Source organism: Ovis aries, chromosome 22 (assembly GCF_016772045.2).
Source record: "Ovis aries strain OAR_USU_Benz2616 breed Rambouillet chromosome 22, ARS-UI_Ramb_v3.0, whole genome shotgun sequence".
Taxonomy (NCBI): Eukaryota; Metazoa; Chordata; class Mammalia; order Artiodactyla; family Bovidae; genus Ovis; species Ovis aries.
Genome location: NC_056075.1, coordinates 46,773,203 through 47,349,918, shown reverse-complemented (window position 1 = coordinate 47,349,918; position 576,716 = coordinate 46,773,203). Strand labels below are relative to the sequence as shown.

General features: G+C 49.0%; 3 protein-coding genes, 1 long non-coding RNA gene and 1 other non-coding gene across 13 annotated transcripts; 3 read left to right on the top strand and 2 right to left on the bottom strand.

Annotated features, from left to right (window-relative positions):
* Nucleotides 1-28,838: 28,838 nt before the first annotated feature.
* TRNAS-GGA (transfer RNA serine (anticodon GGA)) lies at nucleotides 28,839-28,911 on the bottom strand. The gene has a single exon. It is a non-coding gene; the product is annotated as a tRNA-Ser (tRNA).
* A 287,443-nt stretch (nucleotides 28,912-316,354) lies between these two features.
* LOC121817595 (uncharacterized) lies at nucleotides 316,355-321,996 on the top strand. Its single transcript, XR_006057588.2, has 3 exons — nucleotides 316,355-316,933; nucleotides 317,452-317,528; nucleotides 319,905-321,996. It is a non-coding gene; the product is annotated as an uncharacterized LOC121817595 (long non-coding RNA).
* A 4,084-nt stretch (nucleotides 321,997-326,080) lies between these two features.
* MKI67 (marker of proliferation Ki-67) lies at nucleotides 326,081-355,625 on the top strand. 2 transcript variants are annotated; one of them, XM_042238739.2, is made up of 15 exons: nucleotides 326,081-326,397; nucleotides 326,792-326,963; nucleotides 329,341-329,419; nucleotides 329,510-329,625; nucleotides 333,275-333,341; nucleotides 335,427-335,472; nucleotides 335,917-337,014; nucleotides 338,443-338,618; nucleotides 339,809-340,130; nucleotides 340,221-340,339; nucleotides 340,440-340,611; nucleotides 343,119-343,274; nucleotides 345,044-351,828; nucleotides 353,046-353,489; nucleotides 354,384-355,625. In XM_042238739.2, the coding sequence occupies exons 2-15, from the start codon at nucleotides 326,872-326,874 to the stop codon at nucleotides 354,447-354,449; spliced, it is 9,738 nt and encodes a 3,245-aa protein (XP_042094673.1). In that variant the 5' UTR covers nucleotides 326,081-326,397; nucleotides 326,792-326,871; the 3' UTR covers nucleotides 354,450-355,625. The 2 variants fall into 2 exon arrangements, with proteins under 2 accessions (XP_042094673.1, XP_027816447.2); XM_027960646.3 differs by having other exon boundaries at nucleotides 335,914-337,014.
* A 4,280-nt stretch (nucleotides 355,626-359,905) lies between these two features.
* On the bottom strand, nucleotides 359,906-539,535 carry PTPRE (protein tyrosine phosphatase receptor type E). Of its 8 annotated transcripts, none has more exons than XM_027960450.2 (21): nucleotides 539,399-539,535; nucleotides 467,170-467,192; nucleotides 405,915-406,045; nucleotides 400,208-400,307; nucleotides 399,845-399,918; nucleotides 397,382-397,518; nucleotides 391,835-391,925; nucleotides 386,887-386,963; nucleotides 385,984-386,020; nucleotides 383,651-383,748; nucleotides 379,728-379,847; nucleotides 378,261-378,424; nucleotides 375,194-375,329; nucleotides 374,780-374,929; nucleotides 374,334-374,427; nucleotides 372,968-373,044; nucleotides 372,051-372,185; nucleotides 368,649-368,774; nucleotides 367,307-367,473; nucleotides 365,527-365,662; nucleotides 359,906-362,769 (listed from the first exon to the last, which is right to left on the bottom strand). In XM_027960450.2, exons 3-21 carry the CDS (start codon nucleotides 406,036-406,038, stop codon nucleotides 362,695-362,697), a joined length of 2,118 nt encoding a protein of 705 aa, XP_027816251.1. In that variant the 5' UTR covers nucleotides 406,039-406,045; nucleotides 467,170-467,192; nucleotides 539,399-539,535; the 3' UTR covers nucleotides 359,906-362,694. The 8 variants fall into 8 exon arrangements, with proteins under 8 accessions (XP_027816251.1, XP_060260810.1, XP_060260811.1 ...); XM_060404827.1 differs by lacking the exon at nucleotides 467,170-467,192 and having other exon boundaries at nucleotides 359,906-361,156; nucleotides 362,661-362,769; XM_060404828.1 differs by lacking the exon at nucleotides 539,399-539,535 and adding an exon at nucleotides 539,134-539,306.
* Nucleotides 539,536-556,366: 16,831 nt separating this feature from the next.
* On the top strand, nucleotides 556,367-573,154 carry CLRN3 (clarin 3). The gene is made up of 3 exons (XM_004020266.5): nucleotides 556,367-556,751; nucleotides 565,645-565,824; nucleotides 572,556-573,154. The coding sequence occupies exons 1-3, from the start codon at nucleotides 556,523-556,525 to the stop codon at nucleotides 572,834-572,836; spliced, it is 690 nt and encodes a 229-aa protein (XP_004020315.3). The 5' UTR covers nucleotides 556,367-556,522; the 3' UTR covers nucleotides 572,837-573,154.
* The last annotated feature ends 3,562 nt before the right edge of the window (nucleotides 573,155-576,716 follow it).

The window sequence follows — 576,716 nt, the reverse complement described above, 5'->3', positions numbered from 1 at the left end:
CACCCACAGGCCCCAGCCAGAGAACAAGCTGTCAGGCTGGTCCAAGGGAAGCAACAAACCCTAAGCAGAGGAGCCCCCCGCCTGCTCCCTGCTGGTCCCCAGGGCCTGCCTTTGTGTGGCCTTCAAGGGACCCAGCACTGGGCAAGTCATCACACTTCTAATAGCTATAGCCAGGTATCAGGTCCCAGATGTCAGCCATGCCCGGGCATGTGGGAATGCCTAATTAGGCCGTGCACCTGTGGGGCAGGTGGTACTTTTTAAAATTCCATTTTGGCTGCAAAGAATTGGATTCAGAAAGGCCCAGTGTTCTCAGGGTCACGTCTAGGGAGAGCACAGTAGAGCCCAGATCAGAGCTCAGATGGTCCGGTGCCGATCCCCAAGCCTTTCATGGCTGTGCAGCTCTGTCCTGGTGGTGGAGGGGGCTCCTGGACTGCTTTTCGCCTCCCCCAGCTGATGAGTTCAGAAACCGGGCCGAGGGCCACATAGAAGAATGGGGGACTGCAAACCAAAGGTTGTATATTTAGGGAAAAAGGTGAGGAAGTCAAAGGGACCTGTAGTTCAGTGTCGAAGTTGTGTCCAGCTCTTTGACGCCATGGACTGCAGCACACCAGGCTCCTCTGTCTTCCACTATCTCCTGGAGCTTTCTCAAATTCATGTCCTTTGAGTCGGTGATGCCTTCCAACCATCTTATCCTCTCTCATCCCCTTCTCTTCCTGTCCTCAGTCTTTCCCAGCCTCAGGGTCTTTCCCAGTGAGTTGGCTTGTCCCATCAGATGGCCAAAGTATTGGAGCTTCAGCTTCAGTGTCAGTCCTCCCAATAAACATTCAGGGTTGATTTCCTTTAGGATTAACTAGTCTGATTTCCTTGCAGTCCAAGTGACTCTCAAGAGTCTTCTCCAGCATCACAGTTCAAAACCATCAGTTCTTCGGCACTCTTTATGTCTTCTTTATGGTCCAACTCTCACATCCGCACATGACTACTAGAAAAACCATTAATTCGGACTAAATGGACCTTTGTTAGCAAAGTGATGCCTCTGCTTTTTAATACGCTGTCTAGGTCTGTCATAGCTTTCCTTTCAAGGAGCAAGTGATCAGGACCTGAAGTGAGCCCAAAGGCAGAGGCGACTTTCCACCAGTCACCCTGACCTTCATCATGCCCTCTGGACAGTGTGTCCAAGCCATTCTCGGAAATTTGCTCCAAGGACCACCTACCCAGACTTTTCTCCTTGTTCCAGAAAAGAATGTTCAGGACAAAGTCATGTCCACATAAATGATGCTCAGATGTCCCTGTTGGAAGTTCGGGTCAGCACCTGACATTGTCCAGTGAGCAACAGCATTTAGACCTGTCTCCACGGTGAGCGGGAGGCACCTGTTTACAAGCAGGCCCGGGGAGGTATGGCTGGAGGGTGCAGTAGATGTGGAAAAACCCTCGTCAGCTGGCCACGCCAGCAAGAAGCCTGAACCATCACTTAGCTCCAGCTCAGACTGGACTGGAATTGGTGGTGAGGAGTGGGTCAAAAGGGTGTTTACCTGACTGCTCAGGTTCACCAGTTTCAATGTTAAAAAAAAAAAAAAAAGAAAAACACTGAGGATTTGTAATATAATTGCCGAGGGTGACTGCTTTTGTATCATGCAAATGAAAATAAAAATTGGAACCTTCCTTAGTTCTAATTTAATTATGGTGCATTCATCCTCTCATTCGAAGGCAATGGCATCCCACTCCAGTATTCTTGCCTGGACGATCCCATGGATGGAGAAGCCTGGTAGGCTGCAGTCCATGGGGTCGCGAAGAGTTGGACATGACTGAGCCACTTCACTTTCCCTTTTCACTTTCATGCATTGGAGAAGGAAATGGCAACCCACTCCAGTGTTCTTGCCTGGAGAATCCCATGGATGGGGGAGCCTGGTGGACTGCTGTCTCTGGGGTCGCACAGAGTCGGACACGACTGAAGCGACTTGGCGGCAGCAGCAGCATCCTCTCATTCACCTCCATGTTGCCTACCCGGCAGATGTCCCATTCTGCACCTCTGTCAAGAGTGTATTCTTTTCCTGTGGCTGTGCTGGCTTCACACAACCAAAACGCATCCTTCCCCAGTCTAGGGGACTCAGGCCTGAAATTGGTTTCCCTGGGCTGAAGTCAAGGTGCAGGCGGGACCCTGACTCCTGGGAGGCTGGTGGGGGGCTCTGCTCCTCACCCCTTCCTGCTTCTGGAGTGGCCAGCTTTCCTCGGCTTGTGGCCGCATCGCTCCAGCCTCTGCCTGCGTGTCCGCAGAGCCTCCTCCTCCTCCTCTGCCCCTCTTCCAAGGACACTTGTGATAGCCTTTACAGCCGACCTGGATAATCCAGAAAACCTCCCTCCCTGGAGACCCTTAGTTTAGCTGCATCTACAGTGTCTTTGCCATGTGAGGTCGTGCATGGGCTCCAGAAATGAAGATGATGTCGTTGGGGGCCATTACTCCATCCACTCGGTACCCAGTATTGCAGAGTCAGTTTATTGCACTACAGCTAACAGGATAGGATGCATCTGCCAGGGATGATGCGTTTGAAGATTATGTTTTATGTGTTTTCCTGGTCCTTAAGATCCAGGGCAGCTAGCAGGAGATATCTCTCTGTGTCAAGATACACTTAGTGCTGCCTGAACTGCAAACGCCTCTGGGTGCTAGAATAATAGGTGTCTTTACTTTCCAGCTTGTTCTTTCCCATATTTCCCAAATGTCCACTCAGAGAGGGCATCGTGTTGGTGTCTGTCTGTCCATGGTGCTCTGCTCTCTGTGTGTCCAGCACCCACACCGAGGCCTGGCCCAGAGCAGATGCCCCCACGAATGCCGACTGAACGCACCTTGGTGATCAGGAGGGAATGACGTGTTGTATACAGTAACCGAAACCTGTCTGTGGCTTGCTGGTTTAGTCCTGGGCGTCCTGGCTGCGTGCTGACCCATTTGTTCAGCTCCCTCGGCCACCCCTGGTGGATTAGGGGACTGCCACTTCATTTTTTTTTTTTTTTTAGTTTTTTATTTTTTAAATTTTAAAATCTTTAATTCTTACATGCGTTCCCAAACATGAACCCCCCTCCCACCTCCCTCCCCACAACATCTCTCTGGGTCATCCCCATGCACCAGCCCCAAGCATGCTGCACCCTACGTCAGACATAGACTGGCGATTCAATTCTTACATGATAGTGTACCTGTTAGAATGCCATTCTCCCAAATCATCCCACCCTCTCCCTCTCCCTCTGAGTCCAAAAGTCCATTATACACATCTGTGTCTTGTTTGCTGTCTTGCATACAGGGTCGTCATTGCCATCTTCCTAAATTCCATATATATGTGTTAGTATACTGTATTGGTGTTTTTCTTTCTGGCTTACTTCACTCTGTATAATCAGCTCCAGTTTCATCCATCTCATCAGAACTGATTCGAATGAATTCTTTTTTACGGCTGAGTAATACTCCATTGTGTATATGTACCACAGCTTTCTTATCCATTCATCTGCTGATGGACATCTAGGTTGTTTCCATGTCCTGGCTATTATAAACAGTGCCGCGATGAACATTGGGGTACATGTGTCTCTTTCAATTCTGGTTTCCTCGGTGTGTATGCCCAGCAGTGGGATTGCTGGGTCATAAGGCAGTTCTATTTGCAATTTTTTAAGGAATCGCCACTTCATTTTGCACCCGTGTTCCTATCCCCGGGCACCGTTTGGGCGGGCGCTGCCACCGAGTCAGGTTCAGAGCTCAGCCACCACAGCTCAGGCGCCCAGGGTGCCCCTGTGTCTGCAGGAATAATGACGATCCCAGCAAAGCCACACGCACGGCAGCAGCTGCCGCCTGTTACGTGTGGACCATGAGTCAGCTCGTATCCCCAGGTTTCTGACGCTCACATCAGCTTCTGCACCCCTTCTGCAGTGCCGTGGAGGAAACTGAGGCTTGTAGAACCCGGTGACTGGCCCTGGGTCACTCAGCTGGTAAGCGGCCCAGCTGGGATCTGAACCCGGGCCTGTGAGACTTCAAAACCTGGAGTTGTCCAGAAAAGTTGGGGACCAAGGCATATCCTGAGAGGACTGGCTGAAGTGGGCTGTGAGTCACATTTTCTCAAAGTTTTGTGTTCATTCTTTTTATCTAAAACAATCAAACCAGAGGAAGGAAAAAAAAGAAAGGAAAGAAAACTTGTTCAAAACAGCCCTAGCCCACCGGCCAGACAGTTTGCTCTGCTGGATGCTGGCTTTTTCAGATGTTTAGCTGACAAACCCCAGCCAGGTCGGCCACACTCCCCTCTCCACTCCATGGCAGGGCTGCCCATCTTCAAATGCTTCTGCACGCGTGCGTGCTGAGTTGCTCAGTCATGTCCATGACCACGTGGACTGTGGCCAGCCAGGATCCTCTCCCACAGAATTCTCCAGGCAAGAGTCCTGGAGTGAGTTGCCATGCCTTCCTCCAGGGGATCTCCCCGACCCAGGGACTGAACCCACATCTCTTACGTCTCCTGCACTGGCAGGCAGGCTCTTTCCCACTCGCACCCCCTGGGAAGCCCCCAGTGATTCTCGACTGGCTTTAAGCTTCTTCTTGACTTGGATGCCGGTTCCCCAGGTCCAGCATTTCTCCGGACTCTGAGAATCCCTGGTGGGGGCAAAGACAGCACCAGCATCTGCTCCCTGCACGGGCTGGGCGGTGGGGACCTCCTTCTTCCCCTGCAGAGGCCCCATCCTCCCAGCCCACCCCTGCCTGGTCCCGTTCCAGACTCTGCCAGTTGGCACCTGCGCCGACACTCGCGAGGGCAGTGAGTGGAGTGTCGCCTTCGCAGGAGCGTGCCAAGCAGGACAGAGCATCTGCCCAACCAGCCTGGCGCAGCCCTGACTCCTGGATGGAGGAGGAATGTTTCCCTTTGATGGTCTTTTCATCAACCCCTTTAAGAGCACTTAATTCACCCCAAAAGTGAAGAGGGTTATTTACGATCTCGGCCGCAGCGCGGCAGCGAGCGTGCCAGCACACAGATGACTGCTCTGGCACCATCTTTTGTCGGTGATGTTTGTTCAACAGCATTAAGCTGAAATATCGTTTGCCGGGGGATCGCTGCCCATCAGGCACTTAATTACATACGAAATTAGATTTCCTTGTGGTTTCACTGAAAGCCCAGGGTGTTGGGATCATTAGTAAGAGAAAAGAAAAAAAATGCAAGTTGGTGCCCCTCGAACAGTCCCCACAAACAGCAATGAGCAGGAGCATGAAGTGACCCCTCCTCAATGTCCGTCTTTTCCAAAGTCCAAGCTTTTATTGGACTTTAGTTGGCTACTTGCCTTGGCTCTTCCAGGTGAGAAGCCTCCTGGGCCCTGAGGAGTTGTGACTCTTCTCAAAAGCCAGCCTGGTGGCTCCTTGCTGGGGCAGGAGGGGGCGAGACTCTCCAAGAGGCCATTGTGCCTCCCTGAATATTTTTCAAATGGGTAAACCAGTCCATCTTAAAGGAAATCAACCCTAAATATTCATTGGAAAGACTGATGATGAAGCTGAAACTCCAATACTTTGGCCACCTGATGGGGAGAGCTGACTCACTGATGCTGGGAAAAACTGAGGGCAGGAGAAGGGGATGACAGAGGAGGAGATGGTTGGATGGCATCACTGACTGGATGGACATGAGTTTGAGCAAACTCCAGGAGACAGTGAAGGTCAGGGAAGCCTGGCGTGCTGCAGTCCATGGGGTCACAAAGAGTCAGACACGACTGAACAACTGAACAACAAAACAGAGATTAAGCAGAGACCGTATTTCTGGAGCTTCGATTATGGAAGGGCGTGGCTCTTGCCGAGTTTCAGTGGCTGAGGGGCTCTGGGCATGGCACTTAACCACCAACTCCCAGGTGATTCATCAGTAGCGTGACACACCTCCTCCCTTCGCTGAAAAGTTTCCAGGGACCATCTCTGTGGCCCGAGGCTCAGCGCCTGGCACCCAGGAGGGGCACACGCAACGGGAACAGTGGTGATGACCGCTTTTGTAGGATTTTCCAGGAGAGAAGGGCTCCTGGGCTACCTGCAGCCTGGAGGCCCACACACATGTGTCTCGATGGACAACACACCCCCCGCCTGCTCTACCCATGGGTGCTGGACTTTGGCTCACACCTCCTTCCGTGAAATGAGAGGGAGGTTGATTTGGGAGGGCTTTCCAGCCTTGAGACTCCAGCTCAGGGCTCCTCTGCTCCTGGCTGCAGCAGCCTCCCAGCCAGGAAAACACCAGGCCATTGACTCTCTGCCTCGCTGGCGGGTGATGCCACAACGAGGGAGAGCAAGTGCTTGATCCAGACGTGAAATAGCGAGCAAGCCCTCATCCCTCCCTGTGTCTCTCTAGCCCCTCCTAGAATCTTCCCCAGACCAAGCGGGCTCTTCCTGCAGAGACCAGCCAGTCCTGCCCTGTCTGGGCCCCAGAGGGCCATCGGGGGGTTGGTGCTGGGCAGCTGCACATTTTGAGGGCTCATGGGGCTGGGTTCCTGGGGTACGTGCATCCCGCCCTCTTGGCCGAGGCCAGATGAAGCTGTAGGCTGTTTAAGGGCCAATCTGGGTAAGTGAGAGAGCGTGAAAACATGATACCTCTGGAAGGCTGGAGGCAAGATTCATTTAAACCTCTTCCACTGTCACGGGTGTCACCAGGCTTGAAGCTTGTCTTGTTTACCGGATGAAGGTTTCACGCTGTGTCAACGTGCTGCCAGAACCCAGCATTAAAATGAGCAGTTAGTACAAGTCAGTCATAAACGTGGCAGATCCGAGAGCCAGGCTAGAGTCTCTCTCCCGGCCCCGGTGCAGCTTTTAAGCACTTGGCATGCTGCTCGCTCAAACTGGAGAGGGGCTGAGCGCATCATTTGGGCCCGAGTGCAATGCACTCGAAATAATTACTTTAATCAGCAAAAGTTAATTACTTTAAATCATAAATTAATGGCGGAGCATTTGGCGGAGCCTGATGTGTGTGGCGAGGCTGTCAACTGAAAACCCAGGTGAAACTGCGACCCGGCCTCAGCTCTGGGCAGGAGCGGGGGCCCCCGACGGTGCATGCCGCGTCCGCGCCATCAGGAGGAACTCTTTGTAACCGGAGAAGAGCCACCTTAAACTGTCACCTATAAAAAAAAGGGCCATAAACAAGCAGACGGCTGCTAAGCAGGTGCTGCTGGAGAAGCCGGCCCTTGACAATAATAAGATCTTAAAAAGGCATCTGCCTTTATTTTATAGCACAATTGGAAAGATGGTTAAAAGTCATAAACCCAGCTGATATGTTTTATGAGTTGGTAGTTAGCAGTGTTTACTGTGGATGAAGATTTTGGAGAAGATGCTGTCACTCCACCCCCCCAAAAGCCCCCCTCCGGCACCCGGAGAGTTGAGCAGCTGGGAGGTGGCGGGCCCCGCACAGAGGCAGGCGGCAGCCGCATCCGGCCTCTCTTGCCCTCCTCCCACGCCGGCATCTCAGAGACGCCGGGAGCGATTTGGAGAGAAGAGAGGAAGCTCTTTTGAAGTAACCGGGGGCCTCTCTGGCCACTTTCTCCACCTGCGTCAACCCCGCGTGACTGGGCACTGGGCCCCTGGGAGCCTTTCAGAGCCTGGGAAATGATGCGGAGGCTGACGGGGCACAGGATTCAGGCAGGAGGTAAGAGTTGGCTGGGGAGCTGGGCACAGGGGCCAGGGGTGCCCTCGTCCAACCTGGGAGCCACGTTTGAAGAACAGGAGGGACGAGCTCAGGACACGTGAGGGCCTAGAGCTTGGATTTGCCTGGTGCCCTTGAGGATCCCCTGGAGAAGGAAATGGCAACCCACTCCAGCATTCTTGCCTGGAGACTCCCATGGACAGAGGAGCCTGGTGAGCTATAGTCCATGGGATCGCACAGAGTCGGACACGACGGAGCGACCAAACCACCATCCTCACTTGCCCCTTGGGAGCCCCCTGTGCAGAGGGCTCTGTCCAGCCAAGGAAAGTGGAGACTAGCAAGCCAGACCCCAGGCCTGATGACACCACAGCCCCACAGAAGTCGACAGCTAGCTAGCTGCAAGACTGCATCCTCGGCTGCACTGAGAGCAGGGCAGGTTCTGGCCACGAAGACGCACGTGTGCGGGTCTGCCCTGATTCTGCAGGGGCGCACGAGGTCTCCAGCAAACTTTCGGGAAGGAAGCGTTCACTTTATACCTGCGGTTCTTGCAGATTGTCCACCGTGCAGTGCCTTAAATACACCAGCCGCTTGGACTGCACTGAGCTGCCTCTGCAGAGGCCTAAGCAGACTGGGATCTCCTTCTTTCCATCTGTACTTCAAGTCCAGCTGCAGGGAAAGCACAGACCAAGCTGCCCTGGGGCTCCTCTCTGGGTTTTCTGGAGGGGAAGAGCAAAGCCCCCTAGCACGTGTGCAGAGCCTCGCAGCAGGTGAGCCAGGGCTCGGGCCCTCGGATCTCACCGGGTTCTGGAGGAACCTCACACGTGCAGGTGCAGGCCTGTCCCGGCCACTCCCTCCCCTCTGAGGTCGCCTCCAGGTGAGGCAGGCGCTCAGACTTCTGCTCCACCGTGACAAGCCCATCTTGCTGGCCGGCACTGGCTCCCAGGACCTGAGGTGCTGGCCGCAGATAAAGAAGTATGGATTCTCAGCCCTGGGGTGGAGCCTCCTGAGGGTTCTGGGATGGACCAATGGCAGGAAACTTGGATTTTTTTAAGATTTTTTTTTTTTTGAGGTGGATGATTTCTAAAGTCTTTATAGAATTTTTTTTATAATACTTTCTGTTTCATGTTTTGGCTCTTTGGTTACAAGGCATGTAGGATCTTTGTTCTCTGACCAAGGATTGAACCCTCACTCTCTTCATTGGAAGACGAAGTCTTAACCCCTGGACCACCAGGGAAGGCCCAGGAAACCTGGATTTTACTTGTAGTTCTTGTGTGAATCTAGCCTTATGTGCCCTGGCTGGTCTTGGGCCAGGGAATTAGATGGGAGGGTCACAGAGGCTGTCTGAGGACTCGCCAGCCTCGGCTATGAAGACTGGCCCTCCCACCCAGGAAGAAGCAGCCCCTCTTTAGCACTGAGGTGGGCCCAGGTTCGCTGGCTGTTTCCAGAGAAAGCTCAGTGGAATCCGACTGTTGCCATGGGGCCCCCAGCTCGAACACGGGATGGGCCTCATCACTCATCCTAGGTTTGGGGGAGCTTGGTCCTCTGGGGGTTGCCTTGGCAATCACACGCATCATCAGAGATGGCATGCCACCACCGTGCAAACTTGCCTTTGGGGTTAAGGAGTCTTGGCTTTGCGGCTGAGTTTAGTAGGTCTTGAGCTCCATGACCCAGAACTAGTTATTTCACCCTCAGCCACATGTTGGAGATGGCAGTACTGATGCCAAGTTTTTTGGCAACAGCTGGAAGAAATAAGTGTCAGGAGGTTCCTAGGACAATTCCAGGAACCTGACAAGTGCTCACTATTAGCTAACAAGCCAACCACTGGGCAAGGCTCAACCCAGGTCTTGCTTATCGTTTCCACCCTCCCATCCTGAATCAGCATCCTCAGAAACTCATTCTCCTGGATGCTACCGTGGACCATGCAGCTGGTGCATCCCAGGCCACAGTCACTTGTCTCAGCTGGGCTGGAAGGGCCTAGACAGTGGGATCTGCTCCAGGAGGAGACCACAGAAGAGAGGTCCCCAGATGTCTGAACCACAGAATCACCCAGAGACAACTTAGACACCGCAACAGGCTTATAATAGACCTTCATGAGGCTTGTCGGCCTTTGAATGAAATGCAGGGAGGCTGGCATTGCCTCTCTGTGTCATTTGCAGTGTGTAAAAAAGGCAATCTCTCAGCACGAGCCCGTGTCTTGAAAATGTCGACCACTGGAAATGAAGCATCCTCCGGCTAAGAACAAGGATAGAGTGCTATCAGGGGGGTAAGTATGGGGGTGCCTTCTCCCAGCCTTCATGCCAGGGCGCTCAGAACCTGCAGTGGGATGGTTCCCCAGATGTCTAAGAGTTACTAAATAAAAATAATGTTGCAGAAAACGAGAAGCATTTCTCCCGTGTCATTAATGTCAGCGACCTGAGTGCTTGAGGACCTGGGATATTGCAACTGCTCAGAATTCCATCCTGTTACTATCCGTCACTAGTATTTTGGCAGAACCATCGTTAACCCAGCTCGTCTTCAAAATACTCTGGGTCGGATTCAGTCTTTGGTGCCACATGGGAAATTTCCACTTTCATCAAAGTTTGTCCACAGCTCATAGGTCCCCACTCACACGGCAGGTCTTCAATTAAATGTGGCCTGGAAGGAGAGCCTGTCCTCCTCGAGATTTTCTTAGGATCGTGGTAAACTCTATCCCTAACAGAACCTTCTGCAGTGATGGAAACAGGTTGTAGCTGAGCTTCTCAACATGGTTGTCATTTGCCGTCTTCTGAACGCTTGAAATGTGGCCAGTGTGACTGAGGAACTGCATTGTTAATTTGCTTTTTATGAACTTAAATTTAAAGAGCTGCATGTGGCTGTAGTATTGCAGTAATATCACCATAATCCACACTAGGAATGGTGACCAAATTAAATGAGAAAGAACACGTGGTGAGTCGGTGAAGGTTGTCAGGGAAGTCACAGTGTCCCTCTAGCCAGGCGGTCACCATCATAGGTCGCTTCCAGCAAGGGCAGACATTGCTGCTGCTGTCCACAGACATGACTTCTTTTTGGTTGGCCCAAGAGGGGACAGCTGATGAGCAGGAAAACGTCTTTCATTTCAACCCATGAGCATCTCTTGTCCATCGTGTGAGGAAATGACATTTCTCTTAGACACACTCAGCAATGCGCATTCCATATCCTCAGACATCTGACACCAACACACAGGCCACTGAGCTTTCCTCAGAGGAAAAGCAGCGAACACAACAAAATTTCATCCCAGATTAAATGCATGAAACCTATTTTCATGATTTTCAATAAGACCAGGGGAAATTAAATGTGAATTTTGCATATAAAAAAGGCAACATTTGCAGTAACATTTCCAGATGAATGTGTGCCCATCCAGTCTCCCAAGGGTTTAGGTCCATTTTCTCCCACTGAATTTCCCGTAATAGTTTTGGATGAAAAAATGTTGGTTGAGGGTAGGGTGAGAACCCCCCCCTCCCAACTTTTTCTCCCTGTCATCAAAGGCTGAGAGAACTCTGGAGCAGAAATGGAAGAGAAAGTACTCATCCACCTTGGGCAGTAAACCTAGGTGAGACCAGATACAAACAGCACCTGTGGCACGTCAGCCCAGTGGTTAGAACAAGAGGGGAAGGGAGTTTTGTTGAGGGTGTGTTGGAAGAATCAGCCCATTAATGTCCCTCTTCTTGGTGGCACTTGGAGCTCCTTAATCTCCGGGAGCCCTCTCAAGACCATGCACTGGGGAGCTGGAAGGCAGGGGCGAGGGAGCCACAGCTGGCTAGGTGCAATCCCATCCACTGTGGGGGAGCCCAGCCCAAGGTCAGCTCACAGCACACAGTTGACCTAGAGGGGGCCTCCCTGGGGAGGAAGGAAGCAGAGCCTGGAGCCCCACGGGGATTATAAACACAGGATGAGAGTGAAAAGCTCAGAAGCCAATGACACCAGAACAATCCCACACCAAGTACACGTCCTGCCTTGCACCAAACTTTAATCTCTTCCCCCAGGCATCTAGTCAAGGAGCATTATTTTATTTAATTTTTTTTTTTTTTTTACTATTAATATTCCACCCTCGGTGTTTGCACCAAGCAACTTCATGCAAAGAAAAGAATGGACTTACCAGGAGGACTCATTTGTCTTCAGCACCTGGGCTGTTTTAAATTAGAAAGCACCCAGCATGGGAAGCCAGTGCTATTTTAATCATTCCAATGTGTCCAGTGCTGGAGATGAACTCAAAAGGTGAATATTAAAAGTAGTTGTGGAATTCAGTCATTTCACGAACGAGCACGTAATAGCCAAAGGCAAAACCGGAAGGCAACTTCACTTCCAATCAGTGTCCCCATTTTATTGAAACCAGATTGGAATTCCTGGAAGGAAGCCTACAGATCACATCTTTAATACTCATTTTCATAGACTCCAGTAAAACTGTCAGGGTGAATCAGCTGTTGAGGAAGGCTTCCTGTATAATTTACAGACGTGCCTCCCTGTAGCCCATTATTTAGACCTGAAACAGAAACATGTTTCTGATCAAGCTCAGAGACTTCCTCTCACCTGCCCAGGTTGGCACTGGCTTTAATTTGTCGATTAATACTGGCCTTTGCCCGCTGCACTGACCCTCCACGCCGGGGACATTAATCCCCCCATATACCGCAGAGAAGGCTTACCATTGACTCAGCTTCTCCAGGGAGACGATGCTGAGCGTCTGGGACTGAGAAATGAACTGCCCACTTCCCCTGAGCTGGTCAGCAGGCTCACAAGGAATTCTGGAAGCAACTAGCTGGCTGCACAAAGGGACCACGTGCCCTCAGCTCCCAGACAAGAGGAGGAGCACCTGAGTTCAAAGGCAGTCGGGTGATGTTCCACCTGGGCCCCCCTTTCCTTAGAAACGGGTCAAAACGAGCCCAGTTTGTATCCATTATGCCTATCCCCATCCCCCACCCTTAAATAAATTCCCAGAAAGGTCAGTCCCTACTGTGGACTGGTCTGCCAGATGGCCCTCCGGGTCCCGCCTGTGGAAACACTCAGGGGAGTGAGGAGTGAGTGTGTTTCCTGCTTCTGCGTCGTCTTCCTTCTCGCCTTCGTTGTAAGAAGCCAGGCTGGAGAAAGCGGGCCGGCGGTGGCGAGGGCAGGAAGGCAGGTTTCCAGGGTGAGCATGCAGACAGGCGTGGCACCACGAGGGCCATGTGACAACGGCGCCCTGGCCCCACCTGCGGTCAGACCACCTGACTGATGGCCCTTCTCTGGGAGGCTGGACGACTCGTGAGGCAGTTTGCTCAGCGGAAGGGTTTTGGCTTCCAAAGAGCAGAGGCTTTCTCATGGTTCCCAAACCGTGGCTTTAGAAATGCATCTTCTTTAAAAGAAGGCAGATGCCCAGTTAAATGAAAATGTGTCTGAAACAGTGAGGCCTGGGAGGTAATTGCTGAGACCTTGGGCTCCCTCCTTCTGTGACAGCCCCCCGAATGGTGACGGGGGCGTGTGCCACCTCAGGCCAGCTCCTGCTCCTCACCTGCCTCTGTTTACCCATCTAACAAATGGGAGTGAATGTGGAGCCAGCTTCCACAACTGTGGTGTGGATCACAGGGGATGCTGGTGTGCAGAGTGTTGTGCAATGAGTCAGCAGCTGTTGTCCCTGGTGCAACAATTTCCTGCTGAAAGTGTCCAGACCTCCCTCAGAGACACAACTGCCCACCCTGGGTTGGGGTCGGGGGCTCCACGACCAGGCAGGTCCTACAGCTCATCACCAGGTCGGCTCCAGCCTGGGCAGCACCAGTGAGTAGCCCCTGGGCCGGCTGTTACTGGTAGTAAACCGGCTGCAGTACTGTCCAACAGGAAGCTTGATGAAAAGTAGGGAGACCTGGGCCTGGGTCTTGACCCTGCCTCTGAGGCTCTGGTCCACCATCTACAGGTTGGATCTCAGCAGAACCCCTCCCCACCGGTGACCTGGAGGGCAGCACGTGCGGGGCCCTGCAGAGCACAGCGTACCTGCTGGACACGCAGAGGGCAGACGCCAAAGGGGAGGCCCGCTGTGGCCCCGGGACTGCTTGCTTCCCTGCCTTCTCTCATCAAGGGGTGGCATTTTCTTTCTGTTTTTCTTATCGCAGTCTTTCATTTATGCTTCTACACGAAATGTTTAAATTTTAATTTTATATTGGAGTATAACTGATTTGCAATGTCGTGTTGGATTCAGGTAGACAATAATGTGATTCAGTTAAACATACACATGTATCTATGTTTTGCAAATTCTTTTCCTGTCCAGGTTAATACAGAATATTGAGCAGAGTCCCCCCTGTGCTAAACAGTAGGTCATTGTGGATTACCTATTTTAAGTATATCTTGGGCTTCCCAAATGTCTCAGTAGTAAAGAATCTGCCTACGATGCGGGAGACGCAGGTTCAATCCCTGGGTTGGGAAAATCCCCCAGAGAAGGGAGTGGCTACTCAGTCCAGTATTCTTGCCTGGGAAATCCCATGGACAGAGGAGCGTGGCGGGAGCTACAGTCCATGGGAAGCAAAGAGTTGGACATTACTTAGTATAAACAATGACAGCAAAGTGTGTATCTCTTACTACCACTTTAGGAATCTCTACTGCACACATGAACAGGCTCACACACACACACACACACACACACAAACATACTAACAACAAGATGGTACAGCAGGAAAACAGCTAATAATAGAGGAAATGCTAAAAGACAAAATCTTGAGTTTAAACGAAAATTCACCGCCTTCATCATCCAATACATGAAAACCAGCGGTGTCGGCATTGGCATCATTACGGAGCTATTAATGAGACCCGGCGACGCAGGCGGACTTCTCCTGTGGACACAGCCCAGGAAAGCCGGACAAATCCCCACACTCAGGCGTGTCTTGCACTGAGGTCTACGGGACCATTACTCACATCAGATACATTCAAGTTTGGCCCTTGAAAAGCTTAAGCCGACAGGTTCTGCTCCCTCCCTTCTTTCCACCTTCCTTGACCCCCTCTAGAAACTGTATACGGTGCTCAGGGCAGGGGGGAGCACCCAGCTGTTGCTCGAGGAGCAAGGCGTGGGTACGGAGATGCTCCTGAGATGCGCAAGCCAGGCCAAGGCCTGTGTATGATACATGCTTGTGTACAATCACGCCGCACATCAGGAGGAGCTGGGACCTTCCTTACAAAGTCAAGACTTTCAAGAAGCAGCCACACATCTGAATATCCAAAGGTTTATGGTGAATCAGGTTCTCTTTGGCCCATTACCTTCCTTGTTTCCACACTGAGCTTCGTGCTGAAGGCGAGACTCCATCTCATGGAAAACCCACAGACATCACATTCTTTTTCTTAGGATGAGAGTGTCCCCGGAAACTTTGCTGCCTCCTCCCAGCATTCGCTTGGGCCCAGAGCCAAGAAAACACAGTCAGAACTGCAAGTCAGCTGAGGTCTGCTGACAGCCGAACCTGGGCTCTGCCCAGTCCAAAGCCCCCATGGCAAAATTGCATTTACCACCACCAAGCCCCTGAATATGTCTGAAGGGGCTAGGAGTCCCAGGCTGCCAGATACGGTCCAGATCCCCAGGTGGCTCTGCTGGGAGACAGCCAGGCAGGGAGGGGATATCCAGGACCAGCTGTGGAGGCGGGGGTGGGTGACCTTCCCCGGAGGTGCTGGCTGGAGGGAGGAAGGGCAAACAGTGGCTTCAGCCTCAGGGAGCTCGGTTGCCCTTGACCTGAACATTCTTTCTAGATTCCAAGACCTTGCCACAACCCACTCCCAGAGGGAAGCATGCCTCTTTCACTTCTCAGGCCTTTTGGGGGAAACTAAGCGACTGTTTTCAGAGCAATCAGAAAGGCCCCAGTCCCCAGATGCCAGTCAAGGCCAAGACAAGAATCCAGGGGAGCGACAATAAACTTCACAGGAGTCTGGGGTCTTCCAGCTCACAGGTACAAAGACACAAAGACTCGAAAAAAGTAAACGTGTGTGTGTGTGGTTTTGAGGTTTCCACGAATGGGCAGAAATGCCTAAGAAGCCTCCCTGGCGATGGTATTGATGGTGTGTGAAGCCAGCGACCACTTGCCAAGGCCACCTCCCTTCCCAGGAGTCAGGGCCAAGGCTGGGGTAGGTCCAGTGACCATCTCAGCTTGCTGGCCTCGGCCTTGAAAATATGAGCCTCCTCCCAGATCTAGGGACGTGTGTGCCCCAGAAGAGAAAAGACTCCTGTGCATCCATGACCTGTCCTCCCAGATCCTGAGCAAACTCGTATCCGCAAGAAGGCTGGATGCCCTTCGCGGGCAATGAATATTTCGTGATTCTGGCTTCACTGCCAAAATGTTTACTTCCGAGGCAAAGTTTCTGTGCTAGTCTTCCTTTCCAAGCCCTTAACCTAGTGACTGAATGGTTAATGAGCAACGGACACATTTTTAAAAGGCTTCTTTGAAAAGCCATTCAAAGCTGAGCTTGAACAGAGGACCACAGGCAGGGCAGGGGCACCGGCCAAGCTGGCAGCAGGCGGCTCCCGCCTGCGCCAGCTCCGCGCTCCAGCAGAGCAAGCAGTGCGTGAGATGTGAGGGTTGACGGTGGCGGCCACCAGCCCCCGAGCAGGTGTCCCTCATCCTCGTCCGCAGCGGAGCGTGGGTCCTGCTCGGCCGGCCGCCCCGGCGCCTGGCCACACCGCACGTACCTGCGTGCAGAGGGCTGCTAATGATAATGGATGTGGGCCGCTTAGCCAGCCCATTTGGCATGGCACACGGTGGTCCGGCTGGGAGTACACGGGCAGCCCTCACGCGGGCAGCTGGGATGCCGGGGTACTCCGGGGTCTGGGCGGGCTGTCCCTGGGGTCCCCATGCCCAGGGCTCACAGAGGAAGCAGGTAGCCGGTCTCCAAGTCTCTTCCAAACTCACAGATTTAATAACGTAGAAGGACACATGGCCAGCTGCCCACTCGGGCCCTCAGGAAGCCCCACTGGGCAGGGCAGTCCTCTGCCTCAAAGAGGGTGCTCCTCTTGCTGCATCCCTGGAGGTCAGCACCCCTGTCCACTCCTTCCTGTGCTTCGGGGTCCTCCACACCTACTGCCCCCCCCGCCCCCCCATTGATTTAGGAGGCACCTGGCTGGCAGTCAAATTCCAGGATTCAAATTCCACTTCCACTCCTCCTTCTCTCTGCCTCTTCTGTGTGGTTCTGGAGCTCTGCGGGTCTCTGCTTCCTCACCATAACAGAAAGGACTGTGGGGATGTCAGGATGCTGAAGTTATTGTGGAGGGTGGGAATAAATGAAGTGTTGGGTATAAAATTCTCAGCACAGTGCCTGGCACGTCTGTGATCGGCGGTGGTTTAGATACTGAGTCATGTCCAACTCTTGTGACCCCATGGACTCTAGCCTGCCAAGCTCCTCTGTCCAAGGGATTCTCCAGGCAAGAGTGGGTTGCCATTTCCTTCTCCATGGGATCTTCCCAACCCAGGAATCAAACCCAGGTCTCCTGCCTTGCAGGCAGATTCTTTGTTGACTGAGCTACAAGGGAACATTAGCTGATAGATGTCAATATGGTACCAACATAAGAAACTGAGCCCGGTGCTGCTGGAGTCGGGCCGTGCAGATACAATAGGGAAATACCTTGTCAAGGATGGAGGTGGTCACGTGGCCCCTTGGGTGCTCAGGGCCCCGAAGGAAGCAAGCAGCGGCAGGAGCAGAAGACAGAGCCTCAAGAGGTCCAAAGGCTTCCCAAAGGAGAGTCTCCGCAAGAATGTGGGTGGGGACTCTGACAGGCAGCAGGGACCCAGCCTCACAGAGACTGCAGTCAAGCCTGGAATGCTCAGCTCACCAGGGCTTCCATGCGCTGACTAGGCAGGGGAGGGGCCTCTCACCCCAGCCCCCAGCAAACAAGTCCCTTCCGACGCTCAGCGCCATTGGGCTCCCCAGCCCAGGAGGCTGAGCAAGGGCGTTCAGAGCATCCCAAGTTCATTACTATTCTATCTGAAGCTGCCTTGAGAGGGAGCAGAGAGCTGCAATCCAACCTTTCTGCCAGACCAGATTCTGGTTTCCTGAGAGTTGGATGAGTTCCGTGAGTATCAGCCCTCCGACTGGGTGCAGAGGAATTTGACCTGCCTTAGAAACCAGTCTCCGCGGTTGAAGCCCTCACTAGGCTGCTGACTAGTCATGTGCCCTGGAAAAGAATAGTTGATTTTCCAAAAGGATTCACATTCTAGATTCCTCAGGAAAGCAGTTTTCTCTTATATACAAGTTCCTGCTTCTCAACCACAGATACATTGATGGAGAGGCTGGAAGCTTAGGAAAAGGGAGGTTTAAAGTGTGTTGAAGTTCAGCCAGAAAACCAATCAGACAGCTCGGAAGTGGACAGTGGGCTGGAAATGGGCTCACGGGTCCAGAGCCACCGTGGCCCAACCCTCCTCCTTGGAGCCAAGCTGGTGTCCAGAGCCGGGTGCCCAGGGAACCCCAGCCAGAGTCATGTTTCCCACCCTGGTGCATCCACAAGGTGCTGAGAAGCCAGGTGACTGGAAGCCACATCCTCTGTGAAGACCACACCCACATCCTGCCATCTCCTGTCCTCTCCAGGCTCCAAGTCCAGGGCTGCCCAGGCCAGCTCTCTCCCCGTAACCATCCCTCCACTGTGGCCCCCAGACCTGAGACCACTCCACCTGCCGAGAAATGCATTTCAGATGAAGGCTTCTGCTGTGCATAGTATATCAATACTCGATATGGGAGCAATTTCACTTCTTAATTTATAGCTGCAGCAACCACATTTTCAAACTGGCCGTAAAATATGCCCCTCCTCCTCTAATCTGGGGTCTGGGTGTTCCATGCTGGGAGCTCTGTGACTGACGTGGGGAGCGGGGAGGGGTGGTTTATGGAGCGTCTCTAAGGGAACTGTGTTATTGCCGCAGAAGTTAGGTGACAGGAGAAGTAAAGACGGCGGTGTTTAAACCACAAAACTCCGAACAGAAAAATACAGCTGTCCTCCTCTTTTTGTCAAACAAGCAGAGTTATTATTACTGTGGTTGTTTTACGGCCTTTTTGTATAAAAAGTACAGCATTCTGGTGACTCAAAGCAAGAGTATGATTGAATACCTGCTTTGCTTATTCGCTCAGTCATGTCTGACTCTTTGCAACCCCATCGACGATAGCCCGTCAGGCTCCTCTGTCCATGGGATTCTCCACGCAAGAATAATGGAGTGGGTAGCCGTTCCCTTTTCTAGGGGATCTTCCAAACCCAGGGATTGAACCCAGGTCTCCACGCTGCAGGTGGGTTCTTTACCATCTGAGCCGCCAGTGAAGCCCTTAAAACTGTATCTAGGGCTTCCCAGGTGATGAAGAACCCGCCTGCCGAGGCAGGAGACATAAGAGACATGGGTTTGATCCCTGGGTGGAGAAGATCCCCTGAAGGAGCGCATGGCAACCCACTCCAGTATTCTTGCCTGGAGAGTCCCATGGACAGAGGAGCCTGGCGGGCTACAGTCCATAGCGCTGCAGATTGGACACGACTGAAGTGGCTGAGTGCGCACGTGAGCACGTACGTAGACTCAACCGCGAACACTTGCCACGCTCTTCCTGGAGCCAACTGTCAGATCCTGGGGAGTCTGGCTCCACCTTAGCTGGTGTCATCCTTGACTCTTGATCGATTGGGGTCCTCCAGTCCAAGGGCAAGAGGGCCGCAAAAAAGGTCTCTGCTGGGATGCCGCTGGCCTGAGCCTGAGTGTGTGACCCCTTCCAGCTCCAGCGCTCAGCCTAGAAATGGGGTCACCCCTGGAGCAAGGGTTAGTCGGTCTTTAACTCTTAGCTCAGGCACATTCATCTCCACATTCAGGGGACAGAGCTGACACAAGCATGCAAGCGGAAGGAAAGGTGCCCTTGGTCTATGCCTGCTCCCACCTCCTCTCTGCCAGGGATGGCAGCTGGCTGAACGCGGGCCCCTCTTTGGAGGGTTACCGGCATCCCCCCACCCCCACCCCGTTCCGGCCCTGCACAGTGCATGGCGATGCCTCTCACCGCAGCCATCGGGACCCTGGGCACTGCCCATTCACCTTCACAAGCACCTTGTGGGGCCAACGCCATCACCCCATTTTACAGGGGAGGATGCTGAGTTCAGAGGCAGGTGAGTTTGCCAGGGTCAGGGGGCCTTCATGGCAGAGTTGGGTCTTCATTCTTTCTGGTCTACTTCTCCAGCCTGCACCCTCAACAGCCACCCTGGAGCCAGGCCAAGCGATCACCCAGTGGTGACAAGACTGTTCCAACTGTGGACTCCAGCCCCGGAGTCCTCCCCTAACGCAGGAGCCGCCTGCACTCCAACACAGCCAGGGCGGCCCCTCCATCTGCCTGCAGTCGCCTCTGAAGACAGGCCAACGGGGCGGCCCTGGCTGTTTGATAGGGTGTGGAGGGCGCCAAGCTCACCCGCAGAGTGTCCCTGCCGTACAGGCAGCAGGGACGAAGATGACGAACGGGACCTTCCCCTTGAGAAGCTGGGAGTCTAGCGCATGAGCAGAGAAAACAATCACAAACTGAAAATGACAGTTTTGTTAGCTCGATGGACAGGAGGGCAGTCCTCTAGTTAGCTTGCTGTCTCTGAAGAAGTGGAAGAGAAAATAAATCAGAGCTAAGAGCCCCCACCGTCCGTGAAGATGACTAAATAATGAACATCCTGAAGAACAAAAAAGATTTCTCATAAAATAGAGTTTGCAGTATAGACTGTGCTTTGCACTTACATCAGCAATGCTGCCAGAGCTGGACTTGGACCTGGGCGCCCCCAGCCCTGGGAAGCCTCCCTGGAGAAGGAGAGGAATCAGCACGCTGCCGTGCTCAGAGCATGGACTCCCCGAGGCTGGATGCAGCCAATGGACCAGATTCCAGTGCCCAGTGAGGTGCCCCAGGGATCAGAAGGGCCCAGGAAGAAATCTACGCCTTGTGGGGGGGTGACCTGCCAGGTCAGGGGGCACTTGTCCATTTCTGGGGGCTGTAGAATTCGTGATGAGAAGGGAGCAGAAAGGCAGCAAGGAGATGTCATCTCTGCTTCCTGGTTGCTTGGTCCTCAACCCAGTGCCTTGTGGAGAAATGAACGTGGAACAAAGGCAGGTTATTTGAAGGACCAGCGCCGCCGCATGCTGGCTTTGTAGGCTTGGGCAAGTCCCTTCATCTCTTACATGTCCTCATCTGCAAAGCAGGTCCCATACTGTGCACGACTTTGCAGGACTGTGGAGAAAGCCACTGGCAGGAGAGGGTCACAGAGGCGTCCATCAGTGTTAGCGCCACCGTCTGTATAATCCACAGTGACTTGGTCCACATGTGCTTTGCTCACCTGTAGATAGTTATTTTCCTTTCTGATTAAGATAAACATATGCGTCATTTTCATTCAAACTCTTGATTGGACTTTGACTTCCTCTTAGGAGTCCCTGGTGGCTCAGACAGTAGAGTGTCTTCCTGCAGCGTGGGAGACCTGGGTTCAATCCCTGAGTTGGGAAGATTCCCGTGGAAAAAGAACTGGCAACCCACTCCAGTATTCTTGCCTAGAGAATCCCGTGGACGGAGAAGCCTAGCAGGCTACAATTCATGGGGTCGCAAAGAGTGGGACACTACTGAGCAACTCCACTTTCACTTTTCTTTAGGACACAGCTGTCTGATGCACGAATGGCGTTGAGAATTCAGTTCACTCACTGCCTGCTGGTCTGCGTTTGGTCATCAGCTGCTGACCACGTGGACGGCACTGTCTTTGGCACTGGCTGTGTGTGGAGAAGACTAACAACCCTGGCCCACTGGTCCTTACACTCTCGAAAAGCCCTGCAAAGGAGCAGCCCCAGGAGCAGTGAACATGTGTCCAGACCAAGCTAAGTTTTGCTCAGGGAGAACATTTCCATCAGGCTTGGTTTCACGGGAAGCCTGATCTTGGTGCCTCCACCACCCCATCTGGGAGGAAGAGGCCCATGAGCCAGGTGAGCCCCACTTGAATACTTCTCTCCTTCTCTCAGTTATACAAGTTCTTTTCCAACCCTACTCTCTCTGTGTGGGCAAAGTGGGTTTTATTCATCAGGGGTTGAGAAGAATCTATGTTCTCAGACAAGCCAAGTGAGCCTGGAGCAGCTTCCACAGGCCAAGGACCAATTCAGGCAGATCTTCCTTCCATGAACCCCGAGCTGAGCTTGGACCTCAGATAACACATCTGCAGCCTCCCCAGGTCGCAGCCTCAGAAGGGTCCACCATATCAACACAGTTGCTGACACCAGTATACTGGAGTGTTGCCCACTTAGCGGCAAGTGCCCCCAGAGAAGGAAGGAGACACCCCACTCCCGTTAATGAGATTCATCGATCAGAATGGGCAGGGCTCTCCCAGGCAGGATCCTTGGCCCCGGAAACCACTACAGTCGCTTGATCCTAATTGCTGTTCTCATCACACACCCCCCACCCCCAATACCTCTCCACCCTTCTCCATGGCCGCAGAACTCTGCGTTCTTTGTTAATTAATAGGAAAGCACTCATTCACATCGCCAACGCATCACGGCAGGAGAAGATTTGCTCTCATCCCACTCTGAGTGCAGTCTTCCAGGAGGTACCAATTAGGTGACGCCAAGTCAGGACGCAGGTTCTAATGAGGAGGGAGGAGAAGAGGAGGGGGAGGGAGAGGAGCAGACGAGGGCTCAGGAGGCCAGAAGAGGCAGGAGGGTCACAAGAGACGGGTGGAGGCTATGTCTGCTGGATGGAAAGACATCTTCCCCCCGCTTCCACTCCAAACAGCCCACGGTTGAGCTGCTGTGTACAGCTGAGGACGGCCTCGGGGAATGAACTAGAAATTGAACTGTTGCCACGGTCTCCCATGGGCTCTAGAGGGCTGGACAGAGGACAGCACAGACCTTGGCCCCTGCGAGTTCACTTGCTGAGACCTTGACATCCTGGCTCCAGCGTTCCCAGGTCCTGACTTCATGAGCGCAGAGACTAAGAGTTGGTTCCTTGGTCCTGGTGGCGAGTGCGGCTGGAGCACAGGGACCCTCCACTGCCCAGATGCCTGGTCCCTGCCCCGACTGGACAGGCTGAGCTTTCACAATGGCCGGCCCTTTCTGCTCGGCTCACCCTGGACCTAGAACGAGGTCAGGAGGCAGGCTGGGTCACTGAGTCCAGCCAAGACCCTGCCATCTGCATCTGACGAGGCCGGGTTCCCCTGTGCCTCTGCTCACCCATTTCCAGGTGCCCCCCAACCCTCCCAAGGAACCCCGCTCCCACATCCTGCCTAATTATTATTTTGTGCAGCTTTTCACAGCAGAAGGAGAGAAAAGATTAGGGGAAAAGAAAAGAGAGCTGAAACCTCTATAATGAAATTTTAAAATCAGAGGGCTCCTGCTGTTAATATTTTCCCAGCCTCTGAAAGCATCAAACATTGTTTTATCGCACAGCAAACCTCAAATGGATCCATATATCACAATATTTGGATATGTGAGTGCGGGGCTGAGCCCTGAGCTGACAGTCGAGGTCGCTGAGTGGGACAGCCCCTTCGCCAGGCTCTCCAGAGTTAATTGATCACTTTGTCCAGCTGAGCCAAGGGGGTGCCGGGCTGTTCCAGTCATTAAAGCCTGCCAGGGTCTGCACCACTTTGAATCAGCTGACGACCTCCTGTTTCACGTTGCTTTTCAGCACCTGCTTGCCCAGCATCCCACCTCCAACTGAAAGCTTCTGGTTCTTTGATGAGGGTTTTAGATAATTTAATCAAGTTTCCAACATCCTCTCCATCAGGGAAGAAGGACCCTGCTCACTTTGGGAAGACTCAGGCGGCCACACACTTTCCAGTTCTTAATAAGCCTCCCAAAAGCGGCAGAGCCACAGGGTGTTCATCTCAATTAAGGCAGTAATAGCTCCACCAAATTGCCAGGAAGGTCTGACTCAGACTCACAAGGGCAGGAGCCCAGTTGAGAAAGAAGCAGCCACCAAATGCGAAATCTGAACCACAGTTTGAACAGCAGGCCCAGCATCGGGTTCTTTTTCCTCCTGGTTGATATCTGTCTTACATACATACACAAGCACACACGCACACACACACACGCACACACACACACACACACTACTTTTGCAACATGTGTGTGTGTGTTAGTCACTCAGTCGTGTCCAGCTCTTTGCAACCCCATGGTCTGTCCAGGAGATTTTCCTGGCAAGAATACTGAAGTGGGTTGCCATTCCCTTTTCCAGGGGACCTTCCTGACCCAGGCATCGAACCTGGGTCTCCTGCATTGCAGGCAGACTCCTTACCCTCTGAGTCACCAGGAAAGCCCCACGTTTGTAACATCGTCGACCTGGAAGATTGACAGGACCCAGGAAGGAGAGGAAGGGCAGTGTGCCCAGAGAACGAAGGCCAGAACCCATGGGCTGGCTGGCAGCCCACCCCCCAGTTGCTCCCTGGGAGGGGATGGCGCCACCATTGCATCAGCTCCTCTGGGGGGTCAGGCTGGTGCCTCGCGGAGCCGGGACCAGCCATGGATCTTCTGCCTCCCGGTGCTCCGGCCCGAGGGGCTGGGGGCCCCTCTCCCCACAGCCGTCAGCACCCTCAAAACCATGCCACCGGCATTTCTGTTCCTGCTACATCATCACCACTCTGGGAACATGCTGCTCTGTACTTTGCAAGACTTCCTGTCTTGGGGCCCTCCTGCTCCTACACCCCCTTAGGGATGTGGTGGCCTGGTGGAGCCGGAGGATAAGCGGGAATTTCCATTTCTAAGCCCACAGTCCCAGGCCTCTGCTCTGGCAGGAATGCCTTTCTGCATGATAGACACAAATAAGCCCTGAGATCGCAGAATTTGTAGAAAAGGAAAACAGAAAGCCTTTAGGCCTGTAGTAGGCTCCCAAGCCCCTCAGGGACTGGTTGGGAGGGTGGCAGCCGCACAGAGGAGTGCTTCCCGGCCTGCAGCGATGGAAGACAGCCTGGAGGGCCGCCAGGGCCTGGAAGACAGCTGTGAGGGCCGCCTGGGCCGCCTGGGCCTGGAGGACGTGATCCCTGTCTCTTGCTAGTGCCCAGCAGCGGCCTCGGCCGCATCCCCATCTTCGTGACGTTTGCTGTCCCCGTGACGTGATTCCATGGTGTACCTGGTCCTGAGAGCTAGTCTGAGCCCAGCGGTCTGGAGCCTAATTGTCCCCGCTTCGCCCCAGCCGCCTCCCTGACTGCAGTGTGGTCCTGGGGCAGCGTCTTCTGGCCAGGGCAGGGAGTGTGGGCAGTGCCTCGGGGGGCACCTGGAAACTCCCTGTTCCACCTGTTTGTTCGTGACCAGCCCCACCCTGGTGCCCCCAGGTACAGCAAAGTGTTGGGGTGCCAGGCAAGCTGGACATGGTGGCGGGGGGGAGGGGGGGCGGTGAGTAGCAGAAGAGGACATGATCCCAGAGGGAGAGACAAGGACCAGGAGTCCTCGGGGAGAAAAGCAGCTCAGCCTGGGCCCCACACACCCTGGCGCCCGGATGCCAGCTCAGGAGTTCCAGAAGCAGCCGGGACCAAAGCCAGGATCTGAGTCTAAAGTCTACCACCAAGGCAAGGCCTCGTCCTTCCGAATTCAAAGACCTGCCTCTCCTCAGAGCCGCCTCACCAAAGACTATGACCTCGATGAGGAGGAAGAGGAGGCCGAGGCTGACGATGACCAATTCATACTGACACCCATGCTGGGACTGCGTCCTAAGCGCCTTGCTTTCATTGCCCTTCTGATCTTTCCAGACAAGGCTGTCCGTGTAGTCAAAGCTATGGTCTTTCCAGTAGTCATGCACAAATGTGAGAGCTGGACCATCAAGAAGGCTGAGCACCAAAGAATTGAGCCGTTCGAATTGTGGTGTTGGAGAAGACTCTTGGGAGTCCTTTGAGCTCTCAAACCAGTCAATCCTAAAGAATCTCTATCCTGCATGTTCATTGGAAGGACTGATGCTGAAGCTCCAATACATTGGCCACCTGGTGCAAAGCGCCACCTCCTTGGAAAAGACCCTGATGCTGGGAAAAACTGAGGGCAAAGGAGAAAGCAGAGGATGAAATCTTTGGACAGGATGACTGACTCAGTGGACGTGAGGCTGAGCAGACTCTGAAAGATAGTGAAGGACAGGGGAGCCTGGCGTGCTGCAGTCTGTTGGATCGCGAAGAGTCAGACATGACCTAGTGACTAAAAAACCGCATTCTTATTCTTATTACGTATTCTTATTACGACAATACTATCATCCTAGGTTCACAGGTAGGCCCAGGGAAGGTAAGTAACTGGAAGTGCCCCCTTCCAGCCTCTGCTCTCAGCCTCCACTCACACTCACACACTCTTTCTGTTGCACCTAGGCTGTCTCTAAAACAGGTCTGGTTTCCATTCCTTAATCCATTAAGAGTGTTAGTGGTACCCCTGAGCTCAGAGGTACTACTGGCGCCACCGTGCAGGTGGTCGTGCCCCGTGGCCGGGTCCCGGGGACCCACCCACCAGCCAGTGCTTCATCGCGCCTGCAGCCCGGGAGGACGAGGTCCCCTAAATCAGCCCGCACGCCCGGGCCCGGGAAGGGTGAGACCAGCATCACGGTCCCTCTCCAAGGCCTTCTCCTCTCTGGGGCCTCTCTGGGCCAGGCCAGGGAGAGCAGAGGGTAGCACGTGCCTGCAACAGCTCCTCTACCCTCTCAGGGTGGTGCGGCGGCAGGGGCTTCCCAGGGGAGCCGAGCGGAGGCCCAGTGTCCCTGTGGCCAGTTACAGAGCCCCAGTGACAGTGTCCAAGCGCTCACCTGTGTTTGGAAGGAGAGTGTTTATGCCATGCATTTGCAGGAAATTAAGGCTGGAAGAATGGAAAACTGAGGATCTCAGAGGAGGGACATCCAGGCTGCCTGGTGGGTAGGTGACAGGCCAGAATTCTCTTCCCTGGGTCCCCCGCACCTCAATGATAACAGGTGCTCAGTAAGTGAGGTGATGAATGCGTAAATAGACTCACACATCAGTTAGTTAGAAAATGCTTCTTTCCCCACATCCTCCTCCTAGGAGAGACCCAGCTGCATACTGAACTCCAGACTCATGCCCTGCAACTCCACCCATGGACACTAGGTTATCTTCCTGAACCCAGGGTCACTGATACAGGGCCCTTCTGTTCCCAGGGCTGTCTCTTCTCCCTCCCTCCCTGCCACCAGGCCTCCCAGCTGCGGAGAGGACAGTGCCAAAGTCCCAGGCCCTTTCACCACCTTACCCTGGCCTTATCACTGGTGATGCCTGCAGGTCACCAGGATCTCACCCCGGAATAGCAGAAGAGCAGAGGGAGGGGGGTCATCCCTCCTCCTTACTGGGCGTTCCCCAGGCACAGCAACACTTTCGCTTCTGGGTGGCAGTTCTTGCAGACTCCAGAAGCCTGTGCTTTCTTCGGGTCTGATGTCCCGTGAGCCCAGCCCACCCCTTTTGCTTCGTGGAGAGATCTCTTCTCATGAGCTCTGGCCGGCTTTCCTGGTGAGAAGTCCCTGCAGAGCTGAGCCCTCATGGATCAATGAGGCAGTGACGATAGACAGGAAAGGGCAGAAGACGCATGTCTCTGCTCACTAACTCCACAACCTTTAACTCAACACTTGACCCTCTGAGTCCCACTTCACTCTATCGGGGTGGACATGAGCTCTACTGAACTCGTGCATGTGGCTGCTTTGAATAAATGCAAAAGGAAAGAAAAATACCTTCCTATTGGATGTGAATGCAAATATTGGCAGGCATCCTGCTTCGGGCCTGCCCCTCCCATGAGTGGACACCCCGGAGCCCTGGACTCGTGTCCCCAGGGAGCCACTAACCCACTCAGGGAGGACACTGCACACTCCTCCCGTCCCTGCTTCACTTTGTTTTCCTGGTCCCACCGTCCATCTTCCTCTCTCCAGGCTTCTGATCTCTGGCCTCTTGATCTGGGCTCCTGATCTCTTTGCACAACTGTGAGGCTGTCGTTCCTGCCACTGGCTGGGCACACCTGCAGAGACCACCAGCATCCATCAGTGCTCCCTGTGGCCCCTCCACCTGCTCCCAGAAGCAGAGCGGCTAACAAATTCAGTGACGTACTGTATTAGCTAGGACTGGATTCAACATCAATGAAAACCCACACGAAATTTTAGTCTCATTTAAGTTCAAAGGAAAGCAATCCAAGGCTGGCTTGACAGCTTCATAAAGCCATCAGGGCCCTAAGTTCTTTTTATCTTTCAGCTGTCATCCTCAGCACCTGGCTTCCATCTTCAAAATCACCTCATGGCCCCAAAATGGCTGCCAGAGTGTTAACCTTTATGTCTACATTCCAATGAGCAGCAAGAGGAAAAGGAGAAAAGGAAGACACAGATCCATTTCCCAATTAGGTCAACAATCCCCCCTCCCTTTTTTTTTTCCAGGTCAGTAATCTTCTTTCCCAATACTCATACTTTTGCTTGCGTTTCATTAACTAGAACAACAATAACGAAAGTTTTTGAGAGAATATCCTTTTCCCCGGGCACATTGCTACCCTAAATGAAACCTGGGGTCTGTTGCTAAGAAAGAAGGGCAGATTGATATTGCGTGGCATTTAGCTTCCTATGAAACATTTTCCCAAAGTCACACCAAGGAAGTGGATATAAGAAGTGAATATAGAGTCATCCTGTCAACCGGAGTTCCTCTGACTCCAAAGCCCAAGCTGGTGCCTTCTGCATGATAGGTCCTCAGGGCCCACACCTCCATGTTCCATGGAGACACTGACCCAGCTCTGCCAGCACAGCCCACGGCATGACTGTCCAGCTGCAAGCACCCCTCCCCCACAACTGGTGCCATTGGGAGAGGAGGGAGAAAGTCCCCTGGCTTGTCTTGAGACCCACAAAGGCCAGCACAAACCAAGAACTTTCACTTGTGTCTGCTGAAAAAAATACACGCAACCTCAAAGTTGAGAGTTAGATTTTGTTGGGTGGAGATGTTAGAACTCGAAGCCCGGGAGACAGTATCTCAGGTGACCCCAAGAAATCGGACTCCAAGGAGGCAGGGGAGGAGCCAGGCTGCATACAAGTTTGTAGCCAGGGGCAGGTAATCTATTAAAGGATTACTGTTAATTAAGAGAAAACTAAATCTCTCACATGAAGAGATTTAGCAATCTTCTATGTGTGAGAAGACGCAAGTGCCTGGGCTTGCTGAAAGCATTTCTTTCTTAGGAATCTATCTGGGGCCAATCCTGCTTCCTTTGAGTGAGTGAAGTCGCTCAGTCGTGTCCGACTCTTTGCAACCCCATGGACGGTAGCCCACCAGGCTCCTCCCCCATGGGATTCTCCAAGCAAGAGTACTGGAATGGGCTGCCATTTCCTTCTCCAGGGGATCTTCCCAACTCAGGGATCGAACCCGGGTCTCCTGCATTCCAGGCAGATGCTTTAACCTCTGAGCCATCAGGGAAGCCCTGCTTTCTTTATTGTTCACGTACTAATTCTTTGTTTCCCACAAGAGATGGTGGATGTGACGGCAACTTCTCCCCGCCCCCCCCCCCCCACAGCTCCTCTGTGCTACCTGGCAGGAAGTAACTGATGGCATCCAAATAGCTGGCTTTGTTTCACCTGGGCTCAGGAATTGGCATTTGGAAAAGACTTGTTTAATGGTAGAGCACAGAGCAGAAGATATTTCATTTCACGCTTGTTATCACAAGAGGCTTCCAGACAACCCTTTAACCCTCAGGGAAGAGTCAATGCCCCCTTTCGTGTAGGAGAAAACTGAGCCCAGGAGTTTAAGCCACTTCCAGACCCTGGAGTAAGAAGACCCGGAGTGCTCCCAGTTCTGCTGTTCCTGACAACCAGCTTCTTCCTGCTGCAACCATTCTGCTTTCCTGAAAACCGCCATCTTTCCAGGGCAGAGGGTGAGTCTTCCAGTGAATCTCCAAGGTCCGGCTGCTCTGAAACCAACTGGAGACTTGGGTGGTCTGTTCTCTACTCCCTAGCCTGCCCATATGAGTGAGGGCTTTTCTAGAAGCCATCTCTACCCTTTGCTGGATTCTTCTCATTCATCTGTCGAGCTGATGAATTGAGCTCCAAAGATGTTTCCTTTGTGTGTCTTCCTTGGGCAGAACAGAGAAATTGGTTTTCTGGGTAACTGAGGTTTCTGGATAACATCAGGAACTTATAAAAATCATAGCTATTTGTTTGGAAAACTTTAGAAAAGGTAGCATATGCGCCCCTACAAAGAACAGCATAATTAAGCGGAGTATGAATGTCATTTAACTTCCCCTAATGACAAGGCCATAATTAGCACCATCAATTATGGGACTGAGCCCTGGTTTACGGGGTGCCCTCAGGAGGTGCTCGTGTGTGGAGGGCCATTTGTCCCCGCACAAAATGGCCCCATTTGTTTTGTTTTCCTAATTCCTCTGGCTATTTTTTATTATTATTATTAATTTGTCTGGTGCCTCCCTCCTCCGAACATGGTTAAGACTCCTTGTTGCCAATCACTGGGTCCTGACCGCTCTTACTTTAGCATTTTGTCTTCTCATTGCTGCTTAGCCCAGGGCCTCCAGATCTCTCCATCGAGGTAAAATGCTTGGAATCCAGGCCAAAGTCCTGTGCAGAGGCCCTGTGGGCTCCTCCCCACGGTCAAAGTTCTGTTGCAGGTGTCTGAGATTGGTCTGAGATTCAGGTCTGTGCATGCCGGGGGGACACCAGGTCTTGGAGACTGGTCCCACTTGGAGCTGTGGCTGCTGCCAACGTGAGCTGTCCCTCCATGGATTTGACCCAACAGTAATCCAAACCAGAAATGAAGAGATGGGGCCAGGGTACCAGCCTAGCAGTTATCTATTAGTACTGACTACTTGTCCCCATGAAAATGTCTGGAGGGTCTCAGTTAGGCTATGGAAGGTCATTAGCTTCCAGCAAAGAGAGCTTACAAACTGTAAGTGGTTTCCACCTTTACTCTTCGGTATGAATTCTTATTATCTGTGAGGGAGCAAAGATGAAGACAAATGTGAAACCTAGGCTTTGGTGAATTCTGAGTGATTCATAGCTTCATAAAACAATAGCCATTTGCAACTGCACAACTTTTCCCTTGAAGCAAATGAATATGTAACTATCCATTAATGTGCCGAGTTAAATACAGCAAACGCAAATCATGCTAATGATCATATTTACAAAATAAGTCGCCTTTATATGAAAATAATTACAACATGCTCTTAGCTCTCCAAGTGAAATCAGCTGAGTTTGAGACTCACTTTCGATCTGACAATGGAAACAGAAGATGGGAAATGGACACTGGTCTGTGGGCGCTCCTTATTTGCCCACCCCTTTCATTTCAGTATCCTGCTGAAAACCCACAGGAAGATGAGGTCCTTGCTTCTTTAGGTTCCTTGGCTTGTGTTGACCCTTCAGCAAGATGGCTACATCGGGAGGCATCACTTTCAGGAGCAGAAGCTATACTGAGCGTCCATTTGATGCTGAGGAGAAGATTGTTGTTGTTTTCGTTCACTTGCTAAGTTGTGTCCAACTCTTTGCGACCTCACAAGCTGCAGCAAGCCAAGGGTCCCTGTCCTCCACTATCTCCTAGAGTTTGCTCAAACTCATGTCCATTGTGTCGACGATGTCATCCAACCATCTCATCCTCTGTCTCCCCCTCCTCCTCCTGCCTTCAATCTTTCCCAGCATCAGGGGCTTTTCCAATGAGCTGGCTCTTGGCATCAGGTGGACAAAGTATTGGAGCTTCAGCTTCAGCATCAGTCTTTCCAATGAATCTTCAGAGCTGATTTCCTTTTAAAAGACTGGTTTGTTTGATCTCCTTGCTGTCCAAGGGACTCTCAAGAGTCTTCTCCAGCACCACAGTTTGAAAGCATCAATTCTTCAGTGCTCAACCTTCTTTATGGTCCAACTCTCACATCCATACATGACTACTAGAAAAAACCATGTGGTTTAGTCCCTAAGTTGCGTCTGACTCTTGTGACCTCATGGACTGTAGCCTACTAGGCTCTTCTGTCATGGGATTCTCCAGGCAAGAATACTGGAGTGGATTGCCATTTCCTTCTCCAGAGGATCTTCCCGACCCAAGAACTGAACCCTGGTCTCCTGTGTTGCAGACAGATTCTTTACTTACTGAGCTATGAAGGAAGCCTTCATGACTATATGGATATTTCTTGGTAAAGTGATATCTCTGCTGAGGTCTTTATCATTTTTAAAAATATGATAATTGATTTATTTTTTATTTTTATTTTATATTGGAATATAGTCGATTAACAATGTGTCAATTTCAGGTGTACGACAAAGTGATATACATCTATCTATTCTTTTCCAATTCTTCCCCCATTTAGGTTATTGCAGAGTACTGAGCAGAGTTCCTTGTGCTGTACAGTGAGGCCTTGCTGGTTATCTGTTTTAAATGTAGCAGTGTGTACACATCCATCCCAAACTCTCAATCTGTCTCCCCCTCCACCCTTTCTACCTGGTAACCACAACTTAGTTTTCGATGTCTGTGAGTCTCTTACTGTTTTGTAAATAAGCTCATTTGTATTATATTTTAAGATTCTGCATATAAGCAATATCATATATTTGTCTTTCTCTGCCTGACAATTCACTTGGCACAGTGATCTCCTTGTCCATCCATGTTGCTGCAAATGGCTCTACTTCATTCCTTTTCCTGGCTGAGTAATGTTTCATTGTATAATAGTCCATCATATAATATTCCATGATATATTTAATTATGTATATATATATCTCCATCTTCTTTATTCATTCCTTTGTAAGTGGAGTTTTAGGTTGTGTCCACGTCTTGGCTAATGTAACCAGCACTGCAGTGAACGTAGGGATGCATGCATCCTTTTGAACCGTGTTTTTCTCTGGGTATATGCCCAGTCAGAGGACTGAAGGATCCTGTGGTAGCTCTATTTTTAGCTTTTTAAGGGCCCTCCATGCTCTTCTCCTTAGTGGCTGCGCCAAATTACATTCCCACCAAGAGTGGACTGGAGAATAGTCCGGACGGCCCTGCGAGGTTCCCAGCATCTGCATGTCTTTTAGATCATATAGGCACACGACAGGCATGCACACACGTGCACACTCATAGGCACACTGTGCACGCACGTGCACTTCCATGCACGCACGCACGGGTCCTCCTCAGCTTTCCAAACGAGAAGGAAGAGGCCGATCTTCATTCACCAGACTCCCCCCTCACACCCCCCTACCAGCCACCCCTGGATTTTTCTCATCATTCTCACCTCAGTGAGACTAAGTCAGGATTCTAAATGCAATTCTAAGTAACAGGACAGGGATTGAGCTCTCTGAAGAGGAGAAACATCACTGGTGATGAAGGGGCTGCCACCCACCCCCTGTGTGCAGGAAGGGCCGGCTAACAGGCCTCCATCCATGAGCAGCTCAGACAAGAATCCCCGGAGTCAGGGCACAGCCAAACTGGTGGGTTAACAGGCTGTCACGTGACGTCTTCAGGAAACCACCTCCGCCATCCAAACCTAAACTGTCATCTTGTTATAGAAGGGAACAGACAAGGTGTATTTGCTAACATCAGCTGTGCCCTTGTTCATGGGAGAATTGAGGAAATTAGTAAATGGTTTGAAAGTGAGAGATTCTGATTATTTCGATGCAAACAGCAGAGCTCAGAACAACAGAAGCTGAAGAGTCATGAAGCAGCTTCTCTGTAATATTAGATGTGTCTTTTCTTTCTTCAGAACAGCTGTAATAGAAGAGGAAAGACCCCTGTAAACTTACTCAGCCTTTAGCTTATGAAATCTAAGGGATGAAACATATTTACTGCCTTCAGAACCACAAGCCCATTACTTCTCGGTTGTGCCTACTTGGTTGTGTTAAGTTGTCTTTTATGCAGATAAGTCATCTTCAATTAAATATTAAAGATTAATAAATATAATGCCCATAATAAATGACATACACTAATTTAATTAAAAATAGATGGTGAGCTTTACAAATGGGGCATTACCATAATGATATAGAATGGACTTGTTATGCTAAAAATGTGCAGTCTTGGAAATATGCAATCTCCATGCACATTTCACCCTTATTGTGTCTCATTAAAATTTTAAAAATAGCTATTTTAATTGTCAAGCATTTGACAGACTGCTATAAAAACTTGACACTTAAGTTTCAATTTTACAATGTGCATTTTAATGGCTCCTTTCGCTGCATGTTTGGTTATACATAATCTAGTTTTTCACCAAAAAATTAAAATGTCACTTTCCAACAGTTTTTAGAAAACAGAGTTGAGCTTGCTGCAGGGCTGCAGGAAAACATGTTTAAATCTTTACAAATAAATATGAAAATTAGAACTATATTTTATTTCCGCTGCAGCCTGTGGTTTGTTTAGTGGTTGATTTCAAAGCCTTCAGGGGGACCAGTGACGAGAGAAACCCGTGGGAGCTGGTGCTAGACCAGGGCGGTGGGGGCTGTCAGAGGATTTTAGCACCAGCTTTTTAAAAGATTTCCCATTCCCTCCACTTGGGATGCCAGACAAGGTGACAAATGTGACTCACAGTAGCCACTGCAAACAAATCTTCTTTAAAAAAAGAAAAAAGGACACCTAGAAGCACCTCCCTGAATGCCACGGCGAAAAATGCCTTACATTATCCATAAAAGCTGTGTGAGTCCTTGAGGACATAAGCTCTCCTTGGTGTATTCTGGGAGGAAAATTAGGTGAGTCAGGGCTCTCCAAACACACAACCATTTAAAGAATTTGAGTTTCCTAAGCCCTCACCTGCTAATATCCTGGCAAACTATCTTTGTCAATCTAAGAGTTTGTTGTTATTCAGTTGCTAAGTCATGGCCTGCTCTTTGCAACCTCATGGACTGCAGCACACTAGGCTCCTCTGTCCTCCACTACCTCCCAAAGTTTGCTCAAACTCATGTCCATTGAGTTGGTGATGCTATCTAACCATTTCATCCGCTGTTGTCCCCTTTTCCTCCTGCTTTCAATCTTTCCCAGCATCAAGGTCTTTTCCAGTGAGTTGGCGCTTTGCATCAGGCGGCCAAAGTATTGGAGCTTCAGCTTCAGCATCAGTCTTTCCAATGACTATTCAGTTGATTTCCTTTAGGATTGACTGGTTTGATCTCCTTGCAGTCCAAGGGACTCTCAAGAGTCTTCGATGCTGGGACCACAGCCCTGTTCCAGAAGCTGTCACTTTGAGTCATTGGCCATGTGCTGGCTTTCGCGCCCTTCCTGCGCTTATGTGCAGACCAGTCACAGAGGCTGCTCTGAAAGAAAGCCTCATCTTATCACTGCAGTGACTGCAGCCATGAAATGAAAAGATGCTTGCTCCTTGAAGAAAAGCTTTGACAAACCTAGACAGCATATTAAAAAGCAGAGACATCACATGGCTGACAAATGTCCATATAGTCAAAGCTATAGTTTACAGCAGTCATGTACAAATGTGAGAGTTGGACCATAAAGAAGGCTCAGAGCCAAAGAATTGATACTTTCAAACTGTGGTGCTGGAGGAGACGCTTGAGAGTCTCTTGGACCGCAAGGAGAGCAAACCAATTGATTCTAAAGGAAATCAACCCTGAATAATCATTGGAAGGATTGATGCTGAAGCTCCAATATTTTAACCACAATATTTTCCAATGAGTCAGTAAAGGGTGACTCACTGAAAAATACCCTGATGCTGGGAAAGACTGAAGGCAGGAAGAGAAGGGAGGCAGAGAAAGAGATGGTTAGATGGCATCACTGACTCAATGGACAAGAGAAAACTCCAGAGATAGTGAAGGACTGGGAAGCCTGGCGTGCTGCAGTCCATGGAGCAGCAAAAAGTCAGACACAACTGAGCAATTAAACAGCAATGACAAGCCCTGCATGGGTACCTCTTGCTTGCAGCTGGACAAAGAGGCGATCTTTGGTGGAATAACAGTGAAAGGAAACCTGGGTCACATCAAGGAACTCAAATCAGTTCTGAACAATTCCCTACAGGCCACTGTTCAGGGAGTCTGCCCTGAACCCAGAGCAGATCGGGGCTGGGCCAGTGCTGACCTAGAGACGCTGGGAGTGCAGTGCAGGGGCTGCCTCTAGGGGTTCCTGGCTTGGGGTGTCTTCATTCCCTGTCTAAGCAGACATTAACAGATGGTGCCAAACAGCAGCTTGCTGTGCTTCTGGCTGCATGTGGGAAGCAGACAAGATCCAGCATCATCACCCTGCTTCTTTTGTTTGGGGCTATGACAGGGCTATTCTTGCTTATAGAAGGTATAGTAAGCCTGCCGCAGAGCCAAGACTGTTCCCCAGGCAAGGAGGGGGCGCCACGCAACACCACATATTTTAAAAAGACCCTTTCAACCTTGCCATGATGTCCTGAAGCCCAGGGACTGCTCAGCACAGTGAATTCAACCACTGCCCTGCTCCAGCCTCACAAGGCTATCCCACCAGGCAACCCAGGGATCCCAGGAGAAGAGCAGATGTCAGAAGCTCAACTTAAATGCTCAGGAATGCAGTCAAGGCTACCATAAGTTTTGCGTCACCCAAGGCACCAGGACGTTTCTCCTTGTGCTTGCTTTCATTTCACACGGCTGCTTGCTGCCTCCTCTCAGCTCTCTCCAGAGATGTCCCTCCCTGGGGAGTCTTTTCCTGGCCAAATCAGGCCAGAGTCCTCCATTATGCTTAAAGGCATCATCTGGCTATACAGTGCTCATCTTAGTGGTGATAGATTGATAGGTATATGCAGAGATCAATGGACACACACACACACATACAAGAGGGACTGTTAAGTTGCCCAGACACTCAGTCAAACATTACTCTGAGTTTGTCTAGGAGGATGTTTCTGGATGAGATTAACGTTTAAACTAGCAGATCTAGTAAAGTCTTTGCTATTTTGGATGGGACTCATCCAACCCATGAAAGAAAAGTGAAAGCGTTAGTTTCTCAGTCATGTCTGACACTTTGTGATCCCATGGATCCTCCTCCAGGGGATCTTCCCGACCCAGGGATCAAACCCACATCTCCTAACTCTCCCACATTGCAGTCAGATTCTTTATCGTCTGAGCCTCCAGAGAAGCCCTACCCAACCCGTGGGTTTTGTTCTGATTAGAACAAAAAGGCAGAGTAAGAGCAAACCCATTCTCTGCCTGATGGTCTTACAGATGGGACACTGGTTACCCGCCCCCCCCCCCCCGACCTTTGGCCCTGGACTCAAACTGGAACTTGAACATCTGAGTCTCTCCTGGCTCTCAGGCCTTCATGCTGTCTCTCCCCTGGGTCTTCAGCTTTCCAACCGCAGGTCCTGTGAGTTTTTCCATCCCTGTAACTGCATGAGCCCATTACTTATCACTCCGTCTTGATGAATAATGGGCAAATTTTATAAACTGTACTGTAACTGTTCATGGCGTTCTTGTTTTCCATGAGCTGAATTCTGGTTTCCAAATTCGTATGGTTCCCATCACAGGCCAGAGCTTCCCTGGTGGCTCTATGGTAAAGCTTCTGCCTGCAATGCAGGAGACCATCTATAAGGCAGGAGATGCAGGTTCAATTCCTGGGTCAGGACGATCCCCTGGAGAAGGAAATGGCAACCCACTCCTATACACTTGCCTGGGAAATCCCACGGAGCCTGGAGCCTGGCTGTAGTCCATGGAGTTACAAAAAGGTGGGCCAGGACTTGGCAACGGAACCATCATCACCACAGGCTTCCCAGCTGGCGCTAGGGGTAAAGAACCTACCTGCCCATCCAGGAGATGTAAAAAATGCAGGTTTGATCCCTGGGTCAGGAAGAGCCCCTGGAGGAGGGCTTGGCAACTGACTCCAGTGTTCCTGCCTGGAGAATTCCCTGGACAGAGGAGCCGGGCGGGCTACAGTCCATAGTGTCACAAAGAGTCGGACACGACTGAAGCACCTGAGCACATCTGAGCACGAGAAGAGCTCCTCTAGGACCCTCCAGAGAAGCGGATCTTCCTGGCTATCCCTGTGTGTACTCCCCATGCTTCCTGTGGCCACGTGCTTCTTCAATGTGGTCGCAGTTGTCTACACCATCCCAAGCAATGTATGAAAGCATCCTTCATTCCACTCCCCAGCACTTGGTGCCAGGACTTGGTGTTGACGGGCTGATGGGTGGGAAGCCTACTACCTCACTGTTTCCATTTACATACCCCACGTTCTGGTCGAACCTTTCTCACAGGCGTCTGTATTCATGATTTATACTTCCTTGCTCTGAATTATCTCTTGAGACCACTTGCCCATTTCACTATTGAATTGTTCGTAATTTGTAACTGATTTCTTAATTCTCTAAAAATTCTGTATATATAGAATTCTAATATATATAGAATATCTAAAAATGCTCTAAAATTTCTAACGTCCATTGCAAGTGCCTCCTCCTAGCTTAGCTTTTACTTCCTTCATCGTACAGCACCCTTTCCCTTCAAAAAAATCAGTCAAATGCATTGGCCATCGTTGTCTTCATGGCCTAGTTTTCATACCTTATTTAAGAAACACTTCCTTGCTCCAAAGTCAGTAAAATATGCTCCAAGTGCTTCTAAAAGTAAAAAAGTTTTTATTTTTATATCTGAGTCTTTAATTCTGGTAGAATTTATTTTTCTACGTGTCTAAGGTAGGAATCTAATTTCATTTTTATTTTCCCAGGAAATAATCAGTTGACATAGCTCCGTTATGTGCAAGTCACTGTTACTAATTTTTCAGCTTATCAGATTCCACAATCGGCCGTACTAGCATTTTCTCACAATTATTTTTGGAAGACTTGCTACCTTTGAGATATGGGGTTTTTCCATCTTTGACACATAATATTTCATCCTATTTTCATGCCTTCCAGTAAGTTTTATCATTTTCCTCAGCAAGGTTACGTTTTTGATTTCTACCAGTTTTCTCACTGTTTCTAAGCCTTTCATGTCATATTTTTCTAAAATTAGAGAAAAACTGAAAAAAAAATTAGTACAATGTAAACTCACAGTCCCCACCCATATTCACAAATAATCCGTATTTTATCACATACACATTTAATGAACAGTCAGAAAGGAAACTGGAGAAATCATGACATATCCCCAAATGATCTACATTTATTTCCTATAAAAGGGAAACTTTCACAAAATCACAGTGACATTATCATAATTGAGACATTGAAACTGATTAAATATTGTCTGATACATAGCTCACATTTAAATTTCTCTGTTGTCCAAAATATGTTCTCCATCTGGGATCCAATCAGGTATTATTTGTTGAGTTTGGGGTAATGTAGCAACTAACCCATTTCAAACTATAGCATTCTTTCATGGAACTAACACTAGTCAAGCGTCCAGATCCAGGCAAGTTTTATCACTGAACGTCCCACAATCAATGATTATTTCCTTGTGATTAATTAAAATTGTTGGCAGGAAAATGACACAGAGCAGCAGCCTGTCCCAATATTAGTGATGCCAAGTTTGATCACTTGCTTAAGTTAGTTTTGCTAATTCTCTTTCTTAGAGCTTTGTCCTATTTTTAATTAAGAAACAATCTGTGTGGTGATTTTGAAACCGTATGACTGCACACTTCTACCCAATCATTTTGGCATCTGTTTATGATCCTTGTCTGAATCAGCTGCACTAGGAGTTTGCAGAATAGTCTGTTTCATTTTAAGATTCTTTATGCCTTATTAGCTGGCCATCATCTGTATAGGAGAGCTTCCCCACTGTTGACAAGTAAGTTTTTTTTCTTATCACTATGGACACATGAGTTTCCTTTTTGACCCAAGTGTTATAATCCATTACCATCTTCACTTTTAAAAAAGTAAGTAAAGACGGTACTTTTTGTAAAGTAAAAAAATGATACTTTTTGTGACCTCCAAGCTGACTCATATTTGGACAGTTTTAAACCTAAGCTCTCTCCCGCATCCTTCTGATCTGTTTGAATAATTTCTGACCATTCCTATGATCTCTGACAGGATACCATTCTAGTCTCTTCTTGTACCTTTGTTAACCATCAATTTCTCAGAATTGAATATTTTTCAAAGAAGACAAGTTCATTTTACTAAGGAAACATATTTAATCAATAAGATTTTTTTTACTTTTTGTTCCGTTGAGTTCACTATAATTTTTGTGCTATCAATAAATGGAATTCTTAAAAAGTACATTCTTGGTTGCTTATTGCTGGTCTGTAGGAAAGAACTGATTTATGTATATTGATCTTACATCTACTAAACTTGCCAAGCTCTTTATTCATTCTAATTATGTGTCTGTAGATCTTCTTGACTCATCTTGTTTTTCTTTTGTTTCATTGTATTAGTTGCAACGTTTATTGGAAAGTATAATGGTGGCGTATTTATCTTGTTCATGACCTTAAAAGAAGGCTTCTCATGGTTAGCTATTAATCGTGATGTTTGTTATATAATTTTGATAGATGCCATTTTCTAGTTAAATACCTTTTTTTGGTTACCATTTTGATAAGATCATTAGTTTTTATCAAAATTTTACTCTACATTTATTGAAATTGTTATGTTCTTTCTTTTTACTATTATTATAGGGAAAGATACAAATCAGCTTCTTATTGTCAAAACAATTTTCAAAGGATATGGAGTAATCTGCATGATATGTATTCTTTCAAGATATCAAAACTAGATCCGTATTTCATTCTTGGAAATAATTATATCAATTTAATCAGACTGCATCTCAGGGTCAATTTTTTTGTAGTCAAGAAAGTTAGAACAGAAAATATTCCAAAAATAGAAAGCCTTTGTAACTAGGCACCAAGAAGATGAAACTCAATTCAGTTAAGAAAACTCCAAAATATTTAATTTTACAAACTATGTTGATAATTATTTCTTTTATTTGATCTCAGAAACTTAGCTTCAAAATCACATATTAAACCACAGAAATCCTCTCCACACCCCTACCCTCCTCCCAAAAAACCTAGAAGATAGGCAAAATAGATGAAGCAACAGTTTTCAGACATTGGACAACAGGCATCTCAGAACTAGGGGAAAGGAGACAGGGGGTCCTCACAACCACCTTGAGTTCCTTCCTCAAGGCTCTTTTTAATTTGGTATAGAAAGGGGGATACGAAACGGGACACAGTGGGCTTATAAGCTGAGGAGACAGAGTTTCATGAGGCTGAGACAGTGGGGAAACTGGGGACTCCAGAACCCTGCAGGGGGTTTGCATGTGCTGTGGGCTCCATGAGATAGATAAGGGGGTAGATAGATGATAGAGAGATAAATGGATAGACAGAGAGAGAGATGGATGATAGAGAGATAGATGGATAGACAGAGAGATGGATGATAGAGAGATGATAGAGAGAGATGGATAAAAGAGAGATAGATGGATGATAGAGAGATAGATGGTTACACAGACAGATGGATAATAGAGAGATAGATGATAGAGAGATGATAGAGAGAGATGGATAATAGAGAGATAGATGGATGATGGATGATAGAGAGATAGATGGATAGACAGAGAGATGGATGATGATAGAGAGATAGACAGATGATAGAGAGACAGATAGACAGAGAGATGGATGATAGAGAGATAGAGAGATGGAGAATAGAGAGATAGATGGATGATAGAGAGATGGATGATGATAGAGAGATAGATGGATGGTAGAGAGATGATAAAGAGACAGATAGGTAATAGATGGATGGATAGATAGATTATAGAGAGAAAGATAGATGGGAAAGCCTAGAGATCTCTTAAGAGAATTAGAGATGCCAAGGGAACATTTCACGCAAAGATGGGCACAATAAAGGACAGAAATGGTATGGACCTAACAGAAGCAGAAGATATTAAGAGAGGTGGCAAGAATACATAGAAGAACTATACAAAAAAGATCTTCATGACCCAGATAATCACGATGATGTGATCACTCACCTAGAGCCAGACATCCTGGAATGTGAAGTCAAGTGGGCCTTAGGAAGCATCACTATGAACAAAGCTAGTGGAGGTGATGGAATTCCAGCTGAGCTATCTAAAATCCTAAAAGATGATGCTGTGAAAGTGATGCATGCAATATGCCAGCAAATTTGGAAAACTCAGCAGTGGCCACAGGACTGGAAAAGGTCAGTTTTCATTTCAATCCCAAAGAAAGGCAATGCAAAAGAATGTTCAAACTATCGCACAATTACACTCATCTCACACAGAAATGGCAACCCACTCCAGTGTTCTTGTCTGGAGAATCCCAGGGATGGCGGAGCCTTGTGGGCTGTCATCTATGGGGTCGCACAGAGTTGGACATGACTGAAGCGACTCAGCAGCAGCAGCAGCAGCACACTCTACCAAGGTAATGCTCAAAATTCTCCAAGCCAGGCTTCAACAGTACATGAACCGTGAGCTTCCAGATGCTCAAGCTGGATTTAGAAAAGGAGGAACCCAAAGATTAAATTGCCAACATCCGTTGGATCATCAAAAAAGCAAGAGAGTTCCAGAAAAACATTCCGCTTTTTTGACTATGCCAAAGTCTTTGACTGCGTGGGTCACAAGAAACTATGGAAAATTCTGAAAGAGATGGGAATACCAGACCACCTAACCTGCATCTTGAGAAACCTGTATGCAGGTCAGGAAGCAACAGTTAGAACTGGACATGGAACAACAGACTGGTTCCAAATAGGAAAAGGAGTACATCGAGGCTGTATATTGTCACCCTGCTTATTTAACTTTTATGAAGAGTACATCATAAGAAACACTGGGCTGGATGAAGCACAAGCTGGAATCAAGATTGCCAGGAAAAATGTCAATAACTTTAGATATGCAGATGACATCACCCTTATGGCAGAAAGTGAAGAGAAACTAAAAAGCCTCTTGATGAAAGTGAAAGAGGAGAGTGAAAAAGTTGGCTTAAAGCTCAACATTAGGTCATGGCACCTGGTCCCACCACTTCATGCCAAATAGATGGGGAAACAGTGGAAACAGTGTCAGACTTTATTTTTGCTCCAAAATCACTGCAGATGGTGATTGCAGCCATGAAATTAAAAGACGCTTGCTCCTTGGAAGAAAAGGAATGCCCAACCTAGACAGTATACTAAAAAGCAGAGACATTACTTTGCTGACAAATGTCCGTCTAGTCAAAGCTATGGTTTTTCCAGTAGTCATGTATGGATGTGGGAGTTGGACTATAAAGAAAGCCGCTGCTGCTGCTAAGTCAATTCAGTCGTGTCCAACTCTGTGCAACCCCATAGATGGCAGCCCACAAGGCTCCCCCGTCCCTGGGATTCTCCAGGCAAGAACACTGGAATGGGTTGCCATTTCCTTCTCCAATGCATGAAAGTAAAAAGTGAAAGGGAAGTCGTTCAGTCATGTCCGACTCTTGGCGACCTTACGGACTGCAGCCTACCAGGCTCCTCCATCCATGGGATTTTAGTGCCCAAGAATTGATGCTTTTGAACTGTGGTGTTCGAGAAAACTCTTGAGAGTCCCTTGGACTGCAAGGAGATCCAACCAGTCCATCCTAAAGGAAATCAGTCCTAGGTGTTCCTTGGAAGGACTGATGCCAAAGCTGAAACTCCAATACTTTGCCCACCTGATGCAAAAAACTGACTTGTTTGAAAAGACCCTGATGCCGGGAAAGACTGAAGGCAGGAAGAGAAGAGGACGACAGAGGATGAGATGGTTGGATGGCATCACTGACTCAATGGACATGAGTTTGAGTAAACTCCAGAAGTTGGTGATGGACAGGGAAGCCTGGCATGCTGCAGTCCGTGGGGTCGCAAAGAGTCGAACACGACTCAGTGACTGAGCTGAAATAGATAGATGATCGATAGATAGCTAGATGATACATAGATAGATGATAAATAGATGATCAATAGATAAATTCCACAGTGCCAGTCAAAGACTGACTTAAAAGCCATAAACTAAACTCCGCCCAGAGCTCACGCTTGCCCAGGAGATGTTAGTGCTTTAATGATCCAGATTAGAGGGTCCTCATTGAACATTCAGCATATTCAGAAAACACTCCAGAAGTGTCACACCCTGGTAGCAAAGATAAACAAGAATAGATCCTAAAATAAATTTGATGAAGTTTGAAAACATGCATTAGTGCCCCTCTGTGGTTTTAATTAGCATTTCTCTAATGACTAATAGTGCTAACACACTGTTTAACATCTGTATATATATACATATAATGTATATGCATATAATTATATGCATATAATTTAGTGAAAATTTTAGTCTATATTTTTTGGTTATTTGAAAAATTGGATTGTTTTCCTTATCACTGAGTTTTGACCATTCTTAGTATATTCTGGATATAGGGACACTATAACCTATAGGCTTTGAAAATATTTTTTTCCAATCTGTGACTTATTTTTCCATTCTATTTTGAAGAGCTGATGTTCTTAATAATCATTAAGTCTAACTTATCAGTTGTCTATTTACTTATTTGTGGAATACACACCTAAGGAATCTCTCCCTAACCCAAAGATGCTTTGCTATGTCATCTTCAAGAATTCTCACAGATTTTGAGTTTACATTTATGCCTCTGAGCCCTATGGGGTTAATTTTTGCATATGAATGACAGAGAGATCAAAGTTCACTCCAAACTGGTATTTTGTGCCTTCTCATTTTTAGCCAGGGAGTAATAAATTTTATTTATTATTCATTTATTCATTTGTATTAGTCTTCACAGAACCAGTTCATGGCTTTGTTGCTTCTCTCAATTATATATCTGTCTCCTATTTCATAACTTCTGTCTTTAAATATAGTATTTGTTTCCTTCTATATCCTATTTCTTTAGCTGGATATCTGATAGCTCATGTTCAGGTTATCTTCTTTTCTCATATATTAAGTTACAGATGTGAATTTCCTTCCAGTCGTGGCCTTAGATGTATCCCTCAAGCTTTCATTTGTAGATCTCATTATTGTTTAGTTTGAAATATTTCCTAATTTCTACTGTGATTTTTTTTTCTGACTTACCAGCAGTTTAAAAGTGTTTTTCTTAATTTGCCAAACTCTTGGGGTTTCTTCTAGTCAGAGAACATTCTCTGTCTGAATTTAATCAGCTGAAATTTATTGACTTATGTTACTGCCCACTATATAAATTTTAAATGTTCCTTGATTGCTTTAAAAAATATGCATTTTTGTAATTGTTTGGGGCAAAGTTATCTATTTATCTCTTCTCTGTCCTTGGCAGTCCCTGGACTTCAGGTTTTACCCTGAGTCTGTTGAGAGCTGCTAGTCTGAACTGGCAATCACCTCTAGGGAAAAAGAACCCCGAAGGCCAACTCATCTCACCAGAATTCTGCTTGCTCTCTTGCTCTCTCTTCTCCTCTTTCTCTTGTCTTCCTTATGTTAGGGATTGCATGTCTTCCCTCTGTACAAAATACACAGACACAGACACACACACACACCCGTTTTCTGAATGTGGCTGTCTCCTTCTCGTCTTGCAAGATTCATCTCACATGCCTGTCCTCTTGCAGAGTGAAGCCCTCTCCACCACACCTAAAGCCGTCCCCCCACCCAGCTATTCTCTCCCTGCTGGCTTCTTTCTAGGCACTTACCACAACTTGTGTTCATTTCTTTGCTGGTATGCCAATCCACTCTCCTTCCCCACCAAAGCCCAAGCCCCGTTTGCCCACTGCTGGTCTGGTACCTAAATCAGTGCTTGTGGACAGGTCATCTCCCTTCAGGCACCTGTTGAACGTCATAGAGACATTTTCCCCCAGTGTCCACACTGTCCCATCCTCCTATAGCTGCGAACTGCGAACTTCCCCTGCGTTTCACCGGGGCCCAGGCCTCCCCACTGCAGACTGCACTCACTCCCCTGCTTGGCTTGCAGGTGTGGGGCGTGACCACGCGGTGGCGGTTGAGCAGGGTCTCGGGGGCTTCCTGATGGCAGTTTTCTGGGGAAACTGCTTGCTTGTCACCTGCTCTTCTATTCCTTCCTGAGGCCCGGGATGGACCTGGTGGGGATTCAGCTCACATCTTAGACTTCGTGGAGTAGCACCGTCTCCCCGCTTCAGGGCACCCAAGGCTTGGCTGTGCCTTGTGAGACAGTAATGCTCTCCTGCTTATCTGAGCCAGGAAAATGCAGGGCCTCCTCCTTAGAGTCCAATCTCCTAGTTGAACTCTGAGTGACGGATAACGGAAGATAAGAACTTTGTCATCATCTGTTCCGGCTGTAGAGTAGTAGCTCTCAAACAGGGACATTTGACCATGTCATCTGGCACTTTCTGGATGTATTTCGTTGTCGTAACTTGGGGGCTGGGGGCTCCCACCAGCATATCACATATGGAGTCCATTGATGTGGTGAAACTATAGTGCGCAGGACAGCCCTCTCCTGCAAAGAGCCCTCTAGCCCTAGATGTCAGAGTGGCTGGGTGAGAAGCCCTGCTGTAGAGAAATGGCCATCTCCCACCTGCCTCCGGAAAGGTCGGTATTTTCAGTGCTGCCTTTACAGTGGGCTGTTCACTTAGCAGTCAACACCGTTCCCTCCAGTGACCTCCTGGAGACAGGCAGTTACTCTTTTCTCTCGAAAGCCCCCAAATTAGCACCAGGTCTTAGCAGAGAGCTGGTGCATGATGAATGGCAGGCTCTCATACCTTTAAACCTGTGAGTCTCTGCCACGATTATTCTTCCCCGCCGTCTGCACCCAGCCAACTCCTCGCTTTCAGCAAGAGCCCACCCTGATGGGTCTCCAGTCCTATTGTGGGTTATTAGGTGCCGTTCCTCAGCATTTCCAGAGCCATCTGTATGTTCTGCCATTGTAGTCTTCATCATAGAGTTTGGGAATTGTGTTTGCTCACCAAGTAAGCTAGGGACCAAAACATACCACTATTCTGTCACATCAGTCCAGACGCGCACATTGTGATTATAAAAGAATAGATCAAGAAAGAACGACAGTGTCTGTTTGTCTAGCCCATGGATATTAGCTTATTTATTTCCAGCTCAAGGCAGGACAGCTGGCTGCATCACACTTCCTTTTTGTCAGGTAAGGCTGCTCTGAATATTTGCCAAATTTGAAGATGGCCTGGCAAGTGAAGGGGAAACTGGGGAGTTTGGAAATGGGATGAAATAAGGGCTCTCTTTGGCTAGTGGAGAATTAAAGGATCCAGGAGACATAAGAGAAAGTCAGCTGTCTTTGTAGAAGGATTTGACCCATCGATCCAGGGAGCCTAGGGATTACAGGGAACCTACATTTACTGTTGAAGAACGACGCATCCTTGGGATTTCCCTAGTGGTGCAGGGGATAAAGATCTGCCTGCCAGTGTAGGGGACACAGGTTTGATCCCTGGCCTGGAAAAATCCTCCATGCGGTGGAACAACTGAGCCTGTGCGCCACAAAAACCGAAGCCCATGTGCCCTAGCGGCCATGCTCTGCAACGAGGGAAGCCGCTGCAAGGAGAAGCCTGTGCACCAGAACCAGACAGTTATCTCCCTTTTCCACAACTAGAGGAAGTCTGCACGCGGCCATGGAGACCCAGCACAGGCGAAATAAATGGACTCACTTTAAAAGAGAATGCGCCTGCAACGCGGGAGACCTGGGCTCAATGCCTGGGTTGGGAAGGTCTTCTGGAGAAGGGAAAGGCTACCCACTCCAGTATTCTGGCCTGGAGAATTCCATGGACTGTATAGTCCATGGGGTCGCAAAGAGTCGGACATGACTGAGTGACTTTCACTTCACATTAAAAGAATCAGATGTCTTTGTGGCCTCAGTTGGAAATTTGGGAGACATCAGCAAGTCTGCAGAACTGAAGTGAGTCAGATCACAACAGACGCTTTCCCATTCCTTTCAGCTGACACAGCACAGCTCCTAATAATGCTCTTTTCCTTAAACACAGAATAATGACATTAAGTCAAGGACATCTAGTTTTCAAATAAACACACAAGACTAAAAACACAAAGTTCCATTAGATGCAGCCTTGAGCATCCAGCTGCAAGTGTATAACACAACACAGCTGATTCTTTTCAAGTCCTAATCACTTTTTGGGGAGCTGGCGTGGCGCTGACAAACAGCGCTATCAGGACTCTGACCCCACACATCAGGGGCGCGGGGGACCTTCCCCAGGTCGGCCTGGAGTGCCAGCTGTTTTAGGACTTCTCCAAACACCTGACATGCTGGGAGGGGTCTCATCACAAAGAGTCCTCTGGAGTAGATGCTGAGGTCAGAATTTCCCATCCTCCACGTATCATCTGCCAGTGAGTGTGTTATCAAAATATGAGGCGGCCCCTTCAGATACACTCTAAACACTGTTAATGTATTTCCACATGTCACCGTCTGACAGCTCCACAGTCCTCAACTTTGCCACCAGGGAAATTTACATGCATTTGAATTCACTGGGCCAAGCACGCCTCCCTACCCTGACAGCCCATTTAGCACTGTGATCAGTTAATCTGTGTGGTGTTTGATAGATTTCTGTCTTCTACCCAAAACAGAGTTTGTGACGATGATTCAGGGACAAAATGTGCAAAACAGCGCTGTCGCAGCCTCCAGCGACCGCGGAAGTCGGAACCCTTGGCAAGGCCTGGATCTGTTCCCCCAGCCAGGTCCCAGCAGTGGGTGACCTCCCTCTGCTTGTCCTGTTAGCTGGATTGCAGCCTTCTTCTCCTTTAAAAGAAATGGTCTACGTGTTTTTCATCTTTTACAGGTTATTTGTATGTGAACCATTTTTAAAGTCTTAAAGTGGCTACAACATTGCTTCTGTTTTATGTTCTGGTTTTTGGGCCATGAGCCATGTGAGATCTTAGCTCCCCAACCAGGGATCGAACCCCCACCCATTGCATTAGAAGGCAAAGTCTCACCACTGGACTACCAGGGAAGACCTTACATCTTCCCTCATTAATCAATAGTACCGTTGGTCAACCAAGGTGTCCAAAGGCAATGAGATTTTAAAGAGTTACATTTTCTGCCTATTTATTTCATGCCAATCAATTCCATACCACCAAATCCTCTGATTTGTTGGTCATTGCATTCATTCCTAGGGCTGCAGTACCATCTTACCATAACTTGCAAGTCTTGAAAAAAAGATATGTCCTCTCATGGCCTGGAGACCGGAAGTCCAAAAATCAAGATGTCAGAAGCACTGGTTCCTCCTGGAGCTCAGAAACCACCTCAAGCCTCTCTCCTGGCTTCTTGGGGTTGTGGGCATCCATCACGTTCCTGGGCATCATTCCGATCTCTGCTGGTCTCTCCGGGCCTCTCCTCTTTTTATCAGTTTTCTAGTCTTTCTTTAATGCCAAATGAACTGACAATTCATGAGGCTGCTGGGGAATCTGAGGCCGCTGGAGACCTTCTGCCCAACGGTCTGCAGCCCACCCAGCCCTGAGCTCTAGACGGGCCTGCCCAGTGGCTTTAGCCCGGGCATGCCCAGTGGCTTTAGCCCAGGCAGCTGGCTGGCTCAGGAGCAAAGAGCAGAAGGGAGCAGGATGCAGCCAGTGCAGAGACCCAGAAGACTTGAGGGGGGCTCCGCAACGGGGATGAGGTTGCGAGCAAGTCTCCTAACTTCTTCTGTTTCTTTTTTAAAAATATAAATTTACTTATTTTAATTGTAGGCTAATTACTTTACAATATTGTACTGGTTTTGCCATACATCAGCGTGAATCCACCACAGGTGTACACAAAAGACAAACTGAAGGCGGGAAGAAAAGGGGGCCACCAGATGAGATGGTTGGATGTCATCACCAACTCAACGGACATGAGTTTGAGCAAACTCCAGGAGATAGTGAAGAACTGGAAAGCCTGGCGTGCTGCAGCTCATGGGGTCGCAAAGAGTCAGACATGACCTAGCAACTGAACAACAATAGTGATGGGTCTACAGAGATACCTAGAAGCCTGCAGAGGACAGGTTTGGCCAGCTTAGAACTGCTGTGGTTCTCTGTGGCACAAGAGATGCGTGTTGGATCCCTGGGTCGGGAAGATCCCCTAGAGAAGGAAATGCTAACCCAGTCCAGCATTCTTTCCTTGGAAGTCCCATGGACAGGGAAGTCCAGAGGGCTACAGTTCATGGGGTCACAAAGAATTGGACACGAGTGAAGCAACTAAGCACATGGCTGTACAATAATAGTGGCATAAAATGACAGTCATTCTCACAACCGCTTGGCTTTGCGGGTGGGCGTTCGGGCAGGGACTGGCTGTTGACTCTCCTGTTCCATAGTGTTGAATAACGTTACCCAGTGGTACTGAGTTGGAGGGTCCAAGAAGTTCTCATGGGCAGGTCTGGCCTTTGGGCAGGGCTGGATGGAGGGCTGGGCTTAGTGGGGACCCTGACCGGCGCCTCCACATAGCCCAGGCAAGCAGCCCCAAAGAAGCAGGGGGCAGCTGCGTGGCCATTTGTCACCCAGCATCAGGACGCACGGAGCCTCACTTTTTTCATGCGCTACTTTGGTCAGTGTGGTCATAGTCACAATCCGCCAAGATTTAAAAGGGTAACAGAGACCCCGCACCCTAGCAGTGCGTGCATGGTCTCAGCTGCACCTGAATCTTTGCCATCCCAGGGGCTGCAGCCACCAGGCTCCTCTGTCCATGGGATTCTCCAGCCAAGAACGCTGGAGTGGGCAGCCATTTCCTCCTCCAGGGGATCTTCCTCACCCAGGGATCAAACCCACATCTCTTGTGTCTCCTGCACTGGCAGACGGATTCTTCACCACCGCACACCTGAGAAGCCCGCGCCCTGACGGTAGGAATGTCAAATCCTTAGTAAACAGATTTAACTCTGCCCCTGGGTTTCAGTCCCATCTCCATCACTCACTAGCAAATGATCTTAGGCAAAGCTACCTCCTTCCTCATCAATAGAAACAGACCATCAACTTCACAGGTGTGCTTTTAGGTTTAAATTATGCAACAAAGTGCTTGGGAGGGATAAATCAGGAGCTTGGGGTGAATATGCACACACTACTGTATATAAGATAGATAACCAACGGGGATCTACTGTATACCACTCAGTAATCTGTGATAAGAAATTAATATAACATAGTAAATCAACTATACTCCAGTAAAAACCAATTAAAAATAGTGATAACCTATATGAGAAAATAATCTTTAAAACTGATATTATATGTAAATACATGGCTGAATCACTTTGTTGTACACCTGAAACTAATAGAACATTGTAAATCAGCTATATTCCAATAAAATTTAAAGAATAAAAATTAATGTAAAGTGCTTACGACCCTTAATAATTATTTGCTATTTTTACGTGGACCCTCAAGCTTCTCATGTCCCTTGAGGACATTTCAAACTCTGAAATTATGGGCGGTGCTCCTTTAGTCCTTCACTCCCTCATCCTCTCATTCGCTGTGCTCATCTCTCTATGAGTAGCGAGTAGTGAAGGTCTCTTCTGCGACAGGCCCCATGCCAGGCCTTGGGCGTATGACTGCGGGTGAAAACACGCATGGCCCCTGCCCCCAAGGTTTCTGGGGGAAGAGATGTATTAGTCAAAAATCACCCAAATATAAAACTTTCACAGCACGTTCTGGATATACTGAAGGAGCCTGCAGTGGGAGGGATTCGACTGTCCAGAGAGCCAGGAAGCGAGCTCTGCAGGGAAGTGACCCTTCCCTTGACATCTAAAGGTGATGGAGCCTCCACTTAGTGAGAATGTTTCCACAGTGGAGACAAAGGGCTGGGGATAAAGGAACAATTGTCACAGCACACAGGGCCCGAGAGAGCTCGAGGTCACCGCCCCACTCCAGGCCAACCTCCTGAGAAGCCTCTGGCCTCCAGAGGTCCCAGCTGTGATCACTCCCTCGTCCTGGCATACTTGTCCCCCGTCCTGATGGCCTCGGTCCGGCACCCCTCGTGCCCAGAGCCCTTGGTACCCCTTCTGGCGCTGCCTGCTTTTCCCCACTGAGACTGAAACACTCCAAGGCTGGAACCTACTCCTGATCACACATAGTGATCTTACAGGTCTAGCAGGGCTCCTGACGCACAGTAGGTGTCCAGTGAGTGAAAGTGTATTCTATCCTTCCTAGTACCTGATATACCCAGAACCGCCGTGAATATAATCTGATCAAGACAAGCTCACGCTGCTCTGGCTGCATCATACCTTCCAGAAGCCCTTTTCTACTGAATAGCTGAATCTAGACTTTTTTCAGGGCAGAGTTTATTTATTCAGGAAGTCAAGGCCCCCACCCGGAGCAGCTGCGTGGGCCTCAGGGGCACCCAGAAAAAGCCCATTTAGGGAGGGGATTCTACTCCAGACCCCGAGGACAGCCCCTTCTGGATGCCCAGGTGCCTGCTTGAGGTGTGCAAAGTTGAACTGCCACCCAAGAAATCAGGATATGCAGAGACACCTAGAGAGCCTGGGCACAATCCTTAGAAATACACACAGATTGAACCACAGCAAACACAGCAAGAATACAAGACATGGGTTCAATGTGTATGCCTGTGGAAAGAGCAGCGTGCTTGGCTGTCTGCCACCAACTCGGTCGCCTCCAGGAGCCCACGAGGGACAGAGGAGGTGAGACAGGCCGAGTGGGTGTGCACCTTCCCAGGGCAGCCAACACCTGTGCTTTAACCTGGGAGTTCAGACCCCGTGGAGCAAACTGTCAGCTGTTCAAAAGAAGCCAGAAGCCTAGATCTAGTGCGTGAACATTCTGAACATCCAACGTTACTGACCATCTCGAAAGTTTTTCAAAATAGCACGCATTATGTGCAGGGGCCAGAGGTGGCCACAGCCGGCTTCTCCTTGACCATCTGTTCTCTTGACCACACGCTGCACATGGAGCAGTCCTGGCTCCCATCTTCCACCAGAGAAGGCCCCCGACACCACCCAGCCCTGCCAAGCACCCGTGAGCTCCATCCTCTCAACACCACCACCTTCCACCCACTTCTCCCCTCCCGCGATGCCAAGAGCCCAGAGGCCATGGGACAAGACAGATCTCCTCTGAGCCCTTGGTGAGCACAGGCGTGTGTAAGGGGAGATGGCTGGCAAGAACAAATGCGACCTGGATACAGATCTTTCAGCACAGACCCCCGAACCCCAGCCCCACCCCCCGCCGTGCACACCTGCGGCTTGTTGACGGTATAGAGATGAGAAATTCAGAGGCGGCAGAACACCTCGTGGATGCACACGCGCGACCCACGCAAAGGTGTTTAGCACAGGTGTTTCTGTAACTGCGTTGCATTTGGAGGCATCCCAGCGTGCGGTGGCCCTCGACACTCACACCTCCACCGGCCAGGGGAGGCTGGTGGGCAGGTTTGGGTCCACGTGCAGGAGGAGACAGGATGCCAGACGCCCCGGTGCGCTCTCTCGAATGTCACCTTTGGGTACTCTTGTGGGCCAAACAGCACTTACACGTGACTCAGCCTGCAGCCGGCTGTGCTCCCCAACATATTCCAGAGGCGTATTCTGTGAGTGGCGGCTGCAACTGCCCCGGCAGCCGCAGCCTCAGACAAGGGAGCTAGAGAAAAATGATCAAGCCTGCACGTGGAGCTGGGGTAAACCTGGGAGACTTAAAAGGAGGTCAGTCGAGTGAGCTGTCAGCCGGCAACAAGGGCCCCGGGGTGGGGAGTTCAAAGTCATGCATCGGCCTGGGCTCAGATGCGGGCATTCGGGGCCAGGGGCTCAGACATGAATGGATGGCCCGATGGTGTGCAGCCAGGATGGAGCAGGGGAGGCAACGAGCAGGAGGCAGCAGGCTGCCGGCGGGAGGCTCCTCCCTGAAGCTCAGAGAGAAGGCCCAGCTTCCCCCCTACTCCAGCAGCAGGCCAGCCTCCCACTCTGCGAGCGCACAGCGCAGGTGACTCGGGCGCAGAATGCAGGGCACCGGGCGGGAGCCGCGCAAGCACCGGATTCGCCAGATACTTAGAGGCTGCTTCTGAGTGCGTGCTCACTCGCTCAGTTGTATCCAATTCTTTGCAGCCCCGTGGACTGTAGCCCACAGGCTCCTCTGTCCACGGGATTCTCCAGGCAAGAATCCTGGAGTGCTACGTCCCCCGTGCCCAGTGCCTTTGCACATGGTGACGCTGGCAGCTAGGGGGACGCCTGCCACCCAGGATGCCATGCGGCACCTCTTCCATTTTTCAGGAGTTTTCAATGTTATTTCTCCTTCACCCCATGGTGGATCTTGTTCTTCTGAGAGCCCAAGGCAAACACCACATACTCCACATACAGGATCAAAGCGAGTGTTTTCCTAGCAACCCGAGCCTAGGGGCCAAGAGCCACCTTCCCTGCAGGGATGGGAGTCTGGTCCAGGGCTTCATGGGGTCATTGAGGCCACAAACCTCCTGAGAAGCAATCTGGGATCCCCCAGGCCTCTGGGTGCCAGTGGTCCCTGCGACTGGCAGTGGTGAAGACAGGCAGCTCTTGCACACACAGGTGTACACAGTTGTGTGCACACATCCACGTACATGCTCACACACACGTGCCCCATCCCATCCCTCAGTCTGCACAGGCCGAGCGAGGCTGCCCAAGCCCCCCTCTGCACTAGAGGGATGAGCCTCCTGGATTCTCTCAGCCCTGCTCTTCTGCATCTAAACATCAGGGGTGAGCCCATCTCATGCCTTTAACCCCACCTCAAGTCTAGACCCCAAGTACACCAGGTAGGGTCCCACTGAATGCTTCCAATATTCTTCCCACTGCTTTGTGGGGCGGCTTTTGGGGAGGGGGATCCATTTAGTTGTTGCAGCAGGAAAGGAATTCATTCGACTTTTTTGGTGGTTGTACTTAAGCACTGATGCTCTTGAACTGTGATGCTGGAGAAGGTTCTTGAGAGTCCCTTGGACTACAAGATGATCCAACCAGTCCATCCTAAAGGAAATCAGTCCTTGGAAGGACTGATGCTGATGCTGAAACTCCAATACTTTTGCCACCTGATGCGAAGAACTGACTCACTGGAAAAGACCCTGATGCTGGGAAAGATTGAAGGCAGGAGGAGAAGGGGGCGACAGAGGATGAGATGGTTGGATGGCATCACTGACTCATTGGACATGAGTTTGAGTAAGCTCCAGGAATTGGTGATGGACAAGGAAGCCTGGCATGCTGCAGTCCATGGGGTCGCAAAGAGTCGGACATGACTAACTGAACTGAACGGAACTTAAACACTCACTAATTTTATCAACTTAAAATACTGTTACTCCGGAAAAGATTTCCAGTTAAATATTTTGGTCATCTATAAATAGTGTCTTTTGTTTCTTTTGTTTTTTTCCATTTTGACTATTTCTTACTTCTTATGTCTTATGAAGATATGTTGAATTGTCATAATCATGTGAGAAACCATACAATATAGGACGTGTGTGCAAGCCAACACGGCGGAACGTGGCTGCCATCTACCAAACCACGCCCCTTCCACAAATTTAAACATTGACCTGTTAACTCCAAATGTGCCGTTACTTGGAGGTGGGGCTTTGGGGAAGTAATTGGATTTAGATGAGGTCACAAAGGTGGGGTCCTCCTGATGAGATTAGTGCCCTAACAAGGAGAGGTACCTTTCAGTCAGTGAAAAGGTGGTGCTCTGTGGGCAGAGAGTTCCCAGCAGAACCAATGATGCCAGCACTTTGATCTCATACTTTCAGCCTCCAAAACCATAACAAAGAAATGCCTGTCATTTAAGCTGCCCAGACAGGGATATTTTCCATGGCAGCCCATGCAAATACTACACCCTCGGGGATGAAAACCAGTGGCCTTCTGTAAAATTTAAACAAAGGTTACAGGCAGATGTTAGGAGGGTTACCTTCCACTCCAGGACGGAAGATGAGAGACACATCCTTAATGACATCAAATATTCCCTCCTCTCCACTCAGCAATCTGAACAGACCCCACATACTTGTCCAGACACACACCTTCTTCTCATCACGTAATGAGGGATGGTGCAGGCCCCCAAGTAAACACCAGGGCCCACAGCCAGCCCACATCCAACCTCCGAAACCAAACCCAGCAAAGGCTAGCGCTCACCCCAGCTACATCCACACAGGCACCTCACTCCCCACAGTCAAGGACCAACCAGCCCAAGTCTCAGAAGAGACAACAGAGCCGAGAAGCCTCCAAACAAATCACTTATTATTATTCATTCCCTCTTTTCATGTCTAATTTGGTATATGTTTACTTTCCTTTTCTCACTTTAGTTCTATTTGCCAGCGATGTGTCAATGTTATTGTTTTTGCTCTTACTTTCAAAGAGCTAGCTCTTGGAAGTATGCCTCATTCCTATAATTTCTGACTTTTTATTTCCCTCTGTCTGCTAAAGAATAAAGGCTCTGAAAGCTTCTGTTCTTTGAAGTTCATTTAAATTTTCTTCGGGGCTTTGTTGAGTGTCCATTTGCTTTTGTATTTGGATGAAAGGGTAATCTCTTAATTGGATGATTATACCATTTTTATTTATAGACTCCCATGTTACAGAATTTTTTTTTTAGAAATGAGCAATTCCTGCCTTGGCAAAAGAGTCCTGTGTATGTCTGTTTGCTCTTATTATTTATAGTAACAACTTTGCCTCTGCCCTCACTTTATTTGTGTTCCCTCCTAATAGTGAATTACTGTCTCTCCCTGTAATTGTGGGGGTTTTTTATTACCCAATCACCTCTGCTGCTAGTTTCTAATAGATTTTATTTCAAATACCCTAATGCTACTACATTAACTGACCCTATTCAAGAAGTTTAATTAATGCCATGTGTTTATTTTTTTTAATACTTTTATCAAAATAAGTTTATCTTAAATCTTTTTTTATTTGGGGTGGTTCAGTTTATTTTTTCAGGCTATTTAGGTATAATTTACATATAATATTCTATTAGTTTTAGATGTATTACATAATGATTTGGTATATATATAAAATGAAATGGTTACAGTAAGTTAATATCCAGCACCTCATGTAGTCACAAATTCTTTTTCTACTTTAAATTTATTTATTTTTTAATTGAAGGATAATTGCTTCACAGAATTGTGTTGGTTTCTCCATATCAACATAAATCTGTCATAGGCATACATATGTCCCCTCCCTCTTGAACCTCCCTCCCACCTCCCTCCCCATCTCTCCCCTCTAGGTTTTTACAGAGCTCTGATTTGAGTTTTAAATCAAGTGTGCTTAATCTGTTTTCCTACTATATTTTTAAATTTTTCTCTTATTGTACAAGGTTGTCTAATAAGCAATGTCTTGTTAGAATTTGGTTTTCAATCCTGCAGGGACTTGACTTTGATGAGTGAATTTAAACCATTGTGGTTATTGATATGGCAATCACAGCTCCATCACATATTGGTTTTGATACATTAACCATAATCTACCTGGATCTGATGTCTTAAATTACTTGGAAGGTGAACATTCCATTCTCAACACTGCTGTGATCTTAAGACTGCCTATATACACTTTTGGGCTTCCCTGGTAGCTCAGCTGGTAAAGAATCCACCTGCAGTGCAGGAGAGCCTGGTTTAATTTCTGGGTCAGGAAGATCCTCTGGAGAAGGGATAGGCTACCCACTCCAGTATTCTTGGGCTTCCCTGGTGTCTCAGATGGTAGAGAATCTGCCTGCAATGCAGGAGGCCTGGGTTCAATCCCTGGGTTGGGAAGATCCCCTGGAGGAGAGCATGGCAACCCACTCCAGTATTCTTGCCTGGAGAATCTCCATGGACAGAGGAACCTGGTGGGCTACAGTCCAGGTGGTTGCAAAGAGCACAAACACACGCAAGCACACACACTTTCAGGCAGCCAGTGTCTACAACAGTTACTAGCATCCCAGGAACGTTATCCTTTGACACCTTCGTGGAAGACAAGGGCGGTGTTCTCGTCCAGATGCCCTTCTTTTCCATGACTGCAGTCTCAGATGATGGGATTTCTTTTTCAGTGGGTGGTTTTTTGCATCTTGACTTAGTTCATTCACGGGGTAAATATGTATGCAGCTTGCACTCGGTGGCCAACACGGCTCTTAGAACAGGGCATACAGCACAGGGCAACGAGCCAAGAGCCTCTGGCCAGAGCCTGAGTGCTCCAGCGGGGAGTATGGGCACCGACGGAGTGTGAGAGGAGGTGATGAGCACCACGGAAGAGCAGAGGGCAGGACATGCCAGCAGGGAGCTGTTTTCTGTGGTGGTCAAGGAAGTCAACAAATTAAGCTGGCATTTGAAGCAAAATCTGAATGAAGAGAGGAAATAAGCCCCATGAAGAGCTGGCAGGGAGAGTCAGGCAGAGCCAACAGTCAGTGCAAAGGCCCTGAAGCAGGCGAGGTCCATTGGGTTCACCATGAGGGCTGGAGAAAGGGGCAGGGGTTGTGAGACCAGCAATGCTGGGCCGTAGGGGTGAGGGAGAAGGAATGGAAACAGTAAGGAAGCCTTAAGAAGTTTTGAGAAAGTTTTGAGCAGAAAATGAAAGTGAAAGTTGCTCAGTCGTGTCCGACTCTTGGCGACCCCGCTGACTATATAGCCCATGGAATTCTCCAGGCCAGAATACTGGAGTGGGTAGCTTTTCCCTTCTCCAGGGGATCTTCCCAACCCAGGGATTGAACCCAGGTCTCCTGCATTGCAGGCGGATTCTTTACCGACTGAGTCATGAGGGAAGCCCCATTTTGAGCAGAGAATTGATTTAAATTTTAAATGCTATGGTGAAATTTTAAAGGATCCCTCCTCTGTCCAGGCACTGTGGTCATGATGAGGCATTTGGCCGGACCTGGAGGTGTTCCGTGGCCGTGCTAACAGCATGCTGATGCGCCGCCTGTGAGGCGAGACAGAGGGAAGCTTAGAGACATGTGTCTTCGGTCGTTGCAGAGATGAGCAGCAGGTTAGACGAGACCAGTAACCCAACCGTCCCCGTGAGGGTTCTGTTTATGTTTGCCCTATCAGTGTCCCTCAGACTTCCCTGGTGGCCTGGTGACTCAGAGTCCCCGGCGCAGGCTTCAGTCCCTGGTCCAGGAGGATTCCACGCTCTGTGGGACGAGTGAGCCTGTGAGCCCCCACTCCTGAAGCCCGCGCCCCAGAGCCTGCACTCTGCGGAAAGAGGCTTGTCCTCGCCACCACAACTAGAGAAAGCCCGTGCAGAGCAAAGAGGGCCCAGCTCAGACAAGAATAAATAGTAATTGTTTTTAAGTAACACAAAAGAAACTTTAGAAAAACAACTGTCTGTCACCCCATTGGCAGGTATTACTTTTCTCTTAAATTGGTAGTTTCACAGGTCAGCAGAAGTTGACCCATTATTGTGTATTTATTCAAGAATTCATTTCAGGCATGCCCAAGACCTTCTGCTATCTCAGAAGAAAGGGAACGCTGCAGGGAAGTTCTGGGAAGAGCCAGCCCCACAGGGTCTTTGTCACCCCCCTGTGAGAGTGATGGTGTGCTTTATGTTATGGGCTGAATCTCTGTCCACGCCCCCCCTCCAAACTCATATATTGAAGCCCTAACTCCCAGCATGTCAAAATGTGACTGCATTTGGGGATAAAGCCTTTAAAGAGATGACTAAGTTAAAATGAAGCTGCTAGGGTAGACCTCAATCCAACGTGACTGGTGTCCCTGTAAGAAGGGGAAGTCTAAACATAGAGGCAGCAGGGAGGAGAGGCCACGTGAGGACCCAGGAGAGGACAGTCATCGGCAGGTTGAGGGGAGAGGCCTCAGCAGAAACCAGCCTGTGACACCTGGATAAGGACTCCCAGCTTCCAGTTCAGATCAGCTCAGCCACTCAGTCGTGTCCAATTCTTTGCGACCCCATGAACCGCAGCATGGCAGGCCTCCCTGTCCATCACCTACTCCCGGAGTCCACCCAACCCATATCCATCAAGTCGGTGATGCCATCCAACCATCTCATCTTCTGTCATCCCCTTCTCCTCCCGCCTTCAATCTTTCCCAGCATCAGAGTCTTTTCCAATGAGTCAGCTCTTTGCATCAGGCAGCCAAAGTATTGGAGTTTCAGCTTCAACATCAGTCCTTCCAATGAACACCCAGGACTGATCTCCTTTAAAATGGACTGGTGGGATCTCCTTGCAGTCCAAGGGGCTCTCAAGAGTCCAGAGCCACCCCTGAATCAGTATCTGGTCTCCCGCCCCTCAGCTGTGTTATTTTGCGATGGCGGCCCTCGCAAACCACCAGAGCCTGCAGTCATCTCCTTTAAGAATTATGAAACCATGATTCCACACTCTTCCTACTTGGTTACAGTGGAGAAGTTTGAAGCTATCTTGATTTTATTTAATAGTTCTGCTGAATGTGTTCCATTTTCTTGTTGAAGGCCCAGAATTTTTTTTTTTTTTTTCCTGGCAACTGAAGGATGTTGCCACAATTCAGGATAATCCAACCTACGGCTGTTGTTTAGTCATTAGATCACGTCCAGTTCTTTTGCATCTTAATGGACTGACTGTAGCCCACCAGGCTCCTGTGTCCGTGGGATTTCCCAGGTGAGAATACTGGAGTGGGTTGCCAGTTCCTTCTCCAGGGGATCTTCCCAATCCAGGGGTCATAGCAGAGTGTCCAAGTCTCCTGCTTGGTTGATGGATTCTTTACCACTGCGCCACCTGGGAAATCCCCGACACATGGCTAGCAAGCCTTTTTTCCCTATCCTGGGTTTTCTGGAAACTGTTACTCTTGCAAAGGGAAAAGCACTGCCCTGTTGTGAGAGGATCTTGGTCTGGCAGGACTCATGTGGACACAGAGTGGAGCAAGATGACTACAGAGCAGTAAGAGGAGGTCCCTCCAGAGGGGAAGGTGGTGCAGAGAAGGAGCTGGCATCCTGCTTAGGGGAGCGAGACCCCAGGAAGAGCTCTTCATCTTTGTCTGAGTGTAAAAGAAAGGATGACCTGGTATATCCAAGAGTGTGGGGTGAGGACACAGAGGATGTCTAAGAACAGGGAACTTAAGCAAAAGCCCAAGGTGTGAAAAAAAATGAGACGCAGTGAGGCTTGGTGCAGCCAGGATCAAGGGACATGGTGGCCGAGAGACTGGCCCACGCTGGAAGCTGAGGCTGACAGCTATCAAATCTGTACCCAGAAGCACTCAGCACTGCAAAGCAGTGGATGCCGACGGGAGGAGTGGGCCAGGGAGGCTGCTCTCCCCTCTGCAGATCTGCAGCAAAACTCACCTGGATGCACGCACCCAGAGAGAGAGGTGCTGGATCTGGTAAGGTCAGGAGCCCAGTCGCTTCTCCCAGCCTACCTCCTCTGCCTTTCACCCCTGACCCACGTTTGACCCCTGGCTGTCTTTGCCCCACCTTCCTCTGAGAGGAGCTTCATGGTTGAGGGAGGAGCTTGAGCCTGAGGCCTTGGCCCAGGGGCTCCTTGGCTGCTTGCCCACTCCTGACTTTGACCCTGACCGTGGCCCGTGGGGAGTGTACCTTCTTCCTGTGGTTTTACAGGTGGCCCTGGGGGCTGGGCCGAGAAGCTTTAGCGAGCGTCCAGGGCCTTGGGAGCAAGCAGACACCAACCTGTACAAAAAGAGGGTCCCTTCGGGAAGGAGGGAGGGCAGGGAGGTCTGAGAGCAGGCAAAGCATCAGGAACATCTGAAGAAGGACGGACACCACCAGACTCGAGGATGTAGAAGACCTGGATCAGCGGGACTTGCAGGTCTCAGGGCCTCGGTGGTGTTTGCTGTTCAGTCTGCCTGGAACATTACTCTTCCATTTTCAATTTTTTCTTTTCTTTTATTAATAGCTACCTAGTATTTATCTTATTTCATTAAGTTGTAGAACTTAACAAGTTCCCCTGGTGGTAAACGACTTTCTTTCTTCTCTCCAGGGGCCTCAGAGTTCTCTTCCTCAGGTCTCTATTTTCTCACATTTTTCTCTCTGTGTTCATTTCTTCTACCTTCTGGAGGCTATGTCTCCAGCCTTAAATTTCAGCTTTAAATCTCAGCCCCACCCCTAGCCAGACTTGGGATGCTGGCAATTTATCTAATCTCGCTCAATCTCAGTTTTCTCATTGATAAAATTGGGATAATCGTGGCATTTACCTTGTAGGGTTGCCATGAAAATGACATGCAGTAATGTACATGAGATGGCTGGCAAACAGGAACTGCTTCAGTAAACCTAGCCATCCTCACGTTCTGTTTTATTTGGGTTATACGCTCATGGCAGCCTGGATTAGGAGAATATTCTTGGAATGTCTGCTGTTTGATGACATCCGAGCCAACTTCCGTGTTCGAGAACAGGTGGACGGCTACGGCCCAATGCCATGGGGCCCGTGTCCATCTCAGTGCTGCCCCCACATCCTCCTCCGTCCCCTTGAGAGCAGGGCAGAGGCCTTGGCCAGAATCTCAGGCTTCCCAAGGGAGATCCATTCCAGCGTGAGACCAGCCTCTGTGCTTTTGCTTTTGCTTTGAAACAAGGGATGTCTGCCAGGGATCAGCGGTTCTTCCCAGCTCATCAGGGAGCAGGGTGTCTGGGAGGTGGCTGTGATGTCATAAATACCAGGCCAACCTGGAGAACTCTAAGGGGGGCCCCCGTGGTGCAATAAGGCAGTGGTGCTGTTGAAGGAACAGTTGCAGGGAGATCTACGGCCCAAGGAAGGGGCCGCGCATGGTGTCCATGTCCCCTGGAGGCCGTGCTCCCTTTCCTCCATGCCGCTGCACCCACTGCCCAGTGCCTAACCCAGCGGCCCCCAGAGCGGGGCTGGACCCCAAGGCCAGGTACACATGTGCTTTCAGGCACCATACCAGCTTCCTCTTGGAGTAATTCATTTGGTAAATTTTCCTGAGCTCCCACTATTGCACACCCATTCTAGGAGCTGTACTCAGTAAACAATACCCATGAAACCCCTCTGCTTCATGTGTGCGTCTAAAGAGCTAACTCCCCTGGTTGAAGCCACGGTATGAGCCGGCGGTTTGGGCTCTGCCGCTGACCCAAAGCCCACGGCCAGCCAGAGCCTAGCCACCCGCCCCCACCCAGGGCACCCCTCCCATGGCACCTGTTCCATCAGACTGATCCCAAGCCACAGCCTGGACCGCTGGTCTGCTGGTCTGCCAATTCTTCAGCTCAGCCGCTGGTGTGAAATATTGTAAAGTCTTTCAGGAGTGTTTTGGAATCCTAGCTTCTGTAGGAGGTGGCTCTATACTGAGAATTTCTTTCCTTTTTCCTTCCAGCCCGACATGATTTCATCAGTATTTTAATGAGTAACAGAAAGCGGGTCTGGGGGCAACATTGCTCATATCTTGCCCCCTCCTTTGTCATCTACTGGGATGTCCCTCTCCTGTGTCCTTTTAAGCTCTCAGTTTTCAGTACATTTAGGGTTGCCCTGCTCAGCACCATGTGTCCTTTTAATGACATTTTTTGCTGGATTGCGTAGGCAACCTTTTTTATATAGGAGGTGTTCCTTTGAGATGCTGCCAACCTGATCTCATCGGGAGTTTATGAGAAAACCCAATATGCCCCAGTCCTACCGCTGCAGGGGCGCGAGCCAGCGAGCCAGATTTTCCCGCGGCTCCAGCGCAAACACGGCTGAGTGTCTCCCGCTCCGTCCCGCGCCGACTGGCTCCAGAGCGGTCCCTGGGGCTCCTCGCTCCTGCCAGAATGCTCATGACATCACTCATATTATTAATAATTACAGGTTATCCACAGATGGACGGGCAGATGGACACACGGCGACAGAGATTTGTTTAATCTCAGCAAGGCCATTTCCCGACATCTTTCTCCATGCCCACTCTTGCTGCCTCCCTGGAGGAAAAATTTTAATAAAAAACAAAATGTCTATGAAAGAAAAGTGAAAATCCCATTGGAGGTTTTGTCGCACCCCCCCCAACTTCAGGAGGAAAAAAAATGACCCATCCCCCTCCCTTCCTCAATATCATCTGCGCAACATGTTTCTCTGTGAGTCTTTGAACAGTACCCATCTCAGAAGAAAGGCACCTTGCTGTTCCTCAGTGGAGGTTCAGTTTGTTCAAGCCTGACCTCCAATCCCAAATCCGGAGAGGGAGGGGGAGTAAGAGTCTGACCTTACACGTCTCACTGCCTGGTCCCCAGTTACTTCCGGGTCTTCCAGAAGAGAAACAGAGCTTCCTTCTACAGCTGGAGCTTGAACACTGGGCTCCTGTCCTTGGTCAGCTTTAGAGGTGACCATCCCACATGCTCGAGATCTGAGGTCGTTTGGCTAGACCGATGCTGCCCTTGGCACAGACCCAGAAGAGACTTGGGTATGGCAAGCTGCCAGCCAGCTGACCCTAAGAGCTCTGAAGGGAAGAAACTTCTGGACCTCGCGGTAGGGTGGTCCAAATGTTCATGCCTCACGCTGTTACTAGCTGCGCTTATGGCCCACGCTCCACACTTGTTCAGACTTCACCTGAAGCATCATTGGCCTTTATCCTTCAGCCTCCTCACTCTTTCCTGCTGCTCTGTCTCATCCCCAGCTCCAAACAAGGGGTGCATGCATGCATGCTAAGTTGCTTCAGGGTCGTGTCTGACTCTTTGAAACCCTGTGCACTGTAGCCCACCAGGCTCCTCTGTCCATGGGATTCTCCAGGCATGAATACTGGAGTGGGTTGCCATTTCCTCCTCCAGAGGATCTTCCCGACCCAGGGACTGAACCCACATCTCTTACATCTCCTGCATTAGCAGGTGGGTTCTTTACCCCTAGCACCACCTGGAAAGTCTCACCCCCCAAACACTGCCCAACAGTGAACCCAGATGTAATAAAAATGCGACAATCTCCTCTCCCTGTTCCAGAGAACATGATGTCTCTCCTGCTCAGTTCTGGTTAATCTCTTTGTCTAAGTATAAAACATTTACATCGTGTGTTCTAGGATCTTAAAGGACAGAATCTTAAGAACTTTGCACATCATTGAGCTGGGCCTACCCGGTCCTTAGATGCCCTGCTAGCACCTCTTAGCTCTATGGACTCTGGACTCCTCATATATGTGGTTGTGGATTAAGAAACACATCTGGTGTGTTTGCAGCTGGAGTAAGAAAGACTTAGTCACAGCATCTTCCAACCAGAAAACAATTTTCAGAAAACAGCTCACCTTCTAAGTATCTCTACACAAAACATGTTGGAACAAAAGAGCTGCTGATCATTTTTTAAACACTCAGGTATTTGACTGCGTCACCCACCTCATGCTGTGTTCCTGCCAAGGCTCTCCATGTGTGAAAACACCACCTGGCCATCAGAGATTTGGCCACTGGGCTTGGATACAACTCATGCAAACCTGGACTAAAACTGCCAAACAGTTCCTTATTGCCCAGACTCAGAAATACTGTGTCTTCCGTGGGTTCATCACAACCCCGCGATTATCAACTGAACCTGTATTTTTTTCTCTGATAAAACCCAACCCATACAAAATGCTTGAAAGGTTGCCAAAACAGCCACGTTTTAGAATATGCCAGTTCTCAACAGTGGCCTTCACTTATATAGAATGCCCGCTGCATAGTCACTGCTTAAGAAATGCATTTGTCTTCAATAAAAAAAGCTGCATAAATATATAAAAATGTGGATTCCATCCTCCAAGTGAAATATCCCTCATCCCAGTGCAAAGGGCAGGGTCATGCTGAAATGAGTTAATGGCGGAGAGAGAAAGCCACCTGGCTGTCCTGTTGAGGCACACAGCTTATTAAATATTGAAACTCTTTAGAAAGATCTGCTGACCGCAGAGTCCAAATCATCTGTGGTGACTGAAAATAGGTGATTTTTGCAAATCGCACCCAGCCATACCTGCCTGCTCAACTGAGGCACCAGCTGCCAGCATCGGGTCATTTTTCCGATGGCACACACAGGTTTATGACGCTTCCTCCCTCGTATTATCAACCAGCAGAAACGCATGTGCAGACCAGTCTGCCAGGCTGAGGCTCTGGTCTGAGGCCAGCCACTGCCGCCCAGCTAACTGGCCCACCTGGGGCTCCCACCTCATTAGCACTGCACTTTTGCCCCCTGAGCCAACGAGGCTGCTGAAATATGAATCAGCTGTCTTCTCCCAATTCCCCATGCCACGAGCAGAGGTGCTAATGAACAGGCAGTGGCCGAAGAGCACTGTGGGAGAAGAAACAGACTTGGGGAAGCCACAAACTGGATGGTCTACCTCTGGCCAATGGCGATGCGAATTGTGATGCTGTGCATACAAAACCCATCCACCCAGCAGGCTCCTCTGACCCCTTCTGCCAGGGTGTTCAGGCCTCCCCATCCCCACCACCCCTCTGTGTTCATCCCGTGTGCACCCCTCAGACGTTACCCTCGTGGACTTGAAACCAAGAATGTTCCACCAGTTGCAGATACCACTTATGTTTGAAAGGGAAAAAGTAAAACTGAAAAGTGTGCTGAAATGAAATGCTTCACTTCCTAACTCTAAAATCATGCATGAGTGCATCAGAGCTAGAATTTGTTTGCCGCCAGGCCCCAGTTCTGCAGATACCCGGCACCTGGGCGGGTCCGCCAGGGAGTCCCTGCACCCTACCCCAGCCCCTACCCCGCTGGAGAGCTTGTAGGGCGCATTCCACCCACCTGCACCCCTCCCCTCGGGTCACACCATCTCCGTGGTCTGGTCTCTTCCGACCCCAGAGGACTCTGATTGCTCTTCATAAGCCAAACATTCCACTCCCTCCTGAAACCCGCCTGCATTTTGGACTGTGACCTTGCTCGCCCTTCTTGAAGCGGATGTTTTCCACATCATCACGCTCCAACTCCACGAGCCTCATCTATGTAGTAGTGCTGAGGCTGGCATGGCAATTCCATTTTTCTTAGAAGCACTCAGACATCATCATTTATCTTAAAAATTGGCACATTTCTCCAAATACATTCATGAGAAGGTTGGGTGTCTACTCCAATGAGAGTCAGAATCTTAAAGAAAGCATCTCCACCTCCTTTTCCACATCCTAAAGCTACTATGAAAAAAAAAAAAAGATAGGATGATGTGTTCTATGGAGGCAGAGATTTGGGTGAAATAGACATTGAAATGCATGAGGTGAAATATATCCGAAAATATAAGCTCAAAATTTCATTCCGTAATGAAACAAATACTGAGCGGAGGGAAAAATTCTAATCGCATACATAGAGATCAAGAACATATTGCATTTCTATGTAAAACAAACTGATTTCTCACAACTCAGAAAGAAATTAGAATTATTCATTCATAACTTCATAGATGAGGTTTTGCCTCTAACATTCCACTAATCCCTGTTTTCATCACAACTGGGAAAGAAACAGCAGAGCTTTTTACTTTGGGGACATCTGAGCTCCTCAGGGGGAGAAAGAGATGGATTCGGCCTATTTTGTTAAGTGTATCATCAATAATTCTGGGCTAAGGCCATATGCCCCAGTTCCCCTTGAGAAGCAGTGGAATAGAGTCCCCCACATGGCCTACGGCATTGGGCACACCAGACTCTGCTCCAGAGGGGTGAGGCCTGCAATGAGCCCATTGCCAAGGACAAGAGCATCCAGACATCAGAGGTTGACATCTTGGCTTCAACCAGGTGAGTGGAATCGAACTACATTAGATGAAGGCTCCTGACTTAAAGGAAAGCAGCCTCTTCTTCAAGTGGCAAAGGTCTATTTACCATCCCCTCCGGAATAAACCTCACCATCTGCAGATAACACTGGCTCTGAAGAGTCACTGCCCATCTGTGAGGCTATCAGAGGTCTCTGCGTCCAGCAAAAAGTATCAAGAACCCCCTGCCTCGAACAACCAGTACTCCAAAGTGAGACAAGGAAATATCACTCTGCCATGCTGAGAAAACACTGCCAGCAGAAGCCAGGGACCCTTGCACGTGGGAGATGTGGCCTGCCAAGACCTTCTTATTGCTTCACTTGGGTTGCTGATTCAAGTTTAAATCAACAAGGACATTGTGTGTGTGTGTGTGTGTGTGTGTGTGTGTGTGTGTGTGTGTGTGTGTGTGTGTCCATGTGCCATATTCCAACAAGGAGGAGGTGGTTGAAGACAGTTTTAACTGGCCTGAGATCTCTGCCTGGACTCCTACAGTCTGGAGGCATCCATGCCTTCCTTTCTGGAGTGGAAGAGGGGGAGATGGGGAGACAAGTCTCTGCCTCTTTTTCAAATCTCCTCTAAAATCAACTGGCAAGGCAGGTTTCCACCATTCCTTGGATGAAATTCACAGCAGCAGTAAAGCTGTTCAGTCGTGTCTGACTCCTTGCGACCCATGGACTGTAGACTGCCAGGCTCCTCCATGCATGGGATTTTCCAGCAAAAATACAGGAGTGGGTTGCTATTTCCTTCTCCAGGGGATCTTCCCAACCCAGGGATCTCCCACATTGCAGGCAGACTCTACTGTCTAAGCCACCAGGGAATCCTGTAAATTCATAGATGGCTTTAAATCCAGGGCTGCATGTTATAGAAGTCAGTTTCCTGGAACCAGAGGCCACCATGAAAGCAATCACCTTGTGCTTGCTGCTCTTTGTAAAGACCCTGAAAACCCCATAGGTCCCCCAGGTCAGCCATCCTCAACGATTCATACCTGTGACCGGTTCTACAGTCATTCACAAATCGCTCCAAACAAGGGGAGGGATGACCACCCCCTTCCCCAGCAACACATATCTAGTTCTCATTGGTGAAAAGTTTCAGATCATTTCAATGAAGTATACCGGCTTAAAGTTAAATATCATTTGTAAACACAGAATTTATTTTATAATGCTAAGTACAAGAACTGACTTTTCAAAAACCATGCCAGGGGAGTCCAACTAGACAGAATGTTCTTTAGATATGTTATGGGTGAGTTGTGTCTTTTCAAAGACGCTAAAGTCCTAACCTCCAGTTCCTGTGACCCTGTTTACGAACAGGGCCTTAACAGATGATCAAGTGAAGATGAGGCCATGGGGGGAGGGGTTAATCCACTGTGACTCATGTCTTTAAGGAAAAGGGAAGTTTGGGCACAGCAGCAGACACAGAGAGACGACAATATGGAGACATAGGAAGAAGGCATAATCTCCAGGCCATGGAGCAACTGAGCCCCCAGGAGCCAGGGGACAGGCCTGGGGCAGACTTCCCCTCACAGCCTTGGAGAGAACCAGCCTGGATTTCAGGCTTCCAGCCTCCAGACTGAGAGACAGCACATTTCCACTGTGGGAGCCCTGAGTCTGTGCTATTTGTCTCAGCAACTGAGCTGTCTGATACAAGGCGTTTGCCCAGTCCACTCCCTTGTTACATCTACATCTTTGGCAGATCTCACTGGCTCTGTTCTCTTTGGGGGTGGGGGCTTTCCTGTGCCCTCAAGACCCCCCTGAACTTCTGTGGGGTGGTTATTAGGTGACTAGTCTTAGGAGACTGAACATACAAACAGACAATGGCCAGATGACGGATGAGAGTGGATTCTGACCCATGCCTCCAGCTGTGACCATCCCAGGAAGCCAAACCACAGCCTCTGCCATCGTCAGCCCAGAACAGTCAGGGTGGGTCAGCGACTGCCAGCTTCCAGGATCCTGGCTCCCACCTCTGATGCAGAACCAACCGGAGAAAGTCAAATACACACCCCAGTCTCCCCACGTGGGATGCTCAGCTTCCAGGAAGCTGCCTCCAGCTTTTCCAGACTCAGTCGGGGTATACCTGGAGCCCACCCCTCCATTGGCTTTTCTACCATAAAGCTCTTCTGGTCCTCCACCTCCTCTGAGTCTCTGCCAAGCATAAGGGATGGTGGCTGAGCCCCTTGCTAAAGCCACCTCTGAACAAACAGTCTCTCAGCTGTGTTCTCTTTTGGGTGGTCCTCATTTCTCTCTACAGACTGACTCCCATATTCTGTCACATGTTCCATGGGGGGGGGCACATTATAGGGTTAGGGAAATAATTTCTGAATGGTATTAATATAAAAATGAATGTACACTGCATTGACATAACAAAAATAAATGAATAAATATTTGTTGCAGGAGTAAATGGGTTTTGCCTAGCTTGGTATCTGAAGACAATGAAACACCACCATGAAATGTATTACTGAGGTGTGCTTGTGTTTGGTACTCTGGGCTTTGGTCAAACGGGGAAATGGCCAGATTGTGAGTTTCCAGTTTCCAATGTAACATGCATTATTCTTTCAGCCTTATTTATTGTGGTGTTTTTCAAATTATAATAAATTTGCTTTCTTCTGAATATTCAGATGCTTCAAAAGGTGCCCAAAGGATGCAATTAGCCCCTGGGGAAATATGCTATTATGTGTACATATCATGTTTTGCATAGGCTTTCCATCATCTACATAATTTATGTGCTTCTGCATAATTTTGCCTCTTTTTATGTTTTCTATGTGTTTGTGAGATAATCTAGAAGTCAGTTTCCTACTATCACGCACACAGAAAGAACTCGAGTCAGTTCCTTCACCCAATCTGCTTTCCTTCCAATGAACCCTCTTGCAGAAACCTCAGGAGACAGTTGCCTTTCATAGGCACCAAACATCAAGGCAAGAAAAAAGAAGGTTCAGGGAGCTTTCAGGAATGAAATGGAACCTTGTCCATTTTCATATTCTTCTGGGTATTCACTGGGGCCTCTGATGGATGGTGCTAGCATTTTAAAGCTCTTTAAACTGTTTATAATCCTCACTTTGGTTTTGAAACAGAAAAATAATGCCAAAATTAATGGCTTTTTAAAGCTTCTTATGTGAGTTGGTTGCATACAAATTCCTCTAAAACTGAGAAAGTCCCTCATCAAGGGAACAGGTAACTTGCACACATCTCTGGTTGGACTGTAATTGACTTTTCCTTCTCAGCTGCCTTTTCTATTTTCCATAGAGTTAATTTCTGTCTCTCTGTGCTTTCTTTGCTGCTCGAACCTCCTAACAGAGTGGTATATGGATTTGATGTGCCTTGCTGAGCAGTGACTGCAAGTGGAAAGCAGGCTTTGTCTACAGGTCAGCCCTACAACCTTGCCAGTCCTGTCAAAAGTTTCCTAAGTCTCCTTTGTCATGAGGAAATAGTGATAGAAACTTAATACCAATCATGCCCTTGTCTGGGCCAAAAGCTGGACGTAAGGCAGATCAGAGTTTTAGAAATTACCCTACAACTTGCTTCATTCATATAGATGAGAAAATGGAGATGAGGGGAGGTCTGGGAGGACCCTCCCCACAAGCCTGAGTGGTGGAGGAAGGTGTCAGCATCTGCAGGAGTCCCTGAGCTTTCTGACTCCCTGTCTAGACCTCTTTTGGAGGGAAATTCAGGTGAGAGCGGCTTTCACTAATCCACACACATCACAGCCAGGCTATGACACACACTGAAAGAAAGCAGACAGCTGTGGAAGAGGGTGCCGCATCCCCACCCCCAGGACTGGAGCAAACCCCACTGACCACAGGTGCCCAGAGCTCTTCCAGGTACCCATGAACATGATACATCTTTTCACTGCTCCCCAACCTGGGACATGAGACCCAGAGCAGTTAGACATGACTGGAGAGACCACCAAGGCCACCCCCTGTACTATCTACATAATCTTTGCAAAGCCACACCCAGAAGCCCCCCAAGAGAGGCTGAGCAGATGGTACCAGAAAAATAGTAGATAGATTCTAGGACAAGTTTGTTTGTTTTTTTTTTCCCCGAACATTCTTATCAAATAAACCAAAAAAAACTTTTTTCCTAACAGAGCACAATGAATACTTGTCACACTGAAAGTGGAGCTCAGGTTAAAAGGAATGTTGGTGTAAAATTTATAATTTCTACAGAATAAATACCAGCATCTGTGAATGCCAGGGCAAACACTCACAGAACTGACAAAAGTGAGGCATCCAAATGAAAAATATACCCTCCTCATCACAGCATGAAGCAAGAGAGGAAAACACATCACTTATGCTGGCATCGTTAATATCAGGCATCTGGAAATCATGCCAGAAATGAGAACCGAGGGTCCAAAGCAATCCATCCTCAGCACCGTAGACTGTGGGGTCTTGCCCCAGGTCCTGTGCAGTATCAGCACAGATGTGTAAGCTGAAGAGGCTGCTACTTCCTTTGGGAACCCTTCTGCATAATACTGACCCTGGACCACTGTCCTCCACTCTCTCTCCTCCCAGGTGCTACCTTTGGCTCCAGCTTTTATCTCTGCCTTTTCTGATTGTTCTCTTCTTCTCCAGCTCACCCAGCACAGCATCTTCATTCTGATAGAGGTTCTTTCTTATGTAAAGTACAGACTGTTCAAGACCCTTTCTCACTTTAATACCCAGATCAACTGTCCTCCTGGTGTGAATGAGCAAACCAAGACTTGGGGAGAGGGAGAAGGGGCTGGCTGAGGAAACGAAGGGGAAATCAGAGTCTAGACTTAGCTGGACTCAGTACAACACTTAGAAATCTTCCAACTGAAGAGTCACTGTCTTTTAGTAATAATGAAGAAAGCGCCTGCGTGCCCACATGTTTTATAAAAAATTGTTTGCTTGTTTTCTTTTTAGCAAAGTGGTGATCTCAGCACAGGTGTCTAATTACTCATCTCACTGAAACACTGCTAAAGTACGTGCTATGCTTAGTCGTTCAGTCCTGTCTGACTCTTTGTGATACCATGGACTGTAGCCCACCAGATTCTTCTGTCCATAGAATTCTCTAGGCAAGAATACTGGAATGGGTTGCCATGCCCTCCTCCAGGGGATCTTCTCAACCCAGGCATCAAACCCAGGCATCTCCTGCATTGCAGGCAGGTTCTTTATCATCTGAGGCAACAGGGAATCCCCTGCTGAAGTATAAAAGGAGACTAAAAATATTAAATAAGCTAGATGTGGGTCTTAACCTTCCACAGTCCTTGCATTCGACAGGAGCTGGCACATGTGCACACACAGGGCACATTCTATCTCTCGACAGGGCACATGAGAGAGAAGGAATCTCTCTCACGCAGGTCACAGTTTAGCAAATGCCCTCCTGGAAGGACCCATGGTTTATCCAACTAAGCAAAATCAGCAGAGGAGAGGACTGGTAGCTGAAGCAACAGGCAGCATGTAAGTGGCACCAAAATGTCACTGAAGGAATTCTGTTTCCATCAAGAATTCACACATTGTTTCGGAGCAGAAGTCGGCAGAGAGCAAGGTACGAAAGCCTACCCTGAGCTATAGTAGCTCTCATGAACTACTGAATCATAAAAACAAATTACAAGGCCTTTCCTGGCAGTACAGGGGTTAAGATGTCATACTTCCAGTGCCGAGGGTGTTGGTTCAATTCCTAGTCAGGGAACTAAGATCCTGCGTGCAGGATGGTGCAACTAAACACACACAAAGAGCCTCTTGATGAAAGTGAAAGAGGAGAGTGAAAAAGTGGCTTAAAGCTCAACATTCAGAAAACTAAGATCACGGCGCCTGGTCCCATCACTTCGTGGGAAATAGATGTGGAAACAATGGCTGACTTTATTTTTCTGGGCTCCAAAATCACTGCAGATGGTGATTGCAGCCATGAAATTAAAAGACGCTTTACTCCTTGGAAGGAAAGTTATGACCAACCTGCTGCTGCTGCTGCTGCTGCTGCTGCTAAGTTGCTTCAGTCGTGTCCAACTCTGTGTGACCCCATAGACGGCAGCCCATCTAGACAGCATATTAAAAAGCAGAGACATTACTTTGCCAACAAAGGTCCGTCTAGTCAAGGCTATGGTTTTTCCAGTGGTCATGTATGGATGTGAGAGTTGGACTATAAAGAAAGCTGAGCACCAAAGAATCGATGCTTTTGAACTGTGGTGTTGGAGAAAACTCTTAGAGTGCCTTGGACTGTAAGGAGATCCAACCAGTCCATCCTAAAGGAGATCAGTCCTGGGTGTTCATTGGAAGGACTTATGTTGAAGCTGAAACTTCAATACTTTGACCACCTCACGCGAAGAGCTGACTCATTTGAAAAAGACCCTGATGCTGGGAAAGATTGAGGGAAGGAGGAGATAGGGATGACAGAGGATGAGATGGTTGGAGGGCATCACAAACTCGATGGACATGTGTTTGGGTGGACTCCAGGAATTGGTGATGGACAGGGAGTCCTGGCGTGCTGCGGTTCATGGGGTTGCAAAGAGTCAGACACGACTGAGAGACTGAACTGAACACACACACACACAAATTATGTAAACAGTAAATTTTTTTTTATTTGTTTCTACTATTGCAATATAAGCTTTACACTGTCAGGAGCCATATCTGTCTCATTTCCAAGCTCAGCACGAAGTGAGGCACTCTGTCCAAAAATGGTGCAGGATCAATGCTCTGGATCAGTTCAGCTCAGTTCACTCGCTCAGTTGTGTCTGACTCTTTACGATCCCATGGTCTGCAGCACGCCAGGCTTCCCTGTCCATCACCAACTCCCGGAGCTTACTCAAACTCATGTCCATTGAGTCAGTGATGCCATCCAACCATCTCATCCTGTGTTTTCCCCTTCTTCTCCTGCCTTCAATCTTTCCGAGCATCAGGGTCTTTTCAAATGAGTCAGTTCTTCACATCAGGTAGCCAAAGGATTAGAGCTTCAGCTTTAGCATCAGTCCTTCCAATGAATATTCAGGACTGATTTCTTTTAGAATGGACTGGTTGGATCTCCTTGCAGTCCAAGGGACTCTCAAGAGTCTTCTCCAACACCACAGTTCAAAAGCATCAATTCTTCGGTGCTCAACCTTCCTTATAGTCCAACTCTCACATCCGTACATGACCACTGGAAAACCATGGCTTTGACTAGATGGACCTATGTTGGCAATGCTGTAGATAAGGCGACAAATAAATGGATGAGTCCAGTGAGGAATCCTCAAGGAAAGATGTGTCTTCTGGGACTGCCCAGGGCTCCCTCTCCTCCCCTTAGGGTGGGGCTGCTGATATCTTAGAACACAATTATGTCTGGTAATGTTCTGGCTCAATAGATGAGATGAGCATTATATCAATAGCAGCACAAGCACAGGGAAGGAAGAGCCCACCCCATCTCTCTATGGCCGTAACCACACTTGGAGAGACATTTCTACACTCAAAAATAAATGAAGAGCTAAGCAAGCCCCAGAGATTCTGTGATATCCAGAAACAAAGAAAACTATGTTTTAAAAAAAAAAAAGCTTGCAAAAATAAACCTCAGTAAAGTTGAAAAGCACCTATTGGAGCTCTCAAAAATATCTTTAAAAAATAAGAGAAGACGTTTCAGAAACAAGAGATGAAGAATGAATAAATAACCAACAGGATGAGAGGCAGTGAATAATTCAAAGGGAGTCAATACAGAACAAATTAAAGAAAAGAAATGATGTTGACATGGAACAAAACAGGACCTGAGGCTCTAAATGAGGCAAGTGATCCAGCAAGTAAACATCAGATCCGGAAAGGATCCTTGACCTTCCAAAGAGTGAGGGAAGAAGGACAAAACAATTAATATCATGAGAGAGAACACGACAGATGAGAAGGGCAGAGAGTGGAGACGGGCTATGGAGATGGTTGCGTTTCATGAAGAAAAGCCCAGAATAAATGGGACAGAAGCAAAATAAATCTTCCTAAAGTTGGGGGGTGGGGGTGGGGAAAAAGCTTGACTCTAAAGTCTGAAATGGATTTCCACTAGCAAAACTGGATTTGCACCAGAAATACACTGATTTGCACTAGAAATTTTGCATTAGATTTGTACTAGAAATACACTGATAATAGCCTCAAGTTTTAAGGATAAATAAAAAATGTAACAAGTATGCATGTGGGAAACAAAAGCAAAATTGAAACAAAGTTGCTTCCAGAGAGTAAGTGAGGTTGGCCTCAAACTTCTCCTTTGTGACATTAAATGTCTTTATATTTTTGATATGTTTGGAAGCCCCGGAACACAGAAAAGATTCTAAAATATATTGGCAAGATGTTACTGTACAACTGGAAAGACAATTTTTTATACTTGATATTTATAGAGAATATGTTTTCATATGCATTTTAATTAAATTTAATTTAAAATTGAATATAAATATTCAAAGCAAAATTTTAATTTAAAATCTAAAATTTTTAAAAGGTAGTTACTTTCAGAAATAAAGTATATCAATAAATAGGGAAGATCAACATGGAAGATCATGTTACCAGTAATGGTGACTGAATCATTGGGATTAACTCTGACTGAAACAACAAACTGATTAAAACAATATTTTGCTTCACAAAATAGACATCCCCGTAAAAGCAGAGAAGAATGAAATGGTAATAGGGTTCCCCAGGCCATGTTCTGGAATGACTTGGAGAAGGCGGAATCACAAACCCCGAAGACCACGGAGGAGACCCCTCTTTTGGTCCCGGGCTATTTTGACGGCGTGAGGCGAACACCGACGTGGCCTTTCCATTCCCCACCTCAGGAGTCTATAGGAAAGGCCCCATAGGGATCAGAAAAGCATCAGGTACTTTGGAGGCTGTGATCCCTGCGCGACTGCGTCTTCATACGTATCAGGGCCCCAGGCCCGGGTGGGACAAGGAAGATCAGGCCAGAATGCGGGGATGATAAATGGTGTTTGTTTTTCCTCCTTCTGAGTTACTTCACCCTGTGCAGTAGTCTCTAGGTCTATCCACGTCTCTGTAAACAGATGGACATCAAGGGGGAAAGGGGGATGAATTGGGAGACAGGTATTGGCATATAAACTCTATTGATATTACATATAAAATAGATAACCAGTGAGAACCTACCGTGTAGCTCAGGGAACCCCACTCAGTGCTCTGTGGTGACATAAATGGGCAGGAAACCCAAGGAAGAGCGCGTGTACGTGTAGGTAGAGCTGGTTCACTTTGCTGTGCATTAGAAACTAACACAGCCTCGTAAGCAACTATATTCCTTTTTTTTTTTTTTTTAAAGAATGTGGGCAGCAGGCATCTCCCTGAGGAGGGCACGGCCACACAAAGAGTAAATGTTCACAGGGCCACACAAGGAAATCAGCAAGAGGGGTGAGGAAGAACAGAAATCTATGAGAGCAGAAGCAACCCTGGAATGATCAGCAGAGAACTTACCTTTCCCATGCTTCCCACTGTTCAAGAACCAAACAACAAGATGGAAGCCTTCAGGGAATTAAAAAATAAAATAAAATAAAACAATGAAAGCGGACAGAGCAGATTTGGAAAAGGACCAGAGAGTTTCTAAAAATGAAAGAGAAGATGACTAAACATTTGACAAAGCCAATAGACACACTTCATCAGAATGGACGATAGACAAAGAGAATTTATGAGCAAGAAGGAAAATAAAAAACAAAGTCCAGACCAAAAACTGGCACACCCTCAGGAGGGAGGGTCAGGAGTGTGGGGGACATATGAATACTCGGACAAGCACACCTATGTATGACCGGAGCTCTAGAAGTAGAGGAGAAAATGAAGAACAGGAAATATCTGATGAAATCATGAGTGAGAATTTTCCAGAACCAGTGGAAGACCCTAATACACAGACTCAAGAGGTCAAAACAATCTCAAATACAAAAACCAAAGAGAAATATCTAGAAAAGTCAAGCGAACCTGCAGAGAACTAAAGACAATAAACATAATTTAAGAGAAACTAAGGAAAGAAGGTGACTTTCCCCTGTGAAAGGTCTTCAGTGCAAGAGTGAGTTTCCGGGCAAGTACAAGCAACATAGTGACAATAATTATTTCTGTTGTTGCTGTTGTTTAGTCACCAAGAAGTGTCTGACGCTTTGGGACCCTGTGTACTACAGCATACCTGGCTTCCCTATCCTTCCGTACCTCCGGGAGTTTGCTCAAATTCATGTCCATTGAGCCTGTGATACTATCCGACAATCTCATCCTCTGTCACCCCTTTCTTCTCCTGCCTTCAATCTTTCCCAGCATCAGGGCCTTTTCCAATGACTCAGCTCTTTGCATCAGGTGGCCAAAGTATTGGAACTTCAGCTTCAGCATCAGTCCTTCCAATGAATATTCAGGGTTGATTTCCCTTCGGATTGACTGTTTTGATCTCCTTGCTGTCCAAGGGACTCTGAAGAGTCTTCTCCAGCACCATGATTCAAAAGCATCAATTTTTCAGTGCTCAGCCTTCTTTATGGTCCAACTCTTACATCCTTACATGACTATTGGAAAAAAACATACCTTTGATTATATGGACCTTTAGTGGCAAAGTGATGTCTCTGCTTTTTAATACAATGTCTTCCTAATAGAAGCATCTATTAATTTCATAGCTGCAGTCACTGTCCACAGTGATTTTGGAGCCCAAGAAAATAAAATATGCCGCTGTTTCCACTTTTCCCCCATCTATTTGTCATGAAGTGATGGGACTGGATGCCATGATCTTAGTGTTTTGAATGTCGAGTTTTAGGCCAGGTTTTCACCTTCCTCTTTCACTTTCATCAAGAAACTCTTTAGTCCTCTTCACTTTCTGCCATTAAAGTTGTACCTTCTGCATATCTGAGGTTGTTTATATGTCTCCCAGGTATCTTGATTCCAGCTTGGGTTTCATCCAGACTGGCATTTCACATGATGTACTCTGCATAGAAGTTAAATAAGCAGGGTGAAAATATACAGCCTTGATGGCGTATTCCTTTCACAATTTTAAATCAGTCCGTTGTCCCGTGTCTAGTTCTAATTGTTGCTTCTTGACCTCCATACAGGTTTCTCAGGAGACAGATAAGGTGTCTGGTATTCCCACTTGTTTAAGAATTTTCCACAGTTTGTTGTGATATTTCTAGTGGAGCTAATAAAGAAAGAGAATGAAAATCCCAACCAGGATCTAGGAAATGGTTAAAATACACTACATTGTTTGTATTCCCTGGGAGAAGAAGAAAGATTTTGGTGAACTTTAAACTCGAATACTTAAGTCTACATGTTGCAATTTCAGAATAACCCCAAAAAATAAAATCTGAGAAAGTTTCCAGCTTGAAAGAGGAAAAATCAGTGAAATGATTTTTAAAAATCCTGTCTAAGGCAAGCAAGGAGATAAAAAGAAAGATAGGTCAGTGGAAACAATAAAAACACCAAAGAAAGTGGTAGAATTAAACTCATCCATCTGTGGACGGGAGTGGCGGAAAATCTGCCCTTCCTCCCTGGAACTCCAGGATTTGCAGGTTCTTAGACCCGGCCTTCCTCTAAACAAAGGGCCCAGCAGTTGCCAAGAAAGCAGATGTCCTTTCTCCCGGGCCCTCCTTTCACACTCCGGGAATCTTAACGGAGCAGGAATCCACAAATCCAGTCTGGAGGCTGTGCCGGTGGAGGTGGGGTGGGGGGCAGGCGGAGAGAGGAAGAAGCAGAGAAGAAACAAGCGAAGTGCTTGCAAAGGTGTAGAGATGGAGAAGCAGCTGGAGGTTGGGCCAGGGCTATGGAGGCTGGGGTGTTAAGTTCTGCCCTGGACCCCTGCATACAGCAGGCAGGGGCGACTGGGAAGAGCCCAGAAAGCGACCCTGCGGGGCCTGAGGCTGTATTCTGCAATGCGTGAGAATGCATGCTGCATTCCCTGAGGTGATGGGATCCAGACCCAGGGTCAGGCCTTGGCCCCCTGCAGTGACCAGCCCCTGGATGTGGGCTGCCCTCCCCAGAGGCTTGACCTGGAGCCAGGCAGCATCCTGTCTCCAAGGGCAGTTTCTGGGGAGGGCCTCCGTCATGGGCCTTCACCAGAAGCCAACGTGTCTCCCAGCTGGGGAGGGGGAGCCTCTGTCCCCAGGGGGACCAGGACCCTTGGGCAGCCGTCGCAGTGTCCAGGTCAACACATCTGGCTGCCTCAACCAGGTTTGACTCTGACCCTGAGCTGTGCCCCTGCCTCCCTTCCCCACCTGTCCTCTCCTCTCCCCCTTCATCCACCCCCAAAGCCTAGGCTGTGAATCCGGTCCAGCCTCAGCTCCCATCTTCCTGCCTGGGGCCCTGCAGGGCGGCACAGGGCTCACCTCCAGACTGCTGCGCACACAGCACTATCTCCAACCAGGGTGACCCTGACGTGAGCGCAGTGCACAGGCTGGACCAGGTGATCCCAACACGGTCGGTGGGGAGAGCGGCCGCTTCTCAGCTGGAACCCCCTGACCTTTCCAGTTTGGTTCATCAGCTGCTTCACGAAGTTTTTAAAGGCATCGCAGGGAGGCTTTCCTTCCAACAGGCCCGCAGGACAGGCTCCCCAGGAGGGTCTCAATGCAAACAAGTATTTAAGATGCTCTCTGGTTAGCCAAGTCCCTCGGTTTTGTTTAGAATGGTTCTTTTAAGTCTTGAATGTAAAGTGTTTAGAAGTGAAGGGATCGGATGCTCTGAAGCCAGAGAACGTGGGCTTGCTGGGGTGAGCAGGAAGGAAGTTGAGAGCCCTCCACAAGCATCCGGTGGCACAGAGGTGGTGCCCTGGGCCCGGAATTCAGCCCACTCAAGCAAACTCTCTTCCCAAATATGTCTTTCCCTTCCACCTCAAACTGGCCTGGAAGTTTGTCTGAGTTTCTGCTGGCCATGGGGCTTCCCAGGTGGCTTAGACAGTAGAGAATCTGCCTGCAATGTGGAGGACCCAGGTTCGATCCAGGGGTTGGGAAGATCCCCTGGAGGAGGGCATGGCAACCCAGTCCACTCTTCTTGCCTGGAGGCTCCCATGGACAGGGGAACCTGGTGGGCTACAGTCCATGGAGTCACAAAGAGTCGGACACAGCTGAGCCACTAACACTTTCACTCTCAGCTGGCCACAGAGTGGAAGGGATACCCGTCACCTCCCCACACTTCCTGGGACAAATCACTGTGTATTTGGCAAAACTTTCAGAGGCAACACCCAGGAAGGTTCCCTGTGCAGAGCCCAAAGCCTGGCCCAGCGGGAACCAAAAAGCTGGAACAAGTCAAAGAATTACATTATCTGTGGATCACGGGAGGGAATCCCTGCTGCTTCTCCTGTCTTTTATTTTTTATAATTAATATGTTTAACTCATGCAACTTGCAGATGCAGGAAACAAATAACTGAGAATATAATGAATATGTTTTATTAAAATGTTCAGATGAAGTTGAAAAAAATTAGAAGGTTGATTAATTACCCTAGTATCTATTTACATAAAAGCATACAGACAGATGCTTCAAAATCATTTTTAAAACAACTATCAAAATATCTAGTTACTATCTAGATTTTTCCTCATGGTTTTTGTATGGTAACGATTGTAGTATTTCTAATATATTATGTTAGATGTGGAAGATGTTGTAAGCCAAAAATCAACTTGTTCGTGATTCTTTTTACATATCCTGAAACATAAATCTCATGATCTCTATAAATCTGACATTATTACAGTTGTGTACAATGAGATTAATGGTTTGAAGTAATATTTCTCACAATGGTGTCCAAGGCCAGAGGTTCACAGATACGTCTCAGGGAGTTTTGTAAGTTACTTGAGATTTTTTTTTTTTTTCTATTTTCATGTGGCTGAAAACCAAAAAAAGAAAAGTATTTCTGTAATATGAAAACTTCTCTTTTACCATAATTTCCCATCAAAAACCATCTCTATGGAATAAAATTTCAGTTTCTGAAGTGACTGTTTTTCTTACTGAAGTTGGTGGAATCCCCAGGGATGTCTCAAACATACTTTGGGATTTTTCCATGGCTCTTTTTCTTACAGAATCATAATTGGATTCTGATGTCACAACTTACAGAAATAATATACTTCAAGTCAACAGAGTTGCATGCAAGTGAATCCTTATTTGTCTCTTTTCTTAAAGAAAAAGGAGAACATTGACACATACATAGATTATACTGGGCATTGAATTATCGGATTTTTTTTAATGAAAACACTTGACCTGTGTGCCTTGGGACCTGCAGTGGGCAGACTCCAGGGTGGTCCATGATGTCCCTCATGGTGTTCACACCCTTTTGAGGGACCCCTCCCCAGCCCTGAAATGTGGGGGAACCTTGACTAACTTCGTGGCAAAGTGACAGGAGGCATGGATTGCACACACAGTCACACTGCACACCAGTGTAACAGTGACCTTGCTTGGACATGGTCCCCTTTGCTCGCTTTGTGAGGTGGCCTATGGAGAGCACCACACGGCCAGACCCTGGGGGTGGGCTCCAGGCAGCTGCCAGCAGGAACCTTAGGCTCCCGATCCTGCTGCCGCAAGAGAATGAATGCTACCAACAGACACATGATTTTAGAAGCAGAACAACCCCCAGCTGAGCCTTCGGATGAGACCACAGTCCTGCAAACCTACCTTGATCAAAGGCCAGCCAAGCTGCATTCTTACTTTTGATGGACAGAAACTTAATAATATGTCACTCTGAGCTGTCAAGACTGTACTAATACGTCACACAGCACTAGGGAACTAACACAAGGTCTGTCCATTTCTAACCTCTCTGGATCAACTGTTGAGACAATTAATCCCCGTAACCAGCTTTCAGCAAGTTCCTTTCCACTTCCAGCCCCTTCACTCTGTTCTGCTTGCCACTGGCAAAAGCTGAGCCCCCATCTCTTGCTGCCCAAGCCCTGTAGTGTCTCCTCTTGCTACGAGGCAGAGTCTGAACTCCTAGGCTTGGCCTTCGCCACCCTCACCAGGAGAGCTGGCCCTCTTCTTCCCTCTGCTGGCCACATTTGCCCTGTGTCTCCTCCACACCTCACACCACTTCTCGCCTTGCAGCTCTGCCTCTGTGAAGTCCCCTCAGCCCTGCCCTCCATACTCTTACATTTCTGAGCTTGCCTGAGCCCCACAGGAGCCTTGAGGGGTGATCATCATCCCCACTTTAAACAGGAGAATATAAGGGGCACCAGAATTCCAGAATTGCCCAGACTCGCTGCTGGCAAGGCCCCTCCTGCAACTATAACCCAGACCCACCTGTCATCCAGCTCTCCCTTCCCTGAGGACAATCCAGGTCCTCTCTTCCTGGTTTAGGTCCTGCAGATGAGCCCTGCAGTGAGAGTCCCTCTGTCCTGAGAGGTTGGAGGCCGCGGCTGAGCTGCAGCCCCGCTCTCTGCCTTCACACCCACCCTCTGTCCTGCTCTGTGCCAGGAGGGAGAGCGGCCTTGGGTGTGTCGCAGGTGTCTGCAGCATTAATCCATGAGCAGGGCTGCAGGGGACCCAGAGGGTGCAGGGGGAGTGTGGTCTCCAGCCTCCTCCACGTCAGGTCACCCTCTGCCTACGGCCACAGCTTCTGCGGGCAGTCGCTCCCTCTCCGGTTCTGTTGACCTCTCTCCCTGCCTCCCTGGCCTAAGACTGGCCATGTCCCTAGTGAGCAGCTCAGGATACCCCCCCCTCTTAGGTTTCCCCGAGTTCTGCCCACAGTGGACACACGCTCCCTTCATGAAACTCTGCTCAGTCTCTCCAGATTGAATGGGCCCCCCGTTTCCCAGCATGCCTGCCACAGGGCCCCACTGGACTGGGCCTGGGACTCCTTTCTGGCTTAAAAGGATGGCTTGGGCTCCTCCGTATCTGCCCAGAGGGAGCACAGCCCCCTCCACTGATGCCCCCCACCCTCTTCTCCAGGCGCCACGGTGCTGCCTGACCTGGTGCCACCTGTCGCCAGGACTCCTGCGTCTTCTCCAGAGCATCACAGAGGCTTCCCGGGGCCCAAGGCTGCTGCAGGCGTGGCTGCGTGCCTGTGCGAGTGTGCAGAGCCAGCAGCCTCCTGCTCTTTACTGTGGAAGCACTACGTACTTCTCCTAGACTATGAAAGAGCTGTTCCCGTCATTATTATCTGCTGGAGTATCTTTAACATAACTCCAACAGATCCCAGGAAACGTGATCTTGAAAAAGAGCTTGTACTGTAATTAAAGGTTGTATTGAGAACATCATTAACGCCAATGACCCAGTCCATTAGCCGTTTAAATGCCTTTTACCTTAACGTGATTATATTCAATGAAATCCTGATGATGTTAAACAAGTGAGAACACAGATAATTTCAGGTTGTGCTATCGTACGTAGCATCTCTCCCATAGTCAGATGGCTGGGACATCTCACACAGCTGGCCGTGCACCAGAACTCCAGTTGCAAACCACCGCCACAAAACCCCAACTCAGCTGCATTCCCATGTAAACAACAAACGCATCTAAATAAATTCAGGTAAATCCAACCACTATAGTGGTTCCTGTTGCTATATCAAGACACCTGTTCACTGAACCACTAGAGACAGTCAAGCGCTGGCTCTCAGCTAGTGCTGTGAGGGATTTGTACTGGATGAAGTGGATTTACGGTCAAGTGGCTCCTCTGAGAGGCCAGACGGACTCTGGCGTGGACCACAGGGAACGGGTGCCCTCACTGGCTGCAGATGGGCTGAGTCCCCGTGAATCCCGGGGGAGTGTACCAGCCCTGCACCCTGGAAGCGGTAGGGACAATCACAAAATCAAGAAAGCATTCGCCTCACTTGCCCAGACAGAGGCGAGTCACCCCAGATGGTAGAGATTGCCTAACTGCCAGGGGACAGATCTGTTCTCAGGAAGTGATGACCTCTTTCTGTGATATGTGGCACTCCTGAGCCAGCAGATGGCTTGGCGTTAAGGGGAAGCATCTTTATCCCTGAGAGTCCCTTGGACTGCAAGGAGATCAAACCAGTCAATCTAAAGGAAATCAACCCTGAATATTCATTGGAAGGACTGATGCCGAAGTTGAAGCTCCAATCCTTTGGCCACCTGATGTGAAGAGCTGACTCACTGGGAAAGACCCTGATGCTGGGAAAGATCAAAGGCAGGAGGAGAAGGGGGAGACAGGATAAGATGTTTGGATGGCATCATTGACTCAATGGACATGAGTTTGTGCAAACTCCAAAAAATAGTGTAGGACAGGGAAGCCTGGTGCAGTCCATGGGGTTGCAAAGAGTTGGATACAACTTAGCAACTGAACAGCAATCCTTATACTAATCCAGGCAACGTTCTTAATAATGAGTTCATGTTCTATTCCTCTGCAGTAAACTGTCCAGATTACTGTTTTCCTAGACAGAAAAGGTAGAAATCAGTTCCAGAATAGCTCGTGACTTTAAGTCCTTCCAGTTCATGTGTCCCTCACTTCCAAAGGCTCCAAGAATGTCCCTTCTTTGGGCACATTTAAGATGACATTTCTCAGCCAGGTGCAGCCACGTGACTGCGCCTCTGCCGTGGAACCTGAGCCCCGTAGGCAATACCTGACCTTGGCTTGTAAACCCGCGTTCTTCTGTCACTCAGCTCTGCCTGGTCAGCTGTGACATTCCCGCCTGGCCGTGGAGCAGCCCACGCCCAGCTCTCACCCTGAAACCACAGCCGGCTGACCCGGGCACTCCACCAGCACGGTCACGCTGGCAAGAAATCAGTGCCTGCTGTCGTAAGGGTCTCGGGTTTCATCTGTTGGTCACTTCAACAAGGTCCAAGGTCCATGGAGACAATACAGCTTCTTTCACTCGAGGCTGAGGTTCAGCATCTCTGGGTGGAGACAAGCTGTCCAGTCAGCCCTCTGTCCTGGAAGCCTGCCCTCTTGCGCGCAGAGCTCTCTGAGCTCACGCTGACCATGGAGTCAGCAAACCTGATGACCATCTGGCAGGACTGGAGCCTCGAGGACACATGAGGCCAGCTCTGACCCCCCACTTGGAACTGCATTGTGGTCTGTGGTCATTTCTTCCTGCCCATGCTTTATTTCCTTGGGTATCTGCTCTCAGTATCTAGTGCCCTGCAGGCACTGAGGCAAAGGCGTTCTGATAAGCGACATCATGTTACAAGCAAACGCATCCATCATTCCTAAACAACTGTTCTCTTGGACCCAGCATACCTCAGCAGGGTGGGCCTCCTTGCCTTTTCCATCAGACGCACAGGTAATCTTTACAGTTCAAGCCTCTGAGATCTGGGGCAGCTGCTTCGGCAGCACAACCTGGTCCATCCCACCTGACTCCTCCTTTCAGAGACCATTCACCTGACTCTGAGCCACCCATGGTGTCTTAGTGGCTAACTCATGTCTGATTCTTTGCGACCCCGTGGACTATAGCCAGCCAGGCTCCTCTGTCCGTGGGATTTTCCAGGCAAGAATGCTGGAGTGGGGTGCCATTCCCTTCTCCAGGGGATCTTCCTGACCCAGGCATCGCACCCATGTCCTCTGCATTAGCAGATGGATTCTTTACCAGTGAGCCCCCAGCGAAGCCCTGAAACTGAACCCCCCAACCGGAATCAGCTCTCCTCCCTGTCTATTTCCAGAGGGTGGCTCAGATGGTAAAGAGTCTGCCTGCAGTGCAGGAGACCCAGGTTCAGTCCCTGGGTCAGGAAGCTCCCCTGGAGAAAGGAATGGCCACCCACTCCGGTATTCTTGCCTGGAAAATCCTATGGACGGAGGAGCCAGGTGGGCTGTATATAGTCCATGGGGTCTCAAAGAGTTGGACACAACTTAACAACTAAACCACAATATGTACATTTACAAATTGCACACTAAATATGTATTTGTTTGGCTTGTTTGCTTTTATTCATCTTTTTATCCCCAGGACCTGGTACTGAAGATGGGCTGTGACTGGGACTTGCTGAATCCATCTCAATTCCCAGATGAAGCAGGCCCTCGGGTGCAGCAGAGGCCACCTGTTTAAACACATCCAAACGTGCTGTCTGGCTCCCTGGCATAAGGCTCAGGGACATTCTCATTCTGGAACAAAATGTCAAGGTGTTTGTGATTCAAGTTACGGGTCTTGCGTGCTTTGGTCTATGCCAGGAGCACAGTGGAAAATGGAGATTCCGGGAAAGTAGAAGAGATGGGAAGGGTGAGAGCCAGGCTTTAAAGTGCTCGGTGACAAGCCTGAGCCATTGCATGGCTCCTACAAGCCACGGCAGCTGTGCACCGGCTCCTCGGGCCGTCCTGGTGCCAAGCGCTGGTGCCCAGGGCAGTGTGCCGTGGCGTGACATTATCGTCTGTGACAGGGACGCTCGGGGAGGAGGACCGTCTCCTGCGTGGAAGCCCGTGTGGGTGGAGAAAGTTAAGAGCAGCTGTCAGCATTGGGTCGAGATGCCAGCGAGACCACAGCCCAGTCCTCAGACAATCACAGCCTAGACGCAGAAGCCACGTGTGCGCAGGGTCCCAGTCTGTCCGCAGCCAGCGTGGACTGACCAGCCCCTCACCTGCGCACTGGCAGGTCTAACAAGATTGGCAGTGTACACTCAGCCCTGTGCCCACCCCAGGCAGCCCAGGGCAAAATCGAGCATGTGCCACTGTTCGCTTTACTGAGCTCCACGGGGTCATCGCCGGTCCCACAGGGCTCTCGGCTTCCAGGTCTGAGACCCCCAAAATGCCTAGGGAGACAACTGCTAATTCACACTTCTTCTTTTTTTTTTTTTTTCTTTTTGGTCAGGGACATGTGTCAGAGCTAACTCCTTGCTAATAGGAGTGTGCCAGGGTGAGATTTGTACTATCAGCACTAAGAGGTGGCATGAGTCCCATGTGGGAAAGGTGAAACCCCACCCCCCCACCCCCACCAGGGCAGGAGTCTGGGGGTCTGAGGAGGCTGGGTGGCAAGAAAGAGTGGAGATGGCGGGAGGGTGCAGATGGGAGTCAGTTTTGTGCAGGACAGCGACAGGGTCCAAACTGGTTTAGTCAGGGAAAGCGGCAGCAAGAAGTAGGAGCGTGGCCAGCAGGGCTGGGATGCCGAGCTCAGTGCAGAGGGGTTCAGGCTTCCCCTGGGCACGGAACAGAGGGATGTTTGGGCCAGCACCGCTGATACCCCTCGTGTTCCAGCGGCTCCTCTGCTTATTCTGAATCCGAGTAGTCAAGGTTGGAAGACAATGCGCCACTTCCTTTTTGGGGGGAGGGGGCATTGCCAGTGCAGAGAGGTTTTTATTTATTTTTAAATGTTTCATTTGTTCATTTATTCATTTCTTTATTTACTTGGCTTCACCAGGTTTGAGTTGCGACCTGAGGGATCCTTCAGTTGCAGCGTGTACAATCTAGTTTCCTGACCGGGGATCGAACCCGGACGCCCTGCATTGGAGGAGCTCGAAGTCTTAGCCTCTGGACCAGCAGGGAAGTCCCAGTGCGTCACTTCCATTGTTTAAGACAGGTAGAAGTGGGTCCAGTTTCAGCTCATTCCTCAGTGGAGGAATCTCTGTCTGATGAAATGGGGGTGGTAGGTGTGTCTGGAGGGGGCTGAGCGAACACACCATCAACAGAAGTAAATGGATGGATTGCTCCCCCTGTGTGAGTGGTTTTGTTCCCAGAGCCTAGATAAGATCTCCAACGGATGAAAGAAACATCAATTTCTTTAAAATGCACAAGCCCTTCAGACAGACCTGCAGAAAAAAAAAGGACAAAAAGGGTAAGTATCTAATTCACACTTTTGGGGGCCAGGAATGTTTAAAAAGTCATTATCATAAAAGGGAAAAATGGGAAAAGCAAAAAAGATTTTAGTATCAGTTAAAGGTCTACCCTTCAGGTCAAGTCCATTCATTCTGTGTAAAAAGACTCACAGAGGGTTCTTGTTTTCTTGGTTTTTCTGGCTTTTTTCTACCAGAACCAGCAGAGGTCTGAGGTCAGGTGTGTCCACTACCTCCCAACTGACCTTTGGGTTCATAGGTGGGTTCACTGCATATGGCCAGAGATGCGGGGACATCTGCCAAGAGCTCTCTGGAGACGAGGCCCAAACGACTGCTGACCTATGGGCGCATGAAACTCACTTTGGACACACTCTGCCAATCTCTCGTCAGAAAAAATATACAAGGATGAGCCAGTTTCATCCTTTCGATGCAAGCAGGGAGGCCAAAGAATATCAGGAACCCTGCCCTCTGCGGGGCTCACCTTTGCAGCTCACACCTATAAGGGGATTTTCGGGACTGTTCCGTAGCCCACAGCCCCCGACCCCACTGGACTCTGCTTTCATTCCTCACCACCGGTTCAGTGAGCTCTGATTCAGACATCACCTTAATAGGCCTGATGCGGTTACACTTGCTCGGTGAAGCTGACTTCCTGCCACCTACAGAAAATCAATCACCCTGACCCCCCAACTCCCCTTCTGGAAAAGGGCAGAGGGCTGTGAACACCCCCAGCCGGGGTTCCTAGGCCCACCATCTGCGCTCTCATATCACCTTCTCCAGGGGCATTTCTCAGCCTGGAGTGTACCCAGCACTCCCCTGGGGACCTCACTAAAGGCAGCTTTAGATGCAATCAGTCAGATGGGACATTTCCAAGAAATTTCCAGGTGCTGTTCAATACCTAAGATCTTGAGCACACCCCACCCTAAGTCAGAGATAGCCTCCATCCCAAGTTTATTTTATGCCAAAGGCTTCTTTGAATAGCTTTGCAGCACCAGCCTAACTGGGGCATGAAGGTGACCCCCGTGCTGTACCGTTAAGACACCCAGCATGACCAGACAAGCATTTGATCCTATTTTGTATTAGCCTTACTTTTACCTAGCACCAAGCGTATATCACAAGGGCCATCAGATACGGTGCCCACCTCTATCTAAGACAGACTCAAGAAAACTCGAGCATCTGCTAATAAGGGTACACCTGAAAATAACGGAGGACTTGGTAATTTTTACACTGCCCAGGATAATGAGAGCTTTTTGAAGAGCATTTTACTTTCTGCATGCTTATTTAAAATATCGTGCCATTGCACATTCACACACAAATACAAACCCATATACTGTTTGTTCATTGTGGAAAATTTTAAAGATATAGAGTGGCATAAATAAAAAATTAAAAATCATCCTTCTCTCTCCCATGCATGTGTATCTTGAGGTTATAGTATATATAGTTTTATATTATTCTTCTTTAGCTTAATATTTTATCAGTATAATTGGAAACCATATCACTCCATTAAAAACTCAGTACACGTTATTTTTAATGACTGCGTGGTACTCCACTATTGTACAACGTTTCCCCTTTGAGTGAAAATTTAGGCAGCAGTTATTGTTGATACATGGGCTTCCCGTGGTGGCTCAGCATTAAAGAATTCACCTACCAGTGCAAGACGTGGTTTCTATCCCTGGGTTGGGAAGATCCCCTGGAGAAAGAAATGGCAACCCACGCCAGAGTTTTTGTCTGGGAAATCCCATGGACAGAGGATCCTGGCTGGCTCTAGTCCTTGGGGTCACAAGTGTCAGACATGACTTAGCAACTCAACAACAACAGTGTTGAGATATACATATATATATACATATATATATATATATAGTGCTTATGCTCAGTCATGTCTGACTCTTTGTGGCCCCATGGATTGTAGCCACCAGGCTCCTCTGTCCATGAGATTTCCCAGGCAAGGATACTGGAGTGGGTTGCTGTTTCCTCCTCCACGGGATCTTCTGCTCTCCAGAAAGTTCGTGACAATTTAACACTCCCAACAAGAGCTCAGAGAGATCTTGACTCAACCATAAGCCTTCAGAAGCATGCCAGAAGATGCCAGATGAGTTTTATGAGGTTTTACATTCTGAAAACCATTTTCAAAACAGATGCGCACCTACTTTGTCAATGGCTGTGTTCACCCTCAGCGCAGCTAAGAATGATTCAGGCATCGTCCCCCGTCCTCTGAAGCAGAACACTCTCACGCTCTCACTCTGGCACTACTGGAAGCAAGGTCTTGAGCCGGTAATAAATGAGTGGGGGGAGAAAAACCCAGAACCTTGTACCTGATTGTCTAGTGCGGAAGAGGAGGGAAGTGATCACAGGGGCTGAAGGCCGATGTGACGGCCCAGGGTATTGGCGACGTGTGCGTTCGATTACAGGACGGCGGCTTCTAGGGTGCTGAATGCCCAAGGGGAAGGCGTCCCTCCCTCCTTCTAGGGTGCTGAATGCCCAAGGGGAAGGCGTCCCTCCCTCCTTCTAGGGTGCTGAATGCCCAAGGGGAAGGCTTCCATCCCTCCTTCTAGGGTGCTGAATGCCCAAGGGGAAGGCTTCCCTCCTTCCTTCTAGGGTGCTGAATGCCCAAGGGGAAGGCGTCCCTCCCTCCTTCTAGGGTGCTGAATGCCCAAGGGGAAGGCGTCCCTCCCTCCTCAGCGACGCGTTACCCATATTTTTACCTTCTCCGTTTACTTCCCTTGCTTTTTTCTAAATACTTAAATCAGTGACATCAATAGCAGATGCTGTGTGAAATTAGACGCCTAAGTGAGGCTGTGAAATCTCCTCGATAAACAATGTCGGCAATTAATGGTTCAAAATGCGGCACCACGGTCATATCTCAATATGGATTCGTGACAACTTGAAAGACAGCCCCCATAGATATCAAGTCTGGCAAGGCGCCCGAATCAACTCTCATTCTAGGCACCAAAATCCAAAGTAATGTTAGTATTATTCTTAATTAGTGCATGCTAATTGCTTTCTAACTTTCTCTCTGCTTAAAAAAAAAAAAAAAATCCTTTCTCTTCTGTCCTGGAGTTTCAAGGATACTCACTAACAGACTAATCTGATAACAAATGTACCCTTGTATATAAGGCACCCTGCTCACCAGCCAGGCTCCTGCATGATTCACACCATTGATAAGACCACCTCCCTGGTTCTGAGGTTTGGGAAGACCTTGGCTTCAGGAAAGAAAGTCAGAAATTGCTCTGGAGGCTCTAACATATCAAAGATGACCTCATTTGTATTTCACCACCACAATAGGCAAATGGTGCCTCAACTGAAGCCCAGCTGAATTGAAACTCAAAGGAACACTCCACACTGAAGCAAGAAGATGGATTGGGCTATTCTAGCTCAGATGCCAGACTGTCTACACTCGGGCAATGCTGGCCAAATAGCCACGAAGAGTGTACACGGAAGGTACCAGCCAGCCCCACGCTTATTCATGTTCAGACTTTCCTAAAGACAAAACTTCTGAAAAAGAAATAAAGCAACTGATCCCATTTACAATAGCATCAAAAACAATGAAATATTTAGGAATATGTTTAAAAAGATGAAAGATCTCTCCACTGAAAACCATAAGGTAGTGATGAAAGAAACCAAAGAAGACCAAACTAAGTGGAAAGATATCATGTGTTCATTAATTAGGAAAACTAAAGTGGTTAAAATGTCAATACTCTCAGAAGCCATCTATATATTTGATGCCACTATCAAGATCATAGTGACTTTTTTTACAAAAATAGAAAAAACACTTCTATAATTTGTGTGGAACCATGAAAGACCCTCAACAGTCAAAGAAATCCTGAGAAAGAAGAATAAAGAAGAAGGCATCACACCTTCTGATTTCAGATTATATTATAAAGCTATAGTCATCAAAACAGTACGGAATTGGCATAAAACAGACAAGTGGGCCAAAGGAACAGAAGGGAGAGATCCCAAATAAAACTAAGCATACGTGGTCAACTAGTATTAGACAAGGGAGCCAAGAGCACTCAATGGAGAAAGGACAGTTTCTTCAAGAAATGGTGCTGGGATAATTGGATATTCACATGTATAAGAATGAAACTGGACCCAAATTGTACATCACTCACAAAATTAACTTGAATTGGATTAAAGACTTAAATGTAAGATCCCAAACCAAAAACTCCTAGAAGAAAACATAAGGACAAAACTCCTTGACTTGGGTTTTGGTAATGACTTTCTGGATATGATGCCTGATAAACAAGGGGTCTTCATCGAATTAAAAAGCTTCTGCACAGCAAAAGAAACCATCAACAAAGTGAAAAGACAACCTAGATAATGGTAATAACATCTGTGGACTATGTATATCAAATAAGCAGTTAATGTCCAAAACATAAAAAGAACTCATACAACTCAGTAGCAAAAAAATAAATAAATAAATAAAACTTGGGCAAAGGACCTGAATAGACATTTCTCCACAGAGGATATACCAAAGGCCACCAGGTACATGGAAAGATCCTCAGCACACTAGCCATTAGGGAAATGAAAACCAAAACCATAGTGAGATGTCACTTCATGCCTTTCAGAATGGCTATTATCCAAAAGGTAAGTGATAAGCCTTGGTGAGGTGAGAGAAAAAGGAACCCTCCTGCACTGTTGATAGGAATGTAAGTTGGTGTAGCCACCATGGTAAACAGTATGGAGGATCCTCAAAAGATTAAAAATAGAAGTGCAATATGATCCAACAGTTTCACTTCTGGGAATATATTCAAATGTAACAAAAACAAATTCAATAAGATATCTGCACCCCCATGATCACAGTAGCATAGTTTTCAATAGCCAAGACGTGGAGAAAACCTAAGCATCCATCAGTGAATGAACAGATAAAGAAGTTGTGGTATCTTCAAAACCCTACCATTTGCAACAACATGGATGAATCCTGAAGGCATTATGCTAAGCAAAATAAATCAGACAAAGAAAGACAAATACTATATGACCCTATTTACATGTGAGTCTTAAAAAACTCATAGAAAAAGAGATCATACTTATGGTTACTAGAGACAGAGCATGGGGGTGAGGGGGAATTGAAGGGAGATGATCAACAGGTAGGAATTTCTAGTTAGAAGATAAGTAAGTCCTATTAATATAATAACGCACAACACGATAACTATAGTCATGATGATATATAGGAAAGTTAGTGGAGTAAATCCTAAGAGTTCTCATTCCAGGAAGAATTTTTTTCCTTTATTCTTTACCTTTTTCTTTTTATTTTACTTTATAAGAAGATGGATGTGAACTGAAACTATTGTGGTCATCATTTCCCAATATATGTAAATCAAACCATCATGCTCTACACCTTAAAATTTACTCAGTGACAGATGCCAATAAATTCTTAATAAAACTGGAAAAAAAGATGTTTTTTCTCATCCAGAAAGCCTGTGCCTCCTCACGGACATAGCTTCATCCACAGCAAACTCTTAAGGATATAAGAAGCTGGGGGGAAATGAAACTGCATCAGCCCCTTCTAGCAAATAGGAGAGAGAGAGAGAGAGAGAAATTCAGAACAATAATAAAAAATACAAACAAAATAAAAGAGACACACAGCAGAGAGGTGATACAAGAGGGTCCCTCATAAAGTGTTCTGTGGGATGGCAGGAATTCCTTCTCTTGCTTGATCTGCTTGGGTCCGTGGCTTACATCGATCATATTTAACTTGAATTCTCATAATTCTCAAGCCTTCATGTTTTGGTAAAAGAAGTAAATGAGGTCTGTGAAACTCACAGGCCTGGGAAGAATCTGAGCCTTGCACTTTCTGGCTTAAATGCATTGACGTGTTTAACTGAACCACACCCTCCCTTTTCATATGTCTGGCCTTCACCTCTGGCTCTGTCTAGCCTCATGCTCACTATGTTTTGCTATGCAAAGCCAGCCTCCACTATGAGAGTTTGGTAGTGCTGAGTGGTTAGGATGCCATGTGACTAAGCCTTGTCTTCCCTCAAGAGGTTTTTATTCTCATCTCTGGCCACAGCCAAGCTCTTTCACAAGGATGACCTATGAGCAGAGGGGTGGGTACCAACAAAAAGTGCTGTCTCTCATCCCCAGGGCAACCCCGTCCACTGGGAAGATGTGAGGACCATACTTCTTGTACTCACTGTTTTATGAAGATCACGCAGCACGAGAAACGGAAGATAAAGTCCAGTGATCAAACACTGACCACCCAGCTCCCAACTATCTCTATCTGCCTTAGCGACAACTCTTGTGATGGCACACCACAGAACACAAAATGAGAACTGGCTTACGCTAAACGGAAATAACTGTGTCATGCAACAGAGGAGGCAGAGGTGCATTTGGCTGGCCCAGAGCTTGACTGATGCCACCAGGACGCCTCACTCAGCCCTGCTTCCCAGGTCATCTCGGTGCCCAGACTTCCCACAGGATCCCTGTCCACTTTGGAACCGCACCCTCAGAACACAGGACATCATAGTGTCTACCAAGACCTCAACTAGGGTCCCAGGAGTATGTCTTGTTGGTCCTTATCAGACTGATTGTGTCATAAGCCTATTCCTAAATTAATTCCTGCATCCAGAGAGATGAGAATGCTGCCTGGCTTAGGCTAAAGCAGATGCTTCATCCAAATATACTGGCTAAGCATTTTGGTGGGTGTATACACCCAGAGGAGAGTTTGAGGTGTGGGACTAAGGAGAGGATAAAGGTTTGCTGGGAGGCAGAAGTGACAGGCCTAGAGAAGTGTGTTGGTGGTGGCTGGTCACAGAGAGCTAGAGTTAGAGCGGGAATTCAAGTTATAACACCATCGAATCATGAGGAGCCAGGGCCATGCTTTCACTCTGCACACAGAGACAATGGAGAGCATGTGTGTTGCACAAAACCAAGGTCACCAAAAACGTGTGTTGTGGTCCACGCGGCCAATTTAGGAGGCGCTCTAGAGGCATCCAGCAGCCGTAAGAGCTGGGGCTGCTGGCTTTGAAGAGCCATTGAAAAACAAATACACCACTGTCTGAGTAGCAACCATGCCAGCTGCCTCTTTCTGCTCCACAAAGGCATCAAAGCTGAACTTGAAAATCCTTTCCTGCTTCATGGGTCATTTCTAACCGACTCTTTTTCGGATTTTCTGAAGAGTTCTGTGAAGTGTCTTGATGTTTTTGCTACAGTCTGTCATCTCCCAAGGCATACGTGTATTCGCTAGTCACGTGTTTCTCACTCAGGGCCTGCATTCTCTAGTCGCCTTTCTCCCATCTCCTTGTAGATTTGCCCTTTGCAGCAGTTACACGCCAAGCACCGTGCAAAGACGGAGGGATCCAGAAAGCAGGAAGAGCAAGCACCGGCTCTCAAGGAAGCATGCTCTCAGGAGTTCCCTACCAGCTGCTACGTGATTTGAGCCATGGGGGACACCTGTTTGTCCTTTTCTGCCCTAAATGAGTCTCTATGAGCGGGTAGAAATCAACTAAGAAGTTTTAGAAAGGCATATGGAAGCAAAAGGTACTCCACAGCTTGGTGCAATTACACAGAAACAAGACTTAACAGTGTTGGCTGGTCGCAATGTTTGACAACAAGCTCTAGTGGGAAATGGGTGCTGCTGCTGCTGCTGCTGCTAAGTTGCTTCAGTCGTGTCCGACTCTATGCGACCCCATAGAGGCAGCCCACCAGGCTCCCCCGTCCCTGGGAGTCTCCAGGCAAGAACACTGGAGTCAGTTGCCACTTCCTTCTCCACTGCATGAAAGTGAAATGTGAAAGTGAAGTTGCTCAGTCGTGTCCGACTCTTAGCAACCCCATGGACTGCAGCCCACCAGGCTCCTCTGTCCATGGGATTCTCCAGGCAAGAGTACTGGAGTGGGGTGCCATTGCCTTCTCCAAGTGGGAAATGGGTAACTTCGTGCAAACCCAGGAGGATGCGATGGTTGGATGGCATCACCAACTCCATGGACACGAATTTGAGCAAACTCCAGATCATGAAGGACAGGGGAGCCTGGTGTGCTACAGTTCATGGGGCCACAAAGAACTGGACACGACTTAGTGACTGAACAAGAAGGGTGCTGAGAATCTTTCTTCTGCCTTTCCAGATGCTGTCTATGCTCCAACCTTCTCCACCCTGGCTCTGCTTAAGGACATGGGCTTAGATTGGTCTACATGCATGAGCATCCTTACCCTGTAGCTTAAAGTTGGGTTCATCCATGAGATCATTGAAAGGAGATCAGAGGAACTGAGCAAAGAGAGGGAAGCCAGGACCTGATCTGCCCCACCTCCCTCTTGCCAGATCTCACGGGTTGGCTGACCTCCAATGAGGACCACACTTCCTGTTACGAAGTGCTTGCCACCTAACCATCTTCTTTCAAGTCCTGTAACAGCTCCCTTCCTCTTCCTTCAGATGGAGGGTGATAAGACATTAACCTCTGCGATTTCCCTAAATTTTCTTCACATCTCTGCCAATAGTCCTTTTATTATGTTTTCCTTAAAGTACTCAGTATTCAAAACTGCGATCTATTTTCTACCAGCATCCTGACTGATAAACTCAGTTTAGCCAAAACTTCTTCAAATATCTCCTATGCATATTTGGTTAGTTTCTGAAGGATTTTCCAAAACGGTGCATGAAAATTGGCTTCACTGTCTTCCAGGACTGCCTCATCTCTTGGTCTTACTCTCCAGATGAGCCGTGAGCACTCAGTCTTCACCACCTTCCAGACTGACCACAGCAGTAAACTCTGACTTCCAGTGTAGTCTCAAGACTGTCTTATTCCCCCAGCTGCCCTGGAAACACACACACACACACACACACACACACACACACACACACACACACACACACACACACCAGCATTAAATTAAATGTGAGACAAAGCCAAGTGTTGGCAAGGATGCAGAACAGCTGAAACCATCAACACACTGCTCGTGGAAGTGAAAGTCAGTATAGCCGCTTTTAGAAGAGGGTTTGGCAAGATCTGCTCAAACTGAAATACATCTACCCGATGATATGGCAATTCTAACTCTAGGTGTATCCGAGATAAATGAGTGTGTATGTCCGAAACAGACATGTACAAGAATATCCAGAGCAGGACTGCAATAATATCCCAAACTGGGAACAATCCACGTGTCCATCAACAGTCTTATAAATAAACAAATGGTGGGATTCGACAAAGAACAAGTTACAGACACATGAAACAACAAGACTCAATCTCAGTTACTATGTTTAGGGAGGAAAAACCCAAGCACGGAAAAGTACGCCTTGCCTGATTCTATTTCTGTAAATGTCAGGAACAAGAACAGCTAATGGGTAGTGCAAGATTTCACAATAGTGACGCTTTTGACTTCCTGCTCAGTACATTCCTTTGAGGGATGTACTGAGTGGAAACAGGAATGAAGGAAGCCTGTGAGAGCTGGAAACATTCCATACCTCTCTCTGGGTGCAGACATGCGTAAAAGTTCATCAGATTGCACATTAAAGATTAGCAGTGTATCTTATGCTTTTTACTGCATATATGTTATTTCTCCATAACAAAGTAGAGTTCAAAGTAAGCTTTGAAGGTTATAATAATATTAAATATGAATGTTTATGGAAATCAGATGTTTGAGCGACTCTAAATATGGTTGTTTATCAATGTGTTTAGACAAACCCAAAATAAAAGAAGGTGGTATTTCTTCATGGGAAAAGCACTGGCAGGTGGCAGGATAATCAAGGGCTGCTCGGTGAGGCGGCCATGGTAACGTGCCATTCATTCGCTGCATTTTTATTTCCAGCCCAGGATCTTTTTCAGGATGACTCCTATAACTGTACAGGAGGACAAACAACTTGTGGGGAAATGAGTCATTCTGCAGACCCTTGGGCAAAAGCGACACAGCACAGTTACTAGAAAGTTCCAGGGGCCTTCTATAATGGTTTAGGTGTGGATGCATGGGCTTTAAGGGCTGCCCAGGTAACTCAGTGATAAAGAATCCACCTATCAACTCAGGAGCACAGGAGACATGGGTTCCATCCCTGGGTCAGGAAGATCCCCTGGAGGGGGAAATGGTAGCGCACTCCAGGATTCTTGTCTGGAGAATTTCATGGCAGAGGAAACTGGCAGGCTACAGTCCACGAGTCCACAGGGTCGCAGAGCCGATCATGACTGAGCACTCACACAGGCATGCACACTGATTTGAGTGAAAAAGCAGGTTTGGGTCACATGAAGTGAACTTTCCTGGGAAAGGAAGGGTTTTGGGGGTTTTTTTTAAGTCTAGAGAAAGTTTCTCTAGGTATCTTTCGCTTAATTGCACTATTTGGACAAAGAGGTGACCCGAGCAAGGTCCTGATTTCCGCTTCTACAAAAGCACCCTAAACGGCTCTGCACTGTCTGCACCTAGAACAAGAGATGTCTGGGGTCATTCGCTAGACATTTGAAGTTGGTCTACAGCTTGGTGTGAGGGTTTGAAGCGGATGGTGCCCTAGCAATGCAGCATCGCAATCCCAAATGGAAAACCATCCTTGAGGCCCGGGGCCTCTGAGCTGCGCAAGTTCCTCCCCCAGAGGCTCAAACCCAAGTTCCCAAGTGGGTTCAGGGAACTCATCTTGGTCAAGAAAGAAACCTCAAAACTGTTCTCTGTAAGCGTGGGCTTCCGCCTGCCGTCCAGGCACAACGCTGCCTCAAGGTCATGCTCTGGCCCCTGCCTCCATCTCCACCCTCACCTCGCCTTGCTCCCCCGGCCCCCAGCTCTGTGAGGCCCCTTCCCCACCTCCTGGCTCTCAGGCCTCCCCTCCCGCTGAAGGAAAGCACTTCCTCTCACCTGGGCAGGTACCGCCTCACCATCAGGACTCACCTAACGCTTCTTTCCTCAGAGAATCCTTGGTATTCTCTCACATGCCATACAATCTCTCTCTTTGTGGAGGTCAGCATATCCATGATGCTGTAATTATGTTCACGCTGACTCTTCTCTTAGACTGGACCCAGGAAGGAAAGAGATCCCCTGCTGTGTTTCCACTCTAAGCACACCCGCAGCACAGGGTGCCCCCTGCTAGGAGAAGCGGGTAGTTAAAGAAGGGAAGGGGTGATTCAGAAAGGATTCCAAAGATGCGTGTTACTGCACCAGTCAGCCCCCTGGCAAGGAAGTGCTCACTGAAGTGATAGACATGAAAATCAAATAGAAAATGAGTTTTCATCATAAAACCCAATGCTGGGGAGGCTGTAGGAAAAGAGAAATTCATCTATTCCTGTGAGCAGACGGCAGCAGAACACCTCCCAGCTGGTGACGATTATTTGGCATCAGGAGATAAATCAAAATCAACAAAGCTACTTTTACAAAGATACACATTTTCGCATTTTCATAATAAATAAGGATTAGAAATAACTCAAAATATATGCCAAAGAAGGAGCGCTTAAGTACAGTATGTCAAATGGATAAAACTTCTGCAGCTATCTGAAATTACGTTTGTATAGTAGCATCATAACAATTATTTTTTATTATTGCCGCATGTTAAATAATGGTTTTCCTCAGTGGTTCAGTGGTAAAGAATCTGCCCGCCAATGCAGCAGGCGCAAGAGACATGGGTTTGATCCCTGGGTCAGGAAGATCCCCTAAAGAAGGAAATGACAACCTACTCCAGTGTTCTTGCCTGGACAATTCTGTGCACAGAGGAGCTTGGTGGGCTACAGTTCATAAGGTTGCAAAGAGTCAGACAAAACTGAACAACTGATCACATTAAATAAGAAAGCATAACAAACATTGGCTACAAAACATTATACTATCATGCAAAGATATGAATACAGAATAGGAGCAAACACCCCCAAATTAACGTCTCTATGTGAAAGCCCGGAAAAAAATGTGTTGGTTTTTTTTTAAATTATCCCTGTTGTTGTAAAACTAACATCGAACAACAGTGACAATTCTACCTAATCTCAGTATCCAAAGGTGTTTATCCTTAATGCTTGCAGAGACCAACAACCCCGAGCTCAACCCCCTCCTCCCGCCCTCAGGGTCTCCCTGCTTCATTCAACACACCTTTTCTCTCTCCCCCAGGTACCGCCTGGCCTCTGCACCTTCCTGCTCCTGCAGACAGAAGTCTGCCAGGAGGGGATGGGCAGTGATGTGACCCTTGACATATTCATCCTGGGACGTAGAGGTGGGCTTCTTCCCCTGCTGTATAGCCTGCCTGAGCAAGCAAACCCCTTCGGAGCCCCGCTTCAGCCACCATGCAGTGGCACGTGGGGAGATCTGCAGGGGTCTCTTGAGAGTGCCTGGGAAGACAGCTTCTTGCTCCATCCTCCAGCCCTACTCCCCGGGGCCTCAACTGAGGTCAAGGCATCCGGGCTGTTCCCCCCGCAGCAGAGGCACAGACCCCGGGCTTGGGATCTGAAGCTGAGCCCACGCTCAACAACCAAGAACAGTTCTTTTTTTGTTGTTGTTATCCCCCTAACCTATCAAGCGACCTCTCAAAGTGGGTCAGAAGACAATCCTGAAGTTTCATGTTTGACCTACATACCAACAAGTTCAGTGGTTCTGCAGGCTGTTCACAGGAAGATGATTTTTGCAGATGCGAGATGGACACAGAGGAAGCGAAGCAAACATATCAACACACATGCAACAGACAAGCATTGGTTGTTTCGTGTGCTATGTCCTTGGGGACCTTTTTACAAAGAGCTAAGTAGGTTAACCAGCTAATTAGGAAGAGTCAAGTTTGCCACCTGTCCTTATCTTTAAGTCCTTCAAGTTTGATCAGACACTTGACCGTTCGGGCTCCCTGTATCCGTGGGCTGAGGGGTTGAGCTGGGTCTGCATGGACATATCCTCTCTGAGCAGCACACCCCCCCACAACATGCCGCTTTTCCTGGGCCCATGCATCATTCCTGCCGGGAGCCGAGCCCTCATCACTCTGAAGCCTCCTGAAGGCTCATTTAGACCTTGGCAGGATGGTGGGTACAGAGCAGCTGTTCACTGTGACTCTTTCCCATCATTTGACCGGTTTTTAATCCGCAACAATGCTTCCAAAATTGAAAACGGAACCAGGTTGGATCCCTGACCGGGGCTGACCAAGTGCAGGGCTGGCTGGGCACACGGCAGCAGGTGCCAGAATGAAGATGAATCTGCGTGACCGCCTGGACTCCTGGTGGGACAGACGCTCGGCTGCCAGGCATCCTCCGTGAGCGGGAGCGAGGCCACCAGCCCACACGGAGCACCTTCCTGGGCAGGGCCCAGGGACACACCGTCCTGACAAGCCCAGATGCCCCGTGACTGTCACCAAGATCGCCTTGGTTCTCGTGTGGTCATGAACAGACTGACTATCTGGGAGATTTCATGAACAGGAGACAAATCTTCATCCAGACTCAGCGACCGTCTGCCACTCTCAAATTCAGCCTAGTCCATAGTCATTTAATATATTTCTTTTGAGGATTTAGTCCAGCACTCAAGTGTCTTTTTTTTTTTAATTGTGGCAAAATACTACATCCAAACAGCCAGCTCATTGGCAAAGACCCTGATGCTTGGAAAGATGGAGGGCAAAAGGAGAAGAGGGTGGCAGAGGATGAGATGGTTGGATGGTATCATGGATTCAATGGACATGAATTTGGACACACTCCGGGAAAGAGTGAGAGACAGGAGACCTGGTGTGCTTTGTGGTCACAAAGAGTTGGACGCAACTTAGTGACTGAACAAGAAGAAATTACAATAATATTAAAATTTCTCTTAATTATTTTTAAGTGCACAGCTCAGTGGTATTGAGTACATTGTACAGCAACCATCAATCACTCCATCCATCTCTAAAACTCTTTTCATATTGCAAAACTGAAACTCTGTACCCAGCAAACAGTAACTCTCTATTCTACTCCTCCACAGCCCTTAGCAACAACCATCCTACTTCCTGTCTCTATGAATCTGACTACTTTGGGGACCTCATATCAGTGGACTCATACAGTATTTGTCCTTTTTATAAGTGGCTTACTTCACTGAGCATAATGTCTTCACGTTTCATCCATGTTGCAGCGTTGGTAGAATTACTTTTCTTTTTATGTTTGAATAATATCCCATTATATGCTTATTTATTCATCTCCTGACGGACACTTGGGTCCCATCCCATCTTTTGGCTATGGTAATGGGGCCTCTATGAACACTGTTGTACAGATACCTATAAGTCTCTGCTTTTTGTTCTTTAGGGTCCATATCCAGAAGCTCAATGGGCGCAGCATATGGTAAAAGTAATTCTATTTTTAATTTTTTAAGGGGCTGCCCCACCATTTTCCACAGTAGCTCCACCATCTCACACTCCCATTAACAGTGCACAAGGACTCCAATCAGCACTCGTTATCTTCCTTTGTTGACAGCAGCCATCGTAATGGAAGAGAGGTAGTATCTCATTGCAGTCAAGCTTCTGTTTCAGGATCTGGAAAGAGCGGTTTCATGTTCCTAAGATTCCCATAGGTGAATTCCATCGGTCTAATGATAATATATCCCACACAACACCGTCAATAACATTACTGCTGTTCCCATCATATCTTTGTGTCAGGAACTAGCTTTCTGTGGTTGCTTAGTCACTCAGTCCTTTCCAGCTCTTTGTGACCCCATGGACTGCAGCGTGCCAGGCTTCCCTGTCCTTTACTAGCTCCCAGAGTTTGCTCAAAGTCATGTCCATTGAGTCTGTGATGACATCCAACCATCTCATCCTCTGTCGTCCCCTTCTCTTCCTGCCTTCAACCTTTCCCAGCATCAAGGCCTTTTCCAAGGAGTGAGTTCTTCGCATCAGGTGGCCAAAGAATGAGAGCTTCAGCTTCAGCATCAGTCCTTCCAATGAATATTCAGAGTTGATTTCCTTTAGGACTGCCTGGTTTGATCTCCTTGCAGTCAAAGGGACTCTCAAGAGTCTTCTCCAGCAATACAAGTCGAAAGCATCAACTACAGTGAGCATTTAATACGAATGCCAAAGCATCCAAAGAGTGAGGTGATGAGTTGGTGCCAGATGGAAACCTTGGCCATGAAGTGATTAGAAGGTGAGTGAGTTACTGAACCAGGTGGGAAGAAAAAGCGATCTCTCAATAAAGCACCGGAAAAGAAGAAATGAAAGAAGCCTTGGAAAGAGCTAGTCCTTTGGAGAGAAGCCCTGAAACTTTGATGTCTCCCTGCGTGAACCTGTAGAAGTGCTCCTCGCTAATTAGCATCTGCGTGCATATGGAACTTGGGGAGGACGGCTCACTAGCCCAGCCAAGACTGCTAACTCAGCAAGTCATCTGGAACAGAAACCAGTGCTGCAAAGGCTCACGCTGGGAGCAGGTCACAGATCACCTTTTGCTAAATCAGAACCAAAGAAAGCGTCCTATTAACGAGATGCTGCCCGTGACAGAAACTGTGCAATTAAACCAGAAGAGGCCAAAACACAGTAATTAAAGAAAACAGAGGAAAAGGGAACGTGGAGGGAGAGAAAGAAGCAGAGAACAGTGGAGCCAAACTCCAGAAAGATTGAGAACTTGCTTAGGATGGCTACCAGGGCTAAAGGCCATGCCCACTGCAAGGGACTTCTCTGAAATTTATAATTATATATATGTATGCACATTATTGGAGTTTCGATGTTTTACAAATGCTGTGTTAGTTTCTGCTGCACAGCAAAGTGAATCAGCCGTACGTATACATATATCTCCTCTTCCTTGGATTTCCTTCCCATTTGGGTCAGCACAGAGCACTGAGCAGAGTTTCCTATGCTGTCCAGTAGGTCCACATGTGTTTGCTCAGTTGCTCAGTCACGTTTGACTCTTTGTGACCCCATGGACTGCAGCCCACCAGGCTGCCCTATCCTTCACCATCTCCCAGAGTTTGCTCAAACTCACGTCTGTCGAGTCAGTGATGCCATCCAACCATCTCCTCCTCTGTCATCCCCTTCTCCTCCATCCCTTTCTTGCACACCTGGTGCTTGCACTGGCAGGGACACAAGATAGCTTCCTCTGCCTCTTTCCTCCCCCTCAGTGGGCATGGCAGTGGCCACACCCCACCCCTAGGCACTGCGGCCCTGGCCCGGACAAACCATCCAGCCTTAACCAGCACAACCAAGAGGGGCTGCTTCTCCATCAAGCATCATTCATCTCTCTTCCTTCCTGTAAGTAGGATAACAGATGAATTCTATTCATGCATCAGTGGCAGTTCCGTTCCAGGCAGACTCCGAGTCCTGTGACATGCAGCATCCACCTCTCTCCTCTCCCCTTCCAGCTAAGGGATGGATGCCCTTTGACTTTCAATCCCTCCAACAAAAATCAGGTTGTTGTTCAGGATCCTGTCCCTTAGAAAAGCCCTGACCTTAGTTTAATGCCCTCTGTCGCTATCTTGAAATTGTTCATTATTATTTAACAAGGACCCAGCAAATTATACAGAGATCTTGCAAAGATTTCTGACACTTTCCCAAACTAACTGAATTCTAGGCAAATGCACTTTCACTGACTCTTGAATATGACCTTTCCACTCATCTTCATTGTTTTCCATTAACCTCACCCCACTTCTTACACAAATTCTGTGTCTCAAGAGGTAGACAACTCGGCTCACTTGAGTTGCTCAGTTGTGTCTGACTCTTTGCGACCCCATGGACTGCAGCATGCCAGGCTTCCCTGTCCATCACCAGCTCCTGGAGTTTACTCAAACTTATGCCCATTGAGTCGGTGATGCCATCCAACAATCTCATCCTCTGTCATCCCCTTCTCCTCCCGCCTTCAATCTTTCCCAGCATCAGGGTCTTTTCCAATGAGTCAGCTCTTCACATCAGGTGGCCAAAGTATTGGAGTTTCAGCTTCAGCATCAGTTCCTCCAATGAATATTCAGGACTGGTTTCCTGTAGACAGCTAGACAACACAAAAATAGATTAAGTAGATTTTCCCCCTCTTTCTCAGTGACCTCTGTTTTCAGAACAGAATTTCCTTATGAAAGGGAATAGAAGATCCTGTTAGTTGAATACTCAGCAAAAAAATAAAGTTTATTTCTAATAAAATGTCCAACCAAAGGGGCAGAAAGAGCTTCAAAATAAGACACATCCTGCAGCCCAAGTCCATGACAAGGTGGACTTGTGAAGATAAGCTGGTTCTGAAGTTAAGAAGAGGCCACACAAATCACTCTGCCACTAGCTCTGAGACTGACCCCATGCTTCAATCTATTTTTAAAAGTAGCTTTCATTTTTTCATGTTCATTGCAAAAACTAAGTAAAATACATACCAAAAAATGAAAAGAACTTGCGAAATCTTTTACCAAGAGATAAGCACAGCTGGCGCATCGCAATCACTGCATGAATGCTTCAAGGCCCCCCTGGCACTGTCACCACACATACGGCAGGGACACTGCAAAGCGGCCACACGGTGTCTCCGGGAGCTTACGTGCCAGGGTGGGCACTCGATGGTCACGGATGCGGGCTGTCACTGGAGTACCCCGCCAACCCGCTGCAGAGCTAGAGAGTCGAGAGAGAGATGGAGGCAAGGCTCCTAGATGCGGGCTGCAGAAGGTGTCTCTGAGAGCGTGGCACTCAGCAGAGATTTAAGGGGGCCAGCCAGGCGCAGCTTGTGCAAAGGGCCTGGGGAGGACCCACCAGGATGCTGCAGGGTAAGTGGGAGCCAGAGGGTCCTGAGCAGAGTGAGCAACGTGGGAAAGTGGCAAGAGGCGAGGTCTGAGAGCTGCAGGGGCGGATCACAGAGCACCTCGGGGGCTGTCTCTTATTCTAACAGAGAGGGGAAAGTATAGCAGCAGTGTGAGCAGGGGCAGCGCAGAGTCTGATATAAATACATAAATGGCCAACGACCATAGTAGTTACCGTAGAGAGTGCTGCTATGCGCCCAGCGCCATAGCGTAGGGTCATACAAGCACACACTGAAAGAGCTCATGCACCCCACCCAGAGACAAGCCCCGTGAGAACATTCCGTTCACGCTACCCAGAGACGAGCCCCGTGAGCACGCTGTACTCACGGCATGGAGCTACATAGACACAAATACACAATACACATCAGCTCAGTTCAGCCGCTCAGTCGTGTCCGACTCTTTGTGACCCCATGGACGGCAGCACGCCAGGCCTCCCTGTCCATCACCAACTCCCGGAACCTACTCAAACTCATGTCCTTTCCATCGGTGATCCAGCCGTCTCATATATACATATCAGTACATAAATAAATATAGTTTAATAACACACATTAATACTATATATCCATGATTTTATAGGTACTTTATATATGCTTAATCATAGGATTTTATGCAATATATAAAGCTATATTTATCAATGGACATGAGTTTGAGCAAACTCCAGGAGATAGTAAAGGATAGGGAAGCCTGGTGTGCTGCAGTCCATGGGGTCACAAAGAATCAGACATGACTGAACCTTTCCCTTCTCCAGGGGATCTTCCCAACCCAGGTCTTCCACCCTGCAGGCAGATTCTTTATCTGCTGAGCCACAAGGGAAGCCCAAGAATACTGGAGTGGGTAGCCTATCCCTTCTCCGGTAGATCTTCCCTTCCCAGGAATGGAACCAGGGTCTCCTGCACTGCAGGCGGATTCTTTACCAACTGAGCTATCAGGGAAGCCTGAACAGTAGCAACAATGCGTGAGTAGTATTTATACGTTGCCCGCCAGCCTCCTCTGCCCACGGAACTCTCCCGGCAAGCATACTGGAGTATGTCGCCCTTCCATTCTCCAGGGGATCTTTCCGACCCAGGAATAACACCCAGGTCTCCTGCATTGCAGGCAGATTCATTACCATCCAAGCCACCAGGGAAGTCCCGTAATCCTATATACATGAGATTAAATGAGTTTATATAATTATATAAATAACAATTTTATAAATCTACAATACACATACAACATGTATGTCTAAAAATGTATAGTAATGAGTATATATAAATATATGGGCTTCCCTGGTAGCTCAGCTGGTAAAGAATCTGCCTGCAACGCAGGAGACCCCAGTTCAACTCCTGGGTTGGGAAGATCCCCTGGAGGAGGGCATGGCAACTCACTCCAGTATTCTTGCCTGGAGAATCTCACGGACAGAGGAGCCTGGTGGGCTACCGTCCATGGGCTCGCAGAGTCGGACACGACTGAGTGACTAAGCACAGCACAGCATATATAAATATACACACAGCAACGAACATCACACACACGCTCGCGCTGTTAACGTCTATGACATCTCGTCTAGTCCTCACAGCTCTCTCGTGAAATAGCAGCTGTTATCGGCCCTATTTACAGAGAAGGAAACTGAGGTAGAGGAGCTTGCTGAGTAGCCCAGACAGTCAGTGGAGCTGGGGTCAGCCTCAAGCTGCCTGGCTGGGAGCACAGGCTCTGAGCCCACCCGAGCAGCACCCAGCAGCAGCGCCAGGGCTGGGTGCTGGGGCTGGGGTGTCAGAGTACAGACGCGGGAGGTCTGTCCAGAGGGCGCTTGTTGTGCTCACCTGGTTGGAGGGTGCGGGAGGTATCATTTCAGGACCTACACCGCAGCACTCGCAGGCGCTCAGACCACAGCGGGGCAAAGGTGCTAGCTCACAAATAGTCTAAACAGAGCTGCATCTGGACAGCATTCTTTCTACAAGTGTGGACTTAAGCCTTCACGTTCCTAAAATCAAATCAGAATGATAGCCCCTCAACTGTCCTCCTGTGGTCCCTGAAGGGGTTCTCTAGGGAACCCGCCAAAATTTCCAGGAATGCAGACTGAAAATCGCTAATGTGGTGATAGGATATTTGCTTTAACATGAACATGGCATTGCTTATGCAACTAACCCTCTCTGCTTGAACAAGTGAGTGGTTTCCAATACTTCATTATCAAACATTGAAACAAACATCTCCATCCGTATTTAATGATAATCTTCATGCAGCTCCCAGAGCAAACCCTTTGTCCATCGCTTACATGGAATTCATTGGAAGGGCTGATTCTGAAGCTGAAACTCCGGTACTTTGGCCACATGATGCGAAGAGCTGACTCATTGGGAAAGACCCTGATGCTGGGAAAGATTGAGGGCAGGAGAAGAAGAGGGCGACACAGGATGAGATGGCTGGATGGCATCTCTGACTCAATGGACATGAGGTTAAGCAACCTCCGGGAGATGGTGATGGACAGGGAAGCCTGGTGTGCTGCAGTCCATGGGGTCACAAAGAGTCAGACACGACTGAGCGACTGAGAACAAAAAATCTGTTCAACATTTATTTTTCTACAAGCATTTTCATACTTTTTAACTTGCCAATTTTTAAAGATATATGTCAAAAACTTCCAATGTTCATACAGATATCTCGTATTTTCCAGAGTTCTTATTTCTTCTGCAGCCTCAGAGTTTAAGATGGCATAGAGTGAAAGATGTTTAATATTCTGTAACGTTTATGGGGTCTTTTGGGGGCGCTTCCTCGGTGGCTCAGTGGTAAAGAATCTGCCTGCAATGCTGAAGACGCAGATTCAGTCCCTGGGTGAGGAAGATCCTTTGGAGGAAGAAATGGCACCTCACTACAGTGAGTACAGTACTCTTGCTGGGAAAATGCCATGGACAGAGGAGCCTAATGGGCTGCAGTCCATGGGATCACAAAGAGCCAGACACGACTAAGCACACACACATACAGGGTCTTTCAGGAAATCTGCTTTGTTGTATTGCATGCACAGTTTTCCATCATTCCCAGATTGTATAAAACATTTTCCTTATTTTCTTTTAGTGTCTTCTGTAGTTTAAGTTTTTATATTTCATCATTAACTCTCATCTGTAGTTGATTTTCAAACGTGCTTGGACATAGAGGCCGAGCATCCTTGAGAGTTTCCACAACTTCCGTCCCTTCCTGACCTTTCACCTTTGAGTACAATGCTTGCTGTAAGGTTTTCCTTTATGGTTTTTATCACATTGATGTAATTTCCTTCTATTCGTATTTTGTAGAATGTTTAATCATGAAAGTGAGAATTTCATCAAATGCCCTTTCTGCATTAATTAAGACGATCATGTAGGCATTTTCTTTTCATTCTACTAATGTGGCATACTATATTGATTGATTTCCATATGTTGAACTGGCCTTGCATTCCAGAAATAAATCTCATGTGGTCATGCTGTATAATACATTTACTATGCTTCTAATTTCCCTTTGCCACTATTTTGTTGAGAGTTTTTATGACAATGTTCATAAAAGGTATTGGTCTACAGTTTTCTTTTCTTGTAGAGTCTGCCTAGCTTTGGTATCAGGGCAATCCTGGCCTCAAAAATAAGTTTAAAAGTACTCCCTTCCCTTCAATTTTTAAGGAAGTGTGAAAGGAGTTGGTATTAGTTCTTCTTTAAATGTTTGGTGAAATTCACCAGTGAAGACACCAGGTCCGAGGCTTTCCTTTGTTGGAGATTTTTGAGCCCTGATTTAATCCTTTTACTATTTATAGGTCTCTCCAAATTTTCTGTCTTTATGATTCAATCTTTGTAGGTTTTGTGTTTCCAGGAATTTGTCCATTTCATCTATCTTATCCAATTTGTTGATGCACCATTGTTCACAGTACTATCATACAATCTTATTTATTTCTGTAAAATCGGTAGTAATGCCTGCATTTTTATTTCTGATTTCAATACTTTGGATATTCTCACTTTATTTCTTAGTCCATTTATCTAAAGGTTTGTCGATTTGTATTGTCTTTTCAAAGAATAAGCGTTTTGTTTTATTCATTTCTCTATTTTTTTCTATTCTCTATTTTATCTCTGCTCTAATCTTTACTACCTTTTTTCTTCTGGCTATGATTTTGCTACACTTTTAAAAATCTTCTGAATATTTCTGATAGATATTTTTTAAAGCTTTCTGCAAAGTTGCCTTGCAAATATTTTGTTTTATTCCCTTAAGTTAATACACAGCCCGACTGTCAAATTCACCTCCCTCCAAAGCTGCAAATACATTCTGATAAAGTCAAACTTAAAAGACTCTGCTGTCTCCAGCTTGCATCAAATTACCTCATTTGAAGAACATTTTCAAAGCAGGAGAAGCTCCTGGCTCATTTTGAGTTTTGTTCTTTCTTTCCCAGCCCCCTCACTTAAGTAAGCTGATGCCAGCAAGCTTATCCCCAAGACCTTCACTGTCCCCAGTCTGATGGATCTTTGCCTCCACCAGTGGAATCTGGGGATACCAACTTCACCCTGAAGATTTAGTTGACAGGCAAACATTTTGAGAGAGAAGGTATGTGATGTGGGACCATTTTAGGCCCCTAGGTCTGATTTGCCTTCAGGGTGCGTGCCTTGATGAGAAGTATGCAGGTTATAGCCTACTGCAACTCCCAATATCCAGAAATGATACATAATAATCCCAGCAAGGAAACAGTGCTCTCTGCGGGTCCATATCACCTTCATACTCTTGGAGACAGAAAGGGTAAAGTAAGCTCAAAGGGCAGACGTTTCAGCCCCCAGCCCGCCCCACCCAGACACATGCTCTCTACAAACAAGCAGCCAGAAATACTGTAATTGACACTGCCCGTCTGCCTGCAGTCCAGTGGCTGAATCCCAGCAATGAGTACTAAACAGTAACCTGCACTTTCTGCTTCCAGCTTGACCACTGGCTCCCCAGAGTAAGAACTTTTCAGCACGCTTGCTGTTCCATGGATCTCTTTCAAAGAGGCGACCAAGCCAGATCAAATCCATTTAGTAATAAGTTAAATTCATTGCTCTCTGTTAAGACTCTGTGCCTTCTTTCCATTACCAGCATCAGGAGAGAGACAAGTAGGCGCAAATGGGAGAAAGTGCTTATTTCTACAAGCCCGGCTTACAAGCTGCTATTTCTGCCCACGCCTGTCATCTACAAGGTGAGCCCCTCGCCTGGGGAGTTAGTTGGAGGAGGGGCAGCAAGCCCTGTACCTTGCCGATCGGCTGCTGAGCTCCCATCCCATCCAGACCCCTGCAAGAGGGCATCGACCTGCTGTGATGCAGCGGCTAGACCTGTGCACACTGCCACTTCCTAGCATCAATGTGGGTTTAATTTATTATGTGACCACTTCAGATGGATTGCAGCTCTCGCCTGAATGGCTGGCTGTATTTGCATACCTTATATTTACAACTAGCAGATAAAAAACTCCTCTGAGGTAGGGACTGCAGGCACGTCTATGAATAAATCACTAGCAGGGGAAGGAAAAATCAGAAAGAGTTTCGAGCCTCATATTAGAAATAATTATGTTCGCAGATATAAAAGCAGAGTTGTATGGAGAGATAAGCACATAGAAGGAGATCCTGGTTCTCCTCTCAGGGTTGCGGGGCGGGGGGGGTGTCCCCAACCCTGCCTCCTCCAGGAAATGGTGGTTGGGCTGAGTGGTGTGCTGTGAGCCACTGTGGGAAGGACACAGTCAGACCAAGACGTGGTCTATCTTTTCCATCAGCTTATTGGGTACCTGGTGGGCGGTGTCCTGTGATGCACAAGGCACCTGTGGGCCTGGCCGCTCTGGATGGTCCAGAGTGACTTCAAGGGGACGGGCAAGGGGAAGACGTGCTTGTGGTTTAGAAGGTCGCTCATGACCCTGCAATAAGGCTACAGTCCTGTGTCAGAGCAAAGCCTTTTCCTATGGTCTCCATGCCTCATCTTGAGACCAGGAGGCAGCTGGCAGTGGAAGTTACAGCCCAAGTGCCCCTTTGACGGTGTGATGCACCCATGCCCACCCTCACTCAGACATTTCTCCTTGAGAAGTCTGGGGACAAGCATTGGCAGCAGGCTGAACAATAAGGAGCCTCCATCCTTGATGTCCCTGTCCGCAAAGGTGAGTCTTTGAGACCCCGGGAGCCCTGAAGATTCAGGAGCAAAGGTCAGAGTTGGAAGTGGGGGGCTGATCTCAGTAACTCCTTCCAGTGTTTTTTCCTCAATAGGTCCAGACTGCCTCTATTAAGTCCTCCTGGTTGAATTGGATGAGAAGAAATGACCTGGGAAAATGATACCCAAGCTACAAATCTTCATATGAGCCCCAGGGAGTTCACCCCAACTCTGAGCCAAGAGTTTACCTGCTTCTCCTAGGGACATGCTGATCTGTTAAGTATGACAGTCTCTAAGCCAACTGTACAGGGTTGATTTATGAATATAACTCAAGAGGGTTGCCAGGGATAAGCAACATCAACAGATACTCTAGAAAATCCAGCGGCCTTAGAGGTCTGGCTGTGAGCACTTCCAACCATTTGTGTAGAGACAGTTCTTTTCAGCAGATTTCTAGAGTGTGTTAGTCTGCCCCACTGCAAACTTTCTTGGCATTTTGGTCCTGACTGTGGGACACAGGATAACACACAGCCAACCTCAGTCTTCCATTCTGGGAACCAGCTGCATCCTGGCAGTGCTGACTCATAAGAGCCATTCTTCTTCATCTTGGAATAGAAATTATGGAGGGTGAAGCAACAGTGGCGATGCTGCAGCAAAAGCTGGAAGGTGGGTGTCTGGTTTTCATCCTTGGTTTTAAACAAGTAGCTCTCACTGGGGAGAGGTGACGGCCCTTGGCCAGCCCTGGCTTCAGAATCACTCATCTCGAGTAGTTTCAGTAACTCTGACAGGCAGACAGGAGATACAGCTATGTCACTGGGCTCAAAAGTACACCTGTCATACCTGCCCTGCAATTGCTGGCATTTCTCTGTATTTTTTATGCTAACTTTTATTGGACTATAGTCCATTTATATCCTTCTTCCTTATTATTTGCAGAAATTAAAGAAACAAACTGACAGGTGCCCCCATCCTCAGGGTTATGACCAGGAGCGTCCTGTCCTGAGATGAGCCCACATTCACTAACATGCCCTATGTCACTCTCCCCGAGGGCATCTTGGGGTGGAAGGTGGCTCATCAACAGAGTGTAAACACTTTCCTCTTAATTTATTGGCTTCCACGATCAAATCTTAGACCCTAAATGTGATACTGATATGTGAGAGCCCTCTCTGAACATCCCACTCCATGTCAGGCACACAGCTGGGTGTGGACACACTGGTGCAGCATCCAAGTCATCCTGGGAAACCTGCCTCTGGACCCTGGAGACGCTGGGAGCTGTTGTCTCCAGGGTGGCCTCCAGGAAGCCAGCCAGCATCAACACGGGGACTTCCTGGTGGTCCAGAGGCTGAGACGCCACTCTCCCAACACAGGGGGCCTGGGTTGGATTCCTGGTCAGGAAACTAAATCCCACATGTGGCAACAAAGACACAGCCAAATAACAGAGCCAAATAAATAATTTTAAACATCAGCATGGGTAGCATCCACGCTGGAAACAGGCAGCTGCTTTGTAAAATGTCCAGGAAAACACAGGGAATGATGAACCTATTGAGAAGTCATCTAATAAAAGTTTAAGGAAGATGCTGCTATGGGGTCAGATCTCAGCCCCCAAAACAGAGACATGTAGATGCCTGTTTGCTTCAGCTCATTTGTTCTAAAAGCAGAGGCTCCTATCTGTGGGAATGTGTGTGGCTGATTCATGCCGAGTCATCTCTGGGAACCGAGAGGGAGCCCCTCTGTGTGGGGGAGCGTATGGAGAACTGCCAGGGCCTCCAGGCTCAGTCCCTGGGGGAGGCGGGAGCTCCCGGCCCACGCGGAGAGACGCTGGCTGGTCCCGGACCCCAAGGCCCCCTGGACCCCTGGCAGCAGTATCCACTCACCTGCCTTCTTGTCATCCTGACTCGGAGACAGAAATCATACATTCTGGAAGCTCAGTTTCTTTTCTTAAGTCTCATTAAACCCTATGATTAAGCTGGGCGAACTAACTGAGGATTGAGAATCAATTAAGTAGTAATGTTAATAATAAAAATAATAGCTACATTCTGGGAAAGATTGAAGGTGGGAGGAGAAGGGACGACAGAGGTTGGATGGCATCACCGACTCAATGGGCGTGAGTTTGAGCAAGCTCCGGGAGTTGGTGATAGACAGGGAGGCCTGGCGTGCTGCAGTCCATGGGATCACAAAGAGTCAGACACGACTGACTGACTGAACTGAACGGAACCATTATAAGTAGTATTTGTTAGCTGGTGGTCGCGAGGAGTCGGACACGACTGGACGACTTCACTTTCACTCTTCACTTTCATGCATTGGAGAAGGAAATGGCAGCCCCCTCCAGTGTTCTTGCCTGGAGAATCCCAGGGACGGTGGAGCCTGGTGGGCTGCCGTCTATGGGGTCGCACAGAGTCAGACACGACTGAAGCCACTTAGCAGCAGCAGCAGCAGGAGCCAGTAGACCCCTCCGTGACAGAACAGCAACAATAGCTACATCCAGCCAGAAAGCAGAGCTACAGAGCCCCGTTGTACCTGGTTATAGAAGTGTCCTCAGCTGAGAAAAAAGCAAAATCAGAGAGGGGGGCGAGGCCATCCAGAGATCAGTCACAGCACGACGTTACCACCACCCCAGGTCTGGAGCCTCCACTGGAGGAAGGCCCGCGCCCAGACCCAGTGCTGGGGCTCACAGGAGGGGTCGGGATGCAGAGAAGATGCCGATCCCGCAGGAAACGCCAGCAGAGCAGAGGCAGGGAGTGGGGACGGCCCTCACATCCTTCCCGAGCCCTCCCCAGGGCTGGCCTGGCTGGAACCCAGCCGGTGAGGGGTCAGAGTCCCCAGACCCACGCCTGTTCCCACCAGAGTCACCCCCTTCTCAGACGGCACTGAGACCCAGGCTGCCCTTCAGGCTCAGGCCCTCCAGCCTGGGAAGTGCCCCTTACGGCCACCCCATCACAAGGGTGGTCAGCACCTCTCAGGCCTGCTCCCTTCTCTCTACCTCCTGGAACCCATGCCCGCCCAGGTCGCTGGCATCTCTCACCCACACTTTCTCTACCTGAGATCCACCGCACAGCCTGTTTAACTCCTCACTGTGCACCAAGAATAATCTCCCTACACTTAGTTGCAGGTTTAGCAAATCAGTACGCAAGATGCTCTGCTGTGTTTCCGCTTCCGATTATACCACGAATATTTTTTAGTATCATTATGTCTCCTGCACGCATGACCCAGCAATTCCGCTCCCTACGTATATACCCAAGGGAAGTGAAAATGTGTATCCCCACAAAAACTGGTATAAAAAGTTTATAGCAGCATTGTTTATCTTCATAATAGCCAAAAGGCTTAAGAATCTGCCTGCCTTAAGAATCTCTCTGTGAGAGATGTGGGTTCAACCCCTGGATTGGGCAGATTCCCTGGAGAAGGAAACGGCAACCCACTCCAGTATTCTTGCCTGGGTCAGCCCATGGACAGAAGAACCTGGTGGGCTACAGTCCATGGGGTCACAAAAAAGTCAGATATGACTGCACGGACTTTCACTTTCACTTCAAAAGACCTATCCATCAGATGAATGGATAAAGACAGTGTGGTATAGTCATGAATAGAATATGATTCATAATAAATGAAATACCAATCCAACCAATAGCATGTTGGAACCTTGAAAGTGTTGGAAAGAAGCCAGTTACAAAAGGTGGGGGTGGGAGGGATGGAAGGAAGGAAGACAAGAGCTAAAGGGAGGAGTTTGCTTCATTTTCTCAGATGAAGATATTCTAACGTTGACTCTGGTGATGGTTGCCCATGTCTGGAAGTCACCAAAAGCCACTGAGCTGCACACTTGAAGTGGGTGAATTGTATGCTGTGAAATATATCTCAGTAGAGCTGCTTGAGGGGGAAAAAGTATATCCCATGGAGTTTTTGGCCTACGCTTACACTAAACATTTATCTTCGCTTCATCTGAAAGGAAAATTTCACTGGGCTTTCTGTATTTTATCAGGTGATCCTACTTAGAGCAGAAATCAGATCATGTGACTCTCTTGTTACACTGTTTCAACGACCTGCCTTTGCAACGAAAAGAATCCATACTTCTTGAAGAACTTTAAGATCAGGAATGATCTGGTCCCCACTCTCCTTCCAGCCTCCTTTCACGGCAGCATCCTCTTTGCTCACTCTACTCCAAACGCTGCCCAGCTCAGCTCTGCCAGCAAAACACGATCCTCCAGATTCTGGGTCTTCTTTGCAAGGCTCCCCTTCCCCACTGCCTCCCCATCCCGCACTGGAGGCTGAAGACACCAGCTACATGTTAATCGTAATGGTTCTGATGAACTGATGGCCAAAGGTGGTCGAAAGAAAAATAAACAGAGTATCGAGGGTGAATTATCCAGCCTAGGGGAAAACTTGAAATGATGATTGTTTAATTCTAATATCAACTTTTTTCCCCAAATCTAGTTTTTATTAGGCATCTTCCGTATCAACAACCTCAGATATGCAGATGGCACGAGCCTTATGGCAGAAAGCGAAGCAGAACTAAAGAGCCTCATGATGAAAGTGAGAGGGTAGAGTGAAAAAGCTGGCCTAAAGCTCAACATTCAAAAAACTAAGATCATGGCAGCTGGTCCCATCACTTCATGGCAAATAGATGGGAACAAAATGGAAACAGTGGCAGATTTTATTTACTTGGTCTCCAAAATCATTGTGGACAGTGACTGCATGCTTAGTCTCTTCAGTCGTGTCCGACTCTCTGCAACCCCATGGACCATGACCTGCCAGGTTCCTCTGCCCATGGGATTCTCCAGGCAAGAATACAGGAGTGGGTTGCCATTTTCTTCTCCAAATCTGCAGCCATGAAATTAAAAGATGCTTGGGAAAAAGCTATGACAAACCTAGACAGAGTATTACAAAGAAGAGGCACCATTTTGCTGATAAAGGTCTGTTTAGTCAAAGCTATGGTTTTTCCAGTAATCATATATGGATTTGGACCATAATAAGGCTGAGTACTGAAGAATGGATGCTTTTGAACTGTGATGCTGGAGAAGATGCTTTAGAGTCCCTTGGACTGCAAGGAGATCAAACCAGTTAATCTTAAAGGAAATCAGCCCTGAATATTTGGAAGAACTGGTGCTGAAGCTGAAGCTTCATAACTTTAGCCACCAGAAGCGAAGAGCCAACTCATTGGAAAAGACCCTGATGCTGGGAAAAACTGAAGGCAAAAGGAGAAGAGGGAGACAGAGGATGAGATGGTTGGATGGCATCACCGACTCAATGGACATGAGTTTGAGCAAGCTCTGGGAGATAATGAAGAACAAGAAAGCCTGGTGTGCCACAGTCCATGGGGCTGCAAAGAGCTGGACATGACCTAGTGACTGAACTACAACAACAAAGCGGATCTGACATCAGCCATGAAGCCCTGCCTCCTCTTTTACAGGAGGGAGGAGGCAGACTCCTCTACAGTGAGTAGGCCCCTGGCCCTGGCCCTGGCCCCTCCTGACCCTGTTCTCATCATTTTTCCTCCTAGAACCCGGATCTGTGCCTCAGGGCACCTCCCAGTGCTACCTGCTCCCTGGATCTGGCTTCCTGGGGACGCCCCGCAGAGGGTGTTCCTGTAGACAGCACACTGGCCTTGGCCCAGTGCCTGGCAGGTAGGACACTCCCTGTAAGCATCTGCTGTCAGGATTGGCGGGAAGTCAGTGGAGAGATACATACCTCTGAACAAGGGCTTACGGAGAACTGGGGGAACATTGCGGGCTTCCTGTTGCTGACTCTAGGAAGCGGCGCAGAGAAATAAACGCCAGAGAAGGAGAAAGAGCTGCTGCCAGAGGACCTTCCCGTATCTGCACCCTGAGAGTGCAGCCAGGTGACTCTTCATCGCTGGCATCTGAGCCACAGGGCACGGCTTGTCCTAACAGGGCCTGCAAAGACTTGCCCAGCTCGGCCAAGGCTGAGGGCCAGCTGCCCGCTTTCACGGGTCCCCTGCACGTGGACTTTGGAGGAGAGGAGATGGGCCCCGGCCTCTGAGCCCCAAAGGATGCACATGCCCACCTGACCGCAGCTCCATCCGTAAACCGATGGACCGCGCCAGTCTGCAGGTCCAAAAAATCCAAGACTATGAGACCACTTTACAACTCCCACATCATCAAAGGGCCCAAAAGAATGTCTATTCTCAGATTTCTTGTATGAAATTTCCAAGGTTATCTCTAAGTCTCTGTGTAAAACATTCGCATTCAAGGCCACTCCCCCAACCCCTCCCCTCAGGCACCTCCCCCACAAGAAGGAGACAAGACAGGAAAGGACATCAAACCCATAGAGTCCACTCATAGGAAGCTGATTATTTAAAATATACTTAAAAAAACCTTCAGCTTTAGAAATTAACTGATTATTTCAAGGTCTTTTTTTTTTTGTCAAGTCTAGAAATTCACCCTTGATGTTCCATTTATTTTTCTTTCTAGCACGTTTGAGAGGTCAGCTCACCAGAATTATTAGACTTAAAAAAAAAAAAAACTCTATTAGACTTTTTAAAAAAACCTTCCCTGTACAAGAATGTCTATTTTCAGAAGTGTAAGATGTCCCTGCCAAATTGGGAGACGGGTTGACATAGACACGCTGCTGCTAACACAGGTATAAAATAGATGCCTGATGAGACCCCACGGTGCATACAGGGGGCGCTACTGAGCGCTCTGTGGGAGAAGAGGGGCTCGTGTTTATGAGTGGCTGATTCACTTTGCTGTACCGCAGAAACTACGCACCAATAAAATAAACAAGTAAACGATAAGCCCGCCATCACCGAGGCTCACAAAAAAGGCAGATCCCTGGAGAAAACAGAGAGCAGAGGGGAAAGCAGAGTGCCCCCAGTGGGAGAAGTTAGCAGCCCTCCCATCTTCTGGGAACATTTGTTCGAACAGTGTTTCCATCACGTGGCCTCCTCACCTTGACAGGTAGAGCCAACATTCAGCATGGTGTGGGGCCCGTTCAGTTCAGTTCAGTCCAGTGCAGTTCAGTTGCTCAGTCGTTTCCAACTCTTTGCAACCCCATGGACTGCAGCACACCTGGCCTCCCTGTCCATCACCAACTCCTTAAGTTTATTCAGACTCATGTCCGCTGAGTCAGTGGTACCAGTCAACCATCTCATCCTCTGTCGTCCCCTTCTCCTCCTGCCTTCACTCTTTCCCAATATCAGGGTCTTTTCAAATGAGTCAGTTCTTCACATCAGGTGGCCAAAATATTGGAGTTTCAGCTTCAGCATCAGTCCCTCCAATGAATATTCAGGACTGATTTCCTTTAGGATGGACTGGTCGGATTTCCTTGCAGTCCAAGGGACTCTCCAGAGTCTTAAACACCACAGTTCATGATGCTTTGATTTTGGGACCCATTAGAGAGATGCAAGGTGTCCTTTGAAATCCAGACATGAGCAAAAACTGAGAATCCTGGATCAGGAACAGCAGCAGAAGGTCTGAAGCAAGAGACAGAACTGCAGGGCAGGCTCCCGTGTGGGACAGAGTTCGCTGGTACCCGGGAAGAAGCATGCGGAAGAAACCCTGGGTGGAGGAGACCTGAGCAAAAGAAATGACTCTCGCGGTGTCAACAGTTACTGATTTTCACAGATTCTTCACCGGCTTCCGAGTGAGGATGGAGGGGAGGCCATGCTCAGCATCTCCTGGCCAGCTCTCATAATTCATTATCAGTGAAGGTTTAGAAAAAACGGCTGTGATCCTCACAAGAAGCAGAACGCTTCTTCCTCCAAGGCAGATGATAATAATCACTTTTTACTTTGCATTTTCTGGTTTTTTTTCCAAACCATTTTCAACCACAAGTGCCAAGCTTCCTGCCTCAGGAGGGTGCCTGAGCCGAGGGAGCATGGGCAGGTGATGGGGGCAATTCCAAAGCTGCTGTCCAGGGGCCCCTGACCAGGCCCTGCGAGCCAGAGGGCTCCGGCTGGCCCTCCTCCAGCGACCGTGCAGGACCCAGCCAGCACCTCAAATTCAGGCGACACCTCCTGATTGCATCATTCCTCTTCAAGCGGGACGTTCTAAGCGGATATCCCCCCTGGTATAAACAGAATACTTAATTTTCTTTTTTAATCATCAGTTTGTGAGCCGGAGGCGGGCACGTCTCCGAGCACTCAGTCAAGGAAAGATTTTGAAGACAAGGCTCGAGGCGTTCGAGAGCTTTTCAAAATTGCCTTTTCATTTCCCTCCGTCATCCTTACCTGGGGTTTCCTGTCACCACTGATCCATGGAAACCTAGGAAATGGTTGGAGCTGATGAAACACCCCTCAATGCTCGTTCAATACCCTGAAGAACGTGTGGGAGCAGCCACAGCCAGCGAAGGGGTGTCTGTAATCTTCAGAGTGACCTGTGGGAGGAAACCTGGGGACAAATCCATCTTTTAAAGAATTCTCTTCCTTTAAAGAGCTGTAAATATCGAATATTCAAGCTGAGGGAATACTGGTCATGAGGAAGCAGGGGATAGATGGTGACTCGGATGTTGCTGCAAACAGCCGCCCTGACATCCGTCCTCCTGTGGGGTGTCCACTCGGCTCCCCCAGACTCCCCCCGTCCCTCCGCTCGGGCCGGCCAGCACGCAGCTTCTCATTTGTTGCAACATAAAAGTCCCCTTAATATTTTTTATCATTCCACATTGCAGGCACCAAACGACACCCTCAGGAACAACCTGTCCACCCGGTATGTTTTCAGCACCGCCAGCGTCTTCTGCAATTTTGTGAAGCTTGAAATGAGCCTTCGAGGTGCTGGGGAGAAGTGACAAAGCGCAGACTTCAGAGCCAGCTGGCTTCATCCCCGGCAGACCCTGTCGGTCTCGAGAGCTCAGCACGGCTTGGCCTCTGCTGGGACGAAGCCCTGCCCAAGGTCCAGGCCAGAAACTTCCTGTTGCAGGCACAGAGGTGAGCACCAGCCTGGGGGGGGTCTCTCTGGCCTCAGGGTAGGGAACCCCTCAACCCCCTCCATCCCTGAGTCTTCCAAATAGGTGTTCTTCTGAAGCATTGCTTCCCACCAAAAAGAGGTTGCTCACTGCTCCTCCTGGGAAAAAAGGTACAATAAAACCCAGCAGCTCTTTCCAGCCATTTTCATAGATCCCCTGCTAAAGAGGTGCACTTGTGTATGTGTGGGTGGGGTGGGTGGGTGTGTCCTAAGCCTATTTCGCCTAACATAATGAAGATGCTGGGCCCTCCTGGGAGTTGGACCCTTAGTGGCTTTCCGACTTTGCCGCAGACTCTGAGTGTCATCAGCTGGCGTTTCTGGGGTGCATAAAGTGAGTCGCAAATGATGCACTTTGACGCCCATCCCCTTGAGAGGCTCCAGCTCCCGCTGAGCACCTGCTGTAGTTTTCCCTAAGTGCTGGAGGCCACGCTGCCTCTCCGGCCACAAGACAGGCGGCCTCCGGGTCACTCAAGCGGCTCTCTGCCTTGGTGCTTCGTCTCGTGTCCTCCGGCTTGCACTTGGGGCGAAGAACTCCACCTGGGCTAAGAGGTCCTTCGCATCCGCAGAGCTGTCTCTGCACGTCCAGGGCTCCACGTGCCCACTGGTCCGAGCTGAGCATCACATGAGAGCCACCCAGCTTTGCTCCAGGGACACACACCACCGAGGGTGGCCTCCTCCAAACTGGCCCCTGGGGCAGAAAGAGGGCAGGCCCAAGCACCCTTCCTCGGAAAACAGACAGAAGAGAAAAGAGCGCTCGGAATGGGACACACTGAGAGCGGAAATGATGACTCCCACACCCTGAAGACAGCAATTACTGAGCATAGAGAAAAAGAAGCAACTCGTTCCTCCTGCAGAAACGCTGCCTGGAGCCAGGCGTCAGCCGGAAGGAAAATGACCAAATAGGAGGATAAATGGCGGGAAGAGAGAGAGAAAGAAAAGTGTCACAATCGACGAAACAGCTTAGGAACCGCTTGGGTCTCTCCCTTCCTTTGCCATGACCTCCCACCCAAGAACTGACTGAGCCTGCGTTGAAAAGGGGTGAAAAAGCTGGGAAAGAGTGACAGACCCCAGACACGGAGAAACACACAAAGCATGCAAGATGGTGAGGACATAAAACAAGTCCAAATAAATCTGTCATATTACTATATTTACTTCTTTGTCCCTCTTCTGCCGGCTGGCGGCCTTATAAATCTCCCTTGGAGGGAGGGAACGCGGCGGGCGCAGGTAACATATCCTGAGATCGCAAACATAAATATGGAGTTGGGGTGGACGGCCAGCCGCCTATAATGCGTCCGCTCCTTTGATAAGTTAATACGTCCGCATAGCATCAGGCATAGGCGAGCCTGACATTTGAATCATTTATGGCTTGAGGGGGCGGGGGGGGGGGGCGGTGCGGGGGGAATGGCAGCAACCTTATTTATTTTTTTTCTGGGAAAGAACCCACATGTCTTTATAAGTAGTGAGAGTGTCGTTGATGGCGCTCGGGAGCTTTTCCATTTCGGCCATAAACCATGTGTTTGGGACCCGGGCCATTTCTGGTCAGGAGTTATTATTCGGCAGTTCCAACTGGAGATTGCCCACCGCCCCGGCATCGTGCATGGCTCTGGAGCTCTCTGCCGTGGCCCTGAGCAGGTTTCAGCCCAGCAGGTCATGGAAGTCTCTGTGGCACGTGTTTTGTAAAAATTCCTTTCCATCCGTCAGCTGGGCACAGTCCTGGCCGGGCAGGAAAGTCACCAGGGCACCTGGGAGGTGCGTTCAACACGAATAGTTTATGATTGGAAGAAAACCCACGCTGTGCTCACATCCTGTACCATCTCCCATTTCTGTTGGGTTAATTCCAGCCATAAAAGCTTGAATGGGCCCCAGCTCTGGGTCTAAACTGTGTATGTGAGATATCGTCAGTCCTCCCCTGTTGCAGCACAAACCACCTGAATGTCCACGCATGCGCCATTCTAGCTCCCCCAGAACCTCAGCAGTATTGATGTCCCGCTCCCTGACATTTTTTGGGCGTTTGGTCTGAGCCGAGTCTGGGGAACCCTGCCCTGGGGAAGCCTGCCGCCTCTCTGCACACCCTGCAGCTGAAATGTCTAAATACAACAGCAAGAACAGTGTGGTTACCATAGGTGTCGGTCTGGTGAGAGCGAGGGAGCTGGAGAGGCTGCTGGGGGGCAATGGATGAGGCTGGGGCTGGATCCTCTCGACCCCAGACTGTTTGCCTAGGGTCAGAATTGGACCTGGCCTCAGCCTGCCTGATCCTGAAGCCCAAGCCACCTGCTACTTTAGACAGCAGGGGCCTGCAAGTGGAGGAAAACCCATAGCAGGGTTCACCTGAGACCTTTTTCTGTGCCTACATCTTGGACCCTGTGTCCAGCTGCTTCTTCAGGAGCAGAGAGAGCCCATTGCTTTCCCCTGCATCCTCCTGATATTAAGGGTTCCCCTCCCTGCTCCCCCCGTGCGTGTCCCCGAGTCTCCATGGGACCTGGCTCCCCATCATGCCCAGGCACCGTCACCCAGTCTGTGGATCTATGATTCAGGTATCCTGGGAAGCCGTCTCCCCTCCTGCCCCAGCTCCTCAGCCTGATCTTCTTCACCAAATGCCTCAGTGCTGATCATGCTCCTCCACCTAAGGCAGCCTGGACCCGTGGCCACATGGCTCTTTCCCTCCAGCTCCTCTGGCTGTTCCTAGGCTGCACGACGCGCCTCTCTGCCCCCCGTGACCGACCTTCGTTAAGACTGACCCAGCCAGCCTTTGCTCCAGGCCTCTCCCTTGTTCCCCGAGTACGGCCAGCCCTCCCACCCCGGCTCAGGAACACTGCCCTGTCCTCGCCCTCCCACTCCATCCCCTCTCTTTCTGTGCCCTCTCCTTGGCTTCAAGATGGGGTTCGCCTGGTGAGGACTCTCTGGCTTTGGCGGCTTGGTCTCCTCGTAACTGGACCACCCAGGCACCAGCAGGGAGCTGGAGGAAACGCAGAAGCTGAGGCCCCACCATGCACATGCTGAGCCCGTGTCTGCATTTCAGCAGGATCCCCAGGTGACCTGAACACACATGAGAGGCCATGGAGGGTTGTCCGAAAGCAGCGCCTCCACTCATAGCTAATGGCAGGAGTCCCCAGGGCCGCCTGGGGGCTCCCCCTCCATAGAGGGAGGTGGTGGTCCCTGCTCTGGATGCCATAAGGGTTTCCTACCCTCTTCTCTCCCCACAGCCCACAAGGTCTCGCCAGCACCCCTGCTGGTGACTCTCAGACCTGTATCTCCAGCTCAGATTTCTCTCCCAGGTTCCACACATTCATAGGTATCAGTGTCCTGAGGCTGTTGTAACAAAGGACCACAAACTGGATGGTTGAAAACAACAGAAGCCTGTCTCAGCATTCTGAAGGCCTGAAGTCAGAAAGCAGGGTGTTGATAAGTGTGGTTCCTTCTCCCGCAGCTTCCTGGCATCACTTCAACCTCTGCCTCTAGGATGACGTGATGTTCCCCTGTGTCTTCTGGGTCTCTGTGTCCAGACTCCCCTTCTCCTTTCATAAAGGCACCTGTCACTAGATTAGCACCCCAACCTAGTAGGATCTCAATTTTAACTTGATTGTACCTGCAGAGACCCTATTTGCAAATAGGGTCACCCTCAGGGGCACCAGCCATGAGGATGTGAACATACCATCTGGGGGGGAAACAATTCAACCCACAACACCATCCACCTTCCTGTGCTGGGTAGTCCCGTGAAGCCTTTAAATTTGGCACATCCAGAACTGAACCCATCACCCCCTCCCCGGTTCCTGCTGGTGTTTCTGTCTTCCCATCCCAGCAACGAGACCCGCCATCCACTAAGACCTGGGTGGCATTTCCCACCCCCAAGTCACTCACTGCACAGCCCCTGCCACGCCACTTTCCTCCTCCTGCTCTCTCTGCTTCCCTTCCCGCCTTGAGTCAGATCCCCATCACATCTGGCCTGAGCCACGGTGCCAATGTCCCCACTCTGGCCCCCTCACCCCAGCCCAACTCCCTCCTCTCCGCTGCAGACAGAGCTCTCTTGCTAAACACGAATCTGACCTGGTCGCTTCCCCCAGAACTGCCTTCCGTGATTCTAATGGAAAACCAGACTTGTCTTTGGGTCATCAAAGTCCAGGGTGCCCTGCCCAGCTGCCCTCTGCTCCAGACCAGCCTATCACTGCCTCACCTCCTCGAATGCCATCCCTTCCCCAGATGCAAACTCCCATGTCAGCTCCCCAGACAGGCACTGCTTTCTCGGGACTGGCAAGACCTTAGCTGCAAGGTTTCAGCTTAAACATCACCTCAAAGGAAATCAGCCCTGAAGAGTCTTTGGAAGGACTGACGCTGAAGCTGAAGCTCTGATATTTTGGCCACCTGATGAGAAGAACCAATTCATTAAAAAAAAGACCCCCATGTTTGGAAAGGTTGAAGGCAAAAGGAGAAGAGGGAGGCAGAGGATGAGATGGTTAGATGGCACCCTGACTCAATGGACATGAGTTTGAGCAAGCTCCAGGAGATGGTGAAGGACGGGGGAGCCTGATGTACTGTAGTCCATGGGGTTGCAAAGAGTCAGACACAACTTACAGACTGAACGACAAAACTGGGAGTTGATCTCTGAGACCCCCGAGCAGCCTGGAAATCTTTGCTTCCAAAGGGCCAAGCATCTACTCCCAACACAAGACCTAAGGCGCCATATTGGAATTGCCTGCTCTATGTTCTGAGAGTCCTGTCATCTTACAAAGCGCAAGACCATGGAAAGAGGTGCTCACTGCCCACAGGACACCCTGTGCCTGGACAGTGCCTGACATGAGAGGCACTCAGGAGGTGTTTGTAAACTGAATCAAAAAGAAGGAAACAAAGAACATCTCTCCTCTCATTCATAGTCAAGTCTCAGACTCGACAGACTTTTCAGGGCAATGAGTCTGCTCAGAAAATACGGACTTTCTGGCTGAAATCAGTGGCTCCAGAGTTAATTACCTTGTACACTGTTTTCTGAAGTTTGTAGTTTGGGAAATGTGCTCAACCATCCTGCTCATCATTTACCCACCAACCCCAGTGGAGAGGAGACAAAGGACCTCCACGATACACTTGCTGGGAACTTGGATGATCCTGAAATGCATTTTGTTATTTTTCCATAAAGCAAATTGCCTCATCGAATCTCTGGCCTTACGATGTGAAGAGATAAACCAGCCAGTCTATCATATGCTCTTCTTCGAATTATTTAAGAGAAAGAGTATGCTTTTGCATCGGCTTTGCCTCTGAGGAGCCCTTTACCTAATTAATTCCCATAAAACCACTGTGAGTTAGGTGAAATGAGTTAAAAGTCAGACCTAATTCACTGGAAGCCAGGGGACCACATTCTCAAAAATCACCCTCCCAAATGGAATCAAATCAGGGTCTCCACAGAGAGCTTCACTGCTGAATGGGGCATGGAGGCGTAATGCCTCCCATCCTCCCCAGCCCTCCATGGACCACCATCACAGTGGGTGTTCGGATCTGCCTTCATGCCTGTCTCCCGCTGGCATCTCCATAGCTCGGTCCACGGCCTGGAGTAGGGGCCCCAGAGAAGATCTCTGCTTGGGTGGGCATAGTAGTATAAGTAATTTTTCCAGTAGTCATGTATGGACGTGAAAATTGAACTATAGAGTTGAGCACTGAAGAATCGATGCTTTTGAACTGTGCTGTTGAAGAAGACTCCTGAGAGTCCCTTGGACAGCAAGGAGATCCAACCAGTCCATCCTAAAGGAAATCAGTCCTGAATATTCACTGGAAGGACTGATGCTGAAGCTGAAACTCCAATACTTTGGCCACCTGACTCATTAGAAAAGACCCTGATGCTGGGAAAGACTGAAGGCAGGAGGAGAAGGGGATGACATAGGATGAGATGGTTGGATGGCATCAATGACTCGATGGATATGAGTTTGAGTAAACTTCGGGAGTTGGTGATGGACAGGGAGGCCTGGTGTGCTACAGTCCATGGGATCACAAAAAGTCAGACACGACTGAGCTACTGAACTGAACCGAATCATTCTAAGTAGTATTTTTTAGCCAGTGGAACCGGTAGACTCCTCCACGGTAAAAGTTGCCCTGAAGCTGATCCCTATATTTTACGTCCTTGCAGCATTCTGGACACATTCACTAAGGCTTTTACCCTTGGGACTGGGAGAGGGGAAAACTGGTAACTTCCTAACATCACAGCACCTCCTACGCTCACGATGCCTGTATCCTTTGTACTCAGAACCAGTCAGCCCGTATCCATTGACCAAGCAGGCCGCAGGCAGATAGTTCCCAGAAGATACAACTCATAGCATGAAGAGGTCACCCTTGCACACACTCACTCAGACATCTGTACAAAAGTGACGAAGGACAAAGCAAGCACGGGGCAGCCACCTGTGGAAGGGAAATGGGTTTGAAATACAGAGAAATTCCCAGCAGTGCAGAACTCTCCAGAGTCTAAGAAGGAGTAGAACAAACAGGCCCAGAGGGAGGTGGCCTGGCCCAGAGGCCTGGCCAGGGAGGGCCTCCGTGAGGCCGAGAGAACCACACTTCTCCAGGAAGGCAGAGGAAAAACTTCTATCTGCTCTGGAAGGCTCCATGTTCTCCAGGTCTGGTCTACCTATAAACCCTCCCGGGTATTACCCTGCTCCCCAACCCTTGCAAAGGGGCCTCAGAAGCAGAGAAATGAGAGGCTGCCTTGAATCGTGTGCCATTATTAGCGGCTGCAGGTGAAGTATCAGAGAGCTTGTGGCGCCCTGCCGTCCATCACTGCCCACCAATGGGCAGTGATGCCCTGTTGAGGTCCACGACGCTTCAGGGGCTGGGACCCTGCACAGGAGCTGGCCCACAGCAGGTGACAACCCCAATAGCAAGAGAAGTTTTTAGTGTCTTTGAGATGCTAAGTTCAAGGGGGTACACACCCACCCCAAATCTGTTTTCCTCACCTAACTCTTTGGTCAAATGATCCTTTATTCACATCTCTATGTGGAAACCCGTATGGGAATATGAACTGGAGTAATCTTATTAACTCTTCTATTAGCAGTTGAAGTTGTTAACAGCTGAACAATTCTGTTCCAATTGCACATGGAAATGCCTTTTCCTTTTAATATAACATTTGCCTTCTACAGTGAATTTAGGCGCTTATAAGTAGAAAGTGAGATTAATGCATGTACGCATGCATTCATGTTTAAGTAAGTGTGTTTTTGTTTTATAAAAGCCACAAGTCTATATAGGCAGGGCAATCTCCTGGTTTTCTCAGGCTTTCCTTCTTAAGGTCTAAATGCAGGGGAGGCATTCAAAGTCCCGCCAAGTATTTCTCAGAAAACTTGCATTTTAACATTATGGAAATTCTACATACATTGTGACACAGCATAATCTATAAAAGCCACAACCCTAAACTTAAAAAAAAAAAAAAAAGAAAAATCTAGCAAGAAATAAAAAGGATTATTTTCCTAACCCATAGTAATTTGTTACTACAACTCACTGATAAAAATGCTCTGGGAAGTACAGAAAGAACATGGAAAAAGCTTTTTTATATTATTTGCAAATAACAGAAACAAAAGAACAGTCTCCAGACTTTATTGAGTTGAATTGATTTCCATTGCTCTCACTGCGTCATATTTATGGTGTCACATATATCTTTATGTGCTAGTGGCGGAGTCCCTGAGAGTCACCAGAATCCTGATCAGACTCTGGGCTCAGTCCACATATATATAATAACAGCCACTTTCATTGCCATCCTCACGGCACCTTAATTAGGTCAAATAACCAACAAGGAAACAACTGGCTGAATTCCTTCTAATATGCCAGTTAACAGTTACTACCCTCTCTTGCCTTCAAAACAGCTGATAATTAAAGTAAATTCCACCCCTATTTTCAATAGATTTGATGTCATAAGACTGACATGAACAAATGTACTTTTTAGTTTTTCTTTTAAGTTTTCTGAAAAGGATAGTGAAATAACCTACCGAAGAAAGTGGAGACTATTTTTCAGTTTTGTTCTTGGCTTTTGCATAAAAAAGTTAAGATAGCCAATAGCCTGTTTGAATGAGTCATGTTTTTTTACTTAGGAATCCTAAAATAATAAACATACCATAAAGAAATCATAACTTCCCATTTCATAAAAGAAATGAAATTATTTAAATTGAGAAGATATATAACAGCAAGTGTATAATGTATAAAAATTTAATGCTAAAGCAAAGACAAGTAAACAATGACTTTATTTTGTTTTTCCTACCTAGCTTCAGGATATTAAAAAGAGAAATTAAAAAGCAAAATAAAAATTAAGAGATCGTGAAGGACCGGGAAGGCTGGCTTGCTGCAGTCCATGAGATTGCAAAGAGTTAGACATGACTGAGTGACTGACTAACAATAACAAGCATACTGATATGGACATGAACTTGGGCAAACTCCGGGAGCTGGTGAAGGACAGGGGGTCCTGGCGTGCTGCAGTCCATGGGGTGGCAAAGAGTTGGACAGGACTGAGTGACTGAACAGCAAGCATAGTTACAACCACAAATGCTAACAAATATTTTTTTAAAACACCAGGGAATAAAATTCACTAATAGATTAAAGAAAGAGAATATTTTGACTTAGGAAGTTATGCTCAAGAAAGTAAAGGAGAGAGTTGATAGAATTCATCACAAGTAATCAGTTAAATATGCCCTAAAATATTTTATGAAAAATCCTGATTTATAAAAACATCACACGTGACAAAAGCATTCTTACTTAATATGATAGAAAATGGTAATCTCAAGCCACCATTAAACATCATGCTTATTGGTGAAATGCTAGAGTTCTCATTAACACTAAGAACCAAGTTCTAATCCTTATTATCAACCTTATTAATTATCATTGCTCTGAAATTCCAGGCCATGCAAATGCAATAAAAGAAGACAATAAAGTGTCAGAAAGGTGTAGTGAAATAAAGTTATTACGTAGATAAAAAGCCCTTGCAAAATTAAAAAAAAAAAAAAAGAACCACTAGAAAATGTACTGATTAACAAAACAGCTTAATCATTTAGCTGGATTCTAGAGAAACATGAAAAGTAAAATTATACCTGAATACTTTCCCCTGTAAAATCAGTTGTATATAATTTTTTTTTTAAGATATGACTTCCACTCCCAGCCAAGATGGAATAACAAGGACTTGACTTGCCCTCATGTGGAAACAACCAAAAAATCAAACAAAACATATAAAAAAAATTATTGTTTTCAAGACACTAGACACACTAGACATCAGGCGATACAGGACAGAGATCCATGAGGGGTGAGAAACAAAAGACGTGAGGCACGCAGTTGCTGCAGGTCTTTACTTGAGAGAATCCCCGGGAAGGTAAACGCGGGTGGAGGCCGGCAGGTTCCCTGCACTGAGATGAAGCTGAGAGTCCAGGGAGACAAGGACAGTAAGCTTCTCCACTGCGGCCCAGAGAGGAGAGAGCTGTGCGGGGAGAGAGCTTAGCAGAGCGCCGAACATTCTGTGCGTATGTAGGGGCTGCTGGAGGCCAAAGGGAACAAAAGAGAAGAAAGCCGCTAGCAGGGCTAGAGAGAGAGATGCTCTGCAACCACACAGGGCCTGGAGCAGCACCTGATTCCTTTAGTCAGGCTGCTGCTGCTGCTGCTAAGTCGCTTCAGTCGTGTCCGACTCTGTGCGACCCTATAGACGGCAGCCCACCAGGTTCCCCCGTCCCTGGCTAGAAAACCCTATAATTCGCAAGTCACTGGGAAGAGTGGTCAGAAAGTCTTGCCTCAGGAGTAAGAAACTGGTATGTTTTCATGAAATGTGGCTCTGGTTTAGTTTTAAAAGTTTAATAGCAAGACATAAAAGGATCAAAATATTTGCAAGTAACTTACCATCCTCTTCTCAATTGCACAAATAACATTCTTCAGCACAGACCATATGATAGAGCACATAGGAAGCCTCAATAAATATTAAATTATTAAAGTTATATCATGGAATGAAGTTTACAATAACAAAAGAGAATTGGGGAAATACACAAATACATTGAAATTAAACAATATATTCCTAAATGCCTAATGCGCAAAGGAGAAATGACTAGGGGATTTTAAAAATACTTTGAAGTAGTAAAAATGAAAGCTAACATATTGAAGCTTTTGAGATGCAGCTAAAGCATTGCTCAAAAGGAAATTTATAGCTATGAGTGCTTACACTCAAAAAGAAGATTTCAAAAAGAATATGCTTATATTCTCAAATCAAAAACCTAATTTTCCAACCTAAGAAATTAGAAAAAGAAGAGCAAATTAAACCCATAGCAAACATAAAGAATAAAGTAACAAATACTAAAGCACAGATAAATAGTAGGAAAACAATAGACAAATGAAAAGAAGGAAAAAAACGGAAAGAAAAGACCATTTAGAAAGTCTCAATCAATTTTAAAGAAAATAGAAAAGTAAAACTATCTCTATCTGTAGACGATACAATCAGAGAATCCTAAGGAGGTGTTTAAAAATCTATTAGATCTAATAAAGCAAATTCAGCCAGGATACAGCACCAGTATTCAAGTTAGTAATATTTCTAAACATCAGCGATAAAGAAGTTAAAATTAAATAAAGAAAACAGTTCTATTTACAATAGTATCAGAAAAGAATTTTTAAAGTATAAAATACTTAGGAATAAATTTAGCAAAAATAGAGCTATATTTGTATACTGAAGCCATAAAATATCATGAAAGAAATTAAATAAGCTCTAAATAAATGAAAGACATCTCATCTTCACTGATTGAGAAACTATCATTAAGACGGTAATACTTTCCAAATTGATGGACAGATTCAATGCAATTCCTATCAAAATTCTAGCTGGGATATTTTGCAGAAATTGAACATCTGATTCTCAAATTCATACAGGACACAGAATAGTCAAAATAATCTTGAAATAGAAGAAGTTGAAGGACTCATGTTTCCTGACTTTAAAACTTATTAAAATACAACATTAATCAAAACAGTATGGTATTAGCACGACCATAGACCATGAACTGAAAGTCTGTAAATAAACTCATATATTTGTGGTAAATTGATTTTTGACAAGGGTGCCAAGACAATTCAATGGCAAAGGAAATCTTTTTAGCAAATGATGCTGGAAAACCAGATATCAACAGGCAAAAGATCAAGTGGGACCCAACTTCATACTATATGCAAAGTTAATTCAAAAGGGAGGCAAGACCTAAATGTAAAAGTTGAAGTTTTAAAGCTCTCAGAGAAAAGTGTAGCTCTAAATCTGTGTGACCTTGGATTACGCAGTGGTATCTTATTTATGACGTTCATCGCACGAATGACGAAAGGAAAGACTAAACTGGATTTTGTTGCTTGTTGTCCAGTCACTATGTCTGCCTTCACGCGACCCCATGGTCTGCAGCGCACCTGGCTGCCCTGTCCTGCACTGTCTCCCGGAATTCACCCAAGTGCGTGTTCAGTGAGACAGGGATGCCATCTAATTGGATTTTGTCATATATTGACAACATGGTTGCTTCAAAAGACACTACCAAGAAAGTGCAAACACAAGCCGCAGACGGCACGCTTGTAAGGTGGGCAGTGAATCTGCCTGCAGGCCAGCAGCTCCCCCGGGGCCATTGAGCAGAGCCCTGTCATGGCCTTTCATGTAGCTTGAACCACACAACGCAATGGCGGGCTCCAGAGTGTGTATCCCACGAGCATCCCAGAAGCCCAGCTGGGAGGTGGAAGCTTCGATCTGGAAGCCACACAGCATCCCTTCCGCAGCATCCTCCTGGTCAAAAGCAAGCCTCAGAGCAGGTTCAGATTCAAAGGGAGGCGAAGTGCACAACAGAATGACCAGAGGTGTGGTTAGCTGTGGGGCACACAGCTTGGAGAAGACACTGGAATTTTACCTGCCTTTTTTTTTTAAGTTTCTGAAATGTTCTAAGTAAGTGGTTCAATCAGATATTCTAAGCAAGTGGGTTTTCCAACTTAGTAGTTCAGTTATTTTTTAAAAAACAACTTTATCGAGATATAATTCATATACCACACAATTTGCTCATGTGAAGTGTAACAGTCAGTGGTTTTTAGGATATTCACAAATACGGTCACACCAATTAGAACAATTTCGTCACTTCAAAAAGAGACCCTTTACCTTTAGCTATCACCTCCTCCCATGTTTTCCAAATAAAATATTGAAATTCTTGCACTTAACATGGATGCGGAAAGTCAAAGTAAGAGTGAAAGTCGCTCAGTCATGTCCGACTGTTTGCGACCCCATGGACTATACAGCCCACGGAATTCTCCAGGCCAGAATACTGGAGTGGGTAGCCTTTCCCCCTCCAGGGGATCTTCCCAGCCCAGGGATCAAACCCAGGTCCCCTGCATTGCAGGCAGATTCTTTACCAGCTGGGCCACCAGGGAAGCCCAGGATACTGGTGGAGCAGCCCTAACTGAGGCGCATGCATGTGGGCCCCCTTACTGAGGGCTGGTTTTCCCAGGGCCAGCAGCACCCACTCCTACCAGCATGCCAGCGCAAGGACGTACAGTCTCCGTCTCAGCGAGGAGGCAACACTAGTATCATCCCAGTAGTATTAGTCACTCAGTCATGTCTGGCTCTTTGTGACCCCATGTCTGTAGCCCGCCAGGCTCCCCTGTCCATGGGATTCTCCAGGTAAGAATACTGGAGCGGGCTGCCATTTCTTCCTCCAGGGGATCTTCCCAACCCAGGGATCGAACCTGAGTCTCCCTCATTGCAGGCACATTCTTTACCATCTCAGTCACCAGGGAAGCCACCAGTATCATCCTATTAGACGGCATTTTCTATTACTGACACCCTGAATTTGTGACTGGCAGCAGTGGTCCACCTAGTCTTTGTTCCAACCTAAGATTGGCAAGGGACTTCAGAGGGATCTCAGGAATCTATGAATTATTCATGACAAATTCCAAGTCCATGTGGGTTCCTTTCGGTTCTTACAATACTGACAAAATAGCTGATTGCCCTGACTTTTCATTTTTGTGTTACACACGTCTCAAAAGTTTGGAGAGATTACCACTCTCCCTACACCCACATCTCGCGGTTTTACTTTAGTAACATATTATATATATTAGTTGTGAACTTTTGATGAGATTCTCTTGCCCTGAAGGAACAAAAATAATGGGAAAATCACATTGTATTCATAAAAATCAAGTCGTACAAGAAACAGACAAAAAGGGTGAGGTTTGTGGCACGGAGTGGAAGGGAGGTGCGTGGCTGGCGTCTTGCTTCCCCAGGGCCCAGGAGCCGATGCACTTCCAGGAGGAGGGATCGGGGAGAGAGCAGAGGCCTCCTGCCCCAGATTGCTGGCTCTCTCCCAGCCTCGTGCTGTCTGAACGATGGTCAGGACCTGACAATTTGTTGGGAGCCTCTGTGCTCATGGCTTGCATTCTCAGACGCTCCTCCCCTCACAGTGGCCTCTGTGAAGCTGTCAGCATCTACCTTTCATAAGAAATGGTGGCAGTTCTTGAGACAGGATGTTTCCTCATTATTTGCAGCTCTGATTCAAGCCACACATCGCCTGGAAGCCTGCTCCTGCCTTGTTCCTCCTTTGCCATTACCTGCTGAGTCTCTCTCACACCTAATTGCTCCTCTGTTTTGTGCCTGTTGAAAGGTGTGTTCCGTCCCCAACACGCACTCGCCAGACACACGTCTAATGAGACGTGTTGCCCAGTTAGGCTGCGGGGAGGGCAAGATGCACATTTGGAACACTGCTTTCCACCCGGGTTTGACAAAGTCTTCAAGTCCTCTCTTTCCTGGGACTTGAAATCTACTCTCTTCGTCACTGAAACGTTTCCAATAAAAGTAGTGTACTCTTTTTGTGTAGTTGTGGTTCTTGGAAACAAATGAAGTCATCCTGGCCCATCGGGGGAGGCAGGAAAGGGGCTCACTATAGCGCCAAGTACATTGCTCACCCATCGCAAGGGGGGCTGCGTCTCACTAACATTGTACAGACGCCTCAAGACTTGTGCCTCTGGCTGAAGAAAAAGGGAATGTCATCTCCTTAGACAACACAGGCTCGTTTCTTCACTGATAGCTAGTTTTCTGGGGCAACCTTCCATGTTGACTCCATGGGCTTTTGAGCTGTAAACTCAGATGTGTTTCAGAATTCCAGTTTCCGGAGAAGTCTACACACTGAGGAAGGATACGTGACTACACACCCCTTCTCTCCACCTGCCTGTCAGGGCCTTTCATAAACTCAAACATCTCACATTTTGCCCCCGTCCTCCACGGTCGCACGCCCAGCTCCTGGGCAGCTCTCCCCAACGTGTAACTTCCAGGCTTGCAGAATGCCTGGGTCAGTGATTCATCTCTTTCTCTCCGGGTGTTTATCTCTATGCCTTCATTCCAGCTTCCCATTATTACCTGGGATTAAGCCTCCATCAGAAGTAACTCCTTTGGCAGCCTTATTTTCATCTTCCGTTCAGCTTCCCCAAACGCCTGATGTACTTGAACTGATATCACACGCGGCATTCATCCATTTTGGAACAACGATTCGAACTGAAAGCTTTCACCTCAAACATAAACAACCAGAGAATACGCCTCCATGCAAGTCTTCTGAGAAATTATCTGATTTTCCAGCAGCGGCTGTTGATTTAAAATAACACCAGTGCAAACCAGAACCAATCAGCAGACTCTCCAGACATAAGTTAAACATCTTTACTCCCTAAAATAGAATTACGGGCGCTGCAGAAGTGTACTGGAGCAAAATTATTCCTGGATGTAACAATGACAGTACGATTTCCTGGATTTATGATGGACACTTAGGGAAATGTGTAAGGGGCCTAAAAGAGTTAATGTCCCTCCCACAGCACTTTATTTTAATGTTGGGGAAGGTTATAATCTAGTATACTACACTGCCATACGAAAGAGCTCATCAGTACAAGCCTCCACCCATATGAAAATATTTGCGTTCATGGGCGAAGACACTCTCTTGACAAAAACGTTAAATGTAGCAAGCTTGGTACTTCCCAAATCCAATCATTTTTAAAACTTGCTGTTTTCGTATTAGTGAAATGATGAAAATAGCATATGTAGGTTTCCACCACCATTCTGGCCAAGGGGCCATTTGAACCGTTGAGGGAACAAGGAGAGGGTACATTTCTCGTTCAGCCAAGCGCTTTCACTGCTATTTGCTATCTTTTTCTATATGGAGTCAATATGAATCTACTATCAGCGAAATGCAAGGAAATGAGGAAAATAAGAAAGATGAAGGGCAGGAAAAGTGAGAAATTGTGACAAACATCAGGAACAAAGCTAGGGCCTCCAGTAAGGAGTGGCCAGTTACACAGAACTGTTTGGCCATCCAGTTCAAAAGTCAGAATTGGAAGTCTCAGGAGAAAGAAAAAGATCATCACGGTCATTTGGGGAAAACATGTTGCAAGCGCAGGGATGACTTAAGGTGGATCCACTGAACGGGACTCCTGCAGTCTTTTTCTGAATGAAAAGATGACTGTAGCCCACCAGGCTCTTCTGCCCATGGAATTCTCCAGGCAAGAATACTGGAGAGGGTTGCCGTTTGCTTCTCCAGGGCAGCTTCCCGAGCCAGGGATCAAACTCAGTCTCCTGCACTACAGGCAGGCTCTTCACTGTCAGAGCCGCCAGGGAAGCGACTGACACTTCCAGAAGAGAAGACGAATCTGTGTTTCAACGATGCTCTCAATCTCGTCCCTAACCAGGCTCCCATAAATCACTTCCCATATGTGCCACACACTCTTCAAAGGCACTAAAGGTGCTGTGGGAGCCACACACGTCTGCCCCTCCCTGCGGGCACACTAAATACCGTCCATTGTCAGCCAGCGACAGCCAGTCCCAAATCTGAGGCCCCAGAAGTTGGAGCCCAGACTCAGTGCGGAGAGCGATCCAAGCTCAGGCATTCCTTGGAAAGTTTGACTCCAGCTCTCCTGACTTCTTAACGCTGCCAACTTGAAATGGAAACCTCCAGAGAACATGTTTTCTTACAAAATTTACAAAGAGCTTTGCTGCAGAGCCAACAGCTGGAAAGGCCGCGCAAGCAGCCGCTCTCCCGATCTGATTTCTTACAGCATTTTGGCACTTCTGGTTCAGCTCCTGGCGGGCAACCAGAAGCCAGAGCGGTAATAAAACATGGTCTGCTCCCAGGCCAGCTCAGGCCAGGCCCCTTCCTGGAGAAGGGATGACTAATGCCTGGCGAGAGCCTGGGCCACGTGCTTCCCCTGCTCTCAGTAGAAGGGACACAGGCACGTTCCCACAGGCGTTCCTGGCTCTGTGCCTCTCACAGGGGTCGGCACCAGGGTGTCAAGGCCAGTCAGTGCACAGTGGGTTTCTGGAATGCCCTGACCCCAGCCAAATTTAGGAACACAAATCAGAGGCAACTGCTGCAAACCAAAGCTTAATTTGCCAGGCTCAGTCCCAAAGCAATTTGTAACAAGTAGCATCCAAACCCTAGTTGTTTTTCAAATAACAGGGAAAAAAGGTGCCAGTTGAAAATTTGATACCTATGTTTCTTCCTGCATGTTCAGTTGAGTTCAGTCTCTCAGTCGTGTCCGACTCTGCAACCCCATGATCTGCAGCGTGCCAGGCCTCCCTGTCCATCACCAACACCTGGAGTCTACCCAAACCTATGTCTATTAAGTCGGTGATGCCATCCAACCATCTCATCCTCTGTCGTCCCCATCTCCTCCTGCCCTCAGTCTTTCCCAGCATCAGAGTCTTTTCCAATGAGTCAGCTCTTCGCATCAGGTGGCCAAAGTATTGGAGTTTCAGCTTCAACATCAGTCCTTCCAATGAACACCCAGGACTGATCTCCTTTGGGATGGACTGGTTGGATCTCCTTGCAGTCCAAGGCACTCTCAAGAGTCTTCTCCAACACCACAGTTCAAAAGCATCAATTCTTCAGTGCTCAGCTTTCTTTATAGTCCAACTCTCACATCCATACATGACCACTGGAAAAACCATAGCCTTGACTAGAAGGACCTTTGTTGACATGTATAGCTCCCTTATTCTTAGCTGCTTTTTTTTTTTCTTTCTTCATTTCCACGCAGTAGAGGAAAGGGGTGAACTGCCAAGGTCTACAACCCTGAAGTGGGTTACCCTGCTGACACGGCTGGCATGGACCATCTTTTCCCCTCCAGGGTGTGTGCAGAAGGGAGTGTGCTTGAATGTCCTTCAAGAAGGAGGCAGAGAGAACCCCATTCACAGCAGAGAAATTGCATCCTGTTATGAGGCCAGGGTTCTGTTCTTCACAGTTCAGCCACAACTTCGCCTGATCCATCAGCTTCTTAATTATTCTCTCTACTTATGCAAATGAGTGAATGCTGGATTTTAGTTTACAGAGAAGAATGGCTAAGCTCTAATTTTCTGACAGCCAGTTTATAAGCATCCATCAGCTAGGCCCAGATAGACCCAGCAGGGGATGACTGTGTTTGCTCAGATACCGTGATCCTGGCTGGCCCATCCATTTGATTTGAGGGTGGGGTATGAAGACCCCACTGTAGACAAAGTAACTTAGGCCAAGGTGAGGCATGAGGCCATGCACACACTTGGTCATTCAAAGCATTAGGGGTAGGGTAGTCAGGTACAATACAGGTTGCCCAGTTAAATTGCATTTCAGATAAATAACAGATAAGTTTTTAGTATAAGTGTATCCCATCCAATGTTTGGGATACACTTATACTAAAAAATCATTCATTTATCTAATATCAAACTTAACTAGGCATTTTGTGTTTTTATTTGCTAAATCTGCCAGTCCTAACTTGAGGCTTCTGTTGATAGGAAGGCAGCCACGTTCATTCATGCCCAGAACAATCTGACTAAATCAGGGGCCCCAGCAGACCCCTGCAGGCCCGAGCAGAGTCCAGGGAGGAGAGGCGGACATTCTCCATCCCAGCCCTTCCTTACTCACACTGACTTCAAGGACCTAAGTGAGATGTTCTGTGACTTGAAAACAGCTTTCTCAGGAAATTAAGCCAGGATGCCAGAAGCCTGAGGAAAAAAACATATCCAACTCAGAAAGATCGCATCACACACCAAATAAAGGAAGTGCTAACTAAAAACTGGAAACCATCACTTTTCAGAAGGAAATAAGTGTCTGGCAATAGAGAGACAGACAGAGACAGATGCAGAGAAAGACGGAGAGATAGAGACAGAGATAAAGAGAGACAGAGAGACAGAGGTAGAGAGACACAGTGAGACAGAGACACAGAAGAGAGAGACCGAGGCAGAGAGAGCCGTAGAGACTGGGCTCTGAGCCCTGTGATCCTTCGCTGGGCAGAGAAGGACTGTTCAGATGGGCCAGTGCTGTTTTCCTTATGGAGCTTTTAAAACTCTTTTATTATAATTATTATGATGATTTGTAGCTAAGAAATACAGTACCCTTGCATAAATCTTGAGAATTTCAGAACAGGATAAAGAAGAAAATAAAAAGTGTTCATATTCCCAGGATTAGAAGAAACCACTGTATTTCCTTCCATCATTTGTTCAGACGTATATACCGACTTCACAACACTATGATCATAAAGCATCTAACATTCTGTAACCTACTTTTATCTTTCAATATATTGTGAATATTACCGCACATGCTTAGTTTCTGAGAATGCGGTTTTTAATGACTGCTTAGTACTCCCTCGCTTTTAGTGGGCCACAGTTTACTTAACCTGTGTCTTCCCACTGGGTGTTTACGCGGGTCCCTGTTTTTCACTGCTAGAGAGAGAGCCACACAATCTCCTCATACATTCAGTTCCTTCTGATTCTCTAATTGTTTACATGGGACCGATACCTGGAAATCAAGCCAGGTGCTGACCTTCCCCAGTGGCTCAGGGGTTAAAGAATCTGCCTGCAATGCAGGAGATGCTGCAGGAGCCACAGGTTTAATCCCTCGGTCAAGAAGATCCCCTGGGGAAAGAAATGGCCACCCACTCCAGTACTCTTGCCTGGGAAATCCCATGGACAGAGGAGTCTGGAGGGGTACAGTCCATGGGGCTGCAGTCTTACACGAGTGAGCATCTAAGTATAGAATACTGGATCTTGAGGTATGAATAAGGCTAAAGTTTTCATTCATAGTGCCAATTTTTCCTCCAGAAAAATCTCAAATATAACATATAGTAATTACTGGGTTTTTGTAATTATTGCCAACACTGGGTATGACCCCTTTCAAAACACTTTACTAATTTGATCAGCCAAAGATATAGCTTTTACTTAAAATTGCACTTCCTTCATTCCTGACATGATGAAAATGTTTTCAGATGTTTATTGAGCACTTGGAATTGTTACTTAATGAATGCTCATTTAAATTTTTAGGCATTTTTTCCCAAAACTTTTACTGAATTATAAAGATTCTTTGGATATTAAAGGGAAAATTCTTATTTAACAATATGCCACAATATATCCACATTTGTCTGCTAATACTGGTTAGGGTGTAATCTGGTGTTGGGAATTTTCCAATTTTATTAGACAAAACTTTATCAGTTACTTGTATGTCTTCCTCCTTGTTCTTCCTCTCCCACCTAGAAACTAGACAAATATGCAGTCCTCATTTTTCAGGTCCATATAGTTCTCTGATGACTTCACCTCCGTAATCCACTAAAATGAATTTTTATGTTAAGTGTGATAGAGGGATTCTTTTCCAACTAATTAACCTGTTATCCCAACATCATTGAATAATCGAAACTTTCCCCCAAGTGCTTGAAACACCATGCTTATTGTTGCTGCTGTTCAGTCACTAAGTCATGCCCAACTGTTTGCAACACCACAGATTGCAGCATGCCAGGCTTCCCTGTCCTTCCTTACCTCCCAGAGTTTATCTCCCGGAGTTTGCACAAATTCATCTCCATTGAATCAGTGGTATTATCTAACCATCGCATCCTCTGCCACCCCCTTCTTCTTTCGCCTTCAATCTTTCTTTCCCAGCATCAGAGTCATTCCCAGCATCAGAGTTGGCTCTTCACATCAGGTGGCCAAAGTATTGAGAGTTTCAGCTTCAGCATCAGTTCTTCCAGTGAATATTCAGGGTTGATTTCCTTCAGGATTGACTGGTTTCATCTCCAGCCCACTTGGACACATATCCACTGGATCTTAAATCCAACCCCTTAAGCACTTGGCCATCCTGGTGGAAATGTCGTGTATATCATATGCTGAATGAGTGGGCTCTTGTCTGCCTGTCTAATCCTGCAACCACACTCCACTGTGGAACCATCAAAATGGCAGAGTATACTGCTTAACTACTCTCCAGTGGTCCATATTTTGTCCATTCTTCTAGAATGATTTAGTCAAACTTATGTTTGATTGTGGTAGGAACCGCCCCAAAAGCATAAGTTAAATTGGAGAAATTTGGCCTCTTTGCCCTCTTCAGAACCAAGGTCTGCAGTTATTGATGATTTCTCTGACACCTCTCAAAACCTGTTGTCTGTTTCTTCGCACGGTCCCCTTGTGCATCTTGCTGGGTTTATTCCTAGGATTTAAAACATTACATTCACCTTGCAGATTGGAAATCTTTTATCTTTTTACTTTCCAGCGAGTCATAATGTAATGTAGGAAAAATTACTGATTTGTGTCTGCTACTTTCTTTAAAATATTCTCTTAGAGTTTCAGAGATGGAATCACGCCACATGCAGATTTAGGTCTGTTCCTTTCCGAAACTTAATCTTCTTTTTCTGTTTCCTGTTTTATGACATGCATAAGAACTTTGAGAACGGTGTTCATCACTGGGGGAATTGCTGCTTCCTGGTCCTGCCCCAGACTCTGAAGGCCCTACGGAGGGTTCTCATGAAAGGCGCTGCTGCTGATGGTTTCATATTGGTTTTCCATGTCAAGGAATCATTTTATTATTCTTGGCTTATTACGTTTTTATCAGAAATCAATGTTGAATTTTATCAAATGTCCTCTGAGACTTTATAGAACATTTTCTACTTTTAATCTACCAAAGGGATATGTTTTATTAATAGATTTCTGAATATTAAAACATTATCACACCCCTGGAATAGACCTATATGAGATATGAAACTTCTGTTTTCAACATGCTATATATTATTTAGGCCTTTTTGTTCTTTGATTCAATGACTATGGTCTGCATCTCGACAGGTTCCAGCCCCACCTGTCCTGTTCCAGCTTCACCTTCTCAGAGAGATGGGTCTGGAATTTTTTTTTTTTTTTTTAGCCTTTTCAGGTTTCAGATTCAAGCTTTAGTTCTCTCTGTAAAACATTCTCTCCCAGTGCTCTGCCATCTTTCCCAAAGCAGGGGAATTAAGTGTTCTGACAAGACTGAAAACCTTCACCCCAAACACTGAAGAATTCTAAAATTATTCTGAAAGAAATGGCTAGATACTGAATAATAATGAGGAAGAAGACAAAGAGATTCATTTAAAAATATGACAAAGTTACAAAAACTAAACCACAAGCCACTTTTGACATTTCTCTCTAAGGTTACCTTCCTGTAGAAGCGTTCCCCTGCTTCAGTCAGACACAATCTTCAGGAAGATTTCCATTTTCCTCAGAAAAATTTTCCATCCATTGAATGATAAACTGGGTTATATCCGGTATTTCTTTGTAGTTATTTAAATCCATTGAGTTCCTCATACTTTGTTTCTTCAACCATATTCCCTAATTTTTCATTATATATTATATAGCCTTCTTTTTTCCCTAATTTCCAGCAGTTAACCTATTTTTTTTTTAGTTAACCTATTTTAATACGTACTTGTGTTTTTTAAGTTCTTGAATTTCTCAGCTTTACTGTTCTCCTATATTCTGCTACATACATTTCTATATTTTTTCACCATTTTTAACTTAATATCTTGGCTTTTTAAAAATTATAAGTGCTTATCAGTTTTCTATTATTGTTTAGCCTTGTTTCATAACAAACATACTTAATGCATTTGACCTCGAATTAATTTTAGGCTTCATCTCAATTGTTCTGTGTGTCCCTGAGTGTCCTAGAATTACAGAGTTTCTCTATCGTCTAAAATTTACCAGGAGAGCACTGTTCTAATTCTTTAAATGTATTGCAATATGTGTTACATTTTTGTTATGAAGATTCATATGTTATTAAGATTCATATGTTGAACCTATGGGATGTGATCTGGACAATTTGCTCCTTAAGAGAATTCAATAAATTTTTTTGTTTGATAAAGATTTTTCAGTCATCAGCTTATACAAATATATCATATTTGTATATTATCCTCTTTCTTTATATGGTGTAAATTTCATTATAGCTTATTAAATACTGAATAAACTCTACTTAATACATGTGTTTAATTTTTATCTCCTTATTTTGTCAACTTGTCTGACACTGATTGTTGCATATTAAAGTTATTCCCTATTTTAATTATGTCTTTGTCAGTTTCTTCTTATAATTTTAATTTAGCTTACATATTCCAATAATTATTTTACACATAAGGGTTTGCTATTCATTATATCTTTGTGGTAAATTTACCTTTGATCACTGTAAAAATATCTTACTTGAAACCACTTAAAGTCTAATTTGATATCACTTTTCAATTTTTATTTGTATTTATTCTGGTACACCTTTATCCAGACATTGTTTTTCAATCTTTCTATATATATATTTTTTTTTATTTTAGATGTGCTTCTTGTCAATAGATTTTAATTTGATTCTGTTTCCCAATCAAGTCTGAAAGTCTGTCCTTTGGAGGATTGGTCTTAGTCATATTTATCACTTGACTTATTTCTGTTATGCTTTTTTAAAATATTTTATTGTTTTCTTTTATGTATCTTTTGCTAAAAAGATATTATTCATAGCTCTTTTATTTTTTCTTTCCTTTAGTAACTTGGAAAGTATGAGTCTTATTTTTATTCCATGTATGGCTCTTTACACATTGCTTTTTAAGAAGTCACATATATTTCTCTGGCTTCCATTAACACTGAGATATTATCCAAGATTGTTCCCAAGTAAAACAGAAATTTAACACACATTTATTTTTTTTGTTCTGCCCAATTTCCCAATTTTTGCTGCTATCTAAAAGTTTAAACCAGATAATTAATCTTCTATGTCTAACATGCATTTTTGCCTTCAAAAATTATTTTTTGTACATGAGTTGTTTTTAATCATATGACCAGTTATTTAAACTCTACATGCTTTTCTGGATCTGTTGTTTATCTCTCTTCCACTGTAACTTTGTCACCAGCAAAGTCCGTTAACAATTCCTGGGAAAGAAAAATAGAACCTGGGCAATAAAATAAAGCCTAACCTTTTTTTCCTTTGTGCTTAGTCTGGTGTCACTTGCTCACAAGGGGCCAATTGCAGAGGCTTTGCACACTAGGCCCAGTAGACCTAGTTCCTGGTGCAAATGGTTGTGCACACCCTCAGCTCAGGGCGGTGTGCAGAAGCACTGCCCTTGACACTCAATTCAAGATGGCGGGAGTGGGCCATGTGCAGACACGCTGCACCCCGTGTGACCTTCTGGAGTGAGAGCAGCTACACCTCTCCATCCTTCCATCAAAGGATAAAGCTTTCTGGGACTTCCCTGGCAATCCAGTGGTTAAGATTCTGTGCTGCCACTGCAGGGTTCAATCCCTGGTAGGGGAACTAAGACCCCACATGTGGCATGGCCAATAAAATAAAACACATTCTCTATTTGGGCTGCTTAGAAAGAGACTAATAAAAGCAGGAGCTTTTTCCTTGACCTTAAAGGTCCATTAAAAAAAAAAAAAAGGTTTCCTTTGCTTCTGAGCTTAACTTGGTTTTGGTCTATTGGCTCCAATGACCAGGCAAAAGGACACTTGTTGGGGCCTGACTCTGGAGGGGCGGAATGAATGGACAATGTTTATAGTTGACTGCAGAGTGGCTTCTAGTACCTTCTTGAGGAAGAACACACGAATGGTATATTTTCCAGGTTCCTTTCATATCCCTCATATCTCAGTTGGTAAAGAATCCACCTGCAATGCAGGAGACCCCAGTTCAATTCCAGGTCAGGAAGATCCACTGGAGAAGGGATAGGCTACCCACTCCAATATTCTTGGGCTTACCTTGTGGCTCAGATGATAAAGAATTCGCCTGCAATGCAGGAGACCTGGGTTCGATCCCTGGGTTGGGAAGATCCCCTGAAGAAGGAAAGGGTTACCCATTCCAGTATCCTTGCCTGGAGAATTCCATGGACTATACAGTCACAAAGAGTCAGATACAACTAAATGACTTTCACTTTCCTTTCATATCTGAGAACATCTTTTACTGTTGCCAACTCCAGTTAACATACACACCATGATCACAAGCCAGATGAGGGAAGAGAGAAGTCAAGGAGACAGCACACAGCTTTGCGGTTCATCCTTATAGATCTCACAGGCCACCCAGATGCACCTAAAGACAGCGCATTCAATAGAGAAAATCAGGTCAAATATTTTTCTATAAAGACTCATTCAACAGAGATGCATTATTTTTTTTTTAATTATTGCAGATGAGTCTACCAACTTATCCCACTTATCCCAAGAACAAATTATGGTCAGAGATAGAGGAGTATTGGAACTGGATTTTTCTCAGGTAAATTGTTCAGGTAAACAACTAACAAAGTAAACAAAACCATTGGAAATCTTACGCGGGGCTGCATAAGAGCTGCACTTTCAAATAAAAGTGAAATTGATTTGGATGTTTTGTAGGCAAAAGAGGCTAATTGCAGTGCCATTCTTGTTTCTTTGGAGGTAAATTGTTTTTCAGCTTGGTTGTATACTTTCCTTTACCTAGAAATGCAGGTTCGTTTAATTGTCCCTGGTGCTCAATGAGCTCTTTGGATTCCCCGGTGATTATTTTGGCTTCTCTGCTCACTCTGCTCTCTCAGGAATTCCCATTGAACAGCTCCTGGTTCTTGCCTTTCCAGGTCTCCTACCTTCTCCTTTATGACTTTATTTATTTATACCTACTCTCTGAGCTTCCTTAAACTCTCAAGTTCACCTCCAACTCACTGAATCAATTTTCCATAATTAGTCAGGAAACTGCCCTTTAGAATTTAGCAATTACTTATCTGTATATAGCGTCTGAGGGTCTTGTTTTTGCCACTTTCCAAACTGCCTGCTCCAGTCTCATAGGCCCAATGTCACCGCCATCTTCCTTAAAAACAGAAATTTGCTAATTTCTGGAATTTTCTATGCCTTGCTGTTACTTTATTTTGTAAAAGGATATTTGCTCAGGACTTCTGGGTTTTTCGCTTTTTTTTTTATGGTCATGAGTCACTATTCTCTCTCTGCTTATCCTTATAGATAAAGATTTCTTTTTTTGGCCCATGTTTTTAGGTATTTTGGCTTCTGTCACTAAACAAACATTCCAGGCACAGACTAAAGGACACAGGGAAAGTTGAGAGTGACCTACCCCGCAGTGGGACTGCCAGGGAACCAGAGTGGGGTGTTGTCCCCCATAGGGACTCGCCTCTGTCTGAGAGCACCTACCCAAGTTTGCTTGGGGGGCCCACACTCCCAGGAGCAGAGTCCCCATCCTCCACCTGGCACGGCCACTGGTAGGGGCTTGGTGCTCTCCTGACACCAAGATTCTTCCACCCCCACCTAACTTCGCCAGGGTAGGAATCAACAGTCCAGTTTGGTTGGGACTGTCTCCAGTAATTCTCAAGAGAGCACTGCCTCCATCAGGAAAAGATATGATTTAGGTCAGGTCTTCATTCCAAATGGCCCCACGTGTGGCAAATGTAGGTGAAACCTCTTGAACGTTCTGGCCCCCAGATGCTCCTGTTGTCTCTGGTTCCTCCTGGGGTGTCCTCCATGTTCCCATCTCTCCAGTCCTTCCCGTGGAGTAAGGATAAGGATGGATGGGGATGTGCGGCCAGGAGGTCCCAACGGCACCTGAAAGCAAGGAGGAGTGGGGTGCTGGCTGCCCACTGCCACCCCACAAGTGAGCAAGGCATGCCACTCCTCACCTGGTGAAGGGCCAGGTCCCTCCCAGCCCACCACGGGGAAGAACCACCCAGTGGGCATCCTGACGCAGCTGCTGGGACAGGATGCCGAGCTGCAGAAGTCTGGGAGGCTGAGCAGACTGGGGGTGGGGTGGCGGGCACCCTGAGACAGCTCCTGCCTCCAGCTCCCCCAGGGGCCCGACTCCCAGCCTGAGTTCCCAGGCTCTCTGGCAACACCTCCTGGCAAGAAGCAGGACTCCAGCCACCACTGCCGGCCATGGCCCCAGACCTCCGTGGTCTGCAGAGACCCAACGGCAACTGGGTCCAGCATCAATACCACATCCCGCCCATCTTAGCCCACCCTTCTTTCCTCAGGAACCATTTTTCTCTGGGCCTTGCCTGGAAGCCAGGAGTCTCAAGAGGCAAAGATGGGCGATTTTCACATCACAGTGAAAATAACATTTCTTCTAGACAGTCAGCGGCATCCTGAGACGAGAAGGTAAATATGGACTTTCCCTTCCTTTTTCATACTCCTCTCCCCCTCTTTTTTTTTCCAAACAGAGCCCCCTCTTTTGGGTAGCTGACAGGGAGGCTTGCATGGGCAGGCCTGTGGGTCTGCAGTGACGGGAGGTTGGGGAGCGGCAGAGTGCTTTATCTGGTCGACATCGATCGCCTCTAATGAGCACCGGTGCAGCTGCGGCTAATGGTGGTACGCCTGGTGTTAAGGGCAAATGCGGGAGGAGATTATCAACCCAAGGGGCTTAACAGTTGCCGGACGGCCCGGAGCCCTCGGGGTGATGATGCACTTGAGAGGTCAGTGAATCAAATGAGGGGAAAGATTCAGTGCCTGATGCCCTGAGAAAGGCAGCAGGAGTGTTGTATTTTTTTTTTTTTCCAGCAGCAAGTCCCAGCATCAACAAAACCCTCCACTCCTGCTAGTCATTAGTCCCCGACCCTTTGCCCGATAAGACGGCTCCTCCTGGAGCCGCCGCGTCCTAATTATGACTCATCAGACTGCAGCAATCCCACCCAATTAGTGGGGCTTAAGTGGGGGCCACTCGGTAGAACATGGTTCCGGCGCCCCGCATGAGCCGAGGAAGGCCAGAGCCTGCTCAGACGCGATCCCGGCTCCCCCTGCCTGCTCCTTACCTGGGGGTGGGGGGGGACGGCCAGGCTGCCATTAGATCTGATTTGCTTGATATCTAATTCACTGTGTGGCCTGCCGCCCCCCTCGGAGATCTGAAAGGACCATGGCGAGTGGCCGCAAGAGGTGCCAGGCCAGTGCGCTTCAAGGGACAGCTCCCTGGAAGACCCCAGTGGAGGCGCACAGTCAAATGTCAGCCCAGAAAGGGAGCTACAGGTATTAGAAAAGGTTTTGAAAAATGAGTGGCCAATGCCTTCAGGGGTCAGGCGTGTCGCATCTTCTGAACCTTAATAGCCTAATGGAGTGATTGTGGATGGGGAGAGAGCCCGGAGCTGGTAGGATGGAAGGGCGTGTTGAAGCTGGGCGGCTGGGGCTGGGAACCACCATGTGTGTCCCCAGCTTTGCCAGAATGCCCAAACCACTATTTATTTTAATGCCATAAATAAGCAATTTAAATATTATCCTAGTTCCATAATAAGTAACATGGTAACGTGATACCCTGCGGTTAAAACAAATTATTTATTAGGTTTTTTAAAATTCTTAGAGCAGCCTCTTTGTAACCAGGAGATTTCCGTTGGGTCAGATCATTAAAACGTGGGCGTGGGTCTAACCCGGCCATGTCACAGGGCATTGATCTCTGAAACACACCCCATAACCACATTTTCTGTGTCACTTTTTTCTGCAGCGGAAGGAAGGTCTTTAAAAGAGGTTACCCCAGGGAAAGGGCACCTGCCCCCCAAGTCTACTCTGTATGCCTCCAGCCCCTCTTCTTACATCTGCCAGAGGGGGAGAGGGAAGATGGGCCAGGAGACTAAGACTGCTTGCCTGAGAAACCCCCTGGGCTTAAGCCTGCTCGGTGCCCGTTACAAAGAGCACTTGCAAGACGCAAGCGGGTTGGCAATGTCTGTTTCCAGTCCTCCTGAAACACCTCCTGAAAGCTCCAGGCTTGGTAAAGAGCACGGTCAACTTTCCCAGGAATAAAAATCATGAAGCGCATTAATTTTCACCAAAGAGCATCAAAGATAGTAGTGGCTGAGATTGCAATTATTAATGAAGAGGCTCATGTTTATGAATATATTCATAATTTTCTCATTCCTCAATAACATCCTCATCTATCTCGTTAACGAACCCTTTTTCTAGCCCCTGCATTAGGTGCTATTGGATGTTGGAAGAAATAGAAGCAGGTGGTCCTGAGCCCAGAGGTTTGGACAAAGTCAGAGGACAGCACAGGTCAGTGGGTCTGTGGATCGGAACCCAACGCCAGGCCCAGGCAGGGTCTCAGAGGAGGAGGCTCCATGATCAGAGAAGAAAGTTTGCAGGGAACACAGGACCTGGAACAGGGGCACCTTGGAATGGGCACTCGGGAAGGGAAGCGTCCTCAGTGGAGACACAGGAGCAAAGGTAGGAGCATTTAGATAGCGTGCGGGAGATGTCCCCAAATACATGAACGAGAGCTGCCTACCCACCAAGGTGCAGTGAACAAAACCGGGAAAGACAGACATATGGGCGACTTTACTTTGTGTGCTTGTCTTTGTTGTCAAGTATTTGATAATTTGCAGACCTTACTCTTAGAATCAGAAGTGTCAATTCACACCGATAAACCACACCATCTATGAATGGACAAGTCTGAAATTGCACTTGAAGGGCAAGCGTAGGGGAAAAGAGGCTTATTGAAACCAGAAGCCCAGAGAAGCACTCTCAGAAATGGGGAGATGAGTTTCTCCGTCCCTCTCCTGGTGCAAGGAGATGGGTGAGCCACCATGTGTCCAGGGCTGCGACACAAAAGCCCACGGGGCCGCTAAACTTTCATCTGCTAGAGCTCAACGTCCCCCAGGGCTCTGTCCCCCTGTCAGCTCCCAGAAAACAACAGACTGGTATAACTCCTCCACCCAGAGGAACCTTCATCTCCAGTGAGAGGCAGGGAGGCTCCCAGGTCCACGGAGGGCACATGGCTGGGTGTGCAAAGGATTCACAGCTTAGGATTTACGCTCCGAACATGACAAGGCTGATTACAGGGATGATCTAAGCAAAGGGGTCCCTGCAAAGTGAGAGACGTGTGGAGGTGCACAGGGGAAGTCAGATGCTCTGGCTCTCATGGAGGGAAGAGCCCCAGATCACAGCTCAGCAGGACATGCCGGGGCTCCTCCTCCAGGAGGAGCTGCATGCGCCAGCAGCATGCCAGGCTGGTAAGACAGAGTGAGCATGCCTCCTGCAGGTACTGGCTGGTCTCTGCCAGGGTGCCGTCACCCGGCTCCTACATAGGCACTGCTGGCCTGGGACACTGCTGGCCTGGGCAGCCATCAAAACGAGGCTTGGTCTTATAGCCTTAGGTTCTCTGAAGGAGGGGCAGGTAGGTCAACAGACTCAGGAGTCTGAGAAGGTCACAGCAAGACAGTGGCCAAAGAGAATCTGAGAACTGGGTGTCCTATTTCCCAAGCCTGGCCAAGAATGTCCTGACCTGAACCTGCCAGAGACCAGTCCACAGGACAGACTGCTGCGTGCCCCCAAGTCCAGCGGGCCAAGTGCAGCCACAGCACAGCCCAAAGGGTTGTCCTGCGAGGGGCCCAAAATGGACAGGTTGGCCACCCTAAGGGGCATGCACAACCAGAGGGCACATCAGAACCAAAGACGACCGCCCCCTTACTTTTCCTAATGTTATGGAAGTACGTGTGCTCAGCCGCTCAGGCATGTCCAACTCTTGGTGACCCCATGGACTGTAGCCCACCAGGCTCCTCTGTCCATGGGGATTCACCAGGCAAGGATACTGGAGTGGGATGCCATGCCCTTCTTGAGGGGATCTTCCCAACCCAGGAATCAAACCCAGATCTTCCACACTGCAGGAAGATTCTTTACCATCTGAGCCATGAGGGAAGCCCTATGGAAGTATAATTGATTTATAATATTGTATTAATTTCTTCTCTATAGCAAAGTGACTCAGTTATACTTTTCTCATCCATAAAGGTTTGTTTCAGGATATTGAATATAGTTCCCCGTGCTACACAGTAGGACTTATTGTCTGTCCATCCTATGTTTAATAGTTTGCCTCTGCTAAAAATACCATTTGCAGCAACATGGATGGGCCTAGAGATTATCATACTAAGTGAAAAAAATAGGAAAGAGAAGGACAAATATCACATATCACTTAAATGTGGAATCTAAGATACAATGCAAATCAGTATATCCATGCAACAAAAACATACCCACGGATACTGTCCCTTTTCCAAATTCTTGGACACAGGGCCCAAGAACTCCCAAATGCACACCCCCACACCTCATGTGAAGAACGGCAGCCTTCACTTCAGATTTCCCAGGTGTGTGAGCCTGCAACCCTACTTCTGGGTCATATTAATCAGGATCTGACTGAATCCAAGAAGCTGTAATCAATAGGATTGTCTTGGCCAATAAGATAGCTTGATTTCAAGACCCTCGGTGGGTCCTGTTTTGGGCTGAAGTTTCTGATATGGGGTAGACAGTCCGAGAAACAGAACAGACTTGCTTCCATACTATTCTTGACCTTTTCATCCTGCGGTCATGGAAAACCCACTGAGACTCAAGGAATCCTAACTCTGTTAGGAACTGTGGAAGCTAGCAGACCCAGCCTCTTTAGTCCACAGCATAACTTGCCCAAGGACTCAGGGCGGGTTGGAAGCCAAATGGGCCTGGAGTCAGTCTCCCGTTGCCTGGGGCTGGGATCCTCCTGACACGAGAAAGGGCTCTGAACTGACTTGGGGTCTTGTTACTTAAGGAAACCATGAAGTCTTGGCATTGAGCCCAATCAGCTCGGATGCCGGATCTGAGCTCTGCAGGAGGACCCTCTGCCAGCAGAACTCAGCCCATGTTGGACAGTGTGACTTTAGAAGGTGGCTGTCGGGTTCTGTTCCCTGCTGACTTTTCCACGCATCTGTCTTCACTCCGCTGCTCCCATGCTCCAAGCCTCTCCTGCTTCTAGACCTTGAGTACACATTCCTCTCTTCCTCAGACACCATCCCCTCTCTTCAGAGTCTGGGTCCTTCAAAATCTGACCCAAGAGATAAACAAAGGAAGCGCCTACTCATCAAAGACTTTCCCTGGCTTCCAACAAGCCTGGACTCCCTGGAAAGGAATGACTCTCCTAGCACTAAACAGGCTCTATTATAATTGTTGGAACCGATCAGACTGTGATTCTCTTGAAGGTAGGGATGGCTTTTATTTCTCTATCTTTACCGCCCAACAAATGCCTGGCTGTGGATGATGCTAGATCATTGACAAATGACTGAAAAGAACCAGCATTCATTAAGAACCTGCTCTATGAACATTAACTCATTTCATCTTTAAAATATTAAGATATGCCTAATTTTTTAATACTATTTTGGCCATAGCACATGGCTTGTGGGATCTTAGTTCCCCGACCAGAGATTGAACCTGTGCCCCTTTCATTGGAAACCTGAAGTCTTAACCACCAGACTACCAGGGAAGTCCCCAACACATGCCTAATTCTATATGAAAAAAAAAAAACAATGAGACTCAGGAGGGTAAGGCACTTTGTGTGGGTGCAAGAGTTGCAGATGGGGAGCTGAGAAGCAGATGGACCAGGTGACTGCATGGTGCAAAGAAGGAGGCTTTAGGACAGGGGCCCGGAAGTGACCATCACAGAACCAGGTGCACTGGGTTTTAGAACCCCTAACTAAATTCACCACTTTAAAAAATTAATTTATTTATTTTAATTGGAGACTAATTACTTTACAATATTGTAGTGGGTTTTGCCATACATTGACATGAATCAGCCATGGGTGGACATACATTATGCTGAAAATATGCCCAGAGAATGGCATGGACTGAAAACAAGTATGCTCTTTGGAGCATTTGGGTGCAGCAGAAGAAAATCAATAGTTTGCAAAGAATTTTCATTATTTTCCATGCTTCCTATACATCAAGTTAAGTAAATGTGAGAAGGCTGCAGGCAAATGAACTGACAGGTGAGGAGCGTGGCTGAGGGCAGAGGCATTGGCATTTCAGCACGAAGAGCCCATGGTTTCCTTGCAGGTTAATGACCAGTGAGGAGGAAGATTCACGCAGAGAAGTCAAAAGGGGCTGCTTCTCCCGGACACGGAGCCCGTCTGCACCATCTCTGGGAACCTGCCAGGGCAGCCTTCTGCAGTGCAGGGCCTGCGTGGCTCTCAGGAGGAGCTGAGAACTGGCACCCCAAATCCTATTTCCCATAATCTTCCATGCCAAAGTTGGGCTCCAAACAGTAAACAGAATCACACTTAAGACCATAACAAAAATGCTTAGAGATTTAAATTTTTATTTTTTTCAAAGATTTTTTTGTGTGTGTGACCCATTTTTAAAGCCTTTGTTGAATTTGTTACCCTATTGTTTCTGATTTATATTTTGGGTTTTTTTGGGCACGAGACATGCAGGATCTGAGCTCCCCAACCAGGAATCAAACCTGCACTCCTTGCGTTGCAAGCTGAAGTCTTAACCTCTGGGCCCCCAGGGAAGTCCCTAGATTTTTCAGTGCGGAATCTTCAAATGGTGGAGGTCTTCCTTATCTTGACTATGATGGTGATCACACAAACCCGTAAAATTGCATTAGAACTAAATGCACACACAAATGCGCGCACACACACACACACACACACAGAAGTGCGTGCAAGACTAGTGAAGGGTTGATGGCCTGTGCCAACATCAGCGTCCTGATTGCGACATTGTACTACAATTAGGCAGGATGGGACCACTGAGGGAAATGAAGCCAAGTGTACACAGAAGCTCTCTGTATCGTTTCTTTACAATTGATGCATATCTACAGTAATTTCACAATAAAATATAGTTTCCTGAAAAACTAGCCATCACACCAGGATAAGATTCTGGACCTCCCTGGAACCATCATAAAAGTTGACCAGTTGACTGTTTGAAACTTCCTAGTTGAAGAATTGCTTTGCCATCTCCTCTGCTTTGGGTCCTATTTGCACTTTCTCAGCCCTTTCCTCCCACGACACTACTCCGTTCTTAGATTTGGCTACTCTGTAGAGCCAGCCAGGAACACAGATCAAAGCCCAAATGGCCAAGTCAATCACCGTGGAAGTAAGCCGATTCGTACACCAGTGTTTTCACCTCTAAAAAGCAAGAGTCACTGTAGCAGAAGAAAGCTGTTTCCCAGTCTCAGAGATATAACCAGCTCAGGTGTGTCGCTCTGGATCACCCCCTTCTTTCTATTCCAGTCCCATCCTTTTCCCTGCATAATACGGCCCTTCTCTGGGCAATCCCTGCTCTTTCCAGCCTGTGACAGACAAGAAGATCATGTCTAGATATTGGGATAAAACAGATGTAAAGATGTGAAAATGCTTTGAAACACTGCCAAAGTTTAGTATTCCTATCATTTGCAGGTGGTGTGTATCACATATACCCCCAGCTTCACAAACCCAGAAAGGAAGAGATACCGCGTTGCCAGAACTCAAGGAAATCGATACAAAAGCCAGATGACAAATCGGCCCGAACTCAAGACTGTGGTTTCCGGGTGCACAGCAGCTTCTCTAACTTAAGAAGAGTTTCACCCACTAAATGTCCGCCTGTGTTATCCTGACTCCAACTCTCAGTCTGTTTATCATTTACACTGAAGGTTTTAAACAGTTTGTTTATCTTACAATCTTTAGGCTTTCCAAACACTGCTGATGCTCCTGGCACAAAACTGACCCTATTGTTTGAGTCTGTAGTTACTCTTGGGCAATAAAAAATAAAATAAAGGCATCAGTGCATCCTGTACCCAACAAGAAACGACTGACTCCACCCTATGATTCAGACAAGCAGGCCCACTTTACGAGAACAGCACAGACACAGAAATGTGTTTAGGAAATTTGGCAAAAGTTAAATAAAAACTAATGTGTTTTCTAATTTCTACCCCATCACATTGTAGCTGCCAGTTTGGGTCAAAACAGAAGGACAACTCAAGCTAGCTTAAGTACAAAAGGGAAACCATTGCCTCAGATAACTTGGAGAGTCCAGGGGTAGAGTCAAGATTACTTCCTATATGACTGAAGTCCAAGGTTCAACCCAGTCAGGTGGACAGAGCCATCCTCCAACCCTGCTTCCTCTGACTGTAGCCTCAGGCAGATACTCTCTACAACTCCAGGCTAACGTCCTCAAACTGCTGATCCCAGGGAAAGCGAGCTTCCTTCTTGCAAGCTCCAGCATAAGCCCAGAGAAGGACTCTCTGTAGCCCAAAGTGGGCCCTGAACCAGTTGTCAAGACAAGCACTGGTGCTAGAGAGAGGAGGTTCTCTGACTGGGCATCAGGGATCAGGGGTCCACTCTAGGGCTTCCCGGGCTGGAAGGCAGAAGGGGTTCCAACCTGCCCTCAGAATCTGGGCAAGACTATTTTAGAACATGACCAAACTTATTTTTTCAAAGAAAAGTATTTTAAACAGACAAAAAAATATAGGTCTACTCAACCAGTCCATTCTGAAGGAGATCAGCCCGGGGATTCCTTTGGAAGGAATGATGCTAAAGCTGAAACTCCAGTACTTTGGCCACCTCATGCGGAGAGTTGACTCATTGGAAAAGACTCTGATGTTGGGAGGGATTGGGGGCAGGAGGAAAAGGGGACGACCCAGGATGAGATGGCTGGATGGCATCCCTGACTCGATGGACATGAGTCTGAGTGAACTCCGGGAGTTGGTGATGGACAGAGAGGCCTGGCGTGCTGCGATTCATGGGGTCGCAAGGAGTCAGACACGACTGAGCGACTGAACTAAACTGAACTGAACTGAAGTATCCTTACAATGCTTGCGGACATTCAGAAGGTGGACTTCAGTAGCAATTTCAGATAAAGTTCTATTTTTCCACTTAAAATCGTTTCAGTTTGCAGCTTAGGCTCAGATGATATATTAAACACACACACACACAGCTACAGGGAATTTCATTTGCAAAACAGTTTTAAAGGAAAATAAACTGTGTTGAGGCTCCAAACTACCTGCTTTGAGTGTCAGGTAAAAAATTCTGATCAGGAAGTTGGTTTCATTATTTTTTACCTCCACTGAATTGTCTGTTGTAGTTGAAAAAAAAATAAAAGCATTGTGGAATCCAACTGCACTGAAAACAAAGTTTTCAGTACTGCGGTTATCAGAAGGCAAAAAGACTATTTTGCTTCCAACACCCTTCATGTTATTCAGAAAAGAGGAAGTTACACTGAAACACAGGTGTGATTCCCCTCTAATGTTTAAGAAGTTTCATGTTTATCTGGAAATAAAAGATTTCAGGGGAATTTGCTTAAATATCACTAATTAATGCAGATTGTCTCCTATTTGCCAAAAATCACATTTACATTGGAAAATGAATAATTCAAAGGAATGGCTGTTTAAATAATTTGAGAAACTGTCCTTTCAAATTGCTTAGAAAGACAACATGGTAGCTATAGAAATTCTTTATCTTCTGGACCGTGGAAGTCCCCTCTTTTAAAAGGAATCATACTCTAAAAAGTAAGGACTCACTTAAAAATTCACTTTCAAAGCTCCTTTGGAATTTTGAGATTTCTTATTCCTCAAGGCACTTTTCATAGCAATGACAGAAGCATAGCTCCAACAAGCTGGGGAAAGGGAAGGACGCCTGGCCCCCAAGGGGTGAGCATACAGGTGGGTGGGGACAGCTGGATCTAAGACTGGACGGAGCCAAGTTCCTCCCATTCTCTCTTCTACTCAGTTCAGTTCAGTTCAGTCGCTCAGTCGTGTCCGACTCTTTGCGAGCCCATGAATCGCAGGTTGGTTTTATTTTTGCAGCTGAGCTTCTCTGAAGGCCAAGACCAGGGTTTCTGGAAGCTGCTAGGCTCCTATCATCCCAGTCTTCCATCAGAAGAAAAGGAGTGGATGAAACTGGAGCCGATTAATCAGAGTGAAGTAAGCCAGAAAGAAAAACACCAATACAGTATACTAACACATATATATGGAATTTAGAAAGATGGTAATGATGACCCTGTATGAGAGACAGCAAAAGAGACACAGATGTGTAGAGCGGACTTTTGGACTCTGAGGGAGAAGGTGGGATGATTCGGGAGAATGGCATTGAAACATGTATACTATCATGTAAGAAACGAATCGCCAGTCTATGTTTGATGCAGGATACAGGATGCTTGGGGCTGGTGCACGGGGATGATCCAGAGAGATGATATGGGGTGGGAGGTGGGAGGGGGGTTCATGTTTGGGAACTCATGTACACCCGTGGTGGATTCATGTCAATGTATGGCAAAATCAATTCAGTATTGTAAAGTAAAATAAAGTAAAAATAAAAATTTTTTTGAAAAAGAAGAAAAAGAGCTATTTTTACTCTCTCAGTTTGGTTAGACTTATTAGGCTTTGCCACATGACCACATCCAGGTGAAGCCCATGATCACAAGAAGGCACAAGGACTGCTTCAACCGCAGTCCCATCCCTACCCTTCCTCACAAGGGAAGTTGGGGGGGGGCGTGGTTTGCAGCATCTCCTTTAGATCCAGGCAAGCAATAGGGTTCCCTGTTAGATCAGCACCCCTTAAAGTCTAGTGCAAGGAGAAGCGATGCCCACAAGTTGTCCGATACAGGACGCTGCTTCCTTTACTGAGAAAGTCTTGCTATTGAAAAAAAAAAAGCCTCCCCTAGTGGCTCTGTGGTAAAGAATCCCCCTGCCAGTGCAGGAGATATGGGTTCAACCTCTGGCCCAGGAGGATCCCACATGCCGCGGGGCAGCTCAGCTCATGTGCCACAGCTACTGAGCCCTGCTCCAGAGCCCAGGAACTGCAACTGCTGAGGCCACAAGCCCCACAGCCCGTGTTTCACAACAAGAGAAGGCACCGCAAGGAGAAGCCCGCACCCCACAACTAGAGAAAACCGACACAGCAACGAACACCCAGCACAGTCAGAGATAAATAAGTCAGAAAAACGTTTTTTACAAGTCAGCTGGACTGAATGGTGCCTTCAGTGACACGCTTGGCCTCACACGTTTGAGGGACCCCTCTGCGAGGTCCCCTGACAGGTACTGAAGATGCAAAGGTGAACAGAGCACACGAGCTCATTTCTTACTGCCTGGGCAGGGAGACGCACTTAAACACAAAGAATTACGGCACAGCGGTGCCTGATGGGCTTCCGGTCAGGGACAGCAGCAGGGAACCTCTGATTGAAGGACCTAACGTCCTCATTCAAAACGGAAGTCGGTTCGACGGAGCCCTTTAGATGGCAAAGACCTTATAAGGCCACTGGGTTTCCAGACCCTGTGACCTCTCCCTGACCAAGACCCAGGGGAGGCGTGAGGAGGAACCCAGTAAGGACACTTGCCCTGAGCCCTGAGCAACGCCAATAACCCAACCTGTGTCCCGACATCACCATCCCAGCTCCAGACTCGAACCGGTCTTTGTCACTGAAGCTCAGGATCTCACCTTGAGCTCTCCTCTGCTTTCAAATAGGAAAACCCCTCATGGACCATTCCGGAGCCATGCCAGAAAATTACCCTTGCTAATTACGATGAAATAAAGAGTATGTCTGTGCTGCGCAGCAGCCTACACTCTCTCTGTAGCAACTAACTGTCAGGGAGAAAGCAATCCAGCATCACATTAAAAGAGAGAACTGAAAGTATTGTGCTCTCGCAGGAAATTGAAAGGAAATTCACATTTTACTTTTGTCTGCCAACAGATGTCTTTCTTGTAGAGGATGCCCTCTCTGCCTACAGATGGGTCAGGTATCAGAGGGCAGGCATGAGCCAACAAACCTGCTTGAAATCTCTGATTCATCCGTCTCTCTGAAGAACACTTCATCTTAATGGTATTTCTTGCAGATACACACTCCCTCTACGTGGTTCCAGTCACAGAAAATGCCATCTTCTTGGGCCATGTGTTCAACATTCACATCCCATCTCTCTGCTTCCAACACTGATTCTTTCCTCTGTCGGGACACACCTGCCTCCTGCTGCCCCAGCCCTTCCCTGTCTCTGGTCTCCTCCAGGTCCCTGAGTTTTCTCCTGCAGTGTCCTGGTGACTCCAAAGGCTCTGCATCACTCCTGCCATGCCCCTGGACTTATAGAGGCATTGGGAATGCCTCGACATGTCAACAGCTGGCCCCAGATGCTTTGGTGTCCCCCCAGAATGAGCCATAATTGCCCCTTTCTTCCTAAGGGGCCTCTGCAATAGTGAGCACCAATTTCAACTCTTTTGTGCCTTTATGATGAGAAACAGAGAGAGAGGGAGAGAGAAATATCACAGCAAAGTGAATAGAATTCTAAGGCATGCCAGAAGATGCTCCAAACCTTCACTAACCAATTCTCAATCCTTTCCCGCTATCGTAACTGCTTCAGGGTGTTCTCTCGATCAGGGAGCTGTTTGGTGCAAAACAAAAATCACAAGAAAAGCATCAGGAGCAACAAAATACTAAACAGCAGCCAGTAGACCATTTGTCCAGCATTCTCTCTGACTGGGGAAACAATGCTCCATTTGCTTAATTTCTCAGAGTCTCGGAGAAGAAGGATGCACGGAGCAGAGGAAAATCAAGTGCAGAATCATGAAAGGCCGTGGATCGAGGTCTTTCATCCAGGAAATCTTTAGTTTTTTTTTTTTTTTTCAAAAAGAGAGAGAGAGGGGAAACATCAATCAGATATTATTTCCAATTATTTTTCAAATTGGAACAGAGAAAGAAAACACACACACACACATAAGCTTGACATGGTGTTACTCAAGTTTGTTGCTGGAAGGAAAGTCCTTGCTTATATTGAAGTAAAGTTCTGAAAATAAGCAAAGAACAGATTCATTGATTTTGGGGGAGTCTGGGTGTAAAAAAGAGAAAGAATAAAGAAGTGCTCTTTGCCCGCTCGGTCCAAATGACATCCCAAGAGGCCTCCCTAATGGTGGGGGAGGGGCGGGGGCAGGTGCCTACCCCGGCACATGGACAGAACTGCCCTAAGGCTAGGGCTAATGGTATTGGCTGAGTCTGCTGTAAGCCTCTCTTTTCTAATAGCCAACTTTCTATGTGCGAGAAGACAGACAGATATTGATTGGTCCAAATGCCCTTGAGTTGACAACATCTGAAATGAAAATCCACAAGGCTAGCACAAACTTTCTGCAAGTTCAATTTCTGGAATCTGATTAGGACACTGGACTGCGAAACCATTCACACATGTAAAAGGCCTCTCTGTCCGGCACATCCCACTACCCCCCCACCCCGCCCCCTGTTTGGCACCTGTAATTGGAGGGAGTTAAGTGGCTTCATCAAGCTTGTTATTCAAATGTCGACTAGAAAGAGACAACTGCAGGCTAATCTCGGGGTGATTAGGGAGAGAGATGCTCTCTTGCTGGTACATCCCGAATGTCAGAAATCAAGTGCACGAAGTCCTCCCATTGCTCTCCACCTGAAACAGTGATTACCCCTGGCTTAAATACGCATCCCTTAAAAAGCCAACGCACAAGGCTGCTCTTTTCAAGTTACTCCAGAACACCTATAGAGACAATTCTTGATTTCACGACTTGGGAGTTTGGTGGGTGAGAGAGCTGTATCCATTTTGCTATATCCATTATCCAATCATAATTAATTCTCTCTTCCTTTTCCTTCATCTCCCAAATAAGATGCTGAAGTTGCAATTCACAGTTGTGAGAAGTCCTGGGAATAGCAGGTTTGCGGTGCTCCATCCAGCTCTTATTAAACACGCCTGTGCATTCTACAAATTCCTCTTGATCGATACATCGATTGAGGTATAAACCTTAAATAAAGCACTGTTCCACTGGAAGTACACACTGTTCTTGTCTTGGTAGGTTATTTAGAAGCATAAAAAGGCAAAGCCTTTCAGAAACAGGTATTTGTGCCAAAGAAACTGCAGATGGAATACACATTAAATTTATTCAGTCATTGATTGGAAATGCTGGTCCTTTATGGCTTCATGTTTCGTTTCTCATTAATCTTAGTTAACCCTCGCAGAACAATGCCAGCTTTGTGGCTCCGAGTATCAAAAACCCACCTTGCTGAGCAGGCAGCATCTTAAGACAGCTTTCATTCCTGGCATCAGTAAATCAGTCAACAGCCCCATCTTCAAAAATGCCACTGCTTTCTTTTTTATTATTTTAAACTTTTTATTTTGTATCGAGGTATAGCCTATCAACAATGTTGTGAGTTTCAGGTGAACAGCGAAGGGACTCAGCCGTACATATACATGGATCCATTCTACCCCAAACTCCCCTCCCATCCAGGCTGCCACATAACACTGAGCAGAGTTCCATGGGCCACAAGGTAGGTCCTTGTTGGTTATTCATTTTAAATATAGCACCCCTGCTTTCTTATTAAACAATATTAAGACAAGAAAGAAGCAACCTCTGCAAGACCAGATGGGGAGAGATGAGAGGTGGGAGTAGAGGGCACAGGGCTCTAAGCTGAGCCCCAGGATGAACCAGCTTCAGACTCAAGAAGAGACTTTGGGGCAGGACACCGCAGGCACACCTTGCTGCGCCAGCCATGGCCAGCTGCCGTCAGGTCAAGGCCAATGTCTGCCGCCAAAGGCTTCTCTTCACTCCCCTCTTGCCTGTGACATTGTAGGGGCCTTGGTAATGCTTTGTCATGTCAACCACTGGCCCTAAACAGCTTTGGAGCCCCTTGAAATGGACCACACTGTCCTGTTCTCCCTAAAGTATCTTTGCCATGGTGGGCACCGACTCCAAGCGCTCTGTGCTTCCCCCATTATTTCCTTGTAGGAGAGACTGCGGATGAGGGAGACAGAAAGAAGAGGAAGGAGTAGGAGCGAGGACGAGAAGGAGGAGGAAGCACGCCCCAGGAAGAACCCCCAATTCCAAAATTTTCTAATTCTAAATGAAGTAGAAAACTCGAATGAGATACAGTCAAGACCCTCAACAGCCCAAATCACAAAAATTTCATGCAGGGGTCCCAGACCCTCTCTGCTGCCACGAACCACTGCACTGAGCACATCAGAACCTCACAAATGGGGACTGGAAAGTAAAAGCCCTTTCTGAATTCATGAAAAGATCAACATCTGAATATATATTAAAGATAAAGTCCAAATAATTCATAAGAGGAAGAAAAACACCAGCCTAACTTCTGAGCGGGTGTGGGGCCACCGCTCCCCAACTGGTGGAGGCGGGGAGGGCAGACCCCTGGGGAGGCGTGTGCTGAGTGCACTCTGCTCTGATTGCATCGGAACAGGCATGGTTTTAAATGGCAGGCCGTTTTATTGGAAGAAGCACATAAATCTCTCGACCCAGAAAAATATGTGCTCACAGCACAAAATGAGGAGAGCAGCCCGTGTCTAACACCAGAACTTTCAGATGAGACAGAAGAAAGTTCATCCTTCCCCACATATTATATCTTCCCGTATCCAGAGGCTTGGGACACGGGCTGACATCATTCCAGAGGGGTGTGGTTCCAAAACACCAACAGAACGCCCAGAATCAGCCATGGGCATAGGGCAGGAGCATCATTCACTGTGGGACACAGCGCTGGGTCGTTGCAAGTCGTCTCACGGGGCCAGCACAGGGCCACCTGGTCCAGTCGGCCAGCTTCCCTCCAGCCAGAGCCAGACAGCAGGGCAGTGAGCACAGGGGCTCAGCCCTTGTCTGCCCAGATGAACGTGGGTGTGTCTGTCCCTGCCGGCTGCCTTTCCAGCGTGCTTGGAAGGGCAGAGTCACCCTCCAGCCTCTGGGCTTCCCATCACACTCCGCTCCAGTGACTTTTTTTATATTTCCAAAGAGAAAATCTACCTCCTTCTGAGGATAAGATTGGCCATTTCCAGAGTAATTGGATGAATGACCATCAAGCATTGCAGGCTGTTCCAAAAGTCGCGTCTAAATGCGTTTTTGAGCAATGTTCCACTTTGACGGGGTCACGTGGCCTCCCAAAGTGACCCTGGGGAGGACTGCCAGGGTGGGAGAGCCTGGCTGGCCGTCGGCAGTCAGCCCTCTGCCTTGATCCGAGAGTCAGACCTTGCCAGGCACACCCCAACATCTAAAGAATTCCATTTTTCCCCCCTCCGATCACAGGTCAAGTCACTACCAAATGAATGTGCCAAAAGAGAGTGGGATCCAATTTAAAAATATTTAACTGTCCCCTCACAAGGTCCCCGCTCTGTGGCCCAGCATTTGCCTGGCTGATGGAGACCATTTATGGAGCCACCCTGCCCAGCCTGGGTTCTAATGACCCTCGCCCTTCACCCCACTCCTGAATATTCCAGCCGACAGTCAGGACCCCTGGGACTCCTCCAGCTAATTTAGTGGGCAGGCCCGCTTCAACTTATCCTGCTTGCTGGAAGGGCCCAGACTTAGCACCGCACCCCCACACAACCTCCGGTCTCCTGGGGGAGGAGTCCAAGCTCCCTTCCTGGGCGGGGTACACGGGGCGGCCATGTCACTGCCCGCTCACAGAGAGACTCGCGGTGCTGCCGCCGGAAGCCGGCTCACACCGGGAGCCGCCGGAGCCTGTGCTTGGCTTTTTGCAGAGGAAGATGCTCTTTAGATTGAAGACAAAGGGTTCACCAGAAGGAGCCCTTCCCTGGTTTCCCATCCAGAAGGCACCTAATTGGTGAGTTCCAGGGAAATGGAGCCAAATTCCGGGACAGAACACTCTCTGCCTCCTGGCCTCCATGGCAGGTTCCCTCTGGCTTTTTCTCCACCAAAAACTAGACCTTTTTTTCCTCCAATTTCACAACAAAACGTTTTTGAGAACATTCATAAAGATTCAGGGGAAAAATGTTTTAAACATCTCTAATTCTAATTCTACTTCCTGGAGTAACTATGGTTTTGGTATATTATCCTAATTGTTTTCAATGAACATATATGCATATATGCATGCTCAGCTGCTTCAGTCTTGTCCAACTCTTTGCGCCCCTATGGACTGAAGCCCACCAGGCTCCTCTGTCCATGTGATTCTCCGGGCAGGAATGCTGGAGTGGGTTGCTATGCTCTCCTCCAGGGATCTTCCCAACCCAGGAATAAACCTGTGTCTCCTGTGTCTCCTGCATTAGCAGGCAGGTTCTTTATCACTGAGCCTCTGGAGAAGCCCATGAACATATACTAATACATACCTTTGTAAAACAAAAATATGATCATACTGTACATGTTATTTTACAGCTTGCTATTTTTTTTCATTTATCAACATAATATGTGCAATTTTCAAGTCCTTAAACCCTTTCTTTCCATCTTTGAAAAAAATAGAGAGCCCAGTCACTCTCTTATTCCCCAGTGTACCATTGCCACACATTTGGATATGCAACACCGTGAGGAACATCTTCCAGGCTAAAACGTTGCCCATGTTCATGGTTCACTTCTTTAGGATAAAGAAAGAAAGATACATGCCGACAGAATGGCTTTAGTTCAAATAACAACCCTTTTTTTTTTCGAGTAGAGCAGAAAATGTTTCTCTAAAAATAAGTGTGTTTCTTTGATCAGTGTTTTATAGTTTTCTGAGTACAGATCCTTTGCCTCCTTAGGTATGTTTATCCCTCGGTATCTTATTCTTTTTGTTTCAATGGTAAATGGGATTGTTTCCTGAAATTCTCTTTCTGATCTTTCATTGTTAGTGTATAGGAATGCAGCGATTCCTGTGGATTAATTTTGTATCCTGCAACATCAGCAAATTCATTGATAAGCTCAAGTTTTCTGGTGGCATCTTTAGGATTTCCTGTGTATAGTATGATGTCATCTGCAAACCATGACAGTTATATTTCTTTTCCACTTTGATTTTCTTTTATTTCTTTTTCTTCTCTGATTGCTGCAGCTAGGACCTCCAAATGTATGTTGAATAATAGCGGCAACAGTGGACATCCTTGTCTTGTTCCTGACCTTAGAGGAAATCCTTTCAGTTTTTCACTGTTGAGAATAATCTTTACTGTGGGTTTGCCATATGTGGCCTTTATTATGTGGATCCAGGGCTTCCCAGGTGGTGCCAGCTTTTATTTAACAACTGCCAATGCAGGAGACACCAGAGACTTGGGTTTGACTCTGAATCAGGACGATCCCCTGGAGGAGGAAATGGCAACCCACTCCAGTATTCTTGCCTGGAAAATTCCATCAACAGAGCCTGGCTGGCTACAGTTCATGGGATCACATAGAGCTGGGCGCGACTGAATGACTGGACATGCGTGCTGATGTAGGGTCCCTCTACGCCCACTTTAAATAGCAGCGTCATGGGTTAGTCAGTTGCCCCACTACACAGCAACAGAGTGTTGTCAGTAAGTTCTATTGGCGGTGCTACTCTAAGCCCAGAGAACATTGTTCATTATTGATGAAGCATACTCTCTCTCCATGTAGCTTTTCTCCCACATCTCAGAAAACTAGGAAGATGAAAACGAATCCATTTCTAGAATCAAATCCTGTAGCAAATCTGTATACATCAATCCATTTATTGGATTGATTTGTTCTTGAACCGTCTCACCTACTCTTCAATGAAAAAGACTCCTAGGGCAGGCAATAAGCTGCTCGCCCCTCGGCTTGCCTGATGGCAGGTTCTTATTTCTTAGCATGTGTGATTCCGGCAGGCGGTTCCCTCCATCTAGCTAATGCTCAGCCCAGAGTCTGTCCTTCTAGGTGTCCCTATTGACTGGGGTGTCTGGCTACATGCAGGGGCACTTCATCCTTCATTACCCCACAGAGCCCTATGACATGCACCCCACCCTCACACTCTGCAGCCAGGTCTGGAGGGGTCACCACCACCCCTCCCCCGCCTCCACCAGTGTCTCCATCAAACCACCCTGAGAACCTCCTGGAAACCAGTCCCAGGTTCAGGCATGGCCCAGCGCATACACACGTGATCACTCTGATTCTGGGAGGGGAGCCGAAAGTCCAGAACTCGCCCACCCAGCACGCCTGAAATCTCCTACAAGTTGGCCCCTCTTGTTAAGACATGAAAGGCTCTAACTAATACAAAAAGGAAGAAAAAGTGATCTGGGAGAGGAAACAAGCCAACACGCGCCAGGCATTAATGCCTAATCACCAATTAGCGCGCGAGCCTTCGGTGCCGACGTGTGGCGGAGCGGCTGGAGCCGGGTGAGCGGGTAGAGGATGAGCCGGAAGGAAGACGGCTGGAGATGAAAGGCGAAGGCGGCAGGATCGGAACCCCCACCCCGCTCCACGTTTGCCCAAGGCCCACCCCGTTCCTCCAAACACACCGGCCGCCTTTGCAAAACCACTTGCACACTGAACGTTTCCGACATCAAAATATTCATAACGAGGCACCTTCGCAAGGTTCTCCTGGGAGAGCTGCCTTTGGTTAAGGAATTCCAAGCCCGGGAAAGCAGTGGGAGACCCTGCAGTGAGTGGGCTTGTTAAGATCAGTTGGCAGGGTCCCAGCAGGCTTCTCAACAGTCGATGAGAATTACTAAACATCATTGCAAAGAGTGCAGGGTAATTCCAGGAGCCGAAAAGAAAAGACGGGGTAGTTAATTGGCACCAGGCAATTAAGGATGGGGCCCGGGAACATCACGTGGAGAATCGTTGACCAGAAAGGCTTGGCAGAAATCTGAGAGCTACATCCTGGTTGCAATTATCGGTTCAGCCAGGTCTCGGGGGCCCCTGGACAACCTCAGTGATCACGGTGAGAGCGTGGCTCCCATCTGCAGCTCTTTGATGGCTCAGCTCTGGGGGCACAGAGAGGGGCCTTCAGAGACCAAGTCAAATGCATTTGGGGGAGAACAGCGCGGGAACCGGGGCTTGAGGAGGACAGGCTGAACAGGATTGCGCGTGCTTTCCGGGGTGGAGTGAGGTGATCCTGGAACCCAGGGCGTGGTCTGGGGGCACAGCTACCACCAGGCAGAGCACCATATGGGGAGGAAGGGTGGGAACCTCGAATCTTCTCCTGCTCTTGAACCTCTCAGCCTGCCTGCCTGGAGAGGACAGTCCAGCCGAGTGGAGATGTCACGGTTAGGAGAGAAGAATCGGTATCAAACTCCTGAGTCCTCTCTGAAGACATCTGCCCCCGCCTCAGAGGACCTCACCATCTAGAGAGCTCCTTGGCACGGTCCCAGGGTGGTCATTCTGGACACCGTTTCTCAAGGGTTGGCTGCATCCCTGCTGTGCCTGCCAAGGGGAGGGCTCTGCCCAGTGATCCATGAGCCCCTTTGAATGGCACAGATCTCCTCCTTCCTGCCTTGGGGAGCAGGCCCTCGAGAACATGTCTGATTGGGACCTAAGCGCGCCTTGTCACCCCCTGGTGACCCCTGGAGTTGACGTGCACACCGCAGATGACCTCGTGCCTTACCAGCTTCCCTGCTCGAGTTGAAGTGACGGAGCCTTTTGTTCTGATCCACCAAAGAAAACCCCCACATCACGGCTGGAGGGGGAGGGGGTAGTTCACTGTTGAAAATGGAACAGAACCCCAAAGGAGGGTGTCCTTGGGGGTCTACAGTTGACCTCAAAGGGATTCATTTTCATTTCTAAGGAGCACGTATGATACGAAAGGGCTCCCTAAGGAGAAGCTGCCGTGTTCACTTGCGTTCCCTAAAACAGCTAGGGAATGCTGTTGCCATTGTGTTCCACAGACTCACTGGTAGAAAAGAATCACCTGGGAAAATAGCGACCCTAAGACCCTTGCACTGCGTCTTGGCCACTGCCCCGCTGTAGGGCCCAGCACTTATATGCCATTGATTTCTTTCCAAACACCAAGCCGGGCAGATTTCAGTGGGCTCTGGGATGCCAGCAGGATTTGCTTTGCTGTTTTCAACAAGGTGACCCCCTCCATGAAGCACAGGCTGTCCTTGCCCGGTGATTGCCAAGGCAGCAGGCTGCTTTCTGCTTCTCACTGATGCTCAGCTGGCCCCAAGGCCACGGCTTAACAAGCCCCAGTACAAGTGGATGGGAGGGAATTTTCTCTTCCCTCTGCAAAGAACATGAAACTAATCGCAACAATCCTGAGAAGTCAGTTACCCCCACCCCACATCCAGCATCGCAAAGGAAGAAGCTGGTAGAGGAGCAAATTCCACGGAGAGAATTACAGTCAGACCCTTTTGCTGTGGTGTGCTCAGTCATGTTCAGCTCTTTGTGACCCCCTGGACTGTAGCCCGCCAGGCTTCTCTGTCCTTGGGATTTCCCAGGCAAGGATACTGGAGTGGGTTGCCATTTCCTCCTCCAGGGGACATTCCCGACTCAGGGATTGAACCCGTGTCTGTTCTGTCTTCTGCACTGGCAGGCAGGTTCTTTACCACTAGCGCCACCTGGGAAGCCCTAAGTTCCACCCAGAGGATAATACCATTTCAAGGGATCACCACCCAGTTCTAAGTCCATCTTCATCCTCACACTTTCAGCTCTAAGTCCCTGAAATTGCAACCAACCAAAGAGCAACCTACTGTAGGATCTCAGTGTTTATCATTGTATTATATATGAAGAGAAACTGAAATTACTGTCTAAATTTCTCCAGGAGGAAAAGTTAGCATCATGTCTTTTAGAATTTAGGGTTACGGTAGAACTACAGATGAGGTTAGAGTTACGTGTAACCTATAAAAAGAGGGCTTTCTTTAAATCCTTAATCTGGGATGAATTGCCACATGAAAGTTTTCTGGAGGTAAGGATTGTATTCTTATCCTAAGGGGAAGAAGGGGAGGCAACCTTGATGCCGGCAGAGCTGAAACACGGGGACTGTGCTCTCTCCCCTTCTTTCACCTGTCTGTCCTGCATGCCAATGATGTCCCAGGCACTGGGAACGCAGATGCAAGCGGGACAGACTTCATCTCTCCTGGGACTTACAGTCTCCTTGGGGACACAGAAAACAAGCTGATAAATAAGAACGATACTTAAATCTGATGACAAAGAGTATGGGAAAAAACAGCAGTAAAGAGAGGATTTACCTGAGGTGAGAGAACAAGTTTTATTTTGTTTCTTAAATTAATTTATTATTTAGTTTTGGCTGCCTTGGGTGTTCATTGCTGCATTTGGGCTTTCTCTACTTACAGTATTCAGGCTTCTCATTTCGGCAATCCTAAAGGAAATCAACCCTGAATATTCATCAGGAGAACTGATGCTGAAGCTAAAGCTCCAATCCCTTGGCCACCTGATGCAAAGAGCCAACTGATTGGAAAAGACCCTGATGCTGGGAAAATGCGAGGGCAGGAGGAGAAGGGGACGACAGAGGATGAGATGGCTGGAGGGCATCATCGACTCAATGGACATGAGTTTGAGTAAACTCTGGGAGATGGTGAAGGACAGGGGAGCCTGGCGTGCTGCAGTCCATGAGGTCGCAAAGAGTCAGACACAGCTGAGCAAGTCAACAACGGCAAGTATTGTTGCAGAGCACCAGCTCCAGGGCATGAGGGCATCAGTAGCTATGGCACGCAGGCTTAGTTGCTCCAACACATGTGGAATCTTCCCAGACCACGGATCGAACGCATGTCCCCTACATTGGCAGATGAATTCTTACCCACTGGACCATCAGAGAAGTTCAAGAGAGCACAGTTTCAGTGGCAGCGATCAGTGAGGGAAAGGTTCTGAATCCCTCAGATCCCTGATGCCCGTTTGAGACTTCCATCAGGTTGGTGTCCATGTGTTGAGACGGTGGGCACAGGGTGAAGGAATAGGGGCCGTGGGTGTCACTGGCACCCAGCTCAGGAGGGACCTTCAGTAGAACAACAGTCATGACATTTCTGATCTACAGAACAGTCCAGAATGCGTCTCAACGTTTGGAATGCCCCACTGTCTTTGCCCCATCCCATCCAACCTACACCCCCAACTCCCTGGATATCAAGGAGCCATAAGATGCCCATGGGATAATGTCAGAGCTGTAGGTTTGTGTACTGAAGGGGTCAGCCAGTTACACAGGCAGGTAGTCAGCCATCCGTTCTAGAAATGTGCACTCAACACCGCAGCTGTTATGGGACAGCAAGTCTGAATCACCATCCAGACTCTGTTGGAGGAACCGGGGGACACAGACTGAAGCACAAGGTGATGGCCAGCGGACACAGACGGGCACAGTCGGCCACGCAGAGCTCACATTCTCTCGGCTTAGGGAGTCCTGGAAAGTTTCCCACAGAGGTGATATTGGGCCTGGGTTTTAAAGAATGAATACGAGGTTTTTCAGGCTAAGAAGAGATGGAAAAGCATTCCAGGAGGGGACAAAGTCACAGAGGTGGAACAAGCCCAGAACGCCTAAGGGTGCCCAGGTTAGTCGGTGCGGCCCGAACGTGGGGTTGCAGGCAGGAGGCACAGGAGAGAGAGTTTGAGGAGATGCTAGGACTGGACCCTGACTGTGACCTTCTGAAGTGCCACACAGCACTGCTAGGGCCAGCCCTACTTCCCCAGAGATCCTCGCTGAGACATGGCAGGGGGCCCCCACAGTCATCCAGAGGCAAGGTGAGGTCTGAAGTGAGGCCGGGCAGGGGTGTGGGAGGAGGAGACGGAGGGTAGGGGCGGGGTGGGGAGGCTGGAGCAGCAGGAGGGATAAGTCTGAGACCGCGGCCTTCCGGGCGGCAGGGAGGCGTTAGTTATCTACTGCTCCAAGACCACATCTCCATGAAATTGACAACTTAAAAATGCACATCTTTATTATCTCACAGTTGCATTGGGTTGGGAGTCTAGACGTGGCTTCACTGGTCCTCTGCGTGGGTCTCACCAGACAGCAGGCAAGACACCCACAAGACCGGGGTTCTCATCAGACGGCTTGACTGGGGAGGGGTCCCCTTTGTTACTTGTGTGTCTGTTGGCATGAATTCAGCAGCTGTGGCTGCAGAGCTGAGAGCCTCAGGTCAGAGGAGGCTGTCCTCGGTTTGCGGAAACGCCCACGGTCCTGGCCACGTTAGGACCCTTTGTATGACCACATGCTTTGTCGGTGTGCTCCCACCGGCTTCCACCACCTCCGTATGACCATGGGGTGAGAGAAACTGGCCAGACTGATGCTACAGTCCTAGGTCAGGGAACCGTGGAGGCACGTACCTCGCGTTGCCTTGGCTGGAGTCTAGGGTCGGAAGCAAACCAGAACCCTGCTACACGGCACGGGCCAGGAGCCGGGGATCAAAGGTGCCTGTTAGGGCCTGCCCACTCAGGGCAAGCCCCCATATTCACTAACAATGTGGGCCAGGGCGGGGAGTTCCCATTCAGGTGCTGAGCATCACCAGATTGGAGCACAGCTTTTGTTCTCGGTGGTGAGACAGAGACCAGAGAGACACATGGGCACGGAGGACCCACCGACGCCAGAAGGGAGGAGGGGCTGACAGGCGAGTGGGGCTCAGCCAGTGTGGACAGGAGCAGCCCCTGCTGACCCCCAGATACTCTCCAACCACAAATACAAGTTGTTTCCTGCCAGGAACCAGGAGGGAGGGTAATCAATATGGCTGCTGAAAGCGACTGCACGTGGCATGATTCCACTGATGTGAAATGTCCAAGAAAGGCAAATCTCTGGAGACAGAAAGCAGATGGACGTCTCCCTGGGGGTGGGGAGGGGCTTCCCCGGGGCCTTGAGGGATCTTTTGGGATGGATGGAAGAGGATTGTGGCAATGGTTGCACAACTCGATAAATTTACTAAAACTCGCTGATCTGTAGACCAAAAGTGTGTTCACTTTATGGTGTATAATCTGTAGCTTTATACAACTGTTTAAAAATCACAACTGCTAAAAACACCATGTGTAGTCGGGGTGGGTCACCCACACACCAGTGCAAGCAGGTGGATGACACCCTGTCCACAGTGACACAGGCCTGCATGCCTCCCAGGCGACTCTGCGAGAACGGGGCTGGTGCAGCTCAAAGCGGGTGAGGGTGGGGGCGAAGCCTCTCAGGCCTCCACTTTCAGGAAGAGATGCACTGAATGAGCATCCCCTGGGGCAGCTGTGTCCCCTTCGCCCACCCAGCAACCAGGTCCCGAGCAGTAGCAGCCATCCTCACGGCCCCTGCCCTGGAGCCAAACACACAGAGTCCTACACGAGGACACTGCTGCCCAGAGGAGACGCGGTCACGGGACCTGCAGGAGCCCCAGCCCTGGCCCGGACCACCCCAATCAGCGGGCAAGTTCATCTTGTTCTTGGTGCTGTCTGAGCTCATCAACATACTGTGTTAAAACTGTGGTCACTCAACCCCAAACACATGACATTTGAGCCCAGCTTATCCCCAAACACCAAAACACACAACGAGCCCAGCTTGTCCCTAAAGTAAATTCCCAAGAGGTGAGGCCACAGATACCCCCTCCTCACTCCCTCCTCACTGCCTCCCATCTCATAATGAGCCTTTTGCCCTCCCTGGACCAGCATCCTATCTCATGGACCAGCATCCCACCCCCACGGACCAGCATCCCACCACCACGGACCAGCATCCCACCACCACGGACCAGCATCCCACCCCGATGGACCATCATTCCACCCCTATGGACCAGTATCCAACCCCCACGGACCATCATCCCACCTCCATGGACCATCATCCCACCCCCACGGACCAGCATCCCACCCCCACGGACCAGCATCCCATCTCCACGGACCATCATCCCACCCCCATGGACCATCATCCCATCTCCACGGACCATCATCCCACCCCCACGGACCAGCATCCCATCTCCACGGACCAGCATCCCATCTCCATGGACCAGCATCCCACCTCTGTGGATCAGCATCCCTTCTCCATGTTCAAGTTAACCAGGAGAATCAGGTAACCACTGAAATCAGTAAGTTGGCCTTCCTCCAAGCACAAGGAAAGGGTGGTGACCAGAGGGAAGCTGTTGAAGGAACTCAGCCAGCGAACACCATGGCTGAATCACGACAACAATCGCATCTAACACTCGTGCAGGCTTTAAAAATATATGTGTGCTTGGCTGCAGCAGGTCAGCTGTGGCATGTGGGATCTTTAGTTGCAGCGTGCAAACTCTTAGTTATTGCATGCGGAATCTCATCCTCTGAGTAGTGATCAAACCCAAGCCCTGTGGGGTTTGGGGCAGGGGCAGAGTCTCAGCTGCTGAACCACCAGCAAAGTCCATCATGCAGCCTTAGTAAGGGTCAGCATCACTCAAAGTGCTCTGCATAGACTGGGTTGGGAAAAAGGTCATTTGGATTTTCTGTACCATCTCAGAAAAATCAGAACTTTTTGGCCAACCCAGTTTTTAGTATCCATTTCCACATTTGCTCCTCCTCACAAGCTGGATGGGACTCCCCACCCCCTATTTTACTGATGAGAAAAATCCAGGCTCGAAGCCCCACCTCTCCTGACATGGGCCTACTAAGTAACCTCCAGCCCACGTTCCCCGGGATTCTGCCCGTGCGTATTCAGGGCACATCTCTGCAACATGCACATACACGGGAAACTCCCCCAACCAGGGCTGGGAGACACCTCCAGGTCCTACCAAAGGGCCAGAAAAGTCACTGCAGCCCCGCACAGGAAGCTTTGCACCCTTCAGCCTAGTAAACATCTTTAACACACTCAACTCACCTGTTTTCTAGGGTTAGAAACAGGTCAAAGCAAGTTGGGAAAACAGTGGAAAGTGAGAGACTTTATTTTGGGGGAACTCTAAAATCACTGCAGATGGTAACTACAGCCATGAAATTAAAAGATGCTTGCTCCTTGGAAGAAAAGTTATGACTAACCTAGACAGCATATTAAAAAGTGGAGACATTACTTTGCCAACAAAAGTCTGTCTAGTCAAGGCTATGGTTTTTCCAGTGGTTGTGTATGGATGTGAGAGTTGGACTATAAAGAAAGCTGAGCACCGAAGAATTGATGCTTTTGAACTATGGTGCTGGAGAAGACTCTTGAGAGTCCCTTGGATTGCAAAGAGATCAAACCAGTCCATCCTAAAGGAAATCAGTCCTGAATTTTCATTGGAAGGACTGATGCTGAAACTAAAACTCCAATACTCTGGCCACCTGATGTGAAGAACTGACACATTGGAAAAGCCCTGATGCTGGGAAAAATTGAAGGCGGGAGGAGAAGGGGACGGCAGAGGATGAGATGGTTGGATGGCATCACCGACGCAATGGACATGAGTTTGAGTAAACTCCAGGAGTTGGAGATGGACAGGGAAGCCTGGCGTGCTGCAGTCCATGGGGTCACAAATAGTAGGACACGACTAAGGGACTGAACTGAACTCAACTGAAAGCAAGTTGCAAAGCAGACTCAAGACTGCATTACAGCCGCACATTCCTGCTAAGCACGTGAAGTGTGGCCAAGCCTTAGCAATCTCGGTTGCAGAGGACGGCAGTCTGGGACTGAGGGGAGGAGGAGAGGGACTCACTCCCCAACCTGGACGGAGCCTGGCGTGGCTCGTCCAAGGCCCTAATTAGCGAGATGAGAGGCTGCAGCCCCCTGAAGCCGTGTGACCTGCCGAAGGTGAGTCTGGCGTCATGGGAGGCCACAGAGGGCCCCATGCCCGCGTCTGCCCACTGCTGTCTGTCTGATTAACTCGTAGCTGAAGGCGGAGCTGCTGTGCAGACACCTGACAGAAGGCATTTCCAGCTAAGGGTTTCTATTTAGTCCTTACACATGACCTGTGCATTTTCTCTCCCGGAATTTGATATCTTGGGAAACCTGCCAAGGACTGTTCACCAGGGAGAGCGAGTATGTGAAACAGGAAGGAAAATCAGAGGAGGAAGGTGCTGGCACTCGCAGCAGGCCCGAGCTGGGGACTTGACCTCTCGATGTCCCTCGGCCAGGGTGGCGCCCTGAAGTATTCGTGCAGCCCAGCCAGCCCGGGAGGCAGCAGAGCCTGAGCGGGCATCACCCCGGCTTCACGGGGGTGGAGGGCTCCCCTCCTGCACCACAGATGCATTTTCTGGCCCCTCAGACACACATTTTCTGGCCCCTTCAAGTGTGGCTGTGCCACCCGCTGACCAAACCCCGGACTGCTCCTCAAGTTGTTTCAGAAGGAAATTTTCCACACTCATCAGTCAGTAAACCTATGTCCAGAGTGATATTAACAGCAATTATCATTGTCAAGACTCTCTCATTTTTTTTTCGGAAGGATGGCTTCATCTATTACACTGTGATGGATAAGGATGAGGTCTGGAGATGACAAGACCCATGTAAAATAACAATAGGATGTGAGGTGAGGCATTGCCTGGGGCCTCAGACCCAGGGGCTACAGCATGCCTTTCTTTCTTTCTTGCGCATTTCTTTGTCCATTCCACACATCCTCTGGGGACCTCGTGAGGGCTGGACACTGAGGGGTGGTACCTGCTGGGGATGCAGATTCCCACGCTGGTCCCTGGGGACTGGGATTCGGGGATCGGCGTCTGATGCTCGGCAGGCCTGATGCACTCTGGGCATCCACACGCCCTCCCAGGAGGAACCCTGGTCCCTGCAGGTGACGCTGCCGAGGAAGACAGCACAGGATGGAGGAGGAGGAGGAGGCTCCAACAGGAGGGAGCGAGGGACCCCACTGAAGGAAAGGGAAGATTCTGCCAAGTAGAAGATGGCGGGAGCCCCCAGAAGAAAGGAGGGGAGGCGATGGCCCAAAGTGAGGGGGGACACATCTGAATCCACAGGGACCCACTCCGGCCCCATAGACCAGACCAGCAGGAAGAGATGTGCTCAGCTGGGGCTTGCAGGCGACAAGAAAGGGCCATCTCCAGGACCCGAGGAGTCAGCCATGTGTCCTGGTTTGCATCTGCCAGCCCAAAGGGGAGGATGGCCAGGGAGGTCCTGCCCATCTCAGAGGAAGAACTGGACGACCCTGCCAACAGGGACCTGTCCACGCGCCGATGCGTTCCTCCTCCCCTTTCCTGTCCGGCCCTCCGTGCCTCACTTTCTTGAGTAAACATTCCCATCAGAAAATAGAACCATCATCTCCACTATGGAGTTTATTTAGCATAGTCCAGCCTCAGCTGAAAACCCAAAGAGACTGTCGTTCATATGAGCCTCAGCTCATATCCAGAGTGTGGGCGAGATCACAGCCCTGGTCCTCCCCGACTTCCGTGAGTTAATGTATTCCACATACAATCTTCTCCCGGTCAGGAGGGAATCCAGTTTCATGGAGGTCCTTTTAGCGGAGGATTCATCAAACCCGAGTATATGCATATGGTATGAACCTCAGATCCATCATCTAAGCTGTTGGTTTTAGTCGAAATGTCAAGAAATGATTTAGTATAAAATCCACCACCAAAGCATTTATTAAAAAATCTTTTGATGCTCTTCATCTACAAACATTTACTACCCTGCATACAAATGTCAGCGGTTCAGCCTAATATACTTCTTCATTTATTTACTGTTCATTTCTGCTGGGTAGAAGCCAGAAACACGACTTCACCCAGCAGAATGCGGCACGTCGCAGGGCTGGAGAGTGCTTCTCGCCACCCCGATGTCAACTAATCCATCTTATCGGGTATGAAGGTCGTGCCTTCTTTGTGGAGTGGAGTCCTCCTCACACAGAGGTTTTATTTAAAGATGGAAGTTTATCAGTGTATTACCAGGACTTTCTGGAAGATGTAAATAAATGAAATGTAGATTTTACAGCTAAAAGTCGACCTTACGATGTCGACTGTGCTTTCCTGCAACTACAGAAGGTATAAAAGAAAAAGAACCCGCCGATTCCCTGCCTCGCAGTTCACAGACCCTGGACGGTCTCCCATGATCGCATTCTGTGTCAAGCAAATTCTCCAAGTCGAGCACCTTCCCATGGAACCAACAGAATCCTGCAGTCGGGAATGAGGCCCTCCCTTGAAGACCAGAAATTAGGGATCCTGCCAGAGGCCCGACTAGCCTGTCGAGGTCACACAGCTGGTTGGTGACAGCAGCGGTCCTAGAACCTTGGATTCATGGTTTCCGATTAAACCTGTGTCATCTGGCCGGGCTGCAGGGGAGGGAGAGGGGATTCCAACAGCCAAGAGTGAGGCCAAAATAAGCAAACAAATATAGGCCGTTGAAACTCAGGGGGAGCTTGGATTTCAGAGCCTCAATTGTAAGCAGCGAAAACCACATTTCACCTCCAAGTAACCCTCATCTGCTTTCTATCTTCCAAAGCTGTGCTGGTCACGTCATCCTTGCAGCGGGTTATCGATGCCTTTATGACAGGACCCGTGTACTCTAAATTGGCAAGGCAAGCATCCAGCTGTTAAAAAACACTCCAAAGAGGAATGGGTTGCTAGCAAGGAAGGCCAGGAGAGATGTCCAGATGTGTTGGCCACGGGGACGCCAGCTTCAGTATAAATGCACCCCGAGGACCAGCTTCGAAATCCAACGATAAACACACGCACTTTCACTCCCCGCATCTGGGGGTGCCTCCGGCTCATCGCTGGAGCAGACTGGACTGGCCCTCACTCCCCGCAGGCCCCGCGCCAGCAGGGACGTGCTCAGGCCAGAGTTTGGCCTGCTTCCCACTTGTAAACGCTCCGCAGATCAACCAGGAGAACAGAGGGGATGCGAGGGTCAGCGGGGCCCAAGCCGGGCCCCAGGGAGCTTCCTTACTGCCTCCTGGGGTGAGCCAGGCTGGAGGCAGTCAGCATGTGCCTGCATCTTGGTGGACACAAACCCAGAACCCCCTTCTCCCCATGCCAGCCCTGCGTTTCTATTTAATTCCCTTTTCCTGAATTCCTCTTTTCCCCCTCTCTCTCTGACCAGCCTACGTGATGAAAGAGCAGCTCTGGGCATTTTACTGAACTAACTCACTCAAGCCCCCACTCTCTTGGAAGCAGGCGCCTGTTCAGAGGGGCATGTTCTTCCTTTCCAGTTCTTCCCCAGGCCGAATGGTTCTGGAAACCCCAGGCGGTGTGCCTTCACCACAGACCCACAAGCTCAGAGAGGCAAGGCTCCATCCACCGTGTTCACCGTTCTACCCTGGGGCCCAGGGCAACCAAAAAGAGCAGGAGCAAACGAAGTCCCATTTCACAGATGGAAAACCGAGGCTCTGAGAAGCTGTAGATCCCAGGTCAGCCCAGGCAGGAGATGGGAGTCAGGCCCGGTGAGGTCAGGAGCAGTGACCCTCCTCTCTGTCTGCTCCTTGGCAGGACCTGGGGGTCCCCAGACTAGGGTCTTGTGCTCTCAGATGCCGCATTCAAGGGGCAAGCCCCAGGTATTCCTCTCGATCAGTGCAGGTCATTTCAAGAGCGTCCAGCTCTGCTCATGAACTTGGTGCCTGCCTCTCCTGGCTTATTCTGGACAAGGAGCTGTCTGGGATTCGGTGCCACCCCGGCCCTACCCCTCAGGGCAGGCGTGATCTCAAGCTGCTCCCAACCCATCTCCGAGGGGCTTGGGTGCCTGAGCACCCTCCGGAGTTGCCCGACTCACATGAGCTATTTCTAGTGTGAAATACATTTGTAGCACTTAAAGAGAGCAAGCTCAATTATTTAACTCTACCTAGATTTAGTTCAAATATGAGAGTTCCAGTGTACATCTGAGACTTCTGGGAAATTGATTTTTCTGCTTAAGATCATTTCATAGGGTTTAGCATTTAAACCAAATCGGGCGCAAACTGATCTCCTAGTAGATACTGAGCTTGTTTTCTTTGTTCTAAAGACCAGCCCGAGAGAGAGAGTCCTGCTCCCGCCCCAGCACTCGTCATACGCACTTTATGACTCTAACAGACCACGGCAGCCCACCGGAAGTCATCTCTAAGGCAGCCAACTCCGCCTTCTCTCACGGCAGGACTTTCGGAGCCATGGTGTCAAGGGAGGGCCCGAGAGGTGGCAACAGCATTTAGCACTCAGCTGACCTCCCATCCACCCTTCCAGGATGCCTGCTGGAGCCAAGTGTGTTTGGGTTTTTTGGTTTTTTTTTTTTTTCCTATTTCTCAGCCATTTTCAAGTGATTTCTTTAATTTCCTCCTGAGAGTAAAGCACTGATTGACCAGGGATTTCAAACTGAAACCTCTCATCAGCAAATACCACTGACAGCTCAGGATGGAGAAACATCCCTGAAGCTTACGTTGAAGTCCACAATTAAATTAGCCGGTGGTAGTCAGGTGCTCTAATATTTAATGTAAACTGCTTTTCAGGTTCTTCAGAGGAGAAAGAAGCTGTGTGATCTGAGCATGAGGACAAATGGTCTCAAATAACTTACGGAGGATGACAGCTTTACCAATGGAAACGATGAGATTTTACATGAAGAGAGTCTGTAAGTCTGTTTGAAAAAAAGCAAGAGCACACAACATTGTAAATCAACTGTATTTTAATTTAAAACAGAAACCAAGAACACACAGCAGGAGGGTGTGGAAGGGCCAGCACCCAGTCATGGAGTCCCCAGTCTCATTTTCCTGCAAATCATCCCTGGGCGAGTTTAAATAGGGCAAAAAAGTACATATGTTATGGCCATACTAAAAAGTTACAGTTATTCTAATTAAAGAGGAAACAAGAGACTGTGGTGAACGGTTGGGAAATGGCTTTGTAGACAGAATTCAAGCAGAATCACCCCAGAGTCAGGGACAGAATGAGCTGGGTGCCTCTCCAGCCAGAGGTGGCTCAGTGCGTGAACAAGGTGAGTGCTGGCCCTCTCCTGGTGGAAAGCGAAGCCTGGCAAGGACAGGCTGGAGTCTAGCACACACGGGTCTCAGCCCTCCCGCACATAAGCACCCAGTACATGACAGTTACGATTATTTAACGTTGTTACTGTTAGCACGTGCAAAGCGGACAGTACTGTGACTGGCGTGCCTTTTTTTTTTTTTTTTGGCTGTGCGTGACGTATAAGATCTTAGTCCCCCTACCGGGGATCGAACCCACACCCTTTGTATTGGAAACACAGCGTCTTAACCACTGGGCCAGCAGGGAAGTCCCATGACTCATGTGTTTAAAAGGAAAAAAAAGCCACAGGGTCAGTTCCCGGTGCCCGCACATGCCCATCTCCTCCCATAGGTGGGATGGAATCTGAACACCTGAACTTCCCTCTGAAAGCCTCCGATGAGCCAATGACCAGTGAAAGCCTTCACCTTATGGGTGGCTGCAGAGAGGGGCTCAAGGACAAAGCCGGGACGGGGGACCGTGAGTCTCGACAGCATCGTTCCCCTGACCCAGGCCACGGAGGCTAGACTCGGAGGCTGCCCCTCAGAGCAGTGGTGTCTGACCGAATTTCCGTGATGACAGAAGTATTCTTCATCCGTCCTGTTGGACCTGGTGGCCCCTGAGCCCATGAAACACAGGGAGTGCGACTGAGGATCTGGGTATTCACATTTCATTTTAATTAATTGCTTTAATATATTGATAATTAATCAGCTAGTTGATCACATTTAAACAGTTAGCTGTGGCTGGTGGATGCTATATTGGAAGTAGCCTGGACGGCTCCTTACCAGGAGGACTGGCAGGTCTGAGCCCCAGGGTGGTCTGAGATGCTTACAGGCACAAGGCAAGAGGCCACTCCTCACCTCCTCTCCCCAACCCTCCACCACCAAGCAGGATCTCCTCCCCTAGCTTGAGAGCACACACACGGAGCCCTGCAGACCCCAGCTTCCAGCCCCTCCTGCCAGGGGACCCTGAGGCAGCCAAGCCTGGCACAGCACTTGATGCTGCCAATTAAAGGGCCTGGCTGGGCCCCACGCAACCCAGGCAAGATCTCAGGATGGCTCCCACAACCCCCAGGCTGGTGGACGCAGCCAGGTCAGCTTCTCTGCCGGCCAGCCCACATACTGCTCCCGTTGGTCCTGCCTGCTTCTCAGGAAGCCCTGCTGCCCTCCCGGGCCTCCACACGGGTGCTGGTGGCACAGACGCGCCAGAGTGGCTGCCACGCCCGCTCCTGGAGGCTTTACAAGCCCACCAGCACACACACACAGTCCACATGTGCTCACACACATGCATAAATCTGCAGCCACACACGCGTGGGCAGCCGGATGCACACAGGGACACACGTGCTCACAGGCATGCACTCACGGACACGTGTTCACACGAGCACTCGTGCTCACACACACTGACCTTGACCTCTGCAGCAGTGACACGGGGAGACCAGTACTTATCCTACGCGAGCCTCGACTTCCTCATCTAAAACAGGGATAAATCAGTGTTTTAATAGTATTTAAAAGGGTAAATAATGTACCCTTTTGGGTGGTTGTGAGCCTTAAATAAGATCACAGAGCATGGAATGCACAGTGGTGATGACGGTGGTGGAGGTGATGGTGATGATGATGGTGGCGGAGGTGATGGTGGTGATGGTGATGGTGGTGATGATGATGGTGGCAGAGGTGATGGTGGTGATGGTGGTGGCGGAGGTGATGGTGGTGATGATGGTGGCAGAGGTGATGATGGTGGTGGCGGAGGTGATGGTGATGATGGTGGTGGCGGAGGTGATGGTGGTGATGAAGGTGACAAGGAACAAAGGTGACTCCTGGCTGAGCCCCTTTCGGAAGCTGCCCTGTGGTTCTTTGAGCTTGACCGTGGATTTGTTTTCTCTCTGCATGTTTCCAGCACCTGAACTCACAGGCTCTAACTTAGAAGTAGTTCAGGAAACAGGATGAGCCCAAAATTCTGAGACTGGTTGAATGGATGGGGGTCAAAGCTCAAACAAAGTTAAATTTCAAAGGGCAGGAAATCTAGTGCAAGTTAGAGTTAAGGATGGGGCTTCCCTGATGACTCAGATGGTAAAGAATCTGCCTGCAATGCAGGAGACCCGGGTTGGGAAGATCCCCTGGAGAAGGGAAAGGCTACCCACTCCAGTATTCTTGCCTGGAGAATCCCATGGACAGAGAGGAGCCTGGCGGGCTACAAGGGGTGGCAGAGAGTCGGACACGACTGAGCAACACGCTCGCGTATGCGCGCGTGCGCGCACACACACACACACACACACACACAGGGCTGAGGATGCCGCAGACCATAGGAGGTGTTTAGAAATACCCTGGAGTGGAATCACCCCCTCTCATTGGCCCTTGGCCGGAGTCCCTGAAGCTCAGGAACAGTCCCTCCTCCTCGCCTGAGTCTCAGCATCCAGGGTGAGCTGGCAGGTCTGAGCCGCCCAGCATCACTCTTCCCAGGAGAGCCCTCCGAGCCTCACAGCCGTTCAGTCCCCAACACACACTCTCCCCCCTCACCTCACCTGGCCATCATCACCTGGGCCTTCTGCCTGTGTCCCTCGGGTGACTTCTGGTTTCCACACCTGAGCTGGATGCGCTTCCTGTGTTTACCCCATTATCAAGGAGGCTGGAAAGGGGCTGAAGGTCATTTCATTCACCAAAATCCCTCCTAGGGACAATGCTCTTACAGGCTCACCTCAGAGATCCTGCAGGTTTTGTTCCAGACCATTACAACAAACCGAATACTGCAATACAGAGCGTCACACCAGAATTCTTTTGATTTCCCAGTGCGTGTAGACATTCCCTTTACCCTATACTGTTGTCTGTTAAGTGTATAGCATTATGTCTAAAAAACAACATTCAAACCTTACTTTAAAAACCCTTTGTTGCTAAAAATGCTAAACATTAGCTGAGTCCTCATCAAATTGTAATCTTTTTGCTGGTGGAGGGTTGGACATGTTGCGAGAATTACCAAAATATGATACAGACACAAAGTGAGCAACTGCTGCTGGAAAAATGGTACCAAACAGAGGTGCTTGGTGCAGGATGGCCACAAACCTTCAATTTGCAAAAATCGCAATATTTGTAAAGTGCAATAAAGCGAAGCACGATAAAATGAAGCGTGCTCATACAGAAGAAATACCCTGGTGGGTCACTTGGGGCAGAGAGCACGCTCACGTAACAAAAGGATGCAAAGCTGCACATGAGGTGGGGTCCGGGCACTGGAGGGGTCCTTCCTTATGCTGAGTGCTGAGTGCATCTGCAAGCTTTAGGGGCAGGAACTGGGGTCAAGCTGATTAAGGAGCTGGTTGCAGTCGCATGGACTGTAGCCCACTGGTTTCCTCTGTCCATGGGATTTTCAAAGCAAAAATACTGCAGTAGGTTGCCATTTCCTCCTCCAGGGGATCTTCCCAACCCAGGGATTGAACCCACACCTCTTAAATCTCCTGCATTGGCAGGCAGGCACTTTACCACTAGTGCCACCTCGGAAGCCCCGAGTAAGGAGCCAGGAATCCTACTTCTCAAGAGAAATCCCCAAGAGAAGCAGGTGGAGCAGCTACATGGCAGAGGGTCCAGAGAAGAGTCCATGGAGGGTGTGGCAGGAAGGGCCTCGGGCTGTGAAGTTGTTCCCTGAGTGAGCAAGGCAAATCCCCAATAAAGTTTTACTAACCTGTGTGAGATTCACTCGGGATCGTGTGGGGATGATACTTCTGGAGACCCAACCACAGCCGTCAACACCACGACTGCGTTTTGCTGCCAGGAAGGATCAGAGCTGATCCTCGGCCACTGAAGTCACGCGGTAAAGGGACAGCTGCCACTTGGGCCCCAATTCTAACCTCTGTTTACTCCGCTTTCTGTGTCGTGCGAGTTGAATTGTGTCACCCCCCAAAAAATGTTCAAGTCCCCTGGGAGCTGAGAATGTGAACTTCTTGGGAAACAGAGTCCTTGCAGACGTCATCAGGCTGCGAGGAGGGCCTCCAGGAGCAGGCTGGGTCCTGCTCCAGCAACAGGCTCGCTCACCAGAAGAGGAGAATCTGGACAGGGAGACGCAGGCAGGGAGAGTCCTGTGGGAACAGGGAGGTAGAGGCTGGAGGGATGCGGCTGCAAGCCAAAGCATGCCGGCATCACCAGAAGCTCAGAGGCATGGACCGCAGGCTGGGACAGCAGCCACAGGAGGCTGCCCCACGGGCTTCCCGCACTGACCTGGCACCCAGCAGGGGCTCTGTGCATATCTGTGGAATAGAGAGGATAAGTGTGAAGTTTTATAGAAAACTTGAGGCTACAAGATGCTTGCGACAGGCCGGCTGGCAGCTCCCAGTCTGCTCCTTAACTCCTGGGCCTGGACAGAGTCCTCAGAAGGGCCCCCCCACTACCCAACCGCCTCTGCCCCCTTCTCCCTTCACCTCCCCTTCCCCTCCCCTCCCCCACCCCCTCCCATTCCCCTCCCCCACCTCCATCTAATCACAGTCCTTGCCACAGCCGCACAGACTGGTTGGTCCAAATCACTTTTGTTCCTTCATTTACTTCCAGAATTCATCTAACCTTCTCACTTCTGAGAGTTTGCTCACTAACTGAAGCCATGTAAATCAAACTACTCCATGGAATCCTCCTAACAGATATCTTATATAATCCCCTCCCTTTGAGTGACAGGATAGATCTCAGAAATTCTCATCACAAGGAAAAGGACATGTAACTCTGTGAGTTGCGGTATGTCCCCTAGACTTACCCTGGTGATTACCTTGCAAGGAATACACCATCATGCCCTTCCATCGTGTGCCTCAAACTTATACAACATTAAATGTCAAATTATAGCTCAATAAAACTGGGGGGGGGGGGGCAAGAAAGGACCTACTATTATGTGAGTGGATCCAATGGATCAAGAAGGCATCCCTCCTTCACTCCTACAAGAGCAGCAGGCGAGTCAGAGCGGCTGGGAGTTTCCTGGTTCAGTTCCAAAGCAGAGGGGCCAAGCCGCAGCCTGCGGGCCACATCTGGGCACTGTCTGCTTCTGTACGGCCCACAAACTAAGAATGGTTATTACATTTGTAAACGGCTGAAAAAAATCAAAAGATGAATAATATTTCATGACACATGAAAATTATCAAAAATTCACATTTCAGTGCCCATAAATAAAGTTTTATTGGAACAGGGCCACGCTCATTCATTTACAAATTGTCTGCAGCTGCCTCAGAGCCTCAGCGGCAGAACGGAGTAGCTGAGGCAGAGAGGGGAGGGCCTGCAAACCTGAAACACTCATCATCTGGCCTGTTACAGGAAAGCTTTGTGGATACCTGCTCTGGATGCTTTAAAAGACCCTCAAAGTACCACTGTGGGCCCAGCCACACTCACCATTCACAGATGAGGGCATGGGTAGCTTGGGGTGAACAAGCAAAGCACAGCACACTTTTCCAGGAGAGTTCCAACATTTTCTTACACCACATACTGCAAAGATGGCTAAATGATCTGCACACACAGTGACTCTTCTATAGAAGAGAGAAGAGGATCTGCTTTGTATTCCTGTGCTTAGTCACTCGGTCGTGTCCGACTCTTTTCCACCCTTTGAACTGTAGCCAGCCAGGCTCCTCCGTCCATGGGATTTCCCAGGCAAGAATAATGGAGTGGGATGCCACTTCCTTCTCCAGGGGATCTTCCTGACCCAGGAATTGAACTAGTGTCTCCGATGTCTCCTTCATTGCAGGCGGATTCTTTACCCACTGAGCCATCAGGGAAGCCCTGATATTTTGTCTTCTTACATATAATTAGAAATTATTTTAGAAAAAAAAAGCACCGAATATTTGGTGCCGTATAGCCATCTCTGTGACAGAGAGATCTCACTCTCCACTCAGAGGAGTTTGGGGTTTGGGGGGATTGGCATCGTGAGATGATAGCCCTCGATCACTCTAGGCAAAAGACGCAGGAGACTACTCGGGAAAAGCCAACGTCCAGTAGAGTCTCCTCTGAGCTCCAAGGGACCCTTGCACCTTCACTTCTGCCACAGCCATGGACTCTCAAATACGAAGCATGAGGCAGGAAACAAGCATCTTAAAAAAGGAAGATAAACCCATTCGCAGCAACATGGACGGGCCTAGCGGTGATCACACTGAGTGAGGTAAGGCAGGCAGAGAAGGGCAAATATCACGTGACACTGTTTGTATCTGGACTCTAACAAAAGGATACAAGTGAACTTGCTAACAAAACAGAAACAGAGTCACATTTAGAAAACAAACTCACGGTTTCCAGGGGGTAAGCGGGGCGGGGCGGGGGGGGGGGGGGGGGGGGGATACATTGGAAGACTGGGATTAACGTGTAAACACTTCTATACATAAAACAGATAACAAAGAAGAATTTACTGTGCAGCACAGGGAACTCTACGCAACACTCTGCAGTAACCTACAGGGGGAAGGAGTCTAAAAAGGAGTGGATACATGAATCTGCAGAACTGATTCCCTTCGTCGCACAGCTGAAACTGCCACTACAGTGTAAATCAACTACACTCCAGCAACAATTAATTATCATGGAAAAAGAGAGTTAAAAAAGAAAAATAAAAACAGAAGATGAGGCTCTCACCAGAGAGCGCAGTCTTAGGACGGTCCCATCAGTGTTTCTGCAAAACATTTCTGTTCTGAGCACTGTAATTTGACCCTTGATACAGGAATGCCAAAAGAGAAAACCCTGGAGTCAAATCGGGCAGAAAGCAGATCAGGTGTAATTTTCTTTTGCAATCTGAACAAAAGACATTTTCTAACCAAGCCAAATAAGGGGGAAAAGAGTTATATAGACAGATACGGAAACGCACACATAAACGTGCTTCATGCGAAATTTCAAATGGCTCCGTGACAGCTCTGAGAACCTGTCTGGGGATCATTTTATGGAGAAGCAGTCAGAATGCAATCAATTAGAAAAGCAAGAAGGATGTATGTTCTGTCATTTCAGTGGGAAAATGGCTGCTTGATTTTCCTTGGCGTGCTCCCTCATAACCACTTTGAAGACCTCTCAGCTGAGAAGGGGAATCCGCATCCTGAAGCTTCCCACATGTTCCTCCCATCGCCTGCAAGTTCATCTTTCACCCGTCTAAGCGGAGCGCGTAGAGGACGCGCTGAGAGCTGGAGAGGCTTGCAGCCCCGCCTTCACCGCAGCTCTCGGGGTGCCTGCTGTGCGTGCTCAGCCGTGTCCGACTCTTCGTGACACTATGGACTGTAGCCCACCAGGCTCCTGTGTCCATGGGATTCTCCAGGCAAGAACACTGGAGTGAGTTGCCATGCCTTCCTCCAGGGGATCTTCCTGACCCAGGGATCGAACCTGCACCTCTCATATCTCCTGTTTTGGCAGCAGTGAATTCTTCACCACTAGCGCCATCTGGGAAGCCCAGCTCTCAAGGTATCTTTGAGGAAATCACATCTCTTTCCTTGTGCCTCAGTGTTCTCACCTGTGCAATGGGAGTGAAGCCCCCCCCCCCCCCCCGCTTGCTTCCTCCATCTCGGGCTGTGGAGTATCTACTGAGACTGAAGGAGTAAAGTTTGTTCAGCAAGAAGAATAGTCTTGTATTTCTCTGTGAATGATGAACAATGCAGGCGCGCTCAGTTGTGTCTGACTCCTTACGACCCCATGAGTTACAGCCCACGAGGCTCCTCTGGCCACGGGATTTTTCTGGCAGGAACACTGGAGTGGGTTGCCATGCCCTCCTCCAGGGGGTCTTCCTGACCCAGGGATCGAACCTGTGTCTCTTGGTCTCCAGCCTCAGCAGGCAGATTCTTTACCGCTGGTGCCACCTGAGAAGCCTATATTTCTCTCTAACAAAAAGAAAGACTAGAGCAGGTTGGAAAGCCCTTCTGAGTGTTGATACACGGTAGGTTCCAGTGTGTCTATTCAGCCTGAATGGAGAATGCATTCACGACATGGAGACGGGTGGGCGGCCGGCTAAGCACACAGACAGAGTGCATCTTCCGGCCACTCTCTACCCTCCAGGAAAGCATGAAGGGCCTAGAAGCCGTCAGAGTCTGTTTTTCTGCTGCCTCCAGCCATAAAATACTCACAAAACAAGAAAACCACATTGACACAATCCCCCAGATAGATCAGAACAGGAGAGAGATTTTCATGGGCAGACGGGAGCCGAAAGCTGAATCTTCCTAATGGTCAGGATTTATACCAGCCCAGAGTATCTTAAACATCTCAGCTCCAGCAAAACATCAGATAAAAAGTGGGCCAAGTCGTTGGATTTGTGAGGCCATCTGAGGGCTTGGCCAGGCCAGGTTCAACAGAAAAGAGCAACACTCGAGGACCATCTCATTGGCAAGGGCTACTGTGGGCTTGCATGACCTAATATCCTGTGAATTGAGATGTTTTGCATGTATTAAACATTGGTTTCCCCCCCCCCCTTTTTTTTTTTCAGAAATTACACTGACAGAGGCTTCCTTAAACATTATTTGAATAAAGCCTCATTACTCACAGTCCAAAGAAGTTCATTAGAAGGAGATGGCTTTGGAAAGGAATCAAGAAGCTCCTCTTTCTTCTCAGCAGTGAATTACATTAGCTACTTCCTAGTTATTTAAATCTTGAAATAAAAGATGTAAACGCTACAGTGACATCTTAAGATCATTGGAAAGGCAGGTCTTGCATGCACAAAAATGCCCAGCTGGTCTGCAGATAAAACAGATTGATAATTAGTTGCAAAATGTAACATTTCATCAAGAATATTTTGAATAATCCAATTTATCTTTGTCAGATATGCAGCACATATTTTTCCGGGGAGCAGCTTTGTTCTTTAACATAATATTATAATTTCAGGCTGCTAATGAAGGCGCCCGCCGGCCGGCCGGGCCTTGATGTGCGGCGTGGCGGGGAGCGCGCCGCGGCCGGGGGACCGAGCGCCCGAGCGCGCCGCGCCCCGCTGCCGCCACCTGTGCGCCGCGGAGCGGGCTGCGGGCCGCGGGCCGCGGGCGATCAAAGGGCCTGCGGGCGGCGGGGAGGGCGCCCCTGGCGGGCAGAGCGCAGGCCGGCGGGCGGGGGCTCCACCGACTCCGGCTTCTAATTAACCGATGCGAGCGCGCGCTCCCCGACCCCGACCGTGATGGCGAAGGCGGGTGGGCGCGCGTGCACGCTCGGGGGTGGCGGCTGGGCCGCCTGGCATCCCCAGGGGGGCCACCCGGGGGTGCATCCTGCGTGGCCTGAGCGGGGATGGAAGCAGGCAAGGAGGGAGCCGCCGCCTCCGTGGTCCGCAGGAGCTGCAAACTCATCTTCAAGGGCTCTAGGAACCCCTGGTGCCAGGAGACAATTAAGGCCCACGTGCGGGTCGATCCTTCCTAGGGGCAATTTATCACTTTACATAAGGCCTGTTGGAAACGCCAGGACGCCCGTGTTTACATGGATGAGTGGGAGCTACTTAGCATAAAGTCTGGAGAGCCCAGGAGGCAGCCTTCTCTTCAGACCCAGAGAGGTCGGAGCGCTCTGGAAGAGAGCCCCACTGAGATGCCTTCAAACTACAATGTCCTCCCGGGGCCCTGAGGCCACAGCACGCCCAGGTCACCCACACCCCGGGAAGCACACTCAGGGGAGAAGAGGTTGGCTGGGTGCAGGTGAGGTGTTGGCAGAGCCTGGAAATTAACTCATCGCAGGAAGGGGCCGGGAATTTCAGCTCTCTGACAGTCTAGAGGGGTAGGATGGGGTGGAAGGTGGGAAGGAGGCTAGACAGGGAGGGGACATCCATATACGTGTGGCTGATTCATGTTGATGTGTGGCAGAACCCAACACAACATCATAAAGCAATTATCCTCCAATTAAAGATAAATTTTTTAAAAAGAGAGAAAAATAAAATGTATCATTTCAGCCACGTTTGCAAACGGAATTCTCCATTGTTCTGCCTCTGCGGGAGTTGTTTGGTGATGTTTGGTATTTTCAAAAATAAATTCAATTCCTAGGCCACGATTAGAGCTCTCTATGCCTTAGTTCAGAAATCCTGATCAATAAGAGACAGATGCTCCTTCCCTTACTGTCCCCATTTGAAAGGACACTGCTACCTGTGTCCGAACATCCTACAGCACAGGTTTGACCACCCTGAAGTGTCCAGGAGACAGACGTTCGTCGCGATGCTGATAATGAAGAATAGTAAACTTGAGTGGATTCAGCAAATTCAGAAGGCTTTGAAAGACTGACCTGCTCACAAGCCCAAGCCACGGGGTCGCTCACTCGGAAGATCGCCCCACGAGGAGGTCTTCTCTGCATTCAGCTACTTCCGCTTCTGTAGTCCAGGAATATTTCAAATACTTGGCGGTCTTGGGGACCACAGTCAGCACGGTGGGCTGAGTCTATTGATTTCACCTCTCCCGCTACGTGCATTCCTTAAAGTACATGGTGACTGTCATTCAGCCTGGGGAGGGTGCTGACCAGTGAAGCCGTCCCTTCTTGCTTCTTCTATTCCTTCCAGGTTCGTTTTGTTACCAGCCTTCCTGGTAATTATGTCTCTTGTCCAGACGCAAAGGTCAGTCCAATGTCATCTCTTTTCCTGGGTAAATTCTGACTGTTCTAATGTTCTCTGGGGTTCTGGTCACCTAATGCTGCCCTTGGAGGCATGTTTTCTTCTCTGCCCTCCCTTCTGCAAAGCCACTGGAGCAGGAGAGAGCCTGGAAAGCTCTAGAGGATGGGCAGGAGGGCAGGGTCTCTCCACTTCCCCACCTGACCCCGGAGGCCCTGTATCACCCCCACTCCATTCCCTGCCCTGGCCGGGGGGCTCCTCAGAGTACCATGGAGGAGAAAGGTCACCCCATGTTAGAGGTAGGCTGGTGCGTGCTCCTCCGTGGGACCGCGACGCTGGCACAAAGCGCTAGAGGACTTGCCCAGGCTCCTTAAGCAGCTGTCGACATCCTTTACGAAGCCCATCGGAAAGGTTGGAGAGACCCCCTCGCTTTATGTCACGGTTGGCCAGGTCCGTCAGCTGCAGTCTAAGTCCCAAAGGGCCGCTACAGCACACCCACAAGAGGGGGCCCTGGGGCCCAGCCCCCGTCTTCCGGACAAGTCAGGGACCCTGAGGTACCCCTCCTCAGACTGGGGCCAAGTACCCTTGTGAAGCCTCTCCACCTGTGTGTCCTGCTGGGCAGGGAGTCCCCGGGGCCCAGGCAGGTTACCTGGTCTCTGAATCCCCAGTGCCTGCATGAGTTCAGCCACAGTGCAAATGCTCAGTGAGTGCTGAGCGGCCAGAAGCAGACTGGGACCCTCAGGGCCAGCAGACCACCAAGACCATCAGTTCCCCTTTGGGCATCCCCAGCACAGAACGCGCCTGCATGCTCAGCCACTCAGTCGTGTCCAACTCTTTAGCAACCCCACAGACTATAGCCCACCAGGCTCCTCTGTTCATGGAATTTCCCAGTCAAGAATACTGGAGTGGGTAGCCATTGCCTTCTCCAGGAGATCTTCCCAACCCAGGGATCAAACCTGCGTTTCCCACTTGGCAGGTAGATTACCCCTGAGCCACCAGGGAAGCCCCAGCACAGAACAGCCCCGTGAGGGCCTAAGAGAATCCCAAGCACACTTGACCCACCCAACAGGCAGAACAGACGAGCACCATCAGCAGACCCCTGTCAGTAAAGGGCAAATCCCGAAGCAGGACATGACTGCTCCTGAGGGCTTCTGTCCGCCAGCCCAGGAAGGAAGCTGCCCACAGGCAAGTCTCCTGGGCCCCGAGTCTTACCAGGCCTCCTGTCCCCAGACCCTGCACTGCTCAGAGGCCTGCAGTGACTGCCCAGCCAGACTTATCACTGGTCATCAAGGCCCCACATGCAGCTGCCCCAACAAATCTTTATTATCTCCCTCCCCTGTATGAACCATTTCCGAGATGAGCAGCCTTCTTCACGGTCTGAGGCTCCCCGCCCTGAAGATCCTCCTCTCCCTCTAAGCCAGTCTCTGTCCTGCCCACCAAGCTAGGCTTAAACCCTTATGGTTCCCACCCCTGTGAGTTTCGCAGCACCTCAAACGCCCCACCGCCGTGGACCTTCCCCACCCGCCTACCGGCTCTTTCTGCAGCAGGTAGACCCTGCATCTCTGTAGCCTCAGGATCTGCACACAGGGGCAAGCCTACAACCATCTGGGGAGGGGGTGGTTGGACGGCCACCTGCCCGCAGTGTAGGCACCAGGCAGGGTTGAACAGAGCGGTACGCAGTGCAGGGCCTGGTCTGGACTCCTTGGCCTGTCTTTGCCCCTTATATGTTTTTATGTGTCCCTAAACCAAAGATCCCTGCTGTGACCCTCCTCTTAGAGCCCCCATGGCTCCCTGTTTCTTACCTCTTACTTTCTTTCTCCAGCCTGGTGGATAAACAAAGATCTGGTCATATCCACAGGGCCACATTCCCAGCATGGCGCTGGGGCCCTCCCAATCTGGCCAAAGCCAACTTCTGAGGCCTGTCTGAGGGTTCAGCCTCCTAATCTGACCTTGGCCACACTAGGTTCCGTCCAGCTCTCACCCTTCCCTGCCTCTGCCCCATGGCCTGTGCTGGAAATGCCATTTTCCCCTCCTTTCTCTGCCTTTGATGCCATGTACATTTCACAGGCATCACTCTTGGGGCCCCTGACCCTAGCGCCCAGCAGGCATTATCTTGTGGCTCAACCATGTTTGGTAGTTATGTGGCTCTCAGAACCCACATCGGGTCTGGCCGGTTCCTGCAGAGATTAGTGGGAGTTTCTCTCTCTCTCACTGGACTCATCACTTCATGAAGACAGAAATGAGGGGCCCTGTTTACTTAGCACATCCTAAGCCTCAGTGAAAATTTTCTGGATAAAGAAATGAGGGCCTCCAACCAATAAAAGCCTTCAGGTGGGCACAGTGGAAAGGTGTCCAGCATATTAGGTTTGCCAGGCAGGAATGAACAGAGCGGTAAGCAGTGCAGGGAAGCCCAGCTCGTGGACCTCAGGCACGAGCCTATAGATGTTAAGAAGGAAAGAACAATGAAAAACAGCTCAGTGTATCACAGAAATAGTAATAAACGTGAGTTTGGGTATGAAGGTGAACTAAGGTGAAAATAATTTTTTCTTGGATGTCAAGCAAATTTTTTTCACAGTTCTCCCAAAAAGCCCAAGCTAACTACACTGAATAATAAAAAGCGGAGCAAACATCAGTGATGGAGTCAGTGTTTTCTCTTTCAGGCATACATGTACTCAAGACGACAAGGTGGCCATGTTTCCCTGACTGTCCTTTCGCAGCCCCATGGACCGTTGTTGAGCAGATGGCTGAGTCTCCACACGCTCCCTGATGGGGGCAGCCTAACTCAGGAATCCCCAGTCCAGGGGCACCTACCCATACCTGGCAGTGATGTGTCCCCCCAGAGTTGCTTGCTCCAAGGCATCCTTGCCTTCAACTAGGTCATGGGCACTTGGTGAGCAAGACCCTGAAGCCCACTAAGTGCCTTGACATTTGTTTATATAGTATTCATGGAGCCAGCAGCTGAAGCAGGCCCATTGCAGGAATAGTAGAAAGGACAGCTAAATGTTGAAGGTTCTGGAAACCTTCCAGGAAGATTCAGCAATACGGGCTGCTCCGCAGATCACCCTGGGAGGCCCAGGCAAATCGTTTTCCCTACCCACCTGTCCCAGGCCCTCTCTCTGCATTCATTCAGAGCACCACCTCTGCCATGAAGTACCCTTCTCCCCAGGGCTCCTTCTAGAAAAATTATTCTCAGTCGTTAAGGCCTAAATCAGGTCACTACTCCTGCTGGGGAGGCTTTCCCAGATGTTTCCAGTCTCCCTTTCTTTCTGCACTCCCACAGAAAGTTGCACCAGTGGCTCACCTCTGCACAGGTGTGTGTTGGTGAGGCTTCTCCTGGGGCTGGCGTGTACGTAGCTGTCTCACGTGCCAGGGTTGTGCTTCTAAAGACAGAGGAGCCACATTGCCTTCATCACAGCATCACCTGGGCCTGGCAGCATCTCAGCAGGGTCAGGCAGGTACTCAGAAGATGCTTGGTGAAAAGGAGGGGAGGGAGGGCAGAGGGAGGGATAAGGATTTGAGAGTCACCCGAGGCAGGTCCTTCTTGTTCCTAAGTTATTGGAACTCTAAACCTAACCCTAACCCTAATTCTTGTATGTCTGCTTGTCTCGAGTTTTAATCTTAATTTTTTGTGTCTTAATTTTATCAAAAAAAATTCAAGGGCTTTTTGCTTGTTTTAACTGAGATGTAACTGACATATAACATTGTATTAGTTTTAGGTATATAGCATACTCCATATCTGTATATACTGTGAAATTATTACCACAGTGAGTCTAGTTAATATCCATTATTGGTACTCAAGTATACATTTTTTTCCATTCAGTTTTTTTTTTATATATATAGCAAATGAATATACAGTGAGTATTTTCGCTGTCACAAAAGATGAAAATCTCTTACACTCCGGGCCCCTACCCTCAACTACCCAAAAAGAGGTCAGACCAAAACATCCAGGCTCAAGGCTATAGAAAAATGAGAAATCAGATCTTAGATTCAGGGGCTAGAGTGCTAGGTGGACCAGAGCCGAGCAGGGATGGATGGGCTCAGGCAGGTGCCCACAGATGGAAGGGGCACAGCCCTGACCCCAAACCCAGAAATCAGAGAGGAGAGGGCGACAGCCTCAAGCTGCAGTAGCCCTGGGGGCAGGCACCGTCCGGCTCAAAGCCTGGGGCCCCCACACTGTGCCCGAGCGGAGATGCCCGGCTCTCTCCAGGGATGGCACCGACGCAGAGTGGCCTGGCCCAGGGAACGGACTTCAGGGCTGGGCTGAACCCCGCTGAGCCTTGTGCCCTGAACAGCCTGTGATGTGACCCCCTGTCCACATTGTTATCGTTGTTCACTTGCTCAGTCGTGTCCAACTCTCTGTGACCCCACAGACTGCAGCACATCAGGCTTCCCTGTCCTTCACCGTCTCCCAGAATTTGCTCAAACTCATGTCCACTGAGTCAGTGATGCCATCCAGTCAACCCTGTCCACAGCACCTCCCCGGGTTTCTTTCTGCTGCTGAGAAGCGGGAGATGCTCCTAGGAGCCTGGCAGAGAGGGCTGGGGGCTGAGTGCCTGACTTCCCGCCACCCCCTCCCAGGGCCCCCTCCTTCTCTCTTGCGACTCCTTCCATGTGCCTGCACAGCTGGCAATTCTTTCTGCAAGCATCCCTTTGCTTGTTTCATTTCTGTCGCTCAGCTCACTGTAAATCCCAAGGGGCAGGGCTGGTGCTATCTCACGCACCCCAGTCTCTCCAGGAGACACAGGCCCCAGTGTCTCCAGGGCCTGACACGCTACTCCACACACAGTAGGTGCTGAGGGGATGTTCACTGCTTGGAGCCATAGCTCTCTCCAGTAACTAGTGTCTGGCTTTGCTCCCTCTGGAGACAGAAGGGAGGGCCCAGCAAAGCCCAGATAACATCGGGGTTTTTGGACGATGCCTCTTATCTTTCTCAGAAAACATCTTTCATGGAGCAGATTTCATCACTCGCACAAAGCAAATGATTTCAGCGGCTCCTCCAAATATAATTTTCAAAACACAAATTAGTAGCGCCATACACATGGATAAATGTCTCGCTTGACTCTTCGATGCCAAGGAAGGATCCAGTGTGAGCCGCCCAGCTCAGCAGGGTGTCTGCATGCAGATTCTCAGCAGGGCAGGCCCTCTGGCCTGGAGGGGAGTCACCCTGATTGCCCGGAAAAGTTGGGCCACCGCAAATCTCTGTTCATGTACACTGTGGGAATGTACATAAACAAGACACAGACAGCCCCAAATGCCAAAATTAAAGAACTGTTTCTTTCCAACAATTTGGTCTGCAGCTCTGACTATTATCTGGGGATAAATCAGTTTGCAGCAGCCGTAGACAGCCATTTCCGTGAGATTCCCGCGCAGCTTAACTGGAGAAGCGTGTTAAAAGTTAAAGGACCTTCATCACATTAAGAACATGAATTTTTCTAACCATAAATTTATTTCACTGAATTCCTGAGCCATAGAGTCACCCTGCACTCTTCCTTGTAAATCAGAGGGGGTGTACCCACTTCCTGATGTTTGCCAATTTGCTGTTTTTCCTGTAATTAGGAAAAAATGCAACTCACTAGAGTTACAAGCCCAGAGGAGATCGCAGGATTGAGCTGAGTTGTTTAATATCTGCCTGGACTTGATGCTTTGTAAAGAGGGGGGTGGGAGTTAAAAGGGCAAAAAGAAATGATTATCTAAACACAGGGTGATGAGACCTAACGTCAGACGTGGTCACCGGGCCCCTCAGAGTGGCTTTGCTCTGTCCCCCTAAATGTGCGGGGCCATCCATTTATGATACTTAGTAGAGAGGGGACGCAGGGGTTAGGAATATTAAAGCTAACAGAAGTAAAACTTGAAAGTCCTGGGGAAATGTGCCTGCTTCCAGGTGCATGGAGAGCCTCCAGACTAGGACGCAGAGGCAAAATGCAGCCCAGAGCGTCCAACCCGTGTCTTTTAGAAACGCCGTGGATGAAGCCTCCACACCCCTGTTTTGCAGGAATTATGGCACAAGCAGAGCTGACAATAGGCCTGTGGCAGAGGCTCCCGAGTCTCTCCCGGCAGCTGGAGAGAGAGTCCCTTCACGCTCACGCACATCCTGATAACGAAAACGGTTTCCATACATCAGAGTTTCTTTTTTTAGTCCTTCAGGACATATCCTAACCTCTGATCTGTGGCAAAAACGGGTGTCAGCTACCCACAAAGGGTGTTATTACAAGCCGCATAAAAAACAAGCTGGTCATTTCATACTTTGGTTATCCCTACAGATGCTATTTTATAGGAATTACTTTCACTGTTTTTGAAAAACACATTTGTATCCATAATTATTAATAAAATAAATATTAATGAAAATGTTTAAAACAACAAGTGTTTATGTAGCCAAGAGAGTCCTTTGACACGGTCTGGTACATGGCAGGGGCTCCATAAATATTTGAAGAATTAACTTAAAATGAATTGAATCTCAGACTTTTTTTAAAAAAGCTGTCTCATTTCATTCTTACACATGAAAAACACTTTCATTTCCATTCATTCTAAAAAAATAAAATAAAAACAAAGAAGCTCAATAATCCCCCTTAATTTTAATCAGGAGATAGCAAAAAAGCAAATAACAACCACAAACAAACAAGAGCCATTTTGTGGAAAATTGGAATACAAAGCACCCGTGTGAAAAGACGTGTTTCCTTCCTTCACTGCCCACCCCGGCGTCCGTCCCCCCAGTAATTCTAGAGGCAAGCAGAGCAGACCGTGCGTCTAATCGTCCTAATGACCCTGGCCTTCATATTTAAAATGTCATTCAGAGGTAGTTTCGGGTTGGCAGCTGCTGACGGGAAAGAGCAATAAATAATACTCCTTCCATTTGCACACGAGCCCTGTGCGCGGAAGCCTCTGGAAGCGCATTTGCAGCAGAACACCTCGGGACCCACTATAGGAATGCCACCCCATTTGGTGCCAGGCACCCCGCACATCCGCTTTTAGGAGGGGAGTGTGGAGCAACCTGCCCAATTGGAGTTACAAGGGAATTTAGGAAGACAGAATGTAATTACCTGAACTGGAATCCAGCCAAGGCACTGGGGCTGCTAAAAAAAAAGTCAAGGAAAAAGAATAACCTTAATTCTCTTAGCTGATAAAAGCCAAGCAGGCTTCTTTCTGCTCATGCTTTGGCAGCATAAGGTGTTCAAATCATCACCAAACAATAAATAAAAATAAAACTTTGCAACGTCTAGCAGGCCCCTCTGACACACACACACAAGCTCACTGCAGATTCCTTTGTCCGTGGAGGTGGGTGAGGCAGCCGTGAATCTCCGGGTTCATTTCCTTTCACTTTCAGGTTCTGTGTTCAGCTGGCACCGAGGAGACTGACAGCAGGTTCTGCCCATGGGACGGCCATGCCACCCTCTCTGAGAAGCAGAAACTTTATCAGACCCAATAAAGGGAGGGGTCGGGCAATACCCTCCCTGTTTGCTGATTTTTCTCTTTCCAATCTGGGCTTAATTCTGGTGAAACCAAGTGAATAAAATAATCATATCGCACCAGGGATGTGAAATTTTAGAGAGGTCTTTAGTTAAGTCTCTCTCTCTTTTTTTGCCTGAGAAGGAAAGACACGGACAAAGGAAGATGGCGAGAGAGAAGCTGATCTCCGAAGGCCAGGAGGTCGTCTACGTGCTTAAAATGTTAATCAGTGGGCTCCAGAGCCCGCTCCAGAGCCCGCTCCAGAGGACACGGCCCCATAACATCCACGGCATGAGCAGGATTTCCTCAGGAAAATGTGTCCCCTCTTCATTACATTGAAAAGCAGAGGTGTTGTTGTCACGGCTCCAAAGCCTTGCCTGGCTATCTGCTCCCAATCCCCACTGCCCAAGCGTAGCCAATGCCCAGGGATCCAGCTCCCTCACCGTAGCAGGAAGTTGTCAACACGAAAATTCCAGTTAAGCTTGTGGTTGGTGGTTTTCCCTGGAGGGTTAGACAAATGTGCCCAATACAACACCTCGAACTTTCTGGGGATGGTGGGGGGTTGGTGCATACACATCTGTGTGGCCCAGTAGACCAGAGTCATTCCCATAAAACCTACTGAACAAAGAAGTCCAGGTGACTAATTCATTTTTAAACTGGAAGGGCCATGGCTTTTATATCCTGAGACTGGCGAACACTAACAGAATTAAAGTGGGAAATTGACCATTTCATCTGACTCTCTAACATGGCCGTCAGGTTGAAAATCTCCATCATTTACAGACATAGTTTTGAACTGTTTTCCAGCAAGTGAGGACATCTGCACGTATATTTTTTTTTTTTTTTAAGAAAAAAGCTCTGGAATCCACAAATGTGAGGCATGAGATGAGGGGAGCTCAGGGAGGAAGAACGAAAGCAGAAGAGCTGGGGACTGGCGGAGGCATCCCTTTGCACGCACACTCTGGCCTCCTTCCAAGGCAAGGAGTGCCCGGGATAACTAGATTAACCCCCCAGCCTCATTGTTCAATTTTGCAGAACTGTAACTATCTCTAGGATCCTTGATTGAATTAGTTTAAAATCTTAAAACAAAATGCCCTTACTAATATGTTTATATTCCTACAAATCTATGCTTCTGAGAATGGAGGGAAAAAAGTAGGTTTTGTGCTCAGCTTGGAATCAATTGCTAAGCTGTTTAGGGGATGTTGTATTTTGGTGAGCTTCCGTGAACCCTTGTGGTTGCTCAGTTAGCACAGTGAAGATCCCCTGGGAAGGGGATGATGGTTCCTCTCACCGGTGATACAGGCCAGGTGGGGGCTCAGAGGATGGCAGAAGCAAAGCCCCTGAGTTTTCTCCAATAATTCCAAGAAACTGCTGTGTCCTAAGCCTTGAATTTTTAGGAAAACTTTAACTCACCCTTGAAAGCCATACCCATTTGGTTTCTAGTTGGCGTACAAAGTACCAACACCACCATGTATCCCTTTCTCCTGCATGGAATGTCCCTGGTGCTTGGGCTGTGTCTGCGTTTCCAGACTTGTGGGCCCGCAACATGGGCCACCCCGATCTCAGCACTGGCCTGAAATGAGCAGTAAACAGAGAGAAGAGACACTCGACCCGCACCCACACCCACAAAATCAGGGTGGGAAGGAAGCGGAGGATGCAGAGGGTTTCTTATTAATAATTCATCCTGAGCAACCCCCTGGAGCAGTTTCACTATGAAATGCTATGCAGAATGCTGCAACACGCTAATTAATATTTTCAAAGTGTTCCGTGGGCCCCCTTTAAAAGCACTTTTGCCATCCATTGAATGTTCTGCATTATAAGTAAAAGATCAATCCTGTCCCCCAATCTTATTGATGAGCTGTCTTACCGACGTAGGATATTAAGAGTCCACAGGATTTTTTTTTTTCTTTTCCTCCCTGTGATATCACTTCCAGAGAACTGGGCTTGGAAACTGGCTTCTCTTCTGAGACCAGCTGTTCTTCCCAAGAGTCACAGAAAGGTTCAGGCAGGTTCCCAGGCGTGGACTGCTCTGGCCAGGGCACACCGTCCCTGCCTCACGCCACCCAATCTGATGCCCGAAACGGAGACCCAAAGGGAATGTGCTGTCCCCTGCAGGGCGCGCGTCCCCAGGCGCAATGACAGGAGAGGCCTTCAGAAAGCGATGTCAGCTGACATCTCCTCCTTACAGAGGAGTTTCTGATGGACGACGCCCAGCTAAAGGTCCAGGACTGCCCCTGCGCTCCAAGGAAGTGGTTGCTGATCGGAGATTCCTCCCCAGCAGGAGAGCAAAGCCCCCACGCCCAGTGTCGTTTTAGGGCACACACCCTCCCATCAAAAATATCCAGGACCTGGCCAGAGGACTACAGGGCCCTGAAGCTCTGGCCTCGCTCACTCTCAGCACAGGGCCACGTGCACCGGCTGGAACCCCAAAGGCATCCCCACGGAGAGCAGCGGAGGGTCACTCACCACGTTCCCGTCTCAGTGATTCTTCCTAAACGTTACCTGGAGACTATTTCTCCATTCAAATCAATTGTGGCTATCGATCCAGGCAATTAAAAGAATAGGAAAGGAGTAACTTTTGCCCTTTACTATCTTGCATTCAAGAAAGTGATTTACAGAGTCAATCGGGTCCACTTGGAAATAACCTGCTTTCTATGGTGAAGAATCTTTTCCTCCCGGGAGACCCGAGGGACTGCCTTTGACATGAGGAGGGAACTGGGTCTCTCAGGGACACCAGAACCTGTGGGGCACCCCGAAGCCGCTGGCCATGCTGACCCCTTTTCCAGCTCATAAATAGCACCCAGAATGCCATTGACTGGGATTTTTTTTTTTTCTGTGAAATTCTCTTAACATAAAATTGAGCATTTTCAGTACACAACTCAATGGCGTAGATGACATTCACAGTGGTGTACAACAGACACCTCCTAATTCCCAAACAAGTTCCTCACCCCAAACAAAACTGCACTGTGACCAGCCTCTCTCCAGCCCCCTGACCTCTAGCCCCTAAGAACCACCAATCTGCTTTCGGTCTCTCTGGATTTACCTGTTCTGGTGAATTTGATGGCGCGTGTGATCCTTCTTCGTCTGGGACGTCTCCAGGGTTCCGCCACGTGGTGCCCTGTATCCCTGCTGCTTCTCCGTTCCGTGGCCACGTGCTATTCCGCTGCATGAATGCGTCACAGGTTAGTTGGCCATTCGTCTGTGCCTGGACACTTACTTGCCTTGCTTCTACCTTTTGGCTGCTGTGAAAAGCTTTGCTTTAAGAATCTGCATAAAAATACTTGTTTTGGTTTCTGTCTTCAAGTCTTCAGGGCATAGACCCAGGAGTACAATTGCTTATGGAAATTCTGGTTTATTTGAGGGGAGCTGATGGGAATTTTGAGATGGCTTTGCTCAGTGAAGGAGCGCATGTCTCCACACATGATGGACTTTGCTGTGAGGAGGAGAGGGAGCTTCTTTCATGCCACGTAAAGTTTCACAGGTGAGTTTCTCATGGAATAAGGAATGGTTTGCTCCACGCTTCCTCCTCCAGATGAACAGATCACCTCCCGCCAGGTAACCCATGTGACTTTGTAAATCTGGGGAGAAGAGGACAGCAACTCAGGTAACTCTTCTGGCTTAAAGCCTATGTCATTTTATACAAACTCCTCACCCTGTCAAGCATTGCCCCACCACTAGACTTAACCACTCACAGGTCCCTTTCCTCTGACCTGTGGCCTTTGCACATGCTGTTCCATGACCTGAAAGTGATTTTCCCTTCTCTGCTCAAAGTTCATATCTTGAAAACTCCTACTCATCCTTCAAAACCCAATTCAGGCGTTTCCTGGTCCCTAAAGCCTTCCTCGCTCTTCAGGCAGATTAAACGTCTCCCTCCTCTGTGGTCCAGAACCTTCACCTCCACTTCTAACATGGCCTGGTGCCTGAGAGAACACACACACAGATTCACACAGGTTCACGCAGACCAAGGTCTTCACCTACTTCGTTGTTCTGCTTCTGCGCCTGTAAAATACATAATACTATAAAGCACAAACTGACTCTACCAGCTCAGAAAGGATTATTGCAAGCATTTAAGGAAAGAAAAAAATTAAAAATGCAAAGCACCGGGGGCAGTGCTGGGACCGCAGGCACAACACGGGGCTGAGTTCAGGATAACTGGTGGCATTTTAATTTGTCTGTCATGGTTGTTTATCATGGGTGTCTTTCCTCCTTGATCACGAGCAATCCCCCAAAACAAAGACTACACCTTTTCCTTTCTCCTTCATATCACAAGCGCAAAGCACATGAATGATGCTCAAAAAATACATTCGTGGAACACATTAGAGTTGACTAATGTACAGAATTGTTCAGTGTGAACACATACATCCCAAAGATGACGGTTGTCACTGATTCTTTCTCTTGATACTGCGGTGGCTTCAGCAGCCCCGAGGCGACGAGACAGAAGAACAACGATTAACACTGGTTCCCTAAGCCACCTGCGGACATCTGTGCCCTCGGAACCAAGCAGGAGAGGTGGTGAGGCAACCTACACACCACAAGATGGGCTGGGGCTGCTTGCAGCTTTCAAACGCTCCGCTCCTGAGAGCAAACCAGACAGGCCAGGATCACGCTGTGTGCACCTGTTGAATAGGAGTGACTTTCATTTCGGAAAAGCGCAAATGAGTCAGCTCAGGTGGGAGGGAGTAGCCTGGGCCTGGGCTACTCCCGGCAGAAAGAAGCCAGGACAAGGCAGAGGAAGCCTGTTTGGGTAAGACTGAGCGGCTGCTTGCAGGGTCAGGCTGGGACGTCCTCCCCCTCCCTGATGAAATAAGGACAGATGCACAGGCCTAGCCTCATCATCTCTGCCCTCCCCCTCCTCCCGGGGACCTCGGCTCCAGGCTCTTCCCTTGTGGCCCCCATCTGTCCAAACACAACCTTCACGTAACATCCAGCTAAGTCCAACTTCATCCATCAACCCTCCCGACCAGCCCAGACCATCACCCTTCTCCCTCTGGACTTTTCACCCATCATGTAGCTTCACATAGATGACCTTGACTCACCAGGAACCCTTTGGCATATCCTGACCTCCCAAGATGAGTTTAACCATTCTGAGGGCTGAAGCCATCATTTGGTATTCCCACAGGAGGTGGTTGTATAAGCTATATGTTGTTGTGTAGTCATTAAGGCATGTCCAACTCTTTGCGACCCCATGGACTACACCACACCAGGCTCCTCTGCCCTCCACTATCTCCCAGAGTTTGCTCAAACTCATGTCCATTGAGTCAGTGATGCCATTCAGCCATCTCATCCTCTGTCACCCCCTTCTCTACCCGCCTTCAATCTTTCCCAGCATCAAGGTCTTTTCCAACTAATCAGTTATTCGCATCAGGTGGCCAAAGTATTGGAGCTTCAGCAATAGCTCTTCCAATGAATAATCAGGGTTAATAAGCTATGTAACATAAGATATAAACTCCATCAGTATCTTATATATCATAAAAGTCCGAGAAATTCCTCTCGATTGTTTAGGAGGAAGTGAGAATCAGAACCAAAATTAAGGAACAGCAGAGCTTAAAAAGGATCTCAAAGAGGGTGTCCCTCAGCCCCTTGTCACACCAGTGAGTGTGGATCCACAGACTCCTTGCAGGGAAGAGGCAGAGTCCACCCAATGCTCTTTGCACAGATAAGGCTCTGAGAAGGTCTGCACTGAGGAAACCAGTTCAAACGCATGAGGCCTCAAATGGATTCTGGAACACTCCTCCCGCTTCCCTGCGAAACACTTTCTAATATCCTGCAGAAATAATGTTCTGCAAACACAATTAAGGCAGTGCTAGTCAAAATATTATCTAGAATAACATAGGGCAAAGTAATAGAACCAGGAGGGGAAATTACACAGTTTATCAATTCCTTGTTGGTCCAGTGACTACAAAACTATTAGGAATTCTCCTGGGAGGTAACTGCGTGCCATACATGAAGGTTAGAAAGTTCGCGCCAGATCAGAAACGGGGATGCGGGAGTCCAAGCCAGGATGCTAATCGTCAAACCAAAGCCTTTATGAAGCAAGTGGCTAGGAGTTACAGTCCGATTCAAGGTGAAGCTGGGAACCGGGGAACTTGAATCAAGGGGAAGGTCACTGAGACCCTCAGAATGGGAAAGTGGGTGAGTAACCTCTGCTCCATCCAGACTCCAGGGGCCTGTAGATGAGCCCACATGGCCTCTTGGCTTCTCAGATGGGGAAACTGAGACGCAGGCACAGCTCTGCCCAAGGTGTTCCAGGAAGAAAGGCCAGAGCTGGACCACAGACCTCCACATCCTCAGTTTGGGTTTCTCTGCCCCAGGGACCCAGTCGGGAGCATGAGCTGGTCACACAGATGTGGCCCGAGTTCAGGGCTGTGGGTTCAGCATCTGGATAAGCACACAGAGGTTCATCAGCCTGGTCAGACCTGGAGGTAGGTGCCACCTCCACCCACAGCTCTGTCTGAGCGGTGTCCACACCTTCTTCCCAGCCTGGTCCTAAGACCCCAGGGGATGAAAACCAAGACAGCATCTACACCTCTCTCCAAATCAGTAACACAGACCTTTGCAAAAGACAATCAGTGTGATGACAGAAAGGGTCAGGCACACCTTTCCGATCACGTTGCCACTAACACTCAAGGCATAAATGAGAGGGCCTGACCCGCCCGGCGCCCCAGCCACTCCTCTCTGGCCAGCTCGCCGGCTCTTCACACCAGGAGTCGTCACTGTCACCCCCCCGTGCTTTCAGGCCCCTCCCTCCAGCAGACCCCTCCTTCTGGGTACCCCACCGGGACCACCAGCGAGTCTCCAACCTAGTTAAAGTTACTCCAGCCTAGGAAGCTGTGTGTGTTGGTGGACTTGTTTTCAAGAACACCAGGCAATCAGGGCTCAGCAGAGTTCAGCCCAGCGAGGCCCAGGGAGGGAAGTGGGCACACAGCAGTCACGCGGTTCACACGTGGCAGAACCACCTGGGAACCCAGGAGCCCTGACTGGGACACTCAAGTTCATTGTAGGTACCCTGTACCTCCAGAGCAGAGGCTGGTCCTTCTTGGAACTTTAACTTCATGGACTGACGTACACACACCTATACGCGTGCACACTTTCACATGAGCACGTGTGTACACAGATACGCCGAAATAAAAGTTTCTATGTCACGCAACAACCTAAATGGAAGGAGAATTGGAAAAAGAACCGATACATGGATATGTATAACCGAATCATCTTGCTCTACACCTCAAACTAACACAACTTCGTTAATCAATTATCCTCCAGTATAAAAGTTCAAAAATAAAATAAAACTAAAAAATAAAATGTTTAAAATTAAAATGGTAAATAAAACTCAGAAAAATAGCACTTATCCTCATCACGAGCTATGAATTCTGGCGTTTCTTCGCAAGTTCTCATTCATGCATACTGCAAGACCCATGGTTGGAAGCGCGACTTGATACCCAGGCTCCTGCAGACAACTGGACTGAGACCTAGAGAGTTTTCACGGCTTCGCCAGCAGCCCACTGGTATGAAGGCCACTGTAACATCCTGACTTTTTCCCTTAACCCTAGCCCTGAACCCTAACACTGCATCCCGTGGCCCTCGCCCAGGTCTCCTGCCTCCTCCCACGCGTCTGAAATCTCATCCCTTTGGTGCCCGAGACACGCATTTGTCACAAGCGCTGACCCCTCTGTCTGCCCACCACACCCAGCTCAGGTGCCCCACCTGCCCTGGCTGGGCTCAGCTTCAGGGATTCCCAGGCAGATGGGTGGCCAGTTGTGGCCCAGGGAGCAGCTGCAGACAGCAAGACACCCTCCCCCGGGCACAGGGCCCTGGGTACGCCTTCTAGAGGAAGAGGGTCTCCCCAACCGCTTGGGGTTTCCTGGACACGCAGAGGCCTCCCTCCCAGGGCTCGTTCGCCAGCGCAGCTCTGAACCGCACCAGTGCAGGGGCAAACCGAGACCCTCCCATTGAATTGCAGGACCCAGCCCTCAGGCCTGGATGGTCTGTGGTGTTTGGGGGTCAGAGATGGCTCTCTAGATTACTTCTGCCCCTTGCTGGGGAAACAAAGCCTGAGAACCCACAGTGAGGACCACATTGGCGATCCCTGCGCTTGACAGCCTCAGCTCTGTGGGTCTCTGAGAGCCCTTGGCCGCCTAAGGAGACAGCAGAGACGGAGGGGCACCGCACCGGGGGCGCCAGGAAACGTCCAGGAGGCCTCCAACTCTCCTCCCCTCTTCCCGCCTGGCCAGGAGGCCCTCCAGGAGGAGGGGCTGGGGAAGGTTGGAGGGCCGGGTACGCGCGGTGCACCCCACACCTTGTGCAGCTTAAGAGTGCCATCTAGTGCCTGCAGGGTGCAACTGCGAGGGGCCGGAGCTCATCGCGGGCTGCACCTCAGGAGCCTGCCTCCTTCCCCTGGCGCAGCCAGCCTGCTTGGCCTCTGCATGATGGGTCACGGCCCGAGGTGCTCTGGCCTGAAGCGAGGGCACAGGGACGCCCCCCGCCCCGCACCTGCACCCCACGTGCACCACCTCGGTCTCTCGTCACCCAGCCTGCCGTCCCAGCCAGCCCGGCCTTGGCTTTGTGTGCGGCTCATGGCTGGGAAGGTGTATGCAGCGTGGACCTGAGCTGGTCAGAACACTAGCAGAAAAGAAAGGAAAGAGGTGAGAGGAAGAGAAAGCAAGAAGCAAATAAGGAAGGGAAGGAGAGAAGGAAGGAGGGGTGAGAACAAAGCCAGGACTGAGACAAATGAGTCTGCACGTGGCTTTCAGCTGGTTTCAGCCATGATGTCAGATTCCAGAAACTCGGTTCCATATTCAGAGGGTTTGAACCATGAGTACAGAAAGCATGAGCCCTTCAGGGAAAATGCCAGAAATTGTACCTGGCTACCCCTCAGGGCCTCAATCTCTCCATCTGTAAACCGAGACCTTTGGCAGCTCCCTGAATCCTGGCTCCGTGACCTCCCGACACGGTTCTCAGGCCTCTGCTCGCCATGCCTGCAACATAGCCAAAAGGCTCAGAAAAATGCCGGCTTCGAATTGCATCTCTCATCCCAAGTGTAGATTGAAAGAGTTTCATGGACGAGAACAAGACAAAATACAATTTTAAGATGGCAGAAAGGGGTCGTGGGGGAGGGTCCCAGTGGTTGGTACTGATATCCAGCCTGGAACCTCGTTTCTGTTTTTTGAAACAAAGTGTAAGGACAGCGGCAGGTGTCCTAGGAGGAAGCCAGGTACAGAGAGAGTGATGTGAGGGAAACCGTCTCCATTTGGCTTTCTTGGTCATGTGACTGGCACACAGGACGCCCCCTCCAATGCCAGGGGAGCCCCCTGAGTTGCGCCTGACGTAAGACCATCAGTGTCTGTTGCAGGCACTGGGAGAGAGCAGGCGCACTGACGCTGACGATTAGTAGTAATATCCTCTGATACTACTTATGCATGTATATCGTGGCGGCCTTGGAGACTGGAGAGATAAATGCATTTGTCTTCTTTTCTTGTTCTGATGAAAACAACCCAGGACATGAAGCTCAGGGGGTTTTGTCTAGGGTCACGCCAGGAGAACAGAGCCTGGGAATCCTGGCTCCGACCTTTGCCCTAAGCTCCTGACTTTTCAAGCTGCTCCACGTAAGAGAAGGACAGTTCTGAGAAATGAGCCCAATTGGCCATGAAACACGATATCTTAATTTCACGCAGGTAGTTTAAAACAAGCCTAATCCAGGTCCTAGGCCGAGAAATTTACTCGCTGCCCTGGATGGCTTCCACATTTAAACTCAATTTGTATTTGGAAGGGGGAAGGAAAAAAGTCTGCAGCCAGGTCTTAGGAAACAGTATACAAGAAGTCGGCCTTTTCAGCAGATTGGTTAAGTGGGTGTTTTTAATGCAAATTAGTTCAAATGGCTATCAAGAGTAATTATTGTAAAAGACAGGCAACAGTGTTGCCATCATCCTGCCCTCATCTGGTTCTTCTATAGTCTCCTTTAAATAACTTAGCCATAAAATTTCAATTGACCACCAGGAAAAAAAAAAAAAAGGTGCTCGGAGGCTGGCACGTGTCCGGTAGGGTGAGGGTCCCCACGACCCCGATGGAGCCCCCAGGCCTGCTCCTCCTCCCAGGGTGAGAAAGGGGCTGATTCCCCCAAGAGGAGTGCCCACCTGCTTCTGAGGCATCCACCCTAGTCCCAGGGACACAGGTCCCCCATGTGAGTCGGTGTATTATAGTAATATTAGGTAAATCCAGGCAAGCCGATGAGATAGTAACAGGAAATTGCATCTCATTTGTTCTGAATTTGCCAAATTCTAAATCTTCAGGGAGGTATATTTATTTCACACATTTGTTAATGGGGTCTGTTCCTTACAGCCCCAAAATGCTGACTATACAATGGGAATCAGATTCTCTGTCTGGCCTTAATTCATCATCACAAACAGATGTAGAAACTTGATTTCAGATTTCTCTCGCTCTGCCTCTCCCATTCATAATCGCCGCACCTCCGTCACTAACAGCATCTGGAGGAGCCCTTTTATTTACCTATTATGGTATCATTTGTAACATAAAACTGTTGTGTTCTCTTTTCATTAACAGATTCAGTTGCAAATGCTGGGGAAAAAAATTACAAAGAGTCCCTTTTTAAAATGTGCACATTTACTGGGATTATTAAATCACAGCAGCTAATAGTGGTTGTCACCAACTTAATTTAAAAAGCTGATTATTACTCAAGCCCTATGTATTCCAGGCCTGATACTGTATAATTAGCAGTTGTGATTATTTAGTTAATTTGCAGATTAGGAGCAAGTGCCTGTTTTGAAAAATGCAGCCACTCGACCTTCAGCTACAGAGCAACGTGAGGCAGCCCCTGTTCCAGGAGAACAAAAGTTTCCTGTCAAATAAATGCATTTTGATGTAGGTCAAGGGGAGTAAAGAGATGCTTTTCAGATCACCCGCCTGCATCCTTGCAGCCAAAAGTCCGGAGCAAAGGCCACTCCGGACGTGTTTAAATGAGCTCCTTCCCTGGTGGAACCAAACCAAATCGAACAGCACACTTGGCGCCTAAACAAGTTAAAAGATGGTCCTTGTGGGCACCAGCCGCTAACGCAATAGTAACTAGGCAGAAAACATCCGAGCGACCCAAGGCTGCATAAAGACTGAGGCGTCAAGACCAGTCCGAAGTGGAGAGGCACTTGCAGTTGGGAACGAGCCCGTCTCGTAGGCATTATTTCTAATGCTGCGTTTGTCATCAGTCATACGATGGTAATAAAATTTGTAACTGTTTCCCTTAGACGCTGGTGCGATTTTCCTCATCTAATAGACAATGCAAATGCTAACAGGCACATATACATCTTCATTAGATAAGCCCGTGCCTGAGCCACACTCCTCAGAGACAGTTTTATTCATTTTTATACAATTTGCCTACTGTACGGTACAGATGGTTTCTATTAAGTAAAATATCTGTTTTCTTCCAAATTTTTAGTTTTCGTGATTAAATTACTTTAAAATGATGGTACATTGTATTATCTTCTTTCATGACTTAATTTAGCTCAAATACTCCCAGCATCAACTCGAAGCCCAGTTTCATCCACTCAGAAAACCGACCTCATACTGTGATTTTTCCAGGGCTTATTCCACTCTGGCTGTGATTTCTATTCTTCATCAATTACTTTCACCGGAGTCTTAACTCCACGAATTATCTTCAGGAGATGAATCTGAATCTGAATACAAATGGAAACCCCGGACTCTGATGTTAAAACAGGATTTCTCCCCTAAATGGTTTAAAATTCGAGATGTCCTTTGTTAATAGGCAAGTTATTGCTGCCAGCATCTCAGCAGCAGAGTGGCTGGCAGCGTGAAATATTCAAGGCTGCTGCCCCCACGTGGCAGGCCTTGGAGCGGATTTCTCTTCCCTGCCAGCCTCCCTGCACTCCGTTCCTCCTGAAGTGGCTGCACGTGGACACCTCCTTCAGCTGGAAGGAGAGCTAGGCAATGCCGTTCGTGGCCCGTCGTCCCACGGCTGGGGGCATCCCCTGGCCCTCGGCTCCCCCGGAAGCCGAAGCTCATCTCTGCTCCTTGGAACCCGTCCCTCCACTTGTCTCCCGTCATTAGTGAGCGCCTAGGCCAAGGCGGCCCCGGAATCTCTCCCGTTCTGCGGTTTGCATTCGTGTTGACCTTTTGCTTTCCAGCTCTCCAATCCTTCCCACTGGAAATGACCCACAGCCAAGAGTAGTGGCACTTACTCCAGCCTTGAGCCAGCTCTTCTCAAACTTGCTCATCACTCCCACCACCCACCCCGGCTAGCTAGGCAACCCCAGATCTCGCCCGCAACCTCCCCGTCCCTGGCATAGAAACTCAGGGTGGCCACACTCTTGTCTTCATTCTCCATGGCCCCAGGCTTCCTGGGACCCAGCCAGTGCCCTGCCCAGCCCTCCACCTCCCGCATCCAAAAGCCTCTGATTCTTTTCCATCAGGTGCTGGGAAGCCCAGTCCCACGGAGGGTCCCCCAGCCATCCACTGAGACACAGCCTGGCCCAAATGGTCCAGTTGGAAAGGATGGGGGCTTGGTCTAACCTCCCCAAGAAACACACATAAGAATTAGAGCCCGTTGAGCACATGGCCCCTGACCCAAGCTGGTGACCTTCCTTTCTCCTGCCCTATGTCTCCAGAAATGCCCGTGCTAACCCAGGAAAACCATGCCATCTCACAGCACAGGCATATGTGGACGCAGTCACCCAGGTCTCCAGGAAATCCAAACATTCTCTGCTCTGGGAAGAGGGCCGCCGCCCAGGGGAAGGACCTGGAAAGGGCAGCGGTCCATGTCCCCTAATGTCACTAGTGACCACGATCGGGAGACTTCCCGAGAGCTTGCAGGCCTCCTTCAGTGCCTCTGCAGGATGGGAGGGTCTGGGCAACACCGGAGCATCATGTTATTCAGTTCAAAGGAAAGATTTAACTGGTCCAAAATCAATTTCAGAATGTGAGGATGACAGGACCTGGTACGATAAAGTCATTCAAAGATCAGGGGGCAGTTAAACAATATACTTGGGGACCGCACTGTATTGTCACAGCGCGCTTTAGGAGAGTGAACTCTTCCTTGCTTTAGGGCTTTGGGGCTTCCCTGGTGGCTCAGTGGTAAAGAATCCGCCTGCCGATGCAGGAGACGTGGGTTCGATCCCGGATCCGGGAAGATGCCACATGCTCTGGAGCAGCTAAGCCTGTGCGCCTCAGCTACCAGCCTGTGCTCCACAAGAGCTACCAGCCCAAGCTCCGCAAGAGCTACCAGCCCGCACTCCACAAGAGCCACCAGCCTGCGCTCCGCAAGAGCCAGCAGCCTGTGCTCCGCAAGAGCTACCAGCCTGTGCTCCACAAGAGAAGCCACCACCGTGAGAAGCCTGAACACTGCAACTAGGCAAAGGTCCAAAGCAGCCAAGAGCCAGCACAGCCAAGTAAATAAATCAATGAGATTATATTTAAAAAAAAAAAAAAAACACAGTAAGGGCTTTAGACTGACCGGCTAAAAATACGTCCTGTGTGCTGACCAGGCCTGCATCACAGGGGTCTCTGGGGAGAGAAGCGCAGTCTAGCACTGGTGTTCTGACACAACTGGGCTCCAAGTCCAGCTTCATGGCCCAGAGATTCTATTTAAGTTGACGTTAAACTTTTCAGGCCTTTCCTTGTAGCTTAGTCCGTAAACAATCTGCCTGCAATGCAGGAGACCAGGGTTCGATCGCTGGGCCCGGAAGATTCCCTGGAGAAGGAAATGGCAACCCACTCCAGTATTCTTGCCTGGAGAATCCCGTGGACAGAGGAGTCTGGCAGGCTACAGTCCATGGGTTCGCAAGAGTTGGACACGACTTAGCGACTAAAACCACCACCACCAAACTTCTTCATTCTGTTTCCTCTCAGACAAAATGAGAAGAGTAAGAGCCATCTCAAAAAGTTGTGGGGGGAGCCCATGTGTTCCCTGAGGGAACGGGTGACGTCTGGGAGATGCTCCAGAAGTGGTGCCCTTGACTGGTTACTGGGCATGCACAGAACTCCACCAGTTTCTGCCACAATCCTGCAAGGTAGCGGTGTGCAGAGGGGGAAGGGAGGTGTGCGGGGGCAGAAATCACTTACACCTAGAGGACACTGTAGAATCCAGCAAAGAAATGTATGATTCTCAAGAAACAAGAAAGTCAGATCTTAGGTCTATGGGGATTTGAAGGGGTTGAGGTTATATTCAAGCAGGGCAGTTGAGAAAAAGTTCATAGCAGATGGGATTGAAAGAAGCCAGGTCTCCAGGGGCATGAAGATGAAGCTGATCTGCCCTAGTTTAGGATCCAGGGCATGAGGAAAGTACCAGGTCTTCAGAGAATGTAAGTTGAGAAAAAAGTTCCCAGAGCCAGGGAAAGTAACGCAGGATGCTCCGGCACGGTGGCAGGTGCTGTGTTGCTTGTATCTGTGTCAGGATGAGGTTGACGCAGATCCCTGTATTGAGTGTTCCTGGAGAGAGTCCCACAAGATGGTACAGAAATAATAATACATGCATGACCGTAAGAAAGCACGGGCAATTTGGTGAGAAAAGGTTCTGACAAGCCAGTTATGGTGTTACAAAGACTAAATAATTGATCATGGGCCTCCTTTCCACTTTATAATTTTGTTTCACAAGTTTCTGAAGCCAAATGTAGACACAGTGTAAATGCGAATATACAGCATCAAACGGCAAGGTCAGCCTCCCCAGCCGGTACAGGATATCACAGTTGGCGCCTACGGACCCAAAAATCAATTCCAAGAGTGAGTCTATCTCAAGATACCATCAAACAGAATTACATTCTGATATCCCTTCCACGTCTTGTACTCAGAAACTTACAAGATCAAGCAATTAATTTCCCAATTGGATTACTTAGACAATCATATATGAAAGTCTATGGATATTAAAAAAAAACTATTATGAGCATTTTAAAGCCAACATACACTAATCTTTTAACAGAAAGGATGAAAATACAAATCCATTTGCCTCCTAACCTTTCAGCCCACAAACAAGGAGGAATATGGAAATTTCCAAATTTGCATGCAAAGAAAAAATACTTTAACTTGTAAGGGTTTATACATACTCCCTTCCAAGGTGCTCTCTGGGGAATATTTTTCACCAAGTTATATTTTGAAGCTGCATTGACAATCTGGCTTGTGGCCCAGACTGTCTTTAAATGGTGTCCAAGTTGTATGCAGTTTCACAGGTAGTGTAGAAAAGTTAGGAACTTTATTAAAGAGACAGTATCTGATATGAATTCTATATCCAGTGACAGGAATGATATTTTGGTGGCTAGAAGGCCACAAGAAGGACATGATAGGAGGCTGAAAGCTGTGAGCTAGAAACAGAAGGGGAAGCAGAAACATCTGTGTCTTACAAAGATTGAATGCGACTGAGTCTAAATGCCGCGTGGGGCCCTGGGTTGGACCCTAGAACAGAAACAGGACATTTGGTGGGAGGGGGGGCGGGAAGCAAAAACCAACCAAACAAACAAAAAGCACTGGGGAAATCTGAATAAAGGCTGTTGCTTAGTTACAGTGATGTCCCAACATCTTAGTCCTGACAGATGTGCACAGTTACGTAAGATGTCTGACTCCTGAGAGCCTCTTGGGCTGCAAGGAGATCCAACCAGACCATCCTAAAGGAAATCAGTCCTGAATATTCTTTGGAAGGACTGATGCTAAAGCTGAAACTCCAGTCCTTTGGCCACCTGATGGGAAGAACTGACTCATTAGAAAAGCCCCTGATGCTGGGAAAGATTGAAGACAGGAGGAGAAGGGGACGACAGAGGGTGAGATGGTTGGATGGCATCACCGACTCGATGGACATGGGTTTGAGTGGACTCTGGGAGGTGGCTGGACAGGTGTGCTGCAGTCCATGGGGTTTCAAAGAGTCGGACATGACTGAGCAACTGAACTGAGCTGATGGACAATTTCACCATGGGTGGAATGGGTGAAGGGAAGACGGGAACTCCCTACGCTAGCTTTGCAATTCTTCTATAAATCTGAAATCATTCCCCCACCAAAAATGGTTATTTTAAAAAAAAATTTGACTCAGGAAAGGAAACTCAGTAGCAGTGTTGAAATTTTCAGCAAGGATGAACCTATTTGCGGGGCAGGGAGAGAGACGCAGATGTGGAGAGCGGACTTGCGGACACAGACGGGAAAGGAGAGGGCGGGGCGACGTGGGAGTGGCTTGGACATATCTACCCCTCCGTATGCAAAACAGATAGCTAGCGGGGAGATGCTGTACCACACAGGAGCTCAGCTCCACGCTCTCTGATGACCTAGGTGGGTGGGAGGGAGAACCAAGAGGGAGGGGATACGTGTACACATGCAGCTGATTTATGCTGTTTTATGGCAGAAATGAACACAACATTGTAAAGCAGCTATATTCCGATTTTTTAAATTTCTAATAAATAAATAAAATTAATTTTAAAAAGTGTTCATCAAGGAAAGAACGAAAAGTTATACCATGAACTACAATAAATATGAGACAAACATGAAAGAATTAGGGAATATAGTAACTGCTCTTCTATCCCGGCGTCTCACCCATCAGAGGATCCCAGAGAGGAACACCTTCCCGCACTGAGCTCGCGCATCTGAAAATGGGCCTTGTTAGAATGCACGGGTGCACGCATGCGCAGTCACTCCGCCGCGTCTGACTTTGCGACCGTGTGAACTGTAGCTTGCCAGCATCCTCTTTCCATGGGATTTCTCAGGCAAGAACACTGGAGAGGGTTGCCATCTCTTTCTCCAGGGGATCTTCCAGACCGAGGAGTCAAAGCCACGTCTCCTGTGTCTCCTGCATTGGCAAGCAGACTCTTTCCAACGGAGCCTTGTTGTGAATGATCTTCATACAAAAAGAAAGGCCTGTAAACGCACTCTCCTTGACTCCTTGGCGGTCTAACCGGAAGGAAGTCCCTAACGAGTGCGCTGTTTGGGTGACCTTCAGTGGCCATTCTAGCAGGTCCGATCGGTTCAGTTCAGTTCAGTCGCGCAGTCATGGCCGATTCTTTGCCACCCCAAGGACTGCAGCATGCCAGGCTTCCCTGTCCATCACCAGCTCCCAGAGTTTACTCAAACTCATGTCCATCGAGTCAGTGATGCCCTCCAACCATATCTAGTAGGCAGAAGGAAAAAGCCGGTGACCCTCACAAGAGGCAGTGCGTCTATTCAGACCCTAGTTTGTCCCTGGCCCATGTTCTGGGCCACCATCTCCTTCTAAGCCTACTCTGGGGAGAATTCAGCTTTCCAGTCAGACAAATCTGGGGCAGGGAACGTGTCAAGACACACAGTATGGTACAGCAGGGCTAGATCACACACCAGAGACTCAGAACTTCCTAGAATCAAGGTAAATCCAACTTCAGGCACCCCTCCCAGCAGGTGTCAGGGACTGTATCTCAGCCATCCCCTGGGAGCGCCCATCCTTCCTTCGTACACATAAGTATTAGTTGCTCAGTCAGGTCCAACTCTTTGTGATCCTGTGGACTGTAACCCACCAGGCTCCTCTGTCCATGGAATTCTCCAGGCAAAAATACTGGAGTTGTTTGCTATGCCTTTCTCCAGGGAATCTTCCCAACCCAGGGATTGAACTCAGATCTCCTACATTGCAGACAGATTCTTTAGGTTGTCTGAGCCACCAGGGGGCCCACATAATAGCTCAGGGGGCTTATAAGGTGTCCAGAAAATGGGCACAGTCCTTGCACCCCCTGCTCATCACAGGCGTCTTGGGCAGCCTCGCCGTTTGAGCCCAAGGGTTCCCTGGGAGGCAGGCTTGAACCAGGAAACCTGGCCCTCTTGGGGGTCCCCATGCCAGGGACCAGCCTTCCTCAGTACCCCATGGAGACCTGCACCACCCCTGAGCAATCATGAGCTTTATCAGGAATTCCTGACAACCCTTCCCTCTCCTGACCCCTGGGTATGAACTTTTTGGCTCAGGATTTGGAAAACAAAAGCTAGGATGCGTAGTCTGCTGCCAACTTTTCCCTTGGGCAAAATAAAACCTCAAGGGCATGGGAGAGTAAAAGTGCCCATGTACCATTCCGGAGATTCTGACACCCCCAAAATTGTGATGCAATTAGTTAAAGCATTGATTATCTCCTCTAACAAGATCTCACCTAATGAGGGTTTGTTCCCTGTGTCAAAGATTCCCTGGAAGAGTGCATGGCAACCCACTCCAGTATTCCTGCCTGGAGAATTCCATGGACAGATAAGCCTGGCGGGCTACAGTCTACAGGGTCCAAAGAGTTGGACATGACTGAAGTGACTTAGCACACAGCACACACAAGACTTCCAGACACAGGAACCTCCAAGGATCCTTTAGTGACTCAACAGTATATTAAGATTCCTTTAATATTTTCTCATTCATCTTCAGGGAGTTGACCACATCTTCCCTCTTGGTGGCAAAATGGTTGCTCTGTTGCTGAATATCACACCTTACACCACACTGCAGAGAGGAATTTCTCTTCCTTCTCCTTTCTAAACACCAGTCACTAGCAAAAGGGAAAAAAAAAAAAATTGCCAAGAATGGCTTATACAGATCAGGTTTGCCCTCAGGAACTAGACACCCAAGATTCAGGGATCTGTTGGCAAGAAAGGAGAGAAAGTACTAGGTCCCCAACAAAGCCTGACACAGCCCACCTTATTCAGTGGGTGGGAGGGTTTCAGGGGTAAAAAATAGAAGCCAAACACAAGTGAGTAACTCCGTAAACTATCCTGCCTCCATGGGAAGAGCAAGTGATACTCAAGAGTCGAGAGAAACAAGTGAGGATTGTGAAAATGCAGGGAGAACAGAGGTGCCCAGCAGGGCTGCGGTTACTGCGGCAGAATCCTGAGCAGAGAGGAGAGGCTGCTCACCTGGTCTTCATTCTTGGTGTTCATTCTCCAGGGCAGAGACTGTGGGGTCTTCTCCTGGGAACGCTGGACCTGGGTCTAGCTCCCAGCAGTCCCTGGAGCCCCCAGGACACTCACACATGTTTTCTGGGGCCCTGCCTTGCCCGTCTCCAGGGTCCCTCTCCCTAGGAAGCATCTTACACCCCTGGGGCTCCACAGGCCACAAGCCCATAACTTTGAGAACCACAGATGCACCCCTCAGTGTTTCGCTCCTTACAATTCATCCTGTCGCCTCCAGGTCCCACTTACTTCATTAAAAAACGAGAGCTGCTGAGAGTTGGTAGGCATTCTACCCACTTCAATGGCCAACCACGCCCTTCACACAGTCATCATTGTGCCCACTTAATATTATTTACTAAATATTTTCCCCTAAGCTGGCTTTCCAGTAGCCATGTACAGATGTGAGAGTTGGACCATAAAGAAGGCTGAGCACCAAAGAACTGGTGCTTTTGAACTGTGGTGTTGGAGAAGAGTCTTGAGAGTCCCTTGGATTGCAAGGAGATCCAACCAGTCCATCCTAAAGGAAATCAGTCCTGAGTATTCATCAGAAGGGCTGATGCTGAAGCTCAAGCTCCAATACTTTCACAACCTGATGTATTGACTCATTGGGACAAAACCCTGAAGCTGGGAAAGATTGAAGGCAGGAGGAGAAGGGGATGACAGAGGATGAGATGGTTGGATGGCATTACTGACTCAGTCGATATGAGTTTGAGCAAACTCTGGGAGATAGTGGAGGACAGGGAGGCCTGGTATGCTGCAGTCCATGGGGTCACAAAGAACAGAACTGAGTGACTGAACAACAGAGCTGGCTTTTGCAACCAAAAGATGTAATCAAAAGTCTGTTTGTCTCATTCTTGCTATTTGATCCTTGTCTATGAAATCCTGGATATGATGAGCTAGTTTTACTTCTAAGCAATAAAACAAATTCCTAGTTGTTAGAGCTTTGAATGTGCATCGCCAACAAGCATACTGTGGGCACCAAAGGCACAAGAGCACACTTGGGGCACGCCCCTCGGAGGCTGGTATTTAGGGCCCCGATGGTATAAAGTAAGCCTTGGGGAGAGTCCTGCTTGTTGGGGAGAGCAGGGGAAAGTAGTAAGTATGAGTAGTAAGTATCAGGTAGAAATCAACTGAACCCAAGAAATCAGCACTTGTAGGATGTCCACCTAGAAACGCAGGAAGGGATAAAGGTGGGGGAAGGGGCAAACAGAAGAGATGAGATGGGGTGAGGGGGCTTGGCTGGGAGGCGAGCCCAGCACTCAGGGGAGCCTGGCTAAGACAGGAACCCCGGGGCAGGAGACCAAGACAAACGCAGAGGTGATCAGCCAGAAGGGAACTGTGTGTCAACAAAGAAGCTTCCGGGGAAGCTTCCAGGTGAAAGAAAAGCCTCAACATCCTGGGGAAACTGAGATGTGAATCCCAGAAAAAAAAAAAATTCCCCAGCATAGCTTCAGGTTATGAGATTTCAAAAAATAAGAAAGAATGCTTTAAGCTATCTTCCCCCAAAAAGTGCCACGAAACAGTGTGAGCAGAGGGAGGCTGTGAAGCATTGAAAAGCTGAATTATTTCTGCCGTGGTCCCTCTAGCTATGACACTATTTAATAGACCATTTAATAGACAATTACAAACCCGGTTGTCTTCATTATAGTAAACAGACAAATGCCCGCACAATGGGCAATTTTGTGGATCAAACGGTTGAAAACAGAAAAGGTGAAATCCTGGAAGCCGGGAATTATTCTCATTTGCAGCAGGAGAGAAAATTCTAGGGGCCCCCGTCCCACCCCACCCACCCACCAGCCCGGCACAGGAGACCTTAGAACTTGGTGGGACGGGATAAACTCCTACTCCTGTCACAGGTAGGATACACCAAGGGACGTCCCTGCTGGTCCAGGGGTTAACACTTAGCCTTCCAGTGCAAAGGGTGAGGGTTCAATCCCTGGTAGGGGAACTTCCCTGGTGGCTCAGCTGGTAAAGAATCCTCCTGGGTCAGGAAGATCCCCTGGAGAAGGGAAAGGCTGCCCACTCCAACATTCTTGGGCTTCCCTGGTGGTTCAGACGGTAAAGAATTTGCCTGCGATGCGAGAGAACCAGATTCGATCCCTGTGTTGGGAAGATCCCCTGGATGAGGGCATGACAACCCCCTCCAGCGTTCTTGCCTGGAGAATTGCCATGGACAGAGGATCCTGGTGGGCTACAGTTCATGGGGTCACAAAGAGTCAGACACCACCGAGCAACTGAGCACGCAGCACGGGGAAACTAAGACCCCACATGCCTAGACGCCCCTGAAGCCAAAATGAAACAGAAACAATAAATTAACAAATTGAAGACTAAACATGGTCCACACACACACAAAACAAATCTTAAAAACAAACAAACCAAAAAAAGATACACCAACAGAAGCCTGGGTGAGCATCACATTTACCCTCCAAGGGTCCCATCCTTCTGGCCTTAAGCTGCCACCCCTGCCAGCTCTCCCTGTCCCAACAACGGAGAGTCTGGAAGGTAGCCAGGCGGTCACAGACACTAACGGCAGGGTTCATTTATGCCACCTCCCCAATCAGAGGTCAAGTGGACGCCCCACCATCCCACCTTGTCCTTGGCTGCTACAAACATCCTGAGACAGTAAGACGATTATAAATGTCTAAGACGCGAAAACGATTTAAAAAGCAAACAGAAAAAGAAAAACTGTCCTATTTTTAAGTCCACATGCTCCCCACCAGAGGCCATTCGATTTGTAAAACGGGCCTGGATCGAACGAGCAAGTGAGATGGAGGTAAAATCATTCATCCGTGGAAACTAGGCATCAGGCAGCCAGCGAGGATGGAGCAGCCTCTGCAAGGACTGGTCACTGGCGCTGATGGACACCCCGAATCCAAGCTCGCCCCTAAAGCCAAGTTGTAAACAGCAGGCTCTGCACAGCTGCACCCCCTCTGAGGCCACATGGGGAAGAGGTTTAGCAAACATTGCACAGGTCAGTTCTGGCCGCAGCCCCTACAGGATCCCAGGTCCTCGATTTGAAAACAGTTTTCCTCCGTGAGGCGACTGTTCTCAGGATGTTAAATGTCAGCAAAGGGACCACAGGATGGGACTCGGGCCACGACCAAGTGAACCTAGAACAGCACCTTCTGCAGAGCAGCCAGAGGGATTAGCCCCACCCAGACTCTAGGACCAGACAGACCCGATAGCAAATGAAGGAGTAACTGATCTGATTTCGATCAGGCGTCTAATCAATCACAGTGTCTTCTATGCAAAACAAAGCTGCAATCCTGTGACTCCAGAGCCATAAATGAATAAGGCCCATTCGGCAACTGCTTGTGTTACAAAGGCAGCCAGCGACTGGGAGGACAGCGCCGTCTCAAGTGTGAGTCCAAAATCTTCAGGTTTTCATTTTTAAAAAAAATATGCACTAAGATTCACACATCTGAACAAGGGTTTTCCCTTCTGAAGTCTCCCTCCTCACCAGCCTCGGCTCCAAAGGGGCTCCCTCTGCTCAAGCCGGCTTCAGACTCTTCCCCTGGAACTGAGTTGGAATCCGTTTACAAGTCCCAAGGCATGCAGGTCACACCACGTTTTTTAAATTCACACACAAAAAAAATATTCTTCAAGTCAGCACCCAGCTTCGGGGGGTGGGTCGGGGGCATGGATATTTGGCTGTTTACCAAAAACAACAGTGCCCCTCTGGCTCTGAGTCTGTGAGAAAGAAGGGGGGGGTTTACCAACCACTCTGAAAAAGCAGTGTGATTTATCAGCGTGAGCAGACCCTTCCACACTGTGCTTAAAAATACACAACCAACTCCTCTAAAATCACCCGTGCCGTCACCACCCGTCTCCTTAAAGCCCCAGTTCAAACGCCTGCTCTGGAATTTTACAGGTCAAAAGCCTTACACCAGCAGTCAAAGCATATCCCTGACTCCAGGGCCTTCTGAGAAAAACACTTTGAGTCCAATCCCCTTGGGTTTAAAGAGGAGATTTTTAGCTGGAAACCTCCTGACCTCAAATAATGATCTCGAGTGTCTTAGTCTCTCTGTTGTTCCGATATTCATTCACTCCATTTGGGCGACAGGAGGTGGTTTCTTCATTTGAAATCTCAGCTACTTGCTGGAGCTGGGCCGTGCCATTTTGCTACTCTCTTTTCATGACTCACTGAGTTTCACTGTAAAACAAAAAGAGTTCTCTAGCATGGGGATGAAATAGCCTATGATTGACCACCAGCCTACTTAGTAGGAAAATGTTTCCTTAACCCCATTTTCCTTGACTATTATTCCAAAAGGGAGACTTGCTTTGAAAATCAGCAATCAGGTCCACCCCCACCCCACCCCTACCATCTGACACAAACACGTATTTGCTGCTGTGCTCCCAACTGCAAAAGAATTTCCCCAAAAAATACAATCTAGTTTCTTCTATTGAAAATTAAAGACATAGAGATGCTTTCAACATTTATGAACTCCAGTGATCTGCTGATTTTGACCAAGAAAAGGAAGAAACTTTGAATATTTACTTTTTTCAAGGGACAAGCATTCTTTTGACTTTTAGTGTAAAGCAAGCCTTTTTGGGGGTCTTCCCAGATAGCGCGAGTGGCAAAGAATCTATCTGCCAATGCAAGAGACGAAAGACATGCAGGTTTGATCCCTGGGTCAGGAAGCTGCCCTGGAGAAGGAAATGGCAACCCACTCCATTATTCTTGCCCAGCAAATCCCATGGACAGAGGAGCCTGATGGGTCCCATTACATGAAGTTACAAAGATTTGGACATAACTGAAGCAACTTAGAACTCCGAGCTTTTTTTTATCATGATAGGGGAAAAAATCCAGAAGGAGGTTTTTATGAACAAATATTTCTGAAAGTTGAACCATCAGTGGATCAAACTTTAAGCTACATCCCTCTGTATGCTGGATATAAAGCAGTGCAGAGATCATATGATCAAGAAACATCCAAGAGGAAGAGAGAGGGTCAAATGAAAGGAAAAGAGAAAGGCAAGGATCCTGCCTTTTAGAACCTCAAGCTTATATTTAATCCCTTTGAATGTGAGTTTAACTTTACTTGCTGCCATTAGAAGCTAGGCCGTGTTTGAACCTCAATTTTCTTCCAACCTTTATTTCATTACAAATAAAGGTGCAAATATAGAGCTGTGTGTAATAAAGGTCTTCATAACACCAAGAGAGAAAATTAAAACAATTATGAAAGTCATTTTTCATAGTGGTCAATGATGTACAGCTCCAATTAACGGCTGTCCTCGTAAGAGGGGCCATTTGTAACTTACCCTTTATTTTCATTTTGTCGTATATGAAAACTTTTACAGTTTACGTAAGTAAGGAAACAGAAACAAAACTGAGAAGCTCTGTCCTGAGACAGCTTTTCCTTACAGGCAATCACAGAGAGGAAGCCATGCTGTGGATGCACACAGGAGCCGGGGTAGCTGCCCTCATTCCCTGGAATTCTGGTCCTGGGAGGTGACTCACCCACGGCGATTTCAGGCAGCTTTCCCAGCCCATGAAAGGGCCAAGTGTTCCCGAACTTCGGCAAGCGTAGGAAGTCTCCAGGGGTGACTGTCAGAAATGAAGGTGTCAGGTCCCAGATGGTCTGTGCAAGAGGACCTCTGACTTGCAGATGAACAATGACACAGAGTCTGACACAGAGGAGGTGCCAGCGTGCTCGGACAGTGTGTGAGATGGTCAAGGGCCCTTTGACGAGCAAGGACACCTGAGGTAAGACCAGAACGGCTGGTGAGAGCCTGTGTGTCCTGACAGAGAGTTCGCACAGAAGCCTGGGCAGACCTGACCTTCCCCAAAGACTCCCAGGGGCTGACCTCCACAAGCCAGCGCCCAGCCCGCCTTGGCCACCTGGGCCCCAAGGCACCTAAACCCACCTTCTCTCGGGCTCTGCTTCAGCCTCTGCAGGGACAAGACTCTAAGAATCTCCCCTGGCCTCCCAGAGCAACCCTGAAGGCATCTCTGATGAACCCACTCATAAGATGCATTCAGAAACAGAAAGTATAAATCTGTCTTAGAAATACTGACTTGGTCAAAAAGTTTTCTTGGGTTTTTCTATAAAATAATATGGAAAACCCAAATGAACTTTGTGGTCAATGCAATACTTGTCCTACGAACCAACATGCAGCCTGAACTTGAGTTTTTTCAGTGAATCTCTGATCAAAACATACCTGAACGAGGACTAAGGAAGGCAGCGTTGATCTCACTATGGTCTATCGGGTTTGTTACTGTGGTTCCATCACTCAGTGGCATCTCACTTTCTGCGAACCCATGGACTACAGCACGCCAGATTCTGCCATCCTTCACCATCTCCCAGAGTTTGTGCAAACTCATGTCCATTGAGTCAGTGATGCCATCCAGCCATCTCATCCTGGAGGTCCACATGCTTCCTGACCTAGACAAAGGAAAAATACATTCCGGAGACTGCTCTATGTTAATTCCAAGGACTGGACTATGTCAATGAAGAAAATAAACAAAAAAGACAAATGTCTCTCTTCTCAAACTTATATTTTAATAGATATGTCTGTCAGCTCTGTAAAGGTTTGTTGTTGTTGTTGATATCCGAGTCTTTGAGACCCCCTGGACTGCAGCACATCAAGCTTCCCTGTCCTCCACTATCTCTGGGAGTTTGCTCAGATTCAAGTCCATTGAATCAATGATGCCATTCAACCATCTCATCCTCTGTCACCCCCTTCTTCTGCTCTCAATCTTTCCCAGCATCAGGGTCTTTTCTAATGATTCAGCCAAAGGACTGGAGCTTCAACTTCAGCATCAGTCCTTCCAATGAATATTCAGAGTTGATTTCCTTTAGGATTCACTGGTTTGATCTCCTTGCTGTCCAAGAGACTCTCAAGAGTCTTCTCCAGCACCACAGTTGGAAAGCATCAGTTCTTAGACTCAGCCTTCTTTATGGTCCTACAAGAGTTTAATGGGCATCAGTTGGTTGTCTGACATGACTTTGAGCAAACTCCCGGACATAGTGAAGGATGGCAGAGACCGCGTGGATCATAGTCTCTGGTTAATTGTGGAAAATTCTTAAAGAGATGGGAATACCAGACCACCTGACCTGCTTCCTGAGAAATCTGTATACAGACCAAGAAGCAACAGTTAGTACTGGACATGGAACAATAGACTGGTTTCAAATCAGGAAAGGAGTACGTCAAGCCTACATATTGTCACCCTGCTTATTTAACTTATATGCAGAGTACATCATGTGAAGTACCAGGCTGGGTGAAGCACAAGCTGGAATCAAGATTGCTGGGAGATAAATCAACAACCTCAGATATGCAGATGACACCACCCTTATGGCAGAAAGCAAAGAAGAACTAAACAGCCTTTTGATGAAAGTGAAAAAAGGAGTAAAAAAGTTGGCTTAAAACTCCACCTTCAGAAAACTAAAATCATAGCATCTGGTCCCATCATTTCATGGCAAATAGATGGGACCAGTGAGAAACTTTATTTTGGGGGGCTCCAAAATCACTGCAGATGGTGACTGCAGCCATGAAATTAAAAGACACTTGCTCCTTGAAACAAAAGCTATGACCAACCTAGACACCATATTAAAAAGCAGAGACATCACTTTGCCAACAAAGGTCCTTCTAGTCAAAGCTATGGCTTTTTCAGTAGTCATGTATGAATGTGCGAGTTGGACTATAAAGAAAGCTGAGTGCCAAAGAATTGATGCTTTTGAACTGTGGTGTTGGAGAAGACTCTTGAGAGTCCCTTGGACAGCAAGGAGAGCCAACCAATCATTCCTAAAGGAAATCAGTTCTGAATATTCATTGGAAGTACTGATGTTGAAGCTGAAATTCCAATCCTTTGGCCACCTGATGTGAAGAACTGACTCACTGGAAAAGCCTCTGATGCTGGGAAAGATTGAAGGCAGGAGGAGAAGGGAATGACAGAGGATGAGATGGTTGGATGGCATCACTCAATGGACATGAGTTTGAATAAACTCTGGGATTTGGTGATGGACAAGGCAGCCTGGCATGCTGCAGTCCATGGGGTCACAAAGAGTTGGACACAACTGATTATAGGTTTATAGGTTTATAGGTTTATGGTTTATAGGTTTCTGTGAACCGAGCATGCTCATGCCTCACTGAGTTGGGTCTTACAGATGTGAATGGCTATTTGTGCCCAAAATATTAACTATATTTGTATCCTCTGACCCAGAAATTCAACTTCTGTTCCCCTGTTCTAAAGAACACCCCTAAGTACAAAAGGAGTTTTCCACAAAAATATGTGCATTATCTTTTTATTATGTATCTTAGATAGACAGATAGGTGTTATCTATTTTAGAAAAGCATTGAAAATAATTTGTATAAATAAGAAATGAGGAGTGAATAGTGTATTAGAGAAACTGCATATCCAGAAACGCATGTAGAGAGTCTGATAAAGCATTTACAATACAAAATAAAGTAGCAGGATACAAAACTGTGTACTTAGAATATAGTCATATGTGTGTAAAAGAAAAAAGTTATTTAGGAAAAGAATTGAAAAAAGTAGCACCAAATGTTAGCAGTAGTTACAACCACACGAGGGACTCTGAGTGATTTCATTTTCTTTTTTCTGCTTTTCCATACTTTTGAATTTCTCTAAACTGAGCAAATGCTTTCAGATGAGAGAATTCAGTCAATCAGAAAGTGGGAGGAAGCGGTACATGCAGAAAAGGAGAAAAAAGTTTTAGGAGAAAGACGACTGTATGTATTCTGCAAATACTCGAGGGAGCGCTCAAGAGTTCACTTGAAAGTTTGTGATGATGCAGCTCAAACCAGACTCTCTGGGGACGTCACTGCAGGAGCCCGTCACCATGCTGCTTCCCTTCTAGAAGTGTGAATGCAACGAGGTGGTGCGGCAGAAGGCCCTGTCAGGACCAGCCCTGATACGCCCCTTATCATCAAAATGTTACCGGACTTGACATCAGGCCCCTCTTGGGGCCCTGATGACCACGGCGCCCTGGCTCAGCCAGGGAGTGTTAACCCAAGTTCCTGTGCCCTGCACACAGTGAGGCCAGGCACACTGAAACGTCGGAGCCTGGAGCAGAGACAGGCTTACTGCAGGGCCACGCAACGAGAAGCCCAGGCTCCCAAGAGGCTTCAGCAAAGCATCTTTAAAAGCCGAAAACAAGACCAGGAGCTGACTGTGGCTCAGCTCATGAGCTCCTTATTGCCAAATCCAGACTTAAATTGAAGAAAGTAGGGAAAACCACTAGACCATTCGGGTATGACCTAAATCAAATCCCTTATGATTATACAGTGGAAGTGAGAAATAGATTTAAGGGACCAGATCTGATAGACAGAGTACCTGATGAACTATGGATGGAGGTTCATGACATTGTACAGGAGACGGGGATCAAGACCATCCCCACGGAAAAGAAATGCAAAAAAGCAAAATGGCTATCTGAGGAGGCCTTACAAATAGCTGTGAAAAGAAGAGAAGTGAAAAGCAAAGGAGAAAAGGAAAGATATAAGCATCTGAATGCAGAGTTCCAGAGAATAGCAAGAAGAGATAAGAAAGCCTTCCTCAGCAATCAATGCAAAGAAATAGAGGAGGAAACAACAGAATGGGAAAGACTAGAGATCTCTTCAAGAAAATTAGAGATACCAAGGGAACATTTCATGCAAAGATGGGCTCAATAAAGGACAGAAATGGTATGGACCGAACAGAAGCAGAAGATATTAAGAAGAGGTGGCAAGAATACACAGAAGAACTGCACAAAAAGATCTTCATGACCCAGATAATCACAAAGGTGTGATCACTCACCTAGAGCCAGACATCTTGGAATGTGAAGTCAAGTGGGCCTTAGAAAACATCACTACAAACAAAGCCAGTGGAGGTGATGGAATTCCAGTTGAGCTATTTCAAATCCTGAAAGATGATGCTGTGAAAGTGCTGCACTCAATATGCCAGCAAATTTGGAAAACTCAGCAGTGGCCACAGGACTGGAAAAGGTCAGTGTTCATTCCAGTCCCAAAGAAAGGCAATGCCAAAGAATGCTCAAACTACTGCACAATTGCACTCATCTCACACGCTAGGAAAGTAATGCTCAAAATTCTCCAAGCCAGGCTTCAGCAATACGTGAACCGTGAACTTCCTGATGTTCAAGCTGGTTTTAGAAAAGGCAGAGGAACCAGAGATCAAATTGCCAACATCCGCTGGATCATGGGAAAAGCAAGAGAGTTCCAGGAAAACATCTATTTCTGCTTTATTGACTATGCCAAAACCTTTGACTGTGTGGATCACAATAAACTGTGGAAAATTCTGAAAGAGAGGGGAATACCAGACCACCTGACCTGCCTCTTGAGAAACCTATATGCAGGTCAGGAAGCAACAGTTAGAACTGGACATGGAACAAAAGACTGCTTCCAAATAGGAAAAGGAGTCAGTCAAGGCTGTATATTGTCACCCTGCTTATTTAACTTCTATGCAGAGTACATCATGAGAAACGCTGGGCAGGAAGAAGCACAAGCTGGAATCAAGATTGCTGGGAGAAATATCAATAACCTCAGATATGCAGATGATACCACTCTTATGGCAGAAAGTGAAGAGGAACTAAAAGCCTCTTGATGAAAGTGAGAGAGGAGAGTGAAAAAGTTGGCTTAAAGCTCAACATTCAGAAAACTAAGATCATGGCATCTGGTCCAATCACTTCATGGGAAATAGATGGGGAAACAGTGGAAACAGTGTCAGACTTTATTTTGGGGGGCTCCAAAATCACTGCAGATGGTGATTGCAGCCATATTAAAAGCCACTTACTCCTTGGAAGGAAAGTTATGACCAACTTAGATAGCATATTAAAAGCAGAGATATTACTTTACCAACAAAGGTCCGTCTAGTCAAGGCCATGGTTTTTCCAGTAGTCATGTATGGATGTCAGAGTTGGACTATGAAGAAAGCTGAGTGGTGAAGAACTGATGCTTTTGAACTGTGGTGTTGGAGAAGACTCTTGAGAGTCTCTTGGACTGCAAGGAGATCCAACCAGTTCATCCTAAAGGAGATCGGTCCTGGGTGTTCACTGGAAGGACTGATATTGAAGCTGAAACTCCAATACTTTGGCCACCTAATGCGAAGACCTGACTCATTGGGAAAGACCCTGATGCTGGGAAAGATTGAGGGCAGGAGGAGAAGGGGATGACAGAGGATGAGATGGCTGGATGTCATCACCAACTCGATGCACATGAGTTTGGGTGGACTCCAGGAGTTGGTGATGGACAGGAGGCCTAGGGTGCTGTGATTCATGGGGTCACAAAGAGTCGGACACGACTGAGCAACTGAACTGAGAGAGAGAGGGCGGTCACAGGGTACCTGATCAGACTGTGCAGAGTTCTCTGACTGGCTGACGGTGAGGTAGCAGGGTGACGTCACAGGGGTGAACATTACCAGTCCTCAGGCTCTAGGAGGCCTGGGGCTTTGTGGTCTTCTTAAGAAGTCAAAATATTCTATTTGTTGCAGAGGAGGAGGCTTTTTACATCTTCAGGACAACTCAGAAAATTTTCATCAAGTGTCATTATCTAGGTACTTCGGAGAGGAGCTAAAGCGAGGATGTGGGGGAGGCCTGTCCTGGGAAGGCCTCATCGGGTCCAGCTCGGTTACAGGAGTTCCTTCCACACCAGGTCCAAGCTGCCAATGTTGGAACTGAGTTTGGTTCAAGCAAAACAGCATTTGTTGAGAGTTATGTTTTATTAGGGATGAATTTTTAGGACTTCAAGCCCAGGAGGCAGGAACTGAACTAGTCCTGAGAGAATCGCTCTGAGGAGGCAATGGGAAGGGCCAGGCTGGGTAGAAGTTTTCCAGAAAGGGCAGGGAGTCTGCACGTCAAAAGATTATTGTGAATTAAGGAAAGCCAGATATCTCAAGTGAAGGAATTTAGTGCATTTCTGTGAATGGGAAGATGCAAGAGTCTGGGCTCCCTGAAATATTCCTTTCATATCTGTCTCAGTTATCTGGAGCCAATATCCTGCGTTTTTCACACCCTGAGTTCCTGATCAGCCAGCCTGATCAGTTACTGATCAGCCAGCCCAGTGACTGCCTGATCGCAGCTTCTCCTTCCTGGGTGCCCTCAGGGCTCAGAAATACACATTTGGAGGGTGGGAATCACAGATGGCTGTGACACCCTTGTTTCCTGATATACAAGGAATACTCCATTTCTCTTATCCCATGGCCAGCAAACAGAGAAGGAAGGCTTACGTTCTAAAGGCACCTTCTCCCCGACCAAGGGAAACTTTTTACAACAAAAGGTCAAAGTGCTAAGGGAAACCCACTGGCTAAAACTGCCCACCCCGGCCAGGCACCATAGCAACCTTTTGTGTGAGTTGTTTTATGACAGGAGGTCCTGGTAAGGAACACAGAACTAACAAGCCACCACCAACCAGAAGAACTTGGGAAAGGTCAAAAGGAGACTCCGCATGTCCCACCACAGCCCAGAATCCTCCTCACTAGCATCCTTGGCTGAGCAACGCGTGCACCACCAGTAAGGACGGAGTCAGTGACTGTCCAGAGACAACCTGGAAACCGACTCCATCACCGTAAAACCCGAGACTGTGAGCCGCATGGCAGAGCAGTCCTCCTGGGCTCCCCGAGCCCACTGCTCTCCGCCCGGGCTCTCCTCCCCAGTAAAGTCTCTTGGTTTCTCAGCACCTGCGTCTCCTCGGACAATTCATTTCCAAGTGTGAGACAAGAGCCCAGTCCTGGGCCCTGGAAGGGGTGCCCTTCCCTGTAACAAAATGGGTGGAGTATGACATCACCTCAATTCTTGGAAGAGGCAGAGCTGTGCCAAGTCGCTCAATCACGTCTGATGCTTTCCGACCCCATGGACTGTAGCCCGCCAGGCTCCTCTGTCCGTGGGATTCTCCAGGCAATAATACTGGAATGGGTTGCCATTTCCTCCTCCAGGGGTCCTTCCAAACACAGGGGTCAAACTCCAGTCCCCCGCATTGCAGGCAGATTCCTTACCATCAGAGCCACCAGGGAAGCTCCAGGGAAAAGGCAGAGAGTTTCAGGAAATGCAGTCCTTTTTTTTGGTCCTTGTAGGGTCATGATGCCCATGGTGAGAAGGTCTTAGCCTTGTAATGTATTATAAAGGATGTAAAGAGAAAGGGCTTCCCAGATGGCACTGGTGGTAAAGAGCCTGCCTGCAATGCAGGAGACATGAGGGACGCAGGTTTGATCCCTGGGTCAGGAAGATCCCCTGGAGCAGGAAATGGCAACCCACTCCAGTATTCTTGCCTGGAGAATCCCATGGACAGAGGAGCCTGGCCAGCTACTGTCCATAGAGTCACAAAGAGTCTGACATGACTGAAGCAACTTAGCAAGCATGCATAAAGAGAAAAAAAGATGAAATCTAGCCGCCTTGGAGCCGGCTGGTTCAGTCTGGTTTTCCCTGTGTCGCACCCAGTTGATAAAGCACCACCATGCCGCTCGGTTCATGTGCAAGGTTAGAGACAGTTGCTGCACCTGGGATCTGGGCTGCAGAACTTGGGTGACCAAAGGAGAGAGAGACAGAACGTTTCAAACATTTCCCTTCTTCCAGGCCCCCAGAACATGACAGTGATGGTTACTGTGGCTTTAAGCACCTTCTTTTTTAAAATTTATTTTATTGAGGTATAGCTGCCTTACAATATCATGTTAATTTCTGCTGTACAGAAAAGCGATTCAATTACACATTTACATACATTCCTCTCCGTTACGGTTTATCACAGGAGAGCAAACGTAGATCCCTGTGCTATAAAATGTGTGTGTGCGCGCTCGGCCGTGTCTGACTCTTTGCAACCCCATGGACTGTAGCCCATCAGGCTCCTCTGTACAAGAAATTTTCCAATCAAGAATACTGGAGTGGGGTGCCATTTCCTGCTCCGGGGGAATCTTCCCGACCCAAGGACTGAACCTGTGTCTCTTGCGACTCCTGCGGTAGCAGCTGGATTCTTTACCAGTGTACCACCTGGGAAGCATGCTCTACAAACGTCCTTATTATGCAACTTCTCTTAATGTCTCAACCCTCAGGCTCAAGAGCTTTCTTGCACAGTTTCCTCTCTTACCAGCTCCCAGCCATCTTCCGAATCTGAGTCTCTGGATCCATCTCTACCTTTACGACACCTCTGTCTCCCTCCACCCCACTGACTGATCATGCCCAGCCCAGTGTTACCTATAACCTCCTGTGGTCCTCGATTATCACACACTAGGGAAAGTGAATCCCTAAGGGCCTGTGTCATCGATAGGCTCAGAACCCCAGGAGGACCAGGGGCACCCCTCACTTATCAAAGAAAGGTTGTTGGAGAAATGAGTGGGTACATATTTTAAAAACAAGGGGTGCTTCTCCTTTCTGAGCTTCAAATCTTGGTTGGCAGTCCTTCTTGAATGCTCAGATTCATAAATATATTGAACAAATCAACGAATGAGACTTATAATTGAGTAAAACAGACTTTGCAAGATGATATCCGTGTGCCTTCTCCAGCTGAACATCCTCTCCAATATTCCTGTACTTGGATTAGCAGAGAGTTGATCTTAAAAGAAACCGAGAGTGGCACTATCGTTTCTGGAAGTTGCTCTCTTGAGAGATTACCTTCAACAAAACTTTAAACAGAGGTGTGTGAACACAGGTAGCACCTTCAGGGACCCTGGTAAGATGAACTGGATATCCTTGTTGATCTGGGAAGAAGGGAATCAATATTGCAAAGTTCACTTTTATTCAGAAAACCCAAAATGAAAGTTTGTGATCATTTCCCCAAAGTAGAGCACACTCTCTGGACAACTTGGTTCAGTCAATGTCACAATTACTGGCCTGATCTGCTTTATATGAACTAAATCTTTAATCCACATTCACATTTGAACTGTCTCACGCACGTAAATCTTCCCGCGACCCAAACTGTAAAGTATCTCACTGTGCAACACGTCACACTGATTGCAGTATGATTCCAGGGGTCATTCTGAATAAACTTCTGGTGCAAATATTTAATTAAATGTTGCGAAACAACACTTCTTCCTTTTTCAGAGTCCTTAGTGGGTATAATGTATCACGATTTTCCCATTAATTTCCTCAAAATCATTGACTATCGGCTACCACTCAAAGGGCAATAGTCTTCGCATTCGGCTCTATCTAGAGACATCTTTTTACATATTTATTTACTTACTTATTTGGCTGCTCTGGGTCTTAGCTGCAGCATGTGTGATATTCAAGGTGTGGCACCCGGGATCTAGTTCCCTGACCAGAGATGGAACCCCAGTCCCCGGCACAGGGAACACAGTCTTAACCGCTGGGCCACCAGGGAAGTCCCCAGGCTATGTTTAAACAAAAGATTAAAGAAAACCCAGCCCTTGCTTTTCAGTATTTTATTGAAATGCACACATTTTAAGTCCAGATCCCACTCTCAGATCAGTGAGCCTGGAGTTGGACACACGGCTCACTGGAGATGACTGCAGAAAGCAAGGCTAAATCCAGCCATCCTCACAGCCCGCCTTTAACAAGCTTGAGCTAATATGTCACTTAACACAGGTTCCTCAATGCTCCTGGCCTCTGAGAATGGGGATATCTATTATTCCCTTTTAGAGCAGGAGAGCTGAAGCCTCGGGGTGTTAAATAACCTCCCTCTAACTCTAGAGCCTATGCTCCACTGCACACAGCAAGGCCGGGAACACGCCCACCCAGCCTGGCAGAGGCCGGAAGTTACATTCCTAACATCAGAAGAGGCTCTGGGATGAGAATGAATCACCCCCTTCAAGCGCAACTGAAACAGTTACAACCCCTTTCCCTCGAGGAGGATGCTTTAATCCTCCACATTGTTGTTGTTCAGTTGCTAAGCTGTGTCTGGCTCTTTGTGACCCCATGGACTGTAGCCCACCAGGCTTCCCTGTCCATGGGATTTCCCAGGCGAGAACACCAGAATGGGTTGCCATTTCCTTCTCCAGGGGCTCCTTTCAACCCAAGGATTGAACTTGCATCTCCTGCATTGGCGGGCAGGTTCTTTACCACTGAGCCAGGGACTTGGGATAAAGGCTTTCCCCTTCCCTCCACTGTTCCCTACCCCCGCCCCCCGCAACATGTCACCAGCCTCTGACTTGCCAAACTTGTACCCGATCACTTGCACACGTCTCGTGTTTATCTGTCCCAGTGGTGGTCCATGTAGCTCTGTCGTGTTCCTGAACATCTGGACTCATCTCATCTCTGCTAATGACTCAGTGGTCTGCAGAAAGGCCTGCTGAGTACAGACGCGCCAGCCACCAGGCATAATGGGACGCAGAGGAGCCGAATCTAAGGGATCTCCACCCAGGGCACCAAGGGCTGGAGGGGGCAGGTGCCAGGTGAGGGGGATTCTGGGCTCTGGAGAAAGACCCAGCCTGGTCCCCTTGGCAGGTGGGAGGAAGGAGAGCCCAGACCACAGCGACCTGCTGCGAAATCCCCCTTCTGCCTGGGTTGCCGCTGAGCCCCCGCGGTGGGGGGTTGACAGACACGGAGACCTCCCCGAGGGGAGGGGAATGCGGCTGAGACACTCAGTGTGGGCAGTGAGACAGCCCAGCAGGAAGGGGCTCCTGTTTCCCAGCCCCGCCTCGTCTCCCACCCAAAAGGTCTCCCCCTCCCCTCAGAGCCCAAATACTTGCCATCTCCCATGTCCCCACCCCCTACCCTTGGCATTCCCCCACTTCCCAGAGCAAATGACTGGAAAGTCAGCTTTCTCACCAATTCCCCCTTTATCCCTGGCTATGAAATCTTATTAATTTATTAATGTATTATTATCCTATAACAGATTAAAACAGCATTATCCTTCCAGGTCATAGAATGTGGGGTCACATTAAAAAAAAAAAAACAGCAGGCGTGTACACTGCTAAAAATGGGATTCGCTTGTAATGAGGCGCCTGCAACACAACAGCCATGAAAGGCAGCAGGGGGGAGACCCAGCACCGCCCTGGGACCCCGAGTCACTGCACACAGTCAGGCATCCTCAGCGTGCGGCCCAGGGACCACCTGCATCACCATCTCCGGGGAAGCTGCTTCCAGTACAGGGTTCCCAGCACACAGAAGGCTTCCTGGACCAGAAGCTACAGGATACAGAGGCGGGGACAGGGGCAGCTGTGTGGGGTGGGGGGAGAGGGGGTGGGCAGGGGCAGAATCTACATTTTGAGTGAGCTCCCAGGTGATTCTGAAATATACAGCAGTTTGTGACCCCTCCATCCTTAACCATCTCCCAGGACTGACCCCGCACACAAGACCAGCGGGCTCGGGTGCTACCTACAAGCCGGGAAGCAGGGGTCAGGGGTGGGGGTTGGGGGGCTGGACCTCATCACAGCTCTGGACCCAGTCTGCAGCCTCTCTCTCCCCTGCCTGTCTTGGCAGCTCTGACTTCCAACCCTCTCCACCCGTGGTCCCCTTCACCAGTCCCTCTATCTTCAACCCCAGGGCCCCGCACTCCGCAGAGTCCTCCCTGGAGTCCAGACAAGCCTCCTGATTCATGTTGCAGGGCCCTGTGCTGCTCATGCTGGGAAAGATTGCAGGCAGGAGGAGAAGGTTGGATGGCATCACCGACTCGATGGACATGAGTTTGAGCAAGTTCCGGGAGCTGGTGATGGACAAGGAAGCCTGGCGTGCTGCAGTCCATGGGGTCGCAAAGAGTCGGACACAACTGAGCGACTGAACTGAACTCTGTTCTCATGCCACCTGTCTCTTCACTGAACTGCTCTCGAGCCCATCTGCCTGCTCCCTACTTGCCCCGTGAAAGTGAAAGTGAAGTCGCTCAGTCGTGTCTGACTCTGCGACCCCATGGACTGTAGCCTACCAGGCTCCTCCCTCCATGGGATTCTCCAGGCAAGAATCTAGAACAACCCACACCTTTCTGTCTCCAGCTCTGATGTGGGTGTTTGACATGCAAGCACTACAGATTTGATGAAAGCAACTTATCTTTTCAGAAACAAGCCTTGAGTGAAACACAGGAAATGTAAGAGGTGACAGAATCCTGGCCAGACCGGCTGCAAACATCAGCTCCACCGCTCCTCCCCATGGACAGGTGGCTAAGTAGCCAAGCCGCCCTGAGCCTCCATTTTCTCATCTGTGATATGGGTAGGAAGGGTGCATTGTAGGTGATTTTGAGGATTCAGTGGAGAAAAATTGTAAGGTGCAGTAGCCTGTGAAGGATCCTTGTTGAAAGTCAGCTGGTAGTTAGAAGAGGGGGAGAGAATAAATGATGATGGGAAAACCTTAAACCTACTTTTCTTGGGACTCAAGCATTTTGTTTTCAAATACAAGGCTTGCAAATGTATAGGACATTGACTGAGCCCTGGAAATACCATCACTTGTGGCATTGGGAAGCATAGTCTGGCTTTCTGATCATATATGAAAAAATGAACCAAATATTAGAAAGGGTACTGCTAACTGGCCCAATTTCACTTTTCCCCTCCAATGAAGAATTTTGGTATTTAAAGGCACTTTTGGAAAGAACCAACTTAATTGCAGATTTTTTTGTCATTTAAAAATTAAGGGCTTGTGTCATTTAGTGGAATATAATCTGTAAAAATACTGAACCACTATGCTGGACACCTCAAACTAATATAATACTCTACAATAAAAAATTGATAAGTATATAAATGTTTTTTAAAAATGCAAAAATTAAGGTCTTTGAGAAAAACTGCAAAGACAATATCTTGCCCTGTAAATTCAAAGCTGTCAGGACTGGAAGTGAATTCTGATAGAACTGGGTTTATTCATTCAACCACCGCTGGTGAGCTGGGCAGTGTGGACACCAGGGTTACAAAGTCAGCCAGGGTTGGGATGTGGGGATGGGGCAGCAGAGAGGATACAGCAGAGAGATCACGGTGTGATCAGAACCAAGTTGGCACGGTCAGAGGTTCGGGGATGCTCAGAGGAAGGGTAGCTGGCTCAGTCTAGCAGGATTCTGGAAGCTTCTCTGGGGATAAGAAGCTGCTCTGATCACCAATCCCTCCTCCCAGGATGTGCCAGCCAGGCAAGGATGGAGAAGATGCCCAGACACTGGAGGCTGGAGCCCAGGGCATGGTCAGCAGGGTAGGGGACAGGGAAGTCGAGAAGGAGCGACCTGGCCAGGGCCATTCTGTGCATTATCTGAAGACTCTAGGACACCAGGGACATGCTGTGGGGACAGGAACGTGGGCTGAAGGCAGGGGGGCTGGTGGCAGTGGGGGCAAAGGGGAAGGAGGTGCAGAGGAAGGGCTGAGGCTTTTCTTTTTAAATTAATTTATTTTAATTGGAGGCTAATTACTTTACAATATTGTGGTGGTTTTTGCCATACATTCACATGAATCCACTACCGGTATCCGCCTCTGCGGTATCCTCCCTGCTGCCCTGTCCCCATCCTTTGACCCCCTCCCACCTCCCTCCCCATCCCATCCCTCAGAGTTGCTCCGGTGCACGGGCCCTGAGCACCCTGTCTCATGCATCGAACCTGGACTGGAGATCTAGTTCACATATGGTAATATACATGTTGCAGCGCTATTCTGTCAAATCAGTCCACCCTCGCCTTCTCCCACAGAGTTCAGACGTCTGTGGCTGAGGCTCTCTGACTGCAGAGCAGGAAAACGATAGGAGTCAAGGCAGGCAGCTGAGTGCACGAAAGCATCCACTGGGAGCTGGGGGCAGGGGCCTTAAAGCCCTTGCACCAGCCTTGTCACGGCTTGTCTCCAGGGTGAGAGGCCGCGGGCAGGACATCTGTGTCCCCGCCTCTCGGGTTCATATATTGAGGTGCTAGCCCCCAGTTCCGTGATGAATGGGATTGGGGCCCTCGTACACAAGACCCCAGGCTTCCCTTGTGGCTCAGCTGGTAAAGAATCCACCTGCAATGCGGGAGACCTGGCTTCCATCCATGAGTTGGGAAGATCCCCTGGAGAAGGGAAAGGCTATCCATTCCAGTATTCCTGGGCTTCCCTGGTAGCTCAGCTGGTAAAGAATCTGCCTGAAATGCAGGAGATCCTGTTCCTGGGTCGGGAGGACCCACTGGAGAAGGGATAGGCTATCCACTCCAATATTTTGGGCTTCCCTTGTGGCTCAGCTGGTAAAGAATCTGCCTGCAATGGGGGAGACCTGGGTTCCATCCCTGGGTTGGGAAGATCCCCTGGAGAAGGGAAAGGTTATCCACGCCAGTATTCTGGCCTGGAGAATTCCATGGACTGTATAGTCCACGGGGTGGCAAAGAGTCAGACACAACTGAGTGACTTTCAGTTTCACTTTCAAACAAGACCCAGTTTGCTTGGCCTTTCCCCCACGGAGGGCACAGCAGGGCCGCCTACAAACCAAGAACCAAGAAGGGGCCCTCGTAGACGCCAGCCCTGCCGATGCCAGGATCTTGGACGTCCCGCCTCCAGAACCGAGAGAAACAAACGTCCCGTTGTTCAAGTCACTCTGCGACTTGTTACCGCAGCAGCCCCACCTCCCAGGGACCCTACAAAATGAACACCCCCCCAAGTTCCCCTACAGCACCGCTTTCTCCCAACCCATAAGTCACAGCCTGGTCCAGGCCCCCGTGTCCCCAGTTTCCTTCCCAGCAGAGGCGTGCACGAAGCTCAGAGCCCGTGGCCCTCTGCTGCCCCAACAACAGATTTCTACTAAGCTCCCTCTCAGTCCACGGCATCACAAAGACTGGACAAGGCTGAAGTGACTCAGCACGCAGGCACAAGCTCTTCCTGGGGGACAACATGCCCCCTATTTCCTTACTCGACAGGTCAAAACATCAGAAGCTTTCTGTTCAACTACAAAGAAACCAACAGAGAAAGGGACTGTTGTGAACAGTTTAAGCAAGTTTATCAGCACTTGGTACCAGGCAGAGAGAGAAGGGACAGACCAAGGCCAAGAAAGCAGCCTGGGGGAGGCCAGGAGCTTGAAGTACCCTGGCACCCCTCCAGACACTCTGGGGAGGACCCAGAGCGGCAGCCTACATCAGGAAGACCAAAGCTGCATCTTGAGCCCCCCACTTTTATCCCACCAACAGAAGTGGGCACTCAGCCCCCATGACTCAGGACTCCCTCCCCCGGATGTGAACGTGGCTACACAGAGCATAGTCCATCGGAGACAGGCGCCCTTGGGCCGCCTCCCATGGGCCCCAGCACCTGCCCTCCACCACGAGCAGCGCTATGTCTCTGACATGTGCAGACAGCATACAAACACTCACCTCCTGAAATGTCCCTCCGCATCTCTTTATAGTAAAAAGAAAAAAAAGGTTGATTTTTTTTCTTCCCCAGAGCTACCCTTTTGGCCTAAACAGGAAGATTTAAAAAAAAAAAAATAGGTTTAACAATTTGGAGGACTTTCTGGCTTAGAAAGTAAAAGCTACATCTGCGAGCCTGATTTCAACATCATAATCTTCTTATGTCAGGGTACTGACTGCATAGAAAACCTAAGCCAGGTAACCAAGCTCTCAGCATCAGTTAACTTCTTTTTTTTTCTTTCAGATTGCCAAAATAGACAAAATTCTAAAGTGTGGGCACACAGACTTTCTCCAGTTGAATTTTGAATGATTCAAATAAAAGCTACCACCCTGCACAGAAACAGGAGACATTTAAAGTGCCACCTTTGCACAGCACAGCCATAGGATAAGCTATGGCCACTGAGACACACAAGTAGGGTCTCTTTGTCTTAACTTCCCCATTCTATACTCTGTGTGTGTGCATATGTGTGTGTGTCTGTTATTTGCTCAGGCGTGTCTGACTCTGCAACCCCATGGACTGAAGCCTGCCAGGCTTCTCTGTCCATGGAATTCTCCAGGAGGCAAGAATACTGGGGTGGATAGTCATTTCCACCTCCAGAGGATCTTCCCTACCCAGGGGTTGAACCCATGTCTGCCCCACTGCAGGCAGATTCTTTAGCGTCTGAGCCACCAGGGAAGCCCATTCTACACTATCAGTTCAGTTCAGTCGCTCAGTCGTGTCCGACTCTTTGCGACCCCATGAATCGCAGCACGCCAGGCCTCCCTGTCCATCACCAACTCCCGGAGTTCACTCAGATTCATGTCCATCGAGTCCGTGATGCCATCCAGCCATCTCATCCTCGGTCGTCTCCTTTTCCTTCTGCCCCCAATCCCTCTCAGCATCAGAGTCTTTTCCAATGAGTCAACTCTTTGCATGAGGTGGCCAAAGTACTGGAGTTTCAGCTTCAGCATCATTCCTTCCAAAGAAATCCCAGGGTTGATCTCCTTCAGAATGGACTGGTTGGATCTCCTTGCAGTCCAAGGGACTCTCAAGAGTCTTCTCCAACACCACAGTTCAAAAGCATCAATTCTTCGGCGCTCAGCCTTCTTCATGGTCCAACTCTCACATCCATACATGACCACAGGAAAATCCATAGCCTTGACTAGACAGACCTTAGTTGGCAAAGTAATGTCTCTGCTTTTGAATATACTATCTAGGTTGGTCATAACATTTCTTCCAAAGAGTAAGCGTCTTTTAATTTCATGGCTGCAGTCACTATCTGCAGTGATTTTGGAGCCCAAAAAAATAAAGTCTGACACTGTTTCACCTGGAGTAACAGGCAAATTTGGCCTTGGAATGTAGAATGAAGCAGGGCAAAGACTAATAGAATTTTGCCAAGAAAATGCACTGGTCATAGCAAACACCCTCTTCCAACAACACAAGAGAAGACTCTACACATGGACATCACCAGATGGTCAACACCGAAATCAGATTGATCATATTCTTTGCAGCCAAAGATGGAGAAGCTCTATACAGTCAACAAAAACAAGACCAGGAGCAGACTGTGGCTCAGATCATGAACTCCTTATTACCAAATTCAGACTCAAATTGAAGAAAGTAGGGAAAACCGCTAGACCATTCAGGTATGACCTAAATCAAATCCCTTATGATTATACAGTGGAAGTGAGAAATAGATTTAAGGGCCTAGATCTGATAGATAAGAGTGCCTGATGAACTATGGACTGAGGTTCGTGACACTGTACAGGAGACAGGGATCAAGACCATCCCCATGGAAAGGAAATTCTACACTATACCTGTGCGTAAATCATACACAATGCACGTATTTCTATGCATAAATACATCATACGCTGTAATAAACACACACACAAATGCCAGACGTAGATGCAGACACATAAGTTCAGACATGACAGAGACCCACACACCATTTTAACAAAGTAACTAGCAAATTAATTGCCAGATAACTGGCTATGACTGATTCCGATGTGTAAATTGCTGTCTTATTTTAGCCTTCCCCACCTATTTTAATGCACACATTTGCAGAGCCACGCAAATAAGCCAATCCATCTTTTATTACCCATCGCCACAAATTCTTAATTCCTAATTCCCTCTTAAACGCCCCCGGTGACTTGGCGGTGACAGCAATTTGTTTAAGATAGATATTTACTGCCGGGTCCCGTGGCCAGGCCCACATGTCAGGAGGCAGAAAGCAAAGAATCATACTTCCTTAGATTGCTTGTGAAGGAGGGCGGACGTGATGAATGATGCCTGTATGCGTGCAAGGCACTGGCTGGGCCTGAGCTAAGGCCGCTGATGAATGGCAAGGCCAGCGACCAGGGGCCGACGCTGGCAGCTCTCTGGCTGACTGGTGTGGGGGCACCCAGCGCCTGGTTGCCCTGGCAGGGTGGCCTGTACCCCAGACAATGATACAAAGATGACACCTCCTACTTTCTCTCAGTGAACCCGAATGGTCATGATTGATTCCAGCAGGCTGGCCAGAGGACATGGTCTCCTGGGGTTCACCTCCCTAGCCCAGGCAATCCTAGCATGTTTCTTAAAGATCTGATTTAACGATCCTTGAGGGGGGGGCGGTGAAGGGGCTTCCCTGGTGGCTCAGCTGGTAAAGAATCCTCCTGCAATGCCGGAGACCTAGGTTCAGTCCCTGGGTGGGGAAGATCTCCTGGAGGAGGAAATGGCAACCCACTCCACTGTTCTTGCAGTGGGGCAGGGAAATGGGGGCAGAATTGGCCCAAGTGCACTTGGCTTAAAGGACCCTTTGCCTCCAGAGTAGACAGAGGAGCAAGACACTGGGTTTCCTGCTCCCCCAAGGGCCAAATTCATTTTACATTCCTGCTCCCCCAAGTTCAATCAAATGCTCTGGCCTCCCTAGGCACACCCCTCGCAAGCATGCAGGGACCCCCAACCCCCAACCACCCAGCCAAGAGTCCTCAAGTCAGCAGATGGCTTTTTTCAAGATAACGATGCCAAACTGAAACTTCTTGTAGAAAGCCAAAGCCGTAATAGTCCACGGAGGCCGTCATGACTTTAGAGATTTATAAATCAGCCTTCATGGAGGGTGTATCTTTTGAGTACCTTTTTTAAAGCCAAACACAGTGCATTTTATGAGCGGTGCCCCACGGGGCAGGAATTTCTGGACAAAGACATGCATGTAGAATCGTTACTATCTATTACAGTTATTTCTCTGCTTCTTCCTAAAACCGCACGGCCTCCTCGGTGGTAGGAAAGTAGTATAAATATCGCAGGACTAGGATATTTTTGACATGTAATTTTTAATAGGATGTCCTGTACAGATAGACACGAATCCATAATGAATGAGACCAGGGGGAAATGAGCAGGGTTTTCAGGCTTACCTATAACCTCATCAATGGGCGCCCCTCCCCAGGAAACCTCTGCCCCATGAGCAGCCCAGGCTGTAAATGAAAGGTGATCAGCTCCTAAGGCTGTGTCTTCCCGCCTCTCCGGGTGCTCCGGCCCTCCGAGAGGGTGCATCACCTTCCCCGCCTGTCTCCTGTCTTCTATTCTTCATTACCCAACAGATGACCTATCTGATAGGCGTCCCCCTCCTGCAGATTCCCGCTGCCAGCCTTCAGTGAGAATAAAGCCGGCAACCCTTTTTATCTTCATTCTGCCTCCGTTCCCATCCTCTGTTTTTTTTTCTAAAGATCGTTTGCCAGCATCACTTGCTCAGTGGTACCCAGTGGAACAAGCAGTGTCTTCTGAACTGACAATTCTGACTTTTTGCTGCTTGTGATTTTTCTAAAGCATGACAACCACTTGCACGAAGACACGGTAAACCTTTTCAGATAAGGAAGTCGGTGAAAAGAAAGGCCTTTCAAGAAACAGAAGTAGTTACTGCAGGAGCTGAACAAAACAAGTCTCTTATGTATTAATTTAATTTAGCCGTGACTTTCAGGTGGCGAGAGAAATTAGGATCACTGCCTCCGTGAGGGTGTGTGTGGTGTGTAGGTGTTTTTAAAAGAGCATTTCGTTTGGACAGACGTTAAGAAAATTCTTAACAACTTAAAAGCATAAGGTTTTATATATTTATACACATGCCATATTGTAATTTGTTTATATTCGTTGGAGACTGGCCTAATTAGAAACACAAACAGGAGTTTCTTTCCACTATGGCTCTCAATACTATAAACAGACCAAATCTGATCAAATCTGAATGTTGTTGCTTTCATAAAAGCACCAAGAAAAGAGATTATCTGTTGCATCTGGAATTTAATACGGTGATTCATCTAGGTCAAATAAAACTTTTCACCTGACATCTTCTACTAATTAAGTGTAATATTATTCCAGAGAAATGGCAGAATACATAGTGATTTCTGAGTTATATCAGTACAGTATTATTTCAGAGTAATATCAGAATTTTCCTGATATCATTAGAGGAATAGTTCATTGCCTGCAAGAGTCCATCTCAACAGAGTCTCTGAATTTCCCAAAATTTAAATCAGACCAGCTTATGAATACACAGCATCTGTTTTTTGTGTGTGTGCCAGAAAAAATTCCTAAGAGTTAATTGGACTTGTTAAGCATGTATTCTGGAGGACAAAGAAATCATTTAAGACTTTTATTCCTAATTTCTTAAAAGCTTACGTATTTTCTGCCTATTTTACTACAGATTTACAGATAAATAGCTATTTTGCCAAATTATAACAATAATAACACTGTATTGAGCGTTTACAATACAGCAGGTGTGGGGTCTCGATACCAGTTGTTGTTGTTATTTAGTCAATCAGTCGTGTCCAGCTTTTTGCGACCCCGTGGACCATAGCCCCCCAGGCTCCTCTGTCCATGGGATTTCCCAGGCAAGAGTATAGGAGTGGGTTGCCATTTCCTTCTCCAGGGGATCTTCCTGACCCAGGGATCGAACTCACATTTTTGCATTGCAGGCGATTCTTTATCACTGAGCCGAGGACTTGATGAAGTAGGTACAATTATGGCTCAGAGGACTTGGGAATTTGCTCTATGCCACACAGTGAGAAAGTGACAGAGTAGCCTGGCACCCAGATGCATCTACTCCAAGGCCAAGGCGCTTGACTCCTCTCATAGGCCGTCACTCACAAGAGAAAACGCAAATGGTTACCAGGTAGCAGAAGAAAGGCTGCTCCACTCCACAAATGCCACCTCTTCCACGAAGTCCTCCAGACACCCCCCCAACAGAATTGTTTGTACCTACAGTAGATTGCTGATCCTGTGGTGCTGGGCCATACAATTTTGTGTGCGTCTCCTCTCCCCTAACTTACTGGGGACAGGAAGTATGTCTCACCATCCCTTACATCTAGTGTCTAACAGTCAAACGGTGTTCAGCTGGTTTGATCAAACTAATCTCCTTGCTTCTGACAATCATCCCTTCATCTCTTGAGCTCCTGCTTAGTTGCTCAGGCGCATCTGACTATTCTGTGGCCCCCATGGGCTGTAGCCCACCAGGCTCCTCTGTCCATGGGATTCTCCAGACAAGAATACTGGAGTGGGTATTTCCTCTCCAGAGGATCTTCTCAACCCAGGGATCAAATCTAGGTATCCTACATTGCAGGTGGATTCTTTACCATCTGAGCCACCAGGGAAGCTCAGTCGTGTCCAACTCTTTGCGACCCCACGGACTGTAGCCTACCAGGCTCCTCTGTCCATGGGATTTTCCAGGCAAGAGTACTGGAGTGGGTTGCCATTTCCTTCTCAAGGGGATCTTCCCAACCCAGGGATCAAACTCAGGTCTCCAGCATTGCAGACAGATGCTTTACCGTCTGAGCCACCAGGGAAGTCCTCCTTTAATCTCTAGTCTTCCTGTGACCTGTGTTCATTAAAAACAAAAACAAACAAAGGAAAAAAAACACCAAAAGGTGTCCAAGGTATATTGTTAAAGCAAAAACACAGGTTACAAGATACTATATATAATAGAATAAACTCATTTTACTTTGCTTACACACATACACACGCACATCTAAGTACCCATGAGAAAAGTCCAGAATTATATGCACCAAAATAGTCATAGAGATCAAACTAAGTTTGGGTTTAATTCTTTATCTTTTCATAATCTTTATTTTCTCATTTTTTTCTACAATGAACATGCATTTCTATCATTAAAAAAAAAGTGTGGAGGATATATATAGTCAGATGTATTTCCTGAAATCTAAGGACATTCCAGCTGGAAGGACCCCAGCCAAGAGTTCAAATCCGCAGGTGGGAAATGAAGGGTCAGCGCCTCCTTCCACGTGGACTGAAAATGACCCCCCACTTCTTCTGTGCACTCCCCACTTCCTCCCAGCCTTTGGGGCCCTGTGGTTCATCAAACAAGTTGTGAAGACCAGGACCCTCCTCTCCATCCAAGAAGGAGCTTCCTGAAGGATCCCAGTCCTGCCAGCCTCTTCAGAACCAGGAAATGTTCCCCACAGCTACAGAAGCCGGGTCTGGGGATCAAGGTGAATTCCGAGGAGGGTGCTGGCTGGGGAGGATTGTAGGGAGCCTGTGAGGGCATCACTGCCCCCAGCAGGGAGAGGCAGGGAGCCAAGGAAGAGATAGCAATCACAAAGCACACTCCTGGGGTTAGAAATCCAGGGAGACCATGTCAGCAAAGACAGGCCAGTGACTGCCCAGAAGTGCTTGGGAGTGAATTTCTTAACTCGTGGGTCGCGGCTCTGCAGTCACTTAGAGCTCTGAACCAGAGCAACATGTGCAACCAGGCCTGTGGGGATGCCTTTCCTGGATTCAGTTCCAGCCTGTCCGCCCGTCAGCTGGCGACACTTGGAGCCAAATCCCAGCCAGAGCAGCACGGGCAGTGGAGCCTGGCATCGGGAGAGGACAGGACCAAGCACAGACACAGCATCCCCATGCTTGGCCCACGGAAATAAGAGATCATCCCGGACCACCCTCCAGGGACGTGAAGGACGCCGGACTCCCAAGGTCCAGAGAGAGTGTTGCCCTGGAATCGTAACCACTCCCCAGAGATAGAGCCTAACCAACCTGCATCCCCAGTCAGTACCAGTGTGCGCCGTTCACGTGCACAATCACAGCACAGCAACAGCTTGCTCGTCTCAGGGGCAGGGGCCTATGGGAACTCTCTGCGCCTCCCACTCAAGTTTCAGTCCAGTCCAGTCGCTGAGTCATGTCCGACTCCTTGCGACCCCATGGACTGCAGCACACCAGGCTTCCCTGTCCCTCACCAACTCCAGGAGCTTACTCAAATTCATGTCCATTGAGTCAGTGATGCCCTCCAACCATCTCATCCTCTGTCGTCCCCTTCTCCTCCCGCCTTCAATCTTTCCCAGCATCAGGATCTTTTCCAATGAGTCAGCTCTTCGCATCAGGTGGCCAAAGTATTGGAGTTTCAGCTTCAGCATCAGTCCTTCTAATGAACATTCAAGACTGATTTCCTTTAGGATGGACGGTTGGATCTCCTTGCTGTCCAAGGGACTCTCAAGACTCTTCTCCAACGCCACAGTTCAAAAGCATCAATTCTTCAGTACTCAGCTTTCTTTATAGTCCAACTCTCACATCCATACACGACTACTGGAAAAACCATAGCTTTGACTAGATGGACCTTTGTTGGCAAAGTCTCAGCAGGGCTGTGTGACAGTCCAGTGTTCTCTTGCAGGTAAGGCCCTTAGAACAATACCTGCATGGAAGTCCTTAATAACTCTTAACCATTAAAAGTAAACTTTTATGATATTCATGTTGCTTAATTTTACAGGTAACTGATTCAATTCTGATTTTTTGACTCTTACGTGAGAGTTGTGCAGGCACAGAAAACTTCTCTAACCACAGCACCGTGTGTGTGCATCTCAGTCGTGTCCAGCTCTTTGCAACCCCGTGGTCTGTAGCCCACCAGGCTCCTCTGTCCATGGGATTTCCCAGACAAAAATACTGGAGTGGGTTGCTGTGCCCTCCTCCAGGGGATCTTCCTGACCCAGGGATAGAACCTGCATCTCCTGCCTTGCAGGCGAATTCTTTACCACTGAGCCACCAGGGAAGCCCAATAGGAGTAACTTAATCCTGGAAACAAGTGATCAAATGACAAGGTGGTCTTGCTAGCCAATCAACTGATCAGGACTCTGCTGAGATCAAGGTTTCTTGAGCACGAAGGTGCTGGGTCACTCCTGAGTGCCCCACTGGGGATGTGAGGGCGACACCATCTCCATGGCAACCAGGCTGGGTGAGCACACCTCCATGCCCTCCCTGTGAAGCTTTTCTTCTTTTAACCTTCCTTTTTGTGTCTGGCTCAACCCTCAGATCAATTTAAAGGTTGTTGCACATGCCTCCACCCCGACTTTTATTTTCCAAGGTTGTAAACCAACTTCCATTGTCTACAAAAAGCTCCAGGTCACATCTTATCCATAAACCTCCCCCCGGGCCCTCAGGCATCGGTGCTGCTGTTTCAAATAAGCAACGGCCTCCCCAGCAACAGCCCAAGTTAGCCTGAGTGTGTGAGCCCCATATGGCTCTTCATCCAGGAGCAACAAGCAGGCCTTCCATCGCTTTCCCAAGACCCTTCCCAGCAACTCAAGGAATGAAAGTAATTAGAGCCCTGGCCCCTGACCCCTGCTGATCTTGGTAGAACTGCCTTCTTAGGAGACAGGAGAACAAAGGGGAAACCAGAGGCTCCCTAGGGCATCAGGTCTGAAATGAGAAACTCCCGGTAGCTTCAGCAGTGAGCAGAAGGAGGAATCAAAAGACCCTCCAAATGCCCCTGCAGCCTCCTCATCTCCAGCCGGTCCTCCCCGCAGCTCTAGGGACCGTCTGCCAGGTTCCCTGGCCACCCTCAGCCCCCAGAGCCCTCCCGGGCAGACCACATACACGAGTCCATTAAGTGTCGCCTTGTTCATTTCTGTGGCCCGCCCTACCAGGGAGAAGAGGGTCAAGGCTGTGCTCCATCAGCCCAGTAACATCTGATGGTCACCAGGATCTGACAGTTCTTATGCTGGGTGTGTTATTTTTTGTTTGTTTGTTTCCACAAGTGGCTCAGACTGTAAAGCATCTGCCTGCCAATTCAGGAGACGCAGGTTCGATCCCTGGGTCAGGAAGATCCCCTGGAGAAGGGCATAGCAACCCACTCCAGTATTCTTGCCTAGAGAATCCCCATGGACAGAAAAGCCTGGCAGGCCACAGTCCCTAGGGTCACAAAGAGTCAGACACGACTGAACCAGCTTAGCACACAAGCATGCACGTGACCATAAACTAGAACCACACAGGACGGTTGTGGGATGTTGTCCCCACTCACTTCCTCCCCTGCCTTACCTTCCCTGCCTCTGGTGGGATGTTCCAACGGCGGCCCCAGTAAACCATGTGTCCAATATTCCTGTTACTTTGGAGTCTCCTCCCAAATGTACTCTGTGCTTGGTCGTATAAGTTGTTTTAGCTGGGTGGGATGTGAGAAACATCAATAGACTCAAAGGTTTGCTAAGTACCTCATGATGGGACCTTCCACGAACTTCCTGGGAGCCCTGAACTGCCATGCAGCGAGGTCCAGCTTTTCTGCTGGGGAGACAGCAGAGAAAGACCACACAAAGAGTCACATGGAAAGAAGATGCTCAGCCGTATATGGAGAGCACGAGGGCTCCAGCCAGGCCCGGGGTCCCAGGTGGGCCTGCAGGTGACCCTGCTCCCAGCCATGATCTCACTGTACCTGCATGAAGGACCCAACTTGAGACCAGCCCAAGAACCAGCCAGTGGAGCTCAGTCAACAAAGAGAACAGGAGGGGTAACGAAAGGGAGGGCTTCCCTCGTAGCTCAGTCAGTAAAGAATCTGCCTCAATGCAGGAGACCCGGGTTCAATTCCTGGGTCGGGAAGATCCTCTGGAGGAGGGCATGGCAACCCATTCCAGTATTCTTGCCTGGAGAATTCAATGGACAGAGGAGCCCGGCAGGCTGTAGGCCATGGGGTCGCAAGAGTCAGACAGAGCTTAGCCACTAAACCACCAATGAAAGGGTTGTTGTAAGCCGTTAAGTTCTGGGGTGGTGTCTTTATAGATAACTAAAATAGCCTATTGTCACTCAATTTAGTTCACAATTCAAGGAGCACTTGAACTTCTAATATCTGTATTCCACACTTCCTGTGTGATAATGGATTACACAAACGAGGGCATAGACCTCTCCTTCAAGGAGCCTGCAGCCCAGCTGAACCCTCCCAGTTCTGCTTCGAACAGAGATTATTCTGAGCGCCTGTTATGTGTGACTGCAAAGGTCTCTCGCCTACATTCACCTTGGCTTCCACTTGACCAGCTGTTTTCCATTCACACCTAACCTCCAGGGCTGGAATCAGCTGCTCCTCTCAGAATGAATGCGTCCCAAGTGCTCCCCGAAGACCCAGATCTGGAAACTCTCAGGGAAGATGATGGCAGCTTAGGGAGCATCAACTCACTTAGGAGAAATGGCTCCATCTGCTGCAGGTGGTGGAGACAAATCTCCCCCAAATCTTCTAGGTCAGGAAGGGAAGTGTTCCTGCTTCATATTAGAGACCCATCAGTTCTTGGAGATTATTGAAATATGCGCCATTCTAGTAAAACACATGTTTGTATCCTGTACAAAGAACTCTAAAAATTCAACAATTACAAAACAAACAACCCAGTCAAAATAAGAACCAAAGATCTGACCAGACACCTCACCAAAAAAAGATACACAGATCACAGCAAAGTTTATTTTAAAATGCTCATTATCATATATCGTTAGGGAGTTGCAAATTAAAACAAAAATGAGATATCACCAAGCTCCTATAGAATGGGTAAAACCCAAAACCCTGACAACACCAAGTGCTGGTAGGCAGATGTGAAGACCCAAGAATCCTCCCTCGTGGCTGGTGAGAAGGCAGCACGGCGCAGCTTTATGACAAAGTGCACATAGGCTTGCCATAGACTCCAGCAACTGTGCTCCTTGACACTGACTCCAAAAAGCTGAAACCTGAGGTCCCTGCAGAAACCCACCCAGCCATGAATGTTGGCAGCAGCTGTATTCATAATTACCGAAAACTGGAAGCAACCCGTTGTCTGTAGGTGAGTGGATAAACCGTGGTCCACTCAGATAAGGAATCTTACCCAATGATATGAAGAAATGAGCTATCAGGCCAGGAAAAGACGTGGTAGAATCTTAAAATCATAAAAGCTAAGTGAAAAAACTGGTCTGAGTAGGCTGCACCCTATATAATTACAACAATTTGGGAATTGGGACGGCTTTATAAATCTGACTATTCTTCTAAAGTTGAGACATGGGTTAGTTATTATTGAACTCGACAATCATAATTGTTTTCCATGGGAAAGTTAACTCCATCTGATGACCCAAGTCCCCCTTGTGACAGTTTTTCTCTATGTGATATTAGCATCCAAACAGCTAGATAGAGCGTCAAGAAGAAGGCCCACATAAACCAATTTTTTTTCCTTTGCGTTGAAGAAAAACAGAAAGCACATATATTGAGCCCCCACTGAATGTGACATCAAAGATTTTTCTTATCTGCATTAGAAATTGATAACAAATGAGATAGTGCACTGATTTGAAAAGGTATGCCCTCTTTTTAATCAGTATCTTTCATAAAATAAAAATTTATTAGCCAATACACAAAACCAGCATTTATAAAATCTACAGTGTATTTCTTTGGGCCACAGTGCTGGATTTCAAGTATTTGCCATTCTGGAAAAGGCAAATCTATAGAGACTGTAGAAAGATCAGTGGTTTCCAAGGCCTAGGGGAGAGAGGAATGCATGAATGGGTCAAGTGCAGGGCATTTTTCAGATGGAGAAACCACTCTCTGCCGTCCTTTAATGTGGACATAAGACTGTTTGCATTTGTCAAAACACATAGAACCATGCAACACAAAAAGTGAATCTTATTGTCAACAGTAGACTTTAGTTAATAAAACAAAGCAATTCTACTTCATCAGTTTTAACGCTTGTAACACACCAATGCTAGGTGTTGAAAAGGGGGGAAACCATGGCAGGGACAGTGAATATTAATTACCTGGGAACAGCAACTTTCTGCATGACTTTTCTGTAAACTGAGACTTCTTTGTAAAAATAGCCTATTAATTTTAAAAACATACAAAACATTTCTGAAAGAAATTTTTATGAGAAGTAAATACATTCAGAGACATTCCCATTCCTGTTTGGAAGACAGTATTGTTAAATCTTGGTTAGTGCAACTTGTCCTGAGTTTTGAAGTCAAAAAGTGTGAGTCCTCAACTTTGTTCTTTTTTTTTTCCTGAAAAGAAAAAAAGAGCAATTCCCCACCTGCCCTGGGTGCCTGGGTACTCGCCTCCTACTCACAGACACAGCACAGAGGCAGCTAGGAGATGGCTTTCCCCAACAGATCCTCCATCCTTCCCTGAATCACAATGTCCCCGTGGCACTTTGTTCCTGTCTTTCTTTAAGAGCTCACAAGTGGCTCCTTCTGGAGCCTGTGGCGGAGCAGCCTGGGCAGAGGCCGCGGCGCTGGCATCAGCTGCTGGAAGCGGGCGGCAGGCTTGCGTCTGCGCCTCGCTAAGTGCCCACTGGCCTGGGATCTGAGAACTGCGCTCCGGGCTGCCTTTGATCTGACCTGCCTGCTGCCAAGTCTCAATTAGACAGCCTGTTAATACAGTTGGTTCTGGCACAAGTGCTGAGAGAAATAAATCAGACGATGGTCTCAAAGAGGAGTGAGTCCCTGACCTGGATATTTGGAGAGGCCAAGAGGAACCACCGCCCTTAGCCTGGGTCCCTCAGCAAAGAGCCCATGGTGCTGTGCTCTGAAATGAAGTCTCCTCCGAAAGGAGTTTAGGGTCTGGCTTCCCTGCATTTAGACACTGTCTAACAAATGCAAATTGGCCAAACAAAAGGGAGGTGCTGGCTTTCCCAGGCCGTCATCAGAATAAACACCCGCCACTGTGCCTCCAACATTCCAGGGACGAAGGGGGCGTCTTGGCTGCGGAAGCAGTGGGAAGAGCTCTTCCTCTTGGAAGCACTTGCCTGTGCCAGCTGCTGCGCTCAGTGCTGTCCATTCAGAGAATTTGCGGGATTACGTTCATTAGGAATGTGATTCATTGTTAATTCCACGGTCAGACAGAGGCTCGGGTCAGGGCGCTCTGCTTTCTTGCCTGTAGATGGTTGCCACCAGTGCCAGCTTAACCTCGGGGCACCATCCTAAAATCTTTCATGCAAGTGGTTCATCGAAAAGAGGAGGTGATGTAAGATGCTCCAGGGTAAGGTAACTGGGCAAAATTCCTATTGCTTTTGCTTAAAAAAAAAAAAAATAGGAAGACTGAACCTACTTAGCCTACTTTAAAGGCCTGTCAGCCTAGCTACCTTTTCTCTGCTTCTGCGGCTGTGTGATATCTGTTTCACACGCATTTCTAAGAAATACATGGAAAAGGAGCGGCCAGGGGACCAGGAGCCCGAGGCTGGATGTGAAGCTAACCGGGCTTAAGAGGAACTTAGCACTGGGGCGTTTTAGCATGATCCTGTCTCTAGGGCAACCCCTGAGGATGCACGGGGTAAGAAACAGGACCGCAGAGAAGCGGGGGCTGTGGTGTGGGGCATGGAAACATCCGGTCTCAGTGCAGCGGGAAGGTTGACTACCTCTGTTTGTAGAGACAGCCAGCCGCCTGAGTGGGAACTAGGGAGCCACCGACGGAAGGTCTGCTGTGAAGGTGAGGTGGGGTGCCTTACATCCCGGAGCATCTTACACCGCCTCTTTTCGATGAACCATTTGAATGAAAGATTTTAGGATGATGCCCAGAGGTTAAGCTGGCACTGGTATCAACCATCCGAGCTAGCAGAAGGCCTGCTTCAAGGCACATCCCCACCCTCCCGTCTCAGACTTTGCCATGGGTCCCCCCTTCCCAGCTGTAACGCCCTTGGAAAATGAAGCGGAGCTGGCTAAGGGGATGAATGACAAACGCAGAGGGAAAGACTTCTGGCGCTTAGGGCTCGGGCCACATCGCAGAGAATATCAATTCACTCTAAGGTGTGTGATCAGGGTAAGAGACCCAGACGACACAAATACCAGCTCCAGGGCTCTAAGATCTCATAGAGTTGCTGTTCAGAAGCTAAGCCGTGTCCAACTCTTTGCGACCCCCATAGACTGCATCACGCCAGGCTTCTCTGTCCTTCACCGTCTCCTGGAGTTTGCTCAAACTCAAGTCCATTGAGTCAGTGATGCCATCCAATCATCTCATCTTCTGCCACCCCCTTCTCCTTTTGCCTTCAATCTTTCCCAGCATCAGGGCCTTTTCCGATGAGCTAGCTCTTTGTATCAAGTGGCCAAAGAATCAGAGTTTCCTGTCTAATTAGATAGCCCTTCTTTATATCTGTAATGGTTGAGTTCAAACCTGTAGTAGGTTATTACTCTCATGTACTGCTAGTGAAATTATAAATTGTTACCGTCTTTTTTAAAATAACCACAAATGTTTGGAGTAGGATATTACGCAGCCATTAAAATTTGATGGACAAAAGGAAATGCTCCTGTGTGATATTAGATGAACCAAATGGACATCACACCTTATGCATGTTAACTTCTGTGCTAAGGGCTGGCCCCATGCGGCCTGCAGTCCAGTCTGCACTGCTGCCTGCTCTTGTAAAGCTGTACACAGCCAGGCTCGCTCACCTGGATGCCGTCTGTGGCGACTTTCATGCTACAATAGCAGAGCTGAGTTGTTGTCACAGAGATCTGCAAAAAATGAAATACATTCTATCTGACTCACTATCCAAAAAAAAAAAAAAATGAGTTTATAGACACCGACTCTACATAAATACGAAGAAAAAAGACTGGGAAGGACCCCAGGCTGTTGACTGTTGACTGTGCTTCACACCCTGACAACACACTCAGCTTTTAAGTTATGTGAGGTGGGCAGCCGGTGAGCACAGGGGCTTGTAGACTATGAGGGAAATTCGAATGTTTGAAGCTGGAAGAGGAGGTTGATGACGTCAAGTTCTAAGTGGAGACTCTGCGTGAGGTCTGAAACGAGGTCTTGGCTGGGGGTTAGTCATTGGAGATTTCCAGGAATGTCCACATGGTCAGGATGAGAAAGTGAGGAGGAAAGGACAGCCATAAATATGGACCATTGGATACACAGAGTTTGTGGGAAAGTTTAAAAATGTAGGGGCTTTCCTGGTGGTTCATTGGCCAAGATCCCAACACTCTCAATGCAGGGGCCTGGGTCCGATCCTCGGTCACTGACCTAGATCCTGCATGCAGCAACTAAGGCCCGGCACAGTCAAATAAATAAATACAAGTGAATAAATAAACAAAATGAGCAAATAAATAAATAACGGGATCTCAAGAAGTAAATCCATCAAACTGACGTCTGTCTCAGGAGAGTGGAAGCCAGGCAGTGGCTAAAGGATTTAAGAGCTCAGGGGTGGTTCATGCTGTGGTTGCCCCCACCATGAAACCAGCAGAAATGATTATAAAGCATGAAATCTCCTTTAAAGTTAAAAATGAGTCTTCCACGTAACCACTTGTGTCCCGTCACATCTCAGATTTCCGGCAATCTCTCCCTTTTCTTTCATTCTCTTTAAAACATCACCTTGTACGGCTGTATTTCTTGGTAAATAAACCAAATATCATCTATTTTGATTGCCAAAACTAAGCCTTTCTCAGATGTTACCAATGAAACTACCCCCAAACAACTGGCCTGTTCAGAAAAGGAAGCTATTAGATAAGGACATGGTGTGAATTTTTTTCCGGATGTGAAAATATACACTTTAATTTCACAAGTTAGTAATTAGTATCGGAGGATAAAGTCATAATCCAAAACAATAATCTTTATTACCAAAATAGAGATGAAACACAATTAAAATGAACAATATTACTAGCCATAATTGGTAATCAATTAGCTGAGAAGCAATATTACTGTAATCTTCCCGGTCCTCAATTTGCCCTTCCTATATTTTTTTCACTTTTTATAACTGAGGATGGAGACTGGCTAAAAGGATGCATCTGCAATGCCCTTTCTGAACCACATCTCGGGATCCAGCCATCTCATCCTCTCCCCCGAGTGCCTCCACCCACTAGGGGCCTGGCACCTGTGTCCCTGGATGTGGAGCTCAAGGTCCATTCCAACCGTCATTTTTCAGCTGCACTTGGTCAATCATGTGCTAAGTCACTTGAGTCATGTCCGACTCTGCAATCCTGTGGACTGTAGCCCACTAGACTCCTCTGTCCATGGGATTCTCCCCGCAAGAATACTGGAGTGGGGTGCCGTGCCCTCCACCAGGGGACTCTTCCGCACCTAGCAATTGAACCTGCACCTCTTACGTCTCCTGCGTTTGCAGATCGGCTCTTTACCACTAGCACCCACCTGGGAAGCCCAAGAATACTGGAGTGGGCAGCCACTCCCTTCTCCAGGGGATTTCCCGACCCCGGGATGGAACCAGGTCTCCTGCACGGCAGGCAGGTTCTTTACCATCTGAGCCAGCAGGGTCGATCATGCTCACTAGCAAACACATAGGGTAGCCTCTACTCCCCCAGCTGCCGTCTGTTGCCTTTTCCTGCTCAGAACAACGGCAAGATGAACAAACCACAGCCAAGGAGCCCGTGCTGAGCCCCACCAAACCAGGGCACATGAGGAGCCAAGCTCGACCTTCAGGATTCAGCCTTCATCCCTGGAAGCGAATCGTAAGGACCACCCACCTGGAGCCCAGTTTCCAGAGAATCCAGTTCACACCAGGACAGTTTTGCCCATCACATTTCTCCCCATTTCTGAATAATGTCAGCCCTTCAAAGGAAGAAGGTGTTGAATCTCAGACTTCACGGCTTTCCTGAGCTTTTTAAACTGTGACTGGAGATAATTTGTGCCAGTGATGGCCTGTCCCTGTGCAGCAAAGAGATGGCACTCTGGACAATTAGAGGCAGCCTCGAGGCTCCTGGCCACAGGGGCCCTACTGTCCTGGAGTTTGGTCTCCCTTGGAGGAGAAAGATCCCGGCTCCGGAAGGAAACTTGGGGGCGGGGGTTCGTCTGTTGACAGCCTTGGGGAGCCCAGTCAGTAAGGGGAGGTCAGGCTATTGGTAAGGACAGGAGTGGACAGGAACAGCCCACCGGTCCCCTAATCGCCTGTCCTTCCTGCTCCAGCTCTGGCGGAAATGCTCTCAGGTGTGGGGTGCTTGGCTTCCCTTAGGTCTGCGGCTTCAGCTGTGAGGCGTGGGTTCTCTGTCCTGGCAGACGTGGGCGATCCTCAGGGTCAAGCCAGGGCCCCTAGGCTTGGAGAGACCGATCGGGGCACTGACGCTGCCTGCCCTGGGCTGGGAGTCAACAGCCTTCCATTCTGGCTTTGCCGGCTCACTCACCGCACTTGGGAGCAGGTTTTGGACAAGGTGTCCGCGCAGGGAAGCTGCTCCAAAGGCCCACACTGTGTCTCGACCTCCCCTCCACCCTTCCACTGCTCAGAACCAGGGGCTTCCCTGCTCCTGGGGCTGCAGCAGCCACAAGTCCCAGGCTCCAGCCTCCTGTTCCTTCGCTCCTGAATTCAGGCGAGGTCAGGGGTGGGGAACCTCTTGCAGCAACCTCCACCCTGACCTGGACCCACACAGGAAGAAAAGGTCAGGAAAGGCTTGAGAGGGCAGATGGCAAGGAAAGCTGAGGGGCCGCACACAACCCAGATTGAGCAAATCTTGACCACTGGCCATTCTTTTTGGTTGAAGGAAAACAGCAAAAAGAAAAACTGGTAATCTGATCTCAGTCTAACCAGAAAACTTGCTCCGGGTTGCAGTCTTCCCTGCTCTCAGCCTGGAGGAAATCTGTACCGACTGACCCTGGACGTCGATCAGGAATGCAGGAACCACCTCTGATGCTGTGAGCTCGTCAGCTCAGTGCAGATGGCTTTGCAAAAGCAGCTGATCTGAAGCACTGAAGCACGGGACTCTGGTTTTGCTGGGATGTTACATTAGTATAACACTGGCTGCTTACCAAAGCCCTTAAAGAGAAGGAAGAGCAGTTCTTCTAAGGACAAACAGAGACCTCCCTGGTGGCTCAGATGGTTAAAGAATCTGCCTGCAATGCAGGAAACTCGGTTTAGATCTCTGGGTCAGGAAGACCTCCTGGAGGAGGAAATGGCAACCCACTCCAGTAGTCTTGTCTGGAGAATCCCATGGACAGAGGAGCCTGGTGGGCTCACGGGGTCGCAAAGAATAGGACACGACTGAAGCAACTTAGCGCACCCACACGAGAACTCTGAAGGCCAGGGAAGGTGGGCTGGACCAAGGTGGCTGGAAGGAAGAATGGCCGTGTCTTCTCAACCCTCCGCCAAGCCTCTCGGAGTCTCAGTGTCTGAGATGAAGGTCTCTTCTGCTGGGCTTTTGGGGAAGAAGCAAAAATGGGAAGAGTGGGAGATGCAGAACGCAGGGCATGACCCTGACCTTGGCAAGTCTTAAGGTGACCTTGACCTCGATAACCACCAAGACCGTGACCTCACTGCCCAGGCTCCCATGAACCAGCAGCTCTGGCCTTGGTCTCCTGGGAGCCCCAGGACACGTCCTGCAGAACCAGGTGAAGGAAGGAGCAAGGAGAGGAGGAGACGGAAGAGGGTTTCAAACTTTGCTCATAGATATTCCTGCGGCGGTGTTTAATACGGCTCCTTTGTTTGTTCCGACAATGGATCTTATCTTGGGTGAGGGCTGTGTTCAGGTCTATTATTACCCGATATAAAAGGCTCGCAGGCTTTCTTCCCCCTTGTTCAGCGGCACCGGAGTGCCAGAGCAAATTTAATCGAAGAACCAGCTCCGGGGAGAGCCTTCGGAGACTCTCCCCTTTCTCCTAATGCCGTTATCTCCCCTTCCTTGTGTTGGGGAGGCATAAAAACCACAAAAAAGTCATTCTGAGGATATTCTCCCTGATAATTATTGTCAGACTTGGAGATAAGTCCTCTACGTGATGTAACGTGTGTTCACCGGGCCCCCTGAATGCAAATCTTGCCGCAGCCCCGCCAGACAATGGTCGCCCGACATCAACTGGGGCCTCCGCGCTTTGCCACAGACAAGAGAGCGCTTTGATTTTTTTGTGTTTCGATAAGGCCCAATCTGGGGGCCTTTATCTCCACTGTTATATTTAAAGATGACATTCTAGCCCTGCCGGCTTGCCTTTTGTTTCAACCCTGATTATCCCAAATGTTGTTGTTTAGTCAAACTCACCAGCTTAATGAAAGGCCTGCTCCCAATTTAAGGAAAATTATTTAAATGCAGAGTATCCTATACACTGCGGCTTCAGAAAGAACTAGGTGGTTAATCAAAAGTTAATTGTATAATTCTCATGCAGATTAGGGCCTCTGCAAATGAATCCCAGGTTGTGATTATTTAAAAAAAAGAGAGAGAGAGAGCAGAGCAGAGCAATGCACAGGGGCCCCCAGTCTGGTAAACAATCAGCCCGGGTTTAATTTGTGGTAAACAAAGTGATGATACACTAGGGGTCTCCACAGGAGAAAAAAAGGTGAAAATAAATTAAAGCACAACATACAGATATCATCTTTTTGTTTGAGGCCATCTTTCAAAAACATAAGCTAAATGAATAAAAAGCAACCCATTAATATTTACCGGAAGCCAAGAACTCTACAAAGACCGGCAGCTCCGTAATTACACTGATGTGTCAGGAGGGGCACGGGGTAGCAGACGGATGTCCTCCGCCACCACTCCAACGACCACAGCCACGCCCTCCCTTTGGGAAATGAGACAGTGGCCTCTCCCCGGCCATCTGGAGACCCACACCTGACCACCTGGCTTTGTCTTCCCAGAGCATGTCAATCCCCCGCTTCAGCTGGGGCAGGTTGGCCACAGGTGACCTGCATCCCATCAGAAAGGCCAGGCTTCCAGGAGAGCTGGGGTATTTACCAGTGGGCTAATAGCCTGCAGGAATGCAGTTTCTGATCCAGAAAAATTAGACAATGGACGTGGTCACCTCTGCTTCATCCCCAGCAACCAGCTTCTCCCTTCTTGGGAGTGGTACGCCCCAGCCCTAGTCTCACCGGGGTGACTGCCGGCCTGCTCCTGGCTTCTCACGGAGCAGAAAACAGCCCAGGGACAAGCCGGCGGTTCCCCTGCCTCTTCTGTGTTTTCAGAGGAATGGAGCCAGTTTCAAAGACTGCAGCCCTCAGGGAGTCCTGGCAATCTCTGTTCAGTCATCACCTCGGTGGCAAGAGTCCCGGAGCCACCCCGGGGTCCTGAGGGGTCCAGTGGGACCACCGCCTTCCAGGCGATGCTAAGCGCTCTGGACACGGCATCCTGCTCCTTCCCTCCAGGGCTCAGACACTGCAGGGGGTGATGACAGAGTCCAGGGCAGGCGGGAGGCATTATTTGTCAAGATAAGTGGTGGGAATCAGCTGAGGTGGCACTCACAACATGAGGCATTAATTCGTAAGTTTCCCCACGTCCAAGTTCTGGGCGGAATCTTAAAGACTAATATAAGACTTCCTGCTCTCCTGCCATTCAACTGCATACCTGCTCAGAGAAGAAAACTCTAAAAACCAAGAAAAGACAGAAGGTCAAAGTAGGGGCAAGGGTCACTGTGACCAGCCCCATCTCTAGCCTCGCAGGAAAGAGTTCCCATCCACCCTCCCCCTGCCTGGTTGGGCCAGTCCAAGCCCCACACTTCAGGTGCAGGAATCTGTGATTCCTCCCGTTTCCACAATGGTGCAGGGTGCAGGCCAAGACTCGACCAAGTACTGAGCAATTTCGCATCTCAACAGCAAAACACAGGATCTGTCCCGGCAGTGGGCTCCTTTTTGTTGTTGTTTAGTTGCTAAGTCACGTCTGACTGTCTGTGACTGCAGCTCGCCAGGCTCCCCTGTCCTTCACTATCTCCCAGAGTTTGCTCAAACTCATGTCCATTGAGTCAATGATGCCATCCAACCATCTCATCCTCTGTCACCACCTTCTCTTCCTGCCATCAGTCTTTCCCAGCTTCAGGGTCTTTTCCAGTGAGCCAGCCTGCTGCATCAGATGGCTAGAGTATTGGAGCTTCAGCACCAGTCCTCCCGTGAGCATTCAGGGCTGACTTCCTCTTGTGCCTTCACGTGTTCACCACTTGCATCCATTTCCCGGGGCTGCTGGAGCAAAGACCACTCTCTCTTTGGCTTAAAACAGCACACTGTTATGGTCTTGAGGTTCTGGTGGCCAGAAGGCCGAAATCAAGGTGTCCACAGGGCCGTGCTCCTCTGGAGGCTCTGGGGGCGTGGGGGCAAGCTTCCTGCCTCCTCCAGCTCCCGGAGGCTCCCAGCTGTGGCATCCTTCAGTCCCTGTCGTCTGCCCGTGTCTCTGTGTCTTCTTTTAAGGCCACCAGCCATCAGACCAGGGGTCCACACTACTCCAGCATGACCTCATTGCAATTGACTAAACTGGCAAAGAAGGCCACAATCTGGGCTTCCTATTCATGCTGTTCATGGGCTTCATGGAAAGCCTGGCGTGCTGCAGTCCATGACGTCACAAAGATTTAGACATGACTTATCGACGGAACAACACAAGGAACACATCCGAGGCTCCTGGGGGTTAGTACTGCAGCAGACCTTTGGGGGAAGAGACCCAGTTAAGCCCATAGCAGAGCTTCAGGCGAGAGCGCCCTCCTGCACCCCCAACCTGGTTACTGCCCCACACCCCATTACGTGCTTCATCTCTGCCTGCAAACGAGAGCCCCAAAGGAACGTCCTCCAAGGACCCAGACGGAACCTCACTGGACAGGAGGGAGCTGGGAGACACGATGCAGGGCTTCAGAGGCAGCTTCATCACCCTGTTTGAAATTTCTTCCAGGCCAAATCAGGCCTCGACACCAACCCTGGCCGGCCCTCTAAAGAGCATCTGGCCCTCCAGGTGGCCTTTAGTGCACCATCTAGTGGTCGATCCTGGAACTGCACCTCTTTACTGAGACGTTTCTATTAACTCCCCCGTATCAGTCCTGCCCAGGTGCCACCTCTCATAATGGAAAAATATAACCCACGAGCTGACTTTCCAAAGCAGCTACCCTGTTCCTTTCAGGCAAGACTACGCAGCTGTTAGTTCATGCAGAGCCAATCACTGTGTCTTAATAACAGACACAGAAGAGTCCTGAATCATAAAATGGGTCTGGGAACACAAAAGTCACCAGGCAGAGCCCCAGTCTCCCCCCCAGGACCTTCACCCAGACTCCATCACACCTCTGCGACTACCCCATACATCTTAATAAATCTCACATTAGAGAGAAACCTTTGAAACCAAATTGTCCAGTAATGCCCATTTTCCAATCAAAACACATGGGAGTTTTAAAATATTTACCACCCATAAATAAAATATGTTGCCTGTCTGACGCTTTTTATCACCCCCACACACTGCTTATGGGTTGACACTGAACATCGATGTTGATGTGTAAATAATAATATTAGGCACAGAGATCTACGGCTTCCAGCAAGATCTCTCCACACCAGCTTGGGTCCCAGGGAAAGACGCACTCCTCAGGGCCGTTTTGAAGATGAGATGCTATCACCTTTCCACGGCTCTTGCCCTAGACAGGTGTCCCCTGCCTCCTGCCTGTGAGGGATGCCTGGGAATGGGGCTAAGGAGCCACAAGCACCTGGAGGGCCCCACTGCCCCGCGGGCCTGGGACGCGGGCAGGCAGAGGCGGGTGGAGGCGGGCAGACAACTGCAGGCTGCAAACGCAGCAGGGATGGAGCACACCGAGCCTCCTGCCCAAGCCTGTCCTGGACGCACAAAGCCAGCCCGGGGTCATCGGGGTGAGCGGGGGTGGAAAGGAAAGCGGGAAGACCTGTGTGCTCTCCTGAGGTCACGGACGTCATGCTCTGGCCCCAGGGGCAGGGAGCTGGCTCCTCCAACCCCGGGCTCTCACTCCAAGAAGGGGCTCCAGGCTGCGTGTGGCACAGCCGAGCAGGTGGGGCTTTTCAGGAGAAGAGGTACCCTCAGGGGCCCGGCCTCACCAGCTGGGGTCCAGGGAGTTGCGGGGTTCAGTGAAGGACTCCCCGTCATACCTACAGGGTGAATCACAGAAAAGGGCTCATAGGCCCTTTTAACATAGGCCGGGGGCCGAGGGAGTGAATGGGAGTTAACTCTCCACAGCAGTAAATCATGGGGTGGTTTTCCTGCTCTCTTGAAACAGAACAGGGACCCAGCTACTGGAGGGGCATGGGACACGATAACTTAATTTTAGAAATTGCAGGTATTGGGTTGGCCAAAAAGTTTATTCAGTTTTACTTCTAAAAAAAGACCTATTTTTCATTTTCACCAAGAACTTTATGTTGTTCAGTCTGTCAGACTTGTCTGACTCTTTGCCACCCCATGAACTGCAGCACGCCAGGCTTCCCTGTCCTTCACCATCTCCCAGAGTTTGCTCAAGCTCATGTCCATTGGGTTAGTGGTGCCACCCAACCATCTCATCCTTACTGAAAGACACATTCACTGACTAAACAAACTTTTCGGCCAAGCCAAATATAACGTCACTATAAATGTGATACAGGAGGAATTGGCAACCCGCTCCAGTGTTCTTGCCTGGAGAATCCCATGGACAGAGGAGTCTGGCGGGCTGCAGTCTATGGGGTGGCACAGAGTCAGACACGACTGTAGTGCCTTAGCACGCATGCGTAAATGTGATACGATGTTACTCCTTTGGTCAAAGCGTGGACATCATCTTCTAAAGTGCCCGTGGTGGGGCAGCCCGGAGGCCCTCAGTCAGGGCTGGAGAGAAGACGGAGCCCACCCCAGGCAGGGAGGCCTCAGGAGGGGAGGCGGTCAGAGGTCACCCACAGCCACCCCAGGGAGCTCCCAGAACAATACAAGGGGAAACAGGAGGCCCCAGGGCAGGAGGAAACCAGAGAAACACCCCCTCTGTCCCCGAACACTTTGCCAGCAGAGAAGTATCTCAGTGCGCCCCCTCCCCAGCAAGGAGAAAGGTGAGGCTCAGGAGGTGTCCACCCTCCCCCAGAAAAGGCAGAACTGAGGCTCACTCCCGGAGCTTGAGCTGGGGCCCCAGCTTTGCTCCCTAAGGCGCTAAGGTGTCTGGAAAGGACACAAGGACTCTGCCATCTCAGCCCCTGCGGGCCAGCAGGCAGCCAGCTCCAGCCAGTGCTCAGCATCCTTACGCTGTGGTCGGGAAAGGGAACGCGGAAAAAGTGATTATTCTCTCGAAGAGAAAGAACAAAGATTCATGCAGCCCTTGTGGGTTCACACCCAGTGCCCGGCGCCCCATGCTCACAGGTCCCCTGGACCCCAAGTCCCACGGAAACCATCTGCACGTTAGGGCCCCAGCCTGGCTGCAGGGGAGGCTGCGGCGCGCCCTCTGGTGGTCAACCCTGGAGCCACACGCGCCGCGTGCCCAGGACCAGACTTCACAGCCATCAGTCAGAGGGAACAAGGGCAGGTGGAACCCATTTGTAAACACCTCCGTGACAACTAGAGAAACCGATAAGCCCAGAGTACAACCAAGCTTCCGGTTGCTGCACACTAACTCAGGAAGGAAAACAACTTCACTTCCGCTCTTTTTTTTTTCAACAGTCCAGCTTCCTGGTTACATATATTTTCAAGGATTCAAAAAGCAGTTGATCTTTTCTCCATCAGAAGTCCCAGGAAGGAGCGCGGAGACCAAACCAGCCAGTTCAGGCAGCTCTGGAGGTGATAAAGCGTCCTGAAGAAATGAGCCGGTCTCCTCACCGCTCACTCCCCCAGGTATTTATGGGGCAGTTATGTTTGAGGGAAGGTTCTGGAACCCGGCAGCCCCCTGCTTCCATCCTGCTTGCTCACCCTGTTGCCTTGGAACCTTGGGCAAAACACGTCATTTCTCTCTGATCAACCTTCCATCTGCAGAAGGTGGCCCCACAGGAGTAGCGGGAGACAGATGAGAGAACATGTCTTAGAACTTGAGGATCTTTATTCAGTGTACTTCTAGGTTTCATGGGAAAGTCACACAGATAGTCAAGGATACCCGTCACACAGCTCCCCCCGCTGCTCACATATAACACACGTGTGGCGCACTGGCCCAGATAATGAGCCAATATTGGTGGCGGCTCAGATGACAAAGAATCTGCCTGCTGTGTTGGACACCCAGTTCTATCCTCGGTTTGGGAAGATCCCCTGGAGAAAGGAATGGCTACCCACTCCAATAATCTTGTCTGGAAGATTCCATGGACAGAAGAGCTTGGCGGGCTACAGTCCATGGGGTCGCAAAGAGCCGGACATGACTCAGCAGCTAACACTTTCAGTTTCACTTCTCATTGATACAATAATTTTAACTGAAATCCATACCCTCTTTGGGGCCTCCCTGGTGGCTCAGCCGTAAAGAATCTGCCTGCCAATGCAGGGTCTCCCTGATTCTCCTGGGTTCGATCCCTGGGTCGGAAAGACCCCCCTGGAGAAGGAAATGGCAACCCACTCCAGTATTCTTGCCTGGAGAATCCCATGGACAGAGGAGCCTGACAGGTTATACAGTCTATGGTGTCGCAAAAGATCAGACACGACTTAGTGACTAAAAACCAACAGCAATACCCTCTTCAGTCTTCCTCGGTTTTCCCTGAATGTCCTTGTCTGTCCCCAGACCCACAGTCTGCTCGGCCATCCCATCTCCTCGGTGCCTCTAGACCGTGAGTTTCTCAACAGCCCTTGTTGGGGTGACAGTCTGGAGAAGTCCTGGGCATATATTTTGTGGCGAGAGGAGCCCTTTGCTGGAAGGAGGGACCAGGCAGCAGCAGCGAAATTCTCAGATCAGAAACTCAGCCTTACTCGGGAGGTGCAGTGTTTCCAGGGCTGGCCGAGGTTCTGTGCCCTGAAGGTAGGTGCCGACAGCATTAGGACCCGGGTGCTTTCTTCCCGTCCCTGGGGAGCACGTGAAACAAAACCCATGGACCCCTTTCTTAGCCTATCCACATCCCTCAGCAGACAATGCAACTGGAGGAATTCTCACGTGTCCAGTGTAGATTAGGGAATACAACATCACACGCTACTGGCGACGCTGCCGGGAAGGAGCCACGCTCACACACGGATGGTGGCAATGGAAATTAGCAAAACCCTTAGGAGGGGCAATATGGGAGGAGCTGAAAGAGCGCCATACATGTTTACCTTTTGCTTCAGCAATCCAGCTTCCAGAACCCAGCCTAAAGATACACCTCCAGCAACGTGAAACAGATGCACACAAGGTTATCGATGGCAGTGTTGCTTTGCAAAATACTGGAAACAGCCTAATGACCACAATCAAGAGAGGCTGAGTGAACTGTGGCCAGTCCATTTGGAAGATGTGAAAACAAGAAGGAAGATCCTCATGAAACACTAGTGATGCTCAAGAAGTGAAAAAGGGATGTGTAGGAAGAGAAGGTGTATATACCATCATAGGGAAAGGAGGGCAATACAGCATACCTGCACATCCCTCATTTCCGCAAACAGAAGCACGGGAATGACAAGCTGAAAGCCAACAAGATACTCCAAGGGAAAAGGCAGGAAAGCTGAGGGGGCGGGGACAGGCGGAGGAAGGGGCGGAGCACACCCCCTGAGGATAATATGGACACGGTTCTGGCTTTTAGAGACATGCTAATTCACATACTCAAGAATTTTTAATTAAATAAAGAGAAAAAAACCCAGATGGAATACAAACAGAAATAGATGAACCTGAATGTATTTTGGATGCCAGCACGCTGAAGACAGGAGAGCCGATTCAAGGGACTCTTGAACTGGTTTCTCTGCGTCTGCCCTTAGCGCCGCAGGCTACAGATACAACAACAACAAAAAAAACTGTTAAAAAAAAAAAAAAAAAGGATAGGATGCCAGTTATCTGATTTGTCCACGGCGGCATGAGATAGCAACTCTAAAATTGTGGGTTCCCTTTTTTTCTTCGGCTGCGCTTCACGGCAGCAGATCTTCCCCAGCCAGGGATCGGACCCGAGCCCCTGCCGTGGACGCACAGAGTCTTAATCACTGGACCACCAGGAAAGCCCAATTCTAAGATGATTTCATGGATACTGTCATATTGAGTAAAAAGTAAACGTATTGTATGTAATGAAAACCAGGTTTTTCACTGTTGGAAAAGAGAGTTACAAAAGTGCAAAGGAGGAAGATTAGAATGGACCCCATGGTGCTGGATTAGATTTGGAGGTCGGGATGGATGGATGGGTGATAGACAGATGATTAATAGGAATGCACACACATACGTACATTTTCTACCTCTGTCTGCTCATAAGAGGGTTTGAAAGAAAATGGTTGCCATGGGCACCCCCAGAGCCCAAATCCTGGTTTCTGAATACCTTTCTCCAATGAAAGGAACCAGAGCCTCTTGGAGAAATGACTGGTTTCCAGGTGGCCACCTGATGTGAAGAACCAACTCATTGGAAAAGACCCTGATACTGGGAAAGACTGAAGGTGGGAGGAGAAGGGGACGACAGAGGATGAAAAGTTTGGATGGCATCACTGACTTGATGGACATGAGTTTGAGTAGACTCCAGAAGCTGGTGATGGACAGGGAGGCCTGGAGTGCTGCAGGCCTTTTCGTGGTTTCCATCGAAAAGACAGGATGGACCTAGACTACCATGCTGTGCCAAAACCAAGGAAGTGGAACATGTCCAGAGCACGCAGGGGCCAGCTCCCCACGGCCAGGTTTAGGGCAATTTCAGCATCAAAGAGTGATAGTGATGGGTTATTAGCCACAGATCAAAATAAGGGTCTATGGACCCATCCAGATATAGACGAAATTAAAAATAATAAAAGGAGAAAAGCTCTTTCTAATGGTAGAATTCTAGCTAAACACAGAAGGAAGGATGGGATTTCTAAAAATCCCCACTGGGCAACCCGCATCATCATAATTGTTTCAAGCAAGAAGCGTCAGTGGATGCTAAACCTAGTGACGATGTCATGATCACAGGATAATTATGGGGCTTCCAAGAGCCATCCCAATGACACTTAATAATTATGAAGGGGAAGGGAGTAACAATACAAGAGAGAACCCAACCGGGGAGAGTTCACGTGGCCAGAAACGGGCATAGAGACACCATTCTCCTCCTGGCACAATGGTGCCCTCAGGGCTGCCTTACTTTCCGGCTTCTAGTGTCTTGTTAAAAATGCACAGCCTGGATGTAGTCACAAGAAGACATCAGACAAACTCAGAAAGAGGGACAGGCAATAAAGTGGCTGTCCTGTACTCCTCAAAACTGTCCCGGTCATAAAGGACAGGAAAACCCAAGAAGACGCTGAAGGTTAGACAGCGTAAGGAGACAGGACAGCTCAGCAGCTGGAGAGGGGCTCTCAGGGGGATGGGGAGGCAGAATTTGCTAAAAAGGACGCTAGCAGGACCACCCATGAGACCGGAACAAGGCCTGTGGGTTAGTTAACGCTGCATGGGTGCTGGCTTCCTTTTGTTGGTCATTGTGCTATGGTTTCAAAAAGAGTGTTCTTGTTTCTATAAAACACACGCTGATGTATTTAGAGACAAAGGGGCATCAATTCCGCCACATGCTCTTAGGTGGTAGAGGTCACAGTGTGTCTATAGAGTGGAGAGAGTTCAGTTCAATCGTTCAGTCATGTCCGACTCTTTGAAACCCCATGGACTGCAGCACTTCAGGCCTCCCCGACCATCACCAACTTCTGGAGTCTACTCAAACTCATGTCCATCAAGTCAGTGATACCATCCAAATTTTTCATCCTCTGTCGTCCCCTTCTCCTCCCACCTTCAATCTTTCCCAGTATCAGGGTCTTTTCCAATGAGTCGGTTCTTCACATCAGGTGGCCAAAGTATTAGAGCTCCAGCCTCAGCATCAGTCCTTCCAATGACGATTCAGGACTGATCTCCTTTAGGATGGACTGGCTGGATCTCGGATCGCCTTGCAGTCCAAGGGACGCTCAAGAGTCTTCTCCAACACCATAGTTGAACACCATAGAGTGGAGAGGAGAGTAAGGCAACTGTGATAAATGTTAACATGTGGAGATTCTAGGTAAAGGGAGTCCTTGTATTCTTCTTGCAGCTTTTCTATGAGTATAAAATTATTGCCAAAAGAAAACATTTTCAAATGCAAGTATCAGGCTTCCCGGGAGCTTAGTGGTAAAGAATCCACCTTCCCATGCAGGCGTCATAGGTTCAACCCCTGGTCCAGGAAGACCCCATAGGCCGTGTGGCAACTAAGACCATGCGCCACAACTATTGAGCTCTGGGGCCTCAGCTGCTGAGCCTGTGTGCTGAGTCCGTGCTCCGTAACAAGAGAAGCCACGCACCATGGCTAGAGAGGAGCCCCCACTCAGCACAGCAAAGCTCACAGAGCACAGAGACTCAGCACAGCCAAAAATAAGTAAACAAATAAAAATTTTTTTTTTTTTTTTGCCATTCTCCCAAACCATCCCACCCTCGCCCTCTCCCACAGAGTCCAAAAGACTGTTCTATATATCTGTGTCTCTTTTGCTGTCTCGCATACAGGGTTATCCTTACCATCTTTCTAAATTCCATATATATGCGTTAGTATACTGTATTGGTGTTTTTCTTTCTGGCTTACTTCACTCTGTATAATCAGCTCCAGTTTCATCCATCTCATTAGAACTGATTCAAATGTATTATTTTTAATGGCTGAGTAATACTCCATTGTGTATATGTACCACAGCTTTCTTATCCACTCATCTGCTGATGGACATCTAGGTTGGTTCCATGTCCTGGCTATTATAAACAGTGCTGAGATGAACATTGGGGTACATGTGATATTATTTTTTTTAAGAAAACAAATAAAATGCAGGTAGCTCTGTAAATGGCAATAACCAGCCCCTGGGAACTCACCCCATGTAGGTGCCAGATGAACCCCCTGAAAATAAGCTAGTCCTTGTGAGAGATGCTGTCTCAGGTAGAGGACTCATAAGAGCCTCAGCTCGCTGGAAAGGTTCTTTCCACAGTTCCTGGGAAGAATCTTCTAGAACACCCGACGAAGGCCTGGCATTCCTGCTCCGTAACCTCCCCAGGCCCTGCTCATGATGAAGCTAGCTGGATCCTGGTCATGCTGCGAGCTTCCTGGCTCAGCGTCTAGAGAGGAAGAAAGCCCCGCGCAAGCGGAGCTGTTCACATACTGGAGAGAGGCGATGCCGACCTCACGTTTCTAGGCAGAGCCAGTCCGTGGCCCCCTCCCAGGGCAGGGTCTCGCCCTCAGCACTGTCGACATCAGGCGGGGATGAATGCTTTCCGCGGGGCTGTCCTGTGCACTGTAGGGTGTTGACCAGCAGCCCTGCGTCCACCCTCTAGATGCAGGTAACTCGTGACCACCACCCCCATCACGACCACCCAGAACGCCTCCAGATGTGGCCGGGTGACCCCTGAGGGGCGAACTCTGCCCTCGGTGAGAACGACTGCCGCAGAGCTGTCAATCAGCAATGTTACACAGAATCCAAGCGCATTTTCCCTTTGAAAGCGTTTCCTAAGTGCACCAAGGCATCTGATGCTCTGGCGTCAGTGATGATATGGGCCATGTCCACCAACTGAACCCTCGGCCCAAGTCTAGAAGGTAAATACTGGATAACAGCTCCGTTCACACAGCGGCTCAGGGAAGTTTCGAGACCACGCTGAATGTCTATCAGAGTTCTTCCAGCCCCTGAGTATGTGGCCTTGTGTTTGTTCAATAAATAATGGAATCAACTTATTTTTAGCCAATTCTCACAGGGTACAGTCATCCCTGAATGACTCAGAATGCCAGTTCACATTCTCCAGGTTATGCCCCCTAAGATGACCAACTTGTTCCAGTTTGAGCCCTGAAACTCCTTGGTCCCAGGCAAACCAGGAGGGCTGGTCATCCCACTTAGCCGTAAGGTAAATCACACACATACACCCCATCAACACAGCCAGGGGTGGGAGCCCGGACCTCTGGTACAGGGAGGGTGACGAGCAACCGTCGCTGCTTTCGTCACTATTTTTTTTAATTCAAATATAGTTGATGTGCAATAGTATATATGTTACAGGGGTATAATACAGTGGTTCACAACTTTTTAAGTTATATTCTACAGTTGTTATAGTGTATTGGATACAGTCCCCACGTTATACAATATATGGGGCTTCCCAGGTGGCACTAGTGGTAAAGAACCCACCTGCCGGTGCAGGAGACACAGATGTGGGTTCAGTTCCTGGGCTGAGAAGATTCCCCTGGAGGAGGGCCTGGCAACCAACTCCAGCATTCTTGCCTGGAGAATCCCGTGGACAGAGGAGACTGTGGTCCACAGAGTCACAAAGAGTCAGACACGACTGAAGCAACTTAGCATGCATATAACATATCCTTATGTTTACTTAGTTTACACCTAACAACTGTACCTCTTCATCCCCTACCCCCACTTTGCCCGTCCTCACTTTCCTCTCCCCACTGATAACCACACTAAGCTGCTCTCTGCACCTGTGGGCCTGCTTCTTTTTTATTATATTTACTAGTTTGTTGTAGTCTTTAGATTCCATATGTAAGTGATATCATACAGCATGTATCTTTCTCTGTCTGACTTATTTCAAGTACCATAAGGCCCTCCTGTTCCATCCATGTTGCTGCGAATGGCATCATGTCACTCCGTTTCATTGCTGAATGAAACAAGTGTTAGTGGCTCAGTCAGGTCCGACTCTTTTCTTTGCAACCCTGTGGACTGTAGCTCGCCAGGCTCCTCTGTCCATGGGATTCTCCAGGCAAGAATGCTGGAGTGGGTTGCCATTCCTTCTCCAAAGGATCTTCTGGACCCAGAGATCGGACCCAGGTCTCCTGCAGGGCAGCCTTCTTTACTGTCTGAGCCACTAGGGATGCCGCAGAATTAAAAATGAACAACTACAAAAGGTACAGCCTCCCTTTGTTTTTCCTCTCTCTTAACAACAGCTAACAACCCCGTTACAGCTTTTGGTTCATCTTTCTTTGCTCATCATCAAGGATTTCTGATTCACTTTGACAAATTTAATTGACAATGATGCTGTTATAAATATCAAATTACTCTTCATGTAATTGTCTGCTTTCTAATGACTAAATGTCACCATTAAATTCCAAATCCACTTTGTTTATTTAAAAAAAATTTATACAACAGGGAATTCCAAGGAACAGTTCAACTTGTCTTTGTTCAGAATTGAGAGAACCAAAAATTGGAAATCATCATGTTTTCCCTCCGTACCTGTGGTGCTGTGCGAGATGCTTCCACAGGCACTCCAACGACGCTAATATATTAGTATTATTAAGTCCATGGTGGTGGCTTAGTTCCTAAGTCGCGTCCAACTCTAGCAACCCCAAGCCACCAGGCTCCTCTGTCCATGCGGTTTCCCAGGCAAGAATACTGGAGTGAGTAGCATTCCCTTCTCCAGGGGCTCTTCCTGACCCAGGGGTTGAATCCAGGTCTCCTGCGCTGCAGGCAGATTCTTTACCAGCTGAGCCACCGGGGCAGTGGCTGCCCACTTTGGTAAATGTGTGTGTTAGTCGCTCAGTCTTGTCCGACTCTTTGTGACCCCACAGACTATAGCCCACCAGGCTTTTCTGTCCATGGAATTCTCCAGGCCAGAATACCGGAGTGAATTGCTATTCCCTTCTCCAGAGGATCTTCCCAACCCAGGGATCGAACCCTGGTCTCCAGCATTGCAGGCAGATTCTTTACCATTTGAGCTACAGGCAAGTATTTACTTTGGTGAATAATCCACACCAATAAACTCCAAAGTTTCTCAGGCCTTCCCTGACCCTGAGCAGGTACTCACCCTGCATCCTCTCTCCAGTCCTCAAAGCTCTGGGACACTGATGGCTGCACCAGCCCATTTTACAGACAGAAAGCCTCAACTAACCTGCTGGGGATCACACAGCTAGAGCGGGAGCCAGGATCCACACATGACTGCCAGCCTCAGAGGACCTCCCTGCCTGCCCTGCCCAGCCAGCCTCGGACATCCATCTCGTGTGGAAGAGACTGGATTTGACATAGATTGTTGACATTAGCCACACTCCTTTCCTTTTAATCTCTAGAAAATGGAAATCTTTGTCTAGGGCTTCCCTGATAGCTCAGTTGGTAAAGAATCTGCCTGCAATGCAGAAGACCCCGGATGGATTCCTGGGTCGGGAAGATCCGCTGGAGAAGGGATAGGTTACCCACTCCACTATACTGGGGCTTCCCTTGTGGCTCAGCAGGTAAAGAAGCCGCCTGCAATGCAGGAGACCTGGGTTCGATCTTTATTTATGATGTGCTTTGTGCTAAGTCGATCAGTCGTGTCTGACTCTTTGCGACCCAATGGACTATAGCCCACAAGGCTCCTCTGTCCATGGGATTCAGCAGGCAAGAATACTGGAGTGGGTTACCATTCCCTTCTCCAGGGGATCTTCCCAACCCAGGGGTTGAACCCAGGTCTCTTGCATTGCAGACAGATTCTTTACCATCTCAGCCACCAGGGAAGCCCCACGCATGTATGAGGCAACATTAATTCAAACCCATTTCCAGTGGCTGGAAAAGAGAAAGATGGACATTGATCCTCCAAGTTGTCTCATCTAGAAGCGGAGGAGATAGGAAACCCATTCTAACAGAGTGTGTTTCCATGAGTGTAAAGAAAGAAAAAGGAATGCAACCCAAGGAGGAGGCAAGGAGAGCAAAATAGAAGTCCTACTCCAGTGATTATTGAAGAACACGGAATAATTTGCTAGAAAGAGAAGATGAGGTGGAGGAGGTGGCTGAGAAACACATGAGCACCCAAGAAAGGTCAGCCACTCAGAAACCCCCAGGGTGTGGCTGGACCACAGGACCTCTGCAGCATCACCAGAGAACCAGACAAGGGGGGATGCAGTCATACTAAAAACCCCATCTGGACATGTTGCGACTTTGGACTTTCTCCAGAAGCTTGTCAGGAGCCACTGGAAGACTTTTCTAAAAAGGAAGCATCTTTGCCAGGTTGGCATTTGGGGTGGACACCTCTGCTGACAAGGTAGAGAGAATGAGGTGGGAAGGAGTGTAACTAGAGCCAGGTAGACCAGGAGAAGCAGAAACCCACAGGAGAAGAAAGAAAAACTGAATTAAGACTATTTCCTTAATGGAGAGGAGGAGAAAAAGACAGCATTCAAGAAATAAGGTTGAGAAAGTAACTGCTAGGAAAATATATATCCTAAGGCAGGCTGGGTACAACTTGTCTGACAAAAATCTGAAGCTTTTACCATGCATGTCCCACTGCCTGCCCTGTCCTGCCCCTGGCCCCATCCATCGAACCTGCCCCACCTGTCAACCCAGAAGGGACTGACGGAGCCAAGGATGGACATGTGATGTGGAGAGAGTCCAGCCATTGGCTGTCCCTTGGGCGGCCGGGCTCAAGGAAGAGCTAGGCTAGCTGCATCCCCTCTCTAAAGGCACAGGGAGCTTTGAGGGTGCAGCAGCTGAAAGGTCATAGAGTGAGGACATGGCCTGGTCACCATGTTGGGTCACTAGCAAGGTGAGAAGGCAGACAGAGCTGCCTGGGACCAGAGGATGGGGCAGCATCAAGAGACCACCGAGCAGGGGAGGCCAGGGGCTACAAGACTGAGAAGTCGATGGGTTCCGACACTTGGCTCCCAGCCCCGGGTCAAAGGAAGCCCGGGTGCCCCTCTCCCCCTTCTCCTTTGGCGACACTGCCCCCTTGCAGCAGACTCCAAGCTCACCTGTCCTAACTCAAGTCGGATGCTGTCGCTTGCAATCAAAAGCCTTAATTAGAACAAATCCTTTTTTAAAAAGTCAAAAATGGGAAGCACCACCAAAGAAAAGTGGACAAAAGACGTGAACAAGCAGTTCAGAAAAGAATACAGCCAACCAATGAACACGTGAGACCATGCCCATCCCCACTTGTAACCCAGGAAACGCGGCAGCCTTGGAAGCTCGTAATAACTGAAAAAGCATCGTTCATTCACAGTGGAAATACATTTGACTATCGCTTTCTAAAGGGCAATAAGCAACCACCAACATCTTCAAATTCTTCATATCCTTTGAGTCACCAGATTGCCTTCTGGGAATTTATCCGAAGGGAATGCTAAATCAGCTCAAACTTGATGCTATTTATGAGCCAATCCTGGGCCAAGGAAACACAAAGATGTAAACACTGAATGAGGATGTTTATTGTACGGTTGCTTGTGAGAGCAAAGATTCAGAAACAACGTAAGTGCTCAGCAATAGGGAATTGGGAAAATTAATTATGGATGGTTAGATAGATGGGAGCTATTGTGAAGCCATTAAAATAACGCTTGACAAAAGCATTAAATGGACTGAAATAAGTGTTATTTTTTAAGCTAAAGATATATATGTTGTTCAGTCACTCAGTTATGTCCAACTCTTTGCAACCCCATGGACTGCAACACACCAGGCTCCTCTATCTTCCACTATCTCCTGCAGTTTGCTCAGATTCATATCCACTAAGTCACTGGTGCTATCTAACCATCTCATCCTCTGTCGTCCTCTTCTGCTTTTGCCTTCAATCTTTCCCAGCATCGAGGTCTTTCCCAATGAGTCAGCTCTTTGCATCAGGTGGCCAAAGAAAGGACTAGAGCTTCAGCATCAGTACTTCCAATGAAAACTCAGGGTTGATTTCCTTTAGGATTGACTAGGTTGATCTCCTTGCTGTCCAAAGGACTCTCGAGAGTCTTCTCCAGCACCACAGTTTGAAAGCATCATATATCACTTACCAAAACAGAAAATTCCCAAGGGTAGACAGGCTGGATGAGCTCAGTTTTGGATTTGCCAAGGCAGCCGAGTGGACGGGACTGGAGCTGAGGACACGCAACTCAGAGACATTGAGCATCACCAGCTCACGGACCAGAAGCCACAGAGAAGGTGAGATCATCCAGGGGATCGTCGAGCAGAGCGAATGGAACCCCAGACAGCAGTGATGTGCAAAGACTCAAGCAGTGGAAAGAAACTCCAGAGAATTATGAGGAAATGGACAGAGAGAGAGAAAGGCAAGAGGGCAGTGTTTCAGAAGGCAAGGCCAAGGGGAGAATCTAGGAGGAATGAGTAGGGATTGAAGAACTGGGTCGGGGGAGCTTGGGAATGAACATGGTATCATGTGGTGATGCTTGTGTTGGAGTTGGGTACCAGCCATCAGACCTCACGCTGCCCAGCATGATCATCTTCACAGCCTGGGGACAAGTACATCAATCTCAGTATTTTGCCTGTCACACAGTTGGGACGTTCAGTTGTTTTGTTAGGTTTTCTTGCTTCCATCTCTCCCAACCAATAAGGTTTATCCCAACTGTCCTATATACAGCATTCCCCCCCCCCCAACCCTGGTGCCCTTGACCTTGCTGGGCTCAACTTTTCCTTCTTTCTATAATACCATCACCTTCCAACACACCCTCCAGCTGTCTTATCACAGTCCTTGTTCATCTGAGCACCATGCCAGCTACAGGAGGAAATCATCCTTTGACCATTTTGTTCACAGACATATTATAAGCACTTAGCACAAGGCTGGTACCTAGTGGATATGCCATAAACATTTGTTGCAAAAATAGTTATGATAGAAGTAAAGTCCACAGAGTCGGAACTCTAAGGATTGGTTGGGAGGAGGGCTCATTACCTTTAAACTTCTTATTAGAAAAACTCTTTGAAAAAGCTGTAAGGACCATTTCTATATCCCCTTAGCAGACATTGATGAGAACAAATGTCTGTCTTCCTTCCCATTACAGGCTGTGGCCGCCTGTCCTCTGTCCAGAAGACACTGGGCTTTGAGGTGCGCGTGTCTGTGGAGCCCTCCTGGGGACAAGGTGGAGAGTCCCCCCCGACAGCACCCGTAAGGGGGGAACAGGGCTGAGAACTGCACTCAGCTCGGCTCACCAGGCCTCACACCGGGGCATGGTGCAGACAGCTCACCCATCGCCCTCCACCGCACTCCCATTATCTCTCAAGATTGAAACCAGTTCTCTAAATTTTTTTTAATAGAACACAAAAACTGTTCTTTATCAAGATATAGCCAGGCAGCCATGTGCTTTTTATAAAAACTGATTACAGAGACCAGATGAAAGAAGTTGATGAGGTCAAAATGCATTTCAAACTCCCTCCGTTTTCTAGGATGGGGAAATGTTTTCTATTATATTCATTAAAAGTTCACCACCACCTGATAAAAATCTTGAGAAAGGGCATGCGTGTTGCTAAATTAACTCTAAAAGGGGACAAGTTGAAGTAAAATAAATCTGAGTTAAACACGAGCTCGGGTTACCTGTCCCCAGACTCCCAGAAAGGGGTGGTCCTAAGGGAAAGCTGGAAAGGACCTCATCTAGCCAGCAAGAGGGGTACCCCAAAGACTAGAGGGGGCCCGGAGGTCTTTCCGCAATTATAACACATTCATTTTGTATACTATTTTACCAGCTTTAATGGCCTTCCACATTGTCTTATTAATTGTAAAGCCCTCAGAGATTTTTAAGCCCTGAATGGTCTATTTACATCATTCTATATTAGTCACTCACTTATTCATTCAACAAACACCAACTCAGGTCCAGGCCTCTACTCCACAACAGACAGACTAAAACAGTCATGAAACACTGTCTACTGTGGACCAAGGAGCACAGATCATTGAGCAAAACCCGAAAACATAAAGTAAAATCATCCAGAACATCCATCGGAGGTAGCAACTGTTAACATTTTGGCAAAGATGCCTTCCAGTTGCAGAAGGTAAATGAATAGTTACAAAATTCAATACTCTGCATCACATGATGGTTCTATTTCTCCACAGACACTGTTTCATCAAACATTCATCTGCAAGATCCTTTTCAATGGCTAGATGTCTGAAAGCTGGGTTCGATCCCTGGGTTGGGAAGATCCCCTGGAGAAGGGAAAGTCTACCTACTCCAGTGTTCTGGCCCAGAGAATTCCATGGATGTATAATATAGTCCATGGGGTTGCAAAGAGTTGGACATGACTGAGTGACGTTCACGTTCACACCTGAAATTGTTCTCAGTTAAGGATTGTCTTGAACCCTTAGGATCTGGAGAATCTGAGAACAAAAAAAAGCCTGAGGACTTCACAGACTTCAGGAAAGGTGGGAATTACCCATCCCAGCTGATGAGAAAAAGAGAAGAAAGATTCATTCCTATAGAGAGCCACGTGGACTGTCCCAGAGGTACGACAGAATGTTGGAAAAAAAATCTTTGATAGAGGTTTTGGGGAGGATTTTGACCTTCAGTTGAGGAGATGGGGAAGATATTCAAGGTAGAAAAAAATAAGAAATGCTAGAAGGAAGAGTATTGTTTCTCTCCTCTTCTACTTCTTGTTCTTTCTGGCAACCCTAGACAGCTCTATGCCTCCAGACTCCTGAGCCTTTTCTGCTTCTGTCTCCTCAAGCTGAAATGCCCCCCACCCCATCTATAGACGTCAGGCTCCAGTGTGTCCCACCCTGCAACGCATGAGCCTTCTCTGACCATTTTCCTGTGGCACCAATGACAAGTCAAACAACCCACATGATGTCCATCCTGAAGGACAAGTCAGTCCAGACAGAGACACAGGAGAAAAAGTGTGCAAAGCGCACTGAAAACAATGCATTCAGAAAACTAATGAATCCCCAGAGAGCGAGTACAGGCATTTAAAGAATGACAAGCCTAAGTACTCCTGGCCAAGGCAGATCTTTCATCATAACTCCACGGGTTAGTGCAAGAAGCCGGTCACAGGAACGCTGGAGTCTACAACGGCTGCTCTCAAAGAGAAGTTTCACCCAACACAGCTAAGACTTAAACCCACTTATTTTCCTTATTTTCCAGCAGCAGAAAGAAGCTTGGAAGAAAGACGAAGAAGTAACACTTGGAAAAATTCCCCAAGAGATTCCAGTATGGCGCCTGCCATCCACAGAGAGAACTGGGACTCTGTGCCATAGAAAAAAAATGAGCTGCAAAAGCATGATTAGTAATCCAATACGTTAGATCCAAGATCTTCTAAGAGCTTAATGGCTACAGAAGCACTTCCCTGCTCCATATCCATCAGCTGAAAGGAAGCTCAGAACGTTTTGCTGCCAAATGATCCAGAAAGGAAACAACAGACAAATGGGCAAATACAGTGAAGCGTGAGCGAACAATGGAATGTTGCTGCCCAGTCGCTCAGTCGTGTCCGACTCTTTGCAGCCCCACAGACTGCAGCATGCCAGGCTTCCCTGTCCTTCACTGTCTCCTGGAGTTTGCCCAAACTCAGGTCCATTGAGTCGTTGATGCCATCCCACCATCTCATCCTCTGTCACCCTCTTCTCCTCCTGCCCTCCTCCTGTAGATTCTTCACTATCTGAGCCACCAAGGAAACCCCACAGAATACTAGTAAGTCATAAAAATGGAAGGAAAGAATGGATGCAATTAGAGATTGTCAAACTAAGTGAAGTGAGTCAGAAAGATAAATACTATATGATGTCATTTATATGTGAATTTAAAGTATGACGTAATGAACCTACCCACAAGAGAAACAGACCCACAGGTGTAAATAACAGGCTTGTGGTTGCCAAGGCGGAGGGGGTTGGGAGGAGGGGAGCGGGAATTTGGGGTTAGCCATGTAAGCTTTCATATATAGCATGGATGAACAACAAGGTCCTACTGTATAACACAGAGGACTATATTCAATGTGCTTTGATAAATGGTAACAGTAAAGAATCTAATAAATAATTTATATATGTATAACTGAATCACTTTGCTATACAGAAGTAATTCATACATTGTAAGTTAACTGTGAAAGTGAAAGGCACTCCATCTTGTCTGACTCTTTGCGACCCCAAGGACTACACAGTCCGTGGAATTCTCCAGGCCAGAATCCTGAAGAGGGTAGCCTTTCCCTTCTCCAGGGGATCTTCCCAACCCAGGGATCAAACCCAGGTTTCCAGCATTGCAGGCGGATTCTTTACCAGCTGAGCCACAAGGGAAGCCCCAAGTTAACTACACTTCAATAAAAGCTAAAAATAAAATGGATACCAGATTTCTAGCAGAAAAATGTAAAATGAGAAAATTGTAAAGAAGGAAATTCTGACACAGGCTACAACATGGATGAGCCTTGGAAACATCATGCTGGGTAAAATAAGCTAACGGAAAAGAACAAATGTTTTATGATTCCGCTCATACAAAGTACTTAGAGGAGACAGGTTCATGCAGACAGAAAGTAGAACGGCGGATGCCACGGCTGGGAGAGGGGAGTGGAGGTTAGTGTTTGATGGGTGGAGGGTCTAAGCTGGGAAGATGTATAAGCTCTGGAGAGGGAGGCGGGTGACGTTCGCACAAACGTGAACGTGCCGCTCGTGCCGCTCTAAGATGGCTGAACTGGCCCCGTTTACGCTACGTGTCTTTCACCACAACCAAAACCTCACCCACTGCCGCACACTGAGCGGGAGGCACCGCTGGCTACTGCCAGACCTCCAGAGAACAAAGAAGCCCAGGGGCTGGAGCGCCGAGGCTGGGCACGGCCCACAGGACTCCATGTGGAGCTTGAGGGGAGCCGGGGGTCAAGCAAGGAGGACGCAGGAAGCCACCGCCCCGGAGACGGCGAGGGGCGCGCCCAGCGCAGGCCGCGCGGTGCCCCTCAGAGCGCCGCTGCCCCCTCAGAGCGCCGCTGCCCCTCAGAGCGCCGCTGCCCCGTCAGGGCGCCGCTGCCCCCTCAGGGCGCCGCTGCCCCCTCAGAGCGCCGCTGCCCCTCAGAGCGCCGCTGCCCCTCAGAGCGCCGCTGCCCCTCAGAGCGCCGCTGCCCCCTCAGAGCGCCGCTGCCCCTCAGAGCGCCGCTGCCCCTCAGAGCGCCGCTGCCCCTCAGAGCGCCGCTGCCCCGGCAGCGTTGACGTGTCATCCGGAGTTTTCTTCTCAGAGAAGTCCTCACAGACATGGGTCCTCTCGGGAGTTCTAACGGGTCTGAATGTTTTCTGACTGAAGCGTGGCGCCGTACCAGTCGCTTCGCAATGAGAGGTTCTGAGTAATGAAGGGAAGAGCCGGGCTGGCGCTCTAGAGATCATCCTAAAGTGTATTGGCCCTTTAGTCCATGACAGAACCGTAGCTTGTTATTCAACCTTTTCCTCATCACTCGGGGTTACCACCGTGCCACAGAAGTGTGGATACGGAGTCCAGGCCATCTGACAGGCTTGGACCCTCTCTAGCCTAACCTGTAGGCGCACACTTGGACGAGTTTTTTTATTGTATTAGCTGAGGGAAAAACAGCTTGTAATTTGCATTCCTGGAAATGACTTGACATTACCACTTACCCTCTTTACATAACATAAAGGAGTGGATCTAAGGGAAATCTATAGCATGAAATGCTTATATTAGAAAATTTAAAAGGTCTCAGATTATTGACTGAAGCTTTAGCTTTTAAAAAAACTAGAAAAATGATGAGTAAAATAAATCCAAGCAAGCAGACGAAGGAAATAATAAATAAAAATACTAAAAATAAGAATAGAAATAGTGAAATTATAAAGAGGAAAATAATAGGGAAAAAATCAATGAAGCAAAAAGGCTTTTTTTAACGTCAGTAGAAATGATAGATTTCAAACCTGATCTCCAAAGAGACAGAGAAGTTTCAAATTATTAATCCATGAATGAAAGAGAAGATATTACTATAGGCAGAGTTGGCAATATTGAAGGATAATGAATGAAAACTAAGAATAATTCTATTCACAAAAACTCAACGATTTAGATGGAATGACTCAATTCGCAAAAACTACCAACCGCCAAAATGTACCCAAGATGAAACAGAAAAGCTGAATAGTTCTATAAATTTAAATAATTTGAATTTTTGTCACTTAAAACTTTACTCACAAGAAATCTCAAAACACAGATAGTTTCACTGGTAATCTTGGTCAAACATTTAAAGAAGAAATAAAACTAATTCTACAGAATCCCAGAAAACAGAAGACAAGAGAACGATCCTCAACACAGTTTTATAAGGTCAACTACCCTGAGAACTGAACCAGACAAAGACAACACAAGAAAACAAAACTACAAACAACAGCCTTTATGAACCTAGAAGTGAACATCTCCAACCAAATATCATCAAATCAAATCCAGCAAGATGGAAAATAAATAGCAGCCAAGTGGAGTTTACCCTGGTTAGCCACTCAGTCATACAGTCATACAGTCAGTCACTGCAGGCTCCTCTGTCCAGGGGATTCTCCAGGCAAGAACACAGGAGTGGGTTACCATTCCCTTCTCCAGGGATCTTCCCGACCCAGGGGTTGAACCCAGGTCTCCTGTACTGCAGGCAGATTCTTTACCATCTGAGCCACCAGGGAAGCCCAGTTACTAACCAAACATAAAAAAGAAAAAGTTACTATAGTGCACACAACATCCTGGATGACTCCTAAAGGCACTTTGCTGAGTGAAAGAAGTCTATCTCAAAAAGTTACTTACTGCTTGACTCCATTCACTTGCCTTTTAGAGAAAGACACAGCTGATGGGATGGAGAACAGGTTCACGGCTTCCAGGATTAGAAGAGGAAGAGGAGAGACTTCTGGAATTGCCGGGAGCAGCTTCGGAGGGTACCGGAACTGTTCTGAATCTTGACTGTGGTGGTGGTTACAGGAATCTATACGATGTGTTAAAGTTCACAGATGTATACATGTAAAAGATCAATCTTATTGTATACTAATTTAGAAAAAATTTAATTAAAGCATAACAAGGATTTCTTTCTACAAAATGGTCAGCTCAGCCGTTGAAATCTTCTCTAGTTCAACTGCCTCCTGGCTCATGCCATTCTTCCTTTCACTCATCTTCTGTGTCCTTTTTAACTTATTAAAATTCTAATATTATTTTATGTTAGCCTCCATAACTATCCTTGGCCAACACCATTACCATTTAACAGCCTAGGTACAACAGTAATCTCACTTAATACTTTTGTCAAAATCTGCACACTGACCAGCCTTCTAAGTTAACTTGTTTAATAGTTTACCCAAATGAAAATGTTTGCATTTAGGTATCCCACTATAAACAGGAGGTGCTGAGGATATAAATGGACCTCACGTATCTGGTGGTTCAAATTCCCAACTTGCATCATTCTGGATACTTGCTTTCAATTGTTATGTAACTGAGGTCTTGTTATACGTACTGATTTTTAAACCCAGGCATAATTCTCAGAACTTTACAAAATGCGTATAATGAACACCCTTTCTTATGAAACCATTACTCAAATGTTACATTCTAAAGATCTTTCTTACATCTATAATCCAAAAAAAGTCAATGGACCAACAGATAATGGGCAGTGATACTCAGAGTACCTGTTTATCCAAACACTAGATACTAACTAGCCTTTAACACAGAGCGAGAGCCCAAGTAGGTGCCTGAAATGGAGTGACAGTTATTAAACTCCTGCTAAAACTTCCATTAACAGCCACATCTTCTTTTATTCCTTCTTTAAAACTTCAGTACAGATGTAACCCAAGAGGGCATTTTTTCTAATTTCACTGTCTGTTGGCAGTCTTCTCCACGAACACTCCGCACAAGTGTGCATTGTATATTCAAGGGCAATTAAGTTGCTAATAGTCAGCTATTTCCAAAGTCGCTGGCTGCAGACAGTGATATATGATAGCGCACCCTATGCCAGAAATGTAACTGGAAAAAAGAAAGCTATGTTCTTCCTTAACTCTTATTAATGAAATATCCCAGCGCACCTGAAATGAAAAGCCCAAATTCTGCATCAAGCGCTCCAGGTTGAACTTCACTGTACAGGAAGGCATTGCCATGTGAACTGGCTTATTACGCACATGGGAAAAGAGAAGAGGCCAGCGTATTTTTTTCCCCACTTAGTCATACCAAATATTCTGCCTTTTGCCTTGCAAATTCCTTCTAAAACACTTAAGCAAGATAAGATGCTTCCCTACCCCAGATAGAAATGTTTTAGCTCATTAAGCCCTTTCTTCCAGAATACTAATTCTGGGCTTGACTGGTACTTTATTACAGATAAGAGAATAATTCAAAATTAAAAGATGTGAAATGGAGCTTTTCTAAGCAACCACTTACACTATTTGAGGGGGAAAAAATCAGCTTATCAAACACAATTTTTAATAATAAAATGGACACAAACATTTGCTCAAAGTTCCGATAGCCTGATTTTACCTCATTTCTGAAGAGAGCTGAATTTGTGATGCAAAGTAGCTGTGCAGATTCTTAAAGCTGCTCTCTTGGCGGCAGTGAAGTTTTTCCTGAGTTCCCCGGCTCTGGTGGGGCTGAAAGCCGCCGGCCTGCCTGGCCCGCCTCCTGACTCTGGGGCGCCCCCTGCTGGTCCTCAAGTACATCGCCCTACTGTCTGACCTGAAGTCCAGGGCAGCAGAGAAAGTCCCTATTGGGACTTGGCTCAGATGCTTGAAGTCAGTACTGTTCAAGTGGAAATTTCTATTCCTTTCGGCTCTTAAGACTAATCTGCTGTGAACATTTGTCCTTAGACACACATACAGCATTCCAATGAGGACAGTTAGACAGACCAACAGAAGCAAAAAACGCCACCAATGGCTGGCAGGGATGTGAAAGGTGTCAGCTTGTTTCCAGTGCCCCCTGTTCACTCCGCCCCCCGCCTTTCTCCATCAAGCTCATGCCCTAAAGCCCCAGACATTGCATTCCATTCATACCACAAGCAAAAGGGGTCCACTTCCAGGGAATCCAGCATTTTATACCAGCAGTGGAAATGTAGGACAAAAGCTTTTTTCCTACCAAGACATTTCCAGAAACTTCTCACTTATGGAGCAGGCCTTCCCGTGAGCCCATTCTCAGCAGCTGAACAGCACTGATTGGAGGGAGCCCTCTGTCTCCCCCAAAGCCAGCCCCCAGATCAGCCCTGATCTGCCAGGGCAGATCACAAGGGACCGGCACTTGGCCTGCGACAGAATCGTGGCCTGTGGGGCAGATTTCTTTTGTGCTCCGATATTATGCAAATAAGCAAATCAAATTAAGTACCTGAGATTTTTTTTTAATTAAGGGTTTTGATTAGACACGATCTGTTGTTGGCAGAAGAAGAAATTTTATTCCAAAACCCCAGATACCCCAGCTCTTCTGCAGTCTTCAATCAGAACAGATCTCCTGGAATTGCAGGGAGCTTGTCTTCTGATTTTCAGGTGGATGGGCTCCTGGGACCAGACGGAGACCTGAGCCTGGGGATGGCAGAGGGGGAAAGAGAAGCTGTATAACTTGTTTAAGAGTCAAACTTGGGTACTCGGCTACTCTCAGATTTTACTGTACAGCCTGGAAGAAAACAACAAGCCATAGTCCATAGTCCTGCAGAAGAGTCTCCTGAACCGGAACTTGAACTTGGAAGCCCCTAAGCCTCAACTTAGACCAGAGGCCAGATCTCCTAGGACTGAAGAATGTGGTAGCTGGAGGGTCTTGGAGACCACTGTGTGTAACCCTGTTCATCAGGACCCCCATGGGAAAGGGGTTCACTCCCGCGGCAGCAGGCAAGCAGAGGTACCCTGCCCTCAGGGAGATTTGTAGGGAGGTCATCGGGTTCTTCCACGAAGTAGCCAAGAACATTCTTCTCAAAAACAAAAAAACTGGCTTTCATCCTGAACGTGCAAGGCAGCTTCCCTCATCACAGCATTTGATTTTCATGAAACTCTTTGAGGCAGGCACGGGACTCTTAAACTCATGCCCACTCTAGAGAGGAAGAAAGTGAAGTCTAAAGGGCTAGGTATCAGGAAGTAAGAAGCTTGGATTCAAACCCAGTGCTGGAGCATGGCCTGGCACAGGTAGGTAATGCACTAAATGTTGTTGAATGAGTGAGTGAGTGAATGAACGTGATATGGGAGAGACTGAGGTTAAGAACACAGAGTTTGAGATAACAAATAACTATGAAAGTAGATAATTCCAAGGTGAAATCCTGTAACACAGGAGAAAGAGAAGGAAGATCTGGGATCGAGGCATGGGTTTTTCCAGCCAGACACGTGACCTTAGACAAATCGCTGCTGCCAAGTCCTCTTTTCTTGCAGTAACTGGAGCTGTGCTTTGGGCAGTCTTAGCTGGAACCTGGCATCCTAGATTTTAGCCAAGTCAGTCCCATGAAACCCTTCTCAGAAGGCCAGATGGAACTAAGCAAGTATTACCGTTAATAAAAATGGCATCTCCAGGAAACGCCAAGTCAGAGCCAAGACAATTCAGGGTCTAATTGTCATTTGGAAGAAGACTTGGCTGCTCAGGTGCAGAGCTCAGCTAAGTTCCCGATGAGCTAGGAAGTGGTTTTCTCATCCTGTTTCCCTACCGCCACCCACTGTAGTAGGATCTTGGACACCAAAGTGTCATTCAGAAGGGACATCCATTGACACCGCTTCATTCTTTACTTGATTGAAACATACAAATTCAAATGGTAAAGAAATAATCATGGAAAGTATGAAAAGATGTTCAAGCTAATGATCAGTTAAAGATAAATTAAAATAATGAGATACCGTTTTTAACCACCAACCTGACAACTATCAAAAAGATCAATGAAGCTCATACTGATTAGACTAGAGGGACAAGGAGATGCTTTCTGTATGGTTAGTGGAAATACAAAATTGCACAGTCTCTTCAGATGGTAATGAGGCAACATCGGACAGAAGCCACTACTACATCAACATCTTTGACCAAACAACTGGAGAGGACGTGAAAGTGTTAGTCACTAAGTCGTGTCTGACTCTTTGCGACCCAATGGACTGTAGCCCACCAGGCTCTTTTGTCCATGGAATTCTCCAGGCAGAATACCGGAGTGGGTTGCCCTTCCCTTCTCCAGGGAATCTTCCTGACCCAGGGATCGAATCTGGGTCTCCTGCACTGCAGGCAGATTCTTCATTGTCTGAGCCACCAAGGAAGCCGTAAAGAAATAATGGAACCAGGACATCCATTAGTAAAAGGTGAAAACAAACTCAATATTCAACAACAGGAGTATGGATAAATGAATACAGTAGAATATTATGACTTCTTAGGATATATATTATAGTTTATAACTATATATATTATATAATATAGTACATATATTAAATTATATATTTTAATTTGTTTACACAAAAATAATCCTGGATATTATTGTACAAACAAAAATAAATACAATAGAATATTATGACATTCTTATAGATATGTATTATAGTTTATAACTATATATATTACTATTATATATGATAATGTATATATATTAAACTATATATATCATAGTTTAATTTATTTGCACAGAAAAACATCCTGGATATTATTATACAAACAAAACGCACTGCCAAATAGCATGAATGCAGAGTTACCTAGACAGATAGGCTATAAATTCTATCAATTATACCATTAACTGCTAACAGTAGTCCTCGCCGGGTGATGTGATGCCGAGTGACTTTCACTTCTTCACATTTTCAGTTTCTGATCATTTTAATAGTGTGTATCATTTTCATAACCACCAGATTATGCCATTTGCAGCAACGTGGATGGGCCTAGAGATACTCGCACTAAGTCAAGCAAGACAGAACGACAAAAATCATCTGATCTCACTCATACATGGAATCTCACAAACAATGCACAATGAACTTACGAAGTAGGAGAGACTTCATACGCACGGCTGTGCAATGCGGGGGAGGAGGGATACATTAGGAGTTTGGAATTAACATATACACACTGCTATATACAAAACAGTGTCAGACTTTATTTTTTGGGGCTCCAAAATCACTGCAGATGGTGACTGCAGCCATGAAATTAAAAGACGCTTACTCCTTGGAAGAAAAGTTATGACCAACCTAGATAGTATATTCAAAAGCAGAGACATTACTTTGCTGACTAAGGTCCGTCTAGTCAAGGCTATGGTTTTTCCAGCAGTCATGTATGGATGTGAGAGTTGGACTATGAAGAAGGCTGAGCACTGAAGAATTGATGCTTTTGAGCTGTGGTGTTGGAGAAGACTCTTGAGAGTCCCTTGGACTGCAAGGAGATCCAACCAGTCCATTCTGAAGGAGATCAACCCTGGGATTTCTTTGGAAAGAATGATGCTGAAGCTGAAACTCCAGTACTTTGACCACCTCATGTGAAGAGTTGACTCATTGGAAAAGACTCTGATGCTGGGAGGGACTGGGGGCAGGAGGAGAAGGGGACGACCGAGGATGAGATGGCTGGATGACATCCCTGACTCGATGGACGTGAGTCTGAGTGAACTCCGGGAGATGGTGATGGACAGGAAGGCCTGGCGTGCTGCGATTCGTGGGGTTGCAAAGAGTCAGACACGCCTGAGAGACTGAACTGAGCTGAACTGAACTGATATACAAAACAGATGCCTCAGCAAGGACCTCCTGTCCAGCACAGGGCTGCCGCATGCTCGGTCCTGTCCTACTCTTAGCAACTCCACGGACTGTAGCCCATCAGGCCCCTCTGTCCACGGAAGTTTTCAGGCAAGAATACTGGCGTGGTTTGCCATTTCCTCCTCTAGGAGATCTTCCCGACCCAGGGATCAAAACTGTGTCTCCTGCATTGGCAGATGGCCTCTTTACCAGTGAGCCACCTGGGGAACCCATAGCACGGGAAACTACTCAACACTCTCTACTAACCAGTAGGGGAGAAGAAATCTGAAAAATAATGGGTATGTGCATATGCATCACTGAATCACTTCGCTGCATACCTGGGACTAACGCAACATTGTAAATCAGCTATACTCCAATACAAAACAAAACTTAAATTAAAAAGAGGAAAGACAAATGGTCGTGTATCACTTTCACAATCACCAAATAGTCAAACCAATGATACTATTTTAAATGTTTTAAAATTTTAACAGTGCAAGCAGAGCTGCTGTCTAGAAAGTGAGTATGTCCAGCTTCTAAATTACCAGAATTCATTTTTTTAAACTAATGAAAAATTTTTTATTATTATGGCAAAAAAAATAAAAACAGGAAAAGAAAGAGTAAGATAAAATATATAAATATTATATATTATGTGAATGTTCCATATATTAGAATGAGACAACAACACAAAGAGACATAGATGTAAGCTATTCATAAATTGGAAATGCAAGATAAGATAATAGGAACAGCACATCTGATGCCCCCAAAGCTGACCTGATCTTTTGTATACCGGAGGATCTTATCCAGTGACCGTAGCTTGGGCTGTGTGTCCTGTGTAGGAAAGTCAGAGCAACGGATCACAGTCCAGATGACAGAGACACAGATCTAGGAACTTATGGAAATTCAGAAAAAGGAAAGAAAAATTACTTTAGACTCTTAGCTATTCTGCACCAAAATAAATTCCACAAGTGTCAAAGAGTGAAATATAAAAAGTGTATCCCTCAATTATTAAAAGAAAACACAAGAAGTAGAGAATGTCTTTTAAAATTATAATGCCGTCTTAAAAAAGATGGACAAATTTTGCTGTAAAAATTAAGAAATTAAATTTTGACATAAGAAAACATACTTTAAACAAAATAAACAACAAAATATTAAAAATATTGTATTTTATGAGTATGTAAAAATATATACTCATAATATACCTGACAAACAATGGTTTTATGCTGAAAATATGAAAAGCTCCTGTGAATCAATAGGAATGGGTATGAGTAAAAAATTACCAAATGGCCAATAAAGATGAAAAGAAAAAGTTGAAAAAAATTCGGTTTTAGCCACTCAGACTGGTAGCAGGAAACAGGCCAAAATCTATTTGATCACTGTTTTCAGGAAAACACACTTGAGTCCCAGTGCAGCTTTGCCTATTGTTGGATGTGCTGCAGATTACAGAGAATCTCACGATGTTCATTTAAGCCCGTGATTTACCTGCACCAAACACACCTCGGGTTCCTCTATGGAGTGGGGAGCAGAGCAGAGCTCTCACCAGGGTGCCACTCATGAAAGTATTAGCTTCCTGCTGCTGCTGTAACAAGCTACCACAAACCTGGTGGCTCCCAACAACACAGGTTTATCATCCAGCAGTTCTGAGGTCTGAGAAAATGGTCATGTATGGATGTGAGAGCTGGACCATAAAGAAGGCTGAGCGCCAAAGAATCCCTGCTTTCCAACTTTGGGGCTGTGGAAGACTCCTGAGAGTCACTTGGACTGCAAGGAGATCCAACCAGTTCATCCTAAAGGAAATCAGCCCTGAATATTCATTGGAAGGACTGATGCTGAAGCTGAAGCTCCAATACTTTGGCCACCTGATGCAAAGAGCCAACTCATCAGAAAAGATCCTGATGCTAGGAAAGATTGAAGGTAGGAAAAGGGGGCAACAGAAGTTGAGATGGTTGGATGGCATCACCAACTCCGTGGACATGAATCTGAGCAAACTGCAGGAGATGATAAAGGACGGGGAAGCCTGAGGCGCTGCAGTCCACAGGGTCACAAAGAGTCAGACTACACCACAGCGGCTTCTGAGGTCTGAAGTCCAGAAGCGGCCTTGCTGGGTTCCAATCTAAGGGAGGCTCTGCTTCCTTGTCTTTTCCAGCCTCCAGGGAGGCTGCATTCCTTGGCCCTTCCTCCATCCTCAAAGCCAGCTGTGGAGCCTCTTCCAGGCTCTCCCCGGCTCTGACTTTCTGCTGCCTCTTCCACATTTTAAGAGTCCTTGTGATTATATTGGGCTCGGGATAATTTTTCTGTCTCAGAATCATGGACGTAATCACCCCTGCAAAGTCCCTTTTATGATGTAAGGTGACATCCTCATGGATTTTGAGGATTAGGATGTGGACATTCTGAGAGGGCATTGTCCTGTCCCCCACAGGGAACCAAACAGTCCATGCGTGAAAAGCATCAGACTCAGAGCTTGGCAAACAGAGCACTCAGAAGGCCTATTATCGAACTTCCCTGGTGACCTAGCAGTTAAGACACCAATATAGTATAGTAACTCATATATATGGAATTTAGAAAGATGGTATTGATAACCCTGTATTCGAGACAGCAAAGAGACACAGATGTATAGAACAGTCTTTTGGACTCTGTGGGAGAGGGTGAGGGTGGGATGATTTGGGAGAATGGCATTGAAACATGTATAATATCATATGTGAAACGAATTGCCAGTCCAGGTTTGATGCATGAGACAGGGTGCTCGGGACTGGTGCACTGGGATGACCCAGAGGGATGGGATGGGGAGGGAGGTGGAAGAGGGGTTCAGGATGGGGAACACATGTATACCCATGGCAGATTCATGTCAATGTCTGGCAAAACCATCACAATATTGTAAAGTAATTAGCCTCCAATTAAAATAAATAAATTTATATTTTAAAAAAAGACTCTGCTTCCAAGGCAGGGGGCTCAGGTTTGACCCATGGCACAATGATCTGGACTCCCACAACCTGTGTGGCACTGATAAAAATTTTTTTTCAATTTTTAGGATGTATGACTATGAGTTATTGATAATCATAGAATTATATGATATCTGGATATGATATGGATATGAAATGTTTGGTATCCAGATATGTCTGGAGCTGATAAGGATGGGGATAGAAGGACCCTTAAACACAACTGGAGGAGGAGAATAAATTAGAGGATCAATTAACGTGGACACAGTTCTGAGCAGGCTCTGAGTCCATGAACTGAGCCTACAGAAATTGCTGGACACATCGGCTCAATGTAACATACATGACTATTCCTTACAGCCCTGCTTATAATAGCAAAAAAATATTTATAAATACATCCCAGGATATCCATGTCCTGGAATATATAGTACAGTCATCTGAATTATTCTTTATTATGAGATGTCTAACAATAACTTGAGTTTGAGCAAACTCCAGGAGTTAGTGAAGGACAGGGAAGCCTGGCATGCTGCAGTTCATGACGTCACAAAAAGCAGGACGCAACTTAGCGACTGAGCAACGACAATTCCTAGATGTCTAATCTTAATGCAGAAATTGCTCACTATACACTAACGAAACGATGGGTTTCAAAAGAGTGACAACTCCTGGGGTTCCATTTTTATAAAACAGATACACAGGCTACCATGTGTGTCTGTAGAAAACAATCTTGCAGGGACTTCACGCAGAGCATTCCCAACGGACTCCAGGTGGCTCTGCCCCTGGTCTACTGCTAAGTGCTCTGAATTGCTTTGCGTGGTGGACAGGTACCCCTGGTTTTGTAGAAGATGGTTTTCCCTTTTCAGGAACCATCAATAACATCACAGAGGGAGAAACACCAGGGTCTAAGAGCCCAGAGGTCCACTGGCTGTGTACTCCTTCCATTTTCCTGCAACTTACTCTCTGCACATATGGAATATTTCTATATCAGAAGATAATATGAAAATTAGAAAGATCAAGATACAGCCCATTATTCCTCTAGGAATCTGACCACAGTTGACCTTTGGCTTCATGAGAGCAGAAACCTCAGTACCCCCTCACCTGGCACAGTGCCGAGCAAAGCAGGTGGTCAGGCACCCCGGCTTCTTTCCACCTACTCAAGGTCCTCTGGCGCTCACATGCACACCCCTGATGCCCCCTGCACTAGCTCCCACTTCCTCTGCCAGCACTCAGTTTAAATGTTGCCTCTCTGACCCAACAGACTGATCACAAGCTGTCACATGTCACCCCTCTGTTTTCAAGCCAGCAGTCAGTAGGGGTGATAAGAGATTATTCCCATGGGGAAACACTAGGAAATGGTGTAAAATGGGAGTATTTTCCTGCTCGGGGGGCAAGGGAGCTGAGGTATTTATACACCTCCTCTGGAAGTGCTTGGTCGAGTCTGGAAGGGGCGTCACTTCCTCCATCACTGCGTCAGGCGTCACACTTCAGGGGTGCACACCTGCTCTGGCCAGCAGGCCTTCCCACAGGTGGGGGAGGAGGCAGGGAGAGAAGAGCCCCAGATAGAGGTGGACACAGGTAGCTGCAAGGTGGGCACCCTGAAGGTCAAAGAGATACGTATGAGGCACTGCTGCAATACCAGTGACAAAGTCATCATGACATGGGTACCTGCGCAGATATTACTAAACGCCAGCTGGCCTCCCTGGGAACCCCTGGTGGCTCAGTGGTGAAGAGTCTGAATGCGATGCAGGAGGCCACCTGCAACGCAGAAGACGCAGGTTTGATTCCCTGGGTCAAGAAGGTCCCCTGGAGAAGGGAACAGCTACCCACTCCAGTATTCTTGCCTGGAGAATCCCATGGACAGAGGAGCCTGGTGGTCTATAGTCAAGAGATCACAAGAGTGGGACACCTCTTAGCAATTAAACCACCCGTCCCAGCTGGTCTCTCTAAGCTATAAACTATATAGGGGCTCTGCCTCACCATCTTATAGCTGTGTCTCCAAGGGCCTCACACTGATACACAGAGACATTCGACTCTTGTCAAGAATGAATGACTATCCACATAAGCTCTTATCTAAACAGTACATCATACCAAGCAGACAAAATGCCAGAATTCACTATTGTACATACAATAGATAACCAAGGACCTACTGTATAGCACAGGAAACAACGCTCAATATCTTATAATAACCTACAATGGAAAAGAAGCATGTATATATATATAGGGCTTCCTTCATGGCTCAGTCAGTGAAAAATCTGCCTGCAATGCAGGAGACCTGACTTTGATTCCTGGGTTGGGAAGATCCCCTGGAGAAGGAAATGGCAATCCACTCCAGTGTTCTTGCCTGGAAAATCCCATGGACAGAGGAGCCTGGTGGGCTACAGTCCCTGGGGTCGCAAGAGTCAGACGCAACTGAGGGACAAAACCGCCACCACCATGTGTATATATGTATATATCTCCAACACAATGAACATCTCCTGGAGTTTGAGCAAACTCCAGGAGATAGTGAAGAACAGGGAAGCCTGGCATGTTGCAGGCCTTGGGGTCACAAAGAGTCGGACACGACTTAGCAATTGAACAACAATAACACATACATATATATATATATAAAACATATATATATTATATATATAAATCACTTTGCTGTATACCTGAAACTAACACAGCCTTGTAAATCAACTATATTTCAGTTTTTAAAATTTACTGCAGCAATTCAGAAAAGATTCAAATTATTGTTCAACTTGAATTATCACCCATGACCCACTAAGACATCTCAGTTCTTGCCTTCTCATTAATGTTGTGGTTTCATTCAACTAAGATGGCAAGTTTCATTTCTAGAGTTTAAAATACATGAAATTATCAAGGAGGAGACTTGCCAATAAAGATTCTAAGATAGTCCCACCCAGCAAGTGCTGGCCGACTACAGTCTGCAGGCCATGAGCTAAGAATAGAATTGACATTTTTAAATGATAGGGGGAGAAAGAAGAAGCAGCAGCTATTTCACCACACGTGAAAACTGTATGCAATTCAAACTTTAACACCTATAAATGAGTTTCGATTGGCACACAGCCTTGCTGTTTGTGTGTGAAGTATGTATGGCTGCTGTGGGGCAATCTCAGCAAAGAGGAGTAGTTGGGAAAAGAGGTACAGAAAAAAACATAAACTACTTGGTTTTAAACCTAAATGAGCTTAAACTCTGGACCTTTACAGAAGTCTGCCAGGCAGCCAGGGCACTCAACAGGGCAGACGATGCTGCTCTGAGGTGCTCGTTACACGCCAGCTGGAGTTATTGTTGCTGTTCAGTCGCTCAGTCATATCCAACTCTTTGTGACCCCATGAACTGCAGCACACCAGGCTTCCTTGTCTATCACCATCTCCCGGAGTTTGGTCAAACTCATGTCCATTGAATCAGTGATGCCATCCTACTATCTCATCCTCTGTCGTCCCCTTCTCCTCCTGCCCTCAATCTCTCCCAGCATCAGACACCCCCTGGTGTGGGCACAGGCACCCACACACTCTTCCTGGGCACATTTCAGCCCACCCACCAATGACCCCAGCCCAGATCTTCAGCAGGACTTCCCCTCACCTGATTCCCTCAACATGACAGCTCTCTCATGAGGCCACAGGAATATCAAAGCTGAGTGGTTCTTTCCTGCTTGTCTCCCTGCATCCTTCCTGGACTTTTGAGTGTTTCTTTGACCAGGAAGACATGCCTTTCTTTCTGATCAACTTGGTTCATCAAATTCTCTTTCAGTTAAGTGCATTTCCTCCTACAAAGGAAAGAAAAAAAAAAAAACAAACCACCAAACATGCCTGACCACACACAGAGCTCTTATGAGATATATTTCCCATGAATATTGCTTAATCTAATAATTTTCCCTGTCTTAATACCATCAATTTCCCTCCTGATCAGTGCTACCCATCAGGAAGTATCTTCAGGTAATTAACATTTTTACATTTTTAATTATGAAATCTTTCCTGAGCTGGCAGGGTGTCAGAGATTAGATGCATCAGGCATCGGGGGTGCTGGGAGCCAAGTGTTCCTTCAATCCTGGAAAATCAACACAAGCCTGAACGGGGGGCGTGGGCGGTGGCTGACACCTCCTTCTAAAACGGGGCTGGACATCAGCTCTGAAGGTGGAACTCAGTCAAGAAACCAATGCTTGGTGGCCAGCTTTGCTCTAAAACAGATTCCAAAAGTGAATGTGGCTTCTGTCAGGGGGCGCTGGCCCTGGGACTTTACTGAGCGAACCAGCTTCCTCCAGTTTCCCTTAGCAAGGCTGCACTTGGGCAGATGCCCCTCTGGCCACTTGTCCAAGATGACCACCCAGACCCCGATCTCGCCATTAAAGTTGCATTTCAAACATGTTCCTCTCTTAGCTCTGCTTTTTCTTTCCATCACAGCCCTCTTTGTCCTGCATTTTATCTAAAACTTCCATTTAATACCCTTGCATGGATCAAGAAGTTCTGGTTGTTCCCAAGGTCATACACTCTTGTAGAAGATGTGGGCCCACATTAAAGTGTCACAGAGGTCGGGAAGTTAGGAGCCCCAGGAAAGCAGGGGTACCTCCTCAGGCACAGCCCTGCCTCCTGGGCTCCCCTGTTTCCAGGACAACCTGCTCAGACTTACCTTCATCTTGACCCTCCTTGACTCAGGTCCTCCACATCCTTGAGCTGGATGTAACCCCCCTGTGGAGAAGGGAAGAAGGTGGGGGATGCTCTGAGGCCAGACTGGTTCGTCCAAGACCAGCTCCTGCAGACGGGGGCCAGGTCCACCCCACACACTGCTGCCTTCTCCCCCTCCCAAGGACAGACCTCACCCCCCACAGACAGGAAGCCCTCCGCCCACCCTTTCCTTCCACCAGCCAGATCACTCTGGTCCAAGACATACCAGTGCCTTCCAATTTTCTCCTTTTTAGACTCCTGCTATTCTGCTGGTCTCTCCAAGAGCGGTGGAGATGTCCACTCTCTCTGACTCCACTTTCCAGGGATGAAGAGGCTGCTAAGGGCAGCCAAGGGACCAGTGCCTAAAAATGCCTGTTTAAGAGCAGTGGACAATGAAATGAGAACCACAGGCCAGTAGAGGAGGGGAAAGGGCTTTATTTAAACTCTCATGAAACAGAATACTTCAACCTCGTTTCAAAGATATACAGACTGATCTCCTGGTGAGATTTGGTTACATAGGCTAACAAGTTGGTAAGCTGACTTGATAATTTGATGAGAAAAAATTTAACTTGACTTTGAAGTGAAGTGAAGTGAAGTCACTCAGTCGTGTCCGACTCTTTGCGACCCCATAGACTGTAGCCTACCAGGCTCCTCTGTCCATGGGATTTTCCAGGCAATAGTACTGGAATGGATTGCCATTTCCTTCTCCAGAGGATCTTCCCGACCCAGGGATTGAACACAGGTCTCCTGCATGGTAGACAGACGCTTTGGCCAGCCCTAAATACTCTCTTCTGTTGACAGGTAGAACTTGCCACCCGGGTTATATACGAATACCAGACAAGAACTGCATTGGGTAGCCACTTACTGAATCCATAGCACAGAGAGTTTGAGGATCTCTGTAGGAAAAAAAACAAAAACAAAAAAAAGCAGAGTGTGGGTGTCCAATGGATTCTACATTATACACCAACTGAATGAAATATAAGGCACTCCATTTTTATAAATGTTTTATAAAAATGTTCTCTTAAGCAAAGTGTGGACGCCAAGGGCAGACGGGGGGATAGGATGAATGGGGAGGTTGGGAGTGGTATGCATGTACCGCTGACACCGTGCATAAGATGGATAACTAATGAGAGCGTGCTGCACAGCACCGGGAACGCTACTCAGGGATCTGCGGCGACCTAAATGGGAAGGAAATTCAAGAAAGAGGGGGTGTATGTGCACGTACAGCTGATGCGCTTTGCTGTCCAGTAGAAACTAACACAACATCATAACGTGACTACACTCCCACAGTTACTAAGAGATCCACTTTCACTGTGTGGATCCCAATGAACTGCGGAAAATTCTGAAAGAGATGGGAATACAGACCACCTGACCTGCCTCTCAAGAAACCTATACGCAGGTCAGGAAGCAACAGTTAGGACTGGACATGGAACAACAGACTAGTTCCAAATAGGAAAAGGAGCACGTCAAGGCTGTATACTGTCACCCTGCTTATTTAACTTCTATGCAGAGTACATCATGAGAAACACTGGGCTGGATGAAGCACAAGCTGGAATCAAGATTGCTGGGAGAAATAGCAATAACCTCAGATACACAAATGACACCACCCTTATGGCAGAAAGTGAAGAGGAACTAAAAGCCTCTTGATGAAAGTGAAAGAGGAGAGTGAAAAAGTTGGCTTAAAGCTCAACATTCAGAAAACGAAGATCATGGCATCTGGTCCCATCACTTCATGGCAAATAGATGGGGAAACAGTGGAAACAGTGGCTGACTTTATTTTGGGGGGCTCCAAAATCACTGCAGATGGTGACTGCAGCCATGAAATTAAAAGATGCTTACTCCTTGGAAGGAAAGTTATGACCAACCACATAACACATTCAAAAGCAGAGAAATTACTTTGTCAACAAAGTTCCATCTAGTTAAGGCTATGGTTTTTCCAGTAGTCATGTATGGATGTGAGAGTTGGACTGTGAAGAAAGCTGAGCACCGAAGAATTGATGCTTTTGAACAGTGGTGTTGGAGAAGACTCTTGAGAGTCCCTTGGACTGCAAGGAGATCCAACCTGTCCATTCGGAAGGAGATCAGTCCTGGGTGTTCTTTGGAAGGAATGATGCTAACGCTGAAACTCCAGTACTTTGGCCACCTCATTCGAAGAGTTGACTCATTGGAAAAGACTCTGATGCTGGGAGGGATTGGGGGCAGGAGGAGAAGGGGACGACAGAGGATGAGATGGCTGGATGGCATCACCGACCTGATGGACGTGAGTCTGAGTGAACTCCGGGAGTTGGTGATGGACAGGGAGGCCTGGCGTGCTGCAATTCATGGGGTCGCAAAGAGTCAGACACGACTGAGCAACTGAACTGAACTGAAAACTCCAATAAAACGCAATTTTAAAAATTGTTCTCCTAACATCCTCATTTTTATGTCAGTGATTGACTTTCCTGGTTTGGGTATCAAGAAATACAACTGGTCCTCAAAAATGGAAGAATCTCCAGAAACCAGTTCGTCAGTGAGAGCTGAACATCTGTGGGGAAAGAGTGGTTTTGACCCACAACTCCCCAGAGTTGGAATTATTGAGCCACATCTCAGGCAGTGGCTGGGGGTGACCTGGGACCAGGAAAGTGGGGAGATGCTGCTCCCACCAGAAGGTCGACGCACCGGAACTTTCCAGATACAGCTTTGTAAGTAGGCAGCAAGCTCCACACCCAGAAAAGTCCCTGGGATCTTCAACTGCACTTTTTCAAGAAGTCTGAAAATCACCTACAACTGATCAAAGTCATGAAACTACCTTCCGCATTCTGCACTATCAAAAAGTATGCATCAACTGACCTTTGAACCCCTCAGGTTGAAAGAGGAGAAAATAATTGCGTGCTCTCTCGCTTTGCACAGAGGCTGTGAGCTCGGTTTTAACTCGGATTAAACTGTTAGACAGATGGGCAGATGTCACAGAAAAAAACGCCAAACTCTGAAAATCACAGTCACCCTGTTTCATCTCCAAGGCCTGCCCAGATGGCCTGGCCTCCCTGCCTCTCCTCCTCCCCAGAGTACCACCTCTTCTAAGGAGAAGCAGTGCTGGGAGGTACCTTCACAAAGATGCCAAAACATCCTAACATGTGTAGGAGATCACTTTGTGAGAACTAGCAGGTCTCAGCAGCTCCTTCACACAACACACACCGACAGGTTCAGGAAAAAGACCAAGAAACAAGTCTGAACTTGATTCCGCCCCTCACCCAGCTTGTCTACTCAAGGCCCAAGTGTCAAGGCGAGAAAAATAGGTGCAGTTAAGGTAAACAAAGCTTTTTGAACAATGCCTTCCTTCCCAAGAAGTAACATTTAATCTGGTGTTTTAAAAGATGATACTTGCAAATATGGCTAAGCCGTGTATTCAATTCTGTTCAACTACTGGTGTGAAATTTTAATCAAAAAACTAGAGAGCTCATTCAAAAAAGAAATTAGTGAAAAAACTTTGGTCGTCTCTCATCAGTGAAAACTGATTTAGTTATGCAAATTACTGCTATGAATATTAAACCACTGATGAAAGGTTTTTAATGAAGGGATCTTTTGTTTTGGAAATACAAGGGTATATGCTTTAATTTCTTGCTAATTTACTGTTCTTTGATAATGTTCACATTTTCCCCAAAGTGGCTTTGCTGATGGGTTTAATACTGTGAATAGAACTACAGACCAACAATACTGGTTTTGACAAGGCTTCCCTTGTGTAACTATACATCGTGATTTGCAGCCCCTTATGCACAATTCTATTAGGGTGAATTTTGTCTACAGGGCTTTCCCTGAAATGAATTCTCATTTTAATGTTAGCCTCCTGCAGTTTTTAATTTTTAATCTGTAATATGAAATTGCAAATTTTACAAACATCATTTGAAAAAGGCACCAGGACAGAACCGAATGCCAAAGTTTACATATTGCCTAATTAGACTGTTATGAGAGGCAGCTTATCAATGTCACGCCAAAGATCATCAAAAAATCCAATTACTAATTTGAAAAACACATATATTTATAGGTTCATTTTGTTTAATTTGCATCCAGTTAGCTCAATAATTGTTTTAAAGTTGTATTAAGGCTAATGATTCCTGTTTAGCTGGTAACATACCTGAACAGCAAAGGTGGTGCCCTGCTGCCCACCGTGAATGGCAAGTGACAGGCATGGAAAGACCCTGGGGAGGAGACTTCCTAGCACAGGTAGTTTTGGTCCTCAAGTACTCAAGAGGAAACCCTTTTCAGGGTGGAGAGACGCGAAGCACCTTGCTGAGGTTCCAGCAAGTCCACCCCCGGAGTTCTCCAGATAACCACGAAGTGGGAAAGAAGCGGAAATGGCAAAGGAGGGGCACTGGAGGGTCCTTCAGGGAAAAGGTGGGCAGAGACCTCAAGCCCGGCGAGCTGGTCCGAGTCACTCCAGAAAACAAGGGCAACTTCTACAGATTCCGTCATCACGGGAGATGTCAACAGGCACGCAAGTAAGGAGGGCAGAGATCGGAATGCCGGGTCCAACCCAGTTTCAATTATTCAAAACTCACGGGCAGATCCTGTTTCCTGGGTCCCCACCCACTCGTCCGCTTCTTTCCCTTATTACTGGGGAGCAGGTCCTGGCCAGCCAACTGGAGATATTTAGAGTCTGTCTTAAAGAGTCAGTCTTTTTGAACATATAAAAATCATTATCCTAAGAGACACGGGTTAGATCCCTGGGTCAGGAAGATCCCCGGCAGGAGGAAATGGCAGCCCACTCCAGTATTCCTGCCTGGGAAGTGCCATGGACAGAGGAGCCTGGCAGGCTACAGTCCATGGGGTCACAGAGTTGGACATGACTGAGCGACCGAGCACATCCTAAGAGTTCACATGCCACAACCAAAGATTCTGCAGGCTGCAGCAAGAACAAGATCCCGAGGGCTGAGACTGAGACCCAGAAAAGTCAAATAAATAAGCGAAATAAATATTTAAAAATACGTAAATGAAAATCATTATCATACCTAAAGGAACATTAGCAAGGATTCCTTAATAGCATGACATAGACCAAGTTTCACTTTCCAATTGTCCCATAAATGTGCTGGACGATATTTGTTTACACTTTGAGTTAAGATCCAAATAAGTTTCACATGCTATAACGGCTGTTGCCCTTCTTAAGCCTCCTGGAATTTCTAAATTCTCTCCTTGTCTCTCTCTCTCCTCCTCTCCTCCTATCTTCATCTTGATCTCTGGCCAATTTCTTTATCTGTTAAAGAAGCCAGTCACTCACCCCTTAGCATTCTCCTCTGTTTGCATTGGGCTGATCACTCCCCTGTGGATCTCCTTGACACTCTATCCCATCCCCTGTATTTCTTGGGAGTTGGTCGTTGAATTTGCAGCATTTATGGAGAATCAGGTTTGATTATTTTGGCAAGACTGACTTATAGATGGAGCATGTGTTTCTATCAAGAGTTACATAAAAGTAAGACTTTTTAAGTATGCTTGCTTCTTATTATCAAATAAACATTCAATGTAAGCACTAAATATAATTCAAAAGATGGAAAAATTCAATAGGCTATATACTTTCAGATAGTTTACCGTCTATATATGTTGTATTTTTCTTTCTTGGATCTTTTCCATAAAATGGGATCACACTATACTTTTCTGTTTTAGAAACTGTGTTTTCTTCACTTAACAAAATATCATCTGCATTGCTTGTTAAACCACTAAACTCTCCTTAAGCTATTAGGAGTGATCTTTCTAATTCTTCGTTTTATTAGATCAGTTTCTCAAGAGCATCTGGAGTTTGGGGTAGAATTTCTGTCTCAGATTCAAAATGTACACATTTTAAAGAAAAGTCCCCTAATCCTTATTCCACATTCCATCTTTTAAATGAATTAAGTGATTATTCCATCTAAGTGTGAATAATGTTATCTTATAAATTATGGAAAATAGTGATCTATTTTCTCACATAAAAATTCAGGGGACTTCTGTGGTGGTCCAGTGGCTAAGACTCCACGCTCCCAAAGCAGGGCGCCCCGGTTCAAATCCTGGTCAAGGAACTAGATCCCACGTGCCACAACTAAAGAGCCCACATTCTGCATCTAAGACCTGGCATAGCCAACTATATAAGTAAACAAATAAAAAATTCAGGTGCTGCCTTAATCGTTGGCAGCCAGAAGTTCCCTGCACCTTAGAGCCCTGGCTGGTGACCGGGCCCTCACGTGGGATTCCCCGCAGCCCAGCCACACGGGGAGACCTTCATTAGCTTTTCGTTTTAAAAGTCTTTATTGAATTTATTATAACACTGCCTGGTCTTCTGTTTTTGGCTTTTTGGCCTCCAGGCATGGGGGATCTCAGCTCCCCGACCAGGAGTCGAACCTGTTCGTCCTGCACTGGAAAGCGAAGTCTGAGCCGCTGGGCCACCAGGGAAGTCCCAGCCGCATTGGCCTCAAGTCCTTCTTTCCCTTGGACTTTCTCCCTCCACCGTCTCTATGCCCGAGGCCAGTTGCCCCTGTCCAGGCTCAGAGCCTGGGAATTTGTGGATCCCAAAGAAGAATACAGGGAGGATTCCGGGCAGAGAATCAGAGGGAGCTTTGGCTTAAAGGAAGCAGAAAGTGATACTCTTGCAGATTGTGAGGTTCACTTGAGTCAACCAGTTTAAGGCTTTCCCCTTTCGCAAGTGAGAAAATTGAGGTTCAGAGAGGTTTAGCAACTCACAGGAGGCCACACAGCCCTCTCTTGCACCATTTGCTGCGGCTTCCCTAAGGTTCCAGACGGCACTTTGAGAACCAAAGATGGACAGTAAATACTTGCTGAAACACCTGTCCCTTTATGAGGTGACACCCCCGGATAACATCAGCGATGTCCACTTACCACGTGTGGTGTTCCATCATGCTGTTGGCAGGGTTGGGGGAGGCGTGCAGGTGTATTTAACCACATCCGTTCATTCCGTCATAAACTAGTTTCTATAGGACAGACCAAGACACACTTTGTTTTATTAACACTTTGAGATTGTTAATAAATCAGGATTAAATCCCCATCAAGCTTCCTTGGTGACTCAGATGGTAAAGAATCTGCCTGAAATGCAGGAGACCTGAGTTCAATCCCTGGGTCAGGAAGATTCCCTGGAGAAAGGCATGGCAACCCACTGCAGTATTTTTGCCTGAAGAATCTCATGAACAGAGGAGCCTGATGAGCTACAGACCATGGGGTCGAAAAGAGCCAGACATAACTGAGCGACTAACGCAAATCCTTGTCTGCTCATTTGATCACCACAATTCTGCCTAAGGGATTTTTTTTTTCTTTGAACCAAATCCTGAGTTCCAGGAACTCTACCACTGGTGGAAGAAGTGAGTTGGGGGATGGGAGCTCTCTGTCCTCCAGCAGGGAGAGTGGGTTCTGGGAGAGTTGGCCAGAGTCAAGGCAGCAGAGATTCCAACTCCTTTCCCTCCTGTTTTTACCCGTGTGTCTTTCTTTCTTCCTCTGTTTCCTTCCTTCTCACAATTTGGAAGGAAGCCAGCAAGCAGTGCAGGTGATGAGGTGGCTGAGCATCCTTCAGAGGCAGAACTGGGAAGACGGGTGGTAACTAGAACGGTGTTCAGTAGCCAAGTCGTATCTGCCTCTTCTCGATCCCATGGGACTGCAGCACGCCAGGTTTCCCTGTCCTTCACCATCTCCCGGATTTTGCCCAAGTTCATGTCCACTGAATCAGTGATGTCATCCAACCATCTCATCCTCTGTCACCCTCTTCTTCTTCTGCCCTCAATCTTTCCCAGCATCAGGGTCTTTTTCAAGCAGAATGTGCTCAGCCCTAACTGCCAGGTCAAGAACTGGGGCTTTATTTCATGGTTACTGGGGCATGTGGGGGTGGTTGTTAAACTTTCTAAGGAGGAATGTGATGGGTGGGCGAAAGTTGTTTTTCCAAAGCTTCATCTGGCAGCTGTGTTCATAACTCATGCAATGGAAGAGAGACAAGGGGTCAGAAGGAAAGAAAAGAGACAGGTTGTGAGGTGTCTGGACCTGCAGCTCTGAGGGTGGGTGACCACTGGCAGGGTGACACCAAAATGAGGGGAGACCTAGGGATGCAGAGAGGCCGGGGCGGGGCACCCACAGCAGGATAGTTGCCAACCGCTCCCGTGCATTGGATCCTGGGTATCCTGTGGAATCATGGACGGCTGGCCTGGAAAAGCGGCGGCCTGGTGAGTGCTGGCCCCTCAGTTGAGCACAACGAGCCCACGGAAGCAACTGACCCGAGACGGAACTGATGGACCAGGTGGAGGACGTAAACCTCCAGGCCAGTGAGTGCAGAACCGCCGAGGATCTGCGGAGCCACCTGGACCCCGTGGGCCTCCAAGGTGGATCAGGGCTACAGGGCTGGGGTCATCTCCCTGGCCCCTCTATCCCCTCACCCCACTCAAAACATGTTCCTGCTTTTATTTGTTTGAATAAAGGGCTTTGCAGAGAATGAAGAAAAATAATTTTAACCACATCAAGGGGGACTTGCCTGTTAGTCCGGTGGTTAAGACTTTGCCTTCCAATAGAGCGGCTACGGATTTGATCCCTAGTCAGGGGGCCAAGATCCCACATGCCTGGAGGGCAAGAAACCAAAACACAAAACAGAAGCATACTGCAACAAATTCAATCAGACTTTCAAAATGGGCCACATCAAAAAAAATCTTTAAGGTAAAAAAATTCAAAATTAAAACACGCACACACGTCAAGGTTTGAAGACAGAAAACTGAGGTCCAGAGAGAACAGAACCTGCCGTCTGGTCTAAAGCAGCTGGTTCGGAACAGTTCTAGAATGCCAGGTGGGAATGTCCCAAGGTCATCCAGAGATTCAGACGCCAACGTTCTTGCTCATTGAATAGTCACAGTTTGTGAACCTACCAGGCCCCCATCTCTGCTCAGGGCTAACAGGAAGCAGGTACCCTGTGCAAATCCTAAAACAGCAGCAATCAGTCCAAACCCGGAGCTGCACAAAGGAAGGAACATCCCAAAGGAGGGAAGGAACATGAGAGACGGGAGGAGGCTCTGCGAGAGGATGCGGGAGAAAGCGGGCGTGCGCACCTGAATTGCACTCGCTCGTCTCAGCCACATCTTGTCTGTCTGTTTCTTCCGTTTTCTGTTTCTCTGTCCGTGAACCTGCAGGACCTGAATGGGGAACAGCCTTCATAAGCCTAGTGGCTCCAACCGAGGAAGCTACTCAACGGCCCACCTTCTTTACCTAGAGATGCAACAATTTCCGGTGATGCTAGTGCTAAAGAGCCTGCCTGACAATGCAGGAGACGCAGGAGGCAGAGGTTCGGTCCCTGGGTTGGGAAGATCCTCTGGAGGAGGAAATGGCAACCCACTCTGGTATTCTTGCCTGGAGAATCCCATGGACAGAGGATCCTGGCGGGCTACAAGCCATAGGGTCAAAAAGAGTTGGACACAACTGAAGCGACTTAGCACACACACAAGCAAGCATTTCAAACCCCAGCAGGAGGGTGCCCATTCACAGGCACACCCCAGTGGTCCCCACTGTAGGGCCAGCTTACAGGTCAGCCCTGGATCAGGACGCAGGAAGCAGAGATCTCCCTTCATGAAGCCATCAAAGTCTTCACATTGATTTACTGTTTGGCATCAAAACTAATAACTTTTGTTTTTAATGATGCTGGTTTGCTGAGCTCTGAAAAGCCCTGGTTGTGATTTAGCTGCTGTGAAAAGGCAGGAGAAAAACAGCCCCCTATCAGTTGCCTGAGAGCAAATGATAAAATCAGTGTCTGTGTTTACAGAGGAGATCGCCTCGTAGACGCGTCCTCCTGATGACGAGACATCCGCAGAGCAGTCACTGAGCTTCAGCTGCACCTCACCTGAGAGGTTCAGGTCTAAAACAGGTGCTGCCTTCAGGTCATGAGGGGTTTCCTGTTGCAGAACAAAGGGGCTTCGACTCCAGGAGGGGAGACTCACCTCTCACCATGCTGGCACACAGATTACCATTCAGGTAATGGCCTCCTCCATCATTATCCCCTGTTTTGCTATTACACCCATCACCCGAGCAATTAGGAGCAAGTTGAAGCTGATCAGAGAGATCAAAAAATGTAAACTTTTATGAAGGCCTTTTCTATAACAAATGCTCATTCTGCAGGCCTCTGGCCTCAGGACTTCTAGCTTATTTTAAATTAGAGTACAGTTGAGGTCTCCCTGGTGGCTCAGTGGTAAAGAATCCATTTCCCCTTGCAAGAGACGTGGGTTCGATCCCTGGGTTGGGAAGATCACCTGGAGAAGTAAATAGCAACCGGCTCCAGTATTCTTGCCCGGGAAATCCCACAGACAGGGGAGACTGGTGAGCTACAAGTCCATGGGGTGGAAAGAGTGAGACAGGACTTAGCAACTACACAACAGCAGCAACAGTTGATTTACAATGCTGCGCTAGTTTCAGTTGTACAGCAAAGCGACTCAGTTATACAGATACAATCACTATTTTTCAGATTCTCAATATTCTGGAATAACCTCTATGGGTAAAAAATCTGATTTCCTTCTGTTTTTTTTTTACTTCCTTCTGTTTTTAAGGCTGAATAATAGTCCACTGTTTGCATATAGCAAATTTTCTTTATGTCTTCATCATTTGATGAGCCTTATACCTGTTAGGATGGTGATTTTATATATATATATATATATAGAGAGAGAGAGAGAGAGAGAACAAGTGTTGAGGAGTTTGTGAATATAAAATGACACGGCTGCTATGGAAAATAATATGCAGTTTTCCTCAAAAAACTTACACCTAGAACTCCGGTAAGATCCTGCAGTCCCACTCCTGAGCTGGAAGAGCTGGGACCAGGATCGACTCCCGACACATGAAATCCAGAGTCAGGACAAAGTGGGGCCTCAGACCGGCCACAGGCTAGGATGAGGGGAAGGAGGCAGGCCCGGCAGGGAGGCGGTAAACACCGGTGCCCCGGGCTTGTTTGCCCCCGTCTGGTTCTGAAAGAAAGGGAATGGTAATGGTGGGAAGAAGCCAGATAGACGACTAGTGGAGAAGAAAGAGGATGCTCAGAGTCTGGCTCTGGCGGAGAGTCAAGCTTATCCCCTCCCCGCCCCAGTCCCTGGAGTCCTGCCTTCAGAGCGGCGGGGTCTCCTGGCTGGGCCCCACGCAAGGGTTCCCTTCTGGAGTCATCCTGTTGCCCCCCACCCACGAAGCTCAAGAAGAACCTGGACCATCCCAACATGGCAGGCTTCTCTCCTGTAGTCTGCAGGCTGGACCCCAGAAACCCTCCACCCCGAGCAGAGCCACCCAGCCCTCCCACTGCCACCACCCCCAGGGTCTCCTCAACTGTATCAGGTCAGTTATGGGCAGAACTGTGTCCTGTCAGCACACAGTGTTGAAGTCCTAACCCCCAGTTCCTCAGACTGTGACTGTATTTGGAGGTAATCAAACACACGAGGTCATTAGAATGGGTTTGCTACCCAAGAGTCCAAGTTAGCCAGTACATCCCAGAGGAGGTGTTGAGGCGAGGAAGACGGCCTTATTTGGAAAGCTGGCTGACCAAGAAGATGGCAAGCTAGCGCCTCAAAATAGCCATCTTGTGGGGGCCTGGAAGCCAGGTTCTTTAAGGGATCAGAGATGGGGGTAGGTGAGGAAGCAAAGTAAAAAAAAAAACAAAAACGTTTAATTCTTGCAAATTATCTCCTAAAATGGCCAGCCTCAGAAGGGAGGTATGTTAGTTTCACTTCCTTACAAGCCTTCACAGGTGGGCAGGGTCAGGCTATCTCCCTGTGAGCCAAACCAGGGCACCCGAGCCCAAGGGTCAGGTCGAAGGGGGCGGGCAGGGCTCCCTGAGGCAGGCCACTCTGTATGCCTATAGTAACAAAGGCAGGGAAATCACAGAAGAAGATCCGGACTCAAAATTAACCCTCACGGCTGCAGGTCCTGATCCCACAGGACTGGAGTCCCTATAAGAAAAGGAAAAGCCAGCGGGAGCTCATGCACAGAGGCAAGGCCGTGTGAAGACACAGCGAGGTGTCCGTGAGGCCAGGGAAGAGGCCCGGGGCGGGGGGGGAGGGGGGTGGCCCTGCAGACCCCTGGGCCTTGGGTCTGCACCCTCCAGATCTGTGCAGGGGGCAGAGGCGCCAGGGCAGCAGAGCCCACCGCTCGGGTCTCAGGTAGGGGTGGGGTGCCCGCATGGGGCAGGCTTTGCAATGAAATCATGAAAGGCAGGATGTAAACGCACCTGATGCGGAAAAGAGGCGGAGTTGGGGTGGGGCACGGACGTTCTCGACACGAGCATCTCAGGGAGAAAAGGCATCAGCTGTTACTCCAGGGCCAGGAACAAAGAAAACGAAAAGGACCTCAGGATGCCGTGAAGTCACTGGTGCTCAGGAATTGAGACGTTGCCAAAAAGTCACCCAGCTCACACCTCTAAGAAACGATGCTAGAGTCTGCCATCCTAAGACAGTAAAAAATGGCTACCCACTCCAGTATTCTTGCCTGGAAGATTCCATGGACAGAGGAACCAGCAGGCTACAGTCCATGGGGTTGCAAGGAGTTTGACAGGTCCAAGCAACTTGAGCAAACAAGTAAGACAGAGAAAGGTGCATACTTTTAGGCTCAAAACCAAAACAAAAAGTCAGGGGCTTCCCTGATGGTCCAGTGGTTGAGAATCCACCTTGCCATGCAAGAGACACCAGTTCCATCCCTGGTCTGGGAAGTTGCCACATGCCTCGGAGCAGCTAAGCCCGGGTGCCTCAACTATTGAGCCAGCAGCTGCTGAGGCCCACGTGCCTAGAGCCCGTGCTACACAAGAGGAGCCACCGCAGTGAGAAGCCCGCACACAGCAACGAAGAGGAGCCCAGATACGGCAACGAAGACCCAGCCCAGCCGAAATAATAATCAGTTCAGTTCAGCTCAGTCGCTCAGTCATATTCGACTCTTTGTGACCCCATGAACCGCAGCACGCCAGGCCTCCCTGTCCATCACCAACTCCTGGGGTCCACCCAAACCCATGTCCATTGAGTCGGTGATGCCATCCAGCCATCTCATCCTCTGTCGTCCCTTTCTCCTCCCACCCTCAATCTTTCCCAGCATCAGGGTCTTTTCAAATGAGTCAGCTCTTCACATCAGATGGCCATAATAATTAATAAATAAATAAGATTCTTGAAGGAAAAAAAAAATTGCCAAGTTGGACTTTGTTAAAATCAAAAAGAAGTGAAATGGTATTTCAATCACCCCTGAGATGAAGGGGCTGTTAGTGCCATTACCTCACCTGTAAACTGGTCTCAGGCCTTTTGTGAAGCTGAGATGACAAAATCCACCTTGGTGACTCTCAGACTGAGAGTCTTTTGTCATGAAATCAAAGGTCCTACATTAAGCAGGTCGGGGATAGAGTTCAGACTTTCCTGTTTAAAGCTTTCCAGGGGATTCTAACGGGATTCCGGAGTTGAGAAACACTGACCTCTATGGTACTCAGCTCACATAGGAAGGGCCTCCTAAGTGCTACGTCATTAACATAGCATTAACATAACATGAATATGTCACTATATTATTGTCCCATCCACTCACCTACTCATTCATGTGGCCTGAGGCAGAAGTGAGTGACAAGCCGGGGTAAATTCTCTTCTTTCCGCATCCACCCCTGAACATCTCAAGCATCAGGCGCCACTGTGGGGAACAACAAATAATTGATTAAGAGGAAAAAATGTGTAGAACTTCTCAGAAGTAGCACCTGCTGTGTCTGTTTAATTCCAGTTTGAACAAGCCCTTCCTCTGCGATCCCAGTAAATGGAACAAAACCTCCAACTACCAGAGGAGCAGGCATGGGGTCTCCATCCTAAGACATGAGCCCAAGGGGGAGGGGTTGTTCTAATTACGGCCACAGCTCTTCCGAGCAAGCTTCCCGTGAGCTCACCTCCAGCAGACTGAGTTAACAACGGAGATGTGTACTTTCCTGGAGTCAAGGGCTGCGTCCGGGTCCTTCTGATTCCTAGGACGTTATCTGTGGACACTTATTCCCTGCAGAAGCCGAGGACACGCTGTAACTCTGAAATCATGAGGATATATGCGTGTTAACAAGGATACACGCCCCGGGCCTCAGTGACTGTGTTCTTCGTTTATTGTTACTGTTGTCAGTTGCTCAGTCATGTCTGACTCTTTGCGACTCCATGGACTGCAGCACACCAGGCTTCCCTGTCCTTCAGTATCTCCCAGAGCTTGCTCAAACTCATGTCCATTGAGTCAGTGATGCCATCCAACCATCTCATCTTCTGTCGCCCCCTTTTCCTCCAGCCCTCAATCTTTCCCAGCATCAGGGTCTTTTCCAATGACTTGGCTCTTTGCATCAGGTAGCCAAAGTATTGGAGCTTCAGCTTCAGCATCAGTCCTTCCAATGAATATCCAGGGTTTATTTCCTTTTGGATGGACTGGTTGGATCTCCTTGAAGTCCAAGAGACTCTCAAGAGTCTTCTCCAACACCACAGCTTAAAAGCACCAATCGCCTGGCACTCTTCTTTATGATCCAAATCTCACACCCATACATGACTACCGGAAAGACCATAGCTTTGACTCTATGGTCCTTTGCAGGCAAAGTGATGTCTCTGCTTTTTAATATGTTGTCTGTGTTTGCCATAGCTTTCTTCCAAAAAGCAAGTGTATTTTAATTTCATGGCTATAGTCACATCTGCAGTGATTTTGGAGCCCAAGAAAATAAAGTCTGTCACTGTTTCCAATTTTCCCCATCTATTTGCCATGAAGTGATGGGACCAGATGCCGTGATCTTCATTTTATGAATGTTGAGTCTTAAGCCAGCTTTTTCACTCTGCTCTTTCACCTTCATCAAGAGGCTCCTTAGTTCCCCTTTGCTTTCTGCCATAAGGGTGGTGTCCTCTGGCTATCTGAGGCTATTGATATTTCTCCCAGCAATCTTGATTCCAGCTTGTGATTCATGCAGCCCAGCATTTTGCATGATGTATTCTGCATATAAGTTAAATAAACAGGATAACAATATACAGCCTTGATGTACTTCTTTCCCAGTTTTGCACCAATCCATTGTTCAATGTCCAGTTCTCACTGTTGCTTGTTGACCTGCATACAGGTTTCTCAAGAAGCCTGTAAGGTGGTCTGGTATTCCCATCTCTTTAAGAATTTTCCAGTTTGTTGTGACCCACACATTCGAAGGGTTTTAACATAGTCAATGAAGCAGAAGTAGATGTTTTCTGGAATTTCCTTGCTTTTTCTATGATCCAGTGGATGCTGGCAGTTTGATCTCTGGTTCCTTTGCCTTCTCTAAATCCAGCTTGTACATCTGGAAATTCTCAGTTCACCTACTGTTGAAGTCTAGCTTGCAGGATTTTGAGCATTACCTTGCTAGCATGTGAAATGAGTGCAAATACATGGTAATTTGAACGTTCTTTGGCATTGCCCTTCTTTGGGATTGAAATGAAAACTGACCTTTTCCATTCCTGGGGCCACTGCTGAGTTTTCCAAATTTGCTGGCATATTGAGTGCAGCACTTAAACAGAATCATCTTTAGAGGATTTGAAATAGTTCAGCTGGAATTCTATCATCTCCACTAGGTTTGTTCATAGTGATGCTTCCTAAGGCCCACTTGACTTGGCATTCCAGGATGTCTGGCTCTAGGTGAGTAATCACACCACTGCAGTTATCTGGGTCATTAAGACTTTTTTGTACAGTTCTTCTGTGAATTCTTGCCATCTCTTCTTAATCTCTTCTGCTTTAGGTTCACACCATTTCTACCCTTTCTTGTGTTCATTTTTGCATGAAATATTTCCTTGGTATCTCTAATTTTCTTGAAGAGATCTCTAGTCTTTCCCATTCTATTGTTTTCTTCCATTTCTTTGCATTGCTCACTGAAGAAGTCTTTCTTATCTCTCCTTGTTATTCTTTGGAACTCCGCATTCAGATGGATATAATTTTCCTTTTCTTCTTTGCCTTTCTCTTCTTTTACTTTCTCAGCTATTTGTAAGGCCTCCTCAGACAACCAGTTTGCCCTTTTTGCATTTCTTTTTCTTGGGGATTGTTTTGATCAGCACCTCCTATACAAATGGAGAAGGAAATGGCAACGCACTCCAGCATTCTTGCCTGGAGAATTCCATGGACAGAGGAGCCTGGCGGGCTACAGTCCATGGGGTTGCAAGAGTCAGACACAACTTGGTGACTAAACCACCATCCTATCCAGTGTTATGAACCTCTGCCCATAGCTCTTCAGGCACTCTGTCTACCAGATCTAATCCCTTGAATCTACTTGTCACTTTCATTGTACAAGCACAAGGGATTTGATTTAGGTCGCATCTGAATGGCTTAGTGGTTTTCCCCACGTTCTTCAATCTAAGTCTGAATTTTGCAAGAAGTAGTTCATGATCTGAGCCACAGTCAGCTCCCAGTCTTGTTTTTGCTGACTGTATAGAGCTTCTCCATCTTCAGCTAAAAAATAATGTAATCAGTTTGATTCGGGTACTGACCATCTGTCTATGTGTAGGGTCATCTCTCGTGTTGTTGGAAGACAGTGTTTGCTATGACCAGTGTGTTCTCTTGGCAAAACTCTGTTAGCCTTTGCCCTGCTTCATTTTATACTCCAAGGCCAAATTTGTCTATTACTCCAGGTGTCTCTTACCTTCCTACTTATGCATTCCAGTCCCCTATGATGAAAAGAACACCTTCTCTTGGTGTTAGTTCTAGGAGGTCTTGTATGTCTTCATAGAATTGTTCAACTTCAGCTTCTTCAGTGTTAGTGGTTGGGAAACAGACTTGGATTACTGTGATATTAGATGGTTTGCCTTAAAGACAAGCCGAGATCATTCTGTCATTTTTGAGATTGCACACAAGTACTGCATTTTGGGCTCTTTTGTTGACTATGAGAGCTATTCCATTTCTTCCAAGGGATTCCTGCCCATAGCAGTAGATAAAATGGTCATCTGAATTAAAGTCACCCATTCCTATCCACTTCCACTTTACCTTGATTCATAGACCTAACATTCTAGGTTCCTATGCAATATTGTTCTTTATGGCCAGACTCTACTTTTACCACCAATTCAGTTCAGTTCAGTTCAGTCGATCAGTCGTGTCCGACTCTTTGTGACACCATGAACTGCAGCACACCAGGCCTCCCTGGCCATCACCAACCCCCGGAGTCCACCCAAACCCATGTCCATTGTGTCGGTGATGCCATCCAACCATCTCATCCTCTGTTGTCCCCTTCTCCTCCTGCCCTCAATCTTTCCCAGCATCAGGGTCTTTTCAAATGAGTCAGCTCTTTGTATCAGGTGGCCAAAGGACTGGAGTTTCAACTTCAACGTCAGTCCTTCCAATGAACACCCAGGACTGATCTCCTTTAGGATGAACTGATTGGATCTCCTTGCAGTCCAAGGGACTTTCAAGAGTCTTCTCCAACACCACAGTTCAAAAGCATCAATTCTTCAGCGCTCAGCTTTCTTTATAGTCCAACTCTCACATCCATACACGACCACTGGGAAAACCATAGCCTTGACTGGATGGACCTTTGTTGACAAAGTAGTGTCTCTGATTTTTAATATGCTGTCTAGGTTGGTCATAACTTTCCTTCCAAGGAGTAAGCGTCTTTTAATTTCATGGCTGCAATCACCATCTGCAGTGATTTTGGAGCCCAGAAAAATAAAGTCAGCCACTGTTTCCACTGTTTCCCCATCTATTTGCCATGAGGTATGGGACCGGATGCTGTGATCTTCGTTTTCTGAATGTTGAGCTTTAAGCCAACTTTTTCACTCTCCTTTTTCACTTTCATCAAGAGGCTCTTTAGTTCTTCACTTTCTGCCATAAGGGTGGTGTCATCTGCATATCTGAGTTTATTGATATTTCTCCTGGCAGTCTTGATTCCAGCTTGTGCTTCCTCCAGCCCAGTGTTTCTCATGATGTACTCTGCATATAAGTTAAGTAAGTAGGGTGACAATATGCAGCCTTGAGGTACTCCCTCTTTGTTCTAGCTGAGTAATATTCTATTGTATACATGTACCACATATTTCTCCCAAATAGAGATGATTCTCCCCCCACCAGATTGTCACAAAGGATAATGAGATAGCACAGGAAACCAGGGACCGTCCTGCCTGACTCACAACAGATGGGAAACCCCGCCCTGACTTCCAACATGATCGGCATCACTATTTGTATCAAATGATAATGTGAATTAGAGCTTCAGTCTGTGACAAGTGCCAAGAGGCAGGTGTGGTCTCAGTGGAGGAGTGAGCAAAGGGTGGGGGCCGGTTCCCCACAGAGCAGGGCTGCTGTCCATGACCAGGCCAGTCCATGTCGACTCCGGAAGTCTCTGTAACGGAGCAGGACCCTAGGAGGCCTGCCCAGAATAGATGCCTACCCATGCCCTCTGCCTGCCTTTTTGTTTGTTTAAAAACCTTTAGTCAAAGAATAAATGTAATCAGAGAAGTGAGAAAATGCTGAAAGAAAGGAAAAGAGCCAAGCAAGGCAAAAGAACAATACTTTAGCCATGAAACACAGTCAAGGTGTGAGAGCTGGACTGTAAAGAAAGCTGAGCGCTGAAGAATTGATGATGCTTTTGAACTGTGGTGTTGAAGAAGACTCTTGAGAGTCCCTTGGACTGCAAGGAGATCCAACCAGTCCATCTTAAAGGAGATCAGTCCCAAATATTCATTGGAAAGACTGATGCTAAAGCTGAAACTCCAATACTTTGGCCACCTGATACAAAGAGCTGACTCACTGGAAAAGACCCTGATGCTGGGTATGACTGAAGGTGGGAGGAGAAGGGGATGACAGAGGATGAGATGGTTGGATGGCATCACCAAGTCAATGGACATGAGTTTGAGTAAACTCTGGGAGTTGGTGGTGGACAGGGAGGCCTGGTGTGCTGCAGTCCATGGGGTCGCAAAGAGTCGGACACGACTGAGCGGCTGAAATGAACTGAACTGAACTGAACTGAAGGAGTCTGAGCTCCTCCTCAAGGGTTATAGGTAACATTCTGAGCCATTCATTGTCTTTGGAGCTGTTTAGCAGATACAGAAACCCCCACCATGTGGGGGAAGTTAACTATGTGCTGCCCATAAACGTATAGACCCCACATTGGGTGGAACCAGAAGGTTGATGATGCTGACTCCCAATTACCTCACCACCAGCCAATCAGAAGACTGTCCATGAAGTGACCACACCCTGCCCTTTGAACACTGTGACTCCGAGGTACCTGTTCCGGGGTGGTCATGCAGGTTTGAGGGCACTGTCCTGCTGTGGCCCTCTTTGCCTGGCAAAGCAATAAAGCTCTTTCTTCCTGCTGTTGTGGTTGTTGTTGAGTCCTGAGTCCAACTCTTTGGCGACCCCATGGATTGAGATTCCCCAGGCAGGAATCCGGGAGTGGTTGCCACTTCCTTTCTCCAGGGGATCTTCCCGATTCAGGGATGGAAGCTGCATCTCCTGTCTGTGTCTGCATTGTAGGCAGATTCTTTACCGCTGAGCCACTGAGGAAGTCCCACTTGAACCAAAACTGTCTCTGAGATTTAATCAATCAGCAGTGTACAGAGGCTGAATTTTGGAAACATTTTCACCTGTCAGGCTGTTCATTCAGGATAGGGCTTTGGGGCATGAACCACCTGTCTTCTTGCCTAGACCTGCAATAAACCTTTCTCTGCTCCAAACTCTGATGGTTTGTTTGGCCTCACTGTGCTCTGAGCACAAGTATTTGCATTGGGTAACACAAACACTTCCTTACATTTTGCACCCCAGGATCTCACACAGTCCTGCCCCTGGCGGTAGTAACCACAGTTTCTAGGACGCTGAGAAGCCTGCTGTGCTGAGCAGAGGTCTGATACAGAACAGGCCCTTGATAAAAATTGCAATCGTGTTAACTAATTCAGAGCTCCAGGCAGTAAGCTCAGGACGACAGATCTAACATCCTGCACACTTCTCTCAGTTCAGTCTCTCCGCAAAGTTTACCTGGAGAACATTCCCAGCTGCACAGAAATGGAAGTTAACCGGAACCGGGCTCCTTCTTGTACACATAACCTCTTGACATCTTACTGCTGTCGGACTGAGCTTCCCTGGTAGCTCAGCTGATGAAGAATCTGCCTGCAATGCAGGAGGCCCTGATTCGATTCCTGGGTCAGGAAAGTTCTCTGGAGAAGGGATAGGTCAGCAACTGCAGTATTCTAGGGCTCCCCTCGTGGCTCTGTTGGTAAAGAATCCATCTGCAGTGCAGGAGACCTGGGTGTGATACCTGGGTTGTGAAGATCCGCTGGAGGAGGACACAGCAACTCACTCCACTGTTCTTGCCTGGAGAATCCCCATGGCCAGAGAATCCTGGCCGACTGCAGTCCACGGGATGGCAAAGAGCCGAGCAGGCCTGAGCGACTGAGCGCAGCACTGCTGACTACCGAGATCTTTCTCTAGATGGCGCACTAGCCCAACCCTCTGAATAACGCACAGGCTCCGCTATAGCTCGGTAAGTCCATCACACCCCATTCATGGTCTCTCCGGTAACTATCCCCTGCAGACCGGGTGCCTTTTTGCAACACAGACCATCATATTTGCCCTTTTAACACACTGCCTGGCATTCAGTAGACACTTCATACATGCCTAAAACAGAATTGGGCAGGTATGTCTAAAGTTTCCAAACTGTTTTTTAAGAAAAGGTCAAAATTTTCAGACAATAATGTATCATTACAGCAGTGGCAAATTATTCAAAAGAATTACTGCAGTAATGATGCAAAGTCTTTATGAGACAGCCAAAGGCATTTCTCTCACAGTATTTCGGAACAGACTGGCACCTAACGGCGTTCAGAGTTCTCCCGTCGATGACGGTTTTTATCTGGATCAGTCTTACTCCGGCAGCACTCAGTTTGGGTTTGCTTTGGAGGAGGACCCGTGATTCCAGGAAACCCAGCGGACAGGACCTGCCCGTCTCCAGGCCCCCCACTGCCGGGCGAGATACAGGGCAACCCCGTGCGCGTTGGCACAAGGCAGCCGTGTCTACAGCTCCCCCTACCCCGCCCCATCCCCGTACCAGCACAGCTCCGAGAAGTGCAATGACCTCAGGCACAAACGCGGAGACGTGGAGCTGTCTTCCCCGCGGAGTGGCACAGACGCGCCCCGTGCGTCGTAAGCCCCTGTCCCAGCTCCGCAGGGCTGCAGCTGCGCTAGCGCCCAGACCGGCATCTCTACCTGAAGGCGCAGTGGCCCCACTTGGTCGCCAGGTGGCGCTGCGGCCCCGCCCATCGCGCTCGGGGCGCCGCGCGGGCTGGTCCTCCCAGCTTTCGGGCTCCACCAGCCGACAGGGCGACCAGGATGCTTGGGTCCAGGGTCGCTCAGGCCACTGGCTCCTGAAGTCAGGAGCCGGCTGGGCCTGATGCGGGTGGCCTGATTCGGTTTTTCTTTTTTCTTTTTGGCTTTCAAGAAATGCCCCAAGGCTAGATTTTTCCTTGAAATGCTAGCAATTACTGTGCTTTAAAAATTTTCACAGAATTTTTTAAAGTACAGTAATTGCTTACTTAAGTACAGTAGTATTTTTTTCAAGTAAAGTACTTTTTCTAAGTAAAAAAACTTTTTTAAGTACAGTAATTGGTTATTTAAGTACAGAAGTCTTTTTTTCAAGTAAAGTATTTTTTAAGTAAAAAAATTTCTTAAGTACAGTAATTGCTTACTTAAGTGCAGTAGTCCTGTATGGATGTGAGAGTTGGACTGTAAAGAAAGCTAGGTGCTGAAGAACTGATGCTTTTGAACTGTGGTGTTGGAGAAGACTCTTGAGAGTCCCTTGGACTGCAAGGAGATCCAACCAGTCCATCTTAAAGGAGATCAGTCCTGAATATTCATTGGAAGGACTGATGCTAAAGCTGAAGCTCCAATCCTTTGGCCACCTGATGCAAAGAACTGACTTATTGGAAAAGACCCTGATGCTGGGAAAGATTGAAGGCAGAAGGAGAAGGGGACGACAGAGGGTGAGATGGCTGGACGGCATCACCGACTCAATGGACATGAGTTTGAGTAAACTCTGGGAGTTGGTGATGGACAGGGAGGCCTGGTGTGCTGCAGTCCATGGGGTCGCAAAGAGTCAGACACGACTGAGTGACTGAACTGAACTATCGGTAATTTCTAGCATTTCGGACATGACTGAGAGACTGAACTGAACCGTACTTTAAAAATTGTAATAGAAACTTCTTTAAGGCATAGGCTTGTCATGTGGCCCATCTGGCTGTGGGTGGCAGCTCCAGGACCCCACCCAGAGCCCAGCAATTACCTGGTCAGGAAGGCCATGGGTCTTAACTGGTCCCTTAAGACTTAACACACTTGGGTTCCTCTGTCTCTTTGGCATCTCTGCCTTGCCTGCTCTACCCCCATCCCCACCCCTGCCAAAGAACCCCAGGCCCACCCATGAAATGCTTCCTGATATTCTTACGCTTCACTTTTAAAACTTTTTCTCCTGGAAAAGTTTAAACTTACAGAGGCAATAAGTGTAACATGACAACCCCCATGTACCTGTCACCCAGCTTCAATAATTGATGTACATGGGCATCTGTGTTCATCCGTGTCCCCAGGACACTTCCACCTCTGACCTCCACTGGTTTATTTTATTTTTTTTAATAAACTGTGTTTTTAAAAAATAATTTTATGTATGTATTTATTTTTGGTTGTGCTGGGTCATCGTTGCTTTTCTGTGGTTGTGGTGAGTGGGGGCTTCTTTCTAGTTATAATGTGCTGGCTTCTCATTGCAGTGGCTTCTCTCCTTTCAGAGCCCTGGGGCTAAGGCACACAAGCTTCAGCAGCTGTGGCTCCCAGGCTGTAGAGCACAAGCTGAATAGTTGTGGCATACGGGTTTAGTTGCTCCTCGGCATGTGGGGTCTTCCCACAATCCTCCTGCCTTGGAGGATTTACCACTGAGCCACCAGGGAAGCCCTCCAGTGGTTTATTTTTAAATAAATCCCACACATCCTATCTCTTCCTCCCTAAATAGGTAGTGTGTATCTCTAACAGAAGTCTTTTAACATAACAATACCATTGTCACAATAATAATACTATTATCACATCAAAAGCATTTCCTTCAGTTCAGTTCAGTTGCTCAGTTGTGTCTGACTCTGCGACCCCAGGAACCAAAGCATTCCAGGCCTCCCTGTCTATCACCAACTCCCAGAGTTCACCCAAACTCATGTCCACTGAGTCTGTGATGCCATCCAACCATCTCATCCTCTGTTGTCCCCTTCTCCTCCTGCCCTCAATCTTTCCTAGCATCTGGGTCTTTTCAAATGAGTCAGTTCTTTGCATCAGGTGGCCAAAGTATTGGAGTTTCAGCTTCAGCATCAGTCCTTCCAATGAATATTCAGGGCTGATTTCCTTTAGAATGGACTGATTGGATCTCCTTGCAGTCCAAGGGACTCTCAAGAGTCTTCTCCAACACCACAGTTCAAAAGCATCAATTCTTCGGTGCTCAGCTTTCTTTACAGTCCAACTCTCACATCCATACATGACTACTGGAAAAACCATAGCCTTGACTAGACCGACCTTTGTTGACAAAGCAATGTCTCTGGTTTTTAATATGCTGTCTAGGTTGGTCATAACTTTCCTTCCAAGGAGTAAGCGTCTTTTAATTTCATGGCTGCAATCACCATCTGCAGTGATTTTGGAGACCCAAAAATAAAGTCAGCCAGTTAATATCATCAAATATTCATTCAGTGACCCAGTTTCTCCAGCTGCCTTATAGATGTGTCCTTAACAGTTGATTTTTCTAAATCAAGTCTAAAAAGGCCTGTGAATTGTATTCATTTGATTTAAAAAAATGTTTTAATTCAGGTAAAATTTTTCATATACCAAGACATACAGATCCTTGTTTTGTCAAATATAACCATTTGTGTGATGAACACATTCATCAAACTATAAAAGGTTTCCATCACCCCTGAAAGTTCCCTCTTGCAATCCATTCCCCTACCACCCAGCCCACCAGAAACCACTGACTTCTGTTATCTTACAGGAATTCTGCCTGTTTTAGAAATTCACATAAATGGGCAGGCACACTCATCTGTGCCTAACTCCTTCTACCCAAAGTAATCATGTTCTTTGAGATTCAGTCACAGTGTCTTATGTACCAAGACGTCCTTCTTTCTTAGTCCTTGGTAATATTTCACCATGTGACTGGAACACAGCCTGTACGGTAACGTTGTGGTTTAGTCCCTCAGTCTGTCTTTCCGCAACCCTATGTACTGAAGTCTGCCAGGCTCCTCTGTCCATGGGATTTTCTCAGGCAAGAATACTGGAGTGGCTTGCCATTTGCTTCTCCAGGGGATCTTCCGTTCCGGACCCAGGATCAAACCCACATCTCCTGCATTGGCAGGCAGGTTCTTTAGCCACCAGGGAAGCCCCTCTAATGGAACACAGCCTCTCAGGAAACATCCTGTTGATAGATATTTGGATTGCTCCCAGGTTTGGATGTAGCTACTCACATCAATCTTTCTATGGCAATATGTGTTCATTTCTCTTTGGCAAATGCCTAGGAGTGGAATTGCTGGATCGCAGGGTAGAGGTTTGTCTTTGTAAGGATCTGCCTGAGAGGCTTTGTTCTGGTCACACCACGTGCATGCCCACAGCAACGTCTGAAATCCCCCACCCCTCACCCCGTGCTCCACATCCTCCCCAGCATTGGCTGTTCTCTGTCTCTTTAATTTTAACCATTCTTGTGGGTGTGTAAAAACAGTATCTCATGGTGGTTTTAAAATTGCACTTCCTGGTGTTTTGAGAATGAATGCTAGTTCTCTGGCTTGTATTTATCTGAAAATGTTTTTATTTACAGACACACACACCCTGCTTTAAAACCAGGGTATTTTCCTTGGATATAGAAATCTCCTTGGACAAACTTTTTTCCAACAGCTATCACGTTTTGCAAAGTCTTTCCCTGGACTTGCGCAGTCCAGCCCCTGGCTAAGGCCTCTCAGCCAAGGTGTCTGCACACCCATCCCTCTGCACGAGGCCCCTCCTCTTGCAGCACCACCCCCCCCATCTTCTCAGCACCCCGGTCTCTAGTCTCTGCTGCTTAGGACGGTGAGACGATGCCTCTCCACTTGGTCTCGCCTCCCTGCACCCCCACACAATCGGAGTATGGCTGGGGGAGAACGTGACTCCAGCCCCCTGCTTCCTTTCTCAAGGATGCAGCCTGAGCTGACCATGGCCCAGTTCCTGCAGAGAGCACCTCGGATACCTTGCTCCATTTTACTACTGCTGGCAGTTGGAGAGTGGGTCTAAGACCCGTTTAGCTGAATTCTTGGATTCTGTCATAGCTCAATCTAAGACTTTCTCATCCGCTCCTTTAAATATATAGTTCCTTCGGCCCCTTTATTTTTTGTTTGTTTCCTTGCAGGACATTGAAGAAACCATGTTCCTTGTCTACAGAGTCTCTCACCCCTGATCTTACCTATGCCTCTCATTGGTGCTGTTTAATAGGGACTCCTCGGGTTTCCTGGACACGGGTAGTTCCATCCAGAGGCCAAACCTCAGTCCAGATGCTTTACTCCCGGACCCCTTTGGAGATCCGGGTGTCTACTGCCTGCAGCCTGCACACGAAGCTCACTCAGTCTCTTTCTGCGATGTGAGTACCCTTCCACGATCACCCCCTGGACGTATTTTTTTCATGAAGGATTTGCAGGGTTGTGAGATTCTTTTATAATTTCCCTTCTCTGGGCATTTACTAAATGCCTCTGTAAAGAGACACGTCCCCTAATCAGCTGCATCGTTGCCCTGAGACAAGCTGATGTAAGAAAGACGAGTTTTCACTAAACCTTCTCCCTTGCTTTGCCAGAATGGACTGGTTTCCTTACATCCTCTGAAGGTGTCCAGTGAGTTTCTTTTCTTTTCTTTTTTTAAGGAATCATTGTAAACTTGAGGAATTTATTTTTTGTGTTTCAGTTCACTGTAGTTTTTTTTTTTTTTTTTTCAGAATACGAAAGTTTGAGTAGAGGGGGGCCTCTTCACTGTGGCTCCTGGGTTCTTTAGACATGACCCCAGTCATCTCTGAGAGGCATCCTTGCTTACTGATGTGTCAAATTAGCCTGGGGTCATCCTGCCCCGTTCCTGGCCCCGATATGGAATTTGCTATTTTTTCCATAGGGAAACCAGGCTTCCTTCCATAGGAAACAGTATTGAGAGGACATAACCTAGGAAGTAAGGACACTCGTAACTATTGGGTAAGTTCAAGGTCTTTTCAAGGAATCTCTCAGGAATTACGTCTTCTCTTTTACATTTTAAAAGAAATAATACGGCCATTTATTTAAAAGAAATAATACAGCCATTTAAATAATTATTTAAAAGAATGAGTTGATACAGCCATTTCCAATTCAAAATTTACTTAAGAAGGAACCTGACTCTGTCATTATGATGCCAGACGCTGACCCTTTGCACCCCTTACGGTCCCGCACCAGCCCCACCTCTGAGGAAGCCGGTAAGACAGGCCAGAGGCTCCCTCCTTCAAACAGCAGGTTTCCAGCAGCAGACTCCCGCCTGCCGGCCCACCTCCCGACCACCGTGACACCCCAAGCCAGGCTCCTTTCCCCACTCCCTCAAGCCTTTTGAGACCTGGAGAGAAGCTGCCTGCTCCCCTAGGGCCTCAGTTATCTGGATCATGAGACCTTCAGACTCTCCTCCGGACAGTTTGGGCAAAGCAAATTTGAGAGGGGGGTCCCTTCTTTGCAGGGAAGCACAGAACACTTCACTGTTGATTTCATATTTATATCCTTTTTTCTTAGGCTGAAAAACTCTCTGGTGATATGCACATAATTACCTATTTGCTTTTTCCCATCATAATAAGATCAGAATAATGATATCAATATTACTACCAATGCAATTATTGAAAACCGCTTGGTATTATTTTTCAGTTCCTTTATACCCTTAGGGAATGACTATCAAGGGATGTGCCATTAAGTTATTGTGTTTCAAACGACTTTAAATTATTGCTCTTTGTGCGGTTCTATTGCTGTCTGAGTGTTAGTTTCACTTTCGTTTCTACTTTTAGGGCTTTCTATATCTCTGATTCAGTTGGTTTTATATTTATGTAAATATTAACATGAGTCAAAAGTCAAACCTATCAAAGAAAGTAGGTTCAGAGAGATCTAGCCTCTTTTCTTGTGCTCCACCCTGCATTTTTGCATTCTATGCATTTTACATTATATGGGTATTATACACATACACATGTATATGTACATATATATGCTATATGTATATTGCTTCATTTCAATAAGAGCAAATATGCATTTATATTCATAAGCCTATATTTTAGATGAACACAGCATGCTAGATGCAACTTGTCCTAATGTATCTTTTCATTTGATAATATTTGGAGGCAACCACTTCACAGCAGTTTACAGAAATATTAAAAATTCTTGTTTGAATAGGCCACTGAAAGGTATTGAGTGATTGATATATGCTTGAGACACTTGATATGTATTTGTTATATTTTACTAGCTGTGTATATGGATACAGTTATGGAGTTAGTTATTCACTATGTTATCCGTATTTTCTGCCTCTTCTGTATGTTTCGATTTTTGAGAGTATTTCTAGTCATGGTCTAATGGCTACACTTCTACTAACAGCTTTATATAATATCTTTGTCCCTTCTTTTGGTTTCTTAATATGAGGCTTCTTGAAAATTAGCTAAAACCTTCTCTGACACGGTACTTAATCCAACGTAATATTCTTTTACTCCCAGTTCATACCTGGGAGGATGGGAATTCCCACAGAAGACAATCAGAGAGCTTGTTTACGCTTCCATGTATTCTCACCTCAACCCCACCCTAATTGCTGTTAGCTGCTAGGTCTGCATGGTCAGAGCATATCCCCTCCATAAAAGATACCCTTTTCCCAAAAACCATCACTTGGCCTTAGTTCTGCCTTTGCATTTTTATTTACTGTTCAGCAGTGAACCTTAATAATGGCATCTTCAGTCTTGGATTCTCTGCTGCTGCTGCTGCTGCTGCTGCTGCTGCTGCTGCGTCGCTTCAGTCGTGGCCGACCCTGTGTGACCCCATAGACGGCAGCCCACCAGGCTCCCCCGTCCCTGGGATTCTCCAGGCAAGAACACTGGAGTGGGTTGCCATTTCCTTCTCCACTGCATGAAAGTGAAAAGTGAAAGTGAAGTCGCTCAGTCGTGTCCGACTCCTAGCGACCCCATGGATGGCAGCCTACCAGGCTCCTCCGTCCATGGGATTTTCCAGGCAAGAGTACTGGAGTGGGTTGCCATTGCCCCCAACCCTGAGCTCTTCCACATTTAAGACAAATTTTCTGCAGCCTCTATACTTGAAGACCTCTTCCAGGCTTGCTTTTACAGTTCTCTATAGAAATCATTTTCTCTTTTGTCATGATAAATGCCTAGGACATTCCACTGCAATTCATGTCTTTATTTCTTAGGTGACAGAGTCTTTCTACAGTATTAGGATAGGAGGTTAGGACTCCTAACTTTTTAGCTTCATTCTCTCTTTAGCAACAAGTGCTCCGATTTGGCCTGTACTTTCTTCAAGGTACTTGATGCCCTGACTTGTGTATGGCTCCTCTCTCACCTTTGCTCCCAGGGCCCTGTCCTGCTCAGCTTACAGTCTGTCACCCAGAGGAACCATCACACCTGGGAACTCGGTTGCTTGTCAGTGTGCTGTACTCGTGAAGCAAATAGTTAAGCTTTGCTAGTTACTAACTGCCCAGTTCATCATGAGCAAAACCTCCTCTAGGAGTAGACTTATGTAAAGGGCAATTTTTTAAAAACTGGTGAAAGAGAGTTGATCTCAAGGAAAATTACCTTTCCCGATGTTATGATGCCTTTGAATTGTCATGCTGGAGAAGACTCTTGAGAGTTCCTTGAACTGCAAGGAGATCAAACCATTCAATCCTAAAGGAAATATAGCCTAAATATTCACTGGAAGGACTGAGCTGAAGCTGATGCTCCAAAACTTTGCCCACCGATGTGAAAAGCCAACTCATTGCAAAAGAGCCTGATGCTGGGAAAGACTGAGAGCAGGAGGAGAAGGAGGCAACAGGGGATGAGATGGTTGGATGGCATCACAGACTCAACTGACATGAGTCTGAGCAAACTCTGGGAGACAGTGGAGGACAGGAAAGTCTGGCGTGCTGCAGTCCACGGGGTCGCAGAGTTAGACACGACTTAGCGACTGAACAACAACAATAAAGCTCATGGATCTTTACTTTCATTTTGCAAGAGCCAGATACTCAAGACTGAGTCCAGCGGAGTTTCAACGATGAGACACGCTTTACGTCTGGGAAAGAGGTTTCATGAGATTCTCTCCAGCGGCACCATCTGGCCCTGGGATTCCAAGAATTATGAAAACCACAGAATTGAACGTTTCACATGGTTTCTCAAACCTTTGACAATGGGAAGAATAATCTTTTATATTACATTATCAATTACCTATCTAGTTCAGCTACTCATATATCATGTACCTAGAGGTAATAACCTTCTCCAATAAGATCGTTCCCTCCTATGTCAGTTCCCCTCTGATGTGGTGGTTTCGTTCAGCATCTTTTGGGGATGTTGGCATGCTGGCAGAGCCCTGCACTGTCCTTTGCCTGTTGATATGCCAGTGTCTCCATTTGAAGTGAAGCCACTCCTGGATAGAGATCAAGGAATCCAGTGTGCTTTCAAGGAATCCAGGGATCAAGGACCTGCTGTCGTTTCTGACCTTATTTTACTTTTATTTTCCCATTTTATACTCACAAGCGACATTACTCTGGGAGTCTCACTGTGGGCTTTTGGGCCATCTTTGAAGACAGCTTTTTTGATCTTATCTGTCCCTTGCCCCTACCGTATATATCAGCCATGCATAGAATTTTCTCAGAGAGCTAGGGAGTTTTATTCTTTATACATATTTATCCAAGGAATCCAACAAATGGCTTTAAATATTCTTTGGCTTTATGCCTGACTTTTAAAATTCTACTAACTCTGCAGAACAAGAATTTATATATTGTTAAATAAATTGATAGAGAAAACTCAAAGACATTAAAGATACTTAGGGAAATGGCACAAAAAAAGACTGTTGCCCAAAAGTAAAAAAGATGAAAATTTTGAATGGGTAAGGAAAAGTATTCAACCTTACCAGGACTTTTTAAATTCAAAATGAAAAATAGATAATGAACAAAGACCTACTATATAGCACAGAGAACTATACTCAATATCTTGTATTAATGTGCAATGGAAAAGAATCTGAACAAGAATACATGTATGTATATATACATATATATAGTTGTGCACCTGAAATGATCACTTTGTGGTTTACCTGAGACTAATACAACATTGTAAATCAATTGTATTTCAATAAAAATTAAATATTAAAAAAATGAAAATAAAAAATTAAAATGGAAACAATATCCCATCTTTGGCTAATCAAAGTAGCGGAGAATTTAAAATGTGAATGCTCAGAACTGGTAGTAAAATATGCATTTTCAAGCATTGCACTGAGTAGAAAAATTGTTGTAAGCCTTTTGAAAAGCATGCAATTCGATGACAAGAAGCAAATATTATTTGATCTAGAAACTAGATTTTGGGCAATATAAACTAAAGACATAATCTGTTCTGTCAAAACAAGGTTTTTGCCAAGATATGCATTAGCCAATTATTTATAATAATAAAATGTTGGGGAAAACCTTAAATGTTCAAACACAGGGAATTAAGATTATCAAAGTGATATTCACCAAAAGTGAATGAGAAAATGTTTATGTACTAATCCTAAATGAAAGTATAAGAAAAACTAGTGTGTGTTTATACAGATACGCACTGCTTATCATGCAAAACAACACTATACAGATAAATATAGGACTGGGCCTTTGTGTGTGCCTGTGTGTGCATCTTGGGATAACTTTTTTTTCCTTCTACACTAGTCTATTTTCCAAATATTCCATAGCAACAACATAATATTAGCTTTTAAAAAAAATTCCTTTCATGTTTTTTGGTGCGATGTTCTGTCCAGTTTCTGTCTTTAAACTCAAAGTAGAAACCAGTGCGCTGGTTCCCCTTCCCGTTTCGGCCATTCAGTCGAGTGTGGGCACACAGGGCAGGTGCTGGGTGGCTGGAGCCATCCTTCACTGCTCGGGAACATCCAGGGTGACTCCTCAAGGTGGGCTCTTAAACAACCTGTTCTAGCTGTGGTTCAGCCTGTCTGCAAAGCCCACCTCCCCTTCCTCCCGCAGTGAAAAGTTCCCTGGGATAGTGGGTGGAATCAACAGCTCTGAGGCTAGGAGAGATCTGGGCACCTTTGGAGAAGGAAGACCTCAACGGGCTTGAGCTGGAAGTGAATTGGGACCACACGGACCAAGGAGGCAGAGGCCCTGTTACAGTGGCCTCTAGGTCCTGGTAGGAGTTTTTATTCAATTCTGAAAGCAGTTAGCGACCTCTGAAGGGTGTGGGCCAGGAAGTCACATGATCTGGGGACTGCAGCAGCTGTGATCAGATCCTCTCCAGAAGGTCCTGAGCTGAGGTCCCAGGGGCAGCAGGATTGTACCACACCCCTTCAGAGCTAGGACTAAGGGAATGGGGAGGTGATGGGGAATCTGGAAGGGGAGGTGTGGCCCCACGTGTGCTTGGACCCAGATGCAGTTAGCCTCCTAGAGGGGCCAGGAATGAAGGCCCAGGAGACCCAGTGGGAACATAGGCTGGCAGTCAAGTAGGGGCAACCCCACAGACCCCATGGTCACCACACCTGTGGAATGCTGCCCAAGGGGAGTGGTCGAGGAGTCCAGCTTCTGACTGAGATGAGAGGCAAATGGCATCCTGTGTAGGGAGCCCAGGAGAACCCAAATTTAGGGCCTGGGGAAGCAAGCCCAGCTTTGCAGCTGGAAGTTGGAGACAGGCAGGTGCCTGGGGCGTGGTCAATGCCTGGGCATGGGCGCTGGAGCTGACAGTGACCAGACACCCAGGGGGCCCCAGGGTCTCAGCAGGGCGGCTGACCAACACGAAGGAAGAGCTTGCAGGAGGCACATCAGAAGGACCCCAGCCCAACCCTCGGCTGCCTTTCTTGTCCCAGATCCACACCTAAGGGCTGTTTCGTCCCTGGACTGGAAGGGTGGTGGAGGAGCAGGGTGATTAAGGGGGTGGGGAGTGAAGCAGAGAGTTCTAGGGCCGCTGCTGGGGGGCTCTGCGACCCCTACCTGCAGCCAGGGGTCCCGGGGCCAGGGCATCTGGCTGGTACTCAAGAGAGCCTATGGACTGGGACGAAGCACCGGCCCCATGCGGAGGAGACCCTGTGAGGAGACCCTGGACTTGTGTGTGGAGGTGGTGGGGGGAGGGGACGGGCGTGGAGGGGCGCCTCCCTCCTCGCCCCTTCTCTGTACTCCAGCAGGACCAAGTGTCAGTAAACACAGTAGACTATTTACTGGAACAAGGATGACCAAAGAAGACAAACATCTCAGAGATGGTAAATATTAAACATATATTCAGTTTATTGGAAGTACACGCTCTAATCGGGCGGAGGGGCTTGGAGTTTACCGAACTGTTGAACTGTCCCTTTATTGGGTGCGGGGCAATGCCTCTTCCGGAGTTTCTGGCAGGTGAGAGTAGGAAGGGGGAGGGCCAGGGAGACCAGCCCGGGGGTAAGGACCACCACCCTCCCCCAACCCCCACCTCAAGACACTTTCTCAGGCTGATTGATTTCGCGCACGCATGCGTGTAGAGTATGAAGGTCTGGAAGTGGGTACCCTGAAAACTCCCCACGTCGGCAAAGTTCTGTCCATCCCAGTCAGCGGTGCTTCAGGGTCCCTATTCCGGGTCCTTTTCAAGGCTGATTGTGCAAAGGGATGCTCCTCCCAGGAGTGAGACCTGGGCTTTGATGGAACCTGGGGCTGTGGAGCAAGCCTCCCATTGATCACCGCTGCTCCAGCTTACCACCAACAGTTTAAAAGGGGGTCCTCCCGCACACCTAAGCGCCCCAATTTTGACGGTCCCTGAAGTCTTTCCTAATTCCCTGCTCACGCTGGAGGACTGAAGGTATGGTGTGTGTGGCCGAGGGTTTGTAAGATCATTTCACAGGAAATCTAGCACCTCCTAGTTCTAAGTAGGCTGCTCCCACAGGGTCACAGAACAGTCCTGATGACAAGCAATAAGCAGAGTGACCGAGCAGCATTTCACGGGGTGGATCGGGGATGAGCTTCGATAGTGTAAGGGGAAAGAAATGAAACGAACCCCCAAGAAGGTTAATAGAATCCAGGCATCTACACTACCCAGCCCCAGCAGCGCTGTCACACAGGACCCGGAGCTGGAAATCCTATACAGGAGCGTCACGTTTCTAGGTTCTCTCCCACCTTCCCGCAGGCAATATATCTCCGAGTTGTCTTTCAGGAGCACAAAGGCTCAGAGTCTCAGGGTCCCTTTTCGCTCTTACAAAAAACCACTGAGGACCACTAAGCCCTTTTGTTTATACAGGCTATTAATACTTTTTTTTTTTTTTACTTAATACTTAAATAAAGTTTCGTTTATCAATTCATTTTAAAGCAGTGATGATCCCGTTTCATTTTCACATAGAAACACCTTTTTTTTAAAAAAAAAAACAACCTCTATTATTAAAAATTAGTGAAAGACTAGCATTATTGTATGTTTTTGCAAATCTCCGTGATACTGATTTAGTTTAAAAAAAAAGGCAAAAAAAGCCCACACACATACCCAAAAAACAACCAGCTGGATTCTCTCTTCTGCTTCTGCACCAGGGAAATGCCATCCTCCACATATAAGAAATGGCAGTGAAAAGGGCAAGGACTGTCTGTTATTACAAAAGTGGGTTTCCCTTTGCAAGGATCTCAGACCCGAGGGCTCCCAGATCAAGCTGTGAGAACAGCAGTTCCCGATCAAGGAAAACCAAGCTCCAAGGGTGAGCGTCCCCGGTTCCCTTCACAGCGTGATGGCCCGCGGCATCTCCTTTGGCCCGTCCGGTCACGCACATGGAGGAATCCCGTGGTTAATTATTTTACAGTTCATCCATTTTGTAGTGCATAAGGTTTACTCATTGAAAATTCTTCCTAACAGGAAAACACAGTAAATCTTAGAAAACCTAAATTAATGACAGTCAATAGCAAAGATTAAGAAAATTACGATTTCAAAGCCAAATACTTTATAGCCACCAAAAAGAAAGTAAAGAGGAAGACGTTGTCTACATCTTTATAAAGCAGTGAGTATAAGTACGGAGAAAAAGTGTATTTTACGATATTCCTCATGCCTTTTTAAAAACAAAAAAAGAGAATCGTGTGTATTACTGGGAAAAGACACAAAAGATGGCTTGTAACAATTGGTCATCTTTAGGGAAATAGAGGAACTTAAAAAAAAAACTGTAAACCTACCAGCAACGAGTAACATACTATGTACCATTGTTAACTGTGTTTGACCCTTAGAGAAAAGGAGGCAAGGTTTTCGCGGAGGTGGGACCCTGCTGCATTTCAGCAGGGTCTGCGCTGTAAGGGTGGAGGACCCTTAACGAGGTCGCCTTCCGCGAAGGCACGCGAACCAAGCCCGTCCGCCCAGCCCCGCGGAGCCCGCCCCCGCGGAGCCCGCCCCCGCGGAGCCCGCCCCGCCCTGCGCAGCCCTAACCCTGCCCCAGCCTCGCCCCTCCATTCCCATTGGTCTGTGTCTGAGCCGGGAGGCCGCCCCCGCCCCGCGCAGCCCTAACCCTCTCGTTTGCCCGCCCCTCCACTCCCATTGGTCTGTCTCTACGCCACTGCGCCCAATCGCTGCGCTTAGCGCCAAATTTGAATCGATGTTATCATTTGAATCGAGAGGGCGCCGCGGCGGCTTTTCGCGCCCGAGCCGCTACCGCCGGGCGCCTCCGGGACGTGGCTGGGCTGGGCCATCCGGCCGCCTGCGAGGACGAGGGGCGAGGGCGGGGGGTGGAGCGGGGACCGCAGCCGCGGCGGAGGTGGGCGCGAGTCTGCGGGCTGAGGCCCGGTCGGTCCCTGCGGCGCGGGCCGGGAGGCGGACGCAGGTGGACTGGTCCCCTGCTCCTCCCGGGGCCGACGCGAGGTGCGCGCCGCGGGGTGGTGGATCGATCCCCTGGCGTCGGCGCTGGAGACTCATCCCGGGTGAGCCGCGGCCAGGGCCCTTCGGGGTGCGGGGGCAGCTGGCGGGGCCCCGGGGGGGCCGCGTGGACCACTCGGGACTCTGCGGGCACAGGCGCCCTGGGCCGGGCCCTGCTCGTTCTCAGCGCTCGCGTGGAGTCTCGGCGGGAACCTCCCCGGGAGCCGCGACCCTGGTGGGCGCCGTCCTGGCCGCAGGTCTGTGAGGGGGGCACCGAGTTGTGGGGGGACAGCCCGGGACCAGCCTGGGGCTTCCACAGCGGTCAGTATAAAGTGTGGGTCGGGGCGGCCGGGGCATTGGTGAAGCGACCCCCTTGGTCACTTACAAGTGCCTTCTTAGCGCTTTGCTTTAGGGTAACCTCCGGCTCCCCACGTGTTTTATTTTTGTTATTTCCTTCAGTGACCTGTAAGTCCGCTTCAGCAAACGTTTTGATGTCTGACCTTCCCGTCGGGGATTATACTCAAATTCTTGTTTAGAAAATGGGTCCTACAAGACGCCTGGTTACCATCAAAAGGAGCGGGGTGGATGGTCCTCACTTTCCGCTGAGCCTCCGCACCTGCGTGTTTGGAAGGTGAGCCCTGCCCTTGCGCGGACAATTGACATAATTTGGCTTTAAAACCCCCTCAGTGTTACTAACCACAGGTTGACAGATGGGACGCTCAGCTCCAGGAGTAGAGGAGCCCTTGGGTTTGCTCAGGATTGCCTATGTACTGTCAATGTGACTGGCTGACTCATGTGAAATAGAATTTTGAGGATGATGTTTATATAATTGTGTGTGTGTTTAATCAAAGATTTAAAAATTGGTTTGATAAAAATCTATAATTGGAGAAAAATGTAAAGGATTCTCAAATCCTGCTTGACTTCAGGCAGGCTTTCGAAGGCCGCTGTGCTCATCTGAAAACTCTCTGAACTGAGCATTCCTTGGCTGCTGGGGGTTACTATTGAACAAATAAGGAAGGGATCTGTGTTGGCTTGTTGGTCTTTCTGGGAAAAAAGCGGGAATGGGAAGAAGAGTCTTTCCGATTGTGTTTTGAGAACTTTTCTTTGGGTGCCTTCCTGTGTTGTTGGTGGCAGTAACTGTGGTCCGTGTATAAACAGGAACTGTTAATCATACCCAGCTCTCGTCTTCTAAAAGTGATGGGTAAGTTACCCTCCCTGTAGAACCCTGTGTGGTGGAACCCTGCCCCCCTCCCACCCACACTCCATCCTCCTACCAGTCATCCTGCACCCACGTTCCACCACAGGGCAAACTCTGGCTCACCTTGGTGCTGTTAGCCAGTTGGCGCTTCTGTCTCTGGGGTTTGCTCTCTACCCTCCTACATGAGCGATTCATGTACCCTGAGAAGAAGACTTCACTGAGCACTGCTCTTTTTCTTCCTAACCCGCACGTGGTAATGAGGCTGCAGTTTGTCCGTTTCACTCCTAAGGTCCCAAGAGCAGAAACTGTCTTGTTAATAATTATGTAGCTGGTGTCTGGTATGGGGTCTGGTGTATCAGAGGTGGTTACTGTCTGGCACGCCAACAATTGTCCTGTTGAAACATCAGCTGGAGAATCGGGTTTGGAGTCAGTATGTAGCAGTGGTTGTCAGCTGAGAGCCATATGACCCCCAGGAGATACCTGGCAAAGTCTGGAGACATTTTTTCATGTCACGATGTGGGAGCCCCACATCACCGACGTCAGGGAGCAGAGGTCAGTTTTGCTGCCAGTCCTACCATGTACAGGACGGCTGCCCCTACAAAGAGCTGTCTGGCTGGGATGTCAGGGGCCGAGGTGGAGAACCACTGCTCTGTAGTGATTCTCGCTGGCAGTCTCCTGCCTAACATTCTCATTTCTAATGAGATAATCTTTCTCTCATTCCTCAAAATCAAAATCTTTTCATTGACTTAGAGTAGCTGTTCACTTTCCATAACTTCTACTCTCTTCAGAAGGAAAAGACAAAACAAAAAATTTCAGTATCAAATGGCAGGCATTCTTTCATTACTGTAGTGATTAAGTGTCTTTTTATGCAAGATTATTTAATCTAGAAACCCATTTGTAGTGTTTGATTGTGTGACACGGGGAGGAAGGGCTACACTAAGGCTCCAGAGGTTCCTGTTGAGAACAGAGGAGTCACGGTCTGTTCAAACATGTTAAACCTAGGATGGTACCAGGGGCACCAGAGGCCCAGGGAGCCTTGCTAAGGCATCTTCGACCAGCTTCTCAGTGGTCTGGGGATTTCTCTCCTGCGGTGCTTGCTGCTGATGTCAGCTTCCTGTGAAAAGACAGGTTGCATCTAGATAACTGGTTTTTGTTGCTTGTGTTTAGTGTCTGGAGTGAGAGGAGACTTGTGACTTTGTCAGTTAATAGTGCAGTTTTAAAACAATCAAAAGGTCACAAGTTGTGAGCATTTACTGCGTGCCCAGCAAGTGACAGACCTGGGTAACTCATTTAATTGTGTGCACAGCACCATGATGTCGGTGCCAATGGAGTCCGCTTGGTATATGAAGAAACTGAGGCACAGAGAGGTCCTAACATGAAATACAGCACTTTTGGAGATGATTAAACCTTTAAACATACATAGCATTACCAACAAACATGTGTAAATCTTTTTATTAAAAAAAAAAGCAGAGTCCAAAAAATAATTATTCTCCAAACTGATGTGAAGTACTCCTTTATCTGGGTCTCATAATTATAAGCATAAATAGTTTAGCAAAAGGAAATTTAGTTTTGTATTCTAATATTTTCCATTATAATTTTTTAAGTACTCTAAGTTTTAATGATTTAAAGTAGCTGCTTCTACAATACTTGTAAAAATTGCCAGCAAAATGCAAAGATCCTTTACATTGCCCAGTTTGTTTTTCGTTTATGTCATTGCATTAACAGATCAAATGCTGTTTTATTTTGAGTCAGTAATGTAAATTTTTTTTAATCACAACAACCTAAAAAATCTTTATTCTTTTAAATTAAGGGGTGTCGAGTGTGACATTCGTATTCAGCTTCCTGTAGTGTCCAAACAACACTGCAAAATTGAAATCAGTGAGCAAGAGGTGAGTGGGTTTTGGGAAGTCTATTTTTAAAAACTTTTCACTTTGTATCCATTTACTAGTGACATGTTTTCCTGTGTTTTCTATTTATAGGCAGTATTGTTTAATTTGAGTTCCACAAATCCAACACAAATAAATGGATCAACTTTTGATAAACCTGTACAGCTAGAACATGGCGATGTGATAACTATTGTTGATCGGTCTTTCAGGTAGGTAAGATCTAACTGGGCTAAAGACTTTCTGAGTCACCAAAATCCAGCCTCACAGTTCACCAGGGATCCTTCTTTAATGCGGGTAAACATCAACATGTTTGAGGTTGTCATTCCCAACACTAAGTTTTCATCTAAATAAATTCATGAGCATCTAGAAGGAATGACAAATGGAGTTTATTGTGCCCAGCTCAAGGATTTGAGAGCAGATATCTGTGCCAAGGACAGCAACCAGGTCCTAAAGGAGAATCGTGTTGCTGCAAACGTTATGAAACTGCATTCATTTTACCTCTCTATGTTAAAATCAAGTACAGTCATAGAGAAAGAGACGAAACAAGATGCATGACTCAACTTACTGGGACGGACCAGCCTTGTGATTTCACCTGTCAGGGACTGAACTGTGCTCTCCTAAATTCACAAGTTCAAATCCTAACCCCCAGCTCCCCGGGCATGGGACCATTTTCAGACAGGCCTTGAAAAAGAGGATTAAGTTAAATTGAGGCTGTTAGAGTGAGTCCTAATCCACTCCCACCCGTGTCCTTATAAGAAGAGACTAGGACTCAGAGAAGCCGGGGGAGCAGGTACTCAGGGGACAACCCCAAGGAAGCAGCCGGAGCCTAGGAGAGAGGTCCCAGGAGGGCACGCTGCCCACACCTTGATTTCGGACTCCCGGCCTTTGGAACTGTGAGGAAAGACATTTCTCTTGTTTAAGGGTGTGACGTTTGGTTAGAGAACTAATATACCACCCAAGCCATCAGCAACATTTCCGGAAGTTTTTCCTCATGCGTCTTCTCATCACTATCTCCACTCACCACGTAAACCACGAGAGCGTGGCTTTTCTGATTGCCTAAGAGGCTTCGGAGTTCTCCTGCCTAAGCTTGCATCTCTCACCACTATGGTTTTGTCTGCCTTTATTAAACTGCCTACGCTTGTGACTGAGTTCTGTGCTTACGGTTGTGAGATTCACAGCATGGACAGGATGGGAGGACCCATCCCAGTTGATTCCTTCTCACTGCTTAAGGATTTCTTTGAATTAACCACAGTTTTACACACAGATATACACTATTCATTCTGGATGGACATTTGATCAGTTTTGTTTTTGAAATGAGTCAGAGCTTGCTTTTTATGATCAGATGTGGTTAACTGTACTAACCTGTCCTGTGTGTTTGAAAAGAACGTGTGTTCCACAGCTGCTGGGCAGAGTGTTCTATCTGTATAGGTCCATAAGATTCAAATTCCCAACTAGAATCCTGGTAACACTTTCTGCTGATTCTTAGTTACTTGGACAGGTAAGTTGTAATCATGCATTTAGGATTTTTTTCTTTTTTGTTTTTAGCTCTGTAAGTTTTTGCTTCCTCTATTTTGAGGCCATACTGTGGGTTTAAATTAAGAATTATCTCCTCTGGGAGGATGAAGCTCCATCATGTATCGTTCTGAAATGTCCTGTACCTTTAGTAATGCTTTTGATGAGAGATTTCATACTATAGTTCTTTCTGCCTCTTTTTTTTAAAAATCACATTGTTTTCAGCTTTCATAATCCTTAAGGTTTAGATGGTCTCTAGGAACTGGCTGCTAGATGGACTTTTGTCTATAACTGGTTGATCTTGACAGATTGACCCTTTCATCATTGTAAAATGTGCAATGTCTCTAAATAATTTTTATCTTAAAGTTAATTTTGTCTGGTGTTGGTACAGCCTCTGTACCTGTCTTCCGGTTGCTGTTTGCCTGGTGTATCTTTCTCCATCATTATACTTACATCCTATGTATGTCTTTTTAAGAAAATATATACTTTAAAAGTGTTTCTACTGAATATTCAATGATTATAAGTACTGTAAGTTGGACATTTAGCCAGAGCACACTTACTTACAGGTTAAACACAGTCATAAAGATGTCTTAAATAGAAACTCATCATGCAGGCAAATTGAGTTCTTGATGCCCTCTTTTGGAAAGTAGAGAGTGAAAGGAAAAAGGTCCTCATCCCATATGAAAGAGAGTGAAGTCTAGAAGAATTTACATGCTGTTAGTGATTTTCTGTGACCAAATCACTAAGGTTGCCAGACTTAGTAAAACAAAACAAAGCAAAAAAGCCCAGGTTGTTCAGTTAAGCTTGAATTTAAGATAAATGAAATATATATATATATATATATATATATATATATATATATATATATATTTGCAGTACTATTTGTGTCTTTGATTCTCAACTGTATCTGTTGTAGGAAGCAATATATTAATAGTTTGGATCCTTTTTGTCATCCATTCTGCTAAATGGAACTCCGTTTTCATTACTGCCTTCATTTGTATTCAACAGATATTTTCTGATTTGAATATCCTGATCTTTTCTTTTTCTGTGCTTTTTGTGAATTTGCCTTCATTTTTAAAGGGTGTTTTTATTGGATAGAGACTTCTGGATAGGAAATATCTGATGTGGAATGGAGAACCAGAACTATTTCCCCCAATGAAATGCTGCTCAGATTAAGATTGAGATGATCAAATACCTCTAACAACAAATAGAAAATGGGTTTGAGGAAGAAGGGCTTGGTTCAGAACTCTGGCACCATGAGGAACAATCTCAGACGCCTGGCGGCTCCAGTCTTGTTTGGTACCACTCTTCGGTTGCTTAGTCGTGTCCGACTCTGCAATCCCGTGGACTGCAGCACACCAGGCTTCCCTGTCCTTCACCATCTCCTTAAATCTGCTCAAACTCACATCCACTGAGTCAGTGGCACCATCCAGCCATCTCATCCTCTGTCGTCTCCTTCTCCTCCTGCCCTCAATCTTTCCCAGAATCAGGGTCTTTTCAGATGAGTCAGCTCTTAGCATCAGGTGGCCTAAGTGTTGGAGTTTCAGCCTCAGCATCAGTCCTTCCAATGAACACCCAGGACTGATCTTCTTTAAGATGGACTGGTTGGCTCTCCTTGCAGTCCAAGGGACTCTCCAGAGTCTTCTCCAACACCACAGTTCAAAAGCATCAATTCTTCAGTGCCCAGCCTTTAGATCTTACTTAGGTGACATCTAAATTCTTTTCATCCTCTCTTACCTGGTTACCTAAGTTCAGTATGTATTATAAAATGTTGTTCTGTGAGTTGATACCCGAAGTCTGTTAGAACAACTATGTCTCTTCCTAAACATCTTTACACCTTCCTAAAATGTGCCTTTGTTCAGATACAGATGGAGTAAGTGGGAAGCTTGAAGAGCTCGTAGTGATCCGAAGTTAAAGCATAGCTCTGTAATTACTCTGCAGTGAGTGACATCACGAAGTGATGAAAGGTGGTAGATGCCGCCAGCTTCTTGGTTAACCTTCCAGATCATCACATGATTTCCGTGGGAAAAACTAACACCTGGTTTTGTTCTATTACACAGTTGGTTCCAACAGAGTAGGTGCTCAGCGATATTGTAAAGGCTAGTTAGGGTTCAGAAATTAATCTGGTCCCAATCTCCGATGATGGTGTTCTGAACGAAACAAAGCAATATACCTAAGTTTTTCGTGTAAAAACACTTCTCTAACTCTAAATATCTTTGCTTGAATAAGGTAATATCTTAAACAAAACCTGAAGTTTGTTCCTTGGACATAAGTCAGATATAGTAGTTTTATTTTTGGTCACAAACCTTTAACCTGAGTATGTGTCTGTGATTCTGTGCACTTCAGGTATGAAAATGAAAGTCATCAGGATGGAAGCAAGTCACCTGGATTTCCAGGACAAAGACGGGACCAGGTGATGGGGGATGTCATCCGGCTTTGGGCTCTGAGTCTTTTTTGCATGATGATATGAAAGCTTTTGTCTGCACTGACACTGTGTTTCGTTACACAGGAGAACAGTTTATCAGTTATAGTAGGAAAGTGTCACTAAGGTATTAAAACAAGCTGAGCTTAGATATATTAATATAATTTAAGCTATCATTCCTCTTTTATTCAACGTGGGGAGTACTAAGTATCACACTTTGGGCCCCAAAGTCTCCTCAAGTGTCTCACAATCTGATTTTGCAAACCTTTGGTTAAGACAGCCCTGACATAGAACTCCGATTCCAGAACCACGGGATCTGGTGGTTCATTTTGTGCCCCATTCATCCATTTTTATTTTTCTGAGATAATCACATCAGAGTTGTGGGTGCCAGAGATGCTGTCCAGGTTTGATGGACAGATGACCCATAACACTGAAGGAGAGTCACTGCCTTTTGTTTATCAGTGAAGAGAACACATTCCAAATGGTCCGTCTTCCTAAAATGCAGTTCTGGGAGATTTAGTAGGACTTAGAACGTTCCAGGTAAATCCTGAGACTTCCTGTCCGTCCTCCTTTTTACGAAGCTACTCAAGCTAGCCTTGTCTGACCAGGTTGGAACGCCCTGGCTTGAGAGTCTTATCACAGGGACTCCTGAGATCAGCCAGAGGCTCTGCATTTGAAGGTGCTTCTCCTTCCCGAGAGAAGTAACTAACGTCCACCTGCTCCTCAGCTTTGGGGGACGGCTAGCTTCTGAGGGCTTCCCAGGTGGTAAAGAATCTGCCTGCCAGTGCAGGAGATGTGGGTTCGGTCCCTGGGTCAGGAAGATACCCTCGAAGAGGTAATGGCAACCCGTGCCAGTATTCTTTCCTAGAAATATCCATGGACAGAGGAGCCTGGTGGGCTGCAGTCCATGGGGTCAAAAAGAGTCAGATGCAACTGAGCAACTAAATATACACAGCTTCTGAGGTGTCCCGCCTGCTACCGTGCCCTCCAGCTTGCTTTTTTTATTCAGCCACTCAGTCGTGTCCAGCTCTTTGTGACTCCATGGACTTCAGCATGCCAGGCTTCCCTGTCCTTCACTATCTCCTGGAGTTTGTAAACTTGTTACTCTAACTTGTGAGTAGGTATAAAGAAAGCAATCGAAAAGCTGAACTAAGGGTTAAATAGGAGGTCCCAAGGGTCTGTGACCAGAGTGTTATCTGGGTTGTGATAACGGAAATATCGAAATTGAATACTTAGAACATGTCATCTGACTATGATCTTTATGACTTGGATATTAGCATGCAAAAAAAATATGGGCTTATATTTTGTATAGATTTTTAAATTTTAATTCGTTTTTATTGTTCAGAAACTGAGCCCTCACACAGGAAGTTTGAGAAGCAGTGCATTCAATACCAAGAAATCGGAAATTGATTAAAGACAGAAGTTAAAGTATTTGCCTTTGGGTATATTTTGTGATTTCCCCCAGTGATTCAGAGGACTTTATTTTTCTAACTTCGGAACAGTATTGGACTTCTGTATCTTGTATTCTTGTTATTCTGTAGTCGGTCTTCTCCTGATGAAAAGCTGCCTGGGAAAGATGATGAAGGCGGCCAAGCAGGAAAGCTAGGTCTGATCCCAGTGCTCCGGGGGTGCAGAGTCTCTGGGCGTGCTGTTCTCCTCTACCTTAACTCCTGAGCTTTCAGATTCACCTCCAGTGTCTGCCAGCAAAGGCCCACATGCTAAATTAATCCCACCTCCCCCAAGGATCCTGTAGCCAATTTCTGCTAAAAATGGAGTGTGAAGTCGATGACCCTGTGTCTTTGGTAGGTTCCCAGACCCTGAGGGTAGGTGATGCTGACTTTCAGCTTTGATTCCTCTTTCACAGAAGTCCAGTGGATTAAAAACTCATCTGAAAAATGCGTGTGCTGTGAGCCCCAACACCCGAAGGTCTGGGCTCATTTCACAAAGTCGCTTCACATCCTAAAGAGCGGTAGGGTAGAGGAGGCCATCCACCAGAAGAGTATCTTAGTAAATGGGATTTACTGCCAGTATCTGAAAAGGCTTCTAAATCGATCTTCGTATTTCGCCCATTTACAGGAAGCTTCGCGTCGGGTCTCAAGATCCAGCTTATCTTCCAATCCAGGTCAGTAGTTTTTTGTTTTCGTTTGTTTTCCTGAGATCCTGTAAGATCAGTTCTTCATGTAGACTTGTGGTGCGGAAGGGACAGACATAGGCGGGCACCCGAGTTAACCTTTCCCCCAGGTGATGTCCGGGCGCCGTGCTGGTTGGAGGGTGCATGTGGAGACACGTTGGCTGGTTCAGTTGTCCCCTTGATCCTGGGCGGATGGGCAGCACTGGATGCCTGATCCTGGCGTCGTGCACTGAGGTGCTTTATCTATTTGGCTCGTAACACTAGTGTCAGAATACTGTCACCATGCATTTTGGACATTAAGAAAGTTTTAGGCCAAATGAAAAGCTAGGTTTTTAAGACAATTTGAAATAGTTTCCAAAATGTGCATATTGCGCATGTTAAAATCATTGAGAAAATCTCAAACTTCTTCTTATTTCATAATTCATTGTCAAGAAGGGAAAGCTCAAGATTCCAGTCCCCGTTCAGAAGTCACGGAAGAAGCTGTTTCAGGAGGGCCTGTGGCCCATGGGGAAGACGTCACGGCCACACACGCCACGTGGGGGCGCTGGGAAGACGATGTGGCCAGGAAAACACCCAGTCGTGTTCGTTCCTCAGAACTTCCTGGAGATACCCACAGAGGTGCGACGGATCCCACCACTGGGGACTCGAAAGAAGATCCCAGTGTAGCATCAGGGGCCTGTCGTGAAGAACCGAAGGCTCTTTCTTCCATACAGTATCTTAAAAGGAGTGACCAAAGTGAGTCTCCCTTTAGGAAGCTTTACGAGTCAATGAAAGTGGAGTTAGATGTGAACCCAGGAAAAGTCAGCGTTCTGCAGAATCGCAGAAAATCAGGACCGCAGCGTCACTGCACAACAGGCAGAGAAAGCACTGATGGGTTACAGCACGAGACTCTGGTCTCCCCCAAATCCAGATGGAAGTCGGGCCGAAGCCCCCACATGAAGGCAGACCCTGGTTTAGGGGAGCAAGGAAGTAGCCAGACTGAGGGAGAGGGGAGTGGGGAGCCGGTTCAGATGCCCAAGGAGCTCAAGAGTCCTGGCATCGCCTGCACGGAGACGGAGACAAGGAAAACCAGGACCCCCGTGCAGTGTTCACAGCAAACCACGATGCCCCTGCGGTGTTCACCACACAGCCCCTCCCGGAGGCGGCGGAGTGCAAACCCGGGTGCTGGCGGTGGCCATGTATCCCAGAGTCTAGACCAAAGTGAAGGCTCCAGGGCAGATGACCAGATGTTCACTCCCCAGAAGTCCTTGCCTGAAAATCAAACACCTGTTAAAGTTGGGAGTTTTGGAAATACACCAGAAAAGCTTTTCTCTAGAAAGAGGAAGAGTGTGCCTGCAAATGTTGACCGTCTGACTGCAGAAACTGAGATTCCACCTCCGATGATCTCAGCTTCACTGGCCCTGCAAGTTGAAAGGAAGATTCAGAGTGATCTTCTCAACAAGCCTGAGAAGCTGGGCCCAGCAACTGGACAAGTGGGCCCTGGGTTATCCGGCCTTGATGCAGCTGAAATCAGCAGCTTCGGTGATTCCACAAGTAAGTCTATTTAACTGTCCATTTATTTCCCCCCCAAAGTTTACACCTACCTTGTGTCTAGATGTGAATTAGCGGTCCCTTCCTTCATTCGCTAATGATTCGCTCTGTGAGACAATAAGGGACTATCATAAGAGCCGTATTCGTCATCATAGAGTTATGTGAAAGCCCTGGTAACCCACCAACCAGAGGAGGTGCTGGCTACTAGGGAAGAATTAGCAGGGGTCTAAGGAGATAGGGTGGCCCCAAAATATATTTGATTCTTGGGAGAATAAGCTTGAGCATAATTGCTTTTCATAGGAGTTCAGTTCTGAACTACAAGCTCTTATATCCTATAGGTTGAGCCTTTAGAATAAGCAGTGGAAATCTTGGAAATCTTTCCATGGGGGGTGGTTCCTAGAACACCCTTGGACCGCCTCCATGGGTTTATGTGCCAGGCGCTGCTGTGGGTGCCCTTCAGACAGTGGCTCCCCAGCCTCCGTGTTGGCATAGGTGGGCCAGTGGGACAGGTGTCGTATTCTCTTCCTTCTGCAAGTGGGGAAGCCACCTGATGGCATGCTGCAGGCAGCAGAGATGTGACCCGTGGGGCAGGCGATGCAGCTCAGGAGCCTCCCGCACTCCCAAGGGGACCCCAGGTGCTCAGAGGCTGTGCCCGGCTCACAGTCCTCAGGGGGTACCCCTGGGTGCTCAGAGGCTGTGACCAGCTCACAGTCCTCACGGGGACCCCCGGGTGCTCAGCGGCTGTGCCCAGCTCACAGTCCTCACGGGGACCACCTGGGTGCTCAGGCTGTGCCCGGCTGTCGGCTCTGCATCTGCAGAGAGCCTATGGGGTGGGGTGTGTGGTTCTGAAATCAGACTCACGTGCATGACTTCATGGTGTTCCCCATGAGTGTCGCAAATGGGGCATGTCGCTTAGACAAGGGTTTGTGTTGATGAGCAGTTCACAAAGGTGTGTAGTTGGGCCTGCCTGTCCAGATCTCTGGGAAAAGCTTCCAGCCCCTGGTTCCACTCACAGGCAGGTCTGGGTGAGGCCTGAGTGAGTCCCTTGGGAAAGCCTACTCAGTCCACTGCTGGAGCTCATCGCTGGCATCCCCCTGGTCCACAGTGGGGACCACTGATCAGGGAGCTCACTGCTGGCATCCCTCTGGTCCACAGTGGGGACCACTGATCAGCCACGCCCTTCTTAGGCTCTGTCCGCACAGGACTTGTCACCGTGTAAACAGAGTCCTTACATTATCGCGTTGGGCCTTGGCATTTTGTGGTTTGTCCTGGATCTTTCATTAGCTTCATCAGCATCAGGAGAGTATGAAGGTGGGGAGGTGCCAGGCCTCGGTGAACTTGAGGTAGGTTTGTCTTTAATGGTTAGTGGAAGCGGGTCGCACTCGGGGCGCGGTTTGCTTTGCACTCTGACACCTGTGCCCATTCCTCCAGATAAGATGGAGGGCGTGGCTGCGAAGAGGAGGCGGGTCTCCTTTGGGGGTTGCCTGAGACCCGAATTATTCGATGAAAACTTACCTCCCAACACACCTCTCAAAAGAGGAGAGACGCCAAAGCAAAGACGGTCACTGGCCGCCCACACGCCCACCGTCCTGAAGAAAATCATCAAGGTGAGGTTCCCCGCGGCCCTCCCCCTGGGGTCTGATGATGGCACACATCCTGGGTCCACACTCTTTCCAGGGGCTTCCCTGGTGGTTCAGCATAAAGGATCCGCCTGCAGTGCAGGAGACCTGGATTCGATCCCTGGGTCAGGAAGATCCCCTAGAGAAGGAACTGGTAACCCACTCCACCATTCTTGTCTGGGAAATCCCACGGACAGAGGAGCCTGGTGGGTTACAGTCCATGATGTTGCAAAGAGTTGGACACAACTGAAGTGACGAACACTTTTTTTTTTACTCTTTCCAAAACTCACACTAGTAGAATAACAGTGAAGACCTTCTTTCAAATAAAGTAAAAAGCATCAATGTCTCTGTGAGAACGCATTCCCAGAGGTGTTGGCAAATGGACCCCTGAGTTCTGAACCACAACCCAAGGGTGGCTGAGCACAGGTGGGTCCTCAGGACCTCCCTTCTCTGCAGAGGCAGCCTGCTGACCACACTTCTGGGCCAAGTGGTCACGCTCGGGTTATAGTTAAATACCATTTGGAAAGACAGAGCTGTAAGATTGTGTTCTTTCCCTTTTAGAACGACTAGGTGAAAGACAGAGCTTGGATGGCAGGCACACCATGGTTTTGACCATCAGCTCTTCAGAATTCTTCATCACTGACCCTTTAGGGGTGTGATCTTGTATATCTCTAGAGAGGTGTGCCCCCCAGCCCCCAGCTCCACTTCTCCAGAGGGCCTGGGTAGTCTGTAATTTCTTTTCATTTCAGTTAATTTTCTTTTCCTGTTGCTATAGGAGCATGAGGTATGTCTCCTTCCCACCTCTTTTGTATGAGCCCCGGAAATGGGCTGAACCCACCCTTCCGGTGGGTTTGGAACCCACGCTGACCCGAGGTGGTTAGACTCCCACGGAGGGTGTTTCCTTGGATATAGATCAGAGCCCCACTCATCAGGAAGTTCCTTCCACCTTTCCACTGGAAATGCCTCAGTTAAGACTTATTCAGTGCTTACTTTTCCCCCTTCTTTTTAAGTGAGAGACACAGACTCCTATCTCCACTGTACGCTTGACAGACACTAGTCGGAGCAGTCAGTGCTTTGAGATTTACACAACTAAAATTGTTGAGTGGGTAGGGTTTTCGCATTCATTACACAGATGTTATATTTGGGGTAAGGTTTCCTACACACATTCCAATTGCCAGGAGCAGCCCCAGCCATCAGGGAAAGAAGATTCTTCAGAAGTCCGTCTGGAAGTGACCTCACCGGATGCCTTCATGAGCTCTCCGGCTGCTAACGCCATCCACGCTTCTGCAGCCGCTCCTGACCAATGCCGCAGGCTGTCCAAGGCATCTTGCGTGTCGGGGGTCGGCAGGTCCCCGCATCAGACAGATGTCCCCAGGAAAGGAGGGAGACGGAGCGGCAGCCTCCCTCCCCAGAGAGCGTCCCTGGAGCGGAGCCAGCACGGGATCCTCCAGACGATTTTCTCCAGGAGAAGGAGTGGTGCCTCGGAGGCCAATTTGATCGGTGAGTGCGTGGTGTCTGCAGATGGGTTCAAGGTGGACTTTTCCGTGGGTGCCGATTTGGGAACGTCTCCGCATCTCTTTCCTGTGACAGTGGCAAGATCATGGGCAGATGTAGTGAAACTCGGTGCCAAGCAGGCCCAGAATAAAGCTGTGAAACGTGGCCTCCCCAAGCAGCCGGGCAAACGGCAGAGAAGAGCCAACACTCCGAAGGTGCGTGTTCCAACGTGGCGTGTGCTCTTGACGTGTCGGGGGGACGCAAAGGGTGGCTTTCAGGCTTTGATGTGTTGTTGATCTCCCAATCATTTTCCAGAAGCCGCCTGGCCCTGTTCACAGTCAGTTCAGCACCGGCCACGCGAACTCTCCCTGCACCATCATCATAGGGAAAGCTCAGCTCGAGAAAGTGACTGCGCCGGCTCGGCCCTACAGGGTGATAAACAACTTCGTGGTCAGCAAACCAAGGGACTTCAGTGAAGATCTTTCAGGTAAAAGCATACCCCTGGCTCTTATAAACCAGAGCCCTGTCCTCCTCCTGTGGGGGTCCCACCTGGGTGGGCGTCTCATTTGTTTATCTGCTGTGCCTGGGACAGGAAGATAAATAATCCAGACAACTCGGGGGTGGGGACGGGGTGCGACATGGTGTTCAAGGAAGAGGGAGCTGGATTGGAGTGCAAGGACCGGTCCTCAACGATTTGGGGTCACACGTCCTGCAGGAAGCAGACGGGAAATGTCTTCCCTTTGGATTGAAGAGTAGTTGGTTTGCAGTGTTGTGTTAGTTTTAAGTGTATAGCACAGAGATTCAAATATATATGTATATAATTATTTTTTAAAAAATATTTCTTTAGCTGTTTTACTCATTTGGCTGTGTCAGTTCTTTGTGGCACTCAGGCTTCTCTCTAGTCGTGGTGACGCAGGCTCAGTAGTTGAGACAAGCAGGCTTAGTTGCCCCTCTGACATATGGGATCTTAGTTCCTTGACCAGGGATCAAACCCATGTCCGCTACGTTGGAAGGCGAATCCTTAACCGCTGGACCACCAGGTGACGGCTATATTCTTTTTAAAATTCTCTTCCATTATGAGTTACTACAGGGTATGGAATACAGCTCTGTGTGCCCTTAGGTAGATCCTTGGTGGTCACCTAAGTGAATGCACGTTGTTGGCTGGGAGAGCATCACAGGTACAGGAAAACTGGCAGCCACTGTGTGGTTGGTGAGGAAAGCAGGCTTGCTCGTGTAATTGCCCTTTCTTTGCATCTCTACCAATAGGTTTCCCCGGAGTTGGGGTATTTGATTTAAGTGATATTTTGCTTCTTGAAGACTTCCTCTGCTTGTTTTATGGAACAAAGGCCTGTGGAAGGGCTTCTTTAAACCTGTTGTAGTTGAGCCAGTGTTGCTATTTTTAAAGTGTGATGTGACCTGCTTACGCTTGGACCAGGTTAGGGCCACGGCAGGGCCCTGGCTTTGAGATTTTATGCTACTGGTGCATGGCTTGCCCAGTGGCTTTCATTCTGAGCTCCCACTTCTGGTGGGAGGTGCCACTTGCATCCATTAGGTGGCATCCCGTTTTTGTCTCCTGGCAGATTTTCAGATGGGAAAATTACTGTACAACTTACATAACAATGCAAGATGCCCTCTAATTAAAGTCACATCTGGAGCAACACCCTTAGCTTTTTAAAAGCAAACTACAAAAATGTAGAACAGTGGTAACCAGCATTCTGACAGGATGCTCCCTGAGGGGAAAAAAACTTGGAGCTCGGGATTCCCTGGTGGCTCAGTGGATAAGCATCCGCCTGCTAATGCAGGAGACTGGTTCGAGCCCTGGTCTGGGAAGATCCCACGTGCTGCAGAGTAACGAAGTGCATGCGCCTCAAATCCTGAGCCTGCGCTCCAGAGCCCGTGTTCTGCAGCAAGAGAAGCCACCGCCCTGAGAAGTCTGGACCGTAACTCAAGAGCAGCCCCCAGTTGGCACAACCAGAGAAAAGCCCACTCAGCAGTGAAGACCCCCCAGCACAGCCAAACATAAATAAATAAAAATTAAAAAAACAATGGAGCTTATACCACCCAACATGGAGCTCCATGTATATCTGTGTATCCCTGTAAACTGCGCACACTGAGAGTGTATTAAGGTATATGTTGTGAAACAATGAAGACGAAGATGAAGTGAAGTTTAAATACTTAGCATGTGGAGTGTGGATGTTCTCAGCCTTCCTTCAAAACATTCTGTAGACGTGCAACAATGGTCGCCCTCAGCGTTAGTACTTTATGACAAAACATTAGCACATGATGAAGCCTAAATATCCTGGATATTTTCAGTGACGCCTGAGCAGTAGTGGATGGATGAGGTTTTAAGGGGCTTGGCTGGCTTGGGCACCTTCAGAACAGGCTCCCAAACATACTTTGCAGACGCTGCCAGCCTGAGAGCATCTTTTTGATCCATTGTTGTCAGAATGAGAACAGTAAGGAGAATGGGGGATAATGAATGTTTGAGAAACTTAAATCTTCCCTTTGGAGAACTGTATTTTTTTTCCCAGCTTGAGGTTTCGTTAGTATTGCCTTTTGGTGTTAAAATGAAAAGAAGGTGATATTATTACTTGAGAGTACTAAAAATGGGCAGTCCTATATCACTTTTAAAATCTGGAGACATTTTGTTTGTACATTTCAAGGAGCTTGAGGGCCCTAGGTTTCGGCAGGCATGGTAGGGAGACCCCACAGGGCAATCTCTGCCCTCTCCACAGCGCTCACACCTCCTTCATTAGATCTTCTTTCCAAGAAGAAGGGCAGAGGAGATGTATAAATGATCTAACTCCCCAGTGCCCACTTCTAAAAATGGGTTCACAACCAGCAACACCCTTTCCTAAGACTCTGTATCCCAGGAATTCTAGGGGGTGATCTGTTATTTACCTTCTGCCATCCCCTCTTTTGTGCTTGGGGACAGGCATGCTTGTTTGCAGGTATGGACAGTCTACTAACTGCTTTTCCACTGTTGTGTAACAGGGCTGCCTGAAATGTTCAAGACACCAGGGAAAGAGAAGCCGCAAAGGATGAGCATGTGTCCCTCGACTTTTCCGAATTCAGAGGATTTGCTTGGAGAAGAGCTTCCAGGACCTCTTTCAGGAGAGAAACCTCTGCTGTGCACTTTGGAAAATTTTGGTTGGTTTCCTTTTTTTACCCCAGCACTTTGATCTTTTCAGTCAGAACTGTAGACAGTCTTTTGTTACAACTGCTATGGTATTATCTCTCCACAACAGATACTCCTGACAAACTATGCTGTCCAGCTTCTTTGTCCCATTGTTTACAGGGGGAGTTTCTATCAGCAGTGGAACCAGCACTGGCTTTCAGAGACTTGCATAAAAAGGCAAACCCATTTACTAACCATAAGCTCCCTGTGTGCACGTGGCCTTCTTCATCTTGCCTAAGTGAAGAGGTTGACAAGCAGCCAAGTGTAATCATCTCTCATCGTGTGTGTGTGTGTGCTAGGTTGCTTGTTGGGTCTGACTCTTTGTGACCCCAGGGACAGTATTTAGCCCACCAGACTCCTCTGGCCATGGGATTCTCCAGGCAAGAATACTGGAATGGGTTGCTATGCCTTCCTCCAGGGGATCTTCCCTACCCAGAGATCAAACCTGTGTCTTTTAAGTCTCTTGCATTGACAGGTGGGTTCTTTACCACTAGCACCACCTGGGAAGCCCTCTCTCATCATGGTGGTGGTTTAGTTGCTAAGTTGTGTCCAACTCTTGCAACCCCATGGACTGTAGCCTGCCAGGCTCCTCTGTCCATGGGATTCTCCAGGCAAGAATACTGGAGTGGGTTGCCATTTCCTTCTCCAGAGAATCTTCCTGACCCGGGGATCGAACCTGTGTATCCTGCATTGCAGGCAGATTGTTTACCAACTTAGCTAGAAGGGACGCTCTCATCATACTTGTATGTAAATTACTCAGATGTGAAAGTGCTGTCAGCAAAGAGAAAAACAGCAGGTGTGCACCACGCAGGTACTGAGGCTTCTCTGGGGTGGACGCCTGCTGCAGGATGAGTATGAGATGGACACACAGTGTCTATCTTCTCTGCCATTCACACTGATCACCATGTGCCTTTCGTAGCGAGAATAACATGCTACGCTTGAGGTGCTTCCTGTTGCTGAAAAATACATGTTTCCTGTGTAACACAGACCCTAAGCATGTGAAGTATAATCCCCATTATTGCACTGGTGGTCCAGCAGATTCAACAGCTGTTTCTCTGGTTTGATGAAAAATGTCTGTGTCACTGAGACCTTGGTGGCAGCCTTCAGAGGACCCTTCTTTCTTTTTTAAGATTTTTTTTTTTCTTAATGTGGACTATTTTTCAAGTCTATTGAATTCATTACAATACTGCTTCTGTATTATATTTTCGTTTTTTTTAGCCAAGAGGCATGTGGGATTTTCACTCCCCGACCAGGGATCCAACCCATACCTCTTGCATTGGAAGGTGAAAGTTTAACCACTGGACCATCAGGGAAGTCCCAGGGAACCCCTGCTAAGGAATTATTTTTCTTTTACCTAATTCCTGTAGCTCCTTACCACCACCTATGATGACCTCACTTTACAGCACCCATAACATTATTCATCGGAGAAGGCAATGGCACCCTACTCCAGTACTATTGCCTGGAAAATCCCATGGATGGAGAAGCCTGGTAGGCTGCAGTCCATGGGGTTGCTAAGAGTCGGACACGACTGAAGTGACTTAGCAGCAGCAGCATTATTCATACATGGGTGTGGTTCATATCAGACAGATTTATCTCTGTCTGATAGAGACAGCCTCATATCCTGGAGGGTAGATGGCAGCCAAAACTAGCTTTTAAGTAATATTTTATGAGAATCAGATAGCAAATTGGCACAACACAGTGAACAGAATCTGTTTATCATGTGTATTTTAATATTTTATAGGCGAGAATGTGTTTCCTAGGACTCAGGATACAGCGAAAGGGCCATCTGATAAAAGTTCTGCAAGCCCTGCCTTGAGACGTCCCAGTATTAAAATGAGCGAAGATCCCGTGAAAACACCGAGGAGCGCGAATAAAACCACAGCTGCTGAGATGAAAACTCCAGTGTCCACGGCAGCGACTCCAAAGGCAACATCAAGTGCAAACAGGTCTAGAAGGTCTGTGGAGCTCAGCAGTGTGCAGACGCCGGGTACAGGGCCAGAGAACCAAGACGCAAAACCCAACACCGTCAAGGACATCTTGGGAAGACGTCTGAGGAAAACACCACAACCAGAGCCGAAGCTGGAGAGAGACACAAAGGAAAGTGAAAAGTCTTTCGAACAATGTAAGCAAAACATTGAATCGAAAGAAAATTCTGAAAAGACGATAGCTGTGAGGAGATCAAGAAGAGCCTCGGAGCTGAAGTGTGAACCAGCGGCAGACCTGACCACCCTCCAGAGATCACAGGACACAGAGCCGGAAGAGAAGCAGCTGGACATCCTGAGTCTCCTACAGACCCCAGTTCATGCCAAGGAAGTGACAGACGCAGAGAACAAAGCCACAAAGATGAGCTGTAAGTCTCCCGAGCCAGGAGCAGTCAGCACACCCACCAGGATGAGCACACAGCTCAAGACACCTTCCCAGAAAGTGGATGTCGGAGGTTTCTCGGACCTTAGGAAGCTCTCCGAAACACCGGGAAAAGCCACGCCCACTCAAAGAGAACCAAGAGATGCTAAAAGCATCCAATTGTTTAAGGAAACTCCCAAGCAGAAACTGGGCCCTGCAGAGAATTCTGCTGGAAGTAAGAGGAGGCCAAGGACACCCAAGGGAAAGGCCCCACCTCTGGAAGACCTGGCTGGCTTCAAAGAACTCTTCCAAACCCCACATCAAGCCAAGGAACCAATGACTGATGACAAAACCACCAAAACACCCTGTAAATCTCCACAATCAGAGCCAGTCAACACACCAAGTAGAAGGGGACATCTCAGGACACCTTCCCAGAAAGTGAATGTGCAGGAGGACCTCTCAGCTCTCAGGAAACCTCAACAAACACCAGGAAAAACCACACTGTCACCCAGAGAAGCAGAGGGTAGTGACAGAAGCATTGCAGTGTCTCAGGAAGCTCCAGAAGAGATGCTAGACCTTGCAGGAAAGGTACCTTCTGCCAAGAGGCGACCAAGGACACCCAAGGGGAAGGCCCAGCCCCTGGAAGACCTGACCGGCTTCAAGGAGCTCTTCCAAACCCCAGATCAAGCCAGGGAACAAATGACAGATGCCAAAACCACCAAAACACCCTATAAATCACCAGCAGAAACAGTCAACACACCAAGTAGAAGGGGACGTCTCAGGACACCTTCCCAGAAAGTGGACGTAGAGGAGGAGCTCTCATCTCTCAGGAAACCTCAACAAACACCAAAGGGAACTGGGCACTCAGATAGAGAACCAGCAGATGGTGATGAAGACATCAAAGTATCCAAGGAAATGCCAAGGCAGAAACTGGACCCTGCAGATTATGTGACTGGAATTAAGAGGCAGTCAAGGACACCTAAAGAAGATGTCCAATCTCTCGAAGACCTGACTGGCTTCAGAGAGCTCTTCCAAACCCCAACCCACACCAAGCTGCCAAAGGCTATTGTCAAAACCCCCAGAATGCTCGGCCAGTCGCCACAACTGAAACCAGTTAACATAACACCAACTAGAAGGGGACGTCTCAGAACACCTTCCCAGAAAATGGACATGCAAGAAGACCTCTCAGCTCTGAGGAAACCTCAGCAAACACCAGGGGAAACCACACAATCACCCAGAGAACCAGAGGCTGGTGACAGAAGAATCGCAGTGTCTCGGGAAGCTCCAGAAGAGATGCTAGACCTTGCAGAAAATGTACCTGCAACCAAGAGGAGGTCAAGGACACCCAAGGGAAAGACCCCACTACTGGAAGACCTGGCTGGCTTTAAGGAGCTCTTCCAAACTCCACATCAGGCCAAGGAAACAATGGCAGATGAAAAACCCACCACAATACCCTGTAAATCTCCACCAGCAGAACCAGTCAACACACCAACAAGTAAGAAGAGACGACTCAAGTCACCTCCCCGGGAAGTGGGCATAGAGGAGGAGCTCTCAGTGCTCAGGAGGCCTGCACAGACTCCAGGGAGAACCAGGCACTCAGGAGAAGCAGCAGGTGATGGTGAAGACATCAAAGCGTTCATGGAAACACCAAGGCAGAAACTGGACCCTGCAGAAAATGTGACTGGAATTAAGAGGCAGCTAAGAACACCCAAGGAAAAGGTCCAGTCTCTAGAAGACCTGACTGGCTTCAGAGAGCTCTTCCAGACCCCAGATCACACCAAGGAGCAAAGGGCTGTTCTCAAAACACCCCAAATGCTCTGCACATCTTCCCAACCAGAGTTAATTGTCACACCAACCAATAGACAGAGACAGCTCAGGACACTTCTTGGGAAGGTGGACATAGAGAAAGAACTGTCAGTGTTCAGAAGACCCATACCAGCGTCAGGGCAAACCATGCATACATGGTGCAGAGAACCAGGAGATGAAGATAAAATCACTGAATTGTTTAAGGAAACACCAAAGCAGAAACTGGGCCCTGCAGAGAATTCTGCTGGAAGTAAGAGGAGGCCAAGGACACCCAAGGGAAAGGCCCCACCTCTGGAAGACCTGGCTGGCTTCAAAGAACTCTTCCAAACCCCACATCAAGCCAAGGAACCAATGACTGATGACAAAACCACCAAAACACCCTGTAAATCTCCACAATCAGAGCCAGTCAACACACCAAGTAGAAGGGGACGTCTCAGGACACCTTCCCAGAAAGTGAATGTGCAGGAGGACCTCTCAGCTCTCAGGAAACCTCAACAAACACCAGGAAAAACCACACTGTCACCCAGAGAAGCAGAGGGTGGTGACAGAGGCATTGCAGTGTCTCAGGAAGCTCCAGAAGAGATGCTAGACCTTGCAGGAAAGGTACCTTCTGCCAAGAGGCGACCAAGGACACCCAAGGGGAAGGCCCAGCCCCTGGAAGACTTGACCGGCTTCAAGGAGCTCTTCCAAACCCCAGATCAAGCCAGGGAACAAATGACAGATGCCAAAACCACCAAAACACCCTATAAATCACCAGCAGAAACAGTCAACACGCCGACCAGTAAGAAGAGACGACTCAAGTCACCTCCCCGGGAAGTGGGCATAGAGGAGGAGCTCTCAGTGCTCAGGAGGTCTGTACGGACTTCAGGGGGAACCAGGCACTCAGGAGAAGCAGCAGGTGACTTTGAAGACATCAAAGCATTCACAGGAACACCAAGGCAGAAACTGGACCCTGCAGAAAATGTGACTGGAATTAAGAGGCAGCTAAGAACACCCAAGGAAAAGGTCCAGTCTCTAGAAGACCTGACTGGCTTCAGAGAGCTCTTCCAGACCCCAGATCATACCAAGGAGCCAAGGGCTGTTCTCAAAACCCCTATGATGCTCTGTCAGTCTCCACCACTGGAACCAGTCAACATAACACCAGGTAGAAGGGGAAGTCTCAGGACACCTTCCCAAAAAGTGGACATGCAAGAAGACTGCTTAGCTCTCAGGAAGCCTACACATACACCAGGGATGACCACACACTCACCCAAAGAACCAGAGGGTGGTGACAGAAGCACGGCAGCATCTTGGGAAACTCCAGAAGAGAAACCAGACCCTGCAGAAAATTTAACTGCAAGCAAGAGGTGTCCAAGGACACCCCAGGAAAAGGCCCAATTCTTGGAAGACGTGGATGGCTTGAAAGAGCTCTTCCAAACCCCAGATCGTGCAAATGGAGCAATGACTGATGGCAAACTCACCACAATGCCCTGTAAATCTCCACCAGCAGAACCATTCAACACGCCAACAAGTGAGAAGAGACAACTCAAGTCACCTCCCCAGAAAGTGGATGTAAAGGAGGAGCTCTCAGCACTCAGGAGGTCTGCACAGACTCCAGGGGGACCCAGGCACTCAGAAGGAGAACCAGCAGGTGATGGTGAAGAAAAACCATTTAAGAAAACTCCAAGGCAGAAACTGGACTCAGCAGAAAGTTTAACTGGAAGCAAGAGGCGGTCAAGAGCATCACTTAGGGAAAAGGCCCAGCCCCTGGAAGACCTGGCTGGCTTTAAAGAGCTCTTCCAAACCCCATGTCAATCCAAGGAACCTATGACTGATAACAGTATCCCTAAAATGCTCTGCCAGTCTCCACAACCAGAACCAGTCACCATAACACCAGGTAGAAGGGGGCATCTCAGGACACCTTCCAAGACAGTGGACAGGCAGGAAGACTGCTCAGCTCTCAGGAAGCCTCAGCAAACACTGGGGGAAACCACACACTCACCCAGAGAACCAGAAGCTGGTGACAGAGGCACTGCAGTGTCTCAGGAAGCTCCAGAAGAGAAACTGGACTCTGCAGAAAATGTAACTGCACGCAAGGGGCAGCCCAGGATACCTAAGGAGAAAGCCCAGCCCCTGGAAGACCTGAGTGGCTTCAAAGAGCTCTTCCAAAGCCCAGATAATACAAAGCAACTCATAATGATTGATGACCCGCCCCCCGCCATACCCTGTAAATCACCAGCAGAACCAGTTACCAGGAGAACAGGTAGAAAGAAACTCAGGTCATCGCCAGAGAAAGTGGGTGTAGAAGAGCCCCCAGCACTTAGGAGGCCCTCCCAGACTCCGGGGGAAGCCACACGCATGCAGAAAGAAGCTGTAAAGGATGAAAAAGACATCAAAGTGTGTAAGAAAACTTCAAGGCAGAAACTGGCCTCAGCAGAAAATGTAACTGGTGTCAAGAGTCGGCTAAGAAACGTTAAAGAAAAGGCCCAACCCACAGAAGACCCAGCCAGAGTCAAAGATCCTTTCCAAAAGCCCAACCAGACCAAGGAACCAGTGAGTGATGTAAAAATCACTCCAGCGTCCTGCCAGTCTCCACCAGCACAACCAGTCATCAGGAGAACGACCAGACAGAGACAGCTCAGGTCACCACCAGGAAAAGTGGCCGTGGAAGAGCCCTCAGCGTCCACAGGGCCCACACAGACACTAGGCGACACACACACAGAGGCTGTAGGCAAAGGAAAAGACACCAAGGTGTTGAAGGAAACTTCAGGGCAGAAACTGAGTCCTGCAGAGAATGTAACAGGCATCAGGAGTCGGCTAAGAACACTTAAGAAAAAGACCCAACCCCTGGAAGACTCAGCCAGTGTCAAAGAGCTCTTCCAAAAGCCAGATCAGGCCAAAGAAGCAGACAGTGATGTTACAATAGCTCCAGGGCCCCGCCCATCCCCACCAGCAGAACCGGTCACCAGGCCAACAAGCAGAAAGAGGCAGCCCAAGTCATCACCAGAGAAAGTCAACAAAGAAGAGCCCATACCGACACCAGGGGAAAGCACACAGGGCCAGCCTGCATGTGATGAAAAAGACAGCGGAGTGCTAAAGGAAAATCCAAGACAGAAACTCAATCCTGCAGAAAATGTAACTGGAGGCCGGAGTAGGCTAAGAACACGGAGGGAAAAGACCCAACCCCTGGAAGACCCAGCCAGTGTCAAAGAGCTCTTCCAAAACCCAGATCTAGTCAAAGAACCAGAGGGTGATGTTACAACCGTTCCAATGCCCCGCCAGTCTCCACCAGCAAAACCCGTCACCAGACCAACAAGCAGAAAGAGGCGGCTTAAGGCGTCACCAGAGAAAGTGGACATAGAAATAGAAAGGCTCTCGGCGCTCAGAGAACCCACAGGGACACCAGGGGAAACCACACACAGCGAGCCTGTACGTGATGAAAAAGACAACAGAGTGTTGAAAGAATATTCAAAGCAGAAACTCAGTCCAGCAGAAAATGGGGTCAGGAGCCGGCTAAGAACACTGAAGGAAAAGACCCAACCCCTGGAAGATCTGGCTGGTGCCAAAGAGCTCTTCCAAAAGCGAGATGGGGCCAAGGAACCAGTGAGTGATGTTATGACGGCTCCAGCACCCCGCCAGTCTCCACCAGCAGAACCAGTCACCAGGAGAACAGGTAGACAGAGACAGCTCAGGTCACCACCCGGAAAAGTGGCTGTAGATGAGCCCTCAGCGCTCAGCAGGCCTGCACAGACTCCAGGGGAAGCCATGCACACAGAACCTGTGGGCGATGAGAACAAGGTCAAGATGGCCAAGGAAATGTCAAGGAGGAACCTGGACTCAGCAGAAAACTTCATTGGTGTCAGGAGTCGGCGAAAAGCATTTCAGGAGAAGACCGTGGAAGACCCGGCCAGTTCCCAGGAGCCCTTTCAAAAGCCCGATCAGGCCAAGGAAGTGGAAAGCAATGCTACTGCCATCAAGAGAGCCCCAAAGCAAGCAGCAGACAGAAGACCTGTAGAAACATCCCGGCGAGTCCTCAGGGCCCCTAAAGTAAGATTCACAGAAGACCCTGTGGGCAGCAGAGAGCCTGCAGAACACCCAGGTGAAAGTTGCGTTTCCCCGTCCCCCGAGAGGGAGCAGGGAGAAGACGGCAGAGTCACAGGCAGGAAGAGACTGCGCCCTGTGACAGCTGCCCAGGACCCCGAGGATGAGAGGCCACTCCAGAAGAAGCAGAGGACAGCCCCCAGGGAGACACGGGAGCCCCCCGAGCCCCCAGGAGTGAAGAAGAGAAGCCTGCAGACTTTGGCACAAACGACTGAACCTGTGGGAAACCTGCCTGACGATGGCCTGAAAGCTAAAGCTATGGATCCGCAAGGAGAAGTCACACAGGCTCCGAATAAGGTGATGGGAGGTGTGATGTGATTGTGCCCGGTGGGCTTCCCAGGTGGCGACAGTCTTAAAGACCCCACTCTAGTCTTCCTGCCTGGAGAATCCCACGGACAGAGGAGCCTGGCGGGCTGCAGTCCATGGGGTTGCAAAGAGTCGAACATGATTGAATGACTTGGCACAGCATGGCAACATGGGTAGATGCTCTCTATTCTGGCATAAATTTGCTGTCAACTGTATGTCACCCCAATGTAAGTGTGGGTCCACAGTCAACACAGTGAGTAGCTGCAGCCCATTGGAAAGCATCGCCTTAGAATTTATAGAGCTGTTTAGTTCCTCAGTCGTGTCCGACTCTGCAACCCCATGGACCCCACTGGACTGGGTTGCTGTTTCACCCTCCAGGGGATCTTCCTATGTTCGTTTTCAAAGATATGGAGCTTTGTGCCGAGAAAAAGTGGGCAACTCGGTCCTGCCTTGTTCTAGACCCAGAGTGCTGAGTACAAGTAGTATCTACATCAGTACTTAAACAGTTAGAACAATTTGCCCAGGGTGTGTGTGTTTCCTGGGACACCCATAACTGTCAGGGCTGTTAGTGAAAGTGTTTGTTGCTTAGTCGTGTCCAACTTTTTGCGACCCCATGGACTGTAGGGCTCCTCTGTCCACCAGGCTCCTCTGTCCATGGATTTCTCCAGGCAGAATACTGGAGCAGGTTGCCATTCCCTTCTCCAGGGGATCTTCCCGACCCAGGGATTGAACCCAGGTCCCCTGCATGGCAGGCAGATTCTTTACCATCTAAGCCAGTAGGGGAGCTATAAGTGTTAGAGAAGTTTGTAAATTGGATTCCAGAAATTGAAATTTTCCTGTTCTGCTCTAGCAATGACTTGAAGGATTAGGAATTCATTTGCTGTCTGAATACTGGGGTGTTTTCCTGGAATACCCTTTTAATGCTTGTTAAAATCACGCTGACATATGACAGGTGTTGTGGTTGGAGTTCATACTGAATTCCTTACTTAGGGTTTATTGGTGGAAATGGTGATTTCTCTGTAGGAGCAAATTGACAGGTACACCCCTGACTTGCTTAGACTTACTTGCATGTTAGGATATGAATCAATGGAAAATGTTGCAATTGATTCCCCTTTGAGTTCAATTTCAAATGATGTTCTCCACCTTGAGATTCGTAATTTGTATTCCTCATTCTTGACATTTTGTGGATGTCTTTTAAATTTTTTTAGGGAGTGTCTCTGCGTTCCAGGCGTCCTGCTAAAACTTCTGTAGAGGAGCAAAGACCTGAGGTTCTTATATCAGCAGAAAAGGTGAAAATAAAAAGAAGCGAAAAGAAGTCTGTGCCGCCCTCCCAGGAGATGAAGCTCTGGAGGCCTGAAGATGGAGCCAAGAAGCCTGCCTCTGGGGGCAAAGTTGAAGAGAGGAGGACACGCTTGAGACCTGGGAGGCAGAACCAGACGCCTTTGCCTGAGGCTGCAGAGGAGAAAGCGAGGGAGGGAAGGGTGGACATCCTGGCGAAGAAGCAGGAAAAGAAAGAAGGGACAGGACATTCAGACCCTAAGTGTTCGAGATCCAGAAAGGTTAGCGTCTGCCCTCGAGGAAACCCTTCAGAGAGAGCATCCGAACAGAGAGTGACCCGGAGTGCCAAGAGATGTGCCCACAGTCTTCAAAAGGCTAGTAATCTCCTGTTCTTTTTTTAAGCCTAGAGACTATGTCAGGAGAGGTTTTACCCCACATTGCGAGAGCAGACACAGCAAATGGGATAATACGCTGCCGACTCCCAGTTAAACTACCAGGAGAAGCAGGCATCTAAACCATATTCAGGTGGATGTGGCTTGGGAATTCCACTTTGAATAGTAAATCCACATAATGACGTCTTCTTTCAGGGGATTTATCCAGTTAGTACTTTCTGAGTGCTCACTGCATACCCTGTACTAAGGGTCCAGGCACTGCCTTCAGTGTGTGGTTAGAGACTGAACAAACTTCCCAAAAAGTAATGCTTGATTTCAAAGGTGTCCCCTCAGAAAGCTGGGACACAGAACGGTGGGGTGTCCGTAGGCAAACAGTCCCATGAACAGCTCCCATTTGGAGGCAGCCTGGTGTCCTTTCCCCTTCCCAAAGATAGCAACCCAAGAGTGGTCTCTGCTCACACTCAGCTAGCACTGAGTGAGGTCCCCTTTGGACACACCAGTTGTTTAGAAGGTCCAAAAGGCTTCAGCCTGATTACACATTTGAATCCACTTTTTCTGAGTGGTACTTATAAAAATCAGTGAAAAACGTATGTGGAAATTTCTTTTTTCTTCTTTATGATGTATTTATAACTTAAAAATAGCTTACCAACCTTTCTGTCAAGACACAATATTTAACTTTAAAGATTTACATAGTAAAAAGAGTTTAAGGCAGCTTTTACAGTCTGTATTTTAAAGCTCATTTCCAACCTCAAGACTAGTTTTCTGGAACTAAAGGCCTGTGTCGCACCCTGTAAGGATTCGGGTTTTTGCAGAGTAGAGTTGGTTACACAAACTGTTCTTTCAAATGACTTAAGAGATATTTTTCTTCCCAAACAGGAAAGTGACAATGTGTGTGTCAAGAAAATAAGAACCAGAAGTCGTCGAGACCCTGAAGATATATAGCTAAAAAGTTTAGAAGGGGGTGGTGGTGGGGCTGTAATGAATTTAGTGATAAGTTGTAGTACAATATTTGCCATAAGTTTTAAAGTGAATTCTGTAAATAATGCTGTTGGGGGTGGGGTGGGGTGGGTGTTTAAGGGAAGAAGGCTTAGAATTTTCTAACTCAAGAGTTTATTCAAAAGCCCCCACGTGGAGATTATGAAGGAGACTGCTGAGTCTGCTAAATTAGTAAAAAAGTTAAAACTTGAGTAGGGGTGGGGGGGTGGGGGGAGTTTGCCAAGCTGTGGCCTTCATCTCGGTGATAGAAGCCCCGGGTTTGTGACTGCCGCGGCCGGTCCCCGTTGGCCGTGGGCTCCAGCACTCGCCCCGCCGCTGTAAATGCTTCTGTGTGTGTCTGTGTCCTTTGTGTACCAACGTCCTCATGCAAATGTGAAAGGCAGGGGCTTCTCTCCAGCGCCCGGCAGGCACTCAGGACGCAGGAATGAATGGGCAGAGGACGAGAAAAATGAAAGTTAGGGTGTCCGCCTTCACCCCGCGGAGACCGCGCGTCCAGGCGCTCGGGCTGCGGGCCATCTGCACAGGACGGCCCTCGGCTCGCTGCCCTGGCCTCGGAGGCGAGAGACCTGTGATTCCGAGGCTGGTCTGCGACGCCATCTGCAGGGCAGCGCGGCGCTTTGCTTGAGGGAAGCCTGCCCGCTTGCCTGTTGCACGTGGAGAGTCTCTGAACCAGGACTGCCTCCCGCTGAGAGGGCGTCTGCCCACCTGCCCGAGTCCGCGCTGCGGCGCCCCTGGGCGCCCTCGGGTCCGGTTCTCCGAATCTCTGCTCTCGCCTGGGCTTTCTCTGCCCACACCTGTTGGCCTGGCCTCGCGCCTTCACCTCGGATGGGAAGCACCGCAAGCCCAGACGCGCCTCCCACCCGGAAAGAGCAGCGATGTCTGACGCTCGGAGCTCGAGGCTGTCGCATCTCGTTTTTCGCCTGGACGTCCGCCCTCTGGTTTCAGAGCCGCCCGTCTCACTGCTGTTTCGCTCCGTCCTCCGGCTCCTCCGTGTTCCCCGGGTCGGACACAAGCACACTGCCCGGGCACGGGAGCTGTCACCCCTGCCGCCGTCAGCTCTTGTGTTCGCCCCAGGTCTGGCGTGGAGCAAGGTCCACATCACAATAAATGCGTTTGAACAAATGCGTGAATCCAGGCACGTCTGTCTGGGTCAGGGGTATTTGTTTTTGCTATTTTGGCTGCCTTATTAATACAGTTATTTAGAGGGCGTTGCCTGAAATCGGAGGTCATCGTCAAGTGGGGCCGCAAAGAGTGGGATTCCGACGAGCAGAAGGGATGGTGTTTTAGGAAGTGCGAGCCTCCTTAGAAAAGGCCTTCTGAACGTGGGAGTCATCAGTGTGTCGCTTAGACAAAATTCAAGGAAACATAGGAATTTCCTATGGTTCAGTTGTTCTGCCAGCACTTCAGATTTAGCGATAATTATGAACCTCACATAGAGAAAAATTTCAATTAGCTGTGTTCCTGGGGAATGGGGTAAAAATTAATTAAAAAGCTATTAAGTTTCATTTCTAACCCAAAATCTCACTGAAATGTATCAGTACATTTTCTTGCTTTCTTTAGCAAAGTATTTCAAGAGCATAAGAAGGGTGATTTTTTCCTTAAAAAACTGGAAATAGAAATGCCATATGACCCAGCAGTCCCACTGCTGGGCATACACGCCGAGGAAACCAGAATTGAAAGAGACACGTGTACCCCAGTGTTCATCACAGCACTGTTTATAATAGCCAGGACATGGAAGCAACCTAGATGTCCATCAGCAGATGAATGGATAAGAAAGCTGTGGTACATATACACAATGGAGTATTGCTCAGCCATGAAAAAGAATACATCTGAATAAGTTCTAATGAGGTGGATGAAACTGGAGCCTATTATACAGAGTGAAGTAAGCCAGAAAGAAAAACACCAATACAGTATACTAGCGCATATATATGGAAGTTAGAAAGAAGGTAATGATAACCCTGTATGTGAGACAGCAAAAGAAACACAGATGTATTGAACAGTCTTTTGACTCGGAGAGGGAGAGGGTGGGATGAGATTTGGGAGGATGGCATTGAAACATGTGTAATATATGTGAAATGAATCACCAGTCCAGGTTCGATGCATGATACAGGGTGCTCGGGGCTGGTGCACTGGGATGACCCAGAGGGATGGGATAGGGAGGGAAGTGGGAGGGGGAATCAGGATGGGGAACACATGTACACCCATGGCGGATTCAAGTCAATGTATGGTGAAACCGATACAATATTGTAAAATTAATTTTAAAAAGAAGGGTGGTTTTATTTTATATGGTTGTAGGTGCTGAATTAGAGAAGGTCACAAACGTGTTTTAAAAAATGCACATCCACAGGACACATCCTTAGCATTTTTGGGGGAAGGAAGCATCAGATAGAAATATTAACCATTACTATTTAGCAAGGCTAATTGTGTGCTTGAGAATGGGGTACGAGAAATAAACATTTACTTGCTGTGTGATTTGGTAACTTCTCTGAGCCTCAGATTCCAAGAAAGTAGCATCCCTCTGATGGAAAGCTCTCATTAAATGGAAGCTAGTTTTACTTTATCTCCAAGTTTTCCACGACGTGATTTTTCTGCTTTAATTTTCTACCAGTCATCTCCTGCCTTCCTTAGTTAAGACTCTACCCCCGACATGTAGTATTCACACATGCATACATGAACACGTACACACACACACCCATTCATTCACACACAAGCATACATACACATGAATATAGGTTTCTTACATATGCTCACACATGCATATACGTACACACACCCATTCATTCACATACATATGCACGGATACACAGTATTGCATATGCTCATACACACATGTAGTATATTCACATGCATGTACGCACAGGCACACACCCATCCATTCACACATACACAAGTACACATGGATCCATACCCATTCATATACACGGATACACACCCATTCATTCACACACACACTCATGCTCACACACACACACCCTGCTCTCCCCGACTCCTGCTTCCCTTCAGCCCTGAGCTCAGCTCCAGTGAGACTCCCTCCAAGAAGCCTCTTTCCCCTACCCTGGTTTCCCAGGCGAGGTTGGCCCCCCCGTTTCATGGCCCAGAGTCATGCTGTACTTCCTGGTGGAACAGAGCACAGTGGGAGCTAGGTGACCCCCTCTAGGATGAAGCTTTGTCCATCCAGGGTCAGACTGCAGACTGACGAGTCTATACCCTGATGATCAGGTGCAGGAAGTGTCTGAGATGAAATGATGTTAAAACTCAGTATTTTTATTAAAGGGAGGAAGGGGGAAAGAAAATCATACCAAATGGAGACAGTGAGTGGCAGAAAGGGGTAGGGCAGAGGGCCAGCTCCCAGCCTCCTGCCTGCACTTCCACAACTGCCATAGCCAGACAGGAACTCCCTCCACCCTACCCCCAGCCAGGAGGCCCGCTGGGTCCTGCAGGAACAGCCCTGGTATTTGGGGGAGGGGACTCCCCCCCACCCAGGCCTTGTCCTCCTTGTCTGGACTCCAGGACAGAGATTTGGTCCAGGCTGCAGAATCAGCAAATGATCATGCTTGTTGGCAGCCCTGACACAACCAGATTCTGGGAGTGAACTTGCGGGCAAGTCCCAGGGGTAGGAGCCTATGGTGGGTTGGGTATAACATGAATAACAAAGGGTCACTATCCATGTTTTAAACAGAATTACTATACCTGAATTTGGAGAAGGGAATGGCAACCCACTCCAGTATTCTTGCCTGGAGAATCCTATGGACAGAGGAGTCTGGCAGGCTACAGTCCATGGGGTCACAAAGAGTTGGACATGACTGAGCAACTAACACAAAATAATAAGGCAAAGTCAAATGACTTGATTAAGGAAGATGGATAAAAAATACAAATTGGTGATTCAGAGATGAAATACAAATAAATGTGAAATGATTCTCAACCCACTAGAAGTTAGGGAAATGCAAACTGATCAGAGGCATGGTTTTTTTCTTTTGCCTCTCAGCTTGACAAGAGCTCGAAAGGCATGGTTAGTGATGGGGACCATCCACACTGCAGATAGTCTTCAATTATTGGAAAAGCCACAGAGCCTGCTAAAAGTCACGCCCCTAACCTGCACCATCCAGTCCCAGCCAGGTGCTGACCTCCCCTGGCCATCGGCTCACCTGCTGGCCCATCCTGGGATCTGTTATCACAGGGGGTGCGTTGGTGTGTTTCTATTTGAAAATGGGCTTCTCTGAGGTAGACCTGGGGTTTGTTCCCTCTCAGCCCCTCACACCCTGCTGAGTCTGTGCACCCCTCCAGGTGGTCAAGTCTGTTGGTCCCCAGTTGGCTGCGGCTGCTGGTTCCTGTCCTCACGGACCCTCCTCCAAAACTCCTCCTTGCCCCTCTCCCCGCTGTTGCCTGCCTCAGGCTGCATCTGCGCCTCCCACTCTCCTGCTCTCTTATACTTACGGGGGAAAGAGTCCCCTCCACACCGAGAGCAGAAGTGAGCCCCCCCTTATTTAACAGACATGCAGACAGACAAATCCATACGTGCACGTTCAGTCGTGTCCAACTCTGCAAGCCCATGGACTGCAGGCTGCCGGGCTCGTCTGTCCATAGAATTCTCCAGGCAAGAATACTGGAGTGGGTTGCCATTTCCTTCTCCAGGGGATCTTCCCAACCCAGGGATCAAACCCGCTTCTCATGTCTCCTGCACTGGCCAGTGGGTTCTTTTATTACTAGCATCACCTGGGAAACCCACAGACCCATAAGGCAAACCCAATAGCTAGAGGGTTCATAGGAGCAAACAGCATTCATTGCAGGTAATTTTTTTCAGATGAAGAGGAATAAAGGTTTTCAGATGATCCATTTTAACAAATATAACAAAGCTTATAAAATTTATTAAATAAATGCAACCAATAATAAAAAGCATATGCTTCAATTTCCACATTAGGCCCAGAATATCTGAAAGAGGAAGCTGGTGTGTGTATTAGGGAAGGTGTGAAACTGAAAAAGAGAGTGAGCTGGGATCCCCAGACACAGATGTGGAAAGGAAGGCCTAACAGGAGTCGAGGTTTCAGGAGGAGAAGCAGTGTTGGAAAGGCTTTCTGATCCCACCTGGCAGTGGGCGTGGAGCATTCGGTCACCTTCCTTGGGTATTCTGAGAAACCACTGTTCAGAGCTTCTGTCTGGACTCTGGGAGGGTCGTCCTCCGTAAGGCGGTTATAATCCAGGCTTCACGAACCACCCAGGGCTTCTGAAGGCCAGTGCATTAGCCACCACTCCCACACACATCTGTGCCACTTCTGAGTTAGATTTTACAAGTCCTGAAATTGTCTACATAAATCCAGGCTTACCTCCTAATGAATGTCTTGTCTAGAAGGATTTAAGGCATAGGAATAAGATTAGGAGACTTCACTGAAGAAAGAGACGCAGGCTGGAAGTCAAAGTAAAGATTTATCCTTGCAACAGAATATTTTGGATCTTGCAATTTGCATATACAAATTCAGCAACATTCACTGGCACTGGAATCAGAGCAAGATCAAATGATAAATGGAATAAAACAAAAAGAAATGATAGTTGAAACCAGAATACATACATATATTATAAAGATTGCACATAAATTAAACACAACTTAGTTAAACACAACAGAAATATCAGTAATCATACATTTTTAAAAAAGGCATGTCTCCAAATGCTGAAACAGAGGCATCAGGCTCATTTTAAAAAGTTTTAAAAAATACATAAAAATACCTTTTAAAACACTGGTGCGCATTCTTCACTCGTAAAGCACATGAGAGAGACTGTAAAGCGAGTCACACAGTGACCGATAAAGCAAGGAGATCAGAACGGGTCGTCTTCTGATCGCTATTTGGCCTTTGAATGCAACCGCATGCAACAGAGAAACATGTCAAAGGAAAAACGACTTTCCCAGCATGGCGCTGTTCAGTTATGTACAACGGACTTTCTTTGACCCAAGGGGAGGAGGTGCCAGCTTTCAGGGCAAGGCAGACAGGATGCGGAGTCCTGGAGCGCCCACCGAGGCTGGAATCAGAGCCGTGGGGTGATGGCAGGGGCCCAGAGGCTGGTGACTGAGCCCCCCGGGGAAGCAAGTGCTGCCGTGATTGTGGAGGGAGCAGGGTGCTGCACCCCAGGGCCAGTGGCGTTTGCTCTGTTCTCAGAACCACCAGCGTGGAGCCTCAGCAGATGCAGGCGACGGCCCAAAGGGCAGGAGATACACACAAACAAACGGGGTGCTTTCCCGAGGGCACCCCTGAAAAGGTCTGCCTTAATCCCACGACACGAGATGCCAGCTAGACCACGAAAGGGCCTGCAGGATGCTCAGTGAAGGCTCCTGAAGTTGGCCCCCATCCAGGCCCTGAGGCACTTCGATCCCATGTTGCCATCACTGCCAACATCAGCTCTGTTTCTAGGCTTCGGTGCTCAACTTTCTCTCTTCCCCTTTAGTCAAAGGAGGACTTCGGGCGTGGGACTTTAACAATGGAAACAAATGGGGCCACCTGGTGCGTCTTGCAAAGCTCCCTCCATGTTCCTCTTTGACCCAAAAGCACCATCAGTGCGCCCAGAAGGGAGAGGGCGGCAGTCGGCTGCGTGAGGAGCCCAGGGCTGCTGGTGGTGGCAGCTCTCACAAAGTTGTGCTTTTGTCCGTCCAGCTGGGCTCCTCTGACCTTTGGGTGGGGCGTGGAGGAGCAGAAGAACCTTGATTAACTGTGGGCCTGTTATTAGGACATCACTCACCCTGGGTTGCACTCACGCAATCAGTTACCAGTGGAAATATCAAATTAGGTCTTTAGATTCATATCTCTTTTAGAAAGCAAAAAAAAAAAAAAAAGTACCCCAAAATGCACATGTTAAATGATTACAGAAAGATAGACCAGATGTCTTTTTTTACATTGTGCTCATCTGTTTAGGCACCTGATGGCCACGAAGAGGTCGCTGCCATTAAATTAAACCTTTCCATGTTCGTCCTCTTTTTTTTTTTTGCCCCACAAGCCAATCCTGAGTGGCAATGAGATCATTATTATCCAGTGTCAGAAGTCTCAATAGGAACCATTCAAAAAGAAGTTAGTCTTTAGAGTAAGGATTTCTCTTTCTTTCCTTTTATTAAATATTAAGGAGTGGGACTTTAAAAAAACTGTATAAATCTATATTTTAACTATTTTTTTCTTACAAACAGTCTTAACTTTTACAAGAGATTTTTTAAAATACCAAAACACTTCTTCTCAGAAAGTTTAAAGCATAATTGCTTGTGGTTGCCCGACTGTTTCTCCCAGGCAGGAGCTCCTGGCTTCTCTGTGCATGTCAGATGTGCTATCTGACCTTTTGGAATGGGAAGTGATTTTTTATTGTGCCTCGAGGTATAGCTCACGACTAGCAGGGCAGAATGGTGGAGTGCAGGCGGGGGACACAGGAGTGAGAAGGGCAGTGGGTGTGATTCTCAGAGGGTCATCTGAGTCAACCACCCAGACAGATGGAGAGCAAGCGTCGCGACAGGAGTGACGCTCTGCGAGCTGGTTTGCTGGACCCGAGGCCACTGGGCCACTGGCCTTCACATCTCTTTTGTCTCGACAAGATGTCACAACACAGTCTTGATAAATGCATTTTTAAGGATCACTACATAGCCACCAATTACTCCAGTGTGTTTTAGACCTGGACTCAGGTTGAAAAGTCTTCTTTGATTTTCAAAAGGTAAAGGAAAACTACATGGACTGAGGCTGAGGCCTATAGGACTCCTTGTTTACACCATATCTTCACGGGAAGTTTGCCTTCAAAAACCTGCCACTGCGCAGGGCTGTGAAATCAATATCAGGAAATTTTCCACTAATTTCTCAGTCCTCGATTATTTGCTAATGAAGTTGTGGTTAATACCTTGCATAAATAAACACACTCGGCATGTTAAGATCTTTAGAGGTGCTGACTGTGTGAAGTTAAGTGACATGAATCTAATGAAAAATTAAAATATTTTTTTACTGATATTAGCAGAAATATATATTTTATGGGATATTATTTGACCTTAATACATTATTCCAGTTTTTAAAGGGCGTATTTAAGATTTAATAACTTTACAGCAGGTGGCCTTTAAAGCATAACAAAATATATACAAAGAAATTACGAAGGATATTAATGTCAACTATGAAATAAATTAACATGATTTTTACAAAATATACTGACCATTAAATTAAAAAATATTTTAAGGCAGGAATTTTCATTTGAAATTAGCATAATCAGAAAATATATCAATAAAATCTTGTACCACTTTGTAGCAGAATTCATACTGTTCCTGAAAAAGAAAACCAAGAACATATTAAAATAATATTAAAGATATATTTAATTAATTTAATTCAAAGAAAGACTAGAGAGAAGACATAAAAAAGTCTGACCAGTTATTAAAATAGTGTATATCCTGATGCATATAAACGTCTGTTACACAATTTAGTTTTTAGGTACATGTTTCCAAATCTATTTTTCTACATAGAAAATGTCAGTGTTTCAACTCAGTGTATTTTGGACTCACTCTCTGAGTGAGAGATCTCTAGTTTTCATATTTTTTTTTTAAATTTATTTATTTATTTACTTATTTACTTATTTTTAGTTTTTTATTTTTAAATTTTAAAATCTTTAATTCTTACATGCATTCCCAAACATGAACTCAACATCTCTGATGCACCAGAGATGATCCTCTCAGACATAGACTGGCGATTCAATTCACATGATAGTATAAACTAAAAACCACTACTTTGGAACGAAAAAATAATAGCAAACCTAACATCAAGCTTCATAATGCAAAGAAAATAATCTATAAAAGTTAAATAAGATGGAAATATAGATTATTTTTAAACCTAAATTTACACTACAAAAGGGCATTGCTTTATATCAACTTTACTAAAATTCAAAAGAATGATGCCTTGCATCTGTGAGTGCGTGCATGCTCAGCTGTGTCCGATTCTTTGTAAATACACAGACTGCAGCCCGTCAGGCTCCTCTGTCCACAGAATTTTCCAGGCAAGAATACTGGAGTGGGTCACCACTTCCTACTCCAGGGGATCTTCCCGACCCGAGGACTGAACCCCCATCTCTTGTGTCTCCTACACTGGCAGCAGATGCTTTGCCACTGGGTCACCTGGGGAGGCCCCTCCACACATCTGTGTGAGGCTCTCATTAGCACACTTGGACATCGCCTGACTTCTGACCTTCCAGCAGCTCTTTGGGGTTGCGAGACTAGAGCCAGGTGATGGGTTAACGGGGGACCAGCGAGCAGGGCGTGTCACACTACCAGTACTGAGCACTGAAAAGAAGAAATGAGGACTTCGCTGGTGTTGCAGCGGGTAAGCCTTGAAGCTTCCAATGCAGGGAGTGCGTGTTCGATCCCTGGTTGGGGAACTAAGATCCCACATGCTGGGCAATGCGGCCAAAGGGCAGGGGGAAAAGAGGAAATGAAACAGATGGGGAAAATGGCAATGCCTGAACTTTCTTAGAGAGCCTACCATGAGTCTAGGAAAACCATGAGCACAACAGTAAGCAGATATGGGGGTGGACTCCGGTGGTTTGAGGAACAACAGACGGCAGCTACCCTTGCAGACCCTGGTCACTTGCTGGCCCAGTTAATATGGGAGCTGGGGAAGCGGGGGGCCCAAGGGAGGCTACTAGCTCCCTCCTCTTCTTTCCCAGCACCTTGGATTCAGCCTCTTACCTAAATTTACATTGAATAAGAATCGACCGGCCTTTGGGTTGGAAGAGGCCAAACATTAGCGCATCTAGCCCTTCTGGGGTCTCGGTCCAGCCAGCATAGGACAGAGCTGTGCTTTGCAGGGAAAGAAAGATGGAGCCAAAAGCGTCTGTCCTGTGGTTGCAAGGAAGTTGGGAGAGTCAAGAGTCACTACAGGGTCCTCCCTTCCAGCTACTAAGATCCCACCCGGTCACCCAGCCCTTGGAAGGAAAGAGAAAGTGCCTGCGTTAGGACTGAGTGAGCACAGAGAACCAGTGGGCTGTGCTAGGGGCCTGGGAGGGCAAGTCCTAAGATAGGAAGCCTTGGGAAAAACTCCAATACGTTGGCCACCTGATGCAAAGAACTGACTCATTGGAAAAGACCCTGATGCTGGGAAAGATGGAAGGCGGGAGGAGGAGAAGGGGACGACAGCGGGTGAGATGGTTGGATGGCATCACCGACTCAATGGACATGAGTTTGAGTAAGCTCCGGGAGTTGGTGACGGACCGGGAGGCCTGGCATGCTGCAGTCCATGGGGTTGCAAAGAGTCAGACACGACTGAGCAGCTGAACTGAACTGGGGAAAATAAATATGTCTCTGGAGAAGGGCGTGGCAACCCGCCCCAGTGTTCTTGCCTGGAGGATCCCATGGACAGAAGAGCCTGGTGGGCTATAGTCCATGGGGGGTCTCAAAGAGTCGGACATGACAAACACTTTTACTTTTCTTGAGAAAAGCAACGGGTTATAACAGTCTTGAAAACTGAACTTGCTGTTGGAGGGCAATCACCAAATTTGGTAGGGAGGCATCTCTTCTGAAAACCAGAAAGAGCGGGTTTTCACCATGGAACGAAGGAAGACCTATGGGCAACTGCACTCTGCATGGATTCCTTAAGCCCCCTGGGCAGCGCCTGGAGGCTGAGTGAGACCCAGCCAAGGACAAGAGTCCACATGACCCGTGGAAGGCAGAAGATGGCAAGAATCAGGACTGTAAATGTCACCGCCGCGTGTGAACGTTTACGTCTGTAAGCGTAGACTGGAATCTGCAGAACAGTTCACTGACGCGCAGCTGGGCTTCTGTCCAACGGGTCTTATCATCGAAAGCCAGGGCAGTGCCCCTCCTCTCGCGTCTGCCCAGGGGACAGACCCCACCCTGATGCAAGGGAGGAAGGGAGTCTGTGAAGCTTCTGTATGCTGTATGCTGTCTGGGACTTTCAGCTCTCTGTCCTGGAAACGCAGCCTCCCTCCTTCCTTCCTCCTGGACTTGAACGTCAGTGCAACACACATCGAATGCAACATGAGACAATTCTCAACTCCTCTGGAAGCCGTTTCTTACCAGGGTTTGCACCATGTGTGGCCTCTGAAGTCGTAAACTCTTCACAGCTTGGAATACATCTAAAAGCCCCTCAGCCTTGACCCGTTCCAGAATGTTGCTGAGTGCTATGAAAGTCCCCGTCCGCCCAGCTCCAGCACTGCAGAGAGAGCACGGAGTAAGACACCGAATCTCGCCCTTGGGCGTGAGAAACCCACAGCCTCCACCAGGCCCCGCACGCCAGCGCTGGAACGACCGGAGCTTGGCTCTTTAACGACCATTTTATATGGAGCTTGGCTCTGGACAGAGAGTCAGCAAGCACAGAAGTCCTCAAGAACGTGCCTAAATGTAACATGAGTCAGACCAGAACCAGTGACGAGTTTTCAAGCTGGTGGACCCATTTCCCTTCCTCCTTGTGGGGGGACTCTCAGAGGATGGCCCCTGGGCTGACAGCAGCTACATCACCTGGAAACTTCTTAGGAGCAAAACCCCTCCCTGTTTAGGCATAGGGAGCTGCAATCCTGGCCGACTCCCCATGTGTGCAGGGACCATCTTCCGAGATGGGAGGTGTGCGGGTGGATGGAAGGGTTGCTTGGACAAAGGACAGCCCCTGGCAGGCAGGGTCAGATAACTGACCCCTCCCGACAGTGAAAGTCTGCATCTGCTCTGCTTAACAGATAAACCCTGTGGAAGCAGACCCTCTTGGGAGAGAGAGAGCAGGCCTAATGCAGGCAGGCTTGGCTGGCCTCTTCCCCGGAGCCCTCGGAGGACGCGGGGTTCCCAAAGGGCCCCAAATCCCGACTGTGGGTTTCGCTCAGCTTTGTTGGCATCCCTGGTGCCCGACACCCATAACGTTCCATCTACGAAGGCACCAGGGACTGAAAACCTAGGTGTGTGCACCCCCTGCTGGCCATGCCCAAAGGGCGCATCTCTGGGTCCAAGGTCAGGAAAGCGGCCAGACCAATCCACCAGGTTAAGCCGGGCTTTGTTGACACGAGGGGTAAGCGGGTGGGGGCAAATGGCAGTCAGAAAAATGGGAGCCACATGTAGACAGAGGTACAGAAGTGCAGTCTTAGAAGCAAATCAGATCCCATCAAGATTACACACCCCAAGCTTCCCCAAGTCAGACTCCACCTCAAGATCAGACACCCCAAGCTTCCACAAATCAACCCCACCCCAAGATCAGACACCCCAAGCTCTCGCAGGAAGAGTTTTACAAGGGTGGTCAAGGTCCCTGCCAGCAGGGGGCCCTGGCCCAGAAGGAATGAGAGCTGGCATGTCTCCATAGGATTCACCTTATGCCTCATAAAGCTGTTTATCAAGGTTCTTGCTGGGGGGGTGTCCTGCTGTGTCCAGGTGCCCCCTGGTGGGTCCCTCTGCTCACGGTAGGGTGGGGGGCTTGGGAGCCAGGCTGAGTGGTGGGCTGGGGCTGCGGACCCTCTGTTATGGACCCTAGCCTAGACATCCCTGAGTAGTTCAAGAAAAGCTTCCTGCTGTGCTGGGTGGGCATGGCAGCCAGAGCCACACCAGTCTTTCAAAACGAAGATAACTCAAGTTCAGGGTTTGTCTGAGCTGCGCTTGGAAATGTGTCTATTTTTTTTTTTTTTTTGACAACTTAAAAAGCACAAAGAAATGTGTCTGAGTCGCTTCCTGACTCCTTCTCACCAAATGCTCCTGCAAGTCTAGGAAGATATTTATGCGTTTGTGTTAAGTCTGGGAGCGGGGGAGGTGAAGAAGACGGGTCCAGGGACGTGGTGCTGAGGGGAGCAGCGGGCTGGGCGTGGTCCGCGTCGGGCCCACTTGCCTGCAGTGCACGGTGATGGGGTGGTTGCCGGTCTGCTGCTGCTGCTTCTGCACGGCCGCGATGAGGTCGATCATGCCTTTGCCCTCGGCCGGGATCCCAATCTCGGGCCAGCCGTGGAAGTGGAACTGCCGCACCACCCGCATCTGCTCCTCTGGCCGGGCCAGGGGCTGCGGGGCGGGAAGAGCGTCTCAGGGCTGCGCGGTCACAGCCCCCCGGCCACCCTCCCAACCCTGCCCGGAGGGGATTCAGGCCACAGTCTCAGGCAGCCCGCGGAGTTCTCATCTGGCTGGCCTCCCAGATGCTGGCTGCTCGTAGGCTGTGGTCACCCTAAAGCAGAAGGCCAGCCATGCTTCCTTCTGGGTGGGGGTCACGCCAGTCAAAGGATGCTCCCCAGAGCCCCCAGGGCCTGCCAGACCCCGTTATGGGATCCTGGGTAGTTTTGCTTGAGATGACAAGAATCATCCCTGTTTTGTAAGAAGCCTCACTTCCCTGATAGCTCAGTTAAGAATCCTCCTGCAACGCAGGAGACCCCAATTCAATTCCTGGGTTGGGAAGATCCTCTGGAGAAAGGATAGCTACCCACTCCAGTATTCTTGGACTTCCCTTGTGGTTCAGCTGATAAAGAATCCTCCTGCAATGTGAGAGACCTGGGTTCAACTCCTGGATTGGGAAGATCCCCAAGAGAAGGGCATAAGCTACCCACTCCAGTATTCTGGCCTGGAGAATTCCACGGAATGTATAGTCCATAGGGTCGCATAGAGTTGGACACGACTGGGCGACTTTGACTTTCAGGACCCCCCATGTCTCTTCAAGGCTGGGGATGAGCAGTTTCAGAGTCTAGGGGCCCTGGGTCTTTCTGCGACCCACGTGGAGGAGACCAAGTCTTTGGGCAAAGCTGGGTTTCTCTGTACTGACCGTCTTCAGCTCGCAATCAGATCCCATAGGTAGGTCATTTTACCCATGGTTGACACACAGGGAGCGTTCCCAAGACTTGGCTGGTGGGGGGTGGCGGGAGGCTCTGAGAAGGGGTCTGGCAGAGAAGCCCAGGAGGCCTCTGTGGCGTTACCCATTCATTCCTCCTGCTCTCTGACCCACGGTTGTTTCTCCCAGGGACTGGGCAGCAGTAGGGCGCCTCTTGGAGTCGGCTACTTGGCCCCACCATCCCTGCACTCCTGCAAGGAGCTGGGGGACGATCATGGAGGTGAAATCTTATGGCAGATCAGCCACTTGGTAACACAGCTGCCGACCGCCCACGCTGACCACTGACACGAACGTGGGGAGCCCACACGATGGCTGCAGGGTGTTCTGTTCACAAGAGACTAAAGGTCTCCGTCAACAATACCTGATTGAAGGTGACCAGGAAGTCTCGTATACTGATGGCTTCAGAAAGGGTGTCACTCTTTATTTCGATCGTTATTTCTCCGTGAGTCACTGAGCCCTCTGTTGGCCAATACTGGTAGCATTTATCCTGGGGGATAAAATAAAAATGTTCTAAGTCTCGTACTAAAGAATTTGCTGCCAGCCGTTTTAACACTAGGATACAGGCGTGCTGTCAAACCATTTAACACATTTCATCTGAACAGGAAAGTAACACATGAGCATAAATATGAATGCCACTGCCTGCTGACCAAGGGAACAAAGCAGACAGCCCAGGAGCAGGCATGCGTGTGTCTGCAGGACAGACACAGAGCAGAAACGACAGCACACAGAGGGGGGGGCCAGTCAGTGGCTGGAGCTGGAGAATCAGCTCTCTGAACGGGAGAAGTGAGCTGGACCCCTAACTCACCTGCCTGGCTCAGCTGCCTGGACTGATATGAATGCCCCGGCCCCTCCTGGAGTTGGGCAGTGTGCAACCTACACGACTGTATATGGCAGACTTGAAGTTTAATAAAGACAAACCAAGACAGGGTAAGACTTAAAGTCAAAAATAAAACTGTGAACGCCTTAGAAAAAATATCTTTTCATCTAGGGGTACAGGTTTACCAAACAAGAACCCCAAAGAGCTAACCAACCATGACAAAGAAGATCTCAACATCAGATTATATTAAAATTAACCCTATGTCATCAATAAACATTTTGTTGTTGCTTAGTCGTTAAGTTGTATCTGACTCTTTTGCGACCCCATGGACTGTAGCCCACCAGGCTCCTGTGTCCATAGCATTTTCCAGGCAAAAATACTGGAGTGGCTTGCCATTTCCTCCTCCCGGGGAATCTTCCCCACCCAGGGATCAAACCAGCATCTTCTCCATTGGCAGGCAGATTCTTTACCACTGAACCACTTGGGGAACTCCAACAGACATTGAGAGAGTAAAAAGACAAGGCATCAGCTGAGATGAGATACTTGCAATACTTAAAAGCAACAAGGAATCAGTACCAAGAATATATAAAGAAATCCTCCAAATCAACAAGAAAAGTGCAAACAGCCCACAAGAAGAATGAGGGAAAAGCATGAACAGGCACTCTGCACAAGAGGAAACATATCATCCTCTATAAATACACAAAGTGATGCCTGCCCTCAGAGGGGTCAGGGAGATGCAAATGAAGGCCACAAAGAGATGATATTTATGCCTATTTAATTAACAAAAATGAGGGTGCCAGACAATCCTGGGGATGTAGAAGAATGATGTTCATCCAGGGTCTGCTTTGAAAACCATAACTACTTTGGAAAGTCGTTAGGAACTGCCCTGCCAATTCGAACGTTCACACACTCTCCAACGTGGCATTTTTGTCTCTGAACCGTACAATTCCACACGCATCATGAGACACATACAAGAAAGTAACCACAGCACTGTAAAACAACAAAATGAAATCAACCCAAATGCCCAGGACAGAAGGAGGGGCAAGTCAGTGGATGCAGGATGTAGTTTGTGTCATGGAGCATAAGGAAATGATGATGCATGAGCCACAGTTACAGGCAGCAACACAGCAAAATATCGAATGCATATCTTCAAGTGGAAAAGTCAAGTCTCAGAAGACTGTATACCTTGTGCGAAAGCCACTCAGTTGTGTCTGACTCCTTGTGACTCATGGACTGTACAGTCTGTAGAATTCTCCAGGCCAGAATATTGGAGTGGGTAGCCGTTCCCTTCTCCAGGGGATCTTCCCAACCCAAGGATCGAACCCAGGTCCTCCTGCATTGCAGGTGGATTCTTTACCGGCTGAGCCACCAGGGAAGCCCCTTTGTATACCTTAATGGTGCCCTCTTAATATGAAGTTGAAAAGCAGACAGAACTAAACAGTAGCTTCTTTAGGAATATATATATACTCGATAAAAAAAGATTTCTTAAAAAGCTAAGAAAACATTCATTAGGATGGCTTAATTAAAAAGATGATTGTCAGTGTTGATGAGGATGGGGAGAAACGGGAACACTCGTACATTACTGGTGGGGAGCTGCTTGAACAGTTAAGTGATATGAGTTTGCAATATAGTTATGACAGGCCCCAGCAGTTCCAGCCCTAGGCATCTACCTAAGAGAAATAAAAATATGTGTCCACGTAAAAACTTGTCCATGAGTGTTCAAAACAGTATTCGTAACAGCCCAAAGTGAAACAACCCAAATGTCCAAACACTAATGAAGGAAAACACAGAATTTAGGGCCATACTATTAAAAAAAAAAAGAGTGAGGAACTGATTCATGAATGAGCCTTATAAACACGCTCAGTGAAAGTGCTCAATCATAAAAAAAAGGTGGCATGATTCCATTTATATGAAATGTCCAGAGGAGGCAACTTCATAGCCAGAAAGTAACTAACCTGTGGTTGCAGGGATTGTGAGGAGGGAGTAGGCAGTGATCATTCGTGGGTATGGGGTTTCTTTTCAGGTGATGAAAACGATCTGAATTAGTGATGCTGTACAACTCTGTGAGTAGGCTAAAACCCACGGAACCAGACCTTTTAGAAAGAGGCATTGCGTGATATGTGTGTTATGTCCCAATAAAACTGTTTTTAAAAAGCAAAGAAGTCAAACTCCACAAATTCAGGGTAGTGGATACCTCTTAGGAAAACACCTAGGTAAGTGAGTATATGTTATCAGCCAAAGTTTGGTTTTTCGATTGGATGATGGGCTCAAAAGTGTTTATGATGCTATTAAATAAAAATAAGAAGATTATGTGCCTCTAGATGGATCCCTGGGAGAAAGGAAACATTTAACCCATTCAATTCTACCAGGACTATATTAATTAGGCACACATTTCAATACCTCCATCTTTTGCCCCAAGAAAAGTGAATAAAGGTCTTTTCCTTCAACAGGTTGTGACCAAATATGTATTTGTGGCAAACACAAAATAGCAGAAATTCAAGGCAGGTTAAAGGTGGCTCAGACGGTAAAGTGTCTGGCTACGGTGCATGAGACCAGGGTTCTATCCCCGGGTCAGGAAGATCCCCTGGAGAAGGAAATGGCACCCCACTGCAGTACTCTTGCTTGGAAAATCCCATGGACAGAGGAACCCGATAGGCTACAGTCCATGGGGTCGCAAAGAGTCGGACATGCCTGAGCGACTTCACTTTAAATAAAATGTAGGCTAAGAACAGCAGCCAGTGGGTAGTTACAATGAACTGGAGTGGCGGGGGGAGTTGAAATAAAACCTTTTTCATTTGCAGCCTCTCTCCCTCCTCAGTAGCTGTGGCCTGGCCTCACAGCTGATGGCAGGTGAGGTGTTCCCAAGGGACAGGCAGTCCATCGGGTGGGCTGCACCCGGTGGGTGTAAGCGGCCCTGAAGGCCGCTGGGGCGGGGGGCGGGCTGACCTGCTCTCTCTCCTGCACCTCGGTCAGCATCACGATCGTGTGGCACTTCCACTCCCAGACCATCCTCCAGAAGTCCTCCACAGTGTGCGCCAGGGGCCCCTGGGTGGCGATGAAGTAGTCCTTCTGCCGGTAGCCCTTCAAATGGGAGCAGAGGTTCAAGTCTGGCTCCCCCCGCCCCCCACTCTCCCATGCTGGGACACGTGGCTTTAGGACAGCCCAGGGCCGCAGGAGGGACGGCATTCAGGCTTCCGGGGCCTGAGCCGAGCCCCAGATGGCACACGCCCAGAAAACAGGTCAAGGGGACCCTTCACCTCTGTACCAGGCAACAGGACCCTTGCTTGGACTGGCTTTGATTCTATTAAGAATGCGTCTGTACGTGTCACAGCTAACAGCATCAAGGCAGGGCAGAGAGGGTGCAGAGTTAGAGGAAGTGAGTTAATTCCCTGGTCCTGGCTTGGGGCCTGCGTGACCCCCCTCCAGCACAGCGTTCTCTCGTCTGTAAACCAGAATCCACACACGGACTTGACTGCAATGCTGTCTCCCGCCCATTCAGCTCTGCTGTGCACAAGGCAGCCTGTGACGGGGCCTGAACCGGACTGTGGTCACAGGACAGAAAGCTCAGGGACAGAGGGCTAGAGTTTAACAGCGAAGGAAAAGAGAAGTTACGATGTATTAAAGGCAGAATGGAAAAGGAGCCTATTATTTAAAAGTGCACGTACATCCTCTATATCAGAGTTCCTTATTCTTTTTTTTTTTTTTTTTTCAGCAAGTGTTTGCTAATGAACTGGTTTGGCTTCCTGGGGGCGTGTCCACCCTTTCTGATTGTGAAAGCAAGTAGGTGAAGAGACTGTGATCACAGGGAAAGGGAGCTATCATCCCCACCAGGCACGTAGGCTCGGCGGGTGCCCGGCACTTACGTCTATAAAGGACGCGTTGATGTAGTCCGTGTACTCCTGGCCCCTCTTCATGGAGAGAATCACTCGGTTGAAGTCGTCTGTAAAGCAGTGCATCCCGTGGGTCAGAAGCGACCCCATCCTGCCTAGCAAACTTGAACTCGCTGTTAGGAGCTTCCGAGACAAAGCTTATGGATAAAATCACTAAATACAGTCAACCCCTTGGAAGGTTTCCTTCCTAAACTAGGTTCCTTCAAGTGGCCAGGGGAAGCTGTGTTTTGTGAGGAAAGTTCTCAAATAACTGACTCATTGTCTTCATCGGTCATAAATTGAGGTGCTGGGCTGTACTTGGTCGCTCAGTCATGTCTGACTCTTTGAAACCCCGTGGACTGTAGCCTGCCAGGCTCCACTGTCCTTGGGGATTCCCCGGGCAAGAATACTGGAGCGGGTAGCTTATCCCTTCTCCAGGGGATCCTCCCGATCAAGGAACTGAACCTGGGTCTCCTGCATGGCAGGAAGATTCTTTACCAGCTGAGTTCCCAGGGAAGCCTAAATTGAAGCCATTCATACCAAAACGTAAACATTAAAGTAAATTTAAGGTGTCAAAGGAGTGTGGCCGGCCAGGCAACGTGGCATAGCCTGCCAGAGGCATCACAGCCACAGAGCCTCCAGGGTCTGAGGCTGGAGAGGGCTTGCCCAGCCCCATGCGCTGCCGGCTTGGGCAGGTCCATGTGAGGGCCTGCTGCTGCATGAGCTGGAGTCCAGGAGGGGATGTAGAGGAGAGGTCTGGGTGAGCCTTACCACCTCCCCTCTAGGCAGGCGCCTCCCCTTCCCCCTGGGGTTCCTCCAATGCCTCTGCTCCTACCAGGCCTGTAGGCTTTCTGTCCCCCTAGACCTCAGGCCACCCAGTGCCCGATGCCTCCCTTGCCCACGGTGTGCCAGCCCCAAGGCCTCTCCCTGAAAGGTCTCAGCTGAGTTCCCTTCGGGTCTAGCTGCATAGCACGGGCCAGAACTCCACTCTGTGTACAGCGGGGTGTCATGCCTCTGCCCAGGCTTCGGGGAAGATGGGATGGCATCTCATAGAGTCAGGAGGCACCACGTCAGGCCCGAAGCTCATCTCTCCACTTCCAGGAAGTCCCCCTCCCTCTCCCGCCTCCAAGTCCAGGTCACAAGCTGCCCGCCTGACACCCGCGGGACAGCCTAGGTCACTCACATCTTCACAGGCGGGTGTTCTCTTCCCCACACTTGACAGAGCTCCCCGAGGGCACCCCGCCCTGGACCCCTGGTTTATAGGAGCGGGTGGTCAACGACCTTCCAGCGACTGAAGCCCCAGGGTACCCGCCCGATGGCGCATGCCGCGAGGGCCTACCCTCCACGGGCGGCCCCTTACATGGAATGATCTGGATGACCCTGGCCTTCTTCATGTTCGCGGGCAGGTTGCCTGTCCTCATGTTCTCCTTCATGATGCGGACGTTTGTCAGTTTCTGCAGCGAAGAGAGACACAGCCGCGCAGTTAAAACCCTGACGTTCCTGAGAGACTGCTCAGCCTTCTAACCCCACTGCCATCAGGGACACCCGCTCAGAGGAAACGCCTGTCTCCATCTCCAGACGCGGCCCGAGTCTTGGGAGATAAAATGTGCACGTACGATATTACCCCCTCCCCCACCCCCCCACCGACATGGCTGCAGAGCTCTGAGAGTCCCCGTTGCTCTTCCCTTGAAAGTCACGGGCAGGACGGACCCCCTTGCTTTTCCGGGAGTTCCTAAGGGAGGAAGCAGCTGCAAGCAGCCTCGTGTGGACGGGCCCGGTCCTCCTGGAGGGCAGGTCGGCGCTTACCCTGAACTCCTCCTCCAGCCCGATCTTGTCAAAGTGGGCGGTGGGGCCTTGCAGCGCCCGCAGGTGCTTCTCCAGGGAGGACACGTCCAGCTCGGTGTCCCCGTAGAGGTAGTACTCCAGCAAGGCTTGGTAGATGAACGTGTACTGCATCTGTGGGGAGACCCAGACGGGCTCCAAGGGGGGCCCCTGGAGTAGGGGGCCCCTTCTCTTTGTGCAGAGGGGAAGGGGTTGCGGGGAACGTCAGATTAAGGGCTCTCTGTAGTGACCATCTGCGGCCTTGGCGAGGGCCGGGGTGACACGGTCCCGGCCAGGCACCGCTCTGCGTGCACCTGACTTGCGTCCCGGGGCGTCGGGGTTTGCTGAGCCAAGCTCACACCAGCACAGGCGGATGGGCCAGAGGAGGGCATGACTCACGTCTGTCTGAACCATCTGAGGCCGCTGATTGCGGATTCTGGACACGAAGTCAAAGACATCCACCTTCTGCTCCGCGTGCATCATGTCCATCATGGCGTCGATCACTATGAAGGTGCCTGTCCGGCCCACGCCCGCACTTGGGGAGAGAGGAAGAGGCCATGTCGTGAGTCCCCTGTCCCCACTGCGATGATAGGACACGCCACCCTCAATGAAGCCGAACGTCTTCATGGCGCACAAACTTCCCTCCGTTAATAAAGACAAATCCAGGTAAGGCCACCGGAGGGCACCAAATCTCAGGGACAAGATCTCAAATTTCCTTCAAGGGCCAGGGAGCTCTCACTGCGGTCCTGTCTGACTCTGAGACCCTAGAGACTGTAGCCCACCAAGCTCCTCTGTCCGTGGGATTCTCCAGGCAGAAACCCTGGAGAGGGTTGCCATTTCCTCTTTCCTCTTCCAGGGGATCTTCCCAACCCAGGGGTCGAACCCACGTCTCCTGCAGGCCCTGCAACTGCAGGTGGACTGGAGACTACTAACAGGCTTATGGAAAAGGGCCGCTCTCTAAGCTTTGTGTGAATTGTACTGGTAATTTTTCTTCTATTACCGAATGCTGTCTCCTCATTATCACTTGTGCACCTGGATTTTTTTTTTTTTTTTTTTTGTCATGCTTGATATGTTTTTTCCAGGTTCTTCACAAGAAAGAAAGACTCCAGGCCAGGTCTGTTGGCCCTGGGGCCAAGGTCATGCAAATTGGGGCACCAGCTGGCTCTATCTGGGACCCCAGCCCTGAACCCCAGGCTGGCTGGGGCCAGCTAGTGCTCAGGGGCTCCACCAAGAGGTATCCTTCTTTGGGAAGCTGCCCAATGCCACTCCTGAGCTGGTCTCCCCACAGCGGTCTCTGCACGTCCTCCCACCTCCACCCTACCTGTCCATCTAGATTCCCTCCAACCAATGCAGGCTGTCCATATGTGTCTCCCCAACACCCAGGACTCAGCAGGTATACAAAAAAACTCAGCCAACATCCATGGGACCAAAAAGTCCCTAATGGTCCAGACCACAGCTGCAGGCAGCAACCAAGGGTGCAGGATCACTAGGTTGAACTGGGCTTGCCCCCGGCACTCCAACCCACTGCAGCATTAGCCTCTTTTTAAAAAAGAAAGCCATCTTTTAAACAGAAGGTTCACAACTTAAGGAATGAAGCCCCCCCACCGTGTTCCTCTTTTGAGGGGAGGATGGCACCACACTTTCCACCAGACTACAAAATGGCAGTAGACAAGCAGTGAAGACCTGCCCCCTTGGAGACTCCCTGCTCATCACGGGGAGGAGAGAGTGGACGAGACATGAGGGGCTCCTTCAGGAGTCTTAGTTCTTTACAAACAAAGGAGACGATCTTCAGGTGCAGAGCCAGGTCAAGACAGCCCACCCAGCAGGGGCGTGGAAGTGGCCAGGACGTAGCTGACTTCGGGCTGCAAGAGGCTCATGCCCCGGGAGAGGGGAGCAGGGGACTTCAGCAGCGAAAGGCGCCAGGCTGGTTCCACTAGGAGAAGCCCCAGGCCAGGCGGTCTTCCCCTTCTGGACTCTGGATGCTGGTGTGGAGCTCAGAGCCGCAGCGAGAGACCTCTCCCTGTGGTTTCATCAGGGACCGAGTGGCAGTTTTTTTAAGGGATTGCGGGGGGTGGTTGTTGAGGGTGAGGAGTGAGTGCCAGAGCACAGAAGGAAATGGCTAAGCCTCCAGCCCCAGGCCATACACACTCTGGAGCCCAAGGAGACCCAAGTGAAGGTATATTTAGAGGGATGAGGCCGTCAAGTCCGCTCCCTCCTGAGGACTGGGGTCTGCCAGCCCGTGAGAGCCTCTTCCAGGATGCTGGCGGGCTTGAACTCCTGGTGGGAGCCTCTGCTCCCAGGCATTGCCTGGACCACTCATCTGCCCGCATGGGACTCAGCTCGATGGGGATACACAGACCAGAGAGAAGGGCGTCCATCCCCGTATAGAAAAACCCGCTGGCGAAGCAGGACACAGAGAAGTCAGGAGCTGCGGCGGCAACTGCAGCCACGCACTCCCCCGGGAAGAGCGCTTCTGTGCCAGGTGGAGGCTGGGGCTCTCGGCCACAGGCAGCGGCGGAGGGTGGAAGCCAAGACGAAGGGCAAAGAACCTGCCCCAGCACCGCGGCGAGCGGGGAGGCGGGCAGGGGAGGGGCCAGGCGCGGAGGGTCCACTAGCACCAGGGAATCTGGAGGCATCAGAACAAAACAGAGCTGAACCGCTCCCTGCAGCCAGCCCTGACCCCACACAGAGGCGGCTCCTTCATCCCCGCCATCTGGAGCCCAGCCAGCTGACTGTCAGCTGATGGGAACAGGAGCGCGCCTGCCTGCCTGCCTGCAACAGGCCTTTCAAACTCGCTGTCCTGAGGACATGCTGCTGACCGGTGTCCCCTCTAGCTGGGGCCACCGCGGGTCCGCGCCTCGGAGAGGTTTCCCTGTGCAGGGACTCAGGCCAGTGGCCCTGCCCTTCCAGCTGGAGGACGGACGGTCCTGCTCACCGGCTGTCACTCTCCACTGGACACGGGGTTTCCGGCTGTTACAGGTGGGGTCGTTCTGAGTATCATGGCCCGGCCAGGGACAAGAGGCACCTACCCTCCAGGGACACAGGGGCTCTAAATCTGCCACAAAGGTGTTCAGTGGAAGCAACACACCAACTCTGGCTTTCAGGAAGTCTGAGCAAGAAGGGGGGGGCTGCCCCCTTGAGAGGGCCAGGCGGGGCTGGACCATGCCCCAGACTCTGCAAAGCCAGTGGCTCAGAGGAGCGTGCAGTGCCAGGTCACAAGGCGCTTGTCTGCTTTTGATACTAAGGTTCCCCAACAGGTGGTACTGACGAAGGGCTCTGCCTCCCCGGATGAAGGGCATCCCTCCAGCTCTCGCCCTGAGAGATTCTCTGAGCTGCGTCCGGTATTTGGGAGGTACTTTCAGGTCACCCCAGCCGCCCCTCTGCCCACCCTGATGTCCACCCACGGGTCGTTTTCCCCCTGGAGGCTGCATCCTTCCTGGGCTGCCTGGCCCCGCCCCACACGCACCTGCAGTGGACCACGATGGGCCCGGCGTGCGCGGGGCTGAGCGTCCTCACTTTCTTCAGGAACTTGAGCATGCCGATGGGGGTGAAAGGCACCCCGAAGTCAGGCCAGCTGGTGAAGTGCAGCTGGCAGACCAGCCGAGGTGCTTTGCAGCCGTCAGGGAGTTGCTGTGGGGACACGCGGAGACGTGAGTGGGCGGGACGGCCCCTGCCCCCTCCCCACCCCTAGCATCACGGCTCCAGGACACTTGCTCGAGGTCCCCCTCTGCTGTCCAGGCGTGAGCAGCCGTGGGGACTCATGCAGAGAGGGGCCCATCAGTGAAGACTGGACGCCCGGGAGTGGGAGACCCTGATGCTTACTGGACCCCGTAGCGGCGGGAACAGCAGAGCAGGGCCCACGGTCACCCGGGCCAGGACCGGGCTGGGCCAGGCCCCAGCAGCCAGGCAATCCCCTGCAGCTGGCCCTAGGGCTCACAGGCCCGTCGGCCAGCAGGCTGGCTGCGTCCCAGTTTGCCGCGACTGTATATTGCCGTGTAACTGCCAACAGCATAAGCTTTCACTCTCAAAAGCGGCTTGGTTTGTGGGGAAAATATCTGGTTGGTCTACCCTTGGGAGACCCCACCCCACCAAACCCCAACGCTTCCCTCAAAAGCTTTCTCCACTCTTCTTACCCAGAACCGGGAGCTTGGTTCTCTGCCCCAAGTCATGGAAGTTATATGGTGTATTTGGAAGCGTGTGTGTGCGTGTGTGCACGTATGTTTCTGGGAGGAGGTAGGCCAAGGTCGGGGACACTAATATGATGAAGCTCATCCTCTCTCCTCTTTTGCTGTGGCTTCTAGGAAGCTCAGGCTCATATTCTGTGATCTAACCACACCCATCACTCTACCTTTGATTCTTGATAACACCACCTTCCGCTTTTTCTAATTTTTTTTTTTTTTAATCTCTGAAATCTCTTATTTCATCCGCCTCGCCTACAGGTGTTTTCATTGAAGGCTGCCTTAAATCATCTCGGAGGAGGAGTGACTAGCAGGAAAACAGTTTGAAAAATAATGAAATGTTTCAGATATAATTTTGAAACTGTAAAAAAAAAAGAAAAACCTCATGTCTCCATGCCAGTGTGTGAAACGGCCCTGTGTAACTGAGTGGGGGACCCCTTTCCACACCGTCAGGATGCTCCAACTGACTCAACTTCCTCTACCCAGGTGGTCTCTGGGAGCCAGGAGTATCGACCCTGACTCAAGGTCACGGGCACCTGCCTGTCAGCTGCCCTGCAGACTCAGATCTGTGGGGAGCATCCCACATCCCTGCCCGGCACCGCTTCCGCCTCGTCTCCCCTTGTGAGAGCTGCTGGGGGTGGGCGTGGGGTGGGGGTGGGGTGGGGGTGTTGGGGTAAGGCAAGTGCTTCCTATGATGAAGCGCGCACGCGTGCCTCGCCTCGCAAGCCTGCCTCTGCAGGAAGTCGCGTGCTTACGGACTGGATGCAGAACTTCCGGACGGTGTAGTCCACCAGCGCCACGCAGTCCTCCACACACACCCGGATGTGCCCGTACGTCCAGCAGCCCTGGTCCGGCCAGTACTGGTGGCACTTCTCCTGCGTGGGACACGTGGGCAGAAAAAGGAGGTCTGCGGGGGGCCTTTCATCACCTCGTCGCCCTCCGCCCGGACCACGGACACAAGGCCTAGCACACAGCCAGCTCCAGCGACACAGTCCTCAGAGGCCGCGGCGGTGCGTCTCCGTCTCCTCGGTGCTGCTTAGCGGCAGGACTGAGACCAGAATCGGGCCCCTCTGATGCCTCGGTTACTCATCCCCTTACTAACCACACGTACTGATTGGACCGTCGGGCTGAGCTGCTCTACAGAGCTGGGGACCCACGTGGAAGCGGCCTCACCTGGGCGGGGCTTCGTCAAGCCCCAGAGGACCACGTGCTCCCCAAACACTGCCCGTCGGATTTGGTGGGTCATTTTTCCCGCCCAGCGCTGAGGGCGAACTCCATTCGCCGCATCCCACCCACCCTCTGTGGAAGAGTCACGGACTTGTCAGCTGAACGCCCCTGACTTTTCTCCAGCCAGGGATAAGACTGATGTAGGAATTTGTAGAGCTGGATGGGTGGGTGGTCACAGAGTGGTCTTCCTTTGCTTTCCCTCCCCCAGAACTATAAATGGACCACACAGGAGAGGGTGGGGACTGGGCCTCCAGTTCCTGACCCCAGGGCATCCTCCTGCAAGGAGGACTTGAAGGCATGAGGTCCCTCTAATGGGGGGACCCCTGCTCCATGGCTGACCCTGGACATGGCACACTGGGCGCAGCTCACAGGCCAGGCCACGAGGATGAATAATCCTATAAAACAAGAGTCAGCTGGTATTTACCAGAGCCCAGGGCTTGTGTGACGACACCCACCAACTTCCTCTCCTGCAGCCTGGCCCTGGGCAGCTCTGAAGGAACCCCGAGGAGAAGCCCACCCTGAAGGTCATGGTTTGGGGCAGTCTTGGCCTCCTGGGGACCCTCCAGAGACTCTCGCCTTGACAGACTCTCGCTCGAGGACCGGAGGGCTGCTTCTCAGACCCCCACAGGGCTCAGCGTGTGCTCTGTTTTCACGCCCTTGGCACTCCCATCTACCAGCGGTCACCACCGCCTGCCACCCGCACACCACCCCCACTCCACCCCCATCAGATCATGAGATGCCAGCTTTCACAACACCAAGCCAGGATGCTGAAGCCAAGGAGACCACAACAGAAGTATAAGCAATTAAGAAAAGGGGAACTCCATTGAGAAACCATTTTATCTGAGACACTGAAAATCGAGGCCCAAAGGCAGGCTGAGTCTGAGTCACAGAGATGGAAAAATGCAGTAGGAGGCTGCAGAGAAAGTGGGGGGAGAGGGCATGTCAAGTAATGTAGCGACAAGATGACTGATGTGGGAGACGGGGGCGCCTTCCGAGCCCCACCGTCCCTGCACTGGTCTCTGTCTCTCGTTTGCAAACAAGTCCCCGAAAGCCTGGCCCAAAGATCAGTTGGTTCTAGGGGACGCCGGGCTCCAGGTCAGCCTCCTCGTCCAAGGCATGGGGCTGCAGCATCTGCTCAGAGCACCGGGACACCTCCCCCACAGCGCCCCACCCCCACCCCCGCACCCACCCCACCCCACGACGACGTGTGGCTGCCTGGGAACCCCCTGCTTCCACCCATCACTCTTTCCGGTGAGAGAGCACGCAGGGGGCCTGGGCAGGATTCACACGGAGGAGGAGGAGGAGGCTGGCCCTCCCTAGCCCTGTCCCAGCTCCCTTGGAAACAAAAGAAAACCCCTCTCCACTCCCGGACCGGAAGTGGGGTGGGGTTGGAGGCTTTTCCGCTGCTTTTCTGGGTGGAATAAATTAGTGGTGGGGGAGCTGGGGGCCACCTCGTGGCTGCCTTTCCTGCTGGCCGGCCTCCCCTCTCCTGCCCTGGCTGAGTTCCCCACGGTCTGTCACTTCCATCCCATAGGGCAGCCCCTGGGCCCCCTTACCCTGAGCCCTAGCCAAGTGGCCTGGGCTTTTGTGGGGACAGGCCGGCCAGCCCCTGGCCAGTGAGTGACGGTGGATGGCTCCTATATCTGGCTGGAGCCAGGACCACACAAGCCCCAGGACAGATTTCTCTGACCAAGCTGTGTCTCCTTGTTGACCCACTTGCCACCACCCCTGTTTGGGCCCTCGCGCTGGAACGTGCGAGAAGAACAGTCTGCCTGCTGCCAGCTTCCCATCTGCCTCCTTGTTCTGCTTTCAACTCTGGAGCGAAAGCGCAGGCCTCTGCTAACTGCTGAGGAAGCCTTCGAGCGCCCATCCACGTCAGCCCAATATCCGGGCTGCAAGCCCCGGTTGGGGCCTTGATGCATTTCTAGCCATTCTGCTCCTGGAGTGGGCATCCTGGTTCTGGGTCCCGCAGATTGCTCCCCGCCTCACAAACACGCCCCAGTGCTTCCCTCTGCTTGCATCTGGCATAGCTCCCCCGACCCCGTGCCCCAGTCTCTAAGACCCAGCAGCCCCATCGTCCTCTACACGAGCCCTCCTGCCTGGCCTGGCCCAGGAACCAGGGTCGGGGCTGCCTCCTCTCCACCACACCTCCAGATTCCCAGTCATGCTGTGTCCCAGTTTATTCTACAGGGGTCTGTGTCCTTGGAGTTGAAAAGTGAATGCCTCCCAGGCCCAAGGGGGCCTCCACATCTCTGAACCCGACACGGAGCCCAGCAGGGCCTCGGCCTGGCCTTGCATCTTGGTCTGTCCCTCCTGGACCTCCACTGTCCCTGTTGTATTTTATTTTCTGTCTCCATTATGTTTTATGTCATCTCCTGACATGACCCGCAGTCCCTCACATTGCAACAGGAATTGCACGAGGGGTCTGCCCGGTGGCTCACTGCCTGCACCCCACCCAGGGCAGTCCTGTCCGGGAGCCACACTTAGGAAATGAATCAGCTTGACTGGCACTTCTTTTAGAGATTTCAAGTTCTTATAATGCATGTGCATTACTTTCTGAAGTCGAAACAGCTAATCGAACACATTGAAATACCAAATCAATCCGACTTCAACACACCTTGTGTTTTTCCAATGCATTTCTCTGGTCTGAATAATAAGGGGAAAAATCACTTTTTTTTTTTTTTTTTTTTTATGGTCTGAGGCCCAACATGTTATGTTCCAAAATTCTAAAAAATCTCTATATTAAAATTCACTGCTCCCACCGTGGCGTAAGAACTGGTGGGCCACCCAGGGAAGACTCTCTAATGAAAGAAGAAAATCCCTGCATCATTTTATATCATAGTCTAGGATGTGAGAGTTGGACTATAAAGAAAGCTGAGCACTGAAGAATTGATGCTTTTGCACTGTGGTTATGGAGAAGACTCTTGAGAGTCCCTTGGACAACAAGGAGATCCAACCAGTCCATCCTAAAGGAAATCAGTCCTGAATATTCATTGGAAGGACTGATGCCGAGGCTGAAACTCCAATACTCTGGCCACATGATGAGAAGAACTGACTCACTGGAAAAGACCCTGATGCTGGGGAAAGATTGAAGGCGGGAGGAGAAGGGGAAGACGGAGGATGAGATGGTCGGAGGGCATCATCGACTCAGTTTGAGTAAACTCTGGGAGTCGGTGATGGACAGGGAGGCCTGGCATGCTGCAGTCCATGGGGTCGCACAGAGTCAGACACAACTGAGCGACTGAACTGACTGACTGACTGACTAGGACAATGAGATCCTGGGAACACTGACAACGTATTTCAAACTAAAAGTGCTGTGAGCCCCGCGGTGTTTTGTGTTTTTGTGTCTGCCGTGATAAGCAGGAGGGAGAAGGGAAAAGGAAGTGGTGAGCATACCCCAAGCCAAGCAGCAGCAGCTGAGAACACGCTGGGGACTCGAAGCTGGGCTTACCTCTTTTCTTTCTTTCAGATTCGTCAGCATCACGATGGTTGCACATTTCTGCTCCCAGATCATTCTCCAGAAGTCATTCACTGTCTCCTGTTTGGGACCTGGGAGGAGAGGATGGTCCGAGTCAGACAGAGCGGTCCCCGCGAGCCCCAGACCAGTCACCCTGGCCTTTGGGCCTCAGGACAGCTGCTCCCCTACCACCTGCCCCGAGGAAGGGGATGGTGGGCCCGTTCACTCCCTGCAGAGTCCCAGGACTGGAGTAGGGGGCAGCCTCCCTGTCTGGCCCTGCCTCTCTCTCCCTGATACCCGGCCCCCCAGGGGCTGGGAAATCCCCGGGGGCTAAGTTAGGGCACCCAGTTGGGTGATGATCGTGGGCCACAAATGCTGTTTAAATGGGAGCTAGTTTGCAAGCTGTCAGAGTGGTTTGTGGCCACGGAGGGGCTTGTCGAAGCCTCAGAATAAGACCTCCCATCCCAAACCGCTGAATCAGACTGTGTGTGGGGGTGGGGGAAGGGAGACACACTGCCGGCTGCCTGACCCACCTGCTATGTCTAACCCTCTTTCCTCTGGGAAAAAATCACATTCCTAGCTGCCTTCACAGCTAGTGATGCTGTCTGGTGAGATGTAGGCTGAAGTCCCTGGGGAGGGGGTCTGAACAAAAGATAGTGTCCCTGGAAGAAAGTCCTCTGCCTGCTGCTCTCCTTCCTGCCTGACTAGGGACAGCAGTGCCAGGAGGTGCAGCAGCCACTTTGTGACCATGAGGATGACACTAAGGAGGGCAGAGGAGGAATGAAAGCTCCCCTTCTCCCTTGTGCTGCTGCCCCAGCCCGGGCTACTTCCTCTGGATGTCTGCTTATAAGAATGAAAAAGACATTTCCATTGGTGTCAGCAGGTGTTTGCCAGGGTCTCTGATGTTAAAGGCTGGGCATGTTCCTGATGGACTGTGGGCTTATGTGTATATTTCCCTACTTTGCAGAGCAAGTGAAAGTGCCAGTCGCTCAGCTGTGTCCGACTCCTTGCGACCCCAGGGACTGTAGACCACCAGGCTCCTCTGTCCATTCTCCAGACAAGAATACTGGAGTGGGTTGCTATTCTCTTCTCCAGGGGATCTTCCTGACCCAGGGACTGAACCTGGCTCTGCAGCATTGCTGGCTGATTCTTTATCTTCTGAGCCCCCAGGGAAGCCCATTTTCTTGTGTGTGCATTTAAATGCGCATTTAAGATTGCTGTCTACACTGAATGTTGGTACCCACTGCTCTAAAGACTCTTGCCGAGGAATGAGTATGTGCAGGAAATCTACTGTTAGCTCCCTGACACCCAGCTTCATCAGCCCTGGCTCCTGGGCATGGCAGCCCCAAGCAGACGCTGATAAGCTGGATTGAAAGTGCTCAGAGACACAGAGGGTCCTGTGTGAGGTTTAAGGGCGTGTTTTCACAGGAAGGTCCGCTGGAGGTGGGCATGGCAACCCATTCTGGCATTCTTGCCTGGAGAATCCCATGGACAGGGTAGCCTGGTGGACTATAGTTCATGGGGTGACAAAGAGTCGAACACGACTCAGCGACTAATACACTTTCACGGCTAAAAGCATCCTCAAAGTTATGGGCTGGATCCAGAAAGTTACTTACTCCCCTCCCTGCTGCTCCCCAAGCCCAACAACTTGGAAGTCATGTAGAGCTCAGCCGGCCAAGAGAAATCAAGGTTTTCTAACGCAGTGTCAACACGCTGAGATGGCGAGCACTGGACCGTTGGGCGTCTGGGTTTAAATCACAGAGGCGCAGAAACAGGTCGTGTGTCTCTGTCTCTCTGCACACACACATCGTGTGGCCGCACACCTGGCATGGCTGTGTATGATGGACGCCCCACACCCTCCCTGTCTGTCTGCCCTGACCGAAGACGGGGCGTACGCATGCAGAGGTCCAGCTCTTGCATCCTGTGAAGCCCTGTGCCCTGGAGGAATTCCATCACCTCACAGTATAATGCTCCTCAGACTCTACGGCGCAGAAGGACCTGGGGAATGCTGGCTAAGGTGCAAACTCAGGGATAGCAGCTGGTTAGGGGTGGGGCCTGCATTCCTGACCACCTCCCAGGGGAGGGGACACCGCTGGCCAGTGGAGCAGACGCATTGAGCGGCAAGGCTGTGAGATTCATGACATTTTCACTTCTGTGCTTCGGGAGAGGCTGGATGACTCTGATCCGCTATGTAAACGTAGCAATACACACACATACAAAAAGCCTGTATAACCCTCCAGGATGGTTGGTACCAGGTAAGGAAGCAATCACCTTCCATGTCATTTTACCAAAATCACATTCAGACCGTCACTTAATGAAAAGCTTACCTTGAGCGGCTATGAATTTATTCTTCTCTTTATAACCCTAGAGAAATAAAATCAGATTTATGATTTTTCAGAATTGTCGTTGTGGAAGGACTTTATGGTTAGGAAAGTAACATGTCTTTGTCATGGAGAATTTGGAAAACACAGAAAACCAAGAAGAAACCTTGCCAGGAGTTTCAGAAATAACATGCTGTTTCTGCATATCGCTTGCCAGTACTTTTCTGTGAATACCTTTCCAGATATGTAAGCAGACACACAGGCACAGATATATATAGTTTAATTGGTTAATACACACACATTCTCTTATACTGAATTTTATAATAATTCGTAACATATCAATTGATCTTTTAAGGTTCAACTAAACTGGTTTCTTAATAATCCATTCTATATGATTTTACTGCAAATGATTTAACTGGTCCCCTCTGTTCTGTTTGGTCAGTAATATAAATGAGTATGGGCTTCCCAGGTGGCTCAGTGGTAAAGAATCTGCCTGCCAAGCAGGAGACCTGGGTTTGATCCCTGGAGCGGAAAAAACCCCTGGAGAAGGAAATGGCTACCCACTCCGTTATCCTTGTCTGGAGAATCCCATGGACGGAGGAGCCAGATGGGTTACAGTCCATGGGGTCGCAAAGAGTCGGACGTGACTGGGTAATTAAGCAGCAGCAGCATAAACGAGCCTCCTCTGGGCTTATCTGCAACTTAGGAATGCTACTTAACACAGATGCTAATTCAAAAGGCCCAGCGCTTTCATGCTGTCTGTGTGGTGGCCAGTGTGGCCACCGTGTCCAGGAAAGTGGGGACAAGTTACCTTCCTGGCCCCGGGAATAAGGGGTCCAGTGGTCCCCATCCACACTCAGCCCCCAGTGGTCCGGGTGTGAGTGTTGTGCTGGGTTGGGGGGTACTTACATCTATGTAGGAAGCATTGATGTAGTCTGAACACGGGATTCCATCCACTTGGCTTAAAATCACCCTGGAATGGTCATCTGCAGAAAAAACAACACAAAAATCGTGACATTAGGCCAGGGAATCACAAGGACAGGATTAAACACTGTGAAGGACGTAACCATGGTGACCACGGGACAGAAGGGACATTCTTCTTAAACGTTCCCAGGAGATGCTCAGTGTCCTGGGGCAGGAACACAACTGTTCCATCCAACACGGCGCCTCAGCAGCCAGGCCAGGCCAGGCCCCAGAAAGAGCTGAACACACCCAGGGATGCCGACAGGTAAGAGCTTCAGGGCCCAGGACTCGGTGTGCTGGCCCTCAGGAGCACTTCCGGGGGCCACGCTCCCAGGCTTTCGAAAGGGAGCCTGTCCACCTCTGGACAGGTGGGTGTCAGGCCTGAGGGCTTGGGACTCCAGACCCCAGGGCTCATGTTCAGGTCTGCCCCAGAGCAGGCAGGTAGCTGGACCCGCATGGATAGACGGTGCAGGACGGACTGTTAGGGGCCAAACCCCGGCTATGACAAGCTCAGCAAGATACACTAAGCCCAGGACCTGAGTTATGTTTCCTTAACAGAACATTCCTTGATCAAATTAGGAAGATTTCCCATACACACCAACCAGAAAGAGACAGGACATGCGCTCATCCTGCCTAGCCAATCATGTAACGCCAGCTACTCCTGTAACTGAGACAAAGAGCTGCCTGTATATAAGCCGCCATACTCCTTTGTTTGGGGCTCTTGTCAGATTCCACTGTGCTGGATGAGACTTGGGCCCTACTGCGCTAGAAATAAACTCCCTTCTTGCCTTTGTATTACTGTGGTGGACTTGTTCTCTCGGTCGGTTTGGAGATACGGGCTCGGTGTATAACACGGACTACTCCCTGGAAGATTCCAGCCTGTGGTTCCAGAATTCTCCAGTGTGTGAGGGCCAACCAGGGATGGCGGTGTGTGTGTGTGTGTGTGTGTGTGTGTGTGTGTGTGAGTGGTGTGGGAGTGTGCGGTGTGTATGTGTATGTGTGGGTGTGCAGTGGTGTGTCTTGTGTGCAGTGGTGTGTCTTCTATGCAGTGTGTGCAGTGTTGTATGTACGTGAGTGTGGTGTGTATGTCTGTGGTATGTATGTACAATACCCGTGGGGAGGTTTTAACCAGGCCCCATATGACTTACATGGGTCTGTGTCACTTCTGCCTTCATGGGCCCCTTTCTCCATTAAAGAAAAAAATTACACGTTCTATTTTATGACAGCATTGTGTGCGTGTGTACTAAGCTGCTTCAGCTGTGTTTGACTCTGCGACATCATGGACTGTAGCCCACCAGGCTCCTCTGTCCACGGGATTCTCCAGGCAAGAACACTGGAGTGGGTTGCCATTTCCTTCTCCAAGGGATCTTCCCAACCCAGGTATCGAACCCAAGTCACTTACGTCTCCTGCATTAGTAGTTGCTATAAAGATGAGTAAGAGCCAGACTGGGTTAGGTATATATTTCTTCTGATTCTCAAAGAAGTTAGACCATTTCATGGGTCCCTCCAGGTGGAGCAGCGCCAGCTCTGGGTCTCCACGCTGGTGTGTAAGCGGCCGACCACTTCCAGGAGCAGAAATGGATGAAGGGGCCCAGACTTGGGCCCCGGGCTCTAGGACCAGGCTGCTTCCGCGTTATTACTCTGCGCTGGGCAGTACTCGGTGGGTACTCTGCATGTATTTACTGCGTTAATTATTGGATAGTTCTGTGTCCTGCTCCCTGCTTCGTCCCCTCCGAGTAGCCAGAGGACTGAAACTAACCAAGGAGGGGGAGTGTGTGCTGCGGGTCTGGGGAAAAGATCCCGGGTCACAGCCTGGATGTCTCCCCTCTACACGGAGGGCTGCTGGCTTGACCACAGCGGACGGGCTTGGACACCTGCTGTCTGGACACCATACCCTGGTCCTAGTGGAGGACAGGTCAGCGCAGGTCTGGGGGCAGTTGCGGCCCACAGAAGGTGGTCAGGGTGTCAGACTCACGGTCCTGAAAGGGGCAGAAATCGCACCAGTGGAACACATATCAAGCTAGTTAAACATACTTTGGAACAATTTACCCTCCTGAGGACAGCTATAGAAAGCAGGGGGTTAAAAATAGCCTTCTGGTTAGATTTAGCATCTTGCAGTTCTAAGAGCTTCCTGTCTTTTCATTCTAAAAAGTTACACTTCTCTCTCAAAACATCATTTCCTAAAATTATCCCTGGTTGGCGTCTTTTTCCAGAAAAGAGGAGGATGCTCACTCGCCACCGGGCGTGGGGCCGTTCCCACACGCAGCCCCTCAACACCCCAGGCACACTGACCTCTGTCCTCAGAGCTCCCTGGGTTCACACCAGGACTGGCTCCGGTCCCAGGGGCATCTAGTAACTAGGACACACTTACAGGTCTTCCTGGGTGGTGCCCATGGTAAAGAATCCACCTGCCAATGCAGGAGACTCAGGAGAGGGGTTGGATCACTCAGTCCGGAAGACCCCCTGGTGAAGGCAGTGGCAACCCACTGCAGTATTCTTGCCTGGGAAAAATCCCAGGGACAGAGGACCCTGGCGGGTTGCAATCCATGGGGTCGCAAAGAGCTGGACACGACTGAGGGACCACATTTTCCCTTTCTTTCTCTGCGTGGGGAAGGGGGCGGGAGAGGGAAGGTATATGGGGCTAAGGGATTGAGCCCCTGCCCGTCTCCCTGCCTGCTGACCCGACCCCACCCTGAGTATGAGCTGGGTCTCGCAGGCTTGGGGGCCGGGAAGCAGGCCTGGGAGCCCCCTGCACAATCCTCCCATGATCCCGCTGCCCCCGGGCGCCTCTGGCCAACCGCCCAGGTTAACCAGATTGGCTTCTCCTGGGTCTCACCGATGCCGAAGCCAGATGCCCCTAGCTGGCCTCCTCCAGGGCACACCCCAGTGTTTCCAGGACACAGTTCTGTAAATGTGTCCTTGCACCAACGTGAAATGCTCACATCGGACAGAGTCCTCGGGCCCGTGATGACCGCCAGCTCCTCAATTTCCTCTGGCCTGGCACTCCTGGGCCGGGAGGGGCTGGGGCAGGACCCACACTTTCACACTTGCAGAGAATGCCACCTCCCTTCGGTAATACAAGCCAGAGGAATGTGGCTTAGACACAATGGGCATGAAGCATTCCCTGCTGGGCCCTACTGGGGACCCTCGGAGGGCGGGGGATGCCCCACCCTGGGCCACCAGAGGTAATTCCCACACCTGGCTGCTAACTCCACTCCATGGAGCTCAGGCTGAAACCACTCTTGATTAGCCATGTAAACGTTCCCTTTAGAAGGGAAACGGCTCAGCAATTAGAGAGAAATGTAGGCCAGAAACCTCGGAAAGGGCTTGGCAGTGAGCTGGCCCTCCACGCACACATCACGCAGTCAAACCACAAGCTAAGCGAGTTAATTCAACTAAGAACAGACGCGAACTTCCAAACACCCTAATTTTTATCCAGCACAAATTAGGTCAAAGATCCCCAACCTCCTGCATGGCGCTTCTTTCCCTTGAGCTGTTCAAGCCACGGAACTTGCCTCTGATAAACCTCACCCAATTTAACAGCAAGTCCTCTCAGCGTGACCTTTGCCCTGAATCGAGAACCTGACCCTGGTCTAAGCCACCCTCCCCGCCTGGCTGCGTGACCTGTCGTCTCCCTGGCGCTCCTCTGGCTTCCTCTACAAATATTCGTGGGACGGAAGACTACTTGGTTAATTTCTCTGGATTTAGTTGACCCAAGTTCACGTTGGAGGCCCGACAAAGGGGGGACCTCCCTTCTCGGGCAGAGCCTCCGTGGGGCGGAGCAAGCCGGCCTGTGCTGGCCCTCAGCGAGGTGACAGACCCTATAAGAACACTACAAACGAATTTGGACTCTACAAATGAACACACACACACACAAACCCAAACCAAAGCACAAGTCAATCCTACACATGCAAAATGGGAACGGATTGCTTCTATCAGGTGCTGAAAACCCAGAGACCACACGGGTCAGGCTGGCCACAGCTCCTCTTATCCACAGGGCAGATGGACTCAATCCTGATCCTAAAAGTTCGGCCAAGAGCCACCTCACTGAGGACCGGCACAGGCCGGCTTGCTCCGCCCCACGGAGGCTGTGCCCTACAAGGGAGGTCCCCCTTTGTCGGGCCTCGAACGTGAACTCACCGGGGTCCTTAGAGGCTGCCCTTCTGCTAGCCTGATGGCAAAGTGGACAGGAGGGTCCAGGCTAGAGAAATGACATCACAACTCACCCCACCCTGCCCCCAGGCCAGCTTCTACACAGGCATCTTGGAATGCTGGGGGTCTGTCTCGGCACCAAGGCCCCCAGGGCACAGCCCATCCAGCGACGCTCCTGGACAGGAGTGTCCACTCTGGCCTCGCCACCCCCTAGAGGCCACACACCCCCACCCACGACTCCCATCAGCTGCAGTGTTAAAGACCGGGATGCTTCCAAGCCTTCCCACAGAGCTGCCAAAGCCCAACAGCTCTCTGAACTCTTGACACTTCTGTCCTTGTACAGGAGCCTTGATGCTGGTGGCCCAGGGCACCGTGTCCAAGATGGGGAGATGCTCGGGACCAGTAGCTGCCCGAGACCAGGGCTCAAGGCTGGGTCCACAGTGGGAGCTCTGCCAGCTGGGGCAGGTGGCACGCTCTTGCCCGGCAGGCAGCCCAGGTTTCAACAGTGAATGCAGGCTTGGCAGCCAGACCACGAATGGCACAGGCTCTCAGAGCCCCAGGTGGGAGACAGCCAGCTAGACGCTCAAGTGGGAAGGCTGAGCAGGTGTCCTGACCCCGGCCCTGCCCTCTGAGCACCTGGGTGTCTGCTGCCTGGACAGGCAGAATCACCAGGAGCTGTAAAGCAAGGCTGAGTGTCGTCAGAATGCCACCGGTCATGTAAAAAAGAAGAGTAAAATCTTACTGGGAAGGATGTTGGGGTATCGGTTTTTTTCTCTGTTTTCTTCTTTATTGGCCAGTTCAAAAGTTCCTTGCACGTGTCCAGATGGCAGAGACTAGAAGAAAATGCAGAGTCAGCACTAAACACGAGGAATCCAGCACCTCGTCTATGAGCCTCCCCACCGAGCGCGGGAATCAAGAAAACGGGTCTCTGAGCAAACTACCTCCAGGGCTTTGCCCGTCCCTCTGCTCCTGCCCAGAAAAGCCCCTGCCTTGGGCACTGGGCCGGCCCTGGGCGGGGGCCGTGATGGAGACACACGCCAATCTTCCCTGAGGCCTCCTGTTCAGTGGGGCCGACGGGGATGCGGACAAAGTGATGACCCATAGCTGGACCCTGAGCTGCATCCAGGCCGCCACTGGGCCCTGCATGGAAGCCCTGGTCTGGAGCAGGCCCAGCCCAGGGAGGTAGGAGGTGGCCGTGGCAGAGCTCTGATTCAGGGGTGAGGACACAGACGGTGGGGCTGGAGGGTGAGGAGGGGGATGGTGCAGGACCGTCCTCCCCTAAAGATTCGGTGTGGGCCAGCGGGACAGACACAGCTGCTGGCTCCTTGAAATGCAGACCTGGGCCCACCCTTGTCAGCACCGCAGTTATCCGCATCCCAGGAGGCCTGCACGGTCTGCCCTAACCCTCCATTTGTCTTGGGGGAAATCGGGTCTGGGGGCTCTGCTAGGGCCCTACAGCTGATGGGCGGCATAGCAGGTAGGAGCCTCCATCCTGACTTCTAGTTCTTTCCGCCACTCAGAGTCTCTCGGCTCTTGTTGGAGCCAAACTTCCTCCTGTGTTTGCTCACTGCTGGGGAGGGTCCATGCGCAGGGTTGGGGGGGCGGTGCTTCTCTAAGAGCACAGTGGGAAAGAGCCTTCCGAACCTCCTTCATCATCCAACCTGACCGTCGGGTGAACCAGGGGCCACTGGGACTCGAGTAAGTAGTGTTAACGTTTATCTAGTATTTTTGATGGGCCCGGCACTGGAGAAGGGCTGGATCACCGGCCTTCACAACCCACCTAGCACCAGGTGACACCAAGACCATCCCTCCTGTTCTTAGATAAGCAAACAAAACCCCAAGGAGGTGGCGGAGTTGTCCAGAGTCGCCTGCCTGGCGAGCAGCGGATAGTGGGAGGGGACCTGGAGCTGGCACCTGGACCCCGAGAAGGACACTATCTTCCTTGAAGTGTGGGGAAAAGCAGGGGTTTCTGGGGTCCGGTGGTCAGGGCCCAGGAGACTGGGGCCCAGCCTGGGGTCAAAGTCCTAAGTCAGGGCCCCCTTCTCCTAGGGCGGGGGATTTCTCTACCACAGACTCAGCCCCTGCCAGCCCGTGTCCTCTCCCCGCTCCACACCCAGTGGCCACAGGCAAAGGCTCTTCCCAGGTCAGTGTGGAGGCCAGCCCGATGGGCACCTGGGCAAGGCCAGTGGGCAAGGTCTCCGCCAGGCCAGTACCTCCACTGCCATGGGGAGCTCTTGGCTCTTCATCAAAGCTCTTAACACTGAGCTTCCTGACCAAACCTCAACATGAAACGTGTTACCACGTTCTAGAGCCTTCTCTTTTTCACCTCAAAGCTATTTTTGACTTCAGCCCTGAAAATAAAAGAGGCATGGGACCATCATGGCGGGGGGAGGGGGGCGCATGACATGACGGGTTAGTTAAAACCCACAGAATGTGCAGCTCTGGAGCCCTGATCTGACCTGCAGCTGTGATCATGAGTCGATATTGATTCATCAGTTGTGACGAATGTAACACACTCAGGCAAGACGGAAATCACTGGGGAAACTGAAGGAAAGAACCCACCTGGTACTTTCTGCACAATTTTTCTGTAAACCTAAATCTGCTCTAAGAATGCTCTACTACAATTAATTTATTAAAAAAAAAAAAAAGCCTCCCTTTTCCTCGGGAGGTGAGGGGGCTACGGGGCGGGGCTGAAGGGGTGGCTTGGAGGCGTCTGAGTGGTGAGGGTGAACTGGGCTGTGACACCCCTAGCCGTGAGCCAAGAACAGAGCCGGGACACGGGGTGACGTCCCGACTCTGTGGGCGGCGGCACAGGGGGCCACACAGCAACAAAGGCAAAGCGCCCTGAGCCCCGTACCCCGTTTCCAAGCACTCGGAAAGAAACAGCCCCTCCGAGCAGGCCAGCGTTTCTCCCGCTGTCAGCTACCCGGCGAATCACATCTCTGAGCTCCGATGGCTCAGGACAAATAGCGGGGCTCCTGAGGGGGTGCTCTGCCATTCCTGGGCCACTGCCATTATGCCCAGAGTGAGTGCCATGCCTGTGGCCCCTGACGGATAAATAAATTGTGATCGATTGTTCTCTTATGTATGTTGGCTGAAAAGGGTTGTTGGTTTGTCTGAGGTGAGGTTTCATAGTAGCTCAGTTGGTAAAAGAATCTGCCTGCAATGCAGGAGACCCGGGTTCGATCCCTGGGTCGGGAAGCTCCCCTGGAGAAGGGAAATGGCAGCCCACTCCAGTATTCTTGCCTGGAGAGTCCCATGGACAGAGGAGCTGCCAGGCTACAGTCCATGGGGTCGCAAAGAGCTGGGCGTGACTGTATGACTAACTTTCCTTTCCTTTCCTCCCTTTCATTTCAAGGAACATGTGTGTCGCACACAAAGACACACACACGTTTCTTTCCCTCGTCCTGGTGTGTACGTGCCGGGCCCTCCCCTCGGGGCGCCTCCCTGGGCCTTCCTGCAGCACTTAGGGTTAGGTCAATTCCAGGCACTGGGCTTGAAATAACCCGCAGGGGAGGGACAGAAGCTCCTGGGAGGAGCTATCTGGAGAGGGACGCCTGCAGGACTCAACCAGGGGCCTGGAACAGCCTTTGCAAGCTCAGCATTCTACCACGGCGAGCGGACAGCCGACTGGACCATCACAGAAGTCGTCCTGAGCAGGATGGTGCTCAGACCCCTCTCCTGCCGACACGGGACACATGGCTTAGCTCTTTCATGGGCTGAGACACTCCTTCGGGGGCTGGGAGGGCCTTGTTTCACAGGCGAGGAAACCGAGGCAGAGGTGTCGCACGTTGCCCAAGCCCTCCAGGCTGGCGAGAAGCAGGCCTGGGCAGGCACGTGGGCAGCCGGCCTCCTGCCTTGGCGCCTCCATCACCCCTCCAAATGGCTCCCAGAGCCAGGGCCTTGTTAACCTCAAATTCATGTCACCTTCGATTGGCCAAGGCGCACCAGCCCAAACTCCTCCAGATCGACTACTCTGAGACCCATCCGTTTTCCGGCACAGATTCTGGGCGGGGAGCTCAGGACAGAGGGTGAGAAAAGGAAAAAGAGGCGTGTGCGCCCATGGCAAGCGTGGGCACCTGTGGAGCCACATGTGGGCAGGTCGTGGTGGACGCGATGCTCTGAGCAGGGGCTGCCCGCTCACTTGAGAGAGGCGCGGATTGGGCAGTTGCCCTGGGCTGGCAGTTGCTCAGGGTCCCCCGGAGACAGGACCGGACTCCACGTCCTCTCTGGACTCCAACCTCTCGACCCTCCCTCTTGGCCCTTCCCTGGACGGAGGCAGTGGGCAGGGGGGTGGCCAGGAAGGCTGCTTAGTGGCAGCAGTGGGGTGAGCAGGGCAAGGCGCTTGCTTTGGTTGCAAAGCGGAAAGGAGTATTCCGAAGAACCCAGGGGTTAAGAAAAATCACGTTTGATTTCAAAATCTAAAAGACCCCTAAATTAACACACACACACAAATCCATGACCAAAATATCAAACTATTAAATAAAGGCAGGATCAATTAACAGTGGGGTCACAAGCCCCGTTGGAGCTTGGGGTCACAGGAGACACCAGAGGGACCCGGTCTTTATTTACGATTATTAATTGCTATTTTGTTCAACATGGATGGCTTGGATCTATTTTTAAAAGCTGTATGAAAACAGTGTCTATCCAGACAATGAAGTGTTTTGGGGTCCCCTTACACACTGCATCTGGGGCAAGGGCCTTACCTGCTTGACTGTCTTTTTGGGCCCTAACTTCTGAGATTTGTGGCTCAGCCAGTGAGTTCTGACTCAGCCCTCCCTCTGCAAGGCCAGTCGCCAGCCTCCACATGGAGAAACACAAATGCCAGAGGAAACGGGATGAGAAGGGAGGTGGGGAAGTGGCCCTGCAGCCGCCAACTTGGATAGTCATTTTGAAAACTGGAGAATTAACTTCTGCTGTCAGGCTGAGAGGCTGCAAAACAATACTGCCTAGAGCTGTCTTTCACTATGACCTAATTTCCCCCCCAAAAGGGACACATTTGGAAACAATTAAAAGGAAGCAAGATAAAGGCAAAAGAGGACGTGTGTTTAAAAAAAAAAATTAGCCAAAATTACAGTCTAAATGCGCCATCAGCCTGCTGTTCCTTCCAGGGCTGCTTCTGGGTGAAAAGTCACTTGCCTGCAGCCGGAGTCACCCTGTCTTCAGAGACCACAATTGTACCATCTTTGCTTTTCACAAATTCCGAGCCTCATATTTGACCTGGGAGGTCATTAAGGCATCTTCCCACCTGGCTCGTTCATGATGAAGGAAACCGGCTTCCAGGAGACGAACTGATGTGTCGGGGCCGGGATGGCAGGGGCAGAGTCAGGACCAGGGGGCCCTGCTGCTGGAAAGCCGCCTGCTTTCAGGCTCGACGCTGGTGCGCGGACATTTATGAAATGAGGAAGATGCATAAACGGAGACTCATACATGACCAGGGATAAACACTGAGCAGCCAGATCCGAGACAACCTTTCCCAGAGTCTGTCTGTCTGCTTGTGTATCCAAGCATCTATCTGTCCACCTGTCCCTCCATCCCTCTATTGTTATCTATGCGTGCATCTACCTACCCAGCCACTTGTCTATCTCTATGTGTCTGTCTGTCTAGCTGCCTGTCTGTCTCTCTACCTACCATCTCTCTGTCTAGCAGCTTCACAATTCATGGGACATTGAATATTAGCCACTCAAGGGGAGGTGTCACTGTCGTACACTTGCATTTTTGTTGAGAGTTAGGAGGATCTGTTTGCTGCCAGCAGGCTGGACCAGTTGGTTAAATTCATCTTAGTTAGCTTTGACATTGTCACGGTCATCCAAAACAGCAGTAGCAGGACCAACACCCTGACTCAGGCAGAATCAAAGGGCGGTGGAGGCAGGGTGATGTCCCCTCTCGGCCGCCCCGTTGACCTTCTAACTAAGGTTGTGCAGGGTGGTCCGAGGGCTCTTTAGCGCTCAGCATCAAACTGCCACCCCACGGTCCGCTCGCCCTGGTCGTGCACATCACTGGGATAACGGCGCTGCCTTCTTACTTGATTCAGAACTCAGCGCTCAGGGTGTGTGACTTGGAAGGAGGCTCTGAAGCTCCCCCTCAACCATCTCATCTTATCAATGGGGATGAGGGTCAGGTCAGCGGAGGGCATTGCGGCAGAAGCCGGGTTTCCTCGGAACCCCAGTTTGGGGGCTGCATCATGGTGGATGTGAGCGTTCTGCGCCTTTGGGGTAATTTATCATGTGACACAACACTCCACATCCCAGCTCCCTTCCACGTGATGAGACAGAAGGCCCAGACTCACGTTGAACTCCTCCCGAAACCGCTTGCAGTCGTCTGCCGAGCGGGCACGGATCTCGTCCTCCAGGTGTGCCACGGGGATGGGGAAGTACTTCTTCGGCCCCGACGGGGACCTGCTGAGAAGCATCACCCTCTGCTGCTCTGTGGGGTCAACAGAAACACAGGGCCATTGAGCTGTGCTCCCAGATGGGTGGGTGACTTACTAACCAGACAGACGGACAACCTCCTGGAGGAATGACGCAGCTGGAGGGGGATGTTCCTCTCAGACCATGAGCAGCTGAAGGCAAGCTCTGTCTCCTACAATATACCCTCATCACTCATCGTGACGGCTGGACAGCCCCCTCTGGCTGGTGTTACCTGCTCTTGCCAACCAGAGATGCCTTATCCTCCCAGCTCACTCACCCACCCACCCAGCTGTCTTTCCGTCTGCCCCCTGCTCCTTCTACAAAGGACTTAGGCACCTTCACACTCCAGGCTTGGAACAGACTTGAGTAAGGACAGGTTTCTGGGCACAAACTGGTAACACACTGGGAAGCTGTCCAGATAGGAGACCCCCATGGGCATAAACTGGTAACATACTGGGAACCTGTCGTTAGGAGGCCCCCATGGGCACAAACTGGTAACATACTGGGAAACTGTCCAGTTAAGAGGCCCCCATGGGCACAAACTGGTAACACACTGGGAAATTGTCCAGTTAGGAGGCCCCCATGGGTATAAACTGGTAACATGCTGGGAAATTGTCCAGTTAGGAGGCCCCCATGGGCATAAACTGGTAACATACTGGGAAATTGTCCAGTTAAGAGGCCCCCATGGGCATAAACTGGTAACACACTGGGAACCTGTCCAGATAGGAGACCCCCATGGGTATAAACTGGTAACATGCTGGGAAATTGTCCAGATAGGAGACCCCCATGGGCACAAACTGGTAACATACTGGGAACATGTCCAGTTAGGAGGCCCCCATGGGCATAAACTGGTAACACACTGGGAACCTGTCCAGATAGGAGACCCCCATGGGCATAAACTGGTAACATACTGGGAACCTGTCCAGTTAGGAGACCCCCATGGGCACAAACTGGTGACATGCTGGGAAATTGTCCAGATAGGAGACCCCCGTGGGCATAAACTGGTAACATACTGGGCACCTGTCCAGTTAGGAGACCCCTATGGGCACAAACTGGTGACACACTGGGAACCTGTCCAGATAGGAGGCCCCCATGGCCTTATCTTCGTCACAGATAGTCCTGGTTAACAAAGGTAATGGCAGTAACTGTTGCGACAGTTACTCGAACCCCATCAGCTCCAGGAGAAATAAGAGAAAGCACCCTTGGGTTTTTGAGGGGGAGGGGCTAGAGGCTTCAAAAAGGACAAGGGCCAGACTGCAAGGGGGTCCCCGGACAAGCTGCTTCCACAAACTCAGAGAGACAGACGGCGACCCCCGAGGCATGTGCTTCTCGTCCTGGAGAACGAGCCGCTGTCCTCCACGAGGCCACCTCTCTCTGCTGTCCCTGGCGGCAGGGCTGGTCCCCGCCTGCTGAGCTGTTCCTACGCCCAGTCAAGAACTACCCCAAGGGCTCACCCCTCCCAGAGACGACACTCCAGAATGAGCTAGGCGGCCTTGCCAGTCATACCCTCCTCGCCCCACCCCGGCTGTTGGGGCGGGCGGGGCAGGAGCAGGAGGCAGGAAGGAGGGGCCTGGAGGCCATGTGCCATCATCTAAGCGTGGTCTCGGGTTCCCCCGGCCCCGCAAAACTGCCCTCCTGGGTCTGGCCGAGGTCCCTCGCTGCTGAGAACTCTGCAGAGTCCTGGGTCAGTTGTGCAATTCAGGTGAAGTCTGACAGCACCCCTGTTCCCCCAAACCACGGAACCAGTTGGCAGCAAGCTGACTGAGGAAGTCAGAGTCACTGGTGTGAACTGGTATTTTTAACAGCTTCGGCCTCACGCACCTCTCTCGGACATCTCAACACGTGGGAAGAAAACCAATGTGCCTTTGTAAAGGGGCATTTACAAGTTAATAGCTGAATTTGGAACCTAAAAACAATGATAGGGAATGCCCCTGACCCTCCGCGTTGTTCCGTCAGTTCCCTTCTTTCATCTGACCTGAAAAGCAGTGCGGATTCGGGGGCCAGGGGGGCCCTTCTGAAAAGGTTGTTGATGAGCCCACCTGTCTCATCGAAGGCTGATCTAAGATGCCTCAATAAATGTTAGATGTTTCAAAATCCTGTAAAAACGACAGGATGTGAAATGCCGTCTCCCTACAAAGCCACAAACTGAAATGCCTCAAATGTCTGTTTCACACCGGAGAGAAGATGACGAAAGCTCTGCAACGGGGAGGCACTGACTATAAAAGCCGGCGTGATGCCAGGTGATGCCAGATGACAGTCGCAGAGCTGGAGGGGTTTACCGTTTAAACGTTAAGTTTCGAGGAAGGCGCGCCTCCGCCCAGCTCCATCCGGGTCCCCCTTACCTTGCTCTTCGAGGATCCCGTTGGGCATCTTCTTGTCGTTGGCACTAACCACCGCCTTCCTCTGCTTCCGGAACCTTAGAGACACAGACCATTAGGGGGTCAGTCCAGGGAGCCGGCCCAGAACCCAGGGCCCCGGGGTGACCCAGCAGGGGATACCCAGCAGGGGATACCCACCAGGTGAGCCGGGAGAAGCTGCTTCTGCTGCTCATGGCTGAGCTGCTGCCCGCCCGGGTCCCAGGTCCCTGCCCGCCACCCTGCCCTCAGCCACCCGGCCCCGCCCGCCCGCCCCCAGTCACAGCCTCCCTCTCCGCATCATTTCCTCCCCAGCAGGTTGGGGCGAGTCAGCGGCCCGGACACTCCTACCTGAAGAAGTAGGCGGCGAGCAGCAGAAAGAGCAGGAAGGCTAGCAGGGGCAGCAGGAGCCAGGCCAGCAGGGGCTGCGGCGCGCCGGGGGCCGGGGGGCCTGGGGGAAGCGGGCCCCCGGTCAGGACTTCCCCATGAGGGCAGCAGGGGTCTGGGCAGGGGCAGCCCCCAGCACCAGGCTCACGGTGTGCTGAGTGGCCCCCACCCCACCAGCCCCTCTTCCCTGACGCCAGGCCTCGCTTCACAGGCCACCGATTAGCCCCCATCCCATTAGCCCTTCTTCCTGGACACCAGCGCCCCGCTTCACAGTTTGCAAAGCAATCCCTCCCTAGGGAGGCTTCTTCCTTGATACCAGAACCCCACTTAACGGTTTGTAAACCTTCTCCTTCAACAGTCCTTCACCCTGGACACCAGCGCCTTGCTTTACACAGCCTGCAAATTCTCTCCTTCCAGAGCCCCTCATCTTGGATGCTGGCTCCCCACTTCACAGGTTTGCCATGCAGTCCACCATCCGGGCCTCTGGTATCCACCCAGGCGCCTCCACTTAGATGCACGGTGGTGTTGTCGAGAAGAGCCTAATCCAGGGATCCAGTTACCTGACTGGCCCGAGACCCCCTGCTGCAGGGTAGGGAGGGCCCAGACCCCCATGTGGCCTGTTTCCCCAGGTCCTGGGCACCTGACGCTCCCGATAACAGGAGATGGAGGAGAGAGGGGGTGCAGACGTCCCCCTGCTCTGTCCCAGGATGGGTGGGGAGCGCCACAGGCCTCCACACAAGCTCAAGGCACAGGTCAGCAGTCTGGCCCTCGGCTAGACAGAGACCTGTCGCCCTGTGGCGAGCCGGCCCCTCAGAGCTGCGAGCTCCCGATCCCGCCTGCCCAGACTCACCTTTGCTCCCCCTTTACCCCTTACCTCCATTGGCAGGTTCCCCCATCCCTGGACACAACATGGCTGCCCGCGACCGGCCTCTAAGCCCGAATTCCAGCCGGTTCTGGTGGCCTGGCTGCACCCTCAGACCCCACCTCCTCCCCTGACGCTGACTCAGCTCCTGCCTCCTCAGGATGCCCCCTCCTCACCAAAATGCCCTCACTCCCCAAGAAGCACCTCACATTCCAGGGCACTCCTGCCAGGACCAGGGCTGAATGGCCCAAGCCCCCAGAGAGGGGCTGAAGCACATGGACAGAAGCACAGTGGCAAACGGGAGTCCCTGCTCGGGCTTTCTGTCAAATGTCGCAGCTGCCTGTCTTCTGGAAGGCAGGGGCCAGGTGGGGACCGCCAGGGACTAGCAGGCTCGGGGGGAACTTGGGGGAGCTGGGGGTGTGCGTGTCTGTCTTGGTGGACTGGACACGTCTCAACCCCAGCCCACTGGGACCAAGGAAAGACACAGCTCAAGAGCTTAATTCTCTAATTCACCAAAAGGAGAAATCTCCATTTTTATGTAAGAATGATCAGATTTTTAAATATTGGTGAGCAATTCAATCTAAATGCAGTTTTGAAAGCCAACCTGGGCCTCCGCAGGCTGGGTTGTGTCTCACCCAGGGCCACCAATGGGCTCTGCATGGGAAGTTGGTGTGGTGACTAAGAGGAAATTTGAGTCACTTTCTGTTTTCATTTCACACTGAGGTGGCTCAGACTGGGTGGGGCTGAGGGTCTGCGTGGGGGGAGTACAGGGGGGCTTTCCCGGAGGTAAGTAGGCTGGTGGCCCACTAGGCGCAGCCTTCCCCCCAGATCTCCCCCAACTCTATGCAGCCAGTACTCCAAGTCAGGTGTGGAGGGATGTTCGTGCAAATACACACGCCCGCACACCGAGAGGTGTGCACGTGTGTGCACTGGCGTGCACGGAATCTGGCCCTGGAAATTAAAAGTTGGGGGCTGTCCTGGGAGTTCTGGCCTTAGCAGTGCATCTATACACTTCAACTTGTGCAGACCGCCTGCTGGGATGGATGGCCCTGTGAGGCAGGGCTGGGCAGCAATGGGTGGGGCAGCCCCTTGGTTCTGCCTCAGCCCTGGTGTGCTAAGTCATTTCAGTCGTGTCCGACTCTGTGCAACCCTATGGACTGTAGCCCACCAGGCTCCTCTGTCCATGAGATTCTGCAGGCAAGGATACTGGAGTGGGTTGCCATGCCCTCCTCCAGGGGCTCTTCCCCAGCCAGGGATCGAACCCGCGTCTCTAACGTCTCCTGCATTGGTAGGCGGGTTCTTTACCACGAGTGCCACCTGGGCAGCCTCTGCCCCAGAGAGCTGAGTTATCAGTCAGTCATTTTATTTTTAGGTGAGCCTAGGACTGGGGGCTCCCTAGGCAATGGCACCCCACTCCAGTCCTCTTGCCTGGAGAATCCCATGGACGGAGGAGCCTGGTGGGCTGCAGTCCATGGCGTCGCGAAGAGTCAGACACAACTGAGCGATGTCACTTTCACTTTTCACTTTCATGTATTGGAGATGGAAATGGCAACCCACTCCAGCGTTCTTGCCTGGAGAATCCCAGGGACGGGGGAGCCTAGTGGGCTGCCGTCTATGGGGTTGCACAGAGTTGGACATGACTGAAGCGACTCAGCAGCAGCGGCAGCAGGACTGGGGAGCCAGTCATCCTGGTGGTGCCCCTGATGCCACCTCCAGGTGCATCAACACCACTGCGACATTTCTTCCCTACTTTTGGGCGAAGTGTGCTCTGCTGGGTTGAAATGTTTTGCTAAATGATCCTGCAGGTGTTGAGCCCTGGGCCAGCAGAGGCCAGCTTCTCTCTGCCTGGCCCAGGGAAGCACTGTCCCGAGGGTCCCAGGCTGGAGCGCTTGCCAGTGACCCGGTACCCAGAGGAACAGCTTGGAACAAGGCAGCGTGGTGAATGCAGCTTCTATTTGCTGCCATTTCTGGTCTTCTTTTCTTTTCTGTGGCTGTGGATTTCTCTGGAGTTTCAACATGAAGACGGTGCTGCTAGCTGCCAAAGATGGTCAGGCGCCTGGAACTGCTCTCCTGGCTGGAGACCTAGGTCAGCAGGAACCTCTATTCTCCCCGCTCTCAGGGGCCTTTGTAGGAGGTTTGTTCAAAGTCAGGAAATCACATGTGGCCCTCAGGCTGGATGGGGCTTGAACTCCTGAACCCAGGCTGAACAGTACCAACTCTAATCACCTTGGTGTACCTCTTTCTGGAGGGAAGTTGATAATTTTTGTTTTCCCGAAGGCTCGCCATGACCAAGTTGTGATGCTTAATTTCATGGGTCAACTTGGCTGGCCACAGAGTGCTCAGATAATTGGTCAATATATCTGAGTAATCTGGGTGTTTCCAGCGGGATGCTGTTTGGATGAGAATCAACGTCTGAGAAAAGCAGACTGCCCTCCTCACGGTGGGTGGGCCACATCCGATCAGTTGAAGGTCTGGACAGAACAAAAAGCCGGAGCCTCCCCGTGAGTAAGAGGGAATTCTTCCTGCCTGACTGCCTTCCAATTGGGGCATCACGCCTTCTGCTTCTAGAGCAGCCTGCCAGTCTCTGGACTGAAACTAGGGCACTGGCTCTGCAGATTTTGGACTTACCAGCCTCCACAATCGAGTGAGCCAGTTCCTTGTAACACGTATAGGTATAGACATAAGTATACATCTTGTGGATTCCATTTTTCTGAAGAACCCTGACCCATATACCAAGTGACACCCTATCACAGAAGTCCTGGAGCATCACGTCTGGGAGTCTCGGGGGAAGGACAAGGTGGGGCTGGAGCAGCCGGATGGGACTGACAACAGCCCCAGGGGGAGGGGGAGGGGGTCCAGCCCCCCGCTGGTTACAGGCTCCTGCTGAGCCCGCCATGGGCAGGAGCCAGCAGACACAGACAGGCCTACAAGTCTACCCGGGAGGCGTGGGGTGCCCAGGATGTCCCCATCAGCTCCTTGGGGGCTCAGAACTCACCAGCGGGATCTCTGTCTGTGTCAGGCACATGTCCAAGAAGGAGATGCTAGAAGATGCTGGACTGCCAGCTCTCTGGGTGGTGAGAGTCTGGCCAGGGAAGAGGCCGCCTACAGCACACTCTTCTGCTACAAACAGCCAACACTGAGGAGTCCTCTACACCCCAACACAGTTGTCTGTCTTACTCCGCTCAGCACTGGCTGAAGTGGGTACTATCATCACATCTTGCAAATGGGGACAACGAGGCATAAGGCGGTGCAGCGACTTACTCAAGGCCGAGGCCACTCAGCTGCTCGGCGGCAGAGCTAGGTGTGAACACAGGCAGGCGACTCAGCAGCGTTTGTTCTTGCTTCTCTTCTCTCCTTCCCTCCTCTTCTTTTAACTTTGTGTGGCATTTACTTTGTCTTATGGAGGTGAAATTTACCAGCTATAACACACCCGTTCTGAGCACGCAATTCAAGGTGTTTTAGTAAATTCACAGCCGTGCAGCCATCGCCACCATCCAGCCTTAGAACTTCACCAACCCATTGAGATCACTCCTGCCCATCTGTGGTCAGCCCCTGTCCCCTGCCACCCCTCCCCAGCCTCCAAGCCCCAGTTAGCCACTCGTACACAGCTGCCTGCAGTGATCAGCCTGTGCCGGGCATTTCGTTCATGTGGGACCGTATGACGTGTGCTCTTCTTTCCCCTGTCTGGGCACCTAGCATGCTTCTCTTGCCACATGTATCCAACATTCTTTTCCCTTTCCTCCTTTCTAACTCCCAGCGTATGAAATCAGTGACAGGCTAGAGTAAGAACCCCCGTGGATCTGCCTCCAGACTTTCTTGGATCAACCCTGTGGGTCCACAGCCCTGCCCACCTCCTGCCCAGCCACCCAGTCTTTTCCAGGTCACCCCTAGACACCCCATCCCTTTCTTCTGCATACTCAAGTATGCGTCTCTGAAAGGTACAGATGCTTTGTTGTTCAATCGCTAAGTCGTATTCGACTCTTTGTGACTCTACGAACTGTAGCATGCCAGGCCTCCCTGTCCAACACCAACTCCTGGAGTTTATTCAAACTCATGTCCATCGAGTTGGTGATGCCATCCAACCATCTCACCCTCTGTCGCCCCCTTCTCCTCCTGCCTTCTGTCTTTCCCAGCATCAGGGTCTTTTCCAATGAGTTGGCTCTTTGCATCAGGTGGCCAAAAGATTGGAGCTTCAACATCAGTCCTTCCAATGAATATTCAGGGTTAATTTCCTTTAGGATTGACTGGTTTGATCGCCTTGCTGTCCAAGGGACTCTCAAGAGTCTTCTCCAACACCACAGTTTGAAAGCATCAATTCTTCGGCACTCAGCCTTCTCCATGGTCCAGCTCTCGCATCAGTACATGACTACTGGCAAAACCACAGCTTTGACTATCTGGACCTTTGTCTTTATTTTCTTTTAAATAAACACAACTACTATACCAATATCTCATCGTCCAAAATATTAACTTCTTAGTGAATGCCAGCGTTTGGATACCTGCTGTGGACTCATCAGTGTTTGCTCAGGATTGGTCTGAATTGGGTCCCGCACAGTCGAGTGTTTCTCCTGTTCCCACCGGAGCTGATCTGACTCTCAGCCAGGGGCTATGTCTGCTGCCTTCTGAGTGCCCAGCTTTGCTCCAGTCAAATCCTGGGTACCTGTTCCTAGCCAGCTTGATTTACAGACTTGCAATGTCAGAAGCAGGCTGAGGAAGCCACTTACCTGCCCATCACCTCGCAAGCTCATCAGGAGGAGGGGCAGGGCGCCGTGGGAGCGGGAGGGCAGCGGGGAAGAGGCAGCAGGGTCTTACCTGCAGTTGTGGAGGTCCAGTTGCTCTGAGCGGTGGTGGTGGTGGTGGTGGTCTCGTTGCCCTTGAGAGCCTTGGCGAGGGGCAGGCTAACACCGGCCAGCAGGAATGGACAGAAGGGCTCCATAGCGACCCTGGAAGAGGCAGGAGGGGTTCAGAGGACTCACCACCGCCCACCTGGGGCTGGCCAGCTTCCACAAGGCGGGAAACTAAAGGAAGACACAGAGGGATCCAGGAAAAAAAAAGGGGTGGGCTGGGGATCAGGGTGGCCCGGGGGTGCTTCGGGAGAGGTCTGTCTAGCAGGAGAGGTCTGTGTACTGGCACGATTTCCACCTGCACTCGGGAATTAATTCCAACTTAGAACAAGCCTGGTTAGGAACTCCGTAACTACCCTTAGGTTATAGACACTCCTGCTGTTCAGGTTAATTTCCTTTTTTGTTTGTCTATTTTAAGGGGGAGAGAGGAAACAAACAAGAACTTGGACGTGCCTGGGGAGAAAAAACTCTGAGAACAACACGCCATCCGGGATTCTGAGCGGCAGCTTCACAGCCCTTCAAAGAGGTGGCTCAGCCTGGCTTCTGGATTGCCGCCGACGGTAACTTGCCGAACATGTAGGAGCAGTTTGCTGCCCGCCGGCACACGGCGGAGCGTTCCTGTGCTGCCTCACGGCAGCATCACTGCCCTCAGGAAGGATCGCGGGCTCAGGGAGGAGCGGGTTGATCAGCCTGTGGTCACAGGACCGGGGGGTCGGGGGATCGGCCACCTGCATAGGACCCACCTCTGCTGTCCCCGTGGTCACGACCACAGCCACAGCCTGGCCTTATGCCCAGGTGCTGGCCTGGATTGTCTCCCACCCGAGCTACAGGAAAAGGTTCCCGAATACTTCCAGCCCCCAGTCATCCACTGGTCCCCACTCCAGAGCGTCACTAATTGTCATAAAGCCCAGCTCTGCCCCCTCACTGGTGAGGCGGGAGCGGTGACACGGGGAGGAGGTTCTGGCATCCTGTCGCTGCTCCTCTCAGCCGAGCACTTGGCCTGCAGTGTTCATGCATCATCTCATCTAAGCTTCTCAACTCCTGGCTGACAGCCTCGCGTCTGGCTCTGCTCGGGTCTGAGCTCTCAGGGGAAGCAGAGGGAAGCCCCCACCTGGGGCAGGGGGCGATCGGCTCATCTGGCAGAGCCACTTGGGCACTTTGGGGCAGAGGAAAGTATCTATTGGGTGGATGGATGGATGCACTGGGCAAGCCTGGACCATGACGTGGCTCAACAGAGGAAAAGGCTCTTTGGCCCATGAGACCTGCAGGATGTCGCCTGTGACTCCCACTTGGCGCTGCAGTTTGCCAAGACACCACAGGCCCTTGGGCATCCTGACATGACCTCTGAGTGGTGGAGAAAGCCCTCCTAAACCCCGCCTGCACCCTGCAGGTGAAGGCAGGCAGTGGCACCTGCCCAGCGGCGCATCCCCTCTCCTGGACAGCCTCCTCCGTTTCATCCATAAACCCACCCATGGTCAGCCTGGGTGCCCAGGCCCACAGGCAGCACTTTCCAGCAAGAAGCCTCACTCAGAAATATGAATGGGCCGAAGCCAAGAAACATGAGTTCCTCGTAATCTGAGAGAGCCTCTGAGCGAGCGCAAAAAAAAAGCACCAATCATCTCTCGGCAATCACCGCTATTAAAACGAGACCATTCTGAGCGCATCTACGGCAATTATCCCTGAGCAACTACCATCGTCCCCATCAACACTTCCAGTCCCTTCCTCTTTTTTTTTTTTTCCAAAATTTCAGATTTAGAAAGCGAGCCATACCCACAAAATAGCTCTCATTCTGTGAGCGCCTACTGTGTGTTAGACCTTTTCTATGGGTACCAGACCCTCAATTATCCCTCCAGGACTGAGAAACTGAGGCCCCGTGGGGGAACTGGCCCAAACTCTGTTCAGAGGAAATGCAAGAGCCCCGAACAGAACCCAGAACAATTGGACGCAAAAGCTCTTGACCCCTGACAGGCAGCTCTGCATAGAGTGCATTAAATAAATTGTTACTGAGTACTGTCATGATACTCTTAATATATGGAAAAAGAAGTGGCACAGACGTACAATGGAATGGTACTCATCCCTTTTACAGTGAAATAAGGCCATTTACAGCAACATGGATGAGCCTAGAGATTATTATACTAAGTTAAGTAAGTCAGAGAGAGACAAATGTCACGATATCACTTAGTGGAATCTAAAAAATGATACAAATGAACTTATTTACCAAACAGAAATAGACTCACAGACACAGAAATCAAACCTATGGCTACCAAAAGGGAATAAGGGGCGAAAGAGAAGTAAATGAGATGTTTGGGATTAACATATACACACTATTATACATAAAATAGGTAGACAACAGGGGCCTACTATAGAGCACAGGGAACTACATTCAATATCTAGTAATAAACTATAATGGAAAAGAATCTGAAAAAGAAGTCCCTGATGCCGGGAAAGATTGAAGGCTGGAGGAGAAGGGGACGACAGAGGATGAGATGGTTGGATGGCATCACCGACTCCATGGACACGAGTTTGAGCAAGCTCTGGGAGCTGGTGATGGACAGCGAGGCCTGGTGGGCTGCAGTCCGTGGGGTTGCAAAGGGTCGGACACAACTGAGCGACTGAACTGAACTCAACTGAATCTTATATATATATAAGAATATATATAAAACTGAATCACTGTGCTGTGCACTTGAAACTAACAGTATTTTAAATTAGTGATACTTCAATAAAGAAATAAAAAAATGAAATCACTAAAAATACTTGAGTAAACTGTAGAGTAATTAATTAGAAAGTCTTAACTGGTGTAATATAACACAGAGAGGCAGAACTCCTAGGTAGAACATTCTTCTCACCCATAGGTCCGTTTAAAACCCCTCTCTTCCAAATGCTCAGCGGCCCCCGGGGAGGCCAGACAAGACCATCCCATCCGGTATCAACCCCCGTGAGGTCTGCAGGTGTCTCCGGGAGCAGCAGGTGCTTTTCCCAGGAGGACCAGCAGAGGGCACTAAACACTCAGCTCAGCTCAGTTCATTTCAGTCACTCAGTGGTGTCCGACTCTGAGACCCCATGGACTGCAGCACGCCAGGCTTCCCTGTCCATCACCAACTCCCAGAGTTTACTCAGACACATGTCCATCACGTCGGTGATGCCATCCAACCATCTCATCCTCTGTCGTCCCCTTCTCCTCCCAACTTAAATCTTTCCCAGCATCAGGGTCTTTTCCAGTGAGTCAGCTCTTCGCATCAGGTGGCCAAAGTACTAGAGCTTCAGCTTCAGCATCAGTCCGTCCAGAGTTCAAATCGACCCCACCACCTAGAGTCCAGGAACCGCAGCACTTACACCGTGTGGCCAATGACGCCCTGCCAGTGCCCGGCTGTTCACCCCAAATGGTTTACACAAGCTACCTGATAAACACGAATCAGTGCAAAAATAATGCTTCAAACAGTCATTAAACCCACACTGAACTTTAGCGATTTGCACTTAATCCATACTTGTGTGCCCACCAAATGTTAAGTGCTGCGGGGCGTGGGGCACGCTGCTCTGTGGAACTGAGATCATCGAAACAGCTTATTTCTAACAAAGCAGACTTTGTTTCTACATCCATCAAAGTCAGCCAGCTATACCCTGGATTAAAATTGCCCCCTTTAACTCCATCTGATGCCTTTGTAATACTCTTGGGTGGGAAATGACTCTGGGGCAGGTAGATGCTGGTCCTGGAAATGGGGAGATGAATACGGTCCGTCCTTGCCCTAGAGCCGCTCCAGGGAAGGCTGAGCAGGAAACAAGGCCCCCCTCCCAGACCCCACCCCCAGCTCTGGATGTATGGCCGCAGCCCCAAGGAAGGGAGGTGAGGGCTGTGCTGTGCCTGGGAGGTAGCAGAGGCCAGGCGCAGAGGGGTCCAACCAGGACACAGCGGGGAGGGACAGAGGCTTGAGGGAGGCGGACGCTGACCTACAGTCCAGAGAGGGGACGGCTTGCTCTGCTGGAGCCCCAGTATGGGAAGGAAGCAGAGAAGAGCAAAGGCAGAAAGACGGGGCTGCATTGAGAAGGCCCTAGAGTGCCAGGTTAAAGGGGCTGGCTTGGTGCTTGTTTTCCGTCAGCAGCCTACATTACTAGAGTTCCCTGGTGGTGCAGTGACTAGGACTCAGCACTTTCACTGTCGGGGCCCAGGTTCAATCCCTGGTTGGGGAATTAAGACCCCCCCTTCAAGCCGTGTGGTGCAGCCGAAACAAAACAACTCCCCTCCCCAAACCTATATCAACAGAACCACTGGGGGCACTGAACAAAGATGCCAGCTCCTGGGGCCTAAGTCCAGGTTCCAGACGTTTGAAACCTAAATACATGCGGAGTGATGGGTCTCACACAGACTGAAGCGGATAGGCTTGACTCTGAGCAAGGAGCTACCAGGAAGGTTTCCAGAGTGAGCGCTAGAAGCCTTCATGAGCCACCCAAGATGGGGCTGGGGGCTGTGGGGGTGTGGGGGGTAAGCCTCTGCTGCCCCAGCGTGGCCTGGGAGCCTGTCAGGAACTCGAGGCCTCTTACCCTTCAGGAGATCCCTGGGTGGTTTCTACGCCAGGTGGCGCTGGTGCAGTGCAGGAGGCCCAAGAGACCTGGGTTCCATCCCTGGGTCGGGAAGATCCCCTGGAGAAGGAAACGGCAACCCGCTCCAGTACTCCTGCCTGGGGAATCCTCATGGACAGAGGAGCCTGGCGGGCTGCAGTCCACAGGGTGGCAAAGGGTCGGACACGACGGAAGCGACTTAGCGCGGCACGTACATTACGACTAGAGACGTGCTGCTCTAGACAGCACTGAGTAGGTCTGGACTAAACCAGGACGCGGGAAGGGAGGGGAGGTGAGCTGTGAGGTGGGATCCGGGGGGTGACAATCAGGGTGGGTGTCAGAGGGACCGGGAGGAGACTTCGTTCATTAACTGAGACAGGGAGAGGGGGCCCCAGGCTGAGGATAGAGGTCATTTTAGCTTGGAGCATGAAACAGGAACACGGGCTACCAATTCCTGAGCTCCTGTGACGTGTGATGGGCTAGCTGAGGTTCTCAGATAAAGCACCCTACAGACACTCACCGAAATCCCCCGGAGAGTGTCCTGCTTTCCTGCAGGGAGTGACAAGTTGGTTTGCAAGGGGCTGTGGGCCATTCCAGTGGAGACCGCCAACAGGGGTGGGACCTGGGGCTTCGCTGGAAGGGAGGGGGGCTTGCGTTCTTTCTGGGGGGCATGGAGGAGGGGCAGAGGTGAGGTTGGAGTACTCGGCTTAGGAATGGGGAGGGGAGCTGGGGGAAGACCAGGGCATTTAGGGTTGGAGTCCTTGATGAGCTGGTGTCTTTGAGGAGGCGCTGCCTGGCTGACCCCTCTTGCCCGGTGGGGCCTGGAAGGAAGTGTCCTTCCCAGCTGGCCCTTGGTGTCCTGACAGACTGAATCAGACTGCCCCCTGCAGTCCCAAGAGGGTAGTGCTTTCTTCCTTCTGCTCCAGCCCCTCACACACGGTTAAAACACCAGGTTCTACTGTTCTCAAGTATGAAAACAGATGAGGTTCCTTCAGAAAGGAGCAGATGAGGATTTAGGAGCTATCATGCTGGGGATTCAAAGGCACTGCACTCAGAGCCCTCAGGATGCACGTCCTGTAATTTCTCATCTAAACCAGGACTCTTTGGAGAGTGAAGGAGGGGCTAAAGCAACCACAGCTATGTGCTTTCTATGCAAATTTGGAAAACTCAGGAGTGGCCAAGGGACTGGAAAAGGTCAGTTTTCATTCCAATCCCAAAGAAGGGCAAGACCAAAAAAGGTTCAAACTACCACACAATTGCACTCATTTCACAAGCTAGCAAAGTAATGCTCAAAATTCTCCAAGCCAGGTTTCAACAGTACATGAATTGAGAACTTCCAGATGTTCAAGCTGGATTTAGAAAAGGCAGAGAAACCAGAGATCCAATTGCCAATATCCACAGGATCATCGAAAAAGCAAGAAAATTAAAAAAAAAAATCTACTTCTGCTTCATTGACTATGCCAAAGCCTTTGACTATGTGGATCACAACAAATTGTGGAAAATTCTTAAAGAAATGGAAATACCAGACCACTTGACCTGCCTCCTGAGAAACCTGTATGCAGGTCAGGAAGCAACAGTTAGAATGGGACATGAAACAATGGACTGGTTCCAAATTGGGAAAGGAGTACATCAAGGCTGTATATTGTCACCCTGATTATTTAACTTACATGTAGAGTACATCATATGACATGCCAGACTGGATGAAGCACAAGCTGAAATCAAGATTGCCAGGAGAGATATCAACAACCACAGATATGCAGATGACATCACCCTTATGGTAAAAAGTGAAGAGAAACTAAAGAGCCTCTTGGTGAAGGTGAAAGAGGAGAGTGAAAAACCTGGTTTAAAGCTCAACATTCAGAAAGCTAAGATCATGGCATCCAGTTCCATTACTTCATGGTAAATAGATGAGAAAACAATGGAAACAGTGACAGACTTCATTTTCTTGGGCTCCAAAATCAGTGCAGATGGTGACTGCAGCCACAAAATTAAAAGACACTTGCTCCTTGGAAGAAAAGCTATGACAAACCTAGACAGTATATTAAAAAGCATAGGCATTACTTTGCCAACAAAAGTCCATCCAGTCAAAGCTATGGTTTTTCCAGTAGTCATGTATGGATGTGAGAATTGGTCTATAAGGAAAGCTGAGTGCCCAAGAACTGATGCTTTTAAGCTGAGGTGTTGGAGAAGACTCTTGAGAGTCCCTTGGGCTGCAAGGAGAGCCAACCAGTCCATCCTAAAGGAAATCAGTCCTGAATATTCATTGGAAGCACTGATGCTGAAGCTGATGCTCCAATACTTTGGCCACCTGAAGTGAGAGCCGACTCATTAGAAAAGACCCTGATGCTGGGAAAGAGTGAAGGAAGGAGGAGAATCAGATGGCAGAGGACGAGATGGTTGATTGGCATCACTGACTCAGTGGACATGAGTTTGAGCAAGCTCCAGAGATGGTAAAGAACAGGGAAGCCTGGTGTGCTGCAGTCCGTGGGGTCGCAAAGAGTTGATCAGTCCTGACTGAGCGAGTGAACAACAACAATGTGGTTTCTAAAATATTTAATTATTGAAGAGCATTTTGGTCATTTTAAAATGGAAATCTATTAATAGTTATGTTCAAAACCAATTTATTTTTAAATTTTGAAAAATTATAGAAAACAAAATTAACATATCTAAACATAGGTTCAGATGGTAAAGAATCTGCCTTCAGTGCAGGAGACCTGGGTTCGATCTCTGGGTCAGGAAGATTCTCTGGAGAAGGGAACGGCTACCCACTCCGGTATTCTTGCTTGGAAAATTCAAAGGACAGAGGAGCCTGGAGAGCTGAAGTCTATGGGGGCGCAACGAGTTGGACATGACTGAGTGACTGACACGTTCACCTTCACACTTCTCACACATTACAGCAATAGTTTTGGAGAAAAAATAACCTTTTTATACTGCCTATGTGAAGATAAAATGAGAATATGAACGCTTATTCTCAGCACATATTCACCAGCTCTGGTCAATTTCTTAGCTTTGTCTGTTCTTAATATGTTTCACTTTGAATATGTTTTTTAATATCCTTAATGTGTACATTTCTTCATAAAATTGTAATTTTTTTTCAAAATTAGCATCTTGTGGGCTGTCATCCTTAAAGTATTTTCTTCCTTCCTTGCTTTCGTAGGGATAGATTTTAATGCTTTCCTGTTCATAACCTATGTTTTCAATAACTGCAATTCTACAAAAGTTTCCAAAGCTGAGAGCTTCTGGTTTTGCTTTGCGGTTATGTTTTTTGGTGTTCTATTTGTTGGCTATGTCTATTAAATTCTAATAAACTACTTCTATTTCCAAATCATTTAGAACAGAATAAAACCAAGAGGGGCTTGTTTAGGAAAAAATTTTACCATCTTTGGCTACTTAGATTGATTAACAAATCATTCTTCGAATGAAATCTGATGATGAGTAGAGAAGAGAAAATGCATGTTACAAGCCGAAGTATTTTTTAAAAATTCAACGTCAGCTTCAATTACTCTTGCAGCTATCAGCATTTATGAAGTCTAACATCTACAGCTTCTATTTTAACTGATGGGACAGTTGGTTTGGACATAATTATAAATTTTTGTATACTGCAATCAGTTCCATGGGTGATACATTTACCACAAACACTAAGATTCATCAATATTGATATGATCCCACAACGCAAATAGCTGTATGATAGAGGTTGAACTCTCATCGAATTTGCACCCATCACGTCAGGCGCTTCCCTTTAATGGAGTGAATTTTCAAGTTGTGGCTGGATTCCATGAAATGGAAAAACAGCAGAATCACCATTGAAATTAACTGACTTTCTGTTTGAAAATGACTCTGATCTCCAACTGGCCTCTGACGGTTTGTGAAATTCGTCTTCTATGATAGCATTAACACCTACCGCCTCACCTTTGGTGTGCACACGGTGAGACTTGCAGCTGAAAACAAGTGAAATTAACGGAGAAGAAGAGCTGTTTGATATAAATGAAAAGGTCAACGCTTCCTGCATCTCCCATCCATCGTCCTTGGGCACAGAGTTCCTAAGACAGCCAGTCACTGAATGCTAATACAGAAGTGCCCTGGGACTCAGCAAAATGGCAGTGACTAACGGTGGTGACCACACGGTCCTCCCAGCATCTCTCCCAAAGGAGAAGGCACCCCGTGCTGAGGCCCGCCAGCCTCCATTGACCTCCACTCAGGAGTATGGACGACAGAGAAGAAGGTAGCCAACTTCAAGGGCTGGGTGACCCCCGCTGGGTGAACCCTGGACCACACTGCATCCACCCCCCTGGGGTGGGCCATGGGGACGCCCGAAGATGAGGCGGGGTGGACTGGACCTCAGCGGCCAGGTTTACACACACGTTTGATTTCCCAGACCTGAGTTCACCGGCTGCCTGAGTGAGCGCTGCAGACGAGCAGCTCTCTGTTCATTTGACTACTTGTTCATTCATTCTGTCCTCTTTCAGCGATGTCTACCAAGTTGATTGTTCGCCAAAGTCTGGAGAGACAACTGGAGGAAATGACCACCTCCCTGCCTCCTTCAGAGCTTGTGTTTCACTGGGAGAAATGAAATAATGGAACAATTACCATGCAGAGCGGCTCTGACGTGCCCGGAGGGGGGGGGGCACATGAGCTGGCAGCACCCGGCGGGGATGCCTGTCCCCCCACTCCAGGGAGGGCTGAAAGGCTGCCTGGGGAGAGGGGTGTCTTCTCAGTGAGGAGTCGACCGGTCCAGGCTGGGGGGTGGGACGAGGAGCAGAGGGTATCAAGAGGCAAGGGGGGCTGCGTGCAGAGAACGTGGTCACTGGGAAGCCTGGGGATCTGCCCGGGATAAGGAGGACCAAGGGTCTCTCCTGGTAACAGTGTGGACGGTTCCCTTAAAGACATCCAGCAAAAGCTTCCCAGCAGGACTACGGTAAAGTTCGTTCTGCTGGACAGAATGACCCCTGCCCTGGGGGCTTCCTGAGCGGGGAGCAGCTCTCACGTGTGTGTCCATCTGGCACAGGGGGTGATGCTCAGTGAACGAGGTGGAAGGAAATAAAACCCTTAGGCAATTCAGAGCAGCTTCTGTCTTCCCCGAGACTGAAAGCCTGACTGTGTTTAGAGTCTCTCTTTCTCTGTTTCTCTCATCCCTTCTCTTTCTCTCCAGGGATGAAGTCCTTTGCCAGAACACTTCGCCTTTCTGATCTTCCTTCCCAATTAGTAAATTAGGAGGATCCAACAAGATAACAAATGTGATTGAGTTTTGTCAACTGTAACCATCAGCCTGAGCCGGGTGTTAGAACTACTGACTGCCAGGGCGCCACCACACGTGCGGCCTGGAACCTTAAACTCAGCCAAGTGACCGCTGGTATTTTGCAAAGACCTGTTCCCCATCACCCGCCTTTCGCCCCTGCCCCCCGGAAGCAGGCAGAACTGTGGACACAGCCCGTGGTGGGGGGAGAGGGAGAAGCTGCTACTGTTTCCGCAACTGAGCCCATGGCCTGCAGCCTGGACCCCCACTCCCTCTGCGGTCCTCGTGGAAAATGTCTACGCCTTGTCTGTTCTGTCTGTGTCCGTGTGGACGCTGTGCCCTCCTGGGGTGGTCCTTGTCAGGGGATGATAAGCTCCCTGTTGCCCTACCAGAGAACAATTTCTCTGCACACAAGCTTGGGGAACAGCTTGGACCGGTCTGGCTGTTCCCACGCTGATGCCCTGGAGCCACTGATGGATCAGGTGGGGCCAGGATGCCGGCAGCCCCCAAGCCCCAGGTGTGTGCGCCCAGAGGGGTGGGCAGGGAGCTTAGGCCAGCCCATAATCAGAGCCCCAGTCAGCTCAAACCTGACACACGTCTTCTCCCTTGTTCCCCTCTGCTTTAATGACGGGGCACTCAGCTGTGCTGGGAGCCGGTGTCCAAGAGCAGAACTGGGCTCAGCTTCCTCCAAGCTCTTGCCCTCTGACATCTCCCCCAAGGAGCCGAGCCAGGGTCAAGTGCACTGTGTCCCCTGCTCCCCAATCTTTCTGGAGGAGCAGGGGTCACAGTGACCTTCAGAGGCAGCTGGAGGAAGAGAAGGTGGAAGAGCCTGGGCGTGGGAACTCAGCCTGGGCAGGCGGCGGGCTCAGGGTGCGGGGTGGCTGTGCAGGTGCCTCCCAGGGAGAGGCAGGTGCCTCCCAGGGAGAGGCCTCAGGGCTCCCCAGAAACTTCTGGCCTGGAAGCACAAAGCCATGCAGAGCCCTGTTCAACTGCAGAGAAAGACGGCTCCTTGCTTCCTCTGAGCCTGAACACCAAGGCTTAGAACGTCCTTCCGCCCGCCCCTCCTTCTGGAAGGTTCCGAGGATCATGGATGAGACAGGCTGGGGAAGCGCTGTGTTTTCTAGGATCCCAGTCCATCCTCCTCTGGTTTGAAAAGCTGAGGGAAGCTCCCGGGCCCCCAGCTGAAGTCGGAACCACCCCGAGGCCACCAGCCATCGCCCTTTCTCAGTGACCGTAGACAGCTTTAGGGACATTTCAAGGCCCACCTGTGCACAAGGCGTGGCGTGCGTGCACAGGTGGAGACCAACACCACTCCAAGAGCTGTGGCCCCACGTTCCTGGGCCAGGGAGCATAGTAGGATCCCGAAGAGCAGCCTCCTGCCTGCTGACAGAGGGCAGAAAGGCAGCTTCGATCCCAGAAAACCAGCATGCTCCACTGTTCACCTACAGTCGGGGACCCCCACGCCACCCCTGGGGGTGAACCCGGGGTGCCGTCTTACCCCCATCCCGCGGGCCGCCAAGAGAGGATGCTGCTGGGGAAAGCAACGGGCACCGGAGCACAGCCAGCCAGGGAGCGTCCTCAGCCACCTGCCCGGGAAACGCCCTGGGCAGCGCAGCACTGACTTTCTGAAATCACCCCTTAGAAGACAAGTTAAGCCCTTCTGCCTGCCGGGCACGGGGCTGCACCCCCCGCCTCCCCACCCACCCTCTGGGAAACCAGGACAATGGCGAGCCTCGGGTCCTTGACTATCCAGCCTGATCCCAGCCAGGCCTGTGTTCCACAAAATCAAGAAAATAACCAGGGCCAAGATTATTATTATCATTTTATGCATTGAGGAACAACAAAATGAAAAAGAAAGAAATATTTTCACAGTAAAAGAGAGACAAACCCAGACCTTTCCCAAGCTTCAGGTGTGAATATACTTACATGGATGAGAGGTTTCCGTAACAATCGTAAAAACCCCTTAGGCAGGATACTGTGCAGACTTAGCAAGTTCCTCCTGTATCCAGAGTGATCCTGCCTTTCGGAGGAGGTGTCGCTTGTCAGAAAGGAAAAGACGCAAAAGGGGGTGCTTTTTATCTGAGCTGGTGAAGGTTGGAACTTAATTGCTTTCGTACAGAAGCGATAGGACGCGTCTAAGTGCAAAACCACGGAAACACCATTAAAAGGAGCCCAGCAAAGCAATCCATGGACACTAACGTGAGCAAACTCCAGGAGATCATGGAGGACAGGGGAGCCTGGCACGTGGCAGTCCATGCGGCTGCAAAAGTCAGACACAACTTAGCGGCTGAACAACAACAACAAAGACGTCCACACGTCAGGAGGGAAAAAGGGAGAGATGAGGTGGGGGGAGAAGGAGCCGGCAAGGCTGAGCAGGGTGGCCGGTCTGAGTCCCCCCACCCGACAGCCACCCAGGGAGGCGGGGGCTGCTTCTGCCTGTTCAGACAAGGACAAAGAGGGTGGGGGTGACCTGCTGGGCCCCACCCAGGTGGTCCCGGCAGAGAGAGCCAGGGGGATGAGGGTGCCCTGCAGCCGGAGGCCCGTCCTGGGCACTGGAGGTTCGGGCTTCATGCTGCCCATGGTGTGCACACATCCTCCACACATGCCAAGCCCAATCGGGGTTCCTGGGAGACATGGAAGTCTGGGGGATCAGGAGGGTGAATTCTGAACACGCCCTGGGCAGGTGGAGGTACCAAGGTGTGGGGAGGCCGTGGAAGGCAGCTAGGGGGGAATGGTGGTGGGTGCCTCCACCTCCAGAGCCATGCCCACCTGCCCTCCAGCCCCTGGACACACAGGCCAGGTGTGTTCACAGACATCTGGGGTCCCTGGGGGATGCACAGAACACCGGGGAGGGGCTGGCCTGCCCTCAGCTCTGCAGATGGAGATGCCCTTGGACTCAGCTGGGCAGAGCGGAGCTCGGTGGACCCGCCTGTAGGGCGGACCCTGCTGTGACTGGCATGTCAGCTTTGGCTGTGTGGCTCCTCAGGCAGCAGCCCGCCCGTAGCAAGGAAGGATTCTCGGCTTGGGTGGGAGGCGAAGGCTCAGGAGAGTCATCCAGGACCCATGGAGGTGAGAAGCAAGGGTGGCTCCTTGAGGCAGCTCCCACCTCCCGAGGCCTCAGTGGCCAGTCGGTAGGATGGCTTACGACATCCGCAGAAGGCCAGTTCTAACACACCAACAGCGGAGTCGTGAAGATGCTCGGGGCATGGCCAACAGAGGGGCCAGAGCTCAAAAGGATGTCACCTCCCCCTGTGAACACCAAGAGGACAGGACCGAGCCGGCCGCCCAGCTCCTGGCAGCTGGCCCTCCGCATGGCCTCAGCTCCTCCCATCGGGCACACGCTAGGTGTATACCCGGCGTGCATGGCTCAGCTTTCCAGTGCGCAGGCCTCTTCCTCCCCATTCTCTGTCTCCTGAAGGGCCGTGTGAAGATGCCCCGCAAGGCTGAGGGCAGCCGGGCAGGTGAGAGGCTTGGAGCAGGTGAGGGGTGGCAGTATCCAGGATGCTGATGTGCAAAAGGCGCGTGCAGAGCTGCAGGGCTCCCCCCTTGGGGTGGCAGGCGGGGTGCTCCCTGTCGCTGCCGGCTCTGAAAGGGAGTCAGCCAGCCTTTCCACCCTCGGGAGCTTTGCCGGGATCCCCCAATCCGCAGCCCTCTGTAAACACACAGCCACCTACAGCCCATTCACGCACAGCCCAGGGTTCACCATGCGCCACCTCTTCTGACTTTCCATCCATCCTTCTATGCACAGTCTGCACGGAGCAGGTGTTAGGACGACTCTTCATTTTACAAATGGGGGGACGCTCAGAAAGTTCAGGAACGCACAGCAGTTAAGAGGGGCCCCCTGCAGCCCGCACACCCCAAATTCTTTGCTTCTTTCTGAGGACTGGCCTCCATGACCAGTTTGCCCAGGGTGCACGGTGGGGTGACCAGCTTGTCCCAGGGTGTCCAGGGGTGTCCAGCTTTCAATCAAAAACCCCTGGGGACCTCGAGCTCAGATGTCTCCCCAGCACAGAGTCCGCTGGGTGGGGGTTGCTGGAGGAGGGCGTGAGGCAGCTGTGACCCCTGTTTCTGGAGCAGGGCTGCTTCACCGAGCTCAGTCGGCGCTGACTCACCCTCTCCCCCCAAAAGAGTCCAGGGCTGACAGGGTGGGGCTTCCAAAGTGCCACGCAGAGTGAGACTATCTCCGTGAATAAGACCCTCCTGCCGTGATCAAGACCTTCCTGCGTGATCGAGAGACGGTCCCGCCGTGATTGAGACCCTCCCACGGTGACTGAGACCCTCCCGGCGTGATCAAGACCTCCTGGTGTGATCGAGACTCTCCTGCTGTGAAGGAGACAGTCCATAGCAGAGGGGCAGCAGGCTGGCCGCAGTGCAGCTACTTACTGATAGGTATTTTATCAGCGAGGCACTCTGGCTAAATGCCGGGCCAGTATGATGAGTCATTCAGGGCCACTGTACCAGGAAGTAATAGGGCCAGGCTGGGTTGGGTGGTCTCCAGGTTTAAAAGCCAGACCAGGCAGGGGATAGGGTTCTGATGTCTCTCTGGAGCTCTGTGTATCTATGAGAGCACGGCATCCAGGCAAGAAAGAGGAAGGATGGGAATGCACCTACAGACTGGAGACATGCTCGGGAAGCAGGAATCCATACAAAACACAGCACCCAAATATCAGTATGTCCCCAGTACTCACTGGGGTGCTTACACTAAGACTTATCTACTGTTTGCCGGGAACTCAAATGTCACCCGGCTTCCTCGGCCGGGTTTTAATTTGCTATATCTGGCTGTCTATGGGCTTCCCAGATGGCGCTAGTGGTAAAGAACCCACCCGCGAATGCAGGAGACACAGGTTCGATCCCTGGGTCAGGAAGATCACCAGGAGTAGGAAATGGCAACCCACTCCAGTGTTCCGGTCTGGAAAATTCCAAGGACAGAGGAGCCTGGTGGGCTGCAGTCCATGGGGCTGCAAAGAGTCAGACTCGACTGAAGGCGACTGAGAACATGCAGACGCTGTCCTGTTAGATGGTGCCAGGGTCATGGTCTGTGACTCGCTGGAAGGAGGGGAGCACAGCCCAGAGAAAAGAGCAGGTGACCTTGGGGAGGAGCTGGTTTGGGGGAGAGGTGAAACCGTGCCTTCAAGGTCAAGTGTGCAGCCCTGTGGGCCACCGAGCTGGTGATGTCCCTCATGCATGTGTGGAACTCCAAGGGAGTTCTGGTTGGAGGCGGAGTTTGGGGGCTGCCAGCAGGCAAGCGACCTTGGCAATGGACGAAGGACCTGAGAGAAGCAAAAGGGAAAGCAGAAACGGGGCACGGAGTAAACGCTCGGACCATGGACGCCTGGAGGCTCCTGGAGAGAAGGGGGCCGAGGACGGGTCAGGCAGGCGAGGAGAACCAGGGGCGAGCAGAAGAGGGGCCAGCCCCCCGCGGGGCCTGGGGACCAGCAGGGCTGGACTCCGGACCCCCAGACCTGCGAGTCCTTCCTGCGCGGTGGCTGTGACCTGCAGGGCGGCGAAAGCCTTTCCCCTGCAGTGACCACAGCACTGGTGACCGCCGCAACCAGCCTGGAGTCAGCTCGCCGTGACACTGACATTCTCTCCCCTTCAGAAGACTAGAGCATGAGCTCAGGTCATCCACCCGATGGGTCAACTGTCCAGAATCGGGGCTTTCCTGAAATTCCGACCCTTCCAAACGTGACGCCCTGTCTGCAAAGTGCAGGCAGGAAGCTCCGCTACACAAATACAAGGCCCTGTTGTGACGCTCCACTACACAAACACTAGGGATGACCACGGTCACTAGTAAGTGGACCTCAGCTGGTCCTTGGTCCCGATCTCCCACGGCTCAGCCCAGGCAGACGCAGACCCAGGCCATCCTGACCCTCAGCCGAGATTCCCTGGGAAGCTGGGATTGCTCTTAGCAGATCTGGGAGTTTTACTCCAAACATCACAGACTTGGCTTGAGGGTTGCCTAAAGTCAAGTCTCATCGTAAAATTCTTTGTGTTTAATAAAGTCAATAGAGTTTGATATCATGATTGGACAAACATCTTTAGCCACTCAACTTTTGTTCCCTGCAAAGTAGATAATTTATGGCCCATGACGGGGCAGAGGGTACCTGATGATTCTCTCTTGTTGTATTCATGAGGCTAGGGGCTCAAAGGAAACCGGGTGTTTGGGAGCCACCTGTAAAGGGGCCCGGATCGCTCAGGTACCCAGGGCGCGGCTGTGTGGAGGGGCTCGGGTCTGCAGAGCACATGTAGAAACAGGGCTTCCACACCCAGGGCAGCTCTTACAAACTGAGCTTTACATGATTCAAGAACAAGATTTGATCTGTTGGATGAATGGCTACATTCTGGGAGAAAGGGCACAAGACACAAGCCCTGGAAGTTCAACCTCTACCCGTATTTGACTGGTCTCTTGGAGACGGAAGTTATTAGATTCAGGGAAAATGCAGGTGGCTGTGGACGGATGTCTCAGCTTACTCATCTATAGACTGGGGCAAAGCCTTACTGTTACTCATTGCTCCGCTGGCCGTGTGCTGAGCTCATCTCTTAGTGCAAGGCTTAGAATCTGGAGAAGGTGTTTCCCTGAGCAAAGCAGGGACACCATCAAAGGAGAGGACATAGAATCCCAAGCAAAGCGTCCTTGCTGGGAGCTCCTGACCCTACTACCCCTGACGCTGACACAGCAACAGAGATCGGCAAGTGCTCTTCAAAGAACTCGGGAAATCCATTATGTCCGAGAGTAAAATGTCCTTTATGATCCATCTCGGTGCTTTGTTGCAGACGCACTGCTGAAGACCTATGTGCGCGCTTGTGGACGATACACAGAAGCTGATTTCATCAAAGAATTCTGAAACATCACAAGGGCAGTGCGAAGTTCCCGTGTATTGGAACATCTGATGTGCCGGTCCACACTGAGCCCCCTGCTGGCATGATACTGGGGGCAGGTCGACCCCAGGGAGGGGCAGAGGGCACGGCAGCTTTCCGCCCAAACCACAAGGAAAGATCTGTAAGAACGCTGGCCTGACAGCAAGTCTCTTAGGGGATAATTTTACTTTTCTATGGACCGTGCACTAATTTGCATAATTCCAATTACTCATCTTACCCTCTTGAAGATGAAGAAAACGGGAAGAGCTTATTCTTTAAGAATTAAGTTTTTCTCCATTGGAACAGAGACAACCGAACCACAGATAATTAAAGATCCAAGGACCGTTTTCTCCAAAGCACATTTTTACAAAGCCATACTTTAATGCGTTTAGATACCAATGAAGCCTCTGACCTATCACCTATTAGAGAACATGAAACTTACCATGTTTCCATGTTGCTGTCCATTAGTCAGTAAGTCATGTCTGACTCTTTTAAGACCCCCATGGACAACTTAGTAACTAAACCACAACAACATTTCCACAGTGAAAGCCAACAGGAATGAACTACAGCTAGACTGTTACTGGATAAATTTCTCCCTATTGAAGAGAAAATGATCCTTTTTATTATCATAAAAGAACAAAGGGGGAAACCCGTGAAAACCTGTAAGCGTAACTTTTCACTCCTGAGCAGGAGTTACATAAAACCAAAGATGACAGAGGAAGGCTCTGTTGCCTCCTCTCAAATACTGCAAACAATGTCTCACAATCAATTGTTTGTAAGCGTCACAAATCACTAATAATTACTTTTCCCACACTGGCAGTAACTGTCATTTTACAGAAGATGTAACAATCCTTGAATCCTTTATTCATTAAAAATTACCACCTCGGCCGTGACAAGACAGTTCTGCTGGGACCCTGCTTGTGCGTGCTCAGTTGTGTCTGACTCCTTGCGACTCTATAGACTGTAGCCACCAGGCTGCTCAGCCCATGGGATTTTCCAGGAAAGAATACTGGAGTAGGTTGCCATTTCCTACTCCAAGGGAATCTTCCTGACCCAGGGATCGAACCTGAATCTCTTTCACCTCTCGCCTTTGCAGGTGGATTCTTTACCACAGCGCCACCTGGGAAGCCCCTGAACGGTCTTTAGATCTTACCAAAACCAAGTTATTATTGCAGAGTGACTATTTACGATCCAGGGGAAAATGCCCAGAAAGTTAATCGCTATTGATTGTTGTAAGTAAACAACAATTAGCGGACACCAAGGCTCCTGTCCCAGAGCTTTCTCAGCTCTCTTGCTTTTTCCATCAGAAGTCGCCGTGGCCCTAGGGGAGGGCGCTGTCAATTTACATGCGGCAAATCTGGACGGTGATCCTCTCTCCCTAGGAAAGATACTCGGACTAGTTTTCCTTCCCATCATATTGTACGTGAATATTCATGGAGACGCGCCGGGGCTGCGGCCCAAAGCACTGCAATCTCACCGAAGGTGACGTGAGTGGTGGTGGATTCTTTCTGTCTGAGCCATCATCTCGGGCCCTGGACCACGCGGGCAGCTCACGCACCTCCAGGGCCCTGTCCCCACCCTGGGAAGCTCTGCTCTCTCCACCTCAGCCCCCCGCTCCAGGGGTGTCTCTGCCGGCACCTACAGCCGGTGGGCTTTGATCCATCTGCTCCTCCTTCTGAACTTGGACGTGCGCTCCTGGGAGTCAGGCCATCTCGGGGTCTTGCACTTCTGCGGTGGGGGGCAGCCGGGGGGAGTCTGCAACAGCAACCAGGAATACTGGAGGGGTGTTCTCAGGAGAGACAAGGGGAGCCTGGGCCTCTGCCTGGGGAGGCAGCCTGGGGGAAGGACAGGCCCCCTCCACTCTGAACCAGCTGTGACTTGGCCTCACTGAAAGCCCGGGGATCACCTATCAGGGCCACCGGGCTCCACCTGCTGGTGCAGGAAGGTTGCCAGAGGCACAGACACAATTTCCAAAAACCCTGGGAGCCCTGCCCTGCCCTGCGGTCGCACTCGGGCCCCACCGGGGGTCCTGCTGGGAAGCACATCTGTTGCAGCAGGTGTACCGGGCGCCCCCAGGGAGCCAGGTGCCCCTGATGGAGGAGCGGCTTGTGCTTTAAGTGAGGCGTGTGGGCAGCGCTCCAGGGCTTCAGAACGCCGTCAGGACACCTTCAGGGGGGCATCAGGTGAGACCACTTCCTCCACCTTGTGACTTTCATCTGACTTTTATCCAGGCTGCATCAGTAAATCAATTCGTGACATCCTTCAAACAGCGTCCATAAATAAACCAACACTTCCCTCCATCCCTGCCTCCAGGGACCATAAACCAACATCCTCCTTCTAATTGCTTACATACCCCTGCTGCAGTCTTGGGTTAATTTAACTCAGCGAATATGCCAATTGCCTGGGCACAGAGCTCTGCCCATGATCAATAATAAATGCATATGCTAGAATCGTTCCTGAAAATTGAGGTTGATTACACTGGAAGTCAAAGACCTTGGGGGTAGGGGGAGAAATGTAGACTCGACAAAAAAGTCAAATCAAGATGGGGAACCTTCACCTGAAACATCCCCAGAAGAGGCACAAGGGAAAGGACCCAGCGAGAAACTTGGAATTCCACTGTTTCCCTTTCTTTGTTTTTCCCCAAGAGCATTTTTAAAGAGTCTTGGGACCTTTCTCTTCCTGCTACATAAATTGCAGCAGGCAATTCAGATCCTGTAATGAGTGATGGGAATACTCCCGGGCACAGTGTAACCAGAGATCTCGGTGGGACCCTGGGTACTGACGGGAGCAGGCGATGGAGCCTCGAACGATGGATGCTTGGCTTGGAGGACGCTGCATGCCTGCAGAGGGGGACAGCGGTAGTTGTACTTTCTTCCGAGGGCTTTGTTGTGTTAATTCTGGAAACTGTGTGCATTCTGGGGCACCTGCTCCCAGGAGAAGGGTGGAGAAGGCACCCTGAGGCTGCACATGTCCTCAGAACGAGGCGCCAGCCCCGCACCAGGAGGCCACAGTCTCTTCCATGCTCGCGCAGCACGTGGGGACGGACCCGGGATGGACACTGTGTATACTGGAGCCATGGGGTCCCAGCGCCAGCGTCAATGGCACTTGTGCGCACAATTGCTCTCCTTGAGTTGAGCAGGGCTGAGATACGGTTTAATCATGCCTCTTTAACCACATGACTCCCAACAAAGTCCATCTGTCCGGGTGGGCTCCAGGCTAGACAATGCCCACCACCCCTCCCGCCACCCCACGACCCCTTGGGATGGCCCAGCAGCCTTAGCGCTGTGAGCTTGTCCAGGGCTGTGCTCTTGGTTATTCGACCCATGTGAAACTTGAGGGAAAGGCACCGCTGGGTGGTCCCAGGGGAGGATGGGTTGGGTGTGGGAGAGCAGGGAGACAGGGCTTTCCAGGGGTGGGCCAATGGTCTGTGTATCCGCAGGAGCAAGCGACCATTTCATCACTCCAAAACCAAGAGTGTCGTTTTGCTGTTTCCATATAAACTGAAGTGAGGATAGATCCAGATTTATCTAGTTATCCCAGCTCTAAAACCCAAAGAGCGGCCTACGGTCTGACTAAGGCTGTTTTCTTTTAGTCCATTTGAACTGACCTTAAGTAGGTTTCTGCTATTGGCAACCAAATGGCAGAGACTGAGTGGAAAACAATTGCTTATACTTGTGGCCTGATTGTATATCTGAACTTGGGGTCAAGAGATCCATCAGCAAAATCAAAGTCGAGTAAAATCTGTGCTGCTTAAATCCTGACACTTTGAGCAGTTCCACCATCAACTACCAAACATCAGTCACCTTGACGGTGAGCATAAAGTCTCCACCTCTCAAGCCCACAGCGGCCCCTGCAAAGCCCACATGTGTGCATGTGTGTGAGTGTGCACGCACACACACACACACACACGCACACACAGCCTCCACTTCCCACTAAAGCCTTTTGGGAGCCAGGGAGAGAATCCTGATCTTCCTTCAGAGACTCCTGACGCTTCCTTATAAGAAAAGTGTGTGCTCAGGGACCACCACTCCTAACTCTGGGCAAAGCCAGACAGTCCATCCTCACAGCTACATGCCGAGGGGCAGGGGTCCTCGGGGGGCACAGTGGGTGCTGTTACCCTGCACCTCCCAAAGGACCCTCGTCTGGTACCCCTTCCCACATCCTCTCCATTCACACCTGGCTTTGATCTGAGACCCCGATCCAAGGAGGACCTCGGGTACAACCCCAGGGCAGGATGCTCCGGGATGTTTGCCAAGCAACGGCTAGATAATGAGTGAATGAGTGGACAGGCTTAATCAGGACACACCATCAAAGAGCCACAGAGCGGCAGACCCGTGCTGCAGGCTGACATTCTGGCTATGGAAGGCAAACCCCACAGAGGGCCCTAGATGTACGGCGTTTATAGAAGCAAGAGCAACCTGGAGTGGAGTCTTGCCTCACTGCTTGCTCCTGGAACTTTGGGACTACCAAAGGCCTGGGACAAGCCTGGGGGGACAGGGAAGCTGGAAACACATTTCCTGCACTGTTGTCAGGGGATCAGCAACTCCGCCCTGCCCCACTCAGCTTCTGGGAACAGACGAAACGCGTGCATCGCCACGGCCACACAAGTATAGATGGGGCTGTGTGAATGAGACCCGTTCTGACTGGACCACGAGATGGGAGGTTTAAGAGGCAGGACACAGGGAGCTGGAAGATGAAGATTCTACGTCCAATGTGCGGCCGGGTGGATCTGTTTGCCTGGTCTGTCTCCCCGGCCTCTGAGTCCCCTCGGCACTGCAGTCTGATGGCGCACAGTAGGTGCTCAATGCACGAGCCTGAACGTCTGCCTTCTGTTTTCTTGGCTGCGTGCCCTCCCTGCCCACACCCTCCGCACCCCAGCAGAGTCAGAGAGGAACAGGAGGGGCTCCACCATCTGTCTGGCTGCCTGGTCCGGGGTCGAGGTGGGCTCTGCGCCCTCTGTCCCTGTGCCCCCAGACCCCGGCCAGCACAGGTCCCAGCAGCAGGACGACAGGGATGGGCCACCGTCACTACTCTGAACAAGGTGGACACGCTCCTCTAAAGTGCGTCTGAAGGAAAGCGAAAGTCACAGCGATGCGTTCAAGATGAGATGGCAGCAGTTTGGTGACAGGGCCCTCCTGCCTGTCCAGCCACGCCCCACACCTGCTTGGGGGCGGGGATGTGCTTCTCCTCCTGGAGGCCGACTGAGAGGCTAAAATTCACTGTAGCACGGAAGCCATAAACCCAAGCCTGTCGGTGCAAGGTGACCCACAGACAGTCCAGGTTTGATGTGTGTTGTGTTTCGAAAAAAAAAAAAAATGTTTTAAGCTATAATTCTGTGCAGTCAAGGGCATAGACTTTAGCCGATGGTTTGATGGGTCTCAATAAATGCATACCCCCATGTGATCAACACGAAGAGCCTTTGCCATTTTTCTAGAAACTTCCCTCTTGCCCACTCTTTCCCCACCCCAAGAAGCACATGCTGTTTTGGTTTCTGTTTACGGAGATGATTAGCTCTGTTCTTGAACTTCCAATAAACGGAACCATAATACTCTTTTGTGTCCAGCTTCTTCAGTTCAACAGGTTTCTGAGGCTCATCTGCATTGCCGCAGGCATCGGAAGGCAGCCCTGCTCCGCTGAAGAGCTTCCCGCTGCACCACTACCCATTCTCCTCTTGATACTCATTTGGGTTGTTTCCCAGTCTTCTTGATATTATGAGCAGAGCTGCTACGGACTTCAGTACAAGTCTTTTTTGCGGATAAGTGTTTTTCATTCATTTAAAGTGAATGCCTACAAGTGGAATTGCTGTGTTCAAGGACGAGGTGTACGCTGATGACTTAAAAGGATTTAAATTAGCTTGAAATATGTAAAAAGAGGGGGAGAATCTACATAACGTCTGGGGACCTGGCTTCTCCTGGGAAAACCAGGTGTGGCCTGAATTCCTGTGAGGCTGTGTGTGTTGGTCCCTCCCCGGAATCTGGACGGGCCCCTACTCCTCCTTCCTCACACAGCCTGCGGCTGCCACTCCACAAAGGGACACTCAATCCCCGTGTCATGTCCGGATTTAAAGTGTGTCTCTGTCCCCAGCACTTTTGCTTAGAACACCAACGACTGATGCTGTAATCAGGGGCGGGGGAGGGGGCGGGGGCGAGCCTGAATTTCCTCCTGACTCAAAGCAAGAAGTTTTAGGAATTCCAAATGAAATGCTTCCTTTTTAGACCATGACTCTCCACCGCTGTGGGAGGATTTTCACTTGGTTCCATCTTCTTTAATATGCCGCAGTTGCACAGTTTTTTAATCTTCTTTTATTAAAAGTAAATCCACCCTCCTTGCCCAGGTCTCCTGTGTAACTGTCTAATTAGGGCAGAAGGCTGGCCCAGCCCAACAGGGTGGGTCGCTGTCCCTTAAGAGGGAAAGACTTCAAAGAAGTGCCGACATCTTCTGGAAAATGTTAATTGGGAAACAATGTGCATGAATTATTTATAACCGCACCTCTGGTTATTTGGAAGAAAAATTTGCCCGCAAATTGCAACTCAGGAAAGAACTCTCCATCTCTCATAACCCCAAAAACCTCTGTTTCGGAGCCTCCCTGGACACCCCACCCACGGTGGACACACAGCGCTGTTGCGCTCAGTGGGGCTGTGGGGACCAGGGTCCCTCCTGAAGGCCTGGCCCACTTCCTGCCTGAAGCAAGGTCGCTCGGGTCTCATCTCAGTAAGTCCACTGTCCATTTATGCATTCACTCCTGCATTCATTCAGTTACGTACTGGCACCTACTGTACAACAATGGATGAAATCAACAAGACCTCCATCAGGGACCTCTCTTCAAACGCCTCCTCTTTCTACTGCGGGGCTGTTTTGTTTATAGAATTGCTTTTCTCAACAGGCCCTACTCCTGAAAGTTGACTTCTACCAAGATATTTTCCACCACCTGCCCCAGGGGCACTCAGGAATAAGACTCTCCTTCCATTTCTCAATTATCCCAACAGTTCTCTAGTAGATCCTACCTGGTATCTGTCCAGACCACACAGGCTTAGATCCACAGGACAACTCTGTTTCCTCTCCCCATAGTTTTCGGGGGAGTCTGTTCTCTCCGCCACCCTCCACTCCGCTAATTGATTCTTTTCCCTCTGCTAAGGCTAAACACTTTAAGGCTAAAATAGTTCCAGGGTTCCATTTTTCGTTATTGATGCTCTGTTGGTAAACTACAATCAACACCATATAATTATGGAAAATTATAACAGCAACACAGCAGTAAACCAAAAAAAGGTACCCTTCGGGAATATTAATAAATAGATACTCTTCTCTTTAATAAAAACTTCATGCCTATTTCATGAAATGGTTTGCTCCCACACTGGGGAACATCATGGCACTCATGAATTTTTAAAGGAACACCAATCTGAGTACGGCCAGCAGCCAGGAATAGAGATTTGTTTATGTGTTCATTCATTCAACAAATACTTACCGAGTGTCTCCTGGACACAGAGCATAGAAGGAGGCCTTATGTAATCAACAAGAGCAGATAGCGATGTTGCCTTCAGGGGATTTCTACCCTGACCAGGGACCAGCCTTACTCTGAAAAGAACGTCTGTGGGTCAGGATAGGGTGTGGGGTGTGACGGTACCTGCCCTCTCGGAAGCCTGATCCCCTCTTGCATTCGACGTCCTGGGTGAGGCGGATGCCTTGGGGAGCAGCCGCGCATTCCTCCTTTTGGGAAGCTGCTATGGGTGGGGAACTCTGCCTCTCCCACACCCAACACAGAGTCTGTGCACCCTCACGACCCCGGAACTGAGCAGAAACCCAGGCGGTCAGCAGCAGGGCCACTGGGAGAAGCTGACGTGCAGGCTCCCTTCTGAGGCTGGGGCCGCTTGCTTTTCCCACCTTGGCCAGGAGCTTCACCGGGGTCTTCAGCAAAGCCAGGGTAGCAGGTAGCAGTGGGTATTTCAGCCGTTGGGTCCTGGGGATACTGTGTCTGTTCTCATGGGCAGAGGGCAAGGAGAAGTTGGGTTTATTGGTTGGGAATCTGCTGGACTCCAGAGTTACTGGACAACAGCTTTCCTCAGAGCCATCTTGCTGTCCCCAAATAGCCCTTGACGTTTGCTGGGAGGCTCATTACTGTGAGCCTGGGATCGTCTCCCAGGCACCCTGGCCTCCTCTCTCACCCCTGGAAACTTTCTTTGCCTCTGTGATCTGGGGCACAGTGCCTGCCTGTTAGGATCCGGGGGGTCCTGCTCTGAGCAGGGGGGCACAGCCACACCCCTCGTGTTCAGGGTGCCGCCTCTGTGCTAGCACATTCCACGCACTCACAGTTGGGTGGTACCCTTCGCGGGTACAGAGCGCCCCTAAGATGCTCACAGCCTAATGGGAACAGACACAGTAATGAGCGTGGAGTTCGAAAGCGGAAGCCTAGAGGGATAGGAGTGTCCAAGAACAAGCTTTCGAGCGATTCAGGTATTATAATTTTATATTTTTATTTTACGGACTCAGCTGTCACTGGAATTTGGAGGCATCAAGAACGCAGGCGGGGCGGGGCCCTGAGTCCACGCACGCGCGGTCCCTGGAACCCCGAAGGCAATGGCTGAGATGACCAGCAGATGGCGCACGCGGGGAGGCCAAGGACGGTCCGCCTGCACCTGCTGGGCGTCGCGGACCTCGACTCAGAAGGTCCCCACCTCCTTAAGGTCAGCATCCTTCCAGGATCACCCCGGAAACGAGGTTTCCGGTCCCTGCGCTGTCCCGCAGGGCAACCCCAACGCCAGTGAGATTATTTGTTCTCTAATCAGCTTTCCCGCCATGCGTTACTGAGTAACTAGCGCTGTGGGATGCGTCTGAGTTCCCCCCAGCGGGTCCCTCACGCTTATTTCCCAGCCTGGAATTCTATTTCACAATCTGTGGATACTCTCTCTTTATGTCGGTGAAGAAATTTAACACTAGAACGGACTTTCCTCGCCTGGAGTGCGAGAAGCTATAAATCAGACAGCGTGCCACGCTCAGGAAACTGGCTTTGCGCCCGCCATAGTGATTCTTCCATACACGTTAAAATTAATTACCCTGGGAGCTACAACTCAAAGTACATGCAAGCAAAGTGGTGGACAGGGGCAGAAGCGGCAGCCAATTAAGACGGAAGACTTTCAGGATATGCTGGCCCCTCCCCTGCCTTCCACTGACTGGGATCAGTTATCAGTTATTTAAAAAACTGATTGAGGACAACTGCTATGACATTTGTATTTGAGGGAAAGACAGACAGAGAAAGAGGCTGGGAGGGCAGGGAGGAGAGGAGAGGGGGTCTGTGTGAGGGGGGAAGGCTGGACAGGGTGGGGGCGGCCTGTCTGCCTGTCCCCAGTGGGGTGACATGCCTGTGCCCCCCCGGGGCAGCTTTTTATTCCTCAAAGGGAAACGTCGGTTCTGGAACCAAGCTGCTCTGCTCTCTCCCGCCTCCCAGGCTGGCTTCAGGGGCCCCCGGCCCTGCCACTTTCCAGAAGAGGTCACCCATCCAGTGTGGAGTCATCTCTGTGTGAGGCTCTGGCCAGGCCACGAGTGAAGAAAATGAGTGAACAAGGGCTCTGAAGCCACCAGGTCTCTAGGCTGGGACACTGACCTGGCTCACGACCATCACAGAACCTAGGCCCCGGGGGGCTGCCCAGGAGGCCTGGCCAAATGAATGCCCCTCCTCACCGCGAGCAGAGGGACCACACGCCCTGCTTGCCCTGGGCGATCTCAGTTATGCCTATCTCCAGCCTAATTATCAAGTATCCTTTTTCTCTCCCAAAGCATCAGAGCTTGGACGATCCCCTGTGTGTCCACTTGACTAGGAGGGATGGATAGAGGTGAGGTCACCAGGGTGGCACAAGAGAGAAATTTGAGTCTTCGTCTGAGAATTGACTCAGCAGATACAGGCTAAATAAATCCCCCTGAATCTAATTAGTGGCATTACACAATTAGGGAGATGGAGAATCCCCAATTTTAAAATCCCCAATTATTTCATTTCTTCCAGCATCCTTTCAACTACAGCCGCTCTCCCAGCAGCATAGAAGTCAGTGGAAGCAGCCTGGACCACCAGTTGGCAACCCGAGCTCTGGGCCACTGGCTGTGTGCCCCTGGGCCAGCTTGTGCCGTCTCTGAGTTTGTAAAATGACAAATAATGACCTCAGGAGACCAGGGGGAGAGTCTGTAAGATAAGAGAGCCTTTCCACCCTTTCTGGAATGTGGATAAACATTTAAAAAATATGTTCTGCTCAAAGGCAGCCAAACAGAAGCAACAGAATCCATTTCATTTAGAGTCCTTCCATTTAGACTTAAGCTCTGAGTAGGGGAAGGAAACCTATGAGAGGCCTCAGTTTTCAGTCCCAGAGGCATAAAGCCCCAGGTGGGCCCTGCCGGTCTGGGACAGTGAGCCACCTGGGGTTCATCCACCCACCAGCAGGGTCTGGCAAGCATGGACTGACCCAGACAGCTCGCGTCCTGGACACCAGGGGTCTTCATGCATCCCTGTTGTGCCGTGTCCCAGGCAGGCGCACACGGCATAGAGCCGGCCGTGGTGTCCCCAGCATGGGGGTGAGGGCAGCCTTCTTTCCCAGAGGGGAACTATCTGCCGCACCCCCATTGCCAGCCCTGTGAACAGCGAGGAGTTCCCCGAGCTCTGAGTTCTACCCCAAGTCAGCACTGGGAGTAGGAAGTTCAGCCATGCAGCGCGTGGGTACCCGAGAAAGAACATGAGCCCATATTTCAGAGACAGGCGTTTCCGGAAGCACAGTGCGCCATGCAGGTGAGGGTCAGGTAAGGATGCTGAGGCTGACCGTGGTGCTGACGTCACAGAGCACCTTCTCTGGCTCAAGACACGGGTCCAAGCACTTTACACATAAACACACATGATGCTCACGGCAGCTCTCTGAGATGGTATGGGCTCTCACATGCTAGTCCTGCAGCAGAGGACTTTGAGGACCAGAGAGGTTAAGTAACCTGCCCAAGGCCACACAGCCATAGAATGGCAGAGCCTGAATTCAAGTCCAGTTACTCTCCAACAACCAGACTTTGGAAAACCACGTCTCTGAGGTCGAAATGAGCTCACCAGACCTGGGAAGCATTCTGAAACACTGTAAGATTTTATCAGGACAGGCATAGGGAACAGACGACTCCATCTAAACTGACAAGCATTTCCTTTCAAGATAAATGGACACACATTCTGTAAATTCCAAAAATTCCCTGAAAATATTTACTTTAACTCTCCTACCACCAATATGACCAAAAACAAAGAAAAAAAAACCTCATGAATTGGTTTGGCACTAATGGATGTTAACATGTTGTGGGTTTGAGATCCCAAACAGATCAACTCAGATACTTCCTCTTATCTCCTATACCTGGGAAATGATCCTGCATCATAAAATAAGTACTTCATAAATATTTGTTCATTGAGGGAATGAAATGGGCCAAAGGTTTACCCAAAAAAAGCCCGAGCTGAGTTTTCTTCAATCGGTTATCTCTATAAACACCAGCTTGTTGCTCAGCTGCTCAGTCGTGCCCGAATCTTTGTGACCCCACAGACTGCAGTACACCAGGCTTCCCAGATGCATCTCCTCAAATATTTATCTACTTAGAATCACAGGACTTTATGTCCTTTGAGAAAGACTCCTTGTTCTGTTACCCCCCAGAAAGGAAGAAAAGAAACCTCAAAGGAAATGAATGTCACAATCTGCTAGGCAGACAGGTAACAGGAAAATAGGAAACAGGCCCTGAGAGTTGAGTTTATTCAACAGTGTTTAGAAACGCTGAGGTCAAGCAAAGGCTGACCACCTCACGCATGATGACGCTGGTCGTGGCTGTCTCAGACCGAGTCTCTTTTAAGCAAGGAGCATGGAATTGATGCTTTTGAACTGCGGTGTTGGAGAAAACTCTTGAGAGTCCCTTGGAGAGCAAGGAGATCCAACCAGTCCACCCTCAAGGAAATCAGTCCTGAATATTCATTGGAAGGACTGATGCTGAAGCTGAAACTCCAATCCTTTGGCCACCTGATGCAAAGAACTGACTCCTTGGAAAAGACCCTGATGCTGGGAAAGATTGAAGGCATGAGGAGAAGGGGATGACAGAGAATGAGATGGTTGGATGGCATCACCGACTCAATGGACATGAGTTTGGGTGGACTCCGGGAGTTGGTGATGGACAGGGAGGCCTGGCATGCTGCAGTCCATGGGGTCACAAAGAATTGGACACGACTAAGTGACTGAACTGAACTGATGAGGAGATGGAAGGAAGGAGCAGAGAGGAGAATGCTTTAAGGCAGAGCTATCACAGAAAGAAGAGTCTTTTCTGGCGAAAGAGTCTTTCATGGGACTTGGCACAGTCCTGAGGGGCTTGGGGGCTTCATTTTCCTGGTGGAGGGTTCCTCCATTGTTCCATCCACTCAAAGGCCTGCTGATTGCTGTCCTGCAGTATTCCAGGTCTGGCAAAGTCACCCAAACAGAAAGAGAGACCAGGAGCCCTGATCAGGTGTCTCCCCACTCCATGCAGGGAAGCTTTAAATAAAGATGCGGTCCTGTATTGACATAGCAACAATATTGCTCCATTGCATGTGTATCTAAAAGCTACATAACAATTTAGCAAGCTTGAAAGACTATGAACCTCCTGATTTCTTCTTGGCTCAGACAGGAGGAAACAGACTTAAATTTAGTAGTGATTTTTCAAGTCAAAGTTAGTTAAGTACCTAAGGAGCACGTAGAAGTTGATTGTGTGTAAAATTCTTGGATTTACCCTTGCCTGTGAGTGTCTGCTTTTCCTCGGTCTGTGAAATTGTGCTCAGGGACTCCCAGGTGCCAATCCCCACTGAGGCCGGAGCTCCAGAGAGACAGGCCAGGGACTCACTCTGGCCTTGCTGTTCAGTCTCTCAGTTGTGTCCAACTCTTTCTAACCCCAAGGACTGTGGCACTCCAGGCTCCTCTCTCCTCCACTGTCTCCTGGAGTCCGCTCAGATTCATGTCCATTGAGTTGGTGATGCCATCCAACCTTCTCATCCTCTGTCATCCCCTTATAATCTTGCCCTCAGTCTTTCCCAGTATCAAAGTCTTTTCCAGGGAGTCAGTTCGCATCAGGTGGCCAAAGTATTGGAGCTTCAACTTCGGCATCAGTCCTTCTAATGAGTACTCAGGGTTGATTTCTTTTAAGATTGACTGGTTGGATCTCCTTGCAGTCCAATGGACTCTCTAGAGTCTTCTCCAATACCACAATTCAAAAGCATCAATTCTTCGGCGCTCCGCTTTCTTTATGGTCCAAGTCTCACATCCGTACATGACTCCTGGAAAAACATGAAGTGGCTTGGCACTAACAGATGTTAACATTAGTTTTGACTATTAGGGACGTTTGTCAGCAAAGTAATGTCTCTGCTTCTTAATACACTGTCAAGGTTTGCCATAGCTTACTTTGGTCTTAGGAAACCCAATAATTTCATTACTGTCCCCTAGATACAGTGGAAAAGGACAGACAGCCCACCTGCAACAGATGCCATACTGGGCTGAACTGCGTTCCCCCCAAATTCCTGTCTGCCTGGAACCTCAGAATGTGGCCTCTTGGGAAATACAGTCTTTGCAGATGAGAACAGATCTTTTCATTTTAAGATGAGGCCATAACGGACGAGGGTGGGCCCTAACCTAACGGGTGGTGGCCTTAGAAGCAGAGGAGAGGTGCACAGAGGGAAGAACGTGTATGATTCATAACACGTGATACATATTTGATCTTCATCCCGGCTCCTGGCGTAAGTGTGTTAGTCAGTCAGTTGTGTCTGACTCTTTGTGACCCTCAAACTGTAGCCCTCCAGGCTTCTCTGTCAAGCAAGAATACTGGAGTGGGTTGCCATTCCCTTCTCCAGAGGATCTTCCTGACCTAGGGATTGAACCTGGGTCTCCTGCATTGCAAGCAGTCTTTAATGTTTGAGCTACAGGGAAGTCCTATAATTTCCCTTAAAGCCCTTGGAATGTCTTGAGTGATAAGAACACTAGAAGCATCTTTGATTCTATTATTTGATCTCTGACCCTGGTTTCTGACACAGGGCTCCTAAAACCCTTTCAAAGGCCTGGCTGATGGGCGTATCTTTTGCTCTAATGAGGCCACTCTGTGTGGGCTCCTGAATGGGACCAGTCACTAGAAAGACCAGCCTGTGATTAGAAGCTTGATATTTTTACCCTCGCTCCCCCCCTTCTCTTGAGAAGGGACAGAGTGCTGGGAACAGAGGTAAAGACCCTGATGCTGGGAAAGACTGAAGGCAAAAGAAGAAGACGGAGGCAGAGGATGAGATGGTTGGATAGCATCAGTGACTCAGTGGACATGAATTCAAGCAAACTCCAGAAGATGGTGAAGGACGAGGAAGCCTCATGTGCTGAGTCCATGGGGTCACAAAGAGTCGAACATGACTGTGATTGAACCAGTCAATCAGAAAGGAAATAAACCCTGAATATTCATTGGAAGGACTGATGCTGAAGCTCCAATACTTTGGCTACCTGATGCAAAGAGCTGGAAAAGACCCTGAAACTGGAAAGATTGAAGGCAGAAGGAGGAGACGACAGAGGATCAGATGGTTGGATGGCATCACTGACTCAATCGATATGAGTTTGAACAAGCTCTGGAAGATAGTGGAGGACAGGGAGGACTGGTGTGCTGCAGTCCATGGGGTCGCTAAGAGTCGGACATGACTTGGCAACTGAACAACAACAATGCCTGCTGATGAAGCCTCCATAAAATATCCCAGCAGTGTGGGCTTTGGAGAGCTCCCAGGTGGGGTGAACACATCGGTACCTGAGTTGGGTGACACCCCCCAGCTCCCCGGGGACAGAAGCTCCTACCCTCAGAACTGGCCGTGCGCCTCTCCCCCAGACCTGGCCCTGTGCCTCTCTCCATCTGGCTGTTCATCTGTATCCTTTATAACATCCTCTAAAAAGCTGGGAAATGTGCTGAGTTCTGTGAGCTGACCTGGCAAATTAATCGAGCCCAGGGAGGGGCTTGAGGGAGCCTTTGCTTTCGAGCCGATCAGTCTGAAGCCCAGACGACAACCTGGACGTGCGACTGGCATCTGATGGGGGGGGGGGTGGTCTCTGGGGACGGAGCCCTTCACCCAGGGAATGTGAAGCCACTTCTGGATGATGTCAGAATCCAGGTCCACTGCAGGAGGCCCAGCTGGTGTCACGGAGAACCGCTGGGGTGGGGAACCGCCAGCCGTCTGAGAACCTCCACACATTCTGGGGCCAGGAGCGTCAGAAGTGACGAGTCCTGTGCAGACATGAAGGAGACATACCAGAGCAAAGAAAGGCTGGATTTTTCTTTTTCTAAAACACCTGTGAAGATGGAGGCAGAGACTGAGGCAACGCAGCCACAAGCCAAGAATTGCCAGGGGCCATACGAGCTGGAGGAGGCCGGAGGGACCCTCCTCTGGAGCTTTCAGAGGAAGCCGGGCCCTACTGACAGCTTGATTTCAGAGGCCCAGCCTCCAGGTCCGTGAGAGACGCGTTTCTGCCCTTAGTGACGGAGTCCGTGTTCATGTCCTACAGCAGCCCTGGGAAATGGATACAGACGCCGAGCTAAGATAGTTGGGACAGTGTTTCTAAAATGCCTCTAGCTCCCTGTCGGCTGGTCTCCCCCTTCCCTGGCTGTGGGATCCTTCCCGGTCCTTCCAGACCTCCTCCTTCCTCCTCTCCCACACCCATTGGTCATCAACCTTTCACATTCTTCTTGCAGTTAACTTCCCACCTTTCACTTGCTCTGTCTGCTCACCCTGAAGGTCAAGGCCTCCTTCACCTCGCGGGGCAATCATGAGAATTCGGTGAGGAGCCACAAGAAGCAGTGTTGGGTGTGCCCCCCGGGGCACACGGGGAGGCAGTGGGGGCAGCCAGGTTGCTCTCCCAGGGCTGGTCAGCCTGGTGCCTGTCGTCCACCCTGCGCCCCTTCCCAAGGTGGGCCAGCCCACATGCCCCGCTCTCTGCCCAGGGGCCTTCAGCAGCAGTTCCCATGCGCCTGTGTCCTCCCGGCAGCATCACAAGATCTGCCTCGCCATCCACCCATTACTGTCAGTCGCTCAGTCATGCCTGACTCTTTGCAAACCCATGGACTGCAGCCCACCAGGCTCCTATGCCCATGAGGTTTTCCAGGCAAGGTTACTGGCGTGGGTTGCCATTTCCTTCTCCAGGAGAGAAGGGACCCAGGGATCCCGACCCAGGGATCGAACCCAGGGATTGAACCTTCCTGACCCAGGGGTCGGGGAGAAGGGACCCAGGGATCCTGACCCAGGGATCGAACCCAAGTCTCCTGCCCTGCAGGCAGATTCTTTACCGACTGAGCTACAAGGGAAGCCCAAAAGAAACCAAATACATGTATCGAAAAGGAAATCCTATCATTAGCATAAATAAGAAAACCAGTCTTGTTAGCATATATAGAGATGATCTTAACAATCAGTTCAGTGGGGAAGGGGAAGACATTTGCACTGAACATTGGCCCCGAGGAAGGCTCTTGGGCCAAAGCCTGTTCAACAGGCTTTGAAGACACAGTGACATCAAACCGGGCCTCTCCCTTTGAGCAAGAGGAAGCCTGGAAGGGAACAAAGAAGGAAAGGGCTTTCTCCTTTCCTCATTCAGAGTTGTTCGCTGCTGTGTTCTCTTGCTACCAAAAACCATCTCAGGACTTGTATGCATCAAAGGGCCCGAGCAAGAACGTGAAAAGACACCTTGCAGAATGGGAAGACGTATTTGCAAATTACAGATCTGATAAGGAACTGGCATCCAGAATATACGCAGAGCCCTCAACACTCAACAACAGGAAAACAAATAACCCAGTTACAAAATAGATAAAGGACTTGAATGGGCATTTCTCCAAAGAAGATACACAAATGGCCAACAAGCACATGAAAAGATGCTCAGCATCACTAACTGTTAGGGTAATTTAAACCAAAAGTGTCAGTCTGTCAGTCACGGCTGACTCTTTGAAACCCTAGGGACAGTAGCCTGCCAGGCTCCTCTGTCCGTGGGATTTCCCAGGCAGGAATACTGGAGTGGGTTACCGTTTCCTTCTCCAGGGGATCTTCCTGATTTGGGGGTGGAACCTGTGTCCCCTGCCTTATAAGCAGATTCTTGACTGTGTGAGCCACCAGGGAAGAGAAATGTAAACCAAAACAAAACCACGATAACTTACCACTCACACCCACTAAAATGGCTGGACTTCAAAAATTATCAGAAAACAACAAGTGTTGGTGAGAATATGGAGGCACAGGAATCCTTACGCTGGCGGAATGCAAAATGGTGCAGCTGCTGTGGAAACAGTCGAGAGGATTCCTCCAACAGTGAAACCGCTCTGTCCCCAGTAACTCCACTCTTGGGTATACATCCAAGAGAACTTCAGCAGGAGCGCAAGAACCTGTACACCAATATCCACAGCAACGCTCTCTGCAACAGTCCAAAGGCAAAAGACCATCCAAACGTCCATCAACCGATGAATGGATAAGCTGAATGGAACCGTGGCAAGTGTGTACAATGAGCTATTAGGCAGCCACGCAAAGGAATGAGGCATGAACAGCTGCTACAGCGTGTGTGACCCCCCAAAACACAAAGGGAGGTGAAACAGATCAGACGAGAAGCTCACCTACTGTCTGATTTCATTCCCACGAAATAGCAGAATCCACCAGTCCACAGCAATCAAGAGAGACAGAAGTCAGACACATGATCGCCAGGGGCTTGGGCGAGGGGGAAATGGGATTATCTGCTTAATGAGTACAGAGGGTCCCTTGGGGTGATGAAAATGTGCTGAACTAGGCAGACACAACAGCTTTACAACATTACGAAGGTAATAAATGCCATTGAACTGTACTCTTTAAAGTGGCTAGCTTTTGGTTATGTGAATTCTACCTCAATAAAGACAGAGCATCCCAGGAGTGCCACATACTGTACTTCGGGATAACGGGCACTTTCACCAGGCTGGCTTCCAAGACCCCCAAGAATAAAAACATTAGAAGAGATCCTGATGCTGGGAAAGCCTGAAGGTGGGAGGAGAAGGGGATGATGAAGGATGAGATGGCTGGATGGCATCACCGACTCAATGAACATGAGTTTGAGTAAACTCCGGGAGATAGTGCAGGACAGGGGAGCCTGGCGTGCTGCAGTCCATGGGGTCACAAAGAGATACGACTGAGCGACTGAACAGCAACGACGGAGAACATTCAGAGAAGGCAGTGTGCCTGACATTGGTTGAGTGCTGTGTACTCAGGGCTTTCCCCTGCTCTCTCATTTCATCCTTACAGCAACAATAAGCGATCAGGACCCCTGCGGTCCCCACTTCACAGGTGAGGAAACTGAGGCACGAGAATACTGAGTAATACAGACCAGGAGCTGACAGTGTCCTCTGGGTGGGGACGTGAGGGGTGTTGGAAATGGGGCCGTAGACGGAATATCCCAGTGGGCACGTGGGGCTTCTGTACAGGATCCCAGTCTCCACACTCCACCCATTTCTGCATTAATCGTTTCTCTTGATTAAACACTACTCCTACATACTGCGGGTCCCATTGTGCTAAATTACATGGGGAGCGTGCATTGCAAATTACACTCATGATTAGAAGTTACACGGCAACATTTATACTAATTAAGCTAGGTCTCATTCCTTTTGCTTTAATTTTCAAACCTGGCAGAAACCCAGCGCCTTATGTCCACGTGTGAATGGCCACAAACGGATTGAATAAAACACACTTTCAATTCTCGGCTCTGCAAGATGATTTTAGACTTAAAACTGCTTACAGTACTGTGCTGCCTCCTTTAAAAAAAATTTTCTAAACCTTATTAACAGGATGAATGTGACCAAGTACAGTTCTGAAATGGAAACCACACAGGCTGCTCTTAAAATCGACAGTGCTACTGTTTGTTTTTAATGCCTTAGAAAACATTTTCAAGAGTCTGTTTTCCCTGAGCACGACTGACTTTTTAAATGTATTTCCCCAAGAAATACAAATGACTGCTACCCAGTGCAATTAGGAGAACATGAAGAAAGAAATAAAAATAGGGACGTTCTACGGAGTCCACTCAGGGCCAGGAGGCTTGCTGAGCACTTTGTAAGAATCTTCTCATCTTGCTCCCTTGGCCACTAAAGAGGGAACTACGCCCTTACAGGGGTCATGTCACCCCCGGAGTCTCAAAGCAAGGAAGTGATGGCTCAGGATTTGGAATTTGCATCTGATTCAAAGCCTGCAGCGCTTTCCCGTGCTTCAAACGAGGAGCTACGCATGCGTGTTTGAAAGAAGACAAAACGTGAGCAGTGATCGCCCCCAAACATCTCAGAGCCAACGGATGTTGCTTCGGTCTCCAGCTCGTGTTCATTTAGGCAGAGACGGCTGCGTGAACACCTGCTGGGTGCTGGGCAGGGTGTCCGGAGCGGGGAAGACGAGGATGACCGAGGGCAGCCTCATCGCCGCCTTCCCGGGCTCTGAGACTGCGGGCTTTTCCGGCCAACCTGCCCGTAGTCACGTCTTCCCTCCCGGGACCCCGTTTCCAATCACTGGGACCTAGAGGGAGTGAGCCCACTGCCACGTGCCCCTGGAAATCACCGTCTCCCTGACCTGGTCGCCTCCGGGGCCCTCCTGCACCGCCACCTTTCCACACACTTCCGGCGACACCCTCCTCACTTGCCCGCGGCGTGGGCTCCAGCACAGGTAAGCAAACGGGGGTGCAATCCGCTAAGCGGGGCGTTCATAGTCTGCTACGGCTCAGCTCTCTGCTCTGCAGGCCCTGGGCCCTGGATCTGGGAGGGGAGGAGGGCTGGCGGGGGCGCTGCCCAGGGGCACAGCCTGGAAATGAAGTCCAAAGGCGGAGGCCGGCCCGCAGCCTGCAGACGTCAGACAGGAGGGCCAAAGGGGTAAGGGAGTTTGTTACTGGGAAGCCAGGTGAGACCATAAGCTCTTCGACCCCGACACCCCTTATTACAGGTGAACATCAAGCCGCCGCAGGTCTGCCCTGCACACCGGGGGCTGACTGGTACAGGTTCCCTGGTCCCTCGTGCTGAGGACGTTCCCATTCACATCTCCCGAGAGCCCGGGAGCCCCCGGGAGGTCCCCGGGGCAGGAAATGGAAGACACAGGTCTCTGCCTGTGTTGTGAAGACTGTTCCTCAGGGGAAGTGGGGGTCCCAAGCAGGCCCAGGATCTGGGGGACAGAACGGGAGCACCCCCAGCCACCTTACTGGCTCCAAAGCCACACTGAGGGAGGTGGGATTTAAATAGCATCCAAAGGAGTAAAATCGTATAAAATCTCACTGTGTGCCTGATTGGGACAAAGTACTATGGGAAGGGGCTTCCCTGGTGGTATCCAGTGGTTAACGATCCTCCTCTCAACGCAAGGGACACAGGTTCAATCCCTGGGCCAGGAAAGACCCCACGTGCTGCAAGACAGCTAACCCACCGGCCGCAGCTACTAAGCCTGAGCTCTGGAGCCTGGGAGCCGCGACGACGGAGCCCGCGCACCCGAGAACCTGCGCGCACAGGAGCGGAGCCTCTGCCGTGCGAGAAGCCCGCGCTGGAACTAGAGAGCGGCCCCCTCGCGGCAACCGGAGAAAAAACCCGCGCAGCAAGGAAGACCAGCACAGCCAAGAAAAATAAATCAGTGATTCTTTTAAAAGTACTATGCGAGAAACAAGGCAGGTCTTCCTTATTCAGAGCCTTTTGCCAGGACATCAACCACCACTTCGTGTGAAAGAACAGGGATTTATAACTGGATGCTCTTTGCTGCCACCTCCCCTAGAAGTGGCCCCTCACGCTTTTCTGTGTGCGGTCCCATACACAACACACACACACACACACACACACACACACACACACACACACACACACACACTCACACACACACTCCTCTGAAACAAAGCACAGCCCAGCAGCACCAAAGTTGTTTGGAAGGTGACAGATGGCTTTTCGTATAAGAGGTAAAGGACTGTGAAGTTTCTCACTCTAGCCTTTCCGACGTGAACTAGCCCAATGTGCTGTCATAGTGCAAACAGCAATGAAAAGGCCAAATTTAAGGTGAGCTGTAGATCCCATTCATGACGTTGCTGGGGTGCCCTTCTAACAGGCGGGGAGGGGGTGCTCCCAGGGAGGAGGTCAGCCCTGACCCAGCAGCTTCCTGCCTCTGTGCGTGACCTCGAGTGAGCAGGTTGAGTCATTAACCGTAACGCTGAGAGGACCTGAGGCCCCTAGAGGAGCGTGCAGGAGCCTGGAGGGGTTCCCTGTACTTTGCTGGGAAAGACTGACATCCCGGGAAAAAACTGATTTAAATGAAACACTTCAGAGGATGCAGCCTCGTATTTGTTCCTCTCATCAGTAAGCCTGTCCTCACCATATGTATCCAAAATCATTCAAGGGCAAGTAGCACAAGCCGTTGAAAAGTAATCTGAATATCCATCAAAGATACAGTCTCTGTGAGAACAGATGCGATTAGAAAATGATGCAGTCTTGATAGAAGCCGCAGGAGAAAGAAAAGGAAAGAGAGAGAGAGAATAAAAGAAGCAAGGAAAGAAGGAAAGGAAGAAAAAAAGAACAGTGGGAGTAGGGAGGAAGAGAAGGAAGAAAAAAACAGAAAAGAAAATCTTTCTCCCATTTTTTTAATTGGTTAGTCAGTTTTCATGTCAAATATTTCCTAAAATATCTTTACAGTTTCCACATTAGCTGAAAGATACATATCCAAAATTTTAAGCATGTTCTCTTTGCTTAAAGAACATTTAGATATTACATTTTAAGCGAGGAGAAAGGACTTTCATATTAAACAGCAATTTAACGCACAGGAAGACATAAAATCTGCACAATTCCTTTGGACAAAACTGTTCACTCACCACCTACACGGATGTTACATTTTACAAACTGGTAGCATAAGCTCACAGACAAACTTAACTGGGAATATAATTGCTATGACATTCCTAAATTAACAGTGAGAGGCAACATTCGATATTACATTTTAAAAGCTGTTGGAAAATGCATTTTTCTCCCAACCTAAGCCAAAGACATAAAGAAGCTTCCGGAAATCCCTTTTCCCATCTGTGTGCCGCATCCCCTGATACTTACAGAGCAAGGCTTTCTGAACAGCCCCGAGGCGATCAACTCATTCAAACCCATGTCCTCGGCACTGGAGTCTCACTGGCTGACAATCGGAACATTTCCAGGCAGGCTACTGATGTGAAAGGCGATACATAATTTACGTGGGTATTCCCTCTGTAGTTCTGTAAAGCTAGCAGCTGCCAGTGCCCAGACTATGTCATCAGAAATCAGAGCCCAAAATCCAGCAGGGGGAAAAAAGTGTCAGGAGAGATTGCTCATCTCTAGTGGAAATCAACACTCACAAATAAAATTATAATTTGCACTGGTGTCGTTTAAGTTTAAAATAAATCAGGAAGAAAGGTGGTGGAGAAACAGTCCGGCTGAAAGAAAGGCATCTTGATTGCTGGCTGCTGCAGTCAGCGGTCCCAGCTGGGTCATCAAAGCCTGCCGGTGCACTGTGCTTGGAAGGGCAGGAGCAGGGAAGGCAGCGGGCGTCCAGAAGCAGCAGGGTTCACAGCCCACAGAGAGCAAGAAAGGGCATGGCAAGACCCATCTAAGTCCCCCACGCTTCAGATTTCCTTTCCAAACAAAAGTTGCCACCAGCGTTCTCTTCCCCCCGGAATTCCTTCAAAGGGAAACAAAACTGAAATTCAACAGAAAGCGAAGAGAACCTGAAGGAAAACTATAGCACTTGTGTGTTGCGTGCCTTTCCCCAGACAGGCTTCCAAGGTAGAAATCTTTTACTCTAGAGTTTCCCACTCAGCTTGGAGGAAATTCTATTTCAGGCACGATGCTGCTTTGAAGAGAGGACTTATAACAGAAAGATCTGCTTTCTCTCTACAGCATTTCCCAAAAGAAAAGGGGAAATGGACCCCCAGTTTTCACTCTCCAGTCTGTTATCTGAAAATCTGAAGCTCCCGAAGCAGCTGCCTGTTCTGACCAAGTTCTTCTTTTGCATTAACGTGGAAGTTTTTGTTTGTTTGTTTGTTTTAAACAGAGCTTCTTTCTTTCACATTCTATGGGTTTAGCTGTATGCCCGGAAATGTGGCCCCTTCATAAAGGAACTGCCTTCCCCGTGGATGGGTTTATTAGAGGCAGGAGGCATGAAGCTGTGCAGACAGGTCTAACCAGTTACACACCTTTCAGAAGGAACCTGGACACAACCAAGGCGCCAAAGCAGCACACAGTGTCTAGAGGATGGTTTGCTACAATGTCTGGCTCCTTCATCACTGTGGTCAATACTGTTACACTTCCTACCGCCAGCCCCAAGCACTGACTTCCTTGTCCTGAGAATTTGATCTGAAGTTCTGTTCACTGAGTGCTTCCTGTATGTCAAGGACTGTGGTAGGTAGTTATATACTCTTTCATTGAACCCCAGTTATTTCTGCCTCCAATAAAGCAAAAATCCAGAGGTGGAAAGGCCAGGAAAGACGGCAGCACAGGTTGACAACAGTCCTGTCCTGTGTGTCCAGGCTTCCAGCAGCTCCCGGAAGAACAGCGTGCACCGAATGCCCTTGGCACCTCCTCATCGGCTAGTCACAGCATCACCCTGCCTTCCCAGGCATCTTAGATGATCACGTTACTTGTCCGTAAATCCATTCATTTTCTGAAAACACCACTTCTCGTTCATTTTCTGTTGATAAGGAATGTCTGAAACAATCATCGGAAACCATCTCTACTGCAGACAACCAATGCTACTTGCCTGCAACAGGATTTGAGATCTCTTTTATTCCCGAAGGGGGCCATTATTTCCACCGGTTGCCATGGTGATGTGATGCTGCAGTGTCGCTGCCGCGGTTTTGCTGCTTCCCGATGCAGTCACACCACACACTTAAGTTGAACCATTTGTCTCACCTCTCCCAGGCTTTTTGGAAAACAAACACCTGACTGCAAAACTTAGACAAATGCTCGTCTCACGCGATGACGAACGGGGACAGCTGAGAGGTCCCTGCGTGCCCGCACCCAGGTTGGCAACAAGATTTCAAACAAGGAGAGGGAGCGTCCAAAAATGCCTTAGTTTTTTTCCTTTGATAATTTAAGCAGAGGTTTCTTTCTATGTCCAGTGACTTGAGAAATGTTTTTCGAAACCCCAAAGTAAGGAGTTTGGGATGAACAGATATATACTAGTTCATACAAAATAAACAACAAGGCCCCACTATATTGCACAGGGGGTTGTGTTCAATATCTTGTAATAACCTATTATGGAAAAATCTGAAAAATATGTATATACATATATATATATATATATATATATATACATCTTAATCACCTTTCTGTATGCCTGAAACTAACACAACATTGTAAGTAAACTTTACTTCAATTAAAACAATGGGGAGCAATAAGTTGCCTGAACCTACTTACTTTGTAATACAACAAACGTTTATTGAATGCCAGGGGAAAAAAAATAAAAGGAAAAGCAACACAGCTGGAAACGAGGAACTGTCCATTTTTATTTTGGGGAGCTCACGCTAACTGAGCCTCTGCCATATTCTCTTTTAAAGCAGCAACTTCATACTCCTATTGGTACCTCTGCTCTCTTGCTTTTATTTGTAACTAGTGGACACGTGGGACTTCCGAGGTGGTGCAGCTGCTGCTGCTGCTGCTAAGTCACTTCAGTCGTGTCTGTCTCTGTGCGACCCCACAGACGGCAGCCCACCAGGCTCCCCCGTCCCTGGGATTCTCCAGGCAAGAACACTGGAGTGGGTTGCCATTTCTTTCTCCAATGCATGAAAGTGAAAAGTGAAAGTGAAGTCACTCAGTCATGTCTGACCCTCAGCCACCCCATGGACTGCAGCCTTCCAGGCTCCTCCGTCCATGGGATTTTCCAGGCAAGAGTACTGGAGTGGGGTGCCATTGCCTTCTCCGCCCAGGTGGTGCTAGTGGAAAGAATCTGCCTAGGAGATAGGAGATCTCCGGTGCAGAAGATGAAGGAGATGAAGGTTCAGTCCCTGGATCAGGGAGATCCCCTGGAGAAGGAAATGGCAACCTGCTCCAGTATTCTTGCCTGGAGAATCCCATAGACAGAGGAGCCTGGTGGGCTACAGTCCATAGAGCTACAGTCCATAGGGTCACAAAGAGTCGCACACAACTGAAGCGACTTAGCACGCATGCAGTAGACACTCATGTTCACACACAAATACATATTCATGTACTTATTTATGAATCCCTGCGGTCTCTAACCTGTGAAGTTTGGCTTAAATAAGAAAGGTGAATATGAGCTTCCCTGGTGGCACAGTGGCAAAGAATCCACCTGCCAAAGCAGGAGACACAGGTTAGATCCCTGGTCTGGGAAGATCCCACATGCCTAGAAGCAACTAAGCCCGTGAGCCACAACTATTGAGTCTGTGGTCTAGAGTCGGGGAGTCACAACTGCTGAGCACACGTGCCCAGAGCCCATGCTCTGCACCAAGAGAAGCCCGTCTGTCGCAATTGGAGAAGAGCTTCCACTCCCTGCAACTAGAGAGAAGCCTGCGCAGCAGCAAAGACCAGCACAGGCAAAATAAATGAATAAAATAACATAGATTTTTAAAGAAAGGTGAATATTACTGGTGGGACTTGCTCATCTGTAAGCCCTGATTTCCAAAAGGCTGAACCGTTCAAGCTGGGAACTCACTTTGAACTCAGGATGCTGGATCTCGGCGGCTCTGGCCCTGAATCCACGTTGTGGGAGGGTGTCTCCCCACCCTCCAGGACAGCCCCCCAGCAGAGGAGAGGGGTGGGGGGTCACCAGGAACATGGCAGGTGGCAACCTTCCTCTGGAGCACACAGACTCCCCAGGCTTCTTTCTGAGCAGACACAGGATGGGTCTGGATTCAGGGCAAGCAGTACTGTGAACAGTGGGACTGTTCTGCTGTGAATGGTCTTGAGTGCCAGCTTGGACGCCTGACAAGACAGCGTTAATCGAAAGGGGCGACATCAAATCACCTGGATTAGGTTTCAGAGGCCACGTCTTAGAAAAGGCCGGTGATTTACTAAAGCCCAACTTTCAGGAAAATGCCAAACCTAAGTCTGGCCCCAATTCATTAAGTTAATCTGAGCTGAACTCAGGTTACCTGTGTACCCTGCTCTTTTTTTCTTCCGCCGCTAGATTTGCTGGTTTGGTATTTGCTTTGTTTTGCCTTTTTCAATTTTTTTTTGCCACGACACTAATATTGCCCAGGCTTGAAGCTGAGAAGCCTTGTTGTGTTGGGAACAGAAAGAAAACTCTCTCCACATAGGAAGGAATGCTGTGGGGGCCTCAGAAACCAGGCTTTGACAAAGGATAGATACACTTCTCACAACGCCCACTTTACCGAGCAACGAGGGGGCGTGGGAGGTTGGGGTTAGCAGATGTAAGCTATTATCCGTAAAAAGGATAAACAACAAGGTCCTACTGTGTAGCACAGGGAACTGTATTCAATATCCATATCCTATGGCAAACCATAATGGGGAAGAATATTATAAAAGAATGTCTGTGCCTATATATATATATATATATACACACATGCATGTATACATATGTATGTATGACTGAAACTGTATGGCAAAAATTAGTACACTGTAAATCAACTATAAAAAATTAATAAAAAGTAGTAAATAACCCCATAGCAAGCTGAGACAGACCATGGAAGAAAGGGACACGCTGTTTATTTTGGGATCCTTAGCACTTTTTTCCTGCTTTGCGTGTCTTTTCACTGTGAACTAGGTCCAAAACAAAAAAAGAAAGGGGGAAAAAAAATGAGGATTGCAACACTTACAGGGACTCCCAGCAGCCAGGAGGGCTACCCAGGTGGCTCAGTGGTAAAGAAACCGCCTGCCAACGCAGGAAACACGGGAGATGTGAGTTCAGTCTCTGGCTTGGAAGATCCCCTGGGGGAGGAAACGGCAACCCACTCCAGTGTTCTTGCCTAGAGAATCCCATGGACAGAGGAGCCTGGAGGCTACAGTCCACAGGGTCGCACAGGGTCGCACACAGCTGAGCAACATCTGAGCACACGTGCCAACAGCCAGGACGCATCAGCTGGGGTTGCGTGAGTTCACGGCCCAAGTGTGTGTGGTCAGAGCCATCCCTGCCCCTCTCTGCTTCCTCTTTTCGGGGAAAGAAGAGTCTTCCTGAACTCAGCTCCGACAGGAAGTGAGGCAGAGGGCAGCCGCTGAGTGCTGGGAGGTGCGCTGGATGGGTGAGGATCCATCCATCTGGCTTCCGGACTGAGGCACCTCAGTTAGAAAACCCGGGGAACCACTTGAGAAGAAAGTGTATTCTGCTGCTTTCGGATGGAAGGTCCAACAAATGTCAATCAAGTCTATCTGGTGTAATGTGTCATTTAAGGCCTGTGATTCCTCATTGATTTTGTGTGGATGAGCTTCCATTGGTATAAGCAGGGTATTGGAGACCCCAGTGTTACCTTGCTACTGTCGATTTCCCCTTTTATGGGGGCAGGCACAAGCAAGAGGGAGGGGATACATGTTTACAAACAGCTGATTCATCTTGTCGTACGGCAGAGACTATCACAGCATTGTAAAGCAATTCAGTTCAGTTCAGTTCAGTCGCTCAGTCGTGTTCGACTCTTTGCGACCCCATGGATCGCAGCACGCCAGGCCTCCCTGTCCATCGCCAACTCCTGGAGTTCACTCAGACTCACGTCCATCGAGTCAGTGATGCCATCCAGCCATCTCATCCTCTGTCGTCCCCTACTCCTCCTGCCCCCATTCCGTCCCAGTATCAGGGTCTTTTCCAATGAGTCAACTCTTTGCATGAGGTGGCCAAAGTATTGGAGTTTCAGCCTCAGCATCAGTCCTTCCAAAGAACACCCAGGACTGATCTCCTTTAGGATGGACTAGTTGGATCTCCTTGCAGTCCAAGGGACTCTCAAGAGTTTTCTCCAACACCACAGTTCAAAAGCATCAATTCTTTGGTGCTCAGCTTTCTTCACAGTCCTACTCTCACATCCATACATGACCACTGGACAAACCATAGCCTTGACTAGATGGACCTTTGTTGGCAAAGTAATATCTATGCTTTTTAATATGCTATCTAGGTTGGTCATAACTTTCCTCCCAAGGGGTAAGCATCTTTTAATTTCATGGCTGCAATCACCATCTGCAGTGATTTTGGAGCCCCCCAAAATAAAGTCTGACACTGTTTCCACTGTTTCCCCATCTATTTCCCATGAAGTGATGGGACCGAAAGCCATGATCTTCGTTTTCTGAATGTTGAGCTTTAAGCCAACTTTTTCACTCTCCTCTTTCACTTTCATCAAGAGACTTTTAGTTCCTCTTCACTTTCTGCCATAAGGGTGGTATCATCTGCTTATCTGAGGTTATTGATATTTCTCCTGGCAATCTTGATTCCAGCTTGTGCTTTGTCTAGCCCAGCGTTTCTCATGAAGTACTCTGCATATAAGTTAAATAAGCAGGGTGACAATATACAGTCTTGACGTACTCCTTTTCCTATTTGGAACCAGTCTTTTGTTCCATGTCCAGTTCTAACTGTTGCTTCCTGACCTGCAAATAGGTTTCTCAAGAGGCAGGTCAAGTGGTCTGGTATTCCCATCTCTTTCAGAATTTTCCACAGTTTCTTGTGATCCACACAGTCAAAGGCTTTAACATAGTCAATAAAGCAGAAATAGAGGTTTTTTTGGAACTCTCTTGCTTTTTTGATGAATCAGCAGATGTTGGCAATTTGATCTCTGGTTCCTTTGCTTTTTCTAAAAGCAGCTTGAACATCTGGAAGTTCTCAGTTCATGTACTGCTGAAGCCTGGCTTGGAGAATTTTGAGCATTACTTTACTAGCATGTGAGATGAGTGCAACTGTGCGGTAGTTTGGGCATTCTTTGGCATTGCCTTTCTTTGGGATTGGAATGAAAACTGACCTTTTCCAGTCCTGTGGCCACTGCTGAGTTTTCCAAATTTGCTGGCATATTGAGTGCAGCACTTTCACAGCATCATCTTTCAGGATTTGAAACAGCTCAACTGGAATTCCATCACCTCCACTAGCTTTGTTCATATTGATGCTTTCTAAGGCCCACTTGACTTCACATTTCAGGATGTCTGGCTTTAGGTGAGTGATCACACCATCGTGATTATCTGGGTCATGAAGATCTTTTTTGTACAGTTCTTCTGTGTATTCTTGCCACCTCTTCTTAATATCTTCTGCTTCTGTTAGGTCCATACCATTTCTGTCCTTTATCGAGCCCATCTTTGCATGAAATGTTCCTTTGGAATCTCTGATTTTCTTGAAGAGATCTCTAGTCTTTCCCATTCTGTTGTTTCCTCTATTTCCTTGCACTGATCACTGAGGAAGGCTTTCTTATCTCTTCTTGCTATTCTTTGGAACTCTGCATTCAGATGCTTATATCTTTCCTTTTTTCCTTTGCTTTTCACTTCTCTTCTTTTCACAGCTATTTGTAAGGCCTCCCCAGACAGCCATTTTGCTTTTTTGCATTTCTTTTCCATGGGGATGGTCTTGATCCCTGTCTCCTGTACAATGTCACGAACCTCCGTCCATAGTTCATCAGGCACTCTGTCTATCAGATCTGGTCCCTTAAATCTATTTCCCACTTCCACTGTATAGTCATAAGGGATTTGATTTAGGTCATACCTGAATGGTGTAGTGGTTTTCCCCACTTTCTTCCATTTAAGTCTGAATTTGGCAATAAGGAGCTCATGATCTGAGCCACAGTCAGCTCCTGGTCTTCTATTTGCTGACTGTATAGAGCTTCTCCATATTTGGCTACAAAGAATATAATCAATCTGATTTTGGTCCATGTGTAGAGTCTTTTCTTGTGTTGTTGGAAGAGGGTGTTTGCTATGACCAGTGCGTTCTCTTGGCAAAACTCTATTAGCCTTTGCCCTGCTTCATTCTGTACTCCAAGGCCAAATTTCCCTGTTACTCCAGGTGTTTCTTGACTTCCTACTTTTGCATTCCAGTCCCCTATAATGAAAAGGACATCTTTTTTGGGTGTTAGTGCTAAAAGGTCTTGTAGGTCTTCATAGAATTATACTCCAATAAAAACACTTCTCTGGTGGCTCCGACAGTAAAGAATCTGCCTGCAATGCAGGAGACCCAGGTCTGATCCCTGGGTCAGGAATATCCCCTGGAGAAAGGAGTGGCTAACCACTCCTGTATTCTTGCCTGTTGAATTCCATGGATGGAAGAGCCTGGTGGACTGCAGTCCAAAGGATTGCCAAGAGTCAGACACGACTGGGCGACTAACACTTTCACCTTTCAAAAATAAAGTACACAAATAAAATTGTAAAATTCAATACAAACAAAAAACCTGGGGAAGCCTCTAGGGCTGATCTTCTGGAAAAAAAAAAAATCCTTTAAGGTAGTTTGTATGGTTAGAATCCTGAGTGATTTGAATAGACTGTGTCTGAAGTTAGTATCAGAAACGGGAGCACCGCTGTCTCTCTCCACACGGCCCCCTGATATGTGACATGCAGCCCCCCATCCCCAGTCCTCTCCTCGGGGTTTATTTTCTACTGTGGAAGCAATGATTTTAGCAGAGCAGGCTGGAGACATCCTGCCTTCTCTAGTATCACACGCATGAGTGTCTTCAGTGCATTTAACCGCCTTTGGTAAAAGAGAAGTGAAGGTGTCCGTTTCAGAGCGATGGAAGCATCCGACAGTGCGGGTCCTTCTTGGAGGCGCACTCTCCCTTCCAGACAATTAGACGTCATTTGCTCACTGCTCCACATCCATCCTAGGAATAACACGGCTTTTTGAGGCTTCCCTTGTAGCTCAGTCGGTAAAGAATCTGCCTGAAATACAGGAGACTCAGGTTCGATCCCTGGGTCAGGAAGATCCCCTGGAGAAGGAAACAACAACCCACGATAGTATTTTTGCCTAGAGAATCCCATGGACAGAGGAGCCTGGGCAGGCTATTGTCCATGGGGTCCGCAAGAATCAGACATTACTGAGCAACTAAACCACCACTTTCCATCATCTTGAAACAAGAGGTGCAGGCTGCCATGCCTGGCAACATGTCCCTGATGTGAATTTTCTGAGAAACCCGACTCTCTGACACCAAGGCTGGTGGCTTGCGAACTCTCAGAGAAAGCTCCCTATTTCACTCTAACGCACATTTAAAAAATAGAGGTCAAAACCATTTCATTCAAGGCGGCCCAGGATTTTTTTTTCCAGTGCATGTGCAAGCGTAGCCTGAGTGTCCACACGGACAGAATGCCAAATGAGCCACGTTAAGAATGATCAGGTTCCTGACCTGACAATTTTCCTCTGACGCTCAGCAAATTCACCACAACGCCAAGAGGGCTTGCTCTAGTCATTCTGTGATGCCATCCAGAAGCACTAATCAAACACTGCAGCATCACTGGAAAACAGCCTTTCCACGTAGGTGTTTGTAACAATCTATTGCATGGAGCTATTTCTGAAACCACAGAAGCCTTGGGTACCATCCAGTTCCAAACCCCGCCTGTCGGCTCTGGGCCATCAGCAAAGCACCAGCTGGTAATTCTGTGGTGCTACTCTGGATCCATAGGCCCTGAGAATTTAGGAGCCTCTGAGATCCAAGGCGCTTGCACAGAGGCCCCACGAAGCTTGGGACTCACTAGCTGTTGGGCAGTCCTTTGAGGGCGGAGCTGGGGGCTGAACCTGGTCTCTTGGATGTGACAGTCACATTCCGGCAAAACGCTGGTCTCCACCCTCTCTTCCTGGAGGAGGGGAACACCATGGATTAACCTTCTCTGCTTCAGAAGGCAAAACAACGGCTCCATCCAGTAGAGACGATCTCTGAGAGCTAAGGGATATGCCCACCAAGCAAAGCCACCTACCAGCCTTAAATTTCTGTGTCTTGAAATGGGATTTGTTTGCAGTCTTTTATTTTTTCTTGTTTTTCTTTCTTTCTTTCTTTTTTTTACTGTACCATGCAGCATTTGGGATCTTAGTTCCCCAAGTGGGGCTCAAACCTGTTTCCCTCGCAGTGGAAGCTCAGAGCCCTAACCACTGGACCACCAGGGAAGTCCGGAAAAGGCGTGCATCTTCTATCAAGCAACTGAGGATGCATTCTAAGAGGACTTGTTTTCAGCCACAGACTTTACACACCAGGAAGAATGAACCTGTCCTCAGGACCAATCCCCTGCTGCCTGCCGTCTCCCATCAGAGCAGAGTGACACCTTCCCCCTCCCCGGAAGTCAGCATGGCCCTGATGTTCAGCCTCCAGCCACACAGATCTGAAGCCTTTCTTCTCAGGGAGGAGAACGCCAAGCATGGCTCCTGGGTGAAGGTGCTCTGAAGTTCTGAGGATAAGGAAATTGTGAGAGGCACCGAGTCCATTCATGAGATAGACCGACGCCCCGGCTACAGCCAGGCTCGCTGGTTTTCGTTTTCCGGGGTCTGCTCCATCCACCTCCTAGAAGAGACGGCGTGCTTGGCCTTTTACTCAACGTGTCTGAAACTCAGCCAGCGAGGAGGCGGCTTCTGCAGCCGGAGCTTCCAGGATGTGACAGAGCCGGGTCAGACGTCCGAGCTGCAGGGCTCACCAGGGCTGTGAGTCATGAGGCTATGCTGCTCTCTCGCTTGTGAAAATAACAGTGCAGTGGTGAGACCCAGCTTCCAAATGGAGCTCCTTCCACGAGAATAGGCTGCAAAAATGCCAACAGCTTGAAACTGGCTCACCTGCTTGAAATTCATGGGGTTTGGACCAAACTGAGGGATAACACAACACCCCGTGTTAATTCTGAGATCCTATCCTCCACCACGCTGCAGGGTCAGTTTGGGCTGGTATGATTTATTTTGCACATTCAGGTCTTCGTCATCTCATTTCCTTGCGTTTTCTTCAGTCACCCAATCACCCATTCCATTCCCCCGGGACTGGGAGGGTGAGGCAGGGATACCAGCACTTGGTGCAGGAAGCTCATAATCAGGGCTCCTGGGCACTGAGAGCTCTTGGCGTCCAGGTGCCCAGCCCTGCCTGCCTCTCTCCCTGGGCCCTGGGGCGACCCTGAGAGCTGGTCTGGCCATCTCTCCCCACTCTCCATCCCGCACGGTGTCCGAGGGACCCAGCTCCTGGGGAGACTTGAACCCTGATCACTCTTCTCAGTGGGTAAACCCATGGTTGATAACAGGGCCTCATCTTGGCATGCATGCTCAGTTGCTCGGTCATATCCAACTCTTTTGAGACCCCGTGACCTGTAGCCCACCAGGCTCCTCTGTCCATGGCAACAATACAGGAGTGGGTTGCCATGACCTCCTCCAGGGGATCTTCCCCGGCCCAGGAATCGAACCCTCATCTCCTGAGTCTCCTGCATTGTCAAGCAGATTCTTTACCGCTTGAGCCACTGGGGAAGCCCCTTCATCTATGACTATAGACCTTTAATTGACTGACCTAAAATGTACCCCTCTCAAGGCAGGGAACTTCAAGGCTTGTAGGGGGCTTTGACTGGACAGCCTACTCCTTCGTTCTTAGGAATCCACATGAAATGAATGGGGGGACTGGGAAGAAAACTGCCATTAAAAACCCAAACGGGGCTGAAATGCGTAGTTCTGGCCCGATTTGGAGACCACGGCAGACCCAAACACAGCTCTCCCCTGAGTTCATGGAGAATGGGGCCAGAAGTACCAGCAGGCCCACCTGACATCTGCTGCACAGCCACAAAATCAAAGCCAGCTCGGCCTCATGTGTGACAGAACTTCACTGGGACGCTTGGGGGTGTTGTGTGTGTCCTCAGTGGTGTCCGACTCTTTGCGACCCCATGGACTGTAGCCCATCAGGCTCCTCTATCCATGAAATTTTCCAGGCAAGAGTACTGGAGTGGCTTGCCGTTTCCTCCTCCAGGGCGTCTTCCTGACCTAGGGATCAAGCCTGCCTCTCCTGTGTCTCCTGCATTGGCAGGCGGGTTCTTTATCACTGAGCTACATTAGTTGCCTTCAATCATTTATTTATATGTCTCTTGCTCCAAAAAGGAGGCAAAGCAGCATAGGGAGTATTAAATCACACTCACTCAGACACCAGCACTTGTGTGCGGGCCCAGAGAGACAGGGTCCCTGCTAGAAGACCTCTACACTAGAAGGGGAGGGAGTGGATGAATACAGCTTTTCCAAAGAGTAGTGAGTAGCAGAAAGTCCCCGAGGACGGGAAGTCTCATAGGGAGGACTGGCAGCCCTAGGGGTGATGGGGAGACCGTCCCAGAAACTAATGATGAAAGCGGGAGAATTATAAAGATCTAGCTGGAAGTATCGGAGAAGGCAATGGCACCCCACTCCAGCACTCTTGCCTCCGAATCCCATGGGCGGAGGAGCCTGGTAGGCTGCAGTCCATGGGGTTGCTGAGAGTCGGACACGACTGGGTGACTTCACTTTCACTTTTCACTTTCATGCATTGGAGAAGGAAATGGCAACCCACTCCAGTTTTCTTGCTTAGAGAATCCCAGGGACGGGGGAGCCTGGTGGGCTGCCGTCTATGGGGTCGCACAGAGTCGAACACGACTGAAATAATTTAGCAGCAGCAGCTGGAAGTATATCATGTTCCCAGAGGGGAAAAAAAAGTCCTTTATTGCAAAACATCCCGGGGGAACATTCCAGTGCCCTGACCATCACTGCTCACACCAGAGCTGGCTTCAGAGATTGAGAAGAGACACTCAGAAGGGGCTCAGGGCTTGGGGCTTACCGCCGCACGCCCTGTCCTGAAATTTGAAAGAATTTTGTCTCTGAATCTGTGTTTGACAAAGAGAAGTCAGACAGTACAGCTCTGCACTGTGCCGGGGGCTTGGGGGTATTGACGCACACCTTCTGCCACCTTCCCTGGGCGGGATCCTGCAGGCCCATTTCTGGCCCCCGATACACACACGCCTCCTCCTGAGTTCCAGAGCAGGCGCTGGGCATTCCTGAGGGTCTTTGCGCCCTGAAAGAATCCCCCTGCCCCAGGGAGCATGGCATTAAATGGGAGGTATGAACCACTCTGGCAGGTCTGCAGAGAGGCCACAGAAGAAAAAGCTCTTTTCCTGCTTTTTGAACAAGCAACCGGGCATCTTGTGTAGCAGACCCTGGTCTTGCTAAGTGCCGCCCCAGGCACTGCGGAGAACGCAGAACGCGGTTTTCTTTCTGCTACCTGGTCGTCTCCCCAGTCTCCCTCAGACAGTCATTCATTTGTGCGTTCATCCACGGTACCCAGAGGCCCGCCAGGCTGCCACGGGAGATTCGGATTGGGACATTCTGGGTCCTCCAGAAGGTGGCACGCCCCCACGTGGCCTGGTCAGCCCTGGGGCAGACCCACTGTTTTCTGTGCCTCTTCAAGGGCCCAGTCAAGCGTTAGCTTCCTGTTTTGTGTCCCGCGTTACATAAATCACGGGGAAAAGTAGAAAACAGGCATTTTTAAAAATATGCATTTTCTCTAGATGAAGAGGCAGCTCTATACCATCAGACCATCCTCTGAATTTGGTTTTTCATTCCTCAAGATTAGCATTTCATTCTCTTTAGACCCTGCCCCTGAAAGAAAAACCCTTTCCTATGGATTTTTGGAGGCACTGGCCAGGACTGCTGAGGCACCGCTGACACGGTTTTCCATCTTTCCCAGAATCTGGTGGAGAAATTTCAGGGAATCGTTGTCTCAGTCGTCTGCTCGCCCTCGGTCAGGCCCACTGGGTTCTATGATTCGGTGCAATTTCAACTTTTTTTTTCAAATTCCCCAGGGATACTGTGATATATACAACAGATACATTTTTATGAGTTACAACCCAGCTGAAGTAAAAGTTATTATTATTTCTTTAACCTTTAAAGTGTGGCTCAGATGGTCAAGAATCTGCCCACAAGGCAGGAGAATTGAGTTCAATCCCTGGGTCAGGAAGATCCCCTGGAGAAGAGCATGGCAACCCACTCCAGTATTCTTGCTTGGAGAACCCCATGGACAGAGGAGCCTGGTGGGCTACAGTCCACGGGGTCGCAAAGAGTCAGACATGACTGAGTGACTAACACGTTCACTTTCAAATTGAGTTTCGGAAAGGGCTCAACCACTGCCACAGTCTGATGAAGAATGAAGACTCCCATCTGTTTTCAAATGCCCAGATGTGGCGCTTGATATCCTGGCAAGGTTCTGGATTTCCGACATGATATCTGGGTTTCCAGCATGGAACGAGGATGTCTGGAGCGCCACCTAGATGTCTGACAGCGGTGCATCTGCTTATGGAGAGAGGTAGGTGCCCGCTCCAGGCCTGCAGTTTGGCCCTCAGGGCAGCTGGTTCTTCCTGAGCTTTACCAGGCCTGGGAGCAGCCACCCTGATGGAGATGTGTCTCCTGTGCAGGGAAACAGCTGGGGGAAGCCCTGAACCTGGGCCTAGGATGCTGGTTAGAAGCAGATCGTCCCCACAGAAAAGCAACGGCCTCATGCACTTTGCAGCATCCTCACTAGGAACACAGATGACTTTTTGGCTATTCATGTTGTACTAGAACTTTTCTAGGATGTTCCCTGGTGGCTCAGTGGTAAAGAATCCGCCTGCCAATGCAGGAGCCGCGGGTTTGATCCCTGGGTCAGGAAGATCCCCTGGAGAAGGAAATGGCAACCGACTCCAGTATTCTTGCCTGGGAAATCCCATGGACAGAGGAGCCTGGCAGGCTGTAGTCTAGGGGGGGTCACAAAAGTCACGACTTAGCAACTAAACAACAGCAAGAGAACTATTCTACTGCTTCCAAAGTCCCATCTCGGATGGACAGAATCCTGGAGCCTTGCAGAGGTGGGTGGTTAAGGAGGTGGGCCACTTGACTAAAGCCACCCAGCCAGTTGGGAGGAAACAGGGAGCCTCCTGACCCCCTAGGTGGGCCCCTCCTCTGCTCCTTCGCAGGTAGTTATTTGATCGGACCCACTTCACAGGGCTGCCCAGCTGCCCTCCCGTGGCACACCATCTCCCTTTGCTGCTCTTCTCTGATTGGTACCATCTCCTGCTGCCTCTGGACCTTCCTGGTCCCGGCATGTGCTATCCCGGTGCACACCCATCTTCTCAGGCAGCGCCATGGAAATTGATGCCAGGTGCCCTGGGTGCAGGGCAGCTGCCTGGACTGCTTCCCTGGAGGCTCCTTGCTCTCTGCTTGGCCCTGGCAGGAGTGCGTCAAGGTGAAGACAGATGGTCTTCACTCCCCGTTCATCTCAAGGAGCCGGGCTGAGCTGCCTCTGAATGGAAGCAGTCTGGCGGTGAGCCCGAGATGGGAACAGAACAGCTCTGTCCCCAAGTCGATCCTGGAGCTCCTGTCACTTAAGGCGATGGACACCAGGGGTCACCAGACCCCAGCTGGGTGGACAGAGGCCACTTGGGGAGGCCGTGTGAACCTGCACGGACACTGACTCTTACTGGGCTTTCTGTTAGGGAAACCTGAAGTGAAGTGAAAGTAGCTCAGTCGAGTCTGACTCTTTGTGACCTCAAGGACTGTAGCCTGCCAGGCTCCTCTGTCCATGAGATTCTCCAGGCAAGACTACTGGAGCGGGTTGCCATGCCCTTCTCCGGGGGGATCTTCCTGACCCAGGGTTCGAACCCAGGTCTCTTGCACTGTAAGCGGCTTCTTTACCGGCTGAGCCCAGGGGCGCCCTACCACGTGGCATTGCAGGAGTGGATTTGCTGCAACATGGGGAAAAAAAGCTTAAAAAATCACACAGCTTACAAAAGCACTGTGACAGAGAGAGATGCTTTTGGCTGTTTGACAAAGCAGTGCTGTCCCCTCCAGAGGAGAGCGTCACAGTCGCAGGTGACATCACTGCCATTTCACACGAGCTGCGGAGGCTGAGCACCTCGTCTCAGTGATGCTCCTGTGTCCTCTCGCCCCAAACCCACATTACTCAGGTTCTATCAAAAATAATTTTTAAAAGGAAACATGACTTAATCCTCAGCTGCACAGGAGGAAAACACACAGCCACGGGTAGTGAATCACTCATGAAAAATTAAATAAATCCACCCACGGCGGGAAACAGCACCACAGAATGTCGGTGTTGGCTTCACGTTGGAAGGAAGCCAAAAGCAGGTTCTGGAAATCATGATGCCTCTGAATCTTATCTTGCTCACGTTGTGTGCACTTGAGATCTCCAACTTCATCTCAGCAGCACACGGTTCCAGCCTGGTTTTATTTATTTCTTTGGAGAGCCATCACAAGAGGGGAGCAGAGGGGCACTGGCGTTTCCATGGCATCCGAGGAGGCTGAGCAACTCGTCCTCCTTGCCCATCACTTCTCATGAAAGAGACCCCATCGCAGGCCCCCAGAACTCTTTGCTGGGATGGACTGCAAAACAGTGGAAAAGGGACCCTTGTTTTTTATTAACTCATGCTTCTGCTCAAGTTTTGAAATCAAAACCCACAGTTTCCAACTTTTCTTTCCTGTATGTATGTGAGCAACATCACAGAAAGAAGATTGCTTTTCTAAAATTGTTTTCCGGGAGCCAAATGCTCTTTTATAGGTTCCCACTTCTTCTGGGGGACAGTGGGAAAGCTAATACAAATAAGAGGGCAGAGGCAAGAAAGCACCAAAATAGACGCTTGCTTTCCAAAGGGAAGATTATAAAACACTGACAAATTTCATCTTGGAATGGAAGGTGATGGGCCCCGGATATGGAGGACACACAGCAGTGGTTACCTGAGGGGCATTTCTGCTGTTAATGCAAAATCCAGAGAGAAACCACCCCTGAGCACAGACCTTTCTGTCATGAAAGGGCCTTTAAAAAAATCCTCACCAGGCTCTCTACTTTTTAGACAAAGAAGGTGTGACTCAGACATGAAGGGACACGTCTAATTCATTCAGCTTTCTCCAGCTAAACTCTATTTCTGTCCACTCCTTGTCTGGGCTACTGCGCAGAACACACACTCAGAATTGCTAAAGAAAGGACTCTAATAGAGACCTTAAAGGCAGTATTTCCTGAAATCAGAATGAGGATCTACCACTGTGTTTTTTCAAGGTCTGGCACAGTCATGAGCCTGCAGGAGACACCTGATAAATGCCGGGCGGGTGAATGGACAGGCTATTGGCCACAGAGAAAGGAAGCCTGGCAAGAGTGTTGGAAGAGATTAGAGAACTGGATTCAGTCAGCAGATAACATGTGGAAACACTTTGGAACCCTGGCCAAGATCAACTTAGGCGATCATAAAACTGTTCCCAAATAGAATTATCTACCAGAAAACTGTTTGCAGAATCCATGGGATACGCTCCTAGTTACTAATGAACTCTATTACTTTCATAACAGTCAAGTCACATTTTCCATAAAAGCGTGATTTCCATTTTCGACAGGTCTGCCTCTCACCTTTGGAGAAGATGTTGAGAGCTGATTGGTTTTCAGGTGTGAAAGGAGCCTGGGCTCCATGCAGGGGACACGGGGACCTGTGAGCCCCCTCCCCACCAACCTCTCCACAGCCCCCCAAGTGTGCTTCCTCATCTTTCTTGCAGAAGGGAGAATGCACCCCTAGCCTGACTCCAGGTGTCGAGAGGCTCAAGGAGCTTGCTTTGCAAGCTGTTCCCTGCCCCGTGTGCGCGCGAGGTGTCAGTGCCGCTCTGCTCTCAGGATAAGCCATTTACATTATCTGGCAAAACAGGAAAGAGATCAAGTCCTGTTTCAGGGAATGATAATTTCCACCAACACGACGTTTAACAAAAAATTAACTTCTCAACAGCAACACGGTAGCTTTAAAAATATGTATACATATCTAACACCTGAACACAAAGTCAGCACCATTTCTGAGAGCAGATCTATGGGGAGAGTCATCTGAAATCAGTTAAATACCGTCAACATGTATTTTTAAAATGTTGTTAGAATGCCATTGGCCCCCATCACAAAATAACACAAATCCAAGTTCTGGCTTTGGTTTATGTTCGTTTCAGTTCAAAACAAGGAGAAAAGCTACTCAGAGAACCTATTGCGTGACGCATTTTGGTTCAGCAATTCCACAGGGATCTTTCCTTTTCCAACATTTTAAATAGTTGATAGCAAACTCTGCATCGTAAGAAGCAGTCTTTTAAAAAGTCACTTCCAATCGGCAATTTTGGAAAGAATGCACAGACTCTCACGGTGCCTGCATGACCCAGTTCACACAAGGCTGCCCCCGGCCACACGCCACCCCTGCCACCCAGGATGGGGCTGTAGCTGGGGATGAGGCCCTGCGTCCAGTGGGGACTCGTCCATGGTCCTTCCATGGGACCCCAGGTCTCCTTCCTGACTCCGCGGCTTAATGGGTCTGAGAACGTTCTCTGTAAGTCACACCCCCAGTGGTTTTATAAATGTCTTATCTTCCTTCCCCACAGCGTCAATGCTGCCTCTCACCAGGCAGTGGGCACAGATCTGCAGCTGACTATGCCATCTGTCCCCGCAACGTCTGCCACACGGACAGGACAAGCTTGTCCCCAGACAGTCAGCCCAGCCTCGTGAGCCCACACACCAGCTCCCGGGAGACCTGCTTGCTGCTCAACCACCCAGGCATGGCCCGCTTTCTCAGCATGCCGCTGGTAACTAAAATGCCACTCCACAAATCTAGTTGTTAAGGGAAATGAAAAGGGTGGTTTTGGCTATAAAAATAGAAAATGTCTGACTTAAAACGGGTATGATTTTGATGTGTCATCCAGGCAGCCCAGGGCCCCAGTGATGGTTGGGGATTGTTTTCCTACAAACTGAGCCTCACGTGACTTCCTCCCAGCCCCCAAGCAGACCGCTCTCTGGACCATCCCCACGCACCACTTGGCCTGGCCGTGGCCAAGAATCCAACAGGGCGCCGTTAAAACGGTTTCCTGAAGCATCGGTTCCAGATTTCCTGCCCAGGGCGGCACAGAGTTAACCCAAGGGCTTGCTAATGTTTCATTTAATGGATGCTTCCTGATAATATTCTTTAAGCCAGTTTTTAAATACCTTAGGAATGATTAGAGTGGCCAAAAACTTCACTTGGGTTTTTCCATCCGATGTTACAGAAAAATATCACATAAATATAAAATATCACATAAATACAAAATATCACATAAATATAAAACACAGCATGATTCCCTGGGGATAAGGCTGCCCTTCGGCTTCCCTTTACCTCGTGTCCCACGGGGACGATGCTGGGCACCCATCCTGGCCCGACAGAATCCATGTCTTCCTGCCAGCTGGAAAGGATTTCTAGAAGAATTCCAGCTCTGAGCTGGGTCTGCTGGAAGCTCAGAGATGAGAAGCACATTTATATAGGAGATCTGTGTTCCTATTTTCCCTAAGCGGAAACTCTGACAGCTCAATATCCCTGCCTTTGCTATATGACAAATGAATACCTAGCAGGCGCTTTCAGGAGGCACTTCTTGGAAGAATGTTGAAACTTTCCTGGGGGTGGGAAATGGAAATGGAAATAAGTGAGGGATTAATGCGTTTGTCACCATCAGATCCAAAGGCATTGTTCCAACTGGCTGTCAGCTTCTACTCTCGTCTGCGGGAAAGGAACAGCTTCGTTGTTGGGAGAAACACATTTTCCCTGGACAGGACAGTCCATGCGTGCTAATAAAACCCCCAGGACGTGGCAAATGAAGGAAATAGGGATCGGATCTCTTGGAAAGTTTTCAAATCTCCTGTGCCCTGCACATGATGTTTCGCTCATCTTCCTGTAGACTCGGAAAGCGGCACAGGCCACACGGCACCCATTCTGCCAGCGGAACTGCAACCTGAGATGGGCGGAAGGCACGCTTGGGGTGGTCCCCCTGCCCCAGGAGAGCAAGCCCCTGCCTGTGATTTGAAAACCTTCAGACTCTTCATTCCTTCCCTTTCTACCATGGTGGCTGTTTAAGCCAACAGCCAGGGAGAAAAAATGACTTGGCAAAGGGCAGTCGTGTGCATTGAAACCGACAGAGTTGGAAGCACAGAGCCTTACGGAGGACAAGGCTAGTGAACGGATACTCTAAGTGAGTTTTAAAATTAAATTCACCGTGACTTATAATTAACACTCCAAGTTTTCTTTTATTCCTGGGGTATTTCCATGAACCACAGTGAAATCAGCAAGCTGCAGTATGGTTTAGTTTTACTTACTGGTGGACACCGTTTGGTATAATAATGTATTTTACAAGACCTCAAAGAGCTGGAGAAAATATTTAAACCTTGATTGTGTATCTTCTGTATGTTCTTAATTCTGATATTCCACTACGTGTTTTTAAAACACTAAGCAACTGAGATCCTCAGTGTTGCAAGTATTCTCCAATTGAGGGAACTTTGGTCATTTTTGATCGATATGAACTACAGTTATTATTTCCCAAATCTATTTTTAAATATTGAAAAAAGAAGAAAATATGAGAATGGGTGGTTGTACTAGAAAGACTCCTCTTAATCCAGTTTAAAATTGACCTTCTTTTTTTAAAAAAAAAAAAATCAAATATTAAGCCGGTATCTTTTTTTAAATGAAAAAATCATGTTATTGCTAGACAAGGAAATGATTTTCGATATCCATTATAGTACAACAAATATATCACTATCTTGTTGCATGCCTTCATTATTTTTTTAAATAGTTTGATTTATTTATTGGTTTCTTTACCTCTGAGCCACCAGGAACAAAAACAGTTTTATTAAACGCTTATTCTTGGGGTCATTTCACTTAAAGTCACAAGAATCCTGGGAATCGCTTCCAGATAAGAATGAGGTTGGCAAGTTCACTCCTCTGGGGCCACTGGCCTGGGACGGCCTCCAACCTCAAGCGGCCTTGGCCTCCAACCAAGGTGACCTATTTATTTAGCTCTAAATGACTCAAAAAAGCAAGTGTCCAACCTCACGAATTAAAAATAAATTCCTTTCTATTAATTGAAACCCCGAAGCTCTGGAAGAGAAGCTCTCAATAGTTTAGCAATGAATTTGCCACAGGCTAAGAGACCTATGATTCTAAACAAAGGCAGCAATAAGGTAGCTGTGGTAGGTAGGCAAGTTCACGCTTCCAACAGACTTCCCTCACACCGAAGAGGAAGATTCTAGAAATCAGAAGCAGTCTTAGTCTAAGGACTCAGCGCCCTGAGCACAACTCTACCCTCCTGCTAAAAAGGAGGCTGGGACCAGGGGGAGGAGATGCTGCCCGAAGCTTTGGCTGCCAAGTGCCCCTGGCGGAGACCAAGATCAGAAGTCAGACTCCTACACAGACACTCAGCAGCTTTCGGGGGAGGAACTTCCAAATCTGCAACTGGTTTGAGACGGTGGGAGCTAGGGGCTCCCAAGTCATGGGCTCACTCAACTGAGAGCCAGGCTGACCCAGGCCCGGCCCGGCAGCACGTCGACCAGCTCGGGCGAGCGTCTGTGGCAACTAGCATAGAGGGGCTGATGCTGAGCCAAGAGCCGAGGGACGCAAAGGTTGGCCACGTCTAATACATCACAATCCGCACCTAGTTTCAGAAGGAGATGAGTCTGGGGGCCCGCATTTCATCCCAGCACGGTCGGGACCCGCAGCTTTTCATCGGCAGCAGGTTTAACATCCTTGCCAGCCCATTTGAATGAACAGTACCTCTCACTTGGGATCCTAAGACAAGAAGGGATGGCGGACTTCTTATAATTAAGTCTCCATCCCACTAATATCGTTCCAGGAATGACCCTTCTCTTTGATTCCCTCCATGGACATTTGCCCGAGGAAAGCGTGCCACTCAGAACCATCCACATCCAATAATTACAGGACAAAGAACATGGGAAACAGAATGAGTTGAGTAAGTAGGAAATGGAAATTTTCCTCTTCTTTGTCTTGATAAATCTTTGACTATATTTAGCATGTTTCGAGATAGGCAGAAACAGTCCACATGACCAGAATGTCCAGGAATGACCACAAGATGGATGCCCAGATGAAAGGCACAGCCTTGAAAACAGGGGGCAAAGAATTGACCCATCGGCCTTAGAACAATTCTGAACAGAGTCAAGGGTTTTCAAACAAGGTGATACATTTGAGAAAGGCAACTGCCCCCATCCCGGTTCACTCACGAAAGGCACGCACACAGGAGGGCCGAACAAATGTTACCTGCCCATAAGCTGCAGCCACTTTAAAAGCTCTTAGATGGTCTCCCCTCAGTTTCCTTAGGAAACCTGACCACAGTAAGTGGATGAAGTGAACACAGAAAAAGTGATGGTATTTCTTTTCCTAAGTACCAGGACCTGGAGGCTGTAGCATATTGCCTCAAAAGGCAAAAACTGATGGAATGCCAACACTGTTTTTTTTTTTTTTTATTTTTTACTAAAAGTGCAATCCAGAAAAGCTCCTTTTCAGCAGTTTTCCCCACAGCAGATCAATTTAAGAAGCAATTACCATCAAAGCAATTACGTACCCTGTGCTCCCAACAGTCCCCAAATGTGTGTCACTGAGATAAGATGAGGCCCTTTTCACTGAGGACAAGTCAGTGAGGGAAAGCATGTGGACACTGTGTTCTCAACAATGCATTTCAGGGCTCTGAGCAGCTGAGCCAGATTTGAAAAACCAAAAAAAAAAAAAAGAAAGAAATTATATAACCAAAACTGTGATATGGGCCTGCTCAAGCCATTTAAGGCATAAAATTCAAATGTAACATGCTGACCACATGGCCTTCTTTCTCTAGAAGATAATGCTTCTCTAACAATGAAAGCCAACACATTTTTTTTTCCCACTAGTTAACTACACACCAGAGAGAATCTTTGAAAAGTTTTGTACTCACCAAGGGAAAACGAGGGCTATAGTCTGAAAAAGAAAGAGAAAAAAAGAGAGGGTCAGTTTTCTGGTTAAAAACAGCGCTCTTTTTTGCCACTGCTTTCCCCACAGCACTCGTGGAATGTGCTCATGTTCCCCTCATGATCTGGGAGCTTCAGGAGACCTGGGTTCAATTCCTGGGTCAAGAAGGTCCTCTGGAGAAGAGGATGGCTACCCAGTCCAGTATTCTTGCCTGGAGAATTCCATGGACAGAGGAGCCTGGTGGGCTACAGTCCATGGGGTCGCAAAGAGTCGGACATGACTGAGTGACTAACACACACACACTGACATGTTTTAATCTCAACAATAATAACACGTTTTCCCCACAAATATCAGCTTTCAAAAGCATCCTGCCCTGAGTGCTCCTGTAGTCTCTGCTTGTCCTCTGATGGCTCACCAGGGAGGGAGTACGCTGGATCTGAAGTGTTGGCCTCTGGCCCCTGAGGGCTCCATCTGTCACGGGCTCCTTTCTTTCTTTTTTTAACACAGGCTCCTTCTGTGATCAACAGTGTCCCTTCCTCCCGAGCCACCCCATCGGCCCGTCTCTCCACAGACAGCCTCTTCAAGCCCGCTGGGGACACCTCCCTGCACCCCACTTTTCCAGCTCAGTCAGTATCCAGCTCACTCACCATTCATCTAGCGCTCATGCTCTGTTGGTATTCAACAACTCTACTGAGCTATCATTTACATCCCATAAAGCCCACCCGATTAAAATATACAATTCAGCAGCATTTAGCACAATCACAGGCTTCCCAGGTGGCACAGTGGTAAAGAATCCACCTGCCGGTGCAGGGGACGCAGAAGATGCAGGTTTGATCCCGGGAAGATCCCCTGGAGGAGAAAATGGCAACCCACTCCAGTGTTCTTGCCTAGAGAATCCCATGGACAGAGGAGCCTGGCGAGCTACCGTCCATGGGGTTGCAAAGAGTCGGACACAACTGAGCAACTGAGCACGGACACAACCCCCGAATAGTCCTGGTGAATCCCCGCATGCACCCACGCAGCACAGCCACAGTCTCACCATCTTCCTCGCCATCTACCTGGAGCACGCTTCATCATCCCAAAGGAAGTCCCCTACCCATCAGCTCCTAATTCCCCCCGCCCACCCTCTCCCCACCTATTGGCTCCAGGCAACCACTAACCTATTTTCCGATATGGACCTGCCAATTCTGGAAAATTCATATAAACAGGGTCCAACAGCAACTGGCTGCTTTCACGGAGTACGCTTTTGAGGTCCATCCATGCCATGGCCTGTACTAGTTCTGACTCCCCTCTATGGAAGGCTACCATCCCATTATGTGGATGGACCACCTTCTGTTTATCCATTCTGCTCAGCCGAACAACATGACCATGTTCTAGGATCTTGTGTGAGTGGCCAGTGAGGCAGCCTCGTGCCAGGGCTGGGAGCGGGCATCTCCCAATGGCTGGAGACCTCACCCTGTTGTCATCATCTTTCTGCCCTGATGGACGGTGGAATCATGCTTTGATGTCACTATTGTTTAAACAGCAAATGCAGTATGTGGCATTTTCCACCAAAATAGACTACTTATCTTAACCATGGCCAGGCTAGATGTGTTAAACCAATTACACTGATAACAAGTTGTTGCACTAATTGAAAAGTTGACCTGGGAAGGAGGTTTGAAGCCAAAGCAGCAGAAGAAATAATTCTAATATTGAGGAATCTTGCGTCTGTGTCTGCAGATGTGTGTGTGTGCTTAGTTGCTCGGTTGAGTCCGACTCTTCTGTGACCCCAAGGACCGTGCCCCATCAGGCCCCTCTGTTCATGGAATTTTCCTGGCAAGAATACTGGAGCGGACTGGGACTGCCAGTTCCTACTCCAGGGGATCTCTAACCCAAGGATCGAACCTGTGTCTCTTGCATCTCCTGCATCGGCAGGCAGATTCTTCACCACCACACCACCTGGGAAGCCCAATCTTGCATCTACTTATCGGTAATGATGGAAGACTGAACGCTCCCCCCTAAAACTGAGACAGAGGCAAGGGTGTCCACTCTCTCACTCACATTTAATATTGTCTCGGAAGTCCCAATCAGTGTGATAAGGCAAGGAAGAAAAATACATAGACGTTGGAAAGGAATAATACGACTTTATGCTCAGATGACAAGATCATGTACATGGAAAATTCTACAAATCTACAAAGAAGCAATGGAAGCCCAGTCTGTTAGTGTGTAACCCAACCTGTTTAAAGTCACAGAGTTCCCAGAGTGCAAAGGAGCCCAGAAGCACACAAAGTACACCGGGGGAAAGATAAGTGGGCATTAAGCGTTGGGTGAGAGGGAATCATCGGGGGCACAGAAACCACTTTTTTATAGAAATAACTTATTACAAAAGCCCACTTCTTCCAATCCCGCAAATGATCTTGGGAAGATGCTAGAAAGAGTAACTTCTGGTCTTTGTCTGGGGCCAAGTATGGGGAGAGGCCAGAGGTCCCAGGTACCCTTAATATATCAGGAGGATTCGTAGAAATCCTCACAACTCTCTTCCAAAACAATGCCGAGTCATCTTAATGTAAAACAAAACCCCAAGATGTGCAGAAGCAGGCCTGCAGCCTTGAATCAAACTGAAATAACAACCACAAGACCAAAAGGCCAGCTGGGTGTAGAACCCAGTGGGCAGGGTGTCAGCGGATGGTTAAGAAAATGAGAAAGTACGACGGACTACATCCTAAACGAGCCCAATTATTAATCATTTTAAATTAAACTTTGAAGCGAATTTTTTTTTAAACAAAGCGAAACTACACGAAACAGTGGGCACTACAAAGAGATCACACATTATGCTGGCTCGGGGCTCACATATGCTCGCCTGAAACCACAACTACCAGCTTCTCTGAAGGACAGAATTAGAGTAAAACCCCAGCAACCAGAATATCCTCTGAAGTCAGCTTTCATCACACAAACACTTCCTTTAGCCCAAGACCCCTCTGCAGATGCCTACTGTCACAGTGGCCCAAGATCTGAAAAGGTGAAATAAGCACATTATAAAGTGAGGGTAGGGGAAGCTGGTCCCGTGGACAAACCCACTCCTCTCGAAGGGGGTTGTCCCTGGGGAGCTTACAGGGCACAGTGCCACAGCTGGATGGGCTCCTGGTCCTCCTGGAACAGCACAATTCTCCAAAAGAGGAGAGGAGAGAAGCTGCCACTTCACTGAGCCCATCGAGTGCCTCGGTGCCTGTTTGCAGCACCCACAGCCAATAGCCAATCGCAAGAGGCAAGAGGAGTCCCATTTTAAGGATGAGAAGACTGAGGCTCGGCGAGCTCTCCGACCTGTGTCACCCAGAACAGGGAAGAAGGGGTGCTAACCCAGAGATGCTGGGACCACTCTTGGCTGGCCGCCCAGGGGAGGGCAGCCTACACTGTGGCTTCCCCCGGTTGGCTGGTGTTTTCCTTTCTCATCTCCATCCCCCCATCCCCACCAGAAGTCGTCTCTTCTCCAGGGACCACCTTTCCTTTCTTTACATCCCTAGTGTCTGGGGTGCTGCCTGCCAGGAGAAGGACCCACAGAAGACTTTTTGTCCAGGGTGACAGGGATACTGGAGGATTTCTTAAAGCCTCTTCTAACTCTAGAAGGAGCTTCACTGCAGTCTAAGGGCCGGAAAGATCTAGAAACGCCCAGGCTGGCCACACACTTCCTGTGGGGAAAAGCAGTTCTATGGGAGAGGCTGGGCTCACAGAAGCCTGGGCTTCTGACCACACATGTGTGGAAGTCTGTCCCCAGGATGGACAGGGCCAGCCGCTTGGCTTCAGAGAGCAGAGGCAGGGGGATGAGGCCAGCTAGAAGCCCAGGAAAGAGGCTGCACTGAGCGAGGCTGTGGAACAGGGGAAGTCCACCAAGGCCGGGGGGGGGGGGGCAGGGAGGGCAGCCAAGGTCAGGCGGGCGGGCACTCCTCCAGGAAGTGACCCAGCCACAGGGCTGGTCCCGATCGCTCACAAGATATGGAAAGACCCAGTGATGTCACTGTGCATCCAGACCTCGCTCAGAAGAAAGGAAAACAGCACCATCGGGGCTGCTCCATTCAAGGCAAACATGAAGATTATTCTGATCTGTCAAGCTCTGAGCTGGGCAGCCTTTCCAAGCTCAGACAGAAGTCAAAGGTCCTTTCCCTGGGCCTGAAGCATCGTACACATTCCAGTGGTTAGACTGTATGTTGCCGAGGGTGTATCGACAACTTTTCCTTTTAAATTGGCAGTATTGACATGCTTTTCTTTTAAATCAGTGGTGGCATTTTTAAAAATTGGATGTACATTTAAAAATTTGGATGTACATTCAAATTTTATTTTTAAATTTGTATATATGTATTTCTACATGTACAGCGTATCTAAAATGTGAACTTTTAGTCATGGGTTAAAATGTTATAAAACAAGGGCACACAAATAAAAATCTAACACAGGCGATTCGATACTGTAAACTCTGGCCTTGAGGTCACCTTCCAGGAATGATCAGACCCTAGAGTGAAGGGCCTCCATCCTGGTGGTGTTCTCTTGGGCTCTGTGTCCCCCAAAACATCACCTGGTCCCGAAGTGTTGGTCACAGCCCTTGGAAGAACACCAAGTGTCATTTTCTCTCAGTCACGGTGACACTCCAGCACCACGACCAGGATTGTTAATGTGGATGGGGTCCCCCGGGAAGATCCCTACACCTGGGAAAGCAACTGAGACCCCGTGGCATCCACCAAAGGCAGTGGAAATGGAGAAACTCCCCCAAATGACCCATCGCTGCTTTAGCGTCATGTCCAGGGCAGAGCTCACCCTGCTTCCTGGTGCTGATTTGAAGGAGAATAGAGAGACGCCTCTGAATCATCCGCCGCAGATCCTGGCTGATCTCATAACTCTGCCGAGTCTCACAGCTTCCTTGTTTACCTTCCTGGCATCAGCGAAGCTGTGAGTTTCTTTATTTTCTAATGCACGAAAGGAAGGCCGGAAGTTGCTGCTGAACAGGGGAAGTAGCTTCCCTGAACGATGAGCAATTTGGTAGACTCTTCTGCCCACCCTGCAGAAGGGGAAGGAAGGTTCCTAAACCGATGTTGCCAAGGCTGAAAAAAAAATCCATTTTCTCAGGCTCCCATCCTGTCACTCTATGACGGACAAGCTGGCCTTCTAAATATTTGGCAACTTCTAACAATTATCCATGGGCAGCTGCTCAGAAGAAGATCCATGCCTGCTTTCCAAGAGTGTTTTCTGAGGCACAATCCCCTGCCCCCCAAACGCACATCTCTAATTACCCCACAGTTGGGCGTTCCCTCTTTGGATGAGGAAACTATACAAATTGGTAAGCCCAAGACTCCACTTTCGGAAGTACAAACAGCTTCCAGTTTCCGCTCTTCACGTCTGTCTAGGCCATGATCAAACAGATGTTTTTCTTGGTCTAATGAACGTTCAGCAAAGCTCAGAGAAAATGATGTCTCTCTAATATTTAAATACTGAATCAGTGTTTGGAGGTGTCATTTCTTGGAGAGTCAGTTTGAAACGCCCTCACTTGTCACCAGGTGGCTCGAGGCCTGTGAGCAGGCCGCCGACTGTGTGTGATCACCCTAGCCTCCACCATAAATGGCAGCAAGGCACAGATGCCCGGGGCAAAGCCGTGCTCTCCAAGGGGTGGGCCACCACATTAACTCATTCTTCAGGAGGATCATTCTTCCTGTGGACCCAGGATGAAAGGAAACTACCATGTGCTTCTTAATTTAAAAATATCAATTGTTGCTGTTATTTAAAATGTCAGTTACCAGCAATGATATACAATTGGCAAAGGGACGAGGGAAATGTACCACCTGGTTCATATTAAGAGATGTGTTTGGGGGAGAAGGGATCCAGGTATGTGCGTGGCTGAGTCCCTTCACTGTCCACCTGAAACTGTCACATCATTATTAACTGGCTCTATCCCAAAACAAAAGAAAAAGTTTTTTGGTTTTAAAAAAAGGAAAGAAATACATCAACGGAACATAATGGACTCTGAAAATAGATCCCAATAAATATAGTGGTTTATAACAAAAAAAGAGATGCAATTTTATTATTACATAGTAGTAAGTATTGCTAATGATAAAGGCAACAGGCTTCTGCCCTTCAGACTGGCATCAGTAAGAAGAGCCAAAGGTGTTGGGAATCACCGGCCCTGGATTGCTTCCCAGAGCCTGAAGTTCCCGGGGAAGAACCTCAGGACGTGGAGAGGCCACAGAAGTGGTACCCGGACACTCTCCAACTTAGAGGTCTACATCCTACTTCTAAGGCCTCCTACTTCTAAAGCCAAGCTCCCCTTTCAGCAACCCCCTCCAAAAGCCACAATGTGCTTCTCTCAACATTGTCCAGGGTGGAAATTTCTAGAGGCCTTTTCCCCAGAGAAAGTGTGTTTTACTGCCCTCCAGACACACCAAGATCTCCCCGCACCATCCCTTTCCTCATGCTGCTCCCCGACCCAAAAAGCTCCCATCTCCCCCAGACTTGCCAGGGGGTGCTCAAGCCCTGCCCTCTCACCGAAGGCCTCTCATCGAAGCCGTTAGGCTACCTTGGTTTTCTTCCTCCTGCCCCAGGGACACACAGCTGCTCTCTGCTTCACCCTCTGTCTGCACCTTCTTCCTCCAGCCCCATCGTTACATCAACGTGATGCACGAGACAGTGGATGGAGATACGGCCACCCCGGCTGCCGTCCCGGCTGCCCTGTGATGTGGGCGGGTGCAGCCTACAGTTCACAGCTGACAGAAGCAGGATGCAGACACTCACCCCAAATCCACAGTCTGTGGCGAGGTCACTACTTTCTGAACAGAAAACCTTTATCTCTAACTCGAACTTCTTTGTTACATACACAGTTCTGTGCATATACTAGAAATTCAGAAAATACTGGTTGGAAGAATGGATAAGTGCTTTAAACCAGACGTGACTGTTCATTAAGCGTTTACTTATATGCTAGGGTCATGCCAAGCACAGAGTATTTAGAGATTTTCAAAAAGTACGTGGATGGAAGCTCCAGGTGTTTACTCTAAAGGAGTCCAGAGACAGGCTGATCAACAGGTCACTGAAACACTGGGGCGAGCAGGGTCTGATCTGGTGGGTCCAGGGGCTTATGAGAGATGACAGTAGCAGCCCTAAGCCACGTGGGCTGAAGCCAGGTATCTTTCTTTGAGGATCAGATTCCCAGGCGGATGACACAAACAGAGGCTAGGAAGCTGGGTAGCTTGTGGAGCATTCTAAAAGTAGCAAATAATTTGAATCCTGGCTTTGATCTCAGAGCAAGTTGCTTCCCCTTTTTGAGCCTTAGCTTCCTCCCCTGCAAAATAAGGATACACATCCCTACCATGCTGGGCTGATAACTGAGAGACGAACCCCATACAGGACCCCGGACTGAACTCCGTAGATACCCGCGTCACTGAGAAGGATCTGGATCTGTGAGGCAAGCGGGGCATAGGAAGCCGCAGAGGCACTGGTTTGGATTTAGGCTGAAGCTACGGGTGGACTGCAGAAGTCTGCCAGCCTGGAGTCCCTTTCTGCTCTCCTCCAAGGTCACTGTGGTAGCTGCAGAGAGTTACAAAGGCGGGGTTGAGCTGAGTGTGGACGGCGGGTCCCTGATGGTCCAGGTGAGGGGTGGAGGGGTACTCCTGACGTCAGTGGCACTGGGGAGGAGCTGCGGGGAGGTGACTACTTAAAGACCCAGGGGGCAGAGCCCACCAGCCTTGGGGAATGTACGTGAAGAGGAAAGCAAGGGAGGGAGAAATCAAGGTGACCTTGGACTTGGGCGCCTGTGTAGACGTTCACCACTCCTGGAGGTGGGGTGCTTGTCTCAGAGTCGCCAGGGAGTGGTGTGTGCGCAAATCCCACAGACACACAATGTCCCCAAGATTCTGAAAGCAGACATCCACGTCCAAAGAAAGAGAGAGCACCTTTTGGAAATGGTATGATCATTTTTCAGGAACATGATAAAAAGAGCAGAGAAGTTCGTTAGGTATTTCCAAAAAAGACTTTGAAAATCTGTAAACCAGACAACCAAAAGGTCTACGAATCAACCAGTTATTTTGCCCCAGACCCCTCAAACACTTCGTGGTTTCCCCTCTCTTTAACTGGCTGATCTGAACCATCTAAACTAACTATTTTATTAAGAATTTGTGGACAATGCACAGAGAAGAGGCTGGCTTTAAAACAACACGGGGAAAGGGAAGATCTCCCATATTCACTGTGTTGTCTTAAAGAGAAAAAGCTCAATGTCTTCATCTGACAGCGAGCTCGTGATGAAAGGTGAGCTTTGGGGGAATTCATCCGTTGCTGAGCTTCTAACAAAAAAGTCTCCAGGCTTGACATGCGTTGTCGCTGAGGACAAGCCCCGATTTCCACCCCCCGGCCCGCACAGAAGAAGTCCTGTGAACTTGCGATGAATCCCTCCTCCACACGTTAAGAACACTGCGGCATTCATCTGCAAACAAAAATGGCATTATGACACAAATATGTAGCCTCGCATCCGGCAACAATATACTGCCACAGACGTGTCGTGTTTGACTGGCATTCTGTTTCGTCTACCTAGAAAGGTCAGCCCTCCTCTTCCTCGGGGAGGCAGCGCACCCATCGTCCTCAAGGAAAATGGTTTTCTTTCTTTACGACTCAGGGAATCATCCTCCAATGAATGGATCTGAGCTGCTTCTACAGGCAAGCTGTACGTTCCCGAGCACTGGGGCACTGGGGCAAACGTCATGATGTCAGAAGCAGGAAGTGGAATGTGGACCCCAAGGCCCTCCCTGCCTCCCACGTGGCCGGTGGTCTGCCCTGAGGTCCAAGTCCGAGGGAGGGAGGGAGAAGCAGCGCCTTTGCGCCCCAAGTCAGGCCCTGCCCCCTGCCAACATGAGAGGCGGGGTGACCTTCCCAGCTAGGTGACCTCGGGCAGGCCTCTCACCCTCCCTATACTTCCACAGTCTCCGGGCAGGAGATCCCGGACGACCTCAGAGGAAGACCTGACGTCTATAGCATTGTGAGAAGGAGCTTGTATGTGTAAGTGAGGGGGGAGGTCCAGGTAAGGGGCAGCGCAGGACGGGGTTGGGGGGTTCCTGCTGCCCCCCTGGGGGTGGCGGCAGGCTGGGGCCATGTGCACAGGGGTCAGAGGGGCCCTGATATCCCGTCAGCCTCAAGGCTGTACATGCTCACTGCAGGGGCCTCTCTAATCTGCACAATGACCTGGAAGCCAGCTGCGTGGGGTTACGAGGTCAGAAAGAAGTCAAGCCTGAGACCAACCCAGCTGGATTCATGCTCCCCAGCCAGGGGCAGGAAGACCCCCGAACGTTCGGGAATCCTGGTGCTTCAATTCCCCAGGGCCACGAATCACTTCCTGGGAGACGGGCCGTATGCGAGGAGCGGCCCCCTGGACCACAGCTGACAAAGGGATCCTGGCCCAGTCGGCCAGAGATGCCTCCTCAGCCATGGCCCCCTCACGTCCTTAAAAACCACCATCAACCTGATGCACTGCAGCCAAGGACACCACAGAGCCCTCTGCCCGCCTAACCTCAGGTTAGGAACTCAGGTCAGTGATTCGGGAGCAAATTCAGCTCCACTTGATCAACACAGAGCTGGTCTCTGAAAAGGTAAAGCTCTGGGAGTTGGATTTGCCAAAGCTGTGCAGAGCCCAAGGCCAGGCCTGAATGTGGCAGGACCTCAGGGAGAGGACCCTCTCTCCATCCCCTGGCCACCCCAGGAGGTGCCCCTGACTGGCCTGAGCAAGTGCCCACCCTGCTGCCCACATCTTTGGCCAACAGAGAGCTGGGGGTCTCACTCCAGGGCTGCCAAGCCTGTAACAAACCTCCTTCCATTTTTAAACGGGAAACCACAGGTTCCCAGGAGCCTCTGAGAACCACCTCGTGAGACAGACGCACTCAGGGCAGGACTGGACAGGACCCTCCTTCCCAAGGGGTCTTTTCCATCCAAGAGAACTGAAATCACCATGATCGTGAGCACAGTAAGGCTGGGGCCGCCACGCATGGGCCAGTGTACACGCGGCTCCGCTGTGTATCCAGCCCCAGGCAGGCAGCTTCTCCCTGAAGCCTCCGCCTAGAGTGAAGACCGAGGCCAGCCCTCCCCGTGACCAAGGAGGAAACAGAAGCCGAGACTGGGTGACAGCCCTCCGTTTCGGAACAAACCTCACTCTCCACCCGAGTCTGTTACTGTAAGAGCCGTGTTCCCAAAGCTGCCTCACCCCTCGCCTGGGGCCGGATCCCACCTGAGCAGTGGACTCAGCGGCCTGTGCACACGTGGGCGACCCTCTGTGCAAATGTGCCAGCCTCTGCGACCGCCATGGGCATCGGGGTGCGGTGCTCACAAGCAACGAAGCCCCCATCACAGGTTATGTTAAGACCCTCCCTAACACTTCAGTTCCGTGTGACACAGAGGCGGGGCCTCTGCGTGCGGCACAGGACACGGGGGCTGTGCTGCCGTGGGTTAGGACAGGACATACGATTCAGGATAATGACGCCCGGTGACTTTGCTGTGTCACCTGCTTTTATTTTATGTACATTAAACAATTATTTATTTGGCTGCTCTGGGTCTTGGTTGCAGCGTGTGGGATTTAGTTCCCTGACCAGGGATTGAACCCTCCACCCCCCTGCATTGGAAGCGTGGACTCTTAGCCCCTGGACTACCAGGGAAGTCCCCGTGTCAACTAACTTTAATGGCATAGAAACCAATCTATCCAACTACTGGCCCTAGGTAAATTTCACCTGGGGAATGGGCTATTTTTAAATGACTAACCATTCATAACTAAAATGAAATGATCTTTTCCCCATGGGGCTTCCCAGGTTAGCTCAAATGGTAAAGAATCTGCCTGTGATGCCAGAGACATGGGTTTGATACCTGGGTCAGGAAGATCCCCTGGAGGTGGGTATGGCAACCCACTGCAGTATTTCTGCCTGGAGAATCCCATGGACAGAGGAGCCGGGCGGGCTACAGTCCACGGGGTCACAAAGAGTCGGACATGACTGGCAAATGACTTGAGTAGGAATACTATCCACCTAAACTCTCTCAATCTTGATGTTGAGGGAAACATCAAGTTATTTCATTTGTGAATGCAGCTGTAATGGAAAATTTAGAATACGTTAGTGAACTTTGTATGTTGTTGGATTACTGAAAAAAATTGTCTACGTTTTCAAGCTTCAGAGTTTAGAATAATAATTTTTTAAAAAATAGGAGTCTGTAGGCTCTTCCCATCTGTGACTGCAACATGTAATCAGTTGACCAGCCGATTGTTTCTTGAATGCCTACTATGTTGTCCTGGAGCAGGAAATGGCAACCCACTCCAGTATTCTTGCCTAGAAAATCCTGCAGACAGAGGAGCCTGGCAGGCTATAGTCCATGGGGTCACAAAGAGTCAGACATGACTGAGCACGCACGCACGCAAGCACTCCACTACGCTAAAGCATTTGACGAGGTGCTTTGGGCTACATAGAACAGTGCCACAGATGAGCTGTCAACAGTGGTGAGGGAGGATCCTCCCATCCTTCCCCCCACCCCCGACTCCAGGCAGCAGCCAGGGAGGACAGGCAGCTGCCTCTCAGGACAGGAATCTGAACTCTGGTCCTGGGCGGGTGGAGGGCAGGAGGAGGGCAGTCTAGTCCCGTACCTCTGATTCCAGCCAGTTCTGCGAACGCAGACCTTTCACCTGCAAAGCTGCGGTTACAGTGAGAGGACCCAACCCGCCCCCTCCCACCGCTGCCTTTCCCTGGCTTGGCGGGCTTTGAGGGCTGTGGTGCTCTCTGAGCCCTGAAGGCCCTGGAAGGACAGTCCCCAGGATCCGCACAGTGCAATGGCCTCTACCTTTCCCAGCCCCTCACCTATGATTCTCCAGGTCCAAAGTGTATGGTGGGCTCCACTGTGGGCCAGGGAAACCCCTTGGTTACCCACCATTCTGTGTGTGTACGTAAGTTCCTCTAGGGAAGAGAAAGAAAACAACTCAACTGCTATGATGCGGGCAAATGAATTCTCGTGTTTCCAGGCAGGGGAGGGGAGACACCCATGCTTCCTTCTGCAAGGCTCCTGACCCTGGATCTGGGGCCCTTGAGGCTGGGCAGTGGAGCCCACTGTAGGCATCAGCATGTCCCTGAATGCTGAGGACCGTGGCAGCCTCTCACTCTGGTCCTGACCAACCAGATTCTACAGATCCCAGCGCAATCAGCTTCTCTACAGATGCCGAAGCCACGGGACCACCGGCCGTGGGTGTGCATGTCACCTCCTCACCCGCACAGCGACCCTGGAAGGCTCAAGAGCACTGGGTGAACCCAGGGCTCCTCTTGTTCCTCCAGACTATATAACCTTTCATTTACGCTATCCTTAGAAGATTCCACTAGAAAGAGAAGGTGAAAGAAATGAAAAAAAAAAACACCCAGAATTTACTGAATCCGATGCCAAGGTATTAGCTTTCCATCCTTAATTCAGTACAGCATCCTCAGGTCTGTAATTTTTTAAGGTAAGGGATTAATCCATGCTGCGGAGACAGGAAAGGGATTTCTCCACCTTCTGGGAGGGGGAGGGGTGGGCAGGGGAAATCACTGTTGCAAACGCTCAACTGAATGACTCAGGATTTCAAAATAAAGTCCTCACAGAATCCAGCACCAGGAAAGTGTTGACGTTTCCTGAAAAACCAGGACTCTCTTTTAATCGTGCTGGAACAATCAATACACGCCATTGTGTTTCCGTTTTCTGCCAGGTCAGCCAGGAAGCTTAGGACTGGATTTAAGGCACAATTACAATCACGTCTTATCTCCAGGGAAAGGGAGCTGGCATCTGTGGAATGCCTTACTTGTACAGGGCACTTCCAACCAGATATTTTTAATTGAACGCTCGCAATCGCCTGGTTATTATTCCAGCTCACGGAGTAGAACAGCAGAGTTAACTCACCAGACCCAAACCCGCCCAAATCATGAACCACCCTCACACTGTGCAGCCTCTTGTCCCTCTGGCGTCCCGGAAACTGCTCGGCAGTAAAGAGCACAGGTTATCAAGACGTCACTATGGTAACTCCGTCCTGGGAATGATGGGTGCTTCCGGCCCTGGGCTCTGACTCACAGTTCCATGGTTCTGAGGTGGCCTTGAGGTGGCCGGGATGAGTGAGCACTTTATTGGGTAGACCACAGGCTAGGCAGGGTCCGTCCAGATAGCTGTGCCTTCGCTGGATGTCAGGCCCTGGGTGGCAGCCCCGTAAGACGATGCCTCTCCGCTTCCCCCTCCATCTCTCACTAGCGGCTGCCACTCTCCTTCATCCCCACTGGCCTTCTCCAGCCCAGAGCACAGATGACTTCAGTGTCCTGGAGATCTCCCAGCAACACAGAACCCAAAGCACTCTGCTGCACTCGTAGTTAAGCTGAACGGTAAAGGGTCGATTCCCATAGCAGTGATGCCTTCCCTGAACCCACACAGTGTGTCACTGGTCATCTAGTGAGAACTGGCCACTAAGATGACAACTCTGTGACCTACACAGGGACACCAGCACCCGTAAGGACCAACTGGGATGCAGTTGAAGCCAAGCCACAGAGATTCACCGAGAATCTGCACAATGCCTTGCGCATCATGGGTGCTCATAAAACTCGGGGTAAAAGGTGGCACACACTCTCTGATTCCGTTTATATAAAGTTCAAAAGCAGATTGAACGAAGGCAAGGAGCAGAAGAGGGGAGAGGGGTTTCCCTGGAAGGTGAGGTGGGAAAAAGCAGCAGGAGGCTTGCATGGGGGCAGGGTCTGTCCTGTCCCCTGGCCAGGCTGGTTACCCAGGGGCTCACTCTATGAAAATCCAAGGTTCCGTGCATTCCTCCCAACTTGTGTGTTCAGTTCTGTAGGTATGATTTAATTTGATCTGCTATTTCAGATCACTGCTAGTATTACTTTTTGCCCTGTATAAACAAACAAATCAATTAACAAGTGTGGCTCAAAACATCAATTTGCAAATACAGTCAACTGAAAAATGTTCTCACTCTATCTGCACCTCGCTCAACAGGGGGACAGATGACCCTCAGCACTGAGAGACTTAAAGCGTTGAAGGGCACAGGACCCCTGGCCTGACTGTGCCCCAGGCGTTTGCTTGTTTGACATCAGAAGCCTGATTTCTTAGACAGCAAGCTTATTTACCTTTAGTCATGAACTTTATTTGAAATGACTTTGGATTCTTACCGTATTTGTGTTTACTTTGTTTTTATCTCTTTCTAACTTTAACCTTTTTACTTTGCACTGGGGATGTTCAGTCTCCCAGTCATGTCTGACTCTTTGCAGCTCCAAGGCCTCCCTGTCTCCCACCATCTCCCAGAGTTTGCCCAAGCTCATGTCCCTTGCATCAATGATGCCATCCAGCCATCTCATCCTCTGATGCCCTCTTCTCCTTCTGACCTCAATCTTTCCCAGCATCAGGGGCTTCTCCAATGAGTCGCTCTTTGAGTCAGATAACCAAAATACTGGAGTTTCAGCTTCAGTATCAGTCCCTCCAACAAATATTCAGGGTTGATTACCCTCACGATTAACTGGTTTGATCTCCTTGATGTCCAAGGCACTCTCAAGAGTCTTCTCCAGCACCACAGTTTGCAGACATCAATTCTTTGGCTTTCTGCCTTCTTTACGGTCCAGCTCTCACAGTCTTACATGACCACTGGCAAGACCATAGCCTTGACTATATGGACCTTTGTTGGCAGAGTAATATCCCTGCTTTTCAACACACTGTCTAGGTTTGTCATAGCTTTCCTGCCAAGAAGCAAGCGTCTTCTGATTTCACGGCTGCAGTCACCATCAGCAGTGAGCTTGGAGCCTGAGGAGAGGGAATCTGTCCCTACTTCCTCCTTTCCCCCGTCTATTTGCCATGAAGTGATGGGACCAGATGCCATGATCTTAGTTTTTTAATATTTAGTTTTAAGCCAGTTCTTTATTTGAAATGACTTTTTGACTTTTACTGCATCTGTTTTTATCTTGTTTTAATTTTTTTCTACCTTTAAACTTTTTATTTTGCATTGGGGTACAGCCCATTAACAACGTTGTAATTTGCAGGTGAACAGTGAAGGGACTGCGCCATACATATACACGTATCCGTTCTCCTCCAAACTCCCTTCCCATCCAGGCTGCCACACACGACTGAGCAGAAGTCCATGTGCTCTACAGTAATTCCTTGTTGGTGATCCATTTTGAATATAGCCGTGTAGTGTGTACATGACCTTCCCAGACTCCCTGACTATGCCTTCTCCCCGGCAACAGTACATTTGTTTTCTTAGTCTGTGAGTTCCTTTCTGTTTGGCAAGTAAGTTCACTTGTAGGGATAGGAATCTCCAACTTGAATGCAAATCTTTATGATGTTGATCTTGACCTTGACCTTGACCCTTCAGTGGTGGGAGAGATTGCCTCTTAGGGGCTGCCTGGGTGCTCTGGTCAAAGCACCTGGATTCGGATGCCTCCTCCTGCCAGGGGAGGAGCCAGGACAGCTAGCCTCCCCTTTCTGAGCTGTGGGGTTTCCATTTACAAAACGAGGGGAGTTCCCTTTGTCCTGGGGAGGCGGGTGGGGGGACCGACTAGCCCAGCTTTGCCTGGCGCTTTCTGGTTCTACATTCAAAATCCTGTGTGCTTAGTTGCTCAGTCGTGTCTGACTTTTTGCAACCCCAAGGACTGTAGCCCACCAGCTTCCTTTGTCCATGGGATTTCTCAGACAAGACTGCTGGAATGGGTTGCCATTTCCTTCTGTAGGGGATCTTCTTGACCCAGGGATTAAACCCACGTCTCTTATGTCTCCTGCAATGCAGGCAGATTCTTTACCACCAGAGCCACCTGGGAAGTCCACACTGAAAATCCTAGGGGCCTGTAAACCCCTCAGTTCAGTTCAGTTCAGTCAGTCGTGTCTGACTCTTTTCAACCCCATGGACTGCAGCATGCCAGGCCTCCCTGTCCATCACCAACTCCCAGAGTTTACTCAAACTCATGTCCATCGAGTCGGTGATGCCATCCAACCATCTCATCCTCTGTCATTCCCTTCTCCTCCTGCCCTCAATCTTTCCCAGCATCAGGGTCTTTTCCGATGAGCCAGCTCTTTGCATCAGGTGGCCAAAGTATTGGAGTTTCAGCTTCAGCATCAGTCCTTCCAATGAATATTCAGGACTGATTCCTATAGGATTGACTGGTTGGATCTCCCTGCAGTCCAAGGGACTCTCAAGAATCTTCTCCAACACCACAGTTCAAAAGCATCAATTCTTTGGCACTCAGCTTTCTTTATAGACCAACTCTCACATCCATACACGTTTACTGGAAAAACCCCTCACTCGCCGGCAAACTGAGTGGCTGGTCACCGGGTGGGAACGTGGGATGTGACAGGGAACATTTGTATTGGACCTTCTGTGTATGGGGTCTGGCATAGGCCGTGAGCTCAATAAACACAGACTGTTTATCATTACCAGGCCCACAGCCTTCTCCCGAAAGCCTCCCTCTCTGTGTGCTTCGACTAGCGCGTCTGTTGACACATCATACCCAAGACATCTCCCCTAGACCTCCCTCCCCTTCAGTTTCCTGACCCTCTTTAAAACAGAAACACACACACCCGTTCACGAGAACTAGAAGGTTCATTATAGTGCGTTCACTCAGAATGTGCGTGTCCAGAGGGGAGCGGATGCTGGCCAGAGATAGTGAACCCCACTGACAAGGAGGCAGTGCCTGGCCCGCTGAGCTCCTAGTGTTAAAATGAGGATGAAAGCCCGTCCACATCCTCAAGCAGCTGGATGCCGTGTGAAGATCTGGCGTGCCTGCTTAGTGCCCCGTTCAGTGAGTGTGGGAGCTGGTACTGCACGCAGCGTGGAGACCGGCGACCATCAGAGGCAGCTGGGGGCTGGGGAACCTCGGCACTAGGTCAGGATCAGGGTCAGGAGGGCAAAGGCGCCGGTGAGACACAGAGGAGACCTCAGCGCTCAGGGCTGTGGTCCACGGCCTGTGTGCAAGGTCAGACACAGTCCTGACCCTGAGCTGGCCAAGGTCTGAACAGCAGGAACCAGACAGAGATAAGGTTCCTGGGCTCAGACCCTCACTGTATCCGATGAAGATTTCCCCTGCTCAGCTCAAATTATGCTAGTTTTTTCATCTAATGTCTGGCCACTAAAATACTTGGACACTTGTGTTTTAATATAAACTGTAAGAGGAATACAAAAGGAAACTGGTTATGTGTTTACGTTTACAAAGAGCAAAAGAAAATAAATCATGGCTTCTTCCTAATGTACGGAAATGGAGACATGTTTGATCAGGGTCTGTCTCTTACCTTCTACCGCAAATACCTGGGGAAGAAAGGAAAGGAGATGGTTTATAACAGAAAAACTCCTGGCGGAGTGGACGAACTCAATCCATGCTTTTTTTTTTTTTTTTCACATTTCCACGGGGATGCAAATCAATTTAAGTACTTAAAATAGCCACAGAAAGGAGGGGGGGAGACCAACCTCTATTAGTTACCATGGGAATTACTAATAGAAGCACTTCTTTTGTCTTTTCAAGATCCTTGCCATTCCTGTGACATTTAGAATGATAAAATTAAGGGAACCAGCATCTATTTCCTGCCGTTTGATGATTATAAAAATATCATTATGGAAGTTCCAATTGAAGAAGCTTCTTCGGAAGTAAAACTCACTTATTGCAGTGACATACTTATTAAGGAAATCCACCTTGGACAGAATTTTTCAAGTAGAGTCTAGAATCTTCAGAGGGTTATGAGATTTGGGAAAAGAGTCATTTAAAGCCCAAATGCTTCCAGGGCATTTCAGTGGGAGAATACATGAAAGGCCGGTTGGCTGGACCCTGTCACTCACCCAGATCACAGCTTCCTGCCAGAGAACCCCTCCGAAAAATGCCAATATCTACAAGAGTGCTGCTGAGCCCGGGGTTCTGAAAACCAGACATCTGACCACGAGTGCTTCTTGAAAATGAAACTCTTGATGGCATTCATTAGGACAGTGCCTTTGGGGTTTGTTTTTTAAATCATTACTTGCACAGGGTCTGCAGTCCCAAAAATAATACTCCCGAACGTTACCAACCTGCATCTTCACGGGATGGACAGCCCTGTAACACCAACACCCTTGGAATATGAGATTGGTTGCTGAGGCACTTGGGTTTAGGAATAAAAATGTAAATCTGTCCCTTAAAATTGAGAACTGTTTACTATTAGACTCAGGCTGAAAAAATGGAATGAAGAACTTTGCTAATCCTTGTAGGTGGCTAGACTTACCATCTATGAAAATAGATTCTTAAAAGTTTAAATTTAATAAACAGAAAGGATATCCTGGCAGCCAGGAGTATGCAACGAACTGCAATTACCCTGGGTTCAACTTCAAATGCAATTAGCTTTGCAAGGAGTGGTCTGGACAGGAAAGAGGTTGGATACATAAGAAGGAAGGCTTAAGGCCTGGGCCCGGTACTAACCCTGATCCTTGCTTTAAGAAAATAAGACTGATCCCCTGAAACAAAGGATGAGCAGTAAGAGAGATGGTTTCCAAGAGAGAGAAACCACCTTTCCATATCGGCACAGAGGGCAAGGCAGCTTGGGCATGGGGGTCAGAGGCCCTCGGCTGGGAGCAGATGCCCCTTCCTTCCTCTTGCAGAGAAGCCAGGGCCCAGGATCCGGGCTTTCCCAGAAGGTGAGCATGCCCTGTGGTCTCAGACTGCTGGAGAGCACCCCAGCCCAGCAGCTTCTGCACACACTCGCTCTCACATGCACATACAGAGACACACACACAGAAACACAGACGCACACAGACACACAGTTACACACATACACAGACCCCTCCCCACACATACACACATACACACACATACACACATATATAGACACGCAGACACAAACATACACAGACTCACATACACAGAGACACACACACATACACACAAACACATAGACATACACATACACACACACAGAATGCACATATACACACAGGCACATATACACAGATACACACAAACACACAGACATACATACACACACAGACACACAGACCCATGGACACACACATACACACACAGACACACACAGAGACACACACAGACCCACAGACACAGACACACAGACACACCCACACATACAAACACAGACACACACACACAGACACACACACAGTCACACACATACACAGACCTCCCCACACACAGACACACACATGCACACATACACACATAGACAGACACACACAGAGACACACACATACACACAGACACACAAATACACACCTGCACAGACACAGAGACACAGACAGACACACACACAGATACACACATTCAAACACACAAACATACAGACACACAGACACACAAATACACATATACAGACACACAGACACACCCACACAGACACAAGCACATATACAAACACAAACACACACACAAACACACAGACACACACACACAGTCACACACATACACAGACCTCCCCACACACAGACACACACATATACAGAGACACAGACACACACACACACACACACAGGCACATACACTGCGCTTCTAGGAGAGGCAGGAGGAGACCTCTCCAGGGTTGGAAATGCTTCTCTCGCCCACTTTGGACTTGTCAACTCCACTGTCACACAAGTGATGCAAAGACCCTTCCTTAGTTATCAAACACAAAGTGCGCTCACGTATGAAACCTCTTCTATGTGCTGGGCCCTTTGCCAACAACAGTCCATATAGCCAAAGGTATGGTTTCTCCAGTAGTCATGTACACGTGTGAGAGTTGGACCGAAAAGAAGGCTGAACACCGAAGAACTAATGCTTTCCAACTGTGGTGTTGGAGAAGACTCTTGAGAGTCCCTTGGATGGCAAGGAGATCCAACCAGTTAATCCTAAAGGAAATCAGTCCTGAATATTCATTGGAAGGACTGATGCTGAAGCTGAAGCTCCAATACTTTGCCACCTGATGCAAAGAGCCGACTCATCGGAAAAGACCCCGATGCTGGGAAAGATTGAGGGCAGGAGGAGAAGGGAGCAACAGAGGATGAGATGGTTGGACGGCATCACCGACTCAATGGCCATGAGTCTGAATAAACTCCGGGAGATAGTGAGGGACAGGGGAGCCTGGCCTGCTGCAGGCCATGGGGTTGCAAAGAGTCGGGCACGACTGAGCAACTGAGCAACAACTGAAGATGCCAGCCCAGTATCGCTGGGCCGACACAGAGGCACCCCTGGCTCTCAGGCAGCTCCCAGGGCGGGGAAGACAGGCAGCAATCATGAATTCACACCAGCAAACAGCTCTTTGAGAGGATGCAACCTGACCCAGACTAGTAGTCAGTGAAGCCTCCTGTAGGAAGTGACTCTGCCTGAGAGCTGAAAGGAGGCATGGAGGTTAAGTAGATGGGAGGGTGGTGGGAGAGAGCACTCCAGACAGCTCACACAACCAGCGTGCGGGGAAAGGGCCCACACCTCCGGCCTCGGCTGCATCTGCTGGTCACAGCCCTCCTGGGGTAGGAGGCAGACCCGGGTATCTGGGTTATCTGCACTTCGACATGCCTGGGGCGGGGTGGGGCCTAACTGCCATCTCAGCGGCTGTCTGCCACGGACCCCTTTCCTCCAGTGCACGCCTCCTCCAGCCTCAGCCAAGCTTTCTCGGCCCACGCCTGCCCAGTCAAGGTCTCTGGACCCACGTTTCTACTTCCACAGAGGAATCTGCAGGTGCCCTGACTAGGCAGCACAAAGATCCCAGCCCTGGCTCCTGTGGAGGCACATCCCTTCCTGTCCACCTGGCCGCTGCCTTAGCCTGCAGGTTCTCCGCTTTGGCAAGATGACGTCTTGGACCAGAAAACCCTGTGTCCTGGCATCACCAGATGTTTGGTAGTGTCCCTGCCCCCTACCCACTAAACACCAGCAACGTCCCTCCCCCCACCTTCCCCGTCAGGACAATCAAACGCGTCTCCAGCCAGTGATGGCAGGGGAGGGTGCAAAATCCCCCACAGTGAGAACCACCGCCATGGGCCACTCTCCTGACCCCACAGGGCACCCTCGGCCTTACGCCCCGCCCGTGAGGATGCTGAAAGCCCCCCGATCTCCACCACCTCCGGTCTCAGTTCAGCTCTGGCTGCCCTGGTATGCATTTCACATTTAACACACGTCTGTCTGTGTGATGAATGGACTCCTGTAATAGAGTCCCAAACACTCTCACAAGTCTCATCTCCTCTTGCCCATCTGCTGTCTTCTAAAGCGCAGAGCTGACCACACCGTGACCTTGCTCTAAAACATTCTCTGGCTCCCCACAGATGTTACGAGTTATCAGACTGGTCGACGACTTTTCCAAACCATCTCTGACTCATCTCCACATTTACCTTGTTGCTGCAACCCCATGGACTGCAGCACGGACTCTAGGCTTCCCTGTCCTTCACTGTCTCCTGGAGTTTGCTCAAACTCATGTCCATTGAGTTGGTGATGCCATCCAACCATCTCATTCTCTGCCATACCCTTCTCCTTTGGCCTTCAATCTTTCCTAGCATCAGGGCGTTTTCCAGTGAGTCAGCTCTTCGCATCAGGTGGCCAACCTGGAGAAGAGACTGGCAAACCTCTCTGGGGTTCTCGCTATGAGAACCCCATGAACAGTATGTTTGCCTTGAAATGACCTTAAACCAAATGATTGCTTTTTCACAAATACCCTTTGCATCATTTTCAATGGTAAATGCTTGAGATCCCAGAAAGCTTGGGCATTGCCCTGGAACGCACCGATGGGAGAATGGGACAGGGTGTAGAGACTCTCCAGAGTAAAGCTTTGATGTCCTTTTGAGGCCAAGAAGATAAGCCTTCATCTGTGGCACTGATCACAGTGATGAAAGTGTCACCCATCCTAATCAGCCAGGGAAGGGAAACACTAGCCGAGAACGCTCTCTGTCTGGACCTATTTATTAAAGTGGTCTAGGATCCCAGAGGCTTGACCCAGAGAGCAGACTGCAGGCAAAAAAATCAACCTTCTTGACAGCAAGCATCATCAGTCTCTTGGGGCCAGTGGGATGAGCCGTCAGAGGGCTTCTTGGGATGAGGTTCATTCCTCCTCCCCCCACCCCCCACCCCTCGTAGAGTGGGCGGGGTCCTAACCCCGAGCACATACCCTCCCCGGCGCTGCTGATGGGCGGGGATCCCAGAGACTGCCTGCTGCGTCTGCTTCAGGGCACCCAGTTTCCCCCATAAACACTGAACTGGCATTTGACTGCGGCTGATTAAAGACGCAGGGGTCCCGTCCCGACAGTGAGCTGACCGGGCAGGGGACGTGGCGGTGCCCGAGAGAACCTGGAGGGGCGTCTGCAGGCCCGGCCGGTCCCCAGCCCTGCACGCGTTGCGCATCAGGCGCACTGCCCCTGCCCTCCGCATCAGAGCAGGCTCTGTTCCCCGGGGCAGAGCAGCTGCGGAGGGGGGTGGGGACCCGCTCTGGCCTGGACTCACTGTCAGGTGAGCAGGGCTGAGCCAACTGACCCTTGGGCCCAGGCTCCCTGGCTGGCCTCTTGGCACCCTGAGAGTTCTGAGAAAGAAACCAGGACCAGGCTCCACCTTCCTGTGTGCACAGGGGTGGTTCCCCGGGGCATCCCTCCCCTGGTGGGGGCCAGAGCCTTGTGTCCCATGTGGCCAGACTTCCCTCGACCCCTGGGGCTGGGCGAGGAGGAAGGACAGCTTGTTTACTGCGCTTCCCTGTCGTTACCCTAAACTTACAGGAAAGGAAGACGGTGAAGGCTTATTGTCCAATGAAATTAAACAACCCAGGAGTACATGAAGGACAGTTCGGGTCCCTCTCCCAGCCCCCAGTGCAAGCGTCTCCTGGGCGGTCACTGTATGCCGGGCAGCGCGCGGGGCGTGTTTCCTGCTTTCTTTCACTCACCCATTCATTCATTCCGCAGTCACCTGCCAAGTACAAGCACTCAGCGATCGACCTGCCCTGCCCGGGGACAGTGTGGGAGCAAGAGGGTCCCGGTCCTGCTCAGTGTGGTTCACCATCACGTGTGTCTGTGTGTGGACAGGGACGAATGATGATGTTAACACACAATGGCATACGTGACAGGGATGAAGGGATGAAGCTGGTGGGGGCAGTCACACGGCTGTAAAGGGCAGCCTCCTGATGAAGGGGCGCCCGCCATAGTCAAGAGGCCTCCACCCCGGGCGCCCCCTCTGTTCACTCTCAGGTGCCAGGCCCCGGGCCCTGCAGCCTCCTGGGAGAGCCCCCATCTCTGTTGGGTCAGTGTCCTGTCGCACTGTCCCCAGTCCTGGGCAGAAAAAAAGGAGGCGTCTTCCCGCAGGGAAGTGCCAAGGCTGCCATTGGCCTTTACCAAGACCTCCTTCCAAACACCGCCTCCTGGCACCCCAGCCCCGAAAAGAGGGCTCTAAGGAAGCATTTTCAATTCTCCACCACCAGGCGCCTTACAGACAGCTCCCCAACAAGCCCACACTGTTCTGGCTCCCCTCCTGCTAACCCAGCTCCCAAAAGAGGAGGCTGTCACCACTCATGGTATGAAATAATTAGGCTGCAGCTGGGATATCTTGCTGAATGTCTAATCGTTTTCATTTGTGGGAGCTTGAAAACGAGCACTTATATGCCCCGGAGAAGGCCATATGCACGCGGGACACGTGGGGAAGAGCAAAGGCTGCCTGAGACCCGGGGCTCGGCCTGGACCGCGGCGTCTCTGGCATCGTGTGAATGAGCACTCACAGCCAACGGGAGGCGGTGGGGACCACCTGCTTCCGGGTAAGAAAAAGCCTCACATTTGGGGGTTCATAAATTCTAGGAAGGCCTGGGTGATGGCAGATTCACACTCAGTCAGTTAGGGGTCCCAACAGGACTCGGGTCCACTCTTGGCTCCAGGGACACAGCTATGTGGTGAAAAGGTGTGTGTGTGTGTCTGCGTGTGTGTGTGTGTGTGTGTCTGTGTGTCTGTGTGTCTGTGCGTCCCCAGGAGATCAAGGTCAGAGGAGATCAGATGAGACTAGACCCCAGGGAGACTGGAACTAGATGCAAATGAGCAAGAAGGGATCCTAAGAGGCCTAAGTCACAGCAGAGATGTCATCCTAGGGCCCAAGACCAGCAGAAGGTGGTATCACTGACTCCATGGACATGAGTCTGAGCAAACTCCAGGAGACAGTGAAGGACAGGGAAGGCTGCAGGCCACGGGGTCGCGAAGAGTCAGACACGACTTAGTGGCTGAACAACAACAACGAAGAAGTCTTGGCTTAGGAAACAGAAGAGGCTTTCCTCTCTGTGGTCCTTCTTGAACTGTTCTGTCTCTCTGAAATCCAGCCCAGCGCCCGTTTACTCCGTGTCTGCTCGATGCAGAGGCCAGTGTAGACGCTGCAGGTGGGGGAGGTCCACTCTCCCGTGGACATCCCACGTCACCCTTCTAAGGTCCCTTCAGATGCTACCACCTGATCATTGAGGACCAGGCACCCTGAGTCCACCAGGCACGGGGCAGGCCAGGAAGCCTGGCTGCACCGGGGAAGGGGGTCTCCGTTCTGACCAGCTCTGCCACGCCCTCACGCCCCTTGAACTCTGACCACTTCCCATCTTCTAGAGTAACACTCTGCACACCATTCTAGCTTCCCAGGCGACTGTATTCTCCGTGAGGACAGGTGCGGTGCACTCGCTGCAGCTCTGAGGAGAACCCCAATACAGCTCCACTCACATGACTTCAGAAGTACATGGGCTTCGCCGGCGGTCTGCCAAGCCTTGTGCTAGGAGCTTTGTAACACCGTCCCATGTATCCTCACAAGCGGCCTGCACGGTTGGTATTATTTGCATTTTGCAAGTGGGATAGCGCTTCCCAGGTGCCGCTGGTGGTAAAGAGCCCACCCATCTATGCAGGCAGACTTGACAGGCATGGGTTCGGTCCCTGGATTGGGAAGACCCCCTGGAGGAGGGCATGGCAGCCCACTCTGGTATTCTTGCCTAGAGAATCCTACGCACAGAGGAGCCTGGCGGGCTACAGTCCATGGGGCCGCACAGAGTTGGACACGACTGAAGCAACTTAGCATGCACACAGAAGTGAGATAAGGAGGACTAAGGGCTTCCCAAGAGCCGACTCATTGGAAAAGACCCTGATGCTGGGGAAGATTGAGGGCAGGAGGAGAAGGGGACGACAGAGGGTGAGATGGCTGGGTCGCATTGCCGACTCGGTGGACAGGAGTTTGAGCAAGCTCCAGGAGACAGTGAAGGACAGGGAGGCCTGGCGTGCTGCAGTCCATGGGGTCACAAAGAGTGAGATACGACCTAGTGACCTAACAGCACCACCAACAAGGTGGCACTAGCGGTAAGGAATCCGCCTGCCGATGCAGGGGACATGAGACTCGGGTTCGCTCCCTGGGTCGGGAAGATCCCCTGGAGCAGGAAATTGCAATCCACTCCGATACTCTTGCCGGGAGAATCCCATGGACAGAGGAGCCTGGCAGGCTACAGTCCATGGGACTGCAAACAGTCAGACCCGACTGAGTGCCTGAGCAGACAGGACATTAGGTTGACTGAGCAAGACAAGAGTGAGCAGACAGGACAAGACACTGGAGAGGCGAGGAGGCAGCCCTAAGTCTCCCTGCCGGCAAGTGGCTGAGCCAGCGTCAGCCCCGGCGGGTCTGGCTCCAGCCATGTCCCGAGCACTTCAGAGTCCCAAGCACTTCACAGTCCCAAGCACTATGAAGAACGTGCTTAAAGCGATTTGAACAGCCTACTGTTTCCCAACAACGGACTTACACTTCTGACTTGCCTGGTGATCCTTTTCTTTGCCTTCAGGAAGACTGCCTTCTATCAAGCTAATTTCAGTGGTTATTACAAAGTGTAGACTAATTAAATCTAAATTACTGAAGATGTGCACTTACAATTTAGAGACACAAAAAGGTAAGGAATTCAAGAAAAAGCACAGGAGGACCCAAGACGTGCAGACGCTGGCATCTTGACGCCAGGTCATCGCTGTTAAACCGGCTCCTTGGGTGACTGTGGAGTGAGTGAATGTGAACACGATGGTGAATGAGTGAGGGGTGAGTGAGCCGGATGCACACGCGCTGAACTTCTCCACTTCCCTCAAGCCCTACCCTGCAACTCACCTGGATTGTTCTTTTTTCAAAAAAATTAAGAAAAAAGACAAGTTGAATAGAACTGTACCTATTTAAAGAAATTTGAAGCAATAATTAATAACCTCCAAAATCAGAAAGCACCAGGCACAGACAGGTATATTCTATTAATACCAAACGTTTAAGGAGTAAGTTATATTGTACCACCTGTCTATAATCTCTTCTAGAAAGAAGCAAAGGAAGTACTTCCTAACCCAATCTATGAAGCCTGCATTACCCTAATATCAGAATCAGGCATAGACATTACAAGAAAAGAAACCACAGACAAATATCCCTCATGAACATAGACGCAAAACCTTCAACAAAATATCAGCAAGCAGAATCCAACAATGTGTAAAACAGACTGTGTGCCACAACTAGGTAGGATTTACCCTAGCTATGTAAGGCTGGTTTAGCATCTGAAAATCAATGAATGTAACCCATCACAATAATAGTCTAAAAAAGAAACATCCCATGACCATATCAATACAAACGGAAAACCCATGGGACAAAACGTAGCACGCATAAATGATAAAAACTCTCAGCAAACTAAGAATAGAAGGGAACTTCCTCAACTTGATAGAGAACAGCTACTAAAAAAAAGCCCACAGCTTGCAATACTTGATGGTGAGAAACTTGGAGGTTTCCCATAAAATCAGGAACAAGGCAAGCATGTCCCCTCTCATCACTCCTTTTCAACACCATAGTGGAAGCCCCAGCTAACGCAATAGGACCAAAAAAAAAAAAGGAAATACGAAGTATAGTTAATGGTAAGTAAGAAATATTTTGTTCACAGATGACAGTAATACTTTATGGAAAAAGTCTGAAAGAAATGGCAGGGGGAAAAGCAACTCCTGGAACTGGCAAGCAATTACAGCAAAGTTGAGAGCAAAAGTCACTGCTCTTCCATATACCGGCAATGAACAAATGAAATTTGAAATAAAAAACACAATACCATTTATACCAGCACGCCCCCAAGATGAAATACTTAGGTGTAAATCGAACAAGATAAATGTCAAAATCTATGTGAGGAAAACTACAAAACTATAATGAGTGAACTAAAGGAATAACTAAATAAATATATATTTCATGTTCATGGGTAGGAAAACATAATATTGTGAAGAGGTTAGTTCTTCCCAACTTGAGCTGTTGATTCAGTGCAGTCCCAACCAAGATACCAGCAAATTATTTGTGCATATTGACAAACTGATACTACATTTAGATAGAGAAGCAAAGGCCCCACAATACTAAAAGAGAAGAAAGCTGGAAGACTGACATTACCTGGACTTTATGATTTACCATAAAACTATGGCAATCAAGATAGTGTGATATTAGCAGAAGGACAGAAAAATGGAAGAGATCAGAGAGCCTACAAAGAAATCCCCATCACTGCCGTCAACTGATCTCTGATGGAGGAACAAAGCCAGTACAGCGGAGTAAAGACAGCCACGTTCAACAAATGGTGCTTGAAAAGCTGGACATCCACAGGCAAAGAAATGAATGCAGACACAGAGCTTACTCCCTTCACAAAAAGTCCCCTCAAATGGATCAGTCTTGTAAAACTTAAAACTATAAAACTTCTAGAAGACAACACAGAAGAAAGTCTAGATGATCTTAGATACGATGGTGACTTTTCAGATGCAAAACCAGAGGCATGACACAGAAGAGGAAGAACTAATAATCTGGACTTCATTGAAATTAAAAACTTCTGCTTTGTGAAAGACAGTGTTAAGAGAAGAGATGACAAGCCACACAGTGGGGAACAGTATTTGCAAAAGCCATATCTGATAAAGGACTTTTCAAGAATATACAAAGAATTCTCAAAACTCAACAATAAGAAAACAATGGGCAAAACGATTAAAAAAAAAAAGGGCAAAATGCCAAACAGATGCCTCAGGGAAGAAACACACAGATGACGAGCATATGAAAAAATAACATGTTTCGACATACATGCCATCAAGGAAATACAAATGAAAGAAACAAGAGATTTACTATACACCTACTGGAATGGCCAAAATCCAAAACACTGACAGTACCAAAGGCTGGCAAGGACATGAAGAACAGAAACTCATTCACTGCTGGGAATGCAAAATGGCACAGCCACTCTGAAAGACAGTTTGGTGTTTTCTTACAAAACTATAAACATATTTTTATCATGTGATCCTGCAAGCATGCTTCTTGGTATGTACCCAAATGAGTGGAAAACTTATGTTCACACAAACACCTGCATACAGATATTTACTCACAACTGCCAAAACTTAAAAGCAACTGAGATGTCCTTCCATAGGTGAATGGATAAATAAACTGTGATCCATTCAATGAAACACTGTTTGGTGTTAAAAAGAAGTGAGCTGTCAAGCCAGGAAAACACATGGAGGAATCTTAAATGCACATCAGTAAGTGAAAGAGACCAATATGAAATGGCTACATGTAGGTGTGATTCCAACCACGTGACATTCTAGAAAAGGCAAAATGGTGGAGACAGTGAATAAAGATTAGTGGTTGCCAGGGGTTAGGAAGGAAGGAGGGATGAAGAGACAGAGCCAAGAGGGCTTTTAGGGCAAAGAAACAATTATATAGGACGCTGTAACTGTGGACACATGCCATATGCATTTGTCAAAACCCATACGGTATAACATCCAGAGGAAAGCCTAATGTAAACACGGACTTTGGATGACAACATGTCAACTCAAGTTCACTGACTGTAACACATGCACAGCCGTGAAAGTCAGAGACACTTGCTCCTTGGAAGGAAAGCTATGACCAACCGAGACAGCATATTACTACAGAGCCTCCTGATGAAAGGGAAGGAGGAGAGTGAAGAAGTTGGCTTAAAGCTCAACATTCAGAAAACTAAGATCATGGCATCCGGTCCCATCGCTTCACGACAGATAGACAGGAAAACAGTGGAAACAGTGTCAGATTTTATTTTGGGGGGGGCTCCAAAATCACTGCAGATGGTGACTGCAGCCATGAAATTAAAAGATGCTTACTCCTTGGAAGGAAAGTTATGACCAACCTAGACAGCATATTAAAAAGCAGAGACATTACTTTGTCAACAAAGGTCTGTCTAGTCAAGGCTATGGGTTTTCCAGTGGTCATGTATGGATGTAAGAGTTGGACTATAAAGAAAGCTGAGTGCTGAAGAATTGATGCTTTTGAACTGTGGTGTTGGAGAAGACTCTTGAAAGTCCCTTGGACTGCAAGGAGATGCAACCAGTCCATCTTAGAGGAGATCAGTCCTGGGTGTTCACTGGAGGGACTGATGTTGCAGCTGAAACTCCAATACTTTGGCCACCTGATGAGAAGATCTGACTCATTTGAAAAGACCCTGATGCTGGGAAAGATTGAGAGCAGGAGGAGATGGGGACGACAGAGGATGAGATGATTGGATGGCATCACAAACTCGATGGACACGGGTTTGGGTGGACTCCGGGAGTTGGTGATGGACAGGGAGGCCTGGCGTGCTGCAGTCCGAGGTCTCAAAGAGTCGGACACGACTGAGTGACTGAACTGAACTGAACACATGTTCTACTCTGATGGGGGACAACGTGTGGAGGCAAAGGCTAAATAAGTCATCTCTTCACTTTCCACTCAGTTTTGCTGTGACCCTGAAATTGTTCTAAAAAATGAAGTTTAGGATGACCCAGAGGGATGGTACAGGGAGGGAGGAGGGAGGGGATGGGGAACACATGTATACCTGTGGCAGATACATGTTGATGTATGGCAAAACCAATACAATATTAAAGTAATTAACCTCCAATTAAAATAAATATTTTAAAAAATAAAATAAATAAAATAATAAAATAAAAAAAAACAAAAACAAGAGGCCATGGGGTGGGCATGGCCCCAGCTCAGGCTCTGTGCTGGTCTCCGGAGCCCAGGCCTGCCATCCTCAACCTGCTTGCTCTTCCCCAGAGCTCTCCATGCCTTCCCAGCAGAAAGCCTAAACACTTGGCCTGAGAACCCCTTCACCATGAGGTCCCCACTCACCTGAGGACTCCACCTTTCCCCCCACATCATTCCCCTGAACTCCAAGAACACTGAGCTTCAGCGATCCACCGCCAACTGTGCTCTTCCCACTCCTGGTTCCAGGGTAATGCCACTTTAGTTCGTATACTAAATTTTAAAGCACTTGCGATCCAGTACAGACACGTGATAACCCGCAGTGTGTGCCTGAGTATCTTTGTCCTTGCCCACAAGTACAGAAGGACAAGTGCTCACGGGTGCAGGCTTTGAGATGACGATGCATTTGCGTATTTTGTTCTCCTCAGTTATGAAGCATTGCAGCCTCCAGAGATCTGACAGATGCCTCCGAAGGGCTGCACAGTGGTCCATGATGCTGCAGGGGAGACAGGCTTCTATCAGCCTTTCCCTATTGATGGACCGTCACATTTTTAAAATGATTTTTATCTTTCGCCACAGTAAACATCTTTGTGCGCCTGTTCCCACTTGTTGTCACTGTTCAGTAGCTCAGTTATGTCCTCTCTTTACAATCCCATGGACTGCAGCACACCAGGCTCTCCTGTCCGCCACCATCTCCCAGAGTTTGCTCAAATTCATGTCCATTGAGTCAGTGATGCTATCTAATCTTCTCATTCTCTGTCACCCGCTTCTCCTCCTGTCCTCAGTCTTTGCCAACATGAGAGTCTTTCCCAGTGAGTTAGTTCTTCGCATCAGGTGGCCAAAGTATTGGAGCTTCAGCTTCAGCACCAGTCCTTCCAATGAATATGCAGGGTTAGTTTCCTTTAGGATTGGCTGGTTTGATCTCCTTGCCATTCAAGGGACTCGGCCCTGAAATGAAGGCAGAGAGTCTGACTTCTCATCTCTTTCTTCTATGGCCTTGAGCACGACTGGCCACTGGGAAGGTGGTCAACACTCCTTCGTAACAGCACAAATGGTCATCACCCTCTCACCGGCCATGTGTTTCAGTGCAGTTCTTGCTCTGTGTTTAGGCCCTGTGGCAGAATCTCCCACCAAATACCTAAGTTACGTAATTTGTTACTGAAACTAAATTGGCACACATTTATTTTTAATCATTTGAGGCTTCCAAAACATTCTATGTGTTTATCCTTCAACATAAACATGGAAACTTTTAGAAGCATCATTTCATTCACACCACTACAATTTGTCCCAAGGACAATTTTCCCAACATTAAGCACCGACAATGTTAGATAGCATCACTGACTCACTGCATATGAATCTGATAAACTCTGGGAGATAGTGAAGGACAGAGGAGCCTGGCATGCTATAGTCCAAGGAACTGCAAAGAATCAGACACGACTTAGCAACTGAACAACTTTACCACATTTCTGGGACAGTAAATAGAGAAAATTGAAATTCCTTTGGAGCAAGATAAGGGAAGTTCAAGAACTAAAGTTTGATGGTGGGGTTTTTCTCAGAACGTGCTGAGCTTACGGGATCTTTCCTTTTTAACTTTTTATTTTATATTGGAGTATAACTGATTTATAACATTGTGTTAACTTCAGGTATATAGCAAAGTGATTCAGTTACAGGTATACATATATTGACGCTTTTTCAGGTTCTTTTTCCATACAGGTTATTACAGAATATTGGGTACGGAGTTCTCTGTGCTATATATAAACAAGTCCTTGTGGCTTATCTGTCTTATGTATAGTAGTGTCTGTCTGCTGATCCCAAACTTCTAATTTATCCCTCCCCTAATCCCTTCCGCTTTGGAAACCGTACGTTTGTTTTCTGTATCTGTGATTTGTTTTACAAATATGTTCACTTGTGCTGTTTCTTTCCGATTGCACATATGAGAGGTGGCATCTTTATCTTCACCTTTCTCTGACTGACTTTACTCAGTTTGATAATTACCGGTCCATCCATGTTGCTGCAAACGGCATGATTTCACTCTTTTTCGGGACTCGGGAACATCCCACTGCATGTATGTATCACAGCTTCTTCATCCACTCACCCACCCACGGACGTTTAGGTTGCTTTCCCATGTCCTGGCTAAGCTTTCCGACTGGACTCTGACCAGAGGGGCCCACTGAGTGCAGCTCAACTGCTTTGTCGGGAAGATCGCGGGGACCCTGTGAGTCACCCCTGACGGTCTCAGAAGCGCTGAGGGCAGCAAGTGTATTTCTGGAATCGCCGTGAGAAACAAGGAGGCCCCTCCTTCTTCTGTCACAGCAGCGGATTATCAGCCTGACCCACGCGGCTGGAGGAGCCCCACCCCCTCCTGACGCGCCTGGCCCGTCAGCCCTCACCTTCCCAAGGGACCGACGGGGAGTCCTTCTCCTGACCCTGACCCTGACCCTGACCCATGCCGTCCCTCTGGGGCTGCCCTCAAGCCGCGGCCCCCGCGCAGCAGGCCCCTCTCAGAATCCCTCGGAGACGCCTCAAGCTCACGGGGTCGCTCAGATCCAAGGCCAGTGGCCCCCAGAGGTGACCCCCACCCTCTCCTGAGCTACCGCACAGGACCAGAAGAAGGCCCAGGGTCAGGAGGGATGGGGACGGATAACAGCTCACGCCTGCATGTCCATCCACCTCAGAGCCAGCGGGCAGGGAGCGGGCGCCACGTCGGGAAGGAAGTGTGTCACCAGCAGGAAAACAGAACGGCTCCGGCCCCCACCGTCGGGATCCCGAGAGGGAGCCTCGCTCAGCCCCTCGTCGCCCGCCGGCCTGGCCCTGGGACGGGCCTGGGGACACCTGACCCACCTCCCCGAGGCCGTGGCACGGCGGTGGCTCGGCTCAGAGGCGGAAGGCTGCTGGGGGCGGGGGGAGACCGGTGAGTCCATCTTCAGACTCCCTGAGCTGAGCTCGGGGGACGCAGGGACGTGAGCGAGGGCAGGGCGGGCCCTCAGGGCCCAGGAGAGGAGGCGCCGGCCGCCGGACGGCCGCCACCGCGCTGCAGGCGCCGTGAGCCTCCCCACGACCCCTCCATCTTCCCAACCTGACCCCCTCCCTCCCGCGGCCCCTGAGCAAGGTGGTGCTGTCCCCGCCAGCTGTCTAGTCGACTGGGGGCTGTCCTGGTGCCTCCCGCTTTTACCCCAGTCATCTAACTAGTCATCTGACTAACTTAGTCATCTAGCTAAGACACTGCGTCCTGAGAGCTCTGCTTCCTGAACTAATTCATGGACCTGGCCCACTGGCAGCATGCTCATGTCCCTCAACCTGACTGCAAGGCACCCACGTGGCCTCTCCCCACAGCTTCTCTTCCAACTGCTCTTGGCTTCCACCAGCCTCTTGCCTACACGGAGCCAGAAGGGCCGCTCAGACACAGAGATCTTCCGCTTAAACTCCGCACGTGGCTTTCCACACCGTCCCCAGGCTCCTCACCAGCCCTTCATGATCTGATCTTGGCTGCTTTTCTAGCTTCATCAACCTTCGCATCCAGGGGTAATTCACGCACCTACCTATCCACCCACCTCTCCACCCTCCTGCATCCAACCACCCATCCAATCAGCATCTGCGTCCCAGAGCTGCTCACCTGGGCCTCATGGCACTCTCATTATGACAACAGCCGCTAAGGTCTTCCTCTTAGTCCTAAGTCCTGCTTTATCCCCAGGCTGCTTTTCTAGATCCCCAGGGCAACCTCTGCACACGCGGATCTCAGCCCTGCCATCAGTGGGGCCCTGATCTGCGGCCTCCCTCCGCCCCATCCACTGGCTGATGTATGTCCCTGATGGGGACCCCTTCGTCTTCTTTTGAGCTCCCCCAAACCCCAACTTTCTGGGACAGCCCCAGCACTCCTCACCAGGCTCCCCAGGCCCAGTATCCCACGAGAACCCCTCCTCCTCCTTCCCCAAAGTCTGCAGCCCGAGCAGCAGACTCCTCCACGTGCCTTCCCCACCCTGGCCCGCACTGCCCACCCCAGCAGGCAGGCCCAGCTCCGGGCAGGGCCACTGCCAGCCCAGTCTGCCTATCCCGCTGCCCAAGAGCAGGGCCTCCCCAGCTCTGTTGGAGTCAAAGGAGGACAGAAAAACCCCCGTGGGAAGTGTCAGCCACAGCACAGAGCCATCTGCCTCAGAAATGAGATCGGGGGCACCTCTCCAGCTGGGAGACCTCCAGACCTCTCCAGGCAGCAAGACTCCCGGGGGGCCGGGTAGGGGTGGGGGTCCTCAGGTGTCTGCAGCCTGGCCTGGGTGGGGCAGGGCCTGCACCATGCTGCCTCCCAACAAGGACTCTGAGTGAGGTGCTCCCGCCCCTCCTTCCCTGCCCTTCCTTCCAAGTGTGGGAGGACACAAGGCATGGAACTCCAGGAGTCAACAGAACCGGAACCAGAATTGGAGGGACCCCGGGGCCCCTGTGGGAAGATCCCGGGTTGAGTGGGAGGCAGTAGCTAGGTGGGGACCAGCTGGGCGCTGTTCCTCCACACAGATGTCACAGATGTGCCAAGACTGGCCGGGAGAAGAATGAGAGCCTCTTGATAACGGTCCTAATTTTTACAGATGAACATCCATTTATCAAAGCTGATGCAGACAGGACCACATTCTGCTTGGAACCACAAACGCAGAGAGGGTTTCCTTAAAAGGCCTCTCATCAAGTTTAAAGAATCTTACTGCTTTCGTTAGGACAGGATGTGGTGGTACCTGGCCGAGCAACAAGAGACGGACAACAGAGAAAAAAGATCACTGAGGTTTCTGCTAGACTGAAGAGGGAAGAGAATTCTCAAGAACCCTGGTCTGTGTGACAGAAAAGAGTTTGGAGTCTCCCAAATGTTGTCCTCAGATTCTGGTGCCAGTAGGAATTTTTAAAATGTGGTAGAGACTGCTTCCCTTGTGGCTCAGCTGGTAAAGAATCCACCTGCAATGCAGGAGACCTGGGTTCGATCCCTGGGTTGGGAAGATTCCCTGGAGAAGGGAAAGGCTACCCACTCTAGTATTCTGGCCTGGAGAATTCCATGGACTGTAGGGTCCATGGGGTCACAAAGAGTCAGACATGACTGAGTGACTTTCACTTTCAACCTAGACTGAACATAAAATTTACCATTTTAAGCCTTTCTGAGTGTACAGTTTAGTGACATTAAGTCCCTTCACAGGGCAACCTTCACCACCGGCATCTCCAGAGCTTTTTCATCTTCCCAAACGGGAAGCCCACACCCACTGAACATTTCCCATCCCCTCCTCCAGCCTCCGGGAACCTCTTCTCTGCTTGGTGTCTCTGTGACTTTGACGATCCTAGGGACCTCCCTTGAGTGGAATCACACAGAGTTCATCCTTTGTGTCCAGCTAATCTCACTGAGCCCTCAAGGTTCAGCCATTACTATAGCTGTGGCAGCATTCTTTTTCAAGGCTGAATAATACTCCACTGCGGGGACGGACCCCGTGTCATTTATCCATTCTTTGTTGATGGACTCTGCATGGCTTGGCTTTCAGATCTAAAGACAAAGGGTCGAACTGAATTTGATCCAGTTGACCTTTCAAAGGCATGGGTCTGTTAGTTAATTCAATTTTCCAAAATCAAGGCTATCATACAATTGAATGAAAAAATTTTTATTTTATTGAATTTCACTATAGACAGGCCAATACCCAGCACTCACCCCCATGACTCCCTCATATCCTCAGTCCTCTTCCAGCCCTAATCATTTTTACAGCCTCTGATCACAAGCAGAGGGAGTGAGATTCCTGGATTCTCTTTCCTCAAAATGCCTTCCTAGAACGTGAGGGTCTCCTCTCATTACTTACAGCTGGGCGGTCTCTGGCTCCCTGGCAGGTCAAGCAGAGCATCTGCACACTGTTGATGGGACGGCAGGAAAACCAGGCTGCACTAGGCGATGCTGACCTACTTTCTCCCTGTGAGATATCATAGGAAGATGCTCAGCTTGGCAGCTAAGTGTCAACATTTTGCTTGTCTCCTTTGCCTTTTTTTTCCCTCCTCCTAGTGACACAGTCTACAGCCTCGCAGCAGCTCTGCACTTGGCCTGGGGGAGGGCGGGGCTGCCATGCCACTTTACCTGGTTCCTGCTCTGCAAATCACCTGGCTGCAGGTAAGGGCACCCGGGGCCTGAGTCCATGAGTCAAAGGAGCCTGGATATAAAGACAGGGCCTTCGAGGATGCCCGTGGGGACTCAGGGAGATGGAGGAGGCAGAGGTGCACTGTGGAAAGGACAGAGGCATGGATTTCCAGAGGTATAGAAATGAGCCAGGAATGTATCAGATATGGGAGGAGAAGGCGACTGCCCAGAGACCACATGCAGCCAGGAGATGCAGCCTGTTTAGCTTACCTGATGTAAAGAATATCCTACTCAGTTGTCCACATTTTTAAATTATATCATCTACATACACAAAGGAGATGGCCATTTATCTTGAAAAATCAGATGTTCCCCGCCCCCACCCCGCCAGGCTTACCCTGAGCAGGACGCCCCCTGTGGTCGGGGCAGGTGCTGCTCTTCCCAACCCTGCTGTCCTGGTGCCCAAACACACCTGCCTGCCATGCCTGTGCCCTGTGACCTCACCCAGGACTAGGGGACAGAATGGGCATGCAGGAAATTGTTCCCACGAGTACTGGCTGTCTAGGAATCCCAGGGTGAGGAAGAAGGCGATTCCAGCTGGAAAGAAAGTTTAATCTGAAGTTCTCGACTTTAACATTTGGAGACATCCAGAATCAGTGCACTTTCTGCAGCCTGGCACAAGTCCAGCCTTTTAAATGGTCTTGACCTTGACCTTGACGGCTGTGGATACTGCAGAGCCTCCTGCTTCCACCAGCCCTGCCCCTCCTTCCCATCTGGTCCAGCCCTGTTCCTGGAGCTCCTGCAGACGAATGCCTGCCTCTGCCAGCTCATTGCCTCCTCCCGGCTGATATCCTGCCCTGCATGGGCCCCTGGGGAAGGCCCTTCATTGTTGGTTCCCAAGCTCATGCTGGGCCCCTTCTGAGTGCCAGGGGCCGCTCACGAGGAGGGTGTGAGCCAGAGTGCATGCAGAGGGTGGCGGGATTGGGGGGGGTGGTCAGAGGTCAGGAGGGGCTTGACCCTGGGGCTGAGAAGATAGCATCCTTGCATGAAGATGACAAGGGGTCTCTAGGGTGTTTAATCAAGGAAGCAACCAAGTCAGGGCAGAGTTTTCAGAAAGATGTTCCAGGAATGGACGTACGGAGTGGACCAGAAGTATGGGTGGGCTGCCCCCACCTGCCTCTCCTCTTGACAGGGACAGAGTAAAGGGACAAAGTGGGTGATTAAATAGTGAATCCCACTAGGGGACTATAGATAGAAAAATATAGGAGTGAGTGAGTGAGTGAGTGAAGTTGCTCAGTCGTGTCCAACTCTTTGCAACCCCATGGACTGTAGCCTAACCAGGTTCCTCCATCCATGGGATTTTCCAGGTAAAAATACTGGAGTGGGTTGCCATTTCCTTCTCCAGGAGATCTTCCCAACCCAGGGACTGAACCCAGATCTCCTGCATTGTAGGCAGACGCTTTACCATCTGAGCCACCAGGGAAGACCCCTGTAAATTAGTGATTACTCAAGAAAGCAGCTTTGCTTAGCCACAAAACCAAGCAGGCTTGCTCAGCAACAAAACCACGCAAGAGAAATATGAGACAAGCCCCCCAAACAATAAAACCACAGTAGCAAGAGACCCACAAGCTGCCCAGTGAGCTCTGAAGGTTAATGATCCCTAGGACATGCTCTCTGCACACGTGAAAAATAGCAATCTGTGGACCTAGCTTGACCACACAGAGACAAGAAAATCCCCCTGCTCAGCCTGGAGGAGGAGGTGATGGTGGAAGCATGACGTCTACTCAAGAAAGACAAAGAAGCTCTTCTGCCTCTCCCCACTTTTCTTTTGATTATAAAACCATGGCCCACTAAGTTCTTGGGCGTGGCATTTCTTGCCTCCCCTCCCACCCCCGTAGGCCTCACAAGTGTCCTATTCTAATAAATCACTTCTCACCTAACACTGCCTCCCCCTGAATCCTCCTCTGCACCGAGGCATAAAGGACTGTGGTACCGGAGCTCTTCAGAGCCCCCGAAATGACAACCAAATGGGCCCACTTCGCTGCCCATCTCTTCCCTCTGCTCCTCCAGGTACTGTCCCCACCCTGCCCATGTGGAAAAGTCTCCGAGGTTGCTTTCCACTTCTCCCATATCTGAACTGCCTGCCCACCTGGACTAGAATCCCAGTGAGCGCTGGGCCATGCTTCCTGCCCCTCAAGTCCCCTGCAAGGAGATACAGTGACCTGGGCTGAATGGACCCTTCAAAACGTGTGCCGCACAGTGGAGATGCAGACTCAGAGAACAGATTGTGGACGCAGGAGAGGATGGGATGAATTGAGAGGCTAGTATGGAGACACATATATTACCATACGCCAAACAGATACCAGTGGGGATTTGCTGTAACAACCCAGAGAGATGGGATGGGGTGGGAGGTGGGAGACAGGGTCAGGAGGGAGGAAACATATGTATATCTATGTGTGATTCGTGTCAATGTAAGGCAGAAACCATCACAACATTATAAAGCGATTATCTTCCAATTAAAAATAAATCATTTTTAAAAATGTGTACTGCATGGCTCGTGATCACAAACAATCCTGTGCATGGACCTCTTCTTTTTGGCTTTGGTTTTTCTGGAATAACTAGATCTAAAATGTGAGATTCCTTTTTGGAAAACTGCACACTGCAGTCATCTTCCACAGTTTACCATGTCTTGCCTGTTTTTGCTATAGGAGACTAGAATGTTCGAAAAATAAAGAAGGATGAAAGAATCAAAAAAAAATCCCCAAAGAATTCTACAGTTGAAGGATTGATTCCCTTTCATTTATAGGAGGGAAAAGTTCTAAGTCATTTTACTGAAAAGAGCTGTACTGTGAAGCACAAACAAGTGATTTCACTTGTCGAAATACCTGGAAAAGCATTTCACTGGAATGTTGTGCTATTTAAAGATAATGAACAGTGGGGATTAGTTCATAGCTTTTGTTCGGAAAGGCATTTACAATTTTGTTTGGAGAAGGAAGCAGCTGTCTGGGGTAGCAGGCCTTGCACGTCAGGTTCCTCGACTTTTTCACAAAAGGTCTGATATCAGGACATCCTAACTCACACCAACCTGGAGCACCCTGGGATTTCTAGGTCTGTGTCGGGTTGAAGTACACAGATTTGGGGCCTGAGGGTGGAGATATTACCTTAACAGAGGTGATGGGCTCTGTTCCTGTTTTTCCAATTTGAAATGCAGAAGCAAGGATACTAATTTCATCAATTTACACACTTCCCATCCAGAGCAAAAAAAGAATACTAAGAGGTAATATCATGTGAAATGGACCATAATGCTGCTTTTAAAAAAAGTAAAGAGAAGAGTAATATTGATCCAGCAATCTCAGTTCTGGGTAAATATCCAAAGGAAATGAAATCATTATCTCAAAGAGGTATCTGTAGCCCCATGTTCATTGCATTTATATATAAATATATCGAGACAGAGATGATTGAATATTACTCAGCCTTGAAGAAAGAGAGAGATGTTGCCATTTGCAACAACATGGGTAAACCTAGAGGACTTCTCTCTGCTGAGTGAAATAAGCCAGACACAGAAAAACAAATACTGCATGATCTCACTTATATGTGGAATCTAAGAAAGCTGCACTGAGAAGCAAAGAGTTGACTGCCAGGTGGTTGCCAGGGGCTGCAGAGGAGGGGATGGAGAGATGTCATTTGTAGACACTTTCAGCTACAAGATAAGTGAGTTCTAGGGATCTAACGCACAGCACGGTGACTATAGTTAATAACACGGTGCTGTATACTTAAAATTTGCTAAGAGAGTAGAGCTCAAGTGTTCTCACCACACAAACACTAAAAGGTAATCACTTAAGGTGAAGTGTTAAAGTGTTAATCGCTCAGTCGTGTCCAACACTTTGCGACCCCATGGACTGTAGTCTGCTAGGCTCCTCTGTCCATGGGATTCTCCAGGCAAGAATACTGGAGTGGGTAGCCATGCCCTTCTCTAGGGCATCTTTCCGATTCAGGTGCATATTAATTAGCTGGATTGCAGCAATCCTTGAAGGAAATGGCAACCCACTCCAGTACTCTTGCCTGGAAAATTCCATGGACAGAGGAGCCTGGTAGGCTACAGTCCAAGGGGTCACAAAGAGTCGGACACGACTGAGCCACTTCACTTTCACAGTGCCTACATATGAAATCATGTCCTACACCTTAAACATATACAAAAAAAAATAATGTCAATTCTAAAAATATTCTGGATCAAAGAAAACATAAGATTACTTTTAAAATGTCCCTTTAACGAACAATTAGTCACAACTGAGCTGTGTTCCGTGATTAGAGCTTAGAGGATCCCAGCTCCAAGCTCACGCCCCCTAATTAAGGGGCTGCCAGGCTGGTTCGTTCACAACTATTATTTTATTGAGAAATTTTGTCAACTCCCTTCACAATGAAGAAACTGGGTCCCAACACGAAAGCAATTTTATGCACATCATGGCAAGATTCAACAAGTACACCAGGGCTCTTGACTTTTAACCAGCTTCAAACCTACTAGGCTGCTAGTCTGAGATATAGGAAAATGAAAGCTTTTCTTAAAAAAAATATGAGGACTTCGCTGGTGGTACAGTGCATAAGAATCGCCTGTCAAGACAGAGGGCATGGGTTGGATCCCTGGCCCAGGAAGATCCCACATGTCTCAGAGCAACTAAGTCTGTACACCATAACTACCGAGTCCTCACTCTAGAACCCAGGGACCTCAGCTGGGCCCACGCGCCCCAGAGCCCATGCTCTGCAAAAGAGAAGGTGCCGGAACACGAAGAGCCTGCACCACCTCGCAGAAATCCCCCTGCTCAGCTCAGCTAGATAAAGCCCATGTGTGGCAGCGAAGACCCAACAGAGCCAAGGATAAATAGATAAAGAAAAGTAAGCATTTACAAATATGAGATGGTATTATCAAATTGAATTTAGCTATGCATCTTTATTAATACCTCAAGGTAAGAGCTATGGAGTCTACACACACACAGGCACACACACACACTTACAAGCACGTTATTAAAGGCATACACCAGATGAGTATATACAGAATGGATAAGCATCAGGTTCTACTGTCCAGCACAGGGGGTAGCATACTCGATATCCTGGGATAACGGAAAAGAATATGAAAAAGAGTATATACATGCATAACTGAGACACCTTGCTGTACAGAAGAAATTAACACACTATAAATTGCCTATACTTCAATTTAAAAAAAAAGATACACTCAAAAAATTCCCTTCCCCCACCGCCCCCCCCCTCCCCCGCCACCCGCCAGCTGAGATATTGATTCTACTTGGGTGAGAACTAATCCTTGGGATTTCTGTCTCCTTATGAGCAGTATGTCATCCCTGGTTGGGCAATTGCTAGAACTTCCATTCAGCTCAGAAAGTCTAGGTGTCTATCTACAAATTATGTTCATAGTTTTATCTGGGCAAGTGCAGATTTGCAAATCACCTGATTTTCACCAGTTCCAACAGGAGTGAACTGTATAGGATGCTAGAAAGGCATTTTAGCCGAATGATTCGTGACAAAGTGCCCTTGATTTCTTCCCGAGGCGAGCTTCAGGTTATGCAGGCTTTCTAAAAGAGCACTGTTACCTGAAAAAAATTTAAAGAGACTTCCTTGGTGGCTCAGTGGGTAAAGAACCCTCCTGCAGTGCAGGAGATACAGGAGACCTGGGTATGATCCTGGGTCAGGAAGATCCTCTGGAGAAAGGAATGGCCACCCACTCTGGTATTCTTGCCTAGGAAATCCCATGGACAGAGGAGCCTGGCAGGTTACAGTCCATAGGGTCGAAAAAGAGTCGGACATGAATTTAAATCACATGATTAAGATCTTAATCCCATTCATAAAAATTCTGCAGCCAGAGCACGGGAATCAGGCCTCCCAGGTGGCACTGGGGGTAAAGAACCTGCCTGCTAGCGCTGGAGACGTAAGAGACACAGGCTCGAGTCCTGGGTCGGGAAGGTCCCTGGAGGAGGGCACAGCAGCTCACTGCAGTATTCAGCCCAGAGCATCCCATGGACAGAGGAGCCTGGTTGGTCTACAGTCCATGGGGTTGCAAAGAGCTGGACACAACTGAAGTGACTTAGCACGCACACCAGAATCAGTACTTTTCTTCTGTGTTGTGTTTGTTTTCCAAGCCTTTTCAGGCATGAAAACATCAGAGCTCTGTCTGCAGGAGGATGGAATTGCCTATGAAAGGAAAAGCATATAGATGTAGGGATTATGAGTCTCAGCTCTCAATACTCCTGTGGATTCCTACACAGGCCACAGCCACTGTACCAAGAATCATTATTTCTTCTTTTTACTGGACAACAACAAACCCTTGACCATCTTTAAACTGAACTGGAGTTAGAAATTCCCAGCTAACAGCCACTAGAACATCAGAGAATGGTTCTGAACAGTCAGTGAGTCTGGTAAGCAGTTCTGAGAGTAACAACAGCCACCAGCCTTGGAGTCAGAATCAGCTCTCTCTTCAAAAGGGCTGATGATCCAGATAAACCCAGGTACTGTGTGTGATGTACATATAGACACACACACTGGCCCCTCTTAATTAAACACCATGAATGTCGAATGAACAGCTCAAATAATGTCAAGTTTCAAATTACATTTTACTTAAAAGACAAACCCCCAATTCACAGGCATTTACAAAACAGTCTTGACATGAACTTCATTCCAGGATCACCTCTACCATGCTGTGATTGCTCGTAAGACTGCCTTTGAGTATCACATAGTACAGTCACCATCTAAAAGGTGACATCAGACCTCCTGGGATGTCGTACAAACAGAGAGTAATTTTCAAATGTATGTAAGAGATAAGAGGTGGGTTGTGTTCAGTGAAACGTGATGGGCTGGGCTGCAGTCTGGGGGGCTGAGGAAAGAGCACCCCAACCCCCCCACCACCTGCACAATGCTCTGTGGCACCAGGACACTGAGCCCCAGAAGCTGCGTGTCTGAGGCTCAGAGGCCACGGTCACCAGACCATCAGGAGTCTGTATTTACTGCCTCTAAGAAATCGCGTGGTTTCAGGGCTTAAATGACTGACACCAGAGCTCCTTCCAGGAGCTTCTGCCTTGGTGAGGACCCTGAGGGCGGTCCCTGGGGCGGCCCAGCCTCTCAGAAGACCCTGTCTTGGGCACCAGAGGGAGACACCCTTGCCCTGATGCCCCCAGTGTGACCCTGCCAGGTGGCTGGACCCTTTCCAAGCCAGGGGCCCTGCAGAATGGGTCAAAGAAAGTACCCCTGGGTGGAGAGATGGGTTGGGTCTCCAGGGAGAAGGAGGTCCCCTGGGACAGAACTGGGAGCAAAGGATGGAGCTGCAGGGTCCAGACACCAGCTGGCAGGGGGAAGAGCCTGTGTCATAATCCTTTCTGGGGGCGGGTGTCGGGGGGAAAGGGGAGCCCCACCCCCACAGCACCAGAGGGCTGCTCCGGGGGAGGACCGCATGGACACTCATGTGGCCCCACTGCCAGCCCCTCCAGGAAACCGGAGGAGAGAAGGGCGGACGCGTGGGGGCACCCGCTAAGTAGTGGAGGCTGGGGTGGGATGGGGAGGGCAGTGTGGGGACAGAGTGGGCAGGAAATCCCCTCTCAGGGAGGATGCTCACTGTGCAGGCCCCACCCGCCAGCCCCGCGTTCAGCGCCCCAGTGAAGGACAGAGCAAGAGAAAGAAGGAGGCCGCCCAGTGGGTGCTGTCCTCGGCCACAGCCTCACAGACACCCGGCCCCCTCCCAACCTTGTGTCCCTAGGGGACCAGCATCCCCTTCCCCATGAAAGGGAACGCGGGATAGAGGGAGTCTAATACAAGCTGCCGGGAGTCAGCTTCTGAGTTTCCTAAAGCAGAGGGCTTCCCTGAGAGCTCGTCAGTAAAGAATCCGTCTGCAATGCAGGAGACCCTGGTTCGATTCCTAGGTCAAGAAGATCCTCTGGAGAAGGGATAGGCTACCCACTCCAGTATTTTTAGGCTTCCCTTGTGGCTTGGCTGGTAAAGAATCTGCCTGGAATGCGGGAGACCTGGGTAAGATCCCCGGGTTGGGAAGATCCTCTGGAGAAGGGAAAGGCTACCCACTCCAGTATTCTGGCCTGGAGAATTCCGTGGACTGCATAGGCCATGGGGTGGCAAAGAGTCGAAACCCTAACTTTCAATTTTTCTAAACCAGAGCTGAACTAGGAGGTGAGGAAGGGCCATCCTAAAGATGCTCTTATCCCTGGGAAGGAAGCAGAACTCAGGGAACAGGAGCCATGGAGCAGACAAGGGTTCCCAGTCTGGAGAGACAGCCAATCTCAGTCTGCAGGCAGCATCGTATTTCCCGAGGGTGGATTTCACAAAGTCCCAAAGTGCAAATGTGTGTGCCTCTCTCTCCACAGCAAAGAAACAGTCTAACACAGGAAAGGCCAGGAGCATCCTCTTAATATAAGAGCTTCACCCTCAGGCTCTTGCGTGGGAAGCACTGACACAGAGACTGGGGAGCCCACACCCCGCCTCAAGGAAGCTGCTCCAGGGCTGAAGAAATGGGAAGGCTAACCCCACCTTTTTTGCTTTTGATCCCAAGATTAGCTCCTGCAGAGAACCTTCATGTGAGAAACCCCATCTCCTCTATACTGGTTCCAGAAGTTGTCAGGACAAGTGTGGATTCTCTCTCTATGGCTGCTTAGCTTGTTCACGCGCTAAGTCATCTCTGACTCTTTGCAACCCCCTGGACTGCAGCACGCCAGGCTCTTCTGTCCTCCAGTATCTCCCGGAGTTTGCTCAAACTCATGTCCACTGAATCAAAGATGCTACCTAAACATCTCACCCTTAACTGCATGTGCGCTGAGTCATTTCAGTCGTGTCTGACTCTGTGCAACCCTATGGACTGTAGCCCACCAGGCTCCTCTGTCTGTGGGATTCTCTAGGCAAGAATACTGGAGTGGGCTGCCATTTCCTTCTCCAGGGGACCTTCCCCACCCAGGGATAGAACCCACCACCCTGAGGCTCCTGAATTGGCAGGCAGATTCTTTACCACTGAGCCACCTGGAAAGCCCTTAACTAGCAGGTGTCTACGGAGAAGGCAATGGCACCCTACTTCAGTACTCTTGCCTGGAAAATCCCATGGACGGAGGAGCCTGGTGGGCTGCCGTCTATGGGATCGCACAGAGTCGGACACGACTGACGTGACTTAGCAGCAGCAGCAGCAGGTGTCTAACTCTTTCTGATTCACAGATTATCTTCTTAGATGCTACTTCATTAAAGCCTAGTCAGAATTATTCCCAGATAGTAAGACTGAGGCTTGAGAACACAGAACTTCCCCACATGGCCCAGCCAGGAGGGGAGGGGGACTGGAGGGAGAAAATAGGATCCATTCCCTCTGGGGATGTCCCTGGCGGTACAGAGGGTAAGAACCCTTGCCAGTGCAGGGGACACAGGTTTGATCTCTGGTCCGGGAAGATTCCACATGCTGCAGGGCAACTAAGCATGTGTGCCAACTCCTAAGCCCTGCACCCTAGAGCTGTGCCCTGCAACAAGAGAAGCCCCCACAATGAGAGGCCCATGCATCTCAACTAGAGAGGAGCCCCCGCTCTCCACAACTAGAGAAGGCTCAGGCACAGCAGTGAAGACCCGGCGCAGCCGAAGAAAAAAAAAGAATCCATAGCCTCTGACCCCAGTGCCAGACCTCCACCACATGGGGGTGACCCATCTTCCCAGGTGACAGTGGTGGTCCTGGGCAAGCCAACCGAGGAAGGATTCCTTTCTCTGTTAAATGCCAGAGAACCTCAGACACACATTAGGATACTAGATGACCTCATAATTAACTAGCTTTGCAATATTAATTTGCGGTTATACTGACAAGGAAGTTCCTAGGGAACCTAAAATATGCCAAACATTCGAGCACATTTCCATCTATCCTACTTCGGAATTCTCCCAGAGTTTGATTTGGTCCCTGATGTAAACAATCCCTCATTTCCATCCAGAATGTGTGGCATGTTGCTGTTTTCAGGAAAGAGACAAATCATCTTAATTTATGTAAAGAGTATTCCTAAAGATATGTATAATGGCGTTGGCGAGGCGTAAACACCAAATGTGTAAATATCACAGAATTATCTCTGCACATATTGTCTCAGAAATGGAAACAAATCCCTTTGCTGCGAATAGTCACTCAAGAGAAGCTTAAATTTTGTCATTTTGATGTTAACGTGGGTGTGGAGGGAGCTGGGAGGCAGAATTTTAAAAATAGCCCCCAAGAGTCCCACCCAGCGTGCAGTGATCCCGGTGCTGCTGGGAAGGGGCTTAGCAGGGGAGTTGAGATTCCTAATTTGCCGACTTTAACGTAGGGCAGAGGATCCTGGATTCTCGGGGTGGCTCCAGGGTGGTCACAGGAGCCCTTAAAAGCAGGGAAGGAGCAGAAGAGAGACACGACGGTGGGGTGGGGTCAGGGATACAGACGGTGGAAACAGGAGAGGGACTGCTGACTGATGATGGAGGAAGTGGGCCTGGAGCCGGGGAATGGGGCAGCCTCTAGAACGCGGAGACCACCCTCCACTTTCAGCCACCATGGACACGGGCCTCACCTGCGTGACCTCGCAGGCTCCTTCCTCCCAGAGTCTGCAGCTCGGGGCACAGCCCTGCCGGCACACTGATCTCATCCTATGAGACACCAGGCAGAGCCCTCCCGGGAGAAGCCGCGGGGTCAGAACAGGCTGTTGCTTCAAGCTGCTAAGCTGGTGGGAACTTAACCACAGCAGCGAGAGGAAACGGATTAAGATGAGTGGGAAGCTGGCCACGGGCACACATGTGTGTGCAAATGAGCAAAAGAGCCTTTCCCTACCCTCCTTTCTCCAAGAAAACTAGAGACGGGACAGCAAGCCCACAATGCTGCGCCCACGCGAGGCCCGCCAGCCAGGCGCTGGGCTCCACGAGGCGCCGCCTCACAGCTGTCTCTGTCACTTCACCTGTGCGGCTTTTCTTCCCCAGAGGGACTGTGCACAGCTGGGAGGTACTTTTTACATCTCTGATTTCCCAAATTATAAGCACTCAACATATATTTGCATACGCTAATGTGCCAAATGTAAAATGTAGGGCATCTATTTATCACTAAAATTCACTCTAAAGCAATAACTAACACATGGAAGAATTCTTCATCATGGCATCATTTCGGGGGTGTGTGTGCCAAGCATTCATTTTCAGTACGTACACTGAATGTGCTTTTCCAATTTTTTTTCTCTCCAGTGGGGAAGAGGAGAATCCTATGTAAGACACTTCATTGTAAAATAATAAAATAGTGTCGCACAAATATCTGTGCCTTATATCTTCTTTATATCCCTTAACAGAAGAACCACAAAACAAGACTAATCTGTTGATCATAAATAAGGATATGATTCCTAAAAACGTCAGCCGCTCAAGATTATATTGAAACTTGACTCATAGATTCAGATATGACTGAGTCAGTATTTAGCTACCCACTTAAAGAGTCTGCAGAGCCTTTAAAAAATAGCTCCAGTAGATTAAAAAAAAAAATTTGCTGGGAGATGAGTTCTGTTAGGGAGCTGGATGAAAAAGACAGATCAAGGCAGAAAAACATGTCAGTCCTCCGTGTCGTGGAGAAAATCACAAACAGTGATCAAACACACAGTCACACTTGTCTCCTGCCTGAAGAAAGAGCTCTTAATTTTGAAGGTGGAACTGGACTATTCTCTTGGAGTACGTTGGTTCACTTTTTCCTACAACTTAGGATTTCTTCCATTTGGGTTAAGAATCAAAGAGGGCCAAGGGATTTCACAAATAAAAACAGAAGAAATGCTTTATGGTTCACCAAAGAGGAGGGAGGTATAAGGGATCCTGCTCACAGCTGAGAGTGATGTTGTGAAATCCTATTTTATGTACACAGAACAGAAAAAAGAATGATGGTATGCTCTATCATGGACAAGCTACCTATCACTAGGGACTCCATGGACTGCAGCAAGCCAGGCTTCCCTGTCATTCACTATCTCCCTAAGTTTACTCAAACTCATGTCCATTGTGTTGGCAATGCCATCCAATCATCTCATCCTCTGCTGCGCCTTTCTTGAAGGGAGCTAAAAATGTAAATACCAAAGATATTTCAAAGATTGTGTGTCTCCCAAGGGTTCTTAATCTTTTTGGTGACTTGGATCCTTTTGGCTGGTGAAATGTCCTTGGAATGATGTTTTTAATTGCATAAAATAAATTATATAGGACTAACAACTCAATATTTTTAATGGGCAAAATATTTAAACAGACACTATCAAAGAAGATGTACAGTTAGCAAATAAACCCAGGAAAAGATGCTCTAAGACACTGGTCATTATGAAAATTAAGACTGCAACTAGATATTATGACTCACCCAGAAGAATGGCAAAATTAGAAAAGTAAACAACTCTTGAAGAAAATTGGAGACATCAAGGGCACACCTCATCCAAGGACAGAAATGGTATGGGCCTAATAGAAGCGGAAAAGAGTAAGAAGAAGGGGCAAGAATACATAGAAGTATAAAAAAAGGTCTTGACCCAGATAACCACATGGTGGGGTCACTCACTCAGAGCCAGACGCCCTGCAGCGTGAAGTCAAGTGGGCCTTAGGAAGCATCACTACAAACAAAGCTAGTGGAGGTGACAGAACTACAGCTGAGCCATTTAAAATCCTAAAAGATGATGCTGTTCAAGTGCTGACTCAATATGCCAGCAACTTTGGAAAACCCAGCAATAGTCAGAGGACTAGAAAAGGTCAGTTTTCATTCCAATCCCAAAGAAAGGCAATGCCAAAGAATATTCAAACTACCGCACAACTGCACTCATTTCACTTGCTAGCGAGGTTACGCTCAAAATCCTTCAAGTTAGGCTTCAACAGTACGTAAACCAAGAACTCCCAGATATACAAACTGGGTTTAAAAAGGCAGAGGAACCAGAGATTAAATTGCCAGCATTCACTGGATCATATAGAAAATGAGGGAATTCCAGAAAAACATCTCCTTCTGCCTTATTGGCTACTCAAAAGCCTAGACTGTGTGGAGCACAACAAACTGTGGAAAATTCTTAAAGAGATGGGAATACCAGACCACCCTACCTGCCTCCTGCGAAACCTGTATGCGGGTCAAGAAGCAACAGTTAGAACTGGACATGAACAACAGACTGGTTCAAAATTGGCAAAGAAGTAAGACAAGACTGTACATTGTCACCAGCTTATTTAACTTCTATGCAGAGTACATCACGTGAAATGCTGCGCTCGATGAATCACCAGTTGGAATCAAGATTGTCGGGAGAAGTATCAATAACCTCAGATATGCAAATGACACCACTCTAGTGGCAGAAAGTGAAGAACCTCCTGATAAGGGTGAAACAGGAGAGTGAAAAAGCTGGTTGAAACTCAACATTCAAAAAACTAAGATCATGGCATCTGATCCCATCACTTCATGGCAAATAGAAGGGGGAAAAGTGGAAACAGTGACATATTTTCTTCTCTTGGGCTCCAAAATCACTGCGGACGGTGACTGCAGCCATGAAATTAAAAGACGCTTGCTCCATGGAAGGAAAGCTATGACAAACCTAGACAGCATATTAAAAAGCTATGACAAACCTAGACAGTGTATTAAAAAGCAAAGCATCACGGCGCAGACAAAGGTCCATATAGTCAAAGCCATAGTTTTTCCAGTAGCCATGTACAGATGTGAGAGTTGGACCATAAAACAGGCTAAGTGCTGAAAAATTGATGCTTTCAAATTATGATGCTGGAGAAGACTCTTGAGAGTCCCTTGGACTGCAAGGAGATCAAACCAGTGAATCCTAAAGGAAATTAATCCTGGATAGTCACAAAGAAGGACTGATGCTGAAGCTGAAGCTCTAATACTGTGGCCACCTGGTGGGAAGAGCTGACTCACTGGAAAAGACTCTGATGCTGGGAAAGATTGAAGGCAAAAGAAGTGGGCGGTGGAGGATGAGACGGTTAGATAGCATCACTGACTCAATGGATATAAATCTGACCAAACTCCAGGAGATAGTGAAGGACAGGGATCCTTGGAACACGACTTAGCAACTGAACAACAACAAAACAACAGACAATAGCAACTGTTGGCAAATACGCAGAGCAACTGAAACCCTCCTCCTACTGCTGGTAGGAAAGCAAATAGTACATTGCTATGGAGAACAACGTGCTTTTTTTTTTTTTTTTAAATAATGTTACACACGTGATTCAGCAATCCCATCCTGCTTACTTATCCAAGTGAAACAAAACTAGATTCACAAAGAAACTTATATGTGCATGTTATAGCCATATTATTAATGTGTGTGTTAGCCAGTCATGTCTGACTCTTTGCGACCCTATGGACTGTAGCCTGCCAGGCTCCTATGTCCATGGAATCCTCCAGGTAAGAATACTGGAGTAGGTTGCCATTCCTTCTCCAGGGGATCTTCTGAACTCAGGGATGAAACCTGGGTCTCCTGCATTGCAGGCAGATTCTTTACTGTCTGAGCCACCAGGGGAGCCTTATTTTATTTATAAGCGCCCCCAGCTGGAAACCACCCAAATGCAACCCCATGTGGAGAATGGTTAACCACAAGTGAGTATATCCATACATAGAACACTACCCGGCAATATTGATATACACAACAGCAAGAATGACTCCTAAACCCATATGCTTAGTGAAAGCAGCCAGACCCAAAAGGCTACATATTGTCTGATTCTATTTATAGAACATTCGAGGAAAAGCAAACACTAGGAATGGAGGACAGATCAATGGTTGCCAGGAGCCAGGGGTGGAGTTAGAGAATCTGTAAACATACAGCCCAGGAGAGTGTTTAGTTGGGGAGGCAAAGCTTGTTTCTTGATGGTGGTGGTGGTTACATATCTCTATGCATTTGTGAAAGCTCATGCAGCTGTATACCAAAAAGAGTGCCTTTTAAAGTTTGAAAAAATTTTTAATTGTTCCTAAGTGAAGTAAGCCAGGCAGAGAAAGACTAGTATCATATGATATCACTTTCGTGTGGGATCTAAAAAAATGATACAAAGGAACTTACATACAATACAGACATAGACTCACAGACGTAAGAAATTGACGGTTAGCAAACAGGGAAGTTAGGAGTTTGGGATTAACGTTAACACACTACTGTATATAAAAAAGATATTCAACGAGGACATGCTATACAGCACAGGGAACTCTTAGTATCTTGTAATCTTTAAGGGAAAAAAAAATCCCCTGAAAACATATATGTGTAACTGAATCACTTTACTATACACCTGAAATGAACACAACATTGTAAATCAACTATACTTCACTAACAAATAGAAATTAACCATAAATTAAAATATATATATACATATAAATTCTTCCTACCATGAAAAAAAAATGTTTAAAGATGTGAAGAATGACAAAGGAAGCCAATTATATGGAAATAAAGGTGTAAATTTCCCCCTAATCTAAATTTCCAGACCCTCTGAATTTTATCCATCAACTCCCAGGAGGCTCCAGGTTAAGAATCCCAGAGTGCAGACCAACACGCTCAGGGGTGTTACCAGAACAGTCCCTATGGCCAAAACTGTTTGGAAATGCATGCTGCGTCGCTTCAGTCGTGTCCGACTGTTCGTGACCCCATGGCTGTAGTCCGTCGGGCTCCTCTGTCCGTGGGAATCCTCGAGGCAAGAATACTGGAGTGGGTTGCCATGCCCTCCTCGAGGGGATCTTCCCAACCCAGGGGTCGAATCCATGTCCCTTGTGTCTCCTGCTTTGGCAGGCGGGCTCTTTACCGCTAGAGCCGCCTGGGAAACCGCTGGTGTCCCCACACCTCCTCAAGCGGCACCTGCTGCACCGACCGCTCTCAGCGCACCTGACCACACCCAGCAGAGACGCGTGGGGAGGGGGCGCAGTCACCAGAGAGCCCTTTGGAAACGCCATGCCGGATCCGCACTCTTGGGCGAGTGCCCATGGTTACCTGCTCTTGCGGTCCCCAGCACCTGGCCCAGGTATAGACTTGATAAACACCTATATTTGTTAAACAAGTGAAATATCCATCTTTGTTGATTTCTTCACAAAAATCAATTTTACCTGTTTACCATACAACTCATACTTCCAAGTAATTTACTTCAAATACCTTGTTTTAACACCAAGTATTTATATAATGATTTTAACATGAATCATGATTAATAACTGTATTATTTGGGCTTCCATAGCTCAGCTGGTAAAGAATCCATCTGCAATGCAGGAGACCCCAGTTCAATTCCTGGGTTGGGAAGATCCCTTGGAGAAGGGATAGGCTACCTACTCTGGTATTCTTGGGCTTCCCTGGTGACTCAGATGGTAAAGAATCTGAGGACCTGGGTTTGATCCCTGGGCTGGGAAGATACCTTGGAGAAGGAAATGACAACCCATTCCAGCATTGTTGCCTGGAGAATCCCCATGGATAGAGGAGCTTGGTGGGTTACAGTCCATGGGGTCACAAAGAATCAGATGCAATTAAGCACAGCACAGCATCTTATGGCTTTAATACTAAGGATTTATATAATTATTTTAACACAAATCAAGATTGGTAACTTTATTATTTACATGACCTATACCATGGAAGTAATTAACCTGAAAAATTACAGTTGACAGAATCTAATTACATAAATCACCATGAATGCAAAGCACCTTCTAATTTTTATTTTACAGTGCGTATTCAACTCCTTCCCCACGAATACAATGGCTTACAGTCGTAACTTGAAATGTATACCAATCCAAGGTTTAATTTTGCTTTTAAGATTAAGTAGCGCATGTGTTTGAAACGGCAAACAATGCCATTGGGCTTACAACTAATGAGGTTTTGACAACTGCAACAAATTGAATGCATAAAGCTATTCACAGCAATCTCTGGATTTAACAGACATGTCACTGTGTGTGATGATATGGTTAATTTTTGTTCTCCAGTGTGAAAGCTGATTTATGGTGACCTTGACCTCATGCGAAGAGTTGACTCACTGGAAAAGACCCTGATGCTGGGAGGGATTGGGGGCAGGAGGAGAAGGGGATGACAGAGGATGAGATGGCTGGATGGCATCACGGACTTGATGGACAGAAGTCTGAGTGAATTCCGATGGACAGGGAGGCCTGGCGTGCTGCAGTCCATGGGGTCGCAAAGAGTCGGACACGACTGAGCGACTGAACTGAGCTGAACTGACCTCTAATACTGCTCTCAGCATTTGGCTCAGTTATGAAAGTCAGGCTGGACAAAGGGCATTATGCAATCAAATGCCACGATTTCTTTCTTTCTAACTTTTTGGGCCATGCCACACGGCATGTGGATCCTAATTCCCTGACCAGGAACGGAATCCGGCCCCCTGCTCTGGAAGCAGGAAGTCTTCACCACTGGACCACCAGGGAAGTCCCGTGATTTTCATTTTTTTTCCTGTGACTTCAGTACAGCCCTTATCTACCAAACACTGTGCCTTCCAAAATGTTATTTCAAAGATCGATACACGTTTCCAGTCCACACCTCTGAGTCTGTACTCAGAGTAGGATGTTTCCTATCTACTCAGACTTGTAGATAGACTCAGCATAAACATGTATGTTGAGCTAACCCAGCACACAAATCTGTCACACCCCCAGAACAATCAGTTCTAGGTACACAGAGAAAAACCAGTAAAGACATGAAACAGGGGAATGGATTGGCACTGGAACGCTTCCGAAAGAAGGTCGCGTAGAATCAATACGAACCAATGATAATATGTGCATCTAAAAACGGGGAAAGAATTGCTAAGGTTTCACCTATTTCCTTCCCACTCAGAAGTTCCAGGCTCTAAGGAAACAAAACGGGCTTGTCAATACCAAACACGATTTACTGAAAGGGAAAGAAGGCCAGGAAGTCGACACACAGATGAGAACTGGATAAACAAATCAGGAGCAGCTGAGAGGCCACTTTTTCTGTGAAATGAAAGGAATTTTAAAGTTTGTTCAGATGGTTGTGTGAGAATGGCTAGAAAATGAGTGAAGAACAGCGATAAAAGTTTTGAAATTTTGCTCTAAGTATAAATCTGAAGGCTACCACTAATGCAATTTGCAAATCTTGGCGGGGGGGGGGGGGAGGCAAAGCAATTCAGGATTATTGTATTAGGAAGTCAATGTTCCCTCTAATAGTTTTTGCACAGTACATTAATTTTCTTGGCCAAAAAAAATGATTGTGCTTTTTCTGTTTTATACCAAAATATATACAAAAGTATGGGGAAATCCATTTAAATAACAATAGCAAAATAATAATCATAATAAATAACACACTAAAAGGCACCCAGATTAACGGAAATTGCTATTCGCTCTTAAAAGTAATCACTTCCCAGGTGGCACTAGTGGTAAAGAACCTGCCTACCAATGCAGGAAATATAAGACACAAGGTTCGACCCCTGGGTCGGGAAGATCCCTGGAGAGGGAAATGGTAATCCACTCCAGTATTCTTGCCTGGCGGGATACAGTCCATAGCGTCGCACAGAGTCGGACACGGCTGAAGCGACTTAGCACGCACTTAGACGTAAAATTAAATCAGGAAAGCAATTCACTCTAAGTCCCAGCACAGAATCAGAATCATTTGTATTCTGAAATACGGACTAAAATAACCCACTGAAAAATGTTATTTACTGTATGTTCTTTAGCCACATATTTTATCCAAAGGGGTGGCCGTCTCAGGATGTCCATCCGGAATTACAGGAGGCTCAACACAAGCGCCCTAGGTTCCCAGGCCCGTCTCCTCCAAGCTGTTCTGCTCATCACAGCCCCTCCTGCCGGCACGTCGACAGGCCCTGCTCGGACAGCCGACGGACCTGGGATGGAAGCCCAGCTCTGCCACCTTCTAGGGGACAGGGCCCCGCACAACTCATGTCCCTTGTCCAGGGCTTAGTTTTGCTAACCACAAGATGGGCTGACATCTTACACACATTCAACTTAAGAGAATTCAGCCACACGAAGTGAATCCACTCCATCCTCCTGTCCCTTCTTAGAGGGGGTGTCTTGCCACAAGGAGTATGATTCCAGGGTCTAATGTTTTGTTGTTGTTGTTGTTGTTGTTTTAAAAAACACATTGTTTTAAAAGGGAATCTACGCTTTAATAGCAGTCTCTGAAAAGAGAAGTCAGTGCCTCCTCAGGTGTCCACCAATGACACTGATGGGTTCCGACGCTGGAGGAAAAAAGGGGCTGAATCAGCCTTGCTGATGTAGTAACACGCGTGTCACCTTCCTACAGGAATGAGAGACCCGCCCTGGGGTGGAGGGCGCCCCAGCTTTCCTGTTCCCCTTGCTCTGTGCGGATGAAGACAAGAGCAGATGGACACATGGGGCACGCGGGGGCGCCTGAATGGCAGCTGTCTATCTGCAGCGTCTCTCCCATCTCCAGCGTCTCCCCCGTCTCCAGCGTCTCCCCTTCTCCAGCGTTTCCCCTTCTCCAGCGTCTCCCCGTCTCCAGCGTCTCCCCTCGTCTCCAGCGTCTCCCCTCGTCTCCAGCGTCTCTCCCCGTCTCCAGTGTCCCCCCCGTCTCTCCAGTCTCCCCCGTCTCCCGGTCTCCAGCGTCTCCCCGTCTCCAGCGTCTCCCCTCGTCTCCAGCGTCTCTCCCCGTCTCCAGCGTCTCTCCCTGTCTCTGCATCTCTCGTCTCTCTGGAAGCTTCTGACACTAGCTGCCTGACTGCCTCCCACCCCGTTCCTTATCCGATGGCTCTCCTCGCTCCTGTTCCATCCGGATCCCTCTGCACACACAGAACCTGTTCGGTCCCCGCAGAGCTGTGCCCATGTCTCTGTCCTGCTCCCCACGCCCCTCCCGTTCAGGCTCCTGTACCCAGTTAACCAGGAAACCTGAATACAGCTCTTGGAAATGGAATCAAATTTTCCTGCTATGATGTGGAAGCCTCCCACAGAAGGAAGGGGGGAACCTAACATTAAAGGTGAATTTTCCAGATCAAATTTCCCAGGCAGAACAACTAAAAATGCTTGCTTCTTCCCTTGTTCACCACTAAACATGCTCATGTTAAAACAGCCTTGTGGGCAAGAACAAAATAAAAACAAGCTCTTTAAAAATTTTAATAGCCTCTGCTTCCTTCCAGAAAACAATCAATTACAGTCGAGAAGGAAACATGAAGAAAACAAACACACAAACCCTCAGTGATTTTTTCTTCCGCACAGCATGAGACACTGCAAACAGTTATGCATAAAGCTGTCATGGTCTCTCACCATGAGCAAAAGAGGAAACCTGAGAGTCAGATCCTCTGCCTCGGGAAAACACAATACGCAGAGTCTTGACCTTAAAAAAAATCATTATGAAGTGATTATTTGTTCCCTAAAAGGATTAGCTGCTTTACAAAAGGATTATCTACAGACTTCTAGAAGGTATTAAGCTTAGCCAGTGTATATAAACCATGATTCAAATTAACATAACTTTTCAGGAATATATTAATATGTAATACAGGGTGTACTTGGAGACAAAAATAACCCTTGGCTCAGTGCAAGCCTTGCAGCATGAGCGCCCATGTTTGGGGATGCCCTCGGAGCCTCAACTCTCCTGCTTCTCAGCATCCCGCTTAGGTGCACCATGGGTGGTTCAAAGTGCTCCACCTCCGAGGGCAGGATCCCACCTCCCCGCCCTGCCCTCCAAGCACCTACAGCCCAGTTTTGACAGGGAGGTGGCCCAGGCTGCAAGCATCAATCCTACCAGGACTGACGGACTCTTCAGGGTAAGCCATGGATCCAGGGATGTCCTGAAATGGCAGGCAGAGGGCGCAGCTGCGAGAGTCCAGTAGCAGCAACGCCCAGCAGCCCCACAGGCCACATCCTTGCTGACAGCTTTCGGTGGCCCTGCCGTGACTGTCGGAGAAGGCAATGGCACCCCACTCCAGTACTCTTGCCTGGAAAATCCCATGGATGGAGGAGCCTGGTAGGCTGCAGTCCATGAGGTCGCTGAGAGTTGGACACAACTGAGCGACTTCACTTTCACTTTTCACTTTCCTGCATTGGAGAAGGAAATGGCAACCCACTCCAGTGTTCTTGCCTGGAGAATCCCAGGGACGGGTGAGCCTGGTAGGAGGCCGTCTATGGGGTCGCACAGAGTCGGACACGACTGAAGTGACTTAGCAGCAGCAGCAGCAGCAGCCTTGACTGTGGTTCAGACTGTGAGCCTGGGCCCTGCCCCTTTTCTGAATCTTTATCCAGCCTTCCCAGTGATTCCAAGGACCACTCTGTAACCTCCTGCCTGTTCCTTTTCTCAATTCTGTGCTGTTACAACTAAAAGCCACAACTAACACACCCAGGATAGTAAAAGAATAAAGGTCCCTCACCAACACCTTCCTCGTTGGAAGGACTGATACTAAAGCTTAAGCTCCAATCCTTTGGCCACCTGAAGCAAAGAGCCGACTCATTAAAAATAAATAAATGAATAAATAAATAAATAAATAAAGAGCCGACTCATTGGGAAAGACTGAAGGCAGGAGGAGAAGGGGACGACAGAGGATGAGATGGTTGGATGGCATCACTGACTCAATGGACACGAGTTTGAGCAAACTCAGGTAGATAGTGAAGGGCAGGGAAGCCTGGTGTGCTTTGGTCCATGGGAGTCGCAAACAGTTGGACACGACTTCATGACCAAACAACAAGAACCAGTACCTACTCTTTGGAAAGGACTGGTCATTCTTCTCTGCATAAGTGGGGCTAACTTGTATGACCAATGGAATATGGCAGGAAAGACCTTGTGATTTCTGAGGCTAGGTCTTAAAAGATATTTCAACTTCTGCTTCGCTTTCTCTGGGACCACTGTCTTGGGGGAAACCAGCTGCCCCTCATGAGGACGCTCAAGTGGTCCTTTGTATGTCTCCACATGGGAAGGAACTGTGGCCTCCAACCCACAGCCAACACCAGCTTGCCAGCCATGGAAGTGGGTCTTCCAGCTCCAGCCAAGCCTCAGATATGCCAGCTTCAGATAGGTGTGTATGTTCAGTTGCTCAGTCATGTCCGACTCTCTGTGACCCTATGGACTGTAGCCTACCAGGCTCCTCTGTCCACGGGATTTTCCCACCAAGAATACTGGAGTGATTTGCCATTTCCTCCTCCAGGGGATCTTCTTGACCCAGGGATTGAACCTGTGTCTCCTGCATTGCAGGCAGATTCTTTACTGCTGAGCCACTGGAGAAGCCCCTCAGACAGGTGAGAGGAGACAAAATTGCCAACTCCGTTCTGGAGCTTGGAAAACTGAGGTCTATGCCAAAGGCTACATTTGGCACAGACCTTATTTCACAGAACCACCTCATCAGTGCTGGGGAGTGTGCATTGCAAAGTAGCCCAGGGACTCCTCTGAAGGCCTCTGCTTAAAACAGCAAAGGTGCTGAGGGCGGAGGTTTTCTGGCTTTGCTCATTCATTAGCGCAGCTACTTTCTAGCAAGCTCAGCTACAGTTGTACCAATGCTTCATTACTTCTGGATGTAAAAATGATACATTGTCAATAGTTTTTAGGGAAGATGAAAGCACCAAGATGACTGGGTCAGAGCCAATGTTTCCATGTTCTGTAACCAAATGGGACCCTACTGAACATCTCACCCAAGCTGTCCTGGTTAATCTTGCAGTTTTTATTACTTAGGTCATGAAATAGCCCCTGAACACAGAAAGGGAAGTCGGACAGAGGGGAACAGGCCGGCTGTAGGCTGACGGTGAAATTCTGACAATAGTTGTTTAGCCACTCAGTCCTGTCCAACTGTTTGCAACACCATGGACTGTATCTGGCCAGGATCCTCTGCCCATGGGATTTCCCAGGCAAGAATACTGGAGTGGGTTGCCAAATTCTTCTCCAGGAGATCTTCCTGACCTAGGGATCAAACCCATGTCTCCTGCATTGGCAGACAGATTCTTTACCACTGAGCCACCAAACCTATGCTTGTGCCAAATCACACATCTCAAGAACACGTGGTCCCCCTGCCCTGTCCTTCCTGACGAAGAACCAGGTCTGTGACCCTATAAAAGTTAGCCGCACAGTCACGTCTAACTCTTTGCGATACCATGGACTGTAGCCCACCAGGCTCCTCTGTCCATGGAATTCTCCAGGCAAGAATACTGGAGTGGCTTGCCATTTCCTTCTCCAGTGACCCTATCACTCATCCCCATTTCCAACCCAAACTCTTTCTTGATAAAAATGCTTAGGAGTTCATTCCCACATGTTCCTTTGATTTGTTCAGACACGCAGTTTCCCAGAGACATGGCCCGCCTCACATCATGGTTAATTATATTTTTTATGCATCTTGACACAGTATTTAAACCTCCACCCAAAGGCTCCTTGTACTCGTCATGGACATTTTCCAGCTTAAGCCTCCTGCAGGGAAACGTTCCCCTCCAGTCAGACCAGACAGCGCCGCATTTACACAGACTTTATCCGGATCTGTGCTGCTTGATTAAGGGGCTGAGCTCCTACTGACCAGAAATCAGGCTGGGTAGGGTGAGGGCAAGGGAGCAGGTGCCCCACCTGAAGGTCAGCTCCAGTCTCAGGTTCATCCAGACCCTGCCAGAGGCAACAGGAAGTGAAATGCGTGTTGTTTGAACTTTGCATTAAAGAAAGACCACAACTCCAACACTAGGGTATCTCAATAGAATTTTTCCCGATGTGGAAACTCTCCATGGAGCTGTTAGGACTAATTCAAAATGATTCTCCAATCAGGAGCAATTGGGCAAATTGTTCTGGTATTCGGTTCTCCCGGGCTTGTACCCCTCAGCCCTGGGTATCTGCGGTCCTGTGGGCAGGGTCTCTCCCATGGCCACTGGTGGGCGGGTGAGGGGGGTGGTGGCCTGTTCCCGGAAGTCCCTCCCCCGGCCTCCTCACGTGATGAGGCAATCGGGTCTTTTTTATTTTTTGGAGACTGGACAACAGCAGGCAGGGGACAATGGGCATTTCTTGGATCAGCTTGGCTGTTACTCATTTCAAAGGAATGGCATGCCGGCGGTGAAGTGCCAGGTCCCAGGGCCACTGGCCCAGGCAGGCATGCAGCAGGCAGGAAAGCTACCCAAGGCACGAGGCTACAGCCGCTGCCACCTGTAGGCCCTCATTCCACAGTGTGAGTGTCCCCGACGCAGGAGGGTGAGCTCAGGGAGGCTTGGGGTTCTGGAAAAAAGAAGCACCAGGGGTGGAAGTGAGGATAGGGAAACATGACAGCCCCGTGGGGAGGAGGGGACAAGGCCACTGGGTGACCCTGCCACCCTCCCCGTCTGGCCTTAAGAGTCCAGCCTCCTTCAGACGTTAAGGTTGGGAACAGAGTCCTAGGAATCTGGGTTCACTGCCAGAGAGATGGGCTCTTGAAAGAGAGCCTGGCAGAACTGCAGTTCTGTGGGGTGAGGGGGGAGGGACAGCCACTCAGCCATCAACACCCAGTGGAAATGGGGACCCCGTGAACACAGTGCTCTGGGTCGAAGGGAAGGGAGGCAGGTGTGGGAGGCCCTCTCGGTCCCACAGGGGTGACACCAGGACCCCGGGGGCGGCCCCCTGGCCGCTCATGGTCCCCCAAGTGAGGCTGGGCTGTGTGCCACTGGCCTCTGAGGGGAATCCTGGGGGCAGACAGATAGACAGACAGACACGGAAGCCCAGGCCCCAGGTAAAGGCTGCAAGGGCAGGATCTGTACATTCTATTCAGCACTGGAGCCCCAGCACCCAATAGGTCTCTCCCATTCATGTTTACTGAATGATGAGTGGATGTATGTATGTACATGACTATACGTCTCCCGGGGCTTATAGATGCAGGGAGGAATGCCCACCCCAACCTCAACCATCACCACCACCATCACCATCATCACCATCACCATCACCATCACCCTCATCACCACCATGATTACCATCATTACCATGATCACCATGATCACCACCACCACCATCACCATCATCACCACCATCACCATCATCACTTCCATGATCACCATGATCACCACCATCACCATCACCATCACCACCATCACCATCACCTTCACCACCATCACCATCACCACCATGATCACCACCATCACCATCACCACCACCACCACCATCACCGTCATCACCACCATCACCATCACCACCACCATGATCACCATCATCTTCACCCTCATCACCACCATGATTACCATCATCACCATGATCACCATGATCACCACCACCACCATCACCACCATCACCACCATCACCACCATGATCACCATGATCACCACCATCACCACCATCACCACCATCACCACCATGATCACCATGATCACCATCATCACCACCACCATCACCCTCATCACCACCATCACCATCACCATCACCACCATCACCACCACCATCACCACTACCATCACCCTCACACTGCCAGGAACCAACCCTCCAATGTCTACTTGGTTTAGTTCTCCTTGTTCCAAAACTGTCATCTTTTAAAAAGCAACACTTGAAACTGGCCCCCAGGGAGTCCCCAACACCTCGTCATGGGTCAGTCTATCCAAGACCTCTCATTTAGGATGGAAGTGGCTGCAGCAGGACTGAAAGAGGAGCAGAACACAAACAAAGGAGATTCCCAAAGATTCCAGCCACCCTCAGGGCGCACCCAGGACTGGTGCCCTGCCCATGATGGTTCCATTTTGGTCCTGTGAGCCATGGGGATCAGGTAACACCTCAACCCCACCGTCAGCCCTGCAAGGCATTGGTGCTTCTTCTCCATCTGCCGGGGCAGCCACAGTGCCACCCACTGCCCTCTGACATCACAGAAAGTCCTGACCTCATTCCTAGGCCCCCGAAAAAGCCCCGACTTTTTCCACCCAGTTACAGGTTGGGATTCCCTGGGAAGCTTTGTAAGAAATGCAGCTCCTGACCTCACAATATGCAGGGGGCTCTAGGACCTGCCCTGTGACTCAGAGGCATGGCCTCACTGGAAAAGACCACCCAGAGACTCTCCTGCCCCCTGCCCACCCCTCATCAACCACTCCCAGTACACATTCATCATCAGCGCTTCCCTTCCTCAGAACTCTTTTTTGCCTCCCCCAGCCCAAGACGGAGCCCAAGTCCACCCACTAATTCTAAGACCATTCCTGGGTAGGCCCTAGGGATCCTCCCCTCCTCTCCCTGAATGGTCCACCCTCTTCCCTTCCCCTGAAGGCCCCAGCTGCTCCCCCCTGAAGGGTACAGTGGTTTGAGGGGAGCTCCTCCACCCCCGACCCCTGGCAGTACGCAGGGCCCCAGACTGGACAATCAGAATAGGGTGAACCCTGCCCCTCAAAGTGCAAGCTTTTAGCGCGGCGAGTGACCGAGGCCTGGTGCATCAGAGCCAAGGAGACTCACTCTGGAGTCCACGGCCTCACCTGCTCGGGCAGGGGGTAGGGCTCTCTCCTGCACGGATGATGGATAGGAGGCTGCTGGAGACACAGGAGGAAGAGCCTGTCCCAAGAAGGAGGAAGTGGTGGGGCCTTGACGGCGATGCTGAACCACTGGATCCCCAACCTTCAGTTACATGAGTCGGTGAGGCCCCTCGTGAGATGAACTGTGCTCCTGTCTCTGACACCCCAAGATCCCTGATCATACAGAGCCTGCCTCTCCCAGCCTGCGGGGTGACCTCACACCTTCCTCTGCACTGGGGCCCCTGGAAGTCCGGGCGGAGGGTGGGGCTGGGTGGAAGAAAGGCGGAGCACCACCCTGAGGTCCAGACTCTCTAGCAGACCCTCCCACAGACGGCCCTGGAGGCCCCAGCCGCGTCGGCCACGGAAGTTGCTTCCTCTGCCCCACCACCAGAAGCCCCCTCCTGGAGAGGTTGGTGGCCGCAGGGCGGTGGCACGCCCACCCACATCCTGGGGACAGGTGCCCTGGCTGGGGGCGGGGGGCGCAGTGGACCCTCAACCAGACTCAGAGTGGAGGCTGCAAGGGGCTCATCGTGGAAGGCACAGCCCGCTCAGGCTCCGGGGGCTGCGCCTTTCCAGACTCACGGGAGCCTAACCAGTGTCCCATATCAGAGGCGACAGGGGCTGAGCCCCAAGTGACCGGACACCAGTCACCCCACAGGCCTCCCTGCACACTGCAGCCATCGATTAGGCAACAGGGACACCCACACAGCCAAGCCATCCCCACTCTGTCGTTCGGGCCATCAGCTCAGAAGTCACCCCGGGAAGCACGGCCACACTCCCCACCTAGGGGGCCTGGAAACAGCACATGGAACCTGGCTGCGCCAGTCTCCAGAATACCAGTCACGAAAGAAAGTGCCAACTCTGTCCAGCACTTACAGATCACTGCCATACTGAAACAAGCAAACAAACGAAAAACAAAAAAAAAGGAGAAAATCCTTAGTGCAGTGAAGTAGCTAGGACTGATGCCATTGATTCATTGACTCATTGATTCATTGACTCCTGCCCAGCACTGCCCATTCATTCAGGATGTGCGTTTCAATACGACATATAATAAGTCATCTGCTAAACAAAAGCATGCCAGGCACAAGAAGCACATGTGTGACTGACCGCCTTCTGAAATACCGCCCGGCTGCAGCTGGCCGGGCCCCAACCACACCCAGAGGGCCAGGCCGGCGAGACTTGGGCCAGGCCGACAGAAAGCGCAGGCCTGGGAGTGAGGCGGGAGTCTCCCCCACTCCAGGCTCCGCTGGGAGCAGGAACATTCGACTCCTGGCGAAACAGACAGATAGGCTGGGCTTTCAGGTGATGGAAGCAGATGAGGGGCCTCCATTTCCCGAGACCCCAAAGCATGACCAGGGGATCAGATAGGGGAGGGAGGTGAAGAGGTCAGCCTACCCCTTCTCTCATGAGAACACGAGAAGGAGTCTCCGTCCGAGTCGGGACATGGTCCCGGGAATGGGCATCGTGACCCCGGCAAGTCTTAGGATGTTCACCGGGGTGCAGGCATCGCCCTTTCGCTCTAAACGGGGAGATCACGTGGGTCCCCAACCTCCTCAAACAGATAAAGCCTAAAACAAAAAGGGCAGAATTGGCGTTGTCTTTTAGTTCCTTCTTTACGGAGTGTTTTCTTCCCATCATGATTTATCACAGGTTGTTGAATACGGTTCTCTGTGCTGTACGGCAGGACTCTGCTGATTATCCATCCTACAAATAATACCTGGCATCTGCGAACCCCAAACTCCTACTCCGTCTCTCCCTCCACCCCCTTCTCCCTGAGAAAGTGCCAGCCTGTCCTCTCTGCGAGTCACTTTCTGTCTCACGGATGAGTGCACTTGGGGCGTAGTTTAGAGTCCACATCAGACACAGCTCAGACGGCGGTAAGAGGCTGGGGAAGGCCAAGCTCTTCTGTCTGTTTGGTTCCAGCCTCCCCACCCCTAGGCCCCAGGTCCCCTGAGTCATCCGCCGTTCCCCAGAGAGGTCATGCCACTTCTCACCGCTGGGCAAGCACAGGGAAGTCCTTCTGTCTGGAATGTTCTAGGCCTGTTGGCCAACATTCTTGAAAACGATGCCTGCTTGTTGGCGAAGCTCTTCCAGGCCCCACTTCACAAGCTGGTCACAGCAACTCTGCTCCGCCTCTGCGGCCATGCTTACCTTATGCACGCACTGGAAATGACCAAGTTTGCCCTCCTATGGGTGGAGGGCAGGGGACTCCGACCTCCAGGATCTAATGCCTGACGATGTGAGGTGGAGCTGATCCAATAATTACAGAAATAAAGTGCACAGTAAATGCAGTGCCCTTGAATCATCCCCAAACCATTCCCCACTTCCCACTTACAGAAAAACTGTCTTCCAGGAAACCTGGTCCCAAAAAAGTTGGGGACCATTGGACTACAGGGCGCCCACAGGACAGGTGTCGTGATTGCTTTGTAATGCCAGTGTTAAGCCCAATTTGAGTATGCCACAGATACTCAATAAATGTTTACATCCCCATTTGTCCCTTCCATACCACCTTACAGACTACTTCCCAATACTACCCACATTTGATGAAAACCAAGAAAGTTCCTTTGAAAGAATATTGTTGGCTGGCTAAGAATAGGCCTAGCTTGGCACAATTCTGTGCAAAATTATTAAATTTCTGGCTCTTGCATCTTTATATTATGTTGAGCCAAAATCAGGACTTTGCTCCAAGGAATTTAAATGAGCAGACTGATACCATCTCCAGTACATGACTGAGCTTCAGCTGATGTTCGCAACACGGCTGAAAAGTAATTTATTGAATTACTGATGCACTTAATAAAGTGCTGCCAAAAGCTCAGAAGGAGAGGGTGCTGAGCCAACTGCACTTGAACTTGAAGGGGTGACTGTTCCAAAGCATTTTTATGTCCAGGACTTAAATGTTCAGCTGTTTATTAAACTAAGGCCACTTTCAGAGCCAGAAAAACCGCCTACTGAAGAAAAGTGTCCATCACAAGGAATAATTTTACTAGTAACCAGGCAGGTTTTGAGAGGACTTGAAATAACATGGTTGCAAAGGAGAGTTTCTTTTGATTAGCCAACGTCTTAGCGAAACTAAGATGGGTTTATTTGTACATGGTTAAGCAGTTAAAATATTTTAATCTCCTTGGAAGAGCACTTAGGTGTCTAGTAGCCATTAAAGCAAGTGCCCTAAGGCAACAGTTTCAGGGCCCAAACTGAGTTACTGCAAACCCTTGAATGTCATAAAAGGACACACATATTCTGGCTTCTGGTTAATTCACGCTGATTCCCCTCCCCTGTCCCCCTGGAATTGTGGGAGAGTTTCTCCTTCTGTGATTCGGTGAGCTTGGTCTAACTGGTAGCCCTGTGCTTGAAGGCAGTGACCGGTCACCATTTTGCTCTCTGAAACCATCTGAGACCACACCCTGGAACTTAATTCCTGCCTACAGGGACCTAGAGCCAGGCCTCCTATTCTGGATTGAAAGGGAGTTTGGAGGCCTCCTTAGATGACAACTGGAAGATAAAAGCTCAGTATCTGAGTCTCTCTGTCTCTCTGCTTTGTACCAAGTGCATTAGTATAAAATGGCTATGAGCAGGCCAGCCCTGGGAAAACTGTCAGAAAAACTGACCCTTGGTATCCTCAGAGCCCCTCCTGAGCCATATGTCAAACAACAAAAGAAAAGCTTTATTCCATGACAAGCATCCAGACAGACTGGTGAGTGAGGTGGGGCGGAGCGGGGGAGGATGGCCTATGACATCAAGTCACGGAAGTGGGTGCCCCACTTCAAGACCAGCCTTTGGAATGGGAGCAGAAAGCAAGGCTGGAGCTCCCACAGTTTAACAGGGAGCCTGCTGCGCCAGGAGCCTGCACCAACCAGACTCTGCGTCCCCCAACTCCCAGGGCCCTCGTGCATGTTGGCCAAACAGTCACGGCCAAGTCTGCTGGAAGCCAACTGAACTCAGCCGAGCCGACCCGTGGGAGCCCCAGCCCAGGGACACTGCCTGAAAACACCAAGTCCCTTTGGGGCGAGGGATAAAATAAAAAGGCCGAGTCCAAAGGTCACTCAGGACGACACATTGTAACCAAGTAGCTAGGCGACGGGAATATTCACAATTCCTGGCCTAGGAGTAAAATGGAACTCGTTGGCTCTCGAGTACAAATATCAGTGACTAAAGTTACGACCAACCTAGATAGCATATTCAAAAGTAGAGATATTACTTTGCCGACTAAGGTCCGTCTAGTCAAGGCTATGAGTGGTCATGTATGGATGTGAGAGTTGGACTGTGAAGAAGGCTGAGTGCCAAAGAATTGATGCTTTTGAACTGTGGTGTTGGAGAAGACTCTTGAGAGTCCCTTGGACTGCAAGGAGATTGAACCAGTCCATTCTAAAGGAGATCATCCCTGAGTGTTCTTTGGAAGGAATTATGCTAAAGCTGAAACTCCAATACTTTGGCCACCTCATGCGAAGAGTTGACTCATTGGAAAAGACTCTGATGCTGGGAGGGATTGGGGGCAGGAGGAGAAGGGGACGACAGAGGATGAGATGGCTGGATGGCATCGCTGACTCGATGGACATGAGTCTGAGTGAACTCTGGGAGTTGGTGATGGACAGGGAGGCCTGGCATGCTGCGATTCATGGGGTCGCAAAGAGTCAGACACGACTGAGCGACTGAACTGAATGTTTGGTTGGAAATGACCAAATAGATCTCAGGACATTAATAACCAAAAATGATGCCTGCGTCTTAGACAGTGGACGTGGCGTGACTTGCTTTGAGGACACGGTAGATGCGTCCGAACAGAGATCAGAGCTCAGGTCATCTTGAGCCTGGCCATGAGGGGGTGCCGTGACCCTCTGGCAAGCTCGCACAGGTGATGGCAATCCATCCACACGGCAGCCCTGTTGGGGACGTGTGATCACGCCCATTGCAAACAGGGAGGATCGCCCTGGGAGGTGTGTTAAGTCACTCGCCCCTAACCGCAGCGCCCGGAGCCCCAGCCTTGACCCCGTCCCTCTGGTCCAGTCTGTGCTCTGAGCCCTGGGCTGGGCGCCTCCCAGTGATGAGCAGAGCCCGGGGCTTAGATGCACTGCTGGTTCTCAGATGGAGTGAAATGACTGTGAGCAGGGGAGAGACCTCAGCATGAAGCCTCCTCCCCTGGTGCACTCTGGGGTCTGTCCACTTCCCTCAGAAGCTGGGCTATTCTGGGAGCTCCGGGCACCTGGCGAGCATCCTTCATCCCTGGGGAGGATGATGCAGCCACGCACCTGCCGGGGGAGGGTGGCTGATGCTCAACACTCATTCCGGCACATCACACTGCTGTTGGAGCCCAGCCACAGGGTCCAGACTAGCTTTCCTATCAATTCCTCATTCCCCACCCAATAAACATAACAGCAAACACTTGCCCAAAATGCTTCTGGTTTTTAATCACACGAAAAGTGAAAGTGAAAGCGTTAGTTGCTCAGTCATGTCCAACTCTTTGCATGACCCCAAGGACTGCAGCCTGCCAGGCTCCTTGGTCCGTGGAATTCTTTAACCAAGGATAATTTTTCCCCTTCTGTCCCCAAATTGAGTTTATATTTGTTCCAGGGAGAAAGAAAACATTGGCCCCTTTTTTGGTTATCTCATCCAGGTTACATCCACTGGCTACACTAACATCACTGACTGGGGGATTTTTGCAGAAGGTAAAGCCTACAGCCAATGATGTGTTAATTGGCATTCTTGATTATACTTGAAACATATTTTAAAACACACATTGAAAAAATATATTTATTTGGTTCTTATTTTCTGGACATCAATATAAAAGGATATGCTGCTTTTTTGAAAGATACTGTTGAAAAAATATTTTTTTTTTCATAAGCTTCGACAACTCCTTTGAAGTGTCTGAGGAGTTGAAAGAAAGACATCAGGCTCACATTTTTGGCTCTGAGCTGGGAGCTGTGTGAGTTCAAAGAGGCTGCGAACCACATCAAAACTCCTGGGTTCGAACACCTGGGTGGGGCAGCCCTTGATGGACGAGGTTTGGGGAACAGCAGCCAGACCGAGAGAAGCAAAGGAAGCCAGCATGGTAATCCCCAAACGAGGACTCTCTTGGCCCGAACCCAGCAGACGCTGCCCCCCACAACTGTGCGCCTGCATCTGTGAAATTCACCGAAACCCCTCCACCTCTGGTGCAGCGGATCTAAAACCCCATCCATCCAGAAGGTCATCCAGCACTCTGCTATCGGAGAAAAATGTAAGTGACATGAAAGAGTGAGAAGTTACCTCTCCAGAGAAGCCTTCTGGTGTGTCTGGGGTCAGCACGTAAAATTAACAGCACACTAAACGTGCCCATGAGCCTAACTGTCCTCTGGGTAGGCCTGGCACCCAGAGCGGACAGAGAAGTGGCCCCTGTGATGGCCCAGCAATGGCAGGCAGCCCAGCTGTGGATGGGGTCGGGGCCGGGGGGCTGCACCACCTGGACCAAGTGAGTAGCGTGAAATCGGTCAGCACCCTGGCGTTAGGAGGGGCTCAGAGATGACCCAGTGCCCACACGTCTCTCTCTGGAGAAAAGAAGTGTGAAGTTCTGAGGGTTTGGGGGGCAGTCCGTGGCTTCACAGCCTTTATTTCCTAGAATAAAGAAGCCCTTCTCTTGACTTGGGGCCACACTAGTTCTAGGCCACACTGCTTCTTGACCCCGGCTTTGGCTGGCTTGCGTCTTACACAGAGCCTGGTTTAATCCAGCCCGTGGACGCAGGCTAATGTGCGTAAATGACTGCATCTCCGCCTCCCAGGCCACTCTAACACTCAAGAGTCAATGGTGTGTGTTAAAGAACGGATTGGTTCAAGGCGCACAGCTCATGTTATGAGATTAGAATACTAAATCACACAGATCTTACATCCTTGTTCAAATTATCACACAAAAAAAGTTAACTGGCATATCTTGCTGCATTGACTTGAAAGAGCACTTTGGATGGAATACAAAAGGTATGCTATGCATCTGTTAGAGTGGATTCTGCAAACACTAATGACCTCAGGTAGAGGGGTTAGGAATGCTTTGTGGAGACCCAGGCATTTGAAGTGGGCCTTGAGGTACGGGTAGGAGTCCCAAAGATGGAGATAAGGGGGAAGGAGATTCAGATGAGGAGGCTGAGCAGGCTCTACCTTCGAGGATCTGGAAAGCCTGGGGGTGCCTTCAGGGAGCATGGACCCATGGGTTCACTAGAAGGCAGCATGTCAAGGCAAGGAGTGAAGGTGAACTTGGAACACACAGGTTTTTCCTAGTGATCATCAAATATTAAGAAGGCCAGTCTTTATCTTAATGGATATATTTGTTCCTGTTGTGACAGCAAAACCTCTATAATGGTAACTCAAACATTATAAATGGAAAAGACGTGTCAAATAAAGGAACAGAAAGTGACTTCCATGGTGTCCCGACTGCTCTGCAACTTGCCTCCTGGGGAGGTCATCTGAGTTCGCTTTGGTCCAAGTCAGACGGTCATTTTAGCAAGTACGTTCAGCATCTCTAGAAGCACTGGCTGTTTGGTCCCTAGGCAGGCGTCTCTTCTCTCTCCATCAATGTTTAAAAAAAAGGGTGGCTGCCTATCAACTACAACAGACATCCCCTAAAAACACACAAACACCTCTACATCCTCAGACCAGTTCCTAAAATGTTTCCATTCATCCACAGATGAGTTTCCAGAGCCTCCTGTCAGATGCCTGGCTGGGTGCTGAGAACACAGCATTTTCCTTGGGGAAATAACAATCCAGCCCATCTTCCCACAGCAGGATGGAGGCTGGTGTGATTAGAATAAAGGAAACATTAGGCGGTGTTGGGCTGGGTGGGAGGTCCCAGGTGCGACTTGACACGTGTTGAGTTTGGGGGCATTTGCCATCCCAGAAGAAATGTCAAGTGGGTGCCTGAGCCTCGGACTCGCAGAGGACGGGCCTAGGACAGGACATGCTTCTGACCTGGAAGGAGGGAGTTTTGTTAAAAGCGGGCAAGCGCAGCATAGAGGAGATCCATATCCATGTTTCAGCTCCACCACCAACCATCAACTGTGGTCAACTCCTCACACATCTGCCTTCAACACGCCCCCTCTAAGGGACCCTGGGCCCCCACTCCACGGCCACTGCAGCCCCTCTCCGGGTGGACAATTTGTGCGCACGCACACACACACACACACACACACACACACACACACACACACACACACACACACACACACATACACGGATGGACGGGAGGGGTAAAGCATGAGGACACGGAGCTCCGGAAGGCATCCGCTGGCTTCCTTGGGGCACCGGCCAGGTCATCTCAGGGCCGGGGGAGGTCCCTCCATAAAGCTGAGAAGTGGCCCCCGCGCAGGGCTGTGGACCTGCCAGCAGCTCCACACCCTCTGAGCCTCCACAAGAGGCCTCCCAGTGACAGTCACAGGACCTCTTTATTCAGTGCCCACCACCCACGTGGCTGGGGGCGCTGAGTGGCTACGGTTTTACATCTAAAACCGTCTGGATTCAGCCAAAGACCCAGCCTACTACACGAGCAAATCTAGATCTTAGCTCTTGCTGACATGCGCAACGTTTCCGGGGTAGGGGTGAGGGGGCAGTGGTTGGTTCACAAGCATGGCTGACACCAGTGAACAAAGGCCAGAGGTCACGGTCAGAGGCAGTGCCACCTCTGGGAAGGGCCTGTCCCACTGTCACCACCTGGCTTTTTGCTCCCCAAAGCCTCCGAGCCTATCCTCAGAAAGCCTGGACTCCCAACGCTCTTTGCACACAGAGCACTGCCCCAGGCCACGAAGGCTGAGTGACCGCGCTGTCAGGACACCCACGCCCATCCCTTTGCACCCTCCTTTGGCTGAGAGCTCTGGTTCTGCAAAGGCTCAGCGCTCCCTTCACCCCACCATCCCACCCCACTCACAGTTGAAATAGGCATAGGTCTTTATTTTGCAGAATCAGGATTTCACTAACCTTTGAGACACAAAGACCTCCAGGCACCCCAGGTCAAGGGACACCCAGGGTCAGGAGCTGGCTGGACAGTGGTACAGGGAACTTCTGAAACACCTGACCAGCCTTTGCTGGTTGTTATCCCACCCCATCACCTTTCTCTCTAGAGCACAATTGAGCCACAATCCTCTTTCCTGGAGTTTCCCAGGTAGGAACTCTGGTAGAGTGGTCCTCATCTGAGATCCACGGCAAAATTCTGCGAGCACAATTGTTTCACCTTTCTAAAAAGGCTTGCCGAGCCAGGAAGGAATTTAGGTCAAGTTCAGCGCGATCGCTCCAGGTTTGGCTCTGCCTCTCCATCCGAGGGGCTGTCCAGCCCTTCCCAGATGGTCCCGGGGAGCTGGCAGCCTTGGCTTTGTGCTGCGCTCCGGCCCAGGCGCTCTGACAGGTCACCCCGCGGACACCGTGGGCCAGCCTGGGCCACAGGGGAGCGCCCACTTGCCCCAGCGCTCCCTGCCGCATCTCTGAAGCCCCACAGCGGCACCCCACTCCCCTGCCCTCCGTGGGAAGGCCAGGGGCGCCCGGACAGCAGCCCACGCCGCTCGCGGAGTTGCTGCAACTCGGAGTCACTTTCTCCGAAGGCTCGGGTCTGACTCCTGCGTGCTGCAGCCCCCAACACACGCGCCGGCACCCCCTCTGGGTCCAGCCTGCCTTCACACACCTCGCCCTGTCGCCATCGCCACCCGCAGGCACACTCACTCTGCTGGTCCGTTTACCCAGAGGGAGCCCGCGAGAGCTGCCTACCTGCTCGCCAAGTTGGGCTGGGGAGGGACCACCCCGGGGGGGCCCGATGGCCGGGCTCGCGCTCTCCCCCAGACGCCGGCACCGGGCAAGCTCCCGGGCCGGCAGAGACCCGGCTCCGGGACCCGGCACCCGGGCGCGGCCCCTCCTTCCCGCGGCGTCGGCCGAGGCGGTGTGTCCCCGGCCAGCTCGGGCCGCCCCGGGCGCACGGCCACCCGCAGGGGTTCGCGGGGGGGCCCCCGGTCCGCGCACCCTCGCGCGCACTCACCTCCCGGGAGCCGGGGCGCTCGCGCCGATCCCGCCGCCGCCGCCGCGGCGACTCCGCATCTCCCGGGGCGCCCGCCCGCCGCCCTCCGGGGCGCCCCGCCGTCCCCGCCGTCCCCGCCGGGCGCGCAGGAGGCTCGTGGGGACGCGCGGAGGCCGCGGGGTCCGGGCGCCGCCCGCGCCGCCGCCGCCGAGCAGGAAATTTGTGGGGCCGGGTCGCCGCCGCCGCCGCCGCCTCCTCCGCGCCGCTGGCTCGGGCTCCGCGGCGGGGGCGGGGGCCGGCGCAGCGAGGAGCGGAGGCGACGCCTGGTGCCCGGCGCGGGGAGCGCACCCGGCCCGCCCCGCGGGGACCGGCCGCCGCCCCGGACCTTGACCCAGGCGGCCGCCCCACGCGCGGGGACCCTGGCCGCGCGGCCCCACTGCCTGGACCCGGGCGAACTGCCGGTATCAGGGTGTGACCCTCTTACAAGCGGGAAAGGCTCTTCCTTCTCAGCCTTGGTCTTGGGCACCAGGGACTGGAGTGCCTGGACACCCGCTCTGGGTCATGCCCTTGTTTCAGGAGGGCAGAGGGCAGGCGCCCAGAACCTAGGAGAGCCCAGAAATCTCTTGAGCTGCTGTCTCCCTCCCTGCAAAGAGGGAGGAATGGTAGCGCTGGGTGGATGTTGTACTGGGCTCAATTTGCTCACGATGCAGGAAATAAGGGTTCGATCCCTGGATGGGGACAGTCTCCTTAGGGGGGGCATGACAACCCACTCCAGTATTCTTGGCTGGACAAGAAGGGACAGAGGAGCCCGGCTCGTGGGGTCGCACAGGGTTGAACAGGACTTAGCAGGCAGGCGTGTGCTTGTCATTAAGTCAGTAACCTGCAGGCACAGGAAGAGAAGGGACTACCAGGAAGGGTCTGAACCAGGCGTTCTCAGGGACTGCTTTGCAGAAGACTTCCTGAAAGCTCCTTGGAGGAGTTTCAGAGTGAAGGAACTCCCACGGGGAAGGGCAGAACGGACGCCTGTGTCAGCCTGGTTCTGAGCCCTGGTGCTGTGCCCTCCAGGTGAGCCCCAGGCTCCAGCCCTCACGTGGGAAATGCATCCTCCTTGCAGGGACCTCACTCTGGAGGGCTTGTGAATGGCGGAACCAATGGTGAGAAGGTGACACTTAGGGCACGGTACCCTGCCTGCATCAGTAGCCAGCAGACACCTCCTGGGACCCCTGGCACCTGTTCTGGACAGAGCTGTGGACTCCAAAGGCTGGGGAGGGTGGCCACCTATTGGCTGGGACCGTTTGCAATGCCATATATCTCTTCCACATGGCGTAAAGAGAGGTGAAAGAGTGCAGAATTTGAACTCGGTGCTCTGCCCATGCTGTCCCTGGGGATCTTGTCTGGTGCCAGGGCTTTAAATACCATCTGCATGCAGGGAGCTCCAAAACAGCACAGTCTGTGTGGCCCTCTCCTCCACGCTCTGGCTTCCTGGCTGTCTGCCAGGCAGACCCAGCCCTTGCTCTGACTCTGTTTCTCCGCAGGCTTCCTGTCTCCCCCTCACATCCCACCTCTAACACAGCCCCACGTCCAGGTCCTGTCTCGCTCCGTGGTGCCTCTTGACTGTGTCCCCTCCTTTCCGCTCCGCCACCTTCATCTGATGACTGCAGGGTCCTCCAACTCCAGACTCATTCTTTTTTAGGCAGTCCATTCTAAGCACACCGTCCAGGGAGACTCCCTACAAATGAAACCAGGCCCTGCCAGTTTTCTGCTTAAAAGCTTCCATTTGGAATAAAAGCCATATTGCTGGGCAGCTCTGCCTAACTTCTCAGCAGCTCCCGGGCCCTGGGTTCCAGCCCCCCAGCACCCTCTCTCAGGGTCAGAGTCCAGCTCTTCCCCACCTGGGACTCCCTGCCTTGGTACCTGGCCTGCACCTTCCTCCTGACCGCCTCTGGGAAATGACCCTGCACCACTCCCTTCTGCTCTGCATGTGAATACACACACAAGGTGTATCCCCTTGTTGGGAATACACTGATTCCCTTGTTGAGTGTCAGTCTTTCCTCCCTCCCGCCCCTCCCCCTCCTCGGGGCCGTGCCTGTCTCCATCACCTCTCCATCTCCAGCTCCTGACACAACACCATAGCTGGGAGGCTCCCAATAAAAGCCTGTGGACTGACAGATCAGAGGCAGAAGGGCCCCAGCTGCAGTGCCAGGCAGCCCGGTCACCCTGGAGCCCAGCAGGGCAGTTGGCTGCCTCCAGAGCGTGCCCTGGGGGGAACAGCCCAGGTCAGGTAGGGCCAGGTAGGCCAGTGACTCCGCCCAGCAGTCAATTCCCAGCCTCCGTGGCCTCCAGAGCCAGACTTCCGCACAGGAGGTGATCGTTTCAAACCCTGATGAGCACAGTTTTGCTTGTTAACACTGCAGGGCTGCAGAGGCGGAGACTGTGATGCAAGATGAGAGGACAAGTCGCCTTTGTCAGACATCTGCTACTGGAAAGTCCACAGCCGGGGGAACACGGCGCGGGGCAGATGGCCCCGCTCTCCCAGTAATGTCATCTCTGCGGGACCCCAAGGATGCTTCCTGGAATTAAGCAATCTCCCTCAACCTCTGAAGTCTAAAGACATTCATCGCTGTCACACAAGAGTGTGTTGTCAGAGGCATGGATCCAGGGTCATGTTGATTTCCCTTTGGAAGCCCTTTGACCCTCCATATCCATCTTCCTTCCGCCCCTCCTGACATCAGAGTCAGCTCCCTTATTCCTGAGGCTCTGAGGGCCACCCCCAGCCTCTTGCCATCCTGAACACCTATGCACTCTCATCTTTATGACTCCAGAACACGGCCCTTCTTACCAACCCAGCTTCCTCTTTAACCCTCAGTGCACTTCCTGTTTAAACTGTCTTCCGCCCCACGCAGGCTCTCCTCTTGCCTGTCTCCCCTCCTCCTCCTCTTCCCCAAGCCCTGCAGCCCCTTTCCTTTAAAACACAGCTGGAAACAGTCTTCCTGAGACTGGTGAGACGAACTGTGGTTGTGTGTCTTCCATTTTACTGGAGGACAGGGCCTCTGGATTTCTCTGCAGCAACCCAGATAATGCTTGTCACGCTTTAAGGGCTCAACAGATGCCAATTAACGTTAAGATGTTGAGGCCAGAAATAGTCTCTAGAAGAAGCCAAAAAAAGGCAAACTTGGGTCTGTAGAGAGAAATGAGCTTGTGCTTAAACATCGACCAGAAGCATGAACGTAAAATCACCCAGCATTCAGAGAAAAAAGCAGAAGGCCTTGGTGATCGTTGACTGCAGAGCAGGGGCAGGAAGGAGGGCTGGTTTCAGGACAGAAGCAGTTCAGGTTGGCTACTCCAGTCTCTAGAATGTGCCAGAATGAGTAGCCCTAGGGGATCCAGAATCTTCCATTTTCACACTGCCCATCTATCCTTATTCCTCTTCTTTTCCCAAATTATACCCAAGTGTTCACACTGACTAACCAGTGAACTCACAAGGCCAGGCCCGTTGCTGGAAGTTTCCTCTATTATCCCAGAAAAACCAATAATTCTCTTCTCTAGGTCCTTACAGCATTCTAACCCCATTTTCCCACCTTGGATTACTTTGTGTTGGTGAATAATACATCGTGTGTTATAGAGATCACTCAGCATTCAGAAAACTAAAAGTATGGCATCTGGTCCCATTGCTGTCATTCAGTTGCTAATCCGTATCCGACTGTGACCCCATGGACTGCAGCACGCCAGGCTTCCCTGTCCTTCGCTATCTCCCGGAGTTTGCTCAGACTGTGTCCATCAAGTCAGTGATGCCATCCAACCATCTCATCCTCTGTCTTTCCCTCTCTTCCTGCCTTCAATCCTTCCCAGCTTCAGGGTCTTTTCATCTTTGCATCCGGTGGCCAAAGTATCATAGCTTCAATTCAAGACAAATAGATGGGGGAAAAGTGGAAACGGTGACAAATTTTATTTTTTTGAGTTCCCAAATCACTGTGGATGATGACTACAGCCACAAAATTAAAAGACATTTGCTCCTTGTAAGGAAAGCTATGACAGACCTAGACAGCATATTAAAAAGCATCACTTTTCCAACAAAGGTCTGTAAAGTAACAGCTATGGTTTTTCTGATAGTCATCTACAGATGTGAGAGTTGGACCATAAAGAAGGCTGAGTGCTGAAGAATTGATGCCTTCAAATTGTGCTGGAGAAGGCTCTTGAGAGTCCCTTGGACAGCAGGGAGATCAAACCAGTCAATCCTAAAGGAAATCAACACTTGAATAGTCATTGAAAGGACTGATGCTGAAGCTGAAGCTCCAGTACTTTGGCCACCGGATGCGAGGAGTCGATTCCTTGGAAAAACCCTGATGAACAACAACAACAACAAACATTCAATTTAATGAATGAAGACAAACTCATCTATCAAGATAATGAACATATCATTCTAGAAATTTCTCTCGTGCCTTTTCCCTGAAAATTCTCCACTTCTGCTAAAGGTAGCTCCTGTTCTGATGTCTGTTACCATAAATAGCTTAATATGATCTAGATCTTCATATAAATGGAATCATAGTGTATATACGCTTCCATTTCTAGTTTCTTTCACCCAGTAAAATCTCCTCAAAGATTTGGTATATTACCTATATTGCCTGTAATTTAGGGAATATATATTTTTTTCCTCTCTCTAAAGATTTTCTCATTGTGATTTTTTTAGAAATTTGATTAAATTACATCTTAGTGCAGTTTTCTTTGTCTCTTTCACACTTAGGATTAGTCCTGCTTCTTGGTTCATAAAGTATATCTTACAGGTTTTAATATCAGTTTACAGTTTTCATCAAATTTAGAAACTTTTCAGCCATTATTTCTTCAAAAATGTTTTCTGCATGCCCCCTTTTGGGGGATTTCATTTATGTGTACATAATATCTCCTAACATTGTTCCATAGGTCCCTGAAGCTCTTTAAATTTTAAGACTTTTTTCTTCTGTCTGTTTCAATTTGTCCAGTTTTTACTGCTATGTATTTAAGCCTGACAATCATTTCTTTTACAGTGCTTAATCTTCTCTTAAATCCTTCCGGAGAAATTTTCATTTCAGATATTCTGTCTTTAGGTCTTAGAATTTTTATTTGATTATTTTTAAACTAATTTTTATTTCTTTGCTAAGGTTCTTCATATTGTTTTCAGCTTTTCCTTTAAACCCTTTAATATATTCATTATAGCACTTCTAAATTCTTGGCTAATTTTAGCATCTGTGTATTTGAGTGTGCATCTATTGAGTTTTTTGGTCCTTATTGATTTTCCTGTTTCTTTGCAGGTCTTTTTTTTTTTTTTTTTAATCATTTGCTGGATGCAACACTGGTTAAATCTTTTGTTAGAATAGGTCTGTAAAATCCTTACTGTAGGGCTAGAATACATGCGTGCATGGTAAGTCACCTTAGTCGTGTCTCTTTGCAACCCTACGGACTGTAGCTTGCCAGGCTCCTTTGTCCATGGGATTCTCCAGGCAAGAACACTGGAGTGGGTCACCATTCCCTTCTCCAGGGACTCTTCCTAACCCGGAGATCGAAGCTGGATGTCTTGCGTCTTTTGCATCGGCATGCAGGTTCTTTACCACTAGCATCACCTGGGAAGCCCAGGGCCCTGGAAAGCCTAGGAAGACTGGCCTTCTTTCCTTTATTTTAAAATTGTGTTGCATTGTTTTGTAATTGTCTGTATGGATCCCTTCCCCCAAGGCTGAGTCTAAGTCGTTTTTGCGTCTTTAACACCTATCAATCACCGTAAATGGTCAGAGTGTCAGAGTGAATGCTTTTGAATGAATGAACAAACACTGGTGACTCAGATGGGGAAGAATCCGCCTGCAGCAGGAGACTCAGTTCGATTCCTGGGTCAGGAAGAGCCCCTGGAGAAGGAAATGGCAACCCACTCCAGTATTCTTGCCTGGGAAATCCCCTGGACAGAGGAGCCTGGCAGGCTATAGGGTCCGTGGGGTCGCAGAAAAGTCGGACATAGCTTAGCAACAAATACACACAGATATATGGCCGTTCAAATTTCATGTTATATGCTGTTCAGAACTGCAGTTACTTTAGTAAAGTTCAGTGGTTCTGTTATTTGAACAGCAATTGAAAGTGAAAGTGAAGTTGTTCAGTCAGGTCCGACTCTTTGCAACCCCACGGACTGCAGCATGCCAGGCTCCTCCATCCTTGGAATTTTCCGGGCAAGAGGACTGGAGTGGGTTGCCATTTCCTTCTCCAGGGGGTCTTTCTGACCCAGGGATGGAACCTTGGTTTCCCGAACTGCAGGCAGACGCTTTACTGTCTGGGCCTCCAGGGAAGCCCTTAAATAGCCGCTAACTTTATACGTAAAACATCAGGAACACACACGCATGACTCAAAATGAAAAAGGGTCAACAAGCATAAAAATGAAGAATCTAAGTCTCCTTGCTTCCTTATTCCCCAGACAACCAGTTCACCTTTTTTGAGACAAACTTAGTTACCAGTTCCTCGTCTGTCCTTCCAGAGTAAACATATATGCATATGGATTTTCTGTTACCTAAGTCGCATGATATGGGTATTTTTCCACACGGGAACTTCTAGACTTGCTTTGTTCATTTAGCCACTGGAGCAAGATGTGGTGCCCCAGAATGTGTTTAATTCTGCTTCTGCTGTAGACCACACAGGTTATTCCCGGTCACTTTCTAATGCATTGTGGCGTGTATGTGTTCATATGTCATTTCTGGGTATATGAGAGCATGTATGAATATAGAATTCTTGGTCACCATATAGGTTTTTTTTTTTTTAATTGGAGTATAGTTGATTTACAATGTTGTGTTAGTTTCTGCTGAACAACCAAGTGACTCAGCTCCATGTAGACGTAGACCCCCTCCCCCCTGACCCTCCCTCCCACTTCCCCACCCCACCCATCTAGGGTATCACAGAGCGCTATGCAGAGCTTATCTCTCTTGTGCACTATACAGGTTGTTTTTTAAAAACAGATGAGCAGTGTCTCTCTCTCTCTCTCTGTGATTCTTTGGAGATAAGTTTTCACATATGTGAGTATGAGTGCTGTGGACAGTCCACCTGTAATGACAAATTGCTTAATTACTTCTTATACGATTAAAAAAGTTGGAGTCAATCCCTTAAGTAAATGGACATCTAGAAATTGGAGTAAACACCACTGAAAAGCCAAACAATAAAACAATTCAACACCTTCCATGACCCGCTTCAAGTGATGCGTGGAACTCCCACCTAGACCTCATTCAAAAAATCATAGAGCTTTATGCTTTGGAAAAAGTGTATTTCCCCCTCTACTTCTTAGAGAAACTTGAAGACCTTCAACAGATTTCTAGCAGAAAGAAATGAGTTAATTTTATTTCACCGTGAAGTAAGTATCTGTAATCCACAGAAAGTTTTCACTCATGGAATGATTTAGTATTCACCTCAGTTCAGCTCGGTTCAGTCACTCAGTCATGTCTGACTTTTGCAACCCCATGAATCGCAGCATGCCAGGCCTCCCTGTCCATCACCAACTCCCGGAGTTCACTCAGACTCATGTCAATCCAGTCAGTGATGCCATCCAGCCATCTCATCCTCTGTCATCCCCTTCTCCTCCTGCCCCCAATCCCTCCCGGCATCACAGTCTTTTCCAATGAGTCAACTCTTCGCATGATGTGGCCAAAGAACTAGAGTTTCAGCTTTAGCATCATTCCTTCCAAAGAAATCCCAGGACTGATCTCCTTCAGAATGGACTGGTTGGATCTCCTTGCAGTCCAAAGAACTCTCAACAATCTTCTCCAACATCACAGTTCAAAAGCATCAATTCTCAGCCTTCTTCACAGTCCAATTCTCACATCCATACAGGACCACAGGAAAAACCATAGCCTTGACTAGACCGACCTTTGTTGGCAAAGTAACGTCTCCACTTTTGAATATGCTATCTAGGTTGGTCATAGCTTTTCTTCCAAGGAGTAAGCGTCTTTTAATTTCATGGCTGCAGTCACCATCTGCAGTGATTTTGGAGCCCCCCAAAATAAAGTCTGACACTGTTTCCACTGTTTCCCCATCTATTTCCCATGAAGTGATGAGACCAGATGCCATGATCTTCATTTTCTGAATGTTGAGCTTTAAGCCAACTTTTTCACTCTCCTCTTTCACTTTCATCAAGAGGCTTTTTAGTTTCTATTCACTTTCTGCCATAAGGGTGGTGTCATCTGCATATCTGAGGTTATTGATATTTCTTCTGGCAATCTTGATTCCAGCTTGTGTTTCCTCCAGCCCAATGTTTCTCATGATGTACTCTGCATATAAGTTAAATAAGCAGGGTGACAATATACAGCCTTGACGTACTCCTTTTCCTATTTGGAACCAGTCTGTTGTTCCATGTCCAGTTCTAACTGTTGCTTCCTGACCTGTATACAGGTTTCTCAAGAGGCAGGTTAGGTGGTCTGGTATTCCCATCTCTTTCAGAATTTTCCACAGTTTCTTGTGATCCACACAGTCAAAGGCTTTGTCATAGTCAATAAAGAAGAAATCGATGTTTTTCTGGAACTCTCTTGCTTAGTTTTTGCCTTACTTTTGGTTTGCTTCAGGAACCAAGGAAAATGTTGGTAATGTAATATAATACAGAATTGAGATACCAAGTAAAGTTTCTCAAAAAACAGGAGATAGAGGACCACTTCTTATCAGCTACTAAAGCAGGATAGAAATTTGGTTTTTAAATATTTAGTTGTATGAAACATCACAATGTTAAGAAAGATTTTTATGTTTTAAAAAATAACTCTTTGAAAAACCAATGGCATATGATATCACTTACTTGTGGAGTCTAAAATATGACACAAGGGAACTTATCTAAGAAATAGAAACAGACAGACATGCAGATTAGACCTGCGGTTGCCAAGGGAGAGGGGGGAGAGGGTGAAGTGGGAGTTTGGGGTGAGCAGACGCCAAGTATTACACACACACACACATATATATATATATAGAGAGAGAGACTGGATAAACAAGGTCCTACTGCTGCAAGACGGGTGGGTCCTGGTGGAGAGGTCTGACAGAATGTGGTCCATTGGAGAAGGGAATGGCAAACCACTTCAGTATTCTTGCCTCGAGAACCCCATGAACAGTATAAAAAGGCAAAAAGATAAGACACTGAAAGATGAACTCTGCAGGTCAGTAGGTGCCCAATATGCTACTGGAGATCAGTGGAGAAATAACTCCAGAAAGAATGAAAAGAAGGAGCCAAAGAAAAAACAACATCCAGTTGTGAATGAGACTGGTGATGGAAGCAAGATTCGATGCTATAAAGAGCAATATTGCAAAGGAACCTGGAATGTTACGTCCATGCATCAAGGCAAATTGGAAGTGGTCAAACAGGAGATGACAAGAGTGAACATAGACATTCTAGGAATCAGTGAACTAAGATGGACTGGAATGGGTGAATTTAACTCAGATGACCATTATATCTACTACTGTGGGCAGGAATCCCTTAGAAGAAATGGAGTAGCCATCATAGTCAACAAAAGAGTTTGAAATGCAGTACTTGGATGCAATCTTAAAAACGACAGAATAATCTCTGTTCGTTTCCAAGGCAAACCATTCAATAACAGTAATCCAAGTCTATGCCCCGACCAGTAATGCTGAAGAAGCTGAAGTTTAACAGTTCTATGAAGACCTACAAGACCTGCTAGAACTAACACCCAATAAAGATGTTCTTTTCATTATAGGGGACTGGAATGCAAAAGTAGGAAGTCAAGAAACACCTGGAGTAACAGGCAAATTTGGCCTTGGAGTATGGAATGAAGCAGGGCAAAGGCTAATAGAGTTTTGCCAAGGGAACACACTGGTCATAGCAAACACCCTCTTCCAACAACACAAGAGAAGACTCTAAACATGGGCATCACCAGATGGTCAACACTAAAATCAGATTGATTATATCCTTTGCAGCCAAAGATGGAGAAGCTCTATACAGTCAACAAAAATGAGACCATGAGCTGACTGTGGCTCAGATCATGAGCTCCTTATTGCCAAATTCAGACTTAAATTGAAGAAAGTGGGAAAACCACTAGACCATTCAGGTATGACCTAAATCAAATCCCTTATGATTATACAATGGAAGTGAGAAATAGATTTAAGGCACTAGATCTGATAGACAGAGTGCCTGATGAACTATGGATGGAGGTTCATGACATTGTACAGGAGACAGGAAGCAAGACCATCTCCAAGAAAAAGAAATGCAAAAAAGCAAAATGGCTGTCTGAGGAGGCCTTACAAATAGCTGTGAAAAGAAGAGAAGCGAAAAATAAAGGAGAAAAGGAAAGATATATCCATTTGAATGCAGAATTCCAAAGAATAGCAAGGAGAGATAAGAAAGCCTTCCTCAGTGATCAGTGCAAAGAAATAGAGGGAAAGAACAGAATGGGAAAGACTAGAGATCTCTTCAAGAAAATTAGAGATACCAAGAGACCTTTTCATGCAAAGATGGGCTCAATAAAGGACAGAAATGCTAGGGACCTAACAGAAGCAGAAGATATTAAGAAGAGGTGGGAAGAATACACAGAACTGTACAAAAAAGATCTTCATGACACAGATAATCATGAAGGTGTGATCACTCCTACTCATCTAGAGCTGGACATCCTGGAATGTGAAGTCAAGTGGCCCTTAGGAAGCATCACTACGAACAAAACTAGTGGAGGTGATGGAATTCCAGTTGAGCTATTTAAAATTCTAAAAGATGATGCTGTGAAAGTGCTGCACTCAATATGCCAGCAAATTTGGAAAACTCAGCAGTGGCCACAGGACTGGAAAAGGTCAGTTTTCATTTCAATCCCAAAGAAAAGTAATGCCAAAGAATGCTCAAACTATCGCACAATTGCACTCATCTCACACATTAGTAAAGTAATGCTCAAAATTCTCCAAGCCAGGCTTCAGTAATATGACAACCATGAACTTCCAGATGTTCAAGCTGGTTTTAGGAAAGACAGAGGAACCAGAGATCAAATTGCCAACATCCGCTGGATCATGGAAAAGCAAGAGAGTTCCAGAAAAACATCGATTTCTGCTTTATTGACTATACTAAAGCCTTTGACTGTGTGGATCACAAGAAACTGTGGAAAATTCTGAAGGAGATGGGAATACCAGACCACCTGACCTGCCTGTTGAAAAACCTATATGCAGGTTAGGAAGCAACAGTTAGAACTGGATGTGGAACAACAGACTGGTTCCAAATAGGAAAAGGAGTATGTCAAGGCTGTATATTGTCACCCTGCTTATTTAACATATATGCAGAGTACATCATGAGAAACGCTGGGCTGGAGGAAGCACAAGCTGGAATCAGGATTGCCAGGAGAAATATCAATAACCTCAGATATGCAGATGACACCACCCTTACGGCAGAAAGTGAAGAACTAAAGAGCCTCTTGATGAAAGTGAAAGAGGAGAGTGAAAAAATTGACTTAAAGCTCAACATTCAGAAAACTAAGATCATGGCATCCAGTTCCATCACTTCATGGCAAATAGATGGGGAAATAGTGTCTGACTTTATTTTTCTGGGCCACAAAATCACTGCAGATGGAAATCGCAGCCGTGAAATTAAAAGACGCTTACTCCTTGGAAGGAAAGTTATGACCAACCTAGACAGCATATTAAAAAGCAGAGACATTACTTTGCCAACAAAGTATAGTTTTTCCAGTGGTCACGTATGGATGTGAGAGTTGGACTATAAAGAAAGCTGAGTGCCGAAGAATTGATGCTTTTGAACTGTGGTATTGGAGAAGACTCTTGAGAGTCCCTTGGACTGCAAGGAGATTCAACCAGTCCATCCTAAAGGAGATCAGTCCTGGGTGTTCATTGGAAGGACTGATGCTGAAGCTGAAACTCCAATACTTTGACCACCTGATGCAAAGAGGTGACTCATTTGAAAAGACCCTGATGCTGGGAGGGATTGGGGGCAGGAGGAGAAGGGGATGACAGAGGATGAGATGGCTGGATGTCATCACTGACTCAATGGACATGGGTTTGGGTGGACTCCAGGAGTTGGTGATGGACAGGGAGGCCTGGTGCGCTGCAGTCCACAGGGTCACAAAGAGCCAGACACAACTGAGTGACTGAACTGAACTGAACTGAAATTCACAATGAACCTAAAGCAATTCCAGTAACAAGACCCCCCTCCCCCCAACTCTAGGATGTAGGTGTGCAACAACATTAGTGCTAATAAAATGCAAAGAGACTTCTGGGACAGAGGCATTTATTTTACTTCTGTTTTGCCATAGTTTAAAGCTGAGAGGATGAAAGTTCTGGACAAGGAGGAAAGTTCATGAACTCAGGAGCAGAGCCAAAAGAAACCTAGCCAGGAAAGAGAACAAGACAGGTGCCCTGGTCTCTGGCCCTGCCACAGATTTGCATGGACTTATCCGAGGTGTGTGTGAGCTTATGTCAACTTGATTTACGTATTTTGTGAAAGCTCTGTTCATTCTTTCTTCCTGGATGCATTTAGTGAGAACAAAAATGCAAGAAAGTCATCCAGCCAAAAGCTGAAGCTTGGGGAAGATGAGACAAAGTGACCCCAGATAAGGTAAGAAAAATATCAAGGGAATCATTTGCGACATACTAGAGCACAGCAATGGTTGGACAGAACTGCCCAGGTTAAAAATAAGCAAGATTTTAAAAAAAAAGTGCCAAGGCAAGTATGCAGATATACAGCAAAAGGAAACAAAGACGAATGAACTGCCTGCCGCTGGAAAAGCACACAGTTCACTGAACTGTTCTTTCTGCTTGTCTTATGCTAATATAGGGCTTCCCTGGTGGCTCAGATGGTAAAGAATTCCTTTTGTATCTGGAACAGTAAGGAATCTGCCTGCAGTGCAGGAGACCCAGGTTCAGATCCCTGGGTCTGGAAGATCCCCTGGAGGAGGGCATGGCTCCCCACTCCAGTCTTCTTGCCTGGAGAATCCATGGACATAGGAGCCTGGTGGGCTACAGTCCATGGGGTCACAATGAGTTGGACACGACTGACTGACTAACGGTACTGGTACGCTATGTAAGGATTTATAATAAGAGTTTATTAAAGTAAGAAATGAATGATGAGGTGGCAAAAGAAGAAAACCCAAATGAAAGGAAAGCTTTAGAGCGAGGGAGACAAACTGAAACTCCAAACTGCATGATTTGGGATTAAATACATAAACTGGAATAAGACTTGACTGAAAGACGAGCTAGCCCCAGAGAAGAAAGGAACAGCGAGGCAGGGAAAGGAAGACAAAGAGACCAAAGCTATTAGGAGAGATGGTGGATGTGGAGGTCAAAGATAACCCAATGCATGAGTGACTGGTGTGCCTCAAGGTAGGATTTCAATGAATACAGAAATAGGATACAAAAAAAAAAAAACCCACAAAACTGTATCTGCAATGAACCAAATAAGATATTGAAAAGACAATCCCAGAATAAGAAGTAAAAAGAGATACAGAGCAATCTATACAAAATACATTCAGGCCAAGCAACTGCATTTCATGAATAAAGACTTTTGCAACTATGCTATGAGAATAAGAAAGTCATAATCAGAGAGAGGAAACAAAGCTGACCCCAGACTCTTGTATGGCATCATTCAATGTTAAAAGATAACAGAGTAATACGTACAAAATTTTGAGGGGAAGACAATGGGGCAAAACGCTGACTGCTTCTTCTGACCCTGATGGAAGAATGGGGAGCAGACTGGCCCTCGGCAATAAAGCGGAAAATTACACATAAAAGGGTGGTTTCTAGACACTGGACATCTGGCCACATACAGGCTTTCATTCCTGAGAAAAGAAAAGAATGAGGTGCGACTGACCCCTGCATCAGGAAGTTTCCAAGGAGGAACCCGCAGGGCATGGTGCAGGAGAGCAAGCCGTGGAGAACCAATAGTCACCTCGAGGTGCAGAAATCAGAGTCTGGGGAAGCAAAACTGGCTAAGATTGGTTTAAGACCCTGGAGAGAGAAAGAATCAAAAACAAGCTCTCAAGATCTGCAGAGAGCATCCCTCGAATCTTTGGTTGAGGGTTGGTCCATACGGGTGGGAGGAAGGTATCTGAAGTCACAGATAAGAGCCTCTGGAAAGCAGCATGACCAATAGTGCTTGGAGTTGACACAGAGCTGGGAAGACAGACTTTATAATGGAGAATCCAGAAAGAGACCCAAACAAATGTGGTCATCTGATTTCTAATAAGGACGCCAAGACAATCCACCAAGGAAAGGATACTGTTTTCAAGAAATCAATTGCATACCCACGTGTATAAGAATGACTCTCAGCCCTTACTTCATACTATTTTGAAAAAAACTCAAAATAAGAAAATAATCTTAAGTGTAAGAACTGAATTCATGAATATTCTAGAACAAAACAGGGGGAAAATACCTTTGCGATCTTGGGTTAGGCAAAGCCCGCATTGCAGGTGGATTCTTTACCAGCTGAGCCACAGGGAAGCCCAGACATTTAAAGTACAATCCATAAAATTAAAACAGTCGGTGCTTACTGTGTGTGTTTGTCTGTGTGCTCAGTCACCCAGTCGTGTTCAGCTTTTTGCAACCCCATGGTCTGTAGCCCAGCCGGCTCCTCTGCCTTACTGGTACTTAGATTTCATCCAGATTAGAAAATGTTTCTCTTTGAAAGATACTATAAAGAAAACAAAAACGCAAGCTAGAGATTGGGAGAAAATGCTTTCAAAACATAAACCTAGTAGAGGACTTATATGCAAAATATACATATAAAAACTCTTAAAACTGAACAAAAAGGGGTCAAACCAATTTAAGAAAAGAGCAAAAGATTCAAACAGATACTTCTCCAAAGGAAGGATACAGGTAAAAAATAAGCTCATAAAAAGATGTTCAACACCATTAATATTTGTGAAACCATCAAAACCATAGTGAGATACCACTCAGCACTCGTTACAATGGCATTTTTTAAAAACACTGGTGATAGCAAATGTTGGCGAGGACACGAAGCAGCTGGAAACACCGTGCACTGCTTGTGGGAATGCATATGGGAACAGACACCTAGGAAAACACTTTGTCAGTTTCTTCAGCAGTCAAGTACGTTTACTGGATGTCTGGGTCAGGAAGATCCTCTGGAGAAGGAAATGGCAACCCACTCCAGTACTCTTGCCTGGAAAATCCCATGGACGGAGGAGCCTGGTGGGTCTCAACAGAGTTGGACACGACTGAGAAACTTCACTTTCACTGCATGTCCCAGCAATTTCTCTCCTGTACATTTAAGTAAAAGGAAGGAAAGCGTATATTCAGAATATATGCTTTAACGTTCAGAACAACTTTATTCAAAATAGCCGATAACTTTCAGTTCAGTTCAGTTCAGTAGCTCAGCCATGTCCAACTCTTTGCGACCCCATGGACTGCGACACACCAGGCCTCCATGTCCATCACCAACTCCCGGAGTTTACTCAAACTCATGTCCATTGAGTTGGTGATGCCATCCAACCATCTCATCCTCTGTCATCCCCTTTTCCTCTTTCTTTCAACCTTTCCCAGCATTAGGGTCTTTCCAAATGAGTCAGTTCTTTGCATCAGGTGGCCAAAGGATTGGAGTTTTCAGCCAATAACTTGAATCTACCCAAATATCCATCAATTGCTGAACAGATCAACAAATTTAGAGGTAATCGGGTGAATCTCAAACTGGGAAAGGAAGACTGCATACTGTAAGGAACCATTTCTATGAAATTCTAGAAAAGGCAAAACTGTAGGGACAGAAAATCATAGAATTCCAACAGAATGCAGTAGTCCCTATAAAAATCGCCCCAATTTACGCAATTAATAGCCAGCATTTTCTAGTCCTGTAGGAAAGAGCGCTCTCTTCCATTGCTGGCGGGCTTATCAGTGAGAGGCCAATTTGGCTTTGGTATTGAAATGTCTGTTTGAACCAACAATTCTTAATCTGTTCTCAAGCAAGTTTATATGAACAAAAAAACTAAGAATACACAAAATAGCCAGAAGAGAGCATGTTAAATGAGTGGTGGCCTGGTTATTCTAGGGGGAAAAACAGAGAGTATCCGCTCATTCCACAAACAAGTTAGGTGCTATCCAAGAAAAGCGCAGGATGAAAATGTACATGTACAATATGACTCTAACTTTAGAGCCAGAGAAAGCGGTAGTCACTCAGTTGTGGCCGACTCCTTGTGACCTCGTGCACTGCAGCCCGCCAGGCTCTTCTGTCCCTGGGGACTCTCCAGGTAAGAATACTGGAGTGGATTGCCATTCCCTTCTCCAGGGGATCGTACGACCCAGGGATGGAACCTGGGTCTCCTGCACTGCAGACAGATTCTTTAGTCCCTGAGCTACCAGGGAAGTCCAATATAGAGTATAATAAAAAGCAGTATATCTAATATGCTGCGAACATCTATTTATTAACTCAAGAAATGATCTTCTTGACAAATGGAGGACTTCCTCTAAGAGCCAGAAATGATCGTTTACCAACTATTCATCATCCAACAGAGAGAACAGAGTTGCAAAGACAAAGCAGGATTGTTCAGAATCAGTTCCATCAGAGAACTAACGAGAGAGATGAAACCTCTCAAGTCACAATTTAAATAACAGATGAGTGTGATCCAGTTTGAAAGAGGAAATTTGAAAGGGGCACTTCTTTATCAAAGTCTGAAAATAAGGTGTCGGCTTTCCTCTTTCCAGTCCCTAGGACTTGTAGCAAGAGCTTCATCTCTTTAGGATTTCCTTTGGAACCTTTGTTAGGGTCACATCGTTAACCCTTGGCTGGTGGGACTCTGTGTTGTTGGCTGCTAGAATCAGTAACATTTGAGGGGTACAGGGCATATTATTTAGGAATTCTAGTTCTGTCCTGATGTGGTAGGCTGATTTTGTTTTCAAGGCACTTAAAAAAAAAAAGAGTTATAAGTTAGTTGTGTGATTGGCGATGTCTCAGGAAGACCGTGTTTACCCCTTGTTCCTCCCGGTTGGCTATAACCATAGCAACCTGTCACTCCAGACCGAAGTTCAGCTACCATAAATCTTTATGACCCTAGTCACAGTCCAATGTTCATCAGTGTAATCCTTCCTCTTGAAGAATGAGGTTTTATATTTCACAAGACAGTGTGAGACTTCATTTCTAAACACTGGACTCCAAAAGAGAAGGCCCAAAAATAGCATTAAAAGATCTCTGCTTTTTTACCCGAGGACCCTTATCGTCCTGAGAAAATGCCCACGGCGAAGAAAACGCTGACCTTCTTACTCAGCTTCGTCACCAGCCTGGGGGCTTTCGTTGTCCTTTGTGTTGTTCTGGCGACCCAGCAGTGGATCCGCAGCACGATCGCCATCAGTGACTCCTCTTCGAATGGTAGTGTGATCATCACCTATGGGCTTCTTCGTGGGAAGAGTATTCAAGAATTGAATCATGGACTTGCAGAACCAGACAAAAATTTTGAAGGTAATTATAGCTCATTTGAATGTATACAATGAGGCTGAATTAACTGGGTAAAATTGATGTCATCCTGTATTCTGGTCAGATACCCTTCAGAAATAATTTCCTGGTAAATTTTAATTGGGCTGTAGATACGATCTCATATATTTAATCTTGAAAATTCACCAAACTTTTTCAGCTTCCTCAGGTCTGGCTGGGTCTATTAGCAAAACAGTCGAAATCCTTCTGGTAGAGTTGCGTTTAAACAGTGTGTGTGTGTGTGTGTGTGTGTGTGTGTGTGTGTGTGAGTGTGTGCGTGTGTGTGCGCGTGTGTGTGTTAGTGGCTCAGTCATCTCCGACTCTTTGTGACCCCATGGATCTTAGCCCACCAGGCTCCTCTGTCTTTGGGATTTCCCAGACAAAAATACTGGAGTGGGTTGCTGTTCCCTTCTCCAGGAGCATCTTCCGGACCCAAGGATTGAACCTGAGTCTCCTGCATCTCAGGCAGATTTGTTACCATCTGAGACACTAGGGAAGCCTTAAACAGCACCAGTTAATTGACAAGAAAAAATGAAGCGGAAAATATGGGCAATTTATTACCCCTGAATCTCAGGTTCAGTACTTCCACTGATTTGAATTTGCATTCTTACTTCCAAACAATCTCATTGCTGTTGGAATTGATATTAAATTTCTATCACTTATATTAATTGAATATTTTACAGAAATTCCTATTTTTTTCTGATTTCGTACGCACTACTGCTCTACTCTCAATGCGCAGAAAACAAAAATTCATTGAGAATAAGCACAATTTAGCTACTTACTTGGCATTCAAAGTTTAAATACATACCACTGCTTTATTAATTTAGGAACATAATTTATAAACTATTTAGCATCTTAAATAGATTTGTTCTGAATGGTGCTTCATGCAGCTTACTATACAGGCTTTATCAGGTATTATGCAGTCATCACCTTTTTCTTTGTAAACATACATCATTTTTTTAAAAAACTAGTGTTTCCTGAGGCCATAGCATGGTAGGTTTATAACACAGAAAAAGCTCTCCGCTATCTTACAGAAGTCTAATTCTGTTCAAGTGCTGACTTGCCTTTTTTTCGTGTTTATTTTTATTCCTTTGTTTATTTTCAGCACCAGATCTTAGCTGTGGGACTAAAGTTGTGGGACTCCCACTTGGTTGTGGGACCTTTTATTTACAGCATGCGGCTCTTTAGTTGCTGCATGTGGGATCCAGTTTCCTGACCAGGGACGGAACTTGGGCCCCCTGCATTGGGAGCTTGGAGTCTTAGCCCCTAGACCACCAGGGAAGCCCTGAACTTACATCATTTTCTATCTTACACAAATGCAATATTTAGTCCTCATGCCATGCACAATGCTGGGAGTTTGAGCCTTTGACCGTAACTCCAAGTTCTAGCTCTAATTTGTGACTTTATTAATGAAATGACTTCCTGAATTCCAGAGCAGCATAATTATATTTCCAAATTATGAATCTGCCTTTTAGGCCTTAGCCAAAGCAAAGTCTCTGCCAGTATTTTAGCAGCATTGCGCATCTTTTCTGGTACCGACCTCAGCTCCTGGGGAAAAGGAGGAGAATTCACTCCGTGGGAACCAGAGACGAAGGCTTTCAGAGATTCAGTCCCACTTGCAGTTCTGTGAATACAATTTGCGAAACCAAAACTCCCTCCGGCTCCTGAATTTCCAGATACATGTTCAATTTTTAAAATACGAGTTAACAGTCTGGGAATTTTTACATTTTCATACAGTGTCTGTTTACAATCAATTGGTTTCCATTTGAGGTAAAGGGCTTCAGTGAGCTCCCTGACTCCCTGCCTCCTGGGGAGCTCAGGAGAGATCTGGGTGGGCCAGTCTGTCTCTAGAGCCCTGAGGGGGTGACGTGAGCACGGTGACTGTCGGAGGGTGGTGACAGCCGTGGGCAAGGATAACCCTGAAGGCGGCAGGGCCCGGTGGACACTGCAGGGCAGTGTGTGCCCGCAAAGGAGGCAGAGTATTTGCATTTGCTTTGCCTGGCTCTCTTTTTTAATTCTTGGTCCCCAGAGACCCACATTCCAGCTTCAGGTCCCTGCCTGCAGCCATACAGGTGTTTAGACGGCACTCTACTTCCCAGACACTGAGGTGCTTCTCAATTTCAGGGGCTAACAATCTGCTAGGGACCACTCAGAACCCAGGGGGCCTTCAGTGCTGGCATCTTTAGCAGTCGTTGATGTGGGAACACTTGCCAACTGTCCTTGCACAGAGGGGAAAAGCCATGTAGCCACAAGGTAGATGGTGCCTTGGCAGGTGTAGGTATGTGGACGCGGTCCCCAGGGAGCAGGATTACAAGCTTGCAGCGAGATGGTTTCCTCAGGACCACACAGGCTCATTTCCAATCAGAAACTGGCCATTGGCAGCCCAGTAAAATCATTGATATGAATGCCACTTTTCTGCCCTGCAGTGACGGATTGCCTTTTCAAATAAGAAGTTAACCAGGTCAGTTTCTTAGCCAGGAAGAGGTCTGACTGAAACCTCCAAAGCGTGATAAATATTGCTAAAACCCTGTTCTGTTCCAGCCTAGGATTTATCATATGGTGCCAATCTGGGGCTGTCGATTTCTGAAATGAAAGAGCAGCGTGAAGCCACGGTGGCTGAGCTCAACGTGCAAAAATAATTCAGCCAACCGTGTGTCACCCGGGGAAAATAATCAGTCCAACCTGGGGAGGAACCTCTCCATTGCATAACTAGACTGGGCAGCTCAGGTTCACCGGGAGCTCCACCAGCCTCGTCCCGAGGATCCCAGCTTGTCCAGCACCCAGATGAAAAGGGCCATGTGTCCACGAGTGAGCACGTTGCCCGGCTACTCCAAAAGTTCTAGTTATTTAATTTCAGTTTAAAAAAATCCTCCCTGGGCAGCTGTTACATAAGTGAGGGGCTTGGATCCTGAGTGGAACTGCACAGAGCCCCTGCCTGGGAGGATTCACCGCTCAGTCTTTCTAGAGAAAGACACCCTTATCGGTTAAATCCAGGAGCCTGCCCTACTTGTAGGTTAAAGGTGTGTGCAGGTCACTATGAGAACACAGGGGAGTTTCACCCCAAATGTGCCTCTCCTCCTCCAAGTCTCTTTCCCATCCCTTTCTGTTCTCAGGGAAGTTAGAGCTGAACTATTTGCTCACATTTAAAATGATGGAGGAAGTGAATCTGGTGCAAAAAAATCAAGTAACTGCAAGAACAAAGAAAGGAGGTTTATATCTCCAGAATGTACAGGAAGCCCCTTCTTACCATTCCTACCCGCCCAGTCCTACCCCACATACATCCCACGCTTGCCCTCGGGTAGAAGTGACTTCTTATTTGCCACTAGAGACGCGGCCCCGCAGGGCGGTGGAGCATAAAGGGGCAGAAGAGGCTTTCCCCTACTCTTCCCACAGAGATGTGTGTGCATGCCTGCTCCGTCGCTCAGTTCTGTGTGACTCTTTGTGACCCCATGGACTGTAGCCCACCAGGCTCCTCTGTCCATGGACTTTCCCAGGCAAGATAACTCCACTTCAGCCCACTGGACTGGGTTGCCATTTCCTCCTCCAAGGGATCTTCCCAACCCAGGGATCAAACCTTCGTCTCTTGCCTTGGCAGGTGGATTCTAAACCATTGTGTCGAGCCACCTTGGAAGCCACCTGCTGCCTCTCCCCCGACTGAGATAACCCTGGTCAGTTTCCCAGGCCAGCAGCTGGGACGTGCTGGGAGAGCTCCCAGGCCACACTCCGGTGTGTGTGGAGTCCTTCAAGGGGTACACTGGGGCCCAGAGATTCAGGAGTTCCCTTGGGTCAGGCCCCCTGGTGCCCAGATGGTTGAGTGGGGCATGGAGGCTGCTCCTCCCCACATAAAAGCCAGCGGCTCTGCCTCAATTTCCCGGGACTTCCTGAAAAGCAGACTAGAAGGGCCAGGTGGCCAGTGAGGCTTGAATATAAATCTTTGGGCCCAGGAAGCCCGGATGTTCAGATGACCCCTCATTTCCGCACTGCCCACCTCCCAGTGCATTCGGGCCTCTTTGCCGGAGCTGCCAGAATTGACAATTGGTTCCAACTGTAGGATGGCTTTCTCAATTCTGACGCTCGGACCGTTCAAAACAAGAAAAAAAGAACTGAATGTATTTGCTAATTTTGTAGGCAGAGAGCAGCTGTCAGATGCTGTGGAGGTTGATTGTGATTTCATTCTTGCTCAGCTTTCACTGAATTTATAGCTTTCACTGTCTGAGTTCTAAGCGGGGTTGGGGGGAAGGTTGGGTGGCTGGAAGGTACAGGAGATACAGCTGTCATACCTGTGGGGCAACTCAGAGGCTGAAATACAATTCTGAAATGTGGCAGTTAAACTTAACCTAAATTGTCACATGAATTCATAGAAAAGCATCAGTCAAATTGACTCCGCTTTGAGAACTGATGTCTGGGTGTCTGCTCAGTCGCTCGGCCATGTCTGACTCCTTGTGCCCCCATGGACTGTAGCCCACCAGGCTTCTCTGTCCGTGGGATTCTCCAGGCAAGAATAGTGGAGTGGGATCCCTACTCCAGGGGATCCTCCCAACCCAGGGATTGAACCCAGGACTCCTGCGTCTCCTGCATCGGCAAGTGGGTTCTTTACCACTGAGCTTCACCAGGTCGCTCCTTTCTAATTTACTCTAAAATGTGGAATATTAACCATTCGCAAATGACCCTCCATTTAAGATTTGATAAGGTTTCCCTAGGGGACTTCAGGCACTTGGACACGTGACATTTGACCCATGCTGAAATTTTTATTTTCTAGTGTGCTAGGTTGCTCAGTGGTATCCGACTCATTGCAACCCCTTGGACTATTGCCCGCCAGGTGGCTCTGTCCATGGAATCTTCCAGGCAAGGATCCTGGAGTGGGTTGCCAGTTCCTCCTCCAGGGGACCTAGGGATTGGATCTGCGTCTTTTGTGTCTCCTGCGTTGACAGACGGGTTCTTTACCACCAGTGCCATCTGGGGAGCCCTATTTTCTAGTTAAGCATCCAAATTATGTCTCATTGGCTAAGGACAGAGTTCCCTTAGTCCCCAGGAAACTTCTGATCTGGAGCAGGAGCTTCCTCCTTGGTGCTCAGGCAGAGCCAGGGGGTCGTGGAACGTAGGAGAAGCGGTTCTTCCCTGGGGTGACTAAGTTTGGAAGGATCCACAGCATTTGACCTTGTGCCTTGAGACAGGTGTGTCCTGCTTCTTGTTTTTTACTCTGACGTCATCTTCCACAAGTCACTAAATAGTAGTGTGCTGCCTCACAGCCTGGCAAAGCTCCTCACTCGTCTCCGGGGTGAGAGAGACCAAGAAGCCAGAGCCTCGGGTTAAGGGTCGGACCTTGGAACAGTCTCAGTGCAGATGGTCCCTCCCCCGAGGAGGGCAGGGCTCCTCACCTGGGCAACAGCAGGTGACTGAGAGGACCATGTCCTCAGCTAAGCCAAGGCCTGTCAGACTTCTCACCGAGTGCATCACCAAGAGGACATATCCAGAGTGCGTAAACCAGCAGAGCACTTAGCCCCTCCCATGGGTCACCAACAGAAATCCCCGCCCATGGGTCACCAACAGAAATGGCGACAGGGCCAGACAGTACCAGGGAGGAGCGGACCGGCCGTGTGTGTGCTGGACTCTGCCCCTGGGGCCCGGCTCCCTGGGCAGTGAGCTCATGGCCTGCATGTTGCTGAGCTGGTATTTCCCTCTCCTGTCCTCCCTGGTCCCCTGTGGAGTTGGCAGGGCTGTGGCTGCTCACCGGAGACCACACCTGGATCTCCCTTCTGGCTGTTTCCTCTCCTGCCTTGTCCTCTTCTGCAGGCTTTGGCTGCCACGCTTGCCTGCCTTCTGCTCAGCCCTGCATGCCTGGCATTGCGTCCCTGCTCCGTCCAGCCGGGGATGGTTCCAGCCCAGGCCGGGCCATGTGACCTGGCCTTCAGGATGAACTCTGTCACACACGAGGGTCTTTACGACTGTATCCCCACTGCCGGGATGTCCGAAGGCTGACTTGCTGGCTCAAATCTCTCATGTCTACCCTCTGTCCATTGATGACAAATTTAGCTCCTTCACAGAATACTGCTGGTTTAAAATAAAAATGTCTGAGCGACTAACACGTAGGTGTTAGAGATAGACAGAGATGGCACAGGGAGTGCCGCATCTTAACAGGAGTGCTGAGCCCATCTGGCCACCACGAATGGGGAGGACGGTCAGACTAGAGTGTGTGTGCAGTCAGGGCCAGGATGCCAGGAGCCGTGGAATCACGTCTTACGAATAACTCACTGGGTTTACATCCTCTTTTCAAATGTTGGGAGAAGCTCCAGGCAGGAGAGGATGGAGTGGATTCTGCATTGGTCCCAAAGGAGCATTAGGACCCAGGGTTAATATCATAGAAATGCAGGATGAAGAACCTTTGAACGGCTAAGGTACCATAGGGATGGAAAGGGCGACCTTGAAGACGGAGGGCTCCTTGTTCCCAGGACGCGGTCTGGCATGACACTCAGCAGCTCCCGCCTGCACGACATCCGGGGTCCCCTGTGGCTTCCAGGGCCCTGTTCCTTAAAACTCACCACCCACAGCAGAACAAGAAAGCTTCTGTGGCTATTTAGGTTTCTGTTCTTTTAAGCTGCTCTGGGTGAAGATGTGAGAAACTCCAGCTGTCTCCTAGGGGCCCTGAGAAACAGGAATGAAAAGAAGGAAGCTCTGACTCTTTCTCTCCCACCCCCACCCTGGTTCCTCAGTTCAGTTCAGTTACTCAATTGTGTCTGACTCTTTGGGACCCCGTGGGCTGCAGGCCTCCCTGTCCATCACCAACTCCCAGAGTTTGCTCAAACTCATGTCCGTTGAGTCGGTGATGCCATCCAACCATCTCATCCTCTGTCGTCCCCTTTTCCTCCCGCCTTCAATCTTTCCCAGCATCAGGGTCTTTTCCAATGAGTCAGTCCTTCACATCAGGTGGCCAAAGTATTGGAGTTTCAGCCTCAGCATCAGTCCTTCCAATGAACACCCAGGACTGATCTCCTTTAGGATGGACTGGTTGGATCTCCTTGCGGTCCAAGGGACTCTCAAGAGTCTTCTCCAACACCACAGTTCAAAAGCATCAATTCTTCAGCTCTCAGCTTTCTTTATAGTTCAAGTCTCACATCCATACATGACCACTGGAAAAACCATAGCTTTGACTAGACAGATCTTTGTTGACAAAGTAATGTCTCTGCTTTTTAATATGCTGTCTAAGTTGTCATAGCTTTTCTTCCAAGGAGCAAGCGTCTTTTAATTTCATGGCTGCAGTCACCATCTGCAGTGATTTTGGAGCCCCAGAAAATAAAGTCTCTCACTGTTTCCATTGTTCCCCTATTTGTCATGAAGTGATGGGACCGGATGCCATGATCTTAGTTTTTTGAACATTGAGTTTTAAGCCAGCTTTTTCACTGTCCTCTTTCACTTTCATCAAGAGGCTCTTTAGTTCCTCTTCACTTTCTGCCATAAGGATGGTGTCATCTGCATATCTGAGGTTATTGATACTTCTTCTGGGAACCCTGACTCCAGCTTATGCTTCATCTTGCTTGACATTTCTCATGATATACTCAGCATGTAAGTTAAATAAGCAGGGTGACAGTATACAGCCTTGACGTACTCCTTTCCCAATTTGGAACCAGTCTGTTGTTCCATGTCTGGTTCTAACTGTTGTTTCTTACCTGCATTCAGATTTCTCAGGAGACAGGTCAGGTGATCTGGTATTCCCTTTTCTTTCAGAATTTTCCATAGTTTGTTGTGATCCACACCGTCAAAGGCTTTAGCATAGTCAATGATGCAGAAGTAGATGTTTGTCTGGAACTCTCTTGTTTTTTTGATGATCCAACGGATGTTGGCAATTGATTTCCAGTTCCTCTGCCTTTTCTAAATCCAGCATGAACATCTGGAAGTTCTCGGTTCACTTACTATTGAAGGGTTCTGAGCATTACTGTGCTGGCCTGTGAGATGACGATAGTTCTTCTGTATTCTTGCCACCTCTTCTTAATATCTTCTGCTTCTGTTAGATCCCTACCATTTCTGTCCTTTATTGAGCCCATCTTTGCAAGAAATGTTCCCTTGGTATCTCTAATTTTCTTGAAGAGATCTCTATTCTTTCCCATTCTAGTGTTTTCCTCTATTTCTTTGCATTGATCTCTGAGAAAGGCTTTCCATCTGAACTCTGCATTCAGATGGATATATCTTTCCTTTTCTCCTTTGCCTTTTGCTTCTCTTTTTTTCTCAGCTATTTGTAAGGCCTCACAGACAACCGTTTTGCCTTTTCCATTTCTTTTTCTTGGGGCTGGTTGATCACTGAGGAAGGCTTTCTTGTCTCTCCTACCACGGTTCCCACACCTTGCCATTCCAGTGATGTTGTTAGTGTATTCCTGAGGGCTCTGAAATCTTACTCCCGGGTTAGTTTTGCCTTCTTTCACTGCACGTCCTGGTAAACACTTTACTGAATGTAGCGGCAGTCTCCTAAGGGGCTCAATGTACAGACAGCTCTTGGAGATGTTCTATAAACACGTGGCTGGGCTCCCAGATGAGTGGGGCCAATGCACCTCTGGTGTCTGACCATCTTGTATTGTAAACAGCTGAGGGAGTGGGGAAAGCAGACGCCAGGGGAGGCTGGCTGGCGGTCAGAGAGAGGAGGGTGACAAAAGCAGGGACTGATGGCAGAGGGCGCAGGGCGTCCGTGTTTCATTTCACACGTGTGGAGATCCATGTCTGGTGCTCCCCTGCACTCCAGAAATATGGAACTGTTATGGAAAGGCTGAGGATGTCTAGCCCCAGTGCCTAAGCCGGTGGAATGGGAAGGGGCCCCGAGAGGGTGGACCAGTCCTTGGGCCCAAAGCTGGTCTTTGCGTCGGGGGCACCACTTACTTACCAGACCTTGTTTCAGTTTTAGGGACATTGACCAATTCTTCCCCGAAGACTCTGCACTCGGTGGTCATCGTGTTCCTGGCCCTTGGTTTGTTCAGTTCGCTGCTGAGCGCCGGGTTCACCTTCTACAACAGCGTCAGCAACCCCTACCAGACGTTCCTGGGGCCAACGGGCGTGTACACTTGGAGCGGGCTCAGCGGTCAGTATCAGCCAGCCCCGGCCTCTGTCCCCCTGGTTCCCTCTCACAAGAGGACACACACGCTCACTGAAGGACCCTGGGCATTCAGAATGTGCTGAGTCGAGTGTGGGGGGCTGAGGCTTATTTTCGCAAGACTTCAGCTTTTTAAAAAAATTTTTTTCTTGTTTATTTTTTTTTAATTTTTATTAATTTATTTTTTTTAAGCCTTCAGCTTTTATTCAGCATCTTCAGATGTGCTTCAGGTGCCCTGGGGAGGGGCGGACTGTGGGTAAGGAGGGCGTGTTAGGTGTTAAAAATGTATGATATACCCAGTCTTTGCCTTCGAGTATCCAGGGTAAGGCGTTAAACAGGGACACGCATGTCAGCAAAGCATTCCCTGGGCTCCTGCTGGGTGCTTGACTGCAAAGTAGGCTCCACGTGAGGTGGAGAGGCACACGCGTGCGCACACATGTGCGCACACACACGTGCACATTTACTTAGTCCCCTTCTTGCCCCCACAGAACAGCAGCCGACTTGGCCTAACATGTAAACACGAAGGCGGCCCAGAGCCACCGAGAACGCCCTTGTGGGCATCTGGGCCGACGCCCTCCTTGTGGGCGGCCTGTGAATCCCGGGTGTCAGCTGGGTGGTGCTGCGAGGTTGTGTTGTCTGTGTGGGGGGAAAGCTGTTGGGGTGGGGAATGGGAAGTGGGTTTCAGTTGGGATCACAGTGTTTTGAACTCTCTGAGGGTCTCACGGGTTCTGGGGCCACTGTGCTTGCCCAGGGGCTTGGTCCAGTGGGAGCCTTGTTGCCCCTGCCCAGCAGTGGGGTTTCTCCTGCTCTGTCCCTCTCTCCACCACAAGAACCTGACCTTGAGAGTGGATCAAAAATGGCCCATCCTACTAATGGGATGCCAGCCTGGATGAGACACAAGCTGGAATCAAGATTGCCAAGAAAAATGTCAATAACCTCAGATATGCAGATGACAGCACCCTTATGGCAGAAAGCGAAGAGGAACTAGAGAGCCTCTTGATGAAAGTGAAAGAGGAGAGTGAAAAAGTTGGCTTAAAGCTCAACATTCAGAAAACTAAGATCACGGCATACGGTCCCATCACTTCATGGCAAATAGATGGGGAAACAGTGGAAACAGTGAGAGACTTCATTTTCTGAGGCTCCAAAATCACTGCAGATGGTGACTGCAGCCATGAAATTAAAAGATGCTTGTTCTTTGGAAGAAAAGTTATGTCCAACCTAGACAGCATATTAAAAAGCAGAGACATTACTTTGCCAACAAAGGTCTGTCTAGTCAAAGCTATGGTTTTTCCAGTAGTCATGTACGGATGTGAGATTTGGACCATAAAGAAAGCTGAGTGCCGAAGAATTGATACTTTTAAACTGTGGTGCTGGAGAAGACTCTTGAGAGTCCCTTGGACTGCAAGGAGATCCAACCAGTTTATCCTAAAGGAAATCAGTCCTGAGTATTCATTGGAAGGACTGATGCTGAAGCTGAAACTCCAATACTTTGGCCACCTGATGTGAAGAACTGACTCATTGGAAAAGACCCTGATGCTGGGAAAGATTGAGGGCAGGAAGAGAAGGGGATGACAGAGGATGAGATGGTTGCATGGCATCACTGACTCAATGGACATGAGCTTAATTAAGCTCCAGGAGTTGGTGATGGACAGGGAGGCCTGGCGTGCAGCAGTCCATGGGGTCGAAAAGAGCTGGACACGCCTGAGTGACTGAACTGAACTGAACTAATGGGCTGGTCCTGGCAGTGGTCGTGTGTGTGTTGCACGTGGTATATTTAAACACAGACCAGGAACTTTCAGGGAGAAGATAGCTGCTGTGGATCTAGGGGCATCAAGAAGTCTCGGATGGCGGGCTCTGGGCAGCTTCCTGCCCTTCTGTGAGGCCGTCGTCACACTGGCCAGTGCAGGTGGCTGGAGGCGCCGCTGTGCTGTGGATCCCAGCAGGGCTGTGCTGAGACCACGGACACCTGGCTTTCTGGGGAGGGAAGCCCTGAGCACAGCCCTGTGTGGTATGAGTGCACACACGCTTCCGCTGTGGCCTCTTTCAAGCTCATATTTAAGAAGCCAGCCCCATTCTGGCATGGATACAAGGGAGAGCCTCTCAACACTCTGACCAAACAAGCTGGGATTCCTAAACATCATGCAGGACAACAGGTGGAAATCCGGTCTGCCCCGGGCAAGCCTGCACACCCACGTCTCAGCTCTGAGCATCTGGGATCAGGCTGGTGTAGCCACATCCGCACATGACCAGCCCTTTCCTTTCTTTCTGTGCATTTGTGATCAAAACAAGCAGATGCCCAAACTTAAAGGGCATCAGCTGCCGGCCAGGAATGAGCGTTTGGGCTTCCCATCTCACGGTGGATCTGGAGGGGTTGGTTCAAAACTCAGAGGCCCTCATCCAGACACCAGGGTTCTGTGCCCCAAGCTGCTCCTATGACTGTAGTTCACGTCTGTCAACCAAACCAAAGGCAACACTCATTGGCACTCATTGCCAGGGTGAAAAAAATAGATTCTTTTAATTTTTGCTCATGCGATGAAGAAGCTAAGGGAAGCAGTGGCTTCAGGTACAGCTGGATCCAGGATCTCAGCCTGAGCCTTCAGACCTCTTCTCCCTCCTGTGTGCCCTCCGTCAGTAAGTAGCTAGGCTGGTCCTCCTAAAGGCAAGACATCTGCCAGTTCTTTCTGGCCCATCACAGATGCAGCAACTGCAGGAGAGAAGATGATTTTTTTTCCCCCAAAACCTGACTCTTGCTAGAGTTGGCCTCCTCCATTTCTGGAGCCGTCTCCATAGCTGGCAGGGTTGAATTCACTGACTGACCCACTTTGGCTGAGGACACTGACCACCTGGAGCTGGGGCTGAGGGGGAGGGATCCGAGAGCAATGTCGATCACTAGGACCAGAGGGATGGGCTGGGTGGGGCCAGCCGGACAAAATCCACCCTCGTTGCTCTGTCTACACCCGCAGGGTCCAGAACCCATCCCCTCGTCTCTGCAGGACAAAGCCCCTGGCTTCAGTGTCTTCCTCCACTGTTGAGTATGAGCTGGCTTTGCTCAGGGCAGAGGCCTGATGCATGTTTGTGGAGGAAGACATGGGAAGCAAGGCCAGCAGCCTCCCCACCCCCAGTCCACACCTGGTTCTAACAACAAAGAATTGTTTGATGGGCAGCAGGCTCCCGCCGCATTCCTCCCCAGGCTCAGGGCAAGTTCTGACACATAGAGCGGCTGTGAGGTGGGCAGAAGCACAATCGGAGACTTTGATATGTGAGGCGGAGGTGAGCAGCCTCCAACTCTCAAAGGGCAGACTTGGGCCCCATTTGGTTGAAGAATTGCTGAAAACTCAGGGCCCCCCGAGGCTCAGCCTGCAGCGGGCTTTGTGCACAAATACACCATCTCCAGGTCCCTGCCTTGGGTCATTCTGGCACCGGGGGCGGGGTCAGGCTGCCCTGAGGTGCCCTGTGGCCAAAGGAAGGGCCGCACATGCCTCTCCAGGCTGGGCTTGGACACAGGCTCCTTGGCTACAGGAAGAAGGGGAGCAGTTTGCTGGCTTGTCTCTGAAGCAACAGGAGGAGATGCTGCTTTGAGGACAAAAGCATGACTTGCAGCCTCCCTCCCGGGCCCCTGTGCCCTCTGAGCCCAGCCTGGCATGGTGACCCTGGCCACAGGGGACAGAACTGTCGTCTGAGAGGAGCTGGAGATGACAGCGGAGCCAGGGAGAGCACTGCAGATGGTCTGCCCTGACACACTCGGTCCTCAGCCCGGGAACCGAGAGCAGGGAGGAATTTGCGTGCCAAACTGTTTCCTGCGCTTCTTCCTCACACCTTCATCTCATGTCTGTCAGCTGCTCTGCAGGCTGGAGCCCTTGGTCTGGAGGAAGTTCGTAGAAGTACTGTTGAACTTTATGCAAAACTTTGTTTAGGTCCTTGTTCAGTTGTTCAAGCTCTAAAATCGTTGCATATCTCCATTGAAATTCAATGCCAATGGGCATGGAATATGATTTCACTTGAATGAGGAGCTCTATTGGAAAACCACCTAACGCTTCAGTGTCAGAGCCAGGAATTTTAAGGGCTTCCCTGGTGGTTCAGATGGTACGTCTGCCTGCAACGCGGGAGACCTGTGTTCGATTCCTGGGTTGGGAAGATCCCCTGGAGAAGGAATTGGCAACCCACTCCAGTACTCTTGCCTGGAAAATTCCATGGGCAGAGGAGCCTGGTAGGCTACAGTCCATGAGGTTGCAAAGAGTCGGACACAACTGAGTGACTTCACTTTCACTTTCAAGGTGACTGCCCTAATAAGGGATCATTATCTGTAATCGGCAGGTCCCACGCCCACGGGGACAGGCCAGGGGGGTGGAAGGCCAGCGCCCTGAGCCCTTGGGGGATCCTCCGTCTGCCATGGGGCTCCCTCCAGGTCCCATAAACCTTCTGTCCCAGGAACCACAGAAGCAGGCAGTGAGCGGTGTCCCCTTCCGCCGGGGGGTCAGCTCAGCATCCATGTCCATTGGCGGGTGCCCTCATGGTTTAAGTCAAAGTCGTGAGCATCCACTTCAGAGAAGAGTGTGTAGCCCATTTCTGGGTTTTGCTCCTTTCTGACTAAAGCTTTTAGAAGAAACTTCCCAAGAGCAGAATGAGGGATAATTACAGGGTGTGAGACACGCGGTGCAGAGGGGAGGGGCTTCGTGCACCCCCACTCCTGTTATTATTAAGAAATAAATGCATTAGGTTGAAGATGAAAGACTGTCCTCAAGGGGAATGAAAACGCCTCACCCAGAAGCCCTCTAATTAGGGCCTCTGGAGGGCTGGTCCTGGGTGTGGGTTATGGGCAGGGCACGTTGGGTGCCGAATGTCCTCCTAGTTTTGGGTGAACGTCAGCAGAGGAAGAGTCAGACAGTGTGTGTCGGTCTGGACCTCCGTCCTGGGGACTCCTGGATGGCCGCCCAGCACGGTCAGCCTGACTCCACTGGACGGCTCATCACGAATCCAGCACAGCTGCCTTCTGACCCTCCTTCCTCTGCCTGTTTGAACAATCTATTGAGATGTGACTCCCATACCGTACAGTTACCCATTTAAGGGTGCCATTCAGTGATTTCCAGTGTATTCGCAGAATACACGGTTGATTTTAGGATATTCTCCTGACCGCGAAAGGAAACTCCTTCCCCGGCACCCCCCATAGCCCCACGCAGCCTCGAAGCTCCTCAGGGTTTGTAGCTCCCCACCTTTGGAAGATGAAGATCGAGGTTCAGAGCAGCTGAGCGCATCTCCCAAGACCTGCGGCTGGAGGCCTTGACCCTGCTCTCTCTGACTCCAGAACCACAGTTGAAGCCAAGGGGGCTTTCCAAAGCCAAGACTGAGGAAGGTTCTCTAGTGCAGGACATTGTGAATAAAAAAGGATGAGTTTACTAAAGAGGGATTCCCTCATAGCTCAGTTGGTAAAGAATCCGCCTGCAGTATGGGAGACCCCTGTTCGATTCCTGGGTTGGGAAGATCTGCTGGAGAAGGGATAGGCTACCCACTCCAGTATTCTTGGACTTCCCTCGTGGCCTGGCTGGTAAAGAATCCACCTGCAATGTGGGAGACCTGGGTTCGATCCCTGGGTTGGGAAGATCCTCTGGAAAAGGGAAAGGCTGCCCACTCCAGGATTCTGGCCTGGAGAATTCCACTGACTGTATAGTCCACGGGGTCGTAAAGAGTCGGACACAACTGAATGACTTTCACTCACTTACTAAAGAGAGCCTTCCTGGTTAAACACTGCCCCCTGTTATGGGTTGAATGAGACCCCAGTTGCCAGGCTGGTGGGTCCCCAGAGCTTCCCAGGTGGGCTCGGCCTCTGTATCTTGTGCTCAGGACCCTCCAGACCCCTCCCCATCAGCTGGACTTATGTCTCCCAGACCAGGATGCTCACCGTGCATCACAATGGATAGATGTTTGGGCTGGCTGTTTTTCTCGTCTTGCCTCAGCCTCCCCACCACACTGGTCCTCTATAGACAGTTGTCCCGTCGACCCCCGTGATCGATCACTTGTCCCGTTGCTCACGCAGCGTGCAGGCTCAGTTCATCCCTCTGGGAAGTGGGCAGGGTTCAACTCGTTCTGAAAGGACTTGAGCTGAATGTGTGCTCCTGGTCACAGCTGCCCTGTGTTATCGTTAGCTTTTAGGGTCTAGAGTCTAGCGTGCATCTTTTGTTTCTTTTACCTTCTCCCTAATGCGGAGAAGAGAGTAAATCCCAGTGTAGATGTTCAGTGAAAGCCCACAGTGCGCATGTTTGATAAAGGGAAAAACAGTGACCTTAAAAGTGTACATTAACGCCTATATGTGGAATCCAGGAAAACAGATGAAAGTAGTTCCAAGGCAGAAATAGAGATGCAGACATAGGCAGCAGACTTGGGGACGCAGCGGGGGAAGGGAGGGTGGGAGGAATGGGGAGACTAGGACGGACACACACACACCACCGTGTGCAAAACAGACAGCTTGGGGGGAGCCTGCTCTATAGCACAGGAAGTCGGCTCAAGGCCCTGTGCTGACCTAGAGGGTGGAGTTGGGGTAGGGGGGCAGGAGGTCCAAGAGGGAGGGGACATATGTACGCGTGGGGCCTACTCACTTCATTGTATAGCAGAAACTAACGCAACATTGTAAAGCAACTACCCTCCAATAAAAAAAAAATCTTAAAAATAAAAATATTCATTGAAATATACCACCATGTTATTTACAAACTCTTTCTTCCCTTCAGCATCCTTCACATTCATAACCATGGTGCTCTTTGTGGGGAACACACAGTCCAATCGTCTCTCAGAAGAGCTGGCCCAGAGGCTGTACCCGCTCTATCCTGCTGCCACTCAACAAGGGACGTCCCACACTTACGGATACTCGTTCTGGCTCACCCTGCTGGTCATCCTCCTAAATGTGGTCACTGCGGTCATCATCATCTTCTACCAGAAGGCCAGATACCAGCGGAAGCAGGAGCAGAGAAAGCCCATGGAGTCTGCGCCGAGAGATGGAATTCTATTCTGAAGTCTGTGTCCTCGTTTGGTGGCTAGGTCTCCTGTTGAACGGCTTCTCTCAGAGCAGTGACTGGCCGGCATGGCTGAGTCGTCAGCAGGTAAAAGTGTGGCCCTGTCTGACCGTCACTCAGGGACAGTTTTCACATCTCACGACACTATGTTCTTCATAACTGATGCACCCTTGACAAAGGACGCTTCCCGTGAGGGTGGGGAAGGTGAAGAAGAAAGCTCGGCGGTCTGCATCGTGTTTAAAGCAGGGCCATGATTGTGAGCCTGTCGACCTTCTGACCTGGCCTCACTCTCTTAAGTAATAAAGGCTTGTGTTACACGCCTCGCCTTCGAGTTGCTCAAAGCACTTTGCTACCTGTGACCTCATTCCCCACAGGAGGGACCACTCATTCTGCTTCCACCCTGTGAATGGAGACTTGCATACAAGGAGGGATCCAGAAATGGTTTTTCCAAGCCCAGGTGTTAGAAGGGAAGGAGAGACTTAGGGGTGTGTGACCTGGACTTCTGGACCCTCCGCCTCTGATCTAACTTAAACTCAGTGCTGGGTAGAGAGGCTGACATTCAGTTTTGAGTTTCCAAGGTGGACTTTTGGCAGGGAAAAGACGAGGAAGGAAGAAGATCAAGGAAAGATGGAAATTATAGCTCCATAGCCTCATGCTAAGAAGGTTAAATATATTTTTGTTTAAAAGACGGTGGTTAGTTCAGTCGAAATAGAAATGTCATATTTTGGCGAGTTCTGGAACCCCCATCAGCCGATGCTCTGCTCGGCTGCTGCAGTGTCCCCGACACAGGTGAGGGAGCATCACCCATCGCAGACTGCTGGTGGCTGGAGGCTCAGTAAGCAGTGCGGTCTGGCTCTGTGACTTGCAGGCATATCCTGAGTCAGGGCCAGGGCAGGGGCACAGTGCAGTGACGGATTGCACAGGTGGGTGGAACTAGTTCATGGCTCACGAGAGGACAGTGGGTGACCTGGAATATTTTTTAAAAAACACCAGATGGATTTGGCCTACTTTACCTGTAGGATATTCTCTCAGAAAATCACTTTGAGAATCTTTTAGGCTTGCATATCCTACACTTTAGCGGGGTCAAGGATGTCAGGATTCTGAAATAATCACCTTTCACATTGTGATAGAACCAGAGCCTAAGGGAACAGAATTCCCGTAGTGTAATTTACAAAGCAGCAGTTCTCTGGACAGAAGGCAAATTCTTTAGGAAACTAGCAGAGATGAACAATCTGCCCTGGAAATAACATCGTTTTCCTTCGAGAAGCACTGCGTACCTGCAATGTGGTTAACACCTTGCTAAGCCAGGTACCCGCCCCCAGGGAGATCACTGTTGAACAGTCAAGACAGATATTCAAAAAGCAGTCAAAATTCCCTGTGAAATGTGTACTTAGTCACAAAATTATGTTCACTCTTTGAAAAGTCAGTTCTCCATAACCTCCCACCCCCAAGTTCTACAAAGTCAAAATTATAATTCTAATAACTTATTCTAATAATTCTAATAAGTTAACCTATTGTGAAACTGAATGTATTAAAAATGTTAACCTCAGTGAAAATGTTCTAAGTTCTTTGACGCTAAAACATCTATGTTCTTTGGTGGCGTGAACTTTATATCAGATTTTAATAATGGGGACAAGTAACAAGGAAGCTAAGGGTAATAACTGCTTCTCATTTCATGTATAACATTCGTGCAAAGGACACAGCAAGAGGTGAAGCCTTCATTTACTCATCTCAGCGTTTGAACAGAGTTTGGTGTCTTTAGAGGACAAACTATCTCACTCCTTAGATCATACATGGATTTGCGGAAATATTTAAGACATAGGAAAATCAGGTGAGTGGAACCACAGCTCACGGTTAGGGAATGAAGAGACAGGCTCCCCTATCACCGCTGAAGGTAGAAGGTAAAGAAGCCGATGGGTATTCAGTGAAAACCTTGGGCTTGCCCTGTGGCTCAGCTGGTAAAGAATCTGCCTGCAATGCAGGAGACCTGGGTTCGATCCCTGGGTTGGGAAGATCCCCTGGAGAAGGGAAAGGGTTCCCACTCCAGTACTCTGGCCTGGAGGATTCCATGGGCTATACAGTCCATGGGGTCACAGAGAGTCAAACACGACTGAGCGACTTTCACTTCACTCACTTCTTAAGGAACAACCAGGCCAGCTGCCTCTTCACAGTCTCAGCCACTCTTGTAAGGCCCAATCCTGGCCTCTTGCCCCGGCCTCCTGTCCATGGAGCAGTGAGGGGCTTTATTTTCAGGGAGAAGGTGCCACTGAGTAATGCTCTACTGCTCTCCTGTTGATCAGTTGCTCACTCGCGTCTGACTCTTTTGCAACCCCGTGGACTGCACCCCGCCAGGCTCCTCTGCTCAGGGAACTCCCCGCTCCATAAGGGGTGGGCTGCCATTTCCTTCTCCATCTTCCCGACCTGAGGATCACACCGTCTCCTGCACTGCAGGTGGATTCTTTACCCCTGAGCCACCTGGAAAGCCTTGCTGTTCTAAACCTGCTTAACAAACATGCATTCTCCTACTTTTGTGTTAACAGAACCAGCTGAAACATTATTCGGCAGGGGTCCAAACAGTCCTATGAAACCTGAATGTTTCAGGGATTGTCGTAGGACCTCCAATCAACACACGTGGTCCTGTTATGATGAGCTAGGTTACTATATAGAATACGGTGCTCTTCCATTTTATAGGAACATAGGGGCTATGATAACAATACTAGAGAAAGTTGCTAATGAAGGTCAAAGGGATGGGATTTCTCTAATGAGCTGATGCTTACAAAGCATGCTGGGAGAAGACCAGGTAATCCAGGTTAGCTTGACCATCAGCATTACAATTTCATTTGATCATCTCACCAAAGCCTGTGGATTGGAGTTGTCTCCTTGGATCTGACACTTCTCTGGGTCTAAATAACCATCGTGCAGCCAGCCCAGGTGCTGTATTGGTCCCCCGTGTGTGGTTCGTAGCCACACGGGTAGACGTCGGCAGCCTCCTGCTTTCTGGTTGGCCTCTTGGAAGCCCTGGAAACTGGCTATTCTGCAAAGTGTAGGCAGACACCTACCAATTTCCAGAACAGGCTCTCCTTCCTGCCCTCATCCACCCTGAGACCATCTTCTTCGTCCCAGAAAGCAGCCACTGAGTGCGGATCTGAAGCCAGGTTCTTAGTGATCTAATCGGATGGCTTTCTACAGCCTGGACCAGCATGCAGGCCTGGTGTGCGTGGGAGAGGATGTGTGGGGGAGGATGTCTAGAGTCAGTTTGGAATCGGAAACTCTAGCTTGGAGAGGAGCGAGGCTCCTTAGTCCCTGAGCCCCTCCAGGCTCTCCCAACCATGGCACCCAGGTCCCCCACCCCAGAGGGCACAGTATGCATAGGTCCCCCAGCCAAGGGTGCCACCTGGAAAGCCTTACTGTTCTACACCTGCTTAACAAATGTGCATTCTCTTACTTTCATGTTAACGGAACCAGCTGAAACATTATTTGGCAGGGGTCCAAACAGTTCTATGAAACTTGAATGTTTCAGGGATCGTCATAGTACCTCCAATCAACACACGTAGTCCTGTTATGATGAGCTAGGTTACCATATAGAATACTGTGCTCTTCCACTTTATAAGAACATAGAGGCTATGATAACAATACTAGAGGAAGTTGCTAATGAATGTGCTGATGCCTCCCTAGCAGCTGGGGCTACGGTCTGCGGTCTGGTCCTCAACCTCTGTCCTCACCCCAAACCCCTCCTCCCCCAGGACACGGGGACACAATTGGAGACTCCATTTGTAGACTGCTCTGACATCTCATCTTTCCTCTTCTCCTTTGCCTTTTGCGTCTCCTCTTTTCACAGCAATTTGTAAGGCCTCCTCAGACACCCATTTTGCCTTTCTG

Coding starts and splice junctions, on each gene's coding strand:
- MKI67 (XM_027960646.3), top strand. CDS start 326,872: ATGGGTCCTACAAGACGCCTGGTTACCATCAAAAGGAGCGGGGTGGAT. Junction 340,131..340,220: donor CTCGGAGGCCAATTTGATCG/GTGAGTGCGTGG, acceptor TTCCTGTGACAG/TGGCAAGATCATGGGCAGAT. Junction 351,829..353,045: donor TCACACAGGCTCCGAATAAG/GTGATGGGAGGT, acceptor AAATTTTTTTAG/GGAGTGTCTCTGCGTTCCAG.
- PTPRE (XM_060404826.1), bottom strand. CDS start 539,457: ATGCGGAGTCGCCGCGGCGGCGGCGGCGGGATCGGCGCGAGCGCCCCG. Junction 375,330..378,260: donor CCCATCGTGGTCCACTGCAG/GTGCGTGTGGGG, acceptor TCTCTCCCCAAG/TGCGGGCGTGGGCCGGACAG. Junction 373,045..374,333: donor GGTCATCCAGATCATTCCAT/GTAAGGGGCCGC, acceptor ACTGCTTTACAG/ACGACTTCAACCGAGTGATT.
- CLRN3 (XM_004020266.5), top strand. CDS start 556,523: ATGCCCACGGCGAAGAAAACGCTGACCTTCTTACTCAGCTTCGTCACC. Junction 556,752..565,644: donor ACCAGACAAAAATTTTGAAG/GTAATTATAGCT, acceptor ACCTTGTTTCAG/TTTTAGGGACATTGACCAAT. Junction 565,825..572,555: donor CACTTGGAGCGGGCTCAGCG/GTCAGTATCAGC, acceptor TCTTCCCTTCAG/CATCCTTCACATTCATAACC.